The sequence below is a fragment of the Tetrahymena thermophila genome (genome assembly GCF_000189635.1).
Source record: "Tetrahymena thermophila SB210 genomic scaffold scf_8254650, whole genome shotgun sequence".
In the NCBI taxonomy this organism is placed as follows: Eukaryota; Ciliophora; class Oligohymenophorea; order Hymenostomatida; family Tetrahymenidae; genus Tetrahymena; species Tetrahymena thermophila.
In genome coordinates this window covers 651133-1227848 of record NW_002476418.1, presented here as the reverse complement: position 1 = coordinate 1227848, position 576716 = coordinate 651133, and the positions used below count along the sequence as shown (strand labels likewise).

Here is a 576716-nt window from a genome sequence, read left to right as displayed (position 1 = left end):
ATCCTATAAAATTAAATTATATAATATGAATAAAAGAGTGATAATAAATCAAAAATAGTGAATTTCTAATTAGAAATTAAGAAAATTCATAACAGAATAATAGAAAAATGAAAAAATAAGATTTATTATAGGAATCAAAAAAAATTTGTAAAAATAATATAAAAACAGGAAGGGGGATCGTCCTCTATTACTTAGTAAATAAAGATAAATAAATAATTCAAAAAAGAAAGAAAAGAATTAATTATAAAAGCATTATTTATTTATCAAATTGACTATAACAATTTTTAAGGACCCTTAAAAATGAAAAGGGGGATCATGCAAATTAACTATTAAATCAAAATTTATTAAGTGTTTGTAAATATTATAATAATACAAAAACAAATTAATTTCCTTGTAAATGAGTGCAGATAGGCAGATTGATTGATTGATTGATAGATAGATAGATAAATAGATAGATAGACTGATTTATTTATTTATTTGTTAATTAATTAATTAGTAAATAAATAGAACTTGCCTTCATTTTAGATTTGGGTGGGGTCTTAGGAGTGCCTATTAATATAATATCAAATTAAAAGCAAAAAATTAAAGCAAACAAAAAAAAGGTAATAAATAAAGAAGAAAAACTTATCTTTTGACGGTAAGTTTTAATAGAAAACAAATAAAATACTGAACATAAAAGCTATCAAACATTAATAATAACCAATCGTTTAAATACCCTCGACAACCCCGCAGAGCTACTAGGTACCGAAAACTGCACTCCGCCCGCCCCTTTGACTAGATCCCCACCCAAATCCCCTAAAATGTTCCCCTCAAGTTTGAATACAAAACGCAGAGCAGCTTGCGCTGCAAAAGGAAAAAACAATACAAAACCAAGCTTTTCTCAACAAGGAGAAAAAATAATTGAAGAAAGCTAAAACAATATCTCTCATATTGAGTCTTTCCTGAAAAAACGCTCTAACACTAGCGCCTTTTCCTCCTACTAGTGTAAACCAGCCGTGCAGGCTGTGAGTTCAAAAAAGTGTAAAAAGATCATTAAAGATCTGCCAAGTGTTCCAAAAGATTCCCAATTCCTAATTATTGATTCTGATTCTGAAGTCTCAACATCAGAAGAAGCCTACCTACAAGATAGTTCTAGTAGTAGTCCTTCATTTGTTGAACTGAAAGGGCACCCTGCCCAAATGAACAGGTAACATAAAATATATTAGTTTTTAAAAATTAAATTGTATCCTAACTTCTAATTTGAAATCGATTTAGCAAGGGAATTATTAATTTAATTTTTCCTTTTTCTTGTTTGGTTTATCTAAAATTAAATGAGTGCTAACTAACTAACTATCTATCTATCTAACTAAATAACAAAGACACTAATGAGTTTTTATTGAATTAATTAATTGATTGAATCTATCAATGAATAATCAGATAGATGCCTCTATTATTTAACAAAAATATATTGCTTGTTAAGAGTCATCTATCTATCTATCTTGCTTTCTTTTAGCTCGATTTCATTATAAAGAAAGCTTAAAAAATATAATCAGCTTGCTATAAACGTAGCGAATTATCTAGCTCAGCTGAGGGAATATTTAGTTAGTTTCTATTATATTTGAATGTCTATATTAGCACTTTAAATTAACTCAGTTGAAAATTTTTATAAATGAATAAAGAACCAAACAGCTCATATTAATAATATTATTTGAATATAAGCTTTTTAGAAGCTAGGATACGATTCATTTGCATTTAAATAGTCTTTAAACAGATAAAATAACTCTTTTTTTTTTAATCTACAGCAAAAATTAAGATACGTTTTTAATAAACGGATACCAAAAAATACAAAATGCCGATCGGCATAGCTTTTCACTTGAAGCAACGTCAAGTGAAGGAAGTACGACTGCTTCAAGCGAATTTAAAGTGGAAGAAGAAAGCGAAACCATTCAAGAGTCTTCATCAGGTTACAAGAAAGTGAAGAAAGAGAGTGATTCTTCATTTAGATATTGTCCTCGTAAGGACTCAATGCTTTCAACCTCTTCAGAAACTTAAATATGGTACGGAAGTAACGAAAGAAGTAGTAATTATTTTGATGATCACTACCAGTGCGGTAGTAATTTATCATCAAATTTACCGACTCCAAACTTTACTTCATGTACACCTCAAACTAATACAGTTTATCCAAATTCTTCCTATTAAAAAATCGACAATTCTTGCTTTTTGCTAGATGATGCTGAAACGAATTTACCAACAAGGAAAAATTCAGTTGCTGATAGTTAAAAAAGCCACGAAAACAAAGAGAGTTTTTATTCGTCGACAAATTCTCCTGTGAAAGGTAATTAACATTCTATTTTCTAGATTAAAATCAACTTTATTGTATCCACACACGTAATTTGAAAATTCTGAGAAACAAAAGCTAACCTTAAATCAAAATTAAGAATGAAATAATTTGAATTAGACAGAAGACAGCCAATAAAATATTTAATTTTTTTTGATTCAGAATGGGCAATCAATCAATAGATATTTATTCAGCGAACAATATAAAAAAACAAAAAACTCATTTTGCTATTTAAATTTATTTTTTATTTTGAAATATCGATGAATGGAAATTTAATGAAATTTTATCAATTACACAAAAAGAAATGAAGTTTGTTTATTTATTTATTTATTTAACAACGTTTAAATTATTGAGGAAATCTGCTATAAAAAAGTGCCTTCAAAAAGAATTAATTAATTTTATTTAAGAAATAAATAAATAAATTCCTCTAATAATTTTCCTATTTTTGCAACAATTTATTCATTAAACCCCCCAAAATTTAAATTTCATCAAATTTAGCTAAATAACAATTATTTTTTATGCACTAACAAATGTAATTCTTAAAATTTCAAAAATTGTCTCTCTCTCTTCTATTAGACAAAATTAGAAAAGAACATATTTACGAATAAGCAAATATAAATAAACTAATTTAGCAACAGATTGATATCTAATATTAATATGGATTCTAAATGAAATTTGAGCAATAAATAGTTAATTAAAATAGAATAACAAATAATTATTAATCATCTGTTTTGTTTTAGTATGACTAAAAATTATAAACATTCATCAGTTAAGCGATACCCCCCTTTGTTTAGTTTAATTTAATTAAATTAATAATTTTTTTAAGCTTAACCTTTATTCATTTTAGAGAGCAGCTGCTCTGCTATTACACGAATCTATCCATTAACTTAAGCAATTTGATAAAAAATAATAATACTGATAATAATCAATCCTGATGTGATTGATGAAAAAGACAATTTTTATATTTTGATCAGACAAATTACATTCGTGTGGATATTGTACAATTTAAAGGAAACACTTGTTAATCTGTTTTACTTAATGTTTTATTATTAAAATAGATGAAGAATTAATCTTCAGGAGCAATAACTTAAGTGGTTTGAAGTAAAAATTGATAAACCTTGAAAATCTTCAGCATCATCATCAACTTTAGCATGAACAAATTAAAATCGATGCAGAATTAGCTGCCAGCTAAGCAAAAGAGCAAGAAGAAAAGACACAAAAAATGATTAAGCTAATTGAGTAAGGAAGAAAGCTCGTGGAGCAGCGGATGGGAAGACTAGCAGCGGAAAACTAAGTTATTAATGGTTTTCCTTGCTGCACCTTTACTGTTCGGTGTTTCCTCAAGCATACTTTCGTCATTAATGTCGAAGATTTGCTTGCTGGCACTTGGTGCAATAAATGTGAAGAAAACCTCCTTAAAGCTAAGGAATATGCTGAAGAAAACAAAGGTGTTTGCTTGAGCCAATTCTACGGAAAGACACTCAAGTTCAAGTGTTCTAAAAACCACTGTTGGGAGTCATCTCATTAAACTTATAAATAGAGATGGTGCTCTCAATGCAAGAAAATTGTCAAAGACTAGTTCAAGCAGTATATCAAAGACGAAGAAGCCAAAAAGTAGGCTGAATACCAAAAGAACTAGGAAGAAATGTACAGAGAAGCTCGTCGCAAAGCTATGATTTCTGTAAGATTTTTTTAATATTTTCTCTTTTCATAAATGAAAAAATAAATAATTTGCTTTTCATAATTAATCTCTTTATTTAATATAAAAAGTAATCTTGTAATGAAGCTAACCCAACCTCTGAAGAATACAAAAAGAAGGTCATCTTGGCTGCAAAGCAAGTTGAGAGAGAAGTTGAAAAAATAGCTGAGTAATAAGCAAGAGACTACATCAAAAACGAGCAAAAGGACTCCGAAAGTCCCTGTAATTTCAGTCAACTTAGGGAGATGTTCAAAATTATCTTATTCCCTGATTCAATCCTTTAAGTTTACTACACTAATTTGGATGTTGAAATCTTGAAATCTGAATACAGAAACATTGCCCGTTTCATCCACCCTGACAAAAACAGTCACCCTCGTGCAGCTGAATCTTTCTAAAAGTTAAATAACTTCTATACTTTGGCTTAACCAAAAGCTTGAAGTAATTCAAACGAAGCACACAAATATACTTGAAAGACAAAAAGATGATAAAAGCTGAATAAATCTAATAAAATAAACATTAACTAGTAAATATCATGTATATTATTTACTCAGTGTATACAAATTTTAATTTATAACTTTGATATTAACAAATAATTTATGTAAATATAATAACTAACTAACTAACTAACTAACTAATATTAATGTTAAAATCAAAATACTCTATAATAAATTATATAAAAAATTCAATTAATCTTTATATAAATATATTATCTTGTTATTTATTTTTGTATATTTTTTTATTTATTTATTGTTAATTTATTTGTTTGCTTTTTTACTTAATTTCTACTTTAAAATTGTCAAAAATAAATCTAATTTTAGCGGGAATTATAATTTATTAAGTGAATTAATTAATTATTTTTAAGTTTGATTTTTGATTTGAATTTTGATCAAAATCTATCTATTTATTCATTTACTTTATTATTTTTCTGTTTGTTTGCTTTTAAAAACAGTGTATCATTAAAGAAGTTCTTCGAGAGCTGACTATGACTTTTCTAGCTAGATTTTATTTAAAAATATGTTTTTTTGTGATAAAATTAGCTTTATTTACTTAATTCTATGCATTTGTTAAATAGGAGTTGCATTTTTCTATTAAAACAACATCCTTCATAACTTCGTCGTTATGATAAAGTTTTTAAACTTTGTCTTTTAGCTATTGATAGTTTTCTTCAACATCTTTTTATATGTATTTGCTAATCTGATTCATTTTTTTCCTTTCCTCTTACTAAAGGATATAAAAATATTTAAATAAATTAATAAATAAATAAATTTAAATAAAATACTTAGCTATGTTCCTACTTTTACTATTCTACTTGCTTCAGTAAATTGCTACTATAATTTTTGTTTATCTTTTATTAATCTTTGTGCTTGAGCAATTCCTATCAAATAAAATATTTATTAAAGTTAAATATTATTATATTTTATAAAGTTTGATTTTTACATCGCAATCAAAAAAATTATTTCTAATGTATTATTCAAATATATCCAAAGTAGTATCTGTACATTCTTTAATTTCTTGTTTCATTTTTTCTTCAGCCTATTAGTTTAATAAATTTTAAAAAGGAGAACTTTAATCTTATTTATTTCTACATTGCTTAGCTATTCTTATTCAAAAATTTTGTTCTTTTTCATTTCTTCAAAAAGCAGATTAGCTCCTTAATTTATTGTTTCTTATAGTATTTAAGAACATTCCTATAAAAATAAATTTATTTTCTGATCAGTTTGTTAGATTTAATTTGCTTAGCTTTGACTTTCTTTCATTTTTTTAACTCTATTTATTTTTTTAATAATTTATGTAAAAAGGTTTTTTAATTGAATTAAAATTATACCAAAAATCAAAAAATAAACAGAAGGATTTTTTAAGAGAAGATAAAGAATTTTGCAAATATTTTGATTATCTTATAATATTAAATATAGACCAAGCATTTAATATTTTATATAAGTAAATAATTTGTTTTAATATAGAATTTTTATTTAAATAATATCATATAATTGTTTTTATTTTTAAAGAAGTATTTATTATATCTAAATTAAATACAATAAATATTTTTTAAACAAAAAATCTTAATAAAGAAAGCTTTAAATAATCATTTCTTTTCGTTACCTACAAAATCATAAAATAAATTTAAATTAAATTTTACTAAATTTTTTAAAATTTAGTTTATTTAAGGATTAACAGATATATGAGTGCACATATAATTTGAAAATTTTTCAATAAAAAATCACGATACTTACTTTATTTCTATTTATAGAATTTTATTTACTTCAATTTAAATATTTTTTGATAAATTTAAAAAAATCTAAAAAAAATTTCATAAAATATTTGAACTTTAAATTGAAATAGCAATAGGTCAATAAGTAATTTATATTTTTTATATGAAGAGGGTAGGTAATTTAAAATTCTATTTTTTATTAATTATAAATATTTATAAAATATTTTTTTATATTTAGTATATAAATGTAAATAAATACTTATTTTCTTTAATTTTAAGGACAAGATCTAAGTCCTTTTTAATAATAGAGAACTTTATTTTGATGATGTTATTAAGGAAAATAATTATTTCTAATAAAACTTAAAAAGATTAAAAAATTGAACTTATGGTAATGATTTTTTTACATTTGTTAATATAATTCATAAATTAAAAATAAGCAATACAAAATATTGATCTAATTCAAAACTATTATCAAAATAAATTTAAAAAAAGCAGAGATTATTGAAAAAATTTATATACTTTATAAAAAAGAATTAATAATTTACATTAAAAACATAAAAGTTTGCTGAATTATTTAAAGAAAACTCTATGCTTTAGAGAAAGTGGTAAAAATAATGACTTTCGCTTAAATATTTTGCTTATTTATTATTAATTTTGCTGAACTTTTAAAATTGCTTTTTTTATATGAATTATTATCATTTTATTGATTATTTATTTTTTAATAAGCTTTTATTAATTGATAAAGAAAGAATTATTTTCTATTACCATTATACATATAAATCAAATATCAAAGAATTAACTGCACCGTTAAGTTAGCAAATTAAATCTATTGTATTAATTGTTTCTATTGATATAATGATATACTTATTAATATTCTAAATTTTCTGAAATGAAAAAAAATAAATTGAACAATTTTTAAAAATTTAAATCACTTTTAAAAAATAAAAATCAATTTTTTTAAGGTTCTTAAATTATATAATTGATAGTATATAAAGAAATATATAAGGTAACTAAAATAAATAAATTAATTAATTAAAATAAATAAATAACTATGGATTAATAAGAATTAAATATTGTGGAATACTTTTACATTTTTTTTCATCATTCATTGTTTGTTTCTAATAATCATTTATGAAAGAATTAATTATTTTGTAATTTATTGTTTTTTTTCATCAGTCTAAATTAAATTTGTCAAATGTTAGACAATCTTTTCATTCTAATCTTGTTGGTTTTATTAAGAAATACGTTGATTTAAAACAGTTTTTTAGTTTATTGATATTTATAGTTATTATGTATTTTTCATTCTGTATTGAAACATTTCAAATTTTATTACAATATATATTAAAGCTATCATAGTCATTGAGCTTATAATGATAAAGTACTGAAAGAATTGTATCTCCATAATATTAATTTATTCTGCTCTACAAATAAAATAAAAAAATTGTTGAATAAAGGTTTAAACAAAAATATTTTTTATTTACTAAGGAAAAGCTAATGATTCATTTTTTGTATCGAAAATTACAGAATAATGCTAGTAAAAGGATTGTGACAAATAGAATTTATCAAGTGATTATTCTATACAGCATTTAGTACTATTTGCTTTATTTACATTAAAATATTGTTTTGCAGTGAGCTTGATCATAACTTTCTCTGTATAAATTTTAATTTCAGGAAAGTTATATTAATCTAAGCAGTCACAATTTTTACAATTTTATAAAAAAGCTATCTTTCCAAAGACTGTAAATAATTTATCATATTTTTTCATAAAATAGTTAAAAATGCCTATTAATCAAAAAATATTTTAATATTAATTTATTAGAAAATACATGATAATTAATTAATTACCTTTTGGAAATTGAGTATATTAATTTAAACTTAATTCAATAGTTTGATAGTGAGCAAGTGGTAGTAAATTATCTCCGCCAAATGTCAAACCAATTATCTTGAAATCCTTTGTTTATTTCAGAAAAAAATTATGATTCCTTGAAAATATTTTTAGATATAGTTTACCCAGCTATCTGAAGATTTTGTTTTTAATTCTAATGCATTATACCATATTTGAGGCATTTCATCATATATAAATTTTGCTACTTATTTCTCAACTGTTAAAGCAAATTTTGGAGTCTTTAAAATAATATTTTAATTAATTTAAATTAATTAATTAATTAAATCTTACTTTAAGCTTCTTTTGCAAGTATCCTTGCAATATCATATTGTTTGCATTATCTTTTATTAAATTTAATATGCCATCATAAATCTATTATATTTTATTTAATAAAATTAATAAAATTTCCATAAAATTTATAATTTATTTACTCTATTCATCCATGTAAAATTGCTAACAGATAAGAAAGGAATTATTATATCTTATTAACTACTTTGATGAAATTAAATTAAATCAGATTGATACTCTCCTTAAACTACTGGATATTCTTTTTGCTTTTAAATAAAAAATTGTTAGTTCTAATAAAAATATCAAAATTAAACTATTTGCTCTAATCAATTTATCAAAAAAGGGAATTTTAATAAAGCAAAATTTGTGAATTATTAATAAATTTTTATCAAGCTTTTTTCAAATTTTCTAAAAATTAAGTTGCTAAAAGATAAAAAAATATTTTATTTTATTTATTAACTACTTTAATAATGTAATTAAAATAAATCAGATTGATACTCCACTTAATTTTTTGGATATTCTTTTTACTTTTAAATCAAAAATGGTTAGTTCTAATGAAAATATGATTAGCAAATTATTAGCTCAAATCCATTTATCAAATAAGGGAATTTTAATAAAGTAAAATTTGTGAATAGCTAATAAATTCTTATAAACCTTTTTTCAAATTTTCTAAAAAATCTAAAATAAATAAGCTATTATAATTTACATCAGAAAAATAGAAATCTCCAGTCTTTTTCAAAGTCAAACTTTGTTCAGAAAAGAATGTAGCCCCACGATTAAAAGAGTGCGTATAATAAGGACATTCATTAAATTTACATTATTTGTTTATAATTATATTAGTGCTCTTGAGATTTTAGAAAAAAGGCTTTTTATAAAAAATAACAAATGTATTTTAATTAGTCATTTTTATATTACAATTTTGTTAATTGCAAGAGAAAGGGTTATTTTCTGCTTTGGACTTCCTATCAATAAATCTATTGGGCATATTAATTTTCCAGGAATGTCTAAGAATCCTGAATAAACACATCCATTTAAATTGAAATCTATTGTTTTAACTCTATCTTGATTGCTAGAAAAACATGCTATGTATAGATAAATAAATATATATTGATGAATCTTCTCTGCTTAAATGTAAAAAATTACTATTTATTTTAAGGATTAGAGCTATGAATAAAAAAAATACTTTCATTTACTTGTTAAAAATTTATTTTTAGTTAATTATAATATAAATTTTTTTTATTATTTTTGTGCAAATCAAATTTTTTTAAAGTTAATATCTTCTCCAAATTAAGTTTTTAAATAAATAAATATCTCAAGATTTTACCATATAAATTTTATAGTCAAATACATATGATAGATAGCCTAAATGGTAATAATTATGCCTTTATTGGTATCTAGTAAGGCGCAATAAAAAAAATAGATAATAGGACTATTAGTGTAAAGCTTTTACCATTAGAGCTTTTTTAAAATAAATAGACTTTTGAGTTTTCTTTTATATTTATGTAGACCAAATGCTTATTCAAATTTCTGATAAAAACCAAAAGAAAAAATATACATATAAATTTGTAAATTTATTACATACATAACAGAATTTGTCTGTAATTACCCCAAAAAAAAATCTTATTTATCTATTTTAATTAATGTGTATCATATTATTTATTTCTGTAAACTTTTAAAAATAGCAAGCATATTTAATTAATATTTTTCTATTGGATGATTTACATTCATACAAACATCATACATATATAGTCTACGATTTAATTTTTTGAAGTTTACCACAAAAAAATTAACAAAGTATTTTAAAAGTCTATACATCTGTTTTAATAATTGCGACTCATGATATTTATTTCTGTAAATTTAAAAATAACAAATATATTTAATTAAAATTTTTCTATTAGATGAATTTTTTTCATACGAATATCATATTCTACGATTTAGTTTAAGTATGATTAATTTCTAAAAATTTCTTAATTTTTTGTATAATTAAATCCATTAAGATGTGCATCATAATTAATCTTATTTTTTTAATGATAAATATTAATATACTTCAAATAATGGAATTTATATCTATCTAGAATAACAAAATAGTTTTTTTATTGACAAACTTCAATTCAAATTATTTATATAATAGAATTTCTTATTTATCGTTAATCCTTTTTAATTAAGAATCACCCTAATATTTAATGCCTCTCTTTTCCTAGATGAAAAATATTAATTATGTCTAAATATTTAAAATTTTTGAAATATATTATATAAATTTTAATTTTTATTTAACCTTTACTTTAGCTTAAAATAATATTAATTTCCATGATTAATACATTTAATTTATATCTAAGAAATAAAGCTTTGGACTTATTTAATTTAATAATGCAACGTAAGACACTAGCAATTAATAAAAACTTAAATCGTTTTTGGTAAAAGTTCTGGGTTGATTTTAGTAGAATTACTTTATTTAAGTAAAATTTATTTTTAATCTTGTTTTTTAATAAGATATTTAGATATTTAGCAAAATAAATATGATATTTATAAATATAAATATAAATATAAATATAAAAATAATAATAAATCTATCTATCTATCTATCTATATTTTACTTGAATTTATCAGTTTATAAAATAAAACATAAAATATTAAAGTACTCAAATATATTTATATTTTTTGGTACTTTTTCACTACTTTTTTATCATATTTATTTTATTTTTAAGTCAACTAATCTTTTTGATTTAAGGCACCTTACTTTTAATTATTTTGATATCTTAATTTTGTCTTCACTATTAATATAATTTATTATAAATTACTAAAAAAATAAATAGAATAAAATTTTTAAATAAAATATTTTATTTTAAATTGGCAAATGAATAAAAATTTAGATCAATAAAAAATAAAAAGAAAGCTAATAAATAAATTAAAGAATTAATGAATGAATAAGTTAGTTAGTTAGTTTTTTGTTTTTTGTTTTAAATTAATTTTTATATTAAAAAATATCATAATCCAAAATAAATAAATTGTTTTTACCTTATATGGAGTGTTAAATTTGAGAGATTGGTGCACTTTGCTAAGCCAAAACCTAAGTCTGATGCACCCTATTCACCAATTTAATTTCTTCTTTTTATATTTTGAAGAATGTATATAAAGCTAATTAGTCAGTAAGAAGGAAATATTGAAGAAATAATATGAAATTGTATGTATAATCAATTAATAAAAAAAGCCAAAGTTGAAAATGAAAAATGAGTTAAATTTACAAATAAATAAAATAAATCAAATAAAAAGTTAATAGATAAATAAATTAAAGAGTTTTTTATATTGTTTTAAATTCATTTATTAAAAGATATTTCTATCAAAACAAATAAACTATTTTTACAAAAGGTTAAGTGTCATAGTTGAGAGATTTGTACATTTCCATAAACAAGAACCTAAGCCTGATGCGCCAATTGCATCAATTTCATTCCAACTTTTTAAATATTGATGAAAAAATTTAATTTCAATCAGTTGGTTAGTAGGAAAAATGAAGAAAAATTATCAAATAATAAGAAATTAATTAATTAATAATAATATTAAAAGTTGGAAATGAAAAAATGAGTTAAATTAATAAACAAGCAAATAAAAAAAAAATTAGTTATTTGTTAAAATTTTTTTTTTTTTCAAAAATATCACAATCTAAATTAAATAAATTGTTTTTACCCAAGATCAAGTGTCAAATTTGAGAGATTAGTACACTTTCCTAAACCAGAGCCTAAGCCTGATGCACCAACTGTGCCAATTTTATTCAAACTTTTTAAATATTTAAGAAAAATATATTGTTAAGTTATTTAAAAGGTAAAAATGAAAAAAAAAAAATTAAATAATCAGAAATTAATTTTGTAATAATAAAAATAAAAGCTGAAAATGAAAGATAAATAAATTGTTTTTACCTTAAATGGAGTGTCAAATTTGAGAGATTAGTGCACTTTCCTAAACCAGAAGCTATGTCTGGAGTATCTTCATTGCCAATTAAATTTCCCCTTTTAAGTATTTAAGAAAAAATGCATGGCTGATTAATAAATTAGAAGGAAAAAAGGAGAAAAATATTGAAATTATAAGAATAGAGCTAATAATAAAAGCAAAAGTTGAAAATGAAAAAATGAGATAAATTAATAAAAAAACTCATAAATAAAGAAATAATTAAAAATACAAGCAGAAAAATAAATCAAATAATAAAATAATAAACAAATTAAAAGAATTTGTTATACTGTTTTAATAAATTCATTTTTATATTAAAAAAAATCTTCATCCAAAAAAGTAACAATTTTTACTAAAGTTCAAGTTTTAAATTTTAGAGATTAGCGCAATTTCCTAAACCAGAACCTAAACTTGATGCACCAATTGCACCAATTTGATTATTCCTTTTTAAATATTAGAGAAAAAATAAAGAGCTTTTTTATCAGTTAGAAAGAAAAAATGAAAAAAATAAGAAATAAATTAAAAGCAAAAGTTTGAAATAAAAAGCTAACTAAGAAATAAATAAATAAATAAATAAATAAATAAATAAATAAATAAATAAACAACACAAGAAGAAGAAGAAAAGATAAATCAAATAAAAATCTAATAAATAAATAAAAGAGTTGCTTTAAATTCATTTTTATATTGAAAAATATAACAATCTAAAACAAATAAACTGTTTTTACTAAAGATCAAGTGACAAATTTGAAAGATTAGGGCACTTTCCTAAACCAGAACCTAAGCATGAAGCTCCTTCTTAGCCAATTTAATTAGACCTTTTTAAATATTGAAGAAAAAATATTTAGTTAATTTGTTAGTTAAAAGGAAAAAATGAAGAAAAATATGAAATAATAAAAAATTAATTAATAATAAAAGCAAAAGTTGAAAATGAAAAAATGAGTTAATTTAGCAAACAGACAAAGACATATGTAAATAAATAAAAAATAAACACAAAAAGAAAAATAAATCAAATAAAAGGCTACTAATAAATTAAAAGAGTTAGTTATAGTTTTAAATTCGTTTTTATAATCAATAATATTACAATCAAAAATAATAATATGTTTTTACCAAAGATTAAGTGTCAAATTTAAGAGATTAGTGCACTTTCCTAAACCGTTACCTAAGCCTGATGCGCCAATTGCGTCAATTTTATTCAAACTTTTTAAATATTAAAAAAAAAGAGTTAATTAGTTAGTTAGAAGTAAAAAATGAAGAAAATATATTAAAAAACAAATAATAAAAAAAAAGCTGAAAATGAAAAATGAAGTTAAATTAAAAAAAAAATCCTCTTAATAAATAAATTAAAAGAGTTAGTTATATTGCTGTAAATTAATTTTTATATTCAAAAACATAGTAAACCATTTTTCTACCTTAGATGAAGTGCCAAATTTTAGAGATTAGTGCACTTCCCTAAATCAGAACCTAAAACTGTTGCACCTTCACCGCCAATTTAATTTTCCCTTTTTAAATATTTAATAAAAAATAAATTATTTAACAAGTAGCTTAGTAGGAAAAAGTGAAGAAAAAATAAGAAATGAATTAATTAATAATAAAAGTTGAAAATGTAAAATGAACAACTAAATAAACATACACAGATAAAAAACAAACAAAAACAAAAGCAAAATAATTTTATAAAAAAATAAATCAAATAAAAAACTAATAAATAAATTAAAATAGTTAGTTATATTTATATTCAATAATATCACAATCCAAAACAAATAAATGCTTTTACCAAAGGTTAAGTATCAAATTTGTGAGATTTGTGCATTTCCATAAACCTAAGCCTGATGCACCAATTGCACCAATTTTATTCAAGCTTTTTAATTATTTAAGAAAGAATATATAGAATATGAAATAATAAGAAATGAATTAATTAATAACAAAAGAAATAGTTGTAAATAAAAAATGTGCTAAATCAACAAAGAAATAAATAAATAAACACAAACATAATAAAATAAAAATAAATCAAATCAAATAAAAAGCTAATAAATAATTAAAGTAAAAGAGTTAGTAATATACTTTTAAATTCAATTTTATATTTAAAAATATCACAATCCAAAATAAATAAACTGTTTTTACGCAAGATTAAGTGTTAAATTTGAGAGATTAGTGCATTTTCCTAAACCATAACCTAAGTTTGATGTACCAATTGCTCTAATTTAATTTTCCCTTTATTAAATATTGAAGAAAAAATAAAGTGTTAATTATTTAGTTAAAAGAAAAAAAAATGAAATAATATGAAATTAATTAATTAATTTAATAATAAAACCAAAAGTTGGAAATTCAAAAATGAGCTAAATTAACAAAAAAATAAAGAAATTAAATAGACAGACATAAGAAAAATAAATCAATTAAATGCTAATTAATAAAAGAGTTAGTAAGATTGTTTTAATGTCATTTTTTATATTCAAAAATATCACAATTCAAAACAAATAAACTGTTTTTACTAAAGATCAAGTATCAAATTAGAGAGATTAGAGCACTTTCCTAAGCCAGAACCTAATTATAAAACTCCTTCATCACTAATTTAATTAGACCTTTTTAAATGTTGAAGAAAAAAAAAATAGTTAATTAACGAGTTTGTAGGAAAAAAGAAATATTAATTAATAAGAAATGAATGAATTAATAATAAAAGTAAAAGTTTAAAATGAAAAATGTGTTAAATTAAAAAACAAATAAATAAAAAAAGAAGCAGAATAAATAAAAAAAATCAATCAAATAAAAAGCTAATAAATAAATAAATAAATTAAAAGAGTTTGTTTTTTGTTTTAAATTTATTTTTATATTGAAAAATAACAATCTAAAACTGTTTTTACCTTAGATGAAGTATCAAATTTAAGAGATTAGTGCATTTTCCTAAACCAGAACCTAAGCTTGATGCGCCTTCGTCACCAATTTAATTTCCACTTTTAAATATAAATATTGAAGAAAAAATTTTTAGTTGGTTAGAAGGAAAAAATGAAGAAAATATATCAAATAAAAAAAATAAATTAATGTAAAAATGAATGTAAATTGAATGAAAATTAAGTTAAAATTATTTAAAAATGTTTGTATAAATAAAATATAAAAATATATATATGTAGCTGATCATTTCAAATTAAAAAAAATTGTAAATCACATCAAAATTGAATATAAAAAAGCATTAATAATAGTATTAATAAATCTAATATACTATTTTTTCATATCAATATGGAGAACCTAAAATGATTAAAGTGAAGAGCTTAAAAACTTTTTTTTTAAAAAAAAGAAATTTAAATAATAATAATATAATAAAATAAATATTTACTTATTCTAGATTGTAATAATAGGCTTTTTCTTATATCATTTATTTTTATATTTATTATTTAAAAAATATTGGATAGAAATTTATGTAAATTTAATTATTAAGAAGTATATGAAATAATTTAATTTTTATCAAATTAATCTGGATAAAAGGAACAAAAAAATTTAAATAATCATCAAATACATACATACATATTTATAAATTTGCTTTTAGTAAGAGATATCACAAAAAAGTTGATGTATCATTGATTATTAAATCTTAATATTTCAAAAAAAGCATATTCTTATATAAATAGCAAGAATCTAAAATTGGTAGTCATATATTTATAAAATTAATTTCTATTAATTTTAGTAATTTAGATTTTTCTATTTTAGTCCATTAATGAGTAATAGAGTGAATATTACAATATTTATATTATCTATCTTTAATTATACTCAAATCCAATTAGTCATTTTTGAAGAAAATTTATTTAGGTATATATATAGGGTAAATATTTAAAAAAGTACACTTTTGAAAGATTTTATTTTTATAAAATTTTTTGAAGTAAAAATCTAAAATTTTTGCAGAAAAATAAAATTTTGAAGTCTTAAAATAACAAATTTTGTATTACCCTTATTATAAATTAAATATCCATTTGATTTTAGATTCAAAAAATTTAGAGAATATGTTGAGAATTTAGATTAAAAATGTATTCGAAAAAATTAAAATAAAACAAACATAAATAATTAGCTAACTAAATAATTAACTTCATATATTAATTATTTGGAATTATTAAATCAAAGCAACATTATTAAGTAAGAAAATAATAATAGCAAAGGAATATTAAGATTACTAGAGTTAACAGCAACATCAGAACAACCAAAAAATTAATCTACCATCTCATTAATATTTTTATCTTCACTCTAGCACTGCTTTGACATACAATTTCTTATTTTAGAAATTTCTAAGTTATTATGAAGATTGCAGAGAGCTTTTCCACATGATTATAATTATTTAAGTTTTTATGGGCAGTCTGAAGAATAATTTTTGCATTTATCATTCAAAATTTGATCACATTTCATAATTTCAGATAATTTTTTATCATTTATCTTAATGTCCCCAGAAGATGAACCTTAGTCTTACTCCTCTTTTAAACAAGGAATATAATAATAAACATTTTATAGATATGGCATATTTGGTCTACACGTTTAAAAGAAACAATCTATCATGTCATTACTTAGTTAATTTACCACCACATTGGCACACCTTGAAGAAACACAAGTATCAAATTAGCTTCTTTAAAGTTAGCAGGTTTAATCTGATTAGTCTGGGCATACTAGTTTTTCATCGCAATTCAATTTTAATGCACAGATGCTAAATACAAAAAGCAAAAAGACTACACCCCTAAAAATTTAGTTGATTTTCATTATATTATTCAAATTGTTTGAAGAGATCTTTTTTATTTTTTAAAGAATTTATTTTGATATATTTTTTAAAAATAATACAGCTATTTATTTATCTACCAGATATAAATATTTCGCTTTTTAGTTTATTATCTGCAATTATATTTTGTTCTTTTGACAATTTAAGAAAAGGCACTTACCAGCAAATTTATTTCATTAGCTAGATTTCTGATGCTTATTTCTAGATATTTTTGTTAGATAAGAAAATCTTTTATTAGACAGATAATTTTATTCTTTTAGATTTTATTAATTAAATTATGTAAAATATTTAATTATATTGAATAAAGTAAAATTGCCATAAACTATATTTATTTACTCCTTCATTCAAAACAAATTATCATGACTTTTTAACATTCAATTTACTTTGAAAATAGACAGAATTATATTTTAAATTAAAAAAAATATTGGAAAGAGTAAATTAATTAAAATATAGATTAATATTCATTCGCAAATTAACTTGATATTTTAGAGTGTTCCCAAATAAATAATTGAATTTAAAATTGTTCATTTCTAAAATAAATATTTTTAGATTATTTTCTTAACTCTTTTGGCTGGATTTATAAAAAAGATAAATATTATTGATTTCTTTAAATATTTTATAACAAGTTAGCTTACCATATTAACCTTAAAAATTAATTATTAAAATTAAAATGATTCTATTTAAAATTTAATTTATTAATCAAATAAAAAAAAAAAGAAACTCATACATTTATACATATTTATATTTTAAATTTATTTAAAATTTTTTACGATGAATTTTTTTGAATTGATTAAACAATACATAAATTTGAAATATCATCAACTGTAAGCGTGATATTAAAAATAATTTTTATTTTATTGATTTGTTATTTTCTTAAAATTTTTAAGATTTTATTGAAAGATAATAAATAATAAATATTATGAAGTAATTAAACTAGTAAATAAGGTGAATACAATTAAAATTTATATTTCATTAATTTAGTTAATTTGTAATTAATTAGCTTAAGTTATCTGAATTTAAATTAAAGGATCAAAGATTATTCAAAGAATATTGGTCTTCAATTAGTTTACTTAAAATCTAATTAGATTTCTCGCTCTCTTAAGTGAAGATATTTAGAGGAATCTTTTAAGCTTTTTGGCTTCTGCTTATATTACCAAAATGCTCATATTTAACTAAGATAATTATTAAAAATACAAAGATAAATGAGCTTACAAAAAAGAAATAATATAAATATCTTGATTCTATAATTTAGAGACTAATTGCACTTTTATAAAAAAAAATTAAATTAATTATTTTCAAAAAAAAAATAATTTACTTAAAAATGGCTACAGATCCATTTTTTGTATTAAAAATAGTAGGATGATCTTGATAAAATTGACTTGAAAGCATAATTTTATCCATTGAAATTACAATTTAGCAAATAAAATTTGCATACTAATCCACTGAAAAGTATTATTTTGGTGTTAAAGTGATCATAACTTTTTCTGTAAAAATTTTCAGATCAGGAAAATTATGTTTTTCCAAACAACTACAGTGCCCACAATCTTACAAATTCACTGTGTTCTCGTGCTTAGTGAGTAGATGCGAGTATTTCTTTAAGAGGTAATTAGCTATCCCTTTAATTTTATTTGTATAAGTTAGATTTCTATACATAACAGTTAAAATTTGACTACCTTTGGGTAATTAGGTGAATGGATATAAAGTAAATTCTAATGAATAGAAATGAGCTAAAGGTAATACATCTTTATCTTCCAAAAGCAAACCTATAATTTTTAAATCCTTTTTATAAATTTAATAAAAATTTAATTAAAATCCAAATATTTAAAGTAATATTTCACCCATAAATCAGAAGATTTCGTTTTTATCTCAATTGCATTATTTAAATATTTTGGTATTTCATCATAATAAAGCTTTCCTACTTTATTTTCAGTTGTTATCGCAAACTTAGGTGTCTTTATTTATTTATTAGTATTTGTAATTAGAATTTATAAAATATATTAATTACTTTGAGTTAATTTTGCAAATATCCTTAAAGTATTAAACTGTTTATATTATGTCTTTCGAAATTGAGTATTCCTGAAATAGGCTTTATAATTTATAAAATTAATTAATAAATATTTTTTATTTGAAAAAAGAGCAAATAAAACTTTACATTCCAAGTCCGCACTGAATCAACTAAAAGAAATGGAATCCTAATTTTTTATTCTATTTCTTCTGAAATCTAAAATAAATCTGATGAATATTCGCCGCTTATTTTTTATATACTTCCATTGATCTTTAAAGTAAATATTATATTAATTTCAAGCCTTAAATTTATTATTAAATAATTAAAAATAGTGAAAAGTAGAATATTTCTTTTTTTTCTTTCTAAATACTACAAATCAAAGAAAATTATTAAACTAAGATATTGGTAAAAGCTCTTTATTTTCATTCTTAAAAGAATTCATAAGAATTAATTTTTAATAAACATTTGAATTATTAAATAAAATTTAAGAGACAAATGCAAAATAATTACGATGTTTGAATAATTAATTCCCGTTTTATTTAATGATATAGTTAGTTCTGGATTAAATGCTGTACCGAATTATTTGAATGGAATTAAAGAAATACACTTTCTTTATAGTATACACTCATTAGTTAATAAAAAACTCATCCCTGATTGTATTTCTTCCTTTGGTAGCTATTTATAAATACATAAATAATTATTCATTTTATATTCTTCTTTTTTAAAAATATATCATTTAAATTACAATCCTATTAATTGCAATTGAGAGTGTCAATTATTAACCTGGACTGCCTACTTATACTTGAAAAGGACATACATAACTTCCAAATACGGCGAGAAAGCCAGTGTAAGTGCATTAATCTATATTGAATTCTATATATTTAGAATAACTCTCAGTGCTAATTATGCTTACTTTAAAAAAATTTTGCTAAAATTATTCTTATGTTTTAGGATTTACGTGCTGATCTGAAAAAATAAAAGAATGTCAATAAAACTATCATTTTTTAATTTAAAAAATTAATTTTTTGAATTATTTTATCAAAATAAATTATGATATTTAATATTTTTGAATCTATCTTAATATTTGTGATAAATATATTTGATCTTTCTTATCAATAATTTATTGAAAAAAAAGCATTTTTTACTTCCTCAAAAATAGAAAAAGAATTTTGAGAAAATATATAGTTCTACCAATATTACTATTAATATTTTTATCACTTATTTAATTATGAGTGCATAAAATTCATTCATACACATTAATGAGTTCATAGTACCATGTACCATTTTACAGTATTTTTTTAATGAATGTTATAATAACATTCTGTATGATTAGTTAATGTGCTAAAAAAGTATAATTACTAATTCATCAATGTATGGGAATATTTCTTCTCACTTATTTTCTAGATAATAAAATATAAGATTTTCTTTAATTAGCTAGAAGTGAAAAAAATATTTTTGATTTTCTATCGATACTTATTTTTTTAAAAAATGAATAAAACTTGTTAAAGATATTTAGAATAAAAACAAAATATTATTTTATTTTCTAGAAAATAAATAAAATCGTTAATGATTAATTAAATAGCTTCATTGTTTAGAGTAGATTTTTCTTAAAAGTAATAGATAGATAATATAAAAATTTTCTGTAAATAATATTAATTAATCATTCATTTTACATCACTAATTACAAAAAGTATTCTGATTAAGAAGTAGCCAAAATGATTTAGCTATTTCTTATGTATTCATTCAATCTTATATCTTTAAGATCATTAATATATCATTCTTATTATTAATTAAGTTTATAGCTCTTTAAGTAAGGATTTTTAAATTAAAATTTGTTATCCCTTTCTAAAGAAAAGATCTACTATCAAAATAATTTCGGAAACTAATAGATAAAATCTATGTATCATCTTCAAATTAAGATAAAGCATTAATGATCATATTTGCTTACTTTATTACATATTTTAGTATTTTGTAAATAACAAATGCCTTAAAGCATATCAAAGATTATTTTTATATCATCATTTATTAAATTTATCTTAATAAAACATTTTTAAAACTCCCAACAACAAAATAAAACAATAAAATGAATTTTTAAATAATATTTTTATAAAAATAACTCCATTTTTTTTAAAAGAATTTTCTTATATGAGTATTAAAGTATAAAATAAATATTTATTAATAAGAGGTAAAGGGATATGAAATATCTGTCTTTTTGAATGAATATAATTTTTAAGATTTTATTGAAAGATAATAAATAATAAATATTATGAAGTAATTAAACTAGTAAAGAAGGTGAATACAATTAAAATTTATATTTCATTAATTTAGTTAATTTGTAATTAATTAGCTTAAGTTATCTAAATATATTTTAAAGGATCAAAAAGTATTCTAAGACTATTGGTCTTAAATTATTTTACTTAAAATTTAATTAGATTTCTCACTCTCTTAAGTTAAGATATTTAGAAGAATCATTTAAGCTTTTTGGCTTCTGCTCATATTACCAAAATGCTCATATTTAACTAAGATAATTATTAAAAATACAAAGATAAATGAGCTTACAAAAAAGAAATAATAGAAATATTTTGCTTCTATAATTTAGAGACTAATTGCACTTTTATAAAAAAAAATTAAATTAATTATTTTCAAAAAAAAAGAATTTACTTAAAAATTGCTACAGATCCATTTTTTGTATCAAAAATAGTAGGATAATCTTGATAAAATTGACTTGAAAGCATAATTTTATCCATCGAAATTACAATTTAGCAAATAAAATTTGCATACTAATCCACTGAAAAGTATTATTTTGGTGTTAAAGTGATCACTACTTTTTCTGTAAAAATTTTCAGATCAGGTAAATTAAGTTTTTCCAAACAACTACAGTGCTTACAATCTTACAAATTCACTTTGTACTCTTGCTTAATGAGTAAATGAGAGTATTTCTTTAAGAGATAATTAACTATCCCTTTAATTTTATTTGTATAAGTTAGATTTTTTTGTATAACAGTTAAAATTTGACTACCTTTGGGTAATTAGGTGAATGGATATAAAGTGAATTCTAATGAATGAAAATGAGCTAAAGGTAATACATCTTTATCTTCCAAAAGCAAACCTATAATTTTTAAATCCTTTTTATAAATTTAATAAAAATTTAATCTAAAATCAAATATTTAAAGTAATATTTCACCCATAAATCAGAAGATTTCGTTTTTATCTCAATTGCATTATTTAAATAATTTGGTATTTCGTCATAGTATAACTTTCCTACTTTATTTTCAGTTGTTATCGCAAACTTAGGTGTCTTTATTTATTTATTTATTAGTTTTTAATATTTGTAATTAGAATATATAAAATATATTAATTACTTTGAGTTAATTTTGCAAATATCCTTAAAGTATTAAGCTGTTTATATTATGTCTTTCGAAATTTAGTATTCCTGAAATAGGCTTTATAATTTATAAAATTAATTAATAAATATTTTTTATTTTGAAAAAAGAGCAAATAAAGCTTTACATTCGAAGTCCACACTGAATCAACTAAAAGAAATGGTATCCTAATTTTTTATTCTATTTCATCTGAAATCTAAAATAAATCTGATGAATATTCGCCGCTTATTTTTTATATACTTCCATTGATCTTTAAAGTAAATATTATATTAATTTCAAGCCTTAAATTTATTATTAAATAATTAAAAAGAGTGAAAAACAGAATATTTCTTTTTTTCTTTCTAAATACTACAAATCAAAGAAATATTTATTAAACTAAGATATTGATAAAAGCTCCTTATTTTCATTCTTAAAAGAATTCATAAGAATTAATTTTTAATAAACATTTGAATTATTAAATGAAATTTAAGAGACAAATGCAAAATAATTACCATGTTTGAATAATTAATTCCCGTTTTATTTAATGATTTGGTTAGTTCTGGATTAAATACTGTACCAAATTTTTTTAATGGAATTAAAGACATACACTTATTCTTAAGTATACACTCATTAGTTAATAAAAAACTCATCCCTGATTATATTTCTTCCTTTGGTAGCTATTTAAAAATAAACAATAATTCATTTTATAATCTTATTTTTTAAAAATATATCATTTAAATTACAATCCTATTAATTGCAATTGAGAGAGTCAATTACTAACCTGGACTGCCTACTTATACTTGAATAGGACATACATAACTTCCAACTGTGGTGAGATAGCCAGTGTAAGTACATTAATCTATATTGAATTCTATATATTTAGGATAACTCTCAGTGCTAATTATGCTTACTTTAAAAAAAATTTTGCTAAAATGATTCTTTTGTTTTAGGATTTACGCGCTGATCTCAAAAAATAAAAGAATACCAATAAAACTATCATTTTTTAATTTAAAAAATACATTTTTTGAATTATTTTATCAAAATAAATTATTATATTTAATATTTTTGAATCTATCTTAACATTTGTGATATCTATTTGATCTTTCTTATCAATAATTTATTGAAAAAAAGTAATTTTTACTTTCTAAAAAAATAGAAAAAGAATTTTGAGAAAATGTTTGGTTCTACCAATATTACTTTAAATATTTTTATCACTTATTTACTTATGAGTGCATAAAACTCTTACATACACATTGATGAGTTCATAATACCCTTTTACTGTATTTCTTTAATGAATTTTATTATAAAATTTTGTATGATTAGTTAGCTTTTAGAGACTTTGTATTGTGCTAAAAAAAGTTAATTATGATGAAAGGGAAAATTTCCTCTCACTTATTTTCTTGATGATAAAATATAAGATTTTCTTTCATTAATTAGTTAGGGGTGAAAAAAATATTTTTGATTTTCTTTCGATGCTTATTTTTTTAACAAATGAATAAAACTTGTTAAAGATATTTAGAATAAAAACAAAATATTATTTTATTTTTGTATAAATAAAATCGTTTGTTAATAAATTAAATAGCTTAATTTTTTAGAGTAGATTTTTCTTAAAAGTAATAGATAGATAATATAAAAATTTTGTGTAAATAATATTAATTAATCATTCATTTTACATCAATAATTACAAAAAGTATTTTGATTAAGAAGTAACCAAAATGATTTAGCTATTTCTTATTTATTTATTCATTCAATCTTATATCCTTAAGATCATTAATTAATATATCATTCCTCATTATTAATTAAGTTTACAGCTCTTAAGGGATTATTAAATTAAAATTTGTTAATTCTTTTTAAAGGAAAGATCTACGATAAAAAAAATTTTGGTAACTAATAGATAAAATCTTATCATCTTCAAATTAAGTTAAAGCATTAATGATCATATTTGCTTACTTTACCACGTGTTTTAGTATTTTATAAATAACAAATGCCAAAAAGCATATCAAAGATTATTTTTATATCATCATTTATTAAATTTATCTTAATAAAACATTTTTAAAACTCTTAAAAACAAAATAAAACAATAAAATGAATTTTAAATCATATTTTTATAAAAATAATTCCATTTTTAAATTGAAAGAAAATAAGTAATTAAAAGAATTATCTTTTAATTTAATAAAAGATATTTTATAAATTAGATAAGTATACTAAATTCAAAATTTACTACTTTTTTAGAGGGAAAGTGCTAGACTACCACAACCACCACAAGGTAAATTTTTAATATTGCGTTATCATACATAAAATTGAATAATAGCAAATTAAGAAAATATTGAGAAATAAGAGGTTGCGCATTTAAATCTAAGGTTAGTTAATTTTTTATTATTTATTTACAAAAGTCTATTTTGTTTACAAATATATTTTAAAGATTTTGGAAGTTCTTAAATTATTTTCATAAAATTTTATACTTATTGCTAAAATTATGAAAATTTATCAAATTAATTTTTAAAATATACTGGAAAAATAGAATTAGCTTTTATCATTTTTAAAAATTTAAATCTTCATAAAAACTTTTTAAGATTTATTTGAAAGATAATAAATAATAAATATTATGAAGTAATTAAACTAGTAAATAAGGTGAATACAATTAAAATTTATAAATAATTAATTTATTTAATTTGTAATTAATTAGGTTAAGTTATCTAAATATATTTTAAAGGATCAAAAAATATTCTAAGACTATTGGTCTTAAATTATTTTACTTAAAATTTAATTAGATTTCCCACTCTCTTAAGTTAAGATATTTAGAAGAATCATTTAAGCTTTTTGGCTTCTGCTCATATTACCAAAATGCTCATATTTAACTAAGATAATTATTAAAAATACAAAGATAAATGAGCTTACAAAAAAGAAATAATATAAATATCTTGCTTCTATAATTTAGAGACTAATTGCACTTTTATAAAAAAAAATTAAATTAATTATTTTGAAAAAAAAATAATAATTTACTTAAAAATGGCTACAGACCCATTTTTTGTATCAAAAATAGTAGGATAATCTTGATAAAATTTACTTGAAAGCATAATTTTATCCATCGAAATTACAATTTAGCAAATAAAATTTGCATACTAATCCACTGAAAAGTATTATTTTGGTGTTAAAGTGATCATTACTTTTTCTGTATAAATTTACAGATCAGGAAAATTATGTTTTTCCAAACAACTACAGTGCTCACAATCTTACAAATTCACTGCGTTCTCGTGCTTAGTGAGTAGATGCGAGTATTTCTTTAAGAGGTAATTAGCTATCCCTTTAATTTTATTTGTATAAGTTAAATTTCTATACATAACAGTTAAAATTTGACTACCTTTGGGTAATTAGGTGAATGGATATAAAGTGAATTCTAATGAATGAAAATGAGCTAAAGGTAATACATCTTTATCTTCCAAAAGCAAACCTATAATTTTTAAATCCTTTTTATAAATTTAATAAAAATTTAATTAAAAATCCAAATATTTAAAGTAATATTTCACCCATAAATCAGAAGATTTCGTTTTTATCTCAATTGCATTATTTAAATATTTTGGTATTTCATCATAATAAAGCTTTCCTACTTTATTTTCAGTTGTTATGGCAAACTTAGGTGTCTTTATTTATTTATTTATTTATTTATTTATTAGTTTTTAATATTTGTAATTAGAATATATAAAATATATTAATTACTTTGAGTTAATTTTGCAAATATCCTTAAAGTATTAAGCTGTTTATATTATGTCTTTCGAAATTTAGTATTCCTGAAATAGGCTTTATAATTTATAAATATTTTTTATTTGAAAAAAGAGCAAATAAAGCTTTACATTCGTAGTCTACACTGAATCAACTAAAAGAAATGGAATCCTAATTTTTTATTCTATTTCATCTGAAATCTAAAATAAATCTGATGAATATTCGCCGCTTATTTTTTATATACTTCCATTGATCTTTAAAGTAAATATTATATTAATTTCAATCCTTAAATTTATTATTAAATAATTAAAAATAGTGAAAAGTAGAATATTTCTTTTTTTTCTTTCTAAATACTACAAATCAAAGAAAATTATTAAACTAAGATATTGGTAAAAGCTCTTTATTTTCATTCTTAAAAGAATTCATAAGAATTAATTTTTAATAAACATTTGAATTATTAAATGAAATTTAAGAGACAAATGCAAAATAATTACCATGTTTGAATAATTAATTCCCGTTTTATTTAATGATTTGGTTAGTTCTGGATTAAATGCTGTACCAAATTTTTTTAATGGAATTAAAGACATACACTTATTCTTAAGTATACACTCATTAGTTAATAAAAAACTCATCCCTGATTATATTTCTTCCTTTGGTAGCTATTTATAAATAAAAAATTATTATTCATTTTATAATCTTCTTTTTAAAAAATATATCATTTAAATTACAATCCTATTAATTGCAATTGAGAGTGCCAATTACTAACCTGGACTGCCTACTTATACTTGAATAGGACATACATAACTTCCAATTATGGCGATAAAGCCCGTGTAAGTGCATTAATCTATATTGAATTCTATATATTTAGGATAACTCTCAGTGCTAATTATGCTTACTTAAAAAAATTTTGCTAAAATTATTCTTTTGTTTTAGGATTTACGTGCTGATCTAAAAAAATAAAAGAATGTCAATAAAACTATCATTTTTTAATTTAAAAAATTAATTTTTTGAATTATTTTATCAAAATAAATTATGATATTTAATATTTTTGAGTCTATATTAATATTTGTTATATATATTTGATCTTTTTTATCAATACTTTATTGAAAAAAAAGTATTTTTTACTTTCTAAAAAAATAAAAAAAGAATTTTGAGAAAATAAATATTTTTATCACTTATTTACTTATGAATGCATAAAATTCTTACATACACATTAATGAGTTCATAGTACCCTTTTATAGTATTTCTTTAATGAATTTTATAATAATATTTTGGATGATTAGTTTGCTTTTAGAGACTTTATATTGTGCTAAAAAAAGTTTAATTACTAATTCATCGATGAAAGGGAAAATTTCCTCTCACTTATTTTCTTGATGATAAAATATAAGATTTTCTCTCATTAATTAGTTAGAGGTGAAAAAAATCTTTTTGATTTTCTTTTGATGCTTATTTTTTTAACAAATGAATAAAACTTGTTAAAGATATTTAGAATAAAAACAAAATATTATTTTATTTTTGTATAAATAAAATCGTTTGTTAATAAATTAAATAGCTTAATTTTTTAGAGTAGATTTTTCTTAAAAGTAATAGATATATAATATAAAAATTTTGAGTAAATAATATTAATTAATCATTCATTTTACATCCATAATTACAAAAAGTATTTTGATTAAGAAGTAACCAAAATGATTTAACTTTTTCTTATTTATTTATTCATTCAATCTTATATCCTTAAGATCATTAATTAATATATCATTTCTCATTATTAATTAAGCTTATAGCTCTTAAGGGATTATTAAATTAAAATTTGTTAATTCTTTTTAAAGGAAAGATCTACTATCAAAAAAATTTGGGAAACTAATAGATAAAATCTATGTATCATCTTCAAATTAAGTTAAAGCATTAATGATCATATTTGCTTACTTTACCACATATTTTAGTATTTTGTAAATAACAAATACCAAAAAGCATATCAAAGATTATTTTTATATCATAATTTTTAAAATTATCTTAATAAAACATTTTTAAAACTCCCAACAACAAAATAAAACAATAAAATGAATTTTAAATCATATTTTCATAAAAATAATTCCATTTTTAAATTGAAAGAAAATAAGTAATTAAAAGAATTTTCTTTTAATTTAATAAAAGATCTTTTTTTTGATTAGATAAGTAAACTAAATTCAAAATTTACTACTTTTTTAGAGGGAAAGTGCTAGACTACCACAACCACCACAAGGTAAATTTTTAATATTGCGTAATCATACAAAAAATTTAATAATAACAAATTAAGAAAATATTGAGAAATAAGAGGTTGCGCATTTAAATCTAAGGTTAGTTAGTTTTTTATTATTTATTTACAAAAGTCTATTTTGTTCACAAATATATTTTAAAGATTTTGGAACTTCTTAAATTATTTTCATATAATTTTATACTTATTGCTAAAATTATGAAAATTTATCAAATTAATTTTTAAAATATACTGGAAAAATAGAATTAGCTTTTATCATTTTTAAAAATTTAAATCTTCATAAAAACTTTTTAAAAATGAATGAAATCCAAAACATATTAAAGAATATTAATTTAAAAAAATAATATTCTGATTATATATTCAAAAAAATCTTATTAATTTATATGTAAAGTAATGAGATCAATAAAAAACATATATAAAAAATTTTAAATATGATTATTAAAATATGAAATAAATATTTATTAAGCAGAGGTACGAAATAAAAAATATCTGTCTCCAAAGAAAAATATTGTTAAGATTTTTTTGAAAGATAATAAATAATAAATATATGAAGTAATTAAACTAGTAAGTAAAGTGAATAGAAGTAATTTATATAAAATTAATTTAGCTAATTTGTAATTTATTAGCTTAAGTTAAGTAAATCTTTATTAAAGAATCAAAATATATTCGAAGTTTATTGGTGCTCAATTATTTTACTTAAAATTTAATTAGATTTCTCACTCTCTTAAGTTAAGATATTAAGAGGATTCATTTTAACTTTTTCGTTTCTACTTATATAATCAAAATGCTCACATTTAATTAAGGTATCTATTAAAAATACAAAGATTACTGAGCTTACAAAAAAGAAACAATAGAAACATTTTGCTTCAATAATTTATAGACTAGTTGCACTTTGATAAAAATTAAATTAATTACTTTCAAAAAAAACATTAATAATTTACTTAAAAATAGCTATAGATCCGTTTTTTGTATTAAAAATAGTAGGATAATCTTGATAAAATTTACTTGAAAGCATAATTTTATCCATCGAAATTACAATTTAGCAAATATTTTTACTCTAATTCTCTGAAAAGTATTATTTTGGTGTTAAAGTGATCATTACTTTTTCTGTATAAATTTTCAGATCAGGAAAATTAAGTTTTTCCAAGCAACTACAGTGCTCACAATCTTACAATTACACTGTGTTCTCGTGCTTAATGAGTAAATGTGAGTATTTCTTTAATAGATAATTAACTATCCCTTTAATTTTATTTGTATAAGTTAGATTTTTATGCATGATAGTTAATATTTGGCTACCTTTGGGTAATTAGGTGAATGGATATAAAGTGAATTCTAATGATTAAAAATGGGCTAATGGTAATACATCTTTATCTTCCAAAATCATACCTGTAATTTTTAAATCCTTTTTATAAATTTAAAAAGATTTAATAAAAAATCCAAATATTTTAAAGTGATATTTCACCCATAAGTCAGAAGATTTCGTTTTTATCTCAATTGCATTATTTAAATATTTTGGTATTTCGTCATATATAATCTTTCCTACTTTATTTTCAATTGTTATGGCAAACTTAGGTGTCTTTATTTATTTATTTATTTATTTATTAGTTAAAAACATTTATAATTAGAAGGGATAAAATATATTTTACTTTGAGTTAATTTTGCAAATATCCTTAAAGTATTAAACTGTTCATATTATGTCTTTCAAAATTTAGTATTCCAAAAGTAGGCTTTATAATTTATAAAATTAATTAATAAATATTTTTTATTTGAAATAAGTGCAGATAAGATTTTACTGCATTGAAAGCCCACATTGAATTAACTAAAACAAATGGAATCCTAATTTTTTATTCTACTTCTTCTGAAATCTAAAATAAATCTGATTAATATTCACCATTAATCCTTAATATCGTTCCGTTGATCTAGTTTAAAACAAAATATTATAACTATTTCAAGCATTAAAATTATTATTCATTATTAATAAATTTATACTTAATAAATGCTTTAAAAATTGTGAAAAGCGGTTTAAGTTATCTTTTTATTTATATAAATACCACAATTCAAACAAAAATTATTAAAATGAGATTTTTATCAAAACACCTTTATTACATTCTTAAAAGAATTCATAAGAATTAATTTTTAATAAATATTTGAATGAACAAATTAAATGTAAGGGAGAGATGCAAAATAATTACTGTATTTGAATAGTTAATTCCAGTTTTATTTAATGAGCTGGTTAGTTCTGGATTGAATGCTTCGTCAAATTTTTTTTATATAAAAAAAGAGATACACTTATTTTATAGTATGCACTCACTACTTAATAAAAAACTTGTAGCTGATTATAATTAATCATTTGGTACCTATTTACAAATAAATTAATTATAAATTCATTTATAATCTTATTATTAAAAAAAATATCTTTTAAATTACAATTCTATTAATTGCAATTGAGAGAGTCAATTACTAACCTGGACTACCTACTTATACTTAAATAGGGCATGTATAACTTCCAATTATGGTGAGAAAACCAGTGTAAGCACATTTATCTAAATTGAATTCTATATATTTAGTGTAAGTCTCAGTGTTAATTATGCTTACTTTAAAATAATTTTGCTAAAATTTTTCTTTTATTTTTCTAAATTTACATGCTGATTTCAAGAAAAGAATGAATGTCAATAAAACTATCATTTTTTAATTTAAAAATAAATTAATTGAATTATTTTATCAAAAATAAATTATGACATTTAAAATTTTTGACTCTTAATAGTTGTGATATATTGATCAGAAAAATCAATCAATTATTAAAAAAGTATTTTTTAAGATTTAAAAAATCTAGAAAAGGATTCTGAGAAAATTTTTAGTTTTTATCAAAATCGCTTTACATATTTATAACGATTTGTTCATTTAAAGGTACAGAAATACTTTCATGCATATATATATGAGCTCATATTACTCTTTTATGGTTTTTCTTTCATGAATTTTATAAAAAGATTTTGTATTATTTATTAGCTTTTAGAGACTTTTAATTATTATAAACGAATTTTAATTACTAATTCATTTACATATGGGAAAATTTCCTCTCACTTACTTATTTTCTTGATGATAAAATATGAGATATTTTATTTCATTAATTAGTTAGAAGTGAAAAAAACTTTTTGATTTTCTTTCGATCCTTATTTTTTTTAGCAAATGAATAAAACTTATTAAAGATACTTAGAATAAAATTAAAATATTTATTTTCTTTTGTAAAAAATAAAAAAGCTAGCTTATAACTAATTAAATAGCCATCCACATTATTAAGAGTAGATTTTTTCTTAAGAATAATAGATAATATAAAAAGTATGTGTAAATAATATTCATTAATTAATCAATCAATCATTTTTGATCACTAATTAATTACAAAAAATATTTGATTAAGAAAAAGCCAATGACTCAGTTATTTCTTATTTATTCAAACTTATATCCTTATGATCGATCATTAATTAATATATTATTTTTCTTTATTAATTAATTACGTTTACAATTAATATTAAATTCAAATGGATTAATTCTTTTTAAAGAAAAAGTCTAAAATTCAAATAATATGGGTAACTAATATATAAAATTTAAGTATCACTTCAAATTAAATTTAAGCATTATTAATAATATTTGCTTACTTTACCACATATTTTAGTATTTTGTAAATAAAAAATGCCAAAAAGCATATTAAGGATTGTTTTAACATTAGTATTTATTAAAATTCTCATAATAAAAAAATGTAACACTCTCAATAAAACAAATAAAATTTTTTAAATTAATTTTAAATGACACTTTTATAAAGATGATTTCATTTTTATATTAAAAATAAGTAATTAATTAAAAGAATATATTTTTAATTTATTAGAGGAAAATTTATAGTTTAGATAAGTTAACTAAATTCAAAACTTACTACTTTTTTAGAGGGAAAGTGCTCGACAACCACAAAGTAACTTTTTAATATTGCTTAATAATACTAAAAAAGGAATTACAGAAAATTAATAAAATATTAAGAAATAAGGGGCTATGCATTTAAATCTAAGACTTTTTAATTTTTTATCAAATGATTTTAGGGAAATATGATCTTAATTAGATTTATTTATTTTTTAAGAGAAAAACCCTGCATTATATTTGCTTGTTCGTTTTTATTTATTTTTGCTTTTATACTTAAAAATAAGTTAAAGTATCTTTTATATTAGGTCTCAGAGACTCTATAAAAGAAAAAAATTCACATACTGAACAGAAATCTGAAGTAAATAAGCTCTATAAACTTTTTGAATATTATGTAAAAGTGATACATTGATAATATGTAACAAAAGATATAAACATTGCTCAATATATATTTTTTTAATAACTTCATTTAATTTTAGGGTTTCCGTTTTCATCTAAATAAACAGTACCTTCTTCTACTTTAGAGTCAGCTTAGGATCTAGAAGCAAAGGCATTACTATCTTTACTAGTAATTATATTATCGAGAATCTTAGACATCATATTTTAAATTCTATCATTGAATCTCTTAGGATCAGTAGGAATACCAGCAGTAACCATACAGTTATCACAAAGCTGTCTTAAGATTAATGATGCAGTTTGTTAATCTTATTTTCTGACTTCGTTAATTTTATAAATAAGTTCGTGGTTGGGGTTAATTTCCATAGTTAAATTTTTACTGATGTCGCCAACCTAATTTTTAAATTGCATTTTTTAATAAGAAAGATCAAATAAGTAAATAAATTTTTTTTACATTGTTTTATTCCATCATCATAACCATTTGACGCATAGCAGATGACATTTGAGATTAAACAATAGCAGGAGAGTTTGTAAGACGTTCGGAAACTACAACCTTAGTAACAATAGGCTATAATTCGTTCTTTACCCACAAACAGAAGGGAGTAATTTCATCAGAGTCCATCTTTGATTGGGTGTCAGATTTAGTTTCAGTTTTAGTATCTTTTTTGAATTTTTTAATATCTTGAGAGATTTCATTGAAATCACCTTCGACATTAACAAATTAGAAACCTTTGTATGAACCAACAGTTTGGTAAATCATTTCATCAATATTGATGAAAGTGTAAATAATAGGAATGCCAGTTCCCTTGAAAGGCTCAATAAAGGGAGAACTGTCAGCTGATTCTCTATTAGGAAGAAGAGCGTAGTAAATCTTCTATTGACCTGGTTTCATTTTAGAAACGTAATCTTCAAGGCTGACTAAATCCTTAGAGTAATCAACATTGAATCTGCAAAGCTTGAAAAGCTATTCTTGGTAATCGACGTCCATAGCAAGACCTGGTTAAATTATTTTGAAATAAATTAAATAGAAACATTGATTTTTAAATTAATTAATTAAATTAATTACCTTCTTTAATAAAGAATTAGAAATCTTAAAACCATTTGTTGTATTCAGCAGGATTTTTATTAGCTTCTTCATCAAGGAATTTCAAAACTCTCTTGGTAACGACTTGCTTAAGCTTTTAGATTAAAGAGGAATCTTAGTAATTTTCACGAGAAATGTTGAGGGGAAGATCTTCACAATCTACAACACCCTTAACGAATCTAAGCCAGTTGGGTAAGAGTTCTTGGCAGTTAGCCTTGATGAGAACTTTCTTGCAATAAAGAGAAACAGCCATTTATTCCTAAGAAAAGCCCATTTTTTCAGCGTGAGCGGCAGGGATGTAAAGAAGGGACTTGATATTCAAAGGAACATCGACTTCATAGTGCAATTTGGCAAAATATTTCATCTTTTAATTAGAAATGTATTCCCAGAATTTAACATATTCTTCTTCAGTGACGCTGAACTTGCTGCGAGTCCAGATAGCTTAAACTAAATTGAATCTTTCACCGTTTACAGAAATAGGGAAGTTAATGAAATTAGAGTACTTTTGAATAATCTTCTTGACATCTTCAGCTTTGGAGAATTCTTAGCATTCAGGTCTCAAGTGGATGATGATACGAGTACCTCTTTTAAATCCACAATCTCCAACAGTTGAAATTTCGAATTCACCATTACCATCACTTTACCACATGTGAGCTTAGCTTTCTTTTTCACTCTTAGAAATGACCTAAATAAAATAAAATTGTTAATTTAACCATATAAAAATACGCTTTTATTATAAATTATAACTATTCATTTTTAAACTACAACTTAGACCTTATTTACTTACTTACTTCTCTTTAAAAAGAAATATTGCTTTATTGATTTATTTGCATTTTTTAGATATTTTACATTTAATCAATAACTTTTTTTGCTTTTTTATAAGGTCTATTTGTGTTTGAGAAAATTAAAATGGTAAATTGATTGAGAAATTACCTAAACAGAATCACCAACAATGAAAGATGAATAAAAACCGACACCAAATTAACCAATAATGTTATCAGCTGAACCTTTACCTACTTCCTTAACGAATTATTAGGATCCAGAACGAGCAATTGTACCCAAATCATTAATTAATTAATCTCTGGTGAAACCAACACCATTATCAGAAATGATAATTTAACGCTTGTTAGTGTTGCATTCAACCTAAATTTTGAAATCATCATCGTCATTATTGTCCTCTATTAATTTATTTAGTGATATTGTTTTATTGAAAAGTCTAAATAGAATTTTTTCAAAAATTTTGAAATGAAATCAGTTCATTTTTGATTTAATCTTTGCATCAATCAAATAAAATAATAAATAAATTACTTTGAGAATTTAAGAATCTTTGCTTTTCAATGGCATCAGAAGCATTAGAAAGAAGTTCTCTCAAAAATACTTCCTTGTCAGTGTAAAGAGATTTTGCAACAATATCTAAAAGTTTCTTAGTTTCAGTTTTGAATGCCATTTATTCGACATCTTGCTTTTTCAATTATTCTACATTAATCTTTGTAGCGCAAAAGCTAAATCTAGAAATGTTGTTAAGAGAAGTAGCGAGTAATCTTTAGTATCCCTTCTTCTAACTTTGGAAAGTACGCAAAGAGTGACCTGTCAATCTTGCGAGTTTAACTACAGTGTTGATATTCATTTATAAATAAATATTCTATAAAATAACTTGTTTGCTATTGTTATTTAAAAAATTGATTTTTTTATTGTATCTTTGTATTATATTTATCTTAAAGAGATTCTAAATTTATTTTAATTCTATCCAATAATTAAATCGAAGAAATTTCTATCTAATTTCTTTTTTTAGATTCAGAAGATTCTTATCAGATCCCTTAATTAATACTATTCATTAAAAATTAAAATCAATTAACTTTCTTTTTTTCTTAGAACTACATAAATCACACAGATAAATAAATAAATATCCAATTGTTTTTTCAAAAATCATTTAAATTTTATAACACAAAATAATTTTTTATTTTAGAGAATCAAAGTAATCTAATAGTTAAAATTAAATTTATGTATTTTTTTTTCTAAATTACCTGTAAATGCTCATAAATTAATTAATTTTATTTTATCTAATTATTACTAAAAAATAATCTTATTTAATAATTTAAAGATATCAGTTGTAATTATTTATAGAGTTTTATTTGAATTTATGCAATATATAAATATTAAATATAATTATTTAGTTTATTTAATAATCTCTTAAAGCTTAAATCATTATATTTATTTTATTTTTATTAATTATGAAGAATTTATTTTATTAAATAGTTTTATTTTAATTTTTAATAAATATTTTAATCTTTATTTGATTAAAAAATTATAAAGATACTTTTTCATAATATAATACTTTATAAATAATATTAAATTACTGTTATCCAATTAAATAATTTTTAAATTGGTTAAAGATATAAAATTAAAAATAGTTTTAAAAAGGAATTAGTTATTAACTTAAATTCTAAAGATAAAAATTTGTAACTTTAATGGTCTTTGTTTGTTATTCTTTAAAGATTTTGAAAATCAACAGTGTTTTTTTTTTAATGAAAGAAGAATGTTTTGGCTAATTTATATAAAAAATAAATAGAGTAGTTAATATATATAAACAAAGATTTGTATTATAATTAGAAAATAATATTTCAAGTTAGATTTTATATTAGCAGCTAATTAAATAATTAATAGTCAATAGTTAGTTAAATTCAAAAACATATTCATAAATTAATTAGATCATGGATTTTAGCATAGAAGAGCACCCGCAAAATTTAATTTTACCAATCGAGCTAACAAAAATTATTTATTCAGAGTATGATGCAGAGCTCACCATTTTGGATAAACCTGGACAGGTTAAAAAATATTTCAAATGTTATTGTTTTAATAAATTTGGCAATAAATTCTAAATGACTAATATAGATATTGATTGATTGATAGATACATTAATTTGCGTTTTTAAAATTAGGTTTATGGAAAAGCTCTTCATGGCTAAGGTAAAATAAAATTCAAAAATGGAAATACATATGAAGGGGAGTTAGATAACGGTATGCTGCATGGTAATAGGATTTGATTTAATTTATTTAAACCTTTTTAGCTTAATCAATTTAATATAACTATTTAGAAGACATTTATTTAGTTTTTTTAAAAATAAACACATTTTGTTTTTTTAGGAAAAGGAAAATTTAGATGGGCTAATGGAGTTATTTATGAAGGTTAATTTGAATATAATACAATTAAAGGAGTTGGCACTTACTAATGGCCAGATACTTCTACTTACACAGGTTAGGTTTTAAATGGATTACGTCATGGATAAGGTACATTTGTTTCGCCTGAAGGAGAAGCAGAGTATACTGGATCTTGGGTAGAAGGGCTAAGAAATGGTAGTGGAACTATTAAGTTTAAATCAGGGTAAATTAACATAGATTATTAATAAATGTAAATGCGACAATTAAAAATTAAATAAACTTTTGTATGGAAAATTAGTGCTATTTTTGAAGGATAGTTTGTAAATGGATGTAAACATGGTCATGGAAGAATGACTTATCCTTCAGGAAATTATTATGAAGGAGAGTGGAAATATGACAAAAAAGATGGGTATTAATTATTTTAGAATTAAAAGCTAAAAAGTTAAAAAATAAATTGTTTATTAATTATAGCTAAGGAACAATGATATGGTTGAATTCTAAAGAAAAGTATTATGGATAGTGGAAAAATAACTTATAAAATGGATTTGGTGTTCATATATGGCTCGAGTCAAAAGGAGAGGGGAAGTTAATGAGAAATAGATACGAAGGTTAGTGGGTAGATGGATAGCGTCATGGCTATGGTGTTTTCTATTATGCCAATGGCTCAAAATATGAAGGTGAGTGGCGCAACAATTTAAAAGAAGGATATGCAATCTTTACAGAAGACAATGGAAACCTTATTTAAGGCCAATATAAAGCTGATCGTTTAATAAAGCAAGAAAACAATTTAAAAACAGATCTGAAAGAATAACAATCATAGCATGAAAAAGATAAATAAAACCTTGGAGGAATAGTATGAAAATTGATAAATGTATAAATATTGATTTAATTTCATTTTAATTTATATGGAATAGGATTCTCCTTCAAAGGGAAAAACAGGAAAAGATGACAAAACAAAATAGCCTGCTGCAATCAAATAAAAGACACAAACAAAAATAAACGATCCAAAGGAAGTAAACTCAAGTTAGCAAATGGTGAAAAAGAAAGAAATAGAAATGAATCCATACATTTACTTAGTTGATTTCTTCGATATGACTTAAGGCATCGAAGAGGGAGTGTTGTCAATTCATTAAAATATCCAAACTATGTTGTTGAGACATAACAGTGATTTGAGAAATTGGTATAAAATTTACTCAAACCATCATGAAAATACAATTGGTAAATTAAACATACATTTTAAAATTGAAAATACTATTTTATTTAAATAAATAAATAAATAAATAAATAAAGGCGAAGATGCTTTCTCTATGGACATGTTGGCCTTTTGGAAAATGATGAAAGAAGCTAAAGTCACAGATTAAACTGTTACTCTTGCATCAATAAATAGATTATTTTATTAAGGAGTTAAAAATAGATACACAATTAACTCTTAAGAATAGTAAATTCAAAAGTAAATTGAAATAGCTAAAAAGCTAGGCAGACCTCTAACTTAAGAAGAGTTAAGAGACATAGTACTCTTAGACTTAATTATAAGCAAGACTTCTACTGAGGATAAATTAGATTATTCAAAGTATAACTAAATAAATTACAAAAAAGATGTTTAAAATTAAAATTATATTACTAATTTAGATTGGGAGAGTAAGAAGAAAAGAGTACTTAAGATGAAAACCAACTTTATTTGTACTTAGTAGACATACATGATAGCAAGAGAGCTATTTTATATAGACACTTTGTTGAATTGATTGTAAGAATGAGCTACTTAAAATACGGAGATATACAAAATGTGCATAGATCATTAGAGAAATTTATCCAGACCAAAATAGCTCCTATATTTGAAAATAAAAAGCTGCCAAGCAAGAGCTTCAATAACTTAGAAGATACTGAAGTAAATATTAATAGTAGATTCTTTTTTTAAGAATTAATTTTAATTTTTTTAAATTTAGACAGGAGCCCAAAAGAAAAAAGTTTTATTAGAGACATATCAAGATATATATAAAAATATTTATAATAGTCTAGCTTAGGACAATAAGAATCCTAAATATGGTATGATTGATAAGACAATCAAGTTCAAGGACATACTTAAGTACTTACAAGTAAGATAAAATTTAATTAGTTTGAGGATTAGGATATATAAATTTTATTTATTTTAATAGGATTGTGAGTTAGTTCAGAATGATTAGGAAAAGAAACTTTTAATGTAAATATTTGAAAAAACTTTTGACCCAACAAGCACTGTTTAGTATGTTGATTAGATGTAAAAAGAGAAAGAAAAGGAAGATAAAGAAAGAGAAAGAAAGGAATTAAAAGACAAGAAAAAGAAGGCAGTTAAATAGTAAGAATAAAACAAATAATAATTATTAGCTTAGTAGCTTGCCCAATCTAATAACGAAAAATACGAAAAGCTTAAAGTTACTAGATAGGCCTTAATATATGAGACTGAAATGCTTCTTTATGAAGTTGAAGAACTTATTTCAGTTTATCTTCTAAAAAAAGTAATTCATAAATTGCAATCAGAAATAATATTAACTTGATGGCTTATATTAACAGGAAAAAGACCTCTCAACTTCAAAAGATGATAATGATTTAATAAAGAAATCTAAGAAATATTTCGATTAGCTCTCATCTAAATTAATTGCATCTAAAAAGACATTATTTGCCCCTTAACCTAAAAAATAAAGATTTTGGCCTTACAGCATAAAAGATAAATTGTAATAAAGTTAAATAAATATTTTGGATTGTATTAATTAAATTAATATTAATAAAATAGAAAAGAGTAATTAGCATTAGAAAGAGTAAGAAAGGAGGAAGCAGATAAAGCTAAAAAATTAAGAGAAGAAGAAAAGAAAAGAGAGTAATTTATTCATATAATTATAAATATCTTTTATTTTTTATGATTTTGTGGATAAAATCAATTAATTTCAAATAAAGGACAAGAGAACGTGCAAAAATGGGCTTAGAAGATTATGATATAAATTCTGATCTAGAATTCGCAAATTAAGAAGACGAAGATGAATATGATGATTACTGAAAATTTTTGTTTGATTTTATTATAAATGTAATAGTTAAAATTATTTGTTTGTTTATAAATGTGTAAATATTTTAGTGTATTTATTTATTTATAGTATTCCTTCCTACACAAATATCTCAATTCAAAAACAAAATTCCACTTTTATACCAAAATAAACATTTTTATATTTTAAAGAACTTTTTTTAAAAGAATTTTATAAGAAGGTTAATTTAAATTTTTAATAACTTAATAGTTCAATTCATATTTTAGAATTCTTATTTATTTACACTTATTTATGGGTTACCTACAAAAAATCTCAACTCTAAAGATATTTGACTTTTAATATATCAATTAAAGATGTTTTTATTTTTATATTTAGAAGAAATTTTTAAAAGAACTTTATCAGAAGATTAAATTAAATTTTTGATAATTTAATAGTTAAATTTATATTTTATTATATTTGCTTATTTATTTATGGGTTAGTATTCTTCTTAGTCTACCTTCATTAATATCACATTTGAATAAAATTACATCTTTTATATCAAGATAGATGAATATTTTTTATTTTTTTACTTTTAATGGGGCTATTATTAAAAGAATTTTATTAGAAGATTAAAATAATTTTGTTTTAAATTTAATGAATAAAAAAATTTTTTGTTTTTTAAATTTGATTTACTTATGGGTTACTTACTTACTTACTTACAGCAAAATATCTAGAAAGATATTTCGCCTTTTTTTCAAAATAAAGGTTTTTTTATTTTTACATTTAAAGATGATTTTATTTATAGATTTTATCAAAGATTAAAATAATTTTTGAATAATATGATTGAATAAATTTTGATAAATAAATTATATATATAAATTTTATCAGTAATGTGTTAATTATTTAGATCTTAATTAACTAAATCAACGGTCTAATTAATTAAAATATCAAAAATTTAAAATTTACTTTTACATTAAGCTTGTTTAGTTAGAGAAAGAATCATGTTGACGGCAGATAAAAATAGGGAAAAATAGATAATAAGGTACTACATAAAAATAGTATTATTTTTATAATAAATTTTATAAGTTTTACTATTTATAAACATTCACATTTAAATAGTAGGGAATCGTTTATTGAGTATAGGTTGTAAGAGAAGCTAAGGCAAAAATAATTTTAAAATTAAGAAAATTACTTTAATCGATATGAACTAGAGGGTCCTCCTTTCTAAGAAGAAGAAGATGATGGTCCTCCTCGCTTAGAATTTGATAACGATGCTAATCGCTTAGGATATGATGATGATGCTCCTCCTGGATTAGAAACAGATTAATCTCCTAAAAAAAACTAAATGCCATAAAAAAACTCCTAATTTAATGATTAAGATTTCAATAGTGAGTTTCCTGATAGATATTATGATTAAAAAAGTAAAAAAGACTTTCTCATATTAATATAATAGCCTTATTTGCTTATTTATTTATATATTTCTATCATAATTTAGATAGCAACAAAAAAGATCAAAAGGGATATGAAAATAATAGTTTAGATATTTCTTCAGGCTAAAAATAAAATAACTAAGAAAGCGAGTAAGAAATGCTAAATAAGGTTTTTTTAGAATTTTGCGACGATCCTCAGACATATTATGACTACCCTTCTGCATAGAATTTTATGGATTTAATTATAACTAAAGAAAAGAACTAAGAAGATAAGAGATCTAAAAAAGAGGAAGACAAGAAATTATTAGAGGAATATTTGAACAGATTGTTCGTAGAGAAAAATGGAGATACATATAAAGAGACTCTAGAAAATGAAAGGGAGGCATCAGACGAAGAAACAATAAAAAAATAAATTGATAAATTTAAAGAGGAGTAGGCTAATTTGTCTGTAAGCATCAAACGAGTGGACACTGAAAGATGGAATGTGGAATCATTAAAAAAAGAGTTAAGATCATAATATAAAAAACAAGGTGAGTAATATAAAAAAATTATTGATCTCTTCCATGATAAATTGGGTTTAAAGGGCATCATAAAAGAAAAGGATAAAAAGATCATTGAAATATAAAGAGTTTTGGAAGAGCTCAACCATAAAAAGGTGATTTATTTGGATTTAAAAAACGAAAAGAAGGAAGACCTTACCTTCAACTTTGTTAAAAAAACAAGAGATGAAGAGATAAGTAAACTCAAAGAAAATGAGATAAGATTAAACAAAGAAGTAATCCTTTATAAAACTAAGTATGAGACTTATCAATCTAAGTATAAAGAAATTATGTAGGAAGCATAAAATGCAAAAAAAGAAATATAAGAATTAATATCTTAAGTGTTAGAAGAAAAAAAATAAGCAATTAGAAGGGAGGAAGAGGAAAGTAAACGATAAATTGCTGAAAAAGAAAACAAAAACAAAGTTAAATAAGGCTAGAACAAGTATTCTTTAAACAATACAATGATAACATCTCAAATTATCAGTCCAATGTAACAAAATGTTGAAGAGATGTAAAATGGTTTCGATAAAAGCAGTTTTCCTTTTTACCATGACAACGGACGATATTCTGGAACAAATTAATTAATTCAGTCATTTTCTGCAAATAAGAAATCATCTGCACCTAATACCCCTCCTTAAAAAGGTCCCTTAAGTCCTAATATTTCTCTAAAAAGTAATTAAACATAAAATGATTAACAGCATAATAATAATTAGAATGTAAATTAGCTCAGCTAAAATAACTAAGAATAAAATACTAAGTAAAGATTGCAATCATTTGATCTTAATAATGAAGAGCAATCTAGCTTTTAGAATTAAAACCAACAACAGTAATAATAGCAGTCATAGCAATAACAAAATTAGTAAATATAATAATATCAATAACAATCGCAATAGCAACATCAGCAGTAAAATTTACCAGATAAGCAGTAGACCCAGCAGTAATCAACTCTAGATTATTAAAAGCAAACCTATTCAAATTTAAATTCTTCACTCTAAGACCATAAAATTTCTAACAATTCTTAGTTTGAAAATAAGAAATAGAAAGTAAATTTCTAAATAAAAACTAAAGAAGAGGAAGAAGAATATTACTACAAATAGCTATGTGCCTCCAAAATAAAATTCATGGTAGAATCGATACAAAATTCAAATATCCTATAAAAATCTGTTTACAATAAAAAAAGATGAGTTTATAAAAAATTTAATTCAATACATTCATTCTTTGGAGTTTAAAAATAAAAAAGCTTTTCTCATTTAAGCATTAAATCACTAAATAAGCTAAAATAATTACTTCATATAAGTAGACTATTAAAATGTATATTATATTATAATAAATATTTATATATGCTTTATAGTGAATAATAATTTGCTTAACAAATATTAAGATTTATCTAAATATAAAATTATTTAAAAAATCTTTAATAATCTTTCAATAAAATGTAAAAAGGGAAAAAATATTTTTGGTAAATGAAATAGCTTAAATTGAGAAATAATTTTTTTTAATGATGTGAATGAATCAGTAAATAAAAATTTATTATCTGTTTGTCAGCAGATAACATATTAATAATAGTTGAATAGTAAATTATTTTTGTACTTTTAAAATAATCCTATCATAAATATAAAGAAAGTTAGTGCTTCCTTCTTTTAGATACTTTGAATTTATTACCAAAAATGTATTATTTTAATTGTTTATTATTCCAAAAAAATGAAAAAAAACTTAAACTTTTTTCACATTTTTATATTATATATAAATTTTTATACAAAAGCTAAAATTATTAATTAATCTTATTCATTCTATAACTATTGTTATAGTTTTTCAAGTATTAATTAATTGGTATAATTTTGATCTATTAAAGATTTAATTGAAGAAGAGTATTTATTATTAATTAATATCAATGTTGGATTAAATATTCACATTTGAAAATAAGCATTATAAATATTTTCTTTTTCAGATTTAATAAATTTTTAAATTACAATTTTTTAAGATTCAGTGTAATGAATTATTTTAAACATTTTTACCCCAAAAAACTGAAAAAAGATGAATATTTACAATAAATATCTTTAAAATTAAATAGATAGTTAAATAGATGAGTGGATAGGATAGGATAGGATAGATAGATAGAAGATAAATAGGCTTTGATAAATATTCAAAAATCAAAAACTAAGAATAGTTTTTTTGAGGATAAATAAGTATTAATTAAGTAATTCATATAAATATTTGTTTTTCTTCTAAATTCCTAAAAATTGCATTTGTGATTACAAATTAATTAGCTAGTTTTCCACAAACTTAATCTTCCTCATCTTTATTCAATTTATTTTATTTGATCTGAATTTATTAATTTATTTCTAATCATAGAATTGTGATTTTATGATATTATTTGTTGAGTATCATTATTATTAATATTATAATTGCAAATTAATGAATCCTAAGATATATTTGATTTTATAATGGGTAATTAATTAGCATTGGGGAAAATTTTATTTATGACTAATTTTTTATGGTTTTTGATATCTTGTAATAAATAAATCTAAATTTGATTTGAATTAAAATAATCTCTTATCCTAATCAATAGTTGAAGTATCTATTACAAAAAAATTTATTAAAAATCAATATTTGATGAACAACCTTGACGTTTTGATTATTTTTGCTAAATTCTCGGATAAAAAAGTATGAATGTTACTTATAATTAATCATTCATTAATTATTAATTAATTAATAGGAGAAAACAAAAAAATTAAACAAAAATTAAGAAAAGAGAGCATATTTAAATACTAGGAAATGCTGTTAAGTTCATTCAAAAGTCTATTTGGAATAATAAATATCTTGCTTCTTGTTTTAGTGAGCAATGCATAAGATCTAAGAAAAGTGATAAATTAGTTTAATAGAGATACAATATCCCTAAAGTATCCTCCGTTCTGCATTATTAGACACCGCAATGAAAAGAAAGAATGGGTTGATATATATCTTTCTTATGATAGAAAAAACCACATTATGTATATCTAAAAGAATAAGGAAGAACCTATAATAGTAACAAATTTTTAGGAAAAGGAAAACTTTGTACTGTGCTATGAATCCACTCTAGTTTAAAATTAGATAACATTGATTTCTTTATAGAAAAACTACACTCTTATTGGAAATGTAGTTTAAAACCCACAAGGGTAGATTTTTAAAATTCCTCCTTAAGAATTACCTTAAGCTATTATAACTGAATACTAATTTAACATTACTTCAATGAAAATGTTTAATTCAGGATTTCCAATTAGGTATTCAAATAATACTAATTTTACAGCTCGTTACTCTACTTAAATAGAAATGCTTTATAATAATACACCCATAGATTTTATGTATTACGGTCTTGGTCCTATTCCTAACTATGACTTCCCTTTCAATATCTATATAAGACCTGATGGATCAATATATGTGCCAGATTTGTTCTTTTTTTAATATTCGTACAACTTTAATAAATTCTACACCTAATAATGGAATGTTAAACCTAATTAGGGTGGCTTAGCTACTTTATTTCCTTAATTAGATGATACTTATTCTACTATTCAAACTAGTACTTTTATTATAACTGATGACATATTTAAAACTATTTCAACTCCTTCTGGATCTGGTTTAGGCCTTCACAGCCCTATTTTGAAAAGGGATATTGGTGATCTATGTGTTCCTGATATAGGACATGAATATTAACCTCTTAGTGAAGAATACTTGATACTAAAACATAACAGTACCTATTCAATAATCAAGAGCAAAGAATTTTGGAATTTTCATTATATTACTACTCATTGCAAATTTGGAAGGAATGAGACAAATAAAGATTTATATTTTTATGATTTAGGAGAGTTTAAATTAAGTAATAAGGATTGGTTAGGAGTAATTGTCCTTGAAATTGATAGTCGAATTGAATATTTACTCACCTAAGCAGTATTTTCTGAAGATGAATCGGAATTAAGAGACTACAGATTTTACTCAATTGATTTAGAAAAAAAAACACCCCCTACTTTGCTTACTTAGGAAGGAGATTTTTAGCCTATTAAGGGTTACTATTTCTATGAAGGTTTTACCTACTATAAAGGTCTTCCAGTAAAGTTTAAATAAGAAGAATTGAATCGCTACTCAATGCTTTATTTAGTAAATGGTACTGAAATACTGAAATTGCAATTTAATCCAAGGATTATGTTGAATGAAAAGAGTTTACTTTCTTTTACTAATCTTATTATTATTGGAAATACAATTTTTTTAGCTCTTAGTTTAGCCACATTTTTTACTTATTTAGATAACAAAAAAGAAGCAAGATTGGTTTAAGAAAAGAAAAAAAAGTTTTCTATTTCTTTGTTTAAAGAAATGAATTAAGGAGATGAAAAAAAGTTCCTTAATTTCTATTTGCCTTCAATCAAAATAATATTCTTAATTTCAAATAAAAGAGAACAGGTTTTTGGCTTCGATATTCTTTAAGGTAGCTCTTTATGCTTACCACTTGGAAGTAGTATACACAAAATGGCTCATGATAACTCTATGATTTACAGTATTTTATTGTTAGATAGTGCTCAAATTGATAATGCTTGGAAATTTGTCAATTCGATTAAGAACAGAGAGATTTCAAGTGGAATATTTAATGAAAATCACTACATTTTCTCAAAAATTGAAAATCTAATCGAGGTAAAGAATTTTTTTTATGAGAAACAGATAACTAGGATAATTTTTGCTGTCTAAGAAAACTAATACGCAGAATCAAAAATGAAATTCTAATATAATAAATAAGAAGCGTCTCTTAAAATTACATAAATTACTGATAATAATGATTCTTCTTCTAAATAAAAAAATTAAAAGCCAGATGAATTTAAATTCACTCTCTATAACGAATAGCTTGACTTAATTCCTTCACATGCTATCTAAGTTGAGCTGATCCTTATTAGAAAGTTCACAATAGCGCTTAAATTGCTCAGGAGCTATAGCATAATGGTACCTGATGACTTTTTAGATGTTCTTAAATCTGATATATTTATTTCAGATGATAAAGATATAAATATAAATCCTCTATTTGTCTTCTACGCCTTCTCAAAAAATTCAGTAAAAAACTAACAATTAAATTAAAATGTAGATGATAATTATCTCTATGCGTCATACAAATTTATCTAGTACATTAAAGAAAATATCAACAATGAGATACCTCTTATAAAATTCTAAACATTTGATGATTGTATAAGATATTATGATTTTCATATTAGTCTTCGTGAGCTTCAATAAAGATTCAAAAAGATTGTAGACTTAGGGGCAGGAGGTTTTGCATAAGTGTATAAAGTAATTGACTTTAAGGATAATCAGGATGGTTAAAAAAATTAAGAGTTGGCAATTAAAGCATAGAATTTGCCTACAAAAGAAAGTGTTTATGCTGCTACAAAAGAGTTCAATATTACTAAACGTCTTAGTTTCCATAAAACAGATAGCATAATCAAACTTAGATATGGTATTTTAATTAATAATATAACGATTGAAAATCATGTTGGCCTTTAAAAGGAATACAACTTAAGCTACTTTGTTATGGAGCTAGGAGAAACAAATTTATAGTAGGAACTATACATTAAAAAAATACCATTTAAACCACAGGAGTTGCACGATATGATGTTTTCAATATGTAGAGGTCTCTACTAACTGCATGATGCTAAAATAGTTCACATGGATATTTCTTTAGATAATATAATTAAAACTAAAGATTAGAAGTATAAAATTTCAGATCTAGGTGGTGGGTTGGTGCAGAGAAATGAGTTCAGCTAAATTGTTTCTAAGCATTTACAAATCAAATTACAATACTTGAGTCCTTTAGTTAAGAAATAATTAGAAATAATCTAAGATTTGTAACAAAAAAATTAGAATTATCAAGAAAATATTTTTGAAATAAAAAAAGATTTCACACTATTAAAGTAAAACGATTGCTATGCTCTTGGATTTATCTTCTATATGGTTGCTACTTTTAATTTTAAAAACTTAAATAATGAACGCTAATCTCATGCTCAGATAGAATAAACAAGACAAGAAATGATTTAAGTTCTAAACAAGTACAAAGACTCAAATAATTAGCAGCAAGAGGATGTACTTCAATTATATCCAGACTACTTGATTGAGTCAATTTAGAGACTATTAGATTACAACGATATTGCAGATGTATTTTAGGTGATTGAACAAAAAGAAAGAATGATCTAATAAGAAAATATGATTTATTCTAATTAATTATGAAACAGACCATTTCATTTTAAATTTCTATTTATGAAAAACTAGCTTGAATAATTATTTTTTTACTTTTGTTTTGTTTTTTCATTTTTTAGAACTTATTTTATTATTTTTATTAGCATCATTTTATCTATGTTATTATTTGAGAAATCATTTTATTATTATTATTATTATTTTACATTTATCTATCTACTTCAACACTTTAACTTTTATTTTTAAAAATGAAAACTGATGAATAGAATTTCAATACAACATTTTAGAAATAACTAATGTTATAAATGTATAATAATTTCAAAATTAATGATCGGATAATGGCAAAATATCCATTTCAATTTAATATTCTAGAATTCTTATTTGGTATTTATGATGCATTAATAGGATCAATAAAATAAATACATAGGAAAAAATTAATGCGTGAGTGCAATTGTAAGCACTAAATAAAAATCAAAAAGTGATACTTATTATTAGGATTCTTTACTGTTTTTTGAAATATTTTTGAAGGAGGTTCACGATAGCTTAAAAGTAAAATAAAAAATAGAATATTAAGAAAAATTAAAAAATAGATAAAACCTAAAATGACTAACTTATTTATTTATTTACTATTTGTTTATTTAGTTGATTTTCAAAAGTTGTTTTGGTTTATTTGTATTTTAGCTTTGAGATCTAATAAAGAAACTATAAATAAGGTATTTTAGAAACTTCTATCTAATAGACGAATATTAATAATCAGATAATGACTAAATATCTCCTTAACTGCTTCAATCTAATACTTTAGGTAATTTAAATTCTAGCTTAAAATTTAGGATAGATTGATTAAAACTATCAAATAAAATAAATACTTAGAAAAAAATTAATGGGTAAGAGCTTTTTTTAAGCATTTTAAATAATTTATCTAAATTATTCATTGTTTGTTTATAAATTTTTTTTTGACTTATTATTTAGTTTGTTTTAAGATCAAATAAACTAACTAATTCTAAATATATTTTCAAAAAATTTTCGAATTATCAAATAATTATTAAATTTTTTTTAAATCATTTAAATCTAATAATTAGATTATTTGTTTTCATATTTTATTATTATTATAAAAAATTAAATCAAAAAAAATAAGAAAAAATAAATGAGAGCTTTAATTAGCATTTTAAAAAATAATTCAATTCCTAAATCTGAAAGTTTAAGATTTTAAAAAAACTCAAAATTTTTTTTTTCTAATAAACCTTAGACTGATAATTAGCTGCTTCAATAAATTGAACTTTTAAAAAATTCTTTGAAAAATAATCCTTAAGATATCGATACATTAAGTAGCTTGGGATTATGTTATCAAATCTAAAAGTAGTATAATGAGTCAATTCAATGTTTAATTGAGTGTCAAAAAATTGCTCCTTAAAATTATGGTGCTTACTTTAACTTAGCGTAAGTTTATATAAGCTAAGGAAAGCTTGAAGAAGCAAAGAAGTAATTATTAAGGAGTTTGGAAATCGAGCCTAAATATTCACATCCTTATTTTTAGTTATCACAAATTTATTATTAACAAGGTATGCTAGAAGAAGCAAAATAGAATATTCAAAATTACTTAAAATTCAATCCTTAACATGCAGAATCATATTTATTTTTAGCAGATATTAATGAATAAATGAATAACCTAAATCAAGCTAAAAAATGTTATCAAGAGGCTATAAAAATAAATCCTAAAGATGACCAAACTTATCTAAAATTGGGTATTTTAAACCTAAAAATGGAATTATTTGAAGATACAAAATAATGTTATTTAGAAGCTTTGAAAATTAACACTTTAAATACTTAGGCTCATAATTACTTAGGGCTTTTTTATTTATAGATCAAAAAGCTAAAGGAAGCAAAAAATTAGATATTGAAAGCTTTGGAAATAGATCCTTAACTAGCCATAACTTATGTTAATTTAGGTAAAGTTTATGAAGAATAAGATTAGCTGAATGATGCAGTATCCAGTTTCTTAGATGCTTTGAAAATAGATCCTTAACTAGCCCCAGCATACATTAGTTTAGGTAAAGTTTAAACAAAATAGGGTTAACTGAATAATGCTGTATCTAACTTCTTGAAGGCTTTGGAAATTGATCCCTCAATGACTTATATATATTTTGAATTAGCATACCTTTATCATGAGATGAATATGCTAAATGAAGCAAAAGAAAACTACCTAAATACCTTGAAATACTATCCTGATAATTTTTTTGGTCTTTTTAATTTAGGAATTATTAATTTAGATATGAAAATGCTAAGCGATGCAAAAAGATATTTATTGTAAGCTTTAAAAATCGATCCAAACCATTTAATAACTAATTTTAATTTGGGTCTTATTTATTAGGAAATGAATTAGTTAGAAGAAGCAAAATAATACTATATGAAGGCTCTCTAAATAGATCCTAAAGATGTCCCATCAGCCTTAAATTTGGATTATATTGAAAATCAACTAAAATATTAAAAGAAAGAATGAAATTTTATAAAAATAAACACCATTTATGAATAAGAATTTCGAAGATTTTTGGTTTACAGCTTTGTTTTAAATGTATGTAAAATACAAAAGTTTAGGTTTAGGAAGATATGAAATTAATCAAAACATTATAATTTATATCTTGATTATCGACTCATACAAATAAATAACTTTTGTATTACATGTGTTTATAAATTATACTGAATAGTTTAAATTCTTAAAATAATATTTTTAAAAGTTAGAATGACTAAAATTATTTGATTAGAGACAGTTTTATTAAATATGTAATATATTTTTGTAAGAAATTTGAATAAATAGTTATTAAAATATAATTTTAAATAATTAAATAATTGAGAAGGATATTATTTTTATATCTTAAAAAATAAATAAATTTTTTTGAGGGGAATTCATTTTTGAAAACATTTTTACCATCTGTAAATTAAAAAATTTAAGACCCAGGTCTACCTTTAATTAATATTTGGTCAAAAAATGTATTGGACTATGGACTTTGCGACTGCAAAAAAAGTTGTGATTAAAAACTTGATATTTTGATTATTTTTATTATTTTTATCACGAAAAATATTTTCAGATAAAAATTTTACTAATAATTCATCATTAATTATTAATTAATAGGAGAAAACAAAAAAAAAAGAAAGTATATTTAAATTGTAGAAAATGCTGTTGATTTCATTCAAAAGTCTATTTGGAATAATATATATCCTGCTTCTTGGTTTAGTGAGTAATGCTTAAGATCTAAGAAAAGTGATAAATTAGTTTAATAGAGATAGAATATCCTTAAAGCATCCTCCGTTCTGCATTATTCGGCATAGTAATTAAAAGAAATAATGGGTTGATTTCTATCTTTCTTATGACAGAGAAAACCACATTATGTATATCTAAAAGAATAAAGAAGAACCTATAATAGTAACTAATTTTTAGGTAAAGGAAAACTTTGTACTGTGCTATGAATCCACTCTAGTTTAAAATTAGATAACATTGATTTCTTTATAGAAAAATTATACTCTTATTGGAAATGTATTTTAAAACCCATAAGGGTAGATTTTTAAAATTCCTCCTTAAGAATTACCTTAAGCTATTATAACTGAATACTAATTTAACATTACTTCAATGAAAATGTTTAATTCAGGATTTCCAATTAGGTATTCAAATAATACTAATTTTACAGCTCGTTACACAACTTAAATAGTTATAGATTAAAATAATACAGCAATCGATTTTACTCAATTCGGTCTTGGTCCTATTCCTAACTATGACATCCCTTTCAATATCTATATAAGACCTGATGGATCAATATATGTGCCAGATTTGTTCTTTTTTTAATATTCGTACATCTTTAATAAATTCTACACCTAATAATGGAATATTAAACCTCAGCAGGGTGGCTTAGTTACTTTATTTCCTTAATTAGATGATACTTATTCTACTATTCAAACTAGTACTTTTATTATAACTGATGATATATTTAAAATTATTTCAACTCCTTCTATAGTTGGTTTAGGCTATCATAGCCCTATTGTTAAAAGGGACATTGGTTATCTATGTGTTCCTGATATAGGACATGAATATTAACCTCTTAGTGAAGAATACTTGATACTAAAACATAACAGTACCTATTCAATAATCAAGAGCAAAGAATTTTGGAATTTTCATTATATTACTACTCATTGTAAATTTGGAAGGAATGAGACAAATAAAGATTTATATTTTTATGATTTAGGAGAGTTTAAATTAAGTAATAAGGATTGGTTAGGAGTAATTGTCCTTGAAATTGATAGTCGAATAGAATATTTACTCACCTAAGCAGTATTTTCAGAAGATGAATCGGAATTAAGAGACTACAGATTTTACTCAATTGATTTAGAAAAAAAAACACCCCCTACTTTGCTTACTTAGGAAGGAGATTTTTAGCCTATTAAGGGTTACTATTTCTATGAAGGTTTTACTTACTATAAAGGTCTTCCAGTAAAGTTAAAATAAGAAGAATTGAATCGCTACTCAATGCTTTATTTAGTAAATGGAACTGAAATACTGAAATTGCAATTTAATCCAAGGATTATGTTGAATGAAAAGAGTTTACTTTCTTTTACTAATCTTATTATTATTGGAAATACAATTTTTTTAGCTCTTAGTTTAGCAACATTTTTTACTTATTTAGATAACAAAAAAGAAGCAAGATTGGTTTAAGAAAAGAAAAAAAAGTTTTCTATTTCTTTGTTTAAAGAAATGTATTAAGGAGATGAAAAAAAGTTCGTTAATTTCTATTTGCCTTCAATCAAAATAATATTCTTAATTTCAAATAAAAGAGAACAGGTTTTTGGCTTCGATATTCTTTAAGGTAGCTCTTTATGCTTACCACTTGGAAGTAGTATACACAAAATGGCTCATGATAACTCTATGATTTACAGTATTTTATTGTTAGATAGTGCTCAAATTGATAATGCTTGGAAATTTGTCAATTCTATTAAGAACAGAGAGATTTCAAGTGGAATATTTAATGAAAATCACTACATTTTCTCAAAGATTGAAAATCTAATTGAGGTTAAAAACCTTTTTAATTAAAAGCAAATAAGCAGAATTATTTTTGCTGTTTAAGAAAACTAATACATAGAATCAAAAATGAAATTCTAATATAATAAATAAGAAAATTCTCTTAAAATTACATAAATTACTGATAATAATGATTCTTCTTTTAAATAAAAAAATTAAAAGCCAGATGAATTTAAATTCACTCTCTATAACGAATAGCTTGACTTAATTCCTTCATATGCTATCTAAGTTGAGCTGATCCTTATTAGAAAGTTCACAATAGCGCTTAAATTACTGAGGAGCTATAACGTGATGATACCTGATGACTTTTTAGATGTTCTTAAATGTGATATATTTATTTCAGATGAAAAAGATATAAATATAAATCCTCTATTAGTATTCTACGCTTTCTCAAAAAACTCAGTAAAAAACTAACAATTAAATTATTAAAATGTGAATGATAGTTATCTCTATGCGTCATACAAATTTATCTAGTACATTAAAGAAAATATCAACAATGAGATACCTCTTATTAAATTTTAAACATTTGATGATTGTATAAGATATTATGATTTTCATATTAGCCTGCGTGAGCTTCAATAAAGATTCAAGAAGATTGTAGACTTAGGGGCAGGAGGATTTGCATAGGTGTATAAAGTAATTGACTTAAAAAATAATCAAGATGGTAAAAAAAGTTAAGAGTTGGCAATTAAAGCATAGAATTTGCCTACGAAAGAAAGTGTTTATGCTGCTACAAAAGAGTTCAATATTACTAAACGTCTTAGTTTCCATAAAACAGAAAGCATAATCAAACTTAAATATGGTATTTTAATTAATAATATATCTATTCAAAATTATGATGGTCATTAAATAGAATACAACTTAAGCTACTTTGTTATGGAGCTAGGAGAAACAAATTTATAGTAGGAACTATACATAAAAAAAATATCATTTAAACCACAGGAATTACACGATATGATGTATTCACTATGCAGAGGTCTCTACTAACTGCATATTGATGCTAAAATAGTTCACATGGATATTTCTTTAGATAATATAATTAAAACTAAAGATTAGAAGTATAAAATTTCAGATCTAGGTGGTGGTTTGGTGCAGAGAAATTAGTTCAGCTAAATTGTTTCTAAACATTTATAATGCAAATAACAGTACTTGAGTCCTTTAATTAAAAATTAATTAGAAACTTAAAATTTGATAGAAAAAAATTGGAATTATCAAGAAAATATTTTTGAAATAAAAAAAGATTTCACACTATTAAAGCAAAACGATTGCTATGCTCTTGGATTTATCTTCTATATGGTGGTTACTTTTAATTTTAAAAACTTAAATAATGAATACTAATCTCATGATCAGCTAGAATAAACAAGATAAGAAATGATTTCAGTTCTAAACAAGTACAAAGACTCAAATAATTAGCAGCAAGAGGATGTACTTCAATTATATCCAGATTACTTGATTGAGTAAATTTAGAGACTATTAGATTACAAAGATATCACAGAAGTATTTTCGGTGATTGAACAAATAGAAAGAATTATTTAATAAGAAAATATGATTTATTCTAATTAATTATGAAACAGACCATTTCATTTTAAATTTCTATTTATGAAAAACCAGCATGATTTATTATTTTTTTATTTTTATTTTTGTTTTACTTTTTTAGAATTTATTTTATTAGCATCATTTTATTTTTATAATAATTTGAGAAATCAATTTATTATTATAATTTTTTTACATCCATCTACTTTTACACTTTAACTTTGATTTTAAAAATTTCTTAAAAAGTTAACCACATTTTTTTGATTTAATTAAGGATATTATTAGATATGTTTTAAATTTTGCAAGAATAAAAATTAAAAAAATGCTGAAAAATTTCTAAAATATAAAATTAGTTTCATATTAAAAACCATAATTAATAGTTTCTACTACCATTTCCTATCATTGTAATGTAATTTTGATTAAAACTAATATCAATTTTCTTTATGCTTTTTTTTCTTAAAATTTTGAAATTATCTATAAAGCACTTATTCATATAAAAATAATAATCATCGTTATTAAATAATGATTATTTAAACAATATTTGCTTATCTTAAAATTAAAATATCATCAACTGTAATATATAATGAAAAGTGTATCTAGTGCACAATTTTTTAACAAATTTTATTTTTCATATTTTAATTATTCATTTTAAACACTTTTACCCTAAAAAAATTGAAAAAAGATGAAAATTTACAATAGATATCTTTAAAATTAAGTAGATAGTTAAATAGAAGAGTGGATAGAAAGATAAATAAACAGGCTTTGATATAAATTTTCAAAATTAAAAATTATGAATAGTATCTTTTAGTATAAATCAAATTTAATTAATTCATATATTTGCTTTTCTTCTAAAATCCTAAATATTGCATTTATCATTTACAAATTAATTATAAATAATTTTCTACAAATTTAATCTTCCTCAACTATATTCAATTTGTTTTATTAAAACTAAATATTTTAATTGTAGGTAATGCTATTGAGTTCATTCAAAAGTCTATTTGGAATAATAAATATCCTTCTTCTTGTTTTAGTGAGCAATTCATAAGATCTAAGAAAAGTAATAAATTAGTTTAATAGAGATACAATATCCCTAAAGTATCCTCCGTTCTGTATTATTAGACATCGCAATGAAAATAAATAATGGGTTGATTTCTATCTTTCTTATGATAGAGAAAACCACCTTATGTATGTCTAAAAGAATAAAGAAGAACCTATAATAGTAACAAATTTTTAGAAAATGGAAAACTTTGTACTGTGCTATGAATCCACGCTAGTTTATAATTAGATAACTTTGATTTCTTTATAGAAAAACTAAACTCTTATTGGAAATTTTTTTTAAAACTAATTTGGGCAGATTTAAAAAATATTACTTTAAGAATTACCTTAAGCTATTATAACTGAATACTAATTTAACATTACTTCAATGAAAATGCTTAATTCAGGATTTCCAATTAGGTATTCAAATGATACTAATTTTACAGCTCGATACACAACTTAAATAGTTATAGATTAAAATAATACAGCAATCGATTTTACTCAATTCGGTCTTGGTCCTATTCCTAACTATGACTTCCCTTTTAGTATCTATATAAGACCTAATGGATCAATATATGTGCCAGATTTGTTCTTTTTTTAATATTCGTACAAATTTAATGGTTTCTACACCTAATAATGGAATGTTAAACCTAATGATGGTGGCTTAGCTACTTTATTTCCTTAATTAGATGATACTTATTCTACTATTCAAACTAGTACTTTTATTATAACAGATGATATATTTAAAACAATTGCAACTCCTTCTGCAGTACGTTAAGGTTATCATCCAATGGTTTTAAAAATGGATATTGGTTAACTATGTAGTCCAGAAATAGGTCATGAGTATTAACCTGTTAACGAAGAATACTTGATGCTAAAACATAACAGTACCTATTAAATAATCAAGAGAAAAGAATTTTGGAGTTTTCATTATATTAATTTTCTTAAAGATGTAGATAAAGACATTTGTGTATTTGGAAGGAATGAGACAAACAAAGATTTATATTTTTATGATTTGGGAGAGTTTAAATTAAGTAATAAGGATTGGTTAGGAGTAATTGTCCTTGAAATTGATAGTGGAGTCTAGTATTTACTCACCTAAGCAGTATTTTCTGAAGATGAATCGGAATTAAGAGACTACAGATTTTACTCAATTGATTTAGAAAACAAAACACCCCCTAATTTGCTTACTTAGGAAGGAAATTTTTAGCCTATTAAGGATTATTATTTCTATGAAGGCTTTACTTACTATAAAGGTCTTCCAGTAAAGTTTAAGTAAGAAGAATTGAATCGCTACTCAATGCTTTATTTAGTAAATGGAACTGAAATACTGAAATTGTAATTTAATCCAAGGATTATGTTAAATCAAAATAGCTTTCTTTCTTTTACTAATATTATGATTATTGGTAATACTATTGTTTTAGCTCTAAGTTTAGCCACATTTTTTAATTATTTATTTAACAAGGAAAAAATAAGATTGGTATAAGAAAAGAAAGAAAAGTTCTCTATTTCTTTGTTTAAAGGAATGAATTAAGGAGATTAACAAAAGTTCCTAAATTTTTATTTGCCTTCAATACAAATAATATTCTTAATTTCAAATAAAAGAGAACAGGTTTAAGGCTTCCATATTCTTTAAGGTTGCTCTTTATGCTTACCACTTGGAAGTAGTATACATAAAATGGCTCATGATAACTCTACGATTTACAGTATTTTGTTGTTAGATAGTGCTTAAATTGATAATGCTTGGAAATTTGTCAATTCTATTAAGAACAGAGAGATTTTGAGTGGGAAATTTAATGAAAATCACTACATTTTCTCAAAGATTGAAAATCTAATTGAGGTTAAAAACTTTTTTTATGAGAAACAGATAAGCAGAATAATGTTTGCTATTTAAGAAAACTAATAAGTAGAATCAAAAATGAAATTCTAATTTTATAAATAAGAAAATTCTCTTAAAATTACATAAATTACTGATAATAATGATTCTTCTTCTAAATAAAAAAATTAAAAGCCAGATGAATTTAAATTCATTCTTTATAATGAAAATCTTGACTTAGTTCCTTCACATACTATCTAAATTGAGTTGATCCTTATTAGAAAGTTCACAAAAGCGCTTAAATTACTGAGGAGTTATAACGTGATGGTACCTGATGACTTTTTAGATGTTCTCAAATCTGATATATTTATATCCGATGAAAAAGATATAAATATAAATCCTCTATTAGTATTCTACGCTTTCTCAAAAAACTCAGTAAAAAACTAACAATTAAATTATTAAAATGTGGATGATAGTTATCTCTATGCATCATACAAATTTATCTAATACATTAAAGAAAATATCAACAACGAGATACCTCTTATTAAATTTTAAACATTTGATGATTGTTTAAGATATTATGATTTTCATATTAGCCTGCGTGAGCTTCAATAAAGATTCAAGAAGATTGTAGACTTAGGGGCAGGAGGATTTGCATAGGTGTATAAAGTAATTGACTTAAAAAATAATCAAGATTGTCAAGAAAGTTAAGAAGAGTTGGCTATTAAAGCATAGAATTTGCCTACAAAAGATGATGTTTATGCTGCTACAAAAGAGTTCAATATTGCTAAACGTCTTAGTTTCCATTAAACAGAAAACATAATCAAACTTAGATATGGTATTTTAATTAATAATATATCTATTCAAAATTATGATGGTCATTAAAAAGAATATAACTTAAGCTACTTAATAATGGAGCTAGGAGAAACAAATTTATAGTAAGAACTATACATTAAAAAAATATCATTTAAACCATAAGAGTTGCATGACATGATGTATTCACTATGTAGAGGTTTTTACTAATTGCATAATGTTGCTAAAATTGTTCACATGGATATTTCTTTAGATAATATAATTAAAACTAAAGATCAGAAGTATAAAATTTCAGATCTAGGTGGTGGTTTGGTGTAGAGAAATGAGTTTAGCTAAATTGTTTCTAAACATTTATAATGCAAATAACAGTACTTGAGTCCTTTAATTAAGAATGAATTTGAAATAATCTAAGATTTGATAGAAAAAAATTAGAATTGCCAAGAAAATATTTCTGAAATAAAAAAAAATTTCAAACTTTTAAAGCAAAATGATTGCTATGCTCTTGGATTTATCTTCTATATGGTTGTAACTTTTAATTTTAAAAACTTAAAAAATAATAAATAATCTCATGCTCAGCTAGAGCAAACAAGACAAGAAATGATTTAGGTGCTAAACAAGTACAAAGACTCAAATAATTAACAGCAAGAAGATGTACTTCAATTATATCCAGATTACTTGATTGAGTCAATTTAGAGACTATTAGATTACACTGAAATTACAGATGTATTTTCGGTAATTGAACAAAAAGAAAGAATGATCTAATAAGAAAATATTATTTATTCTAATTAATTATGAAACAAACTATTTTATTTTAAATTTATATTTATGAAAAACTAGCTTGATTTAGTATTTTTTTCATTTTTTTAGAACTTATTTTATTAATTTCGTTTTATTTTTGTTGTTTTTTGAGGAAATCATTTTATTATTTTTTTTTACTTCAATTGGAAATTGATCTCTCAATTTCTTATATCTATTTTGATTTATCATAGTTTTATCATGAGATGAATATACTAAATGAAGCAAAAGGAAGCTATCTAAACACTATCCTGATTATTTTTTGATCTTTTTAATTTAGGAATTATTAATTTAGATATGAAAATGTTAAGAGATAAAAAAAGATATTTATTGCAAGCTTTAAAATTGATCTAAACTATTTATTAACTAACTTTAATTTGTGTCTTATTTATTAGGAAATCAATTAATTAGAAGAAACATAATAATACAACATGAAGGCTATCTAAATATATCCTAAAAATGTTCCATCTGCCTTAAATTTAGATTATATTGAAAACCAACTAAAATATTAAAAGAAAGAATGAAATTTTAAATACATTTATTAAATGATTTAAAAACTAAAAAATTGGTTTGATTAAGAATCAAATAATTATAAATTTTTCTTCTTATTTATTTTAAAATATGTGATTTAAAAATTACTTAAAAAGCTAAAAAGTATTAATTTATTCTTATATATTTAGTTTTAAAATATATTTTAAATACAAAATTAAATTTTAGATTAAAGATAGAATTTTTTTTACTTATTTAAATAATTAATTATATAAACAAAAAATTATGAAAGCTAAATTATCTTATTTCTTTAAATAAATAAATTTTACTTATTAAAATTATTTAATTGAGGTTTTGGCTAAGTTTATTAGGTTAAAGATATGAAATCAGGATACAAAAGATATAAGCATGCTCATGCCAGAAGAAGTTTAGCAAATTACAAAATAATTTAACATAATGAAATGATTGTTATTAAGACTCAAGTAATTTTATTAAATTTTATCATGAAATAATGGTTAACAATAAATACATGGAGTAAACATTGCTGGATAGCAAAGAATTTAATAAAAATCCTTTTGTGATGGAAATAAGGAAAAAAAAGCATCTTAAATGAAATAATATAAAAATAAATACCATTTAGTGAGTAAGAATTTAGAAGAAGTTTGGTTTTAGAGCTTTGCTTTAACTGCATATAAAATACAAAACTTTAGGATTAGGTAGATATCAATTAAAGCAATATAATATATGCCCTGATTGTTGAATTATGCAAATGAATAAATTTTGTGTTACACATACTTATAAATTATAACTGAATAATTTAAATTCTTAAAATAATATTTTTAATAAGTTAAAATGACTCAAAAATATTAGACGAGAGACTGTTTTGCTAAATATGTATAACATTTTTGTTTATCTTTTAAAAGATTGTTAGTTAGTAAAATACAATTTAAAATAATGGAGATGGATACTATTTTTATATCCGAAAAATTTATAAATTTTAATAATTTTAAAAAAAAAAATATTTTTAAAGCCTCAAAAAATTTTTTTCTCCCTCTATAATAAGTAAGATATAATTAAATAAATAAAAATTCTAAATATCGCTTTAAAGTGTTTTTTAGGCAATTTAATTTTAATACAATATCAGCATACATTTAATATAGATGCTTACTACATGAGTTTAATTTTTTTTCATATATTTTTTAATATTTTTTAAACGAAATTTAATTTTGGATTCTTGTAAAAATTAATTGAGTGATCTTTATGTAGAAAAGATGATTTCTTAAAATTTTATGTTATGTTTCGTTGAGATTTTTATCTTTTAAATAATTTCATCATTAAGGAACATAACCATAATATCCTTCAATGATAGGCTCATTGAGTGTTGTGCGAATGTATCCATTCATACCCCAGTTGCTTGAGAAAGTGTTGGCCATAATCCAATATTATAAAGGAGTATCACCAGGAGCTTGATTCCAGCCAACAATCTTGAAAGTTCTGTAACCAAAATTAGTTTAGTCAGTAGGATCGTTAACAAAGATACCGTTGGGAGTAGAGCCAGCGTATCTAGCAACAGTAGCAGAGTGTCTAACGAGAGCTACAACGGGACCAAAGTTGTAGAGATGGTTCTTAACATTCAAAATAGTAGCATTCATATCATCATTACTATCCCAAAGTGAGACTAATTAGTATTGTTTAAGAACAATATCTGAACCATCTGTGCATTTAGCATCGCATGAATTGGGGTTAATTTAATATTAAAGACCGTTATAAGCTAGACAAGAAGCAGAAGGAATACCAGTATTTGCAACAAAAGCAAGTTGTGATTCAAAATCTTAACGAGATGAGAGAATATTGCATTTGTCAGATAAATTGGAGCAATTTAATAGATATTGACTTGAAAGAGCTTTTTCAGAAGCGGTAACGCTTTAAGCGCAGATAGTGTTAGAAATAGTTTAAGCTACAACATTACTCCAGTTTCCTCCAACACAGAGCATTTCATCAGGACGATCATAATTACAATTCAAAGAAGAAGCTTACATACGAAGATCAAAAGTGGTAGGAACGTATTATTCATTTTTAGGACCTTATTTGGGTGCTTTAAGAACTTCTTATTTGGTTTCTTCAGATATGACTTCAATGTTTTAAGAAGGAACTGAAATTTTGAGAGCGTCGACCTTGTGTTCACAATTGACAATTAAAAAAATGCCTGCAATAGTGCCAGACAATATAAGTAATCCTATCAAACCATAGACAAGGTTTTTTTTGTTGAAGCTGCTCTTGGATGCAACAACAGTTCCTTACTCAGATTCGACTAAATTTTTTTCCAAGTCAGACTTTTCAGAACGAATAATAACAATATTATCTTCCATTTTTGTAAATTTTATTTAGTTAAATGAAGAATTGAGTCTTCTTTTTTCTTACTTTGATTATGTTTTGTAAAAGAATTAAATTATTAATTTACTTTCTTAAATGAATATTATTAGGGGAAGATTGTTTATGGTGAGAAATATTATTAATAGCTATTAATAATATTTAAGAGACTCAAAATATGCCAATTTAAAATGCAGATTGACTTTGATATATATAACAAAATATGTCATTTACGCAGCTTAACTAAAAAGCAGAAAGTTTATTGTTTAATTTCTGTATTGCAAGTCATTTATTGAAAAATTAATAAATCATCTGATCTCTTTTCAAATAGTGTAATATTGATACATTTATTTATTTATTAAATAACTATTTATTAGCTATATTTGGCGTCAACATTCCTATTTTGCACAATTTATTCAATTCTTTTACTATTATTCAAAGTTGAAATTTTTCTTTACTTTGATTTTTGTTATAGTATTTTTTGAAATCAAAAATATTTGATTTATTTGCTTATTAATAATTTTACTTTTTCATTCATTTTAAAATCAAAGAATAATATTAAAAAATCCCATTATTAAGCATTTTAAATATAAATGTTGAATACATTTAGAATTTAAAAAGATCTAAAAACTTTTGATTTCATCAATAATTATTTTTGCTTTAAAAATAAATTATAAAATTAAATGAACTAAAATGAACCTCAAAATAGCTAGTAGATAAGTTATGAATTCTTATTAACAGTGAGCATTTATTATTTCAAAGTATTTTGAGATACAAAACTTTTTTGAAATCAAATACTTGCAAAAATTGAATAATGTTAAATAATTTATTTTTTTATAATCTAAAAAGAGTTCTTTTGTTTTAATTAAATAAAAACTTACTTATTTTAAAAGCAAAGTAACTTTTGAATTTAATTAAAAAAATCATTTAATTTTTTCTAAGTATAAAATTAATTGAATAATATTTCAGGATCAAATTATTTATTTGAGCTGAACTAAATTATGTAATTAGTAATAGTAAAATATTGTAAGGAAATATTATTAAATTTTTTTAATGAATAGATCTATAACAATTTAAACCCAATATTAATTAAATTTTGAATTATTACATAAAATTATTTACTGTTGATAATTTAATTATATTGTAATAATTGATAAATTCTCACAATAATTAGTAATTATTATTAGCAAATTCAACATAATTCTATGTGCTCTCTTTTTAATAACATTAAAAAGTCTAAACTAAATACAAATTCTTTAATTTATTTTACAAATTTAAGCTCTAAAGAGCTATAAAATGAACAAAATAACCTTTAAAAATTAAAATTATAGATTAAATAAATTTTATAAATAAATATCCTTAAAAATAATGTTAAGGATGGAATATTAAATCAGCATATTTTTAAAATAATGAATTTATCTATATCAATTTGAACCTAATATAAATTAAATTATTAAATATTACATTAACTATTTATTGTAGGCAATTTAATAATGTCTTGATGATAAATATATCCCACAAAAATTAGCTAATTCAGAAATTGAGTAAAGGAACATAGTTTTATGTACTTTCCTTTTAAGATACACTAAAAAATAATATATAAGTACAAGGTTTTTGATTTTTATAACAATTATAAATTCCAATAGACTTTACAATGCACAAAATAACCTTTAAAAATAAAACTAGCCAATTAAATTAATGTTAATATATGATTAAATAGTTATATTTTGATAAATATTATGATCAGAAACTAATATTAAATCTGTATATACTCTTACAACCCTTTAATTTAAGAGCCATTTACTAAAATTCATTAAGGGCCTAAAAAAATTTTAGAAAATAACTCTTATAAAATGTGAGAGGGGGTGTATTTAATTAATGAGGAGTTAGAGAATATATTTTAATAAAAAGGAATAGAATAAGTATACTTTTTAATAGTGAAATTAAAAAATTTTTTTTTAAGTCATTAAGAGATTCTTGGTTTTTAATTATTGAAATTATTAAGTTTTTGGATAATTAATTTATAATTTTTTAAAATAAAAACATTTTATAGAACTTAAGTCTTGAAAAAATAGAGAAAATATAATAAAAAACAAAATATTTTAATAATAAAGAAGATTATTTCTAGGATAAATTATCAATTTTAATAACAAAAATTTGAACTATTTATTTTGTTAGGAAATAAATATATTCTAACAAATCAGGAAAATTTAAGTATAAAAGAAATTAATTTCATAATAATTTTTGTTGTTAAAATTTATAGTTTTTAATGAAAATACTAATTAATGAATTAATTAAAACTAAATGAGTGATTATTAAAGAATATTATTTATTCATAATTAATAGGATAATATATTGATTTCAAACAGATTTTATAAAATACAAAAATAGCGAAAATGAAATAAAAAAGCTAAATAAGCTTTCCATAAAATGATAATTAGTACTAATAATTGGACTCTGATAGGTAATACGATTTTAGAGCCGACTAAAGATGGTGTGAAACAATTAAAAAAGAAGTGGAAAATTTGAAGAATGTTGCTTTTTAGATTAAGGATTTGTTTAAAAATGGAAAAACTGATGATGAAAATTTTAAAGATGTGTACGAAAAGCTTTAAGAAAGGGATTTTAATAATGATATTAACAGTCAACCATAGAGTTCAATTAACTAATAAATACTGCCTAATCCACCATTGAAAAATTAAATTAATAAAACCTAGCAAGGAGGAGGAAAATCAATATTTAAAAATGAATCCAACAGAAATAGCAACCCAAAAGGCTCATTTTCATAGAATAATACCAATAATGGGTTAAAGTAGGATTAAGAAGATAATAAGGAGGATTTTAAAGAAATTAAGAATATGCTTGATAAGATGACAAACGAAGTTTAGAAGAGTTTAATTGAGACATAGTAATTAAAATAAGAGCTAAAGCTAAATAAAGTAGTTCTTTTTTTTATTTTTCATATTCTAATTTTTATACGTTAAAAATATTTAACATTTAAGAATAGCAATCCAGCATATGATTATTTATTAAAGAGTGAAATATCAATTAAAAAGCATAAATTCAGCAATTATTTATTCATTTAAAGATAAATAAATGAATGGTTAAAATAAAATTATATTTATTTTTTACCAAACAGATAAAATAGAATTTTTAATTTAAAAAATTAATCAATATTATTTTTTATAAATAATTGATTTAAACAAAATAAATAAAAATAAATAGGGTGATCGAGAAAATCTTTTTAATATCGATAAAAATGATTGGGATATGAACTATGTAGAATACTAGAAAAGGTAAGACAAAAATAGAGAAGAAATTAGCTCTTCACAAAGAAAAATTCATGATATGTAAAATAAAAGATTAGCTTAAAAGGTTCAGGATTTACATATGGAACTATAAAAAAAAATGCAAATAATTGAGTAAAATGAAGAAGAGTATGACTCTCTTGTTAAAAAAATATAAGTTAGCTTTGGTATATTATAGCTCAATTACATATATCAACCATACTAAGCTTAAAAGGATAAAGAGAAAAGGGAAGATAAGGATTATAATATGAAAGAATTTAACTAATATCAATTTGGAAATTTTATCTTCGACTTAAAGAAATTGATCGTTATTAGGGTAATAATGAATTTCAATTTTATATTAATATTTATTAAGCAAATAAGATAATTAATTAATTAACTAACTAACATATTTTTATTGTTTGTTTAGGACTTGAAGAAAGATAAAGAACCTGAGTTATTCTCTTTTGAGTACTCTTAGATGACTGGAGTTGATTATAAGGAAGTAGGTAATAGGATTATCAAAGTTGTATGGTATGATTAAGATAAAGGAGAAGAACTCAAAATTAAGTTTGATAATGACTAAGACATGAATAAATTTAACATACTTCTTTATATTTTAAGATTAAATTATGTTGCTTTTTCTACTAACTCATTCACAAAGTACTTCGATCATGAATCAAATCCTTATCTTCATTTTCTTTTCGATAAGAGACAAGATGGAGGAGAACAATCCAGATTAGAAAAATCTATAGTCTAAGGAATGTAAAGCAATTATAAGCAAGATATGTATAGGAATAACCAGGAAAAAAATATGATAGATTCATTAACAAAAACTTTAAAATTTTAAATGAATTAAAGTGAAATGATGCATTCAAATATGAATAAAAGTGCTGCTTCCCCTCTAAATAACAGTATCTTAGATATTGTTGACATGAATTAAAGCAGAAAGAATAGATCTTTCACACCTGTCAACTAGATAAGTGCCAACAATGAAAATAGATGTAATTAATTTTTAAATATTTTATTTAATAAAATGAATTAAAATGTTAAAGAACGAACGAACTTACTTTATTTATTAAATACAATTTTTGAGAGGAAATGATATTTATTTTTAAATAATCCCAAATTAATATTTTAATTATGTCTTTTTCCATAAATATTAGCTATGATTTTATTTAATTAGAGAAATAATTATTATTTAAATTTAAGTAAAAATGAATTAAAATCAAAAAAATGATTTTTGAATATTTTAAGATATTTAATTTTCAATATAAAAAATAGAATAAGAGATGTACATTTCTAAAAAAACTGATGCAAATAAAGAAGATTTAAATTATAGCAAGATGAATAATGAAAAATACTGGGAGGAAAAAATTAGAAATAGTGTTATTCAAAATAAAAATAAAAAATCTGACATTAAAATAGAAGCTCGAGATAAATTTAGGCAGATATTTTAAATTTATTTTTAATCTAAGAACTAAAAAGATCAATAGCCTTTAGATATATCGCTTTTAGATGTAAGAAAATCTAAAAAGGATTTTGCAATCGATTTAATTCTTAAAAAAAATGAGGAAACAGTTTTTGAAATAGATTTAAAATAAGATTAATTTGAAAACTTTTATAGGTCATTTAAATTCTTTTGTAACTAGAATCTCTAAAAATAAAAGGAAATAAGTAAGGCCATTTAAGATCTTAAGAATGGTATGATATTCTTAAAGTATAGTAGAGGTTCCTTCTCTCCACATGAAAAGCTATTCTAATATGAAGAGTAAGACAAGAGACCAACACTGATTTCAAGAAAACCATCTGATGCAAATGGAAAAGATAAAAAAGTAACTTACTTTAGTGATATTAATTCATTCTCTTTGGGATGGGATAATGGACCTGGGTTTAAAAAGTTTTAGAAAGATGATAAAAGGATTATCAAAGAACTTTGTCTTGTAATATAGCTTAATAACAGTAAAACAATAGAAGTGCTAGCTAAAACTTAGTAGCAAAGAGATTAATTTTATAGCTACTTAAACACAATCCATGAGCAAGTTAAATTAATAAATAATTGAAAAAAATACTTTAAACTTAAATCATCATAAATATATAAAATAAATAAATAAATAGTTAATTAATTAAAATTATTTTCTCAGTTAGTCAAATTCTAAATTTCTAGATTATGTTATATATATATAATATTACTCTTCTATATATTAAATTATAATTCTTGTAATTTTATATTTTTTGATAAGTTTCTCATTTTTATAAATCTAAATTAGATTTATTTATTTATTTATTACAGGGTTCAAAAACTTTATTTCATTGGCTGAGCCGATGAGTTTTTGGAAAATGAATATAGACAAGAGATATTGTATTTATTTTTTTAGTAATAAAATTACCCAAGTTAAAATTTTTAAATATTAGATTGTCATAAATAAGTTTCTTATTACTATTAATAAATCCACTTAAATTAATGTTTGTATTTATTATAATTTTAATAATTTTTTTTAAATAAAAAAAGTATTGATTTTTTATAATTAATTTTTTAATCAGAATGGATTTTATTCATTTTTTTTTTGTAATTATTTCAATTTTCGAAATAAAAAATGCAGTTTGATCAAAAGAGTTTCTATTTTGTGTAATTTCTTAGAATATGAAATTAAAAATTCAAAATTATTTACGAAAATGAGAAAAAAAAATAATTAATTAAATTACAATACAAAAATTAGGTAAAAGTGTTTGATATTGCTTTTAATATAATGAATAAAGATATTTAATAAATAATTATATATATATATGAAGTTTTAATGTTAAATTTGAAACTGTGAAGTAAATTTTTATTTATATTCTATTAAAATAGACAAATTAGTATAAATGATTGTCATTTAATTATATTAATTCTATTTAAGTTTCAATTATGATTTCATTTATTATAAGATCTACTAGTAACTATAATCTTAAAATATCTATTAAAAATTAAAAAGTATTAGATATTTTGATAGGGATTGTTCTTCCTAAGTTAATTTGCGTCTACTTTGTTTTATAAAATATATCTCATTTAAAATTTTTTAAAGAGAAAGTTCTTCTAGCTTTTATATTAAATCGAGCGAGATCATATCTGATTAATTAACACAAATACACTTTTCTATATAGTAAGGTGACGCTAATTTAAAGTAAAATTTGGGTTATTTTTTTCATTAAAATTTTAAAATAGACACATTTAAAACACTGACTTGTTAGAGGAAGGAAAAAAATTGTAAAGAAAAGGATGTTTTTATTAAATACTAATAAGTATTTTTAGAAGAACAAATATAATTTTTATTGTAGAATTTTATATCAAAGAAATTTTTATTTTTATACTTGAAGGATTTACTTATTTATTCTCAAAAAAGCAACAAAAAATTAGAACTTTCTATTTTAAAAATAATAAAATGGATGAATTCTCAAGTTTCGAATAGAAAATAAAAAATCCTATGATTGATATAATAATTTGAATTGAAATAGAAAGCGAATTTAAAAATAGATTTTTTTATAAAAAAAAATGAGAATTACTGATTTTTTAGAAAATGGAAATTGCTTTTATTTAATTTGATTTTTTACCCTTTAAAAAATTGTAACACTAATATTAGAATAATATGCAAAAAAAAGATATAGAAAAGTGTAATAAATTTCTGATGCCAGAACAAAGCAGATGCTATTAGAATTGAGATCAAATATTTTCTTAACATTTTTGAGCAATATCGCTTTCCTATTCTTCAAGAAGTTTATATTAAATTTGATAAGAATTGAATAGCATATACATTTAATAGCAAGCTAAAATTTATGTAAAATTAAGATAAAGTTACTTGTTTTCCTAAATTAAACGATTAATTTTACATTTTTTGGAAAAAATTTCATTGATGTTGTTTTTAAAAATATTTAATCTTTAGATGAGACTCACTGATTTCAAAAATTTAATAAAAGATATTGGTTATTCATTTTGTGTAAATGCATGTTTAACGTAGGCAAATATTTGCAATAAAAGAATTTATTTGTGTAATCAACTAATGTAAAACCAACCTAATGTTAAATTTAAAATTTTTCTTATTATTTACTATAAAAAGTTAAATTCAAAAATGCTTTACTTCATGACGAGTATTTTTTAAAAATATAGGTGAAAATGATGTAATTACAAGTGCTGTGTAATTGCGTTTAAAAAATATAATGATAATGACGTAAGGATTTTAGTAACGATTTGACAAACATAATTTATCGATTGATTGATTGATTTATTTACAAATTTTATATAGTAATATAGAGTTTATATACAAAATGTAATTAAATTAAATTTTATTAGATTCTAAGTATTTACATAATTAATTAATGTATGAATGTATAATGTGTAATTTGTTATTAGAGTGATAAATATTTAATCTAACTTTGAAATATTATATATTATATTTATTCCTTGTGTTTATTTCTGTCATTAATAATTATTTATTTATTTACTAGTAATTGAAGAGTATTTTATTGAAAGTGTTAATATATTTTTAATATAAATTTGCTTATTAGATAAATATTCTACTTACTTACTGGTCATTTTTAATTTAGCTTATTAATTGAAATGTTTGAAAATTTTAAATACATTTTAGTTTTAATTATTGAAAATCATTGAGCATTTTTTGAATCAACCAATCCCTTACTTGCCTCATAATTATTAGCAAGTACGTAGCTTTTTTGTATCTCTGATCTTAATTCATAGACTTTTTTATTTTCAATAGAAAATACATTATTACTTTTTTATATGTTTTTGTAAGAATATCCTGCTTAGATCTAATTACAATATTCTCTATTATTGAAAATAGATTTGTGTTAATTTATTTCCATCTCAATAAAATAGGTCGAGGTTCTTTGTTTGTGCTTTTATCTTTTAAAATTAACCACAGATGTATCTTTCTTACTAGAAGTTGAAGCTGTTCTGTTTTAAATATAATTTGAAGTATTTTAATGATTTTTTGTTTGCATTTATGCTGTGGATGAATTAGACTATCTCCTAATATGGAATGTTGGTCTTGTTAAAGACAAAGTAAATCATGTTAAGCTTTTTGAGTTAGTGGATTGGCGCAAACACCTCTTAGCCTACAATCTAGGAAATGTTATTATGGGAAACATCTAAATAGAGCACTTCAAGATTTGTGAGTTAGCCTATAGCTTCGAAAAGGATGCTAAGGGCATCAGAAAAAGAGAATTTATCTGAGTGACAGATGTTGGTGTTGCACTTTTTAAGCTCTGGATGCTAAGTAGAGTGGAACTAAGTAGAGGATGAAGAGAATGAAGTAGAAGAAGAAGAATCCAGAGATTAGTGGTGTGGAGAATTAGGGCAAGATGCAGAATTGAAATTTTCAGATACACTTGAAGTCTGTTTGCAGAGTGAACGCATAGTTATGCAGAGAGTTCTGAGATTAGATTTTTAAGCTTAAAGCACTTCAGATAATAGCATGATAGATTCCTCATCAAATTCTTAATTACAATTAAATCTTAAATCAATGTGCTTCAAGCATTCAAATTTCTTAAGAGCATTAAAGATGTACTTATAGCCTTAAGGTGAAATAAAGTTTCCATCAAAATCTAAGTGGATATTTTGTACATAGCTAAGTCTTTGAATTTCTTATGATATTGGTTCTATGTTAAAGTCATTCAAGCTTTTGTTATCGAAAAATACTGAAAAGAGATACTGTCTTTATGTTTCAATCTAATTTTAGTTTTGTGGCTATGACATTTATCCTTTTTAGATATCATCTTCGTCATCAGGTGATTAGTGGCAAATTAAGGTAGAGGCTCTTCTAAGCAAGGATAAATTAGAAGTAGAGTTGATGCCTATGCAATGTTTAATTCCCATGCCTAAATAAAATTCAGCAGGATCGAGAATTTGTAGCTCTCCGTTGGAAAGTTCAAACCCAAAACGATTGTCAAGCATTGTGTTTATACTATTAAATTCAAGCAACTACTAACGTGGAAGATAGCTAGAGAGAAAAGCATTTAAATTATCACTAAATTAATTAAGATTTATCTTACAGTGCTTTAACTATTATTTCATAAGCATTTCTAATTCAATTATTTATTCAGAACTATAATCCAAAATCTTATTTAACGAGGAAGTTATTTCACGTGAAATCTCACATTCATTCTAAACATAACTACTGAAAGATTGCTATGAATTAACTCCTTCTTATTATTATAATTGTTTTCCAAATATATTTAAGCAATTATTTTGCTGGTTCGAATTATTAATTTAATTTAAAGGGGTTATATTCTAAGGAAAGTTTTAATTATTATTATTAGAACAAGCATTATTTATATATAAAATTTAACTATTTTAGTCTTAACTACTACATGAATTCAGTTGGGTATCGGATACCATGTTAAAAAAAGAAGAACATTTTATTCTAGTCTGAGAATCTTATTAAGGTTCATCCAAAAAATTTTCTTCACAGAAGGAGCTGCTTGAAAAGCTGTTGTTATCATTATTATTATTACTATTTTTAGGACATTCAAAGGACTTCGATATGTGTGCTTCCAATTTAGAAATCTACTAATTGATTTCAAATAAAACACTGTCTTGCTTATTAATAAGAGAAATGACTCTTTTTCTGACTCTTTATATCTCTTCTACCACTTGTCTCTCAATTAAATCGAAGTACAAGTTAACTTAATTAGCGCTCATAAACTCACGATTCTCAACGCTTTAAGAGTTGGGCATAAAAGAACAAGTAGATTGAAGAATAGCATTCTTAACGAGATTCAATGAAGATCCATCAGCACTATTTTGTATATTTTTAATTTTGACTATGTTGTGGATGTGGTCTTTGTGGTGAGGAATAAAGATAGCGCAGTCACCACATAGAAGACGAGTTTATTCTTAACAATTTAAATCCATGCATAAGTAAGTGACAGATTCGTCTTTATGGAAACGGCACTTCATCTAGCCAAAGTTGTCAAACATTATCTATTCCATGTTATTTTTAATTCACAGACTGTGAATTGATATGAATTATTTATGTACTTATTAAAAAGTAGAGCAATACAAAAATTTTTATAAAGATTCTATTATCAAAATTTTTATGACAATTATCTCAATTTTTAAATTAATTATTTTTTGATGACTTCTTATTTGCTCTAATTAAAAATAAATAAATAAATAAATTATGATAAGCGAAATTTTGATTTTTCTTTTTTACTTTTTTAATTAATTAATTAAATCAGACTAGGAAGAAAGGAAAGACAAACGTAAGAGAGTTAGGATTCATAAGAGTAAATACATTTGTTTCAAATAAATCCAATTAAAGAGTCTGCAAATTAAATTAGTAATCTCTTAATTAATTTTATTCTGGAATTATTCGTATAAAGGAAGATAATTTGAAAAAAAGTAAAGTCTTGATTCCTAATTACTTTACGCAACCTTCGATTCTTTGCCACTTACTTTGTAAATTCTTTTAATTACATGAACACTCAAGCAAAGTTAAATATAACCAACTTAAAATTCTGTTTAGAATTAAAAATCACTATCCCGAGCAAAAAATTAGTAATTGTAAATATAAACTGATAAAACTACCAGAAGAATTTTAATTTTATTTACAACATTTCTTCTATAAACAGAATTACAATGATTCTCAAATAGATTAACATCAAATAGTCACCTACTCTTTTTCTATTGCATATTAAGCGTTTTTTATTTTGCCAATATAAAATTTACCTGAAATATATTTTTCCTAAAAACCAGTTACTCATATATTAAAAATTAATTATATTTATTCTATTCCTTTACTTAAATTGTGCTAATTTCCTCAAAACTAATTGTGTTAAAAAATTTTTTTAGTAACAAAAATATATAACCTCGATAAATTTCTACCTCTACTAATTTTGTCTCTATTACTAAATGTGTCTGAATGTTTAAAAATAATTATATCTCATATCAAAATTAGTATACAATTTTAAGACTAGAACAGTCAAGTCAAATCAAAAGTATTTAAAGACGTGGCTAATTAGTATTATTTATATTTCAATCAATATAATTTCTCTGTCTGAGCTTAGAGTCAATAATAACCTACTTCGATCAAACAATTAACAATAGTATGTATATGGATTCGTCTATTATAAAAATTTAATTTTTAAGTACACAGTTTTTATAGCAAATAAGAACCATAAATTCTAATAAAAGCAATTTTAACTTTACCAATTTACTATTATTCTTTGTTTGCACTTAAATAATCAATTTTTATGTAATTAAAAGAGCTGTACTGTAAAATTCCGCAAGGACTGCAGACTTTTTTTAATTATTACCTTTAAAATATGTAAAGACTTTCTGATAGATAATTAATTCTGCACAGAAAAACAAAGGTTAAAAATAAAAGTTACTAAAATTTACAATTAAATAAATTATTTATCAAATTGTTATCAAGTTGTAATCTAAATCGGAAAAATAAATTAAATTAAAAACGTTTTTATAAATAAATAAATAAATTTTAAAAAATAAATTTTACAATGTATTTTATGTTTTACAAAAATTAACAAAACTAGGTTCATTTTTAATTAAAAATAACAAGTTTAATAATTTTTCAATAAATGCATAAATGAAAAAATAAAATATTGATTGATTGAAAGCTCCATTATTTAATTTTTCATTAAATATAAAATAGTCTTTATTAATATATATTTATATATTTTATTAAATGATTAAAAGAATATTTGTATTAACAACTGTTAGATAATAATGAGAAATTTAAATAGTATTCTTTGAAGAAATCAATTTAGTTTGTTTTTAGTTAGTTAGTTAGATAACTAGAGAGCCTTGTATTTTTTAGATTATATTGAAAAAATTTTAAATCATTATCATAAAGGTTATTAATCTATTTATTTGGTGTAAAAAGTAATAATAACAAAATTAGAATAAAACAAAATTTCAAAATACTATTTGGTCGTAAATGAATAGATAATAGGATTCTAAAGGGAAGAAAACTAGTTATAGACAGTAATAAGACTACGGCTAATATGAATATTCTAAATAATACAAAGATGATAATAAACCAAAGCAGGATTATGAAATATATGAGAAAGAGGACTATTCGGAATACATATAAAAAAATGAATAAGACAAGTATTACTATGAAGCAGATGAATATGAACAATAAAACTAACATGAAAATCCTTAAGATTAGTAGGAAGCAGAGCATTTTGAAGAAGTACCTAACATCAAAAAAATTTTAGCTAAAAAAGTTTAAAATGATCAAAAAAATAAATTGATTTAAAGCAAAAGTGAATAAGAAAATAATCAGAATGGTGAAGAAGGTTATGATGATGAGGACTAAAACGATGAAAATTATTAATAAGAAGAATAAGAAGAAGAAGACGATGATGAATATTAAGAAGATAATGATGATTAAAATAAAACAAATAATTAGTAAAAGTAATAAAAATAGGGCAACTTAACGAAAGCTACCAAAAAAGTCTTCAAAAAATATGAAGATTAAGGAGGCTTAAGTGATGAACAAGAAGATGAAGAACAATATTATGAAGAGGATGAAGAAGAATAGAACTTAAACACAAATTAATACTTAAAATAGTAATAAAATACTGGAGGGATATTGAAGAATTCAAAGCAAAATTAAAATAGAATTAAGACTACTTCAAACAAAAATATTCAGGATGTTGACGATGATGATGGAGAAGAAGATGATCCTGAAAAAGAAACAGATTACCCTGAATAATCAAATTAAACACAATAAAGCAGCAAATCAGGAAACTCTAACAATTATTTAAGAAGTACAAAATCATTTTAAACTAAGCAAGAGATCAAATAAGAGGAAAAAACTTTGTCGTAAATGTCAGAGCCTTTCGATAATATTTACAACACTAAAAAATATCCGTTGGGAATTGTAGATGATCCTGCTCTCGAAGAATAAAGAAAAAATCTATGGAAAACTTTTGGTAGAGAATGTGCTGCTGGTAGAGAACTATTTTCACTATATAAGTGTCACATGCCTCCTAAAATAAGTTATCCTAAGCCTAAGTAAAAAACTGCTGAAGAATTGTTACCTAAACCTAAGGAAATTAAGCCTTGTCCATAAAAAACATAAATCAGCTATCCTCCATTGAGTTATAAAGAACCAAAATAAAAATATTTCAAGGTAGATTTCATACCAAAGCGTAAACCTGAATCTGAGATTAGAAAAGAACTGGAAGAAATAGCTAGAAATCCATATATCCCTGCTAACACAGGTAAAAACAGAAAAGAGCTTATTGAGAAATTATAATAAAAGTTTAAGCATTTAAGAGGTGGTTTACCAAAAGGAGCTGAATTACCTCTTATTGATGAAAATAAGTTGGTCTGTGATGAGGAAGCTATTAAAAACCAAGCTAAAAAGAGGATAGGTATGAAAAATAAAATATTCACGGGAGAATACGAAGACAGAAACGACTAAAAAACTGTTATTTCAGATGATCCTGTTTAAGAATGTAATATATTGTTTGATTAGATTATGCAAGAAATCGAAGAAAGATAAGAATATTTAGATTCTATCAAAGACCTCAAAGAGCCTAAGCTCAAAACAAAAATAAAGAAAGAAATTATCGAAAGAGTAGCTGAACTACAAAAGGTTACAGAGCTCAAATAAAAATATATGTGATGTCATTCACTATCGAATTAAATCAATTAATTAATAAAAATAATAACTTGCAATTACTTAAAATTTAATTATATATCATAATTAATTAATCATTTTATATAAAATTTATAAATTATCAAATAAATAAATACAATTTATGTAGAAATTTTCAGTATTTTATATTTTACCTTATCTTAAAATACATTAAAATAAATTTGATACTAAAAACCAATTCTTATAAATAGCTTTTGTTAATTCCTTTTAGTTAGAGAAACATTTATAGAAAAAACTGAGTAATTTTTGTTTGCTTGAATCATAATTAAATTTTTAAAAACAGTAAACAATAGCTTAAATTTAAAATTTCTTCTAGAATAAATCAAATTCAAGTGTTATATGAATCAGTAAAGCTTTAAATTAAATATAATTTAGTTTAATTTAGAAATAAGATTTTTATTTATAATCAATTGATATTTCAAATATGTTTAATTTAATTCTTTGTTTGTTCATTCAAAAAGCAAATTAAGTATTACGTATAAAATCAATTCTAATTTTAGTATTTTATTAAATATTTTAGTATTTATTTTTTACTTTTAATAAAAAATTATATTTTAAAATAATCAATTTTGTAAATTTTAGATTGAGAGTTATTATGAAACCTTATTATTTTAGATTCTATATTGAATTATTATTTATTTAATTTGAGGTTTAAAATAAAAAAATTTTATATTTTTAGATTTATAAAATCAATTTTTTATTTGATGAAATTTGAAAGCTTTTAGAAAAAAATTCTTTAAAAAATTTCTATTAAATAATTAGGTAAATATTCTATTCGTTAATTATAGGCGAATATGTCTACTTATGAATATGATTGAATTAAATGAATAGGATTGCTGCTTCTAGATGCAAAAATTAATTATATTGAATAAACCTTTTATTTAATTTATTTATTTGCTTGCTTGGTTGCTTTAATAATTTATTAGATATTGAAAATAAAAACACATTCAAAACTACGATATAAAAGTATCTTTTAATATTATTTATTAGATATTCAGGATTTTAAAAATAAATAAAATAGAATATAACAACCAAACAACAGTATCAATTTTAAAGGTTTTAAGCATAATAAATGGACGACGAAGATTTGTATGATGAGTTTGGTAACTACAAAGGACCAGAAATAGAAGAAAATGTAATGCATATTTTATTTAGCCTTTCTAAGCGATGGATGTTATGTTTATCAACTTTGAGTTATTTGTTTAGCGCTATTCAAAAATTAACAAAAAAACGTTTATTTTCAAAAGTATGATGAAGATGAGCAATATTTTGACAGGGAAAACGAAGAATTTGAAGAAGATTAAAATGGAGCTAATGTAAACGAAGAGCATGAAGAAATTATGGTAAAAATTTTGTAAATTTTTAAAATCATAAAAAAAATAATTCATTGATAGAGTTGTATAAATTATTATCGAAATCTGAAAAAAGAAATAAATTGTTTTAGAATGAATAGTAATAATGTTGAATTAGGTATTAATAGTAAAAAAGCAATTTGAAAATGATAAAATTTGTGATTTAAATAGAGAATGACATGAATATATTTACATAATTTTTCTAAATTTAAGTGAATAATCAAATTAGTCTTAAAAAATGAGTTAAACTATATATGAAAAAGTTCAAAAAATGTAAATAATAAAGAGAATTAAACTGTTCTCAATAAAATAAAAAAGAAAGATTTTATGTTTAATACTTAAGTGTATTTATTGATTGATTAGCTCAAATTTATTAATAGGAGAGAGCTGTCGTACTTCATGAAGATAAGTAATATTACCCTGAGATGAGTGAAGTCTATCCTGAAGCAGAAAATTTGGTTATGGAAGAAGATGCTTAGAGAATTGAAGAACCTATTGTTGCTCCTGTAAAGGAAAAAGATTTTGACTTAGTCGATAGAGGAAATCAAGAGACTAATTCTACCATTTAATTCATGTAGTAAATTATGAAAAAAACCGAGTTAGTGCGTAATGTAGGTATTGTAGGACATCTTCATCACGGAAAGACAGGTTTGATGGATATGTTTGTTAAACAAACACACGTTCATCGTGAATGGGATTTAGAAAAAGAATATCGTTTTACAGATGCCCGTAAAGATGAATAAGAGCGTTTATTGAGTATTAAAAGCTCTCCTATGTCATTAATTCTACCTGATTTTCGTGACAAGAGTTATCTTTTGAACATTTTCGATACTCCTGGACATCCTAATTTTTCTGATGAAGTCTGCTGTGCTTTAAGAATGTGTGATGGTGTTGTTTTAGTTGTTGATGCTTTAGATGGTGTTATGCTTAACACAGAAAGAATTATAAGATATTGTGTAAAAGAAAAAATTGCAATTACTATCTTGATCAATAAGATTGATAGACTCATTATCGAAACTAAGTTACCTCCTGTTGATGCTTATCTTAAAATCAGACACACAATAGATGAAATTAATGATATTATTGCTTCTTTAGGAAGAGATGATTTTGATTCTTTGAAGGTAAATATTTTGTCATTATTTTTTAGGTAAAATAAATATTTATATTTGTTCTTATCAAATAAAGGTCTCTCCTTTGCTTGGTAATGTTTGTTTTGGGTCAACTGCCTATGGATTCGTTTTTAGCATTTAATCTTTTGCTGAAATGTACAGCAAATCATATGGAATTTAAAAAGATTTCTTTACTAAGCTTCTATGGGGTAACTATTACTTCAACTCAGATACTAGAAAATTTATGAACAAGCCTACAAAGGACTTCAATAAGCGTTGCTTTGTTGAATTTATCTTAGAGCCTATTTATAAAATATTTTCTCATGTGGTCTCAAAAGAAAAAGACCAGTTAAAGCCTGTTTTAGGTAAGTTAGGAGTCTACTTAAAGAACTCAGATTACAAGCTTGATATCAAGCCTCTCCTTAAATTAGTGTTTTCCACTTTCTTTGGCAACACAGGGTAAATTTCTTAAAAGAAAACTTTAAAAGTTAATGAAAATTTAATTAAAATAGAGCATTAGTTAGCATGGTCGCTTAGCACATTCCTAGTGCAAAATAAGGTACTAGACTTAAAGTAGAATAGAATTATGTAGGTAACAGAAAGAATCCTGCATTTGAAAAGATTAAAGAATGTGATCCTGAAGGTCCACTAGTTATTAACGTTGTAAAATAATATAATAAATAAGATTGCATGAGTTTCGATGTTTTCGGCCGTGTTATTTCTGGTACAATTCGTAAAAACTAAACTGTTAAGGTTCTTGGTGAAAGATACAATCTTGAGGACGAAGAAGACATGACAGTAAAAGATGTTAGAAAGCTATTTATTTTTTAGGTAAATTAATTGGAGAATACTTATTTCTTCAAAATTGGTAAAAACTGTCATCTAATAAGTTTTCAATAATTCTACATAGGCAAGATACAAAATTGAAGTAAATGAGATTACTGCTGGTAATTGGGTATTGATTGAGGGTATTGATTAGTCTATTTAAAAGTCAGCTACTATTATTAGTTAAGATGATTCAAATAAGATAGAAATATTCAGACCTGTAAAGCATGACACAACTCCAGTTATAAAGGTCGCTATTGAACCTCTTATTCCTAGTGAATTACCTAAAATGTTAGAAGGTCTCCGTAAAGTAAGCAAATCATATCCACTTTTAGTTACTAAGGTAGAAGAGTCAGGTGAACATATTTTAATTGGTACTGGTGAGTTATATATTGATTGTGTTCTTCATGATCTTCGTCGTATGTATTCTGATATAGAAATTAAGGTAATATTATTTTTGCATTCATTAAGTATAATATAAACTTTCCTTTATAAACTTAATTAATAAACTTTGCTCAATAAAACAAATAGGTCAGTGATCCTAGTGTCAGCTTTTGTGAAACAATTATCGATACTTCTTCTATAAAATGCTATGCAGATACTCCAAATAAGAAAAATAGACTAACTATGCTTGCATCTCAGCTTGATAAAGGTCTTGCCAAAGATATAGAAAAAGAAGTCATAAGTCTGGATTTTGAAAAACCTATTGTTAGTAAATTCTTCTAAGAAAAATACGACTGGGATATTCTAGCAGCTAGAAATGTTTGGAGTTTTGGACCTGAAAAAAGTGGTGCTAACGTTTTAATCGATGACACTCTTCCTAACGAAGTAGACAAGAACATACTCAGAGAATGCAAAGAGCACATCAATCAAGGTATTAATTTGAAATATTTTATCTTTTTAAGAAATACAACAAGCAAATTTAGCATATTTTTATCAGAAAAGAATTTCTTAAAACATATTTAATGATTAAATCTGCCAAGATAATATTATTTAATTAGAAATAACTAATTATGGGAAAGCTTTTTATGTTTTTTTAATTGTTTATCCCTCCTTTTTTGTTAATACCACAGTTTAAAGTTTGCTTTCTTAAAATAAATACTTTGAAATGAAAATTTTTATTGGATTATAAAATTATTAAATTCATTTGTCAGAAAGCAAATTAAAAATAAAATTTGCATGATTTATTCTTTTTTTATTAAATTTGAAAATTTTATTGAAATAGGTTTTTGCTGGGCAACTAGAGAAGGACCTTTGTGTGATGAACCCGTCAGAAATGTAAAATTCAAACTTATTGAAGCTAACATTTCAAGCGAACCTTTGTACAGAGCTGGTGGTTAAATGATTCCAACTGCTCGTAGAACATGTTACAGTGCCTTTTTGATGGCTTAACCACGTTTAATGGAACCTCTCTTGTATGTTGAAATCTAATGTACAGCAGATGCCATAAATGGTTGTGTTACTGTTCTTGCAAAGAGAAGAGGTCATGTTGAAAAACAAATAGCTAAAGCAGGTTCTCCTTTATATACAGTTACTGCTTTCCTCCCTGCTATCGATTCTTTTGGTTTTGAGACAGATTTACGTATCCACACTTGTGGTCAAGCCTTTTGTGTCAGTGTATTTGACTCTTGGGACTTACTTCCTGGTGACCCTCTTGATAAATCCATCAAGCTCAATTTGTTAGAGCCTTCTCCTCCTTAAGATCTTGCCAGAGAGTTTATGATTAAGACAAGGTATTAATTTATTTTTTTTTAATTTTAGTCTAACATATTTTACTTTTAAACAGGAGAAGAAAAGGTTTAAACGAAAATGTTTCTATTGTAAAATATTTTGATGACTCTGCTTTATTGGAAGCTTTAAAATAAGATAAAGACTATAAAGATTATATATGAAATATCAAATCATAAAATTAATTCTATATGTAAATAAGTATGAAATCCTAAAGCTCAAATCCAATTTAAACAAAAATTTATTTAAAATAAGATTTCAATCATTTAATTTTGACAAAATAAATTTAAAAATATAACAACAATATTAGTAATCTTAATATTATATTTCAATTCAAAACAGTATTTTTTAGCTCTATTTTTAAGTTACCACAATAAAATGTATTAAAAGATAAAAAAAATATTTTTTAAATAAAGCAAATATGATAAAGATAGATTATTGTAAAAATTACCCATTATTTTTTAGTGAAAATTATTATAAAATTGAAAAATATCTCTAATGAAAAAGCAAATACATAAGTTAAAGATTGATATATTTGGATAAATTTAACTTATTTGTTTGTTTAGAATATTTACAAATATTATTTATTGATTTTTTCTATTTTAAAATTTGTTTTATTTAAATTTACAAATAAAATCAAATGAAATTATAATCTAAAATAAGCTATTTTTATTCAATAAAATAAATTAATCGATTTAATACTTTTAAATTTATTTTTATACAAATTATTTGTAAGAAATTACTTTTTAAAACATATTATCTTTTAATCCATTTATTTATTTATTTATTTTTACAGAAATTTATAATTTTAATTTCAATTTTTTTCAATAACAATTAATAATAAAATCCTTTAAAATTTTCTCAAATCGCATGAGAATATTTTTATGAATGCTAACTGTATGAGTAATATAGAACAAATCTCTTAAAATATATTAATAATAGATGACTAATTAAAAAATAATTTGAGTTTGGCATATGTTTGTCTTGGATTAATAATTTCTTTTAATTACTGTAAATAGAAATAAATTTTACTAAGGCTCATTTTCTAAAAATTTGAAATGGGAGTACTACATATTGAAAATTGGTTGTTTATTGTTAACTTTACTTGATATTTTTAATTTTTTTGATCAACAGGTTTTATTAGTTAATAATTGAAATTGAAATAATAAATTTTCATCAATATAAATAAGTTAGTTAATATATTAGATGAGAAAAATAAAATATTATAAGAAAAATAAGATAAGAGTAATTAGGTTTTTGAAGATGTGCGTGCAATTTACAGACAAAGTGAATGAACAAAATTATGAGAAAACATCTTTTAAATGATAATTTTACTTAGTTAATTTGTATATATATTTGTTTCTTTATTAGAAAATTTATAATTTTATTACTTTTATCACATTAATTTTACCACTATATTTAATTGACTTGATTAAACTTATCAACAACATCCTCCTTTTTTCTTTTTATCCTTATCATCAGTTTTTGAAGGATTCTATAATTTTTGGCCTTTATTTGCATTATCGTTATTATTACTTGGCTATTATGGTTGTCCTGACTTATTATCTGTCTATAGCTACTAATTAGGGGTTTCGTTAGAGTTTCCTCCACTGAGTGTCATAGATAAATTCTTAAAAAAGCTGCTAATATTTTATCCTGTTTTTGCAGAGACTTCACAGAAGTTAAGACCAAATTACTTTGCTTTAGCCTATCCTTCTTCAAGAGACACCTTTCTGTATGATTAATTAATAAAACAAAAAATTTAATTTTCTTTATTATTATGTTCACAATATATAAACAAATTTTAATAGCTGAGAAAATTTAAATTTTTACCTATCTTCTAAATCAGATTTGTTTCCTAAAATAAAAATAAAAGCGTTGTTTCCTCTTTCTTCTTTAACCTCTTCTACCCATTTAGTGACATTGCTAAAGGAATTTTGATCTTTGTAATACAAAATAATAATTAATCGTTAGAAGCAAAAAAAGAAACATAAAACTATTTTTTGCTTAGAAATATATTTAAAATATAGAATATACTAGTGATATCGTAAACAATGATAGCTGCATTTGAATCTCTAATATAACTGGGAATTAAACTCTTGAAACGTTCTTAACCAGCAGTATCCCAAAGTTGAAGTCTCAAAGTTTTATTATCCATTTATAGGGTTTTGCAAATGAAATCGATACCAACAGTAGGCTAACATAATTAAAAAATAAAATTGAATATATTGAATATTTAAATAAGTATTTTTATTATAAATTTGATATGCATAATGCATTATTTGACAGGCATTTTAGAATTAACTACAATTATAAGTTTTTAAAATTAACTATCTTAAAAATGCTATACTTATTCACTTCCAGTGAAGTTATCGTAAATAAAACGATTGATGATAGAGGTTTTTCCTACTGATTAGTCACCAAGAAAAACTATTTTAAATTTAACGACAGGTCCTGTAGTAGTGTTTTGCATTCCTTTTAGCTATTTATTGCTTTTAATAAATGTTCCTTTTTTTTTCTTTTAATTTATACTTTTAGAGAGGAATTGTTAATTAATTAATTAAGTTAATGATATAAATTGTTTTCATTTAATTAATTTAATAATTTACATAAATTCTGAAATATAATCAATTTAAATTTTTTATTATTTTTTGAATAATTTTTATTGAATTTTATTCTGCTCACTTTTGAAAAACTGATTCATTTATTTATTGAAATTAATTAGTTGGTTGATATATTCAATATATAACAATTATTTTTTCTTATACCTTTGTCTTCGTTCTTTTGTATGTTGATCTTAATAAAATACCTAGTGAATTAAATACATTCACAGAGTCGAATTAACTCATTAATTTACATTTAAAATATTTTTTCATAACTTCGACCAATTTCTTTTAATTAATACTTTCAAAAATCTTAATTTCTTATTTTTTACAAAAATGAATTTTCTCAATATTTTTATTTTTTAAAATTTTTATTATTTTTAAAAATGTCAATTTTAAATCACAACTGATGAATATTTTTGTTTAATTATATTCATAAACATTTTTTTATATTTAACACTCTTTTTTTCTGTTTATCCATTTTAATGATACTATTTAATTCTTAAAAACTAAAAAAATATTTTATTTTAATTTTACCAAATTTTCTTTAGTTAAAAGCAGAAAAAGAAATGAATTTTTTTTCTTTTCTTATATCTTAGTTAAATTTGATTATAATAATAATTAATATTGTAAAAGATTACAATTTATTTTTGTAGGAATAGTTATATTAAAATATATTCTTACATTTTTAAAGACAATTAAAAAATTATTCTAAATAATAATTATTCATTTGAAAAAAACATATTTTTAAATAATTTATACAACCAATTTAAGATAGATTGATTGTTAATCAATCAATTAATTAAGAGTTTAATTTTAAAACCTTTATTTAGTTATTGCAAGTTAATTATATTTGCTATTAGTAGGAATTTGAATGATGAATTAGATTTATGATGATATTAAATTTTTTTTAGTTTAATAAGTAAAAGAAATTTTACATTTTTACTATTTTTATTCATTATTTTTTTATTTTTTGGAGTTTTGTGGATTTTTAGTTTTAAATATTAACAATATATTTTGTGATTGAGTGAATAAATTAAGGCATTAAAATAAATTTTATTCATACCCATTAATTACTTCTATAAGCTTTATTGAATGCCTATTAATTTAAATAAATTATAATAAATATCTTATAAAAGTATTAAAATTTATTTATTTATTGTTAAATCATTTAAATTATAAAGAAAAAATATTAAAATTAAAACATGAAAACCATTAATATATAGATTATAAGTTTATTAGATAGGTAGATACTATTTTATAAAGTATAAATGGATATCAATCAAAGCTATGTATATAGTATAAAAGTATTTTAAATTTAAAAATATTGATCTAACTGGTTGATTGTATCGAATTAAGTAGGTAAGTAAGTTGAAGAATAAGAAAGACTAGGTATGTAGGTAGGTAGGTATGTATTAATGATATCTACTTACAACATTTCTATTAAATTACATAAATTGCCAGTCTTTTTCATATCTTAAATATATTTATTTATATTATTTTGTGGAAGTCTAAATTAGATGATTTATGTTATTAATTAATTAAAATGTAAAGAAGTTTGAATATTAGTCTATCTCTATGTCTGTATGTCTGTCTGTTTGACTGTTTATTTGTTACTTTTTTTTGCTTGCTTGATTTTAAATGTTAGTCTCCTATCATTTGTATGTATTCTCGCTATCACTTAACTAACTGTTGTTTTTTTTATGTTATTTATTTATTTATTAATTTGTTTGTTTGAAAGATTGTGTCTTTTTATACAATTTAAATAGTTTCACTAAGATGGATGAAATGAAGAGATTGGATTAGATTTACCTACTACTTTTTTAAAATCAAATATTTCACTGTGATTTTAATTGGTATGTATGAGTTTAATATAAATTTTTAGTGTTTGAGGAGATACTTTTTGCAAAGTTTGGTAGCTTAAGTTATGATGAAAGTTATTTTTTTATGTTTTATTGGATTGTTGATAGGTAGGCTGGATAGATAGCTAAATAGTTGATTCATTTAAAATTTAAAAGTAATTTTTAGTAAAGTTGAGAATTGTTTCTTTCATTTTTTACTGACTCAATTCATAAATTGAGAAGCGTCTTCGGCATCACAAATGTTTTCATCAAAGAGTATGTTGTTGCTTATTTTACGTTTTTTCTTCTTTTTATTTTCAGGCTAAGTGCTTGTTGATGAAGTTCTTTCACTGTCATCTCCTTTCTAATCAGAAAAATCTTTAAATCTTAGTTTCTCTAGCTATTATGCTTAAAGAACATTCTTTTCTTATTTAGCCCTTTGTTGAAGCTGCTCCTAGATAGCTAGTTGAGTTTGATTTATCATTGAGATCATATTTTGCACTATTTATTAATTAGTAAGCTTTTTTATTACAAGAGTGCCACATTTTCCTAATGCGTTTTTTATTTCCTAATTTATTTAGTCAATCTCTTCTTAGCTCTTTGCTTATCCAATAACCTAACGAGGAACTTGAAGTTAATTTGACTATGTTCCATTCATTTTATTAAAGCCTTTAGATTCCTAATTAAAATTATTGTCTTCGTCATCAGGATCATTCTCTTCAGTGGATTCGTCTGAGTGCTTATTTCTTTTGAGGATATTTCTCTTATGAGGATATGAAGATCCGTAATTAACACCATTATTTGCTTCTATAAAATTTTCATTTTCATCATCTCCTTCATCATCTGATCTCATAAATTGAACAGAGTTATTATGAACCTATGTTGGAGAGTCAAATGTGGACTCTAAGGTGGCATTTGTGCACTAATTATTATGGGGTAGATTATAACTGTCCAAAAAATTATTTCTTCTAGCAGTGTTTATGTACATAGCATTAGCTGAGAATTCAGCTCCTCTTTTTTCAGAAACTGAGTTATTCTTTTAACCTGATGAATTCTTGTAAATATCTTGATTATTAAAGTCATTTTAGAAATGAATTCCATGATCTTAAAATCCTTATTCAGTAAAATTTAAAAGATCGGGTCCATCAAAGCATATTTCATCTTATTCCAATACTTAAGCAGCACTGTTGTATTAATCTGTGAAAATAATAATTTGATTCTGCTAAATTCCTAGTTCTAGTAAGTTTTTATTTGATTTTTATTCTGCAGATTGATTAGGATATTCTAGTAAAAAGAAGTTTTCATCTGTTCCTTCAGCAAGTGTCTTTTTATCTTATTCAATTGAATCACAGTTACTGTCTTTTCTGACTTAGGTTGATGCTTTTCTCATATCAACTGCCATTTATGAGTAGTCGATGTTCATTCTTTTAGTTATTACTTTTAAGATATGGGAGAGAGACTTATTTTTAGGATAGTAGCCAACCTCAATAATAGTTTTATCTTTATGCTTAATGATAATGCCTAGTTACATAGTATCAAGATCGATATATTAATTTTCTTTTAAACTATCACTCCCTTCCATAAAACTAGTAATTACCTTGTCATTTAAATCAGTATGACTCTAAATATCATCAACAAAAAATCTAATACTTGGACCTAAACAAAATAATAAATTGAAATATTGTTAATTTATTTGTTTAAATTTTAGAATAGAAGAATAATAAATATCTGGCTGGTTTATATTAAAATAGAGTAAAAAGATATTCATTTATTTATTTATTAACAAATAAATTTAAATCTTCTTAATACATTCAAACTCAATTTAAGTGGTAAAATTAAATTCTTTTAAATTTAAAACTAAATATTCTTTTATAACTATGTATGCTTGCTTGTATATGAAATTATACATCTTATGTTTATTAATCTATCTATCTCTATCAATTAATCAAAAGTGCTCGATAATACTTAACGATTGAATAATTTATTAATACTTGCTTTGTTTTTTAGATTCTATTTAGACACATTAAATGAGTGATGCGTAATTTAATGTATAAATAAATTAATCCATTATAAAAAATTTACATCAATATCTTTTTCTCATTTACTGAGAAGTCAACAATTTGTAACCATTCTTTTAAGATTAATTTATTTGAATTTTTTTGAAGAATTTTTTTAAAATTTGGTTTCATATTTTTATATTTTTGTAAGTAAATCAACAAAAATAAATATCATTTTGGTGTTTTTTTAAATTTTAATTAGTAATTTAAGTGAGAAAAGAAAATATTATATTCTAAAATCTAAATAATTTTTCAATTTTTATCATATACCTCCATAATTTTATTGTATAAGCATGTTGTAGGCTTCTCCGTTTATTAGAGAAAAGTCTTTATTTACTGAGAGTGAGGGATTAATCATAAAGTAATCTTGCATAGTTTTAATACTATCTTTGTTTAGCTCCTTCATTTTGTTTATGAGATTCGTCCTCTCTTCATAGTCACCTTCTTTTCTTTAATTCCACAAAAAAATAATTAAAAAATCCAACTAATTCTCAAAATAAATTTTTGCATTTTTCTAAAATTAACTCCTAGTCGCAAACAAATATTGAACGCTAAGAATATCACTATAAATAAAAAATTTTACATCAGCTTTGAGTTGTCAAATTTATTTTCTGAAGCTAAGAGTATATCATTTTCATCCATATCGAAATCATAAACTTCAATTAGTATCATGAGTTGACTTTTGAAATCATTCCACCTATTTAGAAAATAATAGATTTTTATCAAATATTAAAATGTAATGTTTTTAAAGGAGAAAATAATATATTATTCAAATGTAGATTTAAAAGTGAAGATTTATTTGTTTGTTTGTTTGTTTGTTTGTTTATTTATTTATTTTCTTTATGCTTAAGCTGTTGATTGATAAACAAAAGAAATGGAGAAATAAATGAAGAGCAATTGATTGGTTGGAATGAATATTGGTCTATTTAGAAAGCTGCTCAAATAAATGAAGGAAATCGCTTAATTAATATATGTTATTTTGTTTGCTTATTTATTTGTAAGAGTGTGTTATTGAGTATTGCTAGCACTCTGCATCAATGAATAAATACAAATTCATTATTAATCTGATAAAATGCAATATAGTTTGCAAAAATTAATTTTTTGGTTATAAAAGCAATAAGATAACATTTAGAAAGAAAAATTTGTATGCTTGTAATATTTTAGTTTAATCTTTTCCCATTTTAAAAATTATTTACCAATTTGTTTCGATTGCATATCTTTCCTATGAGTCTTTGTTGTTCAGAGCTTACTTAAATTTTTCAGCCCAGCATTTTTTATTTCCCATCATTCAGATTAATTTTATTTTAATTTATATCTGCTTTATACAAAATGCTTGTTTATTTGATCCTTTTAGATTCAATATTAGACTCTGATTTAAAATATTTTTTTCAAAAAGAATTTAACTCTCCTTTTTAATTTTTTTTTAGCTAAAACCTTTAAATATTTGATATGGATTCCAGTATCACAGAGTTTCCAAATAGTTCTTTCAATACTTTATGATCTTGTTTCAAAAGAAAAATTAATATTAAGCAATTAGAAAACTTTTTTCTTAAAATTATTTTAAGAAAAGCAATATTATCCTTCTCAATAGATTAAGTGAGATGTAAGAAGCGGTTCTATAGGACAAAATGATATTCACACCAGTATATGCTTTCCTGATTGCCTCTTTCTTTTCGGTTTTTTTATTTTTTTATATGTCACTTAAATATCTCTCTAAATTTTTTCTTTCTCTTACTTTATTAATTTTTAAAAGAATATTAGACTCGTTTTAAAAGAGATAGGAAAATCTCTACGTATAAATCATTCTAAACCAAACTCAATATTCAATGACTGATTGATTGATTGACTGATTAATTGAATAATTAATTGATAGATTATTTATTTATTAGACTACTTTTTTGTTTTTGTTCAATATCAAATTGGGTTTAAGCTTAATCATTATTAGTCATTCATACATACATACATAAAAAGAAAATTAAACAAATTATAAGCAATCTAAGCAAATAACTCATCATAAACACATAAATAAATATATTTTTTTAGTTATAGATAAGTGAACGAACACACCTTTTTTTTGATCATCTATAATCAATCCTTTTTTACTCTAATAAGTACTTAAACAAAAATTTTATTTTAAAGCTGGTATTTTGTTTTGTATTGCATGCGAGCGCTATTCAACCTAAGGTATTTTTTATAAATATCAAAAAATATAATTTTTTAAAGCTCTCTTTGTTTTATAAATAAACCCGCTATTTACCAAATTAAAAAATCAAACAAAAAGCAAAATATTTTACAAATTTAATTTCTATTTCGATTTAAGAAATACTTTATTTTTTCATTTAATAATATTCTATTTGCAAATGAATTTAATATTCCCACTAATCATTCCATTTTACAGAAGTTTCTTCTAAAGAAAGTTAATATATTTCAAACCCCAATAGCAAGAATTATATTTTAATTATTAAATTACATTTCATATAATATTATGTACTTGAAAATAAAAAAATTAATTGAAACTTAAATAAAAGTCGAGATAACGTTAAAATCAATATTAAAGTTAATAAAAGTAAATGCAATAAATTTTAAGCAAAGCTTCTTGCAATAATTCAAATCTTAATCAATAATTAATTCTATCTAAAAAATTCTCAAATATTATGTTATACGCTCTCTTAAATACATTTTAATGATTTTTTTATATAAATATTCTTAATTAAAGCAGTATTATTTTTTTAAACAAACTTTCATTCAAAATTTACTGAAACTGCTATTAAATAACTAAAAAAATTTTAAACTTAAAATTAACTCAATTCTTATTATTATTACAATTAGTAAAAAATTTTATCTCAAATAAATTTTTCTGCTTTCTTAATTATTAAATATTCTACTAAAATAAATTTTTGTGTAAATAAAGTTTATTGAGTTCTAATTAATGTTTTTAAAAATCTGAAAAGATAACTTAATTTAAAGATAAAAATAATATTTTATAAAGTCTTTATTATATAAAATAGTTAATAATTAACTAACTCTTTTAGTTTCTAAAAAAAACTCAATAAAAATTTTTTTATTATTTTTAAATTAGAATCAACTTTAAGACAATTAAACAGGATAAAACTTTTTATTTTATAGCATGTAAACTGTAAAATATTCTTTTATATTCAGTTTTTTTAGTTAAAAGTTAGTTAAAGAATTTCATTTAGTAAAAAGCTTTTTATAAAGCAAATTTATTTGATTTTATTGAATTGATATTTCTACTGAAATATATTTTAAATATAAATAAAACGCTTGTAATAAATAATAAAATATATAAATTGATAATTTCTAATTATGAAATTTTTTATGTGTGTTTTATTTTGATTATTTAATTAATTTTAGCAACTGTGAAACATTATATTTTTACTAAGTTTGTTTTGAAATTAATTTAAATTTTTTTAAGAAAAATGAATGTTTATACAAAATGTTGTTTATAATATAAATCACAGTATTTTGTTCTTAACTAAATAATTACAATTTAAATTTAAATTTAATTAATTTTTCACTTATTTTTTTCTTCAAACATACAAAAAGCTTTTATTTTATTCGTATTTTTATTCGAGATTGTCAATCAATTACTGTTCAATTTACTCAAGTTGTTAGATTTTCATTTTTAGCTCTTCTTGTTATTCTTATTCTTATTCTATTTTATTCATTTAACTAATTTTACTTTATTGCAATGCTTGAGTTGCTCTGTTTGTTTTGTCTTCAACTAGTTTACGCTCTAAATTTTTTATACTACTGATGATAAAGCTATTTCTAAGAGCTTCCTAGTTTCTCGTTTCGTCTAATAAAGATTTGTTAGATTAATTCACTTCTTTAACTTAATTGGCAATATGCCTTTTTTACATTTGTAATTGCATTTTACTCTATTCTAATCTCTCTTTTGATTAGATTCTACCTTGAGATATTTTCCTCTTCATTTCTTTAATTTATTCTTATTGTCTATATTTTAAATTCTGTAATCTTAAGTTATCTTCTTTGTTTTTCATTTTTATTTAACTCATATCTTCTTTTCTCTATGTAATCAATTGCAATTTTCTTTCCAAATTCTCATCTTCGTTGACTAGTTTCCTTATGCGATTTTCTAGACACTATACATGCTGCTTCAGTCTATTTGTAGAAATTTTATTTTCTTAAAGCTCAGCACCAAGCTCTTCTGTAGTAGTAATAAAACTCCTTTCTATTTTAGATTAGTCTATTGTTTAGTTATTTGAATGTTTAGATAGATTTTATTTTGACTTCAAGTTTTATTATTGCTTTGATTATAATTATTATTACTGCTGCTTTGATATTTAATTCAATCTTTACATTAAATATTAAGACTCCAATTATTTGCCACCATAATCTATTTCATTTACTTATTTTTCATAATTATCTTATTAATTACCACAATAATAACCACTATTATCTTATTATTTTTGATAATTCGCTATTTGCTACTACCTTAAAAACTCTGAGCTGTTATTGTAATTTTAGAAAGATTGGTTGTTCTCTTTTTATTCTAATTAGATATCGATTGGATGAAAAAATTAATGTTGATAGTTATGATTTCCAATTTATTGTGTTTAATTTGTATTTTTGTTTTAACTTTAAATGCTCAAATATGGAAATGAGCTTCTCACATCTTAATTTTTGGTAGAATGTAGCTAATTTAAACTTTAAGGTAAATATTAGTATGACTCAAATAGTGATTAATCTGTCTGCATTCTTTATAAATCAGTTGTTGTTTCAGGGATTTGTTTAAATTCACTTGATTTTTAAAGGGCATACTAATTAATCTGCTATTAATACAAGGGATCAACTCTGTAGCTTGAGCAATCACTTGTTAAGAAATGCAAGGCTTAGCTATTATTATATTATTTTGGAGTAGTCATCAAATTTAGAGCCTACCTATCTGTTCCAACCGATGTTTGTTGATAATTCGGCAATTAATAAGATTCATAACAAATATTTTAATTTTGATTATTTAAATTTTAATTGATAACTTTATGCCTTTCTAAGGTGTTCATAGATGATAAATTATTGTTGCTATAATTTTAATAAGGAGTTGAAACAATCGATTAATTAATTAAGTTTTGATTAAACTATGAATTATCCTAAACATAAATCTGCTTGTTGATAAACTGTTAAGGTGCAAAATTTCCTAAACTTTTTGAAGTTAAACCTTTTTCTTGTGAGAGTGATCTCTGTTCAATTATTTTATTAAGTTTTGCATTAGAAGTAGGGCTAATCTAGTGTTTGTTGCTTCTTTAATTACTTTAAGGCGAAGCATTTATTGAGCTACTAGTCTTACTGATAACAACAGCATCTTATTTTATAATCTATTTACTAATAGGGATACTGGTATTATCAATAATTTTCATAACACTGAATTTATTTTAGCTTTGCTTTGGTGTTTACAAGCCACCTTGATTGTACATGTAGCTTGAACTTAGGTTATTGTTGGGAGTGCTGCTTATTAAATTAAAGCAGTTATTTTACATTTACAAAGAGTTTATAGTATTTGTTTCTATACTTGACAAATTCTTCAAAGAATTATCAATATTTTTAGCCTCAAAACTTAATTCGCTTATTTCATTATTGCTTTTCTGATTGTTTAATTTTTTCAATCCTGTTGAGCCTTGGTCTTATTGTTCAAGTTTTTCTTTTTTCAAAGTGTCTTAGCTACTCTAAAAAACCATCACACTCTAATCGTAATCTAATTATGAGTCTTTCTTTTAATTTAAATTTTATTAGTTCTATTCATTGATCCCTGATTACTCCTTTCTGAAATAATTCTGTTTTCCTGCTCCCATATTTTAAAGCTATTGCAAAATTCTGTTTGAATTACCTTAAATTAAGTAATTTTCAGTATATTAAGGATCTATTTATATTTTAATTTAAAATAAAAATTAAACTTAAATGAATTTTAAAAATAAGATATTATTACTTATATTTGTAATAGGAATAAGAGAAACATTTGATGACTTTTATTCATTTGAATTAATCATGCCTTCAAACTAATTTTATAAGTTATCATTTTAGTCTCTGCCTTGTTCTTTTGAATCTGAATTTTCTAGGAAAAAAGGATAATTTTCACGAAGATGCTTTTCACTGCTTGTTTGCAGTGATTCGTTCTTTTTACTACGTTTGATATTTTCTTATTATTCCAATAAAATCTAAGGCAATTAAGGCTCTACTGTTTGGGCATTTAATTGCAATATCGGATTCGCAGTTTAATTGGCATTTGTAGAATTGCTAAAGAAGTTACCTTAAACTTTTTATATTGTAGAATATTCGTTTTCAATTGTACTATGAAGTGTCTAGTTATTAGCATTATTAGCAAAATTTGTTTAGTAGTTACTGTTGTTATTCTTTGTGCTATTTAAAGTATTTTATGAGTTAATTTACTAGGTTAAGCCAGACTTTAATGACTGGCTTTCTCTAACCTACTTAAATCCATTAAATCCTAAAGAAACTGGTATTTTTTAAATTGAATGATAATTTTAATAATTTTAGAATGAATCTTCAATATTATCTTGCCATAAACTATCAGTTCCATAGGCATTTGAGCTTTTTTTATTAGAACTTTACTAAGAAATTACTAAATTATCTTTTTAGACTTAATTTAAAATTTTTTATGCATTTTCTATATCTTTCTTTTCTTCATCAGCAACATTTTCTGACTATTATTCAAAGTATTTTTTCTTTTAGTTTGATTATAAATATTTAATTTAAGAAGGAGTGGGATGCTCTTTTCCTATTTGTGATTAAGTAATCATCATTTAGCGGTAAATTAAACTGTTTTCAGGAATATCATTTTGCTGATTAGTTTTATTTTGCAAGTCTAGATTTTTCTTAGGAGATTATTCATTACTTTTTAATACTTTGTTAATTTCAACTTATTCACTTAAATTTTCGTCATCATAATCATTTAAATCTGCATTATCTGCCTCTGTTGCAAATCTAGAACCTTCTTATTAATTTAAAAAATGATCTTTTATTGTTTTATATCATAAAAAAGGTAGATTTTCTTAATTAAAATTAAAAATTAATTTAATTTTGATTATTTTATTTATTAATTGACTTTATATTTTTTTTGCTATCATTAACAAATATTCATGAGAAAAAAGTTAAAAACTGTATATTAAATTGATTTAATTGTTTTTGTTTAAAAATAATTATTTTCTTTTAAATATTTTATTAAAATAAATAACTTTTCTTGTTTACTTTTTATTTAGAAATGTTAATTTTATTAAATCATAAATTGAAATATTCATTTTACTTTTTATCTTAAATTTAAATATTTGAATTAATTAAATAAAATAATATTTTTTTATTAAAAATTACTTTTAGATGATTTTTGTTTTTTACTGTCTGATAAAACCTTTTGTTTAATTGAAATAGCCTTCGTAGAATTTTTAAAAAGTATTCCGTTTTGATTTATTTCACCATTTTGAGTTATTGTGTCTTTTTTGGATGGTGGAGAGAATTTTATTTACTAGTTATTTTGATGTAAGTTTGAAGTAGATTATGTACGCTAATTTGTTATTTTTTTGTTATTTTTTTTTTCTTAACTAGCTTAAATATTATGGCTACTTTAGTTATTTTATTTTTACTAGTTTAAAGTATTAGGGCTTGTTAAAGGCGAGACTGTTTAATTAGTAGTGCTTGCTCCACTTCTATTAGTCTATGAATAGAAGTTACTTACTTTCAAATTTTAAGAGGTAGTATTTTCCTAAGCATTTTTTAAATTTTATTTTCTGGAGTTGCTGCTATAATTTCTTCCCTCTGAAATATTTTTCTAACTGTTGTTTTAATTGCTTTGGTTCAACTTTTCTTTTTAATTCATAGCTGATTTATTTTCTTTTAGCGGTCTATTCAAATTTTTTGTACTATTAGATATCCCATTTTTAATAAAATCCATTAAAGACTTTGTCTTTTTATGGGATGGAGACTTTGAAGATGAAGATATTTTGAGGTACTAAGACTTTGGAGTCAAGTTTAACAAGCTTAATCCTTCATTCATATTATTATTAATATTATTTTGAGAGTTTTACTCTCTTCCTGAAGGAGTTCTGTTAGAAGGTGGTTAAGGAGGCTTTTTAAGCATAAATTCGCTCATATCAACTTAAATTCTTTAAGGCTAAATAACGATATTGCTTGATGAGGAATTTCTAACAAGTGATTTGTTAACATTTGCTATTGATTTAATTCTATTATCAGTAACTTCGCTTCCTTTATATTTAGATTAGTTTCCTTTTATTTGAGGGGAAATATCCCTATTGCTATTGGTCTGTTGACTCGATTAAGTATCAAATCCATTTGATTAATTCTTTTTTAGAATTGAATCATTTGATTATCCACTTACATACTGTTAGTATTTCTATTCGATCAAATAGTCATTGTATTAATTTTAAATTTCAGATTAATAAGGTGATTAAGAACTCTGATACACACTTGAATCATTTATTTCGTTTTACATATTTTTTTTAAAGACTAATTCTTGTTTATTGCTTTCATTTTGATTTTAATTTTAATAAATTTATTGTTATCCTGAAGAATATTAAGAAAATGGTTGAATTTAATTTGAAAACTGCATGCTTTGAGCATTTTTATCATTATAATAAATTTCTTATTAGTTAGGATTGCTTTAAGGTGCAAGGTGCTAATGGAACTAAGAAAAATAATAACTTCCTTGAGGCATTTACTACTAATGCTACTTATTAGATGGAGAAGTAAAATTTGGAGTAGGAGAATTAACTTGATTGCCCTCTTTTAAGCCTTACTAATTAACTATTGTAGAAAATTGGTTTTATTGTTAATTATTATCTAAATTAGACTATTTAATACCTTCATTAAACTCTATTTAAATCAATGGAGGTCTTCCCAGCTTTTGCTTCATTTTAGTTTACAAAAATATAATTTTTGAAAGAAGACTTTATTATTTTTTTTATTAATCTTTTTTATAAGTACGATGGATATTAATTCAATCAATCTAAAATAAAGTATTAATATTTAATCAATATTTGTTATAGTTGTTAGATTTCCACTCTTTTGAATTATTTATTTGTTAGATCTATTAATTAAAATGACAATCATTCATTCATCCTTTCATTCAAAAATAATCATTCTTTAAATTTTGAACTTAACAAAATACTATATAACAACCTCTACAAACCAACAGAAAAAAGTTAATAACTTTAAAATCAAATTTCAATTTTAGGTAAAAAAAATTGTGCTTTATTTATTATTCAAAATAAATGTAATGTTAATTAATAGATATTTTGTCTAAATTAAATGAAATTCCAATTATAAAATAGTATTTTATCAGTTGAATTATTCAAAGACTTAATCTTTAATGTAAACTATTTAATTTAATTTATCTAAAATATTAAATATTAATTTTTTGCTAAGATTTTGCTGATTAAATTATTTTAATTTAAAATTATTAAAATTTTATAAGTTTATTTAAGTTAAATTAAAATAAAAAACTCTTCATTTTTTACTTGGTTTTATTTTCTTCTGAACTAAAATGATAAAATATTTATTAATTTAATTTTTTAAAAATAATTATTACATTTTTATTTAAATTAAAATATTATGTCTAATTTCAAATAATCTTTAATTTGAATATACTTTATATAAAATCAAGATCAAGTTTATTTGCTGAGTTAAATTCAATATAATGAGCTTGTTTATTGTGCTATCTTTAACTTTTAGAAGTAGAATTCTCAAGATTAATAGCTTATCAAATTACATTACTCTAATTTAAATATTACTAACGTTTTATTTTATAATTTATTTTGAATAAATAAACACAAAAATTTTTTCTTTTTCTGCCTGCTTTTCTTTTTTTGTTCTTATGCATAAAAAGAGTATAAACAAGAAAATTTGATTTTAAAATCAGATAAACTTAGAAGAAAATATATAAAATAAATTAATCTACCTAAATAAGAAAAGCCAATAAACAATAGAAAAGTTTTTTATTTTAATTGAATGGCATATTTTTAAAAAATATTTTAATATGTGATATTATTGCATTATTTTTTTTTGCATTTTCATGGTTTATTTTTTAGCTCAAAAGTAAGTAATTTTATATTCTTTAAAATGATGAAATTTTATGAATTTAATTTTAATTTCATAAAAATAATTGATTACTTTTTGAAACAAAATATAAAATTGTATTCAAAATAATAATTGATTTTAATAGTTCAAGTTTATTTACTTAATTTAATTCGACATAATTAACTCACTGATTGAGCTAGCTTTAACCTTTAGGGTTAGAATTCTCAAATTCGTGGATTTAATTTTATTTTAACTCAGCTTCATTTCCTGCTATTTCTGAAAAAATACTTTTTGAAGAATCTAATCGGGGACTTAACATTTAATTATCTTGGACAAAATTAAGTATTTGCTAATTTTCGCTTTTAGGACTTAAGAAATTCTGATGATATTCCTTTGCTGCTTGCACTGACTAATTTTATATTCTGGAAGTAGAAATATCTTATTTTTTTTCATTTCTATCTTCATCAGAATTTGAGTTTGATATTGAAATATTTTAAACACATATTTTATCATTATTATTTTTGATAGCTGAGGTTCGATTCAAAGATTAAGAAATATCAATATTTTATGGAATAATTTATGCTTTTTAGATTAAAACATCTCTCGAACTTTGACTTATACCAAATAATTAAAGCAATTTTTAATCTAAAAGCTAAAGTATTTTAGTATCCAATGCACTTAAATTTTATTTACTTGCTATATTTTAATATGCTTAGTATGCTTGCTGTGCCTTTTGAAGTTCAGTCCTGTTATCTTGATATTGATCATCCATTTAAAATTCTATATCAGTTGCTTTTTTACAAAAACCATAGTTTGACCTGATTGTTGGCTTTGGAATATACTCAAATAATCTAAGTTAATCAGGATTTAGCAGAATATTCTTTAATTTATCCACTTCCATCAACTTTTTAATTACATGTATAACATCTAAGTGGTAATAGACCTAATCTATGCTGTAATCAATTATTTTCTTTTTTTACTTAATCTTTTAACCAAATGGCCACAGGAAAAATTTTAAATACTCCAAAGTGTTTAAAGTCATGCTACTTGTTGCCTTTTACATCAGCTTTTTAAACATGTTTTCCTTTAGCTTTTACTTTTTCTCTTCTAATTTTTATTGTTGCTATTTTAATTTTTAATGGTCAGATGATAAATGGTATTCCAATTCATCTTTTTAATTATTATTTTAAATTTATTAATCCTAATTTTAGATAAGATGTTATAAAAACTATTTTTCATTGTCTTATTATTAAGAATTTGGCAAGTCTTAGGATTTACTTTATAGCATTTGCTCTATCCCTTTTTTTTCAGTAGGAGAATGCTGCTTTGCTTCCTATTTTAGGTTATTCTTAAGTGAGCTTCTTTGAGAATTTTAGTTTTGTGGATAACATTAGGTTGTTAAAGATTACTAATTTTAGCTTAAATTTGCGTTAAATAAAATTGATTGATTATTGTTATATGATTGGTTTGGGTCAAGAGACATTGGTTTAATTAGAATACCCTTAAGCTCTGTTTAATTCATACTAGATTAATCTTACTTAAAATGTGACGCAATTTAATGTTTTTGATTGGGGAGATTACTTTCAATTTATTTCTTCAGAAAACTTTATTGCATATTTTCTAAAGAAATGTCTTAATGAATTTATTTTTAATTGTTAGCTATTTGTTTTTAACAAACTTAATTCAATTTATTATTATCTTCTTATTCTTCAAAGTTAACATTTTCATAGTTGAATGCCTCATTTATAATTTCTTTGTTGAGATCTAGTTAAGATAATCTTGAGCATATCAGAAAACCTATTGCAAGCAAAGACTAAGTAAACCCACCTATTTGCGAAATTATATCATTTAAATTTTAATATTTTCTTGTGTAAAGATTTTCTTTCTATTTCTCAAAACGGATGACCATCTAAAAGAAAAAATTTTAAAAAGTACTCGGATAGACCTATTTTATTTTATAAAAAGAAAATCAATAATTGAAATCTATTTTAAATTATTAATTCCTTTATAAATTTTTTGTAAAATTTTTAAATTCGTTAATCAAAAATTCTGGCAAAAGTTAAAAAATTAATTTTGTTTCTTGAAATCCCAATCCAATAAAAAATTATTGCATTCTATATGACATAAAGATTTAAATTTGATCTTCTTACGTTTTACTCAGCTTAACTGAAAGAAGGATAGCTTACTGTCTATATGTCAGAGTTAATCCAACCATAATCACTTTAAACGTAGTTGTTTCTCATTAAGAAACCAACACTCTTTGGCATTTGTAAACTTGTTGTAAAATAAGTATCTCTAGAATAATGTTTAAATGGGTTTGTTTTTTAGGTTGGATCTATTATAACATCAGAAAATTGCATTGAGAAAAAAGAATAACCTAAGGTTTGCTAAATAACAGAATCAGGCTTGCAATTTGTTTAGCATTTTTAAAGTTTGATGTTAATATACTAAAATGACTCTGCATTAAAATCTCCTTCTATAAATAAATCCATATTAAGGGGAAAACAATACATATTTGTATAATCCAATTTCTCGTAGTACTGACGAGTATTTAAATCTGGAAAATTAGCTAGAGAGCATCTTGTTATAGGTACATTAGTGGTCACGTATTAATCATTAACTTTTCCAGTGGAATCATCTACAGTAGTTGTCTTATGCACATTTTAAACAGTAATTTTGTATATTTACTCATCAATAAATTAATTGAAATTAGCATCCTACATACCAAAGGCGATTTAGAATGTATTTTCATTTATTGTGAATATTTATGGACTATCAACCTATCTTTCTTAGTATATAACAACAGGATTAGTTCTTTAAACAACAGATGATATAATTATTATGAGACGCAATATTATAACCGTTACAATAGCTATTGTGAATATTGATCCAAAGCGGGTATTATGAGTTGGCTGTTTGTTAAACCTAAAAAGTATTTAGCTACCAAAGAGATCAAGTTATTTCATTTTCGTAAAATCAAATTATATATTTTTATTTGTTATATTTTATTTATTTATTAATTTTTTATAAGTTTAAAATATTTCTAATGCTGGGAATAAATTTTCTATTTGTTTTTGATTTTTTAATTTATTTAATAATGACAAGTCAAAATTTATCATCATACTAAAAGAAAAAATCTATTTGAGTTTAACCTTTTCAGAAAATTAAAAGTTATAAAATGTAACAATATTATAAGTTTAAAATACTTAGGATAAAATATAAACTCTTTTACAGATCTGGTATCAAAAAGTATTAAAGAGATTAAGGGAGTAATGAAAAGATTTACAGAGAAGTAATTTAAAATAAATGAAAAGATCTAAATTTATAAATTTGATGTAAAAGATTTAATTTAGTTATGTAATCTAAAACATTAGATTGACTTTTCATCAAAAAGTTTTTAATCAAAATAAACGATTTCTGATGAGACTTACAATTTTATCTTTTAAGATAAAAAGTGTATGTTATAAATCTATTAGCTTAATAAAAAAGATCATTCAATTAATCTTATTCTTCTAAACATTTCTTACACATCTTACATTATTTTATTATTAAATTTTTTATTTTAATTTCTTCACCTACCTTCTCTTATGTTTGCATATCTTTAAAGTTCAATTTATTTTCTCCTCTTTAGCTCCATTTATAATATTTATTTTTTTACTTACATGAGATCAGCAGAATTTTTGTAGGTGTTTAAATAAAGTTTAAGAAAACTTTGTTGAATCAGCTTTTTAGATATCGTTGTAATTAGCTTTACTAAATTAAAAGTAAAATGCTCTTGAATTTGCTTATAAATATAATTTGTTTGTTTGTTATGTTGTCTGAATTTAACTTAGATTAGTAAATAAATCTTCTATTGAAAAGATGAGGATAAAAAAGAAATTAGTATTTCTTTTACTGAATTAATTTTTCCTAAATTGTGTGATTTAGTTTAATTGTAAAAAGGTGATTATTTTTTTATAATTATTTTACAGATTAATTTTTATTGAAAAAGGATTCTCTATTTTTAAAATTAGGTTATAATTTCTCATATTCATTAAAGCTATTCATTTCTTTTAGTAAAATATAGCTTAAAATTATGGTTGCCTTTGAAAATTTTGGTAATTTTAATTATTTTAAAAATCATTATGTTATTAACTAAAAAATATAATATTCTTTTGTTTGGAATTTTTAGTGTCTTCAAAATACCATTTTAAGAGAAAATAAGATCATTTATCTATCCAATTCTATAATTAAATAGATTTTATAAATTAAATAAAAATTCTGTTGAAAAATTTAAAAAACGTATTCCACTTTTTGTAAATAAGTTCTTTTACTTTAACATATAGAATAGATTGATATACACTGCCCATATTTTTATTTAATAATCACAACAAAAATTATAGTTGATTGCTTTAAGTGTAGTATATAAATATTTTACTCTCTAACGCGTTGTAAGTTTTTTTATTATTTATAACCTAATTTATTTATCTACCATCTAATACCTAATATTAATAATTCATATTGTTAGTATTTAAACACCTTAAAATACAATATAAATATTTTACGTCAAAATTTAATTTTAATAATTTACGTTTTTTCATTTAAAAAATCCAAATTTTCTTAAATTATTGAAAAAATTTCATTTTTATAGGATATTTATGATTAATTTAGTTGAAGGAAAATATTACTTTAAATTCTCATTTACTCCTTCCTCTTTTTCATTTTTTTCCTATTGTTTTATAGCTTTAAGGCCATTTTTTTCAATTTTTTTTTAAATGGAATTAATTTATGAAGAATTAAGATTAATGATTTACTAATCTTGACTAATATTTATTGAAGAATACTATTTATTACTAGTTTTATTTTAGGATTAATTGTTAAACGATAAATATTTTACTTTAATTAATGATTAATATTCATTCAAAATATTATCATAAACTAATTTTAGGATTAATTATTTGAAGTTAAATTAAAAATTTTACATAATAATATTTTAATCTAAAATTAAGAAAATAATAAATAAATTTATTTTAGCAATCTAAAATATATATCATAATTTTTACTAAGATTCTTTTTTAATTGTTTTAGATATAATCTTAAGCTTAGAAATACTAAAAAATTTAAAATTCTTTTATTAAATGTAATAGTTTTTATTTAAAAACGATTAAAAACACATTTATTTATTGTTATGAATAATACCTGAAAAACAACAAATAAATAGACCTTTATTACGAATTTAAGATGCTTTTATTGATTTAAGATATATCAATCAATAAATCAATTGATATCAGAAGTTGGAATTTGACTTTAATTAGTTGTTTTTGTAAACAGATATTGCGCAAATATAATTCAAATCAATCTAAAACAATCAAGCAAACAAACAAAGAGATCACTTTTACAGAAAATTAATATTTAAAATTAAATTATTTCCTCATAATTAAATTTTGTAAAAATGAGTAAATCAATAGTTTAGTCATTACTCTATTGTGGCTTTTACGCTATATGTTCTATTTGCTTCTCTCTTTCAGCTAAAAATCTCTTTAGAACTCATAATTTTTAAAATATCGGAATCGTAATTTGAATTCTTTTAATAATATTTTTTTATCTTAAAAATGAATGAATTAAAGTTAGATTTATGATATAAAAAAGCAATATTTTTTAAAAATTAGCTTCTTCTGTTTGAATCATTTGTAAATGTAGTTATTTGCTCAATTATTAATGTGATATAAATATTCTGTAGATCTAGCAATACAGTCGTAAAACATAAACTAGAGAAGGAGAAATATTAATTAAGTTTAGGACAAAAACAAAACTACAAAGAAATTATGCACAAATATTTAATGACATTGATGTTTTCAGGTCTCTATCTCTCAAATGTCCTTTTTGGATTGAAAGCCTTTCAGTTCATCCCTATTCCACTGTATTTATTTGATATTATTTTATATTAATTCGATTTAAATCAACACCTTTTTGTAAAATACTAGATTTCTTACGATAAGAAGAACTTTGATTTTCTTTATATATCTTGTCAATATTATATTTGTGGCTCAAACTAATAATTAAATTACAAATAAATAGAAAATATCTATTCTTTTAATCACCTTAGGAGCAATTGTAGCTGGAAGTGATAAAATGAATACAAATTTGTTAGGATTCTCATACTGCTTTTTGAATAACATCTTTTCAGCATGTCTGCTCTAACTAGCAAAGTATTTGAAAGACAAAAGCAACATGACCCCTTTCTGTACAATTTACTATTTTAAGATTTCTTAATTAGAATAACTTAATAAATTAATCTTAAATTTTTAGAATTTAAAATACAAAACATGAAATTTCTAAATATTCTACTTTAATAAAAAGAACTGGTCTATAACAACAGTATTAATACTTTGCCGCTTTTAGTTATTTATTGTTTGATTACCAACGATGGTCAAGAGTTCATCTAAGCCTTGCCAACTTTTCCTCCCAGTTTTTATTTTCACATTTCTTTGGTAGCAATATTTGGTATTTTATTTAATTGCTATTAGGAATAAATATAATTATTTTTTTTTTGAAAAAGGATTTTTGCTCAATTTCTCAACAAATTTATGTGCAATGAAAAATTCACCTTTTTCTATAGCTATAACTCATAATCTAAAGGTAAATTTTTGTTATATCAATTTAGATTTAATTATACTGAATTATTAATAGGATATATTCTCATCTGTTTTTTCAATTATCATGTTTGATGATACAATAATTACCATTGCTTTAGTTGGAGGTTATATTATTTCATTGATTGGAAGTGTGATCTATACCCATTCAAAGATTGAAAGTAACAATAACAATGGAAACAATAGGATTATGTATTATTAACAATCATTTATGTATTCTCTTAACTCAATGCTTAATGAATCTAAATACAAGAATTCACAATAAATATATTTTTAAAAGAGTGTAGAACAATATAAGGAAGAAGATCTTGAGTTAAATATTAAATCGCTAAATTATACTTAAGAAAAAAAAACTAATATTCCGCTTAAAACACTTCCTTTGTATAAGAGTTTATCTAAAAATATTAAACAAACTTCTAAATAAGATTGAATAAAAGATTAAAACCTTAAAAAATTATTTAAATAAAACTATTTAAACCATATTTATTAAACATAAATAAAACATATTTTCACAAAATTAAACTTTATATTTTTGAGTAATTTATGTAATAAAATAAATATTATATTGCTTGATTTCAATTATTTATATTCAATATTCTTTGTGATTTATTTACTTTTCTAGACAAAAAAATAATTAAAAATTTTTTTAATTTTTAATCTTTTTCCAATAGGTCATTTTTTATTCAATAATTAAATTTTTTTAATTAAAATTTAAAAAAATTTTATCTTATTTAAAATGTCTCTTTTAATAGAATATTAATTTTTATCATTTTTATGTAAGTTTTTAATTAAAAATTATTTTTTATAAGTTTATTTATGCCTTGAATTATTTGAACAAGTATGCCATCAAAAATAAGTACAAATTAAAAATTTAGATATAAATTTTATAAGTTAGTTTATTTACAAATAAATAATTTAATATTTTATTTACATTAAAGTTTTTATTCTAATAAGAAATAATTTATTTAAAAGTAAATTAGAATTATTTTTGCTAATTTTTTAAAAGTAAGTCCAATTTTATTTTAATTTCAAAATAATGAGGTGCTTTCATCTTCATTATTATCATTTTAAAATAATGAATTGCAAGATTATTCAAGAGGTTTTTTAAGAATATTATTAATTAAACGTGACTAGAGAACCTGAATTGTGAGCATCAGTGCATACATGATAACTAAAATGATAATATTCAGTGATCTAATTAAAAATATTTTCGCTAAAATTGTTATATCTATTGCTTTTTGATCTTCAATATTATTATTTGAATTCTATTGGTTCAAGTAATATATTACAATTTAGTAACAAATCTCAACTATGACAACTATTTTAGTAAGCAATTTTTCTTTTTTAAAACTTACATTAGCGTAGATAATTTTTCTCTTATTCACTAATTCTTTAAGTTTTAACCCAATTTATTAAGCAAATATCAATAGACAGCTAAATTCTAAAAACTTTAAGTAAGGACTGTAGTATTTCATTTCTTACAAAATAGCATCTTTTGGGTCAACTTGAAGAAATGAGTCAATCAGCTAAACTAAATTTTAAATTATAGTTAATCCTATCAAAGCTATCAAAGAATAGTAGGCAATCCTTTGTTTTTTAAGGTTCTTTAACAATAAAATAAAAATATTAAATTTAAGAGAATCAAGAATTGCTGAAATATTACAATGTTGTATTCGTCATTGCATTTATGAGTAAATGGATCGATTTTATTTTCCTCCTCTTCATAAAAATCTTAAAGAAGAGATTCTGCTTAAGTACTATCAATATGCTCTTCATATTTATCTTTTTCTTGTTCAAAAAGGCTCTCACTCTCCTTTTCTTCTTCTTCTGAACTGCTATCCTCTTCAACACTTTTATTATTTTTAGATTGTCCCATTTGTATTTTTTTATAGAAGTTCTTCTCATCTAAAATTTTCTACTTGCTCACAAGGTCATTATACTAGTAAAAATCCTTGTAAGATAAATCAAATTCCTTAAATTTCGTGTTTTTATTCTATTATTGCTTAGACTGAGTGTAGATCTTTTCTAAATTTCTTAGTTCTTCTATTTTACTATAACCTTAAATATTAGACATATCTTTACTACCAAATTATATTTATATGTATATATGTATGTATGTATCTATCTATATTAATTTATGCGTGTAAATCTCTTTAGAAAATTAAATAAATCTGCAAAATACAAAAATTAGCTTGATTACTATGTATTCCGTTTAATACTTACAGCAATTTTTCAAAAAATATTCAAAAAAGGTACTAGATAATTTTATATGTTGTTTGTTTGTTATATTTATAATAAATTCTTTGTAAATCTTTATAATTTTTTTATTTATTTAGATTATTCTAAAATAAGAAATCTTTTATTTATGTAAAAATTTTACATCTAATGTTTTAAATATTGAAATTATTTTATTTAATGACATTCAATTTCTCTATATTTCTATTTAAGAATAAATAATAAATAATGTTAATTAAATAATAATATTATTTTTCGTATTTATTAAAATAAGAAATAAAATCTAAATTAAAAATATTAAATTTCATAAAAAACTCCACTTTATTTTACTTAAATTATTATTTTATATAAAATTTAAAAAATAAAAATCATTTGATTATTTTCCTAATTTTATTTTAATTTTTCCAGAAATTGTTTTAAGTTTTTACTAAAAATATTTAATAAATTTATCCTGCATGATGCATGCATGGTTTGGGAGTTGATTGATTGAACTGTAACCGAATTCAAATTTATGCAAAAGCTATTGATTTTTTTCCTCTAAAAATCTTTCAAGTAATTCTTAATTTGATAGATATAAAAGAAATATGTTAATATAAACATCAAATAATCTTTGAAGTGTATATATAGTTTGCCAAACTAAATCAAATATAGAAAAATTTAAATTTTAGGTTTATTAACCATTAGAAATCCAAAATGTATTCAAAAAGAAAAAAATATTTTAGACATGAAGTGCTGAAATAATTTAAAAATGTATGTCATTGCTTTGATTTGATGGTTTTGAGTAGATTTAGGATAATACAAAATTTGCTTTTAATTATTTCTTGAAATGAGTCAGCAATCAAAATCAAAAAAAAAGCATCATAATTGTTTTCACAATTAAAAAATTTTTGCATCACAATAAGTGTTTATGGTTAAATTAATTCGCAATAATTTAAATAAAAATAAAAACTAATTCATAATTATAAAATCTGAATATTGACTTCCGTAATTATTAGGTCTTACAAGCTTCGCGTAACTCATTTAAAAAGAAGTTAAATTTTAATTTTGAAAGCAAAAATTAGATTACAAAAGTAAATCCACAACTGCTGGTTTATAATAGAAGTATAACCTCGTTTCAATGGACTAAAATTTTACCCATTTCCATTTTTATGATAAAATCTCAATTTGATGTTCAATTTTGATATCAAAAAAGAGATTAATTCACTCGAACAATAAATAATATTTATTACTTATGAATCTATAAATTATTAATATATAACATTTCATTCTAAATGCTTATTTTTTTCGTAATCAATTTAACTTTATAAAAGAAAAACTTTTCTTTAAATATTTTTAACTCTTTTACATCTTTTTTTTCCTTAAAACTAAACATTTTTTTCTCTGTGCTATGCACTCTTAAATTAAAAAATTTGCTAATCTATTATATATATTTATTTGAATACTTGATTCATATAAATTAGTATAGTTTATTACACTCAAGAAGGTAAATATAAATGCTAATTAAGGATATTTAAATTAGGAGAGTTAAGCCAAATTATAATGCTTCTCTGCTTACTATAATAAATACTTGGGGCTTTTTGATCGATCTCAAATATTTTATGTTTATTCTTTAAAAGATAAATTTATCAAAAAATGGTGATAAACTAATAGAGAAAATTGAAGTCTACTATTTGGTTTTATTTAAGATTTTTTTGATGTCTAAAAAGACAAACAAAGGTTCCAAATATGCCATCATCACTTCCTTTGAGATTGCGACAATTTAGTGACTGACGACAATTTTTAACACTTTTTAATTAAATTCTGACGGATTTAATTGAGTAGTCAGTTGATAATAAGAATACTCTATCTAATGCATATAAATTTTTGATACTATAAATTATAAAATTTATAATTATTATTTTCTTAATTAAATTCAATTTTACAGAAAAAATTACTGTTAACTTAACACAATTTTGTACAAAAATATATCCGCTTTGAAGATAATTGTTGATACAACCATAAAAACCCTATCTAGATAAAATTAAATACAATCCACGAAAAAAAACTAAATACTAAATTTCCTTCAAAATATAATATTGTCGTTTTTAAAATAAATGAGCACTCTTATTAATTGGTAAAATACTCTAAAAAATCTCTTTTTAACTTAAAACCACTTACTTGAATCAGATTTAAATGTCTTCTAATCTCAAAGGTAAACTTTCAAATAACTTAATTTGATACTTAAATTTACGTTTGATTACAAATTAGTTCTCTTTTATACAATAATAAACAAACATATAAATATAAATCAATAAATAAACAAATAATACTTTTTTTAGTTTACTTTACAACTACAAAACTAACAAACAAATAATAAATATATTTAAAATTAATTAGACGTGCTTGCGCTGAAGAAATTTAAAAAAATTCAAAAAAGTAGAATTAAATTTAAAGTGTCTCTTTGTGTTAGCCTTGCTAAGAAGAATAACAAAAAGATTTAAAATTCACCATCAAAAAGTAGTTAACACTTTTTTAACACAAAGAACTTTGTAAAATGATTTATTTTGAATTAAAAGAAACGAATTTAATGAAAATAACTACCAAACTTTGGTTGAAGGAATGAAATAAATTTCAAGTGTGAGAAGCTTAGAAATCGATGTTTAAGAGTAAACATTTCTAAAAATTATTATTAAAATATTACTCAATCAATTATTAAAATAATTTATTGATAAAATTGTTTGTAGTTTAAAATAATGTTTATTTTTTAAAATCATTTGCTTAGTGCTAATTTGCAGTCAGAAGGAGCAGAAGCTCTTAGCTAATCAATTATATAATGCTAAGATTTAGAGAGGTTATCCCTTGCTATTGGCTAGTAATATATCTAAATATTAGAAATTATTTTGTCTCATTTTTCATATAAAAATATTAAATTTGATGTATTTTAAAGTAAAAATATTTTAATAAAAAGGTATAATTTAATAGGCCAAGAGGGGATTGTTAGTATATCAAAGTGCATCAAATCTCTTCATAACTTAAATGATCTATCCATTACTATTGAAAGGTAAGGTTTTCTTTTGAATTACATAACACTTAAAATATTTTAATTAGGAATAACTCAATTGGCGAAGTAGGTGCAGCATCCCTTTGCCAGACATTGAAAAAATGCACTAAACTGACTCATCTTTAATTGTCATTTGGAAAGTAAAACTAATAATTTAATAACAAAATTTTTATTTAAATTTTGTTAAATAAAGTTGCAATAGATTTGGAAATACTCTCTATTCTAACTTAGGCAGCTCTTTAAAAAGCTTAACTAATCTCCAAAGCTTAAAACTCTTTTTCGACAAGTAAGAATGAATTATTTTTGAAGTCGATTAAAATTTATACTCTTTTAACAGTAATTTGAGCATATTGCCAGATGGTGTCAAGCAATTGTCTGAAGGCTTTCTCCATAGCTTAGAGAATTTAGAAATAAAATTTGGATCGTAATATTAAATTATTAAATTTGATAATTTACTTAAATAAAATTAAACAAATAAAGCAACAACAATATTGGATCTGGGCTTGGAGGTTTTTTAAATTCTTTAAAAAGATGCTAAAAGCTTAAAAATCTCAGCATATAATTTGGAGAGTAAATCCAATTTCAAATTTATCATTTAAAATTAAACTTTTATTTTGAACTTTTTAAAATAAATTTAAAATATAATAAATTTATTAATAAACAGGTCCAATAATTTGCAGTCTTAAAGCTTTTAAAAACTTGAAAAAGCTGTCAAAAATATGTCCCAGCTTTAAAATTTACAAATAATCATCGAAAAGTAAATATTTATTTTTGATTAATTGATATTAACTAATTAAAAATAATTTCATAGGAATAACAAAATTGGTGAAAATGCTGCTATTGAAATATCAAATGGAATTAAATGTTGCCAAACTCTTAAATAATTGAATCTCATTGTTGGATCGTAATAATTATTTTTCATTCAACAAAAATAACTTTTTTAATCTATTTCTAAAATAGTAAAAATGATATTGGATCTTAAGGCTGTCACTAAATTATTCAAAGCATGGGTTTTTTAACTAAATTAAATAGTCTTTCATTTTAATTTGATGAGTAAAATAATATCAACGATTAAGCATTTGATTCATTAGAGAATACTTTTGAATAATTAACTGAACTCTAAAGCTTAAAATTTATAATCGGAAAGTAAATCAGTTAAACTGATTAAAATTATTCTTATAACAATTTTTAATTTAGAAATATCATAACAAATGAAGGAGCTATTAAGATTGGTATTGCTCTTAAGAAATGCACAAAACTAGAATCTCTTTAATATTCAATAGAAGAGTAAAAAATTTCCTATTTTTTTATGGAATTATAATTAATTTAAATATTTAGAAATAATATTGGGTCTGAGGGATCTAAAATCATTGGAGAATCAATTTCTAATTTCTTCAACTTAAAAAACCTAAATTTGAAATTTGGAAGGTATATTAAAATTTATTTATCAATTATAAATGATTTATTCAATATGAATAGAAACAATATAAGATCATGTGGTGCTGGTGGTTTTGGAGATGCTTTGAAAACATGTCCTTCACTTGAAAAGCTAAAATTTGAAATTGATAGGTAAATTTATTTGTAAATGATTAAAATAAAACAAACATTCTTAAATATTTATTTAGTAAAAATTAAATTGGACCAGATGGATTGTCTTTTATTGGAGAAGGTCTAAAGAACTGTATCAACCTAAAATCTTTAGACATGATTATACAAAAGTAATTAATCATTTTTACTTTTAATTAATCTTAAAAAAAAAAATTTAATAGCAATGAATTAAATATTGATGGTGCAAAAGAGTTGTCAAAAGGAATTGAAAAATTGGGTTCTTTGCAAGAAATAAAATTCACAATTAATGAGTAAATAAATTTTAATTTAAATTATGAAATTAAAATATTATCATAAAATAGTTCAAATTTCGGTTTGGATGGAACGTAGGAAGTTTTTTAAAAACTAAACTAATGCCAAAAGCTAAGAAAGATATCATTCAATATCTAGTAATTAATTAATTATTAAAAAAATTTTTAATTATTTACTTAATGCATTTTTACTGTAACTAAAGCCATAAACATTCTGAAGAAGAAGTAGATGTTGTCTAATCTAAAAAAATGAATATTCTAAATAAAATTTACAAAATGAAAAGAATGGTTGATTTAAAGTTTAAATTTAACTGATCAAATAAATATAAAAATAAACAGAAAAAAAAACTAATTTTTGATAATAAAAATAAATAAATACTTCAATTAATAAAAATACTAACTAACAAGTATACTAATAAATTATTTTAATAACAACTAAACAAAATATAGTTAAAGCTAATTCACTAACACTTTTTATACTACTTAAACTCACTTTATATAATATAATTTAAATATTTTAAAGCATATTCTTTCTATTTAAACCTTTATAAATAATCTTGTAACCAACTTAGTATTTATAATTCTTCAAAGGACTTACTCTATCTATTTCTGGCAACAATAAATTTAGATTCAATAATCTAAAAAGCATTCATTAATTATAATTAAGTTCAAATTTAAAATTAAGTTAAATAACCTATTTTTTCATATATTTTTTAATGAAAGTCTTTTTAAGAATAAAGTTTAAAATAATCATCACGATAATATATAAAATTTAATTATAGTTATTAAATTTGTTCTTTTAATAATTATTAAATATTAAATGCTAAAACATCAGTTTAAGATACATTAAAATAAATAAGTTAAAAATCATATGTTCTAAATTAGATATTAAATTAACAAAAAATAGAACAATTATTTAAAAAATAAAAATATTTAAAATCAAAGAGAATGCTTTCACCAAATAAAATGGAGCATTTATTTATATCTAATAATTAAATTAATTCTTTATTTATTGTATATATATATAAATTGATTGATACAACATCCATTTAAGTTACACTTAATATTTAAATGAATAAATTAAAACTAATTTTTTCATATAAATTCTTAATTAAATCAAAAAAAAGAAAATTATTATTTAAAGAAAACCTTTTTTAAAGAAATAAGAAAAGAATTTAGCCAAATAAAAGGAAAAATAAATGGATTAAAACCACATAATTAAATTAATTTTATGAAATTTATTCTAAATAATAATTTAAATTTTAATTGTTTCAATATCAATCAATCAATTTAGGATGTTTAAAAATTTATGGATTAAAAATGAATGAATGATCTTTCTAAATAAATTCACAATTTAAATAATTTCAAAAATAAAACAAGCATTTAAAAAAATTATCTTAGCAATAAAGAAAAAATTATAAAATTAAATAAATTAAAAAGAATAATTAAAGTGAAATTATTTATTTTACTACAACATAAATTTAAAATAAATTAAATAAATATGCAATTTTAAAAATAATTGTATTAAATATATTTATTTTCATACAAATAATTCTACTAAATATTTATTTTTCTTTAACTTCTTTTCAATTATTATTGAATCTTCATATCCTATCCTAAATAAATTTTAAAATTCATTTAGTTGTTATAAATTTTTAAAATTACATGAATCTAAAATGTAGAGTTATTAAGTGCCTAAACTTTGCTAAGATCATGGTTAACTGCCTTAAATCTTCGTAAACAAATGATCTTTTTCATTTTAAAATAAAACTATTTCTTTATAAATGATTTTTTAATTAAATTACTCTTAAATGATAATAGAGAGATTCTGAATAGTCTCATGATTTACAATAAATTTAGTTAAATGATTTATTGCAGCCCTGTTAATATTTTCTCTTTAGAAGTTTGAAATAAAATATTTACTTATTAATAAAAAATTAATTACATCCCAATTATAAGTGATAGCTCTTTTAGATTCTATAATTTAAATTCATCTGATTCAAGAGGTAATAAACTCTGAGATCCAATATAATTATAGCTAAATTATTTTTCTATTATTTAATGTCTTCAAAATTAAATTATTTACCCTCCTATTTTAATTTAAAGCTTCTCAAGAAATTTGTTCTGTTTGACTCCTTCAAATATACTTATTGTTTTATCCTTAACATTTTCACCACTTTTTGATATTTAAATCAGATTTAAAATAAATTAGTTTTTTTGAAATAAATGAATAAATATAATCTACCTCCCTATAGAAAGTTGCAATTGCTTTAGATTTTAATGATGATTCAAAATTTGATTAAATTGATCACAAGAATCTTCTCCAATTTAATTATTTCTTGAAATAAATAAAGGTTTAAATATTTATCTTTTTGTATTTGTTTATTTTACGTATCAAAATTTAAAGAGAGACTGCTTAACTGATCTTTCAATGATAAAATACAATCTGTGAAATATTTTATACCCTTTTCATTGACATAGTTTCTCCTATAAATAATATATAGCATAACTTAATTCCTATTTATATAATTTAATCAATGCGTACTCTAAGATATTAAGCTATAGCATTTTTATTCCCTTAATTTATTCTAGTTATTAGCATATTAATTAACTACCTTAAGAACCTAATACAATATCTCTATTTTTAATATTTTAATTTATAAAATACTTAAATATATTTTTTAATCAGAAAATACCTTCCTATTGTAATTTATATATCTCTTTCATCATTTTTATTTTCAATTTAGTGAGATTGAAGATAAATACCTCCGCTTTTTTTAATATTTGATAAATATCTAAAAGTAATTTTAAATATAAAGCTGCTTACTTATCAATTTTGGCTACAAACCTCGATTTTACTAAAGGTTCACTTAATCCAAGACACATTATCTTAACTTCTTCTTGATAATTAACAGCAACATAGAAATTATTTGATAGAATTCTTTTAAAAATAAAAGATCTTACTACTAATCAATCATAAATGTTTCAATATTACACAATTATATTGAGTTCCCAGTTTTTTAAGAATTTAAGATTTTACAAATTTATAAAAAATAAATTTATATCACTAAACGAATGCTGTATCCTATGTAAAAAAAATATTTATATTTATGATCATCATTTTAATAATTTAAATAAATTAAGTAATTTGTCAAGAAACTCTTTTATTATAATTTTGTATTAAATCTAAATATTATTTAATTAAGCAGAGATTATGAAAAAAAATATTAAATCAAAATTGATAAAAAAAGTTTTTAATTGTTTCCCCCTTTCTATGTTTTTATATTTAATCATTTTATTTTTTTTTAAATTTTGAAATGAATTTGTTTAAGTTACCTAGTAAATGTTAAATGCAAATTTTATAATAAAGTGCAGCTGCTTAGTATCTAAGATAATAGCTTAAAATTAATGTTATCAATTTTCACTAATCTGATTTAAAAATTAAATTATGTTTGATTTTAAATGATAAATTTACTTTTGGAAGACTACTTTAATTTATTTTAAATTAACCTACATCTAGATTGATTGAAGCAACTTGTTTACATCACTGTTATCTATTTTGTTCCTTTTATAGTTTATATTATTTTAAGTATAGATCAATCTTCAAATAAATTACTGTGGTATTATTACTTCAATACTTTCTAGGTATATTAATTACTCAATAAAACCCGAAATATGAAGTAAACTTGTTGAAGCTATTTATTTTCTTTAAAATTTGTTTAATATTGAAAACATTTTTGTTTAGCTATCTTACTCTCTAGGTGTAATAATAACACATTTAATGAAGCAAAATACTTTCAATTGTTCTAGAATTGATTTAAGTACTTAATGGTGCATAGTTTTTTAGCTATTTATTTATTTATAACAAAGGAATTAAATTTATTGCAAAAAATAAGAACTTACTTTTGAAAATCTAAATTCAAAATTTAAATATTTGGATTAAATAGATTAAAGTCATGCAAGTCAATTGTCTAAGGCAAAAAATTTTATCTAATTATTAAATATTATGAAAAATTAAATGTAAAATCTTAGTAATATTATTGAAATACTTTTATGAGCTATTTTGATCGGTGGTTTATTCTTTATTTTACATTTTTATGTTTAACATGTAAATGTTCTCCTAATCAATTTTTTAAACTTCCAAAAATTTTTCTAAATCTTAAACTATTGAGTTAGAGTTTGCATATATTTGTATTATTTCTTTCTCTTCTTTAAAAAAGGTATCAGCGCTAGTTATATTTTGTTGCATCTAAACTAAAATATGAAGCATAATTAATACTTTTTAAATTTAATTTGATTTAATTTAAATACTTATATTCTATTTTAAACCACTCCTTTTTTTAATTATATTAATACCCTAAATTTAGTTTAAAAATAAATAAAAAATTTATTTCAATTATTTATTAATTTATTTTGGTAATATATATAATTTAATATCATAAAAGATCTTAAAACTTATTAATTTTAATTTAAAATTTAAGGTAATCTACTGAATTTTTACCTATTTATTATATATTGTAGTTTAAATTTATTTCAAAATTATATCATAGCTTTATTTTGAAAAATAAACTTTCTGATAAAAAGTAAGCATAATATTTTATTTACTATTAAAAAATGCACCTTAATAAAGCAATCACAGTATGGATATAATATATGCTTGTAAACAGTAAATTAAATTAGAATATCTAGCTAAATTAGATATAAAAATAAATAGTTATTAAACTAATGGATAAATATAATTATAAAAATGATAAAAATACACAATACTATCTATGATATAAATATATAAGAATTAAAATTTAAGATAAAGAGTTTTTTAAATAAGATATATTATATCCTTAATCAATCAATCTATTTATGTCTGTATGTTTGTTTGTTTGTCTCTATTTATCAAATACATCTACTGGAAATTTCAAAATTAATGTTGTTATTATTATTATATAAATCTAATCTTTTTTTAATTTATTGGTAAGTTCTGAAAGTTCAGCCTGTAGAGCGTTCATTATTTGGACAGCCTTGGACAACTAAATGCTTACGCCAGCCTTCAGGTCCTTACTCAATATCTTAATGACAAAGAGGACATCTATTAGCTACACTAGGAGATTTATGAGGCAAGCAAGACTTCTCCTTTACATGGTCATTGTATTCTGTTACAGAAATAGCTTCTTTGCATCTAGGACACTGGCGGAATTTCATAGCCTTCTTGCATTCCTCTAGTAAATGTTGATTATAAGCTGAAACCTCAACAACTTGAGCACAATGAGGGCAAAGTAGTAGCATGGGACATTCTCTCCATAAGTGAATATCTAAATCTTTTTTATCTGCAAATGTTGGGTTATGAACATGACAAAATTCACAAACTTCCATGACATCACTTGCTTACATTTTAGAAGAATTATTTTATTTTTTACTATCTTTTTACGAGGGAGATTTATCATTAGCTGAAGGTTGTTTACCTTTCTTATTAGGACCCTTATCATCGTGTCTTGCTCCTTAGTGTTATATATTTGTTGTGACAACAGTTTTTTTTTCTTATTTTTAAGGTGAACTATTTTTGCCACCTCCACCACCATTTTGTGAGAAAGCTTCTGATAAGATATCTCTTTGTTATTCAGGTAAATCTATTATTTTGTAAAATAAAAGAAATATATTTAACAAATGAATTTAAATTAAATTAAACTATTTACTTGCAATATATGGCTCAATTTATCCTTCTCCAACTTGGTTATATGCTTCTGTTATCAAATTAATAGCTGATGTTCTAACTTCGTTGTTTGCATGAACCATTTGTTTAGCAGCGTACTCCATAACAGGAGCAAGAGGAACATCTTTTTTACCAATTGAAAATCTTTTTGAAAACTATTGAAGAATGTTCAATCTTGCTACAATATGCTTGATAGAAGATTGCATTTTAGGTTTTAGTCCAGATCCTTTGCTTAGAGATTAAACTATTGTTTGATTTCCAATAATTGGAACACTTCCCAAAGCAAACAAAGCTTATTCAGCTTATTCTCTAACCTTAGGGACATGATGACCTGCTTGTTCCATTAACAGTCCAATACAATTATCAACATAACTATTAAATTTAAATTAATTTTATAAAATATTTCATTATTTATTTATTAATGAATTACCTTCCTGTTTCACCTTTAACTGAAGTTGGTTTTGCACTTCTTGAATTGCATAATGCTTGTAATAAATTCATAGAAGCTTGAGAGACCTAAGCAACTTTGTCTGCTATTGTTGCAGAACAAACACCAATGACTGCTGTAAAAAGTGCTTATGGATCACTTCCATTTATACTTCTTGGATTCTGGGCCTCAGCTTCTAACCATTTTAAGCCTTCTTCTCTTATTTACCAGCTTTTTGAAAAAATTTTTGCTGCACATTCATCACCAATAACTGGAATTAAAGGTTCCGCTTACTATTTTGCTGCTCCTGAAAGCTATTCAGTTTCTCCTACAGAGTTTTATTGAACAGATTCAGGTGCCTAGCCATTTGCATAAGCATCATCTAATTCCCATGGTTTTTTATTTTACTTGTTTTTCACTATTTTTTTTAATGGGATAAATTATTTGTTTCAAATAATAAATTAATATTTACTTGCAGGAAGTTGCATCTCATCGTGATTACTTCCCTGATTAGTTCTGTTGTTGAACATAAATTATTCTTCGAATTTTTATTTTTAAATTTTATCTTATTTTGACTCCTCATACTATGGTTGCTACACACTAGATCTATGTTGTCTGGCCATTTCAGTAGTTTCTTACTCAACTAAAGGAGCTTCTTCGATTTTATTTAATTAATTGCCATATTCATCGTTTTCAGCTTTAAAATTATTGTTGGATGGCTTGCTAACAGGCTTACTGCTCCACATATCAGGCTAGTTTGAAGGAATAATAGGATCTTGCATTAATGGTTAAAACTGGTTTGAATTGTAAGGAATATTAGAATTATATTATAAAGGCTAAGGTTTTTAAATTAAATATTCAGGAGCAACTGCATTTCTAAGTCTGTCTATCTCTGCTTTGATAATTTTTGCAGCATCATAGTCTTCATTTTCTGTTGCAATTTATTTTCTTTCATTTAATTGTCTAAGAGAGAAATAAAAATAAAATTATTATTTATTAATAAAAGGATTTTATGTATTTTAAAATTAAATTTATTTAAAGTAGGTAAATTACCTCAATTAAATACCAATTGCTTTAAGCTTATCAATAGCTTCTTTTAATCTTTGTGCTTCATCGAAATCATCATTTTTAACAGCTCTCTCTTTTGCCATTTCTAAAGTACGAAGTCTATCTAAAGTAACATGGTCAAACTAAGTTTAATATTAAATTTGATTGTAGAACTCTTTAACAGGCTCTATATTTTATTTCATGTTAGTTAAATCATCTCCAAAGCAACTGAGAGCAATTACACCAATCTATTTAATAAAATTTATAAATATGAAATGTATTTATTTATATTGTTGCAAATGTCTGTCTTACTTGATTGAAAGTGTTGTATTTATTGTTATGGTTTTTATGAAAAGATAATTTTAAGTATAAAGCAGGAGAGTCTACATAAACGCTTTTAAGTTCACGCGATTTAAATCCTGTTTTTTCATTTGAATCTAAACTTAAATATCCGAGCTTTTTATATTTGAATTCAGTATTGATAAATGGAGTATTTTGGTCTGGCATGTAAACGAATATTTCTATGCGAGAAGCTATTTTATATTAGTGAGAAAGAAACTATATTTGTCTAACTCTCACTGGTGAATGAAATTGAAGTACTATCTCTTAAGGATAGTCACAAAATCTACTCGATTACCAGCCTTTTGATTAAGGAGATTGCATTAAAAGCTCACTTACGCGATGAGTTTGTTCTTCGCTAGAGCAAGATTTTATTTTATAAGCAAGCTTTTGCATATTTTGCTACTATTTAGACATGTTTGCTAGATTATAATACTTATTTTGGGCTTAATTGATAGGACTTTTGTTAATATAATAATGGTGTTAGAAAAATGCTAAAGTTATATCTTCTCTATAATTGCTGCTATATTTTCAACTACTGAAAATTTGAAACAATCTGCAAAAATTGAATTTCTTTATTTAAATTTACTAAAAATTAAAAATTTCTTTTGTATTTATTAGTATTAAAGACAGACAAATGCAAGATAATTAATTAGTTGTTTATAACATATAAAATAGAACATTATTAATAATATTTGTTATATTTCTAAAACAAAGTAAGTAGAATCTTCTTCTTTTCTATACAAAAGCATTTACTCATTTATTTGATAATTGTCTTTGAAGGCCTTATCTAATTTCTTAAAATAGTATTAATTTTTACCACCAATTTAAATTTTAGCAAATCACTTTTTTTTTTTAGAACTTGTCAAGTAAGTGAGAAGAAATTAATTAATTAATTAATTGACTGTTATACTTAAAATAACATATTTAAATAATTAATAAAAAAAAGAAATGCTTTCTTAAACAATAAAATTGCCATAAAAATTATATTAAAACCAACTAATAGCAAATTTACATAATAATGGATTCAATTATTTTTAATCAATAGCAGAAAGATATCCTTTCCAGTTAAACAATTTATTGAACTTAGCTGATAAAATATAATCAAAATTAATTGAAATTTTTAGAGTCTATGACTTGATCAAATAAAGACTAATAAATTAATTAAATAATATTTTGATATAATTTAATTAAAATTTTATAGATTTATAGTTTATTTATAAATTTTTTAGGAATAATGAAAAGGAAGAACTCGCAAGAAAGCTAAATAGCGGAATTGCAAAAGTAAAAAGAAAAGATATTTATTTGAATAAGTTTGATTTAAGAAAAGTTTTAGTTATACCAAAACTCATTTTGTAAAAAGATAAATACAGTTTCTTCAAGATGAATTAGAGGGAAAAACACTCGAACTAAGCAGTAAAGTAGAGCTGATTAAGGTGTTCTCTGAAAGAGAGCGATAAGCATTAGAAAAAAAAGAATTGTATAATAAAGAATCTCTTTAGTACAAGCAAGAAAATTAAGAACTGTTACAAGTTATGGAAGGAATGAAAAGAGAAAAGAAAGAATTAATTTAAATTTATGAAGCAAAGAAGAAATAATATGAAGATTAAATGTCAGAATTAACTAAATAGCTTCAAGGATAATCAAAAAAGAGTATTTTACTTTAATTTATTATTAAAAAAATTATTATTATTTTACACTTTTATGGACTTTAAGTTTTTAAGATGCTTGTTAGATAGATTTTTAAATGGATAGAATCAATTTCAAAAACAAACTTTTTATTTGTAAATTTAAGATCTAATTTAAACAAATAGTGAGCAAGATTTCTGGCAAACTAGATTTAGAGGAAGATATATTTTAACTGCATAATACAATTAGGTCGAAAGAAGAAGTAGTCTAAATTTTAAATGAGGATATTAATCTTTAGAAAAGCAATATCTTAAGGTTGGAAAAGTAGCTGCAAGAGCTGAAAGATGACAATATTGAACTTCATTAGTAGAACTTACTTTTCAAATAGGAGTGCGATTAAAGAGTAAATGCTAATATAAATGAAGCAATAGCTTTGAAAAAAATTTTGATGATAAAAAAAAGCAATTAATTGATTTATTGTTATTTGAATTATTTAGATTTAAAAATTGAGAGAAGATCATTTGTATGAGTGTAGCAACTTCTAAGAAGAAATAGAAAAATTAGTTGATAAAATAAGGGATTTATCAAATGCTAATAAATAGCAAGAATAGAAATTAGAATAATACCAAAAAATTTAATTTGATTTAGAGTAGTCCAAAATAAATGATTTAAGCGACAGTGAAATAGTTCAGGAACTTAGATAAAAGCTTGAAGACGTTCAAATAGAAAAAGAAATCTAAACTAATAAATACAATAATGTATTCGTTTATTTTTAAAGAAATATTTCATTATTAAATAATTTTTATTAATAATTTATTTAGGAACTTAAATGCTTAAAAGAAATATAAAAAGATTTAATTTAAGAAAAAGAAATTCTAGTGAAAAAATGTGAAGAGTAAGAAAATTAGATAAAGCAACTGCAAGATAAATGCGATTAATAGAGTGCGTTAATTAAATTACGCTAAGTCTAACAACAGCAATAATAATAGCCCTAATAAACTCCTCCTGCAAGTAATAGCCATAGTAATAATATAGATCCAGCTAATTTAAAAAGAGAGAAGAAGATTTTAGAAGCACTCAGTGCTAGAGTTTAAGATCTTTCTGAAGAAAATTAAAATTTAAAATAATCGATCTAAGACTAATCAGCGATAAACAACCAATATGAATAAAAACTGAAATAAAAATCACAAATAATACTTAACATAATATAAGAAATAAGAAACACATATCCTCAAATATCTGAATAAAAAATGTAAATAAATAAATATTTATTTGTTAATAAACCTTATTTATAAAAAAAGATAGGAGATATCTGAGATAAATAAAGAGGTAATTTAAAGCTTTAAATCTTATTCAATGGACGATTTGTTCTCATTGGTAGAGGTATAATTTATTTTATTCTTACATTAAATTAATTTTAAAGTTTAAGAATTTTATAAAATTATAAATGAAATTTCAAATAAAATGAAGCAATAAATTAACAAATTTTTATAAAATTAGGATTTATTTATAGAAAATTAAAAAACAAAGTAGTAAATCAGAGATGTTCTACTTAAATAGTAATAAAAATAATAATCACCTCAATGAATTCATTGATTGATTAATTGAATGATTGTTAAATATTTTAGGTAAATTAAAAATATTTCCTTGTTTAAAAAAACTCTTTATTATTTATTAGTTATTTATTTTAATTTATTGATTATTTTAGTTAATTAATTTTAAAATAAAAGCCAAAATTTTTAATTATTTAAATTTTAATAAGTAAAATTAATTCACTTAAATTATAACATTTATTTTTGTATTTATTTAATTTTAATAAATTGTGTATTTATGACACATATTTTTAAGATTTTAAAACTATAATCAAATTATAAATTAATGGAACAAAAAATAATAATAATAATTGATTATTTTTAATAAGAATATTTATTTATTTTTTTAATCAAAATTAATTATTATATTTATTTCACATTTTAAATAATTTTTAGTTTCTTATTCAAAGAAATAATTTAATTATGAACAAAGAATAAATACTTTATTCGGTTTCATTCATCAAATTAAATACATTTACTATTTTTAGGATTAAATTCTAAAAATTATAATGATGAATAGTTTAAAAGTTTATAAGTTCTTTCAAAAAAAATATTTTTATAATTCAATTAGCTGTCATTATTATATTCAAAATACTGTTAAAAGCTCTTCAATTTTATAAATTGTATATATATAATAAATCTAATTAATTTCTTAGATTTTTTGAAAAATAAATAGTATTTTAAGTATTTTTCTACTCTATCTATGTTATATCCTATCTATGTCCATGTGTGCTATTTTAATTTATTAGAATATTTTATTTTTATAAATTTATGCTAAAGTAAAAAATTTGTTAAATTAATTTATTTTATTGTTATGTTGGATAATATGTATTAATTTTATAATAAATAAATAAATAAATAAATTAATTTTATTGAATAAACATAAAGAGTTTGAGTGGTTTTAATATACTTAATTTATTATTTTAATCAACATAGATATTTTATACATTTTTATTAAAATTTTGTTTATTTATTCATCAGTAATAATATATTTTGAGTAAATTTCATTTCATACTTTCTAAGTCATTTATTTTAGATTCTATTTAATTTTTAGAATTTTTAATTTTGAGCTCTTTATATTGTTAAATAATTTACCTATTCTAGATAGAATTACATCTAAGTACTCAACAGAGGATTCCATACCTTCAATACTCTATCCGACATCGTCAATTTATTTAAAATACTATCTAAGAATATCATCTAAATTTATTAAATCAATACTTAAAAAAGCTAATTTATCGAACTCTTTTTACATTGCTAATTGGCTGCTTTGATTTCTTACTCAATAGCGTCAACTTTTTCTTAATTTTTTTTAAAATGAGCATGAGCAGTTTCATTCATTTTATTGAGAGTATATAATTTCATATTGCTAACTATTATTCACAATATTACAAATTAATATATTTAAATTTACTGAAATAAACCATTTCTATTGGTTAGGTTTGTTTTACTTTTTGAATTGTTTTCTACAAATTTTGTAGTTGCGGCTACATATTTTTCCATTATGTCGCCAGCGCTCAAATCCTTAATTTCTTAATTGGACATTTCTTATTCTAAAAACGCAATTTATAATTTTTATGGTATTTATTTTCTAAATTTATAAAATCTAAAAACAGGCAAAAGATATCTAATTTTTTAATAAATATTATTGTATGCAAATTTAAAGTCCTTTTTAACAATTTAGTAAAATTAAATTAATAGTATCTTACAGAACGAGCAACAAAAAAATACAAATAACGTATATTTATGATAAATATTATTATTGGAAATTAAAATATTTTTGAATTTAAATAATTCTAATTATTCATTTATCTAAAGTTATTTCATCTTTTTATATGATGGTTTTCTTATTGTCAATAATTAATAATATACATTTATTTTTTTATTTAAACACATTAGAAAAATGAGTAAAACATTTATTTAATAACGAAATTTATTTGAAAATCTAATTAGAAAGCAATTCTTACTAAAGAGTTATTATGAAAATAATTGGTAATCAAATATAGAGTCAATATTTGAAGCTAAATATGAAATTTAATTATAAAGATAATTAAAATGTAATTAAATTATTATGCAATTAATAAGGGAAATGCATTAAATCAGTACATTGCAATTATTATTTTATAGAACTAATCTAATCAAGAAAAGTATTTCAAAATAAAAAGAATATATAAACTAAAATTATTGATTACTAACTAATAAACAAATTTATTAATTCTATTGTAAATATCCATTCATTTTTTCTTTCTTTTTATATATTATATAGAAGTAAAATCTTTAAGTAAATTTTATTAATGAAGAAATAGTAAATAATATACAGTTAATTAATATTTATATATAAATATAGAAGATAAATCTTTAATATTATTCAAATTAATTAGTTTCTTTTATTTTCTTAAGCAAATTAACTTTTTTCATAAAATTCCAAAAATATTTATTTACTTACTTAATTGTTTATATATTTATTGATTGATTGGTTGGTTGGTTTGTTAATTGTGTTATGCAATTTTATGTAATAAATCTATTTATTTATTGGTTTGTTTTAATTTAATTTCGGCTTTTGTAAATTTATTTTATTTTTTATATATTCGATTCATTTGGTTGTTCATTAATTGCTAATTCCATCATTTACCCAGTTTTAACCTCTATCTTAAGTTTAAATGTTACTGTAAAAATTAAGGGCTCTTGATTTACTGTAATTAATTTATTCTTTGAGAACTTTTTCAATATTTTCTTCATCTTATTCATCTTCTTCATCTTCATTCATTCCATCTTTGAAACTACTTAATTTATTTATCAAATCTTCTGTATTATCATCAAACATTTTAAGCATTTTCTTTAGATAGCCACCTCTTACTTTCAAGTCTTCAATTTACTTTGATTAAATAAAAAAAAATAAATATACCAAAAATCTTCTTGAAAAAGTAGAAATTTATTACTGAAGGTCTGACTTCTGCATTATTTTAAGCAAGATTAGCTTTATTAGTTTGTACACTATTCTGCTGTCTAGGTTTTTAACCATATATATTTTATTCATTTTACTAAGACTCTTATTATTACTATAAGGTTTATTGTTGATTAATAAATGCTTGAGAAGAAACACGAACTAACTACTATCCTTCTAGCTGATTATAAATTAGATAGTAAATTATATAGGGTTGCTTAATTTTGAGTAAATCCAAAGTAATGTTGCTGGATTCTGGAAGGGAATTAAATTTATAATCTTTTTTAGTGAGAGCATTATTATTTTCTATTGTATAAATATTAATTAATGTTTCAAGAGCAAGAGCAACTATTTTAATTGTAATTTCTAGTGGTTCATCTTAAGAGCGAATATGCTGGATTAATTCTTTATCATTTTTTAATTCTTAGCTTGAAAGTAAGAAATCGATGTATAGAGGATCAGATTCTTAGATAAATCTAACAGATTATTCCTTAATAAAGCTAATTAAAGCAGTATCAAAAGCACTGTCTCCGTTGACTATTTTGTATAAAATTTCTTAAAGTTCAGCAGAGCTTTTATCTTTTTTTAAGCTTTCTATGATATATTCTAAATAACCGCAAAATGTGTTTCTCAAATAATCATTATTTTACTATCTAGCAATATTCTCTTCTGCATCATTTTCAATAGATGTCTATTCTCTATAGTATTATTCTAGCACAATTTTCTTACTCTACACACTCTTTAATATGTCTTGTAGCTTTGCTAAATTTTAACTTTTAATTAATTACTCAAGATATCTAAAGCCTATGCATCTATAAAATGCATTTACTTCTGACACAAATTCTCTGATATAATTGAAGGAGCTACCACTTAATGCAATTTTTGGGTTTATGCCTTCTCCTCTTACTCCTGAGAAGTCTTATATCGATTAAATTTTAAAGAGGTTGGCATTTTCATTTAACGAAGATAAGTCAAATTTAAATGTCTTTACTATATTATTTTAAGCTGCTATAGATGGATTTTAATACGAACTAGTTGCCTATTAAATTTGTTGTCTTTATTATTCCTATTATGAACGCTATTAAGCATTATATTATTGTTGATATTGCTAAAAACTTTATTAAGTGGTTCCCTAATTTGTCAATGGATTATTTGAAGCAAGATTAGATCCATTTTAATTACTTGCAGAGGCAGTTGACTAATTTTCACTAAGATATTTAAAAATAAAACCAATTAAATTTGAACAAAATATAGAGAAAACTGGTATATTTTATAATAAAAGTATATTACACTAAGTACTACTGATACTATTCCTTCATGCTTTATAAGAACTCATATCCTTTTTCTAAATTTTATTGATTTCCATATAAAAAATTTTTGAATTTTGATAAATTCTTCATTAATATTTCTTTGTCAGGATGGACGAAAGTAATTTTTTCAAAAAATGTTGAAAATAGTTCAACAAGCACTGTAATTTCAACAGATTTATCTCCCTTCTAATCTTTCATCAGTTTGTATTTGTTAATGATGTTGAATTATTAATTATTTGTTAGCTTGTTGATTTTTTCAATTTATTAATTTGCGAAATTAACTTTTAGTTGATTTTTTGAAAATCTAATGATTTAAAATGTTATTTATTATTAAAAAGAAAAAATCTATCAAAATTAAAAATATGAATGGGAGTGCATAAATCAATCTCTACCTTAAAAATAGTATTGTATTTTATTGAAAAAAATCAAACAAAAAGCAAACGAAAAAACAATAAATACATTTTTTTAAATTCTAAATTTTTTGAAGCAAGTTTTGACTATTCAAATAATAAATATAGATAGATTGATACTCAAACCTATGTTAACTATTTTGAATTTATGCATTTAAAATCTATCTAAATAATGATCTAGAGTTGGCCTCTTAATTTGACACTGACAACAATTTTGTGAATATATGAGTGAATGGTAGGTATATTTTTCATTTAAAAACATATATTTACTTTGATGTTTTAGAAGTATTTAATTGAATTATTATTTAAAATTAATTAAAAAATAAAATAAAATCAACATATTAATTGATAGGTGAATATATTATTTTGTATTTATTATAAGAGCTAGCTATTTTTTTTAATAAGCAAGTTTTAGAAAAAAAATAAATTTAAATTATAATTTTCATCAAAATTAATAAAATGAAAATGAATGTTTTAAAAGTATTTATTTAAATGAAAGTTTCAATCATCATTTTAGATACCTTTGAAAAATACAAAATTTATTTTAAAAATTATTTATTTTAATTTCAATAGTAATAATAATAATGATTTAAATGTTAGAATTATTCATTATTTGAAATTGTGTAAAGTGAAAATATAAGACTTAATAAAAGGTTTGATAAACTAAAGACTGGAGAAATATATAAAACAGTTAAAAAGAATATTTGATAATATATAATAATTAAATGGGAGAATGATTTAAGTGAGTAAGTAATTAACTAAGAATGAGAGTTCTAATGAATGTGTGTGTAAAAGATAGATAATCTTGGAAGAATCTTTTTATTTGTTTATTTATTTAGAGGTTATTAATTGATTGATTTGATTATTCATTGATAGATAGATAGATAGTTATGATATGTTATATAGAGACAGTTTCCAAAAAAAACAAGAAGTAACAAAGATACTAACTTTTGAGTATTAAAGAGAGATTGTTGAAATACTAAATAATTTTCTAAATGGATTGAAATTAATTAGACATTAATAATTAATTAATTAACTATCTAACTAACTAACTGTTATTTTTTTTGGCTAGAAAAATAACTATTTATTATTTATTCATTAATTTAATTATATGCATATAATACTTTTTTGGTAGGCACAGTCAATTTTATTTATTTATTTAATTGCTTTTTGGTTTATTTGTTACATGATGTGATTGAAGTCTACAAATAATATTTCGTTTTTACACTTAGTTTTTATTTACTTATTTTTTGTTTTCAGAATTTTTTATCATCGCCTCCATATAATTTATTTTCTCCTTTATTTTACTCATTGAAGCTTGACTATTTTTATGGCTATTTTTCTGCTATTTTTGAGTTACCCATTTATTTTTGATTAGAAGCCATTGTCTCTGTTCTTGCAACTCCACCTCCTTGAAGATTTGATGATTATTATAATGATGGTTGATTTTAATAATTTTATAAAAGTGTCTATCCTTAGCCGTTATTCTGTTACTTTTCTGCTATCAATTTCCAATCATATTAGTAGTCTTACTCATATCCTTGTCTTTTAAATAAATCCTTAAAAAGTTTTCTCAAATATTCGTAATCAGGCTTCTCATCGAATCTCAAGTTCTTTGTATAAGCCAAATAAGTAGCAAATTCTGAGGGAAATCCTTTACAAAGTTCTTCTACCTAAGTTTAAAGTTTCTTTTCCATAATCTTCTCATACTTATCTTTTTTATTTGTAGCCTTTAAATTTTGCCAAGGAAGAGATCCTCTCAAAAAATACATAAACATATATCCTAAACTTTCTAAATCATCTCTTCTTCCTTATTCTATTCCTAAATGAGTGTTAAGAGAAGCATATCTAGCAGTTCCTATTATATTTAAATAAAAATTAATAATCTAAACAGATTAATTAACATTCATTTTGAATGAAGAAAGTAATGTTGTTTAATCGAGTCTTTTATCAACTCAAAGAACTCACTAACAGACAACTTATTAATTTTGGTTATTTTGCTTACAATTTTATCAAACTCATTTTTATTTAAGTTAGTAATGTAAATAGTTATTCGCATTCCCTTATGATAAATATTGAAAATTACACAGTATCAATTTTAATTTATCTAGAATATTACTAAAAGATGTTTTGGATATTCATTAAATAGATGCTTTTTGTTTGTTAAGTGCTTTTCTAGATAATTGGATTTAATTTTAATTTTTTCATATATTTTCTAAAGTAGATCTTGCTAGCTAATCTTTATTTTATTTATATTAAAAATTTTTCTTATTGATTTTACCTGTTAGTGACTTTCCTTCTTTATATTCTATGTGTTTTCCATCTTTCTTAAGATATCTTTTTGCTAAACCAAAATCAATGATAAATACTTTATAGGCGTTTTTTCCTGTCCCAATTAAGAAATTATCAGGTTTGATGTCACGATGCAAGAAGTGTTTACTATGGACATAAGAAACTCTTTATATAAGTTAATCTGCTAACATTAAAGTTGTTTTAACTGTAAATTTTCTATTGCACATATTGAATAAATCTTCCAAAGAGGGACCAAGCAAATCCATAACCATTATGTTATATTCTCTTTCAGTAGCAGCGTAATATACATTTGGGATACCTATAATTTAAAAAAAAATTAGATTAACTAATGTTCAAAATTAATTAATTGCTTTCATTTTTTGGCACTCATTATTTTAAAAAATACTTGATAGAATTTTTCTCAAATCTAATTTAAAATTTAATCTAAAAAATGTGTGTTTATTTATCTATGGCTGCTACTAAAAACTCTTGACTAATTCGCTTCTAAATAAAATAATTTGTTAATTCTATCGAAAAATAACATTTAATGAATGCAATTATCATAGAATGAGATAATTTCAGTAAAATAAGCAGAATTATTTGCAATACCTTTATCGGCTACGTTTGCATCTCTTTGCAAATATTAATACAGCTTAACTTCAAAGAAAAGTTGAGGGTGTTTCGTTTTAGCTGGCTCTAATTTGACTGCAACTTCCATATTAGTATTTAAGTTAATTCCATGAAAAACCTCACCAAATGCACCTTAACTGACTTTCTTAGTCAGTTTAAATGTCTTTCCTACTATTATATCATTCATTTTGTTGTCCATTCTACTGTTATTTTTAACACTTTTTGTTATAAATATTAGTAAGTAACTCTATTTATTTATTTATTTGTTTTTTATTTATTTATTTGCAAATTATGTTTTAGAATTCTTTGGTTTCTAAATATATTTATTTAGTCTTCTTCTAATCTTTTATTGTTTGTTTATGATGTATTCGATCAATCAATCAATTGATCTATTTATCTATCTATATATCTATTATATGCAGCTTCAATATCAATTAGGAGTATCAAAAAATAAAGTCTAATATTTGTTTTATAATTTATTGTATTTATTCAATGTAAATGTGTAAAAGAATTTTTATTTTTAAACAAAAATGGCTTTTAATTTGAATAAATTTACTACAATCATGTAAATCAATAGTTTTTTGCCTGATAACTTAATCTAAAGCCCCTTAATTTACATATTACTTTATTTATGCAAATAAAAATCCAAAAATTGGATTTATTTTCATCACTATTATCCCATCAGTGTTAACTACCAGAGAATTCATTCTACTTTAAATTTAAATAAAATATAATCTAAATTATTTATTTATTTATTTTACAATTTACTTACTGGCCTTATTCAAAATTTAAATAAATGAAAAAAGATTTAATTAATACACTTCATTAAAAATATTCCATTTTTTTCAATGAATTAAAAATATTTAAAAGCTAACTTTAAACTAAACTTTTTAAAAAAACAATCATAAATATTTAAGTATAATTTAAAATTATAATTTAAGTTTTTTTTTTAATTCAAGTATTCAGTTTAAATTTTTTTTTTAAAATTATTTTTTCAAGCATATCATAAAAATAATTTTTTAAAACTTTCCTCTTAAATTAATTAAATTTTAATATAAATAAATTGTTGATTTTTAGTCTTCTTTTAGTATGAAGTTCAAACATAGTATGTAAATTATTTTTATAATAATTACTCATAATCTTAATTAATACTTCTCTGATTGCTCACTTTTGTATATCTTTATTTTTTATTTGAATTTATTTAAGATAGTTATTTATTATTATTTCCAAGTTTATTAATTTATTATTAAAATTCATTTAACCCACTATTTTGATTTAATTTTGATTTAAAGGAGAAATATATTTAAGTAAAAAATTCATATTTTATAAATTAATTTTATTTTGTATTATATCAAATTGTTTTAATTTATTTAAGTTTATGAAATTTGCAAGAACTTTTGATTTATAATTAATTATTGCAATTATTATCAACCCAATTTAATATTGAATTGGGTTATTAACCTTCACATTAGAATTATAGCATAATTATAATTATCTTTTTTTATTCTTAGCCTGTTTTATGATACTATAAGTTTTAAAATGAATTTTGAAAGAAATGTTTTAAATAAATCTGTTTTTTTAAAATTATGTTTTTTTTGTATAGATCTTCTAATTACATAGCCCAAATACTCAAATTGTATCATATTGAATATATTGAATGATCTCATATTCTTACTTTTTGTATTTAAGTGATAGCTTTGATAAAAAAATAAACCTTTTTATTTTGATGATTACTAAATTAATTTATTAACTAAATAAATGCAACAAAAGCACTCAAATAAATTAATTTTTATAAATAAGTACAATAATAATTTTTGATTTTTTTATTGAATCATTTTTTTAATAGCAACTTAAATTTTTATACAAATATCAGGGAAATAAAATTATGATATTGGATTAACATTTATTTATCTTTTTTGAAAAAAGTTTTTACTTTATTTTAATTAAACGAAACAATCAATATTAACATTTAAAATTGATAATATTTTATTTATATGATAATGATTTTTACAGCATATTGCTTTATTTATTTGTATTAAATTAATAAGATTCATTTGTTTTTAAAGATATGCTTATTGCGAATTTAAATAAATAAATAATTTATTTATATATTTAATGCATAGAAATTAGATTTTAGTGAATACATAACTTTATATTGTTAGCTTGCTTATTCATAAAAACTTTGATTAATAAATTCAAAATTAATCTTATAATTTTTAAAATATTTGTATCAGTAATTTACTTTTTTACTTAAAGACTTACAGATAAATGTCTGGAATTACTTAAGAAAGTAGGAAGCATATTTTAGATGTTTTGAGAAACGAAAGGAATGAAATATAAAAGTTGTTGAAATAGAAGTCTTCAGGATCTTAGAAGAGAATTTCATAAGATAAGCAAAAAGAATAAATTGTGATTCAAGATTAAGCTGAGGAATAAAGCAATCTTTTTTAATAATAAAACCTGTTTAATCAGATACCATCCAATTCTAATAGCAAAAGAAATAGCATTCTTAGTGAAGAAGGGGATTAGAATTAACAAGGTTCAGAGCATAATAGCGATAGCAATAACTTTAGTGCTTAAAACTATAACTACACTTTTAACAAATATCACAATTAGATTTTGTTAGATTAAATGAAGTTGTCTAAAGAATAAATTGAGGAAAACTAAAGATATTTGAATAGAGACATGGTAGAATAAGATCAAGAATTAGAAGAAGATGATGATGAAGATGAATTAAACGAAGTTAACAATTAGAATCATTACAACTAAGAGCAATATTCCTAAGAGGATGATCATAATTAATATTAAAACAGTTACTCTTAAAACACAAGCAATAACTAACATTTAGAGTATGAAAACTAGCAATAATATAGCTAGTATGGCGATTAGTATTAAGATGAGTAAAACTACAATTAAATTAAACGTGATAACTTTTTCTAAGTAGAGAATGTTTAGAATAGATAAAAATCATAGAATTAAAATAAATAGAATAAAAATAGTTAACAACGAAATAATAATAATTAATAAAAGTACTTTATTAGTGATAAACCAGTAAAAAATTAAGATTCATTAAGAGTAAATAAAAGCCATTAAGATTTAACTCATAACAAAAAGGGCAGCAATGAATAAGTTAAAACTGCAAAAAATACAGTCAAAGATTTAAAGAGTAAACTTCTTAATCTCAAAGAATAAAAAGATAAAAAATAAAAAGAGCTGATATAGCACAGAATTGAAGAGTAACACATTTTTTTAATATTTTTGGAATTCATATAAATATAAATACTAGTTAAGACAAGAAAAAGCATGAACATACTTTCCATGCCTAGTGCAAACTATCAAACGAGTAAGAACTGCTCAGAAAAAATATACATAAAGATCCTCTCACAGAGGAGGAAAGATGCTCAGCCTGGCTTAGATTATATGATGACAAAAAATAATTTCACGAATAAAACGAGTAAGAAAAGAAGAGAATTGAAGAAACCAGAGTAATTTTTAAATTCAAAGTTTTAAAAATAAAGAATTTTTTTAATATAAATTATTAAATTCAGATCATAACTAATTGCTAAAAAAGTCCTGAAATAAACCTATTAAGCAAGGTGATAGCAGAAAACAAAAACAAAGAAAATAATTTGTAAATTTTATTATTTATTAGTAAATATTTTGTAAACATAAAAAATTATTTATAGACCAGTTGAAGAAAGATTAAATTTAGAGGCAATTAAGTACAGACAAAAAATATAAAAATAACAATAAGAAAAGCAAGTAAAGGAAACTGAAGATTTAACTTTTAAACCTTAAATTTACTCTCAGCCTTTACAATAAAAACCTCCAATTTACGAGAGATTTACAGAAATAGCTAAGAAAAAATAGGATATTATTCATTAGTTAAAACTAAAGGAGTAGTCTATGTTTTAGCCTTAGATCAATCCTAAGAGTGCAGAAATAGCTGAAACAAAGATAAATAACAAAGATGTAGCTGAAAGATTAAATCAGGAGTTTTTTGAATAATAAAAAAGAAAAGTAGTTTTTAGATTTTTTTGTATTAATTTGTTTTACTTTATGCTGAGGAATTGAAAATTTTTAAATTATTTTAGGAGAAATTGTAGACTTAGATTTACGAGGAAGTGAACAAAGAGTGCAAGTTCCATCCTTAGACGAATCCTGCAAGCATATAAATAGCAAAATAGCTTCCACTTTACGATGGAAGAGCTGGTAAATTGTTAAGAATTTAGTAACCAATAATAAAATAAAATTAATATAAAAAGACGTTGTTTAACGTTAGCAAGTACTTGAAAAGTAGTCAAGAGATAAAAAATAAAGAGTAGCATAAGAATTAGAAAAAGACAAATGCTCTTTTAAACCTGAGATAAATTAAATCAGCGAAATTATAGTGTATGAAAACTAAGGGAGATTAACAGAAACATAAGATTAAAAAATAGAGAGAATGTATAAAAAAGAAATAGAAATGAGAAAAATGAAAAATGATTAAAGATAAAAGGAATATGAATCTTAAATGACCTTTACTCCATCTATTAACGAAGTCTCTAGATATATTGTTAATGATAAGTAATATTTATTTGTGTTTAAATTAATATTTTATATACATTATTAAAAGATCAAGAGATCTTGATGAGCTAGCTTACAATTACACAGGAAAAATGCACATTAAAATGCTTTAAGAAGTAAAAATAAATAAATAAATTATTTTGTTAATTTTTCAAAATCGAATTTTATTTTTAAAAATAGGAAAAAGAATTCGAAAAAATGAAGGAATGTTCATTTTATCCCTCAACTTCTCAAAGTATTAAATATATGCACGTCCCAGCATATTATAACTAAGAAAAGTGCCATAAGAGTGTAAAAATGGAGGTCTAAATTAAAGAAAAGAAACTTAGAGAGTAAAAGAAACAATACATTAATAAAGAGCTCAAGGAATGCACTTTCACTCCAACAATAAATAAAAACAAGAAAGTGGATAAAAAGCAAAATATTGATCGAGTAAAGGGACTTGAAAATTTCCTCTAAAATAAGGACAGAGCAGAAAGATAAAAATAAGAGCGTATCCATAAAGAAGATCAAGTATTCAACCTTCATAAAAGGTATGATACTGAAACCAGATAAAGCAAAACGAAACCATAGCCATTTAAGTTATCCCATTATAATAAATAATAACAATCTGTTTAATGATATGAATAAGTAAAAAAAACATATATTAATTAAATAGTATAAATTAATCTATTCTACTTCTAAAAACATGTTTAAAAAATATACTTTCATAATATTTATTTATTTATTTATTTATTTATTTTCAATATAAATTTTATCTGTTTTTAATTAATTTCTAGTTTATTTTTTTATTTAGTTATTTGTTTGTTTGTATGTTAATAACTTGCTAGTTGTATTATTAAGCAAGCAATTCTTATTAATAAATAAATATTCTCTCACCTAAAGTAAAATATTCTACCTATCATTCATTCTAAATATATCAAATTGTTACTTTTTTTTGTCTATTTTGAATTATTTTCATGTATCTGAAGTACACAAAGACTCCGAATAAATAGACTGGCACAAATAAAAAACAAAAGTACATTTCCTTAGGCTTACTTTTTAAGTTTACAACACTAATCATCTGGCTGATCAAAAAAAGAAACAATGCACAGGTCACTATTTTCATATATATTATGAATTTACGAGCATATTTGTAAACTGTAGGAGCATTATTTTCATCCAAGCGCAAAGAATATTTAAATCTATCAGGAAAACGCTCTAAGATGGTTAATATTACAACTATTAAAGTCATTACGCCTGGAAAAACAAATAGGGTTGTTTTATTCCCATATTATTCTGGCTATCCTTCTAAATTAAATTAAACTGGAATACTTTCTGGCAAATGGTAGTATTTAATTAAGAAGTACAGCCATTATATCACAAACAACCCAGTAGCTAGAATATTACCTATAATCTCAGACTTATCATATTTTGGAATAGGAAATTGTTAATAGTCTAGTCCGTCTATCAAATATTTCATTTTTAAAAACTATTTATTTATTTACTTATTATTTTGGTAAGTTAATTAATATTATGCTGTTTACTCTGGATTATTTGTTATCTATAATTTAAAAAATATATAAATTAATTCAGAAGAATATGTGTGCTTTAAAAACTTATTCTGATTTATTATAATATTATACACTTCTGATATTTCTAAATTAATAATATTATTATTTAATTTTTTACTTTTTTTATTTCTTAATTGTGCTAAACAACATTTTTTTTGACAGTTATCAATCATATAAAAAAATTTTAAATATAATAAATTAAATAAAAAGGGTTTTTTGATAAAATAATAATTAAAAATGATTAATATAAAGTATTAAATGTTTTAAAATAATGTTTATTTTAAATAAATTATTTTTTAAATCTTGATCAATTTAATGGGAGAATAATATTATTTTACTTTTTTGTAAAAATATAAATTTGAAAGTGAAAGTTAATTTTTTTATTGACAATTATAATAATTATTTTAATTATGTTTAAATAAAATCTAATAAGAAAACAAAAAAATTTTAAAATCGTTTCAATCAATTGAAAGTTTATTAATTAATTTTAAAATACATATTAATGTTAAAAATGTTCAAATAAAAAGCTTTAAATAAATATATTTAAAAGAATATAAATAAATAAACAAAACATCCTGTAAATTAGATTAAAATTTGGCTCATACATATATTTATTGTAAAGCAAAAAGGTAGATAATTTACAATTTAATGGAATTGATAAATAATATTTTGATTTTATTTAAAAAATATTTGGATTTGAAGTAAAACAAATTAATAGATAGATAGCTAACAATTAATAAATAATAAATTTTTCTCATAACTTAATTTGGATTGAAATAATGATTAACTATTCAAAATAAAAAAGATGATAGATAACTATTATTTATTACTTAAATAAGTTTAATTTAAAAAAAGGTTTGAATTTGAGGAATTATTAAAAATACTTTAGTATTAATAATTGCTAATAAAAATTAAGAAGTAATAAAAATCTATATATAAGTAAATAAGATTCAATAAGCTATTTAGTTCTTTAATATTTGATGAATATATTTTAAAGAATAATAGTATAAAAATAAATAAGAATTATAATAGATTCTTAAAATAGAGAAAGTTAGTTAATTAATTATTAATTAATAAGTTAGTTAAATAGTTAGTTCATTTTGGTTGTTTGTAAGTTTTGAGTTAGATAAATAAATTAATTTAATTATTATTTGTCTTGAGTATATAATTTGCATGAAGCCATTAGATGATTATTATAATTTTTTATTATTTTAATCTGAGTAATAAATAAATAAATATATTGATTGATTTATGATAATATAAGTGTTTCTACTTATTGTAAAAATACTTATAATATTAAATAGTATTTTCTTTATGCTAAGATTAATTAATTATTGTAAATATGCTTTATTTTATTGGTACCTTGTATAGGCTCTTTTAATACTTTTTCACTTTATACTTTAGTCTATTGTTTTACAATCCTAGCATGTATACTTATTTCTATTTTATATAAATATTTAATAATTTATAATATCCTACTATTCTTTAAAATTTCAATTTTATAGGATATCAATCTATTGGTCTTGTCTCTTGTATATTATTTAAAGTACTTTAGCTCTTTCACCATCTTCATTAGTCTAATTCTCTTCATATATTTCAAAATTAGTATTAGCAGTGGTGCTACCTAATTCTTAATCTTAATTTTAGACAATTTTATTATTTTCACCTAAATTTCCACTGCAAACAACATTTTTTTAACTCAGTTAAACATTTTCATAAGATATTTCACGTTATTCTTATTCTTATTCGTCCTTTTATTATTCCTCCTCATAATCTAAATATAAATAGGGATTTTCAATTTACCCTTCAACAATGTTTGTAACGCAATATGGAAGTTTTTACTGCTGACTTTATTCAAAAACATATTCTTCACTTGTTGGAGAATTTTTTTGGTAAGTTTCATCATAATCGTAATCATAATAATCCATTCCTTTCTAGGCACTTTTTTTAAAAGTATAGTTTATTTCTTCTGTAATAGAGGACAAAATGAATAATTTTTGATAATCTATTACAATAAATTTACTATTTTTTATATATTAATTATTTAGATTATCAAAGATTTAATTCAAATCTATTTTCTTTTATATTTTAAATCAACATTATTAGAAAATTATGTTTTTTGATATTGCTAATCCAAAGTAAAAAGAATTTTAATTCGTTTACTATTTTACTAAATATAATCAAAATATTATCTATCTATCTATCTTACAAATACCCACAAATTCATAAATTTAATTTTACTCAAAATATTCTCATAAATATAAACTGTATTTAAATTTAAATAATCTACTTTATAAAAAACAACATAAAGCAAATAAAATATTATTTTAGTTTATAAAATTATAATGTAGCTTTATTTTTGTGCAAATTAATTATTCTTAATTTAAAATTAAAAATTTTTTTATTTTCATTTGTGGTATTTTTAATAAACTTTAGTTCTATTAATATTTAATGGACTTTATTTTTAGGCCAATTTTATTTGAGTTATTTTGATTAAAATAATTTATTGCATTTCTTAATAAAGTTAAATTCTAAGACAAATTCTTTTTTATAAGATTAGTTTTCTTAATACTATTTCTTCAAATCTTTTTTTGAAAAATTACTAAATAAGTTGTATAAAATTTCAATTTTATTGCTTTGCTTTATCTACTTTTATGTTTATATGAAATAAATTACCTGTTTGTTTTAATTGTCTTATTTTAATTCTATAATGGTATTTAGTATTTTTTTAAATTAAATTTCTTAAAATAATTTCATCAAATTAAAAACTAGCTTTTTTTAAATATGATAAATAATAAATATTTTTATTAAATTTTAACTGATTTTATATTTATAACAAGAAAGTTAACCTGCTAATTTAGCTTCTTAAATCTTCATTGAAAGACCAACGATTTTAAAAAGTAAAGTGTTATTAAAATTAAAATGAAGCTAACATAAATAAAAAAAGCTTTTGATTATTTTAACTTTTAAAAATTTATTACAATCAATCAAAATTTAAACCCATTTAATTTTCTTGTGATATTAATTGTTTAATACAATTTTATTTGAATCAAATCTAATTTTTAATAAATATTTTTGCATGTTTAATATTTTATAAATTTAAAATGATATCTAATAATTTTTGAGGTTAATTATTAAAATAATTATGAAAACAAGCAATTTTATTTAAATAAAAATTTATTTGAGCCAAATCTAATTTTTTATAAATTCTATTTAATATTTTATAAATTAAAAATCGCATAAAATCCATATAATTTTGAGGTTATTTTAATAAAAATGTATTCAAGTCAAATCAAATTTTGTAGAAATTCTATAACATATTCATTTTAAATTTAGTATAATGTCTTATTATTTATTTATTAAAATAGTTTTTAAAATAAGATATTTTTGTTTATTAAAATTTATTATAAATTTAAAATAATACAAAATTCTAAAAGATTTTATGATTAATTATTAAAATATTTTTGAACTAACTATTTTATATCAATAAAAATGTATTAAAATCAAATTTTACTGATTATCGTATTACATATTTATTTTAAATTTAAAACAATACCAAAATCTAAAAGATTTTATTATTGCTTAACTATTAAATATTTTTTAAAATAAGTTTTTTTGCTTATTAAAGATGATTCAAAACAAATCAAATCAATTTAATTAAAATTCAAATTATTGAAACTAACTATTTTATATTAATAAAAATGTATTCAAATCAAAGTTTGTAGAAGTTGTATTACATTTTTATTTTAAATTTAAAAGAATACCAAAATCTAAAAGATTTTATTATTACTTAACTATTAAAATATTTTTTAAAATAAGTTATTTTGCTTATTAAAAATGATTTAAAACAAATCAATTGAATTTAACTAAAATTCATATTTATTATAAATTTAAATAAATTCCAAAATCTAAAGATTTATTGTTGCTATTAAAATAATTTTCAAAACAAGCTATTTTACTTTTTAAAAAATTATTCATATCAAATAAAAATTTTAGCAATTTTATTACAAATTGATTTTAAATTTAAAATAATGTCAAATTTTTTAAATTTTTTACTGTGAAAAGTAAAAATAATTTTTAATTCATACAAAATAATTTATTTATTTTGATTATTTTAAATTTAATATTTAAAAAATAAATTGAAAGGAAAACAAATTTTAGATTCATTTAATTATTTATCTTGAGAAATTTATAGTTCAGTAAAATTTTAATTGAATTATGATCTTACAGATCCATTTTCTTTCCGTTTAAATCCTTTTTAAAAATAATATGTAATTAAATTTTGACTTTACGTCAACAAAATTATCATTTTAATTTTAAATCGATTAATAGCACTGTTTATAAACTAAACTGTCAAATGTTTCATTTATATTATAAAAATTAGTTAATTATTATTTAAAAACATAGATAAATGTATTTATTTCATAAAAATATTCCTTTTTATCTAAATTTAACTTTAAATCTAATGCATCTTTGTAAAAATGAATTTGAAAAACATATTTGATTATCCTAAAAATTTTAAAATTTACAGTTTTTCAGCTAAAAATCTATTAAAAAAGTGGGAAATTGTATTGAAAATAGAATTTAAGTTTTACAGCTACAGTAAATGACGTAATTTTTCAGACTGCAATTAAAGTTTCACAGAAGGCAAGACAAAAGCTGATGACAAAGCATTACGTCACAGAATAACCTATGAAATGAGGACAGTCGAAATAGACATCATTTAACACGCTTGTTTAATACAACTTAGCATCGATTTAAATTCGCCTATTGTTTTAATTTAATTATATAAATAAATCTAAATTTTCATAATTAAAGCTTTTTTATCATAAAGGTAAACAGTTTAACTCACTTGCATCATTTTTCAGATTTACATTAAAATATGGGAAGAACTCAACATATTTAAGACAGCTCAAACGATTTTTATGCCTAAGAGAGATCCAAGGCATCATTTGAAGTCAATGACTTATCACTTGTTATTTGGGGATCACAAGAAAAAATTGATAGGATCAATAAATTACAAAGAATATGTGAAGAAGATCCTTTGATCAGGTATGATCCTAAGCACCTTGGAGCTTCTAGAGAAGAAATCTTCATATTAATGGCTTAGAGAACCAGAAGAATGCATGAGTTATTAGGCTTTCACAATACAGTAAACAGAAATTTCTATTTAAAATAATTAAATTAATTCAGTTTAATTTGAATTTGGCTTGATTCTAGGTGTATTTGGCTTTTAATCGGTTATTAATTATCTTAGAATGAACGAATGAATGATAATTTTTCTAATACCAATCAATATTTTCATTTAAAAATTTAAATCGTTTTTAAAGCTAACAAACTAACTAACATTAATGAATTTACTATTTTTTAAAATGTTTAAAGGAAGATTTTAATTACGTTTTGAGCAGTCACATTGATAACCAGCCTTTTTGTGGTCTTCATTGGAAGATGTTCATTCCAACTATTAAATATTTGGGCACAGATAAACAAGTCAAGTACTGGATCCCTTTAGCTGAATCTCATTAAATTTTCGGCACATATGCTCAAACTGAACTCGGGCACGGATCGGATGTCCAGAGCTTAGAAACAACAGCTACTTTTGACATAGATAACCAAGAATTTATTATCAACAGTCCTACCTTGTCTTCAACCAAATGGTGGCCTGGTGAATTGGTAACATATTTTTTATTTATATTTTAGTATTTTTGATACAGTTAAGAACCTACTGGATATTCAAAATTTTTTCCAAATAAATGCTTTTAACAGCTAAATTGTCCTTCCTAAGGATGAAAATGTTTATCAAAAATAGCAAATTAGCATTTTTAGAGTATTTAAATTTTTTGTATATTTTATTGTCCTTCATATGAGATATCCTTATTGAAGAATTATGAAGTAAGTTTCTGTGTTTTAAGCTCAAAACCTTTTAATAATTAATTTTTTACAATGACCTTTACACTCTGTATCGGAAATAAACAGAAGATTTTCTCAATAATAAAAAAAATTAATTAAAAATAACTCGAGTAATCTCCACAGAACTTCTTTAATTTATATAAGCTATTTTTATTCCTTTTATAAAAAAAATTGTAAGTAAATTAGGAAAAGTTCTATCCTCTAGGTTCTACTTCTTCAATCAATATTCTTTCATTTTTTCAAACAGATGTTTAATGTTTTTTGTAATATAGGGTATTACTAGCACACATGTTGTAGCCTTTGCCTAACTTTTAATTGATGGAAAGAACTACGGAGTGCAAGCATTTATAGTTTAAATAAGAGACACCGAAAATCATGAACCACTTCCTGGAATAACTGTTGGAGATCTAGGAGTCAAGATGGGTTATGTAATTAAATGATCATTTTTCTAAATCTAAAGATATGACGAGTTTATTCGAAAAAATTTTACAAATCCATCGATTTTTTTTTCATTAAATATTTATATTCTCATTTATTACAAAGAATGCTAAGGATAATGGGTACCTAAGAATGAACAATGTTAGAATACCTAGAGAAAATATGCTTATGAGATACGCTAAGGTAAGCAAGAGTGGTATTTTCTCTAAGCCAAAAAATGAAAAAGTAGGCTATGCTTGCATGATGGAAATCAGAACTGATATTATCACGAGTTGCTCTCTAATTATGGCAAGGACTCTGACAATAGGCACAAGATACTCTCTCTTTAGAACATAATTTAAGGATTCAAACGGCATAGAAAAAAAAGTCTTAGATTACTAATTGCAATAAGAAAAAATAATTCCATATATTGCTGAAACATACGCCCTCCTTGCAGGTGGAAGAAAAATAACACGTCTTCACTAACAAAATATAAAAAACATTTTTGAAAGAGAAGATTTTTCTTTATTTAAAGACTATCATGCTATCGCAAGTGGATGCAAAGGTACATTTTGAATTTAAAAAATTTATACCAACAAACAGCAAATAAACAAATCAATTTAGATTAACAATTAGCATTTAAATTTTATCTAAGATTAATTTGATAAAAACAAAGAAGAACTAAGTAATCTACAATTGAAAAAAAAATAAATAAATAGCAATTTAACAAATAATGCGCTACTCTTTATATTTATTATATTTATGATATTATAAACGTTATTACAAGATCACTTTAAAATTATTTTTAATTTTAAAAAGCTGTTTACACTGCAAGAATGCTTGAAGCCATAGAAAAAGTAAGACAAGCTTGTGGTGGTCATGGATTTTCAGCATTTTCAAGATTCGTAGACATCTACCATGAATTCTCTCCCTTTGTTACTTATGAAGGTGAAAATACAGTTTTATCTTTGTAAACAGCAAGCTATTTAGTGAAAGGCTTAAACAAGTCATTAAAAGGAGAAAAAATTCCTCCCTTCATTGAATACTTGAAATGCGTTGTAGGAATTGAAAACGAGAAATTTACTGCCTAATCTAAAAGGGAAGTCCTTAACATAGACTTAATAAGAAAATGTCTTAGATACAAAGTAATTTATTTTCAAAAATTCATTAAACATTTTAAAATACCATGAAAGCAATCCAAAAAAACAATAAAATGTTTAATATTCTATGAATTTAGAATATCTTTTTACAAAAGAAAATCTTTCTGATAAATTAAGCTCTGATCAATAAAATTAGTTCTATTTTTAAGCTAAGAAATAATTTATTCTTAAAAAACATAATTTTTAATTAATTTTTTTTACTGAAATTGTCAAATAAAAAACCTCATCTTAATTAAGGTTACATCTTATTATATATAAGCATAACCACTTTTGAAAAATATAACTAAAATCTAAAAAAAGAAATGCTTATAAGTGTAAATTATAAATGAAAATTTTTTTAAATAAAGGCAGCTTATTTGGTAAGCATAGCATCATAAAAAATTATGGAAGGTTTAGAAAAAGGTCTTAGCATGAAAGAGACCTGGGACAGTTATGCAGGAATCAACTTAGTTGACGCTTCCACTGCTCATGTAGAATATTTCACATATACTTCCTTCCTAGAAATGATAGTCGAAGCTAGTAATGAAAGGGTAAAAGAAGTACTTATCAAATTATGTTTACTCTATGGAATCTAAAAGCTCATCACAAACCCATCTTGCTTCTTTGAAAACGGTTATATGGCTGGTGAATAGTTTAAAATGATCAAATCAGCAAAAGAAGACCTATTATATGAATTGAGAAACGAAGCATTGAGTTTAGTAGAAGCCTTCTGTTATAGCGATGGTTGTTTAGGAGCTCTTGGAAGATCTGATGGAAAAGTTTATGAAACCCTATATGAATGGGCATCTAATTAAAACCGTTTGAATGATATACCAGTATAAAAAGCTATACAAGCAGAATTAAGAAAAATCAGAGATGTTTCCTATATGAAACCATCTCTCTGAGCAACTAAAAAATTAATTTAAATAATATATAAAATTTACTTTAACTTTGTTTATATAATTTATTATCATGTAATTCCAAATTATTCCAGCGAAAATATAACAAACAATTTCTAATTTTTCAATTATAATATCTTTTTTTTAAGTATTAATACCAATTTATCTTTAAAAATGCTAATTGTTTGATTTTTTAAATCTTACTAAACATTGATAAAACTTTTTTTGAAAATCAAAATGTTTTTAAATTATTTTAAAAACTATTTTTACATTTAAAAAAGGTAAGAAAAATTTAATTTATAATTATTTTCTTTGTTTGTTTGTTTATTTATCAATCTGTCTAACTTCAATGAAAAAAATATTTTTATGATCTTTTCAAAATTTCTGAACATTAAATTTTTCCTTTAAAAACAAATAATCATTAAATTTATTTAATTAAAATAAAAAGTTTTAGAATAAAAATAATAATCAATTTTATTTGAAATTAATATTTTCTAATTGTAATTCACATATGAGACATGTACACTTATTTAATCCTTAATTAAATAATTAAAAGGTGATTTATGTATACATAAGATTAAATTAAGTATCTAGTTTATTAGTTTATGATTTAAATTAAAAAAGTATCAATTTTAGATTTAATTTATTAAGTTAAAAAAAATATTTGTTAAATTAAATTATTAATTAATTGTATAAAGTTTAATTATCCATTATTTTCCTTATTTAAATGAATTAAAAGCAATTTATTAATTAAACATGCTTACATCAAAAATAATTTTTTATTCTATAAACTTTTATCTTTTTTAAGAATATTTTTTCTCAAAATATTATTTTTAATCAAGGAATAAAATTTGATTATTGAAATAAAAATAAATGCTTTAATCAAACAATAAATAAATCAATGTAAAAGATAATTTATTGAAGATTTTCTATAATTTAATTATATTTTATTTTTTATTATATTAAAGTAAGCAATTTTACCATAGAAATCTTTTAAAAATAATTCTGTGTGGATAATTAATTATCTTCTAAATATTATTTTGTTAAATAAATATATGAAAAAGATAATTTGTTAAAGGTGTTCTATCATTAAAAGAACATACATACATAAATATTCAACAAATTTTATTGTTTATTACCTTAAAGTTAACAATTGTATCCTAAAAACCATATAAAAATAATTAGATTTAAATAAATAGTTATTTACTTATTTAATTTTAATTCTTCTGAAATATCAATTAATATTCTAGATATGATTTTATTAACACATTTATCATTTAGAATATTAGAAAATAAAGATTATTGAAATAAACAAAGATTTTTATTTTATTAACAATATGATTTTACAAATAAAATAAAAAGATTAACTTTAATTTTATTTTTATTAAATTTTTAATGAGTTTTTTTAATTTATTAATTAATTCGTTGGTTTATTATTTTTATAGTTCTTAAATTAAGGCTTTCTATATATTATTAATCAGATATGGTTTTATTAGAGTTATCCTTGATTCATAGATTACATTTATTAGGGAACATATTATTAAGGTTTTTGTTATTAAGCTAACATTTATTCTTTGAAAATTTCATTATCTATTTATGCGAATTCTTCATCAAGTTCAGCTTCATCAACTTCGATGGCATAGTTTCTGTTAAGCATTTCATTCATATAGTCGCTTTCATATTGCATGTCATCCATATCATCTCTTAAGTCTTCTAACTCATCTAAATTAACTTATTCGAACATTTGCTTTTAGGCAGAAACAGCTTATTTCATAGCAGTACCCTTTTTGAATAAAGTTTTTTTTATTAACCTTTATTTGATAAAAACAAATTTAAATTAATTACCATTTCAAGAGTGTTTTGAATGTTTTCTTTAGTGAAAGCTATTTAATCTAAGGTGAATTGCTAGTTAAGATAGTTGGCCATTTATTGATCGTACCTTTTTTTATTTTATTTTAGATTATTTAATAAATTTTTTCATGCACATTTAACTAAATTACAATTTCTTCTTTTTCATAAGGTTGAGGCATCTCTACTTATACATTTTTTATGTAGATCCCTTAGAATTTTTTGCTTTATTATACAAGTCAGCAATTTCTTTTTCAAGGTTTTTGATAGTTTCATCAACTTCCTTGACTCTATTTTCCATCTTTATATTAAATAAATAAATTAAATTTTGTAATGTGAATCAATATTCTTTTTACTCTCTTAGATTGTTCAGTCAAATCAATTTGTGGTTACTCCTATTTCTTAGGCTCCTCTTGAGGAGGTTAAGGAGGTTGTTATTAAACAGGCTATTGAGCTGGCTTAGAAGCACCAAATAATCTATTCATTTTTCTTAAATTGTATCTTTAATAATATTTTTTCGCTTTTTGATTATGTTAAAGTTAAGAATTATTTTTGTTGTTAAAATATTACTTTGATTTATTATTGTTTTTGACAACTTTTATTGACTGATTAGAATAGTATCTAAAATTTGTACTGTATTCTGTGTATCTAAAATTTAGGATAGATCAATAAATAAATCAATCGATCAATAATCAATCTTGTTTGACTACTTGTGCCAATTAATTAGAATAATAAATTTTAAAATTTTTCTTGCCAGCAAATGTTTGAGGACCTAATCTGCTAATAAAGATCAAGCAAAATTCTTGAAATAAATTTTTTTCTCTATTTCATTTAAACATTTAAGTTATGAGATATTACTTATAAAATCATCTATTTCAAAATTGAAATTTTTATCAGATTGTATAAGATGTAATAAATTCCTATTTTTTAGAATTCATTTGTATTGGATATTTAAAATTTAAATTTTAAATTACTGCTTACTATATTTTTTATAAATAAACTTATTATTTCTTTGAAATACTGTATAGATATGTACAATAACTTAAAGTCTAAATAGTTTTAATTTAAATTTAAAAGAGAGTATGTATTTCATTTGCAATTATAAATGGAAGAAAAACAAAATAAATATCATAAAAAATATCACTTTGAAGACACTGAAGTTTACTTATTTTCTTTTAAACTATCTTACATGTTTTAGAAATCTTATGTTAATTGGATTCAATATTTTCTAAATTTATTTTGAAATAAACTAGGAAATCATATTTAAGTATCTAAAATTAGCTAAATAATCAGTAATTTTATTTAAACAAAAAAACCCTAAAAATTTTAAGAATTTATTAATCTTTAATATTTCTGATAACCATATAATAAATATATAAAATTTTTCATTTTTAAAACATATAAATCATCCCTATTAAATCAAAGCAAACAGTCTTTTTTAAGATAGCTAAAAAATAATTTTAAATATGATTTAGTGCATAAAATCAATTATCTTTAAATGGAAAATAAAATTAACTAAATAAATAAATAAAGAAAATTTGATTTTTAAAATAAATCTTTAAAAAATTAATTTTACTCAAGTTTTAAGATATTATTAAATGTTGAATTTATTTGTATTGTAAAATTTTAATTATTTATTTATTTTTTATTTATTTAAAATAAGAAAAATATATAGTAAATAAAAATAAAATCCCAAATTAAATAAAGATTTTCATAAAATGGTATTTCTTACAAATAGATTTTAAAATAGGTTTCTATTTAAATTAACACAAACTAACAGTAACAAATGCTAATATAAAAATATATATATATATTTATATATACAATTGATTCATACATTAATTTCAAAATTTTGTTTAAAAAAATATTCAAAAACTGAATTTTGATGCGTTTGTAATTTTTTTTTTCTTTTACTTTTAAATATTTTAATTAATTTATTTTGTTATCATAATAAAAAATTTATTCAATGATTTATAACCAAAAATAAAAGTAAAATATATATCTCTTTTTTCTATTCTTTTAGTGTCTAAATAAAATAGATTATTTATTGGTTCTCTTTTATTCATAAATTTCATACTTAATTTTAAGATAGAAAAAAAATATAGAATATTAAGCTAATTAGAAATGTTATGTTTTAGAGCATTGAGCAAGGAGATGAATATAAAATAAATTTTTTATACCTGAATTTTGGATATTAAAAAAATAATTTGAAAGAATGTAGCATTCTTTTCCAATAGAATTCAGACAATTCTATATTATATTTTTGATAATATTTGTTTTAATTTAATTCAAAATAAATTATGCAATTTGTGATTAAATAATTATTTATTTATTTGTCATAAATAGAGATTAATTAATTAATCAAATAAATACTTAAATAAATTCAAAATATAGGATAGAAAGGAAGCGGAATATAACAAATAACCAGCAAGCTAAAGATATCATAAAATAAAATATTATTTTAAAAGAATAAAATACAAAATAACCATAGAGCAAAGTGGACTAAATGGATTATTCAGCTGATTTAAGCTAAAAGCTTTTAAGCAAGCCATTTGGAGACAATTAAAGCTAAAAAAGTAATAACAGTCATAAAACTGCATAGCCTTACACAGTTACTATAGAGGCAGCACTATTTTTATGCGGTAATGCACACAAATATTAATTTAAGGTTATTACTTTGATGTCTCTAACATGTTTAGTAGCAGCATTTTTAAATATGGGATTTCCCTATCTTTTTGATACACCTCAAGTAGCATGCTATAATTCTTCATAGACAAAAGAAGAAGCAACTTATTGTAGTATTGAAAATGCTTGCTCTGAAAATACAAATTATTATTATCCTGATTAAAATTCAAACAAATCTCTCACTGAGTAGTTCGATTTAATTTGTGCTGAAGATTCTTATGAGGGAATTAGCGGCGCATTAATTTTATTAGGTGGATGCATAGGAAGTTTGTACTATGCAGATTCTACTGAAAAAGCAGGTAGATAAAAAGTAATTAAAGAATGCATGTGGATCATGGCAATAAGTTCTTTGTTGGCAACTTTTTCCATCAATATTTATATGTTTTCTCTTTGCTTGCTCTTTTTTGGATTAGGATATAGAGCCTTTTTCAATGCATGTATAATATATTTGACAGAAACAACTAGCAACACAATTCGTTAGCTGGCTCCCAATATTTTATCAATAGGCTGGGCATTAGGATAAATTATCATAGCTATTTTGGCAATGATCAATACCAGCTGGTACTATTTCACATTTATATACACAGCCATTCCTCTATTGGTTCTTATTACTTTCTCCAGAACTATTGTAGAAAGTCCCAGGTATTTAGTTATGAAAAAAAAATTCTAGGAAGCGAAAGTAGCAATAATTTCTATTTCAAAAATCAATTTCAGACCTTTGCCTGAAAACCTTATGCTTCAAGAAGAGATAAAATAGTAGGCATTCAAGAATAATTTAGATAAAATATTAGGAGGAAATAAAATCATGCAGCAAACATAGTAAAATCAAGGTTTAATATAAACAAAAGTGCATTCCTTTAAATGTCTTTTCGAGTATAATTCTCTTCGTATAAGAACTTTCATTTTAACATATTTATGGTGCCTACTAAGTTTTGCTTACTTTGTTAGTGCATTTGCAATTGAGCATTTTGCAGGAAATATCAATGTTAACTTAATTGGAATGGGTATTGGTGAATTAATTGCTTACCTCTATTCAGGCTACATATCTTTGAGATACCCAAGAAAAGATATCATAAGAGGAATTTTATTTACTGCAGGAGTTATCCATTTGGCATTTTTTGTCTTCTTAGCACTAGATAGAACTAATTCATTTGTTAAGATTATCACTTTTGTATCAATAATAGCTCTTAGATTAGCAATAAGTACCGGAAACTGTGTATTTAATGTTTATATTGCTGAAGTATATCCTACTTCCATTCGTCACTACGCCTTTGGCTACTTCGGATTCGCAACAAAACTCATTGCTATTTTTGCTCCTCCCTTTGTCTAACTTTGTGAATCTATTGGAACTAACCCATTTATTCCTTTAAGCATATTTTTCTTTATAGGTATACCCATGTTAACTAAACTAAGAGAAACATTTGAATAGGCTCTTAAAGAGTAAGTAGAAGAGGAAGAATCTGTATTTTTATAAAATGATATCCCATTAATTTCTATGGCTCAAAAACCAGTAAATTTAAATCGTTGATATATATGAGAAGAAATTTAACTGGAAAACTAACAAATTCACTTACTAACTAACTTACTTACTTAATTTTTAAATAAGTATTTATTTTATTTCATAATATGTAGATATAGAGTACGTTTTCAAAATTTAAATATATTTCAATCAAGATTTTATTTATCATAAAAATTCTCAAAATTATAATACATAAAAGTTTAAAACAAATTTTTACACCTTACAAAGAAAAAGTCTGTAATATTTTAAATTCATTCTAGAAATTTTTACTTGAAACAAAGAAATTTAATTAAATTTTATTAAAAATTTTAAAAACTAAAATCTTGAATTGAGTATTTCTAACTACAAAAGATATAAATAATTGCTTACAACCTAAAGTGAATTAAACAAAAATCTTTTTAATCATAATTATTATTAATAAAATGATTTAATTATTAAAGAAAATGAGAGATATAAACTTAATATTTGAAGATTTTTGATATATTATATAAATTTCTACGAAAAAAAAATATAAAAAAATAATTAAATATTTATATTGTAAAAATCATGAGAATTTAGTAATAAACTTGACTTGTTCTTCGACTTTTATCCACTTTATCAACAGATTTAATTGTGAGTTTATTTCAGGGATTGAAATGAATTTATCTAAGGTGAATAATATTATGTAATCTGAATTAGAATAAATTCCTGTATATTCTTGTTAATCACGACTTACTGATAAATATTCATTTTTTAAATTCTTTTCAGCTGCAATAAACTTTGCATACAAATTAGAATAACTGGATAAGTAATGCTTAAATAAGGTTGGCTGCTTACCAAAAGGCACAAAGCTAGGCTATGTGTATTAGTTAGATTCTTGTTGAATTATAATAAAATGTTTGATAATAGAAGAGTTTTAATTAGACTATATTTTATGAGAATAAGGCATTTATGATATTGATTAAAATATGTTCTAAAGTATATTTTATTAAATTAGCTTTTGGGATATCTGACTGGAAGCATCTTTACATTTAAAGAAGTCTTCATTTTATGTACTGATCATAACAAGTGCAACATCTCCTTAAATATATGATACATATAAGTAAATAAATCCTTCACAAGAAAAACCAGGTAAACAAAGTGGGATCCAATTTTCAGAGTTTCTCAAAGAATTCATTTATTGAAGTAAGTTTTGTATCAGCAAAATGTCATGAACGTTGAAATCATATCCCTTCTGAATGAATAAATCAATAATATAATTGGGTGTCATTAAACAAGCAACAACAACTCCTGTTTCTTTAACTCCTTCTCCCAAAGCCGAATGTATTAATTTACGATGAGCTGATTATAAAGGAAGAGCCATGTAGCTGCTAAAGAGAATTGAAGGTGAATTTAGTCCATTTTTGATAGAAATTCCAATCAATTGATTTCTGTCACCTAAGTTTTATAATGGATCATAATTTGAACGTTGTTCTAATTTTTAGTTAACCGCATCTGTCATAATCGATATCATCTAAATGTTTAAAAAATCAAGCATCTTTCCTATCTAAAAATCAGTATATTGAACTATTTGCTATTCTCCTTGAGGCTTAAACAAAGTTGAAGCATTTACTTATTAATATGCTGTCTTATTTGAATTATTTTCTAATAAATTTGAGCCTTTTTGGGGAAGAGCAGTAACACAGATATAAACTAATTGTTTCCTGTAAAGGAAGTGTATTTCTTTATTTTTAATAATCATTTTCTGCCACTTCGAATTGCTTTTGTCAGATGAGAAATAAATATGAAATTTCTCAAATATAGCTCCCATAGTTGCAATAAAACTACTTGATTCGATTTCATCTCCATATCTAACATAAACAGGTCTTCCAGCCTTTGTCATAATATAAACATGTCTTTTATGCTTGTTGTATTCTGGACTAGTAATCTAATAGTTATTGTGCTTATTTATAGAGAAAGGTTTATACTTTTCTTTCTATATCCCTTGATTATTTGTTTAATTTTCCATTTATGTTTTTTATGCTTGCTATATTTTTTGTCTGCTATTTATAAATAAGATATTTTATTGAAATCTAATTTTTCTTAATTTCAGAGACGATTCTTACTTATCAAACTAGTAATATCTATCAACCAATATCCTGTTTTGATAAAAAATTATTTAATATTTATTGATTTGTTTTTTTATGTGATAACTAATATTGAAACCTAGCTAAACAATTACTACAAAAAATAATTTGAATATTGAAACAAGTTTGATAAGATTTTATTCTATTTCATATTGCTTTTAAATCAGCCAAAAAACAAATACAAATTTTACAAATTTTTAAAATTACACACTTTAAAAACTACTGTTTTTAAATTTTAGCAAAAAGCTTAAAAAATTTTTATTAAACAAATTTAACATAAATTAAAAAGCTCATATTTTAATTTAAAAATGAATATTAATTCATTTAAAAAAATATAAACTATAATCAAAATAAAGTTTTCTCTTTTATCTTTTGTCTTTTCAGAAATTAATCTCTTAATTATGGAGGATATTTTGATTTGTAATTTAAAATAAGTTATGTAATATTTTAATATAATATTCTACTCAATATTTTTGATCAAAATATTTACGACAAAATTTATTCTGGCTCTAAAATAGTTTGAACAGGAATTGATTTTATTCCAATTTATTTTTAAATTACTACAAAATAAATAAATAAACACATTTTTTTTATAAGAAATGAATAAATCAAACCATAATTTTAATAACTTTAGAATAATTAAACATCTAGCTAGATAAGTAAACAAATAAATATATAAATAAAATGAAATCCTATCCTTTTTATTTAAAATTGATTGTTTTTTAAAATCTAAAAATTTTTGAGTACCAAAATTTATTTAAAATTATAATTTTTTATGTAAATCATTTCTTAACAGTAGATGGTCTTTTTATTTCTGATTTTGATGTAAGCTTTTCTTTTAGTCTATCCATTCTATCAAATATCCTTGTATCAAAGCCATTCGACTATTGTTTATATGAATATAAAATAAATAATTAAACAAATAAAAATATTTACTATATATTCTGGAGCTTTATATGTGTACATATCTAGATCTTAAATGTCTCTCCTTTTTTTTAGCTCTTCTGGCTTTAATTTATTTCTTTTATTCTAAACATTTAGTAAAAACTGCTCTCTTAAGTATTCTTTTTTCATCACTTCTAACTGTATATTTATAGAACATATTTTTTTATTTATAAAATTTTATCAAAACTTATTAATCTATTCTGTTATCATCTTATAATCAAGTATAACTATAAAACCAAAAAGAATATTTACTGGATCTGGCTCAGAAGGACCAAATATTTCTTTATTAGCAGAAAATGTAGGTTTCTCAATTGTTATTTTATTTTTAAACAAGCCTCTTGAATATGTTTTCTTTTGATTATTTTTATATTCTACCTTTTTAAACATTTCTTTTCTTGAGAAATCGTCTTCTTTATATTCAACTTTTGAGAAATACATATTCACAGGACTTATTTATTATTAATATTATTAACTTTAAGTTTATTCAATAAATGTTACCCAGTTTTTATATTAGCATATCCAACTATTACCCTGCCTAGTTAATAATAAAATATATTTTAGCATTTACCAAAAATAATTTTAATACCATCTTCATCTCTTAATTTTCTAAAATCTAGCTTTTATTTGTTTTATTCTTAGTATTTGTAGGCACTGCTAACTCTTTGAGATTATTAAATAATTGATCTTTTAAACTTGAAATACTAATTTTAAATTACATTTATTTATAACCTGTGGTTCTAAATGGTTCTTCATGTATCCTTTTTTTTATCTTTTCTTTTTCATAGTTTCTTTTGATTTAGTCTGGGTCTACATAAACATCGCCTACTATAAATATAACGCTAATGAATATTAATCTTTAAAAACTATTTAATTATTTCTACTTTTATATGTCGCCTATTAAAAAAATCCTGATTTATTTTTGCCAACAATAACGTTAGGAGGATCAAATTCAGCTAAAAATAATTTATTAAGCAAAATTATAAATATTATTTTATTAGGGTGAAATTATACTGACTTTTCTTGACGTTTTGTATTTCAGATTTACTCATAATTAAATATATAAATTATCTCTGAATTACTTTGCAAATAAATATATATTTTAAAGGATAATCGTTATAATTAATTTTGAAATATTCATTCAATTTATATATATTTATTTATAGAACTATTATTCTAATTTTTCTAAGTATTTTTATGCAATTAAATTTATTTTAAATCAAAAATATCATTTTATAAGCTAAATTATCTTTAAAGCATTACATTTTTATTAAAGTACTAGAAATCTTTACAAAATTAAGTTTTAATAGTGCTCTTACTATTAATAGATCTATAAATAATTTATTTAATATTAGTAAGATAGAGATCAAAAGGTTGCTTAGTAATCAATAATTCATATTTACAGAAATATTTTTAATAAGCAAAAAAATTTATAAAATTTTATTAATGTATCAGAACTTGTTTTTTGATATTTAAAAGTTACACTTCATTTATTTGCAAAATTATTATAGGCAAATTAATTAATTAATAACAAAATATCTATTTGCTTGCACAAAGATATTTTGCTCGACTCAAATAGTTATAGATGAGTAGAAATAGTTGTTAGAATGAATCAAAGAAATCGAATATTTCTTAATGAGGATTGAAAATGTAAATCATTCAACTAGTAAATGAGAGTAAGTGATAGTATACAGCTTAATTTACCATCAAAAATTAAATAATTAATAATTATTTCAGTATACTCAATATATAAAGTCAATTTATAAATTCAAAGAAAAAACAAAAGGCAAACAAGTCAATCAAACAGCCTGCCAACACCAACTAATCCTATTCAAAATTTTAATTTTAAATTAAACAAAAGGATTAATTTAGGAAGTAAATCAATGCTTAGTCATTAGCGTTCAGCTTAATAGAAGGTCTTTAATCCTGATAAATGGAGAGAAATAGAGTGCGAATAGAGAAAATTAAGGATTAAATTGATTTATGGTGTTCCACAAGAATAATCAAATAGATTTGCCAATTTTTTAGATTATAAACAATCAAGTTCTTACATGAAAAGCAGCAGTTTGAATCCATAAATTTCCAGATAGAAACTTGCAGTAGACCAAAGCATTATTTAGGGTGATGATTAAAGAATAATTCCTAATTCTGTTATAAAAGAGCTAAGAAAAAACAATTAAATTTATACTAACAATAATACAACTATTACAGAAAATGCTGTAGATAATAGCTAAATAAGGTAATAAAATTAGTCTTAGTCCATTAAATAAGATACTCTGCTTCCATTCTATTAAAATAAAGAGCACAACAATAACAGTTTTCTCGAAAAAGATAACAAATATAAGCAAACTATTGATTTAAATTAATTCAACTAACTTGGGAATTCTACACCTTTAATAAACAGAGTCGATACTAATTCGAATAATAATAGATCTGAATAATAAAATTTGTTAATGCAGTATCTTACAAATACTAAAATATTGCAAAAGCAAGAATATATTTTGACAACTAGTTAAAGCATTACACCTAAAAAAGGGAGGGAAGACACTATTAATTCAAGAAAAAGAAAGAAAAAAAGATCTAAGTCCAAAAAAAACCTAAAAAGGTTTTACTCTCCTAACTAATAATTATAAGCAAATCAAAATGATGAAGACAAAGGAGTTAGTTAGAGTGTAATTTCGAACTATTAAGATAATAATAATAGAGATAGCAGTCCAATTTATTAGTATTAAAATGGAGCAGAATTTAATGGTAGATAAAAATAAAATGCTAATAATGAAAATAAATTAGAAAATTTGAAAAATTTTGATATTAATCTTTCAAATAATAATGGTTCAAGCGAATTTTAAGAACAATAAGATTAGAGTAATCTTTAAAAAAGCAATGATTCAAATTCTTAGCAATAATAATAATAATTATTATTAGATTAATAAAGAGAGCAATCTAAAAATAAATAGATATCACCAACATAGATTAGAAAAAATTATATTCTTCCTAGCTTGAATTAAAATACTGCTAGTAATAATTTAGAAAATCTGACTTAATGTAAGAAACATGATAAAAATATAACTCCTCATCGTAAGTAATATTATATAGGGAATTAGAATGATTATACTACGGTTAATAAGCTAAGTTCCAAGAGAGATTCAGGTAAAAATTTAAATCAATCATTAATTATTTAAAGATCTAAGAGTCCTGATTTATCGAATTATGCATATAAAAACTATAATGATAAAAAATTGCATCAATCTTCTCTACAATAGAGCTTCGATAAAAGCTTAATGTTCAATAGAAATGAAATATAAAGAGCGAAATCTACAAATAATAATTAAAAGTTGGCGAATAACGAGCTAAACAAAATTAACGATAATAAAGTAAATGAAATTTTTCAATAAAAATATTCACATGAACTTCCTAGTAATCTTTTGTGTCCTATTAGAAAAAGTTAGAATTATAAAAAATAAAATTAAGAAGAATTGTAATAAGTCAATGAAATAGATGTGTAAGCAAGAGAATATTCAAGTAATTTGCTGAAAGACTATGCTGAATATCAGAGATAAATAGAATAATCAATAAAAAAGTAAATTATTTAAAGATATAAAACTGCTTCTAAAAATCAAATTCCATCTCGCTCACGCTCTCCTAATTTACCATATGTGAATCTAAATAAATAGCAATTGAGCAACTCTTTGATTATAAATGATAAATACCAATATATAGTTGAGAAGGAACCAAAATTTCAAATAAAGGTCCTGCCAAGATAATAAATAACACTAGATAGTAAATGCACTTGCCATTTAGTTAATGATCCTTTAAAAGAAATTGTTTATCTATCTCCAAACAAAATTGCTCATAAAGAAATATCTAGTCCAACAACAAAGGTTTACAGCCAACTTTAATACTCTTAAAGCTATGCTGATTATTAAAAGAGATCGAACTAAAATAGTTTTAATTTGGCAAATACTTCAAACACTTTTAATGAATAGCAGTAATTTATTTCAAATAAAGATCATTAATAATATTTAACAGATCAAATAAAAAGTTAATTGTAATCTTCAGATAACTTAAACAGCAACGAAGAGGCTTCTTGTATGGTCGAAAAGGATTCTCCAATTATGAATAAATAAAAAAACTAAAAGTCAAAATAAGAATCTCCATTAGTTTCAGATAGATCATAAAACAAAAGTAAATTTTAATCAGATTAACTAAAGATTTTGAATAAAAATTCTGTTAATAAATAAGCTAATTTAAATAATTAAGACAAAAACTCTAGATTGAACAGCCAAAAATCTTTTGTTTCTGATAAAAATAAAGTTTTGCTCTCTTAAAGAAAAAGTTCCTAACCTTAAATCACTGATAAAAGTTAATAATAAAGTTAAGTAAAACCTTTGAAAAAAATTAAAACTTAAGAGATAAGCGAAGGAGAAAATTAATCAAAGCTTAGCAGTAATAGATCATCTTTATCTAATTAAAAAAAATAGTAAAATGAAATAAAGAGCACTCAATAAAACCCCACCTAAGATAAAATAAATGACCAATAGAAAAGTGAACCTTATTCTATTGTAAAATAAAATTCAATAAAGGACAATAAAGATTAGAAACCTCCTTTGAGAAGGCAGTCATCATAGAAGTAAAAATCATCTTAAGAAGAGTAGAATAAGACCGATACCTAAAATGAATTAAAATAAAATAATAAAGAATAAAGTAAAGATTTATCTAATAAAAATAATGGAGATTAATCAAAAATTTCAAGGAAATAATCAATTTAAGTTTAAAATGAAAGCAATTAATAAGGAGTTTAATAAACAAACAATGAAGAGATTACAGTTAAATAGGAAGAAAAAAACATAGAAAATAGATCTAATTCGAATTCTGCAAATTTCAACAAAGAGTAATAAAATGATGATTAAAAATAAAAAATTATTGAAAAATCAAATCAAAATGAAGAAAAAATCTAATAAAATAGCCAAAATTAGGCTAATGAAAGCTAAGAGAAAAAAGATGAATAAAGTAAAGATATGAAAGAAGTTTAAAATTAAGTAAAAGATATTAAATAAGAGAATTAAAAGAATGAAGATAATAAGAATAACAAGGATTAACCTTAAAAAAGAAAAGACTCAGTAAAAGATAATAAGCAGGTGAACGATTTATATTAGTATTAGTTGAATATCAACTTTAACTAACAAGAGGTTGAGGAAATTTATTAAAAATTAGTACAATTTACAGTTAAAAAGAGAAGAGAGTGCTGTTTGGAACCTTTCTTTTAAAAAGCTGAGCATGTTATTTGGATTGATAATTTCTAAATTAAAATAGATTGCAGTTTTTAAAATTAAATGCTATTTAAGATGCGGATTGGAAATTAAGACGAAGCTAAAATTTATTTAAAATACGAAGACACAAATATCACTAATCAGTGGATTTTTACTAAACTGAAAGATAGTCTAAAATGTCTACCTTTAAAAGAGAGTGAAGGATATCTGCTGTCTGGAAAAAATAGCTTAACTAGCTTGAAATGTTTTTTCTCTATTGTTTATTTGCAGACTTTAAAATTTGAAGTGAAAGACCTTGATTATCAATATGTTAATTATAGTGAAGAGTTAATGAAAATTATCAAATCACTGTGTATTAATACTCACTTTTCAAATACGTTATCCAAAAGTGAGAAAAACCCTTGTGTGTAAATAAATAATTTTCCTGTTTTTTTCCCAAGCTACAATACTATTGCTTATGAAAATGAAATATACATCGATTTAGAAGAAATTAATTTACTATTCAAAAGGCAGGGTAGATAATATAGCGAAAGATAAATATTGAGTTTGATATAAGATATGCTTGAAAATATTTCTAAACTCCACTCTAAGAATATTACAATAAATAATATTAATATTAACAATATTGTATATTCAAAGGAAAGTAATTCTTTCAAACTGTTAAGCTATGCTCACAGCTAGCTTAACGAAGATAACCTGACACCTAGAGATCCTTTAGAAGTTGAACAAAAATACTAATAAAATCCTATTTACTTCAGCTTGTAAAAGTTCAACTAATACAAAAGAGATATTTATGCTTTAGGAATATGTTCTATTATAGCTAAATTCCAACTTACAGATTTCAGCATAAACAAAAATACTATCAATGAAAAAATTGAATTTATGAAATAAAACTAGGATAAATCTCTTTTGTACAAAATAATCATTGAGTTAATTGAATAATAGCAAGTTCTCAGATTTTAGGAAATTGCTTAAACTTATCTAAACTAATTTTTTTAACCAAACGATTAAATAAAATAAGATATCTAGGTTCAATAGCAGAAATAGTAAACGTCTGAGAATAGCTAGCTTTAAGAAATTAATAAGAGTTTGCCAATTGATCATAAACATAGATAGAATATTTTTGAAGAATAGAATTTATTTGAAGGATTAGAATAAAAACAGCAAACAACTTCTTCAAATCAATAAATTCAAGAACTCCAAGTTCTTAAAAAATGCTATGAGCACTGCTGCAAAATAAATTAGTTTTTTAATTCTTACTAAAGCATTTTAGACACATAAAGACAAACTTATGGACTCAGCTCAGCTATTTATTTAGAAAATCTAGTAGAGTTTTATTTTGAAGCTTTACATCATAATCAAAAGGATAGAGTAGCTTCTGTAATAGATTTTATTGAAAAAGAAAATTTATTTGTTTTTATTTCTTAAATCCCTAAAAATTAACAACCACTAAGATTTATGATTGTCACTGCATTTAAATTTCTCATAGAAAATAATATCGATAAAGCTATGAAATATTTTGACAGGTCTTTGACTCTACCTAACTTGACAGTATAAGACTTATTTTAGCTAAATTTAAACCTAGGTATCTTAGCTAATTTAAAGTAAAAAAAGTAAAGAGCTTTAATATATCTTTAACAAGCATAGTATGTCTCGAAATCAATTAGCAAATCTTCTATTAATCTTGCAGCTCCTTATCTTTTATCAGGTAAAATAAGAAAAATAATTATTTTAACAACTAATTTTTATTTTATGTTTAGGAATATTGAATGAAGACGAAAAAGATCTTGAAATTGCTTTGAAAATAAAGTCAGAAAATGGAGAAGATTAAAGCAAGATATTGAATTTGATTTTCAAAATAGGTTCTTTATATTTAAAGAAAAAAAACTTTTCAAAAGGAGAAGAAACGTTTAGAACAATATTGTAAACTAGAGGCGATGTGGAGCAAGAAAGCTAAAGAATTAAAAAGTAATACTTCTAAGCAAAGCTAAATTTATCATTTTGTATACTAGGAAATCAGCCTAACCATCCTATATTAAATGTTCTGATAAATGATTATCTGATTGAGCTGAGGTAAATATATGGCTAATAGTCAAAGGAAACTCTTTATGCTCTGTATGAAATATCAGAGGTTCTTGTTAATTTAAAAGTAGATATAGAAGAAGTTCTTCCCATTTACACTTAATGCAAATAAATAGCTACATTAATAAATGATGATAAACTATTATAAGATTTGGAAGCAAAAATAGAAAGTATTCAAACAAAAAAAAAACAAGATAAAAGCTGAAAAATTTTTCTAAAAATTTAAAAAACTTAAATTAATTTACTCTCTTTGTTTAATTTTAAATAAAAAATTAAAAAAATAAATAAAACGAATATTTTATTGAATATAAAAAATATTGTAAATTTTATGTATTTTTAAATTTTTCTTTTGTTATTTATAAATATCATAGTTTATTATACTAAATAAAATCTTAATAAAAATATATTTTAAATTAAAAGTTAATAATTAAATTAAATCGACTTTATTTCTTTATTAATTCTAATTATAATTTATCAAAATTATTATTATCTTTTTTATTTTTTTTTTACATATTTATGAATATAAAAACAGATGTTAATAAATAATAATTATTCAACAAAATAACTATGAAACAAAAATCAAATAGTAATAAAAACTATTTATTTTCACATACTAATATTGAAAATTAGAAAAAACATTACTGAATGAAAATTTGGAATTTTTTTAGCAAAATATCTTTTATGCAAAGATATGTTTCTTAAGAGAAAAATAAAAATAACACTAATTAAAAAATTATCTGTCTGTCACTACTTATTTAACTTATTTAATTTTGGTAAGATATATAAGATATAATAAACTTTATTTAATCGTATGGCAACAAAAAATAACAATTATATGAAAAGCAAATGAGCATTTTCGGGTATTGCTTAAAATTATTTATATTTCAGTTGCTTTTATTCTAGTATTTAGAGCCATTTTTACTTATTAAATTCTGTCATCACAAATTTATAATCAATAATAGTTTTCGTATTTATGAAATATAAATTTATTCACTTTCTTTCTATTTGAAAGCTTGAATTGTACATTAACTTAGCACCTTCAATAATTATTAATCGACAGATAAATGATGTGGGTTAGTCTGCAGCTATTACAGTGAATGTTTCAACTTTAAACATGCTCTGATTAAATAATCAATGCTAATAACTGTTGTAAAATTAAATTATCATGGATACCAATTCTCTATAAAATACTGTTTTAGAATTTCTTATCTAGACATTCAAGTATATGCTTTTATTCAATTAAATTTATTTACTATTATTCAGTCAAATTTAATTAATTTTTTGAATTTTTCTTATATATAGTTAGCTTAGCAAGGCTAAGCTACAAAATTAATTAATTAAATTTAAATGTATTTTACTTACTAATCTTTTTTAAATTATTATTTAATAATAAAAAAATTGTATTTGTATTAAAAAATAAATAAATGAATATCTAAAGAGAGTCTATTAAATAATTGGAGATTTACTAATATGAACTAAATGATCGAAAAACTTATATTTTTAAGAATTTTAAATGATTTTTAATTTAATAATTCTCCTTTACTTCTTCAAACTATCAAAAACTGGTTGGCTATTTTTTTGTTTTAATATATTGAATAGCTTTTCTTCTAACTATTTTCCTAGCTTTTAAAATATTTTTTAATTTTTTGTTTTTTTTATTTATAAATATCATAGTTTTATAATACTCAATAAAATTTTAAATTAAACGTTAACAAAAAAATTTAATCTTCACTATTTCTTTATTATTATCTTTATAATTAAATTTTTAATTATTTATGAATTTAAAAACAAATGTTAATAAATAATAACTATTCAACAAAAAAACTATCAAAATAAAATATTAATATTGAAAATTAGAAAATAATCAATAAAGATTATCATTGAAGAATTATAATATAAACTTTTAATTAAAATTCTCTACATATTTCATATTTGATAATTAATTATTAACTATGAAATTAATAAATTTGGAATTTTTTAGCTAAATATCTTTTATGCAAAGATATGTTTCTTAAGAGAAAAAGAAAAATAACATAAATTAAAAAATTATCTGTCTGTCACTACTTATTTAATGTTGGTAAGATGTAATCAACCATAAATTAAGGATTTGATGTAAAAAAAATTGTAATTTGAAACAAAAATATAAAAAAGTTTTAATCTTAAATTACATCAAAAAAATACGATGGAAAATCTATAAATTGAGCTTATTTAATCGAATGACAACAAAAAATAACATTTATAAGAAAAGGAAATGAGCACTTTCGGGGTATTGCTTAGAATTATTTATATTTCAGTTGCTTTTATCCTTGTATTTAGCGCTAATTTTACTTATTAAGCTCTGTCATCACAAATTTATGATCAATAATAGTTTTCATACTTAGGAAATATAACATTATTTACCTTCTTTCTATTTGAAAGCTTGAATTGTACACTAACAAAGCACCTTTAATAATTCTTTACCTACAGATAAATGATGTGGGTAAGTGCTGCAGCTATTACAGTGAATGTTTCAACAGGTATGTGGGTTTAAACATGCTCTGATTAAATTAATCAATGCTTGCTTTGCAATAAATCATTGTTATATAGTTTTTTTATCCTTGTAGCAGCAATAACTGGCAGTGTTGAAGGCTAAATGTGGGTATCTGTTAGCGGTTATATAGATATTTATTGCAAAAAGTATCCAGAGAAAAACGAGCTTTATTTTTCAACATTTTTTGGTGTTTTTTAGCTCGTTTTAGTATTTGGAATGGGTTTTGCTTAAATCAGTTTTTATACTACTTCTTTATTTGCTTTTTACTTTGGTTTAGCTTTGTTCGCTTTTGTTGGATTTCTTATGATTTTCTATCTCCCAGATATGATGCCAGAAAATATTAAGTAATAAAAAGTAGAAGAAGTGGGTCTAGTTAGTATATTTTTTAGTTAAGAAACTAAAAAGAGTATTCTTCACTTTTTATAATATTTAAAAAACGAAAAAACTAAATAAATCTTCCTATTTTTTATTTAGAGTGGTTTTACTGTTGGCTTTATTATGACTTTGCTCTATCCTTCAATTTAAAAATCTTTAGGTATGCCTTTAGATTCCTCTTTGCTAACTGAAGAATAGGCAAAAGAGCTTAATATTAAAACAACTTAAGTTTAGTTATTACTTGGATTTACAGAGATAGCATTTTACTTCTTTCTTGGATATGTAGAAAAGATAATTCAAGGAAAGTATATTATATATTTCTCATTTTTCTCTCTTTGGAGCTCTTTGATTTGTATAGGATTAACTTATGCCGTTGAGAGTGTCTTTTTGTGCTATCTAAGCGGTTTTCTTTGGGGATTAGCAGATTGTATATACCTAAACAAAAGTTACAGCATTTGCACATATCTACTGGATGGTACAATCGAAAGTTACAGTCTTTTTAACTTTTGCTACGGGATAGGTATTTTATCAATGGTAATCTTAAATATATTTATAATGCCTATTAGCTTCCATTTGCTTTTAATCATATTGCTATGTGTTTCATTAATTTCATACAAGCAAATAAAGCCTCTTCTTCAATGAAATTTATATTTTAATTAACAATTAATATTTGATAATAATTAAATTTGTTTATTTATTTTTCATATGGTTTTCAAATTATTTTAATAAAAATTAATTTAATGATTTTAAACAAATAAAATTATGATCAATTTTTTTACCTAAATTTTATTTTTAAGATAAATCTGAAGTATAAAGATAATTATATAGATAGATAGATAAATAAATAAATAAACTATTATAATATTTGTTGATTTTGAAGGAAAAAAAAATTTTTTTATTTAAATGAATGAATTTTATGGATTTGTTAGTTTATATAATTTTATAAAATTCATTCATAAATTTATGATTGCCTTTGTTATTTTGTTAAATATTACATATTTTGTATTAATATGATAAGGAATAAACTTAACTTTAATAAAATTTAATTTGTTTGTATTAAGTTCATTCATAAAGATCATACAATATTCTTGAAGGAAAGTAAAGCATATATTCCTGGTAGTTATTTAAAAAAGCAATCACTTACAAGAACTCAGACTATAATTTTTATATCTTTCTTTGAACTTGAATGATGCCTTAATGATGTTAATTTTTTAACTATTAAGAGAAAACTGACTCTCCTAGCCCATTCATTTATCTGAGGAATAAAGTCTAAAAGAAGAAATACTACTTATTTGGCTAGGAATCTAAGAATTTAGTTATTTGCTTTGTTAAGCTATTATGCAAAAATTCTACTTCCTGAGCCAATTTGAGCACGAAACAATTGCAAGTTTCAAATTTTTCTTTTTAAAATTCTATCTGTAACCCTTACTTAATGCAATTTGAATAGCTTTGATATAACTCAAAAAATTTACTGCATTCAACAGAACAAAAATTCTCAACTATTAATTGTCTTTGAATAGGATCAACAGCTTTTTATTTAATGCATATGCATATATAGAGTACCTTCAAGTATTTATGTTTTTTATTCATAATTATATAAGCTTTATCAAAATCTTTGATTTTAGATATGACGATTTTCTTTAATTGCAAGATTTAGTTTACAATATATTTAAAAAAATATATTAAATATATTATGTTTAGAGCGACAGCCATAATTGCATTTATAGCCATCACCATCTTGCTAGCATTATAAAGGGAGTTGCTTGTTAAAATATCCCATACTTCCCTATAACCAAAGGTACATAATAATCCTATCTTTATTATTGAAGAATAATAACTAATAACAGTAGAGTTTTAAACAGAGCATGAAAATTAATGAGCATAAACTCGCTCATAGCTTAAAGTATTGTTTGTAACACAACATTAAAATATATAAAAAAGAGTTTCTCCTAAAAATATGGTAAGATCTTAAATTGGAGGTGAAAATATCAAGAAAAATACAAAGTTGATTGAGCAAAGAATGAAGGCATAGTAACCTAAATTCATTCCAGACATATCATTAAATTAGCTGAGAGAGCCTATCATTAAATAATAACATCCTAGAGTGATTAAACAAGAAAAGAATACCTTTTTCAAACTTTATCTTTGCTCATTATAAGCTAGCATGCTTATTATAGTAATAGCATATACAAATAAAGCTAAAAAGTTAACATAGCTTAACAGAATGATATAATCTGATAATTTGCTATATTATAAAAATCCACATCCAAAATAAAATATGAGTTAAGTTAGGAGAACAGGGATTACTCTTACACCTAAAACCTCAATCATAATTTTTTCAAAGTCTTAAATTGAAAACCCTTTGAATTTTAAAAAATAAAGAAAACCTAATTAAAATAAATCTAGAAGCCACAATTTTGTTTTCTTTCCTTAAACTCCATCATATAATATAAATATCATTATCAACTTTTCAATGCCAAATAGTACCAAAAAAGAGATAGAATATCCTATACTCTCTTCAATAATAACAGCAGCCAAAAATATATTTAGTACATTAATCAAATAGTATACTATTGTTAGGAATAAAAATTTTTTTTAGAACTTTTAATATTGAAAATCTGCGTTTTGCTTAGTCATTTTTTATCTTAATTTTCAATGAGTCAATAATTAATTTTCTTACTTAATAGTTTTGTATGCCAAAAATTAGAAATATTAATAAATATTTCTTAAGATTTGCAAACTATCACTATCAAGTACATAAAAAGATAATTTAAATTAACTAAATAATTAATAACTCTACTTACTTGTATTAATTAAAAAAAATAATCTCTTTTTTTAAAATGTTTTTCTTGCTAGATTTAATATTATTTGTAATTTAAATAATTGAAATAATTTTATTATAATTTTTACATTTTTAAAAATGTTATTTATTAAATATATGCTAAAATAATCTAAATTTAGTCTAAAATAATATAAATTTAGTTCTTAAATAATGGTGCAACTATTTACATTAAAAACCAATAAATTCTGAGAATAGTTTTTTATTATCAATAAAATATTTATAAATTTCAAAAATAAAAAATTTTATTATCATTTTTTATTTTAAAAGTTATTTTTTACAATAATGTCCTTAACTTAAATTATCACTTCAAACTTATTTATTTTATTTAAATGCTCATTTATTAATAAATCATCTTAAATATCCTAAATGGAGATTTATCTAAGATTATTTATTTGATAAATTTCAAAAGTACAAAATATTGAATAAAAAATCAGATTTCAATAAATAAAAATTTAGAGCTTTTTCTCAAATAAAAACATATATGAAAATTTTATTTATCCAATTTTTAACTCACTCATTTTTTAACATTTATTCTCTTGCTTTAACTTTAAAAAATTAAATTATTTTTTTTTTTACATATTACACTATGAGAGTAACTTAACAGAAATAGATTTGAAATTTAATTAGAAAGGTAAATTGAAATATTAATATTAGAATCTTTTTTAATTAAAAGTGATCAAAATAAAAAATTTTCTTATCCATTTATCTTTTATTTCTTGTAGTCTATATTTTTAATTTTGCCTAATTTAAAACTATATTAATAGTATTTATTTTTTACTTTATCTTTTATTTATGAGGTAATAACTAAATTTTCTTTTATAAAACTATTAATTCAAATAAGAAAGATTTTAAAGATATCTACAATCACATACGTAAAGATGGTTTAAATTTAAGATCCATCATTTTTCTTTTTTATTAAATTGATGAATTTTTAAAGATCTTGTATAGATGGCTTAAATTAGAATTTTCATTTTATAATTTTGTAAATTTAATAATAAAAATATAAAAAAGATTTTTGAATGATATTTGTTAATCATGTTAAGAGAAAAATATTTCTTTTACATATAATTTCATTTTTAACATCGACTATTGTTAATTAATAAACGAATAAATAGATCATTTCTTTTATAAACGTACTTAAAAAAAAACTTTTATAATAAATGAAGATTCATTCATTTACTTTTTAGTTTTATATGCAGCAAACAAATTTTAATATTTGATATTATAATTTTTTATTAAATAAATATCTAAATTTACTAACAAATCACTCAAATGAGAAAATCTGTTATTTGCATTTTGCTTTTAGGCTGCTTGCTATCAGCTCAAGTAAACTGTTTCAACTTTACCTCCTTTTCTGAAAAGTTCGTTGAAGAGTTTAACAAAAGATACAATTCTACATGGAGAGCTGCTCGTTACTAGAAGTTTGAAGAAATGGATCCTGAAACTCTTCAAGGACATCTCGGTGCTTTGATTGACGAACCTCTTTGGGCAAAGCTCCCTATTAAGAATGTTGAATAAACTAATGATCCTATTCCTGAATCTTTTGACTCTCGTGAACAATGGCCTAACTGCAATAGCATTAAGACAATTAGAGATCAATCTACTTGTGGTTCTTGCTGGGCATTTGCTGCTACCGAAACATATTCTGACAGAATCTGTATTGCTAGCAATCAAGAGCTTTAAACTTCAATTTCTTCTGAAGATTTATTAGAATGTTGTGCCACCTGTGGTAATGGATGTTAAGGTGGATATCCAAGTGCTGCTTGGAAATACATGAAGGCTACTGGTGTCTCTACTGGTGGACTCTATGGCGATGACTCATCTTGCAAACCCTATGTTTTCCCCCCTTGTGATCATCACGTCGTAGGACAATACCCTCCTTGTGGACCCATTAAGCCAACTCCCAAGTGTGTTAAATAATGTAACTCTTAATACACCGAAAAAACTTACTAATAAGATCTCCATCATGTAAATATATTTTTTTTAAATTATTTGATCGTTTACTGAGTTTTATTTTAAAAATATTTTATAATTTAAATAAAGCCTTCCAAAGTTTACTAATTACCTAACAATGCTGAAGCTATCTAAAGAGAAATTATGGCTCATGGTCCCGTTTAGGCCTCTTTTAGAGTTGCTAGCGATTTCCTTACTTACAAAAGTGGTGTCTACATCAGAGATCCTAAATTGAAATACGAAGGTGGTCACTCAGTAAAAATTATTGGCTGGGGTGTTGAACAAGGTACTCCCTATTGGCTCATTGCTAACTCCTGGAATGAAGACTGGGGTGAGAATGGTTTGTTCAAAATGTTAAGAGGAAAGAACGAATGCGGTATCGAAGCTGAAGTTGTTGCTGGTCTTCCTTGAAAATATAAAGAGAAGCTTTAATTATTATGATTATTTTGAATTAATAAATAATATTAGTAAAATATCCATTTTATTTAATCATTATTTCTATTATAAAATAAAATTATAAAACTCAGTATTTCATCAAATTTTAACAAATTAAAATAATTTTTTTATATTTTTGAATTAATTTAACTAAAATTTATCTAAAAAAACAAACAAAATTTGAATGACAATTAAGTAAGTCAATAAAATAAAACCATAAGAGTATTTGTAATTGATCAATAAAAATTTCATTCAATCTAAATTTTAATTTTGAAAAAATAAGATCAAATTAATTTTTTTTTCTTTTATTAAAATGTAAAAGAATTAATTAGGATAGCAAATTTAATTTTAGATGCTGCTTAACTCTCTTTACATTAGCAATATATTTATTATTAACATTTTAATATGTACACAAAATCCATTCCATTTATATTGTTTTATTGAAATTCCATCCAATATTTTTATAAACAAATTAAAAAAACATTTTAAATACCAGTTTAAGATGATGCTATTTTATTTTTTTAATTGGCAATAATATTTCTGATATCAGAAATCAAGTTTCTAATGCAAAAACAGAACTTTAATTATAAAATACAAATTTAATTCTTTTACTAACACCACAAAAAAAAAAAAAATCTTATTTGAAAATACAATAAAAAATCCTTGCTTCAACTTATTACAATTTAGTTTTTCATTAAAAAAGATTTCTATTTTTGATAATATTAAAAAATCACATTTAATTTGTTAACTTTTATTCAAAATGAGAAAATCAATTCTTTCAATTTTGATTTTAGGCTGCTTGTTTTCAACTTCAGCAAACTGCTTCAAATTCGGAGAAATGTCTCCCTTTATTGTATTTGAAGTCAACTCAAATCCTAACTCTACTTGGAAAGCTGCTCGTTATCCTCACTTCGAAAAAATGACTCGTGAATAACTCCTTGGTCATCTTGGTTCACTTGATGAACCTGATTGGGTTAAACTCCCTACTAAAGAATTTGATCCTAACGCAAATGCAGATCCTATCCCTGAATTCTTCGATGCTCGTGAATAATGGCCTAACTGTTAAAGCATTAAGCTTATTAGAGATTAATCTACTTGCGGTTCATGCTGGGCTTTTGCTGCAACTGAAACTTTCTCTGATAGAATTTGTATTGCAAGTAATTAAACTTTATAAACTTCAATTTCCTCTGAAGATTTATTGGAATGCTGTGCTGATTATTGTGGTATGGGTTGTAAAGGTGGTTATCCTAGCGCTGCTTGGGGCTACATGAAAAGATAAGGTGTCTCAACTGGTGGTCTTTATGGAGATGATACTTCCTGCAAACCCTACATTTTCCCTCCTTGTGATCACCATGTCACTGGGTAATACCAACCTTGCGGTCCTATCTAACCTACTCCTTAATGTGTTAAAGAATGCAACTCTGAATATACCTAAAATACTTATGAAAAGGATCTTCACTTTGTAATTAAAAATATCAAAAATATTTAATAATTTAATTAAAAAATTATATTTCTATTTCAAATTAATTAATAACCCTTATTTTATATTTTAGGCTTCTTAAACTTATTCCATTAAACAAAACGTTTAAGCCATTCAAAGAGAAATAATGGCCCATGGTCCTGTCTAAGCTTCCTTCAAGGTTGCTGCTGATTTCCTTACTTATAAGAGTGGTGTATACATTAGAAATCCCAAGTTGAAATATGAAGGCGGTCACTCAGTTAAGATTATTGGTTGGGGTAAGGAAGGCAATACTCCATACTGGCTTATTGCTAACTCCTGGAATGAAGATTGGGGTGAGAAGGGATTATTCAGAATGTTAAGAGGAAGAAATGAATGTGGTATCGAAGCTCAAATTGTTGCTGGTCTTCCTTGAATATTAACTTCTTAAAAAAATTAATATAAAATCTTATATAATTAATTACATTTATTTTGCAAACTATTTTAAATAAATAAAATCTCAAAATTTTTGATGCAAATATCAAATTCAAAAGTTAATTTTAATATTAAATGAAATTTATTGTAAGTAAATAAATAAAATCAGATATATATTAATTATATATACAATTTATTCTTTATAGGAGAGAACATTTTATTTGAAATTCATTAAAAAAATAAAAAAATTATAATCAAATTAGTATTAAGATTTAAGACCATAATAATTGCATAAAAAATATACCCTTTTTTAAATGCTAATTGAAAAAAAAACTAAGTTATTTTTTGTAAAGAATATTTATATTAATTGATTTTAAGTTACAAATCTACATAATAAAAATGATATTATATTTTCATAGTTTTTTACTCATAAAAAAATCATTTTTATTTAACAAATAAAATAATTTAGATAAATTAATTTTTTTTGAATTTTATTTTATCTTAAAGAAATCATATTATTTTTATTCTTTATAATTTTAATTTCATCTCATAATCTTATCCAAAATTATTATTTTTAACTGATTTTATTAAAATAAGATTTCAAATTTAATTGATATTAATAATTAAAAGACTTTCAAATTTAATCTACTTTTAAAATAAAATTTAAAGAATGAGTAAGTAAGTGTATTTTTTTTTTAATTATTTCTATTTTACTTTTAACTAAACAATTAATATAACATTTTTATGAAAAAACGATTATCATATTCTAACATTAATATATTTCTTTAAAACCTTAAAATATGAGAATCGTTTATTCATTCAATCAATTATAAAATATTAAACAACAATTATATTGTCACTATAATATTTTTATTTAATTTTTGTATGATTGCATATTAAATAAAATAAATTACCACAAAAAAAATATTATAAAATAAATTTATATTAATATTTAATCTAATTCCCAACTTGTAAATTATTAATTTTGAACCATTTTTTTTTAAAAATAGGAATTAGAAATAAATTTAAAAATGCTACTTACCTTTTTAATTGTTTAGAAAATTAATGTATTTTTTTAATATTTAATATCCTTAAATACATTTCAAACAATTAAATATGTATTATTTGAAAGTAAATATTTTAAGTTAAAAAAATTTTTTGCAGTTTTAAATAAAAAATAAAATAATTAAAAATTGAGTTCTAATTCTATTGTGATTATTTATTTGATAAGTATTTATTGATATTTGAATTGTTTTATAAAAAATAAATACAACAAAATAAATGATAATTTTTCTTTACAATACCTTATAAATAATAAATAAATTTTTTGCAATTTTATATGATAAAGTATAATTACTTCTTTTATTTTAATTATTTAAAATATTTTTTATCAGCACACAAACTAATAAAACAATAAAATGGTAAAACAAAATATAAAGAAAAAAATCATAAATATCTTTTTAAGTTCCCAACTATTTACTTATAGTTAAGCATATTATTGTTGTTTGTTTTACTTCTGGTTTATATTATTTTATATTACTAGAAAATTACATTAATTAAGAAAAGATACAATAAAGTATGAATTATTTAAAGAAATATCCTATCAATTACAATTTTCTATTTTTCCTAATTCTAAAATTTAAATAGATATTACAAATTAAGGGCTTAACTTCATCGTAATGGCACTTTTTCAAATTATTTAAATAAAATAAGTAATTATTTAGGAATTTATTATATCAGTATAAAAATCTAAATCCATAAAACCATTATTTCATCAATAATTTTAGATGAAATAGAATTTTTTAAATAAAAAATATTTAAATTATTGATACATTATTTTGATTAAATCTAGCAGATTAATAGATAAATACTAGATAAAATGTGTTAAAAATTTATTTCTTAATTTTTGTTTTGGAATATCCCTAATAAAATTCAAATATTTATTTAGTTTGCTTAGTTGTTTGTTTGATGAATAGGGTAAGGTACTTATTTAGTTTATGGTAAAATTTAAAACTTTAAATATTAATTTTCAAATCTGTTGAAGATATTAACAATCACTTATGTAAAACTTACAATTTTTCAACATAATTAGTATGTAGAGTATTATCATTAATTAATTATTTTACAATTAAATTAAATAAAATAAAACCATTGGTTGGTTATTCATTTTTTTTACTTCATTAATTGAAAAAAATACATATTAACACAATTAAAACAATCAATTTAAGTCAAAGTATATCATGAATATGTAAGTTTTCTTTATTAAATAAAAGTAAGATACATACATATTAAGGTAATTATGTTGCTGATTTAATTTAGTTTTTAAATTCTTATTAACACATTATATATGATTCATGATTTTTATTTGTTGGAATACTATTCTTTATTGTTATAGCTAATTATAATTTTTACAACAAAATAGTCTCACCATTAAAACCTAATATAACAAAATCTATTTTAAATATTAAGCGTTTGACTTATTTATCGGAAGAACGATACAAACATTTTAAAGTATAAATACAATATTTTGGTTAGAAAATATTTTAAAATAATCTTTATATTTGATAAATATTTTAGTACCAATATATAAACAACAACTAAGAGCTTTAATGTTATAATTTTACAAAATATAAACATATTTATTTATTTATTTCTTTCTTTCTTAAAACTCTAATATTATATATGTCATTGTAAACTAACCCCCATAAAATACTGATATACTCCTTCAGTATATATATATAGTGACATTTATTTTTTTAATTCTATTCAATAATCTTAAAATTTTTTTTTAAATACTATTTTAATTAACTAAAAACATTAAAGATTTAATTTAAGGATTATATTTCTTACAATTGATATATGATTTACCTTTCTTGAGTAATTCTTTAAAAACCGACAACTCAGACCTTAAAAATAAAAACAAAATAAATAAAAAAAATAAATAAATAAACAAACAATAAACTAAAAAATGTCAAAGTTATTAATTGCAGTCCTACTTTGCTTAGCAATCATCACTCCCACTGTCCTTTGTGATGATTCATAACAAAATATCTCAGTCCAAGACTTATTAGCTTACAATAAGTGGAGACAAAAACACCAAAGAGTCTATTTGAATGAAGATGAACAACTCTACAGACAACTTGTTTTCTTTGAGAACCTTGCTAAAATCAACTCTCATGCTTCCAATACCGAAGCTACTTTCACTGTTAGTTTGAACTAGTTCTCTGACTACACTCAAGAAGAATTTAAACACAGAATCCTCAATAAGAAGCTCGGTTAGAGATCTACTCCCAGAGAAGCTGTTGCCGAATAACCCCATTTACTAGGTGCTTCTATTGCTACATCTATTGATTGGAGAACTAAGCCTAATGTCTTAAACCCTGTTAAGGACTAAGGACAATGTGGTTCTTGTTGGACATTTGGTGCTGCTGGTGTTATGGAATCATTCAATGCTATCAAGAATGGTGTTCTTAAAAAATTCTCTGAACAATAGTTGGTTGATTGTGTTCACTAAGCTGGTTATGTTTCTGATGGTTGCAACGGTGGTTTCTAAGAAGATGGTGTCAATTATGCCATTAAGTACGGTATTGTCTAAAGTTCTTCTTATCCATACACAGGTGTTGGTGGAAGATGCAAGATTACTTCTCCCACTTCTCCTTCAGTTGGATTCTATCCCAAGTCATTCTAAAAGGTTGCTTAAACCTCAAGTGCTTTGAAGGCAGCTCTTAACTTATATCCAGTAACTGTATCTGTTGATGCTTCTAACTGGAGTTCCTACTCTGGTGGTATTTTTAACAACTGTGGTCCTACTACTGATCAAGATCTTAACCATGCTGTTATTGCTGTTGGTTATGATGCTTAAGGAAACTGGATCATCAGAAACTCATGGAGTGCTTATTGGGGTGAAAATGGTTACATTAGATTAGCTCCTGGTAACACTTGTGGTGTTCTATTAGATAACTTGTATGTTACTGCTTGAAAAAGCATAATTTTCTTTTGATAGAAAGAATTTAAGATAAAAAAGATATTAGAATAATATTTTTAGTATTTTATATTTTATATTATCTTTAAAATAAATTTATAAGATTTGATATTAATTTCAAAGGAATACTCTATCAAATAAAATATTAAAAATTATTAAAGTATGGTTAAAAATGGGGATTAAATATTTTAAAAATTCCTAACTTTTGATATTTTGATAACAAATTATTTAAAAGAATTCTAAATAAATGGTACTTATTTTAGTATTTTTATAGACATTATCTATGATTTTGAAAAGTTCATATATAAGAAAAAAGAGGATAGAAATGTTTTATCTCCTCAACATAATTATTTACATATTTATAATTATAAAAATCTAAAGCTAAAAAGAGTAATTAATTATTTTATTTATGATAATGGATTATCAGCATTATTTATTTATATTATATTTGCTTAGAAGCATAAAAGTATTAAACTTATGGAATTTCATAAATTAATTAATTTTATAAAGTTTTATGAAAAAAAAACAAAACATGAAATGTTTATAAACAATAATTTAAATTACAAACTAACTTTCTTTTTTTTATTTATTTCTTTTTAAAATTTTTACATTTTTTAATAAAAATCTTAAATTAATTTAACAAAAATTAAATTTTTAATGTGTTAATGATAAAATTATTATTATTGATATGTATTTAATTTTTCTTTTCAACTTTAAATTATTTTTTTCATAAATAGAAATAAATAAATATTTTCTCAGAAAATTAACAAAAAAATAATTTAAAATTTATAAGCATTTTAAAACAAAAGCTTGATATATGTTATAAAAATGAAATATTTATTTTTGTCTACTGTGATTAATAAAAATTATTTGTATGTAGAACCTAATAAATTATCAACAAACTTTATTTTTTTAATAAGATATAATATAATATATTTCTCCCTTTTAATTTTTTCGAAATATTTTATATTGATAAAAAATATAAAACTAAATAGAAATATAAGTACTGAAAGCTAAATAAATATCTTTTATAAAGTTTACGCATGTATTTTTTAATTTTAATTGCAACTCATTTACTATTTCTTTAATATATTTCTCGGTTTGAATATTTTAAATTACTAGAAAATTACATTTTTTAAGAAAAGATAGAGTCAAATATCGAATCATTTAAAGAATAAATACAATTTTCCTAATCTTAAATTAAAAAGATCTTACAATTTAATCTCTTAATTTATTACCATAGCTTTCAAAAAATACAAATGAAATAAGAAAATCACTCATTTTTAAAATAAACTTAAAGCTAATTTATACTTTCTTTCAACATAAAAACTAAATCCAACAAACTCATTTATTCTATCTATAATTTTACATTAAATAGAATGATTTTATTTATAAACATAATTAAACACAACAATACTTTTTCAACTTAATTTAGAAGATCAATATATAAATACTAGAAAAATTCTGAAAAAATTAATAACTAAATTTACTTTTGAAAAATTCTTATTTTAATTATGCCTGATAGGGTAAGTTATTATTTTATAGATTATATTTAAGGTAAAATTTCAAACATTAATTAGGAAATTTCAAATTTATTTAATTTATTTGCAGCCAATAATTTTATTTTTATATAATTTACAAATATATTAGATAAAAAGATTTAAAACCATTAAAATAATAATTTTTATCAAAGATTTTTATGTGATCTGTATGTAAACTTTCTTTATCTAATTAAAGTAAGATTGCTATTAAAGAAATTAAGTTGTTGATTTAAAACCATTTAATTTTTCAAAGCTGATTGACAAATTATGAATTATGATTTTTATTTTTTGAAATATTATTCTTATATTGATAGCGCTATTATAATATTATCTCTTGCAACTCAATAATCCCATCATTAAAAGTCAATAATACAAAGATAAGTAACCTTTGTTAAATATTTTATTAACTTACCAAAAATGATAAGATTATAAATTAGAATAAGAATCATTCTATTTTACAAAAAATATACTTAAATATATTATATCTTTCTATTAAAATAATATCACATAAATTCATAGTATATTCAATAATGTGTTTAACATAAAAAATATAATTTATTAATTTCCTTTTTAAAAATTTTAAACTCGTCCATTTATATATGCTAATAATCAAATAATCTGCATAAATTTAAAGTAGGCTTTGATGTGTAATAAATAACATTCGTTTTTAAATAACTGGGTTATGTCCTCTTAATTAATGTTAAAAATAATTAGGATTTTTTAATTAGTTGTCTGATTTACTTCTTTATCACATATTTATAATTACTTTTTTTGCATCCAATTGAACAAGTTTATAGCCTTTAAAAAAAAGAAAACCATTCAAAATAAGATTATTAATTAATTTGTGGATTTTAATTATTTTTTATAAATTGATCATTTTTTATTTTTAACAATAACAAATATTATAATTACCACATATGTATTCCCTCTAATTACTTACTTTATTTAACACTCGACTAATATTTAAAACATATTTCTGAAAGAAATTAAATATTTTCTGTTTTAGCTAAAATTTATTTTAAGAAGGTTTAACAATAATTATTTTTTTTTAATAAAATTAATTATCATTTAATTTTCAATGCTTCATAAATGTGTAAATTGCCATCAATAATGTTATGTTTCGTTTGAAATTGTATTAATAGAAATTGTTATTAAAACTAAAAAAAATACCTGCTAAGCACTTTTATATCATAAAAATTAACTACTTTCGTATAACATACATAAAACTAACTGATATATTTATTAAATAAAATGTTAATTTTCAATAATAATTTTGTGAAATAAATATTTAAAAATTATTCAATTGTTATGGTAAGCCATTTTATTTTTCTTAACACATTTTTGGTTTTGAATATTTTAAGTTACTAGAAAATTACATTTGTTTAGAAATGACATAATCAAATATGAATTATTTAAAGAAATATCCTATTAAATAAATTTACATTGTATTCCTAATCTTAAATTAAAAAAATCTTACAATGTAAAATCTTCATTTGTTACCACAGTTTTGAAATCATATAAATGAAATATGATAATCAAACATTTTTAAGTTAAGCTTTAAACTAATTTATTAATATTTTCTTTATAAAAACTAAATCCAACAAGTTCATTTATTTTATTTATAACTTTAAATGAAATAGAATTATTTTGTATGTAAACATAATTAATCCTAATAATAATTTCAATAGATAAATACTAGATATAATCAGTTAAAAATTAATATTTAGTTTTTTTCATTTGAGAAACTCTTTTTTTAATTATTTGCTTAATAGGGTAAGGTATTATATTTATGGTAAAATTTTAAGCTTTAATTATGAACAAATTAAGTGAAAAATATTTGTCAATATGTAGGCAGTGTAATTAATTAGTATAAATCTTTCTAAAAGTGTAGGTAAAGAAATTTCATTAACTATCTCACAATTAAATTAAATAAAAGCGATTAATTTTTCATTTCGCTTTTTAAAATTATTAACAAATATAATGAATAAATAAAAGATATTTATGTTATTTCTATGTAAAATTTCTTTGTGTAATCAAAATAAGATAAATATTAAAGTTATTAAGTTGCTAATTTAAAGCCATTTAATTTATCAAACCTGATTGACAAATTATGAATTATGATTTTAATTTTTTGAAATACTATTCCTTTATCGTTAGCACTCAATATAATATTTTCTCTTGAAACTCTATAATCTCACCATTGAAATTCAATAATATAAAAATAAATAGCCTTTATTTAGTATTTTACTCACTTACCAAAAAATTAAAAGATTTGAAATAGTCTAAGTATATCTTTGTTTTATAATAAATTTATGAAACATTTTATGATTGGACAACATCATCAAAATACTAACTATACCCACCCATAATATGTTTAACATAAAATTTTAATGAAATCCATTTTTTTAAATTTTAAATAGAATTAAAATAATTTAGCAAATAAAAAATCATAAAAAAAGTAAGTAGATTATTTTAAATTAAGTTCATTTTTTTATTGAATCATATTTATCTTTGAATTTTTTATTAAATAAATACTATTTGTATTTATTTACAAGATATGTTTAAAGATTTCAATTAATGATTTTATAAATTATCAGATTACTTGAAATAAATACCTTTCAATAGTATTTCTTTAAAACCCAACAACTCAAACCCCAAAAATAAAGCAATAAATAAATAAAATAAAAAATAAAAAAATAAATCATAAAAAAATGTCAAAGTTATTAATTGCAGTCCTACTTTGCTTATCAATCATCACTCCCACTGTCCTTTGTGACGATTCATAACAAAATATCTCAGTCCAAGACTTATTAGCTTACAATAAGTGGAGACAAAAACACCAAAGAGTCTATTTGAATGAAGATGAACAACTCTACAGACAACTTGTTTTCTTTGAGAACCTTGCTAAAATCAACTCTCATGCTTCCAATACCGAAGCTACTTTCACTGTTAGTTTGAACTAATTCTCTGACTACACTCAAGAAGAATTTAAACATAGAATCCTCAATAAGAAGCTCGGTTAGAGATCTACTCCCAGAGAAGCTGTTGCCGAATAACCCCATTTACTAGGTGCTTCTATTGCTACATCTGTTGATTGGAGAACTAAGCCTAATGTCTTAAACCCTGTTAAGGACTAAGGACAATGTGGTTCTTGTTGGACATTTGGTGCTGCTGGTGTTATGGAATCATTCAATGCTATCAAGAATGGTGTTCTTAAAAAATTCTCTGAACAATAGTTGGTTGATTGTGTTCACTAAGCTGGTTATGTTTCTGATGGTTGCAACGGTGGTTTCTAAGAAGATGGTGTCAACTATGCCATTAAGTACGGTATTGTCTAAAGTTCTTCTTATCCATACACAGGTGTTGGTGGAAGATGCAAGATTACTTCTCCCACTTCTCCTTCAGTTGGATTCTATCCCAAGTCATTCTAAAAGGTTGCTTAAACCTCAAGTGCTTTAAAGGCAGCTCTTAATTTATATCCAGTAACTGTATCTGTTGATGCTTCTAACTGGAGTTCCTACTCTGGTGGTATTTTCAACAACTGTGGTCCTACTACTGAACAAGACCTTAATCACGCTGTTATTGCTGTTGGTTATGATACTAAAGGAAATTGGATCATAAGAAACTCATGGAGTGCTCATTGGGGAGAGGCTGGCTACATTAGATTAGCTCCTGGTAACACTTGTGGTGTTCTATTAGATAACTTGTATGTTACTGCTTGAAAAAAATTAATTTATAATATTACATTAAATAGGTAAACTTAAATATGTATTTGAGTAAGCTTAATATTATATTTTGTAAAAATTATAATCAAGAAATTAACAATTTCAAAAAAATATCATTTATAAAAAATTTACAATACAAAAATAATTAATCTTAAAAAAAAATTAAATAATAAAATAAATTTATTTTAAATCTAAAACTTATTAAATGATTATATTATGCAAATAAAAAGTAAACCGTCTAATAATATATTCTTTCATTTGATTGATACTTCTTTCAAAAATTCTTATCAATTAGATATTTAATTTTCAATTTATATTTTATGGTTTATTTTTAATTAATTACTTATTAACCACTATTTAAAAATTTTAAAAGATATAAGTTAGAAATCATTTGTCGTTTACCTTATTTACTTGCTTCCTTCAAATATTTTTAAATAATAAGAGGTTATAACAAAAGATATCATTCGATTGTAAAAATAAATATTAAAATTATTTTTTTGTTTGAAAAATTTCTACTAGTTTCAATCCAAATTTATATAAAATAAGTACGAAACAAGAAAAATAAACCCCTAAGTAGATTATTATATTATCATTTTCAATGAGTTTGATAGTACAAATTTTTTGGTTATTGCTTCTTAATTAATAGTGTACATATTTAATTAGGACTTTTACATTAACTGTCTAATTTACTTCTTTATCACATATTTTTTTTAATTACATTTTTTTACAATTTAAATATCTGGTTTATAGTATTTAACAAATAGAAACCATACAAAATATTATTATTAATTAATTTGTGGATTCTAATTATTTTCTAAAAAGCTGTTAATCTATTTTGTTATTTACAATAACAAATATGGTAATTATCACATATTTATTTTTTATATTTTTACTCATTACCTACTAATTAATATTAAATAATTTTTAAATCGCTATCCATTATGTTGGCTTTAATTTAAAGATAAGTAGTAATAAAAACCAAAAATATAAGTGGATGCACTTTTATATCATAAAATGAAATACTAATTTAATTAAACATTCATAATTTATAAACAATATTTTTTATATAATCAAATTTTTTATTTTAAATGATAATTTTTGGAATATGTAAGAAAAATAAATTAGATTTTGTTGTATTTTCTTAATTAATACTAATTATTCTAATAAGGAAATATTATAAGGAGAAGAAACTAATAAACTGATATTATTTATAATTAAAATAGAACTTTTATTTTATTTATATATTATTTTTCAATCTCAAAATAAGGTTTTATAACATTCATCATAATTTCTTTTATAAAAATAAATATTAATAGCTTGTATTTTAAATTTATTTTGAAGATTTGAATAAATGCATTGTTAAATTCAAATAATATCTGAATTAAAAAATGTAAAACTATGAGCAGAATTAATTTAACAAATAAATTTTCCTGAAAATGGGTCTTCAATAAAACAATACTATTGTATTTATGAATGTATATGATACTATTAAAATACTATATAATATAGTCCATTGAAAATATTTAGTTTACATTAATTATAATGAAGCAAATATATAATTTTAATAAAAAATCGATCAAGAAATTCCTTGTGTTAAAAGTTACAGATCTTATTTACATAAAGTTTAAAAAATATTTGTTTTTTATTGACTTTATAATTTTAAAAACAATTTTTATTAACCAATAATGATAAAAAATATTTTTAATATATGAAGCTGTAAAAATAAATTTTTATCTAAAAATATTTTTGATAAATACTAAAAATAAAAATGTTAGCAGATGAAAGTGTTTAAAATAATAAATTTGTAGATATTTTTTGTCACTTACATCTTTTAAAGAAATTTAAATTTTTTCTAGAGTTGTTTATTTTTTAATTTGAGTCTATAAAAAAACATAATTCAATAAACAAATCAAGGATTAAAAACAATTATTGGTACTAAACAGCTTTTAAAAATTGATCTATATTTATTAGTAATACATTTCTTACGCAATTATACAATCTATCTTATACTTGAAAGAAAAAAATTCTATTTACTTACATAAAATTTTAAATTGTTTTTTTAACTTAAATGATTTTTTTAATTAAAGATATATATTAATGATAAATAATTATCTAATCAACTTTAGATTTATTTGAAACATTTTATTCTAAATTTAGATTTAAACATTAAACAATTTAATGAATAGGAATCTTACAGAGTTTTCAAATTACTTCTTTAAAATTAATTAATTAATTTTAATTCTAACTCAATTTATTTTTGTATTTTTATTAAAACTTACTTTTTCAGAATTCAATATAGTAATTTAATAGATATTTAAACTACAAATGAATTACTTGAATACTATTATCAAAATAATTTACATATTTAAACTAAATTTAAAATAAATATTTTATTCTTTTCATTTAGGAGAATTTACAATTTAAATAAAAATAATAAAAAATTCCTTTAATTTATTTTTTGAATTTAATAGAACTATAATTTTTGAATTGATAAAAAGGATAATTCAAGTGAATATTTGTTTAGGAAATCATATAAAAAATTCAATTGTTTAATTGATTGATAAATGTAAGTAAATAATGTAAATAATTGTGTTCTAGTTGATTATTAGTCTTAATTAAAAAAGTTAAAAATTAGTAATCCAATGTAAATACAAAGTATATATCTGCAAAATCATTTATTTAATATTATTATAATAAACTAACTCATAACTTTTATCAAAATTATTTACACATTTAAATCAAATTTTAAAATAAATATTTTATGGTTTTCATTAAGAAATTTTTATTATTTAAATTTAAATGAATTAATAAAATTATACTAATATTTAATTTATTAAAGCCATAAAATTTGAATTAATAGAAAAGAAAATTTTACTGACTGAGTGATTGGTTAATGGTAATACATTATAAATATAAGTTTGTACTAGTTGATAAAAAGCGTTATTAATCAAAACTGGTATAAAAATAAATTATCATACTAAGTATTTTTCTACTAAATCAATTATTTTCTATTTTCAACTATCAAATGTACTTACTACATCATATTTTCCTTGTATTAAAAAATAAATAAGAAATTATTTTAAAAATCTAAGATTCAAAATATTTCTGCTTTTTATTTTGATAAATAAGGAATATTATGATTCAAAAATTAATAATCCATGTATGTGTATGAATTATAATTTAAAATTATTGATTTTTTAAGATTAAATAAAAATATTTTTTAGTTGTTGTATTAAATTGGAATGAATAAACAATATTTGTTTTTTTATTTTTTTGGATTTAAAAATTCTAAATTTAAAAACTGTAAAATATTTTTTTTTCTTTAAAATTTGTTTTTGCTTTCATAAAGGAAAGATCATTTTTTTTAAATTAGTATAATTAGAGTATTAAATTTTATTAGATGCAAATGGGATTAATTCTTAAATTACCTTTTTATTTTCACATCAAGTATATTTTCTATTATTTCTTTATGTTGATTGTCTAATATAAAAATCTATTTTTATACTTTTTATAATAAATAATAACAAGCAAATAAAATCTTGCTGAAGTATTTCATTTTTTTATTTATTTAAATATTAAAAAGTATTTTCAAAATTTAATAAATAAAAAAATAAAATATAAAAGTAACATTTAATAAATAAAAAAGATCACTCAAAATGAATAAAATATCAGTTGTTTTGTTAGCTCTAGCTTTGACTTCTTAAATTCAATGCTAAGCTGAAGAGGTAAAACCAGCATCTATCTCATATTTTGATACTTATAATAAATGGAGGAGCAATAACAGAAGAGTCTTTTTAAACAAAGAAGAGGAAACTTATAGATAACTTGTTTTCTTTGAGAATCTTAACTAAATCAATGCTCACTAAAAAAACAATGAGGCTACTTACACTGTTTCTTTAAATTAATTTTCTGACTATTCTGATGAAGAGTTCTAATAAATAATCTTGAACAAGCGTATTTAAATGTCTTAACCTGAAATTTAGGAAGAGTAATAACCAAAGGGAAATCTAAGAAAGACTGTCAGTTACCCTGATTCAGTAGATTGGAGAAATACTGGTGCTTTAAGTCCTGTTTAGAATCAAGGTTGGTGTGGTTCTTGTGCGGCTTTTGGTACAGCTGGAGTACTTGAGTCCTTTCACTATATTAGGTATAATTACTTAGTTAAATTTTCTGAACAATAACTTCTTGACTGTGCTAGATAAGCAGGTTTTGATGCTTATGGTTGTGATGGTACATGGCAGTAAGAATATTTTAAGTATGCTATTAAGCATGGTATAGTTTCAGCAAATTCTTATCCTTATGTAGGATATTAAACGGCCTGTAAAAATACTTCTGACTTACCTAAGTATTTCCCACAGTCTTTCAGGTTTATTAACCGTAATTCAGATGATATTAAAGATGCTATTTCTAAAGGACCTATTTCTGTAACTATTGACGCATCTAATTGGAAATATTATAGAGGTGGTATTTTCAACGGATGCTCTAGATATCGATAACTTAATCATGCTGTTATTGCCGTTGGTTATGATGTCCAAGGTAACTATATTATCAAAAATTCTTGGGGCCCATACTGGGGTGATGAAGGTTACATAACAATTTCAGCATAAAATGATTGTGGAATCTTATTAAGCGCCATTTAAGTTTTATCTTGAATTAACTATTGAAATAATATTTCAGAAACAAAACTATTTTATAATCTATATTAAAAATTTTTATTTTATAAATAAATATGTATGACTTTCATGTATTGTATTGAATTTTTTATAAACTTTTTGCTTTTTTTAAATCAATTTTTAAAATCTTATCAAAAACATAAAGTAAAGAGTTATCTTTTTAATAAATTGCTTTAATTAAAATAAAATATTAAGAAAAAGAATTTATACAAAGAATAAAAGAATTAATTATTTTGTTCAGTTGTAATAAAAAATAATGATCTCACGAATTAAATTATCAGTCTATTATTAAGCGTTTTGATTTACTTCAAAATTTATTTTTTAATCGAGACAATAGACCTCTGATTGGAATGTTTCAGATTCTTTTAATCTATCAAGGCTTCCTCAAAAAAATTTATCCCATTTAGTTAATTTTAATATTTCTAGCAGAAATTACAAAAAGTTTAAATAAAATATTCATTTAAAATAAATAGTTTATCTTATCATCATTAATACAATATAAATTCAGATTGATTAACACCATAACCTCTTATTTTAAAACGCCCCTTAAAAATATTATTAAAAATGCTTTGATGATCTTTAAAAAAGATGTGAATTAATATTAAAGTCATTTTAAAAATATAAAAAATTCTTATTATTACATGTTAAAAGGATAAGAAAATATGTTTTGTTTTGATTATTGTCCACCATTAATTTTGAACAAAGTACCATTATCATTTTTATTTGACTGATAAAAAAATTGGTGTTAATCTAATCCAATTTTAGTTAATATTGATTTAAATAACATAATTAATTAATTAGATTTTGTAGACTAGATACATTAAAAAATTAAACTTAAATTTGTATTTGAGTAATATTATATAAACATATTTTACATTTTTTTATAAATTTAATTTAGTAACTAAAATTTTCAATTAAAAATAATTTTTATGTGTAAAATTAAATTTTTTATAATTAAAACTAAAAAAAAAAACATATAGCTCTAAACAATAGAAATAAAAATAAAATTTCTACCAAAGATATCTGACATTAAAGAAATATTTACATTTATAAAAAATGAATCTAATTAATTAATCTTAAAAAAATAGTTTTAAAAGTTTTTTAAATAATAAATTTATTTTAAAACTAAACATGTTCAAAACATAACATGTATAAAATGAATGTATTAATAATTTTAATTAACTCTAATTTTCATCAATAATTACTGATCTATATAATATAAACAATTTTATAAATCTCCAAGTTCATTATTTATTTTTATGAATTTAGGATTAAATTACTACCTTAATATCAAATAATGAAAGTAACAAATTACTTTAGTAATTAATTAATTAGAATTATAATGTCATATTATTAATATAATAATTAATTAATTATTATAATAAATTAAAACATTAACTAGAAATTGGCAATATTTTATTTTATTTGTGTTAAAAAACTCAAATTATGGCACTAATATATTAATTAATCAATTATCTAGTTTATTATCAAAAAAAATAGAGGTCATTTAAGATAAGATTACTAATTAATTTCTGGAATCTAGTTATTATGTTTTGAGCGGCTAATCTATTTTTTGTTTACAATATTAAATGTGATATTATCACATTTTTATTTTTTGGATTATTATCCATAACTTATTATTAAAGGTTTCATTAATTTTTAAATCATCATCTATGATATTGGCTTTCAATTTTAAGATAAGCAGTAATAAAAGCCAAAAGGATAAATTTATTGAACACTTTAATATGATAAAATGAATAACTAATTTTGTTAAATGTACACAATTTTTAAGTGATATATATTCTAAAATAAAAATTTTTTTATTTTAAATGATAATTTTATGAAACACAGTATTAAAAATAAATTAGATATAGCTATATTTTCTTAATTAAGACTAATTTATCTAATAAGGAAGCACTAAAAGGAGAAGAAACTAATAAATTGAAATTATTGATAATTAAAATAGAATTTTATTATATTTCAATCTCAAAATAAGTTTTTCTAACATGTTACTCAATTTCTATAACGAAAATATGTATTAATGACCTATGTGATAAATGTATTTTGAAGATGTGAATAAATGTATTGCCAAACTCAAATAATATCTGAATTACAAAATGTGTTAATAAATATAAGCGAATCAATTTGAGAAATGAATTTTCCTGAAAATAAGTCATCAATAAAACTATACTGTTGTTTTTAATTATGTAAATGATACTATTAAAATATGATATAAAATAGCCCATTAAAAATACTTAGCTTATAATAATTATATTGAATAAAAAATTGATCAAGCAATTCCTAATTTTAAATGACACAGATCTGATTTACATAGAGCTTAAAAAATATTTCTTCTTTATTGACTTTATCATTTTAAAAACAATTTATAGCTAAAAATATTTTTTATAAATGAAATTGTAAAAATAAAAAATTATCTCAATCTATTTTTAATAAATATTTAAAATAAAAATGTAAATGATTCAAAGTGTTTCAAATAATATTTTATTTATCATTAGCATCTTTTAAAAATATTTATTTTTTTAGAGTTTGTTTTATGTTTTTTATTTGAGTTCTAAAAATAAATAGTAATATTCAAAATATAAATTAAGAATCTTATTGGCACTTAACATATTTTTAACAATTGATCAGTTTTTAATAGTAACTTATTTCTTATATTTAATTAGACAGTCTTATATTTTAAGGAAAAAAATAATTTACAGAAAACTTTTAAAATTGCTTTTTTAAAATTTAAAAAATTCTGAAGTTTTTTAACTTAATTGACTTCTTAATACAAGATAAGATATTAATTATAAATAATTATATAATGCTAATTGGTATTAAAACTATAGAGTTATTTGAAACATATTATTCTAAATTTAGCTTTTAGCAGTGAAAATTTTATTGAATATGAATCTTACAGAGTTTCAAATTAATTTTTATTTTAACTGGATTTATTTTTGAATTTTTATTAAAATAAATTTTTTGAAGATTTTATATAGTAATTTATCAGATAAATGTAAGTTACAAATCAACTGCTTCATAACATTTACCAAATTAATTTGCATATTTAAACTAAATTTAAAATAAATAATTATTATTTTCCTTTATTTTTACTCTTTATATATAAAATAATATATAAATAAATCTACTCTATAAGTTTAAATTTTATAAAACTATCATTTTTGAATTTAAAAAAGGGAAAGAAAATTCAACTGAGTGCTTGTTTAGGAAATCACATAAAAATTACAATAGTTTGATTAGTTGATTAATGTAAGTAAATTTTATAAATAATTATGTTCTAGCTGATAATTATTCTTATTTAAAACTAGTACAAAATTAGTAACCATACATACTAAGCATTTATCTCCTAAATCAATAATTTAATATTTTTAAGGATAAAAAACTCATAATTTTATCAAAATTATTAATACTTTTAAAACAAATTTAAAATAAATGTCTTATGAATTTCATAAAAAATTTTAAAGTATTTAAATTAATCAATAAATCTAACATAATATTTAATTGTTAAAATCATAAAATTTGAGATTATATAAATGAAAATTACATTGAATGTTTGCTTTTTTATGTAATTAATTAAATATTCATTCAATAATTTGACTAATTTATTAATGTTTAAATATAAATAAATATAAGTTTGTACTAGTTGATAAAAAGCACTCTTATTTAAAACTAGTACAAAAATGATTTATCATACTAATGATTTATCTACTAAATCAATTATTTTACATTTTCAAACTATCAAATGTACTCCATCATATTTTCCTTGTTAAATAATAAATTATTTTAACAATTTAAGATTTTAAACATTTCTGTATTTTATTTTGATAACTAAAGAGTATTCTGATTAAAAAATGAATAATCCATTAAATTATATTGATTATAATTAAAAACTATTGATTTTTAAGATTAAATAATTTATATTTTTTTAATGAATAAAATTAGAATAAATAAATAATATTTAATTAATTATTTTTTAAGAATTAAAAATTCTAAATATAAAAACTCTAAAATATTTTTTTTTCTTTAAAAATGAATTTGTTTGCTTTAATCAAATAATGATAATTAATTACAAAAATTTAGTATAATTAGAGTATTAGATTTTATTAGATGAATAGGATATAAATCTTAAAATACCTTTTTATTTTCTGATCAAATATATTTTCGATTATTTATCAAAATTTACTACTTTATATAATAATCTATCACTGTACGTTTTAGAGAAGATAACAAACAAATAAAATTTAGTTGACATATTTCATTTTTTATTTTAGTTTAAATATTAAAAAGTATTTTCAAAATTTATAATAAATAATAAAAATAAAAAATAAAAGAATACATTTCATAAAAAAGATCAATAAAAATGAATAAAATATCATTTGTTTTGATAGCTCTTGCTTTGATTTCTTAAATCCAATGCTAAAATGAGGAGGTTGAATCAGATTTTTAGGCTTATAATAAATGGAGAACTAATAACAGAAGAGTCTTTTTAAACTAAGAAGAGGAAACTTATAGATAACTTGTTTTCTTTGAAAATCTTAACTAAATCAAGGCTCACTAAAACGACACTGAGGCTACTTATACTGTGTCATTAAATTAGTTTTCTGATTATTCTGATGAAGAATTTTAAGAAGTAATCTTGAACAAGCGTATTTAAAGATTATAACCTGATATTTAAGAAGAGTAACCACCAAAGGGAAATCTGAGAAAGACTGTCAATTACCCTGATTCAGTAGATTGGAGAAATACTGGCGCATTAACTCCTGTTTAGAATTAAGGTTAGTGTGGTTCTTGTGCTGCTTTTGGTACAGCTGGTGTACTTGAGTCTTTTCACTTTATTAGGTTTAATAACTTAGTTAAATTTTCTGAACAGTAACTTCTTGATTGTGCTAGGTAAGCAGGTTTTGATGCTGATGGCTGTGATGGTACATGGTAGTAAGAATATTTTAAGTATGCTATTAAGCATGGTATAGTTTCAGCAAATTCTTATCCTTATGTAGGATATTAAACAAGATGTAAAGATACTTCTAATTTACCTAAGTACTTCCCATAGTCTTTCAAGTTTATTAACCGCAATGTGCCTGATATTAAAAGTGCTATTTCTCAAGGACCTATTTCAGTAACTATTGATGCATCTAATTGGAGATATTATAGAGGTGGTATTTTCAATGGATGCTCTAGATATCCTGAACTTAATCATGCTGTTATTGCTGTTGGTTATGATGCTCAAGGTAACTATATCATTAAAAATTCTTGGGGACCATACTGGGGTGATAAAGGTTACATAACAGTTTCAGCATAAAACGATTGTGGAATCTTAAGAAGTGCTATTTAAGTTGTATCCTGAATAAGCTATTGAAATAATAATTAGAAGTAAGTTTTTTTATAATTTTTAAAAAAATTTTTTAGCATATATAAATAAATATATGTGACATTTCATGTATTGTATTGAATTTTTATGAACTTTTTTTAATTTTTTGATTTAAGTTACATAATGAAATTAAAATTATTTAAATAATAAATTTATTTTAAGTCAAAAACATGTTAAATACTTTATATGTTAAATGGTTTTTTATTTATCATAATAATTAATTAAGTATTATATTAATAGTATGATAAATCATTAAAATTTTTTATTATTTTATTATTGGTAAAATGGTATTAAATAAATCCTTAAATATCTAAAAAATAAATCAAAGTTAGAATCAATTAAGAGCATAAAAGCATTATTTTTATCTAAAAATTGATAATTATGACACTTTATAATTAATTAATCAAAGGAAAGAAGGATTATCTAAGACTTAATTATCTTAAAATGAATCTACTCTTAAAAAGAAAATCAACTAAAAACAAATTATTGATTCTAATAAAGTTTTTATTAATATCTATAAAATACTTAATGAAATAGGTAGAAGACAAAAAAGTTACTAAATTTAATTTATTTGAAATACTGATTTGATACTTGTTTAAATATTTTTTATCAATTAAATATTAAATTAGTCATATACTATAAATAATTTTTTTTATTTTATAGTATATTTTTAATTAAAATACTCATTAACCTTTATTAAACAAATTTTAAAGGTTTTGGTGGGAATGAGTTGGTGGCTTACCATATTTGCTTAAAATGAGATAAAATTTAACTGTTTCCTTTTAATATTTTGAAATAATTCATTAAACAAGTAAGAGATTACAACAAAAAATATCATTGAATTCTAAAAATTAAATGTTAATAAAAATATGGAAATTATTTTTTTGTTTGAAACATTGCTATTAGTTTCAATTCAAATTTATATAAAAATAATTATCAAAAAAGAAAACTAAATCTTTAAATAGGTTATTATATTTTCATTTTAAATTACTTTGATTTGTATATAATTTTTTGGTTATTTACTCTCATTAATTTTTATTTATTACTGTTTTATTACATATTTATTATTATTTTTTTACAATTAATTCATCAAGTTTGTAGTACTTTAGAAATATAATCCATTCAAGATAAGATTACGAATTAATTTGTGCATTCTAATTATTTTAAACGTGTTACATTTTCTAATCAATTTTGTTGTTAAAAATAATAAAAATAATTATTTTCACATATTTATTTTTTGTATTATTATGAATGATTTATTAATAAACATTCAAACACTTCATTAAATCTCAAATTGTCATCTATAATTTAAAAATTTTAACTATATATAGCAATAAAAGTCAAAAAGATAAATGGATACACTTTAATATCATAAAAAGAATATAAGTAATTTTGTTAAATGTTCACAATTTTTAAGTGATATTTATTCTAAATACAAAGTAAAAAAAATAATACTTACACAAAACTTTCAAATTAATTTTTTTAAAATTAAAAAATTTTAAAATATTTTAACTTAAATGACTTAAAAAATAAAGATAATATATTAGTGACAAATAATTATCAAATATTAATTGGTATTTAAACTTTAGTGTAATTTGAAATATTTTATTCTAAATTTAGCTTTTAACACTGAAAAATGTTGTTTTGTTAAAATCTTAAAGAATTTTCAAATTAATTCTTTAAAATTTAATTAATTTTTATAATAACTAGATTTATTTTTGTATTTTTATTAAAACTAACTTTTTCAGAATTTATTATTTATGTTAGCTACGAATCAACTAGTTCATAACTTTTATCAAAATTATTTACATATTTAAAGTAAATTTAAAAGAATTATTTTATTGTTTTTATTTAGGAGATTATTACTATTTAATTATATAATATTATATAAATAAAACCACACTTTAATTAATTTTTAATTTTATAGAACTATTATTTTTCAATTGTAAAAAGGAAAATTCAACTGAATGTTTGTTTAGGAAATCACATAAATATTCAAAAGTTTGATTGGTTGATTAATGTAAGTAAATAATATAAATAATTGTGTTCTAGTTGATAACTAATCTTTATTAAAACTAGTAGAATATTAGTAATCATACATACTATTTATTTATCAACTAAATAAATTAATATTTTCATCAATCAGCAAACTCATATCTTTTATCAAAATTATTTATTTACACTTAAATCATATTTAAAATAAATATTTTATGGTCTTTATTAAGAGATTTTTAGTATTTAAATTTATAAATAAATCTATACTTATATTTCATTTATTAAAACGATTAAATTTGAATTTATCTAAACCAAAATTCAACTGAATGTTTGTTTGATGTAATTAATAAAAATTTCAATAATTTGATTGATTGATTAAGGATAATACATAATAAATACCAATTTGTACTAGTTGATAAAAACCACTTTGAATTAAAACTAGTACTAAAATGAATTATCATACTAAGCATTCCTCTATTAAATCAATTATTTAATATTCTCTACTATCAAATGTACTTACTTCATGACATTCACCTTAAATTTATATAAAAAAAAAATAGAAATTATTTTTTAAATTTAAGATTTTAAATATTTCTGTGTTTTATTTTGACAGATAAGGAGTATTATGATTAAAAAATTAATTATCCATCCATTAATTTTATTTCAATATAATTAAAAATTATTAATTTCTTAAGATTTAAAAACTTCTTTTTTTTATTGATTATTTAAAATTAAATACTTTATATATTTTAAATGAATTATATTATAAATAAATAAGCAATATTTATTAACATATTTTTAGGATTTAAAAATGATTAATTTAAAAACTGTAAAATATTTTTTTTTTCTTTAAAAATTTTTTTTGCTTTGATCAAGTTATGATAATTCCTAAAACTTAGCATAATTAGAATGTTATATTTTATTAGATGCATATGAGATAAATTTCTTAAAATACCTTTTTATTTTCTGATCAAATATATTTTTGATTATTTATTTATATTTACTATATTTATAATAATCTATCACTGTAAATTTTAGAACTGATAAAAAACTAATAAAATCTATCTAAACTATTTCATTTATTTATTTTAGTTTAAATATTAAAAAGTATTTTCAAAATTTATAATAAATAATAAAAACAAAAAATAAAACAATACATTTAGTAAAAAAGATCAATAAAAATGAATAAAATTTCACTTGTTTTGATTGCTCTTGCTTTGATTTCTTAAATTAAATGTTAAAATGAGGAGGTCGAATCAGATTTTTAGGCTTACAATAAATGGAGAAGCAAAAATAAAAGAGTCTTTTTAAACTAAGAAGAGGAAACTTATAGATAACTTATTTTCTTTGAAAATCTTAACTAAATCAAGGCTCACTAAAATAACACTGAGGCTACTTATACTGTGTCTTTAAATAAGTTTTCTGACTATTCTGATGAAGAATTCGAACAAATAATTTTGAATAAGCATATTTAAAGATTTTAACCTGATATTTAAGAAGAGTAATAACCAAAGGAAAATCTCAGAAAGGCTGTCAGTTACCCTGACTCAGTAGATTGGAGAAATACTGGTGCTTTAAGTCCTGTTTAGGATTAAGGCTGGTGCGGTTCTTGCTCTGCTTTTGGTACAGCTGGAGTACTTGAGTCTTTTCACTATCTTAGGTACAATTACATGGTTAAATTTTCTGAACAGTAACTTCTTGATTGTGCTAGATAAGCAGGTTTTGATACTCATGGATGTAATGGTGCATTTTAGTAAGATTATTTTAAGTATGCTATTAAGTATGGTATAGTTTCAGCAGCTTCTTATCCTTATGTAGGATATTAAACAGCATGTAAAAATACTTCTAACTTACCTAAGTACTTCCCACAGTCTTTCAAGTTTATTAGGAGTAATATACCTGATATTAAAAGTGCTATTTCTCAAGGACCTATTTCAGTAACTGTCGATGCATCTAATTGGAGAAGTTATTAAGGAGGTATTTTCAATAGATGCTCTAGAAATCCTTAACTTAATCATGCTGTTATTGCTGTTGGTTATGATGCTCAAGGTAACTATATCATTAAAAATTCTTGGGGACCATACTGGGGTGATAAAGGCTACATAACAGTTTCAGCATAAAATGATTGTGGAGTCTTAAGAAGTGCTATTTAAGTTGTATCTTGAATAAACTAGTGAAATAATATTTCATTAATAAATTTTTTTTATAATTTATATTAAAAATTTCTAGTATCTATAAATATGCGTTTCTTTCAAGTAGTGTATTGAGTTTTTTATTAACTTTTTTGATTTTTTTAGTTAAAGCTTTTTTTAAAATGTTATAAAAATCAAAAATGAAGTTATGTTTTTAAAATAAATTATTTTAATTAAAATAGAATGTTAAGAAAAAGAGTTTATATGAAAGAAGGAAATAATTATTTATATTAATTGTTTTTTCAGTATGAAAAAGATAAATCTAAATATCAAGTAAGTGTCCAATGAGTGAATTATTTTTAATGGAGTCTATAGACTTCAGATTAAGATTATCATAAATCAAAGCTTCGTCATCACAATTTTACCATATATAATTTATTTTAGTATTTCTAGCAAAAATAACAAAAATTAACATAGAATTTTCATTTAAAATAAATAGTTTACCTTATTATTATTAATATACTATAAATCCTCATTCACTAAAAGAACCAACCCTCATTTTACAACCGCCCTCAAATTGTTATTATTTCTTTAAATTAAAAATTATTAATTTGCTCATTTTTTGTTTGCTTTATGCATACGGTATAGAGTAATGCTAATTAAAAAGAATTATGTTAATGAAATAAATTTTTATGCATTACAATTATAAGGTGTAAGGTTTTGAATTAAATTTTAGTTTCTTACAAAAATTATTTATGATTATAAAATCTAAATTTAACTCTTGCATTTTTTTGCAAAACAAAATTTAATATTCATAAAATATTTTTTAAAATTAATTAGCTTATCATATAACATGATAAATTAAAACAAATATTAAAAAAATGATAATCAGAAGAAATTGCTTTTGATGAATATTTCAAAATTTGATTTTCAAAAAAACACCTACAATTTAAAAAAGTTATTAAAAGATTAAAAAGCATTATTTTAAAGATTTTGTTAAATTATGATAGAAGAACATTTCTTTTTTTAATAGCAATCATATAGTATTAAACTAGGAAATATTGTTGTGGTAGTTTATTGACTAGTTTTATCTCTAAAATCCTCACAATATTTGTTTTTACTTACTTAGATATTAATGAATTTAGTTTTATACTTTTCAAAATAAAAGTATGATTTTTATAATTGATACGTATAAATAATGTGTGTTTGTGGTGTAATTATTTTAAAAATTAATTTTTTTATTTTTATCAAACTTTTAATCACACAATAATTTCGAATTCATGTAGTTTTAAACCTAATATTATTTATTTATAAATTTAATATTGTATTTCTAATAATTTTAAATACAATTTAATTTTGGAAACGTATTTTAATTAAATAATCTTACCACCTTCAAAATATCAATCCAAATAAATAAAAATTAATGAATTTATTAAGCCTTGATTTATGTTAAAAAATGCAAAAATTTTGAGTTATTTTGCTATAAATTTTATTCTAGTTACAATAAATAAATATTTCAACTTTTAACATTTATTTTTATCTGGTTAGAGTAATCTAACTAAAATAAAAACTAGTATAAAAATTCAGAAATCAAAAAGATTTTCAGTAAAACAAACATCGCAATATATATTTCAACTTTTGCAAAAAACTTACACACTTTTTTTATTTATAATAGGTATAAAAACCTCATCTATCTATCGTTAATAAAAAGTAATAATACTAGAAATAAATAACTAATTTATTTCCTTTATATCAATAATTATTGGTCTTAACGCTAATAATATAGATAGCTAATTTATGAAATTGTTTAAATTATCAATTATGGTTTTTATTATTTGGTTACTTAATATTAATTAATTGAGAAAAATTCAATTTGGAAATGTAAAATACTAGTTTAATTAAAGTGATAAAATAGTTAGTTAGTTAGTGAGCTTATAATTAAAGCATGTAACTTTAAATAGATTAAACATAGAAACTAAAATGAAATCTAAAAATAGGAATTAATTTTAAATCATAAAATAAACTTGTAGATGAATAATATCTTACTTATATTTATGCTTCTCTCTCACTCTCTTTAGTTTAAATTTAATATCAAATTATTTTAAAGATATTTTGAATAATATTTAAGAAAATTGTAAAATGAATTGAATTATTTCATGATGCAATTTTTATCAGCATTGCAACTTAGGCGTAATTATTGTTTATTAATCATCCATTTAATATCTGTTACATCATTTGTGATTTGGCTTGAGAAAAATTTTGATATAAAAAGAATTGTATATTTCTAGTATTTGACCACTTTTTAATATCAACAAAATCAAATATAAAAATACTAATTAAAAGTATAAATATTGATTGATTAAAAATTATCTACTTTTACTATTTTCGATTATTATTTGTATAAAATCCTAATGTGTATTGTCTGTATGTAAACTTACTAGTAAAATATATTAACAATAATTTCATTCATTTATTATTTCTAATTTAGAAACTTTATATTTAAATATCTAAAATAAAATTCTATTATCTATATATCTATTTACCTTAATTTTTGCTTACTGAAATATAGGAAATTAATTTACAAAAATTAATATAATTTAAAAAATAAATAAATAAATAACATTAAAATAATTAAAAAATGGTAAAAATATCTTTGATTGTGATAGCTCTTGCAGCTTTGATTTCTTAAATTCAATGCTAAACTAATTTGGCAGAATAATTAACTATTTCAGACTTAAAGACTTACAACAAATGGAGAAGCAGCTATAGAAGAGTCTTTTTAAACGAAGATGAGGAAACATACAGATAACTTGTTTTCTTTGAGAATCTACAAAAGCTAAAAACTCATGAAAAAAATACAGAAGCAACTTACACCGTTTCTTTAAATTAGTTCTCTGATTATTCCTAAGAAGAGTTTGTCTAAAGAATATTAAACAAGCACATCTCAAGATCAGATGCTGATATTCAGAAAGAACAAGAACCAAATGGAAATCTTAGAAAAGCTGTCAATTACCCTACCTCTGTTGATTGGAGAAATTCTGGTGCACTAAATCCTATTTAAAATTAAGGTTAATGCGGTTCTTGTGCTGCATTTGGTACTGCTGGAGTTCTTGAATCTTTTTACTACCTTAAAAGCAAATAGCTTTTAAAGTTCTCTGAGTAACAGCTTCTTGATTGTGCCAGATAAGCAGGCTTTGATACTTATGGGTGTGACGGAGCATGGTAGTAAGAATATTTTAAGTATGCAATAAAATATGGTATTGTTCAAGGAAGTTCATATCCATATGTAGGATATCAGACAACATGCAAAAATACCTCAAACTTATCAAAGTACTTCCCTCAATCATTCAAGTTTATCAACCCAAACGCTTCTGATGTTAAAGCTGCCATTTCTCAAGGACCTATTTCTGTAACTGTAGATGCATCTACTTGGAGCTCTTACAGCGGTGGTATCTTTAATGGTTGCAATAGCAATATACAGCTTAATCATGCTGTAATCGCTGTTGGCTATGATACCCAAGGTAATTATATTATCAGAAATCATTGGGGAACAGGCTGGGGTGAAAAGGGTTACATGAGATTGTCAGCTAATAACAATTGTGGAGTTTTAACAAGTGTTATTTAAGTTTTATCTTGATTAATATAAAATAATTAATTTAATTTGAAACAAATTAACAGGCAGATAAAGAGATAGATTGTTTCCATAAATATTATATATTATATATATTTTAGATATTTTATGAGTTTATAAAATATTTTTAAACCTTTTTATATTAATTTTAATATGTGAATGCAAAATAGTTATTTTAATTAATTAATTTTTAGATTTAAACTTCTAATTTCATTTTAAAAATAAATATTAAAAGTTTTAATAGAGCATCTATTTATTTACTAATTACTTTTGAGTATAGAGTAAAATTGTTGAAATTATTTCAGATATTAAATTTAGAAAGAGTAAAAAGTATATAAAAAAATATTTAGATAATTAAAATAAGCTAGATAGATAGAGAGATAGATAGATAGATAGATAGATAGATAGATAGATAGATAGATAGATAGACGTTGTCTGCTAAAATTTTATTGTTAAATTTTAATATTTTTAAAATATAAAAATAATATTTTATTATCAACTCTAAATTTTAATATTTTTTTATAAATTTCCTATGTTTTTTTTCTACAGAAGCAAATATTTTTCTTTTAAAAGTAGAATTAAAAATATTGTAAATTCTCATTAACTAAGGTCCCTTCTCCCCTTTCTTATTTTTTGTCTTTATTAAAATTTATAAAATTTTTATCTTTGATTCTTTATTAAAATGTGTCTTTCTTTATTTATATCATAATTTATAGTATTTTCATCAATTTAAAATGAAATTAAACAAAAGAAAATAATAAAATTTGTGAGAAATTAAAATTAATTTTTTAGTTTGATTAAATAAAAAACGCTTTAAATAAAAAGAGTAATATATTGAACATTTATTTTACTATTTTATTCAATAAATTCTTTATACTGTTGTTTTCAATTAAATATCCAAGTTTATAATTAAGAATATTATCCTCAGTTTTTCATAAAAGCTTAATTAATTTTAGTATAAATCAAAGTCAAATTCTATTATTAAATAAATAAACACAGATTTTCAATATATGGTAATTTGTTTTTATACTAATTTCTTCAATTTTAGAACAAAAATTGATAACTATTTTTATTAATCTTCAGAAACAGAATCATGTCTATGTTTTTATTTTAATTATTTAAAAATTAATTTAAAAGAATTTAATTTAATATAAAATATTAAAATCTAAATTAAAAAAAGAAGAAGTATAATCAATCTTCAATCAAAAAATTCTAATTATTTTAAATTATATATTTACCCTAGATGAAGCTTCAGATTTCTTAAATTAATCATGTTTGGCAAATATCTGGCAAACGCAAATATTGTTACATCGCTATTTTTAAAAATAAACAATTATTTAAAAGCAACATTATATGATAAATAAAATACAATTCATATATTTTAAAGACTTAATAGTCTATTTATAAAATTTAAAATCCAAAAAAAGTAATATTAATAAATATAAAATTAAGTTTACTTAAGCCAAAATTCTAAAGAAATAAGGTTAAAGCACTTTGATAAAGCAGAGCCTAATTCAGTTACAGATTATTCACTGATACTGTTACAACTTTTAGTAAAATTAATTATTAATAAAATAAAATTTTAAATGGAGAATATGTTTTTTTTTTGTTTAAAAATGTCTATAAGTCAAATCAATCAATTCAGACTTTTTACTTAGTTAGTAACATTTTATTTAACATTAGAAAAAAATACTATTACCCGAAGTCTAAAACTAAAATTTAAAGATTATTCAAGACCAACAAAGGATTACAGATACTAGAAATACACTACAAATAATTATTCCTATATAAAAATATAATTTGTTAAATAAAAGTTAAAAAATTTTTGTTATTAAGCTTAATCAAGTTCCAAATTTAAAAAAAAATATTTTTACTCTAAATATAGTTCTAAATGTAAAATATGCTTGCAGGAAGACAAAGACTAACACATTTAAGATAAAATATCATCTGTAATTTCGTTGTCACTTTTTTTAATTTAATTTATTTTTATTAGCACTCTACCAATTTTTTTTGATTCTTAAAAACTATGTTTTATTACTTCAGTTAAAGTTTTAAAGTTGATAAATTCTTGCAGTTTTCTAATACAGAGCAAATTCCTAAAGTTTTCTGTTAGTCAAAGCTATTCAAACTTATAAATGTTTATAAAAAATAATTGTAATAATAATAATTTAACTTAGAATTAAAATTATCATAACATTTTTTTGATGAATCAAATATTAACAACTCTTTTAGTTAAAATTATAATAAAATTACACTAATTGAAGCTCAAAAGTTGATAAATTTGTAAGACTTGATAAGCTTTAAGCTATTTTCGATGTATTGCAATCTTTACAACTTTAAATAAAATAATTTAATTAAAATAACTTTGAGAAAAAGTTAGTTTGAATAAAATCCTAAAAATAATTTTTTTTATTAACCAAATTCAGCTTTAATTTTGTTGTTTAAGCTGATAAAAATACATTTGCAAATAAAATGAATTACTACAACACACAAGTTTCAAAGCTTGAAGATTTTTAAGATATTACAAATCTGAAAATAAGATCGACGAGCTTTCATAATCTAATCTTTTAGCAAATAATATGGTTAGTTTTTTCATTTGAAAATATTGATTAATAGTATGTCTAAGGTATTAAAAAAGTTGAAAAAAATAGTCAAAATATTTAAATAATAAAAGATCACTTTAAGTTAAGATTCAAAGTTGTCAAGTTATTAAAAAAAAATATTGCTATATATAATTTTCATGCATATTGCCAAAACAAATTTCTTTGATTATTAGTAACAAAATTCTCAATCTTTTTTAAATGAAATAACCTATTTTAAGCAGTGAATACAATTTGAAGCAGTCAGATTATCATAATATTAATAAATATTGAAAAAATTATTAATTACTTATTCTTTCTTTAAATAGAGTACAAATTTTAAAAAATATCAGTGTTTATGATAAAATATTCTTAAAAAAATTATCTCCCTTAATATATTTGACCCTTAATTATTAGAATTTATTGTAGGTAAAATTAGAATAAATATATGTTTTGCATATCTTATTAGTAAAGTTTAGATTTGGTAAATAATGTAATGTTGGGCAATAAATTAAATGAATCTCTTCAATTCCTAATTTAGGCAGATTTTCCTGAATATTTATTTTTATAAAATTTACAAAATTTTCCAAAAAAGAAACTTAAAAATAAGATACAAGCAATACTCTTTTTAATAGAAACTTCTAGAGAAAAACCCATGTCTAAATTAGAAATCAATTTTGAATAAAAGAATTTACTGAAATAAATTAAAAAAATAATTTTAAATTCAGATATATTTTCATAAATTGATAATTGCAATAAATTTTTAGATTTTTTTCTCTGTTATCTTCTCTAAAAAAAATTTAGACTTATGAGAATTAAAAATTATAAACATGAATTTAAAGTTTTGTATTATAAGTTAAATTTAAAATAGACGATAAAAAGTGAAATAAATCATGATATGATTTTTTTATTATTTTATTTTATTTTAAACAAATATTTTTTTACTAGAAAAATTTTTAAAATTGTGATTTAACAAAATAAAATTAATTTTGATTTCAATATATGAATGAACCTTTATTTTTGATTTACAAACAAACTATGATCAAAGATAAGTTTTATTTTGATCTTTCATTACAGGTTGGCTTAGAAGACTATCTTATCCTAAGAACTAATTATTTTACTAGTTTTAATTTTAAGTTGGGTAAATTTTTTATTGCTAACCAGAACCAACATTAAATTAGATTTAGCTTTGGCAACAAAAAGCAGGTTATTAGTAATTTTTTTGCAGTTCATTTATATTTTGATGTTAAATATTGCACATTTCTTGTTAATAGTCAACTTTCCTTTTTGCTGGTTCTATAGCTATGTAATTATCAAATAATTTTTATTCATAAGCTACATTTTACAAGTGTAACTATTATATTTGATTGAATTGCATAGGATTAAACTAAGCTTATTGCAATTAAATTGGATGCCAATTTTAAGGGATAGGATAGGGTAACTATTATTGTAGGCCTTTAAATGGCTAAAGCTCGTTTGAATTAGGATTTATATAAATTAGCATTTCATGAGGAGATTCATTTGTTACACAGCAACAAGAATTAACATCAGGTATAATTTATAAGTAATAGTTCATTTAAATTAGTTAACCTTAAGAACTTAATAAAACATTACTAGGTATTTGTAATTAGATTTCTTAAGAAACCTGCTTGCTATTTATTTTAAATGTAGTGCTTTTTTCAAATTAGGTAACTACTTAGTCTCTATAACGACGACATGCCTTCATCTCAAGCAAACCAATTATCTTGATACTGAAATTTTTTACTTTATTTCCATTTTAACCAAGATCTGCATTGATTTTTATGTTTATAATCTCGTTAGGGATAAAGCATCTGCTGTTCAAAGACATACTATAATTTATTTCACCTGATTTAAAGCAGCAGCAAATAGTAGGTGACTATTTTGAATTAGTGAAATTAGGTAAATTTTAAATTAATCTTATTTAACCTATAAATATCTCTTAGCTTCCACTAATTGGCTTTACATTAGGTTCTGTGGAGAGAATTTAAGCAGTTAATAAATATTTCAGACTGCATTTATTATGTTCATTTTCAAAATATTAGATTGAAGAAGGTAATTACTATGCGATCACAAGCTAAAATGGTATTAATAACTAGCAAGGTTGTATTACAAAGGCTTAATTAGCAGTCCCTTAAGAGAAATCATAAATAGGCATACTATAATTTAAAAAACTATTCATAGCTTTTGCATAAATGATTCTTTCACTTTCATCGCTCCCTTAGGTATATGTGTAATGAACATCTTCATAGCCTTAAAGATTGATTTAAAGAAAGCGCCCTTAAAAAGGCTCCTCAATATTAATATAAAGCAAGCCTTAAATAACTTCATTGCTCACAAAAGATAGTTTATTCAATTAAATTTAAATACCTCCTTTGACTTATCTCCTTTTATCGTTAGGAAGAATTTAACCCATTTATACTTTAATTTATTAAAAAATATTTAAAAATTATTTTAATAATTAATATTAATGATTCTTAGAAATTTGTTAGTTTTTATTTGACGATTTTTAGAAAATAATTGTGTAAATACTTTTAAAATATATTAAAAACTTTTCTATATCAGATTTTTCTATTTTAATTAAGAGAATACAGATAATTTGAATTCAAATTTCTCTATTTTATTTTTTATTACCGTAAACCACCTTTAATTCTCAGGATATTTTTTCTCGAATTTCAGAAAATTTATTTGCTTTTAAATAAAATTTTAAAAATTGATTCTTACTTAATATGTGTCTTTTTTTTGAGAATTTACAGTATATTCTTCAATTTAAAATGAAATTAAACATAAGAAAATAATAAAATTTGTGAGAAATTTAAATAAAATTTTTTAGCTTGATTAAAAATAAAATGAATAAAAAGAATAGTTAATTTAACATTTATTTTAATATTTTATTCAATAAATTCTTTATACTATTGTTTTCAATTAAAAATCAAAGTTTATAATTATGAAGATTATCCTTTAGTTTTTCAGAAAAACTTAATTAATTTTAGAAAAAAGCAATTTCAAATTCTATTATAAAAAAGCACTCATTTTCAAAATATGGAAATTTGTTTTTAAACTAATTTCTTCAATTTTAGAACAAAAATAGATAACTATTTTTCTTAATCTTCAGAAACAGAATTATGTCTATGTTTTTATTTTAATTATTTAAAAATTAATTAGCTAAAGAGTTTAACTTAATATAAAATATAAAAATCTAAATATATATAATTTATTAAAAAAAGAAGTATAATTAATATCGCTTGAATCAAAAACTTTCTAATTATTTTAAGTAATATATTTACTCTAGATGAAGCTTTAGATTTCTTAAATTTATTATGTTTGGCAAATATTTGGCAAATACAAATATTGTTACATCGCTATTTTTAAAAATAAATAATTATTTAAATGTAAAATTACATCATAAATAAAATGCAATTCATGTAATTTAAGGATTAAATAATCTATTTAAACAATTTTTAATTCAAAAAAAGTAATATAAATAAATATAAAATTAAGTTTACTCAAGCCAAAATTCTAAAGATATAAGGTTAAAGCACTTTGATAAAGCAGAGCCTAATTCAGATACAGTTAATCCTTTGATAATGTTTTTACTTTTAGTAAAATTAATTTTTATGAAAATAATATTTTAATATTTTTAATGGATCATATGTTTTTTTATTTACAAATGTCGTCTAATAAGTCAAATCAAAAAATTTAGACTTTACTTAGTTAGTAACATTTTATTTAATATTATAAAAAAATACTATTACCTGAAGTCTAAAACTAAAATTTAAAGATTGTTCAAGACCAACAAAGGACTACAGATACCACAAATACACTATAAATAATTATTCCTGTATAAAAATATAATTTTTAAAGTTAAAAAAATTTTATTATTATTCAATTTAATAAAGTTCCAAATTTAAAAAAAATATTTTTACTTTAAAATTAGTTCTAAATGCGAAAGATTTTTGCAGGAAGAAAAAGAGTAACACATTTAAGATAGCATGTCATCTGTAATTTGATTGTTACTTTTTATAATTTAATTTATTTTTATAAACATTGTACTAATTTTATATAATTCTTAAAAAATATGTTTTTTTACTTCAGTTTAAGTTAATTTTTATGAAATAAATATTTTAGTATTTGAAATGGAACATTTTTTTTTCTTTTTACAAATGTCTAATTAGTCAAATCAAAAAATTTAAACTTTACTTAGTAATATTTTATTTAATATTATAAAAAAATAGTATTACCTGAAGTCTAAAACTAAAATTTAAAGATTATTATTTTTGCAGGAAGATAAAGACTAACACATTTAAGATAACATATCATCTGTAATTTCATTGTTACTTTTTATAATTAAATTTATTTTTATAAACATTATACCGATTTTATATAATTCTTAAAAACTATGTTTTTTTACTTCAGTTTAAGTTTTAAAGATGATAAATTCTTACAGTTTTCTAATATTGAGCAAATTCCTAGAGTTTTTTGCTGATCAAATCTATTAGAACTTATAAATGTTTATAATAAGTAATTGTAAAAATAAAATTTAACTTAGAATTAAAATCATTGCCATGAATCAAAAATTAAATATTAACAACTCTATAAGTCAAAATCATAATAAAATTACTTAAATTCGAGCTCAAAATTTGATAAATTTGTAAGGCTTTATAAACTTTAACCTATTTACTATGTATTTGAATCTTAACAACTTTAAATAAAATAATTTAATTAAAATAACTTTGAGAAAAAGTTAATATGAATTAAAATCTAAAAATTAATTTTATAACTAACCAAATTCAGTTTATATTTTCTTATTTAAACTGAAAAAATAATTTTCAAATAAAAAGGATTACTTCAACACGAGTTTCAAAGTTTGGAGATTTTTAAGATATTACAAATTAGAAAATAAGGCTGATGAGCTTTTATAATCTAATCTTTTAGCGAATAATATTGTTATTTTTTTCATTCGAAAATATTGATGAAAAGTTTACTTAAAAAATTAAAAAAGTTGAAAAAAAATAGTCAAAGTATTTAAATAATATATTTTTTAGATGAATGATCTAATTACTGTATATTTAGTATGCTATTTCTAAGCTTGCTGCATCTTGATAAATATTATCTTAAGTGATCAATTCCGTTATCTCCGATATTATTTTACCTAAAAAAATTGATTTAATTTAAAAAATATTTTACACTAATAATTAAAAGTAAATAATATAATATAAAGAAAATATAAGATAAATAAATAAATAAATAACAATAATCTTACTCTAAATCTAATTCCTAAGTTTCAAGATTAGCTTTTTTTTTTAAGTGATGAGCACTTCGATAAAAAAGATTGATTAATATTTTATTTGCATATTTTAAAAGAAATTTATTAATTCAAAAAGGTAAAGAATATTAAAGATATTTCCTAATATTTAAAACTATTTCATTAAAAAAAGTATAAATATATCTAGCAAAGTTTTTAATTAAAAAACTCAAAGCTTAAAATTACCTTAAGAAAATTGTCAAATTCTTAAGGTTTACACATTTTTCTAAGCCCAAGATAATATTTGATACATACTAACTACCTATACTATTAGTTGTTTTAAATAAATATGTTTTTAGAATAATTTAAATAATAATTTTTATATTTTATAATATAAGACTAAAATATTTTATTAGAGAATTTGAATAAATCATTCATCAAATGATAAATATCCTATGATTATATATTGATAAATATTTTTGATCAAAATTTTTTAAAAGTAAATTAATAAATTTGTTTTAATAAATAAGAAATTAAATTCACATTTATTTTTATTAAAACACACACTTCACTTTAATTTTTTTTAAATAAAAAAATTTTAATTTATATATATGCCTATATTTAATTTCATTCACTTCAAAATTATATGAATTATCCATCCCTTCAAACTTTTGAAATTGCTTTGATAGAATTTTTTTTTTCATTTGATATTTAGTTATTTAAATTTACAGATTATTATATATTTATTCAAATAAATATGATCTTTATTATTAATTAAAAATAAGAAAGAAAAATATTTACTCTATTAGATTATTTTCTAAAGATCCTAGATTTTAATAATAAGTAAGACTAGGATCTAATCTAAATACCTCTTCTTTTTCAGTAAAATCGAAGTTACTTTAAAATAAATTTTAAAAAGTAAATAAAAATGTATTTTAATAAGTAAAATTAAGATATTTTCAATATAATTTTGATTAAATTTTACGAAAACATCAATTTTAACTTTCTAAGATTTATGCGGCTAGAAAGAGCAGTTGATAATTTAGATAAGTCTTATTGATCATAAAGATCACTTAAATATGTTATAAATATAATATTTAAAATAAATAAAAAATGCAATAATTAGTAATTAATCACAAATATTTTGAAAAAAAAATAAATATATTTATATATATCCAATTATATTTTACTCAAATTCAATATCTAGATTGATAGCGAGTTAGTAATAAGAACTCATAAACTTTAAATAAAATATTTTTGAAGTTTATTTTATCTTTTAAAAATTATCTACTTCAGATAATTATTTATATTTTAAGTTTATTTTTGACTTAGTTTTAGTAAAATAAAAAACTCTTTTTATTAATCAATAAAAAAATAATTAAAAAATAAAATATCCTTCTTCAATTCTAAAAACTTCATATTTAGTAATTTAACATAGATATACGAAGTATTTTTCCTTTGTATAAATTGATTGAAAGAATAAATAAGCAAGTAGACTAAATTGATTGACAGAACAAATAAGCAAGTAGACATTATAAATACGAATAAAACCATCTATTATTTTAAATAAATAAATTGATTGAGAGAACAAATAAGTAAGTAGATTTTTAAATACAAGTAAAAGCATCTATTATTTAAATAAATAAAGATAAAAATACAAAGAAGTTTTTCTTTCTTAAAAACTTGATTGAGAAAACAAATAAACAAAAAAATTAATATTTTAAGTAAATAATCTATTTTTTTAAATAAAAATCTAAAAACTTTATTTGATTTTAATATTTTTATCTACCTTCCTTCATATTTTTATGAAAATAAATTTAATAATAAAATACCTTAAGTCCACTAGTAAAATTTTGACCAAAATCTGTTTTCAATTTTAAAAATTCAATGATACTGATTTTAATTTAACCACATAGCTAAAATTATTTTTAAAATTACATATTTACATTAAAAAATAATAAAAGATATTTATTTTTTATAAGTTAATTTTATTTAAAATATATAGTAAGACTTATATAATCTATTCTCAAAAAAAATCTCTTTCTAAATCAATCTTATGTGTTTGTATATGTTAATCCATTATAATTTAATGATTTGAATAAATAAAATTGTTATTTCTTAACTTATCAAATTATTTTTTTTTTGTTTTTGATAAATTCATAAATATTTTAGTAAGATAGAGTAGAATGTATTATTATTGTTTTTTTGTTAATTTTTCTCTTAATTAAAATGTATTTATAATTGATTAATAGTATTCTCCATAAAGTAATTGTTTCATGGCAAGTAATATGTTTGGAAACACTCTTGGAAAGGTTTGTATTATTTCAATTTAAAATAAATTTTTCTATTTGAGTTGAAGATAGATTTTTATTCAAAGTGAATTAAATTAATAGAATCTTACTAGAAACACAGTTGGAAAAATATTATTTATTTTACTAATTTTATATTCATGAATGAATTAATTAAAAATCAAAATTTTAATTTCTGATTAAATCTTTAATTGACTTTTTTAAATTTATGTTTTTTATGAAAAAAGAATGACTATTTACAAACTTAAAATTCTATCTCAATTTTATTTTAAATCACTTACATAAATTTATCTATCTATCTTATAACTATAAATTAATTATTATATTTTGTAATCTTAGATCAAAAATATGATTTTAAAAAAGTAAGTATCACTCAAGTCCAAAGAAGAAAGTATTTGAGAATTATATACAAAATTTTCATGATTAAAACTTAAGAAAGTATTGTGTGGATTTTTTTAATTAAGTTTATTTGGCTAAAATTTGAAATCAAAATAGATTAATATTATATATTAGTTTGTAATTATGACTTATAATTAATATTCTTTTAGGACAATATCAATTAGATAGAGAAAGGATAGTATTTATTTATTTTTTATCCTCACATTTATTAAAGGTATATCAAATATCACATAAAAAATATTTATATCAGTAGTGAAGTCTGAATGCATACTCTTTAAAGATTTTAAGCAACAAGAAAGAAAAAAGACATTTTTATACTTGCAAGAAATAATTTAAATCATTATTTTATCTCTTTTTTCTATAATAAAAATTATTTCAGTTGTTTTTTTGTTACTTTTATCAAATATCCTTTTTATATCTTGCTATTAAATTATATTTTTTAGTTTAAAATAATAAGATATTCTTAACCCTTACTTAATAATGCAAGATGTAGCTCAGTGAAATTTTCTAAGGCACTAAATTTATTTAGTAATTAAGTTAAATTAGAATTTTTAAAAATACTTGTTGGTGAATTAAATATTGTTTAAATATTTTTCTTTGTTTAAGAATATCTAAAGTGCTTGATTACACTTTATTTATTTATATTTTAATGTAAATTGATTTATTTTTCAAATTTGAATTTGTATTAATAATTATCTATAAAAATCCTACTAAGTGATTATTTTTGAGCTAAAATATTTTAGAAAATCTAAATATGCAAATATTTTTTCTTTAACTTTATAAATATTTTTATGATTGCCACAATAATATATTTTATAGTTAAAAATAAAACACTTCATTATAGATGGATCTAATCATATTAATTAATAAGATATTAAATAAATATTTTGTGTAATCTTTTATCTTTAAATATCATTAGATGAAAATTAATGATTAATATTTATTCTTAAAAAAGAAAATTTCAACCATATGTTTTATTTTAATTATCTTTTATTTGTAACGCAATTTCCAATTTCAATTCAATTAATTATATTTTTAGATTAGTTAAAAATGAAAGAGTTTAATTATATCAAAAATATTGCTTTTTTTGGGTTTTTGCGAAAATTATTTTTTTCAAGAAATATGTTTTTATTATTTTTCAGAGTTGGCAATAATTATTTAAAGATAAAAATACAAAAAGAGACATTTTTATTTAATGTTGAATTAATTATCAAAAGTCTCTAAAAATAAAAAGTTAATGAACAATTAATTATAAATCTTGTGTTATCAGAATTTGTAAGACAAACAAAAAAAGTCAAATTCACTTTGTATTTTAAAAAAATATTTTATTTGAAGCAGAGTAAAATTTAAATTTATTTTTCCATTGTTTTTAATCTTAAATTCTCTGAAAATTATTTAAAATTTTCTTACTTTTTATATAAATTTTTACATGTTATTAAAAATAAATTTTTGTCTATTATTAATTAAATTGTCTTTAAAAACCAAAGTATTTTATGCTAATATTTTAAATAATTATTAAAAAATAAAAATAAAACTAAAAAAATATTCAATAAATGTAAAAATTGCTAATTGTCTGCTTATTGGTTTTGGCTGTAGCTATTCCTACTGTCATGTGCTCTCCTAAGAAGCCCGATGTTTCAGTTAAGGACTTACTTACCTATAACAAATGGAGAAACACTCATTAAAGAGTCTACTTGAATGAACATGAATAACTTTTCAGATAGTTAATCTTTTTCGAAAATCTTGCAAAGGTCAACCAACACAATTAAAATGGTAATGCTACTTATACCATTGGTTTGAACAAATTTTCTGATTTCACTCATGAAGAATTCAAGCATATAATTCTTAATAAGAAACTCGGAACTAGAGGTTAAAGATTGTTACAAGATACTGATGGGGAAGATAACAGTAATACTAATGATAACAACAACTAAAATAATACTAACTCTACAATTGCTGCTTCTATTGACTGGAGAAACGTCAATAATGTTTTAAACCCTGTTAAGGACTAAGGTTAATGTGGTTCTTGCTGGACTTTTGGTGCTGCTGGTGTCATGGAATCTTTCAATGCTATTACTAATGGAGTACTCAAGAGCTTCTCTGAATAATAACTTGTTGACTGTGTTCACCAAGCTGGTTTCAATTCTGACGGTTGCAATGGTGGTTTCTAATCAGATGGTGTTGAATATGCTATCAAGTTTGGTATTGTAACTGAAGACTAATACCCTTACACTGCAGTTGGTGGTGATTGCTAAATTACTGATCCTACATCTGATGGTTTCTACCCTAAATCTTACAAAAAACTCCAACAAACTGCTGATGACTTAAAGAGTGGTTTGAATTTCTCACCTGTTACCGTTTCAGTTGATGCTTCAAACTGGAGTTCTTACGAAAGTGGTATTTTTGATAACTGTGGAGAAACTACTGAGCAACAACTTAACCATGCTGTCATTGCTGTTGGTTATGATACAGATGGTAACTGGATTATTAGAAACTCTTGGAGTACTTCTTGGGGTGAAGATGGCTATATGAGATTAGCTGCTGGTAACACTTGTGGTGTTTTACTTGATACATTAATTGTCACTGCTTGAAATTTAATAATCTATTTAATTTTTAGTAGTAGAATTTATAATATATATATTCAGTAAATTAAATTAATTGATTAAATAAAAATTTAAAAACAATTTTTGGCTCTTATTTTTAGTCTATTTTAATTTATTATGAAGAAATCTATTTTTAAAAATTAAAAAAAAAAAGATAGATAGATAAATAGATAAATAGATATATTAGATTGATAGATAAATATTAAATAAATTTTAAAATTATGTGGAGTATAATTAAATGTTTAGTTTATTAGTTATATAAATTATATTGTTAGAATACAAATAAATTAAAAGTTAGTTAAAAAATCAAATAAATACTGAATAAATTATATTATAAAGCCAGATTTTTTAAATAAAAGTACAAAATTAATAGGAAAAAAAATGGTTGACGCTGTGCAGAGTGCTATAAAAGTTTAGGAAGACAACACTGAAAAGCCAAAGCAGAATATTCAAGTTGTCTTTGTAACAAGATATACTTCATGCTTTGAGTTATAAATTAAATCAAAGAACCCAAAAGTAGATAAAAAGCTAATTATTGAAAAAGCAGGAAGAATTTATGAAATTGGGATTGATGATAAGTTTTAAGGCGAAAAACCAATAGAAACATTAAGATTTTCATTATTCATGGGTATTTAGTATATTTTGGATGAAAAGTTTCTCGTTTTTGCAGAAAATGTAGCACAAACTTGCGCAATTTAAAAGCATGATGTTTTTGAAATATAATCATTATGTTTCGTCTCTTTCGTTAAAAGTAGAGATTTATTTGTTGGAGAAAAAGGAACTAGATTAGAGTAGTAAATAACAAATATAAGAAATCTCTTTTAAGAAGGGTATTATTTTTCTTATACTTATGATCTTAGTCTTTCAAGATAAAAGCAAGCTTTTTAGGCTGATAGAGAATGGAGATTCGCTTGGAATAGCTATATGTGCAAAGACTTAATTGCAGCAAAAGTAAAGCCTATTTGGACTATTCCTGTAGTTTAAGGCTTCGTCTCTAACTTTTAAGTATACATGGTAGGTAAAAAGTTAGACTTTTATTTGATAGCTCGTCGTTCATGCAAAAAAGCAGGCACAAGATACAATGCCAGAGGTGTTGATGATGAGGGAAATGTTGGTAATTATAATGAAGTGGAGCAGTTCTTTATCTTTAACTAATATTGCTGCTCTCATTTGTAAATTAGAGGATCGGTACCCATCTTCTGGAAATAAACTGGTATTACAGCAAATACACAAATTACAAGAACTTTCGAATTTACAAATGGTTCATTTTTAAAGCACTTTGAAGATGTCAAAAAGAATTACAACTTTGTAATTTGTGTTAATTTGATGAAAAGAGGAAAACCTTCTGAATAATTGATTACTGAAGGCTTTGAAGCACATGTTAAAAATAATAATCTAGATCATGTCAGATATAAATTTTTTGACTTCCACACTGTATGCAAAAATGAGAAGTATGAAAATGTTAATCCAACAATTAGAGAAATGCATAAATACAACTAAAATTTCCTATTTTATGCTGAAGATTTGTAGAATAAGACTGTTATTTAGACTTAAAAAGGAATTATTCGTACTAATTGCTTAGATTGTCTTGATAGAACTAATGTATTCCAGAGTAAGATAGCTCTAGATATGTTGGTTGTGCAGCTGGAAATGCTAGGAGTAAATTTAGCAGAAGAGTTCGGTGAAGACCCTTTGGACCACATTGACAAGAGCAAGAAAGGTAAATGCGATGCATTCACACAAAAATTCAAAGAAATATGGGCTAATTGCGGTGATATGATATCAAAGCATTATACAGGAACTGGATCTACTCACACTGATGTTACTAGAGATGGTACAAGAACATTTGCAGGTCTCATTTAGCACGGTTATAAAACATTGAATAGATTTTATATGTAGAATTTCGAAGATGACATAAAACAATAAACAATTGATCTTGTTGTTGGCTAAACAACAGATTGTGTTAACATCTTTAATGAAAGTGTTGAAAATGAATTGATTAAGAGACAAAATGAATTTTGTACTTTTTCTAAAATTAAAGTCTTCACAATAATATGGAATGTTAGTGGCTTTGAATGTCCTGCAGATTTAGATGAAGGTGGAAATTTCTTCGGATTTGATAGATCAAACACCCCAGACATTGTAGCAGTGGGTTTACAGGAAATTATATAGTATAATGTTAAGAGCTTTGTTTCTGTGAATAATGAATCATAAATTAGAAAGTGGAATTAAACCATTACTAATGCATTGAACAGATACGACAATTACATTCTCACAAAATCAAGAGATTTATATGGCATGGTATTGCTTGTTTTTTCTAAGAAATCTCTGTAAAATCGTATTTCAAAAATAAATGAAGATACTGTTAAATACGGATACACATCTTATATGGGTGCAGTAGCTATTAAGCTTTATGTTGATGACACCTCCATCAATTTTTTGAATGTTAATTTAGATTATTCATCTAAGAGCAAGATTTCAAGCATTGATGATATACATAAAAATTGCTATCAGCAAGAAGGTGTGCCTGGAAAGAAAAAGGATGAAAAGATAATAAATTTGAATTTCAATTTCTTAATGGGTGATATAGGATTTAATATCAATCTTCCAGCTCAAGACATAGTCCAAAACATAGACAATTTTAATTACTTAAAATAAGGAGATGTATCTAAAGCAGAAAAAGTTCTTGCTAAATTGCTTTTACAAGATGAATTTATTTCTTAAAAGCAGAACTCAGACTATCTTTAAAAGTACTATGAGCCAAAAATTAATTTCTTACCAACATTCAAATACGATTTATCTTCTCCTAACTATGTCTAGTCTGTCGCTCCATCATGGACTGATAGAATCCTGCTTTGGAGTAGATAGGGAGACAACTTCGATGTTAATGTATATAACAGAAGAGAAATTGTATATTCTGCCCATAGACCTGTCTATTCATCATATACTCTAACAGTAAAAAAAATAAACTAATAGATAAGAAAATAGATAGAAGAACAAATACAAGCAGAAATAAACCAGCAAGCTCAAAAAATTGAAGAAGAGGAAAACTTAGAATTACAAGGATAGAAATGATTTTGGAAAGATTTCACACAAATAAATAAATTATGTTAAAAAACAGAGGCATCAAGCAAATTAGGAAATAAATTTAGTTAAAATTTTGTTTATTATATATATTATTTTACAAATTAAGTTTCTAAATAATTAATTAAAAATTAAATAAATAGATAGATAGATGCATATATCTAATTATTAATAGAATTATTATTACATTATATTCACTTAAAACAAATCAATAATTATATAAACCAAATTGTTTTTTAATTAATTAATTCTAATTTATTATTTTCTAATCTAAAATTTATAACTGAAATGGAAAAAATAAAAATTTTTTATGATCAAGTTAAGGATATTTTTATTATATATAAATAATTTTCATTAGAAGATTTTCAGCAATCGATGAAGCAATTATTTGCTTCATTGTATTTAAATTTTATTACCATATAAAATCAATATTGTATTCTAAATAAATCCCAAATAAAATAAAAAACAAATTAATTTTCCAAGGCTTAATTTTATTTTGATGGAAAATAAATTAATGATTAACTTCTAAGTTATTGTTACAATTTACAACAAAAAGATGATTTTTCAGATTAAGCATCATAGAAGAAACAAATATTTAATTTGGTGTGAAATCGGATAAAGATCAATATGTAATATTACATCAATATCTATAATGGTTCTAGACAATCAATCATATTTATGGGTAACGTAATATATTATTAATTAAATATCATTGGTCTTTAATGAATATTTCTTGAAAATTAATTGCCAAATTTTTAATGGTTTGATTTTCAAATTTTAATTTCTGTTTAATTCCAATTTGCTTGCTTTCAAATTTAAGTGAATCTTAAATGATTTTGATAAACTTGTTAATAACCATAAAAAGAAATTTACTGAAAATGTAATTAAAGAGTATTCTAACTCATGGTAAATAAATTAATATTACATCAAGATATTTAAGATTTTATTTATAAATAAAAAAATATTTTTGAGACTTTTTCTAAAAAAAATAAAGATTATTAAAATCTCCTTTATTCTTCTAGTTCATATCTATTTATTAAAAATTAAAAATTATACTTACTTGAATGTATGACAATACATTTTAGCTTTTCCCAGTAAATAGTTGTTTTTTACATTTATTTTTAATTATAATCAGACTGTAATTTAGCTAATTTAATTTTTTATTCAAATGGCTATCGTTTGAGCTCAAAGCCGAAATAGAAAATTTGCAAAATTTGAGATTATTTAAATTAGTATGATTTTTATAGGATAAATATTTCAACGCAATCCATTCATATCAAATTAATGGACCAAATCTAATTTGATACTAGACATTTTTGAAAATATTGCTGTCTTAAATAAAAATATCTTCAGAATATCCTTTAATAAAGTCTCTCTATAAACTTCTACACTGAATTTCTTTATTTAAACTATCTATAAAAATATTCGTTTTAAAATGGTTTCAAGCATTTTTTATTTTAAAATAATTTTTGAATTAGTTTTTATTTAAAAAATTTTAATTAAAAATAAAAAATTAGTTAAATCTCTTTCTATATCTTTATTTTATTCAAATTTATCAAATAAGTTAAAACAAAATGAAACTCCAAATGAAATACAAATAATAGAAAAAATATTATTTTAGTCTAATTCATTTTAAAATTTCTTTAAAATAGAATCCCTTTTAATCCTACAAATTTTTAGGATGGATGCCTTTATAACTTGTCTTTCATCTTATAAAACTCTCTTTGTAAACATAATAACATACTAATTTAATTTACTAATTACTTATTTATGTTCACATGACTTCTAGTTTAAAAATCAACAAACTTTTAGTAAAATTTAAATATAATTAATTAATCAAATAAAAATAATTTAATAAAAAAAGTAAAATATCAAATAAAAATGTACAAGTTGCTTTTGGCTACTTTAATTTGCTTGGTTGTAGCTTTACCTACTGCTCTCTGCTCTCCAAAAAAGCCTGATGTTTCAGTTAAGGACTTACTTACCTACAATTAATGGAGAAATAAACACTAAAGAGTTTATTTGAATGAACATGAACAACTCTTCAGATAACTTATCTTCTTAGAAAATCTTGCTAAGGTTAATGAACACAACCAAAAATCAAATGCAACTTATACTATTGGTTTAAACAAGTTTTCTGACTTTACTTAGGAAGAATTCAAGCACAGAATCCTTAACAAGAAACTCGGAACTAGAGGTTCAAGATTACTATAAGATACTGATGGAGAAGACATAAATGACAACACAGATAATACTGATAACAATGATAACACTGACAACAACGATAACAATGATAACAATGATAATAATGACAACAATGACAACAATGATAACAATAACAACGATAACAACAATGACGACAACAACAACAATAACAATGACAATAACAATAACAACAATAATAATCAAAACAACACTAACACAACTGTTGCTGCTTCTGTTGATTGGAGAAATGTTAAGAATGTCTTAAACCCTGTTAAGGATTAAGGATAATGTGGTTCTTGCTGGACTTTTGGTGCTGCTGGTGTCATGGAATCCTTCAATGCTATTACTAATGGAGTACTCAAGAGCTTTTCTGAATAGTAACTTGTTGACTGTGTTCATCAAGCTGGTTTCTCTTCTGATGGTTGCAATGGTGGTTTCTAATCAGATGGTGTTGAATATGCTATCAAGTTTGGTATTGTTACTGAAGACAAATACCCTTACACTGCTGTTGGTGGTGATTGTTAAATTAGCAATCCTACTACTGATGGATTCTACCCTAAGACCTATAGAAAACTCCAACAAACTGTTGATGATTTAAAGGCTAGTCTTAACTTTTCTCCTGTTACCGTTTCAGTTGATGCCTCAAACTGGAATTCTTACGAAAGTGGTATTTTTGATAACTGTGGAGAAACTACTTAAGATTAACTTAATCATGCTGTAATTGCTGTTGGTTATGACACAGATGGTAACTGGATTATTAGAAACTCTTGGAGTACCTCATGGGGTGAAGATGGTTATATTAGATTAGCTGCTGGTAACACTTGTGGTGTTTTACTTGATAATTTAATTGTTCTTTCTTGATTTTACTAAATAACTTATAAATAAATAATATATTTTTTTATATTTTAAGATTGTAATTAATTAATAAGTAAATAAATTTATAATTGTATTAAGTTTACATATTAATTTAATTAAAAATTTGCTTTTTGAACTAATGTTGATTTTAGCTATTTATTTTTTTACATTTTAATGATATTAGACAAGTTTTTGATAATTATTCAAATTAAAATTTTATAGTAGTCATCAGATAAAACTCAAAGAGTGAGCTTTTATAAAATCATTAGAGTGGAACCAATTAGATCAATATAATTTTAATAAAAAAGAAACAAACTTGGCATAAAATTTTTAAGTTCATTTAAAAGATAAATTTAGAATATGAAATTTAATTTTCAAAATATAAAAAATTTTTAATTAAGATTTTAATTCAAATTTTAAAAGATATTTTTATTATTTTTCATAATTCAATAAATAATATTAATAAATTATTAAAATTAAATATTTATATTTGTTTGTTAAAATACTTTTAGTAAACTATAAATTAGACTCTAGTTGTTGAAATTAACATATTATCAGTTATTTATCCCAAACTTTCCCTTTTATTCCAATAGAGATGGATTATTCATGTATAAAAGGCAAAGTAATTTTTAATTAATAAATTGATAAAAATTATTTTTATTATTAGGTAAAAATTGAAATTTAGAAACAATTTTTGATTTGTATAATTGCTATTTCTGGAATTTTGTTTAGTATATATTAAAATTTATAAAAATTCTAAATTTTTCAAACAAAAAATCATTAAAGTAAAAAGAATTTTTTGCAAAAAAATAAAAAAACTCTGCTTGGCTATAAAGCAAAGGTATATCTATCATAAATTCTGATTTAAATAAGAAATAAAAAAAACAAGTAGACTGCCATTTAATCATTTTTTATATAAATATTTTAAAACCTCGAACTGCTATATTTTTTATTATAATAAGTAGTTTGATCATTTGGAATTTAGTTAATCTTCCTCAAATTATTTTATAATAATCTATTAGGCTACTTTTGGAATAACCTTAAGGTAGTAAGTAAGAGAAGGATAATTGAAAGTATGATTTAATCTTTTAATTCTTCTTTTAAAACCTTAGCGCTACACATAAATCAACAGTTCCTTGTTTAATATTATTTACATCATTACATTAAACGTAACTAGATATGAAAGAATATTTCAAAACATAAGAAATTTTAGTTTTTTTGATTATGGTAATTATTTTCCTTACCTTATTTTACTTTGAAGCTCTCCCTTTGAATTTCTTTTTATCATCTTCCTCTTTTATTTCATTTACATGGGCATACAAATAATTTAATAAATTTGAGGTAATCTACTGTGTTATTTTTTACAGATTCTAACTGTATTTATTTACATCTACCAATAGTTATTAAAAAATATTTTTGGAATTTATACTATAATTTTAGTTTTGAGAGAGGAGAGAGGAAAATATTTCCAAGCATATAAAGAAGATTTGCTTTCAAAAGCCCATTTAGGATTTGACCAAAGTCTTAGAGTGATTATAATATATTTTAATTAAAAACATAAATAAAATAAAAAATAGAAATAATTGATTGAAACTGCTTTAGCAATTAAGTGAAAAATTTTAATTGATAAAAATACATTTTATAAAATAAATATAAAGTGATTAAATTTGATTTATGATCTAAATAAACAATTAATAGTATTTATAAAGTATTTATTTTTATTATTCAACTTGTGAGGAGGATATTAATTCTAGCATCTCTGGCCATTCTAAGAATGGCAGCCATCTTAACAGCCTTTTCTGCTGCTTAAGAGAGATCTTCAGTGACTAACATATTAAAACCACTGTCTTGGATAATTTATTTGGCCTAAAAAAATAATGAATTGATTTGATTAAATTTTATTTGTTAAAGATATTTTTTATTACTTCGTCAACATTAGTTCCTTTCAATCTAAGGACAATTGGTTTTTTCATACCTAATTCAGAAAGAGCTCTAATCAAACCTAAACAAATGATGTCACATCTAAATTAAATTATTATTTTTATTATTATTTAGTTTAATATAAATCAAATTTACCTTGTGATACCAGCAAAAATATTAACGAAAATGGCTTCAACATTAGGATCTTATTCCATAATTTTTAAAGCAGCGAAGACTTATCTGTCGTCAGCCTTACCACCGCAATCTAAGAAATTAGCAGGCATACCATTTTTAGATTAGATTAAATCCATAGTAGCCATAGCAAGACCAGCACCATTAACCATGCAACCAATATTACCATCCAAAGCAATGTAATTCAAAGCATTTTAGTCAGCTTCGATTTCCTTTGAGTCTTTCTGCAATTATTATAAAAAGTAGAAGTTTATTTATATATATTTATATTACTTTTTTTATTTGCTTTTTTGAAAAAATTTAGCTAAAAAAACTAAAACTTACTTAGGTGATATCTTCCATTTGTGCAATTTCAGGTTATCTGTATGCAGCGTTATCATCAACATTCATTTTTTAATCACAAATGAGGAGCTTGCCATCAATAGTCAAACCTAAAGGATTAATTTCTAAAAGAGTAGAATCAGTTTCACTGAAACACTTATACAAACCTTTAACAATCTAATTTTTTGATTAATTTATTTAAAAAAAATAAAGTTATTTCCTGATATCATCAAATAATTTATTATATTTCAATTTATTTTTCAAAATAAATAAAATTCTATTGTTTATTTATCAATCAATTTATCTTTATTTTATTTCAGATATTTCTTGCCTCAAACATAATTTTTTTTATCTGAGATGCATTTTTCCTTTTTATTGAAACTCAAATATTTATTCTTGCTTTATAAATAGGAATCTCAATGCATGCACATAAATTAACCTTTTATTTTTATATATTTCAAAGTAAAGCCTATACCTTATGAAGCTAATCGTTGTATTGGGATCCAAGATTGAGGGATTTGCTAATATCATCAAGAGTTTATTAGGTGAGGCCTTCATGAACGTTGACAAAGTGAGTTTTGACAGAACTTTCATCCTATTATTCAATGTTAACACCACCACGTTCGTTGCAGATAATAACAACACCTCCTTGCTTTCTATCTAAAGTAATAGCCAAATATAATTCCTATTTTTATTTATTTAAAAACATTAATCTAACGCACTATTACCACTTTCTCATAAATTTGTATTATGGTATAAACAAATAAACAATTCTATTTCTAAAACAAATGACCTATTTAGCTAAAATCTTTTATTTTATATACTATGTGCTATGAAGATATAATTGCTTAAAATGTCAATTAGATTAAATTGTATATCTTTTTTTTACCTTTCTCAAGAAAGTTCTTTCAACTACCAAAACTGAATTGACACTTCTACCTCTTAAGCCAGTTTACTTAGTAATGAGGGTTTTACCAAGCATTTTTTCAGCAATATCTTTTACTTCTTAAGGAGAGGTAGCGAATTAAACACCACTCTACATACCATTTTCTTTGAAGAAACCTTTTCCTCTTCCACCAGCATGAATCTGTTAAATTTAAATGACATTTAAATTTAATTTATGATAATAGAAATAATCAAGATAAAAAATAAATCAATAATACTTACTTAAGCTTTAACGACAAAATCTGTGAATGTGATACCTTAGCTTTGGTTAGTGGGCTTTGAGTTCTTTAATTACTAAGCAACGTTCAATGCTTATTCAGCACTGGTGGCAACACTACCCTAAATTATATTAAAATCGCTTATTATTTGTTTGTAAAAATAAAATATCAGCTTGTAAAGAAAGTATGAGAAAGAAAAGTAGATAAAAATATTTAAAAATGAAGGCTTTTTTAATAAATAATAAATTTGTTTTACGCTAATAACAGGAAGGTCGTACTTTTGCAAAAGATCCATAACCTAGTACTCATGCAAGATGATATTGTATTAGGGGTTGAAAGAGAGCTTGGATGACTTAGGCAAGAACTAGGCAGATCTTTTTAATAAATTGGATAAGAACATTTCAAAGAATTTGTGAACTTTTTCTTCTTCTTTTAATTAATTTTCTTTCTTCTTTTTTTATTGCTAATTATTTTATATTTATTTTCATGTAGACCTAAGATATTTCCCTTGTAAAAGTATAGAGACTAATTAATTACCATTTTTATTTTTTTTTAATAAACATTGAATAAGCAGACATATTTCTTTATTTTAAGTGTTATTAGATTTTTCGCAGAGATTTTCTATGACATTTTACTAAAAGCGTAATAATATGTCACCATATCTAAAATGTTACATGTATCATAGGACTCCACCAAATTAGATCATTTATGATATAAAATTTTGAGTATTTTATAAATTAATTTAGTTTAGTTCAATCATATAAATTTTTACTTCAAAAGGATTTTACAAAGTATTTTGATTAATTTCCAAAAATTTTAAATTTATAAAAAATTATTTAATAAATGTAAATTTGGTATTATGAACGATAGTAAACAGCTACTCACTATTAATAAATCTAAACCTTATATTCTAACTTTACTTTTAAATATTATTTAATAGATTTAATAAACAACTTTAATCATCAATTGTGAAGATTATTAACAAATGCCCTCTATTGTCTATTTATGCATCATTAAAAAAAATTAAATCTAAAATTATAAAAATAATTTTCTAACTATTTTGGTTTTGAAAAATCAATCAATGATAAAAATAAATTAAAATATTTGAAAATTTTTATTTTATTTTATTTTATATATTTTTATTTTTTTTATTTTTAAGAAAATTCTTTCGAAAATATTTTTTTTGTGTGCAATTGTTAATTGAAAGAAGATAATTTACTTAGAATTTTAACTTCTTTAGTAAATTGATCGATAAATTATTTTTTTTAAAATGTTTTATTTGAATTATTTCTTATGTAATTTAAATTTGATAATTTGATAAAATATATAATATTTAGCTTAATTTGTTAGCATGCATGCCTTGTTTCTTAGACAAAAAAATTGATATTGAAATTACTTTAAATCAAACAAATAAGGCTTTTAATTTTTATCAAAAATGAGTAACATGAAAGACAATGAAAAAGATATTTACTAATTAATCTAGTCGTTTGTCTTGAAGCATGAATGAATACATCAGATTTAATTTTTAAAAAATTAGTTTAATTACTCACTGAAAAAGTGTGTCAAATTAATATTGTTAGCAAAAATATAGCTCAACATTAATTTAAAATTTCTAAATTAGTAAAATTTCAATTAATAAATTAGTAAATCTAAATTATTAAAAAAGAAAATAAATTCTTCAAAAGTAGAAATTGCAAGATTGAAAATGTACATAAGTGGTAAATCAGTTATTTGCGAAAATTTGTTCAGCTCTAATTACTCGAATGTCACAAACTCTAACTTTTCTAATCCTCCTCTAGCTAAGTAAGAACCTATAAGTTAAAATCTAGTATAAAAGATGTAGTCCAATCCAAACAAGTAGAACTTACAATAAGGCTCAACATTTGAAAAGCATACCTAGTAAAATTATGCTCTTAAGAGTTGCTCAAGCTAATTTGGTAATAAATAATTGGGGATCTTAAAATAAATTGATTAGAATGTAAGTAGAGACACTTAATAATCTTCACTGGATCGTTTGGATACTGCAAGACATTATGACAGAGTTATTTAAAGAAATGCTGTAGTAAATTAAAAGAGTGAATTTTATGAGCATAAGCCAAACTAAGTAGCAAATCAAATGAATGAGGAAAGCAATCTATTATCTCAACTAGCTTCTCATTGCTTTGCTGCACTAAAAAACTAAAAGAAGCGAGAAAAAAAATAGAAACAAGATCTTATTAATTACAATAGATTTAATATTCACAAGAGAGAATTTAATGCTAAAGCATCTAGAGAAAGCTCAAAAGAAAACTTCAAAGGGGCACCTTCAAATCATGTAAGAAGCAATCTAAGTAGGAAGCAAAGAAGTGAAAGTAGCAACTCGTAAAAAAATCAATCTTTGGGAAGGAGCAATAAAAAAATAACAGTTGGAATCTTGATGCAATAAAATGGTAGCCTGTAGAAGAATGGTAATGATTAAAATAGCATGAATAAGATGTAATAGCAAGAAAACATACACACAAAGTAAATAAGAAATACTTTAAAAGAAATTACAAACATAAAAGTGAGACACACCAAAAATTCCAGTTAAGACATTCGTAACAACTAGCATATCTAATTTAAAAAAGTGATGTCCTAATAAGAGACACAAAAAATATCTTCACCATAAAAAGAAGAAAACTTAATCTCGTAAGAAAGGCTCGAGAATCCCTTGATCAAAGAGCCTTTTATTGCTCTTCAAACTATTTCTCCAAGAGTTTTCACTAATGAATACTTTTGTTCTCTTGTAAAGCAACAAGTAAATTTTATTTAAATTCTATTTTGGATTTCAGTAATCTAAATATATATTTTTTAAGCATTTAATTTTTAAATTTAATATTAAAACAATTTTTTAATTGCTGATTTTTATAAATTCATTATTTATTTGCTTTTTGTTAAAGAAAATTTATTGGTTAATATAAAAATTATTTTTTATTAAAAGTTGAATCTAACAAAACCTCTTGCCAGGCACTAAATAACTGATCCTATACGCTAAAAAATGATAGATTGGATGATTGAAGTAGTTGTGTTTGTTTTTACAAAACCTAACATCTCAGCATTTTTTAAAACAATAAACTTGATGGATCTATTTTTAAAAAAATCCTAAAAAAAGTAATAAAATATTTATTATTTGATCTTTTTTTACATCTTATTGTAAATAAAACAGATTTTAAGACAGCGATATTCACTTAATAGGTGTTTGTTGTTTGATAATTAGCAATCATTTTGAATAAAGAGTTGAAGTTGGTTTAAATCACTTCTGTCGTGAAATTGCTCATCAAGCTTTCGAAAAGAAAGATATCATAAATATGAAAATGCATATTCTGTAAACAATAGACTATGATCTAAATTTTTCTACAGTTGCTGACTTTAACAATTAATATATCGCATTTCTCAAGAAATATTAGAAATTAGGGAACTAATTCTTGCAATAGTTGACTGAATTATCCTACTATTACATATTGTAATCTCACTATTTTTAAGAGTAGCTGAGCTATCAACCTAGGATTATATCCCTTGCTTCTATTTTTGTAGCTTTAGAGTTTTTAATTAATAATAGTAAAGACACTATCCAGGTCATAGATACATAGCTTTCTTCAATTGTAAATTATTATTAAATATTTTTAATTTAATATTTAACAAAATTAATAGTAAAAAGCTTTACTTGGAGAATTTAGCTATGAAATGGATCCTTTAATGACAAGTCTTGCATTTTGCATCAAAAATGTCAAAATGATACATCAAAACTTTGAATAAATCAATCCTAAACTTTTTAACTATAGAGATAAATTCTAAAAGTTTATCTTGAATTGAAAACCTCAAAGCATTTCATCATAACCTACATAAAAATAGCTGACTTTTATTCATCTAATAATATAAAATACTAACTAACTATATAAATTGTGATTGACTTTTAATTAGAATTTATTAAAAAAATATAATTTTGCAAAATAATTATTTAATTAAATTTTTAAAATGAGTATTTTTGTTCATTTTATTTATAAAAGTATTTTTTTAAATGATTTTATTTATTTAATATTTATGTTTTAGATTTAATTATAATTTACTTATTAATTTACTTTAAAAGATAATATCATTTATTTTATGAATATAAAAAATACTTGATAAGAAATAATCAATTAAAAATGAGCGGGGTTATTTAGATTAGAAAAATAATGTGAGGAGTGAGTGAGTGAGTGAATTGATATAAATAATATAATAGTGAGAGTTTTGCGCAAATTTTAATTTAAAAAGAAAAAATTTCAAATTTTATTGACATCAAAAGTAGAAAGAAGATCTTATTTATTGTTTGTGATTTATTAATTTGATAAAAATTCAAATAAATACTAAGAAACTTATAAAAAGGAAAGCAAGTCAATAATTACAAGAGAACCGTTTTTATTAGCAAATTTATAAATAAAATGCCTAGAGATATAATTACACTTTAAGTCGGCCAATGCGGAAACTAAAGTATTAGATTTATTTGAGATTAGAGTTTAAATAATGGAGATTTGCTTATTATTTTAGCACTTCATCAGCTTTATAGGAATGGATGGATTTATAATTTAATTTTTTTAAAAATTCAAGTTGGTATGGAATTTTGGAAATAGCTTTGTTTAGAGCATGGTATTAACCAAGAAGGTATTTTACAAGAATATGCAACAAACACTGATGACAGAAAAGAAGTTTTCTTTTATTAAGCAGATGATTAGCATTATATTCCAAGGGCCTGTCTTATTGATTTAGAAGACAGAGTTCTAAAGAGAATAGTTAAATAATCTGATTATAGTTCACTATATAACCCAGAAAATATTTTTTATGGAACTGATGGATCAGGTGCTGGTAATGTGTGGGCATACGGTTATTAAGAAGCTAATAAAAGTAAATTTTAAAACTTATAAATTAAAAATTGTTATAAAATTACTAAAAATGTTGTGTTTTAGATAAGCAAAATTTTTAAAATTATATCAAAATTTATTGAAAGAATTAAGGAAATTCGATTTAAAGATTGAGATTAAATGAAAGAATTGCATAGAAATATAATGGATTTTAATCTATAATTTACAAATAAAAATAATTGAGCTTATCAAATTTTTAAAAAAATTATGTTCTCTCATTTATATGTGATGCTTTATTATAATTTAAAAAATATTAGTCCAAGATGATCTTCTTGATATGATTGACAGAGAAGCTGATACATCTGATAGTTTTGAAGCTTTTCTTTTGATTCATAGTATTGCAGGTGGTACTGGTTCAGGTGTTGGCTCTTATTTATTGGAGAAATTAAATGATAGATTCCCTAAAAAAATTATTAAGACTTACTCTGTTTTTCCTAGTGGACACACAGATGGTGTCGTACATCCTTATAACTCTCTTTTAACTTTAAAGAGACTTGCTTTGAATGCAGATGCAACCACTGTTTTAGATAATAACGCTTTAGAAAAAATAGCACAAGACAGATTAAAATTGGAAAATCCTACAATTGAAACCACAAACTCACTTGTCTCAACAGTTATGGCAGCATGTACTACCACACTCAGATACCCTGGTTATATGAATAACGATTTAGTTGGTTTACTTGCATCTCTTGTTCCTACACCTAAATGTCATTTCTTAATGACTGGATATACTCCTATCTCTATTGATAGACATATAAAAACTATTAGAAAGACTACTGTACTTGATGTTATGAGAAGATTACTTTAAACAAAGAATATCATGGTTAGTGCTTCAACTAAAAAGGGACAATATATTTCAATTATGAATGTAATTCAAGGAGAAGTTGATGCATCTCAAATTCATAAATCACTTTAGCGTATTAGAGAAAGAAAATTAGGTAAAATTTTAAATAAATAAAAATTGAATGAATAAAAATATTTTAAAAAAAGCTAACTTTATTAACTGGGGACCTGCCTCCATACAAGTTGCATTATCTAAAAAATCACCATACATAGAAACATCTCATAAAGTAAGTGGTCTTATGCTCGCCAACCACACAAGCATCCATACAGTAATAATTATTATTATTATTCTAAAATTAAAAAAATATTTTTTGCCTTATATTAAAAGCTTTTTGAGAAGATTATCTCTAACTTTGACATAATGAGAAAAAAGAATGCTTATATAGAATAGTTTAAAAAGGTTGATTCTTTTAACTTAGAGGAGTTCGATGATTCCAAGTAAATAAACTCTAAAAATCATTTTTAATTAATATATTTATTACTAATTTAAATAGGGAAGTAGTACAATAATTAATAGAAGAATATAAAGCTGCTGAAGAACCTAACTATTTAGATTACTTCGATGATGGCTTGGAAGACGAAAACTGATTAAAAATAAAAAAACAATTGTAAAACAAACATTAGCTCTGCTTGCTTAACCAAAACCTATATAGAATAATTTATGTTAACAATATCTATTAAATTTAATATAAATAAATAAACACTTAAATTAATTTTGCGTAATTTTATAATAATGTCTTATTATTTATTATATATATTTGTATACTATTAAAAACTATTCATAAAAATATTGCTACTCAAATTATATTTTCAAATTAAATTAATTCAAAAAGTTAACCAAGTCATTAAATTTATTGTTGAAAGAAACTTAATAACTAAGTAGATTAACTTAACAGTAAATATATATAAATATATATATTCTTACTATTAATAAATTCAAAATTTAAAATATTAAATTGTTTTTTAAAGATACATTTTTATAGATATTTTATTTGATTAAAACTATTTGTAGAAATTGATTTAATATTATCTAATACAAATTGATAATAATAGAGGAAATATAGAAGATATCTCAAAGTTATTGTATGCTTTTTAATAAATTTATATAAAAAAAGTTTTTTTATAATAAAAAAATAAATTTTTAATTTTAAAAATAAGAGTCTAGCTTATATTCAATTTAAAGCTTAAAATGTTTTATTATTTAGTAATAATTTCTTATTATTCATAATATTTATCTATATAGTATTAAAAGCTATTCATAAACTTTTTTCTATTTAAATTATGTGTTTGAATTGAAATTCCACTTTACTAATAGATTCATAATTTATTTAATTTTTAATATTAATTCGAAAACGTAATCAAGCTACTCAATTCATTAAAAGAAAATTAATAACCAAAAAGATTAATTGTAAAATATATAAATCAATTTATTTAACTTCAAACATAAAACATAGAATCAAAGTTTTTAGTTTAATTTAATTAAGCCATTTTTTTAATTTTCAAAATTAAAAAGCGCAAATCTAGAAATGAAATTCTGAATAAGTTTTTAAACTTTTATTAATCAAATCTATAAGCTAAAAATTAAAGAAAAATTTTAATCTTTTTTTTATATTATGCTTTTAAAGATCTAACTTATTTTATTTCGATGAAGATTAGATAGAAATTTTAAGAAAATTATTCAGAATAAATCAATTCTAAATTTGATTTTAACTTCTTCATATTTTAAGTGAAATCAATCTTTTCTAAGTTCTATATGCTTAGTTCAATAGGTGTTGCTTTTCTTATTTTAAGGTTGAATTATTTATTTCGAAATATCTCAGCTATCTTAATGCATTTAATATATTGAGAACAGGGAATTAAAAAATTCCCATAATGTAACCTTTGTAATTTATTATTTTGAAACAATTCAATGTTTTTATATGAGATATTTCATTGAAAATTTATTAAAACATTGTCGTATTTTATGCTCTAGAAGGAGTTTCGAATTTGTAATTCAAAATTAAGGTTTTTAGATTTTTTATTTCTGAAAACCATCCTTATACTTGCTTATAATCGTATGCTAGGAACTCTAAGCTCTACAAATTTTTCAAAGAGTTAATGCCATAACCTAATTTTTTGTAACTTTCTTCAGCAAATTCATAATTAATATTAAAACAAAGTTTTTATAAGTTTACTAATTTTTTTAGTGATGTTCCTAATGAAGGAATTTAGCATTTCTCTTTCTCTTCAATTACAAGTTAGTTAATTATAAATGTTAAGCTCTCTAAATTAACAAGTTTACCAAAACATTCACACAACTTCCTAATAAGTTCACAAGGGAATGGACAATTTAGAAAAGATACTTCTAAAGACCTTAAATTTGGAAGCTCTTATATTGAATGGTACAAATCTGTTAATCCTAATATATTAGGTTTTTATTTATATTGTTAAATTGTTAAACTTGTTAAGCTTGAAAGGAGTTTAAGTCCTTAGCCAACACCTGACAGATTGCAATTCAAAAACATATTAAAGTAATAAGGTATTTTTAATAGTTCTAGCTCTTCTTTCGTGCTACGCTAAAAGTAAAATTCATTTCTGGTCATATTACTTAAGTTAAACATTTCATTAGTTAGACTAGTATTGTTCTCTAATAATGCTATTGCAGAAATTACATAAGGCTCATAAATATTTAAATCTAGCTTTTTTAGTGACTGCAATTTTGACAGTTCGCTACTGAGGCTGAGTATTCCTTCTTCTCCAATTTAATTATCTTCAAATATTTATAAATACAATTCTTCTAATTTTTTTAACGCTGAAATATTTCTTCCTAGTCCAATAACCCCTCCATTTTTTACATGATTTTTGCTTCCAAATGTAAGTCTTAAATGAGTTAAATTTAACAAATGAGATAAACCTGTTGCAATTTTGCAAACACCATCTTCGCCTAACTCATTTCCAGAATCAATTTATAATGTTAAATTTGTTAAATTAGTTAAATTATGAAACCCTAATCCAATCCCTGCACTATTTCTAATATGATTCTCTGTAGCAATAATAATAGATAGTTTCTGCAAGTTTTTCATATCGGTATAAATTTCTCCTATTTAACTTAAATTTTCACAGCCTATTTCAAAATGAAAATTAGTTAATTATTTTAGCTTATTTATATTCTTAGAAAAGGTGTTGTATCCTTATTGATTATTTATTTAATTTTAGCTTTTGACTATTATTTTAAGATCTTACAAGCTCATTTAATTACTGATCCCTTCAGAAATTGAAATCAAACCTTATGAGGTTATATGATTCAGATCTCCTATTTCTAAGTTCAAAGTCTATAAATTTTATAATTCTGAAAAGCTTTCACCTATTTTTTGAGCACCCTCGAATGAAATATTATTATCTCTAAGAATATGAAGTTTTAAATACTTCAATTTTTTCAAAAACTTTAGTGAATTTCCTATATGCACAGCTCCCTCAGATTAGATGGAATTATTGTTTTCAATTATAAAAGAAAGTTTTTGTAAATTTTACAAGTTTTTTAGAGATTCACAAATCTCTTAAACACCTTAAACCTACGTATTGTTAAACTTTTCAACTAGAATATACAGCTCATTTAAATTGCTTAGCCTTTTTAAACCCTAGCCAAAATTTATTACTCCTAAAAGACCAATCTTATCAGAGAGTTTGATATTTAAGTAACTTAAATTAACTAAATTAGAAATTGATGAACCTATTTCTTAATCTTTCTATATATCTAAAAAGAGATAATTAAGATTTGTTAATTTTTTAACTGCTTAGCTTATCGCATTTGATTCATTCAATTTAATATTTACTTAAGTTAAGCTTAATGATAGTTTCTATAAACTTTTTAAGCTATATAAAGCTTCACCAAGACTGTCAAATCCCACTTTCCCAATTTTATTGTGAGTTATTATTATTTGTAAAACTTCCAAATTATTTAATTATCTTAAGCCTTTAGATATTCCTTAGGCTCCTTCTGAAAGAATTTAATTTCCTGGTTCAATTGTTAACAAAAATTTTTTAAGTTTTTTCAAGTCTTTAATACCTTGGCCTAAATGCTAACCACTATCTGAACCTAATTAGTTTTCCTAAAAGACTAAAGCAAGTTTTTCTAATTAAAAAAGATGTTTTATTGATTAGCTTATTGCCTCTACTCCTTAATCTTTAATATAATTACACTCTCCAATAATTAAATAAAATGTCTTTAAACCCTGGAGTGTCTACAAACCCTAGCATAAACCCCAGCATCCTTATTCGCTTATATTATTATTTTATATCTCAAGAGATAAATAATTTAGATTTTCAAGAAACCAAAGTCCTTTTGCGATACCACTTATACCAGCTGAACTGATTTAATTTGGTAGTATTTTGATATCTAAATGAGTGATATTCTTAACAAATTTCAAGTAATTGCCCAAGATAATAGAAAATTGTAAGCTAAGCTATGAAGTAAATGACAATTTCGTTGAACCTTTGTACTGCTCAAAAAAATATTAAATGTCTATTTCCGAGTCGTGAGTCTTAAGAGCAAAGTCTACTTTTATATCAGGCAATTTGATCATTAAATAATTAATTTTGAAAACGTATATTTCTTTAATCGATTTGATTTGGATATCTAATTAATAAAAAGATTATAAAAATTCTGAAAATTGAAAAAAAACATATATCCATGTATTTATTATATTTAAAGTTAATAAAATAACATAAATAATGAGTTAAATTATATCAAATCCGAGATAGTATAGTGGTTAGTATTCCTGCCTGTCACGCAGGAGACCCGGGTTCAATTCCCGGTCTCGGAGCTTTTTTTTTATATTTATTAATTTTATTTTAACATACTTTTTTATTTTAATACTAAAAATTAATTATTTTAAAAATGGCTAATCTAAAATTTAAAATAGATAAATTTTATAAAAGGAAATAATATACTGTATTATTTTTTATAAATATTTTTTTTGTTGCAAAGAGAATATTTTTGTAATTATGTTTTTTAAAAGCAAAATAAAAATAGCAAGCGAAATTAAATATTAATATGAAATGAGTAAATACAGTAAGCTAAAGCAAATTGATAATTCTGAAAAGTAATTAAGTTAAAAAGTGATTTTTTTAAATGTTTAGTAAAATTGTGAATAGAAAATAAATATCTTTTTGAAAAAAACATTTGTCATACTTGAATTCATTGATATGTTGATTATTTTATTTATTTGTTCTTTATTATAAACAGTTTTATAGATTTTAAAACTGAAGAAAATTAACATTTATAAGGTCAGTAATATTAACTATCCTATAAGATTAAAGTTTCTATTTGAATAATACTAGGATAAAAAAGTATTTTCTTTTTGCCAAATTATTTAATAAGGTATTTTTAAGATTGTTTCTTTTGAATGCAGCTACTGTAGATAATTTATTATTTGTTGGTAAAATATCTTACTTTCGAATGTATGTCGAAATTAGTATTTATATATTTGTTCTTTTAAAAATTAAAATAGTATATTAAATTCGAATATTTGATAGATTGATTATTCATTTATATTTGTTAAACAGGATTATAATTTAGCTATAATTTTTATGTTTTTAATCACTGTAGTTGATTATTAGAAATAGTTAAATTATTTCTAATAAATTGTTATTATTTGTATTTGACCTATTTATTTACTGTTTTCTTTTTATTTGGCTTACAAAAAGTAATAAAATCTACTAAATTAACTACAATTTCATTGCATTCCGCTGAAGTATGAGTGATATAATTAGCGGTGATACATAAAATGTCAAATTAGTAAAAACTAATTGTTCGTAAAATGAGGAATACCAAATGAAATAACAGTTTATTGTAAATAAATAAATGTTTTTTAGATATTCTAATAAAAGTAACAAAAATATTACTTTTTCAGCTAATTTTAATACCAATTCTACTTTTTAGAAAAAATAAGAGATGACTATAAGTTTCTAAAAGAGCTAGGATCAGGAGCCTTTGGTGTAGTATTCTTAGCTACTCATAGAATTACAGGTTTGTGCTTAATAAATATAAATTTCTACTTTTTGCAATTTGCTAAATAATCATATAAAAATAAAAAATAATTGCTTGATCTATATTAATTTTGAAAAATAAAATAAATAGGAGATGAAAGAGCTGTAAAAGCAGTAGCAAAAGATAGATTGTCTGATAAACAATAATTTTAGGATGAAATAAATATTTTAAAAGAACTTGTAAGCTCTCTCTTAAAAATAACAAATTTTATTTACTTTTATAATAGCAAATATATTATTTGTTTTTTTAAATTATTAATATTCTTAAAATACAAGGATCATCCTAATATTATAAAACTCTATGAAGTATATGAAAGCGAGTCCACAATTTATTTAGTAACAGAGTAAATATCTAAATCATTTAATTCGTTTTAAAATATAATCCTATCAAATAAATATAACAGGTATTGTGAAGGTGGTGAATTATTTTAGTATGTTGTTTAAAACAAAAGACTCTAAGAAAAAGATGCTGCTTTAATTATGAGATAACTTTTCTCAGCAGTATCATATATTCATGATAATGGAGTAATTCATAGGTAAATATTCTTGAAAAATTAATTATATTAATGAAAAATCTAATAAAAAGAGATTTAAAGCCTGAAAATTTTTTGCTTAAAAAGAAGTCAGATCCAACAACAATAAAAATGATAGATTTTGGAATTTCTAAAAAATTCAAAAAAGGAGAAGTTTTGAGACAATAATCTGGTACAGTAAGATAATTTATATCGATAAAGTAATTAATTGAGTATTATACTTTAAAAAGCCTTATTATATAGCTCCAGAAGTTATTGAAGGATAATATAGTGAGTAAGTTGATAACTGGGCACTCGGAGTAATACTTTATATTTTGCTTTCGGGAACACCTCCTTTTTATGGAAAAAATGCTTAAGAAATATTCTATTCAATAAGAAAATGCAACTATAATTTAAATTTAAAAGCATTTTTAGAATGCAGCAATGAAGTAATCAATTTTTTTTTTTGTGAGATTTTAATATATTTTAATCAAAGGTGAGAGATTTAATATCAAGATTGCTGGTGAAGAATCCTAAAAAAAGACTCTGTGATATTGATTGTTATAACCATCCATGGGTGTAATAGTAAGTGAGCAGAGAAAATCAAAATTTAATTATTTCAAGTGATTCTCTAGCAGGTTTAAAGAAAATAGTAGAACTTAAAAAGTAAATAAATAAATCTCTTAGAAATTCCAAATCATTTTGTTTATTTTTAAATTTAAGTATAAAAAAGACAATTCTCATTTATATGGCATCTCAGATATAGGACAGTGATTTAGATGTTTTGAAATAGGTGAAATAATTATATTTATGCTTTAAATTAAATATTTAATATCTAATTATAGATATTTGTTAGTATGGACAAGGATGGAAATGGACGTATTAGTTTAGATGAATTAAAAGGAGGTAATTAATTAATTAATTAATCAATAAATTAAGTAAATATTATATCCATAAACATAATAAAAATAGGTCTTCAGTTATTTAAAGAAAAATGTAATTTAGATTTTCAAGAGAGTGAAGTGAAACAGATCTTTTAAGCAATGGATTTTGATAATAGTGGACAAATAGATTATTCAGGTTTAAAAATTATTATTAATTTTTTGAAATTAACATTATTTTATAGAATTCATAGCAACATTTTTAGCAAATCCTGAATTTTAAACTGATAAAGCCATCACATAAGCCTTTTTAAAAATTGATAAAAATAATGATGGCAAAATTACAAGGCAAGAATTGCAAGATATTCTAGGAACTGATATAATATCGATCGGAGAAATTGATATCGACGAGCTCATAAAAGAAGCTGACACAAATGGAGATGGAGAAGTAATTATTGAAATTTTTAATTAAAATTGATGAACATATTAAAAATTAATTAGATTGATTTTACTGAGTTTCTTACTATGCTAAGAGAAAAGAGAAATAAAAAGAGGAAGAAAAGCAAATCTAAAGAACCAACTATCAATTTAATTGAAGGTTAAAACGATTAGTAATAACAACAAGACAAATGAATAAAAAATTTTTTTAATACATAATTAACTACCCATTCCTTCCATTCACTAACAAATACTTTACTGAATCACTTCTTTTCTTATTTTACTTAAAATTTAATATAGATGTATGTCTTAATATCAAATAATGAATACTTAATTATTGAAATCTTTTATTAGTAGCAACTTATCAATACTCAAACTAATTGTATTTATTTAATCTATATTTAGTTTATTTTATTTGAATTTTGCTTCAAATGATTAAAAATAGATAGATAGATTATTAATTTCAAATAATTATATGACCATTTTAACTTATATTTATTTTATGAATTCTTTTGAATCTTTAATTAATTTTCACAAATTAAAAAATATTTTATTAAGATTTTATAAAGTAAGCTTGATCTTGATTAAAATCTTAATTTTATTAAATTAATAATAATTAATAAATTTTTTGCTTTTATATTAAAATTTCTGTTAAATACAGTCTGGCATAAGGTTTAAATAATATATTTTTTTATTTTAAATCTTTTTTAAATATATTTAATTTGATTAAAATTTACAAATTATATTTAAATTATAAAAAATAAATTCTATTTTTTTAATATTAAATATATAAATGGGTTTTTTATATTCAAAGATATTTATTATATTATGAATTAAAGTATATATAATCTAAAAAATACATTTATTTATTTTAAATAAAGATTTTACTTAAAAATAATAATAATAATTTTTTAAATTTATTTTTAAAATCTAAATTAATGCTTATTTTAGCTTGATTATAAATAATTCAATATCTTAATTTCCAATAAATATCTTATAAATATCTAAAAAATTTAACTAGAGCTTTCTTTAGTTGCAAGAGTCAATTATTATTAAATATACCAATATTTGATTAATTATTAATATTGGATATTTCTGTTAAAAATTTTTAATTTTTGTTTTTGATTTTAAATTTTAGGTTTGATTAATTAATTAAGAAATTTTCTAACGAAAGAAAAATAAATTAATATAAATAAAAACTTATTGTTAATTGCGCATAGTTCTAATTGAATGCAGCTATGAAAAAATGAAAGTTGATTTAATCAAGTTCAATGAAAGAATACAGATAATATCGAATTGGAAATGAGGAAATCTGATAGGATTTCTGAAATAGGATGTTTAGACTTGAGGAGAGTTGGATTTTTGACGCAAAAGTTGATGGAAAGAAGATTAGATAAGATAGTTGAAAAAATATAATCAAATAATATGAGTGAGATTATGGATTTTCTTTTTCTCTAAAACTGAAAGTGCTGTCTGTCTGTCTAAAAAGGATAAGAATTTCTAGACCTAATAGAAATGATGCTAAAAATTACTGAAAAGAAAACTGAAGTGCCTGTCTAAATTGCTAAAAACTAACCCTTCATTATAATTTTTACTTATTACAAAAAGGATTAAGCTAAAAAATTTTAACGAAATGAGTTTTTATCTGGAGAACCGCGCTCCAAAAATCCAGCCCACCATTCAGGCAAGTTTTTAATGTCATTTTAAGTTAAGATTTTTTAGAATTCTACTGGGTAATAAGGAAGAAAAAGTTTTGATAAGTTAGCTTTTTACTTGGTTCTCTAAATAAACTGAATGCTCAAATAGGATATTGACTATCATTGAGGCACTCATTAACTTATTAAAATCTGTTTAAATAATTAATATACGAAAATGAATTGATTTTGAAAATCATTATATTCATGATTAAATTGATTAGAATTAAATGATAAAAATTAAATGTTTCAACAATTAAGTTTTTATTTAGAGAAATCCCGCTCTATAAATAAATCCAGCCCACCGTTCAGGCTCGTTTTTAAAGTAAATTTAGTTGGAATATTTGATTATCATGAGGAAATTCTTTGAGAAATATGAAAGAATATATTTGATCTGAAAATGAGAGGATTTGGAAATATATTATGAATGAAAACATTTTTGATAAGAAAGAAACTCTACTTAAATTGAAAGGTGATTGAAGAATACTCAGAACGAACGAATGAAGACCTTGAAATAATCCAATAATACTCACAAATATTATAAAATTATATGATGGAGACGACTCGAATTGAAATAATTTCCTGAAAGCTAATGCTTAGAAATGAAGATTTGACAACAGTCTAAACGTTATCTAAACTAAGAATGAATAAAAGAAATCTAATTTGAAAATAAGAGAAAATTCTGTATTTAAGTAACTTGAATGTAGTTAAATTAACTCATTTTGGACAGCTGACGCATGTCGTAGGATCAAGCACAATCCTATCTGAAAAACAAGAAAATACATGCAAAATATATGGGAAAAGTTTTTAAGGCTCGGTTAAACTCCCATAATCATTTTAAATAATGATATTCCGTTACGCGGATTCCTCAGCTCAAGTAGAACAAAAATATTCGAACTAATCGGAAATTTTTAATAACCGGATAGATTCAACTGCTGTTAAAAAATCCAATCCCCAAATTTAATCCATACCATTTAAACTTCGAATATTGTAGAACTATCTTGATGCTGCGTATTCACTATAAAAAAAAAAAACACACTTTATAAAAAAATAAAATTATTAAAAAATAAAAATTATTAAAATAGGAGATGAAGAATTGATAATTCAGAAGATTTTTTTTCCATTTTTAAGTTATTCCATTAATTATGATATTTTTTTTTTTGATAAAAATAAATTAAAAACTAACAAATAAAAAAACAAACAACTAAATAAATTTTAAGCGATACTAACAACTAAAGCTAAAAACAAATTGATTGATTAAAAAATATGAAAAAAGAAATAAAATAAATAAAACATAAAAAATAAAAATAAATAAATAAAATAAACAATGAAATATTTTAATAAAAATCAAAATTGATTAAAAAATATAAAAAAACTTCAACAAATTAAAAACTTAAAATTAGTCGATATACTTCAGCTACTATGCCAAAATTATTTTTAACTTTTTATGCAAATTGTAGTTATTCGTTGCAAATTTTTAATTAATTATTAGAAGAGCAACAGAGAGATGTATTAAGAAAAAATATTAATTTTTTATCTTTAAGTAATAATATTAAAAATCAGCCAGTATTGGAGTATTTTGTTTGGCTTAATCTTTTATTATTTTGTATTTTACAAATTCAAAGAATATTTTAAGGATAAAGTGTATTTTCTACAATTAAAATTTACCATATGCGTATTATGCAATTTATAGATTTTTAGGGTAAATAATTGTTTGTTCATGAATTCAAAAGTTTGTAAAACCTATGTAATTTTATCAAAAAATATAAAAAAATTTCATTTAGAGAAATGCGATTTAATGTTAAACCTGATTGGCAATTAATGTTAAGAGTTATTATTGATTTAGTAAGACTTGTACAATTTTTAGTAATTAAGAATGAATGCTTATTTAAAAAGAAAATGATTGATTAATTTACAAGGTAAGTGCAAAAGATAGGGAAAAATGATTTTAGAAAAAATAAAAATTAGATTTGCAATAAAAATAAATTTCATACAAAAAACATTTTTAGTTTTAAAGAATAATATCATTTATGAATCATCCATCATTATGTATATTAGTAATAATTGAATTTAGAATAATTTGATTATTATATTAGTTATATAGATAGATAGACCAGTTAGAGAGTGAATCAATATTTGATTGATTAATTAATTAATTATTAATATATGATTTAATTAGTCATAGTTAATAATCATTTTTGATAGCTATCAGCAGTAATTAATCTAAAAATTTGATAGAAATTAATTAAAAGCAATTAGATGAATGATTGATTGCTTATTTACTTGTTTTATTACTTGTTAGCTTTCTGAAATTAATAACTTTGAAACAATCAATAAGTACAAGGATATTCTGTGTTATAATTAAAATATATAGTAGATAATCTATAATTTCGATTATAATTGTTATTATATATATTTAAGTAATTATTTTAACTCGATTCTGCATTGGTGTTTAAAGTAAACAAGGTGTCAATTTTTTACAAAGGAATCAAATAAATAACATGTTTATATTTAAATATGCATTTATTGTTTTTTTTTATTCACAAATGCGCACAATTGATTTTTTGTTAATTGATTGATAATTTGTTCTTTCGTTTACAGGAACTGCCTTAAAATTTAAAGAAAGACATTTATTTAAGTTTAAACTCAAGCAGAAGAGAGAAAATTGTAGAGGTGTATTTATTTATTTATTTGTTTATATAAGGAATGATTCTAGTAGGTTTGATTTCAATAAGTGTTTTGCTATTATCTAGTATCAACAGCAGTAGGACAAAAAACACAGCCTATGTCTTATCCTTAAGAATCGAATTAAATATCTTTATATTTTTCTTTCTTTTCTAAGATATCGCTTGCCATTATTTCAAAAAATTCATCAAAGTTTAAAAATTGCTTATCACCTATCTTTTAATCATAATTTTTCTTATCATAAGAATCTTAGTACAACTTGCGAAGACGGCTTGACTTGATTACGCCATTTTCTGGTTCTTGTTGGTCAAAGACAGTCTTTATCATAATGATTTCTTCGTTGGTCAGTCCTGATCTAAGGTAGGGCTGAATTTGAAAGTTAGAATTTTGGCTTTCACTGTTTCCCATTGCTATTATTTTTACTTTTCTATTGATATTAATTTGAATATTTTTTTTAAAGGTTTAATTTTTTTGCCTTATATTTTTTTTCTTTTCTTACCAATTTTTTTAGAAGGTTTTGATTATTGCTAATTGTCTTTTTCTAAGTTAAATAATATTAATATATCATTGATTGATAGATTGAAAGATTGAATTCCTTTTTCTCTTTCATTTTAAAAGTAAGACTAAGTAAGACAGGTTTAATATTACTTTCTATTTGCATCCTTTATGGACTTCTCTATATTAAAATTTAAATATTGCAGAGCTTAATCTTTCCTCTTTTCTGTTTTAAGTAAGTAATAGAGATGCCTCATGAGTTAAGAAAAAAAAATTATTATTGTAATGATAACTTTAAAAAAAGCATAAAATAACGATTAATCTAAATTATAATTTTTTTTTTACGGAGTGTTTTTTTATCAATTTATTAATGTTAATTCAAAAAAAATTATTTAGACTCACTTCCTTTATCAAGTTTTTATTGTTGGTGAATGAATTTAACCATTTAATGGTACCTAACTAACTAATAAATTAATTTTTATAATTAATTTTTAAACTTTATATTCTTTATTTTTTGATAAATAGCAATCCTAAAAATCAATAAAATCATTTTTTACAGGTTTTGACTTGAGCCAAAAGCAATATTAACATAGGCCCATATATATATATTTGTTTAAATTATTGATAAATTCTTAATTTTCGAAGATTTAAATTGTTGTATTATACATTTTAAACTGAAATAGTAAAATATAAATTTATTTTCTTTACTGAACACAAAATTTATAATTTATATTAGCACCTTTTAGTTGCTATAATACTTAATGGATTTAGCTTGAAATAGATTAGCTTTGATAGCAATAAAAAGAAATAGAAAATTGATATAATTATTAGTATTATGAAGATAATTTGAAAGCCAAATAGGACAGCACTCTTATTTCTTAAAAAATATGAGCATATTAGTATTTATTATTGATTAATAATCCCAAGAGGATAATTCAAAAAAAATATTTTTCCATCTTTAAGAAAATAAATTTGATACTCAATTAGCACAAGAGCTAATAAAGATCAGAATTTTTTTTTTGCTTCTATTTTTAGTTAATAGAAAATAAATTAAATAAAAAAATCTACATTAAAAACAAAGATAGAAAAGTTTTCAGTTTTAAATTTTAACTATTTTAACATTTTTTTTTCTTTAATTCTTCTAATATTTATCTATGAATGCATGTATAAATGAATTAGGGTATCAGCCATCTATTTTAATTGCTTATTTTTAAACCTCTAAACTTACTTTATCTTTATCCGAATTCATTTTAATCTAAGCAAAAATAGTAATAAACATTTATACAAAAATAATTGATAATAAAAATTAATTATATCAGAAATTTATTTTCAATATTAGATCAATAGCTAAATTATTATGAAATCTATAAAAAATAAACTATTTTGTATGCCTATTGTTGAATTTATTTAGTCAAAATATTAATCTAGATGTAATATATATTTAAAAAAATTAATCAATTTATTTTAAAATTTATTCAAATAATATTTATTATAAATAAATAATTCATAGAATAAATTTAATGAGATAAAAATTTTTTTAATCAAATTATGCTCAAAAATCAGAATAATTTTTTAAATTTTCGTCAATTATTTTTTTTCTAATTAAATTAGGATCTTTTGTTAAATTGTTGATTTAGACTTTTAGCTTTATTTTGGTTGAATAAAAGTTTTGCTTAAAAATTAAAATAATCTCTCATGCTAATTTGCTACCTTACTAACTGTTAATTATATTCGGATATAGTTAGTAACTAGCAGTTAAAATTAATTATTTATGCATTTATGCTTAAGTAGATGAATGAATTTAGAAAGGAAATAAAGAATGTAAGAAGGAGTTTATTTAAAATTTTGGTAAAAAATTTATTATGTTGTTTTTTATATAGTATCATACGATACGAATATAAAGAGACATGTATTATTTTTTAATACTTTCATAAATGTTATAATAAGTTTTGGACTTAGATCCTATTAAATCACTCAGTAGGATAAGAAGCAGCGTTGGCAAGACCGCAAGTGTTACCAGCCTTTAAGGTAATGTAACCGTTTTCACCCCAAGAGGCACCCCAAGAGTTCTTGACTAACCAGTTACCGTTAACGATACCGACTAAGAGGACACCGTGGTTTAATTGAGTAGCGCAGTTAGAGAAGACACCACCAGTGTAGTAAGACCACTTGGAAGCATCGACAGCGATGGCGACGGGTTGCTTTTAGATAGCAGCTTGGAGGGCAGAGGTGGTCTTGGCGACATCAGTGAAACCCTTAAGACTGTATAAGGGGGCCTTGATGGCAGCTGAGTTGCATTTTCCGTCCTTGCCAGTGTAAGGATAGTTACTTTCAGTGGTGAGTTAGTTAGCCTTGATGTACTTGAAGGCGTTATCCATTAAACCACCGTTGCAACCTTGGTTACCGTAGCTGGTGGAACAGTCAACCAATTGTTATTCAGAGAGATTGATGGTGTTGGTGGCTTGACCAGCGACAATCAAAGCAGATTCGAGGGCACCAGTGGTGGAGAAAGCCCAACATGAACCGCATTAACCTTAGTTCTTAACAGCAGTAACCTTACCAGCGGTAACCCAGTTAATGTCACCGTTGAGTTCAGCATCGTGGACAGCTTCTTCAGCATTTTCAACTTGGAGGGTGAGGTAGATGGAAGCGAATTCTTGGGCGGTTAAATCGAAGAATTGGGTAACACCGAAGGTACCAGTGGTATCCTACTTGACGACTTCGAGGTTTTAGGCGAAAACTTCCATTCTGTAAACTTCTTGATCGGGATCAGAGAACTTCTTGTTGTAGGTTTGCTTGAATTACTTCCATTTAAGGATGACTTCTTCGGTGATGGGGACATCATCGGAGACTCTCTTATGGTTGACCAATAAGAGGGTGGCACCTAAGAGGACGGTACCAGCGAGGGCGAGGAGGATGAGTTTGTTCATTTCTCTTTATTATTCTTATTTAATTATTTATTATTTGTTTAATTATTTATTGTTGATTTAGCTCAGAAAGTACTGCTATTTAATATTCAGAAGGTCTTTATAAAAAATTCTTTTATAGTTTTCTTTCACAATAAATTTCCTTCTTTTTAAATGTCATGCAAATTTGAATTAAATTTTGCATAAAGCTGATTAAATTTCATATATTCATTGTCTAATTAATTAATCATTTAGACAGATAAAAGAAATTCTGGGGAGAAAATAATTGATTTCTCATTTCAGTATTTAGTATAATTGCAAAGTTTGATTAGCTATTTATCAAGCTGATTTAATTCTTATTTAATCATTCAATCTAATACTTCAAAAGGGTATTCTTTTATAATTTATAAGACTCTTCAAAAATCTTTCATTAAATTACCATACATATTCAAATATACTTAAAACACACTCTCATATTAATTTCCATTTAAGTACTTATCTCTCTAAAATCATTCTCTCAGCGTATGCTTATCCTTTTAAGTCTGAAAGCTGTATATTATTTCAACAAATTTATCTAGACAGGTTTTAGTTATTATGAAGTTAACACTGGTTTTACTCGTTTTTAAAGTATGAAATTTGTCTAAATATATAAAAAAGCAAACAAAAAAAGATACGAGCAGATTTATTAAAAAATAAATAATAAAAAGGCTAATAAAAGAGCAGAAAAAAGCGAATTTTTTTAATGAAAATTTACATGTAAAATTATAAAAGAATTTATTTGAATGAAATAAGAGAATCTTTTCATTATTTATTTTATAACATTTTGTATGTTTGTATTAATGAATGTAATGAGGCTCTAACTTAAGGATCCAAGCAAATTACCAAACAAACAAACTAACTAGCTTAATTACCTGCTTTTTCTTATATTTGAATGAATAAATGCAAATTTTAGGCTTTAGCATATGGTGCGAGATGAATTTATTTTACTCAACACTTAACAAACACCTTTTAGAATTGAACACTATAAATTTCTTTTATAAACTATGAAATATCAATTATTAGATAACACTTCTGGATATCCATTATTTATCTTCTAGATTTTACTCTAATATTTTAGAACTTTGAAAGAATCATTTAGGAAATTTATGAATTTCAAGTTATTAAAATATCATATATATTCATCACCTATATACTAAAAGTTTTTTACTTTTTAATTAAATTGAATGACTAATAAATAATCAGTATATTAATCTTTGAAATTTGTTATTTATTAGGTCATTATCTTATTTTCCCTGTGAATTTTTTCAGAAAATGATCAATTTTTTCTTCAACATTTTGACTTTTCAATAAATAAATATAAATTTATTGTTAACTAAAAATAGCATTCCATTTGAATTTAAATTATATTATCTTTTAATGCATTAAATCTAATTCAAACCAAAGCATGTATGCATGTAGTTTTTTGACATTGCAATTTTAGATTCAATCCTATTTAAAATAAATTTAACCCTTATTCATAAACTTCTTTTATTAGCTTAAATTGATTTATCTTAAGATATCAATTAGATACTAAAACAACAAGCAGATATTCTAAATTACTTAATGAATATCTATTTTTTACACCTAATAAATACAAAAATAGCAAAAAAATCATTTTTTTATATCTAAGACTTAGAATTTTATAAAACATACAAAAGTTAGTAGAATCAGTGCAGTATGTTTAAGCATCTTAAAAATATTTTATTTTTTTTTAGTTATATGCAGTGGCTACATTTCTAGAAATCAATTATTTACCTCACAAATTAATTCGCAAATATAATATTCAATCTGCATTTGCAGCCAGCAAATACTAAATTCTTTCATAATTAGTTTTATTATGTTAAAAACACCAATGTTTTTAAATATGAGTCACTCTTATCTAATTTTATAACTTTATGTTTTAAAATGAAATAGAAAATAAAATTTATTTGTATGATTTTCAATTTTAAAATATTAAAATGCTTTAAATGATTTTAAAAACATAAAATAAAAATACTGAAAACGAAAATAATTTCTTTTAATTTCATTTTTTGTACAATCTATAAAAACCTAAATAAGGAATCAAATATTAAAAGCAAATGATTATTAGAAATTTTCTGAATAAAAAATCGCGATTATTTTGTATAAGATTTTTTATAGTCACCAATCAAATATCTATAATTATTAAATAAATAGTACAGACATATTGGAATAAAATATTTGCTTTTTTTTGTAGCCTATTTATCATATATCTAAATACTTTAATTTCTTATATAAAAAAAAATACATGCTTTATTAATATTGATTAATATGTAACTAAAATAAATTACTTTTATTTCCAGAAACCTGCTAAAAATAAAAGAAAAATATGTAATCCTCAAATTTTTTTTTATGAAGTAAATTTAAATTAATAATAAATAATATAACATCTCATCGCTATTAAGGTTACTTAATGAAATATTTTAAATAGTCAAATAAAAACATATTCATAATAGCTTTAAAATATCATATTTTTATTTTGAATAAGATATTTTAATAAATATTTTTTATAAAAAATATAAATAAACTTTTAATGTAAATCAAAGCTAATTAAATATTCATATTCTTTCAATTTAGTAAATAATCTATTCATATTTTATCTTTCTTGTATTTATTTATATCTATATAAGTATTTAAGGACACTTTCTAAATTATTTTTCAAATTATTTAGTTTTTCCTGATGAATTAAAAGTCTATTTTTTAATAATTCTGAGAAAATATTTTTATACAAAATTTTATTAAAAATAATGAAATTAAAATCATATTAGCGATTTAAAAAATAATTTATTGATAATATTTAATGCTTTTGTTAAAAATAATTAGGGGTAAATTTAAAACATTCAATTTTTATTACTTTTAAATAGCTTTATTATTTATGTAAACAAATTTTTGAATTTGAAGTAAGCTTATAATTTGTAAATTAAGACAATAAAATCTAGTTTTTCTATTGAAACTAAGTAAATTAAAATATAATTAAATTTCTTTAGGAGTAACACTTTTTTTTTTAATTTAAAATAAATTATTCAATAGAATAGTATATTTAAGGTTAATTGTCTAAACTCTATTTATAGAATATTTTTAAAATAAATTTTGTAATTATTTCAAAAAGGTATGAATACTCATATTGTCTTTCTGCTTATGCTTAGGTAATTTGAATATCAAAAGAATATTTATTTGACCTTTTTAAATTAATTGATTGATTGATTTGCTTTGGGTATAATCAATCTTTGAAATTTAATGTTTTATATTTTTTTTAATTAAGCATTAAGTAAAGTGCTTTTATTTTTTTAATGTTAACTTCCTAGTAAACAAAATTGAAGAAAAGACTTTATTTTATGAATTTTATTATATGAAAAGTATAGATTTTTATAGAATAAATATAAATAAAAATATATAAAGTAATAAAAATAAAAGTCTTCTATTCTTATTTTTTTTAAATACAAATAGTCATTAATATTAGAATGAATAAAGAGCAATATTTTAAATATCAATATTTTTTACAAAAAGGACAAATTCTGTAAAGGACTATGGAGTATAGACTCTGCTTCCATTTTTATTATAAATATGCACTCAATTATTTTGTTGACTGCTATAATATATAAAAATTTTTACTATTATTTAAATTAAAGGCATACATACATTTTAGTATATTAATTAAGAATTAAATAAAGTACTTTTTTTTTTAATGTTAACATCCAAGTAGACAAAAATGAAGAGTAGACTTCCTTTATTTCTTATTTTTTCTTATTTAGTGAATTCGTATCATTTGAAAAATTTACTATTTTTTTATATTAAAATATTTATTTTTTTTTTAATAGTTGGGACTACTTTTGTTCATTCTTCAAAGGCCTTTAGAAATAGCATATTCATAATAAAAATTTATATAAAGAGGATATTTTTGCCACGGTAAATTTATTATTTGTATATTTAATTTTAGGTTGTAGATGAATGAAAGAGTTTTATTTATAATTTTTGATCAGAGTCGATGAGCACTGCCTGTTGAGAAAGATTTCATCTTTCATCATTTGAAACACAGAATTCAATCTGTAAATAAAGTAAAATTAAAATATTTAGTATTTCTTAGAAAATAGTACTATTTGAGTTATGAAGTGAATATAACAGGATCCTTAAAAAGATAGCTTCTTATTAAACAAATAATATGCTCTTATTTATGAATCAAAATATTTAAAAGGATTTAAAAGAGGGTATGCTGGAAAAGGTGGATCTGGTGGTTTTTAAGGAAATCATGAAGTTTTTTAGATTATTTCTTGGAATAAACACCAAATTACAGCTCTCTTATCCAAGAAATCAAAACAGAGGAACTTAAATACGAAATGGAAAATTTAGTAAAGGGTGTGGAGGAGAAGGGGAGAAAATATTGTGGAAAAATCATTCCATAAATACTTAAAATCTGAAATATTCTGATAAAATAAACTTTAGCTTGAGTGAACTAATAAAATAAGGACATAAATCAAAATAAATTAAATCCATATATTTAAATTATTCATATTTGATAATGATATCACAAATTTAAATGATTTCTATTAATTCATCTATTTTGTGAAAATTTAAGCCTTGTGACCCCTAATATTTTTAAATATTTTCTTTAAAAAATGTTCTTTAATTCCTCCCTTATCTATCATCAAGATGAAAAAATGAGGAGCGAGAATTCGAAATATTACAGTAAATTGGTTGATTAATTAGTTTTGGCTGTCATCAGTCATTGAAATTTAATGCATTATATTTTATTTTTTTAATATTAACTTCCTAATTAAGAAAATTGAAGAGAAAAATTTCTTTCTATGAGTTTTTTATATGAAAAGCATAGATTTAATAATCTAATTAAGTATTAAATATAAAACACTTTTATTTTTTTAATATTAACTTCCTAATTAAGAAAATTGAAGAACTTTTATTTTTTTAATATTAACTTCCTAATTAAGAAAATTGAAGAGAAAAATTTCTTTCTATGAGTTTTTTATATGAAAAGCATAGATTTAATAATCTAATTAAGTATTAAATATAAAACACTTTTATTTTTTTTAATGTTAACTTCAAAGTAGACAAAAATAAAGATTAGAATGAAGTTATTTCTTATTTTTTTCAAAAATACTCTATGATTATTTAGTGAATTAGTTTGAAAAATATATCTCTTATTTTTGATATTAGAGTATTCATTTTTTTTTTTAATAGATCAGGTTAGGATTACTTTTTTTCATTCTTCAATGGCCATTAGAGGTAGGATATTCAGCAGATCTTTTTACAAAAACAGGACTAAGAAATTTCTATTTAAAGTTGAGAAAAATATCATTGTTTATATTTTGAAACAAAAAATTCAATCTCCAAATGTATTACTAAGAAACAAATGATATTTGAGTTATGAATTGAAAAAAGCAGGAGCCTTAAAAGAAAGTTATTTATTAAGCAAATTATTGGCTCTTATTTATGAATCAAAATATTAAAAAGGATTTTAATAGAGGATATGCTTGATTAGGAGGATTAGGTGGTTTTTAAGGAAATCATATAGGTTTTTAGATTATTTTTTGGAACCAGTATCAAATTGACAGCTCTTTTAAATTAGATATAAGAAGAGAGGAACTTAAATGCTAAAATGAAAAATTTAATAAATTTGGCAGTGGAAGTGAAGAGGAGAAAATACTCCTAGAAAAAGAATTCCCTATCTTTATAAAACAAGTATTTATTGAACTAAAGGTGGATAAATCAAAATTAATTATATTCATATAAAATTTAAATAATTTTTATTTGATAATTAAGTCACCAATTTAAATTATTTCTTTCTTTTTACATATTTTGTGAAAATTCAAGCCTTGTGAATCTCCAAAAACTTTTTTAAAATTTGCTTTAATTATTATAAATCAATAATAACACAAAGGCATGGGTTACTTTATCCTAAACATCTGTATTTTAAATAAACCATTTATATTTTTTTAATGCATTAAAAAACTATTTATAATTTTATAATATATCAAAATAAAACACTTTTATTTTTTAAATATATCAAATAAAACCCTTTTTTAATTAAACTCCCGAGTCTATAAAAATGAAAAGAAATATTTCTAATTAAATATAATTAATTTAAATAGAAATAAAAAAGAAGAAGAAAAAATATTGTTTTTCAATAAGACCTATTGTTATTTATATATAATAATTATACCTTGAAGCTTAGAGCTCATGAACTCAATCTGCTATACCACAGTCTTTGGATCGACGGGATCAGGAAAAAGTACATTACTAAATATCTTATATGGTAAGAAATTTAGTACTTCTGATGATGGTGATCTTATTTTCTAAGAAGGTACAATCTTTACAGTTAGTAGTGAAACATAGTCTGAAACAAAACTATATCAAGAGGAAAAATTGAAAGGATCGAATATGTATTTAGTTGATACACCTGGATGTTAAGACACTGATCCTATAGAGAGGATAGAAAATCTTTATAAATTAAAAAATTATTTTAAATAGTAATATGAAAGATAATTTAAGTTTATATTTTTGTTCACTGATGGAGAAATAAAGGCAAACAGAGGCCAAGGTCTTCGTTTGTTAATGAAAGAGTTATTTCAATTATTCAAAAATTTTGAAGATTTTACTAATTCTACCCTTGTTGTATTCTCAAGAGTTCGTCCATTTGAAGTACATTCAAAAGGACATTAAAATTAAATTTAAAGATTGAGAAGAGATTTTCTGAAAGATTTAATTGATAATAGGTAAGAAGAAATATTAAATAATAGTTATAACTTCTTCAATTAAATTCCTTAAGAGAATTTTTTTACTTTTTCAGAGCCTCAGGATCAAAATGATTGTTAAATTGTTGAAAAAGAGAGAGAAAAAACCCTTGATCTTTTGAAATATAAAATTAAATCTGTAAATAAAGTATAATTAAATACTCAACACAAATTAGATAGTTATGTGAAAATATTCATATAAGAAAAATTCAATGAAATTCGGGAGTTGATGTAAATTAATAGAACAGATTAACTGATTCTTTAAAATTTAATAACTACAATAGTTGAGAATGCTGAAATTACACAGGAATAAAAATAAACATTACTGTTAGAGAAAAAATAATAACTTTAAATCTTAGAAAATTATATTAAATAACTTAAATTAATTCAATTTAATAGTTATATAATAGATAATTTATAGTCCCTCTACAGCATTGTAAATAAGTATAATGATATTGAGGAGGATAATCACTTTAAAATAAATTTAAATTCTTTTTCTACTCAATTTATTAATACAATAATATAGAAACCTTCCATAGATTTTAATAAAGAGACATAGACTTTAACTTTGAAAGCATTTTATTTACACAGCTCTTATATGGATTAAGAAATCCTTTCTTAATAGAGAGGGAATAATTTAAAAAAAATAATTATAAAAATAGAGCACGCATTTATTTTCGATTCAAATGAATTTTCTTTTAGAGGAGGGTAGCTAGCCTTGAAATGCAAAAAATTTATCATAGCAAAATAAGCTTAAAAATTAGACCTTTCAAAAAAAAGAGATGAGGATTTCAATTATGAATTTAAAAAAAAACCAAATACTAGTTAGGAGGGAGTGGACGGCTAAGATGGCTTACCTGGAAATCCTGGTGAGAATGGAGGTTGCTTTTTATTGTGTATTGAAAATTAGGAAGGAATAATCTCTAAATATAAAAATACTATTTAAGTAGATGTAAGTGGAGGTTAAGGATATGATGGCTAAGATGGAGGAAATGGTGGAGACGGACTAGCTGGAAAGGATGGTGATTTTTATGGTGTTAAATAAAGAAAAGAATACTATTTGGCATATGTAATAGATATAACAGAAGGTTTAAAAAAAATTTTATCATTCAACAATTAATATGCTCTTTATTATAAATCAAATGGTGAACCAGGATAAAAAGGAGGAAATGGTGGACTAGGAGGATCTGGTGGTTATTAAGGAAATCATGGAGATTTTTAGATTTATTCTTTGAAAGATAAATAAAATATATAGAATTCCTTTTTCAAAGTAATAAAAGAATAAAGACCTAAAGGTAAAGATGGAAAATGTGGTTTCCCTGGCAGAGGAGGAGAAGGAGGATAAAATTTTATTGCAGTTTATAAAGATGAATTTTTTTGCCCCACAATAAGAGGAATAAGATCAAAAATGAATGAAAAATAAATAGATGAAACTGATTTAGATCTTAGTTCTAGTATAATTGGTACAGGAACTGTGGTTGTTGGAGAAACAGCAGCTTATACAGGTTTTACAACCTTAGCAAAGCTTGCTTCCTTGCCAGTTGGGATAGCTATATCTTCTGTTCAAGGATTAGCGAGTATAATAAGTGCTTCAACTGGTAATGGCTTTATTGATGGACCAAGATCAGATGGTAGAGCAAATAAAGGTGAGGATGGAAATCGAAATTTCAATCTCAATACAAGATCCCAGAAAAATCCTGATAAAAGTTATTTATCTGATGATCTAAAAAAAGATATTGATTTGTCATGAAATAGATATATTTAATTAAATTTGAGTTTAATTCTATTTGATAATTATGTTACAAGTTCAAATGAATAAGTTGTAAAAGAAATTTATATTATAATATTTAACTTATTCATATTATTTTAAATATACTATTATTTTTATAAAAAAGCTAAAATATTTTTAAACATTTTCTTGTTTTAATAATCTATTATGATTATTCCTATTTTATTTATAAATAAAATAAATTTGTATAAAACATTATGATATATTTAAAAAATATGATAACTTTATTAGAAAGAAACAAAGAATTTGATTATATTATTATTTAGTAATTATAAAAAGTAATAAGGGATAATTCTTTAACTACTAGAAAATAACTCTAATAAATTCAGTAATAAATACAAAGAACTTATCTGAGTAGACTCTTTTTAAGTATATTAAAGGTTAGAATGCAAATAAAATTGACTTTTTATAATGAGAAGTTTATTTTTATAGTACTCAATTACCACCCCCAATAATTTACTTATGTAGATAGTAGTTACAAAGTTAAATTTTTATCCATATATTACTATTTGTGGCGTATTTTTTCTGTTTATAAGAAGCTACTTGTAAAATTTAAATTAAAAATATTTTTATTATTATTTTTTAAAAAAACTAAATTTCAATATTTTAATTCCTCCTCTGTCAATCGAATATTACAGTAAATTGGTTGATTGATTAGCTTTGGCTATCATCAATCTTTGAAATTTAATGTTTTATATTTTTTTTAATTTAGTATTAAATAAAATACTTTTATTTTTTTAATGTTAACTTCCTAATCAAGAAAATTGAAGAGGAGAATTTCTATCTATGAGTTTTTTATATGAAAAGCATAGATTTTAATAGAATAAATATAAATAAAAAATTGTATAAAGTAATGAAAATAAAAACTTGAATTCTTATTTTTTCAAATATGGTTAGGTTATATGAGTATTTAGTGAATTACTATCACTTATAAACTTCTTTAATTTTTAATTTAACTTTTAAAAATCTAAAAAATCATTAATATTATTGTGAATAAAAGAGCAATATTTTAAACATCAATACAATTTTTTAGTGGGAAAATTATCAATATATATGGACAAATTCTGTAAAGGACTATTGGGTATAGACTCCATTTCCATTACTATTATAAATACTTGCTTAATTATCTTATTGACCGCTATAATATAAAAAATTATTCCGATTCCAATTAAAAGCATACGTACATTTTAATAATCTAATTAAGTATTAAATAAAACACTTTTATTTTTTTAATGTTAACTTCCAAGTAGACAAAAATAAACATTAGAATGACTTTATTTCTTATTTTTTCAAAAATAATCTATGATTATTTAGTGAATTCGTATCATTGAAAAATAAATTTCATTTTTAAGATATTAGAGTATTCATTTTTTTTTTATAGATCATGTTAGGATTACTTTTATTCATTCTACAAAGGCCATTAGAGGTACAATATTCAGCAGATCTTTTTACAAAAACAGGACTAAGAAATTTCTATTTAAAGTTGAGAAAGATATCATCGTTTATCTTTAGAAAACAAAAAATTCAATATCCAAATGAGTAGAATTATTATATTTAGTATTACTAAGAAACAAATGATATTTGAGTTATGAAGTGAATATAGCAGGAGCCTTAAAAAATAGTTATTTATTATGCAAATAATTGGCTCTTATTTATGAATCAAAAGATTAAAAATGATTTAAAAGAGAATATGCTGGATTAGGAGGATCTGCTTGTTTTTAAGGAAATCATGTAGGTTTTTAGTTTATTTTTTGGGACCAGCATCAAATTCACAGCTCTTTTAAATTAGATATAAGAAGAGAGGAACTTAAATGCTAAAATGAAAAATTTAATAAATTTGGCAGTGGAAGTGAAGGAAGAAAATACTCTGGAAAACGAATTCCCTATCTTTATAAAACAAACATTTATTGAACTAAAAGTGCATAAATCAAAATGAATTACATTCATATAAAATTTAAATAAATTTTATTTGATAATTAAGTCACCAATTTAAATTATTTCTTTCTGTTTACGTATTTTGTGAAAATTTAAGCCTTGTGAATCTCCAATGTATTTTTTAAAATTTGCTTAGTTTAACTCATTCAGTGGGGGGAGTTTTAGTAATGTGGACCTTACAAAAAGATACAATTGGTATATTTTAAAAATACAATTTTTATTTGTTAAAAAAAATCTGAAAATGTAGCCCTTATAGGGAAATATTTGGAGATGAAAAGATTGGCAAGATAGTTGTTTTTTTTACCTCTACTGATCTAAAAACGACCTTGTAAATTCTCTTCAAAATAAAACACTTTTATTTTTTTAATAAAAATGAAGAGGAACCTTTTTAATTAAATATAATTAAATTAAATATAAATAAAAAAGAAGAAAAAAAAATATTGTTTTTCAACAAGACCTATTGTTATTTATATATAATAATTATACCTTGAAGCTTATAGCTCATGAACTCAATCTGCTATACCACAGTCTTTGGATCGACGGGATCAGGAAAAAGTACATTACTAAATATCTTATATGGTAAGAAATTTAGTACTTCTGATGATGGTGATCTTATTTTCTAAGAAGGTACAATCTTTAAAGTTAGTAGTGAAACATAGTCTGAAACAAAACTATATCAAGAGGAAAAATTGAAAGGATCGAATATGTATTTAGTTGATACACCTGGATGTTAAGACACTGATCCTATAGAGAGGATAGAAAATCTTTATAAATTAAAAAATTATTTTAAATAGTAATATGAAAGATAATTTAAGTTTATATTTTTGTTCACTGATGGAGAAATAAAGGCAAACAGAGGCCAAGGTCTTCGTTTGTTAATGAAAGAGTTATTTCAATTATTCAAAAATTTTGAAGATTTTACTAATTCTACCCTTGTTGTATTCTCAAGAGTTCGTCCATATGAAGTACATTCAAAAGGACATTAAAATTAAATTTAAAGATTGAGAAGAGATTTTCTGAAAGATTTAATTGAAAATAGGTAAGGAGAAATATTAAATAATAGTTATAACTTCTTCAATTAAATTCCTTAAGAGAATTTTTTTACTTTTTCAGAGCCTCAGGATCAAAATGATTGTTAAATTGTTGAAAAAGAGAGAGAAAAAATCCTTGATCTTTTGAAAAATAAAATTTAATCTGTAAATAAAGTATTATTAAATACTCAACACAAATTAGATAGTTATGTGAAAATATTCATATAAGAAAAATTCGATAAAATTCGAGAGTTGATGTAAATTAATAGAACAGATTAACTGATTCTTTAAAATTTAATAACTACAATAGTTGAGAATGCTGAAATTACACAGAAATAAAAATAAACATTACTTGAAGAGAAAAAATAATAACTTTAAATCTTAGAAAATTATATTAAATAACTTAAATTAATTCAATTTAATAGTTATATAATAGATAATTTATAGTCCCTCTACAGCATTGTAAATAAGTATAATGATATTGAGGAGGATAATCACTATAAAAAAAATTTAAATTCTTTTTCTACTCAATTTATTAATACAATAATATAGAAACCTTCCATAGATTTTAATAAAGAGACATAGACTTTAACTTTGAAAGCATTTTATTTACACAGCTCTTATATGGATTAAGAAATCCTTCCTTAATACAGAGGGAATAATTTAAAAAAAATAATTATAAAAATAGAGCACGCATTTATTTTCGATTCAAATGAATTTTCTTTTAGAGGAGGGTAGCTAGCCTTGAAATGCAAAAAATTTATCATAGCAAAATAAGCTAAAATGTTAGACCTTTCAGGAAAAAGATATGAGTATATCAAAAGTAAATTTAAATATAGACCAAATACTAGTGGGAAGGGGGAAGACGGTTAAGATGGCTTACCTGGAGATCCTGGTGAGAATGGAGGTTGCTTTTTATTGTGTATTGAAAATTAGGAAGGAATAATCTCTAAATATAAAAATACTATTTAAGTAGATGTAAGTGGAGGTAAAGGATATGATGGCTAAGATGGAGGAAATGGTGGAGACGGACGAGCTGGAAAGGATGGTGATTTTTATGGTGTTGAATAAAGAAAAGAATACTATTTGGCATATGTAATAGATATAACAGAAGGTTTTAAAAAATATTTTTCATTCAACAATGAATATGCTCTTTATTATAAATCAAATGGTGAACCAGGATAAAAAGGAGGAAATGGTGGAAAAGGAGGATCTGGTGGTTAATAAGGAAATCATGGAGATTTTGATATTATTTCTTGGAATGGTTAATAAATCTATAATTCCTTTTTCAAAGTAATAAAAGATAATAGACCTAAAGGTAAAGATGGAAAATGTGGTTTCCCTGGCAGAGGAGGAGAAGGAGGATAAAATTTTATTGCAGTTTATAAAGATGAATTTTTTTGCCCCACAATAAGAGGAATAACATCAGAAATGAATAAAAAATAAACTGATGAAACTAATTTTTCTTTTGCATCTAGTATGATTGGTTCAACAACTGCTTAAGCAAGTATAACAACCTTAGCAAAACTTGCATCCTTGCCAGTTGGGATAGCTGTATCTTCTGTTCAAGGATTAGCGAGTATAATAAGTGCTTCAACTGGTAATGGCTTTATTGATGGACCAAGATCTGATGGTAGAGCAAATAAAGGTGAGGATGGAAATCGAAATTTCAATCTCAATAAAAGATTTATATATCATGATCAAAATGAAAATATAATTGAATATATCTAAAATTTGAATAATTTAGAAAAATAAAAATTTTTAAATAAATTTGAATTTAATTTTATTTGATAATAATGTTACAAGTTCAAATGAATAAGTTGTAAACGAAATTTATACTATAACATTTAACTTATTCATATTATTTAAATATGCTATTATTATTATTAAAAAGCTAAAATATTTAAATGCAAAATATTTCCCTTTTTAGAATTTATAAATAAAATAAATTTGTAGAAGTATTATGATGGTAACATTTTATTTAAAAAAAGTATGATAACTTTATTAGAAATAATGAATTTGATTATGTTGATATTTAGAAATTATAAAAAGCAATAAGGGATAATCCTTTAATTGCTAAAAAAGAACTCTAATAAATTCTGGAATAAATACAAAGAACTTAGCTTGGTATACTCTTGTTAAGTATATTAAAGGTTAGAATGCAAATAAAATTGATTTTTTATTTAAATATTTTGAGAAAGTTTTTTTTTTTGTACTCAATTACCACCCCAAATAATTTACTTATGTTGATAGTAGGTATAATTTTAAATTTTCATCCTTATATTGCTATTTGTGGCGTATTTTTTCTATAGATAGCAAGCTACTTGTAAAATTAAATAAAAAATATTTTTATTTTTAATTTATAATTTTTATATTTTATTTAATATGCTATTTATTTACTTTTTAATTAGTTTATAATTAATTATATATTTTTTTTTTGCTTTTGTTATTTTATTTAATAATTGATTGGTTAATTTATATATAAAGAAATTATGGATACAATAATTTTATTCATAATTTGTTTTTAAGTTTTTAAATTCATTGTTTGTTTGTTAATTTAATATATAAATTTTTATTTTGTGCTATTTTATGTTTAAATTTTAAATAAAATTTGTTTATATGATCTATTGATTCAAATACTGTAGAATATCCGTTCATTTGCAATCCGTTAAGTCGTAAATTTTACTGTAAAATTTTTGCGAGTAAAGTTAAGGATAAAAACTTTAATGAAACTAAAATTAAATTGGTCAATTATTCTAATTATATGGTAAATATAATTAAAATTCATTCTGAATTTTTAAAAATTAAAATTATTATTTATTCACAAAAGAAATATTATTTTTTTTATATGATCGTGGTGTGGTGTGGTTACTTTTCTTTTATCCTTGAAATTTATAAAATTGATTTTGTAATATGAAAGAATTAATTTTTTAGTTTGTATTTTAAATTAATAAAATATATATTGCAGTTAATATTGTAAATATTTTAATTCTCATCAATTACTTTAACTTAAAAATAATTATAAACATATTAAATTCTATTAACAATTTAAATGTATTTTTTCTTATAAAATTATATTTAAATATTTAGACAAATTAATAAATTTAGTCAGTCATCTTGCCAAAAATTAATTCTTGCAAGTAATTTTAGGTTTCTATCAAATTAAAAAATTCTTTTATTATTTTTTTTATCAAAAATTAAATGAATAGTTCTACTGTAAATTAAATTAAAAGGATAAAAAGAATTACAAATTATAGTTATTAATAATTATTCCTTGAACTCATGAACTCAAGTGAATGCTATACCTTAGTCTATGGATTGACGGGATCAGGAAAAAGCTCATTACTAAATGTCTTGTGCGGTAAGGAATTTACTTCTAAAAGTTAAAAACTTGTTTTCAATGACACAATCTTTAAAGTTTCTGCAAACAAAATATCATAAACAGAAAACTATCAAGAGAAATATATGAATAGTATAAATATGATCTTTGTGGATACACCTGGAATCAAAGACACTAATCTTTAAAAGAGGGTAAATAATCTTTATAAATTACACTCATACTTTAAGGCAGAGGGTAACCTACAAAAATAATTTAAGTTCATATTTTTGATAAGCGAGCCAGAAATAGTTGCAATAAGAGGCTAAGAAATTAGTATCCTAATGGATGAATTATTTCAATTATTCAAAAATATTGAAATTTTTTAAGATTCTGCCCTTGTCGTATTCTCAAAAGTTCGTCCATATCCATTAAATTCAGAAGGTTATTAAGATTAAATTTAAAATTTGAGAGAAAACTTTTTTGAAATTATTGATGGTGAAAAGAGCTAAAACACTTTAAAATTTTTTAAATCAATTCCTGAAAAGAATTATTTAAGTTTTTCTAATCCTCACTCTGAAATAGAATGTAAAATTGTAAAAGATGAGAGAGATGCTATTCTTCATAGTTTGAAAGACAAAATTCAATCTGTAAACAAAATAGAATTAAATACTGAACACCAACTGGATGCTTAAGTGAAAATATTTATGAAATAACAATTTGATGAATTTTAACAATTGAAAGATGAAACAAATAAACTGATTTTTGATTATTTAGTTAAAGAAATAATTGAAGAAGCTGAGATTAAACAAGAATAAAAAACTCAACAGCTGAAGCAGATAAAATAAGAAATTTAAGAATTTAAATGTTATAAGGATTTGCTAGAAAAAATAAATTGTTGTCCTAATTTAAGATAGGAATTAGAGAAACTCTATGACATTTTACTAAAATATAACACTATTGAGAAATGTCATAAAGATTAATTTAATTTAAATGAGATTAAATTTATTGATCAAATAATAAATTAAACTAACGAAAAACATGATGGATAGACTTTAACCTTGAAAGCATTTTATTTACACAGCTCTGAAATGTATGAAAAGATTCTTAAAAAATACAGTAGCTCTAACTTAAAAAAAATAATTTTAATCATAGAGCACTCATTTATTTTTGATTCATAATTATTTTCTTTTCATGGAGGGTCATTAGATTTGAGATGCAAAAAATTTATCATTTCCAAGTTTGCTCAAAAGATAGACCTATCTGGACAGAGGAATAAAGATATCAATGATTAATTTAAATAATAATCTGGAAAAAATGGTGAGGATAGGTAAGAATAAGATGGGGAAGACGGAGAAGATGGTTTACCAGGAGATCCTGGTGAAAATGGAGGTTCCTTTTTAATGTCTATTGAAAACATCTCAGGAATAATCTCTAAAGATAATAAAATAACAGTAGATGTAAGTGGAGGTAAAGGATATGATGGCTAAAATGGAGGGAATGGTGGAAAAGGAGGAAAAGGAAAGAATGGTGATTTGAAAGGTATTGAAAATAAAGATAAAAAATATTTGAAATATGTAGTGGATGTAACAGGAGTTATTAAAAATATTATTTCATTAAACAAAGAATATGCTTTTTATTATGAATCTTAAGGTCAAAAAGGATTTAAAGGAGGAAATTGTGGTAAAGGAGGATCTGGCGGTTTGTAAGGAAATCCTGGAGATTTTAAGATTATTTCATGGAATAAGAGCTAAATCGAGAGTAAACATATCTTAGTAATAAAAACATAGGGACTTAAAGGCGAAGATGGAATATGTGGTCAACCTGGTCCTGGAGGAAAAGGGGGGAAAAATGTTATTGGAGTTTATACAGACGAATATTTTTGTCCCACATTAAGAGGAATAACAAAAGAAATGAAAAAATTAAAAGAAGAGAAATCCTAAAATGATATTGATTTAGTTGATGTAAGAAATGTGGCTTTAAATGGAGCTACAACAGCAGTTTGGAGTATTGCTGTTGGAGAAGCTGCAGTTTCTGTAGGTTTGGTGAGCCTTGCAAGATTTGTTGCCTTGCCAGCTGGGATCTTTCAAGCAGTAACAAGTGCTTTTATGGCTGCATAAGATTCTAAAGTTGTTGCAAAACCAGAATATAAGGGAAGAGCAGATAAAGGTAATGATGGAGAATGTCCCACAATATAAAAAAATAGCGATCCTGATACTAGCATTGTTTTTTGTTCACTTGAATGAAGCGTTAATAAAAATGAATTGAAATAGATATATATTATGTCGCAAATTCAAACGAATAAGTTGTCAAACAAATTTATACTATAATATTTACCTTATTCATATTATCTTGTTTATATATATATGGTATTATTTTAACTAAATTAAAATATTTTTAAATTTTTTTATATCAATTGATTATGTATTATAAAAATTTTAATAAAAATACAAATAAATAAGTAAATTATTCTAGTCATATAGTCATATGGTAAATATAGTTAAATTCAATCTGAATTTTTTTTTAAATTAAAGCTATTATTTATTCACATTTAAAATATTATAATTTATTTAATGATTATCAACATTTATTTTTAATATAGGCTTAAAGTAAATATTACATTGTTAATATTTTTTATTTTCAATTTAAGAAAATTGAGATGGGTGCATTGTTTTTATATGATCGCGGATACTTTTCTTTTATCCTTGAAATTGACAAAATTAATTTTGTAATACTAAAGAATTAATTTATTAGTTTGTATTATAAATTAATAATATTGTAATTTATATTTTACATATTTTAATTTTTATAATTTACTTAAACTTAAAAATAATAATAAAATATATTAAATTATTTTAACAATTTAAATAAATTTTTTATATAAAATCAAATTAAAAAATTTATACAAATCAATAAATTTAGTTTTGTCATAAATTAATTAGAGCAAGTTTTATATAGGTAAAGACAACTTTTTAAATTTGTAAAAATTATTAATTCTTTTATTAACAGTATATATATAACAATTATTTAAAAATTAAATGAATGATAACTATTGTTAATTAAATTAAATAGATATATAAATAAGTAGAATAATAATAATATTTATTTTTCAATAAGATCTATAGTTATTTAAAAATTATTTCCTAGAAGTTTAGAAATCATGGCAAGTAAATGCTATACCTTAGTGTATGGATTGACGGGATCAGGAAAAAGCTCATTACTAAATGTTTTGTGTGGTATGGATTTTACTTCTAAAAATAAAAAGCTTGCTTTCAATAAAACAATCTTTGATGTTTCAGCAGATTAAAAATCATTAACATAAAACTATCAAGAGGAATCCTTGAATAATATAAATATCAATTTTGTGGATACACCTGGATGCAAAGACACTGATATTTTATAGAGGATAAATAATCTTTATAAATTACACTCATACTTTAAGGCAGAGGATAACCTACAAAAATAATTTAAGTTCATATTTTTGATCAGTGAACCAGAAATAGTTGCAATAAGAGGCTAAGAAATTCGTATCCTAATGGATGAATTATTTCAATTATTCAAAAATATTGAAAGTTTTTAAGATTCTGCCCTTGTTGTATTCTCAAAAGTTCGTCCATATTCATTAGATTCAGAAGATTATTAAGAATAAATTTAATAATTGAGAGAAGATTTTCTGAAAATTTTGACTGATAACTAAAACGATTAAAGGAGCAAAAAGATTTTATAATTCTTCGAATCAATTTCTGAATAGAATTTTTTAACTTTTTCAAATCCTCATACTACAAAAGAATGTAATATTGTAAAAACTGAGAGAGATGCTATTCTTCATATTTTGAAAGACAAAATTCAATCTGTTAACAAAATAGAATTAAATACTGAACACAAACTGGATCATTAAGTGAAAGGATTTATGAAATAAAAATTTGATCAATTTTAACAATTGAAAAATGAAACAAATAAACTGATTTTTGATTATTTAGTTAAAGAAGTAATTGAAGAAGCTGAGAATAAACAAGAATTAAAAACTCAACAGCTGAAGCAGATAAAATAAGAAATTTAAGAATTTAAATGTTATAAGGATTGGCTTGAAAAAATAAATTGTTGTCCTCAGAAAAGAAAGGAATTAGAGGAACTCTATGACAATTTACTAAAATATAACACTATTGAGATATGTCCTAAAGAAAAATTTAATTTAAATGATGAGATTAAATTTATTGATCAAATAACAAATTAAATTTTTAAATAACTTGATGGATAGACTTTAACCTTGAAAGCATTTTATTTACACAGCTCTGAAATGGATGTAATTCTTAAAAATTACAGCAACTCTAACTTAAAAAAATTAATAATAATCGTAGAGCATGCATTTATTTTTGATTCAAAGTTATTTTCTTTTCATGGAGGGTAGTTAGCTTTGAGATGCAAAAAATTTATCATCTCCGAGTTTGCTCAAAAGATAGACTTATCAGGACAGAGGAATAATGATATCAATTATCAATTTAAATAAAATTCTGCAAAAAATGGTGAGGATGGGAGAGATCAGTAAAATGGGGAAGACGGAGAAGACGGTTTACCTGGAAATCCTGGTGAAAATGGAGGTTACTTTTTAATGTCTATTGAAAATATCTCAGGAATAATCTCTAAAAATAATAACATTTTATAAGTAGATGTAAGTGGAGGTTAAGGATATGATGGCTAAAATGGAGGTAATGGTGGAAAAGGAGGAAAAGGATAAAATGGTGATTTGGAAGGTATTTAATAGAGAAACCAATCCTATTTGAAATATGTAGCAGATGAAACAGGAATTCTTAAAAATGTTCTTTCATTAAACAAACAATATGCGTTTTTTTATGAATCTTAAGGTTAAAAAGGATTTAATGGAGGGAATGGTGGAAAAGGAGGATCTGGTGGTTTTTAAGGAAATCATGGAGGTTTTTAGATTATTTCATGGAATGAGAGCTAAATCCAGAGTTTACTTATCTAAGAAATAAAAAGAGAGGGACTTAAAGGCGAAGATGGAAAATGTGGTCAAGCTGGTCCTGGAGGAGAAGGGGGGGAAAATGCTTTTGGAGTTTATAAAGATGAATATTTTTTACCCACATTAAGAGGAATAACAAATGAAATGAAAAAATTAAAAGAAGAGAAATCCTAAAATAATAATGATTTAGTTGATGTAGGAAATGTGGCTTTAAGCGGAGCTACAACAGTAGCTTGGAGTTTAGCTGTTGGAGAAGCTGCAGTTACAGCAGGTGTGGTGAGCTTAGCAAGATTTGTTGCCTTGCCAGTTGGGATAATTCAAGGAATAATGAGTGCTTTTATGGCTACATAAAATTCTGAATTTATAAAAGAACCATAATATTATGGACAAGCAGATTAAGGTGATAAAGGAATTTAAAATAACTCCCTCAATAAAAAAAATCTTAAAGATCCTGATACTAGCATTGGCTTTAGTGAACTAAAAGCGTTAATAAAAATGAATTGAAATACATATATCAAAATAAATTTGAATTTATATTTATTTGATGATTATGTCGCAAATACAAACGAATAAGTTGTCAAACAAATTTATACTATACTAGTATTTAGCTTATTCATATTATCTTAAATATATATGGTATTATTTTAACTACATTAAAATATTTAAAAAATTTTTTTTACCAATTGATAACGTATTATGGTTATTCTTATTTTCTTTGAAAATAAAAAATATTTTTTTATTGAAGAATTTATAAATAAAAGAAATTTGAATAAAGAATGATTATGATTTAAAATATTTAAAAAAAATAGGATAACTTTTTTATAAAAGAAAGCATTAGATTTTAATGATATTTTGAAATTATTAAAAAGAATGTGAGATAATCCTTTAATTACAAAAAAAGAACTCTAATAAATGCTGGAATAAATAAAAAGTATTTATATGTGTAGACTCTTGTTAAATATATTAAAGGCTAAACAAAAAATCAAATTAAAGCCACATTTTTTATTTATATTTGATTAAATATTGGAAGGAAATTAGGGGTAGGAGCACTAATATATACTAATTTTAAGGGCTGTTATGAAGCTTTTAAGCTTGAGCCAAAAAGCAAGCCTTCAATCTAGCAAAACCAAGCTCAGTTTTTTAAAATGGTCAAGTCTTGAAAAAATCTTGAAAGAGTCTAATTTAAAAAATAATAGATGTAAAAAAGCTTGATCATTTTAATTAATTAATTTTTTCCTTCATTATTTTATGATAATTTTTGTTAATGTTTTTCTTAAAATCTTTCTTTATTATTTTTTAACATATTTTTTAGTTAAATAAACTCTATATATAGAATATTTTTATAATAGTTTTAGCAATTATTTCAAAAAGGTATGTATACCTATATTTTATTCCTTTTTTTTATATTTTAAATTTAAATATTAAAAAAATATTTTTTGGATTTTTTACATTATGATTGATTTGCCTTTGGTTATCATCAATCTTTGAAATTTAATCTATGACATAAAGTAATGAAAATAAAATCATCTATTTTTATTTTTTCAAATATGGTTGTATGAGTATTTAGTGAATTCCCATGTAAAACTTGTTCGTTTTTTGATATTAGAATATTTATTTCTAAATTCTAATTAATAAAAATTCAAAGGACCATTAACATTAAGACGAATAAAAGAGCAATTATTTTAAATATTAATACAACTTTTTAGGGATAAAATTCCATATAGAGGCATAAACTGTCAAAGATAATGGGGAATATACTCCACTTCCATTTCTATTATAAATACGTAATTAATTTTTCCATTAACTACTTTCTATATTCTATAAAATTAAAATTTTTGTATTCTAACTCTAATTAAAAGCATTAATCCATTCAATATTCTAAATGAATGTTAAATAAAACACTTTTATTTTTTAAATTTAGCTACATAGTCAACAAAAATGAAAAGGATAATGGTTTTATTTTTATGAGTTTTGTTATATACTAAGCATATATTTTAATAGAATAAATATAAATAAATATGATATAAAGTAACGAATATAAAAATCTTCTATTTTTATTTTTCAAATGTAGTTATATGGTTATTTAGTGAATTCTCTTGTAAAACTTGAATCCATTTTTGGATATTAGAATATTTATTTCTAAATTCAAGGTTATAAAGATCGAAATGACAATTAGCATTCATGTGAATAAAAGAAAACTATTTTTAATATCAATACAATTTTTAGTGAGAAAATTAAAAATAGGGACATATTCTGTGAAAGATAAGTTAATTCCCTTTGACAAAAAGGAAGATGAACCTGTCTTTCTTTCTATAAGTTTTCTTAATTGCTAAGTATAGATTTTAATTTAGTGAATTCGTATGACTTGAAAAGCGTCTATCCGTTTTTTGATATTAGAATATTTATTTTTTTTTTATTAAGTTGGAAGGGATTTCTTCATTCTTCAAAGACAAACAGATATATCATATTCATTATATAAATATATATACAAACAGTCTATTTTTAAAACAATAAGTTTGTTACTGGTATATTTAATTTTAGATAATTGATACTTGAAAGAGAGCTTCATTTATAATTAAACACAATGCATTTGCTTTTCCTACCAATTATTTATATGTATTAGTGGTACTTAGTTATTAGAATATTTATTTTTTGATTTTTAAATAATAGCAATGCCTTGAGTAAAAATTATAAATCGAAGAAAAACGAGATATAAATTAAATTATATTAAATTAAATAATAATAAAAAATAAGAAAGAAAAAAAAAACACAGTTTTTTCTAATTAATAATTACTCCTTAAAGTTTAGAACTCATGAACTCAAATAAATGCTATACCTTAGTGTATGGATTGACAGGATCAGGCAAAAGCTCATTACTAAATATCTTATGTGATAGTAATTTTAGTTGTGAAAAAAAAAAACTTGTTTTCGAAAATAGGAACATCATCTTTGAAGTTTCTGGAGATTAAAATTCTTAAACAAAAAATTATCAAGAATATTACTTAAATACTATCAATATGAATTTAGTTGATACACCTGGATGTTAAGACACTGATATTGAAGACAGGATAAACAATCTTTATAAATTACACTCATATTTTAAGTAAGAGGGTAATCAATAAAAACAATTTAAGTTCATATTTTTGGTCAGTGAGCCAGATCTAAATTCAAAAAGAGGCTAAGAAATTCGTATACTAATGGAGGAATTATTTCAACTATTCTAAAATATTGAAAGTTTTTAAGATTCTGTCCTTGTCATATTCTCAAAAGTTCGTCCATATTAATTAGATTCAGAAGATTATTAAGACAATATTTAATAGTTGAGAGAAGATTTTTTGAAAAATTTGATGTATAACTAAGGCGATTAGAAGAGCTAAGGCAATTTTACCAGAGTTTAACAATTCTTCGAGTCTGTTAATAAAAATAATTTTTTAACCTTTTCAAAACCTGGTTCTAAAAATGAATGTAATATTGTTAAAGCTGAGAAAGATACCATCCTTCATATTTTGAAAGACAAAATTCAATCTGTAAATAAAGTAGAATTAAATACTTAGCACTAATTGGATGCTTAAGTGAAAGTATTTGTGAAAGAAAAATTTGATTGTTTTTAAGCATTGAAAGAAGAAACAAATAAGCTGATTTTTAACTATTTAATTACTAAAATAGTTGAAGAAGCTGAGCTTAAACAAGAATCAAAAACTTAAAAACTGTAGCAGGAAAGATAAAACCTTACTAAATTTGAAAACTACAAAGCTTTGCTTCACTAAATTTAATGTAGCCCTCAGAAAATAAATGAATTAGAGAAACTCCATCTGTTTCTAGACATGTATAACAATCTTTAGCAAGATTTTAAAGATTAATTTGATTTAAATAAGATTAAATTTATTGATCAAATAACAAATTAAACTTTCGAATAACTTGATGGATAAACTTTAACCTTGAAAGCATTTTATTTACACAGCTCTGAAATGGATGAAAAGATTCTTAAAAAATATAGCAGCTCTAACTTAAAAAAATTAATTTTAATAATAGAGCATGCATTTATTTTCGATTCAAAGTCATTTTCTTTTCATGGAGGGTAGCTAGCTTTGAAATGTAAAAAATTTATCATCTCCTAGTATGCTGAAAAAATAGACCTTTCAGGACAAAGAAATAATAATATCAATTATTAATTTAAATAAAAATCTGCAAAAAATGGTGAGGATGGGAAAGACCAGTAAGATGGAAAAGAGGGAGAAGATGGTTTACCTGGAAATCCTGGTGAAAATGGAGGTTACTTTTTATTGTCTATTGAAAATGTCTCAGGGATAATCTCTAAAAATAAAAACATTTTAAAAGTAGATGTAAGTGGTGGTTAAGGATATGATGGCTAAAATGGAGGAAATGGGGGGAAAGGAGGAAAAGGTAAGAGTGGTGATCTGTTAGGTATTTCTTAGAGAAATGAATGCTATTTACATTTTGTATAGGAAATAACAGGTGCTTGTAAAGATATACTTTCCTTAAACAAATAATATTTGCTTTATTATTAATCAAGAGGTGAAAAAGGATTTAAAGGAGGAAATGGTGGAAAAGGAGGATCTGGTGGTTTTTAAGGAAATCATGGAGGTTTTAAGATTGTTTCTTGGAATGAGAACTAAATTCACAGCTCCCTTATCCAAGAAATAAAAAGGGTGGAACTTAAAGGAATAGATGGTAAATGTGGTCAAGCTGGATATGGAGGAGAAGGGGGAGAAAATGCTAATGGAATTTATAAAGATGAATTTATTTGTCCCAGATTAAGAGGAATTGCATCAAAAATGAGTGAATTTAAATAAAATAAAACAAATGATTTTATTGATAAATTAAAAGAATATGAAGGCACTGCAGCAAACTATTATGTTAACGGAGCTATAGCAATTACTAGTTTAGCTTCTGGAGAAGCTGCAGTTTCAGCAGGTATAGTGACATTAGCAAGATTTATTGCCTTGCCAGTTGGTATAACTCTATCTACCGTTCAAGGATTAGTGAGTACATATATGGCTATGAATGGTAATGGATTTATAGATGGACCTCAATTCCGTGGTAGAGCAGAAAATGGAGACAAAGGAATTTAAAATTAGTCCCTCAATATAAAAAATCTGAAATATCCTGATAAAACAAACTTTAGCTTTAGAGAACTAATAAAGCATGTGTAATAATCATAATGAATTAAAATACATATATTTAAATAATTTGAATTTATTTCTATTTAATAATTATGTCACAAGTTCAAATTAATATAAATTGTAAATCAATCAAATTTATAAAATGATATTGAACATATTATTCATATTATTTTAAATATTCTATTATTATTACTACACTAAAATATTTTTAAACGTTTTTTACAAATTAATAATATATAAAACAAAAAAATTTGTATTAAGCATGATGACGGTTATATACATTTAAAAAATTATATGATAAATTTATTAGAAAAAAAGATGATAATAGTGATATTTAGAAATTATAATAAGTAATGTGGGATCGATAATAATCTTTTAATTATTAGAAAAGAATTCAAATAAATGCTTGAAAAAATACAAAGAACTTAGTTGGGTAGATTTTTGTTAGATATATTAATTACAGTATTCCCTCCAACCTTAGTCATCGTCTTTTGTCCAAAACAGGCGAGGTTTTCAAAGAAAAGTTCTTGATTATATTCTTAATTTAGTATTTTTATTCCTAATATTTACTAACTTTCTACTTAGATTTAAATAATAATAACTTTAATAGAAAAATTTAATAAATAAATTATAATTTAGCATTCAAAATATTATTTGATTTTATTTTACTTTAATTTTATTATATATTTTGATTTTTTTGTAATTAAAATATTTATTTGTCATAAATACTCACCTGGTAATAAAAAATGAATTCTTATAAATTTAAGTTTTTTAAATTAAGCCTTTAAGTATGTTTATTCTTATCTACAATTTAAAAATCTCAGAATTCATGTTATAAGCAATTTAACAGTGTAAAAGTAATTAAGAAGAGTTTTATAAATTTTGTTTGAATTATTAGACCAATTAAAATTAAGTATAAGTTAGTATAACTAGCATTATCAGCTCTAATATTTATCATCCAGCAGATAAACAAAATATCTACTCAGCATGATCAACTAATTAATGTAGATAATTAATTACAATAAACTTTGATGACGAGACTAATATCATATCTATCAATCAAAACAAGTAAATTTTCAAATCAAAAAAATTTAATCACAATATATTCTAAGATCAATTAAACACGAATAATAAATAAGTGATAGAAATCACTAATAATATAAGCAACATACATAAAAATTAATTCATAATAAATAAATTGATATAGTAATGTAAAATAATATTTTTACAATATTTTATTTAATTTTTTCAATAAAAAATTTAATAACTAATTAAATTGTTCAATTTTTTATTTTAAGGAGTATGTATTAAAACTATCTAATAAAGTTATAGAAAATTAAATATTTCTCTTGTGAAAAAAAATAAAAATATTTAATTCTATTATAATTATTTTACTTGAAAAATTAATGTTTTGTTTAAAATCCATACATGTTTTTTTTCAAATATAAATATCAAATTATTTTTTTTAAAAGATCTAAAAGCTTTTAAAAATATTACTAGATGGTTATAGTAGAGTAGCTGATATAATAATTCTTAATATAGGAAATATATGGCATGTATACTAATATATAAATGCATGTATGTATATATATACCTAAACATATGATATTAACCATAATTATCTTTAGAAAAAAGATGAGAAATATATTATAAATTAAATACTATTGTTAAAATAGATAAAATCCAATAAATATTTTTTATTCATCAATTAAGCAAATCACAAAATAATTTAGTAATCCCTTTTGAGTTGAGGTTTTTTCAATAAAGTTTTTAATAGATAAATGAATAATTAATAAATATTATTTTCATTTATCATTAAAACACAATATTTAAATATACCTCATGTTTGAAAAAAATAGGTTTATGAGTTAAATAATAATTTTTTCATAAAGAAGATAGTTTGATGAATATATTTATTTTGTTTAAACGCTATAATTCAAATATTTTTTTTTCTATGATATGGATATATTAGAATATTCATAAAATTAGGTATACCGTGGTTTCTCATATATTATGGACGCCATATATTAAGGACTTTTTTCAATAAATTGTGAATTAAGGACTAAATTTGATCAAAAGTTTTTATCTGAATATATCCTTAATATATGAGAAACTACGGTATATTATATATTTATTTACCTATGTTAGGATTTTTTATACCATCTATTATTCAAAAACTGATTTGATTTCATTTTATTAAATTAGATGATTTAAAAAGACATGAAATATTCAATTTAAAAAAAAATATTTTGAAACTTTTTGATAGGAAGATTTTGTTAAAATAAATTAAAATCAAAATACAATAAAAATAATTATATTTTTAATACAAAATTTATTAAAACAATATACTCACTTTTTCATTAAAGCTTTTATAGTTTTGTTAAAGCGTTGTATTTTATATAAAAGTTAAAAAATAAATTTTTATTATTTTTAATTTTAATCAGTAGGAAGTAATAGGTGGGACAACAGTGGGATAAGAGGCAGCATTAGCAAGACCGCAAGTGTTACCGTCAGCAAGTCTAATATAACCTTATTCACCCCAGCTGGTACCCCATGAGTTCTTAACAAGCCAAGAACCTTCAGTGCTGTTAAAACCTACCAAAAGGACACCATGGTTAAGGTTTTAACCGCAATTTGAGAAGATACCACTATTGTACAAATACCAGTATGAAGCATCAACAGCAATAGAAAGGGGTTATTATTAAAGATATTACTTTAATTAGACAGTGTTACCACTTTCAACATCAGTGTAGTTGCTAAGAGAGTAGAGAACTCCATAGATTTCAGTTGAATTGCAAGCTTAGTCAACAGCAACGTAAGGATAGTTAGAATTGGTAGTTAAGGGACTTTCTTCGATGTATTCAAAAGCGTTGTCCATCCAGCCACCACCGCAACCGTAGTTGGTTGCAGAACAGTCAACCAATTATTATTCAGACAAATCAATAGTTTGGTTGGCATAACCAGCAATGATAAGGGCTGATTCAACTGAACCAGTGGTAGAGAAAGCCCAACATGAACCGCATTAGCCTTAGTCCTTAACAGCAGAGACTTTTCCTCTAGTAACCCAGTTAACATCATATTGTCCCTTAGGGGTAGATGGGCTTGAAACAGTAGCATTTACGTTACGTTAAACTCTAAGAGTTAAGTAAGTAGCAGCGAACTCTTCTTCAGTCAAATCGAAGAATTAGGTAACACCAAAAGTACCGGTAACATCAGACAAAACTCTTAAGTAGTTAGAGGCGAATACTTGTAATCTGTAGGATTCAGTGATAGGATCAGCGTATCTCTTATTGAATCTGCTCTTGAACAACTTCCATTGAATGGTAATATCGTTTTCAATATTCAATCTTAGGTTAGAAGATTAATTTGAAAGTAAGTAGAGAGTGCTACCGAGAGCTAGAACTCCGGTAAGAACAAGAAGTAATTTGTTCATTTTTAAATTTTGTTTTATTTATTAATATCAAAAAATTGAATTTTATTATTATTATTAGATTTATAAAATACAAAATAGATTTGTGTTTTTAAAGTTAAAATTTTAGAATTTATTTATTTGAGCTTTGTAAGCTTAGATGGATGTATTGTGTTGATTTATTTATCAATGAGTGAAAGATTAGTATGTCATCAGATTTATTAGACAATATTTATAATTTTTTTTTAATAATACGATTAATCAATCAATTAGTATCTTATCAATCAAAAAGTAGAGTTACTTTATCATCAAAATACAAAATTGATTAATTATATTTAAATTTTCAAATAAACACCACTCAATTATTACTCATTTAATAAAAAACATTAACTTATTTACTTTGTTTCCATACAAAACTAGAGCATTTTTTATTTCAAGTTTTTATATTTTACAACTGATAAAATAATTTACAAATATAACAAAATATCATTTTTCATAATAATTAGCAGTTTTGTTTCTGAATATATTTGAATCTTAATTCTAATAATAAATATTTGTGTTTTTACAATATAACTAAGTGGTGAGTTTTGATGATAGAAGCACTGATTTGTAAAAGAAAATCTTGAATTAATTTAGTTGATATTGAATTTTTAGAGTACTTTGGAATGTAATTTTTTCAATTATTAAATAAAATAAGCTCCTCTAGCTATTTGCGAAGATTTATAATTTAACTATTTATTATATTTATTTCAGAAAAAAGGTGAGTTACAAGAATGAAATAATGGATATTCACATGAATTTTTCATTTAAGTTGTAGAATTTATATATTTATTAAACAAAAATTTTGATTAATTTTGAAATAATTCTTAAACACTCAAAACAAAAAGTGAAGATTTTACTTCATTTTACTAAAATAATTGAATAGTTATGTAATTTTATTGAAGGTGTAAAACATCTGGATAATAATAATTCCTATGATTTGAATTATTTGGTCAAGCTTTAATGCTTTAAGATAAATTTTATAGTTAATATAGGAGATATTATAAATAAATAACATCATTAAGTTGTATTTTTATTAGACATCTTCAATTAAAAATACAATCTGATTAGAGTTAAGATAAAAAGATAATTAGTATTTGTTTAGTCTCTAATTCTAAAATAGAAGAAATTTAAAAGATATCTGGTTAAAAATTAAATGAAGAAATCTTAACTACTCATATGAATCTAATTGATCTTTAAAAAAGTTCTTTAAATATTCTATCAGTGTTATAGATACTATTGAGTATTGGGGAAAATATATTAAGGTTAGGAATGGCATAAATTTTCAATTATTTTGATAAAAAAAGTAGCCTATCAGTATAATTTGGATTTTACGTTGATCAAATAAATAATTTGAATATAAATTTGCATTATATCTTTATTTTAAATATTACTGAAATTAGATGAAAAAAATGCAAATAAAAAATGGAATAACCGAATTAACAAAAGCTTGCAGCTCAATTTTGATTAAAAAATGGAATTTGATAGCTCACTTAAATGAATCTAAAGAGTAATTAATAAATTTAAGTCTTCATATATTCTGAAAAGGAAGTTAAGCCATTTTAAATTAATATCTGAATTTCTCTTTCTGCAAATTATTAAATGGTTTACTCAATCACAGAGTTAATATATATAAGATCTAATATAGTATTTTAAACTGATTTCACCATTGGATTTTTAAATAAGGTAATAAACAAATCATCATAATTTACTTGAATCTTGAAATTCTTTTATAAACCATAGACTGGTTGATGGAAATTAAACTAGAAGGAAAAATTATTTATAAACTAAACTAAATTTCTATTTTTTAATCAATTTAAAAACTATTTATTATTTTGATAATCAATTACCACAATATTAGGATAACATTAAAAAATATATTTTTTTATTTTTCTTTTATAAAAAAATCAAAAATATTCATTTCCTAATTTAGACACTTATTGTATTCAAAGATATCTATTTTTTGAAAGAAATAAAATAAAATAAAGTTTAAAAATTTTTAAGATTTAACTTATAAAATACAATTTCATTTTTAATTACACCTCAAATAAAAAATCATTTCAAATGCATTTATTTATTTTGTATTAAAAAATAATGAAAAATAATGTTAAAATTTGTTAGACATTAAAATCAATTAGAATCATGAAATTAATTAATTTATTAAATTTTTATTGCAAAAATTAGATTAAAAACCAATTCAATCAATCACTCAAAATATAAATCATAAGAGATATATTAAGGATTGGTTTCTAAATAATAAATTCAATTGTAATTAAAAGCAATATATTAAAATGCTAAAATTTTATAGTAGAATTGATAATATCCTTCATTTAATGTTTTTAATCCTAATATTTCTTAAACTTGATCTGTAGTAATTCTAATAACTAAACTTTATTTATATAATATTATCAATAAACTTTAAATAACCTTCAGAATTTATTTATTTATTTAGGCTTTATATAATAATTTCTTTTATTATTTTATGATTTTTGTGTTATCAATCATTTTCATCATTAATAAAACTCAACTCATAATCAAAATTGACTTCTTTAAAATTTTAGTTTTCTAAATTTTACATTAATTTAAAGTTATTATAATCTGCAATGTAACAATCTAAGAGTTATTTAACAATTTTCAGTGTAATCATTAATATATTGTTTACTTACAGTTAAAAATTTGTAATTTTTATTTTAACATTATTAAGAATTTTTAATGAAAATTCAAGATATATTTCTCATATGATTGATTGATGATCATTATTTACAGGATTTAATTATTATTATTATTTATGAAGAAACATCTTTTATATTTTTTATTGTACTCAAAATAAAAATATAATGATATAATTATCAAGATAATTCTTATAATTTTTATTAATAAGTGTTTGAATCTAAATCTTTTAATAAAATGATTATTCAATAAGTTTAACAGCAAAAAGTACCTCAAAAATAAAATAAAGATAATAATTTTATTGTATTATTAAATAGCATATTTTTACATCATATTTTATTTATGTTATTTTTCTAAAAAAAAGCAATTATTCCTTTCAATTAAAAAAGAATAAACTTATAAACATTTTATAAAAAATAATAAATTTTATCTAATAAATTATCAAAATCAAACTTAGATATATAACTGTTTAGAAATTATCATACAGAATAATAATTTAAAAAATAGAAAAAGCTTAAAAACATCAAATCATGACATTTTTTAATGAGAGCTATTATTTTACTTTAAATGCTGGCCCTATGTAAAAACTTTTCTTAGTATTGCAAAAGTAGAAAAAAAAAGTTAAGAAAATTTAATTTAGAAAATTCTAAAATTTAAAATTAAATTAAACTAATTAAAATAAGTTAATAATTAAGAGGTGATGCCTAATGTAATAGTAATGTTTATAATCAATCCCTTATTAAAATTGTCATAGGTAAAATAACCTCTGAATTTATAAAATCTTATCAAAAGGTAATTCGTCAATTAGCAATATTTTTAGAGCACATATTAATAAAAATTCTAATTTTTAAATATTTGAATTTATTTATTTCGAAAACATTGACTTAATTATTACACTCAAATATATTAGTAAAATCATTCTAAGCTCCAATAAGCTTCTTCTTTATTTTTTCTTTTTTTATAAATATTATGGCAAATAAAATTAAAAATTAAAAAATATATCATTAACCAATATAAAAATAAAAACAAATACACAAAATTAGGATGATTTATCAAATTTTTAATAATTTTAAAAGTATTAATCGATTAAAAAAACCAAATAAATTATCCTAATTCCTCCATTTTTATTGACCATTAATAATAGGATAGGGTATTATTTAAATGTATTTTTTAAGGAAATAAAAAATAAATATTTAGATGACTTAAATAAAGTAAAAGATTGTAAACAAAAATATTCTAGAAAAAGTAAATTGTAATATAATTGTGAAATCTTTTTTGTTTAAGATTATAAATATATGAATCAATAAATTAACTAAGTATTCCAGTAAAATTTAGTGCTTTGATCAAAAATTCTTTTTTATAAAAAAAAAAATTGTGTATTAATTTATTTAGAATTGGATTTTTTAGAATGTTAAGAATGTAATTTTTTCAAATATGTAAATAAATCCCACTTACAACTTTTAAAAGACTGCAATTTAATTCTAAGTATTCATTTTAGAATAAAGTTCAGTATTTAGAGCAAAATGATGGGTCTTTGCGTGAGTATTTCTTCTTTATAGATCATAAAGTTAATTCTTTTATTTTTATTTTAGTCGATTTTATGATTCCATTTTTAGTTTTTAAATTATAAATTAGACATTTCTACATCATTTTTACAAGAATATAAACTCAATTTTTATATTTATCTAGGGTTTACTATATCTTGATGATTAAGATTCCTACAATTTCACCAATTGTCTAAAAGACAAAAGATTTATGGTAAATTATTGAGTTGAAATAATAAATAACTACTAGTAGGTAGACTGACACATTTGTTTGATATATTAACTTGATTATTAGACAAATAAATTTATGCTTATTAATAAAATCTTCAAATATTCAAATAGAAAAACTTTTACAAGAATCTAATTAAAAATAAAACAGGGAGAAATCTTAATTACTCACGTAAAGTTAAATTAGCTAATAATTTATTAATTTTTAAATATTTAATTATAATGAAATAGATGTAAGTGAGTGTTGGGGTGAATATAACTATGTTAGAAGCAGTGTAAAACCTATTGTTTTCAGTCATTTAGATGAAAATGATCAATTAGTATTATCAATTTTACTTATATTATATTTGTTTTATAAAATAAATTTTTATTATCATTTACTAAAGCACTATTCACTTTATTTGACAGAGAATTTCAATCCTTCTGAAGTAAAGAAAGATGAATAAGGTAATAAGAAAATTTATCCAAAATAAAAATATATTTTAGGATGCACATATTTAGCTCCTTACATGTTTGAATTTGCCATAAAAGAATAAGATTTTCTGCTTTATTTTAAAATACTGAGTATTAAATTATTTTAAATAATTATTCAAAGGATTGCTCTACCACAAAGTAGATCTAAATGACATTGGATATGGTATTTTTTCAACTGATGTATCAATGATGCTATCTAAAAATATAAAGGTTATTAATCTATTAAAATAATTTATTAAATCCTTTCTTAAAAATTTTAGATTGACGGAAATATTATGTAACTAGAATGGAAAGGAAAAGTATATGAAATACAAAATATAGATGAGGAAGAAGCAGCTAAGTTTGATCATTATAAAGATTGAACAGAAAAAAATAAATTATTATTTGTCAGATATTTTGATGCCTGAATATAAAAATCATCTTTTTTAAACCAATTACAGTCTCTTTAATTCGATTTATCCAATCTCTATTTTAAATTTGTATTAAAAAAATTGTTAATCTATATAATTTAATATGTCTTTTGTAAAGTAACATTAATATTTTTAAGATATAATTTTAGTTTTGTCTGCCTTATTTAAAAAATATTTATAAAGTTGCATTCTAGCAATATTAAATATTTATTTGAAGCTCTTTAATTTATTATATTAGATATTTTTGAGGTTTCCTCGAATTTAATAATTAAAAAAATTTATAAAAATATTCAGAAAGCTAAATGAATTGTAATATCATAAAGTTTTAAAGTTCACACACGAATATTAAAAAAACATAAATTTTAATTGGCTTATTAGTTTGTTTAATTTTTTTTTGCAATAATATAAATATAAATAACTTTTAGTGATTTTTATATAAATAGTTTGTTAAAAAAATAATTTAATTAATATTTTAATGTTTTAAAGAGATCTAAAAATTCTATTTTTATTACCTTGGCTGTTGATTTTTTAAAAATTAAATAAAGTTTTTATAATACTTCTTTAAATTGGATGAAGATTAAGCTTACTTTAATTAAGTTGAATTTTTATTGAACAGCTTTCAATCAGATGAAGCATTCAACTTTTTTTTAAAGTTAAATTTAAATGTTACAGGTTTGTTTAGAAATACAAAAGATTAGTTTATTTAATTTGATGTTTAGTTTGTAGGAGAATTTTTGTTGGGAGATAAGCTCCTCTTTTTTGGTGGAGATTATAGTTGTTTCATTGAAAACCTATGAGGAGAGGTTTGTAACTGTCTTAAATTAGTATTTGCAGTATATTTTACAAATCCTATTTCTTAGGGAATATATATACCTCCGTATCCCTTATTTATTTATAAATTGGGGTCTCCTTGAGTTTATTATTATTTCCTAAATAAAATCAAAGTTTATTTATTTATTTCATTTTTATTTTAAAATTTACGTTTGCCTAATTATATAAACTAGTCTGTAATAGGGTTCATCTTTTTTTTTATCTTGTTTCAAATCTTGGGGATTATCTATAGAAAATTGATCATTCAATAAGTCTTCTTAATTATTTTTGAACTCTGCCTTAGGCGAAGAGTCATTTCTAGGGCTTTTTTCTTGAGTTTCTTTGTCTGTTTTAACATCTTTTTAATTGAAAGGAGATTTTTCTGATTTAGTTTATTCATTGACAATATCAATCGCTTCTAACTTATTTTCAGGTTACTAATTATTTTATTTTTCTGTATTTTATATTTCTTATTTATCAATAGTGCTAACTCCAACAACTTTAGTCTTATTTTAAAGCAATGACAAATCTTTATTAAAAATATAATTAATTAAATTTGCAAAATAAATACAAATGAAAATAAATACTATTGAATGTGCTAATATTATTGTTTGGCTATAGTTAGGGCAAATTAATATTTTAATTTTGGTCAGGTTTATTATATTCTTTAGCTGGTGTATTCAGTAATCCTAACACTTTTTTTATTTCATAAATTTAGTCTTCTACAGCGTTTTATTTTGAGAAATATTCATCTTCATCTTTAAAATCTTCAAGCATATCTTGAGCAAACATCATTTGCTCTTATAGAAGAGGCATATTATATTGATTATTCAATTTCTTAGCATAAGGATACCTCATTGGAGAACCCTTTTACTATGGAGTCCCATTCATTTTAGTGGGCTCTCTTAAGCTGCTACTTGTATTTTCTCTTAAATTAATTCTTGTATTAACCTTTAGAGGACTTCCAAATCTTTAACTTGTCATTTCTTTAAGATTATTTTGTCTAGTTTACTCTCTTGTCATATTATTATTTAATGGGGACATTATTGGCGATTAATTTTATAAAAATTTTTGGTCTTTTGTCTAGTTATGATGAATGTTATCTAAATTAAATTGTTTAGTGGTCCCTCTTAGAGTCACATCCCTACTATTTGCCCACTAATGAACTTTTTATATATATTTGATTCAATTAATAATTAAATACTATAAAAATATAGATTTACACTTTGCTCCTCTGTTATCTCTAACCCTATACATTTGCTCTAATTTCTAAAATAAAAAAGGTTGAATCTATATTTTATTTTTGAAAATAAATTACTTGCTGATAAATAAGTTATTTTTCATAAAGCTGAATGCTCGGTAACTTCATCCATTCATGTTATCTTATTTACTTCAAGGCAAACCTTTTTTCTGGATTTACTATTAGAATATTGGTAATTAAATCCTTAATTTCATCAGTAAGAATCCCTTCTACTTATGCAGGAAAGCTATAGCTACCTGTTGTAATTTTTTTTATAATTTCGCTTGGAGTTTCACCATTAAATGGCAAATTTCCTACTACAAGTGTGTAGAGAATAACTCCCAAACTCCATATATCAATGCTTTTCTATAAACTTTAGACTTATTTGAGCAATACTTCTGGTGCCATATACCTTAATAATAACAAAATATTACTCCTTAGAAACGAACAAACAAAAATAAAATAAATGTAAAATGTATTTATAACAATTAAAATAGCTTAAAAATTGATTTTTATTTTATTAGAAGAATAATCTACCTTAAAGAACCAACATTCAGTTTATTTGTGTTTAGATTTCCCACTCCTGCTATACCGAAATCAATAATTTTTATAATTGATGAGCTTGAAGATTATGAGAGAAGGATATTTTCAAGTTTGAGATCTCTGTGTATGACATTTTCTTTATGACAATACTAAATAGCATCTACAATTTATCTAAAAAACTGTCTAGCTTCTAACTCTGATAACCTCCCCTTTTTTGTTACATACTCCAGCAGTTCACCTCCTTGTAAATATTCCATAATAAACACTACTTCCATGCCCTTTAGAGTGTAGCAATTAAAAATCCTAACAATATTTCTATGATTTAAATTCTTCAAAACCTTTTTCATAAAACAAAAGCAATGAATGAGTTCTCTAGTAGAATTATTGTTTGAAGTAATAACTTTTGATTTTAAATAAAAAAATATGTAAAAATATATTAAGCTAATTCACAAAATACTTCAGCTTCACGAAAAACCATATCAATATCGCTTGCATTTCCTATCAAAGAAGTGTTTACAAATTTAATTGCAAATTTTTCTTTAGTTTATTTATGCTCTGCTAATACTACTTTACCAAATCCTCCCTCTCCAATAGTTTGAAGAATCTCGTATTGAGAAAATCCACTTGTTGAATCATATTCTTCTCCCATACTAGCTAAAAGATAACAGTTATTCTACAAAAACGGAATATCGTTTTCAAACATCTCTACTCCTTCCCTGTTAAAAAGTCTAAAATTTTCAGTATAACCTAACTTAAGATCTCTTTGCACCTTAATCTGTATATCTAAAAATGTAATACCACTTTTTAAGACAACTTTACTTATTTTTTTAGATTCTAAATCGCCATTCCTTTATACAAAAATAATCTTTTCTTGTTCTAATTCATAATCATCTTGATATATCATAACTAATACGTATCTCTTGAAATAATTATATATAGAGGTATTATTTCTGATTTCTAAAGATTTTTTGAATCGACTTCGTTAGTAATAAGTAAAATAATAATTAGTATATTGAATCAAAGAAATGTTAAAGCAGATTCTTTGAAAAAACACAAACTCTCAAAGTTGTAGTTTTTTAAAGTAGATTTAAAAATTTAAAATATTAATTTCTGCACAAATAATGTAAAATAAATTTGGAATTTAATTGTTATAAATATTTTTTATGAAATCTTTATTTATTTTTAATAAAATAATATATAGAAATATATTTAAATATTACGATCCTATTAATCATTAATAAGAAAAATATTTATTTGAACTTAATCTTACTTTAAAAATAATATTTTAAAATTTAAATGATTTTTTAATTCTTTCAAAATAATTAAATATTTCACAAACTAATTAATGGAAAAAATTAATTTTTAATACAATAATTTATAAACAAGATTTTTATATAGAAAATAAAAACAATTTAATTTTGATAAACGAAATGATTATTAATACAGGTTTTTTTTTTGCTCATATTATAAAATGTAAAATTTTTATTTTAAAGAACTTATCAAATTCCAAGAATTTCATTTTTTTTATTGAATATTTTATATATTTATTTTTTACATTAAAATAATTAAAAAATTAGGTTTTTTTTTGTAGTAAAATTTTAGTAAATTATTTCAAAAAGAGTTATTTTTATGCTAAGTTTATTTATTATTTTAGAAAGAGGAGTCTTATTATTAAATTTAATTTAATTCAATCAGTCAATCTTCATCTTCGAATTTTTTTATATTACTGTATGCCCTATTTAGGAAATATTAATAATTGTTTTATTAAATTATAAATTTTACTTTATTTCTCTGTGATTATTTTTAATGACTCTGTCTGTAAATGAAATAAGATCTTTGAATAATTACTTTTCACGTCTTAAGTCGCTGATCGAGTTTGTTTTGATAAACCTTTTTGTTAATATTTTAGTTTTAGTTTGTGTTTTAAATATGATAAGTTACATGCTGCTAGGTAAAATTTATTTGAAATTAGTTTAAGTCATTGAAGAAGATTTAGTATTTAATTTTTTAGAAGAAGATAAATTTTGACTTGAAGCAGGTTCAGCTTATCCTTCAAGAGATAAGTTAATTTTATGATCAACTTTTTGTCTATCTGTTAGGCATCCAGTTTTACTCTATTATTGCTTTTTTAATTTGTCATGTTTGATCCCTTATAAAGACTGCTAATCTAGGGAATTAACTTTTTTATGTACAACATATTTATTAGCAGGATTTCGTTGTTTATAGGAAATATAAGATTAAATAAATTATTTCTCTTAGTTAAAATTAACTCTATCATGAATAATTTTTAAATGTTTCTCACTCCAAAGCTCACTACATTAAATATTTCCGGTTTCATAACTTGGAACTACTCCTTCCAAAACATGCTATAATTTGAGACTTTTTTCATCTTTGTTTGTAGCACTGAACCCAAATTTATAATATGTTTTTAATCTATTCATTTCTAAGTTTTTCTTTTGTTTGATGAAATCTGCTAACCCGCACTTTACCTTACCTTGAATATATGGAGGCTAAGAAATAAATTTATTAAAAATTTCATTCTAATTTGACTAAAATTCCTAGTATCTTTCACTTTAATATATATCTTCTTTATTTAGTTGCTAGATTGATTAAGGCACATCTATGTTATCACTAAAATCTTATTGGCATAAATTTTTTATAAATTAACTCACTGGTTCCAAATTTTTTTCATTTATTTATTTATTATTAGATTTAGATGTCAAGGTTTAATTGCTTTCCAATCCTTCAGAGGAAATACTAGGATTTTGATTTAATTTTAATTTAAATGGAGATTCTAGCTCTGTTTACTTCTTTAGAGAGTTTGAAGTTGTTTATGATAAAACCGCAGTGTTTATTATTGTCTATGGCTTAGCAAAAGAATTTAAATATGATATATTCATAGAATGTAAATTTTATTCCTAATTTGATTATTTTTCATTTATATTTTCATTAAATGGTTAGTTTAATGAAAGCTTTTTAATCGCTGAGCCAAACTCTTATGAAGATAATTTGCTCAATCTTTTATTTTTTTACTATTAATTGCTGTTTTCCAAAGGATTTTAAGAAGCTGAATTCTTAGTGTCTTTGATCTCTGATTCCAAAAATGTTACAGTAGGAGTTTTAATAGGAGATTCAAATTTAGAATTTTGAAAATTATCCATTTTTTATTTAACAGTTTGCATTTCATGCTTTTCTTTGAATTAGCTTTTATGAGGATTTTAGCTTATGCTGAATGGCGATATGTGTCTCGTATCTTTAGTGGCATTTTAAGATTTGTCATCTTCATTTTTCTTAAGCAAAGAATTGAACTAAGAATCAATCTAGGTAGATTTTCTATCTTCAGACTCAAAAATATTATTTGAAATAGGTGAAATTAATTCAGCTTTAGCTTTAAGTAGCTAAACATGGTTTTCCATATTTAATATGGGCTTTGTATCGAATGGAGTGGTGTCTGCTGTTTTTCTTGAAGAAAGAGGATCTCTATTGAAATTATTAACCTCTTATAGGTTAAGGAATGAAATGTTTTTAGTTTTTTATCCTTCATTTTTATATGAAAATGTCTTTTGCTTTTGGATGCTTCTCACTAAGGGCTCATTTTTCCACTTTATATTAGGTAATGGATCTGTATTTTCAATACTCTTATCACTTTTATCATATGATATCTAATCAATCTTATCTAATGTGGATGGATTAATTTAAGTTTAATTTATTTCTTCTAATTATAGCGTTTAAGAGTTTCTTAAAAGAATATTTGTTTTTGAATTACTAGATTCATGTTTATTTTAATTGATTACTTGATTTGGTTTATAATTATGATTATTACCAATTAATTTGATAGTATTATTATTGCTTTATGTATCTGGATTAGATATTTGAGGAGAGTTTACTGGATAATTTTTTATGCTCTCTTTAATATTTGAAACATGTAAATTATCAATTTAAAATGGAATAGATTAATTTCTTTTAAGCAATGCTTTTGGAGTCATTTACTAATAATTAGTTGATTTGTTTCTAGAATGATAAGATGTTACTACAAAAGGTTATTAATTTACCATATTTAGGGTATTTTACTCTTTTGCAGGCGATTAATTTTCCATGTTAGCAGCTTTGCTTGCACTTTATTTTTAAAAATTAAGTACTTTTTATTATTCTATGTTAGTCTAAGAAGAAATTTCTGTTTTTGATAGCTGCTCTGGAATATTAGCAAATGATTTGATAACAATTTAGTGATTTTCAGATGATGGAAGAATTTTATTAAAGCTTTTGACAGTGTATTTATTTCCTAAATCCTTTTCTAAAATATACATTGAATTTCTTTAAGATTCTTCATTTGCTTTATTTAATTAATCCAAGTAGTTCAATGTATTTTCAAGTTAATCTTTTTTTACTGCTAAAAATTATAAATTTTTAGGCGTTAGTGAAGATTAATTTTTTTTTGCAAACATATTCAATTGAATTAACACATCTTCTTCCTCAGCCTTTTAATTCATCTTAATAATTGATGCCTATCTATTAAACTACTTCAGAATACCCTTTTTTTGATTTCCAACTAAATTAGCAGTGTTATTCTCACTCAAATTTCTTATTTTTAGCAAATTATTTAAATCAATTTATTCCTACTAACTTAGTTTATCCTTTTGTAATTCGACATTTTTATTATTTGGATTACCAAATAATTATCCTTATTTTAAATTTTTTTAAGAACGAAAATCATTATTGTTTCGTTATAGCTCTTTATTATCTAAACCTCTAATTTATGGTGTAAGTCTTTGAGGATTAGATTTTTCTTTTTTAATGAGCTTTTGGTAGACATCATCTTCAATCGTTTCTAAATTTGCAATGCTGCAAACTTTAATTTGAAGATTCTTTGAAGGCTGAAGAACTTCGAATACTGATGAATGAACATACGGACTTATATCTATTGCACTGTTTAGTTAATTTATTGATGAGCAAGTCTGTTGGCTGCTCTCTTCTTGTATCTTTTGAGTAGCAGCTATATTTGCATTAGATTATCTTACAATAGAAGGAATCATGAGCTACTACTTAAAACAATCAAATATAGCAGATTACAATAAGTCTTAATATTTTTAATAATTTTTTTGTTTATCCCTACAATTAATTATTGGTATTTTTTTAATCTTTCTATCGATATCCTTAAAACAAAATAATACCTTGCAATTTTTTCAATTTCTCAGTAATCGCAACAAAATACACTCTTGATTTTACATTTTTAAGCATCGTATTTCATTTCTACAATCTTATAATAAACCAACCAGTTTAAGGATCAAATTTGCCTAAAAATATAAATTTCTTTAAGCTATAAAATACTTCAAAATAAGCACTTTCCAACATCAGAATTAAATTGATATTTAAAAATAATGTATTAAATTTTTAAATAGATCTTGCTAAATTCCATGAATTATATTATATCATCTTTCTTTTAATAAATTAATTTAAATATATTGGCTTGATATAAATTTTTATAATCCATAATTAATTTTATGTAACTAACTTCATTCAGTTGAAATTTACAAAAATTATTTCATTACTTACTCAAAATTTTATCAATCCTACCTAAATTAATATAAATACTTTTAAGACAGCTAATTATTAAAAATAAATTTAAAAACACATATTGATAATTAAGGAGACTCTTTGTAATCAAATTTGATAAGTTTCTTTGAGCAAATAATTATAGATTAATTTAGTCTTTAAAACTATATTTGTTTCAAATTAAACCATTTATTAAATTAAAATTATTTATTTTAATATAAATGTTTACTTGTAAAAGCTTTTTATGTATTTAGAGGTATATCTTGCTGCTTTTTTACTCTTAAAACTAGTTTTTTATCTTGTAAAAACTATAAATAAATTATAAATACGGCAAATTAATAAATTATTTGATTAAAAATTAAAATAAGATTAAATTGAATAGATATATTTGGAATATTATTTTATATTTAATTTAATAATTTCTTAAAAACTATTATATTTTATCAAAATTAAAAATTTATATCCGAAAAGTAAAAAAGAGAAAATTTAATAAATTTATTGATTAATCAACTAAATTAAAATTATCAATTTTATTTTTAAAAATTGTGTAAATTTATTAATTGATAATAAATCTTAATATAGATTTAAATCCTCTTTGAACAGTATAGCGTATAACAAATATAATTTTGAAATTCAATTCAAGTAATTTTGTGAAAATATTGTTTCCTATTTGATTTTATTGATTAATTAAAAAAGTAAATTTAAAAAAAAGATTTTAATTTTTTCTAAAAAACGTATTTTTTTCAACAAAAAACTGTTAGACAAGATTTTAAATGAATTTAGGTTTTTGAAAAATCAACAATATGTATAATTAAATAAATCAGTAATGAAGTTATATATTTTATTTTTATTGTGAATAAATCAATTGTAAAATAAAGATCTATTTATATGATTTGTAATAAATATGCATTCATTCAATATCAATTACATTTCAAAATAGCTTTGAAGTAGCAAGGAAAGAAAAAAACTATCTAAAATTAGATAAATTTAAATATATATTTTTAATTGATAAATTTGTAAAATTAAATAACAAAAACAATATAGAGGAAAAAAGACATGCATTGATGCATAAATTCATGTATTTATTAATTTATGTTTATTTGCATGCTTTTATTTATGATAGATAGATGTATAGCTGCTATTTGATTTGTTAATTGAAATATATATATATTTAAAAATAGTGAGGGAAATTGAAGTCTTTATAGATAATATCAATCAAATAGCAACAAATTGATAGATAAATAGAAAGAAATAAATAAATAAAATAAACATATTAAGCATTATTAACATTTAAAGTTAGAAGAATCAATATTAAGTACAAGGAGAAATAATCAAGAAGAAGGAGAAGAAAAAGAAGAAGAAATCAAAAGCAAACTAATTAATTATTTAATTTATTAATTAATTATCAAATTTTTTAGAAATCTCTTTAGTAAAAGTTAACTAGTTAGCAGTAAAATACTTTGAATTAGAGAGAAAATAAATAAATTATTGAAGGGAAAAATAAGTAGGCATATCACTTAATATTAGGAAGAAAAAAAGTGCCAAAAGTATAAATAGACAGATAGATAGATACTTTAATATTAGTAACCTATACATTCCAAGAAAAGGCAGAGCACAAATAGTGGAAATAAATTTATTTATAAAAAAGAGAGGTTTCTTGTCCATCAACTGATTTAATTAATGGAATAAAATCAATAATATCAAATAAGAGTGAGTGGATTACCTCTTGACATTGATGTAGATTCGTATTCTGGTCTTTTTGGGAGCAATGGAAAATATAAGATAATTAAAAAGTACGAAGACAATTAAATATCAAATAAATCAAATGCTTCTTAGTAGCTCGTTTTGCAGTACGAATCGTTGTAAGTTGCTCAAGCTACTATCAAAGAAATAAAATCATAAAACTCAAATCTCTCTGCTGAACTTATTGCTTTACCTTAATAATAACAAAACGATTAAAATGCGTCTACCCGTTAAGAAAACTAGATTATGATATCCAAAGTAGTTTAGTAAGACTAGGCACCCAACTCTTCTTCATAAAAGCTTTCTTCCTCTAAAAGTAGAAGCAGGAGTAACAGTCCTAAAAACATTCATAACACTAAATCGAACTAAGTTCAATTTTCCACATTAAAAAATAAAGGAGACATCTAGTTAAATAGTAATGGTTTAAGTATAGTTGTTGATAAGGATAATAGTATAAATTCTGGAAATTAGTATTAATTTGGCTACAATTCTATGCTTAGTTAATAGATTTAAGATATAAATGGATAAAACTCTTCAAATTCCTAACATTTTAAGGATGTTTCTCCTCAAAAAGCTCAAGCATCTAAAGTAAAATCATCAGAAAGTAGAGAAAGAATTTCAAATGACAATTAATCAATAGAATCAGGAGAAGTTCCTTCAAGCTCCAGAGATTAGTAAAATAATGATCTTAGTTAAAGTTAATTTAGTAAAGATGAAAGAATTAATGTACCTTAAACACAAACTCAGCAAAATGTTGTAAAATAAACTTTGACAATCATTAAGCAAGACAGAAATTAAATTAATAACAACAACAGCAACAGTAATAATGTTAATAATAGCAATAACAATAACAATTTTAATTCTAATGGTAAATCGATTAATAATGTTGTTATTTCTATAGCAGCTGCACAACCTAATAATGTAACAGCGCCAAACCCAGCTTAAGCTGGAATAGGAGGTGGGAGAGTAATTACTATCAAAAAGAAAGATCAGGGACCTAAACTGATTGATAAATTGATTATTAAATAAAAACCTTCCTAAAACGATTTAGAAAAACCAACTGTTTCAACTGGATCTTTAGAAAATGTTAATTTACAAAGTTAAAGTATTTAGCAGATGCAGCCCTAACCAAATCCTTCTAATTTTAGCTATAAAATTTAAAATAGCTAAATTATTAGTAGATCTGGAGTAGCTACCAATAATAATGGAGGCTTAAAAACTTAAAAAGTATTAAGAATCAGTTAACGCGAAAATGATGGAAACAATTCTACGTTTGGTGAAGAAAAAGACTATTAGCTGAACAGCAATAACAATAAAAGTAACATAAATGTCTATTAAAAAAGAGAGTACTAAGCTAAATAGGATATTTATAAAAACAGATATTAAATTAATTATAATAATGAAGAGAAATACAATTATAATCAATTGGGTGAATAGCAAAAGTAATTAATAAATAATAATATTTAAAATTACTAAACTTAGAACTAGAATGATTTTAGTAAATAAAAGTTATTTATTAGCAGTAATTAATCTTAAAATTAGTAGATAAATATTTAGATTTAATAACAGTAGCAATAAAATTCTTGTTAATAATAGTTATAGTAGTAGTAATAGATTTAATATTAGTAGTAGTAGTTATTATCTTAGCAATCTTAGTAGTAGTCTCAGCTATAGCTTTAGCAGTAATAGCCTCAGTTATTGTAGTCTTAATAGTCATAATAATTTTAAAATAACTTAAAGTAGTATTAGTAATATTATTCTTAGTAGCTTAATTCTAATAATTAGTAGTATCTAAATTAACCTATTTTAAATATGTAATATAGCTAACATTAACAAAATTTTAGTCAGGTACTAAAGGTTGTTGATATATAGGCAGAAAAAAAAAAATTACATAAACTCATCCATGAGAGAATAAAACTTGTTCATCTCAGACATATGCGAGAGAAGAAAAAAAAATACCACTGTTTGCATGTGTTTCATAGAATAAACTGTCATTAAATTCACAAATCTCAGTAAAATATAGATGATTAAAAATAATATCCAGAATACTTAAGAAATATGGATTTCCTCCAATTTTGTAAGTATTTTCGTAGTAAGTTAGAAAGATCATCATCTCTCTCAATAGAAAGAGAATTTTTCCTATAGTAGCCTCTCTCTTCTATTTCTAAACCTTCAAAATCTCCTCCATAGTCTGGCCAAAATAATTTACTCCCGGAGGCTAAATAACTTTAAACTAGCTTGAATGATAAAAATATAAAAGATAAAATCTAATAAAATAATAACTCTTGTTAACTAGAATCAAACTAAATTTAGCAGCAGTACCAAAGTAGATCTAAATAAAAAGAGTTAGCACTGAGTGGAAGAGAGAAAAAAGATTATAGCGCAGAAAGATACCAAAGAGAAAATAAAGATGGTAGAGATGATAAGCAGCTAAGAGAGAAAAGCAAAGATAATAATAGAGATTATAGAGATAATAAAGATATTGTAGATTTTAGAGATGTTAAAGAAAATAGAGATAATAGAGATTATAAAGATACTAGGAGCTATAAGGATAGTAGAGATTATAAAGACAATAGAGATTTTAGAGATAATAATAGAGGAATAAGTAGAGAGCTTTAGCATTAATAGTAATTTAATTATGATAAGTAGAACTAATACAATAAAAACAATACTTTTCAAGAAAATTCTTCTCCTACACGCAGTTTGAGAGAAAATAACAACACTACCAATAATAACAATAATTATTAATATAACAATAATAATAGCAGAAGATATTACAAAAACTTTTAAGATTGTAGAAGAAGTAGAAGCAGATCACACGATAGCAGAAGTAATTCTTTTTCTCGTAATTAATACAAAGGAAATGTGCATAACTAGAATGGCAAAAATTATAAAAATTATGAGAAAAAATAAAATAAATACTCTCCAAAGCATTAATATAGAAATGAAAAAAATAGATACTTTTCTAGATCAACTAGCCCTGATTCAAGAAAAGGGTAGCAATAACCATAATACTAGCAGACAAGATATAATAGGAATGACGAAGACTAAAATAAGCACTACAAGGAAGACAGAAAAGAGATTTTACATTAAAACAAAAATGATAAATATTATAATTAGGATTAACGAAAATAAAACAAACACAATAGAAGTAGTCATGACAACTCGAAAATTTCAAAGAATTAGTAAGAAATTAATGATGGCGAAACCAAAAAATAAAATCAAAAATCTAATAGTCCAAACAGGAATGTCAAACAAAATCAAAAAAGTGATTAAATGGATATAGAAGATTCATTTAAATAACCTGAATTACTTGAATAAGAGATTAAAAAAAGCACTTTCTCTGATGTGGAAGATTACAAATCTAGCAGTCGCGAATCTTAAAGGGTCAAACCATTATCAATTAATCAAAACTCAGGATAAAAATAGAAATATGACGAGGATTAACTTGACTACAGCTCAGATAGAGACAACAATTGAAATAAACTGAAATAAAAGAACAGAAATAAATTATAGGACAAAAATAATTTAAAAACTCCAACATACATATTGAAGAGATGATAAATTTAGTGTATTAGTTAGTTAGTTAGTTAGTTAATTAATTAATTAATTATCTAGCTCAAATTGATATTCAATTAAATCGATTTAGTAAATATAACTTATAATTCCTTCTTAAATAGGTTGCTTGCTTGTTTATTGTTTTAAAACAACAAAATTTTAGGATATAATAAAATTTGATTTCTTTCTTACTCAAATACTTCCTCACTGCTTTTGTTCCAATTTAGCTATATAAATTATAATATAATTAAATAATTTAAAAATTAAGAAGAGGCTAGTTAAAAAATAAATAATCTCTAACTTTAATTTGCTTCTTCATTCATTCGTACATTCATTCATTATGAAACGATATTAAGGATATATTTGTTATAATAAATTTTTATTTTTGTTAGTTTTAATTATAATTTTCTCTGATAGATGAAATCAAAAACTCACATAGTACTTCGTTCCTTCCTTCCTTCCTTCCTTCCTTACTTAAACCCTTCCTAAATTAATCATTCCCACTCTCTATTTCAAATCTTAAACTAAATAAATTAAAGCTTTAAACACATTCAAAGATATAAGGATAGAAAATATTACTGTTATTATTCAAAGTGATAAAGAGAATCTATTATGTCGATAACTAACATTTATCATAAAGTATTTCAAACTAAAAAAGATCTCTTACAAAAAAAACAAAAACAATTTATTCAATTTTTATATTTATTTTTAATTTATAAATTAATTAACTATTTCAATCTAATTTGCATATTTAATTGATGTTCATCTTGTTTTTAAACATTTACTTATAGATTCATCTATCAATTTATTTATTTTATTACTAATCTAATTACTAAAAAATCAAATCTTTATTTTCCACTATTTATTTTAATATTTGATGTCAAATAATATCTTTTAACATTATCACTTGAATTGTAAAATAAAATAAAAAATATAATTTATTTTCTGATAAAATTGCAGAAAATCAAATAATAACAAAGATAAGTTGAAGAAAAAACTCAAATTATACTCAAATGAAAGGTTTCAAAATTACTAAAATGAATTTACTAATTTAAAGAATTTGAAGTAATCATTTCATGATTAAAACCCTAAAAATTTTGATAAATATTATGATGAACTAATGTACTATTTATTCTATTTTAGTTAACTTAAGTTTACACATATATCCAAGCATTTAAATTCTAAACAGCTAACAAAATAAGTTAAAATTTATTATATATATAAATAAAATGAATATAAATTATTGCAATGAAATATTTTCCACAAATACTTTGACACAAAAACAAAAATTAATTGGAATAAAACACTAAATAAATCGATTAATCTATTTATCTATCTACACCATAATTGATTGATAAATTAATAGGACAGTTAATATTAGAGATAACTAGCAAAGATACGGTAAGTAACAAGTTTTTTCAGAGATCACTCTTTTCATTAGCCTTACCTAAACAATAACAATAGATTTATAAATATACTTTACTCTTTAATAATTAATAATCTTGCCTTAATTTTCCTTTTTCTTCATGTGTTCTTCAAGTTGTCTATCAAGTTGATCCTTTTTGACTTTTTGTAATTAAAACAAAAGGTTACCCACCATTTCATTTTTTAATAGCCTTTATTGTACTATTATAAGTACTTTCTAAAACAAATAGTTGTTTACTTTTATCTTTCACTTGAGGGTCCTTTGATAAGAATTTTTCCAAATTTTTATCAAGCTAATCCTTGCTTAAATTTCTGTCATTTCTTCTTTTATTCTTGAAACCATTTCTATCAAACTTACCTCCTCTTCTATCGTTATTATTTTGATTTCCACGGTTATTGTTTCCACCTCTTCTATCGTTTCCGAATTTTCTGTTACCGCCGTCACCGCCTCTTCTATTGCCCTTATTATTTAAATATATATTTTAATTTATTGGTTAAAACTAAATTTCATTTAATATTTAAAAAATAGACATCTTTTTAATATTGATATTTCAATGCATCAATCAATTAACTAATAATTTATCAATATTAGCATTAAAAGATATCATTTAACTGACTTTCATATTTTTTTGTTAAATTTAAATTGTGAATTACATTGCCACCACGGTTACCTCCACCGTTATTACGACGTTGACCATTATTTCCACCTCTTCTGTTATTGTCTCTACCCATTTTAAATATTGTTTACTTTTTTTTGATAATTAATTTTAATTGATTTATGCAAATATTGATTAATAAATTAAAATCCCTCACTTTGGTTTTAATTTAAATTAAAAACAAACAATTAGATAGATATATATAATTTAATAATTGAAAATTTCTAATCTCCTTTGATTTATCATCTCCAATTATCTTTCTAGCTGCTTTTTATATAAAATATCCTTATTAATCATACATTTACTGTATCTCTTCTTTTCTAATTCACAATTATTTATTATTATATAATTTATTATCATTATTATAAATAAATTTAATTATAAAAGATATTTGATTGAATTTTATCTATATTAATTACTTGCATAGCTTATTTAAAACGATATTTTTAGAAAATTACATATTAAATATCTCCTCCCCCTTTTTTATTTAAAAAATATTTTTTACGACTTTTTAATTTTAAATTATTTAATTATTTTGTAATCTAATTAAAACATTTTGTTTATTAAGATTTATTATTGTGAATTTTAAATTTGATATTTTACTTATTGAAGGGCAATTTTTAAAATGATGATTCCTATATTGAACAAATAAACATTTATATTAATAAAGTCTGATTTATTTTTTATAAAGGTTCTATTTTAAAGAATATTATGTTTGTAATGATTAATTATATGTTTAAATCTTAAAATCAGATGAAGATAAATTTATTAATAAGTTATTAAGTAAGATTATGTAGACTTAAAACAGAATAGTAATACAATGTTATTAAATATATCATTAATTAATTGTAAGAGAGCTTTCATGTTTATATTTTCTTTACCTTAATATAAAACTATATCAATTGATAACTTTAAAGACTTTTTAATTTTAGTTATTTTGCTTTTTGATCAAATATTATTAAAAAAACTAACAATCAATTAACACACACATAAAAATTCAAAGAGACATTTGATAAATAATTTCTGATATAGTAAGGTAGGAATAAGCAGTATAAATTAAATATGCTAGTAGTTGGATTAGTTATAGGATTTATTTTAGGATATACTGTGTCCAATTATAGCGTTCACCATTTCTTGATAAATTCGTTAGATATTTCATAAATAGATGACACGTAAAAGGTAATTTTTACAATAAAAAACTTGATTAAATTAAATATATTTTATATATTTTAAATTATAAAAAGGTTTAAGTTTTAATCTTAATAATTCTGTCATCTATGATATTTTCATTCCTTGTTTTTATGCCAATTAAGAAAATTATAAATGGTAATTTAATTTTTATCATTTATCATCAAATAACCTATTTTTTCACTTATGAAAGTTTAGAAATAATTAATTTATCAACTTGTTAATATTATTCATTATGGAAATAATAAATTTATTAATATTTGAATAATTATTTTTAAGGTTTTGAACAAATAGAAAGAGGTAATATATAGCCCTAATACAGAGAGGGAGTATTTCCAAATGAAGACATAAAATCAGCTTAAAAATCTTCTCAAAATAACATTTAAAGACTTTAATCAGGAAGCAATGCAAGCTCAGGTAGTAATCAAAAAATTTGATATATTATTAAATTAACGTGTATAAATTATAACAAACAAATTATAAAAATAATTTAAAAGAAAAAACTAGTTTCAACAATAGTTAAAAGAATTTATAAAAATGAGAAAAAAAAAATTTATATTTAATTAATTTATTGTTTTAAGAATGAAATCTATTAAAAAATCTAGATTTCTATCAACTTAAATTTATTTATATTTGCATTACATCTTTTATATTAATCTGTAAATATTTATTTTCAAAGGTAAAAATATATTCAATCATATAAAAAATTGTGCTTATATTAGTGTTATAATAAATCTAAACTCTTATTAATAAAATATATTTATAATTAAGAAATAAATTTATGACAATAATTTTATTTCATTTATTAAAAATTTTAAAACAAATCTATCTGTCTATCTATCAATCTAAAAATAGGCTATATTTTTATGCATTTTTAATATTTGTAATTCTTTATTAATGTCATCTTCTTTAAAATTTTAAGGTATTAAAATGGTTTTTAATATATATCTATAAAATGAAGAGTTTTTTATTTATGAAGTATATTTACTTAAATTAAAACCAAAATATTAAAATTCATAATATTAATTACTTTAAATCTTTAGAAAATAACCTTGCTATTTGATAGATAAATTATATCATTAATTGCAATATTTATTAATTTTATAATTAAAAGAGATTTATAGAGAAAGCCACTATCATAGATTGAAAATGAATTTGATAAATATATAAATAAAAATAAACAAAAGAGTTTAAATAATATTATAGCAGTTTTTTAGGATGATTAAGATGTGATAATAATACTATATTATTTTATTTTACTTTTATACAAGAGACAAGCAATTTATATTTGGCATATACCATACATTTACTAATCTAATAGAGAATACTGATAGTTTTTATTAAGGTTTAATTATATTTAATCTTTAATTTTTAAACAAAAACTATCCAATAAATAAGTATTCACTATGCTTTTTTCATTTCTTTAATCTTGTTTTGCTTTATAATTAATATTTGTTTTATATTCTTATTTTTTTTACTCATTCAAAAAGATCTTCATTGTCAACTAAGTCTTAGTTTTCATCATCTGCAGCTTTATTAAACTTGATGAAATCTCTAACTCTGTGAATTTCATGATAGAAATCTTTAGGGTTGGAAAGAGTCAAAGCATAACTTGCATTTTGCACAACACCCAATCCGATGGAATAATAGTTCCAAATGTGGTTATCTGGAACCATAAAGAATCCTCTAATCTTATCAGAAAGGAAAAGCTATACTTTTTCATAGTGAGTATTAGTAAATCCTTGAGTTGCTTGCAAGTCTTTGTTCTTCTTACCCCATTCATAACCTGCCTTTGTAAGTTTATATCCAGTGAGAGAGCAAGAACCTGGTGTGAAAGAAACAGTCAATGTTATGGATACTTCAGGATTCCAAGACTAGTTTTCAGCTAAGAATTTACTATGTAGATTTGTATCATAAGGTGATAGCTGCATTTTTTCTATAAATTTGATTAAAAATAAATAAATTTAATAAAATTAAAATGATAACAATTAATTTAAATAAATCTTGAAATAGGTTAATAAATTACCTTCAGATTGAGTATGTATCCAACCTAGAGGTTCTAGATTTTTAAGATATCCACCTTCAGGTAAAGAAGGACAGAAAGTTACACTTTCTTTATTACCAGTTTGAGGTACCATTACTATACAACGTACTTCCTTAATTTATGAATTTTATGGAGGTGAAACACCAAACATGAAACCACCGATTTGAGTCTGCAAATCAGCAATAGAAATAAATTTCTTTAGTATATTTTTAGGGAACATGTATGTGTATCCAGATTCTTCAATGTCTACTTTAGTGACATAGATATGTTTAGCACGCAAGTGAAGGTTAGTAGCAGAAATAGCACGAGTCTTCCAGTTGGTATGAGATCTAAATTGTTACTATTCGTATGGCTTTTATACTGTAACTGTAATTTCTTCTCCAAGAACATTTGTAGTTTTAACTGTAGTTTCCTACTAGTGCTGAGCTTCCTTGTATTACTTTTCAACTTCTTTAATTTGTTCGTCCTTCATTGAGGGAGGAGCCATTTCTTGACCTAGAATGATATCTCTAATTTCTAATTAAGTCAATGCTTAAATGTTGACATTATTTTTCTTGCAGTAATCAGCCAAAATTAAATTTTTCAATTCATTTTCTACCTTTACCCATTCATCATCAGTTAATGTAGGCCAAATATGATTAGGTTATGTGATAACTTACTTGTTGGGTTTAAGAATCATACGAGCTTTATCAATATTGACGTGAAGAGCACGGAGGACTAAAATTAGTCTTGAGAAAGCTGTGTTTGATGAGCAACTTGACATCCAATTGTCATATAAATTAAAGACAACCATCTAAGGTTCAGTTGCCTTCAAAATCAAATCACCAAGCTTTTCTACTTTTAAGCAAGATTAGAAAGGAAGCTACATTTCTGAACCCTTAATGACAATGTTAGGGAAATCAAGTAAGTGAACTTCCATAGGATCAAGCATACCCTTTCTTGTAACAATAATTTATCTGGGTTATTCTTCTACTGGAAGAGCACGAATAAGAGCTGCAACCTGTTAAAGATTAAAAAAATTAATTTAATTTTAAACAAAAGAAAAAAAATTATTACTTCTTCAGCAGTTTTCCACTTTGCTAATTAACCAAGACGCTTTTGACCAGCCCAGACTGAAGTGTGAATAATCTTCAAGAAGAGTTCACCAGTACGAGGATTGAAAATAAAGATAGCACCATTTGTAGGCTTGGTTGTTAAGTTACCTTCTTGAGTCTTGTGGATAGTGACACGATAGACATTGGTATCATCAACGAACCAAATAGTTTAGTTGGAGAAGAGTTCTGAGAAATTAGAACTAGAAAGATAAGGTTCAGTGGGTTCAGATGAATAGAGTTAAAGACCTTTACGAATTCTTTCACGTAATACATAAAGAGCTGGATTGCATTTCATGATCTTATTCATAGCTTAAAGGATAAGGGTCTTGCCACCTTCAAACCAAGTACCGTAAGCAGAATGAAGGTTATAAGCCAAATCAATAGCTATCAAGCAACCATGAGGTGAAGGATATATAGAAATATTATCATTTGTATAATCTAAGAATTTAGCACGAGCATAACGTTCAATATCGTGAGAGTCATAATCACCCCAACGAAGTTGGACATCAAGCCAATATTTATTAGTAGTAGTACCATCATAAGAATCCTTTTGCTCGTGGAGAAGAGATGGTTTACTAACAGGCCACTTGAAGGCTGCATATAGTAGTATATCAGCACAAGATGAATTCATCTTATAAGACTTACGAGGGTGGATTGTTTCTTTTTGGGTTGTTTCAATATTTAATGAGTCTAATTCCATATCAAAAACTTAACAGAGATCCATAACGACAGACTCATGAATCTTTTGCCACAAGTGAGCACGGAAGATCTAAATAAGAGAAATCTTAAGAGTAGGAATCTTACCATGCATAAAAATACCAGTCAAATCAAGCTGTACCTAGAAACCAATATAGACATTAGCTCTGTTAATTGTTGGGGACCACCATAAAGTGAAACGTCTATTAGGAATTTGATTTAAACCACTACGTTAGGCATGTGTCAATTTTTTATATTTCATAGATTCTTCGAAACCTGAAGCTTTTTCCCAAAACAGACCTTCCCAAGTAGTGAAATAAGTACCTTTGAATAAAGTGTGTTCTAAAATACCTTCAACACCACCAAGAGCTTAAATCATATCAGTACGATAGTGATTCAAATTCCACAATTTACCGTCGTGACGATTGTGTGTCCACCAGAAAGGATTTTATTTCAAAATTTGATATTATTTGAAGTCTTAACGAACTCTCCAACCTTTATCGTATGCTAAAGTCAATCTGTCTTTCTAGAAAAGTGTGTTGATACGTGGAATACCATGGTCCCAACTTTCCATAAGCTCATCAATAGTTAGTCTTCTATTCTAAGAGAGAGCTTCTTACTTTTTGAGAGCATATTCAGCCCAAACTCTTTGAGAATCCAAAAATTCTGATTCCCATGATTAAATGTATCTGTGCAAGTTAGGAATAAGCTAGTCTTCTTCATGACTCATACCAGCACGGAAGTGAGAAATACCTGAGTCTGTTTGCTTAAAGAATCTTAAATCACTCTAAGGAATCAAAATGTGACCCATAGACAACATACCTAAAAAACAAATAAAAAATAAATTTAATTCAAAATTAAAGCAGGTTATTAAAATAAAATAAAATAAAAATGTTTTTAATGAAATAGTAAAAATTTTTATTTGAATTTAAATTAATTTTTTACCTAAACCACCAAGTTCTTTAGGTGTATAGAAAACGACAGGTGGGAAACGACTGGGCATTTTAGAATTGAGACCAATTTTGATACGAGTTTGAATCTTGTTTTCACACTTTACAAGTAAATCGAGCATCTACTCAGTGTGAATAACTGCTTCACGGAAATAAGTCATCAAACCAATCAGGGATGTATTCCATTTGTTAGCAATTTTAGTGAATGTAGTACTACCAGAAGCCATCAAAATTTAACGAACTCTGTTTTCAAATCTCTTCATAGATTCTTCATCAACACGCAAGAAAGCTTAGGCTGTAATTTCTTTAGTAGTTTCGTTTTATAATTTCCAAACACCATCTCTCTAAGTGAAACTTTCGTTCAAGGAACGTAATTTTGGAAGAATACGTACTTCGAATCCACACATATTGAATAGTAGATTTGGATTGTCCTTTGAATACACAGAACAGAATGAATGTTCCCACTCCATAGTAGTCAAACAACGGGGAAGTCTATTTTTCATTTCCCAAAAGACTGCACGTCCTAGATTGACATCGTGCTTCATCAAACGCATACGGCAATCCTTAGGCCAACATTTTTTATTGTTATATCCTACTATATTTTCATTATTTGGATCAGGATTTTCTGTTAAATAACGCTGAACTAATTCTCTGCTTTAATCTTCATCGAAGCGGAATACCATATAGAAACGATCAATGTATCTGCAATAGAGTCTTATAGGGTGACTTACTTCTGTTTTAATATCTGAGAAAGTCATAAAATCATTTGGCTAGTTAGGAGGACCTGAAAGTTCACTTGCACGCTATAGACCAAGGATAAGAAGATCGAGAATTAATCCATAGAACTAATAGAGGAAAGAAGTGAACTAAAGACCGTGATTAATACCATAACTATTTGTATGGTTCATATCTTTGAAATTAATGACCACATTATTTTTAGCTGTCATATAATCAGCTATATTGTGATCAACAATCAATCTTAAAAGTCTATTTAAGAAGGTCAAGTCTATTTTTTCATAGACCTTTTCAAATCTAGACTCAAGAAGCACAATGCTTTATCCTTCGGAGGTATCCCAAATACCTTATAAGTTGTTTATACCTTGGCACCACTTGTAAACAAGTAATGGTGGGGGCTATTATTTGTATTAATAATATGATTAGAATAAAAATAAAATTATGATTAATTTTTATAAATTACTTCAGAGTCAGCTGGTTTGATCCAGTTAGGGAAGAGACGACGCTTATCAGCTTCATACCAGAGATACTAGTCAAGATAGGCATCAGTGATTTTTTCCATAGGATCAACATCATAGACTGGTACTAAGTGAGAGTAGAGATCCATAAATTCTATAGAGACATCTTTGAATTGTCTTTGTGTCAAGAGTTAACGCTTAACACGAGTAAGAGCTTCATGAGGATTATCATAAGCTTGTTCAATCAATGCAAGTTCTTCTCTTTAACTTTAATTGAGTCTACTTTTAACTGAGTAAGCTTCCTTTAGACGCTCTAAGGCTAAAATGAAGAGTTTTGTATCGTGTTTATAATTAATAGGTGGGAAAGGAATATGACTGAACTTTCTTGATTCAAGCCAATGGACTAACATTGTGTAAATAGAAACAGCTTCATCTGGTTGTAAATAAGGACCATCCTTCAAATAGTTATGTTACCTTTCTTATTCATTCTTTAAGAACAAACGAGTAAGACGACCCATATTTTTTTTGCATACAGTCTTATCGACAGTAGCACCACGACGAATTCTTTCACGATTATAGTAGGCTGCATTAGTCCACCAATCAGCTTTTTGCTTCACAAAACGAAGAATAATATTTTCAATAGGAGCAGGCATACCTGGGACCTTCCAGGGTATATTGGCCTTCCAACAACGCCAAGCTTCACTGAGATGTTGCATAATAGTACGATTCTTATTAGCCTTAACTCCTTCAGGCATCATATCACTAATACTCATCATGACTGCAGAACGTAATTCAAGATCAAAGTTTGATTCATCACGTTGCTTGGTGACAGATTTAGAAGCACCCTTTGAGTGACGACCTTCGAATTAACGGGCTAGTAAATTACCAAGCCAACGTTCTAATAGTGGAATAATACCTCTCATGAAGAAAAGCCACACACGCCACATAGGAGCCCAGAAACCACAACCTGGACCTTTACCAACTGGACCTGTGTTAAAACGATAATAGATAAGATGCTTAAGATCCTTGCACATACGAATTTAACGCATAAGACGATATTTGTAACGATACATACCAGTTAATTAACCAACATGAGAGAAAACATATTGTAAACCATCAGCTAATTAAAATGCATCAACATTACCCTAACGATATTAAACGTGAGAGTCAACAACTAGCTTTACTAAACGAAGAATTTCTCTACACAAATGGAATGCATTACCGAAACGAGATTTCTTTCTTTCTTTAGTTGTTAATGTCTTTACAGGCTTCAAGTTAAAGTTGTAATCTAAATGCAAGTAATTTAAATTCTTACGATGGATCAATAAATTTAACATATTATAACCTTATCTACAAACCTATAAACCAATTTCTACCCAATCAAGTTCAGTATATTAGAAGAATTTTGTAGAAGCAAAAGCTTTAAATAAAGATTTTTTGCACTAAGCTTTGGGTTTACGCTTATGTAAAGAATTGAGTACCCAACATTTAAGAAGCTTCTAGTAAGAAACACGAACCTTAACAGGGTTTTCAGGGTTACAACGCTCCTTGAACCAGTTAGAAACAAGAGGAATATCAAAAGAACGACGATTTTTACCTGTACGTTAATTAAATGGCTTAGGAGCCCACAAAAGACTGATACCATCACTAGTCTAAGAATCATAAAGAGGTTCATCATACAAGAAGGGTTCAAAATCTTCGGACATAACAATTTCATCTAAATTTAACTCATCTTGAGAAAATTCAATTTCAACTCTGGTTGTTCTTCTATTCTTATCAACAATAGGATTGATAATTTCATCGAAATAGAAGGCAGGTAAATCAGGATTTTCTTACTTAATATAGCAACAAGCAGGATAGTGATAAGGTGCAATAGCAACACGACGAGGACGAGAATTATATAGGAAAGGGAAAGCAATTTTATATTCTGTACGAATTTATTGTCTAATAATAATCTTGTTAATATCATTAAATTCATTCCAGTCATCATCTTCCTCCAAATCTCTGTACAAAGGTTCAAATTTAGGACCACCAGGGATGGCCATATTAAGAGCCTTGGCAGTGTAGAAAGATTTCAGATCAAACAAATAGAAATAATTTTTATCTACAATGTCACTCATTAACTAATTGGCTAGTCTGTATAAATTTGACATAACTTCAAGAGGTAAGTGCCATTTTTTATAAGATAAACCATTTACATTTTTAGAGAATTAGAGTGGTCTATGATCATAGAACCAATCGAAAACTGGGTTATCATCAACTTCGTCTAATTCCATTTAAATAGATTCAGAAGGTTCTACTGATAAAACGTTATCACCATAATCCAAAGGAGGTTCTTCATCATCAAAAGGAGGGAATCTCATTCTTTTGAAGTGTTTTCTGTCTTTCTTTTCCTTTCTCATCATAATCCACATAGTTCCCCATTAAGCTAAATAAACTGGTTCAATAACAAAAGGAATTTCATTGGCAAAAGTAATGGCACCAGTTGTATGATACAATACCTTTACTTCTCTTACCTATTAAATAATTAATAATTAATTAATTCATTTATTTATTTATTCAAACATATTATATTATTATTATTTATTTTTCTAAAATCATTTTTATTTTTGCTAATTTAAAAATTTTAACTTAATTTTTAGTTATTTATTTTGTCTTTTTATTAAATTTTGATAAGTGGTGATTTTTTCTTTATTTACTACTAATTTTTAAAAATTCAATATTATATTTATTCATAAAATATATTTTTTAAATATGTATTTTATTAACTTGTATAGATTGATTAACTTTTTTGTATTTAGCAGTTTTTATTGTATCTTTTTAAATAATTACATTTAGAACTTGAAATTGTTTTATCTTTTTATATTTTAGATCTACTAACATCCTTTTTTGCAATATATTTATTTACTTTAATGATTCCTTATTTGTGCTTATAAATAGCAAATATCTAAAAATCTTATTAGTATTTTGAATAACTTGCTCACTTTGTTTGATGCTTTAATACTTAAAATAAATTTATTTACCTATTCCCAAGGCTAAGGCATATTTTCTAATAGTTTATACACAGCATGAGGAATATATTTCAAAGCACCCAAATAAACTCTTTTGTCCTATCTAAATTTCTTAGAACTCATATCACCATGATCTTTTATAATTTTTCTAATTGAATAAAATAAACAATATGTAATATATGTCAGGTTTTAAGAGTTAATATAATTTAACAAATACTGAACAATTATATTATAAAAATTTATAAATTTCGATTTTTCAAATTTACCTTATTACTTCTGGAGGCATTTTCTCTTTTTAAATACCGCTGTTATCAAATTTACGCTTTTCTTCATACTTTTTAGAATTCATTTGACGCCATTTTTTAATTTTATCATCTAAATACTATTCATGCATCATAGGAGGCTGTTGCATTTAATGATGAGGTGGAGGCATCATGCCCATTTTTGGCATCATATTTTAATGAGGTGGAATCATACCACCAGGAGGCATATGAGGATATCCTATAAATATATTTTATAAAATAGAATTTTATTGACTATTCCCTAAATCTTAATAATATAATGAACGTATTTTTATGTTTTCATTTAAATTTCATTTTTATATCCTAATCAATTTGAAAATAATTAAATCTACCTTGCATATTATCTTATAGTTTTCTCCTCTTCCTTTTCTTATTGTTTTTATTTTTATTTATTAAAGGATAGAAAAAGAAAAATTATAATTATTATTATCTTATAATGAAAGAATGATTGATTAAGTCAATTAATTATATGTATTCACAATCATTTTGAGTTTATAAAAAATGAACATATCAATCTAATTAATTATTAATTAATTAACTGTTTATGAATATCTTATAATAATGATAGACGCACCCTTCATTATCACTATATACCATATACATACATATATAAGCATATATATTTTCATTTATATATTTATTCATTGATTCTGCAATACAACAAATAGCTAATTTAAATATAATTAAAATTGCACATTTTTTATCCTTTTTTTATAAACTAATCCAAATTGATGTTTCTACCAAATCAATCAAAAATCATAGACATATCTTATATAAATAAAATAATAAAATTAAAAAATCTTTACTCAATATCTTTAATATATTATATTGTTAGTAAAGAAAACAATTTTTTATTCTAATTTACATTTTATTATTATTTTTTTGTAAATAAAATGTTATGTAAACTTGTTCAAAACCTAAATTTTTTGATTAATTAACATTCTTATAAATATTTCTTAAAGGTTAATGATGATTCTTTTTATAAAAGTTGTGCTAAATTAAATAATTATATTTATGATCTTTTATAATAAATATGTATTAACCATCTGATTTTGTAATTAATTGTTTTTAAAATAAATTTGTATATAGAAAAACTCAAGTATTAAATAATCTTTATTTTCTTTAAATGAGTTTATTTTTAATTATTACTAGCCAACACAATAAATATCTCTATTAGTTGAAGAAAAAATAAATGAGCTAAGAAAAATATAGTTTTTTTCATATTATTTACGTTTATTTTTACTAAATTTAAATAAAACTTTATGTATATTCTTTAGAAATTAATTTAAAGATTTAAATTTAAGTATTTTAATATTAACTCAAATTTTAGTTAGAATATACCTTAGTTTGACCAATTCTTTTATAAATATAATAGATTTTAATTAATATTAAATTAAATAATATTTTTATTTATTTTTTGCATTTTTGAATAATTTTAGCAGGTAATTCAGAGTATTTACAGTAAAAATCGAGTTAGATATTGATTTAATTTAGTGGTAAATATTAATTAACTTATTATTTATTTATTTAGTATCTAATAATATAAAATTGCAAGAATTTCGCAAATTATAAATAGATATGAGCTTTGAATTTAATTAATTTATAAAGGAAGTTTAACAAAATAGCTCTTTAAAATACATAGTCAAAGAGTATCCTAAAACTATTTAATGCTTTTATGTTGTCCTTTTATTTAATTGTATTTTTGATGATAATCTAATATTTTATGCATTAGAATTGCAGAACTTTAGCGAAAGATGAAATGTTTAAACTAATTATTGCAATAGAGCAAGATGTAAAAAAAATAATATTTTTCTACTTTAAAATAATATTCAAAATAAATAAAAAGACACTTAAGTTATAAAACGAATTAGTAGAAACTTAGAGGTAATAAGAACACTTCATGAAATAGAGAATTAGGTTTGCAGAAACATCAAGAAAGTATTATAAGTACAAAGATTACTCAAAATAATTAGAAAAATAAGTTGAAAATTTACTAAATTTAATACCAAATTAGTAGCCTTCAATAAATATCTAATCCAACATAAATACATTAAGGTAAATACCAAACTTTTAAAAAAACAAATTCAAATATTTTAAATGTAAAAAACAATAGAGAATATATACAATTCTGCCAAAATTAGCAAGACACAAATTAGTTTTTAAGATTTATTAATTAATATTAAGGTTATTCTCAATAAGTTTAAGAAAATAGTGCTAAATATTAAAGAAATTAGTATGAAATATAATTTAAAAATACTAACCTAAGTGTAGACAATAAATAAAGACACATTTTAATTAACAAAGACTAGATAAAAGAAAATGAAATCCATTAAATTAAATAAGATAAAATATTGATAGTTGATGGAGGACAAAGTAATCAAAGCCGCAGTGATAATTTATTTGATTTAAAAGAGCTTTCTAAAGAGCTGAATTAACAACAGTTCTTCTTGAATACAAATTAATACACTCATGAAAGAATACAAAATAATAATATCTTTCATAAAATAGAAGCCAATCTACCTACTTAAAAAATACTAACTCAGTCATTAAAGCTTGATGAGCTAGCTTCAACAGTGAAGTAGATACCTAAAATAGTCAAGGAAAATAATAATCAACAAAATGTTTAAATAAATAACTTATAATGTAAATTTTAGCTTTAACTTCATAAAATTATTTAATTAAAACAAAAAAATAATTTTTAAATTTGATTTAAAATAAATATTTAAAGATTATTAAATAAAATTTGAAATAATTTTTAAGAAAATGAAAAATTTATAGTTTATTTTTTGGTCGAACTTATTCAATTTTTATATAAAAAGAAAATGAGTAAGGAGTATTAAAATTTCAATTAAAGAAAAGTAACATAGAAGAATTAAATTTAAATCTTCTGCAGATTTAAATTGATGTAGCCAAAGAGTAATATCTAGAAAAATCAAAATAATACAATGATTTAAAATGTTAGGTTCAAAATTTAGATTTACTCAAATAAGATATGGAAAAAGTTTGCTCAAATAATCTTCACCAAACTTAGATTTATGTAAAATAATAAAATTGTTTATTCTAATGAGAAAACTTCAATAAATAAATGTTTTAAAAAAATAGGTTTAATTTTATAGAAAGTCTCTTGCTTGTATGAAGTTGGTTGTTTTTATGAATTAAAAAATAACAAATTAAATTTTGAGTCACTCATTTATAAAATTATAAAAAGAGAATAATTGTCAAAGCCATAAATAAATTTGAACTAATTTTTTTTTCTAATTAGTTTTAATTGATTTAAATGAAAAAAATTTTAATTCCACTGGATTTTAATTAAAAAGTCAAAGACCATTTCAAAAAAAGACACTAATAATTGTTATTCAGATAATTAATATTAAATGATATAAACTATAAAATTTGTTTTATAAATATTATTTTTATAAAGTATTTGAAAGTAAGGCTTAATAAAAATACAAAAAAATACTAGGATTTTGATATTATCTTAGTAAAATAATTATCTTTTTAATTATTCTAAAATTGCTGTTTTGAAATAAACAAATGGTAATAAATTTTACTATTTTGTCATTTAAATGTGTACATGTTGTCTCTTAAAGATTTTCAAAATGATAGTATTTGAAAAATAAACGTAGAAAACTGTATTAATCTATTGATTGATTGATAAATAGATGAAATTTTAAACTTTGATTGTATGTTTCTCTCTATGAATGAATTTCAAAATTAATTACTTATAAATATTGCAAAATAAAATAAAAAATTAGTATTTGATTGGAGTTAATTAATTTAAGAAGTATATATAGAATGATAAACAAATTTGCATATAGTCCTGAAGAATAAACTTAGTAGACAACTTAGGTCTATCACTATGGGTTAGTTTAATCTACTCATAAGCAATAAGTAGATAGAGAGTCGTAGCTGAATTCAATGTTTTCTTAGTTTTAGCAAGATTTTACATTTGAAGAATTGATGTATTTTTTGGATCATTAGGTATGAAAATTTGATTAGCCTTGAAATAAATTTGAAAAATTTTTAATAGAATAGAGTACCTTATGATAGAAATATAGCTCAGCAATTATTTTAAGAGTGTCACTCAGAGAATTAGAGAATTTAAGCAAGAGATTTTATAAATTAATTTCTTGATACAGAGAGAAATTTGAATTTTAGAATCAGCTATTTTGAATCTGAAAAAGAAGAGCTTGTAAAATAAAAGAATGAATTAATTAAAAAGCTAAATTAAATTAAGCCAAATAATGTGGATAGAGTGATTCTTAGTATTTAAAGTGCAAAAAATTTGGAACCTTTTGATAGGTTTTCACCTGTTGATGCATTTGTGTAGGTAATTTTTGATGGCTAGCACATGCATTCAACTTAAGTTCTTCCAAATAATTAAAATCCTGTTTGGAACGAAGTCTTTACTTTGTAAATTATTTTTATTTGAAAGATTCTAAAATGCTTTTTGCATATCTTTATAATAAAAAATTGAAATTCTATGAATCAGTTAAAATTATCTAAAAATTAAATAGAGATATTCAACCAACAGGATTTCTATAATCACAAAAAGAGATAGTTTTGATAGTAAATGATAGAAAGAGACTTGTTGTTCAAGATGAAATAGGCAGAGCAGTTATCTACCTCAAAGATTTAGAAAAAAATATGTTAGTTCAAAAAGAAGATTATTTAAAGAAAGGCGATTATAGGACCTAATCAACAATAGCATACGAAGCCAAATTTGTTTTATCAGAAGTAAGCTTATAAAAATATTTTTGAAAAGGTTAATTTTAGTGTTTTACAAAAAAACTAAAAATAAATTCTACCATTTTAAAACAATAATTTAATTAAAAATTATTTTATTAAAAGTCTAAGATATTGTAGAACGATATTAGATTAAAAGAAGAAGAAATAAAATAAAAAATAGAGGCAATGAAACCCACTTAAATAACTTTAGCAAAATTAACCTAACTATTTACTGATGATAAAAATCCATACTAATCCAACTAGCTGAAGCAGGTAATTTACATTTTTATTAATTAATTTTTTGATTTTCTAAATTTATTCTTTTAAATTATTAATTTAGTTTAAAACTTATAAAATAAACTAAATTCACAAAAATTTTGCAATTTTAAGCTAAAAACAATTTAAAGATTTTTTTAATTTAGCCAAAATTAAATATAAACAAAACATTTTATACAAATCTTAAAAATTCTTTTAAATAGCTTTATTAAAGTTCACAAATTCTAAATTTATTTAAATTAATAATATTTATTATAAATTTAAAAACTGAAAAAAGAATTGCTTTTATAAAAAAATTCTTTGCTTTGGCAAATTTGATTTCTTAAAAATTAAAAATAGAAACAAAAAAATATTATAATTGAGTTTATATTTAATTTTATTGATTTAATAATTTTAAAAGGCTGCATACAACCCTTCTTCAAATGATTTGTATAAGAATGTTGAAAACTCTAGAAATAATCAAGGAGGATATGGAACTGGAAGTGGAGTATATGAGTAAAATAACCCAGTTAATATGCTAAATCTATCTGCATATTATTTTCCTAATATTAAAGAGTAAAAATTTGAATAGAAGATACTAGAAAAGTTAGATTAACACACTTCTGAAGTGATTGAGGATTGGACTAAAGTTACCATACTCTTTTTTGTTGCAACTACTTGTTTTTCCATCGTTCAATGCTTATACAAGCCTTAATTTTTAGAAGTAATATTTTTAATTTAATTATTATATAAATATGACCTTCAAATATTAAAAGCTGACACTACTTCTTATATACATGGGATTATGCTTCACTGGAATTCTTACTCATACTTAGCATAGATTTATTAGCATTATACTTATTATATCATGGTTTTATGATGTGATATGGCTCATCTTTTTGTCTACTGTAATTTTCATTAAATAAAATTAAAAAAAATAAATTATCCTTTATAAAATATAGAAATGGTATGGATTCGAAGGGTATTCTAACATAGATAGTGGTATGAGATCCTTTGTAATTTTAATTTGCATTATTTCAACGATTTTTTCAAAGGTAAAAATTAATTAAATAGTTTTTATATTTGCAAAATTTTATAATTTTTTAATTTGAAGTTACCATTTGTGATCAGTATGTGGAGAGCCTATTTTAAATTTGATAAATATAAGGAGTAAATAATAAAGATAAAAAACAAAGTTATGCAACTAAACAATTTAGGTGCATCAAATTCTGCACACTTCCTATCAGGATCTTTCTCTTAATAAGCTTAAGTCAACATATAAAACTAGAAATTAGGTGGTTATTCTATGCAATAATAATAACAAAATAATTTATTTATTTAAAATACACCAAATCCATACAATAAAAGCTAAAATAATGGACTATAAAATCCTTATGAAACTTAATATCATCAAGTTTAAGTTTAGAGTCCATAGTAATATTTCTAAGCTCAGTATTAGTAGCCTGTTACATAATAATATGCTTTTTAAGCAAATAGCTTTTAATAATAAGTACCACAGTAATAAAGTTAACATGTTAACGATTATATCTACTGAAATTTGTTTTATCTTAAATTAAATAAATTAAATAAATTAGTAAAATTATTTTGTATTTTTGTTTTTTAAGTTTACATTAAAGTCAAATGCTATATCAAGTTGTAATTAAAATGAATGTAATTTAAAATTTAAAAATCAAAAGTTAAAATTTAAGATTAAACTAAAATTAATAAAATATATAGAATGAAATTATGTTGAATAGTTTTTCATTATCGAAGCTATAGAAATTTTAAATGACAAATTAATTCATTATTTACTAATTTATTTTTATTATTTGTCAAAATTCTAAACAGATTAAAAAGCATAATTTTAAATATTTTGATTTTACCTTATTATTATGAAAAAATTAAACTAGCAATTTATTATTGTTGATTAGATTTTATAAGACATATAACTTTTTAAACACAAAATATTAATTATGAAATATAAATTGTTATTGATTCTAAAATTAGGTAAAAAAATTAAGTAAATGATATTTGATTTTATTATGTAAATTTAATAATGTAAATAAATTAATATTTTTTTTCTAAGTTAACAATTAAAATGAAAAATCAAACAAATTAACAAATGAAGATGGCTTAAATTTTTTTGGTGCTTACTTGGTTTAAAAATACAAATTTTATGATTAATTTAAATAAATTTTTAGTGAATTAAATAAAAATAAAAATTCATGTATCATTATTACTTGTTACTTGTAAATAATTTTAATGGTCAGTCTTCTTTTTATTTACTCTTCTTAATTTACACTTGATTCATTTTTTGAATAGATGGAATATTATTCCATTTTCTTATGTAAAGTTAAATTAATTTTATATGAATTGAATTGATTTTGTTGAATATAATTAAAATTAAAAGAAACATATTCTATTTTTATTATTTTCAAATTAATTATTTAGAAAGGTACTGAGAGTGGGGGAACAAACTTTCATGAACAAAAATGATGTAAGATTTTTAATACTAAACATTTAGACCTATGTCTGATAGATGTTAGAATGTTAAGATTCTACCTACAAGTTTATTGAAAAAAGATATTTTGACAAATGATTGATTTATTATTTTTGATTCCGATTTAAGTAGTATCAATAGAAATATCTATTAAAGCTAAATAAGATCATTAAAAATAAGTAAATACATAAAATGAGATATATTTTGCTTCAATAACTAGTATTATTCAGAAGAATTACGATGAAAGTTGCTTTCTTACATATCTTTCTTTTTCACCCTAAAAACTACAAAACAATAAAATTCAATTCATCATAAAATAATTAATTAATTTATAATTAAAAAAGTAAAAAAGAATTTTAAAAGAAATTTTTCAGAAAAGAAAAGGCAAATAAGTTAGTTATTAATCGATTGAAGATGTTCGCTAAAACTTTTAAGCAATTCAGTTGTTTCAACAAAAACAATTTCAGCACATTAGTTGTTGCTGAACATAATGGTGAAAAACTTAGCAAGAGCATGTATAAAATTTTGAATGCCGCCTCCAAGTTTAAGGAAGAGGTAGAAGAAAATAGAAATATTTAATAAGAAATTAAAACCAATTTAAAATAGCTTTTATGATATGCAAAGATAAAAAATTTGAGAAGCAATTGCTTTTAAATTTAAATTAAACTTATCAAGATGCTAAAATAAACATTGATTATTTAGATTATTCAAATATTAAATTGCTATTGGAGTATTAATAATATTTTTTATTCATAAAGACCCATTTACTCGTTACTGGAGAAAATGTGAGCAAAGTTGTTGAAAATATTAAGGCTACTGTTCCTAAGGAGGTTGTTAGCAAAATTATTGTTGCAGATTCTGCTCTCCTCAAGCACAAGTAACAAATCGATTGAATTATATTATCAAAGATAATAATTTATTTTTAAGCTAGCTCACTTATATTTATGTATTTAATATAGCTAAGCACAAGCTGTTTCTTAGGTTATTAGCAATTTGATTAACTAGAATAAATACAAATAAGTAGTTGTTGATTCTTCATCTAGTGGTAAGGATATCCTCCCTAGAGTTGCTGCTAAATTCAACACTTAACCTGCTACTGATGTTACTAATATTATTGTAATAAAATAAATATTCAATCATGCAAAATTAATAAAATTGTTTAATATAAAAGAGCAATGACACTTTCCAAAGACCCGTTTATGCAGGAAACGCTATCTCCACTATTAAGCTTACCAGTGCAACTAAATTTTTATCTTTCCGTGCAACCTCTTTTGATGCCATCAACTCTGAATAAGCAAACAACATTTCTGATGTTTAGAAGGTTGATGCTGATAGCTTGATTGCAAAGAAGGATAATTTAGTCAAACATATTAAAGATGAAATTGCTAAATCTGAAAGACCTGAATTAACTTCTGCTAGATTTGTAATTTAATAAATTCATTTCTTTAATGAAACATATTAATTAATAATATTTTTAGTTTTAAATTATTTTTTAAAGTTTAATAACAATTAAAAATAATTAAATTAAAGGTTGTTTCAGGAGGAAGAGGTCTTAAAAGCAAAGATAATTTCTCTATTCTTGAAAATTTAGCTGGTGTTTTAGGTGAAACCGCTATCGGTGCCTCTAGAGCAGCTGTTGGTAAATAAAAATTAATTCATTTTTTTTTGGGCATTAACTAAATTGATAATTATAATTAGATGCTGGTTATGCTCCAAATGATTTGCAAGTTGGTTAAACTGGTAAAGTTGTAGCTCCTGAATTATATATTGCAGTTGGTATTTCTGGTGCCATTTAACATCTTGCTGGTATGAAAGACTCCAAGGTTATTGTTGCTATCAACTAAGGTAATATATATTTTTAATATTTGTGTTAATCTTTAATATTTTAAAATTTAAAGACCCTGAAGCACCCATCTTTTAAATCTCTACCTATGGTTTGGTAGGAGATCTTTTTAAGATAGTCCCTGAATTGACCGAAAAAGTTAAGGCTGCTAAATAATGAACATCATAAATGATGAAGTTTATTAATTAAGGTAGACTGATAAATATTTGAAACTTTTCTCATATTAAAAGAAACATTTAATTGGATAATATTAGATTTAGAATTGTATTCTATATTAATGCAATTTATTGTGCATTTCTGTATGTATGAGATTAGATTCTTTTATCACAAAAAATTATGATTGCTTTAAATAATTCATAAATAAATTTAATCTAAATAATTTTAAAAGATTATTTTTAATGAACAATTTTAAATAAAAGTTAATTTTTAAAGTTGAAATCTAAAAAATATAAAAAACAATTAAATTAAATTCAATTAATTTTAAAAAATTACTTTTTTATCTAACTTATCAAGCAATAATTAAATAAATTTAAAAAAATAATTATTGTAATTATTTATTACTTACTCAATTATGGTTTTATTAAAAATCTAAAAGTTTTATATAATATTTTATAATATCCTCACAGTTTTAATAAAAATTGTTAAAAAAATTAACTAAATAAAAATTTAAAATGAATGCTTCAATTAATTATCTGAAAGAATAAATAAAATTTTTTAAAAAAATGATATTTTCTAGTTTTAAAATACTCATATCTATTGAATTGGTAATGAATCATAAATAATTACATATTTTAAATAGTTTGGAAAAGGATAATGAGATAATATTTTTGTTAATTATTAAAATTGAATTAAATTTAAATTTATTTTAAATACTTGAATTGTCCAAAAGAATAAATATAATTTTTAATTGAATGATATTTTCGAGTTTTAAAATATTTACATTTGTAAAAATAGAAAATGATTAAAAAATGTTTAACAATTTTTTTAAAGTTTATAATAAAATAATAATATAACTATATTGCTAAATATTAAAATTGAAATATGAATTAATTGATTTAATATACTTGAATTGATCAAATCAATATTTATAATTTTTAAGATAAACAATATTTTTTTTGTTTTAAAATACTCACATCAATTAAAATGGAAAATGGATAATAAATATTTACAAATTTTAAAGAGTTTAAAATATTATAATTAATTTTTTTTAAATTGCTTTTTTTTAATTAATTTTGTTAGAACTTTAGTTATTTATAGTGATTGAATAGATTTTCTAACTAAATTTTTATTTTTGAAATGAGTTTATAAATGCCTCTTCATCTCTAAGTTAAATTTTCTATCTCTTCTTACAGTTCGTGTTCTTGAGAAGCTCCATCCTTTTATATATAGGTGAATGAATGTATATTAATAAAATAAATTTTAATTTTAAGGTAGAAAAAATTAATTACTCTTTTCATCCTTCTAAGCTCTTTAATAGATTCATCTGATTTCTTTATTTCTTCATCTAATTTTTCTTTTATTGCCTTTTTAACATCTAGCTCATGCTTTAACTCTTCAGCATATTGCCTAAGAGCTGGATATTACTCTTATTCTCCACTGATAGCAGTTTTATATTGTTTTCTTAAATTGATTTCTTTATGCTATTAAATTTCTTTATACTTAGATCTCATTCTTACTAATTAGTCGTCATCCATCTTGTTACTAATTTCTTTTTCATAGGTTTCAATTTTTTCTTCTTTCTCAGCAAGCAATCTTGATAATTATTCTATTTCTTTCTTAATTTACTAATCAGTGTTAATCGAATTCTGCTCATATTCTATTTGTATTTACATAAAATTAATTAATACTATGCTCTATTCTTTTTGATATATTTCATTTCTATGTAAAACTATTGTTTCTAATAAAATACCTTCTTTTTAATGATTCCATATTTGATCCTATAAATCACTCAAAGTTTTACAAAGTTCTTGGTATTCATTTTCCTTTTAAATATACAGTATCTCTAATTTTCTAGCGTTTTCCTATGTTTATTATAAATATCATTTTATTAAAAATCTAATCCTACTAAGCATAATCTTTATATTTGAATTATATTATTCTATTATTTAAATTACATCGCATTCTTAAATTAAATCTTCAAAAGGTTCTTTTTTTAATCATAAAAATATGTCTCAGATTACTTATTATAATTTGAATAACTATTTAAAATAAGATACCTTTCTCTTCTTGTTGCTCTTATGATTGAGAGCTTACATCTACATCTATTTCTTATTCCATTTACAACTTGTAGAATTTCTTAAAATTTAATATCTAAAATATTCTTAGATTTATATACAAAGTAATTTATTTAATAGCTTATTTTGCCTATTAATTAAAAAATATTTATGAATAAATTAACTATACCTATTTAATTACTATTCGCAATTTCAACTCATTTTATAATTATGTTTCTACCTGCTAAATTAAATAAATCTTATAACTAATAAACAAAACAAAAATCAATATACAACTAAAGAATTAATTTAAATTATAAAATTTTAACTAAAATATTTTATTAAAATATATAATTAACAATTCTTTTATTATTTATATTAACTCAAAAAGTATTAAACTTACCATACTGATACCATAAAAATACTTTTTATCCCAATATGTTATTTTTTAATTAATATATATTATTTCATTTTATGATTTCTGAATATTTAATGAATGGTTTTTAATTTCAAACATTAAAAATTAAAAATAATCTGATTAATTAAAATATTTTAAAAACATCAAATTTATCATATTAATACCAGAAAAAGAGTTTTTATTTAAAAGATATAAACCATTCTGTTCAAATTGATAAATATTATTTTGTTTTATGATTTTTAAATGATAAGAATAAATATTTTTTAATGAATTTGAAACATTTTAAATAGAAAAAATATCTCTAATATTTTTAATTTTTATCCCCTTTTAAATATACTAATGTCTTAAAACATTTAATTTTAAAAGATATATTAATGTGTGTTAATTATAAAGAATTTCATAGATAAAAAATATTAATTTAAATATGTTACAACTTTTAGTGAATAAAGATTTTAATAGAAAAAATGTTGAATGTTAAATTTTAGAAAATATTCTTTTAAATTTTGATGAAACGAAAAATAATTTTTGAATTCATGAAAAAATTATTTGTTTTAATTAAGACAATCTAAGGATATCTCATTAAATGTTATATTCGGAGAAATGATATTATTTACTAAAAATTGTAAAAAAATAAATTTTTAAACTGAAATAAATTTTTGTATAAAAAAACGAAATAAATTAACTAAACACTTTACTCAGTTAAATTTTAATTGTATAAACAAGAGCTTATTATTAAAAAAAAACTATTTATTTGAATGAAAATAGTAAGAATAAAAATTATTTTTTTCAGATAAAACATAATAAATAATGCATACAATAAATCTTAATCTAAAAAAATAAAATAAAAACAAATAGAAATATATTTGGAAAATGTGGAATTTTTACAAATAATAAACTACTTTTCCTTTTTCTTTTAGCAAATTGAAAAAATAAAATTTTTACTTATTGAAGAAAGGTTTTTAGAAAGAAAGAAATGATAATAAAAAGCTTCAAATCTATCTAATGAAAATTAATAAGAATATGAATATGTAAGTGTGTGAATGTGAAAATATGACCAGCTTCACTATTACTCACTAAAGTAATATAAAAATGCAATATAAATTTTTTTCAATGATAAAATTTAGATTTAATTAAGAATACACTTTTTTAAAGTTTTTTTTAATAATTTCAAACCAGTATATCTCTTTCCCAAACAAATAAAATTTTGATTTTGAGGATTTATTATTTTTATTATTTTCTCCTCAATTATCATACAAATACTGCAAATTTCTTTGAAAATTGTATCGAAAAAATTCATAGCAATAATTCGATTTAAAATCTTCAATATATTTCTTTAGCTTTTAGTTAGCCTCTATATTGATTAATTTATAATGTCCTCCAATTATTTTAAAGTGCTAAGTATTTTCTTAAAAACTTTAATCTTATTGATGACTATTTTCAACATATATCATTTTGAGATAAAGCGCTATCTCTTTAAAAAATACTTGTTAAAGGATTTTTTTTTGTTATTTTTAATTAAAGATACAAATTGATTAAGACATTTTTTTTTTTTGCTATCTATTTTGAATAAGCAAAGCAAGTATAAGAGGCTATTTTAATTATTATTATTATAATTATTATTATTAACTAGCTGCTGGCGAAATGATTATTATAGAGGTGCGAATGAATTTAATTATTTATGGATTAATGTGGTGCTATTATATATTTTCTCATTCATTCTTCTTTTTTAATTAATGAATATAAGTAAGTATTAGTATTTGATTAAATCAGAGTGATTATTTAATTATATATTTATATGTACTCTCATACATAAACAATATAAAGTGCATTATTATTAATTAATATATTTAGGGTAGCTTTTGAAGAGCAGTCTCAAATACCATCATCGTTAGCATTCATACTACCAACTTGGATATCTTACTCGTTGAAATAGTAATTGGAGGTTCCCATTTACTAGTCATATTAAATTGGGTCATTGTCAGTGTATTGAGTTGATTTAATATCTATATTGCTAGGAGTGGTATATTCTTTTTCAAAGTTAAAGTCTTTATTTGGTTGCATGTAAATTTTTACAACATTATTTCCTTAATCTAAAACTCCATTAAGGAATGTGCATTATTAAGCAATTTCGCTAACTCCCATCATTAAATCACTGTGACTTAAAGAAGTTTGTAAAAAATTGTGAATCTTAGAGTTATTCATTTCTTAAGATTAGCTTTATTAAAGTAAAGTAATAGATTCGTGAATGCTCTAGGAAGACCCAATCCATTTTTTATCAAGTTTCATTTCAATTACGAGTCTTTAGCTTTTTTTCACTATTTTAAATAAAATATTTTAATAAGATGATCTCTTTTTGCGTTTTAGCGTTTTATTTTTTCAATTTCATACAAATATAAACTGTATTATTTTTTTTATCTTTCATATTTTATAGATATTCCAAACATGATAATATTAAAAGATAATTTAAAATTTATTTACATTTCTTGCTCACCATTTACAAAGGACCTACTTCATTACTTATTTATAAAGTTTCAACATTTTCTTATGGCTTTCTTTTCTAATTAACGTTATTCATTTTACAAATTTCTTTAGTTGACTTATTAGTTAATTGGTTGGTTGGTTTGTTTGTTTGTTTTTTTGATTATATTTCTTTTAAAGAAACCTTGTTGTTTTTATAGCAAATTTTATAATTATATTCGATACAAAAAATTTCTTTTCCCTTTTATCAATTTGATCAATCAATCAATCAATCAATCAAGCATGCATGCATATTTAATAGAATTTAAAAAATAATTCAATAATCTATATTTTTAATAGCATGTCTGATTTCCTCCACAAAATGCTAATTAATTCAATCATTAAGTATATTTTACTAATTTCCATGATAAAAAATCTGATAAACTAAATTTGCTGAAAAATAAATAAATAGCTAATCATATTTATTTTGTAAATTCATTATATAAAAATTAACAATTAATTAAAATATGTTTTTCTTTGTATAAAAATATTCTCTACTATCAAAATATTAATTAAATATTCAGTTTTGTTAGATTCAAAATATTCTAAAAAATAAAAAAAGGCTAGACTAAGCAAGCAGCAAATGAATTAAGTTTAAGCTTCATTTTATAAAGTGAAGGAATTCAAATAATATTAAAAAAATGATTTCTAATTTAATTATTGTTAAATAAATAAACTCTAATAACAACTCTCATTAATTTCATTAGAAAGTAAATATAAACTGTTAAAATGTAAATTTTGTAGCAAAGTGGTTAATTTAATTAAATATTATTTTTTAGAAAAAATAAATAAATAACAATCTACAAATTTAGAATGTAAAAATCTAATAAACTTATTTTAATTTATATTTCAATTAAATTACATATTTATTATTTTATTGATTATAATTCTACCTCACCTTTTTTTTTCTCTAAAATTTATGTTCACAAGAGATTAAATTTTAAATATTTATGAAATAATTTTATTAGTTATAAATAACTTTAGAGAGTAAAGTAAAAATTAAGGAACAATAAATAGAGAAGAGTTTTTTTCTTTTCTTTTTATATTTATAATTTTTATGCTAATTCAAAAAATCAACAAATTTATAATTAGTATAAAATTTTTATTTAAATTTAATAATTATTTAGCCAATTAATTCAATATAGATTTAAGTTTGTAAGAGCACACTCATGTAAATAAGCAAATATAATAAAAATATTATTTTATTTTAAATAAATTTATTTTTTATAAATATACAACTTTAGTAATATGAACATAAATATTGTGAATATAATTAATTTTGCAATTTGATTTTGGTGTAGTTTTTTTATATAATATTAAGTATGTTAATCATACAGTTAACAAAACAAAAATCTACTTATTGTATATAATCAAGAAAGAGTATACATTTTTTATTAATTTTTCAAAAATCTATTGGTCTTCATTCTTATTATTATTCGTTTTCTTCTTATCCTTCATTTTCTTATTAATTACCTTCTTCACCATTTTCTTCACCTTCCTCTTAGCCATTTTCATGTCCTTATCCGTTTTGGTGTTCTTGATTTTAATGGTGTTATTATTCCCCTTCTTACTACTATTCTTCTTCTTATTATTACTATTGTTGTTAATTGAAGTTACCAGATGCTTCTTATTCTTCTCTGCTTTATTCTTCTTATTCTCTACCTTAATTTTAATTAGTTTTCTTTCTCTTTTCAGAAGGTGAGTCAAGTTCATTAAATTCTTCTTCATTAACAGGGTTCTTAGCAAGATTTTCATGGAAACTGGCTTCAGCAGTTTCAATCATTTCAAGTTTCTTCTTTTCCCACTTTTCTTTTTGGCTACCCATATCTTTTTAAACTTATCTTTTAGCTAATTCCTATTACTTTTTGATTGTTTCCAAGTTCTTTTCCTTTCTGTATTCTCTTTCGAACATCTATCATTTATTTATATTATTTTTTAATTATTTAAACTTTTAATTCAAAACTATTTACTTCGTTAATAATATCTTTTTCCTTGGGTTACATTGTGTAAAGAGAATCACATAATTCAAGAATAGTAACAGTACCTATTTTTTTAACAATAAAAATTAATACTTACAACAATAAAAAATTTATCTGATTGTTTACCATCTTAATCACCAATAGCACAGAGCTTACCAGAATTATGGTAGGCACCACCAGTTTAGTTAATTTTAATGCATGTTAAAGGTGAGTCACTAACTTTGTGAGAGAAAGCGATTTCGTTTTGTCTGTAGTAGTAATCCCAGACATCCATCCAACCATCCTATTAATTAATTTTCATTATTAATTTGAATAAAAACATTCAATAAAACTAATTACTCTCCTAACTAAGAAGAAGGCACCTGATCTAGTGGGAGACCAGCAACCATCAGAAAGGTAAGAACCATGATATTTGGTTCTGATGATAGGAGTTTTAAGATCTTCAACCCATATTTTACAAGACCAGTCACCAACTGATAAGAAATATTTAGGATTTTAGTTAGATCTATTAATACTGTAAACAGGACCTAAATGTCTGCCTTGATCTAATCCATATCTAGTTGTGATTTCAACAGGCTTTTTAAGTTTCTTGTTTGCAGTTAAAATTGAACCTGATTCTGTACCAATCAAAAATTTACTAGGCTGTTCATAATTTAAAAATTAATATTAATAAAATATTTTTTTATATAATTCAATGAGATAATTTTTAACTCTATTCTTTCATTCATTAATTTAATAAAATTATTTATTTTTATAACTCTTATTTCTTTTTTTCTTTCTTTCCTTTAATAATTTATTTATTTAATTATTTAATTACACCAGCTTCGACGTTGTATTCAAGAGCAGTACCACCAATGATTTCTTCATTTTCACCTAAACCTTCAATAATATTTAGCTTTTCAACAGGACCAGCTTCGAATTTTCTAGTATCCCACCACATAACTTTACCATCAGTACTTGTTGTAACACATTCACTACCTGTTTTGCTCATCAACCAATGGAAATGGGTGACAGGTTCATAATGGGAGTTTTCGACTGGAGAAATCATAATAGGGTTTTCACCTTTTCTTCCATCCCAAACAGCTATTTAAAATAAAATAATTTAATTATAAAAACTTGAATACATTAAAATTAAAAATATTTTTAAGAGAATGTCAATTAATATTTTGTAAAAAAATAATTAAAAATTCAAAAAAAAATTGATTATTATTTTTAAATTAAGAAGCGTTTCAAAATTTAAAAGGATTTGCGCTCAAAAAAATTTATATTAAACTAAGATTTGTGTAAAAATAAATAATGCTTAAATAAATAATTACCAAGAAGACCGTTGTAGCAACCACCACCAATTTGATCAGGTATTTTTTAATTGTATGAAATATTTGTTACAGCTGAAGGAGACATTAATTTAATTTCAGGGGAATTAGGGTTCAACAAATCCCAAACGTAAGCTTAAGTGGGCATTTTTTCAGGCATCTATTAGAAACGCATAATAGCATAAGAAACAGCTACCTTAGTAGGTCCTAATTTTAAAATAAAAACAATTTAAATCTAAAAAAAAGCATTATATGTTAATTTAAAATGTCTTAATTTTAGATTCAGTATAAAATTTGGCTTGTGTTTATGCTTTATGAATCTAAACAATCAAATAAACTTTTATTCATATTATGTTAATGTTAAATTACCTTCAGGATGCCATGAAATTTCAGAAACAGATCTTTTACAAATTTCTTTTTCATCCTTGAAAAGCATGAGGGTCTTTGAAGAGAGATTCTCAACAACGTGTTCAGATGTTTCACCTTCAAAATATTCCTCTAAGAGGTCGATTTAATTATTTTAATAAATGCACTTTTCAACTCCTTCCTTTAAATCTTTAACAGCTTGAGGGAAACTGGTATCCTTTTCAATTCTTTTTTTAAATCTACCAGTTTCTTAAGCTTCATTAGGATCAACATTTCCGGGCCAACCTAAAATAAAAAAAAGTAAATTTAATATAAAATTAAAATCAGTTTTTTTTAATCTAATTTTTTAAATTCTATTTTATTTAGTTCAAAATCTATTTTATGATTGGTTTATTGTTTTAGTTAGATGCTTGTTTTATTTTTTATAAATAAATAATAATTCCCAATTACCTCCTTCTTTGTGACTCATACCACGATCACCAGTTTTAACTCTTTCTGTATTTACCTAATATTTAAAATATTTTTTTACTTAAAGACTCAATTTTGTTGTTTCTTCTAAAACTATTAGTATTTTAGGCCATTTAAAAAAAACTTACTGAATGCTCTGAGAGTTCTGCTATGTTATCTAAGTCAATAAAGTTTGGATTACGCTAAACATATTGATTGATATTGACAACTTAATTTTAAATGCCACCATATCTGGTCTCGGTGTCCTAAAAGTTAATAGGATTGTTGAATTCCTTTCTTTTCTTTGAATATGTGAAATACTCAGCCATATATTTTATTTAAGTGATTATAAATAGATAACTTTTTTATTAAGAAAATATATAAGAAATTAATTATATAATTAATTAATTATTTAATTGATTGATTGTTAGTTTCTTTTTTCTTTTTCTATTTATTATTTATTTATTGTATTAATCGTATCTAAGTTATCTATTAATATTTATTTGATTTTAAAAATCATATTTTTCATCAATAAATATTGCAATAAATTAAATTGTCAATTGCGAAATCTCAAATTTTAAATTAATACATAATAAATACCAAAAACAAATAAACTTCTTCCAAAAATTGTATATTTTTTGAATATGTCAATCAATCAATAAACATCCTCTCTAAAGTACAATTAATAGTAAATATCATCAAACAAATCGTATTATTATTAATTAAATGATTAAATATATATATCTCAATTATTAAAAAAACTAATATTAAATAAATAAGTTATAATTTTATGTTAAACTCTAGCATAAATTAGCTATTTTAAAAATTTTTCGAAGATTAAATTTATTTTAAATGTGAAAAGTAAACAAAAAATTAAATTAAAAAGTGGGAAAATATTTAGTAAATTAAAACTTATTAAAATAAAATTTTTAAATGATAAATTTGTATTTTTGCTTTATTTTTTTTAAATTTAAGCTAAAACTTTACAAAAAAAAGGAAATATACTTTTATGAGAAACTTTTATATAGATAAAAAATTTAAATTTTTTAAATGTTTATTAAATAAAAATCATTTATCATCAACAATAAATATTTCATGCAAAAAATATAATAATTAATCATTTTATTTAGAAGTTAGGTAATAAATTTTTTGAATATTTAATCAACAAAAATTAATTTTTTTATTAAAATTTATAATTTTAATTAAGACTAAAAGTTATAAAATAAATTATTATTATTATAAAATACCAAAAAAGCATTTTTATTTTTGAAAATTAAAGTATTCTAATAACTATGATTTTATATAAAGATTGAAGTTAATTTATATTTTAATTGTACTAATTTAAGTTATAATTATTTACTCAATAATATTATTTTATTTATTTGTAGCAATTATTTATGGAACTAATCTATAAATTAATATTTGAAAATGAGCAATTTTTGGCTCATGACTGTTCAAAGTCGTCAAAATGTAGCTTAGATTAAATTTTAAATTATATAGTTTGCTAAATTTCCTATTTTTTACTTTAGATTATATCATTATTTTGGTTAATTAATTAGCTTAGCTATTTTTCTTCTAAACTTTTTTCATCTTGTTTCAATAAATTTTCTTACAAGTTGATTTGATTTTCTAAATCTTTTTCTGTTTAGTCATAATTAATAATTTTATCTCTTGTTTTATTATTTTCTTCTAAAGTTTGATTCAGTTAATTTAACATTGAATTATCATTTTAAAATGATTATATATTCAAAGGTACAGAGTTACCTTAATTATTCTCATCTAGAATATTTATTTCAAATGATTACTGTTTCATTTTTTCATTTATATTATTCTATATCTCATTTTATCTGCCTCCATCAACTCTGTTTTATTAATTAATAAAATATTTTTATATGTATTTAAAACTTCTTTATAAATTTACACTATTTTCTTTTATAAATTTAAATTTTTTTCAAAGCTTTCGTCTGTCTCAAGTACTTATCTTGTTTTTCCTGGACTGAAAACTCTATTATTTAGTTCATGCTCTTTTTTGGTTGGATTTTACATACTTGAAAAGAAAACCTTTTCTTACTAAATCTCTACATTGCTTATCGATTGGTTTTTAAATATTTTGTTTTATTGTTCCTGCGAGATTGGTTACTTTAGTGAAATTATTGAATTTTCATTTTAAGGATACTGCATAGCAACTTTATTTTAGCTCTTTTATTCACTATTTTATGGTGCTTTAAGAGCTGCTTACTTGCTTGTAAAAATATTATCACTCTAATTATAGACATGATTAATACTTTGTTAAATACTGCTAACACTCTAATTTCTACTTTAAGGCTAGCTAACATGTACTAGCTCTTTCTCAGGAAACACCATTTTGAGAGAAACAATCTATCATAAAAAATTGTATTTACTAAAATAATATCCAAAAATTAAAAGTTCTTATTTTTATTTGTATGGAATTTAAAAATCAATTGTAAAAGTCAATTAAAAGTTCTTAATTCTATTTAAATTTATGGAAAATTTAAAATTAAATTGTTTTAATATTTACTAAAGTCATAAAACCTTTTTAATAAAATTATTTAAATAGAAAATAGTCACTCTTCCTCATTAATTGAGTTGATATTATATCCATCTTATCATGTAATTTTTTAAAATTTCCATTTTATATAAATTAATTTTGAAATAAAATAAAGAAATTTTTACTTTTCTAAGCTTTCGCATGGACCGATTTATAATTGAATCTGTTTCTTGCTTTTCTAATATCCTTTTTGAATAAAGTTAAATAATTAATTAATAAAAGCTATAAAAAATTACTGCTATATGCTTTATTAATCTATTTGCTGTTACTGCTCATTTGCAATTTAGACTATCTAATTTTATATATCATTGATCTGTTTCTTAGTTCTATTGGTTTCTAAATTCCCTACTACTTCATGGTCGACTTTATCAGGCTTATTATTTGTAGATGAATAAATACTTATTTCTTTTTTATTGTTAATCGAAGTGCGGTGCTTTCTAGTCTCACCACCATTGTTCATGACATTAGATTTCTGCTCTTCAAATTCTTCATCTCCATAACCTGATTTAGAAGACTAATCAGACTATTAATCCTACTTTTATACATTTTCAATCGTTTTCTTTAACTTATCTTACTCTAATTTGATTGCTTGCTCTTACTATTTATTTTTAGAAAGTAGCATTAGTGCTTTTTAATTTTATTTAACTCTCTTAATTTCTCTCAATTAGATAATATACTCATAGGTTGTCATCTTTTTAGTAATCAACCAGATATGAAGAAATACAAGGTTAGAAATAAGTATGAAAATTATTAAAGTCAGAATCAAAGCACTGTATGAGATGATTCCTGCTCCAATAGGGCTTAAATCTAACTTTTTACTCAACTAATTTGAGAATTTATGAAGCCTAACTATACATAAAATCTGCTGAATCAACTCAAATAGACTGAAGAACATAACAGATATAATCATCCATAAAAAAGATCTATAATTATTTTTATTATTATCTTAATAATTAGATATAAATTGTTCTACAGATAGAGTATTTCTAATCTACAAAAGCAATTCAATTGCTTAGTAAATAAATAACTAAAAGTGTGATTTTTCTTATATTAAAAAAATGTTATTTATGTATGAATTATAATTACTTATAGTTATATTGTCCGATGCAATTGTTTATCCACTTACAGTGATGGTCAAAATTTTAAACACATCTTTATTTAAAATTAAAAATTTTGTTAAATTAAATCACTAAAACACCTACTATGTGTATTAAATTCTCGTTTATATTTTTTAAAAATAGCTGTATTTATCTGAACTTTTGAATAGTTATTAAAATAAGAGTATTGTGTAAATTGATACCTGTTGCATCTTCTACAATGCTTAGATGTGTCTGAAACAAATGAAATGCATTAATCACAATATAATCTGTATTGGGAAACGTCAAACCACTCCCTAAAAATTAATATTTTAATAGATTGATATATGAAAAATAATAAAAAATAAAAAGTAAAATTACCCACTTTCTAAGGACATTTTATACTTTTTTACTATTAAATCAGTTGGGTCTGTAGCAGCGGCAAGTATAGCGCTTATAATAACTGAAAAAAATAAGACTGAAGAAATAATGAGACAGGAAATCTGCAATTTTATAAAAAAATAATTTAATTATGTTTTTATCATGATATTATTTCTACTCTTTCTACTCCTTGTTCTTAGGAAGGAGTGAGAAGCCAGTATTAAACAAAAGCTATGTAGATAAATATTAAATAACTTCCTATTTGAAAAATATGAGGTTTTTTTGAAAATCCGTTGTTTATATTTTAACTATTGTAGCAGCACATAGAGAATAACAATTTGGTTTTTAAGTGATTTTTAGTGCTTTATTATAATCAAATGAACTTCTTTTAATAAGGTAAATTCTAATGAATTTTTTAGTAAGCAAATCTTAATTAAATTTTTACTCTATTACGAAATTTCATAATTATTTTTTTTACATAAGTCTATGGAAATTGTTTTCCATCCTTATTTATTTTCTCTTTTTCATTCAGCATTTTGCATCCACAAATACTTTTAGAAAAAAAATATACGAAATTGCTAAATAAATATTAACCAAACAAATTTATATTTCCAAATTTTTATCTATTTAAGAGTAAAGCTAATTTATCATTTTATTATGTTTAAACTTTACTATTGTAGCACAACAGCATATTTTTTTAATTTCAAATTTTACAAATTAAATAAATAAAATCAACCACAAAATAACAAAACAAAAAACAATTAAAATTTAAAATTCATTCAAACATTAAACAAAGAAACTAAATATTAAGGCAAAGTACAAAAACATATAAAATACCAAAAAGTTAAAATAAGTCAAAAGCAAAATAGAAAAACAAAAAAAGTACCAAAAAAAATGTTATTGAACTTAATGAAACCAATAAAATAAAGTGCAATATAATCAAATAAACTAAACTTCATTCATGAAAAATATTAAAAAAGCACAAACACTCATTCAGACAGACAGACAACAGAAAGATAGATCTTAGAGCAAAATTATCAAGCTAATCAAAGCAAATTAATATATTTATATATTTAAAAATATAATGAGAAGTGATATAGTCACACAAATAAAGTAATTAATCAATTTAAGTCGAATTGGAGAACGATTGATTATTTTTTATTTATGGACAAGGTTGATTGGGTTTATGAGAGAAGTTTTAATATTGAATGAATGATTGAAAAAGAATTATGCTTGAATTTGTGTGTCGTTTGGAGTCAACTCAAGCTTGTGCTCAAGTAAAACTCGTACGATCTACAAATACATAATCTTTTATTATTCATTTTAGATTATCTTTAATATTTTTATTTTAAAAAATATTATTTTTAATTAAACAACAATTTTTAATTAAAAAATTTAATTTGAACCCAAAGTTAAAACTTAAATATTTACATTTGTAAATCGTACATCTACTTCATAGAAAGAGATTTATCACACCTCATTTTTTTAGTCATCAACTACTTCTCAATCTTTGTCTTTAATATTGGTCCTTCTCATATTCTTCCACTTGCTCTTTTCATCAAAATAATTAAATATTATAATTTTCTTACAGTTTATATTTGTTTTTGATAGCTACTCCTTGCTGCTTAATAAATTTAGTGTAGTTGATCAGTATCTTCTGTAACCGATTCTTCTTTGTCTTCTGTTATTTTCTCTACTGTAGCTTCTTGACCTTGAATCAGACCTTGATCTACTCACACTTCTTCTGTACTGACTTTTAAAGTTATTTCTATTGTATTTCCTTGAATATTACCTTTAGTTATTATTCCTTCTTGGGGATTGACTACGATTTCTTATTGGTGAATAATTGCGTCTTTGTCTAGAATAGCTGACACTTCTTTTTCTTGGCGAATAGCTGCGATTATTTCTTGAACTAGATCTAATAATTTAAGAATTTGATTACTATGATAATTATTAGGGTTAAAATTCAGAATCTTATGGAGAACGTAAATTTGAAGAATTTTATGATAATGAAGTTGAAGAATTTAAATTATTTTCATTATTTTTTAAAGATTATTTTGAATATGTTTCAGTTGAAAATTTATCACTTTCAGTCGATACTGATCGTGAAGTAAAATGAAGACTATCAGATGAATAACTAAATGATTGATTGCTTTTTTACCTTTGTTAAGATCTAGAATTAGATCTTGATCTTTTTGCTGAGACTTAGTTTAACCTTGACCTATTATTATTATTTCTAAATCTATTATTTCTTTAATAATGTTAATTGTTATTATTTTTGTTATCACTTGTTTAACTTTCGCTACTACCTGAGTCCTTGCTGTAGCTTCTGCTTAGACTTTCACTGTAACTCCTGCTGATGCTTCTACTTTTACTTCTGCTTAAGCTACTGCCAGCTCTTTTAGCATATCTATTTCTACTGTTCGATCTGCTTTTGCTTCTACTGATGCTCCTATCTGAATCACTTAGGGCGATTTCTCTATTTCTGTACCTGCGTATAGCTTCTTTGTTTTCTTAATTCCAATCTTCATCATGGGAATTAGAGCGACTTCTTCTCTCGTGAACTGCATTCATTTTTTAAAAGTGTCCTCTATAGTACTTTCTAGGATCACAGCCAGTTAAAGCTTTTTCGATGTCTTCAAGCAGATGCTGAATTCCTTTGTTGTCAAGGAAATTCTTACATACTTAATTTAGGGTTTACTTAAAAGAATTTAGATTTTCTTTTGCTTTGGAGTAATTCTATTCAGACTAGATGATATCTGAGGATTCCTTTATAGCTTTGCCACCAAGACCTCTGTAGAATGTAACTATCAAATTTTCATAGTAAGGCTCTTGCAATGAAGTTATTATTTCAGGGTTACTTTACTCTATCTCCATGTCTTATTTTTACTATTCCACATCAGATAAAAGCTAAATAGCGAGATTGCTATTTAAAGTACAAGTCTATTTTTCTCCTTTATTATCTATACTTTGATAGTTAATCTAGGCCTCAAGGACTATGATTTTGTTATTAAGATTATTTGCTTAAGAACCGCTGTCTAATGAGCATTGAAAAACAAAACACTTTTTGTCTCCAGGAATGAGTAAGGGAATGTAAATTTCAAATTCTCTTGTTTAATAGTTTTGTTATCTCCATATGATTTCTCCTCCAATTGTTTGCTTGATATAAGCTAAGTCTTTTCTAACTTCTTTGATTTTGATAGACAATTCTTTACAAGAGCATTTTAAAAAACTGCTAACAGAAAGTAAAAACCAGTCGGTAACTTACTACACATTTGAAATTAGGCAATACTTTCCTTAGAATTTTTGAGCTATTTCTTAGAGTATCTCTGGGTTAACATCATCTCCGTATCCATAGGTATAGATATAAGGAGTCTTCTGTATTTCTGATTAAGTGAAAAGTCTATTAATATTTTAAATAACCTTCCCAGAATCTATATCTCCAAATTCTCCATCTGTTAGCAAAAGGATAAATGTTTGCTCTCTTTATTCTTTTCTTGAATTAAGAATTTTAGTAACCTCTTTAAATCCTGGAATTACAAAAGTACCTCCTTAGCCATTAATTTATTTTATCGCTGATTTTATTTACTATTTATTTTCGTCATTTACTTAGGTAAGTGGGCACAAAGTTTTAGCAGTAGATGAAAAGGAAACAAGGCTAATCTGATCCCCTTTTTCTAGAATTTTTAGTAAATATTTAAGAGATTTTCTAACTAACTGAGCCTTTTTACCAGCCATTGACCCACTGTTATCGATTAAGCAAATGATATCAACAGGCAGTCTAGCATCATTATTGTTATTATTTTCGAGCTCTAGCTCAATACCGCAGATGAAATCTCTCAAATTACCAGGTTTAATTGCCTTTAATTCACTGATTAAATTGAATTTCATTTTATTTTAGTTATTAACACTCATTAATTCCATAAACTTTTTTTTTTTTTGAGATTTTTGTCTTATTTATTGATATTTTATATTAATTATAATACAAAATTCAATTCAAACAATAGTTGAGCATCAGAAATAGTCTATAGACACTAAACAAATTAATTATAAACACTTATATGTTCTTATAGACGCAGCTAAATATTTTCTGATCAATAAAATAGATAAAAATAATGCAAATAATGACATCGGAGAAATTCCTTGATAATAATTATAACTATTTTTATTCAAAAAAATAAGTATTTCTAAATGAATTACTAACAAAAGCTAAATTTATATTAAAGCTATTTTAAAATGTTTACTTTATAAATAGTTATTTATTATTTACTGTAATTTCTCATGACCAGATACTTAGAAATAAGCTTTACATAAAAAAAATAATATAGCATATTTTTTTATATTTTCATTTATAGCTAAAAAATAACAAGCAGTGAGTACTTGAGGAGTTACAGTAATTTCATAAATACCATATAAAAGAGAAAGACTTTATGATTGTTGAAAAATATTATTTGTCAAAAAAAATTATTTATAAAATACATTTGTTTGTCATTACTATTTTTTAGTTTTGTTTTTTTTAACTTAAAAAAATTAAGCTTTGAATTTTTTTTAATTTGCAACTATTAACATCAGATAAAATCCATTCTAAATAGAATGATGTATATATTAATCATTATAAATAAATAATTACTACTAATAACATTATTGATTTGAATTATTCATCTATTATTAACTTTTAGGATAATTTAACAAAGAAAAGGTAAGTTTGATGGTTTTGTTAAAAATTATTTTGATATTTTTAGAATATTAATAAAATAAAAATACAGATTAAGTAAGTTGCTTAAAGAGATAATTAAAGATAAATAAAAATTATTCTAAATAGTAAATCTTTAGATAAAACTTTATTTTAAGTTCTTAAACAAACAAGCATATAGATCGATAAAAGTATACTAAATATAAATATTAAAAGTAAATATTATTGTTTAATTTTCTTAAAAGTATTCAAATAAAGAAATCAGGAGTTAAGTCAGATTCTTAGCCTTTAGGGTCGCATCTGTACTTGCTGAAATCAGTTACTCCATTGTTAGCAAGAACTTCATCATCCTTTTAGGTATTTATATTTAATTTAAAGTTAAAAAAATTTGTAATGAGTTTACAATGAAGAAATTTCCAGTGGTAGATCTTGATTTGGATGTAAGAATAATATATGCAGAATCAGCCATGATGTCTTCGTTTCTAGATGTCTTCATCATATTGTCTCCTCCTAAAACGTTCTTAACAGCAGCAGTTGCAATAGCAGTACGAGGCCACAAAGCATTAACAGCAATACCTTCGTCTTTAAACTCTTCACTCATACCTAAAACACACATGCTCATACCAAATTTAGCCATAGTATAGGCAACGTGAGGACCAAACCACTTTGCTTACTTTATTTAATATTTAAAATTTTATAAATTAGAAAAAATAGTTTATCTAAAATCATAATTTAAAATTCTACATACAAATATTTTTAAATAATTATCGATTCTTACCATATTTAAAGGAGGAGAAATATTCAAAATGTGAGGGTTCTCAGATTTTTTAAGGTAGGGTTAGCAATACTTAGAGACTAAGAAAGTACCTCTAGTGTTGATAGAGTGCATTAAATCGTACCTTGATTTTTTGTTTTAAAATAGGTGTTTAATTTCTTCAATTATTTTATTAATAAATAAAATATTTATTACTTTTTCATGTCAGTGTTAGGAGTATCAGTCAAACTGATGGCTGATGCGTTATTAATAAGAATGTCAATTCCACCAAAGGTTTAAACAGCTTTTTCAACTGCATTTTTCACTTAGTCTTCAAATCTGATATCGCAGACAATTGGCAAAGCTTAACCTCCTGCTTTTTTTATTTCTTCAGCAGCAGTGTAGATGGTTCCTTTATTTAATAAAATTTCCAAATTAGATTTTTATTTGTGCATTAAAATTTTAATTTATCAACTCATTAAATAGTTTGATTGCTTAAAATTTAACGTATGGTATTCATAATATCTTTTTCTTCTGGTTTAATTATATCTATTGTTAGAAATTTAAGATGTTACCTTCTAATTTTGGATGAGCTTCAGCAGTCTTTGCAAGAATTACAACATTTGCACCATCTCTTGCACATTTCTTGCCAATAGCTAATCCAATACCTCTAGAAGCACCAGTGATAAGGACAGTTTTACCCTTTAAAGATTTTCCAGTAGGCAAAAAATCAAAAGGTTCTGCCATCTTAATAACCCATCTGCCCATGCCTAACCCAGCAGTGTCATTTTTGCTAATTTGATTGTTTAAAGCTTGAATTCTTTCCATTTTATTGACTTCTGAAGTTTTGAATTACTAAATAATTATTTCTTAATTTTTGATAAGATTTTTTTAACGCTATATTATTTTTTGTGTTATTGTGGATTTATTTTTTAAATAATAAAATTATATAATGATTTACTAATACGTAAATGATAGCATATTTGTGATGTCATTATACACTTAGATACGATATTTCAGTTTCTAAAATTCTAAAAATAATTACTCTGAAAAGAATTTACTATTTTTTTCTAAATTTACTATTTTGAATTACAAATCATGTTTTTTTATTATTAAATTTTAAGTTTTTCATTTGATTATACCATTTTTATTTGCATTTTTTTATAATATTTGCAAAAATTTCTAAATATTTAAAAGTTTATTTTCTAAATATTAATCAAAACAATTTTGTTTAAAAGTCATGTTGAATAATATCAATACAATCTTGTCTACTTGAATAAAATCAATAAAACTTTGTTTTACTTTTAAAATATTTAAAATCTAAATTTTTGAATGAGGAAAGCTCTGAAATTTTTAAAAGAAATATTAATTTAAAAATTAATTATGTTGCTACAATGAATGTAATACTTAAAATGATAAATATTTATAAGTTATTTATAATAATTAATTATATAAATTATGATAATTAAATTATTTTCTAAATTTTAAGGGTCTAGAATTTTATTTCGATAGCACAAAAGCATAAATAAAAGTTAAAATAAGAAATAATACTTGAAATAATAATATTTCAATTTTTGAAGTAAAAAGTAGTATTTTATGATTATCAACTAAAATTTATCAAAAAACATAATTAATTAAATAATTTAAATGAAATGTTAATTTTTATTTTTTATTTAGTATGGCTTATCTAAACTGATAAAATATTTCACAGATTTATATTCACCAGACATTAAGCTTTTTATATATAAAATTACAAAGAAATTAGAAAAATAAGTTATATTTGCTATAATAAACTCTTAGTTATAAAAAATAAAAGTTTTTGAACATAACTTAATATTAGAAAATGTGTAATTACTAGATTTCCTTAATAAAAATCATTTTTTTAAATTTAAGAATTGTGAAATTAATTTTTTTGAGAGAACTTTAAAAGCAGAAATTAATTTTTGTTGATTAGAGATAAAAATATTTTTAAAATAAATTATCAATATAAAATAAAGTAAAAATTTAATAATTTATTTTAAAATAATTTAATTTTAGAGTAATTCTATTATTTTTTAAATAAAAAAATTTTAGTAATTTACTTTTTATTTAAATTATTTATGAAATTAAAAATATATTTAATTAAATATCAAAGCAAATTATGAGAAATAATTATCTATATAATAATTGTTTTAAAAATCCATAACTCAGTTCTCTGTTTTTTAAATCAGTTTTTGGAAGCTAAAGGTGAAAAAATTATTATATTTAGATAAAAAGAAAATCATATAACATATGCAGTTGTTTATTACTGACATATATTTCATATTTTCTAATAAATTTTATATCATAATTTTAAAATGCATTATTCTTAATTATTAATTAATAGTTTAATAAAAACATATAAATTTCTACTAAATAATAAAGGTTAAATAAACAAAACTTAAATAAATTTAAATTAGAACATATTTTAAAGTATTTTCAAATATTCGTTTACTATTTTAAATTTTAATTATTTAGTTCTTCAATAATTAATACACCAAGATATTAAGAATAGTTTCAGAAAAATATAAACTTTATTCATTTTTTATTAAAAAATTAAGACTGTCTACTTGGTTTGGTAGATTAATTTGGCATCCCCCTTAATGAGAAAGTAATATTTTGTGGAACAATAAGTTGGATCTAATACAAAATCTAAATATCTGATTCAAGTAACTAAATAAGGAAAATTAATTATTTTTTATTAAATATTAAATTTAATTTTCTTAAGATATCCAGATCAAAAAGCCAATCTAAATCTAGGATTTACAGATAAAATGTATCTAAATTTCGAATTAAATTTTGATTAACCTTATTCTATTTGTAAATTAATCTCATTTAAAAAAATATAAATTTATTTTTTTAAGTTAAAAATAGTCAAATCAGAAATAAGAATTATTTTTTTATGGATGATAAGATATTTCAAACAATATAGCATTTAATTATAAAAGATGATTGAAAGATTACTTAAGATATCAAGATAAACTTAACCAGACAAACAGAGTCTAAAATTTAAATTACATTTATTTTCAAAGAAACAAACTACAACTTTTTTATTTAGATATGTTTGAGTTTTTTAATCAGAAGTATTTATTGTAAGTAAATTTTAAGAACTGTAATCAATACAAATTGTCTCTTTAATAAAAAATTAATTAATTTTTTTTCTCAAAAGAAGTAAGATAAATATCAAAACATATTTTTGATTTTACTTTTAAGCACAAGAGTTTACAATTGCTCAAAGAGAAAGAGTAGATTGATAGATCTTAAAAATCATTTTCTTAAGTAAATAATTATTAATTTATACAAAGATAAAATATTTTAGTAAAAACTAACTATAAAAAAGCTGTTTATTATATTATAACTACCTATAAAATTTTACTTTAATAATAACTATAAAAAATTTTATTTGCTCTATAAAGATTATTTAGGTTTTTCATATGTTTTCAACTTCGGTATATAAGAATCATCTTGTATTAAACGATAGAAAATAAAATATTTGCCTTTTATTTAAAATAATTAAGAATTTGTTATAATTTTAAATAAATTACATATTTTCGGGGATGATTAATTTATTTTGAGTTTAAAGAAACTTTTTGAGAAATTATGTAATTAATTGTAAACAAAAATAAATTAAATTCTGATTATAAATTTTAAATATTTTTCTTGGTACAAATATTATTTTTATTTTTTTTTATTACATATAACTCACACTAGTAAACACCAACAAAAAAATAATTTCAAAAAGTAATTTTTATTTCAATTTAATACATGAAGTACATTAATAAAACTGAGCTAAATTTAGTATTTAATTTATGCTTTAATATAAATTAATATATATTATTTATTGAAAGGTAAGAACCAACAATTTAATAAAATTATCTGTTCAAATTTATAAATGACTTTTTTTAAAAATATTCCCAATAGGCTAGCTATGATTTTTAGATGTAAATTAAAATTTGATGTTACTCACAAATAATTTTAAAAATGCATGATAGTTTTCACTTTTCTTGCGTCTGTAAAGCTAATCTTTCATAATTTTATTTTAAAAGCTATTTCTTATTCTATAAAAAAAAATCATATATCTTCAAGGACCTAAATAAAAAAGGCCTAGAAATTATTTTTATAAACATAAAAAAAAAGCAATTAGAGATAAATTCTTTTAATTTGTATTTTATAATATTTTTTAAATGAGTTTTTTTATTCAACTCATAGGCCTTTTAATAGACAAGATTTTATATTAGAAGGTGATCTGAAAATCTTTAGAAATATTCTTATTTGAGGTTACAAATATAAATATAAAAAAACATAAAAATGAATAATAAATTAACATTACAACTTACAAATACTATTTAAATAAAAGAATTGAACAGAGAAAAATATTATTAATACCAGATATAGACTGACAGATAAGTCATCTCAAAACTCACCAATTTTATGTTAATTTTGATTAATTTAATTTTATAAAAAAGAATATTATGGTTATTTGATAAGAAATTATGCTTAATGTTGTATAAAAGCATTTTTTAGTTTTATAAAAAATATAAAACAATCACGTAAAATATTTTATTTTTTATTAGAAATTTAATTATGTAGTGATAACTTTTTAAAATATTATAAATAATTATACTTAATTCACTTCTGATAACAATTCATGTGTAAAAAATTTATTTATTAATATCGAGGAAAATATTCTTTTTTATTTTACTTATTTTTTGATGAGTTATGTGCTTTATGATATTATTCAAGAGTATATTCATAAAGGAAATTAATGAGACAGACATCATAAAAGATTGATAATATAATTTGTGTAAACTTTTTATTTTTTTATTGTAATGTGATTAAGATAAGTAAGATAACACTCTTTTGAGTAATTTGTAAGATATTTCTTAAAAAATTATTAGGTATTCTATCTATCACCTATATTCCATGCATTATTCACATATAGTTTTAAAAATATTTGAATAGACTGAGAATTGGCTTTGATAAAAAATTGGTAACATTATTAGACATTCTATAATTCCATCAAAGGATATGAAGAAAGTAAATGAAGTGATATTTTAAATTAAATTGAAGTCATTGATATTATAACTTATCTCATGGTCAGGAATCCTTTTTTATAAATAGTAAATTTTGATTTGGAGATATTAAATTTGATGGTAAATATTTATATATGTAAAATTAAGCTTAGAATGAAAGGTTCTATTGAATGTATGCATAAAATAACATTATAACAAAATATAACCAGCTCAAGAAAAAATAAACAAGAAAACTTGAAAAAAAATTTGCTTTATAAAAATTAATAAAAATCCTACTAAAAAGATCTTAAAGCTAATAATTAGTAACCAACATAACATAAAGTAAACAAATTTGACTAATAATTTAAATTTAATTCTTTTCTCACTCATAATTTTGTTTGGCTTATTTTTTACCTTAATAAAGTTATAAGCACACAAAACTAAATACAATTTATTTTTACTCTCTCTCAAATTTGTTTGTTTTTTTAAAGTATTGGTTAGAACATAAAAAATTCATTTTTCTTGTTTTCAATCAAAAAACTCATATATAACAGCTTTGACATTCTCTAACCTATTCAATTCGATACATTATATACATTGTTTTAAAATCTCTCTCACTTAAGAGAAATGGTCAAAAATTGATTTGTTTGAGTTTTTTAAAATCATTGAAGGGAATGGCCAACAATAATGATTTTTTTATCAAAGAGTGCATCTGCAATGCAAATATAACAATATATTTAATTTATATTCTAATTATGTTTATAGTAATTTCAATAAAAGGTAATAACCCTCTAAAAATTATAAAAACAAGAAGAAATTGGCTATTTTTAATTTTAATTCAAAATTGGAAAAAAGGAAAATAAAAAAACATTTTAAAAAACAGAGCAAATTTAATCTATGTTTTATGGGATAAATATATTGATTGAGTGTAAATAAATGATTTTTTTGATACCAAAATTAATTTTTAGAGAACCTACACTCAAAAATCAATCTTAGATTCTGATGAGTTATTAAAAGATTCTTTATATTGATAAAAAGTGAATTTTTTTAGAAGAAATCAGAATTTTAAATAACATTAATTTATTTCTTTGAGAAAATGAAAAACAAATTTATTTTGTCAAATAAAGGCATTTAAGTATTTATTTATTAAAAAGCAGGTATTAACATTTACTAATAATAAAATTTTTTCCTTCTTTGATTAAAAATAAACAATAAAATAAAAATAGAATAGAAATATGAGGTAAAATTTCATTAAAATGAAACAAAAATGAAAAAAGATGAAAAAATTTTTGTTAGTAATTCAATTAAAACCAGACAGAAGGAAATGAATGACCAGTATCCTATAATTATTGTCTTTAATAAATGAGAAGAAATATATTTATTATATATAATATTTATCGTTATTATTTTTCTTTTGTTACTATTAAAAGCTTAGTAACAAATTAAAAAATTGAAATATTTCAGTTAATACGATTCAGTACTTTTTTTTATTTTCCCACATTACACATTAAAAAGGATTAAACAGATAAGGATTTTATTTATGAGTTAGTTTTTTATAATTTTAAAAAAATTTCTTTCAAACTTCAACTAGTATTTTTTTTAAGGTTGAATAAATCAAGTACAAATTATTTGAGAAAAACTTTTCGATCAGTGGATGTTTTTACAAAATTCGTTTACTTTAGAACCTAAGTTGTCTAAAAATTGTATTTTTTAGTTATAACGCATATTTTAATATTTAATATTGAATGACTTTAATAAAAGCTTTTATTCATATTAAGCATATAAATATAAAAGAAAATTTAGACTTCTATATAAAATAATTTTCTTATAATCATAAAATAGGTGATTATTATACTTAAATTATTTAAAATATAATAAATAATGAGTTAAATAATTAATTAGATTGTATTTACATAAATCTATTGAAAATCAAGAGCATTTTTTTGTAAAGATAATTTATATTTGATTAAGTTGGTTTTTTTTAATTTAAATATTGTGTAAATTTCAAATGTAAAATAATTTAAATTTGTAAGGATTCTGACGTTTTATATGAAACTCTAAGAAATTTACCTAAAAATATTAAGATTTCTTTTCTATAAATTTAGGCAATTTAGGACAAAAATAAAGAACATCTTTTCTTAAAATATTAGTTTGTATTCATGAATGAAACTTTTTCTTTAACCAGTAAATTAATTTACAACAATTTAATAGAAAATGAAACACTATTTATTTATTAATATTTTGAATTCTTAATTAAAATTAAGCGGTAACAACTGACAGAATGTTTTTGCAAATTTTTTTACTTAAAATAGATATTCTTTATTATAGATAAAATCACCATAAAAATTTAATAGTTATAAAAATAGATATTTACTAAAAAAACGGTAGATTTATTCTTTTGGTAAAATATAAAAAGCCAGACTTGAGCACATTATTTGAGTAGACTTTTTGCCTATTCAATAGAAAGAATTTATTTAAATTTATTTAGGCAAATATATTTTTATTTAAAATTTAAATAAATTTCAGGTTAAAACTTATTGATTTTGTTTAAATAAAATAATATCTAAATATGTATTGCATAATCAAAATTTTTATTTAAATGGAGTTTTCTTCTTTTGAAAACTTAACTTTTTTCATAGACTTTGTAAGTGTTTGCTTTATTAGATCTATATATTTAGCTTTTAAATAAATAAATGCCTTTGAAGATAATTATTAATAAATAAAGAATGAAAGTATATCATTTTTTATGAGAATAAAAATATTTTAAAACTTTTGAGCTGTTATTAAACCAAATTATTACTTTTATTTTCCATTTTTTGGAACACTCTTTTAAAAATAGATTTCTTTGTGTTATTTTACTTAATAAATGATTAGCCAATTTACTTTTTAAATTAAAGTAGATTAATATTATAAGTTAATTAAAAAATTCAGGAAATCAATAAATTCTTTTATTTTTTAAACATAAAAGGCATTTAAAAACAACAAAGCCATAAAATAATTTCCAAATATAATTTATTCGAATAAATATAAGTGCTAAAACAGAGTTTGAGGAATTTTTAGTTAAAATAATTTAAATCCAAATTGAGAATGGAGCTTCTTCAGATATATTTTTAGAATTTATAAAAACTAGAAAAAAAAATAGCTAGTGTAAATATAGAAAGTAATAGTAGAATGAATAAATAAATGAAAAGCATTTGGAAATATGAGTTGTAATTAATTATAATCTTTATTCTGATTTTACACTTCAGAAGTGATAGTTTTAAAAATCTTTTATATGAACTCAATCAAATAAAAAAGTATTACCGAATATTTAAATTTCAAAATACAGATTATTTACAATGGAAAATTCTTGCCTAATCCTTTCCTTTATTAAGGAATATTCTATATTGAATTTTTGAGTATTTCATAATACAAAAATCAAAAGAATGTTTAAAATATGAGCAAAGAAATAGTACCTGTTATTTTCTACTGTCTTCATATTTTTTGTAATTTTTGTCAGTCTATTTTTGACTGTTTATGTAAGAAAATTTAGTAGACTTATAAAAAAAGTTTAGATCTCATGCTATTTAAAGCATTAGAAAATATGAAATTGATTAGAAAATTATTAAGAAAGTGTATGCAAAATTTACAAATAAATAATTTCTATTTCTGATTTAGTATAGTATTAAAGCAAGGAAATTACAATCTATGAATTAAATTTAACCAAACTAAAATATAAATTTGTATAATTTTAATTTACATAATATATCAAAAATTAAAAGTTTAAAAATTAGAAACTAAATCTGGTGATATAATTTTGTTAAATTAATGTGTATCTCATGCTTGTAAATGCTGTAAGGAATGGATAAAGGACTTAAGTTGGTAAGTTAAGTTTAAAATATTGCATCATTAATACCGAATCGAAAATAAAATATTCTTACCAAATATTAAATCTTATTTACACTTTTTTATTTTGTTTTAATCATATTTATTGCTATCCACTTTGTCTACTTCTTAAAATGAAAATAAATTATTTTTTCATAATATTTAGTTTAACAATCTCATAATCCTAGACTATTGTTTTGTAAATACAAATTTATATTTAGATATTTCTATTTATCTATCTTAATAAAATTCCGAAAATATAAATTCTTTTATCTTCAATTTTGAAAATTCAAAGCCTAAAAAAATAAATTTAAGATGAGAAAAAGGATTTAAGTCAGGAGAAGTTAATTGTTCCAAGGATTTTATTTATATATTTATTATTGACAAAAAACTAAATTTCTAATAGAGAATAAATTAGAGTCTTTTCACTCACCTTAAAAAATTAATGAAATTAGGGAGGGAATAAGTACAACTTAATTTATTTGCTTTAATTTTTGTTATTTTTTATAGCTAATTTTTGCTAGCCTGTTTTATACTAAGATTACTTTAAATTTGACAATCGCTCCAGTAAGGAGTTGAATAATACAGAACGTTTGGTTATTAAATAACTATACTCACTGCTCAAAGGATTAAACTAAAAGCAAATTATTAGCGACTTAATATTTAATTGTCTTAATAATGATATTATTAATTAATCAAGTCTAATAAAGAGTCTATAAATCTTACTAGAATTTGAAAATAATCTAAATTTACTAAAAATAGATATATTTAATATTTAATTTGAGTGTACTAGTATTGAGGTAATCTAAATTTTTTCTTCTATTTTAAGCGGTTAAAATGTTCAATTACAAGTATTTTAATATTATATTTTGGTATATGAGCGTTGTTAATTTTTTGGGACTTCACTAATATTTTTTTATCCAGTATGAATTAAAATTTTAGGGATTAATTCATTTTTTATAGCTAGATTTTACATATTTAATTTATATATTTATTTATTTTTTTTTTGAGTAATTATGAACACCGCTATCACTAATCAAATGTCTTCTTCTAACTCTATTTAGATTTGAATAGATTCTCGAATAACGAAAAAATATTTAACAACAGCAAATGTTTCAATTAAAATTAATCCCTCATAATTAATTAATCTTAGCCACATTTTCAGTTTGATTGCATTTTTATATAAAATTTAATAAAAACTGATATTTAAATAATTATGAAGGAAGTGCATGTATATATGTTGTGTGTGTTTGTGAGTATATATGTTAAGAAATATATGAGTATTTTTCTTTGATGCTTAAGATAAAACTAATAAAGTTTATTAAATTAAGGATAGAAATTTTCTAAATGAATTAATTAGATTCTTTTGGGGTAAGGAAAAAAACTGCGAAACAATATATTGAAATAAACTGATTGATTTAGAATTTTAAATACTAAGTATCCATAAATATCAAGAAAAAATGAATGAATTTATCGAAGATTATTGTCAGTTTAAGTAAGATATTTACAAATGATAGAAATATAAAATATGTAAATATATCAAATTTTTTACAAAATAATTGAATGATATTAAGAAGTTTTATGTTGAATTTCTAAATAATTAGATGGGTTTGTTTGTGGTATTGTTTTAAAAAGCTCCACACCTTTAATTGGTTTATTGGTATGTTTTTTTATTACTGTATCAATTTAAAATATTTTAAAAGTACTTTTGTGGTTAAGTTTTGAATTTGTTTAAGGAAATTATTGATTTGTGAGACAAATTGTTAATTAAATACATTCTTAGTAAATGATTTTTATTGAAAAATATTTTTTTGAATAGGTTTTTATAATGTTATTATGTATGTATTAATGAATGTTTTTTAATGTATTCATTAATATATGAGTAAGATTATTATTGGTTGTTGATGATAATTTAATAGAATTAAAGTTGATTTCGATCATAGATATTGAAGTTATGAAGTTATATAGATGAACCAAAGATTAATTTAATTGTAGCTAATAGCTTCAAATATCTTAGAAGTATCTGTTGATCATATAGCTTTAGCAGTCAAGTTAATCAAGCAGAGTATTTGATATGTTATTTTTACTTCCTTATAATTCTCCCCTGATCTTCAAGAACTACTTGTTAGCATTGCAGATTCTAGGAGCAAGCTCCTCTATTTTCTTGCATATGTTCTTTATATTTTATTTGGTTTAGATGTACAAGGATATTTATCCAGTTTCCTTCATATACTCTAGAGAATTAGTAATTTGAGCTTAATCATTAGCAAAGGTTTAAAGGAGGTTTTCCTCCAAAAGGAAATCGAACATGTGAGGAATTTCGGCACAGTCGTAAAGTTCGTGACGAATCTAGGAGAGATGATTCATAATTTCATTGTACTCGAGAGCGATTGAAGCAGCTTGCTTAAGGATATCTTTCATTTGATAATTTATGTATGTGTAAATGAATGTATGAGTGTTTGATTTAGTTACTTAAATATGTTTATTTATTTATTATTAATCTTATTAGACTAATAATTGTTTTTTTAATATTTGTAATTTTTTGAGTTTTAATTATTTTTTTTATAATTAATTATTTATCAAATTTTTAATTTTCAGCTGGTTAGTTTTTTATTGGTCATTTATTTGATAAAAAATATATTAATTATACATATGTATGTATTAATCAATGAGATTGCTTGACTTGGTACTTATTTTAATAAAATCATACAGATTACTCTTTTATTCATAATTGTTTGAATTAAATTCTTATTAAATCTAACTATATGATTCTTTTCTTTTATCTTTGACTCCTGCTTAATTCAGAACCTATTTTTTCACTTAATGTAAATTTAATTCAATTTCTTTTCCTGTTAAACATAATTTGTAAGATTTGAAGGACATTAATCATAGCAAAACAAATCAGATTTTTCATGACAAATTTTGTAAAAATATTTCAATTAATAAGTAATAATTTAAATCAGATGCTCTCAAATATTAGTTAGACTCAAAGTAATTAAACCTAACTATTCATGAATAAACTATATATGTAATCTAAATTGGATTTATTTACTAAAATTTTATAAATTAAATTAGAACTAACAAACAGCCCATTTTGATTATCCTAAAAATTGAAAATAATTACTTCCTCATATTATTTAAATTATCAAATTTTTTTTAGCTTATACCCAAATTTATGAATGAATTACAAAACATGATTTTTTCATTTTAAATAACATATTTTTAAAAAGCAAATATTTGTTAAAATTTATTTTATTTAACATTATTAATCAATCAATATGATTTTAGTACGATAACATCACAAAATTTTGATAAATGAGTGTGATTTATTAATGAAATTTTAATAGTTCTATTTATATCATAATAATTTACAAGTAAATTTATAATACTTATAATATCAAGCTGATAATTGCATCACTATTCATTCAATAAACGGTTTGGCTATTACCAAAATTTAATTTACACAATAACTAATCGAAGAATGTCTTTAATTTATTTTGAAATTTAGCTTTTTACATTTTCATTTCTACCTTCCTTACGATCAATAAGCGAATGCTTTTATTTGTGACTTCATTATTCTTCTGTATTTAATCCAAATTCAATGATTAATTATAAATCACATATTTGATGATTTAAATTCGAATGTTTTTTTTGCTTTAATATTATCTTATTACATCAAAATGAATGAAACTATCAGTTTTAAAATATTTTTATTGGTTAAGTAGTGATTAATTAATTTGGTTGCTTTTTATTGCTTTTGGGAATACCTATGGTTTTCCTCTCATACTTTCAATATATATTAATTTGTAAATAATAAAAAAAGAAGAAATTTGTAAAGAAGAAATAAAAAAAAATACTTAAAATTCAAATGAAATCTAATAAGATTTTTAAATAATTATTTACAATTTTCCTGATACATTCCAACTAATACTTAGAACTAATGTAAATTTTTTTAAGCATTACTTGCTTATTTTAAAACAGATAAACAATCAAACAATCAACATAGAATCTTAAAATTATCGCTTTACAATAGTTAAAAATTTAAATAAATTTGGTGGCAATTTGATATTAAAGAGATAAGAGAGGAGTTATCGAATTATAAAAAAGTATTTAAAAAATTTCTTAAGGATTGAAGAGAAATCATGCGACCTTTCATCAAATCAATTTTTTTTGTAAAAGAAAAAAATTTTATTTATTTTAAAAATCTAAACCCTTTAAGTTGTTGCAAGTAATTAATACTTAATATCCACATAATTTATAAATAATTTATGTATTAATTTTACTGATAATTATTGATAAATATTATGCAATAATAGCAATTTACAGCTTGTATTTTAAGGTAATTTACTATTTAACTATTTTTCTAATTCCCAAAAATTTTAATAGTGGGTGTACTTTATTTATTATTCCATTCACTCACTCTTGCTCACAATAATTTCGAATATTGATTATTATTTTATACTTTTATTTTAATTATCACATTCAGAATTATCTATATTGGGGAACACTATGATACTAAAATTCGTTAAATTTATTTTGATTCTGCAAATAATTCTGCTGATCTGATGGAACAAATGAAACTTGCTATTAGTTTGTGAAAACATTATTTTTAATGCCACTTTAATTATTACCATAGTTACTCATATTGTTATTATTCTAATAGTTCTGTCCTGTCTTTCTCTTTATGAATTTGCTATAGCTTGAATTAGATCCCTTGGAGCCTGACTATTGACACCCATCAAAAGATCTATTTAACTGGTGGATGGACTGATAGCCACCTCCTGTACTGCTTGGAGTGCCATTTACTTAGTTATATGAGTTGGAATTTTTCCTTTATTTTAAAATATTAGTGTATGGGGTTGAGGCATAGCTAGTTTGCCCATTAGATGCATTTTTATTCTACTATGCAAATAAGTTATTAAGATGGATCTCTTAGTAGCGCCTTTAATGAGCATCTACTGATTAATTCAACATGACATTGTTTGATGTATTATGAGAAGTATTATTCAAATTTCCTGAACTATTATTTAGGTGGTAATTTTCTTTGCTTTTGTTTCTACGTAGCAGAGAGCGCTCTAGAGTTCTTGTAGGAGGCCCTGATTTTACTTAATTAATAATTTAATTATTTTCTTGAGTTCCTCTTACACCACTATTGTTTATTAACCTCCCAGTAGAATTAGTTTCATTCAAGTTTCCAAATGATTTCGAGTTTTTATATTATTAGGATTAATTCAATAATTGTGAAGAATTCAGTCCTTAGGTGTTAAGAAACTTGTTTAAGATGGTGTTCAGCATTTTTTAAGAATTTTCGCTCAAAGTTTCTTTGATGTTGAAGTCATTTTTTAATATATTCTGGATAAGATTTGTATTGGTTGAGTTGAGTGCACTAGTAAAATTGTATGATTTATTAAGGGTGCTATTGCTATGATAATTATGACTATTATTAATGTTCTACAAATCATCTTACTAATTAGCTTCTCTTAACCTCAAATCAGATTATTACTAAATTTAATAAGACAACGGCAGTGGTTGATCAGTCTATTAATGATTAATATAATTCTAATTTAATTGATTAGAGGAAATTTATTTTATGCTCTCAAAAGAATCATTAATTTCAGCATTTTTTTTCTATTGATTAATTAAAAAAGCCCCAGACTTGTAAGCGGATGCGAGTGATTTTTGTTCATGCAACTCTTCAAAGCTTCCTTCTTATGGAGAAATCTGATTCACTAAATTCTTATTACTTTTTAATAGTTAAAAGTAAAAATTATTTTAAAAGTTATTTTATCAATAATTGCTATTCATAAATATCAACAATTTTCATTGCATAAAAATCAAATCTAAGCAAAAAATAATTAAGTGTAAACTCAAATTTAGATCATCAAAAAAATAGTAACAAATTAAGTTATTTTGTAATAAAATTATCTAATTAATTTTTTGCTGATCAAAAGTTTTAAATCAACATTTTAATGTAAGTACAACAAAACAGAGTATGTACTTACTATATTCTGTAAAAAAAGTATAAATAGCAAACGTTAAATGTTAAATGCAAAATAGTTATGACAGTTTTTATTAAAATTTTTTTCTTCTTAGTTTACACATTTATTTATCATGGCACGTAGAATAATTTTTATTTGTTATGTGGAGAATCATAACATAGATTTTATGAAATATTTCGTTTATAATATTCAATAAAAACAAGTATTAATTGCCTATTCTCAAAGCCTTACTTACTTTTTTATTCATTCTCATAATTTTTGTTAGATAATTAATTTAAAAACTTACAAACTAGTAAATTTACAAAATGATAGAAGAATAAATGTAGTTTGTTTCTTGTTAGTGATTATTTTATTTGTTTAAAATTAAAGTGAGAAAATAAATAAAATTTTTAATAAAGAAATATCTTTCTCTTCTTTCAAATAAAACATAAGATTTATTTTAAACCAAAATTGATTGGTTTTTAATTGAATTAAATTTTCTTTTCCTTCTATTTTAACTCAAATAAAATTAAAGTTAGATTTTTATTGGTGTTACAAAATTATAAAAGCAAATATTAGCTAGCAATTCTAATCAGGTAGATTTCAGACACTTTCCCACTTATTTCTGTTTAATTTTGGGATAGTTTACTTTTGTAATTTCTGATTTAGATTTTTTCTCAAAAATTGAAGAAAAATTATGAGCTAAAATTGTAAAAATAAATGAAAAACAAATCAGAATGAGCTCATTGATAGTTATTGAAAAAAGCCTAAAAACAATTAGCTCATTAAAATTACTCAAATTAAAAAGAAACAAAACTTGATTCGAAAGCTAATTTAAAATTAAAAAATTTTGATTTAAAAAAGAAGTCTATAAATTAAGAAATTATTATAATCTATTTTACATTTAAAAAGATGAATTCAAATTGCCTGTCTATCTTATTTTGCCACTCTCCTCAAGTATTTAAAATTTTTTCTAAACATTGTAGTATTTAATCAAAAGCCTGTCGTACAGGTGTTTAATTTCATAATACTATTTTTCAAATCCCTTTTGATTATTGTTAGAGTTTTAATTTTAGCAGGATTATTTACAAGTGTTGCATACAAATATTTCACCAATGTCCTTGTTTTATGTTGCGCTGAATAAAATATACTACACAAAAATTTCTATCTTTTGCTTTATTTCTTCAGTTATTGTCTCATCATTTACAGATTCTACGCTTTAGATTAATTTTTAATATTCTTCTGATTCCAAAATTATTGCTTTTTTATCCTTTTATTTCTCAATTCCAGATTATTAGAATTCCTAATCCAACTCTTTCTGCTGAATCATTGAAACATTTATTTGCTGCGTGCTATGATTTTTACTTCCACTGCCATGAATGTTTTTAGATGTCAAATGAGAAAGTAGTTCTTACTCCTATTGATTCTCACTTAGGAGTGCATTTATGGCATCTTACAGTTATTCGTTCTACTTTAAAAACTCCTCAATTTATTTATTCATAATGTGCTTATCTTGTTGGAGTATCAGAATCTATTAATTAGACTCCTCGTTTTATTTTATTAAGCTTGTAATTTCTTAATTGGCTTACTACAGCCTCTTAGTCAATTCATCACGAGTAAGCTGTACAGATTAACTAGCACCTTAACTTATTTCCTTTTTGACTGCTAATATCTATAATTATTCATTTTATTATTGTAACGATTAACTTTTTTGCTAAATGTCACATTTTTCATCTTAGAGTTTTTCACATTTTTACTACAAATTTTATAGTTCCTATGAAAATTATTCTAGTTGAGAAAGTAATTCATTGTTTTATTTTAACAATTCATCCTTCTGTCTGATTTCTTCCTGCCATTTAGTTTTGAGTTCTTTAAATTTATTTTCTACTACGTCCTTGTAGTTAAATTCTCCTTCTTTGTAGACCCTCAGTTCAGTATTTGTAGATACATATTTCTTCTTGAACTCCTCGCATTCGATTGACTTTTCATTTAATTCTACTTCTAGCTCCTTGACCCTTTATTTTAACTTCTCTTCTTATTTTCTGTTCTAGCTGGCCTAAATTACAATTGAAAAGGAACAAAATAAATTAAATCAAATATTTTAAAGATGTATATTGTTATATAAAACTCCTTTTTTTTTAAAATTATTTAACAAAATGAAAATCTCCATATTGAAGTAAGCAAAAAATAATTAAAGCTTAAAAATACAAGAGAGAAACAAAAATTGCATAATAAAGAAATTTTTTGATTTGATTAGTTTACTTTAAAATATAGCAATTTTCTTTAATTAATCCTTTTTCTATTTTGTCTTTCCCAATTTCACTTACAACATATATTTATTTACTCCAAAAAAGTTGTCAACTTACAAATTTATATTTTTGCATTTTGAGAAATTTTATTTTTGCTTATTTTAGCACTAAAAATAATTAATACTGTAAACATCTCGCTTTTAATTTTTGAGAAAGTATTTATAAAAATGTTAATTTATATTTTAGATTATTAGTTGATGTAACAAGATAACTAGAGTAAAAAAATATAATTTATTTAGTTTATTAAGGGTTTAATCTTTGGTGTACAACTAAATTAATGCAAAAATTTCATTCGAGTAAACTAATTTTGCAAAATATCTATTTGACTTTACCATTTTATAGATTACTAAAATAAAAGCCTTTATATAAATTAAATGTAAAATTGATTGTAATTTATCATGTGTCCTATGTTTTTATTAAATTAATTTAGACTTCTAAAAATGGTTAAGCAAGTAATTAATTAGGACATAGACTTATCTACAATATTTTAATTCTTTAAATTACATTCTTTTTTGAATTTTAATTACTTAAATTCAAAAATATTAATTGAACAAAATTAAGCTAATTTATTGTTTTAATAAAATTTTCAAATAAGTATGTGTAAAGCAAGATAGATATCTATCTATCTATTTCAAAATTTGCTAATTTTTAAGAGAATAATAATATCTAAAATTTAGTTCTATCAATCTATTCTTTTATTTGTCACAAAATTTTTATTTATTTGTGTTTAAAAATAGCTTCATTAAAAGTTACTCGAATTTCTATTTAATTAAAAAATTAAGCATTTTTCTAAAATTCTATATGAACATTCAGCTAATAATTGTTATTGATTTTTATTCTTTTTGAGGGGGTATTTAAATAATTTTAGATTTGAAGTCAATAAAAATGTGGCTAAAAATTTTTAATTGCTTTAAAATTTAACTTTGAAAATTTAATAATTAAAACCCTACAATATTTAAAACTAAAATTATTTGTTTTTTATTTAAAATATGAGTAAATAAATATATGGAAGACTATTTGTTTAATTAAGAATTAAAATTATTCGTTAAAATTTGATTTAATTTGATTTAAAAAAGACATATCCAATTTAAAATTTGATAATTCTTGCATATTTAATTTTAAACAAATAATAAATTTTTAAAATTTACAGCATGCCATTTCTGTGAAATCTTTTTCTTTTCCTGCTCTAAAAAATTCAATTTTTCATTTAAATCTTTATTTTCTTTTTCCAAAAGGCTGAGCTTTTTCTATGCATTGACAAAATGAATATTTGAAAGCTTTAGCTAATCTTCTATCTTTTTATTTTGGGAATAAAAAGCTTGGACTTAATTTTAGTTCTGATAAACTGTTTATGAGGTATCCTTTAACTCTTTTTCTAATGAGTCTGACTTACTTTTATAAATATTTAACTCTTCCAAAGTTTTATCATTCTCTTCTTTCATGAATTCAATTATTTCTTCTAGTCGAAGTTTTTCTATTAAGGCAGCTTGTAATTACCTATCAATATTAATAGAATTCACTGTATTGTTTAAGCTATTTACGCCGTTGCTATGTGAGTTAGAGTGTTACAGAACATTATTTTAACTTCTTTATAAAAGTAAATCATTCTCTAAAATTGCATTTCTCTCAATTAGCATTTGGTTACTTTAAGCGTATTCATGAATTTTTTGTTAAAGATCTTTAATTTCCTACTATTAATAATTTGAATATTGTTTTAAAACATAACATTAATAACATTGCTGATGCTTTTACTTTAGTTTTACTAAAAAAATTTATATAATTTTATCATAAAATTGCTTACTTATTGTTGATGAGTAGCAGGCATTTGTTCAAGAGATTTAAATGATTACATATTCGAAGGAGGAGCAGCTGAAATAAGATTTACTTGATTTTGAATTTGCTTGTTGGAATTTATGCTGTAGGGAGAATTATTTTAGTTGATTTTATCTTATTTAGAAGGTGATTCTTAAAATTGAATTTTCTTATTAGAAGAATTTGCAATTTGATCTGTTTTTAGATTCGATTGCTAATATTATTGCCTAAGCTTTTACAATTATTCATTCATTTGCTATATGTTGTTGAACTTTTAAGGTTGTTCTTATGATTAAATCCTAAACAAACAAAATAACAAATTGATAAATAAAAAAAGATGAAGTTGTAAAAACTAAATAATTTTACTTATTTGATTCTCCTGATTATGAAGATTTTGAATTGCGTCTTTAATATAATATTCCTTTCATTTGTTGTATGTAATATAATAATAATTGATATGGGCTGCTAAAACTATAAATCAGTCTATTTATTTATGCCTCGCTATAATTAAAACTTGTAGTGCCTAAATCAAATAAATTATTTAATTATCTATTGAATCTCTCTTTATATTTTGCAAAATTATATTCAATTAAATTATTTTTTGAATAAATATCGTTTAATTTTTTGTAGTTAATATTTGATTTAATAATTCGATTTATCAATGCAGCCGCAGTCATCCAATTTTTATTAAATTCCAATCTTAAATTTGATTTTATCTATAGATCTGGTAAGTATTTCTTTAAATTACTTGGCAACAAATTTCAGTTTTCAACCGTCAAGTATATTTTTGTAGTAGAATTTGCAGATTTTTAAAAATAAAATAATTAATTAAAAATAAATGATTAAAATTAATCAAAATTTACAGTTTTAGAGCTTAAAAATATTAGGAAAATTGTTAATAAATGAATGAGAGTTTGTGTTTAAGTAAAATTAATTTAAAGAATTTAAACAAATTAGGATACAATTTGAATATTAATAATAACTAAATAACATATTTATATTTTAATGTTTTGGATATGTGGAATTGAGATTAAAATTTTTTTGAATTTTAAACAAATCTTTAGGTGGATATTATTATTTATTGAATGAGCTGAAAAATCAATTAATTGTATTGATTGCTATTATTATTGATAACAAACAAAATGCAGTCATAATAATTTATCTTGAAAAATAATAAGATTAATTTAAATAATTTACACTGAAATTTTTCAAAAGTAAAAATTCTATTTAATAAAAGCGTAGACAGACAATTATACATTTATGAATTCAAATAAGAATCAACCAAAGAAGAAAACATTACTTGATGACTTCAATGAGCTTGAAGAATACAGCAAGAAATAAAATTATGAAGCAAATATTGAAAGTGAATTAAGTGAAAGCAACACAATTAATGCAGACACTGAATCTATTTCTAAAATGAACACATCTAGATAACCAGATCATGATTTTTGCGATGACTTATCTTCTGCAAATTAATATAAGTCTAATCAAGCTAAAAAATTTAGTACAATGTCTAAAGCATAAGCAAGTTCCACTGCGGGAAGCTAAATAATAGGAGGTAGAAATCATGCACCTCAAGTAATTGATGAAGATACTGAGCATTTTAAAGTTAAAATTGAGCATTTGTTAAATGTTTTTAAAACTGATGCAATTTCAGAGTTTATGGGCATGAAAAGATCTATGCTTGAAGATTAAAGAATTTCAGTTAAAAATTAAACTGAAAGATATCTGCAAATGTACGAAGACAAACATAAAGAAGTAAATATATCATAAAATAAAATAAATGATTTCATTTGAATAAAATAATGAAAATACATATTCAAATTTGTATAAGATTTAATTGTCTAATCAAATAGTAAACAGAGACAAAAGAAAAATTAGAAGAGTAAATAAGAATCAATGGAATCCTCAAGGAAAGACTTGAGAAGATGAGTGCAATAACTTAGAAAGCCAAAGCTAGATTTCACACTCAGAAATCATTACAATTTTTCTTTGCAGCAATTAAAAGCTACAAAAAATACAAAATAGAATAAAAAAAAGTAATTTCATTCATTATCAATTATAAAAATTTATCTTATGAATACAAAAAATAAATCCAATCAATGAAAATAAATTATTTTTTTTATAGAAAAATAAACTTGCTCAATTAGTTGCAGAGAAGAATCTCAAATAAAGAGTTTTTAGTTCTTTTTACAAAGTTTGCAAAGAGGGTAAACATTAATCCGACCTAGAAAAGAAAGAAAAGCAACATTTAATTGAAATTGATGAAATCACAAACAGATTTAACAAAGAAATGGCTTTGCTAAAAGAATAGCTTCAAGAAACTTAGTTATAATTGAATAGTATTTAGTACACTAAAGAGTAAATGTCAGAAAATCTTAAAAAGGCATTTATGAGAGGTGTCTGTGCCTTAAACTTTGAGGCTATGAATGTCATCTAAGGGTCATAAGTTGGCTTTAATCCAGATGTGTTTTTAAGCTAATTAGATAACCCATAATAAACCTAAGTAAATAATAATTCTTAACTAAAGAATATTTCTCAAGCTACATCAGCAATTTCACAATCCTATGTTGTTTAAAACTCAGCTCAACAACAATAAATCATGTAAATGTAATAATAGTAGCTTCAAGCTCAATAAGCTTAAAATGAAGTAGCCTTAATGCAGTCTATTGTACAAAAAAATCCATAATAATATAGTAGCATGATAATTAATCATGCAGATAATAATACAAACTATCAAACTCTTTCTAATTAGGCATAATAAATACAACAAATTAATTCTATATAAAACAACTTATCATCTAATTTACAAACAAATATGAGTTCTTCGAGCAGCAATAATAACAATAACATTGACTCTTTAGAATTTGAAAGAATCAATTAAATAGAATTCCTAAAAAAAGAGTATTTTATTTTTTTATAATTTTTCATTTAAACATTTTTTAATTTTTGCATTTAGGTTAGAATAAATTTAAAAGATTGCAGGAGTTCAATTATAAAATTAATATGCTTCCAAATAATAAACAGAACCTGACTAAAATTAATATGAATAAAATCTAAAATTTGCTAACAACGATGAAGACTTTTAACAAAAGAAAATAGTAATCTTCCAAGAACCTAAGGTAGAATCAAAAGACCATAGATGGAAAAATGCTCCTGTGGTAGGATTGCCAAATAAAACACAAAATTTAAGTAATAAAGAAAATCAATAAGATTTTATGCAAAACTAGTCTATTCTGCCTAATTTTGTAGATCAGCAATCAAATTTCAATCAAGAAGGTAACAAAAATAAATAAATATATTTTCTATTTAAAAATTAAACATTCAATAATATAGATGATTGCAAAGTGATCAGAGTTAATGCTTAAAGCCAGGAATTCTAAAATACTTAAAAATTCGATAAAACAATAAAACCTAATGCAAAACCACCTGTAAAAGAGCCTATGCCATAAAAATACGTGCCTTCTACTGTAAGCAGTGCTTCTAATAATAAATCATGTAATTAATTTTAAACTTTATGATTAATTAGAATTCATATATTTATTTATATATTAAAAGCACATTCTTTAAGCACTTCTTAATCAGGAAAGAGTATTAGTAACAGCGCCACTTAAAAATCTAATTTAGGAACACCATCTAAAGCAATAACAAAAACAACAACTACCAAAAAATGAATAATTAAAACAATTTTGTATATAAAATAATTAATTTTAATAAGTAAACTGTATTAATTAATAAATTAAAATAATTATATTATAAAAATATTATTGACATTTATTTTATGCATATGTTCTATCTATATAGTAAGTCTAATTTTTACTACTACATATAAATATTTTAGCAAAGCAAATTATTTATTTTTGAATTTTTTATGTAAAATCAGGTAATAATATTTTCAAAAATATATACCTGCTGTTTGATCTCATTTAATTTCAAGAGATTTATAATAAGTAAAAAAAAAATCAGTTAAGCCATTCTTTGAGAAAAATTATTTTTATAGGTGGTCTTAATTAACAAGAGATAATCTACGGAATATTTGTGTATTTAATTAAAAATATATCTATAGATTAATTTGTATAGTTAAATAGAGTATTTTTAATAATTGTTATTTAAAAGAATTTTATTTTTTGAATAAGGAGGAAATTAATTTAAAATTACAGGAGTAAATTAATAAGAAGCTAGTAGATATTGTTTGCAATAAATGTATACAAGATAAAAGAATAGTACTAGTCATTAATTTAGTTATTTACTCTTTGATGACGCTAATGCAATATATAAAGAGTAATTAAATTTTTTGGTTACAAATCTGAAAGTTGAGGAGAGGCAGGCTGTAAAGCATTAGTAGTATAAATAAATAATAAAAGAATAAGAAAATACCAACTGTTTTTTAGATTTTATTAATTATATTAAAGGATTTTTTTTAATAATTTTCAATAGTTATCAGCAGAGCTATTTCTCTCATATATAAATGTATCGCTTTTGTAATTTGTATTTATTGTGAATTCAGATGAATAATCATTAGTCTTCTCTTTTAGAGGTGCTTATATTTCCTCTATATATTCACTACTACTCTGACTATTGCTGATATTGCTTTATTCTTATTGATTAGTTTATTTATTCCAGATCTAGGATTTATTTTAAAAACCTCTAATTCCTTTGCAGATGTCTAGCGAAATTATACCATAAACTAAAACATTTAAAAATCCTTCTAGAGAAAAGAAAAATAAATTAATATGATTTAGCCATTCAATTTTTATATCAGCGAATATTTCAAATGTACGGCTTATAATTAACCAACTTTATGTCAAGCATAGTATGATAGGATATAGAATAAGTGTTTTTATTTCATTTACTTCAGAATTGTTTAGAGATGAAGATTTTTTTATAAAAGATAATATCCTAACTATAGTACAAATTTAATAAGTAATAGCAAAAATGTAAGGTGCATAAAATATAATTATTCTCAAAAGTAAACCCACTACGTCTTAAAGTCCATTTACTATTAAGTAGCATTAAACATTTTCAAAGGGAGCCAGATGGTCATATCTTCTCACAGTTATTGGAATTATAGCCATAATAAGAGGTAGCAATATATTAAGAGGGCCATAGTATTTGAGTGGATTCCTCATGGCTTCAGAGATATCCTCTTTTTTTATAATAGTCCTAACAAGAGATGAAGATATCGATATTACATAAAAAAATCCGCTATTAGTTGAAAAGCACATTAAAAAAGCTTAAATGTTGCAAAGATATGTATTTAAATACGCGTCTTCAGTAATTAAATCAAAGAATATAGCAGGGAATACAGCAAAAGACCATATAAAATTATTCAAGCATACCATAAAAACTAAATGAAAAGCAAACGTCCTAGGATAACTGCCAAAAATATAGACAAGAATCAAAAAAGTTGTAAATGTCAAAGACAGAAATGATCCAACTCCAAAAAGGATTTCTCCTGCGTCAACCATTTGATTAATAAGATAATTTGATATTAATGATTATAATAAATATGAAGTAGCTTGCTAATTGATTGAGATGTAATTCCTATGATATATTTTCTTAGTTGTTGGTTGAGAAAGAATTTAAAAGTTAGTAAAAGTAATATTATAAACAGCAGCAAGTGGTTGCTATTTATTTATTGTTGATTAAATGTTTGATTTTTTTCTATTAAACTGCAATTAATTTAATTCTTCTTAAATCTTAATTTTAATATAATTTTTTTTTCTTTATGTAATTTTAAAAGATTAAAAGTATTCAATTGATTGATTCATTCATTAGTACCAATTTCCGTATATTCACTTATGAAAAGTAAATAACCTACAAATGCAATCTAATTTTGTGTATCTTATGTTACCTTTCTAAGAAATTCACATACTAATTTTAACTAAACATACATTTATTTATTAAATTTGTTAAAAAATAAGAACGAAAATCTAATCTCTTTTTTATTCAATTTTTTTAAAATGAATATTTGCAAAAAATATTTTAAAACAGTTTTATAAATTAAATTATTAATTTTAATGTATTTGTTAGTATAAATAAACTTTTATTCACTCACTTAAAAATTCAATTAATTATTGATAAATTTATCTATGGAGCTAGCCTTTAGTGGAAATTCACTTGTTAATGTTAAAGAGATATTCATTTATGAAATTTATTAATAAAAATCAATGAAAAACTAAATATATATATTTGTTAATCATTTTTAAATAATTATTTGCAAAAAATATTTTTAAAATTTTTAATAAACTAAATTAAATTTTTTCAATAGATTTTATAGTATAAATACACTCTTATTAATCTATTTAAATATTTAATTTGATAAATGCAACCAAATTAAATTTCTTTGCTACCTTCATATGTAATTCACATTTTAGCTTTAAAGAAATATGAATTAATCAAACTATTTAAAAAAATATGAAAGAAGAATTAAATAAATTTTTTAATAGATTCAAATTTTATATAATTTATAAATAAATATTTACAAAAATATTACAAAATTGTATTATTGAAAAATTTATTAATATATTTAAATTTGAAATTTTAATTGTTGAAATTTATAAAAGATAAAATTTGGATGAATATTTATTATTTAAGTAAATTATACTTATTAACTATTTGATTTATTATTAAAAAAAGGAATGATGTGTTTGTTTCTGCTAACTAAAATTTCAAAAAAATCTAAAAACAGCTAGTTTTTTAGTTATATTAAATTGTTTGTTTGTTCTCCAAAACTTTCCGCCTTTTAATCTAAAATATAAAATAAAATTACGAAAATATTTTGATTGCAGCCTTATTAAATTTGATTAGAAAAAAATTGAATTGGGAATAATTAAAATAAAATAAGAAATAAAAGTCTTTTATCTCCAGTTTGTTTTTCTATAGATCCTTATTTTGATATATTTTTTAATAGTATTAAAAAATAAGAATTAAATATTTAATAAATAATAATCAAATAAGTATAAAATACGCAAAAATGGATAACTCAGATGATAACAGAGGATTTGATTAATATCTGATAAATTTGAAGTAATAAATTGAAAATGAAACATCAGATGAAAGAAGATAAGAACTAATATTAGACTATTTTTATTTGAGTGAAAATAAATAATATCTCTGCTAAGATAGTATCAAAAATGATATTGAAACTCCTCAAGCTAAATAGCAGTCTATTTGCTAATATAAAGACTTAATTGAAAATTAAAATATCTCTAAAAGTAATGATTAAAATAAACCTGTCTAATTTTCTGCATTTAAGCAATAGGATGATTAATACGATAACAAACCTCCTTATTATTAATATAATTCTAAATAAAAAGATCAAAATAGAAATAATCTGTAATAAAACAATACAAGCAAATGCTCAATCGAAAGCGAAATAACATCTAATATTTCTGATACAAATTAACAAAATATACGTTAATAACTTTAAATAGACTTGTAAAAAGAAAATGAAAATTTATTTCGTTTAGAAGAAAAAATAAAAAAAATAGACTAGAGTAATGCTACTTAATTAGTTGCTGATTTGTAGGATGAAATTGAATTAACTAAAGGAAAAATTATTAGTTTATAAGATCAAATTCAAAATTCTCCTAGTATTACCAAATAGCAAGCTTAAGACTAGAAAGACTAGAGCATTTAGCCAATCAAGACTTTTTAAATTTAGTATGAAGGAAATAAATAAGATTTTCTAAATAAGCCTGATAATATTTAAATGAGGAATGGAAATTAAAATAATTTTTTGTTATATCAGGCAGGTAATTTTGAAGATGAAAGCTAAATTCGATCTTAATCAGCAAGCTTTTATTAAAGGGAAAACGTTTAAGTTTTATAAAATGGTAATTCATATGAAGAAACTTAAACTTAAGGCATGGATCCAAATGAAGATATTTATATTGAGAAACGATCAAATTTAGAAGTAGAGCTGAAAAAAAAAATTGAAATATAAGAATCATTAATTATGAAAATAGATTAAATGTCTTTAGATGAAAAATAATCATCTGAAAAAAAAGAAAATTAAAAGTAAATTCAATAAATTGAATAAAAAATTGAGGAGATTTTGAATTAATTAGATATGTTGGGTGATAAGCTCTCTAAATTAAAGAACAAATAGCAAAACTAAAATTCTAATAGCAAAATTTCAATTGAGAGTTAATCTAAATACAATTAAAATATCAACTCCAAGAGAGGCATAAATTAGTTAGAAAACAATTTTGACATGACAAATGAAGTTAAAACTATATATTTTTTTGACAAAAATATTGCATAAGACACTCTATTTAACAAGCCTTACTTACCAGATCAAAACAGCTAAGGAATTACAATGAATAAAGAGTAAAAATTAAAATTTAATTTGAAAATTTAATAATTTTTTTCACTTAAATATGAGATTCGTCGAATTTCTATTTATTTTTAACCACTCAAATTGTTTATCTTTTAATTAAATATAATTTTTAATTCATTTAGAAAGTTAATTAAACAAGTTTTTCTTTAATTTTAAATAAAAAAAGATATTATTTTTAATTATTTCAAAACGTTTGTTATTATTTTCAACATTATTTTTTATTCATATTTTTTTATACTATAATTAGATAATAAAGAGCTGAAAGTTATTAACTTGATAGAGGTAATGGAAATAATAATAGTATCACCATCTACGCTGGTAAAAAAGATTTGTAATAAAAAGGATTCACAGAAGGTTGGTTTCATAAGTCTGGTTTTGGCTTTTTAAGATATGATTTATTCAATGAACCTTAATTATTTTCAAATATATTAAACCATAAGTATGATCAAGACAAAAAAATAAAAATAAGAGAAAAATATTTTTATGAATTTATTTATAAGTGTCTCATTAATATTAATGAAGAAATTTATGGTTTAGATATACTTACTATTCATGAAAAGTATTATTTTAAAAAATTTATTTCAGTTTTGAAAGAATATTTAAAATTAAGAAATATGCAAATCACCAAAATATATCAATAAGAAAGCTAAGATGAAAACATAAATAGCTTATTTATCACTTCTTCTAATGAAAATGAGGTATTAATAACAGAACTCTACTTAAGGAATGCAGAAACAGAATATAAGCTGATGGTAGATTACCAAGGTTTCTACTTGGGCAAGATCAGAGAATAATAAAGCTTGTAAGAAGGCCTTTTCCCTTAAAAGAAAGTCAGACTTTGCTTATTGCCCCTAAGAGAAATTAAATAAATTAACTTCTATGAATTTGAAGAACAGGATGTAAAATAATTATAAAATGGCTAAACCAAAATAAAATAATTTAGAAAGAGTATGTTTACTTGGCTTAGTAATGATAAATATTTCTCATAAAATATACAAACTTCTACTGAAGAATTAAACGGACAATAAGTAAGTCTTGTAAAATTTGTAGATTTAATAATCTAAGAATGTAATAAAGCATTAATAACAAAATACTATGATCTAGATAATTCAGAAAACATACTAGCTTCAAATGATTGCAATGATGATTAAGAGAAAAGAAAAGGAATAAATAATTTTAAAAAATATTATTTAATACATATTTTACTTTTCTTTAAAGTTCAAAAAGGTGAAATTCCTCCGTAGGTTGAATACATAATAAATGAATTATAATAAAAAGAAAATACTAATTAAGATGTAGCTTTGCATAATGATTACAGGTAGTAAATGTATCCAACATATTAGTAGTTAAATTAGAATCCATACAAAAGATTAAAACATAATAATTATAATATAAACAACAATTCCTTTAATAATCGTTAATATTACAATTAACCCTATAGCTAATAAAATAACATTCGCTAAAATTAATATAACAACAACCGATAATTTTAATATTAAAACTATTAACCTAATAGCTTTAACAGAAATTACTATAATGATTTCAACAATTTTTAATGATGATTAATTTTTAATTAAATGAATTTATTTATACAGTTTATTTCCACATTTAAAACATACAAAATTTTATAAATTCTTAAAAATTAGCATTTCTATTTTTTTAATAATTAATTTAAAAGATTCTTCAAATTTTAAGTAAAAAATTAAACTGATTTGTAAAATAAATTTTTATTTCTCTAACAATTCAAAACTCTTTCAATCAATTACGAGTAAAAACAGGTATTTTTTAATATTTGAATGAATGTCAAATTTCATAAAACAATATAGGCTCATAAAATCTCTCTTGACAGTAAAATCTGTTGTGCTCAAAATAAGTGATACATACAAAAAAGGTGTTGCTTGATATAATTTTTTTTTGGATAAAATGAAATATTATTAATAATTATTCAAAAATAAAATTTGAAAAAGACAGAAATAAATCGCGCTATCCTTGAATAATTCAAATTTTGTTAGAAAAAAACATATAAATTCATAATATTTATCTATTTTCGTTTTAATATTTGAGTCAATAAATTTAAGAATTTATTTTTTTATTATGAATGTGTTTAATAAAATTAGTGAATTCATCTATAAAATTTGAGATAAAAGAGTTTTATTTTTCTATATCTAGCTTTGTAAAGTAAATTCACTTTTATTTATAATTAATTATTTAAATTTAATTTCGCAAAATGTAAAATATCGAAGAAATAAAAAGTAAAATGCAATTCAAACTCTAATTACTTAATAATATCTAAAATTTGAGTAAAGAATAATTTGAATAAGAATTTTAAGAATACCAATAATTAAATTAAATTTTAGAAAAGCTAGAAAAAGAAAAGGTTTAATGTAATTAAAAAGAAATCAAAGAAATAAATTTGATTTCATTGACTGAAATTGAAAAATAAAAAAGTGATTAAATAAATGATTCTTTTTAATTTCAATAAAATCAAGATACTGATTTAAGAATTTCAAATAAGTAAACCTAAAATTAGATTAACTAGAAGTAATCATTATTTGCAGAAAAATTCCCAATCTTAGATTACTAAAACCAAAATAATTCACCCAAATTAAATGCTGAAATCTCAAAAAGAGATGATTTTTCTTAAAGTGCTTATTAATAAAAGTAAAATGAATAAATAGATTTGCAATCAAAGAGTATTTTTTAAGAACAAGCTTCTTTAAGCTTACTAAAAAAGAGAGATAATATAAAAGTCTTATATTGTGCAGATAGAGATTTAAATTTAAGCAATAATAGCTCCATATAAAAAAATAATTAAGATTAAAACATTTTATCAGAATAAATAAACTCAAACTAAGATTTAAGAAATTATAATAGGATACCTTTCTTATAAAATATGAACGTTTAATAACATTTTGATAGATAAGAACTTTAAAATCAATCAGTAAAAATTCAAAATTTGTATAATTAAAAGTAAAATAAAATTTATTTAAATTAAATTTTTTTTTTAAAATCTCTTTTAATATAAAAAGCTATTCAAATATAATGAAGAATAACTTTACATAAATTAAAAATTACGATTAAAGGGCATAACCATATATATTAAATGAAAAAAGAAGGTTTGATTATATGAGCAATAATTAATAATTATCTAATAACTAATTCTTTGAGGATCCCTCTAAAAAAAGATTTTGGAACAAAAATGAATTTTAAAATTAATAAACTTAAAAAAGGTAAACAAATTAATTTAACTAATTTTGTTAATTTAAATCAAGTAATTTTTATTTTATTAGTTTAATTAAAAAAAATTTATTTTAATAATTATAAATAAGATAACAAGTTACAGTTTTCTATGATAGAGACAGTAATTATAATATATTTGATAATCATTCAATTTAAAAAAATGTTGATGATTAATAGAAATTCCCTAATAGTTAAAGTGAAAAAAAACAACAAGAAAATGATAGCATTTAAGAAATCAAATAATAAATTGAGGGTAATTTGAATCAACAAATTGATAATTCACTCTAAAATAATATTAAGCATTAAGGGGAAATTAAAAATTTAGAGAATGTTGAGTAATTAATTATTTTATTAAAGTTATTTATTATATAAAAAATAAATACTTAACTATCAAAAAGTAATCAAGAAATTTAAGAAGACAATTAGAATGTAATCAAGCTTACCAGAAACTCTAACGATTTGACTATCGTAATAAATCAGTAAAGTGAGTAGTTGAAAAAAAAAGGATTTGTGAAAGACAATTCGTGTTAAATTTAGTATCTTAAATATTTACTTGATCCTAGAGCTGAGATAAAATATGATGCTTTTTTTGAAGAAAACTATGAAATAAAAATGAAAAAAGAAAAAGGGTAATCAATTCATACGTATGTTGCAGATTTATTCAGAAACAATCATAATATGTTAAAGTTTTGCAACAGCTTGAGTTAAAACTAAAAATAATTTCTTCAACATTATGTTTAAGTTATTAAAGACTATATTTCTATTAGAGATATGAAAGTAACAGGAATTGAGGGTGAGTTTAAAAGCGAAGGAGAGACAAAAAGATACGACTTATTGGCTGAAAATGAAAAAGAAGCTTTGATTTTTGATTGGAAATTCAGTAATTAAGATGCTTACTATAAGATTTTAGTTGACTATCAAGAGCATTTTCTGAATTAGGTGAAAGTTTTGCAGTAGATTTACACAAATAAGATAGTGAGGATTTGTATCTTACCTCTCCAAGAAATAAAACAAATTAAGTTTGTAGAGTTTGAGTACTAAGATATCTAGAATATTTAAATTAATCAAGCAAAAGATCCTATATTCTAAAAGAGCATGCTTAAAATATTCCTAAAAAATTTAAAGGATGAGCCAAAATTAAAAGACGAATATTCATATAATGCATAAGGGTAAGCTATAACTGTATAATAGCAAGTAGACAAGATAATACAAGATGTAGATATTAAATAAATAGAATATTACATAGATCTTAACAACTCCGATGAGCTCCTTTTCAAATAAGATTCTCAAAATTCTTTTAAAAAAATATCTAACAAAAAGTAATTTAATTAGTTTTATTACATACACTTGCTTCTATGCTAAAAGCTCAGCTAAAACAATAACCTCTAACTAAATGAATAAATATTGGATTCAATTTAAAAAACTATGAAAAACACAAATTAAATTATATAAAAAAATAATTTAAATGAGGAAACTATATCTAATCATTTATAATAATAGTAATAATAACAATAATAATAGCATCCGTAACCTTTATAATAGTCTCCTTAATCTTTTAAATCATTATCTAATTCAGTATAACCATCTCCAGAATCTAATTAATGGTCTCCTTAATCTTTTTAGTAGCGTTAACATCCTTTGCAGTTGAGCTCACCACCTTTTTAATAATACACTTAAGCTTTTGAATAATAGCCACATCAATACTAATAAAATCCTGCTTTATATAACCAATATTAATAATTTCAAAATCCTGATTTTGATTACGCATAGCATTTATAGTATGGCTCAAATTAGTTTTATCCGTATAAATAATATGGAAATTACCAAAGGTAATATAGCTACGGTAATTAACATTTTTATGATAAATATTGATTGAATCATAGTAAATTAATAAACTGTAAATATTATAAATAGATGAGTATATGTATATTTTAATAGTTTATTTTTTAATTAAATAAATGTAATATTAATTATTTACGATTTACTGAAATAATAGAAATAAATTAATTAACTAACTAAATTTGTCTCATTTAGATATTAAAAATGATTAAAGATTATTTTAAGGATAAATAAATTATGTACTTTTTATGCTTGTTTTTATACTTTATGTAATATTTATTATAAATAAATAAAAGAAAAAGTAAGAATATTTTAATTACCTAATATACTGCAATTCCTTCCTTGATTAGCGCCTTTAAAAAATAAAGATAGTATCTACAAAAATTAAGAATTAAGACCTCAATTTTCATCTCTAATAAAGATTGTAGTCAAGTCGATGATAATCAAGGAATTACATCAAATGGAGTTTTAGAATATTCTTTACAAAAAATAAAATAAATAACATATTTTAAATAAAATCTATCAATCTTTTTGTTGATTACTCATCAGAAAAAAACATCTGAGAAATAATCAATATCAATATATGACGATTTAAACTTAAATTTTTGTTAAATTAAATTCATTAATAAATATTTGAGAGCAAAGTTTCCTATTTTTCTTTCTTGAAAAAGAAAATTTAATTAGGATTATTTTTGTATCTATAAATTTTTAGTTCCTTATTATCAAAATAAATGTGTATCCTTATGCATTGTCTTAATTATTAAATCAATATCAATAATAAATTTTCATTTTTTAAAAACTCAAATTTCAATTTGAAACTAATAAATAATAAAAAATATAAAATAATTTTTATATTTAAATTTAAAAATTTTAATCTTTAAATTTTAAGATAAGATAAAATTTTAATTGATGTTTATTATTTAAGTAAATTCTACTCATCAACTATTTAATTGTTGTTTATAAAAAGGAGTGATGCGCTTTTTTCTGCTATCTATAATTTCAAAAATATCTAAAAACAGCTAAGATTAATTAAACTATTAGTCCTACAAATATTTCCGCCTTTTATCATAAAAAACAAAATAAAATTTGGAAAATATTTAAATTACACTCTAAGTATATTTGGTTAGTAAAAAATTGAATGGAGAATAATTTAAATAAAGAAAAAAAGTTTTTATCTTAAATTTGTTTTGGTATTGATTCTAATTTTTATATCTTTAATGATATTAAAAAATAAGAATTAAATAAAAAAATAATCATAATATATATAAAAAAATATTCAATAATGGATTGCTCAGATAAAAATTTAGAGGTGGATAAATATTTGGAAGATTTAAGCAATTAAATTGAAATTTCATCAGATGAAAGAAAGGTCTAACCCCTATTAGAGCTTATTAATTAAGCTGAACTTAAGTAAAAGGATGATAATGATTCCTATAAGAATAAACTTCCTTATCCTTAATATGATTGCAAATAAAAAGACCAAAATATAAGTAATATGTAATAAAATAATGCAAGCATATGCTCAATCGATAGCGAAATAAAATCTTTGATTTCTGATACAAATTAAGAAAACGTTTGTTAATAATTTTAAAAAAACTTATTAATAGAATAAGAAAATGTATCTAGTTTAGAAGAAGAAGATTTAAAAAAAATAGACAAAATTAATTCTACTTCACTCACAAACATGTAGAACGAAATTAAATTAACTAGTGTAAAAAATATAAGATTAAATGATCAAATTGAAGATGTTCCTTAAATTATCAATTAGCAAACATAAAATTAGAACATTTAGCCATAAAAATCTGCTTAAATTTAAGAAGAAGAAGAAAATAAATAAGATTTTCTTGATAAGTCTAATGATATTTAAATGAATAAGGAAATTCAAAACATTATTTTGCTAAACCAGACAAATAACTTTCAAGATGAAAGCAAAATGCAATCTTAATCACCAAGCTTTTATTAAAGAGAAAATGATTAAGTTTAATAAAATGAAAATTCTAATGAAGTAACTTAAACTTAAGGCATGGATCCAAAAGAAGCTCTTGAATTAATTTAGAGTAAACTATCCTATTTATAAGTAGAACTAAGTAAAAAATTTAATATAAATGAATCATTAATAAAAAAAATATAAAAAATGTATATTGATGGTAGTTTGTCTATGAATGAAATTTAAAAGTAAATTAATTAAATTGAATTAAGAGTTTTTGAGATTTTCAATGAATTCGATAAGTTAGATGAGAAGTTCACTGAATTGAGCAAATAATAAAATTAAAATTCTAATAGCAAACTTTAAATTGAGAGTTAAAGCAAATACAATTAAAATATCAACTCAAAGAGAGACATAAGCTAGTTAGAAAACAATTTTGACATTTAAAATGAAGATAATACTACATAGTCTTTTAACAACAATATTTAAAAAGTCATTCCATCTCACAAAGATATTTTAAACGAGCTTAACTTACCAGATTAAAACAGCTAAGGAGTTATTATGCACAATAAGTAAAAATTAAAATTTTATTTGAAAATCTAATAAATTTTTTCTCCAAAATATGAAATTCATTTACTTTTTATTTATCAAACTAATTCATACTTATTTATTTTTCAACTATAAACTAGATAATAAATAGCTGAAAGCTATTACCTTGACCTTGAAAAATAAACACATTCTAATAATGAAAATAATAATTGTATCACCATCTATGATAGTAAAAGAGAACTTGTAAAAAATAAATTCATAGAATATAGGTCTCAAGATCTTTGTTTATGCTATTTATCATATAACTTAGATAGTGAATCTGACTTAAAGATATATAGTTCAGATTTATATAATATTTAAAAAAAATAAAAATGTGCTTATTAATTTCTTTTTTAATGTATCATAAATGAAGATATGTATGATTCAAAAGAATTTTCTCAGAAAGAAAATAATTATTTGAAAAAATTTGCTTCAGTTTTAAAAGAATATTTGCTTTTAAGAAATATGCAAATCACCAAAATATATCTTTAATAAAGTATAGATGAAAATATAAATAGCTTATTTGTGACTTCTTCTAATGAAAATGAAGTATTAATAACTGAACTTTACTTAAGGGATGCAGAAGCACAATATAAGCTACTGGTAGATTACCAAGGTTTCTACTTAGGCAAGATCAGAGAATAATAAAGCTTGTAAGAAGGACTTTCCTCTTAAAAGAAAGTCAGGCTTTGCTTATTGCCCCTAAGAAAAATTAGATTCTATGAATTTGAAGAGCAACATATAAAATAATTATAAAAAGATTAAACCAAAGATCTAATATTTAGACGCAGTATGCTTAAATGGTTTAGTAATAATAATAAATTCTTTTAAATTGTAAATAATCTAACTGAAGGATTTAATGGAAAATAAATAAATCTTAAAAAATTTGTAGATTCAATAATCGAAGAATGCGATTAAAAATATATTAAAAAATACTATCTCCTTGATAATTCAGAAAACATATTAGCTTCAAATGATTGTATAGATGCTGAAGCTATATAAAAAGGAATAGATAATTTCAAAAAATACTATTTTATACATATTTTACTTTGTAAGAAACTTTAAGAATCTGATATCCCTCCTTAAGTTTAATAAATAGTAAATGAATTAGAATAAGTAGAAAATATTAATTTTAATAAAATTTCACAAAATAATAACTAGCATTAAACACATCCAATTGACCTGTTAAACTAGGAGCCATCCAAAAAATTTAAATCTAATAATTATAATTGACAAATAAAAATGACTAATATTATATAAACTATAATCGATATAACAATTAACCATAAAGTTAATAAAACAACATTTCTAATTGTTAATACAACAATAATCCCTCCCTTACATTAATAAAACAATTATTAAAATAATTATAACATAAATTGCAATAAGGATTTCAACAACTTTTTCTGATGATATATTTTAAATATTATTTATGAATTTAATTTATTAAGTTTATTTTTCAGCACAAATTAAATACAAATATTTATAAATTCTTAAAATTTAATATTTCTATTTATTTATAATTAATATAAATGATTCTAAGTATATAACTTACACCAATTTGTAAAAGAAATTTTTATTTCTATAATAAATTAAAACTTTTTCAAAAGTAGAAATAAAAGAATTAAAAACATAAATGTGATATTAAACTCTTGATCAAAATAAATACACACACACACAAACAAAAATGTAAGAATTTAATCTTTCGATAAAAATTTATGTATAAAATGAAATATTAATATTAATTATCAAAAATAAAAGAAGACAAAAACAAAAATGAATGACGCTATCCTAAATAATTTTAAATCTTCTTAGAAAAAACAAAATAATTAGTTGTATTTATATTAATTTTAATTTTCAAGTCAGATTTTATTTATTATGAATGAATGTTTTTAATTATATTTGTGAATTTATCAATCAAATTTGAAATTAAAGATTTTTATTTTTTAAAATTGAGCTTTGTAAATAAATTTACTTTATTTTATAATTAAATATTTAAATTTAATTTCTCAAAACGTAAAATATATATTGAAGAAATAAAAATTAAAATACAAATCAAACTCTAATTGCTAGATAATTAATATCTTAAATTTGAGCGAAGAATAATTTGAATAAGAATTTTAAGAATGCCAATAACTAAATTAAATTTTATAAAGGCTAGAAAAATTAAAGGTTTAATATAATTCAATAGAAACAAATAAAATAAATTTTTCATTAAGTAAAAACGATAAATAAAAATGTTATTAATAAAATAAGTAATTCTTTTTAATTTCAATAAAATTATGATGGTGATTTAAGTATTTATAATAAGCAAGCCTAAAATTAGATTAACTAGAAGTAATAATTAATTGCAGAGAAATTCCCAATCTCAGATTACTAAAATCAAACCAATTACCTAAATTAAATATAAAAATCTCAAAAAGTGATGATTTTTCTAAAAGAATTTATGAAAAGTAAAATGAATAAATAAATTTGCAGTCAAAGAGAATTTTTTAAGAACAAGCTCCTTTAAGCTTACAAAAAGAAAGAGAATATAAAAATCTTATTATACAGATAGATATTTAAATTTATGCAATAATAACTCAAAGTAAAAAAAAATATAAATTGAGAAAATATCAAAATAAATAAAATTAAAATTGTAGTTTTTTATTAGTTCGTTATAAAATGATTGTTTGATTTGTCTACTTCATTTATATAATATAAGTGTAACTTTTTAAATATTTAAAATATTAATTGATTATTTTGTTCATTATTTCAAGGAAAATGTTTTAGACTTTTTTTGAAAATCACTAATTGTTTTTTTTTGGCTGTTCAAAAATAAAAAATAAATTATTAAATAAATAAATTTTTATTAACATTTACCAGACATATTTTCAAATTAAATATTTGATTTGTTTTTATTAATAAATTTTTTTTTTGCGGAATTAAATAATTTGATTTAGTTATAATAAGTAATGAAAGCAGCTTTTTTTTAATATTTGAACAACAAAATCGGATAGTATTTATATGGGTTCAATGATTAATAGTTAAATTTAGGGATAATGCAAGGAAAATTTGAGCTAAGGTAGCTAACTCTAAAGCCAATTGAGATCAATAAGCTGATTAAAAGCGAATTAAATATTCCATTTTAGATGAAGGCGGGATTGATATCAAAAATTTCAGTAGAATATGGCTCAATTTTGCAAATATCAAATGTGAAAGTTCAAGTTGATGAGCTGATGATTGTACTAAAGCCTTCTTATAATTCAATAAAATCAGGAGCTGTAAATTATGTTTTAGAATTCAATTATTATAAACATGTTTTTTAGGATTATTATGAATCTGATGAGCTGATGGATAAACTTTCTTAAAACTATACTAAGCATGAAATAGCTTTAAAGGCAAGTGAAAAAAGTATTTTCAAGACATTCAACCTCTAAAAATTTATAAGCTAGATACAAGTAAAATTATTTGAATGTTAAAAGAGCTGGATAAGATAAAAATAAGGTTATTTAATTTGGAATAGGAAGGGTTGAAAAAGCTTGGTGGAAACAGCAGTAAGATATCAAATAATTATGATTTTGTAGATGAAAAAAAATAAAACTCAAAGCAAGATGATAAAGGAATTTTTGAAAAAGCGATAGAAGAAAAACTAAAAGAAATGCTAGAGAAATTAAAAGTAAATTAAATGCTTTATTTAAAATTTATCATGAAATTTTCAAAAATTTGTAATAGATTTCAATAAATAAAATTCACATTAGACTTGAAGATGATGATATTTCTTATTAAAATCCTATATCTATTGGTTTACTTATTGAAAATTTATTGCTGTTACCTTAAAAAAGTGAAGTTTTATCTGTAATTAGTACTAAAGCAATTGATTTAAATGCTGATCAAATTTAGTAAAATAGGGAATCCATTAAGTGGCTAAAATTTCTTTAGATAACAAATTTGACAGTCTATTTAAAGAATAAATCAGAACAAGCTATACCAGATAGTTTGCTTAGAGAAGTTGCTTATTAAAATATGGGGATTTTAGAAGCAATTAAATTTGATGATTTAAGGAATTTTTTGATCAAGTAGTTCTTTTAATCTAGCGATGATTTGCACATTTTCAAAATACTTAAAATAAATTTAATAAAGTGTAATTATGTTCATACGACTTCTCCTAAATAATAAAATAACTCGCACATAACTACAAATGTTTAAATGAATTCAGTAAACATGCTTTCTTCACAAAGTCATTTGTAATTTATCAACTCTTAAATTGCAAACATGCAGAATAACTATTTGATCTAAATGAGTATAACTTAGCCAGAAATTACCATAAATAAAGAATATTTTATCACCTTAAAAGAAATAACTGAATTTTTGAAAAATTAAACTTACTGGCCTTACCTTCAAAGATTCAAACCGAAGCTACGTCCTATAGTCTAACAATTCAATAACTAAATAACAGAGGTGCAAAAAAAAGTTAATCAGCAAATCATTAGAGACTGGTTTAGAGTAGTTATTTGGAAACTTAGGTTATAAAAGTCACAATAAGAGTAATATCCAGATGTTTATAAAAAATATTAACTAACAAGTATATTATATAGTCTTTAGAATCCTTAATTAATGTAAAATTAATTTTATGATTGAAAAAATTACTATTAATTTTTTTTTCAACTTATGAAGCAACTAAAAGCTTAACATGGCAAATTAATAGCAAATGCTGACAATTTTTAATGAAATTTTAAATAAAGAGCTGAATGAGGAAATTGAGATGATTTAAAATATGAAAGAGGCAGAAAAAAGGAGTCTGCAGCTTTTAGAAGAACTGAAAGAATCATCATTTACTATTATTTTTAAAATTAACAAATTTGAGCTTTATTTTATTGAAAAAAATAATAGATTTTTCACATTTTTTTTTAATTTGTTATACTGTGAATTTTCAAATAAATACAATGAGTATATATTTTTTTTTGATTTGAGCCCTATTTGTGTATACCTTCATGGTTGTGAGAAAGTAGTTAAAGCCAACAGTGATAAGAAGGTTAAATAAGATACTTAATAAGAGAGTTTGTTTTTAGGAGTTGCTCCTTTTCAACCAAGAAGCATTTATGATAAAAAACTAGCAAGCGATAAAAACAATTATAGCTTGCAATATTAATAGGCTGATTTAGCATAGAAAAAGCAGAGCTCAAGAAAGATTTTCGATAATAATAATAATAAATAGTAAATATTTACATCATTAGATGGAGTACCTACTATCCCAGTGAGCAGTAGCTTATAAAATAGCTAACACTTTTTTTCTCAACAAGCAACAAGAAGATCGAATAATGACGTTGTTTAATTTGATTCGCTTTCAGAACATTATGCAAAGCAAGCTAAAAATTAAGATATTGATGAATTTGTAATAAAAGAAGATTCTAAATATAGTAATTCATAATATAATAATTCAAGCATGCATTCCTCTTCTTCTCCCAAGTCGAAGAAAAGAAAACAAATATTTGAATAAGATTTTGAAATTTAAGAAGAATTTTTTGATAGCAAATCCCACAAAGAAAACAAAGAGAAAAAGAAAGTTGATTTAAATGAAATGATTATGAAAGCAAAGGACAGAAGAGACTTGATTGAAACTAAAACAAATTTCTTAATAAAATTCTAAACAAACACTTCAAAAAATTAAGTTAATCTAAACGTTTAACTTTCTGAAATTCACATAAATTAAGATACAAGGGATATCAAAGAAATATTAAATTACTTCAAAGGTTTCCCAGTAAGAGACTTTCTTAATTGTATAGCTGAATGCTTTTCTAAAAGAGACTACCAAAAAGTTACAAGCATAGTCAAAAAAGCTAATTTCCTTAAATATAAAAATGGTTCATACAAGATTAATTCATCACTTTAAATTCAATCTCTCTTGAGACCTTTAGCAAATTCAAAAAATAGAGCTAAGTAAGCAGAAAATTAATCTAAAATCAATGTCAAAGAAAATTTTGATATAGAAAAGAACTAAAAAGATGGTCTTTATTTGTTTGAAGATGACGATGATGATTTAATTTATACTAATTTAAACTAAAATGAGAACACAGATACAAAACAATATTTTACTAACATCCATTCCTAAAATACAGATTAAGATTATATTGATTTGGAAGATATAAAAAATCTACCTAACTTTCCAAAAGAATACTAATCCTTGTTTTCAAATAATCTTCCCAGCAGGTTAGAAGCAATATAGGAAGATCCTATGGAAATGATATAGACTACATATAAATCAAATACAAAGTAGTTGAACCTTTAAAGTATTTTATATTAAATTTCCTTTTTTCAAAATTAACTTATCAAATAAAATCAAATTAATTTGAAATATTTTAATAAAAATTAATTAAAAAATAAATAAACAAAAAAAACAATTAATTAAATAAATAAATAGAAGAAGATGGCGAATTTTCTAAAATTTTACAAGGCAGAGAAAGCAAGGTGAATACAAGGCTCAGTTTATTAAGATCTCAAATTTAGTTGTATTAAATTTTCAACTATTACTTGTATAAAAAGATAGTAGGACAGAAGAAGAAAAAAATGAATTAAAAAGAAAAAAAAATAGAATTTTTAGATTTACTTGATGAATACATAGATACAAAATAATTTAATGTCTGTATTTCTATTGGTTTGATAAATATTGATGCAAAAGATCATTTTTCTTCAGATGAAAATGAAAGTATTATCAGCATACAAATTCCTCCAGGATAAATAATTATTAATTTCAATTCTAATCTAAGCAATAAACATACCGTCAGCTTTTATCACTTTAAAATGTCTACGACTTCTAAATTTAAAGCAATAAAATATATGATAAACGTAACTTATTAAGATACATTTTTTATAAATTACTTTGAATCAACTTAATTTATTTTAAAAAAAAGAGAATCAAAAAAATGGTTGATCTCTCAGAGATGTTCTAAAAAGAAGAGGATGAAGACTATGAAATAGATTTTTGACTGTTATAGCTTGACTATTAAATTATTTAACTTTTGCATATTTTAACATAATTATTATTTTACTATAGTATTATTTCAAAAAAAAAAAAACTTGATACTTTTATTTTTAAATCTTACTTTACTTTTCTTTATCTTTAGTTATTCTTTACAGCATAATGTTATTATCAAGAATAATTTGTAACCTTTGGCAATATTTGGCTACTTTTGATATTATTTTTATCAATTTAAATTATGGATCTTAATTAATTTCATATTTAATTTTAAATATAATTTAAAAATAATTTAAAAAATAATTCTAAAATGATATTATAATTCAAATAATCATTATAAACTTTGATTTTCTTAGTGATTCAACTTTATTATTATTGAAAAGTTATTAAATATGGTTCTTAAAATAATATTTACTATTTTTAATATCTAAATATTACAAATAATAAATTAAAACAACCATGATCATTTAAATTAAATTTGAAATCAACCTTTCTTCTTCAAGTGATTTAAATATTTAGAAATACGATTAATTATATTAAAATATTAAGAAATTCCATAAATGTTCTTTTATTCTAGATTTTAATTTATTATTGATGCTATTGTTTATAAATTATTTAACAATTCTCAATATTGCTTTAATTATTTTAGGATTATTAGTAGAATTTAATTTGCTATTCTTTATCTTTAAAAAGTTTAACATGTCTAAATGATGATAGCCATGTAATTTTTAATATTATTAAGTTTAAGCAAAATTAGGATTTTTAATTAATTTTGTCAAGGAATAATTGCATCAAGTAAATTAAGCAAGTAATGGAATAGGAAAAAAACTATCTATTCTAATTATTTATTTTGAGATTATGAAATGTAATAAAAAAAAGTAATCTTTAAATTACGAAAGATTATTTTTGGTATTTACTTAATTCTACCTAGAAAGAAAGTGATAGAGAGAGACTTTTAATAATGGTCGAATAACCAAAATTATTAAATTATTTACTAATAACATACTTAATTAATATAGTTTTTTTGTCAAAAAAATTAGACTTTTGCTATATTAAAATTTATCAAAAATAATAAAATTCATAATAATTTGTATCTCAAAAGAAGTAATCAAATTAAAAGATAAGAATACAGTCTAAAGCATTAAAAATTTAGAAAGTAAAAAAAAATGGAGTAAAAAGAAGAGACCATAATTCCTTCTGAATAGATTGAATAGAATAGAAGAAAGAATATTAAGAAGTTGAATTTAGTTTTTTGGGTTAGTGTAATTTTGTGTATTTCGTATATCATTTAAGATATATTTACTAGAGATGATTTCTTTGATAAATCAAATGAAGTAACACTTCATGTTATGCAAAATACTGGAAGCGGCTATGAATGGTTTAATAGAAAGATATCAACATTATCTATGATTTTAGATGCTCTTATGATAGCATATGTCTTTTGGATTACGCCTAGATAAATAGACGGATTATATTTATTGTCAATAACTGTTCTTTCTCTTTTCTAAATGACATTTTTAAAAAGTCTTTACTAAGACCCAAGACCATATTTTGTAAATCTAGACATAAAAACTGATGAATGTGGCCCTGAGTTTGGTAATCCTTCCGGACATGGTGTAAATAATTTAGTCATGGTTTATGTGTCGCACTATATTGCTGATAATGATTGCTTTAAAATGTTAATAAAAGGTGAGAATGGAAAATACAAGCTTCACTAAAGAAGATTTTGGGTTAACTTAATAGGATTAGTTTTATGCATTTTAATTGGCTGGGCTAGAGTGTGCTTAGGTATGCATTCACTAAATTAAGTTCTACTAGGCTGGGTTTTGGGAATACTTTGGATTTTGGCTTATATTTGTGTAACTTTTTAATTTATTCTTTATTCTTTGAGGTTAAACAAACATTCATTTTATTGATTTTTGCTCTAGTTTGCAAAGATCTTTTTAAAAAATTAAAAAATCGCAAGAAATTTTTGATTAAAAAAATTAGATTACACTTTTTAATTAATGACATTTATTAAAAATAAATTTTGTTATTAATTTTGATTTGTTTTAATGAAATATTAATATTTTATTTGAAGAGAAATTTTGAGGATCAAATAAGATTAAATTTTACTTTTTGCTATATTAAAAAATATGAGATTAAATATTTTTTTTTAATGGATAGGTATTTTATAAGAGATTCAGGTACTTTTCTGCTAGAATAATTGAAGATGATGGCTTCAGTAATAAGAAAAAATATTTTCTTGCTGTATTGGTATTAGCTTATTGCTTTATAGTAGGAATGTGCATTCTGGTTTATGAGTTGAGTAAAAGTTACTTTGAAATACCATAATTATGGATTGAAGGAATTGTATAGACTTGTAATAAGCCCTTTGACTCAGATATGCTTCATGTTTCTTTATATCACAAAACATTCTCTGATATGGGAGTATTTGGATTAGTGTTTGGAATCTTTATAGGATTCATTTTCATGAGAGGAAATTACAACGAAAAAAAATTATTAGAAAATTATAAAAAGATGTCTAAAAAAATAATCTTATTGAGAGTAATATCTGATATTATTTTATTAGCTTTGTCATTTGGTGTACCTTGGCTTGTCATTTAATTTACTCCTAAAAGTTAAGTTTATCTAAGATTTTTTATAGCCTATAATTTAGCAACTTTTTTAGCAGGGTTTAGTTTAGTCATTTTTAGAGCTTAGTTATTCAAAATGTTTAAATGCAATGTTGAAGGAGATTTAAACTATAAAATTCCAAATAGTAATACTAAGCTAGTTATTTTAGTTGAAGATTTTAGTTAAGAATAATCTTCAAACACAAATGAAAATTCTTATAAGTGCAATCCTATTGATGATTAATAAAAACCAACTCAAAATGAAATTGTACAAAATAAATCAGGATAATAATCTTAATAAGTCTTATAAGTTCAAAATTAAATTTAAGTAATACCGTAACAATAGCAAAATTTAGAGCTTCTAAATTTGAAAGATAAATAATGAATAACAAACCTTCCATAAATTAAATTATAATCTAATCAAATCTATAATTGGATAAAAATAGAAAATTTAGATTATGATTAAGAAAACAATTAAATAAAAATATATATAATGAATGAATGATATAATTTATTAGTTAAAATTAACATTTTCAATTAAAATAATTTTAAGTCATAACTTGTTGTTTAAATAATTTATGAATTTATTTTATATTATAAAGAGCAATTTTTCAATAAAGTTTCCATAATTAATGACATATTTATGTTTAGTTTTTTTCCTTGTTTTGTCAATTAATAGTTTATTAAATTTATTGAGTGAATTATGATATCCACCATTCATAAAAATGAGTATAGTGTTTCGGTTTGATATTACTCCACATATGATAAGATATTCTATATTATAAGCATTTTAAAAAATAGTTTATTAAATGTTAACCTATTTTTCTTAAGAAAACAATTTTAACCTCAAATATAAATGTATAGAATATTTAGCTGAATATCAAATCTATTAACTAACTATTATAGTTTATATTTTACCTGAAACATTTATAAAAGTTTATATTTTTAATAAAAGGGAATAATATTTCAGTTTACAAAAGGTAATAAAAAAAATTTAATCAAATTTAAATTATTAAATTAATATTTTATTTTTTGTTTATCAGATAAAGAAATTTTCTATTTAATTTATAATGAACTAGGAACAAGCCATGAATAAAAAACTATCTAAATAACATTTTACAAATTTATTGTTAATTTTTAAATTTTTTTAATTCTTTGTTAATAAATGAATAAATTCATAACTAAAAATAATTTAACTTTACATAAAGTAAAATTTTAATTAATTTTAAAAGCTATTAACTAAATTAACTTAATATTCATTTTATTATAAAGAACTTATTACCATTTTAATTTGCTTTTAAAATAAAAGAAATAAGTTATATATTAGTCATATTTTTTGTATATTTAATTATACTTTGTTACATTACAGCTTATCTGTTTTTGAATCTTAAATATCTCAATACCACAAAAAGAAAGAAAGATAAGCAAAATATTTCTAATCTAGCATTTAAAGTATGAAATGAAAACTTTATACTCTTCAAATTCTACAAAATAAAAATTTTAATTTTTTTTCAAATAAACAGGAGTAAACGATAAAAAATATATATGAAACATATTTAGAATTATATTTGCTATATTTGTTTTTTAAATTTTAACTAAAATTTTAATTAATTTTATGACAATATTGAATATATTCATAATCAGAAAATATAAACATATCGATATTTTGAACTTATATCGAAGGCAATTTAGTGGTTTATAAGAATTTATAATAAAGTAGTTTTATATTATTTGAATATGAAATACATAAATAGTTGAAAAAATTAATTGTTTTTTTTTATAATAATCATTTTTTTAAATGTATTAAAATGGTTTAAAATTTTGTTAATTTAGTTAGTGTTATACTATGATGTTAGTTAGATAAACATGTAATTAAGAACTAATAGATTGATAGATATTTAGATACATTAATCAGTTTAAATGTTTTATTTATAAGAGTGTGTTAATGCATGTATGTTATGTAGTGTGTATGTGTGTGTGTTTGTGTTTGATGAATATTTGAACTATTTTCTATATTTAATATATTGTTTATTTTTGATAATAATTTTTCTTCATATCATCTTATTAAAAAAATTTTCTCAGGTTAAAATTCATTTTAGTAAATGTTGCATTTCTTAATTGCTTGCTTATTTAGCTATATCTCTACATACTATTTTACCTCAAAAAGTACCTGATTCATAAGATTCTAGAATACCTTTTTTGAACTGTTTATTAAAATAAATATTTATTTTTAAAAATGAAACGTAAGTAAATGAATTTTTACCTTAATTCCTGCTTAAGTGAGATTAACTATGTCTATTTTATACTAATCAAATTCTTTAATTTTTAAGTCATCTAAGAATCTTTTTTTGAAATCTGTTTTTTCTATTTTGGAGTGTAAAGATTCAATTGTTTTTTCTAAATAACTTTGCTAATCTTCAAACAAATCCTTCTTTTTAGGGTCTAAATAGAAGCCAAAGCAATATGTCCACTTTAGGCATCTTCTGCCATCTATCAAGAAATTATTTGCCTCATTTAAAAATTGCAAGTATTATTAATCTTATCCAAGTTTATCATGAATATCTTTGATCAATGCACTAATCTTTAACTGATCTTCCTTTGCTTGTTTTTCAGCTTTCTAGTTGTTATTGAAACGCTCAAAATAGAAAATATACTTTTCTAACAATGACTTTTCCTTATCGAATTCCTTCTTTTTATTATCTTTTTCGTCTTGGCCCATGTTTTCAAACTTATTGCATTTGTAGAATCCACCTTTATTTATTTATTTGTATTTTTTTATTTATTCTCACTAAGTTTTAATAAAATCTATTTGAAAATTACCTGTCGCTTCTCCGTGCGTTTTCCAGTCACCTAAACATAACCAACAAAACTCAAAGCCACACCCGTTCGGTGGACGACAAGTCATGTGATTACATCCTTAATTCTTTTCAATTGGTTTCCTACATTTAGGACAAAGTTTTGTGTAAAGTTAAATCCACCTCAAATTTTCGCTTTCCGAAGAATTCTTTAATTCCCATTCATGAACCATATCGCATGTGCACGGCCTATAATATTTAATATTTAAATGATAAATGCATGTCTTAATTTTTGATTGAATAATAAAATTTTCGCTCAATTTTAATTTTTATAAATTTTGAAACAAAATATGCTTGATCAAAATTATGGTTTAGTCTTTTCATTTATTTATTTATCTCTAATTAACTTTGCTGCTCAAAGATAGTAAGAAAAAGAAAATATTAGATTAGAAGAATTACGAGTGATGTTCTTTGCCACATTTAAAGCAGAAAGATGTATTACACTAGATACACTGGACATATTAATGAGTAAAATGAGTATTTTCGACAGCAAAATCGCAACCAGGAGCAGGACACCATTTCATGGTTTTACTTTCTGAGCAATAAACTCTCCCTAAATTACGCTTGTAATCTTACTTTTCTTTATCGTCTTTAAGGTACTTAAAAATAAATGACTAAGGAACTACAAGACTGCAACCTTCAAAGGGGCATTTGAAGAACATGTGTAGCTAATTTCCAAGTGTCTATTTAGATTATAATTGTATAGATTTAAAAAATGCATCAAAGAAATTTAAATTATGCATAAAAAGTAAATTAATTGACTTTAATGAAATGAAATTACCTTGTCTGTAATGTATTATCTCCAACAAGATTTGCAAATAGCTTAATTGCAGGGAAGATAATCTATTTCGCTAACAGTATCATAACAAACTGGGCATATAAAATTTTTAGTAGAAGGAGGAGCTGCTTTTGGCATGCCATTATAGATAAGACCTGCATTTTTTTAAATTTATTCGGGCTTGCTAAAATATTCTTGGTCCATTTTATCCTTGTTCCATTAGAAATACTTGTAAATGATGAGAGTATCGTCGTATGATAAACTCAATGTTTCCATTTAATCTCTAACCTTTTAATCGATGACCTAATAGATATCACTGGTAGTTTTCCAAACTAATGTTCTCTATTTTTATTTAAATATAAAATGTTTGCTAAGATTCGCTTTTTAAAATAATTTTCTTTATTTATTTATTGATCGCCTTATTTATTATTTCATTCAATTGCAACATTTCTTTTCTTTATGCTTTAGCTTTCAAGTTAAGAAAGTCCTTAAAAAGAATTATTTTTTTGTAATATGTGCATCAATTAATTGATTTATTTTTTACCGATGAACTCATTTTAGTTAAGGCATTGTCATAATCTGCATGATCATAATCTTCATCGTCATCGTATTGATCATAGTCGTCGTCCATAATATCATCCTCCATTTCTATTTGTTTTTTTTCTACTCTTTGGTTATCTATTTTTCTCAAGATCGTACGTACTCTTTTCTAATTATTTTTTTTAAATATTTATTTGATATCTAATTTTCTTTTGTTATCAAGACAATACTGTTGTCGACTGAAGAAGTAATAACTAGCAAATATATTCATTAATAAAAAAGAATTAATATAATTTTCATTCCATACAAACAAACAAGCAAATAAGCATAGAAAGAAAGATACCTTTCTGATTAAAATGTCCTTTTATAATTAAAAGCAAATAATGAATATGTTGGATTACTATCTCAATTTTCACAAATGGAATGAACTAAAATTATTATTGATGACTTGTCTACCAAATGAAGGGATCGACAAAACATCTTTAATAAATTTTCAGAAAGAATAAATATTTGTCAGAATTCTCTTTTCTGTTGATGCTGCTTTCTTAAATTAACACTTTAAATAAATGTTCGAGCTTTCTTTGTCTCTTTTTTTGTTGATTTAAGTGTTTTTTGTATATTTATCTATCTCACTGTCTGTCTGCCTGTTTGTTTAATTATATATCTGAAACTCTCATACCAGCTTTAAAATAACAAGTAAGATTAGTTAACAAATTAATAAATAACCAAGGACAAGCTATAAATTCCTATATATAACTCCACTCCTATTTAATTCTGCCAAATATTAAATATTCCTAGTTTTTCTATATTTGTTTGCAAAGTTAAAATATCTTTCTAAATTTAAGATAATGTACTCTTTAAAATTTAAAAACCCATATTTTTTTTTTGAAATCTCTTATAAAACAATACACTACACTACAATCCCTCACCAATTTATATTTTGAGAGTTTTGTTCAGTGACTAAAAAATAAAAAACTCCATATAATTAAAATCTAGAAATAATATACTTCTTTAGATATGGTTTAATATATGAATTGCAATGTTGTTTCATGTAATTATCCTTTATTTTTATAATTAATAAAAAAGTATTAAATAACTTCTTTAATATTCTAAAACTGTTTTGAATTTTATTCCATTATTTCTAATAAAAATGTTAAATAGGATAAAAAATATTTTAATTTTTTCTAAAATCAAAATATAAAATTAATTAAATCATATGCAAATTACAAAAGGAATCAATTGAAATCTTCTAATAATATTTTCAGAATAAATTTGATCATATTAAAATACTGTTTTTATTTATATTAGGATTATTATTATAAATGTTTTATACCTTTGAAGTATTTATTTAATTAGTTTTAACTAAAAATTTTACTTTTAAACAAAAATTTATCTTTTTTAATAATTTATTGAAATATTTTATAATTAATTAATTAATTATTGTGTATTATAAAATTATTTACAAATTTCAAGAATAAATAAATACTTTGCTAATTTATTAAATAAAAATATATATATATATACTTATAATAGTTAATTAATTAATGAATTCATTTAATTTTTTATTTTTAAAATAAAGTTTGTTAGATATTTATTTTATTCAAAACTCTACTTATTTTTTAAGACTCTTAACAATTATAATTTAAATGATCTGTGCTTTAGTGCTAATTTAAAAATAGATACTGAAAAAATTTGTATTTTCATAAAAAAGAGTTAACACTTATTTTTTTTAATTAATAAGTTTTTTGTTTTCAACTCTAAAGCAAATCTTTGAATTTGAAAAGAATTTTATTTGATTAATTTATTTCCATAAATTTAAAAAATTAATTGGCTTACTTATAAGTAAATAGATTAAACAAGGAATAGTAGATTCTTAGCAAAACAAAGAAATGAAACCTAACCTTTATTGGCAAAATCCTTTTGTGGATGTTTTCAAACATTTTAAAGTACATGATATGAAAAATGTAGAAAAAAAAGGAAGGGTAGCTGTTGCTATGGTAAATAATAAATAGACTTTAAAATATAAATAAGCATAGCATTTTGAACTGATAGAAAATAAATAAATATAAAATTTCAAATTATTCTTTAGCCAAATAAATAAAGAAAGAACTTTATAAATCATTTAAATATAAACAAAAGGATAAAGATATTTCAAGAAAGATTTTAAAAATTGAGGGACAAGTTTCTACATAAAATAATATTACTATTCCTGGGTAATCAGCTGAAATTTCATCTCTTTAGTTGATAGGCAATTATGTATTTATTTAGCATTTCAAAAAAATGAATGAGCAAATAAATTAAGATAATTATTCTTTAAAATTAGATTTATATTTAAATGCAAGTACCAGCAGGAAGTGTGTTCGCATTCCATATAATTTATTCTGTAAATAACTAGAGATACAAAATATCTTTTTCTAATTTTTATAAGCAAGTGAAGGTAAAAATCAATCAATTATATGAAACAAACAAACAAACAAATTTAAGATTTATTAGCAGTCAAATAATTAATTAACTTGTCAAAATATATAGAAATCAGCTGATAAAGAGTTATAAGTGAATTTTTCAGAAGTGCCAAATAAATGGGCTATTGTTTGTATAGATTCTAAGAGTTACTTACAAGTTTTAGTGCCAAACATAGCAGACGCAAATATTGATTATAACGTTAGAAGCATATAACTTTGTGCGAATGCAAAATATAAAGGTATATTTACTTCTAATAACTTGTATAATGTAGAGAGTATGCCTAAAGAAATGCATTTAATTCTTCCTAAGAATGAAACATTTTATGATAGATATTAATGGATATTTATAACTCATTCTATATAAACTAATGAAAATAATCAAAGGCAGGCTAACACAAGACCTCCTAGACTTGAACCTCCAAAATAAACTGAAAGCTAAAAATACATCGCACCTGAAAAGAGCAAAGAAAATTTAAAATCTATATTAAAAAAAAAAGTATAAATTGTTGAGCCTGGTTAAGAAGAATAAAATTAATAAGACTAAGAAGAACATGATGAGGAGCATGTTGATTCTGACAATGAAAACAGCTCTTTCGAAGATGTAAACTTGAAAATTCCATCTTAAAATGGGCTAAAATCTTCTTTGAAGAACAAAAATAAAGATAAAGGCATTAATTATGATGAATAGGAATTAGAAGATTTGTAAGAGTAAGAAAAAGAAAGTGTTCCCATTGTTTATGAAAATTGCTTTTAACTTTAACCAACACCAATAATGAGACTCTCTCATATTCATGTATATATTAATCATAAAAAAGTATTTATTTTTTTAAATTTAAATTACTTACTTTCTTAAAAGGGTTATTGTGGTGGAAAAAGAAATGTATGCAGCTTTGGTAGTGGAAGTATTTTATATAGTAGTGGAAGTGTTTTAATAATGTAAGACGTTAAGACTAGAGAATAAAAATATATGTTTGGTCAAAATAGCGAAATATAGCAAGTAGTTGCTTCAAGTAAGGATAAACTAATTATTACAACAGACAGCACATAGATTTCTTTTTGGAATTCAGACACCCTTTAGCGTACTGGCTTTTATTATACTGGCTACTAGCAAATATTATCAGTAGACATAACTTATTATAAAAAAGAACTTTATGTTGCTTTGGCTGGTTTAGATAATGCTAAACGTCCAGGAATTATGATTATTAAAGGAGATTAGGTAATAAAAATTGTTAATTAATTTTGCCTTGAATTTAATTATTTTTTTAAAAAACTCTCTCAAAAATTACTTTGATTTGAATAAAATTTTATTAATTGAACAAAAAAAAAATATTTGTCAAAAAATGTCAACAAAAAATTCAAAAAATTCTTAGCATAAAAAGCTTTTTTATCGTTTTTTAAACAGATGAATCAGTTTTTTTAATATTTTATCAGCACTTTTTTATTAAACTAGCATCAGTTATATATTTTTTTAAAAAGAAAATGAACAATTTTTATTTTTTTGATTAATTGGAAGAATTTAAACATTTTTTGCAAAATTTATAAAGGTAATTGTGAAAAATCTAAGCAATTTTGACATAGTAAAGCTTGGTTTTATAGATAAAAAAGACATTTCTAAGGGTTTAATAAGTGTAGGAAAAGAAAATATTAGGTTTTGGTGGATTAAAGGTAAAGGTTAAGAAACAGTTTTGGCATAGCACTCTGCTTATTTAGGTGAACATGCCAGAGATAATGTATTTAGTGATTTTGCTATTGCTTAAACAGATTAGAAATCTTTCAAAATACTTGTTGTTGGAAACACCGGAAATCTTTACATATTAGATTCAGTTGAAAAGGAAATGATAGGTATAATAAAGCAGTTAAAATTCTTTAGACTCAAATTATAATTTATCAATAGGTGTTTTTATGATTCATGAGGAACCTATAAAATGTATAGGCTTACACAACGATAGTTAAGATGCAAGTAAATAGTATGTTATTACTTGTGGAAGCAACGGAAAAATAAAAGTTTGGAAAATGGATTTCTCTGAGTTAATTTTAGAAGCCAAACTAGACAGCCAAGTTTGTAGTTTAAGTATAAACGATTATATTGTTTGTGGCTGTTTAAATGGCACTATAGGAGCCTTAAGCATAGAAAAAAAGAAATTTACAATTATAATTAGAAGTCACAATGATAAAATTATAGATTTAAAATACCATAAATCTGCCAGAAAGCTTATTACAATAAGCTAGGATTTTTCAATCAGAATTTGGGATTTAATGAAATTAAAGGGTTCAAATAATATTTTCTTCTAGCAAGTCTACGAGTTCAGATGTTTAGATGAGTAAGTAACATGTGTTTAACCATATCATAACAGAGATAAATTTGTATGTGGTTTCGAATCAGGTGCTGTCAGAATATTTGACATAAGAAACTACACAGTTGCATGTGAGCTTGAGCTTCATAAGTCTCGTATATTAAAGTAACACATTTATTCTAAATTAAGATTAAATTAATTTTAAAGCAATTAACTTCGACAAAATCTATTGATTTGATTTTTTTACCAAATTTTTAAATAAAGAATTTTTTGTTTAAATAAAAATTTAAATTATTTAGTAAAAATGAAATTTATTTTCTAAATTATATTTTTAATTTATTTAAAATCTTTAAGAAATGTTTTTCTGATTTAATTTAATTTATTTAATCTATTAGGGTTGATGTGAGCAGATTTGACAAATATGGAATGAGTGCAGATTCTCAGAAAATAGCTATTTTTAATGAATAATTTTAATGTGTAAAAGAAATAGAGATTAAAAATTTAGTTAGCACTGGCTTCGATGTAGTTGGTGATTATTTTTATATTATGAGTGATTCTTATTGTGTGAAAATTCATAGCATGAACAATTTTGAGTAGAAACTAGCTTTAAATTCACTAGAAGAAATTAAAGATGTTAAATTTACTACAAGAAAAGATGAAATGATAGTATATACTAAAAGATAAAAGATAAAAAAGTATAAAATTGTTCCTGATGAAATAAAACTCTTTCGTGAATACTCCAATATTCATAAAGGATAAATTAACAACGTTGCTATATCTTATAATGCTTCATATATATTTACAACAGGCGAGGATTAGCTTTTAAAAGTAAAAATTTATTTATTTATTTCGTTCAGATAAAAAATCATTGTTTCTTCATTTTTAAATTTATTGTATTTCATAAATCTAAATAAGATATGGGATTATCATTTTAGAGGAGGAGTTAGCCCAGCTTTTTAGGCATATAACTGTGGAGAGTTTGTCGAAGGTGTAATTACTAGTGATGATGAGCTCAATTTGGTTTTTGCATTTGGATAAAGTAGTAAGAGTCTATATTGCTGGAAATTTTAGGGGGAGCTGTTTAAAGAGCTAGAAAATAATCCATTAGAAGATGAAAATGAGTAAAATAACCCAGAAACCTAGCTAAAAACTAATGAGCCTGAAGAAAAAGTTTTATTTTCAAACCTATCAGTGAGAAGAGAAGGAAATAACTACATAGAAGAACTAAAAAATAATAATGAAGATTAATCTCTTTTATCAAAGCCAATTAGAGGTCTTTATGATGATTTACAACAAAAATTTAATCTAGGCGATGTTTATGATTTAAAAGAAATTCAAAAAGCTCCAATTTTTAATACAGCTTAGAATTATCAAGTAAGTTACAATAAAATAAAAATTTATAAATTAAATTTATGTTAATTTTTTGTAATTAAAACAGTACGATATGAACCTTAATTTGAATGAAAACGGAAGATAAGAAAGGCTTTTTGAAGAAAGAAGGCCTGGGTAATACTTAGATATTAACTGTGTGATTGGGTTCAATACAAAGGGAGGTATTCCTTAAGAAAAGTTTATTTGGAATTAAAAGAATCGTTATTTGGTTACTTTTGTGAATAATTTTTTAGTTGTATCTCACATGCAATCACCAAGCAGAGATTAAAAAGTCACCTAACTTGAATATCCAATTTCTAAAATAGAGATCAGTCCAAACTGTAGATATTACGTTGCAACTCTCTAAAATAAAGTAAAAATTTTAAAGATTTCAAGCAATATTTAAAATTGGAATTTTTAATTTTATTGATAAGTATTTTCTAAATATAATTTATTTTAGGCTTCTTCAATAAAAGTTTATGACTCAAATTCACATGCATAAATTAAAGAGCTATATCATCCTTAAGAGTGCAACTTGCTAAGCATACAAATATCTCCTTGCTCAAATTATTTATTGTCAGTAATTTAGTTACTAGTTGCTAGTTAAACAGAAGAAAAAAAAGAATAATAAAATGTTAAGAATGGAGCCTAGTTGATAAATATTTGGGAACTTGCTTCAGGTAGATTAGTTTCTAGTAGCACAATAGATGAAAATGATACATTTGTGTGTACTAAATGGAATAATGTTACTTTAGGTGCTTTGGAATTCGCTGTTGTATATAAAAATGGACTTTAATTTTGGAGACTCAATTCAAGAATGAGCTTAGAGTATTAACAAGCAGACTTTACAAATAAAAATACCGGAAATTTGGTTTCCTTAAACTATCTTTCCATATAAAATAATTAAAAGCACCTAGCTCTTATTGGAACTTCATCAGTAAAAATTTCTTTAAATTACCACTAAAAAAATAAATTAAAGCTAAAAAATATTTTAAATCTAAAAACTGTAAAAAAAAAATTGAATAAATTTTACCAAAAAAAATGTTTAAAAAAATTTAATTTATTTTTCTTAAAAATAAAATTTAATTACAATTTTTGGAATTCTTATTTATTTAAATATCATTTTATGGTGAAAGAGCATTTGAAAAAATCAATTAATTAAAATGATGTTTAAAAATTTATTTTTGGAATATTAGGGGTGTATAGTGATATTTGATTTACGATCTGGCTGCATGTTGTGTATGTGCTAAGGAGTAATTAACTAAGGAATTAGCGAGCTTATAGTTATAAAGAATAATTTGATAATTTTGAGTAACACTGTAAATGTGTATCAATTTAATTTAGGAGATTTGAATACAATGGATATATAAAAATTAGCTACAAATGTTAGTTAGAATAGCTAGGTTTACACCCTTGATTCTTACCCTATAGCTTATTCTAGTATGGGAGATGATGATATTAGACAAGGGTTAGATTAACCTATAGCAATGGCTGGAATCATGCTATTAAGCAAGTGCGGTTTGATGTGGCTAGTTGATTTCGAAGATAATGCAACACTTAGGATTTCTTCTACTCATTAAAGTGATAAGCTTATAAGGTCGTGCAGATATGTTCCTAGAGTTGGATACAACGGTCTTATTATTTCTTCTTCAAACGATTATACAATAAAAATTTGGGAACTGGATTCAATAGAGGAAAAAACAGAGTTCTATGCACCTAAAAAAGAATGCATTTGCATGGATACAATGGATGAATTGAATATCCTTGTTTGTGGCTATAATGACGGGTATGTGAGGTTCTATAATTACATTAATTATGAAAATTATGGAGCTTCATTTATTCATGACTAAGGGGAAATTAAAAAGCTTAACAAAAAAGGGGACTCTAATTTACCCAACTTAAGCATAAATGCACTAAGAGCTTTACCTTAGACAAAAAATGTAATAGTAGCTAATTCACTAGGGGATATATATATTCTTTATGTAGAAAAACTACAGCCATTCTTAATATAGATAAATAAAATAGCTGATAATATTGGATTTGCTTCAGATTTTATGGACATCTCAGTCCATGATCCACTCTCTCTGTGGTTAGTGACAACTTAAGATTCAAAAATATAAGTTTGGAGTCGAAAATGCTTAAAGCGCAAACAAAACCCAGTGGAAGAACTAATGAAAATATACGAATTAGAGTATTATTTAATCGACAACTACAAATTGTAAACCTACAAAAATAAGCAATTAAATCAAGTAAAAAAATTATTTTGAATTTACTTTCATAAATACAATGAAAAAATTTAGTTTTTTGAAATTATAAACACAACTAAAGTAATAAAAAATCTATAAAAATTTCCATTTACTTAATATGTGGATGGATGGATTAATAGTGATTTATAAATTTTACTTACAAAAAAAATCCTATTAATGCCAAATAATAAAATTCATCAGAATGATGGATCGATGGATGGCATGTTTGATTTAATTATTTTTTTACTTTTATTGAATGTATAATGTTTAAAATAATAAGGTCCAATTCTGCTAAGCCCTGTTTTCAAAGTAAGAGAAAGATGAATATCTTGTAATATCTCCTTTGATCGATTTTATATAAATAAGAAATTATAGAGAGCACATCGTAAGCAATTAATTTATTAGCGTTTTTAAATCTAAAAAAAGAAATTAATTAATATTTAAGTTACTATACTATCTCATTAATGTTTACATAAAATTATTAAATAATTATCTAATTTAATAGAATGTAAGACAAATTGCATTAGTGAGCCCACCCAAAAAGATTGCTCTTAATGAAAAAGGTGACATTATTTTCCTAGGCCACTAAGGTAAAGTTTTTAAATAAATAACTGAAGAAATAAATTGTTTACATTAAAAAATAGATGGATATCTTAGTCTATACGATGCGCATAATGGAATTGAGTTGGATAGAAGAAGAATAGGAGAAAAGCAAGAAATCTCTGATTTGTTTGTCTTTGACTAGCAATAAAAGATTAAAAAGGAAAATTCTTCTCTTTCTTAAGAAGAATAAATAAATGAAGCTCCTTTCATATTAGTTTCTTCAAACAATCAAATAACAGTTTTTAATTTATTTTCTGCTCCCTTAGGCGACCCTAGCACTATTTGAAAAATTTAATTTTGTTTACTCTGATTAGATTTAAATTATTTTATTTCGATTGAGTAACATTCTCATTTTTTATAAAACACCACTCTTTAGTTCTACTGAATAAGAATTTTAACTTTATAATCACTTTATTTTACTAGTAAAATTGTATATATATGTATCACTAGTAAGTCGTCAATTTATTAATATCCAAATATATATTGTAACAAATTTATTTTTACAGCTAAAAACACAATTTAGTTTATCACTCAAATTTTAAGATTTACTCCTTTTTCTATCTAAGCCATGAATGTAATTTTTGTAACAAAATTAAATTAGATAAAGATAAAACTAGTTACTGAAATAATTCTCTACTTTACTCTTATTTAGGTAAAAAATATATTGTTTAAATATCATTTAGTGACATGCAGCTATTATTACTTAATATTTTTATTACAAAAATCTAAATTAACAAAAATACAATATAAAATACTTACTTCAATATTTATTCGATTCTTCATTTATTTATTTTTTTATAATCAAACTAATTTAAATAAAGAATATTATTTACATATTTTAATGGTATCTGATGGCTGATTTTAATTATTTTTTTTATGATTTAAAAATACAAAGAAATATTCATTAAAATTATTTGTATTTTTATGAAAGGTAGTAAAAGAAAATAACACATTCAAGAATATTTTATAATAATTTATTTTTATCATGCTTTTCTTTAAATAAAATCTTTGTGGGGAAAAATAGATTTAGTTTTTTTTACATCACAAAAATAGTCCTTAATAATAACCTCATTTGTTATTTTAAAAGTTAATGATTACATTTTTACTTAGTAAAATCAAGCCAAAATGAGCAGCAAGAATTTTAAATAAACTAATACTTTTTGATTAAAGATTCTCATAAAAATACAAATTTTAAATTTTTATTCTATTTTACTGGTAGAAACTGTAATAAATTGAAGTTGTTACAATCTATACTGTTAAAGCTTATAATTAGGATTTATGTACTTTAATAGTTTTAACTTACATTCTTAAACTTCTCCTTCCAAATGTAAATTAAAAACAGAAAAAATGTAAAATAAATGAAAATTAGTATTTAAATAATCTTCTATTTTCACTTAATTTTCTTTTAGATTTTTAATACTTTTGCCATGAAAATCTCTAAAATTAAACAAAAAGAAATCTCAAAAAATAACAAAAATGTTGATCATAATATGTCTATGATATATAAAAAATTACCTATCCAATATATACATATAAAAATAATAAAACAATTTTTTTAAATTAGTTAAAAACAAATATGAAAATTAAAAATATCAGAAATACTACCATTGTGATGAACCCTCTTTTACTTTTTGAACGTGAGTTTATTGTAATAAATATGCGTCCATTAAAGTTATTGAAGCCATAGAATCCACAATAGGGGGTGCTCTTGGAAGTACGCAAGGATCATGTCTTCCCTTAGCTTCTAAGATAGTGCTTTCACCCTCCAAATTGCTTGTTTTCTGAGGTAGACCTATAGTGGATACAGGTTTGAACGCAACAGAAAAGTACTATAACAAAAAAATTAATTAAAAAAAGATGTAAATTGGCTAATCTAAATGATCTAGAATTTTATAGTAAATTAATAGTGCATTTTAATTTTAGTGTAAATAAGATTTTGTGCATTTATTTTATCATATATGTAATATGACATTACTATCCAAATTTTAATATCTTACTATGCTTTGTCCATTAGAAATTCCTCCAAGAGTTCCTCCTGCATTATTTGTCATAGTTTTAAGGATTACACTCTCTTGCTTAGTTTCCTCTTACTTTTCAGTATTTTATGTATTCTACAATTTATCGCTATAGAATGTATCATTATGTTGTGATCCTTGCATCTTTGTTCCTTCAAATCCACTCCCTATTTAAAACCCTTTAGTAGCAGGGATGCTCATTATAGCATGAGCAAGCAAGGCTGGCAGCTTTTTAAAAATAAAAATAAAAATTGAGTTGATTTATTTATTTATTGATTTAAAAATGTAGTTTTTTGTTATTTCTTATTCCAAAAATTAATTTTGTATTTTCATGATGGATGGGGTGGGAAATCACTTTTTAAGTTAAAGTATTGATTTTTATATTTATATTTTTTAAGAAGTACTTTGTCAAAGCAAGGCTCGCCCAAACCAATTGGTGTATTCTGAATTACACAAGTTACAGTACCTCCAATTGAATCTTTTTGTCCTCTGATAGATTGAATTTTTTAGATCATTTTAATTGCAGTTGGAGGGTGGGGGCATCTCATATTAACCACTTCAAGCTATGCTAGTAAATTTTCTTCACATGATAAAATTTGATCTCCTTATTCATTGTAGAAGATATTATCACATTTATAAATTAAATGATCAAGTGTGTCCTTGAATATGGTAATGCTTCCTAAAGCATCTATTCTCTCTTTTGTGTATTCTCTAAGAGTTGAATTAACAATTTTATCAATGAATTCATTTGGAACTTAAATGTCGCCAACACTAGTAACAAAACTAAATACATTCATATTTAGTTACTTTTCTAAGTAAATATCTGCTAAAGCTCCAGCACAAACTCTTCCTTTATAATCAAAATATTTATTTTAAAAACATTAAATTAGAATGAGAAATTATTTTAAAGTTAGTTTTGTGTTTCATTCATCACTGCTTTCAAAAGATTTTACTTTAAAAATTATAATTTAAAGCTAATTTCTAAAATATTATTGAAATAAAACTTTTTAAAATTATCATTATTGAAATAAAAATTATCATTTATATTGAAAATCTATTTAATTTAAAATTTACCAATAGTTTCACGTGCACTACTTCTTCCTCCTCCTGATTAAGCTTTTACTCCGTATTTAATCAAGTAAGTATAATCTGCATGACCAGGTCTTGGAATTTGATCCATTTCGCTATAATCCTATAAAATATGTGATTTTGATTGAAATAAAAAGAATAAATTTAGCAAAAATAACCGCATTTACCTTTTTGATTTGATCTTAATTTCTAACTAAAAATGCAATTGGAGATCCTATTGAAATTTCATTCTCTAATCCGCATAATATTTCAACTTAATCTGTTTCGTTTCTTTTTGTTGTTAAGGAAGACTATCCAGGTCTTCTTCTATCAAGAGCTTTCTAAATTTCTTCCTAATAAATATTTATTTTTTGTTGGTTTAAAGAGTTAGGGGCTTTAATAAATCATAATGAATTACTCTCTAAACTTTAATGAGTGAAGGAAATCCTTCTACAGTGCATCCTACAGCTAAAAATATAAATAAAATATAATTTTTATATTTAAAGCTTTTTATTTAATCTACCAGGAGAATGTGATTCTCCAAATGTGCTAACTCTATAAATTCTACCAAAAGTGCTCATTTCAATAAATTTTTAATATAATTCAATCAAATAAATTTACAAAAATATCACAAAAAAAACACAACACAATAATAATAATTTAATAGATTTAGTATTTTAAATTTAGAAAATCAAAGAAATTTCGTATACATTCTATTATTGAATACAGTACTCGTAAATATCTGATATTTATTGTAGATATTTTAATGAATCCTGATAGACCGTCTAAAGGAATGAGATATAAATATATTCTAATTTCATTCTATCATTATTAGAAACTTTGTATTTTATTAAATAAAAATTTATTTTGTTATTTAATATTTATTTTATTAAAATAACATTAAAAATCTAAAAAAATAATTTTTAATATAAATAAAATCTTAATTTTAATTAAATTTTTAATAAAAAAATTAAAAAGAAAGCTAGATGTCTTAATAATTAAATAAATTCAGTTGTAAACTTATTTTTAAATACCTCCAAAAATCCAAAAAGTGAATTAATTAAAATTCATTAGTATTTGATTTTAGAATAAAAGATATCAAACTCTGTTTAAATATTAAAAAAATAATAAATAAGCTAAAATTCACACAAAAAAATAAAAAGAAAAGAAAAAATGATAGCTTTTAATTCTAATTTTGAAATTCTAAATTGGCAGAGAATAAAATTAAGTGATTTCAAAACGCTGAAATTAGAATGTAGCGGAGGAAAAACTTAATTTGAAAATAACAAAATAAATTAAATGATTGATTTTGTTAATATATTTTAGCTAGAGATTGATCATTTGTACATTTAATTTAATGAATTCAACATTTAGAAGCATTAAGTTTTTATCGATTTTGTTATAAAAAATTTAATTGCTAAATATGCTGAATAAATCACTAATTTAACTATAGTAAATTTTACTTAGCTTTTATCCAAAAAAAAATAAGGATCGAGTAAAAATGGCATTTTATTGGATTTACTTCTTCCATTGAAAAATTTAAAATAAGTTTAGATTGAACACAGTTATTAATAATTTTAAATTGAGAAAGGAAATATGTTACAGGAGATTTTAGATGTTTTTACATCAAATAATTAATTCAGGACAATTGAATATTTATCTATAATGCAAGATAACACTGAGTTCGAAGATGAATCCTTTAGATCAAAGAAAAATGAAATGATGAGATTCTAAAATAAAATAATTTAAATGATTGCTACTCTCAAAAGCCTTAAGAACCTGTAGATTAGCATTTTAAATATGAATTTCAACTAAGATTTTTACAAAAGTGCTTATCAAAAAATAACTGAAATGGAAAGTCTGGAATAAGTAGGCTTAGACTTGTGGAGTAAGAACTGTTCACTTAAGTAGCAAATATAGAATCTCAAGTATTTAACTAAATTTGCTAAATCTTTAAAGGAAATCACATTTTTATCAGATAATTACTGCAAGCCAGGCGATATAAAATAATTGAAAGAACTGCTCTTGCAATTTGAAAATATAGAGGATTTATGTATCAAAGGAGTTAAATTTTAGCAAAAACCATAACTTGAATCCTTTTTGAGTTATTTCAATAGCTACAATAATCTGAAAAATATCACACTTGATTTCTCAGACTCACCAATAGATATATTAGATATGAATTAGCTTTTATATTAAAATTTGAAGGATTGTAGTTAAATAGAAGAGTTAAATTTAGTATATCCTTCAGAGCATTTCTTTAGTAAAAAGGATTATTTAGATCTATAAACTCTTCTCTTTTCTATGGAGAAAACTTTGAAATATCTTAGCTTCTAAGTTAGCGTTTTGGAGGATTGTAAGGAAGGGTATGAAACATTTAGAAATATAATTAACTTAAAAAATCTTAAGATTTTCTAATTTTAATTTGAAGATAATGTTATTAAATTGGATGCAGTGAAAGACGAAGTCGAAAATGTTAGAAGAATTAAAACGTTTTTAATGAATAATTATGAAAAATATACTTTTTTGATCAATGTTGAGTTTAATATACTTTTTTAGATGCAGGACCTAAAAAATCTCTAAATTAATGAACGTTCACTACCTTATATGTAATTTTCTTTAGACAATCTGATAAACCATTTATAGTAATTTTAATTAGAATCATTCACAATCATTCATTATTACTAATAAATGTTCTAAAATGAAATGATTAAAATTATTAATATGAATAAGCTCTCCTTAAAGCATTTAAATTGCTATTTATATGATAGAATAGAAACACTTCCTAATGTTATTTCAATAAAAACTTATGGTTAGTCACCAGAGATGGCTTATAATATATTAAAAAAATTACCTTCGATAGTAAGATTTGATGGAAGCATTAAACCTATTTATTTAAGATATCCTGGTTTTTATAAAGGTGAATAAGAAATATTAAAAAATAATTATTATTTAACATAGTTTTGTATAAATCAGTCTTATTCATTTGGCGAATATCTTAATACTAAGCAGGCAATGTTAGTTCATCTAATTATCTACTGTTAGTTGATAAAACCTTTCATTTCATACCAGGCAGATTTTCTTCATTGGGATCTTTCAATAGATTTCTGAAAAATATTTTGAAAATAATTTTAAATTTTTTGTTTGTTTGTTTGTTTGTTTTTGCCCTAAGTATTAATAACTATTTTTATCTTAAGACATATTAATTGTTTTTTTAAATACATTAAAATTGTATTGCATACTACTTAAAATATTTTGAAATATAATAATATTTTTAGTAATTATAAAGTAATAAATTTTAAATAAATTAATTACCTTAATTAATTTATTCTTTTAAATATTTTCAATAGGATAGATATTTTCAAGATAAGTAAAATTTAAATTTTTATATTTGCTTAAAATTTTTTATCTTTTATTTTTAAATTAAACTACTCTCAATATTTCATAATTTTATATTTGAAGTTTATTCTTCTATGCTGTAAATATTCTTCAATAATTTAGTTTATTTTAATTTAGAGATATTAATAATTTTCTGATAAAAATAATTTTTATTAATAATTTCCTAAATGATTTTAAAGATATTTTTTTAGAGTTAATCTTTATCTTTATTAATTTTTAAGTATAATATATTGAAGAAACATTTATTTTTATTAAAAATATCAAACAATTAAATTTGAAAAATGAAAAAACGTTTAAAATATACTTTAATTTTTTTATAAAATGATTGTTTGATTGTACGTTTTAAAAATAAATAAATCACTTTTTTTATAAGAATAAATTATTTTATTGCTTCAAATATTTGGCAATATCCTGCTATATAAATAATGTTTAATTTATAGATCTAAAAAAATTTAAAAAAAAAAAATTAATTCGCCAATTCAATTTTATTTTATTTAATCAAAAACAAAGAGAGAAAAAAAAATTAGAAGTGATTTAAAATTATTAAGAAAATAATTTACTTAATAACCTGATTTATTTTATATCAATTTTAAATATTTAAGAAAGTGTAAGCATTTCCTAAAATAGAAAATGAAAATATATACTGTTTTTTTTAATTGACAATCAATGTCTCCATAAATAGATAAAGATTTTTATAGAAATATTTTAAAATATCTTACACTTTATCTAAATGTAAATTTAACTGTTACTTTAGTAATAATTGCATTTTATGGTATTTATTAACCAATTTTGATTTCAATTTACGAATTTGAAAAACAAAAGTGAATAAAATACTACTGAAATTCCCGATGTTAGTTAGTTAGTAATAAAGAAGACTCTTTTGAAAAACTAAATTAGTTTATATGTAAAGAAAATTAGTTAATTAAGTTAGACAATAATCAATAAAACAAACTGTATGATAAGAGTAATTAAACAAAGTCAGATTATAAAGCAATTTTTAACAGTTAAAAATTTTTGTTTTGAATAAGGAGTAATTTTTAGTAGTTTGTAAATAACTGTTGGCATAAGCTTGAATGAAAAAATAGAGAAATGTTAAATTTGAAATAAATCTATCTAAGTATTATTTTTTTTGATGAAACATTCTTTTTGAATGGTATGGTATGTACTTTAGTATATTATTGTTATTAATAATATTAAGTATATCCAAATCAACAGATTTAGTGGTAAATACACGTTTTGAAATGATAAATATATAAATAGAATTACACTTAATTGAAATTTCTTAATTAGATTAAATCCTTGGTCAATTTACACTTCTTCCTATAATAAATGACAAGGAGCTAGTATTTATTTTAAAAATAAATATAAATTAATAAAAAGAATATGAGTAAGCTCGTCGAATACATATATATACATATTACGTAATTTCTTTCTTCATTTTTTTCTAGCAGAATTTTTTCGTGGAAAAAATTAAAACATAAACAGCTATAATATCTTCTCATCATCTGATATAATTTGTAACTAAAGATTTTTCTCTCAGAATAAAAAGTAAAAAGTGTTTTTTATATTCATTTAACAGAAATTGAAAACTCAGGCAGAAAGGAAGGAAGGAAGTTAATGAATAAAAAAAACTAACCCTGCTTTTAAAAATGAGAGATTAAAAAAAATTAAAATAGTGTGTGTGAAAATTGATTCTGTTTGGGATGAAAAAATATAGGAATTTTGATAAATGCTTTCCTAAAAGGACAAAGTGAACAAAATTTATAGAGATTTTTTATAGTTTTGATAAAGCATAGTAGATTCTAAAATTAAAAATTGTATTGGTTTATCAATTAAATCTGACATAGATTAAAATGGGGTGTGAGAAATTTAAGATTTTAAGTTTGAAAAATATACAAAAATTGAAATGGGTGATAATAATTTAATAAAGAGAATGAATATTCAAATTTTCACGAAGGGAAAATAATCATTTAGTAAATTTGAAATAAAAAGCAAGCTTACACATATAAATTGTTATATTTAGAGTAAAAAGGAGCTAATTGAAATTTGATGGTTATGATAAAAGAATCTTTTTTTTCATTTGATTAGTAAATCAATAACTAAAAATTGTAAATGGTCATTAACAAATTTACAAATGCATTCATTTCCAAATACTAATGTTAATAAATGTATTTAAAATAGATTAATTTTGTAAAGAAATCACAGCAAATAGGAGATCAATCGATTAACCAACCATAAATACTCTAATTTTATTTAAAATATTTGTTTTATTGAAGAATATTTAACTAACATCTATGCGACAATTGTAAATGCGGTCAATAAAATTTACAAAAACTTTCATTTTATTTTGCAATATGTAAAGAGGATTTTTAAGATGCATTTATTTTATTTTAGGTGAAAAATTTCTTTATTTAAATAACGAAATAACTTCCTTAGTAGAAAGTAGAAAGTAGATATTCAAAGTATTATTTTGTAAATCACTGTTAAAGAGGTTGCATGAAAAATTATTCATGGATTTAAATTTTTACACTTATTGTAAATACTAAGGTGGCATTACTGCCTTAGTAAAATTTAATACGAATTAAGAAGATTTAATAATATTTTTATTTCAAAATTTAGCATGAACTATGCAGTTAGTGTTTATTTAGTTCTAGCTATATGATTTGAATTGACTATTATACCATACAATTTATTTAGCAAATTATTATATTTGATCTTTGATTTAGTGAAAATTTAATGATTTCATTTAGAGTCTTTTCTGAGTCAGTCGTTTGTTTTTTTGTCAGTCTGTTTATCTGTCTCTATTTGTCTAATAATAGATATGCTTTTTTTGTTTTCTAGTAGCTAATCAAAGAATAATCAAATAGTAAAAACTATTAATTGCTTTTATGATGCAAATTAATGTTTTTACAAGACTAAAATGTTGAAATTCAGTGAGTTCTGGCAAAGAATAATTAATATTGTGTGGTAAATAGCTATATTCATCTAATTAAAAATATCTAAGTAATAATGTAATTCAATCTTTTTAATTAATTTTGCAATTTATCTTCAAAAATCTTGGTGGTTAGAATTTTTCTTAAATATATTTATAGTTCGTTGTTAGTTACTATACTAAGTCGGTACATTTTTCTTGAAAGTTGAAATAAAATTTACTAGAAAAGAATTAAAATTTGATGATTGTTTTTTTTTTTTATGAAAAAGATTCTTTATTTTGTTTAAAATGTATAAAATAAAATAAATATTATAGCAAAAAATTAAATGTTTTAAGAAATTAGCAAATTAAATAAGGTCTAAATTAGTCCTAAGAAGGATAACTAAGAAATCCAAAAATTTTTTCAGCTTTAGTAAATGTTTCAAATCTATGATGCATATAATCAATATATTTATCTATATGTCTCCTTTGATTCGTAATTAGAAATGACATCTCACTTAAATATTTGATCATTCACTTTATTAGTTATATTTGGTAGGCTAAAATTTAGTGGCATAGTTTTATCAAATACTTTAAACTAGAAAGATTTAAAATTTGAGTGGAGTGCGTGTCATTCAAAATACATAATTAAATTTGTATGTGCATTTTTAGTGCGTCAATCAAATTTATTTGCATTTTTTCCAGTATTTGAAAATTAATATCTATTTACTCAAAGCAGAATATCTAAAATTTAGTAAGCATCTGATTATTTGGCTGGTAGGCAACAAAGTATTGTTTTTAATGATATAGTAGAGTCCTTAGCGTAAAGAGATTTCCTTAGATTTAAAATAAAAACTTTGCTCTCAATTTACTTTTAATTTACTGTAAAGAAGGCTGCTTTTGGTTAAGCAACAATTAATAGTAGAGTAAAATAAAAATTAAGGAAAATCAAATTTTTTGTTGCTCTAAATAGAAATATTTCATTGATTTGAGTTAAATGGAATGAAATTTATTATTTATTTTTAAATTTCACTATTAAAGAAATAATTAGGCGAGTTACACAAAAAATGATGTTTAATAGAACCAACCAGGCTAAATAAATAAATAGTGCATGAAAAATTAATTAATTTTTATCATTTTTAGTGGCATATTTATTTATCATAGCAATTTTAATGGTATAAATATCTTCCTTTATTAATTTGTAAGTGCTTCTGTTATTATTACATCTTATTTATTTATTTAGTGCATACGCATCTCAATTTTTTCCAATCATTCTATAAAAATAAAGTAATTAATCCTAAAAACAACTTCTGTTCACAATTTTGCTGCTTTTTCAATTTAATTTTCCACATCTTTTTACCTTGATAGAATAATATATTTTTTATACTTTGCTTTATATAAACCACTTATCTTTGATGTGCACATTTCTTAGATGAGACTAGTAACTCAAATAATAGTAAAAATTTTTTGTTTAGTTACTATAGTATGTATGCATACACTATATATAATCTGTAAGGCGAAGTGATTAAAATTGATTATTAAAAAAATTCCTTTTAAAGATATTTAAAGAAAATAAAGAAATAGGATGAAAACACTTAATTTTATATTCTTATTTTTTATATAAAATCTTAATATAATGGATAGAAATAATCTTATTAAAATTCAAAAGTGATTAATTTATCATTTATCAGACTAATTATTTTTATCAAACTACTAGTAGTCTAGTTAGTTAGTCCAAATCTCTCTGCTGAACTAAATTTATAGCTTTTCATTAATTGAAGTAAGAAAGCTAGTTTATTAAATTTCACAAATGGGAAATCTTACTTAATATAAATTGGATTTAACAGATGTGCTTGGACTACTATATGAGCTGTGCTATCAAATAACTATTAGAAACTAATGAAAGAGGTGTTTTTTTTTTTTATTTTGTAAATAATTTTTTGGTTTTGCTAATACATAATAGAGAAAATTTATTAATTTATATATTTAATTGTATGTATGTCTTACTTTTTGAATACTTGCTCAACCAATATATATTTGATCTCAGTTAGATAAATATTGTTTAAATACTCACTTTTCCAAATTGAATACTAACTGTATAAATATGGTTTTCAAATTGACGAAAGATAAAAGTAATAAATAAATGACAAATAAATAATAAATAAAGAAATTTATAATTTTAGTGTAACCAAATAAGCGCTTCCGATAGATCATCAGTATCTATCTTGAATCCACACATTTTCTTTGTGCAGACAGGCATAATTAATCTAAATTACTTATTGTAGAAATTTAATTCAGAAAAATGAAATAATCTCTTTTCATTATAAACCGATTTATAAATGCCTTGATTTTCAGAAACTGAAAAAATATTTTATGCGTTGATGACTCATTTTGTGTTAGCATGAAAATAATGTGAAAGCGATAGTAAAAATAGAAAATTTTGAGTATAGTTTATTAATGTAAACCAGATATTGAAATAAAAATAAAAATTAATGTTGATTTCTTTTAATGAAGGAGATATATCAAAAATATCATGCATTTACTGATTTAGATTAATTTTCTTTTATTTTGTATTAGTAATGTATGATTATAAATTGACATTAACTTTGAATACTACTACCCTCTATTCTAATTAAAAATTTGATCATCAGTGCTGTTACATTTCCAATTAAAGTTTTGATTATCTCTTTATCTTTATTATTTTAGATATAATTTTAACATTAAAAGATTGGTTCATTATTTATTATCTATTGTAATTTATAAAATTAACATATGTCGTATTTTTCCCTATTCAAATAGAAAATAAATAAATAAATAAAGCTGATTGATTACATGTAATAACAGAATTCAATTTTTTAAATAAATTAATTAATTTGGAACTATGAAATTAAAGGTGAAGAGCAAGCAAGCAAGCTAGCTAGCTAACTATCTTTCTATTATCAAATACAAAATATTAAATTACTTGGCATATGCTTAGCTAATGTTTTATTAGTAATTAAAAAGCGGATTTATCAGAATTTTATTTAAAAGAATATTATCAGAGGATAGCTTTAGGATAATATTCCTAAATCAAAAATAATGTAGACTTAGAAAAAAAATTATTAGCTGTGTAAGCTAGTATGTTTAATAAGACAGATATTTATTTTCTTTAGCTCAATTTAATTTGAAAATAAGTTTGTGTAATATATAATCAATAGTATTACTTCAAAATTAAGTATAGTTGTGAAATTATTCACTGTAGCTAAAGCATAAAAAAGAGAAGATATAAATGAATATTTAGAAATAGTTGCTGATTTAAAATAAAATAGTAGCTTACTCCTTAGAAAGTATTTTTCTATGTCAAAAGTAAAATATATATGTGGACATTAATTTAAGTGTAATTGGAGTAATTGAATTTTAATTTTTGATGACGCTGTTTACGGAAGTTCAAATAGGAATAGTAAATAAAAAAAGTGAGTAAATTATTTATTTATTTATGTATATATCTTTATATTCCTTTGTGTGTGTTTTAGATAAAATTGAAAGTATAAGTAATTATTTTAATTAAATTACAAAGTTATAGTATACTATATACAAAGACAGAATATTACTTACTGAGAAATTTAAAATATATAAATTAACAAATATTATAACATGAGAATAATTGTAAGTTGATAAATGTTGTAAGATGATTTTATTACAATAAGTGGATATTAATGTATTTATTTATTTATTTATTTCTTTTTCCTTTCTTTTAATTGAAAGTAAAGTGTTTCTCAATTTATATTATTTATTTATTAGTTATTTATTTATTTTTCTTTTGATTAAAGAGAATTTTATAGAATTAAGCTAGAATAGATGTACTATTATTTTAGACGAACGAATCAAAGCATGAAACATAATAATTGATTTAGTGAGTTGTTTAGCTTTTTTAGTATGATTTGAGATATTTAATTGAGCTTTTTATGTATTTTGTGGGCTTAACAAACCAAAAAAAATCAAAGTAGATGCTTTTCAAAACTTTTAGCTTTATTTTATGAGCTAAAAAAACTTAATAGGTACTTTACTATAATATTTAATATGTCTATTTTGGTTAATTATTGGTGTCTTAGATAATCTTTTCATTCTAGTTGTAAAAGTTTATTTAAATTTATAAAGACAGATAAATAAATAGAGTGAAGGAAGGAAGGAATGAATCAATTAATATCCATAATTTTTTAAAATTTAGTAAGCGTTTAAGTTGTATGAAATTATAAATTTTGTACATTTATTTATTTATTTATTTTATTAATAATTAGTTGTTTATTTATTTAATTATTTAATTATATTTATTATAGCTATTATTATTATTTTAAATTAAATCCTCTTATTCTCTTAATTTCGAGTTCAGATACATTTATAATTATATTTTAATTCATCAATACGTCTATTTTTTCATTATTAATTAAATTATCAGTAACACGCTGTTCCATTTTTCGTTTTCTGCCAGCAATTAAATAAACTCCTTTTCTACTTGCTGAATTCAAAATAGTAGAGTCATTTTCATTCATCCTTAATTAATCTGATCTCATGAAATGTGAGAGAAAGAAAGAGGAATATTATTGAAAAAAACGATCGATGAATCGGATAAATTATCTCAGATGCTTTCTTATTCTTCATCTTCGGAGGAAGATTTATTGTTAGTAAGGGCAGCGGCAGTTGCTTATGTAGAGGAAATGGATTAGAATCTGTAAATTAACTTTCCTTCAGAGAGTTACTTGATACCAACCATAGCACGGAGCCAGTATTCATCACGAACAGAGTCGGATTCAACAGGGTTTCCTAGAACGGATTAAGTGATTTCAAAGATGTATTTCTTGATTTTGTTGATGTGTTCTAATTAGAATTAAGGAATGGGAAGAGTTACATCAATTTCAAAACAGGCCTTGTGGATATTGGCATCTTTAGGCTTGTTAGCGATTTCCTAAATACTTTCGTGAGTTAACTTCAAGAAGAGAACGTTGTAGTGAGAGTGGTTGAAAAGATCGGTCTTGCAAACCTTTCCTTGAGTTTTTCTTCCTGATTATTTAACTCTGGCGATGCATTTAATGATTTCTTCTTAGTAGAGGGGTTCGATGTTAATTTTGCTCATATTTTCACGGGTGAAAATAGAAAGGAGAGAGTTTAAGAAAAGTTTAGTCAAGTTATGGAAACGAGATCTGCTACGAGGATCCTTTAAATCTTCCTTCTTAATTTCGCTCTTTGACTTAGTCATGCTGGAGGGTAAAGTAGGAGTGTTGGGAAGAGTAGAGGAAGTGGTATTTCTCATGCTAGACTTGATATCTACGCAACGCTCTTCTTCGCCATTGGCGATCAATTTTTTCTTACGGATAGAAGTGGATTCTGATTAGGAGGAGGAATCCAATTCTTCGAATTTTCTCTTGACATTCAATTCTGAAGTGAGAGGATTGAGAGTTAAGAGATTTTAGGCATTGAGGAAAGATTGTTGGAATAGTTGTTGTTATTATTAGATTTATTATTATACAAGGGATTATTGGGGGAAGAAAAAGTTAGTAGGTTATTATTATTGAGGGAAGAAGATGGGTTGTTATTGTATTTATTGTTATTCTTCTTCACGCTTGATGTTATCGCAGGAAGGGAATGAGCTAACACTAAGCTTGTGTTCCATGTTATAAATTTAAGGTTAGACATTAATGTTGGTCATGGAGGAGCTAATGCTATTAGGATAGCTGCTTTCTTCGTTAGCGTTTTTCAAGCAACTAAGAGTAGGCATGTTGATTTATTGTAAAAGTAACTAGCGTTATTGCTATTACAATTATTATTAGCTTTATTGTGCTTGAATTTAACTTAAGAGTGCATCAATTAGTAATTTTTATTGCATTTGTTGTTATTCTTGCTTTTCCTTTTAGATAAGGAGATGATTGATGTGCTAAAGAAGAATATCTTAGTCAATGGGAGCTTATTATGTAGCATTTTTCAAGGCAAATTAATTGACTTGTTAGGGAAGCATAGTATTGTTTAAGCAGAAGGGATTAAGGGATAGTAATGAGCCAGGTTGGGAGGAGGAGTGGCTCAATTAAGGAGTAGCCATCTTAATGGGAGATGAGAATGTGGTAAGGGGGGAGTTTGTAACTGCAGAGTTGTTTTGTAAGAGGGCAAGGTTAAGCATCTTATTTTTTTTGAGTTCTTGTGATAGTAAGTTAATTTATATGTTATTTGGATTTAGATCTATTTATTTTTTTATTTAGTTATTTTCAGAGAGATATCTTGGTTATAATTTTATCAAGTTAATTAGTAAGGATTTGATTACTCAATAAAGAATATAATATCTATTAGATAGATAGATAGATTTTTGAAAGTTTTAATGTATGTGTATTTAATATGTTGGTAGGTAGGTTTAAGTGAGATTTGCTTAGAAGGATGTTTTGCTTAGAATAATTTTGGACGATTGTGAGTTATATTTGATGTTGTTGAAGGGTTTAGCTGGGTGATAACCTCTTAGAGAGATTTTAGTGAGAGGGTTAGTTTAGTAGTGAGAGGAGGGTAGTTTTTCTTTTGAAGATTATTTCTTCTTAGATTTTTTTTCTGTAGTAAATTAATTTGAATTTTATTGTTTATATCAATAAATAGGTTTGCTTTCTCTTAAAACAACTTTTTATCAAATATGTAAATTTTTTATTTTAGAAAAGCACTGATTAATTTTTTTTTTTTTTTTCGGAATTATGGGGTAAGTATAATAAATACTTATTTAAATGCAGTTTAAGCTTTGCTTGGTTTAATTTGATTTTTTTAGGTTATTACATACATTAAAAATATAAGGAAGAAATTAATTAATTAGGAAAATATTGATGATAATGATGATGATGGGGAGGGAGCGTTTTACTTCCTTAGCCGCATCAATCAATCAATCAATCAAAGATTTAATTTTTAAATCAATTTTTAGTTTAAAATCAAGCATTCAAAAACAAATAAATAGCTAAAAGACATAAATTAAAGAAAGTAAAGAAAACTTAATAGATAATACGGATTTTAAAAGGAAATTTCACCATATATATAAAAGTAAATTTAAAAGACCATTCAATTCTCAATACATTTATTCATTTATCTCTATCATATCTTTCTCCCTCAATTATACTAATGTTGTCAAAGTTCAATATAAGATATATCTTTGATTGCGAACATTTAACCATCCACCACACCAGTCCATCCCACTTTTTTATTGTATCAAAAGCTTCCAAAAAGAGGTTTCGATTCAAAGCACTCAATGTTATCAAAACATCACTCCTTTTAAATATTTTTTTTTGTCATTATTGATTCTTTTTTTCTTTCAATCTTTCATTCATTCATTCACAGGTATTTAAATAGATAGATTCTTAATTGCTTTCAATCTTCGCACTTTAACAATTATAATATTTTTATAACCATAAACAAACAAATAAATAAATAAATAAATAAATATTCCCATCAAAATTTTTCTGAAATTGAAGAGATAAATAAAATTTAAGCCCTCATTTTTATTTTGATAATTTAATTGCGCATATCTTTTTTCTCTCCATTTTTTTATATTTTAATCATCATTTACTTGAATATGAATGAGCATCTCAAAGGTTATTTAATCTTCATCAAAGATCATTTAAAATGATAGTAATATATTTATCAATCTATAAATACTTTTAAAAGTTAAGTCCAAAATAAATTTTTTAATATTATTATTATTAATACTTTTTAGTAAAAATCTCCTTGAAATGAATCACCACTACAACAATATTAGTATATAATTTCAATTAAGCAAAATCTAATTAATAGTTGGTGCTGCTTAAGATAATATTTTAGTTTTTTTTATTTTTCACTTGGAAAATTGAAGTTACAAATAAATATATATGTGTGTTTATTTTACCCAAAAATGTGCCGTCAGTCTATATATCTACTATGCCTTTACATATTTATAGAACCAATCAATAAATTTTTATTAATTTGATATGCTAACTTACTTGATTTCTATTTCAACTTTGCTTGTTGGAGATTTACAATTTTAGTAGTAGGATGAATTTATGTTTTTGCTATCAAAAAAATCAATTTTTAATTTCACTAGAGTAATTTCTTCACTGGATCAATCTTCAAATCACAAACAAAGAATTGAAGAAAACTCTAATTACTATGTTTGTTTGTTTGTTTGTTTGGGATAAGTTTGTCCGTTGTTATTTATAAAACAACTATAAATTTGTTAATTTTATTTATTAATTTATCTGTAAAGCATTATATCTTCTTTTAATATTGCACCAGAATCAAAAGAAGTATGCATGTATGTTTGTTTGTCTGTCTGTCTGTCTGTATGTGCAAATTACTAAAAATTAAATATAAATTTTTTAAATAGTACTATTACAACAAAAGATGTAGGACTATTAATTTTTTTAATTAACATTTTACTTTAAATAACATCTATCTAATATATCCCTACAAAATATAATTTAAAAATATATGTGATGATTAACCATGCTAAATACCACAAAAAATTGGTTTGATCATTTTAAAATAGAACTATATATAACAAAATAATATTCCGTTATAAACAAACACTATGCAATTATGGATGCAATATAATACAAAGTTTTCAAGTTAATCATCCAGTATTGAAAAAAAATAAATCTACTTTGACCAGTTTGACCAAGAGAGTGATAATTAAATTTAGTAAATTACACTATTATAAAAAAATAAATCCTTCTGTTTACTGTATTAATTTTTTAGAAATAGCATAAATAACATTACTCCTAATTTTTATTAATCAATCTTTTGCGTCAAATTTGTTGATCCTTTAACTGAAAAACAACTTGTTTTCTATATCTTTTTAATGAATGAAGCAGTAGATTTAGTTTTTATTTTTTTGTCTTTTAATCATTTCGCCAAAACCTGTTTTCAAATGTTCTTTATGACTTCAATTAACTGGTTAGGCTGCAAACAATAAGGACTTCTTACTTGCCACAAAAGAGGGCTGGCTGCGTTTCCACACTAATATATTATTATTTGTAATTAAATTGTATTTTTGAAGGCGTTGGATAGTTAATTTATCTTTATTAAAAAGTCTTAAAGGCTCTTGTACCTCATTGCCTACCATACAAAAATATATTATTACATAGGATTAAATGAGTCAACTTTAATCTAATTTTGATGAAATTTCTGGTTGTTTTATTTATTATTTACCATTTCTAAGAAAAATTATTATATTTTAGCATTAATTACCAAAGAATTCAATTTTTTCTAGAGTTAGCTTACAAATATTATTTAAATATTATCTTAACCAAATTCAATATTTATTTTTCAGCCAGAAATTTGTTAATATAAAAATAATTTAGTTTTATGAGTATATCTTGTTACACATTTTTAGTAAATTTAAGTACCGCCACTATTAAATGAATATTTCATTTTATATAAATCCTTCAAACAAGTAAAAAAAGAAGCTAAATTTTTTGCCTTATTCATTTAAATGATTATCTTCTCATTTTCGTCATTTGATTCAATAAATAAATGGACACATTAATGATAAATATAGAAAGTTTATTGAGTTAGTTAGTTACTTACTTTATACTATTATTGATTACTGGATTTAAAAATATAACAATATCATGTAAATTAAATCTAATAACGATAATAAAAATTCATCTAAAGGAAATTTCTTATTCTGAAAGCTGTAGTAGAATTATGAAAGGAGAGATACGAATAAATATTTTAATTGATTGGCTGAAGAAAATTAATTAATAGATATTTTTGAAAATATTTAAAAAGACAAGTAAAATTTATAATAGAATATAATGAATATTTGCAGTACTTAAATACTCTAAATTATTTTTAATCTAAGTTAAATTCCTTAAATGTAAAAGTATAGAAAATAAGCAACAAATATTTTAAAAATATTTGATTAAATTTCTAAATTGTTATGAGATGATTAGAACTATAGTGTCTTAGTAATATAAAATTAAATATAATTAAAATATAAAAGAAATAAATTACTAGCCAGACAGATAGACAGACAATTCGTCATTTTTTAAATACTAGTGGAAGAGTTTTAATATGTTTCAGATGAATCTAAACTTTCTTTTTGAAATTTTAATCTTAATTTCATAATTACTTTCTTTCTCAGTAAGTAGTCTAATTTGAGATATTACTATTCACCTTCATATTAGCTAAAATTTTTGATAAATTATTAAAAATAAATACTTAGATCTATAAGAATAACAAATAAATGGGTGTAGTAGAATATAAACAAATATATCTATAAATGAACAAAAAAAATCAATACAAGTTAGAGAGTTTATTTGTTATTTAGATATTAAGCAAGCAATGATTAGAATCTCAATTAAGTTAAAATTTGAATATTATCTAAAGGAAAAAATTCAATAATTCCCTTTGTTTTCTATAGTTGATTTAAATTATTTCAAGTAAAACAAATTCTAAAATTCCTAGATAGAAACAGGCAGTTTGAAAAAAAAAGTACCTATATTTTTTAATTTGTATTGGTAATTTGTATGTTTGTAATACTTTGAATAAATTTCAGAAATGTAATTATTAAAAGAAATAGAATAGTCTGTGATCAATTTACTGATTTAAAGCAAATAAATAAATGAAATACTCACAGAAATTCAATACAAATTGACAAAATAAATTTCTTAATTGAAGAATAACTTTCTTAACTCATTAAATGAATTGATTAGAATTATTTAATTAACTAATTATGAATGACTGATTGATTGTTTGATTGACTGTATGATTGAATAATAGTTATTAATATATAATCAAAGATATGAATTATTAATTTCCATACACTTTTAATTATTATTTTTTTAATATTTTAACAACCACTAAATTATAAAATTTCAGTGTATCTATTTCTCTATATAATTCCTCCTAATATCTTTTAAATTAATATATAATTCGAAGTGTACGAAAATACCTTTGATTCATTTCAATTTATGTTTGAATAACAACTATTACATCTTACATTTCCAGTCTCTAAATTTTTCGTCAAACTATAACCAGCAGAATTAAAATCTCTCTTTTTAAATAACCTAAAAATCAAAGTAAGAAAAAAATATTATTAAATTCGTGTAAGCACTTCTTTTTAATATAAAATTTTCTTTTCCCTCATTCTACAAATTTTGAATTGATGTAGCATTTATTTATTTATATATAAATTGCTTATTTCATAGCTATACTCACTTTCTTGCTTTTCTTATTTTTTGTTTATTGAAGTATTTCAAAAATTGTTGCTATTTCGCAATAAGCAAAGCTAAAATTTGTAAAATATGCTAATTACTATGTTGATAGTTCAAAATAAATTAAGATTTTGACATAACAACCACTTAATTATTATTACTCAAACACTCTTATTATGCATGTTTCTTAGAAGCAAATTAATTGGTAATGTTTTAAAAATATTTAAACTGAATAAATAATTTACTTAATGTGAGTTATTAATTATTTTTTACAAAAAGGCAGTAAGGCTACAGAATAAAAGAATTTATTATTATTTTTTATTTTTATATACATTAATTATTAGATATTTACAAAAAACAAGTGCTAATAAATAAAAAAATCATTGTTAAAATTATAATTTTGCATTTTTCATTTAAACCTTATTTTTCCCATTCAAAATATTTTTCAACTGATAAATTTAGCATTTTTTTTGAGTTTTTATTAAAAATTTATCTTAAATGTAATCTTTGCAATAAGTTTTTATTTAAAAAGATTGAGCATAAACACTTACTTGACTTAAAGAATAGTTAAAGAACAAATAAATAGTTTGTCAAAACTATAAATGATAGATAGTAGAGAGAGCTCAAAGATGTTAAAATTAATATATTGAAGATATTTTTAAAGCAAATAGATTGGAATTCAATTTAATTTTGGACACCTTCAAATAAAATACTGGCAAATAAAGAAAGGCGTTAACAAATAATTTTGATTATTATTTTTTTGTACTTTTTTTAAAACTAGATTGCAATACTCGTGTTTATATTTATTTATATATTTATTATTTTGTTTATTTCTAAAATAGTCTGCAAAATGATTAGCAAATAATTAGTGGGCAGTTGCACTCACTTCTTCTTCTTACTAAATGAATGGTAAAAATTTTTTAATTTTAACTTACACTGTTATTTTTTTTAATTAAACGATATTTCTCTAAAAATAAAAGTAAGATTGATGAATTAAATGTAAAAAAATTACTTGAAAAATCAGTGTAATATTGACTATAATATAATCTTGATTATCATGTAACTAAATGACTTGATTTTGATTATTTTTGAAAAGGTTTTTTTGCTTACATGATTAAAAAAAGGATCGTGTAAGTTTTAGCTACAGATTCAAGTTAAAAGATTAGATTGAAAAGTATTTTTGTTTGATTGAACTTTAATTGGTTAGTTATTTAGATAATTAGCAAAAGATAGATAGATAGATGATATACTTAGATTGGATGCTAAATATTTTGGAATATTGAAAGAAAATTAAAAGCAAAAAAGGGGTATTTTTTTTCGAGAAATAAATTAAAATGAGTAAGCGTTGTTCTAGCAAATTATTTTAAATGAAGAAAAATAAAGAAAAAAAAAGTGTAAATCAACTTTATAATTTTAAAGTAAATGTGCAAGTGTGGACGTATAAACAAAATTGCATTCAGGTTTTAGATTATGTTAAATCAAGGCAAGCACAGAAAATGTATGTGTAAGAAGTTTTTTTGGGTAGAAATTTGTAAAAAGAAATAATCAGATAGCTTAATTAATTAATGTAATTACACTAGATATATATGGTATAGATATTTATTTTTTCTTTTGTTTTCCTTCTAATTAATATGTAAGAATTTTCTCAGTACTAAAAGCAAGCAAATAAATAAATAATTATGTAAAAATGTGAAAAAATAATAATTGAATTAAATGGTTTGTTTGTTTGTTTATTGATTAATTGAGAATGGAATAGATAGATATATAGGACAAATGAATTATTAATTTAAAGCTTTTCTATTTTCAAGCATTCTTTTCATATTAGTATAAAATTCATTTTAACTAGAACCAATGTGCCTAAATGCAAATTTAATTTTGATAATACCAAATTTCATTTAGTTGAGCAACCACTTTTATAAATTTTATTAAATATTTAGCTCTTATCATAGTTTGAATTAGTTTTTAAATTCTTTTTCAATAATTAAACTAAATTTGTCTTTATCTTAATTATTCTAATCATATTTCAAATTAATTTTAACACTAAAAATAAATGGCTTAACTAGGCTCTAAGCTATTAACACTCGACATTTTCATTACGATGATAATTTATATTTTTCTATAAATAGATCTATCCATCATTTTACTTAATTTACATTTATCCCCATTGAATCACTACAATCCACATCATTTAGTTTACAATAATAGAGCATGAATAAAAATTAGCTTTGGGATTTTGTAAATTATTGAAATCCTTCTGAACTAGATACAAAATTTTATAAGATTTTATAAAGTCTATGATACCTACATACATACATACCAACCAATGAGGGTAAATAAATTAAAAATTTGGATTTTTGATAAAAATAATAAGTATGCCCATTCATTCATTAATTGGTATGAATATGAAGATAGTATGATCTAATTTAGAAGAATAATTTAGGTGGTTTAATTTTTTAGAAGTAAGCAATAGATTAGGGAGAGCTAAAATTAGAGAGGTGTTTTAAAAATAAAAAATCATATGCTAATTTAATTATTTCAAAGAAAGTAAAATATGTTGACGTTCATGGTATAATATTAAATATCTTTGAATAAAGATTTGTTACTTTTTATTTAAATTTTAATTTTGTTAGCAAAATTGTGTTTAACTCTATCTCACAAGCTAAAAATTTCAACTTTTTTAATAAACTTTTTCCAAACATACATGTGAAAATATATGAGAAAAGGAATCCATTCATACGTGTTTACTTGCTAAATCTGAATAAACATTCATATAATTTGTGTTTATATAAAAATGATACAAAAACAATTCTATAAAAGCCTCCAGATCTCTATGCAGAATCTTAGAAAAGAGTTTAAGTTTACTATAAATTCTTTTTAATACTGAGCTCAAAGAAGGATGAATTTTATTTTCCACGACTAACTTTAGATACTATGAATTATTATAAATTTCAAAAGCAACTAGATACAATTCTTATTATCAATTATTGGTAGTCTTTCAATAAAAATCAATCACAATCATACAGAAATATTTCTCTTGATAGCTTGCTTGCTTGCTAATTTAGCTCTAAATATTATCAAAAATTAAATTCTTTTATAAATTGATTTGCAATTGCATTTTCTTAATTTAGTATCCTAGTATTTTGCAAAAATTAATAATACAATTTCGACTGCTATTACCACCTCCTTCATATAAGATACTCTTTCGATTCTTACAGTTTTTGATTAGCTGAGTTATTACTATCATGCTTTACTGCTTTTAATATGCAATTTTTATTCTAATGAAGTTATATTTTGTAAGTTATCTCACAGTTTCTCATATAAAGTCTAATTAAATATAAGATCAGCTTTTGCTTTGTAGCAAAAAATATCGTGCAAATAGTGATTTGTTTAAAATTTTACTAATAAATTGTCCTCCCTTATTTAAAAACTCGTTTATTAGCAGCTTAATAGGTTTTAATATAACTTTGTTTCGATTATCATATAATTAATCCTTTAATAAAGCTTGTCTTTTTTTGTATAGTTTTTGATCTTTTAATGCTTTAAATGTGTGGCTTTTAATAAACCCTTACATTTCAAAAAAATAATAAATATTTTTATTGCCTTTGTTTCTCATGTTAGTATGAAAATAAAGTTATTTTACATACAAAAATAGTTATTTTAGTCTATAGAATAAAAAAAACTCTTAAAAAGGCTAAATTTTTTGAATATTTTGCTTAACTAATTATATATATTTCTAAACTAATTTTTAGTTAAAAAATACACCGATCGAATTCTGTTGCTTTGTAAATTACTTTACACAATAATTTTTATTTCATATGATATATTGTTCATCAATATTTTTACACTTACTTATATTTCAAATAGTGTTTTTTGTAATTGTAAATTTAAATTTTATGCATATTTTTCTTTTAAAAAACTAAGAAGTACGAACTGTAAAAAACAAGTTTGTTCATATATATTGCTTTTTTAAAATTTTCATGCTAAATATGTACACTAAACTATATATAATAAAGAAAAAAGTTAAAAAATCTAAAAATTTAATTTCTTAAGTTATAATTGAAAAGTTAATATATGATAAGTGAGAAGCAAGTGTATTTTTTTGTATAAATAGGTGAAAAATTATTTATATTTGGTACATAAAAAGTGAAAATTTAACTTCTAAAAGATCTAGTAATAGATTGCAATTATATTTATTTTTGCTGATTGTTTGACTACAAAAATTAATCAAATCCTTCTGATCTTAGACTACTAATTTTTTTTACTACTAGATATTGCGATTAGAAGAAGCAATTGATAGCAAAATTTCAATAATTTTTTTTTTTTTCAGTAATCAAAAATGCAAGGATGAATGGAATGAACTATTTTTAAGCAGAATAAGAGACTTGCTAAAATTTGTTATTATAGAATTATATTCGTATGAATTTAAATGGTTTAATTCTCTGTGTTGCTAGCTTGCCTAAATAAATTTTAATAATGTAATCTAAATTAAAGGATACTCGAGAGCAGTAACAACTGGTTTTAAATAGATTGATGCACTAGTATTTTACTCCTTTATGATTTTGTTGGTAATTGATTTTCTTGTCAAATAGTAATGCCAACCAAATTAACTTATTAAAGGAACAATTAATTTAATTCAGTAAAATACCTCTAATGCAAGTATCTTTTGGGAAAATTTGATTAGCTATAATCAAATAATAGTGCAGAGAGAGAATATATGCAATTTGGAGTATTTATTTATTAAATTTAATTTAATTTCCCCAAAATAAATCATCAAGAAGTTAAATAAAGTGACGCAAACAAAATGACTTTCTAAATTCACTATTTTTAAAAAACTCCTACCAAATTAATTGAAGTCAAAAATCCTATTTTTTAACGCTGGACAATTCTAAATTTTAGGCTTGCCATTAAATGCAGAGTAATTAAAAACACTACTCTAAATTTATCCTACAAAATAAAAAAATAAAGTAGCTCACAAATTGAATAAATTAGAACAAAAAATAAATTTTTTTATCATTCTAGCTTAGTAGAGTGGTTTGATGATTTAAAATAGCACTTTCTTTCCGTTCTTATGAATTTTGTCACCAAGTTTGAATTTTGCAGTAATTAGAAGTCAATATCGCATTGAAAAGGGTAATAAATAAATTATAAAAAGTAGAGCGCATGCATGTCCGTGTTAGATATAAATTGAGAAAGTTAAATTTAATTATTTATACTAGATGAGCGAATATTAATGTAAGCCAAATAAATTCAATCCTCTATTACAATTTATAGCTTAGGTACTCTCTTTAAATTTTTAGATTGAGACATGTAATATTTGTAGAATAAAAACTATGAAGTAAAAGCAATATTTTTACCACTTTCTTTTTATTCACTAGATTAAAGGAAAAATATGTAATCACCTACTATTATCACTACAATCAATTTATTTATAAATAATTAATTTAGTTTGTTATTTTATTTCTTTGTTTCTTGTTTGATTGATTGATTGATTGTTTGATTTATTTTGTTTTGAATAGATTTGATTTGAAAAACTAACTAACAAACTATCAATAAAAATAATTAATTAATTAATAAATTGAATTTTAACAAGACTCCGAATTGAACATCCTGTGAAATTATAAATATATGCTGATAAATTTAATCTGAATTTATTCCTCCAAGTAAGTCTCTACTAAGATTTGATGGAATTTCCCCCACCCCATTAAACCCACTAAATTTGAAAATCAAAAAATAATATTTTTTAATGATTTGTATATAGACTTTAATTAGCTATTTTAATTAGTCATGTATAACATTAAACTAATTATTTATTATATATAAAAATAAAGCCAATTATCATATGAATTTTGTTTAAATATTTGCCATAAATATTTTATTTAGCCTTTGGAAGTAAATTACTATAACATTAATTTTGTCTTTTATAGATTCGCATTCTAACTAACTAAATAACTCTTTGCTTCCTAATATAATCACAAATTTAAGACTGTAAATCTAATCTAAGCTAATACCAATGCATTCTTGTTTTTGTTTTTCTAGTAAATTGAGTCATCACTAGTGGAAAATTTTTAAATATTTTGATAGCGAGTGTACTTAATTTTGCTCAAATATTGATAATAATTGGTGAAAATAAACTTCAAAATGATTAAATCCTATGATCCTGCGCTGCTCAGATTGACTATAAATAATGTTATGCTTTAAATAAATTATATAATTCTATAAAAAATACGATACTTTAAAAAAGCTAATTTACTTAAAGCACATCAGAATCTAGTGTGAAATAAAGTAAAGTCAAATTATTTTTGGTGAAAGATAATTCCTACTATCAAATTAGAAAGTAAACTTCCTGATGATATTAAGTAATATTGTTTTAGAAGATTTAAATTTATTATTTGTCTGATTGATTACTTTTGCTATAAGCTAAATTGTTTTCTAAGCTAATATTTAATTTTATCATTCATAGTTGTTACTTTTTTTCACTAAATGACTAGAAATCCATCGAAAAAACTCATTTTATATTATTCAGATAAGACTTTTGTAGATGGATAATTATCAATTATTTTCTATTTGTAATTCTTCTTGTATCATTCAAATTGAAATAAGTTATTTTTGTAAGGCTGGCTTATATTTTTTGTTGCATTCTAGTGTACAAATAATTAAAATTTTAGTCCATTTAAATACTATTGCACGCTTTCAAAGCAAAAGATGTAGGCCAATTCAGTAATAAAAATTTTGGTTGGAAATTATCTTTTGGATGTGTGAGCGTTCATACCTACTTTTTAATATTTTCAGGCTTATTTTAGAGGTTTCTAAAATATGACCAGAATTAATGTAGATTAATTGTATTTTTTTTATTCAAGAAGAAAATAAATTGATCTCCTTTGATAAAGAAAAAATATTGATGGCATTGCTATATAATTAACTAAAGAACTACGACTGCAACTCCTTATCTTTAAATTTATAAATCGAAAGATTTGATAAAAACTAAGACAAATAAATGTGGCTAAATAATTTGATTGCAATTATTATAACCATAATCTTATTAGATGCCGAATATAAAATGATCAAATAAAAATTTAATGTATGAAAGAATATATATGTTTTAGTAAATTAGTGAGTGAATGAATGAATAGAATAAGTGAGAATGTTAGATATTTTAATAAAATTTCATGGTTACCCGGTGAAAGCTTTTTAAAATATTCGATAATTAATTAATTAATAAATATATTATCAGTGCTTGTGAAAGGCTTATATTATGAGTTGAGAGAAATAAAAACATTATAATTAATTGAAATATTGAATTTAGTGGTGGTTTTTATTCGTTCTTTTCCATATACGTAATTATATTAACCATAGATATTAATTCTTGTACCAATAAAATAAAAAATACTTACTATCAACTTTTCCGTTTGAGATATTTTTGACTTTTGATTTTTATCTACAAAATTTAAATTTGCACTAAGATGGCAGACTTCGTCTTTTTTTTCCAAAGCCTATTAAGGCACCCTACTTCCTACAAGTGAATCCATTTATATCTAATGATAGCTTCTTTAAGCGCCATTCAATATTTTTATGTTATTTTTTAGGTAGAAGAATAGCTTTAGATATTTGATTCATATTTGAATGAAAATGGTTTAAAAATATTTAACGCTCAAATAAATACTTAAAGATATTTCTGACAATATGAAAAAATGATTAGAATAAATATGAGAAGGTAATTAATTAGATAGATATAAGTTGTTAGTTATTCATTGAAATTTATAATCGAAATTATTCACTGAACTAGTTTGACAAGCTCCCTCACCACTATAAAAGAATAATACTAATCAAAAATAAAATGTAAAGGTGCTTCTTATAAATTAATCATTAATTTTTTAATAGGAAATTAAGTTGTGGAATCAATTTAACCTTTGAATATATATATATAATTATTTGTTTAATGGATAGAAGAACTGTTTAGAATGCTCGCTCCTAACGTATAATAAGAAATCTAAAAATATTTCAAATATCAACCACCATTACATTTATAAGTCTTAATTATATCCATATCTTTCTATTATTGCAAATAATTGCATTTACACTCCAAATTTCTCATTCTTAGCTACTTGACCATTAAAAAAATTTTCTTTTTTCTTAGCAACAAACATAATTAAATATCTTTCTTCTTCTCAATATGCTAAATACGGTACAGTAAATAAATATAAATTCGCTAACAATTAAATAAAATTTATTAGTGGATGCCAAGATGTAAGCTAAACCATCTCACTTTCAATAAATACTCACTTTACACTAGCAAAATCTTGCTTCAAATGTTTTAAACACTCTTTTTTTGCATTTATTACAGTTTTAGCCTTTTCTATAACAGCAAACCAACCATCTCAAATTTATACCAAACAGAATTTCGTGAAAAATTCTAAAATATGTGAAGACTCAAAAGACCCCTCTTTAAACAATGATTGTATATTTATGTTTGATGGAAGAAAAAAAGTGATAAAAGAATCTTTAGTAAAAAAAATTAATGAAATGTTAATATATATTCTAAAATATTCCACAATAATACTCTACATTTGAACTTAGGAAAAAATCAAATTTAAAATAAATAACAAAATCATTGGTATTTATTGTAATGCTTTCTTTATCAATTTCATACCAATCATTACCTATTTTAATTCTGATAACTTTTCTAATAGAATAACAAAGATTTAAATATTTTGTAAGTTAAAATTTATTTTGTATTTGCCCACTGTTAAAAAAGACATTTCTAGCTTACAATTATTGCTATAAGATGAAATACACTTTTATTTTAACTTTTTCTCTTTCTCTCTATTTCAACCTTACAAACAACTACTTCATTAAAATTAAAAAATAATCTAAATTTCTTCTACAACTTTTTTATTTATCTAAAAAGTTTTTTAAAAATTATGTTTTCATAATCACTCAGACTTTTAGGTCAATAGCTTTTTGGCTATAGTTGAGCTGAGTGTGATTAACGAATTTTTTTATCTTCGCTTTTAAAAAAGAGTAAGATCACAAGCGGAGTAATTTACTTTACATCTAAATATTTAAAATAAATAAGGGTAATTAAGTCATTCATTCATTAACTTTAAAAAAGTAAAAGACAAAATAAATCCTCAAAATACAACCACAAAAAAATTATTACAAGCTTAATTTTTATTCTCAAAAACAATAAATTATATCAGAGTATTACACTCATAAACAGCACTATCAAACTATCATATCTTCGTATATGAGCTAATTTATTTTCCTGATTAACTAAAACTATGATTACAGTAAGCTTTCTACCAGTCCATAAAATTATAAAATTTTGTATTTCTCAACTTCTAATGAATATTCTGATGAATTTTCTGACTATTCAGTTTCATAAGAAAAATAGATTTTTTTCTTATTTATTGGCTATACTCGTACAATAAATTTTTATCTAAAAATATTTGAAAAAATAGACTGTAAATTATGTTTCATTCTGATTATTTTATGTAAAGTTAATCAAAATAAAAGTGAAAATTCTTTTTTAACTTTTTCTACATTAGCTTAAGAAAAGCGAGTGTTTTAAGATCTTTTTATCAGTACTTGCTAATTTTATTATTTGATACTTCAATGTAGAGTTTATAATAAAAAATATTAATAATATCAATAATATATTTAAATTTTAGTTTACATATGCCTATATTTTAAATATTAGATGGGTAATCATATTATTAAAAGCAGGAAAAACAAGCAATAATTTTAATTAAATTTATATTTGAAATCCAAATCCTATAAAGGCAATTAATTTTTCCTTCGAACTAAAATCTAAATCCTTTAATTGATTTTAATTTAATCCTAATAACATATTTAGTTATATTCAAAGTAAAGAATTTAATAAATTTGCTAATATTATGGCTTAAATTTATTTGGTTTAACATTTAAAAAGTAAATTTAATATGAGCAAACAAAATTTTAATCATAAAAATTCATATGATATTTTAGTTAATTTTATATTAATTGAAAAGATAAGAAAAATTTTCTAATTCAAAAATTCAATAGATTTTTGATGATAAATTTAATTGCTATAAATTAGATCAAAAAATTTTTAAATAGACCTGAAGAGCAATTTTAGTTCTAAAATCACCATTCATCTTAACTTTATAATTGCTTATTATGAAACAAAAATTCTGTATAGAATTTATTTTTATTTTTACTATTTGTAATTTTTGATTTGAGTTACATCAAATAAGTAAGAATATTTATCATATAAACTTTTTTAATTTGATAATTAATTATTTATGGAATTAGATTTATTTGCTAAGTTGAATATATAAAATTTCTAATTTAAATCATTGAATTTCAATTGCAATTCAGGAGTTTTAAGTGATTTAAAATGTAATATTTGATTTTACATACTATTAAAACTTGATAGGTAAATTTTATAAAACATTGATTTTTTATTTAATCAAAAATTGCTTCAGCACTAATTGCATTTTTGATAAAATGCTTTCTTAAATTATAATAAGTATAACCTTTTTAATATAAAAATATGTGAATATAAATAAATATATTTTTGAATTTCTAAAAAACCAATCCTCTAAAATTATTTCTTAAATATTAAAAGCTTGAAAAATTACATTTAAGAAAGAATTTTGTTATTTTATTTAAAAATAAATTGCTTCAACATAAATAATTAAATTTTTAAAAATATTCAATTTAAATTATAACTATAAAAAATTTTTCACATAAAATTATTTGTATTTAAATATTTATTTGAATTTCATTATAAATTAAATCTCTAAAATAATTTTTTTATTGTAAAAACTTGAAAGATGATATTTTTTTTGAAAAGATTAATTATTTTTTATATGTTTATTTTTCAATTATAACTATAGAAAATCATTAAATAAAAAAAAAAATGGTATGCTAAATATGTATTTAAATCACAAAAAATTAATTAAATCTCTAATATTTAAACTATTATAATCTAAAAGATTATATTTTGAAAAGGATTAAATATTATTTTAGGTAAAAGAACTTAATTTTTATTACTATTTGTGATCATATTTTTTTTAAAATTAAATAACCTTTTAAATAATAAAATATTATATATTAAAATATTTGAATTTCAGAAAAAAACAATTCTCTAAAATGATTTTGAGCTAATGCAACTAAATTTGCTTCTTAAGAGAATTTTTAAAAAACATAATTGTAGCTTGCTCTTGATCATTTTAAATTAATTCACTTTAATTATTTTTTATTTTATTTTATTGAATTAAGCTTTTTTTATTTTAAAAATTATTTTTTTAAAAATATACTTATAAATACTACAATCCGAATTATAAAATATTTTGAAGTTTAAATAGATAAAAAAACATGTTTATTTATTTATTTAATATATTTTGAATCAGAAATAGTGAATGAACATTTGCAAATTTTTAAATTCTTAAAATTTTCATTCAAAATTTAATTATTAAATCAATATCTTAATTATTAAATTTACCAACAAAAAATTGTTATTATTTTTAGAAATTAAAACAAATTTTTCAATTTTTATAAATTTTTAAGTGTTTAACAAACAACAAGTTTAAAAATGAGTTTAAATCAAGTAGAAGCAAAAGAGACAGAAATTCAATAGCAAGATCCAGAGGAAGATTAAGATAAAAGTGACAACATTCCTCAGGAATACAATAATAGTTGAAAATTAATTTAGAGATATAAATAAATTGCATATCAAAATAAATTCATTCTGATTTTATAGATTGTGCTTATTTTAAATTATATTTAATAAGATGATGAAGAAGAAATCGAAGATAAAAATAAATCTAGTGAGGCTACTTCTTAAAGTTGCAATGATATTGATTAGAACTCTAACAACAATAACTAAAATGCAAACAATAATAACGGTAAAAAGACAGTAATTAATACTAGGCCTAATGGCTCAAACAGAAATGAGGAAGAGGGAATTCAAATAAGTGATAATGTATTTATTTACTAAAATTTGGCAAAAAATGTTAGTTTGAATTCAATAATTTTTATTTAAAAATAAGGATGAATTCTATGGAATCAATAAGCTGCTTTATAAGAAACCAGACCAAAATGAAATAAATGAAATGCTAAATAGAACGTACAATTTAATATTTCGTTTAGCTCATCATTACCATTAAATCAATTTAAATAACTTAGTGAAAATACTCCAATACCAACTGCTTATCCACCAGAACCAGGTTTAAAAACGTAAGAATTTATTTAAATTATGTTCATTAGAAGATAATTTTTATAATTTATTTTAAAACACAGAGGAACAGAATTTGTTTTGCTTCCAAGAAGCCCAGAATTTATAGCTACTTCTGAGCCCTTTGAGCCAATGTATATTCCAAAGCAAACTATATTAGAAGAATCTTTGCGCAGAGAAATAGAGAGAATATGTTTTGCAGATACATTAATAAATCGTGTTGTATTCGATTGTGTAGATTAAAGTTTGTACACTAAAGTAAAACAAACACTAATTTATTTTTTATATTTTTTGAAAATTAATTTAACAAATAAATATATTTAAATGCATGTTTATAAAAAAGTTGATAAATAAATAAATTAATTTGAATATTTTATGATATTTAAAATACATTTTAATTGATTAAATATCTTCAATAAACTATTTTTGATTCATATAATAGGATTTAGAGCCATCTAAGTATGGAATGGATGTTTTACCTTTCTATATTCCTCAGTCATAAGATGATATAACTTTAGTTTTTGAATCTAGGTTTGAATCAGGAAATCTAAGAAGAGCTATATAAATGTATTTCATAACTTTATAAAGAAAAATGCTTAAATATTTATAATAAAATTTTTTTATCTAGTTGCGATTATGAATACAATTTGATATTAAAACCAGATTATTATACAACTGGACATACTTAGTGGTATTATTTTTCTGTAGCTAACACTCGTAAAGACGTAGAATATCGCTTCAATATTATAAATATGATGAAGCCAGACAGTTTATATAATTCAGGAATGAAGCCTCTCATGTATTCTGAGAAGCAAGCTAAATTTAAAAGTAATTTTAATCATTCATCATACTTGATTGATTGGTTAATACATGGATTTATTCATTGCTTAATAGATTGATTTATTTATTGATTCATGAATAACTAGCTAATTGATTAATTAATTATTTATTAAATTATTAATTGATTATTCTTTTGATAAATAAAAGAACATGGATGGTATAGAGATGGATATGATATTTGTTATTATCAAAATAATATGAAAAGAAAGAATGCAGGATTTTACTATTCATTAACTTTTGCTGTAAAATTTTAATGTAAAAATATTAACTTTTAGCCATAAAAAATAAATAGCTAAATAAACTATTTTTAATAATTTACTTAAAATAGATGATAATGATACTGTTTATTTTGCACATTGCTATCCTTACACATATAGTTAGCTTTGCAGATATTTGAGATTAGTTGAAAATGATCCTTCTAAGAGAAACAGAGTTAAAAGAAAGACTTTATGCTAGACCATAGCAGGAAATAAGTAATATTATAAATAAGATTTTAAAAATGAAATTAATTATGTAATTAAATTATAGCTGTGACTTTTTAATCATCAGTGATTTCAATAATGGAAAAGAGAAGAAAGGAATAATGTTAACTAGCAGAGTTCACCCAGGTGAGAGTATGGCCAGCTATGTAATAGAATATGTTATAGATTTTCTAATTGGAAATTCTCATGAAGCAAGAATATTGAGAGAGAATTTTATGTAAAATATAAATTATTTAATGATTTTTAATTCATCAAATATTGATTAATATTAACTAGATTTAAAGTTATTCCAATGCTGAATATTGATGGTGTTCTAAATGGTAATTATAGATGTAATTTAGCAGGAGTAGATTTAAACAGACAGTATATAGACCCAAATAAAAAACTTCATCCTACTATTCTTTCAACAAAACAAGTGAAATTAATTAATTGATCTTTCTTTTTCTCATTTTTAATTTTATTAATTTTTTTAAAGCTCCTCAAAAAACTGAAAGATGAAAAAGAAGTTCTGCTCTATTGTGATTTCCATGGACACTCTAGAAAAAAGAATATATTTATGTATGGCTGTTCTGGCAAGGATCCAAATAAAAGAGAACAAGTCTTTCCTCTTTTGATGAGAAATAATTGTAATGTATTCTCATTCAAAGACTGCTCATTTTAAATCTAGAAAGATAGAGAAGGCTCTGCAAGAGTAATTAATTATTTTTAATTATTCAAAATTTTTATCTCATTGATTAATTTCTTTTAAAAAGATTGCAATTTGGAAAGAATTTAATATTCTTAACTGCTACACTCTTGAAATATCGTTTTGTGGAGCAGACCTAGGAAAATATGAATATTTCCACTTCAACCTTGACATATATAAAGAAATAGCCCAAGGGTTTTGCTAATCTATAATTGATTGCTTTGAGCCTGAGTAATTAAAGGTAAAGAAGATACAAGAGGAAATTGAATAGATGATGTCAAAGAATGAAAGAAAAGATGGTGATAAGTATCAAAACAGGTATTTAAAAAGCAACTTTTTATTAAAATTTATTTTTAAGGTTTTTCACGAAAAGATTTTTTCGTTAAATTGAAATATTTTACTGTTCAAATCTGTGAAATGCTTTTAAACAAAAAGATGAAATTAATTAAATTGTTTTTACATAAAAAGATTCTTTTTTAATTATAAAAAAATGTTTATTTTTATGTCAATTATTATTTTATTTAATTTTTAAAGTGGTGATGAAGACTCTGATTATTCTAATGAAGATCCTAAAGATAATGCATAGAGCTAACCTACTATACCAAATTAAAATGATGCAAATACAAATAATGGTAAATTTACTTTAGAGTATTTTTAAATAAAATTATTTTTAGATAAACAAAAGCCTAAGAAAACAGGAAACTAAGCGTAATCAGTTCCAAAAAAGAAAAAATGAGTAAGAATAATAACTAAAAAACCAGATAGATTAACCTTTCTTTTATAAGAAAAATCATGAATTTATTTAGAATAGACTCTAAAATATAAGAATTAATTGAATATAATAAATAAAATATGTAAAATTTAAATAATAATTTTAAGCCAAATATTTTGATATTTAAATATATTTTTGCAATGTAAAAAAATCAATCTTAATTTAACTATAAATTATTTGAATTAATCAACTTTTTTTTATAAATCACAAATAAAATAATTCAATTTAAATATAAATTATTTGAATTTGTAAATATTTAATTATTAATTAAAAATAAAATGGTTAAAAGTTTTTAAATCAATTAATTTTGTTTGATATTATTAAATATAAATTTTTATCTATTATATTTTTTAAGAATAGAAAAGCCTTAATATTAAATATATATTCAATTAAATAAATTTTCTTTTTAAAATATTAAGACAATTTTAATATAAAAATAATATTAAAAAACATATAAAATAATAAAGACTGATAAATAAATAAATTATTTATTCAATGAAAAGAAAATGTAATTTCAATATATAATATGAAGTTTATTTTCAATAAATAAAGAATTAAATTATTCTAAATACTTTTTTACAAAATTATTATTTGCTGATTTTAATAAAAAATATTATGAATAACTAAAAAATGGAAATAGATAAGAAGTGATATGTTTTAATTATGATCTTGATTGATTGAATAATTATTCTTATCTTAGAATTCAAAAGAATGAAAATATTAATATTCTTTTAGGCTCATATCAATTTTGTCATATAATTAATATGCATAAATTAAAAAAAAATAAATTAATCTTGCCAAATTTAATATTTTTGAGCTAATTTTTGCTTAGACTTTGATATGGACTTGCCTTGCTTTAGATTTTAATTAGTAGCTGTTTTTTGATCAAGTTAACCATAGCATTAAAATTCTACACAATTTAAATTAATAAATATTAATTTTTGTATTAATTAAATAATCTTTTCAAAAGCTAAGAAGGATAGCAATTTACTTAGTTTTAGTTAATTAGTAAAAACATATTAAGCAGTTAAATTATTAAAATTTTAGAATTATTAAGAATGACAACTTTGGAAAATCCTACTAGCTCTATTATTAACAGCAATATCAACCCAAATTCTATTTTTGGTAGTACTTCTCTTTCGAAGGAAGAAAATGATGATGTTAGAAAGATGATTTCTTATAAAAAGGAAGACTTTCGTGAAGATATAAGGAAATCAAAAACGAATAGCGCCCTCTAGTAGAAGCGTATTAGAGTCTTTAAGCAGAATGCTATCTAAAAAGTAAGCTTTCACTGATATAAAACTTTTTATTTAGCATTTTGATGTGCTTTTTACCAAAATAAATTAATTTATTAATTAATGACTGATTATCTTACTCAATATATATAAGTGAAATAAATTTTTTATTTAAATAGTGTGAAGAATAATGTCAAGAGAGTTTGTAAATATTTTACAAGGCAGAAAAAGAATCAAATTTAGAGTAATTGCAACTATCTATAAGTAAAATGAAAGAACTCTCTTAAGAATAAAGAAGTTAAAGATATTTGCTAAACACAGATGTAGTTAAGTATCTCTGCGTGTTAGTAGGTCCTGGATTTAGATAATATAATTAGCTTTAAATAGATGTGTGCTGGATTTTAGCTAATTTATCTTGCGAACCATCTTTTAACCTTTAAAAATATGAAAACTTGCCAAAGGAGCTTATTCAAAATCTTTTAATGCTTTTAGATGCTGAAAAGATAGAGTCCATAAATGCAGTAATTAAATTTTTCAAAATATTAATTTTTAGTAAGCTTTAAATTAATATCTTTTTTTTGCGGAAATTAATTAATTAATTAGGCTTTTTGGTGTTTAAGTAATTTAGCAGGTGACCCAAATTATACTTAGATCATATATGAAGCTAATGTGATAGGAAAAATCACAAGCATCCTTGAGTAGAAGAAATTTAATGAAGAAATTATTTGTTAAATTAGCTACACCTACTTAAATATTACAGATTAAATTAAAACTATGGATGAAAAAAGCGTAAAAGTTTATTTATTTTTTATATTCATTAAATTAATTAACATTTAAAATTTTAGGTGCAATTAATTTTATCAACAATAAATGAATTCTCAGATATTAAAAATGATGAAATTATTTTTAATTTGATCAGAATTATCAACAATATTGCAAAGGAAGAAAAAAATGCTCAGATTCTTAGAACATAATTTAACAGCAAGTTAATGAATCTCATTTTTTTGATTTTTGCAACTCACAATCATTACTATTTGGAATCTATTTTAGAGTGTGTTGGAAATTTAATTCATCTTAATGAATCTTTTGCTAGAGTAACCAATCAATCAAACTAATTTAATGCATAATTATTGAAAATTAATTTTATTAAAATAGGTTATTTTAGAGAAAGGATTTAATTAAAGTTTAGTAATTTGCTTAGAAACTAAAGAAAAAAGTATTAGAAAGAGAGCAGGATGGGTGATTAGCAATATTCTCTCATGCAGCCAATAAGATATCGACGAAATATTTAATTACAGTGCTTTATTAAATAAAATCCTTACTTTGATAGTTATTGATACTTTAGAAGTAAAAAGCGTTCTTTTACAAGGCTTATTTAATGCTCTAGAAAAGGCAACAAAAGAACAAATATCAAATCTTATTAAAAAAGATTTTATATAAGTTTTGTATAATGTTTTAAAAGAAGAAAACAATGAATATCTAATTATAAAGTGCATAGATATTCTCAATATTTTATTAACTTTTGATAGAGAAAACTAATTAGATGGAGAATAACAAGAAAGTCTGGTCTTCAATTAACTCTCTAACACTGGTCTTATTGAAATCATTTAAAACCTTCAAATTCATTCAAGTGATCTTGTTTACAACAAAATAGTTAAACTTATCAATGATTTCTTTGATTTTGAGGAATCTAGTGAGTGAGTAAGTAAGATATTGATCTATCTTTTGATTAGTTAAAAAAACAATTGATATATAAAAAAGTAAAATAAAAAGACAAATATAATTTCAATTTAATTATAAAAATATTAGTTTTAAAATATTAAATAAAAAATATTAAATAAATTAATACAATAAATTTATTATTTCTTATGTAAGATTGATTATTTATCATCTATCTTTTATTTATTTATAGGCTGTGCTGAATTATAAAATTTTCTAATTATCTTCACTTAAATTGTTAGTTTTGGCATATTTAATAATTTTGTAATTTTTTAATTTAATTTCTGTTGATAATTTATTTTGCTTGTATTAATTTAAATTTAATGAAATATAATTTTGAAATTCAAAATTATTACATAAAAGTAAATATTTTTTAAGGGTCAATTTTATAAAAATATTATATATGATTAACTAAAGAGATTACATGTGCACCAGCATCGATATTATATCTGGCTAGTGAAAAAAAAAAATTATATTCCTAATAAAATATTTTTTTTAATTTTATTTCCCCATATAATCTCCTTATTTAAACTATATAAATTATCTCAAATTTAAATAAAAAAAATTATTTATTATTTAAATATTTTATACAAACAAAAATTTTTTTAAATTAGTGAAATTAAAAATGTCATTTTTTTAATAAATTAAATTCATTCATACACATTTAAATTATAAAAAAATCCATTTTTATATATTATTTATTTATTTTGTGTGTTTTGAGCTTTGGATTAGAAATTAAGTTTTAATTATATCATATAATTAATGTAGATTTTTTTAGAAATTTGAAAAATTTTGAAAAAATTATGAAATGCTTGCTTGTTTGATATTTTATTTTATTTAAATTTTGTTTGACAAATTGAAATATTTTGGCTGGAATGAAATAAATTAAATTGAGCTAATTTAAATAAAATTTAGAATATTATTTAAAAGTATAGAGTTTTAAAATATATTCGTTAATAACTAATTTCAAATAAGTTATTGAATGAATTAATTATATTTTTGATAAATACAAATGATATTCTTACATAATTTACTAATTTGCACTAAAATTTAAATTGATAATCCTAAATTTATAGTATAATTTTTTTTTGCATAAATATTGATTTTTTTTTGACAAAATTTCTTCAAATATTAATAGCATCTTAAGTCGGAAAAAAGATTACCAGAAAGAAATTAACTTTTAAAAATTTAATCAAAACATTTTGAACTTTAGCTAGATTCTAAAAAAACTTAGAAAGTAAAAGATAAAAGTAGATAGCAAGTATAATTCTATATATAAGCATAAAAACTTAAAATAGAATAGTTAGTTGTTTAATATTTAAAGTAGGATAATCTTATCAAGATATATAATTATTTTTTAGCATAACTTCATAAAAATATTTTCAAACAAGAAAAATTACAATAAATTAATTAGATTTCAATGGCTTTGTTTGATTGCATAAGATGTGGATTATAGCTTAATGAAGATACTTTTTAGCATACAGGATGTTGTGGTAAAGTAATATGTAGAGCGTGTGTAGAATCTTTATTAGTAACTTCAGAGGAAGGGATATTCGAACGCATATTTGACTGCTAAAACTGCATTTTAGAAGTTAAAAATAATAAATTGAAAAAGAATTCATATTTAGGAATGTTAATAGAATCAGTTTAATAATCAAAAGTAATAAATAATTGGCCAGGGACAAAGACTTTGGATACATCTTCAGATTTGTCTTAAACAGATATTCAAAACTAAAAATTTTAAGTAAAAATTAACTGTGGAAGATGCTCTGAGAATATCAAAACAGTTTGTGTTTGTGAAACATGTAACAAAAGTTCTTTTAGCAGAGAAAAGATGAACTAAAGTTCAAATAGAGTATTATTTTAAGATTATAGTTAATTGGTTAATGTAAATTTGAGTTAGTATTTATGCGAAGCATGCTGTGATATTATTCACTCTGTCGGAGATTATTTAAAGCACTCAATACAAAAAATTCCTGCTACATACTTTTAATAGCAAGTAGTTAATAGATAGAAACAATTTGAGTTAAAGCACAATAGCAATAGTGGTAATAATAATGACTCTATTTTTAATTCGTCTAATATTAGTTTATCCCATGAATCTGGCTTAAATAATACTAAAACGAATAAATGTAAGATCCACATTAATGAAAATTACAAAAAAATTTGTAGCAAAGACTTTGAAATATTATGTGATTCATGCTCTAATAAGCACTTGAACATATGCTCAGGAAACATTATAAATGTGGATATTGCTCATAGAGATTTCATTCATAATTTATTTTTGAATGTAGAGAATTTGCAACTTTAAAAAAACATGCTAAGAAGCGAAGCTGATACTCTCTAATCTGTCATTTAATAATTAAATTAAGTAAAGCAAAATGCTAAAAAGCATATTTAAAGTTAAATTTCAGATCTGATTATGCTATTAAAAGCAAAGGAGGATTAAATTCTACGCTAAGTTGACAATAATATCTCTCAAAAATAGCTCTAAGTTTAAGATTACATGAAAGAAGTACTCAATAAAATTGAACAGTACACAAATTTGAGTGATTTGATGTATGCTGCTATTAATTCTGAAGAATATTACAAGTTTGATCTGCTTGGGTCACTCCCTTTTTTCACAAATAAATATAAAGAAACACTCAACTTCGATTAAAAAAAACCAATAAACTAATTCACATAACTTTCTGATTTGTACTCAGCTTCTGCTAATTTATAAGGGTAAATTTCACCTGTTGAAATAAATTAGATTGAGGAGGCCAAAATTTTATTTTTATCTCTATCACTTAAGGGTTTCAAAGGTAAAAAATTAATTTAACTTTAATTAAATAAAATTATTTAATATTTTATAAATTCAAAAAAGATGAATAGACTTTGCCTTCTAAGAATAACGTTAATTTATCTTAAGCTATCAATAATAATTAAATTAATGCAAATTTTAGTAAACAAGATGCCTTTAGGAAAAATAATTTGAAAAGTCCTCACAGCAATTCTTAAAGTAATATATTTGGAAAGCATTCTTCGCAAAATAGCAATAGCTCCTCACAAAATGCTTCTTAAAAGGAAATAGATATTTAAACAGATATTGAGAAATCTTAAAATAATATATAAAATACTTTAGGATAGATATCATCTTCATCTTCTTTATCTTAAATGATCAGCCATAATAGTCTAAATTAATTAAATAATAATTAACAAGCTGCTTCTGGCAATCATTTAAACTCAACAAATAGCAACAGTAACAGACTAAACACTCCTAAGCAAACAACTAGAAAAACAAATACAATTACTAGTTAAATAAATAAAAGTAATGGAAGCTTTTCTAACTTGAATGTTAACCCGCTAGCAAATTCTATTGAGTTTAACTCAATTGTTTCAGCCAAATGTGGATCTACTTTCACAAATAACCAGTCAATTATTTCTACAACAATTGAATCTGAAAAAAGCAAGAATTCAGCTAAAAAGGCTGCTTCTTCAAATATTGGAAACTTTGGAATTTCCCAAGTTTCCAGCTTCTGTGAAAATATTGGCAGTACTCCTGCTGGTGGAATCATATCAGGTGGAGTTAATATCAGCGATTAGCTTTCAACAAAAAATTAAAAATCAAATATAGCAAATTCACAACTATTATCTTAAAAATTATCGCCAACAGATTCAAACTTCCACTCTACAAATTCAAATTCAAGTAAACCAAGTAAAGTGCCTGATAGAACAAATAAAAATATGCCATCTTCATCTTCAACAATATCTTCAGCTAGAGAATAGTAAAATTCAACTTAAAGAGAATCAAGCAGATCAAGAGTTTAGCAATAGCCAAACACCTAAACTAATTAGTAAAATTAATCTTTATTATATCTGAAACTAATTTATGTAAAAAAACGAAAAGACAAAATACACCTGTAAAGAGGTCTCCCTCTGTAACTAAGAAGTCACTTGAACTCACAAACTCCAACAGGCAGTCAGCCAGCAGATCTTCACATCAAAGCTCTACAAATGGAAAATCAGTGGCTAAGAGTCTTCACGACATAACTGACATGCTTTCTAATCACGATCTAATTTAATACAGTGAATTAGCAAAAAATCCTTTAGCCAAAAGAATAATTACAAAAACCTATTCTACATCTTAATCAATTATGGTAATATTAACTCTTTAAAATTTATCAATAAAAACTTAATAAATTTTTTTAAACCCTTAGCTTTAATGGACTCATTCAGCTTATTACTAAGGTGACATTAAGTATGCTGTAGAGTTTGGAATAGGTAATTACTTAGTTATTATTTATTTTGATTAACTTTTAATGATGTTTATTTATTTATTAGCTTATTTATTTCATTTATTCGTTGGTATTTTTAGTTGAGATTATTTGTAAATTAATTAGGAATGAAGATTGGTGGAAAAGAGTAATTTAAATAAGTTTATTTAGGTTCATCTCCTTAATATATAATTGAAGGATTGCAATCAAAGTAAAGAAATTTATTTATTGATTAATCTTGTATAAATCTAATTTATTTATTTTTTAAGAACAACTTATAAGGTGAGAGTTTGTGCTGTTTAAAGCAAAAAAAAAGATGCTAACCAGATTGAAAATATGAAAGATTAAATAAAAAATGAAAACTCTAATTTAATTCATAAGAGTGATAGTAATTTAGTTGAAGAAGAAACCACAAGTGGTGAATGGAGTGATGTTTAGTCTGTGTGCACTTAAGAGTTACAATCAATCGAACCTTCTGAGTGTGCCTAAATCACTCGTAAAGAAAAAGAAATAATTCTTTAATATGACACACCTGGAATAGCAACAACTCTTTATCCGTATTTTTATGGTAAAATTTCATGGGATATCACAGCTTCGGTTGCCTCACATGCCTGCGGAGAAGATACCACAGCATGTTTAATTGTTGGTAAAATAATTTTGAATGATATTAAATATATATATCTTTTTATTTATTTATTTATACAAAAGGTGTAACAAATAAACTAAATAAAAAATTCAGTATTGTTGGTAGCACAATTAATTACGGGCTTCATCGTGAAACCCTAAAGATAAAAGTCTAATTAGATTTTAATAAAAATATAATGGTTATTTACACCCCAAGTTAACCACTTGGAGAGGTTTATAATAGCTTACCTACAGGAGGACTTTACCCAGCATTCCAAAACAAAACATCTTAAAAAACAACATTAAGCAACTTAAAACTAAAAATAACTTTTGAAGAATAATGAAATTAAGCAAATTAAATTATAATAAAAAATTGTATATTTATATTAAGTAATGACCTTTCAAGGCTCATATGTATATTAAATAAAATTAATGAGTAGGGTTCTTAATTATTTTAACAAATTTTAATTAAAATAATATATAAATGATTAAATTTTTAAAAATTGTAATTTTATGATAAAAAATAATAAATTTAAATACTAGTGTTAATTTAATTAAACTTTTAAATCAATTTTAAATATAAAAATAAAAATTAAATATTTTTAAAAAATTGTTTATCATAAAAAATTTCCAATTTATAATAAAAATTATTATTTTAATTACTTAAGCAATTTAAACGTTTTAATCCAATTTAAATTTGCAAAATAAATTTTCATAAAGTAAGAATAATATGACTATTTTATAAATTATTTAAACAAAGTTAAATGGTATTTTGTAATTTAAATTAGATAACTGATTTGAAATTTTTTAAAAAAATAATTATTTACAAAAATAAAATGAAAAAGAAAATACTAATTAAATGCAATTATTTCTTTTTATTAATTAAAATAAAGAAAAAAAATTATAATTTATCAACATTTTATAAAAATTAATATGTATGTGAGGTAATATGAAAGAAATTCAATTCTTTTATAACTATTAATTAAGTTAGCTCTTCTCGGTTGGGGTTTAATCTCCTTATTTTTGAAGTAAGTACTTCTTAGCTTCTTCAAAAAGAGCCTATCTTTTCTATATAACATCTTTGTCGTTAGATGGTCTCATACTAAAATACTTTTAAATATGCTTAAACTAATATTTATATGTGTTTTATTTTAAGTATTCTAGCAAATCATTTTCTTCAACCATGTTTAAACTAAGGAATTGCTTCAACTTTAAAATAGAATCAATTAAATTCTTGTTGTTCTTCTATATCTATTTTTTTATTAAGTATTTTTAAATTAAGTTAAATATATTTATTTAATTTACTTAAGGTATTTTAAGTAGCTCATTTTCCAATATTTTAATATCCTTTATTAAGGTTTTTGTGTTTTAGAATTTAAACTGCTTATCCGATATGTAATTATACTTTAAACTTTTCTTGAGCATGTATACGTAATCGTCAAACAATAAATCAAGCTTTTAATAAATAAATAAATAATAAATTTCAACAATAAAATTAAAATTATTTTGCTTTACTGTTTCAGGAGGTAGTATTTATGAGATGGTTGAGTAATAACGATACAACTCTTAATAGTAATCTTACATATTATTTGCAGAAAATTCTTTTGCTCTCTAAATTGCATTCATATTTTTTTAAGTTTTGAAAATATATGCAAAAAACTTTAAATGCAACTCTAATTTAATTGCAAAATAGCATTTAGATGCTATTTAAAGTAGCTATTTAAAATATTTTATTAATCTAGGAATAGAAACAGCTAATAGCTCTTAATTTATAGGAGTCTAAAAAATATCCAAGTCAGCATATGAATCAACATTAATATTCTATTTATCATACTCTTAAAAGAATTTTATTTTCTGCATTAATTGCTAGAATTATAAGGCTCCTTGCATCTAGCTCCCACCTGCCTACTAAATCTAACTTTCTTAAGACTAATATTACATCTGGTCTTTCAATTTTTCTAGATATTCTCTTTCTAAAAACTATTTAATTTAATTATTAATTATGAAAAGATTGATTGATAGATTATAAGAGATTTATAAAAAAATTAATTTTATTCAAAATAAGTAATTTATGGTAATTTTGTGAAATATTATGGAAACTCATCAACAATTTAAGAAATTAGGTAGAAAAGTTAAAATTTTAAAAATTAATATCTTATTTTAATAAAAGGACCATGAATATTAGAGATTACATTATTAAATTTATTGTTGTTATTTTTAAAAAAATATTATTTTATTAGAAAGACAATGTCATTCAACAGAATTTTTAGAAAAGAGGTTTAATCTTAAAATAAATAATATTATAGTATTATGCAAGAATGTTTTTTCATAAGAAATTTATTAAAAAAATGATTAAAGAAATTAATTTATCAATATTTTATTTTGTTGTTAATTTTACAGTAAAATATTTTCATTTCAAAGAAAAATGTAAAAATGAAATTATTAAAAGAACTATGGAATATATATAATAAGAAATCAATAAAAAAACTTACATCTTCAAAGAACTTGTTAATTTAATTAATATATAATTCCAGAGTAACAAGAAGAGTTGCTACATAGCTCACACTGAATTATTTGTTGAATAAAAAATCTTCATCTATTTGGACATCATCTTTGAGGAAGTATTTTAAATACATCTCTAAATTTAAAATTAATTTTTTTATTTAAACTTTTTTATTTAAATTTTGTTTACATTTTAGCATAACTTCATAATCTCTCATAGAAATAACTTCTCCGAAATTGCTAGGAGTTAATTTCAATTTTTAGAATTTTATTGTCATCCATTTTATGTACCCTGGATTCGAGAATATTAGCTTTTAATGGGTTTTTAGGAATGTGTCTACATATGTCCCAGAGAAGAGTTGACTTAATTTTGAGTTCGATCTATAAATAAATAGAAGAATAACATACTAATAAAAATATAAATTATTTTACTATTATATCACTATATGAAGCTAGTAGTTGATCACATTAATAGCTTCACTGAATTCTAATTTCGTAGGAGATATCTTGTATAAAGAATACCATTGTTTAATATTTTTAAGACAGATTGGAATTTAGGGGAACAAAAATTTAGAAGAAGTGTAAAGTGATATTAAAGATTGCTCATGCTTCACAAGCATCTTCTAAATTACCACATCATATTATTTCGAACTTCTTTAGACTTACTCGTTTTGCTAGTTATAAATCTAGGCTGTTTCCATAATTAAGTATTCAGGATTTACTTTGCCATTCTTATTTTTATCGTCGTAACCAAATATTTAACAAATAGAATCTTTATAAAATTAAAATGAAAATTGATAGAATTTTTTCAAATCAGCTTACAGCCAGCTTTCTATAACACTTTTCTAATTAATTTCCTATTAATATTTTAAAGATAAATTAAATATGTAAATTTCATTAGTTTATTACGAAATCTTGTGTTTCTTCCTCATCTTACATTTAATCTTTTGAGATAACCTCTACCAATTTTTCAATAATAACATTAAAGGAATCTCTTATCATTCCAATTAAAAAAGGCAAGTTGATCATGCTTGGATTCACTGCATCTTTAATTTATTCTTGGACTAGGAGATTTAGGTGTGTGCTTTCATTGTTATATTCATTCTACAATAATAACAACAATAAAATTAAATCCAAATTTAAACTTTCATTTCATGAATTTTACTGTTTGCTAATCAAATGGTCTAATTAAGAATGTATGTAAGCACATTTCAATTTACGAAATAAGTACAACCAATATATGAGAGACAGATCTAACGTTAGATTCAGTCTCTAGATCTAGTTTACGGATTGCCTTCCTTAAGAGAATTTACTTTCTGATAATAATAGCACTAAAACAAATGATTAATTTAGTAAACTAGTGGAATGTTTCTATGTTAAAGGGATCTATAAAATTGCACTTCTAAAAGTATTCAATGCCTATAAAATAGATTTTATTATTATTATGAATGAAAATATCAATAATCTAGTTAATACCTGTGCTTGTAAACTTGAAGTGAGCTTTCTTTAAATCAATTTATTTTGATAAAAAAAATAATTTCAGCAACCAAAAACAAGTGTTGATGTCTTCAGTTAGATGAGTATAGTATTCTTCTAAGAGAATTTAAGTCTTTTAAACAATTTTAGAAGAATGCAGTAGCATCATTAAATTAATTAAATCACTCTTCTGACAACTAGGCACAAGAAGATCTAAATCCTCTCCTATTTCATCCCAAACTTAAGCCATTCTATCAAAATCGTCAAACTTCATGCAGAAATCGCCTATCATTTAAAATTTTTTTTTTAAATAGCTTGGTTTAAGTAGTATTTAGATGAATCTTACGTAAATAATTCATAAGATTCTCATGATTAAGCTAACCGAAAAACTGTTCGTAGTCATTATCTAAATCGTAAATTTTTTCATCTAGAATTTCAATAATTTAGTTCATCTTATTCTGGAATGATTTATATTTTGATAAATCTATGTTGAAATTATCTTTTAGAAATACTTCGAATTCCTTTGAATTTTAAAATGTTGTCGTTATATCCAATTAAACGATTGAGAGTCTTTCAAGTGCAAAACTTTGTTTAGCTTTCACATCGTCGTCATGATCGTTTATGAGTAGAGGTTCATTGTAATAGAAAGAATAAAAAGATAATTGTCTCTTAAGTATTTTATAGATTTCTTCATCTTTTTGTTTGTCTTACTCTTTCATTTATTTGATCAAAACAGTCTATCTTTACTAATCATCAAAGGAATATAGTATATTTCTTGCTTCTTGGAAATGAGTGCATGCTTCATAAAATGAATCAGCTTTAATAAAGTTATCTATCATCACAATTAGATGCTAGTAAGATTCTACCATTTCTAGAGCTTCATTAACTTTTTTAACATATATTTAGTTCATATAATAAGTATTCATATCTATTTTCTTCTTTTCAAGGTATTCTTTTGATTTTAGAATCATTCTCCTTGATTAACTTGTAACTGAACGCACTTTTTCGTATTATTCCTTTTATTATTTTTTTTTAAGATTTCATTTTTTATTCAAAAGATAATATATTTGTTTTTCTTTCTTATTGTTAAATAAAATCTATTTCATTCAAAGTGAATTTATTTACTCCATAATAATCTGGTTTGCTCATCAATTTATTAAATTGCTCATGTTTTAAATTGATGATTTGTGTTATTAGGTTTTCACACTCATTTTCTTTATCAATAAATCTATTAAACATCTCCTCCAACTAAATATTTAAAAAACTGATAAAATATCTTTAATTTATAATAAATTTGTAAAGTAGAAATATTCGAAAAGATGAAGCCGATTTGACATAATATGTAATCTATTTTCAAATTAAAAACAAGCAATAGAATAATTACTTAGGACTTTTTAGTGGGATCAATCAAAATGGAAACTAAGAATCTAGTTGAATCAAAAGTTTCCGATGAAAATTACTCTTAATCCTCTTTTAAAAACTAAGCTATTAATTTATTTAACTCTTATTCTGAACTCATTTCAACAGTTTAAAAAATTTGATCAAAATCAATATCAAATAAAATCAAAGATCGAAAATAATGTGAACAAATTCTAATAATAAAATTTTTAAATATCTTTTTAAGATAAATTAATTATCATTTGATTTCCATATAATGCATATTAAATCTCTTAAAGCCAGTAAGTAAGTAAGAAATAACAATAAATTAGTAATTAAATAAATAATTCATAATCAACTAAATTGCATCATTGAATTAGAAATTATTTTTATTTATTTTAATATTTATAAAAATATTATTTACAATAATTTTTTTCTAATTTTATTCAAAATAAAAAGTAAAGCCAAATAAAAGCAAATTAATAATGTCAAAAATAACTAATTTTGATAATTTAAAAAGTGAAGTTTATTTATTTAATCAGCTATAACTGATTTAAATAGATTTTAGTTTTAAATTTATTTTTGGATAAATGTAAATTGTAGTAAAAATAAAAAACATTTTTTAATAAAATATAAAATATGAAATTTATCTATTTTAATTGTTTTTTTTCTTATTAAAAATTAACTTTTGACAAAAATTAAATTTAAATTAGTCTTTTTATCGTCTTATTAAATAGCATTTGATGATTAAGATTTTTGGTGATAATTAAAAATTTTTAAGATATTTAATTTTAATCAATTGAAATAATCCAAATATTTAAGAGTAGCTTAAAAAAGTAATATTGTAGAATTAACAAATGAGTTTAGACGGAAAGATAGTTTCTAAAATAAATGAAAAAGAGGATAAAAAACCTTATGATCAAAATGATATAGAGCAAAAATGCTTAAATGATATGAATGAGTATCTTAAAAAGTTAGATATTCATGATTAGTGGGCTTTATATGATGAAATTAGAGTTATTGGATAGCCTAATAGGTTGATCTACTATCCAGTAGTGGCATGTTTATTTATAGGTTTATTTTATCTTTCGTCGTTAGGTAGATTCCATAGATACTAAGATGCCTTCGTTTATTTATGTTCATTTGTATTAGCAATTGCTGTAAAATTTATACTACCAAAAGCATCTTACATAATATAGTTTGCTTCTAAAAAGAAATATGAAATTAATAAGAGTAATGAGCCTTTGAAATTCATAATTGTGAAAGAGATGTATGAACATATCAAAAAAGTAGATACATTAATTAGAACTGCAAAAATTGACAACTTTAAAAAGAAAAAATGAAAATTTTCAATAAATTATCAACGAAACCACAAATTCTTCTTATAACTAATTGAGTGAGTAGTGATAAAAGATATAAACTAATATTTTTAAAAAAATAACTTTATAAATAGTTGAAAGATACATGCAAACATTAATACATATTTTAAGTAATATAATAATTTATTGAATATATCTATCAACATAGTCATTTCTTACATTTTTTATTTGTTAAACTTTAAATTTATCATATTATATATAATATAGAAAAAGACTAAAAATAATATTTTGCATGCATTCACAGCAGTAAAATTATTTATGTTTAGTTGAAGCTGTATCTAAAAAAAATTGAAATTTTATTAATAATTAGTCTAAATAACATATCAATTTATTTAAAAAAAATATATTTTATATTAACAACCTCAAATTCAAATTTTTTCAGTATTATACCCCTAATATTTATATAACAAATTATTTAAACCCGCAAAGATTTAATTAATTTTTATAAAATATTTAAAAAATTATCGCTCATAAATTATAACGAGGGATTGTTTGATACAAATATTAATAATTAAAAATATAGTATAATTTACACCAAAACTTAGGGCCATAAAGTTTTAGGTTGAATACATTGAGCTACTTTTGTTTAAATAAGAAGCAACAATAAGATTTTATATTATTAGAAACCAGAAATTTAAGAAATGTTTATGAAAAGTATAATGAAAGGCAAAATGCCAAAAACTCAGGAGGAAATGATATAGGATGAGCGATAATATTAAGAATCGAAAAAGTAAAAATTCCAAATAACAGATGATTTAATTAGAGCTGTAAATAGAAATGTTGCCCCTATTTTAGTCGATCTAAAGCTTAAATGTAAATTAATATGTTTATTTAGATTTGAAGAATTAAAATGCCTTAATTTTAAGAAAAGGATGGAGATGATTAAGATTTGGATCTTAATTTTAATAAAGAAGATCTTATTGATATGGTTAAGAATGTTAATCAATATGAAGATGTTAAATTAGTTCAATAAAAAAGTAAAATAGATTATGATTAGATCTAGTAGTAATAAAAGAAAAAAAAGCCTTAAGAAATGACAGATGTAAATTTCGCTTTTATCTTTATTTTGCTTTCAATCAAACATAACATATATTTTAGGTTTGAATTCCCTCTAGATTTAAATTAAAATAATTAGTGTTAAAAGCATAAATACATAAATCAATCAATAATATAATGAGAAATACATTTTTTTTGTTGAAAAATTCCAAAAAAATGAAAAATGGTTTTTTTATTTACAATTTTTGAATTCTTAATTAAAAATAGATTTGATTTAAAGTTTTTATCAATTGATTTGAAAATTTATAGAAATGGTTATCAATTTAATAAAGTGATTTTTTAATAATTAATGAATAGCAAGAAATCATGAAGCAACTTTAGGAAATAGCTAATACGAGATTAAGAGCTGCAAATAGTAATTACTTAAATTTGTTTGGTGTGGAAAGATCTAGATGTACTATGCCTTAATGCTAGAAAATTTGTCCTTAATATAGAGGTAGTTATAATATCAAACCATATCAAGGTGTTGAATTATTTTCATGTATCAATTGCAAATGTCCAATGAATTCACATGAAATTCCTTTAAAGTAAGACTCATTCTCTAATACACTAAGTGAAGAGCTTTCAAGCAAATATATAGAATCGACTCACCTCAATTTTAAGTGTAAGATTAATTTGGTGTGGTTCAATTAAAAAAATTTAATTAAAATATAGCACTTGTTGCACTCTTTTTAGTATGGCCGTAAGAAGAAGATAAATATATTATGAATAGCAACAGAATACCAGATTTCATCAAACAAAGAAAAAAACATTAATAAAATTAAACGATTTATAGTGCCAATTTAGAAAAGCTAGTTCAAATATTTAATGAAGGAAGCTTTGATATATTAAGCTATTATGATTGCTCACCTACGCAATTATATGATAAATTAGTTGAGAAGAAAATTTTTTCTATTAAAAAGCCAGTGCCTAAACAAGGTAAATAAATAATTTTAAAATTTAGAAAAATGTATTTATTTTTTTAATTAGAAATTGATAGTTACTTGGCTTTTATCAAGTCGTTTTAGAAAGCTGATCATTCTTCGAAGTCACATAAAAGCACTGAGAATAAAAGAAATTTACTTAATAATGAAAGAGATTTATAGAAATTTTAGCTTTACTAGCGCTACAAAGATAAAATATAAGCAAAATTTGATAAAATGTCTCATAGCCAATAAAAAGATATTGAATAAGCCAAAGTATATGTTTTATTAATTTCTTCTAAATACTAGAACCCATACACACAGTTTAGAAAGTTCTTAGTTGCTTCTAAATAAAGTATTCCTAATGAGTTCGTGTATTATTATTCGAGTAAATATAAATACAAGGGTATAATCGATTGTTAGCAATTCTTTCCTGACTTTTTTAAGATAAATTATTAAACTTTTGTTCTTGCTCAACACATACCTAAAAAGGTTCTTTTATAATCCAGAGCAGATGCTACTATTTCTGATGAGAAGATGAAAATCAAAGAAGAAGAAATCAGAAATAGAGAAGTTAAAAAGAATGATGATAAGCTAAGAGACTATTTAGACTTTAACAATTTTGTTGTTATTGAGGAGGATTTCTCTAAATAATAATCAAAATTAGGGCAAGCTTTTGAATTTATTGACGATGAAGAAGACAGCAGAGCTTAATTCTTTAAATTTTGTTAAGTAGGTGCAAAGTCACTGAATATAAAAATTTGTGCTAAGATTGGTCCTCCAACTTATACTGTAATCAATAGTTTTTCATGTATAAATATGAACATTTTACAATAAAAAGACAATAGGAGCTGAAGCACCAAATGTGTATAGGATTACAGATGAATATGATAATGAAAATATAGCAAATAATTTGTGTGAGGATATGAGCTAATCGTAGAGAGTAGCAGTTGTTTTAAGACCTATAATTGTGAATAGTAAAATGGATGAAATTTTGATTAATATATTCAGAATAAATGACTTCATCGTTGTAAATAGAGTCTTCACTCTCTTAACTCTAGATCAAGCAAAGTTGCTTGCCAAGCTAGAAGGTATCAGTGACTCCAACAAAGAGAATTACATTAGCATGATGCGTGAAGGTATTGTGCAAATTATCCTTCTAACTAAGCCAGGAGGTAAGTTTACTTAGTTTAAAGCAATCAGTATTTGAATATTAAAATGCTATAAAAATAGGTGTTAAATAAGTATAAGTTCTCTCTAATGGATGCATAACTGGACTTAAGCTTCAAAAAACCAATTACTTAGATGAATTGTTCGTTTTACATGAATAAAATGGTGTTATTTTCAAAGAAATCATTCAAAAAAATTTCTTTAATGTCTTTTAAAGTTACACAAACTTAAATATGTTTTCAGGAATTAAGGAGTTCTTTAATTTAGAAAAATTGATCTTCCAAGATTAAGCAAACGAAGATGATGATAGTGGTGGACTTTTTATAAACTAATAGACAAAAGAAGTCCATTTTGAAGGTAAGTAGCAAGCAGTTGTTAACTTGGGCAAGCACTTTACACCTATTAAGAAAAACTAAATTATTGATGACATCAATTAAGAAAGTAAAAAATCAATCAATTAATTAATAATTATTTTTATTTATTTATTCGTTTGTTTTCTAATTAATTTGGTTAATCATTAAATATTAAATATTTTATTTATTTTTAAGAATTTAAAAACAATTTTTAAATTTTGCAAAAGATATTTTTTATTTTAAAATGGATACAAATATAAATCTTTAAATGCTTTAAATTAGTTTTTACAAATTATTTAATTTTTATAAATTAGGATTCAACTTCTTTTTGTACTGCCCCAAAGATGAGCTTTCTACTGAATAAATTGTTAGTGTTTTTATGCCTGAATGTGCAAACATCTAATTAATACATATAGTACTGAAACCTCAGTATATTTAATATGAAAAAGAAGTTAAGTAGCAACTTTTAAAGCTAAAATTTAAAGTTTGGAATATTAAGAAGTTTTTAATACCAAATGCTCATGATGCTAAGCAATTTGTGGATTCTCTTCAAGTTATTAAAAATGCTAATTCACGTGGCATAGAAACTTCATATAATACTGAATAGTTTGCTATTTTTTCTTGTGTTAAGCCTGCAGGTAGAAAAGAGATGCTTTCATTTCTTCAAGATTTTAAAATAGAATATGTAAAGGGTGAAGTTACTGAGCCTATTATAGCAAACAGTTTAAAATCCATGCTTATTCCTTGTCATACTGACTAAGCTCATGACCTAGCTTAGCATTATATTCATCCAGTAAATAAATTCAATTTTATTATAATTTGTATGAATAATTTTTTCTTTAAATTAGAAACTTAGGATTTTTAATGGGTAAGATTTTTCAAATATGTCAATTGAAGAGAAGGCTATTTGTGCCAAATACATGTTAGAATCTACATTTGCCACCGGAATATCAGTGAAAAAAAAGAAGGTGACTGATGCTGGAGAAAATAATAAAGATAAAACTCAATCTGGCAGGGTTGATACACAGTAATCTGAAGAATAAGAAGGCTAGCAAAAATTAATAGATGAATATGACATTTAAGAAAAGCTAATTGATAATCCTTTATATCCTCAAGAGTTTAAACATTTTGTAATTAAATCAGAAGATTTAGGTTACTTTGAAGTGCGCATTCACGATCCTCTTAGTTTGAAACCTTATGAAATAAATTACGTAATAATTGACTATTAATAATGTATTTTATTAATCTATAACAATAATAATAATAGATTAGATTATCATAAAATTTCAAATTAACTTCTTGGTATTACAGTTTGATTAACTAGTAATATATGCAGAGATGTCCATTAAGCTATTAGTTTAGGATGATGCCTGACTATAAAGATTTCGAAATATAATTTAGAAATAAGGCTTATAATAATTTACCTAGTCATATTTTTGATGTAGCTGAGTACTGTGGTGGTTTCTTCCTTGAAACTATTGCTGATTAGATGAAACTTTATAGAAAATATGAATTGACTGAATAGCAGTAGTCTGCAATGAGGAGAAATAATATTAATAGAGGATCTGTTGTTACATATATGTGGGGAATGAAATTAGCAAAATTTGTTAAGGAAATGGAAGATCTAGAATTCCCTTAAATTGATGGATTTGGGGCAATAATATGTGATCTTTAAGGTTAATTCAGAGGAACATTTTAAGATAATGATGAACTAGAGGAAAATTTAATGCAAAAGTATAGGGAGATATTAGAAAAAATTAAAAAGTAATTAGAAGCTAATAAAACTGATATGAAATTGATGAATAGAAACAATGATTCAGAAAGCAGATCTTAGATGATAGAAAGGATCAAAGCAAAAATAGGAGAAATCTGTAAGTTTATTTTAATAACATTTTTTCTAAATATGTGTTTGATTAAAATTTAAATGTAAAGGTAAAAGCGAAGTGTTCAAATAGAGCAGATAAAAAGACATGAGAAGGATATTCCCATCTTTTGTAGAGAATGAGCATATTAGAGTTAGAGTCGATAATAGATAAATTTATAAGCGCTATCTAAATCAGGATTACTAAACACAGGATGAATTTTTTGAAAATAGAGATCAAAGTATTGATCTCAAGCCTGATATAAAAAAATTGAATGGAATTATTAAGGATCTATTAAATTTAGAGAGACTAGAAACTGAAAATGTAAATCGAAAACACTAAATAAAATATATTTAAATATAAAAACAATAATTTTATTTTAAATTATTATAGAAATTTAACAGTGAGAGCTTGAAAAAAAAATTGAAGGAAGAGGAAACAACTTTTGACATGGTTGATATTGAAAAACGTTTATAGTTTTTAGACGATGATTCCTAGATTACTTTTTTAATTGATTAAATTACAACGAAAAAGAACAAAGTTTTAAGAATCTTAAAGGGACTTGAAATTCTTGAAGATGAGGAAAAGAAAAGGTTGAAGTAATAGTAAAGACTTTTAAATTAAAATAACAAACAAGCAGTAGAAATTGAAAATAATGAAGAAGATGATGAAAACAAATTCACAGTTAAGAAGTACTTGAATCGTTTAGATGATATCAATAATTTTATGAATAGATTAAACGAGAAATATAATGGTAAAAATGGTAAATTTAACATATAAGCTGCAAGAAGAATCAACACATTTTGCTTTTCTTATGTAGTCCCAGAAATAAAATCTAAATACTCGTTGGTAGCAAATATTTTCTATTTGATAGATGTGTAGTTTAAGTCAATATCTGCCAAATATCATTTGACTAATAATGATTAAGAGGAGTATAGACAACTCATCACATCATTAGAGTCAGGTTTCAAAACACATTACAAAATGGATGATCAAGATATCAAATACTTGAGAGAAAAGTATCAGGACTGTAAAAGAATAATTTCAATTCTTGCTTAAAACTTACTTATTTTATTTTTTTGTAATTTAGCAAAACTCGTAAACAGAGAAAGGAAGTCTCACATCCCTGATTTTATAAAGATAGAATAATTTTTTATATACCTTGCTTAGATGGAAAGAAACCTATCATTAGTAGAAGAGAAAAGCAATATTTTCACAAGAATATTAGATGAGAAACAAAAAGAGATCAAAGAATTCAAAGAAAAAATGGCTACAGGAAAACCGGATGAAAGTGAGTGGAGAAAAATAGAATAAAAATGGGAGCCCTTGACAGAAAAAATAATGAGCGATAAAAAACAAATTGACTAGCAAATCATGAAACTTTTGGATGAATTAGACAAATTTGAAACTGATTTCAGCTATGAAGAGAGCATGAATTAAGAAGACTAAAATCAACCAAATAGAAAAATTTAAATTAAAAAAGATCACTTGTTTGTAAGACCACAAGGAGAATAATTCTCAAAATATATCAACGATCCCACTTATGAAAAGTAAATTAAATATAAAATAGCCTTTCAATCCTTTAGTTTGTTTAGCATATTAAAATTAAATATTTCTATTTTTAAACAAAATTTTGAATTCTTTTCATCTTAAAATTAATTTATCCAACTGAATTTTTTTATGGTATTTAAAAGATATTTTTTTATTTTGTTCATTTAATAATTTAATCTTAACTGGAATTTATAATTCAAACTTAATTAAAATGTTTAAAAGCAATTTTAAATAAATTGAAAAATAGAAATTAATTTTGGAAAAATAAATTTAATTATTTTAAAAGTTAAAAGTTTGAGTTAAAATATTTTTTTTAATTAAAATAATAGGTTCTTGGTAGATATTTTAGATATTCCATATAAATTTGATCCTGCAGAATAAAATCCGAACATGAAATCTGTAGTAAAAAATAGAAGACTACCCTTATTAGAAAAATATGGAGACAAAGAATTTTTATAAGATGCAAATAAAGATGTTTTATAAAAGACATGGCTTAATAAAGAACCTCTTCTTATTAGTCACATGCGTCCTGTTAAGGCTGAAGATAGAAATTATCTCTTGGTTGAAAACATCCATAAAAACTAGCAATCAGAGTCAGAAAAGGCTATTCAAAAAGAAATTAGGAGGTTTAAAATTTCGTAAGGCATACCTTTAAACGAAGATGAAGATGAATAAAAACAAGACGAATAACTAAAAAAACAAGATTATGTAGAATATCAAAAATAATAACTTAAAAAATAATTTTAAAAGTAATAAATATTGAATGACCGTTATGACGATACTAATCCTGAACGTTCCTCAAATTTAGCTTAAGATATATTAGATAACTATGTCAAGATGATTTAGCAAGAAAAAGAATAAATGACTAAACAAAGATAACAAGAAAGTGAATATAACAGAAATTATTAAAACTATAAAAAATGAAATTTTTTATCCACTTATATTTATAAACAAAAGTATTTATCCTTATTACAAAATTAAAATTTAATTATTTTTATTTAAAGTAAATTAATTTGTATGCATTTTAAACTATAAATAAATTATTTTAAATAAGAAAGAATCAATAAACTGTTAATTTAATAAAATAAATAATTTTTTTTTTTTGTTAAATTTAAAAATAGAAATTTTAATAAATAATATTTTTTTTCTTTTTAATTTTTAATGAAATTTATTTTAAAACTATGACTTATTTTTGAGAAAAATTTTTATCTTATTTATTTCTTTTTGCTTTCTTGTTTTTTTGCTGTTAATTGATTGGTCCTAAATTTGTTTTTCTAATTAAAGAAAATAAAATTTAATTTTCTTAGGCCTATTATTAAACTAAATAAATTTTTATTGTTGATTATAAAATTAGAAAAAAAACAAATAACTAAAAAAACAAATATAAAATTACAACTTTTTAACGACAAAAGCTTTTTTTCAATTTATGTTAATTAAAAAAGTATCTCAATACAACCATTAAAATTATCAAAGATATTTTTAAAGAGTGAAACTAAAAATGCAATTTATTTAAAATAATATTTTGTAAAATAAAATAATTAAGTATTTTTAAATGAAAACAATTACTTGATTTTATATTTGAACAATTTTGCAAAATATTTTAAAATTAGCTATAATAAATTTGAAAATGCATTATTTATTAATTATTAAAATACTTTATAATTAAAAAAATTTGAATAAATGACGAAATAATAACTATTTATATGAACAGTTTTTTTAGAAAGCATCATAAAAAAGGTATTAATAAAAATACATTTTTATTTAAAAACAGATTCAATAGTATATTAAATGGATAGTACCTGAATATTTTCATTTGCTTTCATTACTTTTCTAAAAAATAACCTCTATTGCACCTTTTAAAATTTTTTGATAAATTACCTTAATATGTACTTCATTTAGGAGAGTAAAAATGCATTCTATAAAAGTTGATAATTCAGTTGAAACTTTGTTTGTTCATATTTTGATGTTGTTTTTCAAAATAAATTAATTGATATATTAATAAATATATTTAAATGCTTTTCATCTATATTATTTAATATGAATGTCACTTTGGATGCATGCATATAATAATATCAAATATGTATTGAATCTTGAAGACTATTTTAATTGATAAATGAATAAATAAATGAATGAATGAGCTGAGAGAGTTATTTAGTTAGTTAGCGAATTAATGAATGAATATTTTCTTATGCTATCAGCTTATCAAAAATATGTACTTAATCATGTAAATAGGAAATTTATCAGTTCTATGACTGTCTCTATTTCTTACTATCAATAAATCTGGGATTATTGATAAGATGTTTAACAAATAAAAACGAAAAGAGTTCTTACTAACTTTAATAAATTAAGAAAAAAAGAAATAAATAAATAAATAAACAATCAAACAAACAAAAATTTGCAAAAATTAAATTAAGAAGAAAGAAAGAGAAAACAAGCAAACAAACAAACAAATAAACAAATAAATTAATAAATAAATAAATAATTAGTGTATTGAATATTCATAAAATCAACCAAACGCTATTAAAGTTATTGCTAATAAATTAAAAATAGGAAAGAGAAATCTAAAGCATAGTGAATAACAATAATAAATTAATTAATTTATAACTACATCTATCTGATTACTTCAGAAAAAGACAAAGGACTGACACTTCTACTACAGCTAGCAACAAGATTCTATCATATATAAATATTCAAAACAAAAAAGTAAATAAATAAAATGGGTAACTAGTGTGCTTGCACAACCTGTAAAGATCCTAACAATGAAATCACCTAAATTGTAAAAATGAATTTCATTTATTATCATTTTTGATTTTCAATTCAACTCTAACCACCAAATTAATTTTGACGATTTAAACACACTCATAAAAAAATGCAAATTTGTTTTTTAACATTTTCATTTTAACTAAATAGCCTCCAGAAACCCATAGTGTGAATTCTACTCCAAATGGATAAACTCAAGCTGAAAAGGTAGCAAGCAAGTCTATAAATGTAATCTTAATTATTTTAAATAGTTATATTCATGTAGCATTAGAAAGCTTGAATCTCTTAAAGCCAAAAATTAGATTTAATAGAAAAAATTCAGCAAAATTATGAATCGGAACAAAATTCTTAACACTCGCCAATCATTAAAAGAAAAATATTCTGATTTGTAAACATTTTAAAGAGCGATAAATAGTGACATATATTTTTATAGATCAATTGATCAATCAATCAATCAAGTCTCTATTTACTAATAACTTATTTTTCGAATTATAGATGTATTTTTTTAATTTTTTAAAGGGCGATTTTTACTGTTAATATATTTTTTAGTTTTCTACGATAAGAAGGAATTAGTGTAATTAAAGTAAATATTTATGATAAAACTATTTCAAAATAATAGGAAGACGAAATGAGAAAGTATCAGGATGGAGATGAAGGTGTAGTTAAGGTGAATAGTCATTAATAAAAAGAAGTGCATAGAAATGCGCCTGAAGATGATTCTTAAAATTATCATGCAACCAAAAAAAATGATGATTAGTCAAATACATATCAAGAAAATCATAATCCCAAAAACGAAATGAGTAAGCCAAATTAAAGGGAAGAAGAAAACATGATAGATAAGTAGCATCCACCCACTAGCGCTCAATAAGAATCAGCATAAAAAACAAACAACAATGAAGAATAAGAAAACGATAAACACTCATAAAACTCTAAATATTTTGAATCTGAAAAAGATATGCCTCCTCCTAGTAATTACATCAATTTTATTTTAAATATTAGACATAATTCATGCTCTATAACCTAAAATCTTATTTTTATGTTCATTATTTTGCTTAAAAGACTACAAAGCAATCATCCATATCATAATTTTTGATATTTTTAAATTTATTAGCTGACTCAAGAGTTCCCCCTACCTAACTCTTATTTATAATCTTCTAATTTTTAATTAAAAATTTGCTAACGAAATCTGTAATACTTTTCTGTTAGAAGAATATAAACTAGAGTTTGCATAAAAATTATAAAGAAGTTTAAATTTTAGAAAAATCTAGTTTAATGATTTTTTTGCATTTGAAATTGAGAATTTCTTACAATTTTGATATAGGAATGAGATTTTATTTAAATACTTTAAAAAATTTTGTTTAACATTTTTTAATTTATAATTTTTTCTTTAATAAAGGCAATTAAGTTAACTCAGATAAAAGAGAAAAGAGAAATCCATATACTTTTAAAAGTGGAGCTGTATATGATGGTGAATGGAAAGGCAATATGAGAGATGGTTACGGTGAATAAAAGTGGCCTGATGGTGCAAAATATGAAGGTAAATTATTTAAAATGAATTAATTAGTAAATATAATAAAAAGATAGCTTCAAAAGTCAAGGAAGAAGAATAATAATATTAAATTGAAAGCAAATAAGAAATAAAAATATAAATAATTAATCTTTATTTTTATAAAAAATAAAGGTGAATGGTAAAACAATAAAGCTCATGGTAAGGGTAAATTCTACCATGTTGATGGAGATATTTTTGAAGGTTAATGGTAATATGATAAGGCAAACGGATACGGAACATATATTCATGTCAATGGAGCTCGTTATGAAGGTTCTTGGAAGGATGATCTCTAGCACGGATATGGTGTCGAAACTTGGAATGATGGCTCTAAATATGAAGGAAATTATGTTAATGGTAAAAAGCAAGGCAGAGGTGTTTATACTTGGGCAGATGGGTAAAAATTATTTAAAATTATAAAAAATTAGCTATGAAATATCTATTGATGATTCAATAATAAGATTGAAAATAATCTAAATTATTTATTCTAGTTTTAGTTCATTAAAATAGATTTGCAAATATTATCAATAGCTTTAATTAATTTATTTGATTCAGTATAAATAAAATTTTTATTTATTTAAAATATTAATGTAAATAAATAGCTCCAAATATGATGGTGAATGGAATGATAACAAAATTTGTGGAAAAGTAATTTTTTATTTTTTGTTTAAAAGATTTTAAAATAACTTATTCAATTTATTTAGGGAAAATACTTGTGGGCTGATGGAAGATAATTCGAAGGTGATTGGTTGAATAACAATATGCATGGAAGAGGTGTTTATACTTGGAAAGATGGAAGAAGATATGAAGGTGAATATTTCAACGATAAGAAACATGTATGCCTTTTAATGCATTAAATACTAAAAATTAAATAAATAAATTTTTAAAATAAATTAATTAAAGGGTATTGGTATTTACTCATGGGCAGATGGACGTAAATACGAAGGTGAATGGAAATTAGGTAAATAACATGGTAAAGGTAAATATATTTTATTAGACGGTACTGTAAAGACCGGAATTTGGGAAGATGGTAAACGTGTTAAATGGTTAGAGGAAGGCGAAGACGCTGGTGAAAATAATTAATGATTAAGAAAATTTAGATGTGCATACTTCTTTTACTTCGACTATAAAATAAACTATAAATTATAATAAAAAAATTACATAAATAAATAAATAAAAATCTTATATAAAACCAAAGAAATAAATAAATACAAATTAACCTGCTTTCTCTCATATCTATCTTACATACCGTTCTAATCAAACAATATTTATTCAGGAGATTGTCAATGTGTAATTAATTATCTTCTAGCTTTGTTAAGCAACCGCTAATCCTAATCTTTACAATATAACTAACTAACTAACAAACTAACTAACTCTCTTTCTAACTTTTGTTATTGTATGTTACTTTAAAAAGCGAGCCTGTCAATGTAAAAAGCAAAATTAGGTAGTTGATTCATTCACTCATTCTTTCATCCAAGAAGCCATAGAAAGAATATATAAAAATAAATAAATAAATATTGAAGGAGTAGTAGTAATAAGCCAAAATTATTTTGAAATAACTTATATTCATGACTCAACAAAAGTATAGCAATTTATTCAACTAAAAATAAAAAATAATTTGGAAACCTTCTGTAACAATTATTAAGGCAATAAACAAATTTAAACTATAATTAAGATATTCTATTTACTTGTATACATATATTGATTATTCTTCACTAAAAGTTAAAGTTGTATAGTTTTTAAAGATATTATTCGTAGATTGTATTTCATTTTATTTTGTTTGTTTCAAACTATCTAATTAATTAATCACTTAAAATTTTACATAAACAAATAAATAAAGTATTCGCATTTATTTCAAACAATCATGACATATATATTGAAATTTATTAAGAAATTTATGCTTTGTTTGATAAACCTATTTACAATTTTTGATTATTTTTGGAAGAAAAAGATATTTAAAAAGCTTATCTGATAAATTTTGCTCTTCTTGTTCTTCAATATCAAGATCCAAATTTGATATTTTTTATAAATTCAATAACAATATACTATAATACTATACAATATGATCTAAATTAGATAATAAATTTTCTTCAATAAGAGAAATTATTTTTTGAGCATTAAGACACTTATTCGAAATTTGATATAAGAGTATTTATTTTGTTAAATAAATATATATTTTTAATGAATTTTAAAACAGGTATTTCATCATTTTAATTTAAACAGAGATAATTTTTAATGTTTAAAAATTATCAAATTATTACAGAATGAATTTAATGAAAAAATGAAAGAAATTCTTAAATAGATTTAAATAAAAAATTATATGCAAAAAGAATTACATTATTAGGTAGTTATTCATTTATTTATTTAGTCATTTGGCATATTAAAAAATCAGTTTTTAATTTTTTTAAAAGTTATTTGATAATTTAATTTTTATTTTTGGACTAAATTACTTTTTACTATGCCAAGTTTAAACAAACTAGAAATAAAAAATTTATTACAAAACTCAAGTGTTATTAGAATTAAGTCATGATATTTATGTTAAATTGTTGGTTACTTTATAAAAATTTAATTATGTTCAATTGGTGTTTGTGTTAAGGAATGAATATTTGTAATAACCTTTGAATCTATGAGTGATTTATTTTGTGTTTAGAGTCTGTTTGTTTTTTTGTTTGTTTATTTATTTGTTTAGTCTTGAGCAAAGATAATTTTTTATTTTATTTTTTAATAATATTTTTGTAAGTAAGTATGTTTGTTTGTTTGTTAGATTTTAACTTTTTTTATAATTTTAATGAGTATTTAAGAGTTTTTAATAAAATTTACACTTTAATCATAAAATTTATTTGTCTCCATTTATAAAGGAATGATAATAGCTCAATCAAAAAATAAATCCCAAAACGTTAGCTCTGGAGAATAGGAGAGAGTAGAATAGTAAAGCTTAGAGAATATAACAAATTAGACTATAATAATGTGAATTTTATCGTAACACTAATGGGCTAAATTATTTGGCTAAAGGTTTTTATGAGAAAAACTGAACAGATATTTGTTGGTAACTATTTATTTTTATATGTTTAATGGCAAAGTTGGAGAAGGACAAAGATGAACCAAGCTCAATCTAAACATTTTCCAGGTTTCGAAAGAATTCAGAATGTTTTAAGAATAATTTTATCCTATTATTGTGAGTGACCTTAAACGATTATTTAGGTATGATTTCCAAGGGCTAATTAGATAAGCTTCATCTGAAAGTACTTCAAATTTAGGTCCAGAAATTTCTATATGACGGATACTGCTTTTAGCTATGCATACAAGGAATTTATAAAATTCCATTTGGCTGGGGAACATACATGTTTCAAAATTAAATGTTTTTAGTGATGAGTGACTGCTTATAAAATCTTAAAGAGATTAACAAGTCTAAGGGCAAAAATGCTTTTTGTTTGTCAATTAAAGAGTGAGGCTGTTAATCTATTGATTTTTACCTCTTAAGAAGGTAAATATGTTAGATGCTTCTACCGATTTTAAGGGAGGTGTTCTCATTAATTTATATTACCACTAAATAAGGAGCTTTTTGCTTATTATACAGTCTTGAGGAATATACTCAGATAATTAAGAGTCATCATATTCATTTAGTTGTAAGTGAATCTCTTTGATTTTTGGTTGTAGAAATTCTATCAAAAATTTGGCCACTGTTTTGTTATGTGAGTTGATTTTTAGAGACAAAGTAATCTGAATCTTTTAGATTTAGTCAACTTAATCTAGTTTATAGTCAATAGGTTAATTCGATGTAATTGAAGTTTGCATTTTGGTATGGTTAATCTATGAAGTACTTGATTCATTTTCTTCTTAGTTTTCTAAATGTGGAATAGAGGAATCTATATTGAAACTACTCTCTTTAGAGCTTTGATGTTTCAAAAATGTTTAAGATCCTTTCCTTTACTATTCAAAACTTTTTCTAGGAGTAATAGATAGAGGAGTAGTTTGTTAGTGTTGTAGTAAAATATGTTCTGGTTCTATTTCAGCAAATACAGGTGTTGGCTGCTAATGGTCTTGTTGCTAGTCTTTAACGATAGAAATTTAATTTTTATCTTGGACTATTTGATCATTATTGCAGGGATAATCAGAATCAATAGAAAAAAATGGAATGTCATCTAAATCATACTTTTTAGAATTTTCCTTTTCCATTTGCTGTTATGGGAATAAAACAAATTCAGGTAATTTATTTTCTAAATTCTATTTCTATAACTCATAATCACTCTTTTTGCTTTCGTGGTGCTGCCCATTTTACTATTTCCCATTAGCATACTTCTTTTTAGCTGAGTCGTTGCTACTAGATTGTGTTTCTGCCAGTTCCAAAAACTAGCTTTTTAAATCATTAGATTTTTTAAGTCTCTTTTCTATTTATTTTGATGATTCAATTTTAACTGGATACTAAAATATCATTCCATCTATAGCATGAGATTTGAACACAGCAGCTTTCGAAGATTTTAGCTGACTCTGTTAAGTTCCGTTACTCAGGGTTTTAGACACATCTAACTATGAAGTTTCCATAGAAAATCTAATAGATTAGGGAGTGCTGACTTAGTTTTGTTAGCTTTTAGATTCTTCGTATTAAAATACATTTTTATTTATTATAAATTAAGACCCATTTTACGAAGTGCTTTTATTTTACTCTATTACTTAACTTGATTGGTGTGAGCTTGAGAGAGGAAAATCCTAAAAAGATTAATTTTGTGAATTAATGCACGTGTCACGTGATAACTACTTTTAATGGATTTATTTTAGAGTTTCTATGCAAAGATTATCTAAAATGAAGTTGTTTAAAACTAACTTTTACAAGTTTTTACAATTTAAAATGCTCTCTAAAAATTTAGTTGTAAATTAAGCTTTAGTTTAATTCTCATTCAATTGTTATTCACTATTTTCTTTTAGAGTTAATTCTACTTTGCTAATGTTAGCACTCAACATGCTTAATTTGTTTGCTTTAGCATTTGATAATAACGAACTATTCAAACAAGGTTTAGCAAGCATGTCATCAAACACATTGTAAATGACAACTTCACGAATTGACTGATTTTATTGCTAATCTAAGTAAGCAAATAAACTTTATTATAAACCAATTAACTCTTTTGGCTAAGCTGTGTTATCTTTAACGTTAACTTTTATAAATTTCAAACTTTCTTGCTATATATTAGATAGTATATGATTAATATTTGTTTATTTTTCGACATACACATTCAGTTTGTTGATTTTTATGAGTTTAAACACACTAGAATTATCTTAATTAATGAAATTTGAAGTAATATTTAAGTCTAACTCATCTATATTTTTGATTATCCCTATAAACCTAAATATCCAATCAACGTATTGCTAGTAGTTAAATTCTAAAAGCTAATTTTAGAGATTTTGCTAACCTGCGCCTGAATGGTATATATCCTTAAAAACAACTCTTTTCGCTTATGCCTTCTCTCCTAGGTCTGCAAAGAACTTGGTGGCTAAATAAACTGAAATTTTATTCTCATTGTTGTATTTAATCATTAAATTTTTTTGAATTAACAATTCTAAGAAAGAGATCTCACTCAAGTAGGGCCTAATTAATTCTAGCTAGTTAATATATTCGTCCTCATATTGTGTATCATCCATTGCAATTGAAATGACTATTTATTCTTTGAATTTCCCTTAAATTGCATCTAGTAAATTAGTATCAGAGTGAATATAGTTTTTTAATATGTGCATCATCTTCTTAATTCTCCAGATCTTGCTTTTATGATTTCCTTATTAATGTCAACTAGTTTTTTAACTTAAAATGATGCTTGGCTTTAAACTTTTCTACTTCCTACTTACAAATGAAAATATGCCTTATTATTGAAATATATTGAGAAGATGCTGATTTTAAGAGTGCTTTTTCAATTGCTACTTTAGCGTATTTGAACTTTTATTTATTTGAGAACCGCAGAAAATTAGTCTTGAACCTACTTGAGAGAATGATCTCTAATTAAAAATAATGTTTCTCCTACTTTTATAAAGTTCGTCTTCTTTACTCTATGTAAAAAATGTTCGCCTAACTACTATTTGCTTAGTGGAATTGAGGAGAACCTATTATGGTATAAAGCGACTTTTAGTTCTTTTTTCAAGGTAGCTTCCTTGAATATATTAGTTCTTTGGTATATTAATAACCTATTATACTTGACTCCCCGAGTATATTCGGAATTTGTCTTTGTATTTATTTCCAAAAAATTATTTATTTTTTATCTAGAAAAAGTAGTAATAGCTGAATTTTCTGCCTATCCATTTGCTTTTTATTTAAAAATAATAACTACATCGTACACATTACCTATTTATTTATATTCTTGTTATACACAAATTGAAACAAAATCCCCCTAAAAACCATTAATTTATTCATTAAAACACGCTTTTTTCATTCATTCATTAACAAATATTTTAAAAAATCTAAATTTTTAAAAGTACATGTCATAAATAACTTTTAAGCTTAACTTCTTTTAAGCAAAGCTAGCAACCCCAGTCTTTTTTTAAAGTTATTAAGAGCCATAAACAGTGAAGTCCTTTTCTAAAAGCCAAAAACTTTGAAAAAATCACCTTTGTAAAATTTATGTCTAAAGTATTTACTTAATTCCTATTAATAGCTAAAACCACGTATCTCACTTCAAAATAAATAAACTATAAAATATCTGCAAGCTTCAAGGTAATCTTAGAATTAATTAATTTTTTATTATTTACGCTAAAAAACCTTACCTAAAATAGACAGTAAAATTAGAACTTTTAAAACTCTTTATCTCACTCATATAACTTTTTTAAACTTTCTATCACAAATTCTTTACATAAAATATAATTTATTTGCTTATATTAAATATCAAATTAAGGCAAAATACATAATAAAACGACATATTAAAATTCTTTTAAGTACATTTTAAATATTTAATTTAGCTAGAAAGTTTATGATTATTATTTAATTTATAAACCAATTTAGTGAAATTTATTAAAATAGATTTTTTAAAAATATTAGTTGATAATTATTTTTTTAGATATTATAAAAAAATGGTTGCTATCATTTTTATATCGATTATATTAACATTATATTTAATCAATTCTTCAAAAAATTTTGTTGAATTTGCATATGCTGATTATAAATAAATAAATAAATACACTTTAATTTATATAAAAATTGTTACTTACAAATTTTAGTGAATAGATTAAATTAATTATCTTATAAAGATTTTGAAAATATTAATTTTACTTTTTAATTTTTAAACTTAAACTGATTATATCAATGATTTCCCAAATTTTATAAAATAATATTAACACCCTTAAAATAAATAAAACAATCTTTAAATTATGTAAATTATTCCTGAAAATTTTCTTTAAAATAAAATTATGACTATTCATCAATTAATATTTATTTGATTTTTTTTATTAAATAATTTAATTTAAAGTTTTTCAAATTCAAAAATAGAAATAAAGTTTTTTATCCTTTGTTGAATTTTCAACAATAATAATCAAAATTATTTAGAATTTATACTCTTTTTATCAATAGCTTGGTTGAAAATTAATTGAGTACATACTTGAAAAATGAACTGATTGATTCTAATTAGATAACTTTTAAAGTAAATTTTTTTGATTTAAGAATCATTTTTATTGTTCTTGTAAAAAATAAGAAATTTTTTAAGAAAGCAAACTAATTTATTAACTAATTAATTAATTAGTGATGCTAAAAATAAACAAGGTAAAAGTGATAAAAAATATCAACAATTTCATACAAAAAATATGCACGTTTTATATCTATTTATATGATAAATTAGTTACCATAAATTACTCTTAAAAACCTTAAAAAATTATTGCTCAAAGTTGACTCTCATCAGCAACATATTGATTGCTGCTGCTAACAAGATTTTGATTGAACTTTTTGACACCTTATTCTTCGAAGTGAGCATCCATTATGGATTGCTTGCGTTCTAAGACTTCAGTAAATTTAAGAATATAACTGTTTTTGGATGTTATATATGATTTGCTTGAAGGAGGAATGTAACTGAACTCATCGATGATATTATCTTGTCCAGAATCAGTGTTTTCAATTTGACCTACCAAAAGATAACCACCGAATTCAAAGTTGCAGCTTTAACGAGCGTTGAGAGCAAGGAATTCAGATTTGACTATGTATTCGTTAAGGTGGTTTTCTTCCATACCACGAAGAGGACCGGCTTTCTCAGGGAATATTCTTATAAAGTAGATCATTGAGTAGAGATAAACCTTCTTTTCGAAGATCTTATTTTAACTCATGATACCCTTAATGGTAGCGAAAGGAATACCGTACAAGGTACAGTCTGTTTCAGCAACGGCAGTACTAACAGAACGAGAGTTATTTTCATTAACACAGTTAGCAAAACTGAGGAAAGCACCCATACCCTTAATCATAGTGTATTGAGATTTGTCACTTGCACTTAAAGCATCAGTTACTGTACCTTAAGTAATAACGTAGAGGTAATCGAACTTTTAGCCTTCATGATAAATTTCATTGCCAGCATAGAAATTGAAACTCTTGTGGCATTTTTCTAATTGACGGATTTCTTCAGGAAGAAGAGATGAGAAAATGGGGAAACGAAGGACAAAAGTATTGAAGGATTAGAGTTCAGATACTTCTTACCAGTTAAAAGTCATGTTTTCTAATTCAAGGCATCTCATATCAACTTTCTTACGAATATCGTTGTAGTCACCATCATCAATATAACCATTGTTTTTGTATTCGTTCAAGAATTTCTTTTGAGTTTCTAATAAAGCAGAGGCAGCACGCTTAGTGTGAATAGCCTTAATAATTTCAGGGAATTTGTTTTACAATTCAGAAATGTATTTGTAAGCATCGTTGACTTGGTTTTTCAATTCATTTACAATCTTATTAATGAATTATTATCCAAGAGGATAGTTGTGGAGTAAATGTTCGGCTTCTTCAGCACTAGTAATAAAGGCAGTGGTAACTTCATAAACAAAAGCCATGTGATGTGTGATGTAATTTTTAGCCATGGTACCTATTTTATAAAATATTTTTAAAATACATTAAATTATTCTTCATTTATTTTATAAATTTATAAATAAGTTAATTAATAAATTACCAATTAAGATCCAGTTCTTTAATCTAAACATCAATCTGATGGTTGCAAAATCAGTGAAGTTTGAATAGATGTTATTCCAAACAACAAGAGGAAGATTAGTGTTATCGAGAGATACATTAATGCATTCGTTGAGCAATTAAGCAGCTTCAGGACCCATCTAACCTTATTCATAACCTTCCCAAACGTAAGTCTTAAGAGTTCTTAATAATCTGAAACGAGTTTCTGAGCAAATTTCTTATTCATCGAAGCTGGAATATGTTGATCTTCTTCCACTAGCTTATCCTTCTGCACCGGAAACAAGTTCATTTTTAATTTCACTGCAACCAGAGATTTCAACAACCTTTTCCCAATCAGCAAGATTCAAGAAAGTATTCATTTTTAATTCCTTGAGCTTATCATCGCATGCATTTGATAAATTTCTTTTGGAGTTTTTAACAACTCTGGCTCTAATTTGAGGAACTTCAATCATTTACAAGTATCTAACTAAAGCACTTTATATATTAAAAAAATAATAATTAAAAACCTAATTAGTAAATATAAACGTTTAATGCATACCCACAAGTTGTACCGTTGACTAATAGAGTCATAGTTGCAACACCAGACATATAGAAGATGGTTAATTATCTCAATCTTCTACCGAGTGGGAATTTTACTTCATCTTAAAGGTCGGTATCGACAGCAACAATTAATGCAAGAGTTAAACCAAGAGCTCCTCTTAAACCACCCCAAATAAGAACCCACATTTCAGCTTTATTAATACCATAACCGAAATACTTCAAGCAAGGAAGGAACATAAAGACCATGAGTGCACGAGCAATCATCATCAAAACCCAGAAAATTGGTAACTTAACCCAATCCATAAATTCAATAGTAGATTGAGAAACCATTTCCTTACCAACAATAACACCTGTAAGCAAGAAGATAATAGTTTCACAACTGTATTAGACAAAAGACCAAACAGTGTGTACTGAATGTTCACTTTCAGGATAGATTTTGGTTCTACCATGAGCACTCATAAATAGACCGAGAACGACAATAGACAAGATACCTTTTTTAAAAATAATTTATTAAAGTTACTTACTTTGCAAATAAAAGTGCTAGTTTTATAATTTTAAAAAATCAAATTCTAATTGTTTGTTTTTATCTAAAGAAAATTAATTAATTTGTCATTTAGTCAATCATTCTTTCAGTCAGCAGAATATCAATAAATTAATTAATAACGATTTTAGTAATAAAAATAAAGCTTTATTAATCATTAAATAAATATTCATCTATTTTTTGATTTATTATTGATATATTTGTACTAGAATCAATTTTGATATCGTTTTATACTTTTTTGATTGTTTGATTGTACATTTCTTTTTTATTTTGCTTGCTAACTCCTAGATATTTATTTACTTATTTATTAGTTGCTTGCTTTTGAAAAATAATGAGATGAAATAAAATTATTGATTACCAGAAACACCAAGGAAGGTAAATTCGGCGAAGTAGAAACAGAAGTAGCAGGTGATGAAAGTTACTGTTGAGGTAAGTACGTCATCACGAATAATTCTTCTTAACCAGAAAGAACCAACCATACCACAGATGAAACCGAGGGCTGGACCACCACCAGCAAGTCTGAGGAAGTTAAGGGTAACACTAACAGGTGTACTTTCTTCACCCTTTTCCATACCGAAGAAGACTAAGAAGAAGACCATTGCAGTACCATCATTAAGCAAGGATTCACCTTCGATAAGTGTGTTGAATCTAACAGAGGCACCTAGTTCTTTAAGCAAAGCAACGACAGCGACGGGATCGGTGGCACAAAGAATAGCACCCATAGTGAAAGCACCATTCCAGGTTAAATCTTCATCATAACCTAAAATTGATTTCAAGCAAAAACCAAGCATAAATGCACCAACTAACACACCAGGACCGGCTAAAATGAGAATGTTAACCAAAGCTCTTTTGAAAACATACCAATCGCAATTGAAACCAGATTCGAAAATGAGGACGGGAATGAAAATGAACAAAATCATGTGAGGGTTAATATGACTCATAAGTTCAGCACTACTACCTATAAGACCTGTTAAATAAAAGATAAAAATGTGTTAATTTATTGCATTTTTAATTTGAGTAGAATTTTAAATCATTCGATAAAAGATAGCAAAAATAATAGCAGAAAAACGAAATATCTAAATATTTTTGAAGTTTCATCTATAAATGCTCAATAAATGACTTAAATATTGATAGCTCTTTGAGGAGATGTGGTTTGAGTAAGAAAAATATGTTCTTCATTGTGAAAACGAAAGTATATAATCAGTTTTATTAGTCCTTCACTTTCGCTCCATTTTAAAAATATTTAGAAGATAAGAGCAAGTAAGCTAAATAGATAGATGATATATTTCGTTGATAATATGAGAATAAATAAAAATTGAAGTGATAAAAATTAGGAGATGTGAAAATATAAATAAAGTTTGTATTACCAAATGAACCTCTGTAGCATCCGACTATAATACCTACAACAATAAGCATAGGAGTGTATGGAAGACCAGTTTTTCTATTTAGCTATCTAAGGAGACCTCCCAAAGCTAAACCCATAATTACGAATAAGATAAGATATGGTTATTCGTGATCTGTCATACAGTCTCCACCACCGTGATGACCTCCAGCAGCTTCTTCATGGCCACCAGAAGCTATAATTTAACCTTCAAGACTCATTTCTTATGTGTTTTTTAACTAATTACTAACCTTATTAAAAATATTGATAGAGCTTTTTAGCTTTCAATATCTAATAATTTTATTGAAAATTTGTTTTTTATTTAATTTTATTATCTGAGATAATTGTTTTTTTTCATACTTTTTCACTGCTCTTTTTATTCAATTTTCTGGGTTTGATTTGCTTTACTTTCAGCCAAGTTTTTATTTGAAAACTTTTATTTTCTTGATAAAAAAACTTTTTAACTTCCATTATTAAAATGGCATCATTAATTAATATTTGTTACGAACATTCACGATTTATTTATTTATTTATTAGTTTGTTTTGAAAAATATCTCTATATCAACACAATTAAATTTAATTAATTTTAAGACTCATTGTAAAAATATATTGTGTTCAAAAATAAAAGATATAATCAATTCCAGAGTTAATCATTATTTTTTATATTATTGTATTATTTTCATGCAGAATGTGCTCTCTCTCTCTCTCACACTCATCTTATCTCTGCCTTCCATCTATTTTTCTTAGTATCCAAATAAGTATTAAAACAAACAAACAAATAACATAATTTTATACTGTGGTTAAAATTCAACATAGTTAAATCAATCATCGTTAAATCAATTGTCCTTTGTAAAAAAAATAGAAATTATTTTCTATCATCTTTTTCAAATAAAATAAAGCATAGAATTATTTTTGTTTGAAAGTGCATTAAAATTTTACAATTTATAATAGATAGTTAGTATTAATTTCTATTTTACGTAATTGATATAGGCTGAAGGTCAAAAATTTAAGTTATCAATTGAAAATCAAAGTAAATATATCTTAACTAATGATGTCATAATTCGCTCCCTCTAGATAAGTACTAGCGGTTTAACTTTATTTTTTATAATTTTAAATACTTTCTTTATTTTCTTTTATGTTTATCAAGTATCAAAAAGAATTTATTATAGTACCATCCATATTTAATTAAAGACAAAAAATTTTTTCAATAATTAATAATTTATTTTATTTTTGTATATTTAATAGAGATATCTTAATAAATATAATCAATATCTAATTCAAAAAAATAGATAAAAAAATTCAATATTTTCAATAGATTTTAAAAAAAATACTTTAAAGCTAAGATTATAAAAAAAGTTCATAAGATTCAAAATAATAAATTATGATTTTGATAAATTAGAAATTATTAATAAAGATTAATTTTGTGTAAGCATTCAGTGTTCAAATCTACTTAAAGATATAATTTATATTATATATATTTTAGTTAAATATACTTTTCTTAGTTTAAAATTAATTTAAAAAATAGCAAAATAAATATGAAGAAATAACAATTCCTTACAAAAAATTGATACAATAAAAATAATTTTTATTAAAAGAGTGTTTGTTTAGATTTTTCAAAATATTGTAATTTTATGTAATGACTAGAAAATTTATCCGAGAAATTAAAATAGTAATTATAAATTCATAATTACATACTATGATGATTCCTCATTAATAAACACCCAATTTAATTATTAATAAAAAAAAATTATTTTATTGAGATTTAATTTAATTGTATGGCTATAAAATGGGGTTTTAATTAATGAGGATTTACTTTTTATTTTTTTAAAGAAACATAATGGTCGATATTTTTTTAAATTTGTCAATTACATTTTTTAATAAAGCTAAATTATAAATTTAAAATTTAAATTAAAAATTTTTTTTTAAATCCTTATATTTTAGCAATAATGAAATTAATAATCTATTATTTAAAATAGCATTTTAAAAATAATTATTTTTTAAAAGTTATTTTTTTTTTTAATAAAAGTACTGAGTGTATTATTATTTGTTGAAATAATTTGCGAATTTACTTATTTTAGATATTCTTTGTGATTTGTCTTTTCACTCTATTCTCTCTAATATTACTTTTTATTAATTGATATTTATTAAATGCTCGAAAATTTATAATTTTCAATTATGCCAGATAAATTTTGTTATTTTGGAAAAAATCTATTTTAAAAATATTTGAAAAAATATCTGCAAATAAATTTTATTTTTGATAAAACGATTAAATACTATCAAGAAAATCTTATTTATTTATACTAGTTAATTTTCCTAAATAAAATTATTAATATTTTTTAGATTACAAAGAACTACTAAATATACAAATTAGTAATCAATCAAATATTAATAATTTAATAAAAATTAATTATCCTTTTTAACAATTTCTTAGATTCAGTAAAATTTAAAAGAGAATGTGTATAACAAGTTTTCAGATTATTTTCAATTTTAATGCTTGATAAAATTATAATTTTTAATTTGAAAATAAAGATTTTTTGATTGAAAATTCATTATAATCAAAATGATACAGTGGTCATTTTAGTTAAAACATAACCAGTGGATTTACAAATGAAACAAAAATATTTAATTGATAAAGGAATCTCTAAAAATTAGTGCAAAGATTTATTTTTTTATAATTTAATAAAGACTACTAACTAACTTAATAGCAAAAAATTAATATTTATTTATCAAAAAATTATAAATTATTAGTTTGTTAATTGCTTTAATTGCATTGTATAAATATGATTAACAAATACCAAAAAATCTTATTAGATGTGTCAACTGATTTGAATTTAACTGCAAAAGAAAAAGCTTTAGCTGAAAAAAATTATGTTTTCCCTTCTGTGGACAGTTTGACGAATTTAAGTTCAACTAAAGTTGCACACTCAGAAAGTTATCTTAATCTCTATTCCCATGGTAAGAGTCTTTAAAATATTGATTCTAGTAATATTTTAGATTCTAGTATGGCTCATAATAAATACCCTCATTCTTCTGTTAATCTTTCTTAGATGAAAAGTATTATGCTCAATAATAAGCTTGCAAAGAGGGAGAAAAAGAATTTTGAGTAAGACCAGAGAAAGATATTTGAGTCACACTTAGCCTAGATCTCTAAATAGAATAATGTAATTGATTAGATGAAGGCAAGTCTTCCCACCCTTTCTTAAGAACTTTTGAAGGAAAAAATGAATGGTGTTCAACTTCCTCCTATATATTCAGGATCTTCTCCACATATTTCTTTAGCAGGCTAAAAAAAGAGGGGTAGCAACAGATACATTTCTCCAAATGAAAAATAAACCTAAAAACAATCTATTTACTCTAAATCTGTTCAACCAACCCAAAGAAATTAGTTGGGAAATGATAACTTGTACAAACAAAAAAAGGCTGATGATATCTTCGATTCTTTAATGAAATCCCTTTCAATTAAAAAGAAAATGGTAGCAGTAGCAACAGCAGCAGCTAATGCTAATAAAGAAACAGACAATTCTTAGATTTACACACCATCTAATAAAAACGAATAATCAATACTCTCAACGCAATAGAAAGAATAAGAATCAACTCAAAATTTGAGTTAAAGATTAAATATCCCTGACCTAGATAAAATATCTGATAAAAATTAAAATCGAAAATTTAGTGATTTGTTTAGTTTAGTTACTAAAAACATAACGCAATTTAATTCTCCAAAAAACAATTAAAACGAAACTCCGATGAATAATAATTAGAGTGTAGGTAGAAGGAGTGTTAGATTCAATAGAAAGGGTCCTATGTTTTATGAATACGAAGATCTCTATTAAAATGGGTAACTAGGAAGTAACATAGAAGATAAATTTAACTTTTTTAAGAAGACCCCAGTTGGTTCTATTATTACTATATCAAAAAAAAGCATGACGCTAAAAGAGTTGTAATCACCTAAATCGAAAAATTAAACAGAATCCTCTCCATAAATCAATAATAGTTCTTAAGAAAGAAAAAAAAGTAATAGACTCTCAAGCTATTTGTCATAGTTCTCTCAGGCATAGACAAAAAGAGAAGAAGAGCTTAAGAACAAATAAGTTTAATCAACTACTAAGATACCGTAGATAACCCAAGCTAATAATAATCAATATTTGGATATTCTAAAAAAGTAAGCTCATATTTAGAAAATGACCAGATAAAATTAAGATAAAAAGTTTTGCTAAATGAGCAAAAGAATGAGCAATTTCTTCCAGGAACCAGATAATTTTTAAATATGGGAAAGGTATGTCTTGTTATGCAGAGATTTCAAGCGTTTCATTGATGTACTCTTTAAAATAGAAAAAAATTAAAATAAAAATATGACTTACCTCACCAGACTTGCAGGAACTAAGAAATATTTAATTAACGAAATTATTGACCAGTAGTTTTCATTAATTCATTTCGGAGTAATTGAAACGTTAGAAAATACATTGATAAGTGAAAATACGCTCAAGTCTTATTTTAAAGTTGATTAGGATTTAAAGTCTATTATAACTGATATCTACATTAAAGATTTAAGTTACATCAACGGATTGTTTGAAGTTTACCTAAATAGTTAGTAAATTATATAATCATCAAAGATTTCTGAAATTATCTAGACTGAATATAAAATGATTAAACAAAAAGAAAAGGATTTGATATTTGACTAATTCGATAGTAATGGAATTAAAAATCTAAATATCAAGAAATCCTACTAGTTCTTTGATGATTACTTATACAACATTTAACCAAGAAGAAACACTTACAAAGAAATATTAGACTTTGAGAGAAATTTCGGCTAATTCTAATACATCAGCTAGATTGACAGAGATATGTTCCAAAACTTGGAAAAATCATACAACAATATCCGTTAATCAAACAAATAATGAAAACTCAAAAACTATATAATAAAGTGTAAGTAAAATCTATTTCACTTTATCTAAAAACTACATATTTTTTATCAATCATTTTATGGCTCATTTATTTCAGAAGTAAATAAATTTATTATTTTTTTGAAAAATCCTTATAAAGCAATCTTCTAAAAACTTTGTTACAATAATCAATTAAGGTCCATTACATATAAAATAAATGATTATATTTCAAATAACAAAAGTAATTAATTATGATAATACTCTCATGTTACACATATAAAAAAATTAAATTTTTAAACAATAATTAAAATTTATTTATCTATCTATCTATATATATTTACTATTCATTCATTTCGTAAAATTTAACATATTCAATTTCCATAAAAAATTAATTATCCCTTTATATTTTAATCAAAATAATAACTCGCTTGCATAAATAAAAAAATAACTAATTCAAAAATTAAAACCAATATATTTCAATCAAAAGAAATAATTCGATTAAAAACAAAGAAAAAAGTTAGATTTTACTTAAACTTTTTTAAGATTTATAGATAAAAAATACTTAGAATTTTACTAAAAATATGTAACTTTTTTTGATAATTTATTTCACCCAATTAATTTCTTTAAATGATATTTAAATTTAGATAATTAAAGTACTTAAGAGTAAGACTTCTAAGATAAAATAGGTTATGTATGATTAAAAATATAATATTATTTGGATAAAAAATTTAAATTAGTTTTCAACAAAATATTTTTTATCAACTTTAGTAAATAAAATGTTAAAATTAAAAATTATTTGATTTTAGAATAAGAACTAAATATATTTTGAAAAAAAAATGACCTCTTGATAATAATTTTAAGAATTTTAGATTAGAATATTTGATAAATTTAAATTGAAATTTAAAATAACTTAAATTGATTTTCTAAATAAAACTTGAGAATTATTGATAAATTATTTTTTACATAACATAAATCAATGATTTTGTTGAGATAATTCGTTTATTTATTTGATAATTTACTATTCGACATTTTAAACTATTTGTTGGGTAATTGTTTTTTATTCTTTTTCTTCTTCCATTTAAGTATTTTTATTAATTTCATTATCTTTATTTTATTCTTAAGACTCAATTTACATTTTCTCATCGAATTCTCCCTCTTCACTTTCCTTTTAATTGTCAACAAATTTTTCCTTCTTTTATTATATTTCATCAAATTATTAGCTCTCACAAAACTCTTTCTTCAAATTATTATTATTATTTATCTAAGAAGAAGACTAATCTTTATGACTATTATGAATTTAGTTTATTAAGGTTTGACTTAACTTTGGCACATTTCCACCATTCTTGTTAGCATTATTATTTTGGTTGTTTTTATTACTGTCATGATTATTTTGCTTTTAGTTCTTGTTATGATTTTAATTATTTTGCTTTTAAAAGTTTTTTTCATTTGATTAATCTTTTTTGAGTTGTTTTTTTCTTATCATTGTTTTATCTGCATTTAACTCAAATTATATAACTTGATTAGTAATTTTGATGAAAGTTTATAGCTTTTGTACTAAATCTTCAATAGAGTTTACTTCTTTCTTTATTTTTGGGAAGTTTAATAACAAGCTCAAGGGCATATCTTTTTTATTATTTAAAATAAGATTAAAAAAATTAATTAATAATAAACTAAAATTAATTACAATGGTCCTAGTTTCTATTAGAATGCTCTAAAATGTACTTGTCCTAGTAATAGTTTTTGTCACTGTAGTAATAGTTAACCTTTTTTTATAATTTAAGTTATTATTTAGAATATAAATTTTATTTTTTTATTTACTGTTCTTCCAACAAGAATGTTTTTATCATTTATAGCTCTGTAGGTGTTTTGTTCATTTTACTGCTGCTATTTTGAGTCATCTTCTTTTTTTGTTTCCTCTTGTATTTGTTAGACTTGCTCTTTCTTTTCTTAAGCTTATTCAATTGATGTTTTTAAGTAAAGTGCCTTAAAGACAGAGGTATCAAATGTACTAGATTCCATTTTACCGTCAACAGAGACAGAAACTTTTACTTTCTTAACATTTATAATTTATGTAACAGTGCCTCTTTTCCATTCACTTAATTTAGGGCATTAAGCTTCTTCATCCAATTCAACTTCTTTGAAATATATTTAATCATTTTCATTAAAAAAATTTTTTTGTAAGCACTTTTCATAATCAACAATGTCTTTCAAATTTATTTTATCAAAACCTTTTAGATCAAAAGGAGGTAAATCTTGATCTTGGTCATTCTGTTTTATTTAGCTTTGATCTTTCTTGTTTTATTTTATTTGGATTTGTTGATTTTAGTGTGCAGCTTCACTTTTTTAGAGAGTTTAATTTTCCTTTTATTGATTGTGTTGATCTGTTTAAGAATTAATATTAATTTCATTGGCAATTTTCTAAGATTTTTAAGCCTGTTATTCCTATATTTATAAAATAAAACATGAAAATATTTGACAAATTTGATTGCTGTCAGATTAACTAATTGCATTACTTGCAGTTTCTTTAATTTTTTATCCATTTTTGTGATAAATGGAGAAATTTACTTCCAAAGTATTTTCTTTTCTTCATATATTTCAAGAGGGCTCTAGTCGGAAAATAAAAAATTATTCCCTCGTTTGGTATGGTTGGTTCAAATTAACAAAATAAATAATTAAAAATTAATTTACTTTCAAATTAAGGTTCAAAACATGTTCTTATTTAGGACCTTTCAGCAAAGGTTATAATGTTGGTTTACTTGATGGAGTTGTCTAAGATGACTGAGGCTTTTCTTCATGTTGTTGATTTTGTTTGCTTAATGGGGTGTTTACTTTTTCTGAGCTTTTATGCTATTCTTAAACTTATTATTTTACTGTAGAATTTGATGTTTTGATCAACTACTCTTTTTGCTTTTCAAAACTGAGTTAAATTTTTGATTATTTTTAAATTATTTCTGGTTCGCTATCATCATCGGAAGAGGAAGAAGAAGAATCTGAAGAAGATGCCTTTCTAACTATTTTTTTATTCAAAACTCCTTAAAGAGTAGGTTTTTCTGCTACAACTTTATTATTTGCATTATTATCTTTCTAGTTCACATTTGTATTTTGCTTTTAAAGATCAACTAATTTTTAAACATTTTTAGTCTAATTATCCTATTTCTTTTCTGTTTAAATTGAATTAAGCTAACGTGCTTGTGCTTAATTTATCTATACTTACTATAATTGTTAACCTTTTGCTTATAAATTTTAAATTCCTTTACTATCTACTGCCTATTTAATAGCTTGAGTAACTAATTATTGTTGTTAGTTTTTACTTTGAATAACTTTGGCTTATGCATTCAATGTTTCAATTGGTTACATAAAAGTTTCTCCTTTTTAGAATGTAGCCTAAATTGGATTTTTTTATTTTCCCTAACTATTTTTCTTTTAAATAAAATAAAATTATATATTTCCTATTTATTTTTATATTGATTTTACATCTATTTATTATTGTTTTGTTGAAGATGCCTCTTTTTCTAAAACCTTCTGGTATTTTGCTGAAATACTTCCTTACATTTTATTCCCAAATTTAGGGACATTTTCAATTTCTGATTCACTTTCCTCAGAGCTATCACTACTACTTTCAGAAGAACTTTTTAAAGCTTTTGCTTTGCTTAGGTTTTATTTGAAGGAGTTGATTTTTTAATAGAGGTCCTTACTATTTGTGCTTTTATCATTCTTAATATTGTTAACTACTCTTTGAGATTTTTAATTCTATTATTTCTACAAATTTGATTTTTTAATGTCTTTTATCTTTTTCTCTTGCTCTTCATTATCTTCACTTGAAAAAGAAGAATCATTTTCATTATTTTTATTTTATTCTAATTCAATATTTCTTTATATTTAAAGCATATCATTAATGAATTCAGCTAATTTATTTTCAGTAAATTCCTCTTTTTTTAATTTCTTGACAGAGGTAGATGAAAGAGTAGATCCTTTTCTTTTTTAAAGCAGTGTTTCTTAGCTGGCTAAAGTTACCCTATAGAATATTAAGTCTTAAATAAATGCAATTGTAGGTAAAATAATAATATAAATACTTTAAAGTATCTAATTCTTTGAGCATCTAATGAATTGATTCCTTATGGAGAATGCAAAATCCATCCAATTAAAACTATAAATGGGTTGATTCTGGTAATTCAAAGTATTCCTTTAAGTACTCATTAAAATCTCCAAAAGTTTAAACATTAAATGGTATACTAATTAAGAAATTAGACTGATTTTCTACTTGATGATTAATTAGAATTAATTTTATCCTCATAATTACCTTCCTAAGTACTTATTAAATATTGCTTATAATGTTTTTTAATTAATATCTTTTTATATTCAAAAATAACATAATTGATCATGTATTTAAATCTTTAATACAATTATTGTCTAGATATATTTAATTCACTTAAACCAATCTACAAAATACTTATGACAAATTATAAACAAACAATTATACTATATGATTAAAAATTTTAATCAATTTATTTAAATTAAACTTAAATCTCTTAAAATAACTAAAATTTATTTTATCAAAATTATTTCAATAAATTTATCTTAATAAAAAAGAATAAAATTAAAGATTTTAATTACAAAATAAATAAAAAAAGCACTAAATTTCACATTTGATAAAATGAAATTAATTTTATTTCAAATTTTCACCAAAAAAACGAAAAGCTTTTGTAATAAAATGTGCTTTTGTAATTCTAAATAAGTAAATAAATAATTAATTTTTTAGATTTCAAAAGAGTTTTAATGGAGGTAAAGTTTGTGATAAATATTTTAAATTTTCCTGACAAGATTTTATAAAAATTTTATCAAAGAATGAACTTTGAAATAATAATTTCCAGTTAATTAAAAATAGGTTTAAATAAATTTATTTTTGTTATTACAAAAAAAATCAAACTTTGTCTTTGATGTTTAGAAATATTTAAACCATAAATTTAATTTAACAATAGACTAGCGATAGACAAGATTGATTTTTACCCGTTATTTAATTGATCTTTTTTTCTTTATAATAATTAATTATTTGCCAGCAGATTTTTGTAAATATAAATAAAAATAATATCCATATATTAATAAATATTTAATTAGAATAATGAATTACTCATTTTCAGATTCAAATAAAATGTAGGAATAACTTAAGAGGAGATTTTTAATTTTTGGAAGTGAAAATTACTTGGAACATAAGTCTTTGTTTGATGAAGTGTGTTGTCAAAAGTGCTTTGAGCTAACTTTGAAAATGAGGTAATGTAAAACTTGCTCTAAGATTTATTGCTCGAATTGTTTTGATCCATAATAAGCTAAAATGTATTGTCCTAATTGCGGTTGTAACGAAGAAATTCTCATACCTAATCAAAAATTGATGACTTTAAATTAAATTTTATTTAAGTGCAGATATTATACAAATGGATGTTAAACAAAACTTAACATAGAAAGCTTATTCTGCCATGAAGAACAGTGCAATTTTTAAAAAAATGTTTAAAATTTAAAATAATTGCTTTAGAGCTCATAAAGCGTTTCATCGTCCTTAACTAATAGTTATCAGGAAGGACCAAAGTAGCTATCAACAAACAACTATGCCTCTGTCAGACATCCTTACACAGACGTAGAACTTGTTCCTATGGCTTTATTTAAAGATCTACTTAAAGAATTAGCTGTTTTAAAATAAGTATGTGCTGTGAACTTTAAAAAAAGGTGTAATAATGGGCACGAATTAATATATGAAACAAGAGATGCTAATATTACAAGAGAAGTTGTTTGTGATGTTTGCAAACAACTTCCATCAAATTAATCAGTAGGTAGTTATAGATGCGAAGCATGTGATTTTGATAGATGTGAATAGTGCTATTTGCAAAGTAGACTATTTTGATTTAAATATTAATAAAAATCTCAGTAAGTATGAAAACTGTCTAAACAAATATTTAACAATTAGTAGATCTTATTGATGCATATATATACATAATTTTTTTTTGTAAAATATTAATATTCGAATTATATTAATTTTCCATTCAATTTTGCTTCTTACAATTCATTTTTTAAGAAGATTTAATGAACAGATTTTATTTTCTATTGCTGAAGTAAAATAAATATCTTTCTTGTTTGTTTGTTTAATGCAATTAATTTATTTTTTATAAAAAATATCATCTGATCAATATTCTATACTTAATTGTTTGCGAAGATATATTTCAACTTTAGACAAACGTTTAGAAAGAAAAGAAATTCTAATTGAAGGGTAATGTCATTACTTATATATAAAACTTATTTACTATAAATTAACTCTAAAAATAAAAATATTAAAATATCTTGCTTATTTAATTATCTTTTCTAATAGAATATGCAGTAATTATCTTCAAATCTTGAAAAAAGGAAATTCTTTATCTTTGAAAGCTCAAATTATGTTGAAAATAAAGTTCTTTTTGATGAAGTCTCATGTTAAAAGTGTTATCAAGTTCAGCCAAAAATGAGACAATGTGAGAAATGCTCAAATGTATATTGTCCAGATTGCTTTGATACTAAAACAATCAACGCAATCAAATGCTGTCCAAACTGCCAGTCGATTAATGAAGTTCTGATGCCTAACCAGAGACTGCTCGCTTTAAGTTAAATTGTTTTTAAATGTAAATTTAATGAATATGGATGCGCTACTTGCTTAAATATGGAAAATATAAATGCGCATGAAGATACATGTCCTTTTAAAGACTAAGCCAAAGTTAATTTATAAGAAAATAACTAATTTATAGGTTCTAATTCTACTTTAGCATATTCTATGGCTTAATCTTCACCAGTAAAGAGCCTAAATCAAGGGCAAATAGAATAAAGCAATATTTTTCAGTCTGTATTTAGATAACCTGAAACTGACTAAGATTTTGTCACTCTTGCTGAATTCAAGCAAGTTTTAAATGAAATATCTATACTTAAATAAATATGTGCAGCAAATTTTAAGAATTATTGCAACAGTGGTCATCAATTAAAGTATGAAAGTAGAGATTCTACAATAACTCGTCAAGTAGTTTGCGATGTTTGTAAAAGAGAACCTTCTAGCTAATCTGTTGGTAGCTACAGATGTGGTGCTTGTGATTTTGATCGCTGTGAGCAATGCTTTTAATAAAATAGAATATTTTGATGAATATTCATAATAAGAAAATACATTTTATAATTATTAAAAGTGAGGAATATATATTTTTTAAAATTTTGACTCTTCTGTTGTTTATGTTTTTATTAACACAGATAATGTAAAAAAGTAAATATTTTACAATAAATTCTGAATAAACTTATTACTAATAATAGTAAAATCTTATTATCTAATATTTCATTTTTGGTAATCTAGTAAATAAACCAGGGAGAAGGTATAGGAAAAAGTTTTGAGCTTTCATTTTATAAAATTGGGTGTCTTCAATTTTTTTTTCTATTTCCTAGAAGTAAGGTTGAAAAAACCCCTTGCCCTGAATTTATCTAATAAATATGTAATTGTCTTAGTAAAAATAATAGTCAGAAAATAAATAGAGATAAGATTATTTTAATAAGAAATTAAGAAATAGAATATATTCATTTACTGATCTAACAGTAATAGCTAGTTTAGTTTAAATTTTGGATATTTTATTTTTACAAAACAGATTATTTTACAAAAAATTTTAGATTATTCTAATTTTTAAATAATTTGTTTTTAACTTAGTTTTTACAAATATAAATGAATTAATTTTTAAATACAATTGTTATTTTTACATTTAGTTATTTGTTTGTAATATATAGATGATTTGAATGAATAATATAAATTATTTTAGATAGATTATGATAACAGTGTTAGATTTGATAAAATTCTTGTTATTATAATTAATTAGTTCTTAGTTAACTTATTATTTTTTAGTTATTTAAAATTTAAATTTTTTTATTAATTTTTCTTTCATAGACTTATACTTTTCATGAAAGTATAATCACATGAGTTATAAATGCTTTAGCATTATCGAACAAATTAATCCAAATCTTCTTTATTTATTTTTTGTATCATTTCAAAGTGCATCTCAGTTACCTCTATATTTCTTTTGTTTTTTAAGTTAATAATATCTTGTATTCCTTCGTTTGCTACAAATTCAAAGAAACTAACAAGATTTTTGGGGGCATTAATGAGAGTGAATTTGTGTGTCACAGTATGCATAATAAAATCTATTATTGAAGTATTGATATTTATATTGCTTGCTTCTTTCCACATTCTCAAGCACTTCAACATAGCACTGATATCTTTATTATCAAATATTTTAGTTTTTACTTAAGAAAACCAAATTGCATGATGGATTTCATTGCAAAAAGAGCCTCCAGAGACATCAGAAAAATAAATAATCATCTCTAATTCTTTCTCTCTTTTTATATTTATTAAAAGTTTAATAAAAATAGGTACAAATAAATATTTTACAAATCATCAATAACTCTGATATATTTTTTCTAGTTTTTTTCTTCTAATTTAATTGTATGATTGTTAAGAATTTGTTTTAATATTTTTTGAGCTTCATAAAATATATCTTCCCCTGTATTAATATTAATTAATTATTCCTTGTTATAATTCAAAATAACATCAATGCTTAATTTGTTTTTTCTCAATAGTCTAAATTCGTGAGAGCCGACTATACAAAAGTCAACTAAACCTAAATTTTAAAATAACTGTTTTGAGTTTATCAGCAAATCGAATTTAGACCTTAATTTTATATAAATCTCCTCTGAAACTACATCTTTTTATTTGAATTTATTCAAACAGCTACTTATAATGCTTTACTGAGACTTAATTTTTGGTTTTTATAGTTCTTAAGGTTTTTCATAATTAGAGTCTATTAAGCAGGAATAAGTATTTAAGAGAGATTATTAATGTTATTTGTTTTCTTTTTCAAGATTTTCTTGCTCTTTTTAGATTTCTTTTATCTGAGTATTTTATTCATCTTTTTCTTTTTGAGCTTTCAACTCCTATAATTCTGATTTAGAAATTCCAAAAAATAAATTTTTTTTTCAAAAACAAAGAAATTAATTAATTTTACCTTTAAGCTTTAAGTTGGTCTAATCTATTTTCTATTAAACTAGAGCTTTTCGGGCTAACGTTTTTATCGTTTTTTCATTTGATTGCTCTATTAAATGAATCATTTTGTAAGCTGAAATGTTTTTAGCATCTTTTATAGTCAACCCTTATCCCATCGTTTTCAGTGATTTTCCAATAGAACAGATAACCTCCCAATTATTTTAATCTCCTAATGTCTCATAAGAAACAGATAATCTTTGATTTAAATTTTTATTAAAAATTTGTTTATTTTTTAATAAGTATAAATATTACCTTAAGACCTAATTGGCTAATTATGAAACATCTTCTCTGTAGTTATGGAGTGGATCATAAAGCTCCAGAGCTCGCTCCTCCTCTTCAGATATGTCTTTTGATTTGCTTTTTTACTCAGAACTTGAAGATTTTGCCTTCTCGTTTTTAAATTTTTGATGAACTTTCTTTTCTTTATCTACCATCACAGCAAAGTAATTTTTTACTGAGCTGTTTTCTTCGCCCATTTTAGCTAATGCATTCATAGAAGCTTCTTCTCTAGCATCTTTTTTACTTTTTCCTATACCTTTTGGATAGTGTTTGCCATCAATTATTAAATAGCTAGAAAACCCTAACCCCTTTTCGTTCTCATCACAAATAATATCCATTGCTCTTTTCATTTTAGAGCAGTATTCTCTAAGAAACACACTTAAAGGTTTTTAAGGAAAATAAAGTTAAATGTCGTCCATCAAGTTTTATACAAAATTGTTTTCGTTTTTATCTTATTTTTATGGAGACTAATCATCATTTTTATTTTAATCTATTAAACATTCTTGAATTTCTTGCTATTTTCTTTTTTTGTTAAGGGTTTTTAAATTGATTTCTTCTTTGTCTTTAACTGTTTAGAGTTCTATTTAAATTTATATAAAATTTCGAATATAAAACAAATCTAAAATAAAAAATCTTCACATTAATCTATGCCTATAGTAGATGGGTCAATATCATGTTGCTGTTGCTGACTATAGTTGTAAGAGTTTTAAAAGTTAGATTGTGTCTCACTTCTTTTGCTATTTTTAAAAATACAAAAAATGATAATTTATAAATAATTAATAATGTACTATTAATCTTGTAATAAGTTGTTCTAATTTAAGTTATTGACATTTTGATTTATAGGAGGATTATTTTAATAGCCCATGTAAGGATTAACCTGTTATGGAGGTACTTAAAACATATTTTGATTTTGGTATTAAGCTGCTTCTTGATGATAATAATTCTGTTAGTTAAAACTCTACTACTGGTATTAAGGATAGTTTTATTCATGATTAATGTATTGCATTCCTGCAGAATTATTCATATTTGCTGTTTAAGAAGGGTGAATAATTTAATTATTTGAATAGTATGGGTAATTTTAGGGATACTAATTCATGTTTTAGTAATTTTAAAAGCTGTTTAAGTTGTACAACTCTTGCTAAGAATTCATTTCTAAATTTGATAATTTTCTCACAATTCAATCAAAAGTGCGCGAATTTATTTTAATAAATATTTACTTATTTAGAAATATCTATTTTTGATAATTAGAATAATTACCACGAAATAAATAAGAAATAATTCAATACACAAAATAAATTAATTAAAACAATAGCAATTGTTCTCAATCATAATACAAATTCATAACATATTTATTTATTAATTATAGTTAATTCTATTTAATGGTTTATCAAAAATAATTCATTATTATTATTTTAATTTGATAAACATCCAACTGATAATCACTTTAAATTCTTTTTATATAAAAATCAATCAAAAGTTTAATTATACTATTTAACATTTTTTCAATTTTACTTAAATTTAATTTTCAATTTATGTTGTTTAGATATTTGTTTGTATCTGATATAATCATATCACATTATTTAAATCTATATCTAAGATATTCGATTTGATTCATACATTAATTGTTAACTTTTTAGAAAATTGATGGTTTATTTGTTCTTTAAGTAATAAAAAATTTAAATTTATTTTTGGTATCACTTTTAGTTACTTCTCATCAAGATTATGATTGCTGAGATAGAGATAGGAATACATAATATTCCAGGGATAAAATAAATTAAGAAGGCCATTTCGTAGGAAAAGGCTGTAATCTGGGAGTCGATATAAAATCTATCAATTAATTTATTGGTGAAACCATCAAAACATTTGTTTACTCTATAATAATGAAGAGTTTAGTAAATATCAATGTCCAAAGCTACTCTGATATTGAGGGTGATAATGAACATGCATAGGAATGATATAAAGAGGATTATAATGTAGACATATATATAAAAGCTTTTTTAATGTTTTTTAAAGTATCTTTTAATCAGCAAGCTAAAAATTAAGATCAAACTTGAATATATTGGTAAAAAATCTAAGTTTGTTAAAATCACATCTAATTTTTCATACAATCCATCAAATTCATATAGCATCGACTAGCAATTATTTGTGTATTTTATGTATTGCTTATAATAAATTTTATATTCATCGTAGCTAGGAATCAAATCTTTATGTAATCCCAACTGGACTTGGTTAATTTCATATACTTACTAAGCTTGTAGTTTATAATGAAATAGTTCAATATAATGCTCATCTGTGTCTTCATCAAGACATTTTTCTCTTTTGTCGAGTAAATATGCTTAAAAAGCTGAATCTTCTCCGTAATTTAAGCAAACTCCTTTCGAACCAGATATCCTAAACTCTGAGACGGGATATCCTTGAGGATCATTTCTTTTAACATATAAATTATATAGACTACTTTGCTTTATTTAGATTTGCTCGAAGCCTAATAAAGACTTATCCTAATTCAGTTTTGTAGAAATGACTATATCTGTAATTGGACATTTTTTGTTTTTATCTACACAAACTGTATATTCTTTGATTTAGCAAACCCTTTCATATCTGGAACAAAATGAATAATTATCTTTGCATTTCATAAAATCTGGTAAACAAACTATCCTGTCCTCAGAATTGCAAAGAATTTCCTCTGGCTAGCATTGAATTTTATCTATAAGGCAGTCACTGTCCTAGTTTATACAAAAATACTTTCCATTTACAAAGCATTGTTTTAAGTTTTTACCACAAACCTAGCGCTTTTATGTGCTAGAGTTATATAAATTAACTCCCTTTAATTTTTATCCACATATTTTAAAAGTGCTTAATTAAACTTAGCTTTATAAATCTGCTTGCTAAAAAGCGAAGGCTGTCAAAGTTTTACCAGGTACCTCCTCAATGTAAAAGCAGTCTTTAGGACATTTCGTACTCCTAGGATCTTTGTAGCAAAGTTGATTTGAGTCTCTACAGCCATCTTTGATACCTGGCCAATATGTAGAAAGCAGTGGTTCATACTAGCTAGGGCAATCACTTTAACCATCAATAAAAATAATATCACTAATCATATCATGATCCCAATTACTCTTATATAATACAGGGTTTTCTATGTTCATTTGATAAAGTAAATAAGGTAGCCATCCAAATATGAATGCTAATAACAGGTAAAACTTAAGGCATCGATAAAAACAATGTTTATACTATTTATATTTTTTAAATTTTTCATATTTTATCATTTGTCCTTCAAATATATTTGATTCTACTTTTTCAATAATTACCTTTTTTAATTAAATATCTTCTATTATCTAAATCTGATTTTGCGTATTATTCATCAAAAAATTAAATTCTTATGAGAAGGAAATCTTAAATTTATCAGATTGATAGAGAGATAGATAGATATAAAGTTAAATAAATAAATACATAAATAAATAAGTAATAAGATAGATGTAAAATCTATATTGAAAGATTTTGAGAATATTGAATATAATTGATGCTGTATGTTTATACTTTCTTTCTAAATTAGCATAGTTCTCAAAATTAAAATTACTGTTATTAATTTGAAATATTCTTTTATGAATATAAATTTTATAAATTAATTTAACTTTTATTAGATTTTATTTTTTTTGAAGAAAATTGATTCAAAGTAAAACAAATTTTTTTATTTTTAAGAAATTAGTGATTTTTTTACAAATAATTTTATTCTAATAGAAAATTAAATGTGTTGAATTAAATTCTTGAAAAAATTCGATAATTTTTAATAAATAAATAAATAAGCAGTAAAATTTAAACAAAAAACTTTAAAAAAATATTTTTATCGTTAGATATTTAAAATTAATTTTTGACTTTAACAAAAAATAAAAATGAATAAAGGAAATTATTTTATGATGATTATTTATAATCAAAGTATTAAAATTTCAAAAAAGTATATTAAGAACATATAATTAGATGATTTTGGAGACTCTATAAAAAATACTCATAATAAATAAATAATTACCTATTTATCTTACGATTTAATTTCAAATATAAGCTAAAATGAATTTTAAGTTTTAGAATTAATATTAATAAATATTTTGTATCTATATAAAATGGATACCGCAGTTTATCATATTAAGGAATTACTCAGATAAAATTTTTGAATAAATTTATTCAATAATTCACAATTTCTTCGAAAAAACCCTTAATATAAGATATCGTTAATATATAAGAAACTACAGTAATAGTCTTTTTTTTAGGTATTATCAATTGAAATAAATTTTTTTATTTTTATCTAATTGTAATTGACTAATAAAATAGTAAATTGACAATTTTAACTTGCCATTAATAATTTAATTTTTTATAAAAATTAATTCTTGAATAAAAAATTTAATATAAAATTTTATCTAATTGTAATTGACTAATAAAATAGTAAATTGACAATTTTAACTTGCCATTAATAATTTAATTTTTTATAAAAATTAATTCTTGAATAAAAAATTTAATAATTAAAATTTAATTCAAATAAAAACAAATGTAAAATACAAAAAAATACTTAATAATTAATTTTTAATATAATTTTGCTATTTTTAAATATAAATATTTAATTTTCCATAAATAAAATAAATTAATTTTTTAAAAAATAATTTTGGTTTTTTAATTTTTTTATCATTTTTTAGCTTATCTTTTTTTTGATAGAAATTACATTTCAATAGGAGTTTATGGTGTAATTCTTACTTTTCTCATCCAGCAGAATTTGTTTATTAACTTCCATGAAACATAAACTAGTAAAGGCAAATAAGTGAAGGCAATCACAAAGCCAATTTGAATATCTAGCTAATTTCTAAAAAGATGCATATTTATTTGGTTAATGGCTTTCGGTTCTAAGCAATCTCTTGATGAGTAAATTTTTAATTGTTTGTTAATCTCTCCTAATTAATACTTTATTGCTATTATGAGCCATAAAATGTTTAAGTATATGAATAGAGATAATAAAAGTGAATATTTATGCAGCTTATAAGGATCTATTATTTAGGATATTTAAATAGGAGGATTTGACCCTACCAAAGCTAATATTAGCAAAACTACCAAAAAGAAAGAAAATTTAAGATGATATTGAGAAAAAGATTTTGCAGTATGTATGTCATCTAAATACTAGTCATACTCATAACTCTGAATGCAGTTGTAGTAATCAATATCATTTTACCTTGAGTATATATTATATTTGAAGTCTTCAAGAGTATTCTTGAAATCATTTGGAATGGGAATTTAATTCATTTCAAGCAAACTGGACAGAGAAGTTTTAGGTTCGCTAAAAAATATACTTCTATATTTTTCATTAGAGAAGTTGCACTAAATGCTGTTTGAGTTTATCTCTTAGTATTTTTGAGAGTCTTTCTATTATATCTAGCTACATATTTGATTTTCTTCTGCAACTATTAGTTCTACTATGGGTTGATAAAATTCACTTTCTCTTTCTATCTGCAAAAAAATGTTTTATGCTACTTGAAGCATTTAATTATCTGATTGACTGCTATTCGGTAAATTGCTTTAAAATATTTTGATATTAGAAACTGGGCATTTACGGTTTTTATCCAGACAATATACTTACTTTTAATATTTACAAGCTTTTTATTTATGTGAGCAGCCAGAGCTATTTTTAGGTTTTTTAGTAATTTTTCTTTCTAAAAATCTATTACTCTTATCATTACTATTTAAAGTATTTTACTCAGCATCTAAATGCGATTCATCTACTTTCTACTGATCATCAATTTCGTTTTCATATTGGTTTATTTAGTCATCATTATCAGGATATTCAAAGCTTTCAAGTTTACCACAAATTAAAAATTTTTAAGTTAATCTGCTGTTCAATTCATTTAAGCCAAAAAATTTCATTTACTTCAGAGAAAAATCTTCTAATTTTAAGCAATCCTTGAGAGAGTTAAGATTGTTTTAGTAAATTTTACCATCTTTACATAAATATTTGTTTTGCAAGCTTTACCAGTCAAAACGAGCTAATGAAACATAATCGTCAGAGCAATTATCTTGTTCTAATTAAATTAATATCTCAGTGACCACTTCAAATGGTTTTTACCTTATTGTTGGGAATTGCTTCTGGTCTAAATTTGTATCGAAGCTTCCACAGAACAAGCGAATCACTGCACTATAAAATATGAACGTGTACAGCAAACAATTACAGATTATTGTCTCTTTTCCATTCATTTGTTACACGATATATCTATGCTTTTGTCTTCTAAATCTAAATCTATCTATATTTTAATTGTTTTTAAAGATATAATTATTAATTAATTGTTTATAGATATCACTGATGATAATTAATTGATTTTCAAGCTCAATTATTTGATTAATTTATAACAATATTTTTATAATTTTTTCGAAATTGATCTAATAGAGACCCTGACTGTTTATAAACATAAATTGAAAAATTTGAGGAAAATCAACTAAAATTTTATAAGACTGTAAGTATTTTTAGCATAAATTTAATCTCTATCTAGCTTCAAATAACTTTTTTATGAATAATAAAATTAATAAAAAGAAATATTTAGAACTATAACTACAATTGGAAGCAGTCTTAATTTAAGTTAGATTAATATAAAATAATATTAATAATAAAATAAAAATTATTATCTAAAAAATAAATTAATTTTTTTACTTTGTTTGGATTTTTGAATTTATTATTCAATTAATACTAAATTTTTATTTCTTTAAATAATGGCGAAATTATTCTACTTAATTAAGCTTATTTAATATTAAAATATCATAAATTTAATTTGCTTGAGCTTATAAGTTGATTTCAAATATTTTAATTGCGTAAATTTTATAAATTTTTTTAGAAAATTGCAATAATAATAGTCTGTTTAATTTTCTGATAAATATCTAATGTGTTTAAGTTTGTCATTATTAGCTTAAAAATTTATTATAATTATTTAATTTTTTTATAATTCACCAGTGTTTGATTATATTTTTTTAACAAAGATAACTTTAATACTAACTTCTTTTGAATGCGTCTATGATAGCCTAAAAGATAATAAAAAGTGTAATGAATTTTTTATAATTAATTATAAAAATTATTCACCAATTTTTAATTAACTTTGATGACAAAAACGCAATCTTATAGATAAAACTTCTTAATTATGTTTTTTCTAATCAATGAATAAGCAATTTAAATAGTTTTTTAAGTTGAATTTGAATATTTAAATTTGTTTTTAACAAAAAACTTTTATTCTTTTTCAAAAAAATTGAATTTTAAACCTTATCAATTACTTCTATACAATCATTATAAAAAAACTATTTCAAAGAGTTTATAAAATATAATAGCCCTAATAACTATTTCATAAATTTAAAATTTAGATTACTTTTTTAAATACATTTAATATCACTTGTTTAACGATAATTTCAATTGATAATTTTTTTATAAAAGCTTAAGCTTTAAATTTTGCAAATACTTATTTAAAATTATTTCAAGTACAAATTGTTATTTAATTTTTATTGACTCAGAGTGTAAGAGATGACAAAATTCTTTTGTCTAACTCAGACAGATTTTAAGAGTCTTTACACTTCATAATAAACTATTTCAAATATTTTAATTGCCATTTTTCTGATTCATAGATTTGAAATTATTCGTCTAAATGACCAAATATTTATTAACCTTTATAATTTTCCATCATTTTATTATGCTATGACTCGTACATAATTTGTTGGTAAGATTTCCCTTTTATTTAATTTGCAGTATACTCTTGAGGTATTGTTTAAGTATAAACTATATTTTTAATTAAAGAAAATAAATAAATATAATAAAGCCAAAAATATTTTAAATAAAAATAAAAATTGAGCATTTTTAAGAAATATCAAATCTGTTTTTCAAAGTTTTAATTGATAAAATATAAATACTATTTTAAAATAAATTAATACTATCATTCAGATTTTTGAATGTTTGATCAGTCATGTTCTGAGGGTTTGATAAGTCTTTTTAGTTTATGGAGCAGCCTGTTAGTAAAAGAGCTGCATATTGCTCTTTGCTTAGAAGAAGCATAATAGCTTTTTTTAAGATAATTAAATCTTTGTATATTTGAAGGATATCTAAGTTTTTTTCGACTTGCTTTTTGAGTAAATTTTCAGTTTTTTTCCACTCTTCAGTTCCTTTTTTTTAAGGCTTGTTCCTAGTTTTCATACATTTAGTTTAATATTTAAAATAAATAATTAAAAATAAATCTTACCATATCTTGAAGATAACTTCTTTTAGCTTTGAGCCAAAATTTTTATTTTAAAGGGCATAGAGGTTATCTGCACAAGACTCAGTATTTTCAAGTTTTAGAACACAAAATTAACTGATTCCTTATGGATTGTTTTGGTCTAAGTTTTAATCTCCTCTTGAGTCCAATTTGTTTTATGTTTTTAAATAATAATTTGATTAGCCGAGATTGTTTTTTGAGAATATGTTGCTGACTATCGATTGTTAATTGTTGGAGTTCTCTTTAAGTTTAATAGAATGAGTAAGTTTAAAAGGACTTAGTGGGTTATTTTTTACTTTTATGCTTTCTCTTCTGACAGGAATAATAGAGATATCCTTTTTAATGTACTTTGAAGATTTATTTAAGTTTTAATGGCTTGCAATTTTAGTCAAATGATTGTTTGTATTATTTAAGTTATAATTTCCATTTCCATTTTAGTTTTAATTTATATTTGAGCTTGGGTTTGGTAGAAAGGAGGATTCACTGAGTTGTAAAATTTATTCTTAGAGTGGGTTTGTCAAAATAGGCTCTTTGGAAGGAGAATTAATATAGTTATTTACAGTATTCTCAAATATATCTTTTTTTTAGAAGTCTCCTGCTTGGTTATTAGCAAAAGTATTTCCTAAAATATAGGAATGTTTAAAATCATTCCCTTCTACTATAGAATCTTGCATATTTTTAGAGATGTACTGGAAGGGTTCTAAATATTTTCTGCTTTTTGTTACAATAGATGGAATATTTATGCTTTCTTTCTTCTCTGTTAAATCTTCTGGAGACTGAGGCTTGAGACTTCTAATTTGTCTTTTACGGAAGATTTAATTCAGGTCTAACTAATTTAGATAAGTATTTTAGTAAATATGTCTTAAAAATACCAACTAGATGTCCTCTATCATTAGCTTTCTAACAAAATACCTTCCAATTGCTATTAAGAATACTATTAATACAGCTAAACTGTTAAATTCTTTTACGATATCAACAATAGAAGCAAATTTTATTTTACTGTATTGTATTTTATTATCTAGCTTTATTTCTATAAGAGCAATACTGCTATCAGTTATTAAGTTACTGTCTAAATTAAAATTACTGTAAACAGTGCTTTCAATTTAATAATCTGATGGATTTTCATATATCAAATCCTCTTACCAAAATAGACCTTTCTGAATATTTAAAATTTGTTTAGTTGTGCTGATTTATGAGTTTAGTTAAATATTATTTTTGAGAGATAGTGTAATTGTCTTATAATTATTTTACATATTTTAACTTGTAGTATTATATTAAAATGTTAATAAATTAATCTGTATCTAAGGTGTATAGTTTGTTTGTTTTAGAAAGTCATCTGCACTTATTTAAGTGCAATTATTAGTTACTTATGTTTTGATTTTATCAACTTCGCTGCATCTATAAGCTCTGAGTTGCAGGAGAGTTTCTTCTCCTGATAACTTGTTAACTTATAGCAGCTCTTAATTCTGAAAGTCAATACATTTATATCCATTTAGTTTATGATTCGTGCAATCTAGTGTTTTAAGATTAATCAGGCGCGATCCTGACTAATTTCTAATAAGAATTGACGCAACAAAGACCAAGTTATTTTACTATACAAAATTATTAGTTTATGAAACTATTGAATGCTAAACGAACTAGAATCCAAAATAATTATTATCAAGTAAAAGCTGATTTTCTTCATTGGTGTAAAATGGTTGCGATTAAAAAATAGGATTAATTTAATTGGTAAAGTAGAGGAGGAAGAGATAAGCAAAAAAAGATATCGTAGCACTAATCAGGATAATCGAAAAAAAGAATCTGATGAGAATATTCTTAATTTTCTTATCTTAGTTAAAGAATTTAAACTCAAAAGGGCTGTTAAACAAATCCAAATCTTTGAGCAGCATCATTTTTGGTTTATTTCTCCTACTTAGTAAAAGTAAAAAATCTAAATTTTTGACCTCTTATTTATTTCCTTTTAATGGAATAATTGTGATTTTGGTAAATTATTTATTTATTAATATATTACAAATGAGATCTATCTTTGTGAATGAATTAAAACATCATTATAACATAATCAATTATTTTGTAAAAGTAATCTTTATCATATTTTTTAGTATAATTCACATTCATTCAAACATATATGCATTAACCTTTTACAAGCCTAAAATTTAGATTATTAAAGCTTTAAATTGATTTCAGGCCTAATACTGAGCTTTAACAGTTCTATTGGGCAGTGATATTACATTTGTTACAATGTACAGTTTACATAAATATTATTTTAAGGTTAAAAAATAGTATACTAGCACAGGAATATTTCTTTTTAATTTTTGTTGCATGCAATTTTTGAAAAAACCAATTGATATTTGAATAAAAATCCTTATTTTTATGAGTTACACTCAAATTAATTTTGAAATATTTTTAATTGTAATAGTTCTTTTTTAACCTAAAAAATTTTGAATTTAGCATAATATGTACAATTTAGTTTAACTTAGTGGAAATTCATTAAAAAAAAATTTTAAAGTGAGGATTTATTTATTTTTTGGGAAAATATCAAAGAAATATTTGTAATCGAAATTAAAATAATCAAATGATTTTTTATTAAGCAGTGACCTTCTATTTCTTCTTTGAATATGAATTTATTTTTTTACATATAATAAAAGCGACTTACTCTATTAATAAAAAAATATGCTAACCAATGTATAATAACTCTCTATTCAGCCCAAATCAATTTTTAATATATTTTAAAATAGCTTCTCTTGATATTTGATAACAATAGTAAAAAAAGCTAAAGACATAGATTTCAGTTTGTGTAATCAATAAAATTTTCTTTTCATTTTTATAAAATATCTAAACTCAGTATTATTTTCAACCATCAAACATTTGACACAAAAAAATTTTCAAATATCTGCTTTCAAAAAAAGATGCTTTAATGTAATCTAAAAAACTAAAAGCAATCTTGTTCGTTTAAAATTGTTTTTTTAAAAAAAGTTGGATGAAAAAATATTTAATAAAAAATGTTCTTATGAATGTAAAATAAATAGTAAAAATAAGATATATTTCTAAATTTGTTTAAAATTAGAGAGATCTTATTGATTAGATCAGAAATTAATTAATTAAGAAATAACTATTATTCGAAATACTGTTACTGTATAAATAATTTGAAAAGGGTTACTTTATGTTCCTTGCATTTAGGTAGAAATTACACTGAAAATGAAATACTTTGAAAAAATATTGATTTAATTTTTGTAAGTTAGAATTTTTTATTTAAAAATATGTTTTTACTTAATGCTTAAGAAAATTATTTTAAAAACTTACATACTTGTTTATTTATAATATTTATTTGTTTGTTTGTTTGGTACAAGTTATTTACTTATATCTTATTTAATTTGTTTTTATATTGAAAAAATAAATGAATAGTAAAATAAATAGTAATGTAAGATATATTAAACATTTTGTTCTTATTTAGTTAGATAGTGTCTATTGATTAATCAGAAATTAATTAAGAAACAATTATTGTGGAAAATACTGTTACTGTATAAATAAAATGAAAAAGTGATTATTTAATGTTGCATATCTTTACCCAAAAATTTTTCTGAAATTGAAAAATATAAATTTAATATTTATTAATTAGAAAAGGCTAATTCAGTTAAACATATTTTTTTTAACATATTCAAAAATATTTAGTAAGAAGACCATAATTTTAAAGCTGGTACATTGATGTTTTATAATACTTATTTATAAACACTTATGAATATAAATATTAATAACTTTAATTAAAAATCTTCTTTTTATACTTATTAAAGAAATATATACATGTATGGTAAAATAAGATACTTTTTTTTTTATGAATGCCTAATAAATATTCAAACATTTATTATAAATTTGATAGAACCTATTGATAAAATTAATTAAGTAAGAACCAATTATTATAGAAAATACAGTTAGTGAATAAATAAAATGAAAATGGTTAATTTATTTTCCAGTGTATTAGGTAAAAATTATATCAAAGTTGAAATACTGTTAAACAAAAATATTTGAATTCATATTTATTTGTTAAAAAAGGCTTATTAAAAAATATAAAGAGGTATAATCTAAAAAATTAGATGGCTATAATTTAAATAATTATATTTAAATATGAAAATATATGGAATTAATGGATTGATAAAATTTTACTTATTTAATGGAAAATTAATGATATTTTTAAATTAAAGAAGTACATGCATGGTAAAATAAATTGTAAAATAAGATATATATTAATGAATACCTAATAAATATTGAAGTATCCATAATATAAATAAGATACTGTTTTACATTAGATTAATTCTATATTGATTTAATCATAAATTAATTTTAAAAATTTTTTATTGAAAAACTTAATAAATAAAATGAAAAGAGCTACATTACTTGCATTCATTTAGGCAAAAATTATATTTAAATACTCTTAAAAAATATTCAAGTTAGTAAGCTATTTAGTTTATTTAATATCCCTTAATCTAATTGATCTGAAGCTATTTAGTTTATTTAATATCTCTTAATCTAATGTTTTAGCTAATTAAATTAATTTATATTAAAAATAATTAATTGGTTTAATTGAAATATTTTTAGAATTATCAGATTTTTAGTTTTTGGTGGAAAAGTAAGTATTTAGTTAAGTATAGATTATTTTTATTGGAGACAAGTGAAAGAAAAATGAAGGTGAAATTTTGTATTCAAGCTTTTATTTGTATCAAAAATTTAATTTACTTATCAGAATCAAATAAAGATAGACAAAAATTAATTAAAGGAGACAAGAAATTTTTAATATATAACTTCACTTTAAAAGTAATCAAAGAAAAATAAATTAATCAAAAATATCATAAACAATTTAATAAAAATAATTACTTTACTCAATAAAAAAAATTTGATCTATATCTGTAAAATGTTTGCATAAATTCAAACTTAAACTTAAAAAAATACATTATAGCAACCTCAAGGATTATTTTCTCTTCCAAATACTTCTATTTCATCTCAGCAATAACAACCTGTTGGTTAAAGCTTATTTAATACATCTTAAACTAATTCTAAGAATGGTTTAAATATATAAACATCATAATAATAAGTGTCACTATTCTAAACAGGACAAAATTCATCACCTTTATTTCTCAACAATATTAATTAGAACAATTAGCAAAATTAGAATACCTAAAATTCTTTGACTTGTCAACCTGCTTAAACAGTTTAGCAATTAGAAACATAGAATTAAAAAATGGGATTGTTTTAAACAAATTAAAATACATCTCTAAATTTCTTGAATGATTTAAATAAAAACAATAAATAAGAATAAGTATCATCTAATCAATAAAAAAGTATATTTTAAAATACCCAAAATATATTTAATCAATAATCAACTTCTTAGAATAATTACAAGAGTATGTTTGCTCCATAATAAGATTTTCAAAACACTTTAAATACTTAAAGTCCTCAAATGTTACTAACAGCAAACAACTTACCATAATAGCTTTAGTAAGAGAATCAAGCATTGAAAGAAAAAATCTTGTAAATGGATTAGAGAATATGTGAATTAGAAAAACAAGTAAAACAAAATGATGAGTAAAATCAAAAAATCATGCAATTAGAAAATAATTTTAAGCTTTTAGCATAGTTTTGCTCATAAAATTTTAAAGGATTATGTAACAAAGGTCATATTTTGGAACATTGTACCAGTTTTTTAGCATAAAATTTCAGTTGTGATGTGTGTAAATAAAATTTAAAAGACACAGGCTTAGGCTCATATAAATGCTAAGCATGCGACTTTGACAGGTGTGAAAAATGCTATAATGAAAACAGATTAATTTGAAAGTTTAAAAACAATATTTAAAAATTAAATTGATTTTGATTATATTATTTATATTTATTAAATAAACTTATTAAAAATGTATTTTAAATTAATTATATGCCTGTCTTTATATAAAATCTTATTGTATTTAGTTATTTCTTTATATTGCTCTTTTAAATTAAAAATTTATTATAACTAAAATTAGAATAAAAATTTTAGTGGAATATAAACCACTTAATCTTTCATTAGCATATTGCTATATATTTATTAAACTTATTAATTAATAAAAATCTATTTTAAATTAATAATATGTCTTTAAATGAAATCTTATTTTATTTATTTATACAACTCTTTTAAATTAAAATCTTATTAAAACTAAAATTAGAATTAAAATTTTAGAGGAATATAAACCAATAAATTTTCCATTGGCATATTGCTCTTTATTTATTAAACTTATTAATTAATAAAAATTTATTTTATATTAATAATATGTCTTTATATGAAATCTTATTTTATTTATTAAAATTAGAATGAAATTTTTAGTGGAATCTAAACCACTAAATTTTTCTTTGGCATATTGCTCTAGATTTATTAAACTTATTAATTAATAAAAATTATTTTAAATTAATTATATGTATTAATATGAAATCTCATTGTATTTATTTATATTGTTATTTTAAATTAAAAATTTTTTAAAACTAAAATTAAAATATCTAATTATAAGATGAATTATGAAACTTTTAACCATAATTTTCAATAATCATGTTTTTTAATATTATTGTTATCTTATATTATAAATTTTATCAATTTAAAATATAAAGTAATTTATAGTATCAATACTCATTCATTAGTTTCCATTCAATTAATAATATAAATAATATCTAAAAAATAATCAGTATCCAGTTTATGTATAAAAAAATTATATTATTTATAAAATAATTATCTAATATATTTTTTTATTTTTTTAATGTTTGTTTGTTTACTATTATCAACCAAATTATTTAATAAATATTCAATTAAATAATTCACAATACATTTTGAAATACGAAGATCAATGATTTAGAAATTTTCTTTTTATTTATATCTGTTATGAATTTTATTGGATGTATAATTTACTTATTAATTTAATCTCGAATTATTCAATCAATATATATATTTACAATTTAAATAATAATTTTATATATATAAAAAAGGGTAATTACTTTTCAAATATACAAACAAAGTTATATCACTTTTTATCTTATTATGCTCCTTGTTTCTTTTAGTAGTTATCTAGAGCTTTATTCCATTCATGAAGTTGTAATCCATTAGGAGTTCTTTATGTAACAACTCCTGGGCAATCTAGTTCTACATGTTTGCAATTATCATCCCAGTTACAATCATCGAAGAAAATCATGTCAGTGTATGCAATCCCTGTGTTTTTTAAAAGCAGGGGGAAATGGGACTTGGATTTTCTTGAGGAAAGTGGAGGAGTTCTTCCAATTTAAATATGCCCATCAAAATTATCCTACCATCCTTTTTAAATAACTTATCTAATGGTTACTCCTGGTAGAATTTCTAGCATATTTAACGCATTTTTTGCAATTTAAACTGCAAATGGTGTATCTGCTGAACTAGCTATAGCTAATTTAACTTCTGGATATTTATTATTGTAAAAATCTTGTAAGATTGTTATAACATCAGGGAATAATTTTAAAGTTTAAGAACCGCATTACACTCCTATTACACCTTCTCCAATATTTCCAAGTTTACCTATTATTTTCTTGGAGGGTTGTTCGTCTAAAACATAGGTTTCAGGACTCCATAAGCACATATCAAGATCGAAAACAATTAGCTTAGGTAAAATTCGCTTGCTTAATCCTTACATTTTTAGTAATTAATAACAATCCTACTCTAAAAATATTTACTTTTCTATTTACTCTTTTTAAAAGAAGTGAGAAATATAATTATTTATTAATAAATTAGAAAGATAGATACACTAATCAATTATCAATTAAGATACAAAAATAAATATAGTTCATATTTAAAATATTCACAACTATAATTCTAGTTAAAATTTATATAAGTTTTTTCTTGGTAAAAAGCATAAAATCATTTACATAAATAAAATTGTTAAATTTAATAAAGGCACTGAGAGAGTATAATATCTGAAGATAATTGAATAATCCATTAAGTAAACTAAACCTTCATTTGATCAAATTTATAAAGAGACTATTTTGACCTAAAAAATAATGCCCTACTAAGAAGTTGAGAGATAATAAAGAAAAATATTTAAACATGAATAGCAATGATGTAATAAAAGATTTTTATCCTTTTACTTATCATTGGTATTTTATTGATAAAATAGAAAAACCTTTTTAAATTTTTAATATCAACATTGAAGGTGATTTTGGTATGATTTATTTTAGTAACATTCAATTTTAATTACATAAAACTTTAGAAAGTTAAAATAATATCTTAAAGCTTAAATAGTAATTGATAGTATTAATAAGAAATCTAAAATTTTATAAAATGAGATTGAAAAAATTGTTTCTTTCCTTTTCTGTCATATTCATTATTGATTTGTGTTAATGGATAATCTCTTGTTATATTTACGGATAATTAATCAGCTGTGGAGGATAATGGAAAATTTACAAAAAATTTTCATAATTCAAATTCTAATCCATTTATTTTCTGAAGATTGAAACAATAATGGTTGAGCGAATACTTTGTTTGAATAAGCTTTTTGTTTAATGAATTTAATTTAAAAGACTATTTTTCTTGATTTTTAAAAATTTAACACTAATTGTGATAATACAGCAATCGCAGGTCATTTTTCTCCAACCACATATATAAATAATTCACTTTATAGTTAGTTTTATTACTAAACTTAATATATTTCCTGCATCTCCTAGTTATTTATGTAAATAAATAATCCTCTTTTTATTACTAATTAATCAGCAGCTTAAAAATATAATGAAGGCTTATTAAGTTTCTTGATTAATAGTTTAAATCTTTATTTAGGTTTTTCTGGCCCCAAGTAATTAATGGTAAGGTATTTAAAATATTTACTTCACTTGCTAAAATTAGTGATACTTAAAAAATATTTTCTCACAATTTCAATAATGTAGTAATGATTCTGGTAATACTATCATCACTTCTGATTCTACTCTATGTTCTTAAAAAAGAAATTAAATGATTGAATTTCTATCATGAAAACTCCAATAATATTTAAATTATCCTCCTCTTCTTTTTTTATTAATTTGAATTATATTAAATTATTAATGTAAGACAGAATTTCCATTTAAACACATGATAATTATTTATTATGTCTTAAAAAAAAAAAATTAATAATTTACCTTATTAAATAATTTAGTTATTTGACTTTTTTGTAGCAATCGTGCATTTTAGTATAAAAACGGTGAGATTCAATGGATGAATTATTAAATTTAGAAAATATTATAAAAAGGTTTCAATATAATTTTCAAATTTAAAATTTTTATTATTTGCCTTTCATCATTAAAAAATGGTTTTATTTTATATTTTATTTCAAAATTAATTTAAAAATGTTCTGTCAGTTGCATATTTACTTGAAACAATCTTGTAATTTTATTTTAATTTTCACTTTCTTCAAAAGGAGATTCCTAAGGAATATTAAATATATACTATGATATAATAAAACAAGTGTTTATTAACTAATTTTTAAAAATTCATAAATATTTCGATTTATTTATATTCAAATATGTTGTTCATATTCATCTACTAACCTATATACCTATTCATTTATCTGTCAATAGTTCTACTTGAGTTATATTTCGTAGAATCAATACAAAGCTTTTGATAAAAATAAGACAATAATGGTGATATATTTTAAAGTTGAAATAGGAATCTAAATAATAAAATGCAATATGTATCGATTGTTAATTCATAAACGACTGCAAGAGAAACTAGTTTTTCCATAAAATAATATAACTTTTATCCAAGTTTCTTTTAAAAAAATATTACTTTTCAATTATTTTTGATAAATTTTAGTTAACTATGTTACTAACAACATGTTTGCTAGCTAATCATGAATTGTAAATATTTTTGTTTACTATATGATATGAATACTTTACTATAGATTCTCATATTTGCGTAATTTACGCTCGCCCCCCATTTTTATGACTAAAAACAGTTTATGACTTAATTTAAAACCACTTATTTAAATAATATATGTATTTATATGAATGAATTCACAGTATATTCTTTACTTATAAATATAATAGAAACTGGCTAACTAAGCAAATAAATGATTAAAGATTTGAAGATTAAGTTTTTCACACTTATATTTAAATGACAAAAGTATTTTTGAAGATATTCAAGTTGAGCGAATTAACAACTTCTTAGAGCTAATTTATTTTTCACAAAATTTATGCTTAGAATTATAGATAATGCACATTCTAATAAGTTATCATAGAAGGAAAAATATCAAATAAATAGATAAGTAAAAAGAAAAATTATTGAGTGCACTTTGTAAGTCAATAATTTTTAAAAAACAAAAATAATTTTTCAATAATTAAAAATAAATGAATGAATGAGCTAAAATATGCAAGCAGTTATTTTAAAAATAATTAACTCTCACTTTCGCTTAACTTTTATTTGCCTAAATTTAGATATATTATATAAATAAAAAGTTAGATCATTTATTTTCCTCAAATAGTTAATATATAATTTGTGTTTTTTAGGTAGAGACAAATTAGTTGAAAGTTATAAATAGAGTATAGATTGATTATTTTTATATTTATTAATTGATTTTTAATTTTAAACTAAATAACTCGTATGTTACACTTGAGCGTTTAACAACTATGCATATATTATATATTTTTTAAATATGAAATAATTCATAAAATATATTTCATTGTGGATTGAAAGTATTTCTAGTATAAGCTTAATTTTTATTTAATAAAAATTTAGGTGTAATATTTAGAGATTTTCCTTTAAAGTATGATTGAATATAAATTTAGATAGCTAGTGAAAAATTTATTCAATTTTTATTTAAATTTGGTTTTGTAGTAACAAAATTTTATGTTTTAGAAGAAAATTTGCTTGGTTTATCATTTACTTATTTGTATTGATTTGTGTTTAAATCCCTCGATTAAAAAAATTCATAACTCTTTGTGAATTTAGTTGGGAAAAATGTTAGAAATTTTATTAATTTATGTTTTAATTTTGATCGAATTTGATTGATAAAAAAGATTGTTGCTTGCTTGTTTGTTTTAACTTGAATTTAATAAAAATTATTGATAATAAACCTGAAATAAGTTTTATTAAAAATAATCAAAATCAGCGACAATTACTTTTTGAGTCATTTACAGATGATAAAATTTTATTGATGATGATTTTTTTTTAATTATATAAAGTAACTAAGTGATCTTTTTCTCTTTCAATATCTCCCACCCAAAAATTGTTTGTTTAGTAATAGTTGTTTCAGATTATATTAACGAAAAGCTAGATTCATTGATAAAGGACAAAGGCAATTCATTTTTTAAAGATGAATCATTTTAAGAAAAATAAACGATATTAACTGAATCAAATAGAAATATTTTCTAACAAGCATTAAAATTAACTATACAATCAAGTTTTTTAACTGCCTTAAACTAGAAAATGTTATATATTTTTTGTATTTTTTAGTTAAGGAAGATAATTTGACTGGAATCTTAAGTGATTCATATGAATTATCAATGAAACATTTTTTTCTACTTTAAAAATAAAAAATAAATACTTCAAATGATATTTAAAAAGCTTAAATTAACGGTAACGCTATTATATGTAGCAGCGTTTTATTGAATTTTAAATGATTTTATTGAAAAATTATCTCTAGATTAAAGGTTAATTCTTAAAAAATTTTGAAATTTTATGGGTAAATTTTTGAATGAATTAACTCATATAATTAGAAAATTGTATCATTTAAATTTTTCTCGAAGTTATGCCATCTTTTGGACGCTTGCTAATGCTATTAACTATATTTTTTTAAAAAAATAAACAAAGTTTCAAGTTTTGTAATATAATCTTAACCATACATGGATGGATTATTTGATTGTTACTAATATTTTAAAATTCTGGTATACTTTTAATAACACAGACAGTTATTTATTTATTATTGACATCATAATGAGGTAAAATTAATTTGAAACTATCTTTTAAAATTGAAGTCAGTAACTTAACCAAAAATTTAATTAGCAGCTTCCAGTTGATACTAGCTTCATCACTGGGGGCTTTTCTTAATCAAATCAAAAAATTATATATTTATGTTCACAACTAATATTTTATCAAATAAGCATTTATGTTTCCTAAAAAAACTTATATATATCAAAATTTAATTGGTTGACTATAATTTTATGAATTATGCTTGAAGATAGATGCACATTTTCGTTTTCAAATAATTGACAATTTTAAGCGAACTAATATTTATTGTGCAATATTCTTCTTAAAATTTAAACTAAATAAATACATTTTTTATATTTTGCAGTAAACCTTAAAATAATTTATCTATTTATTTTTAAACTAAATAATGTAGAATTTTATCACATTTAAAAAATTTATTTATGAAATTTTGAATTTATTTATTTTTTCTAATTCTTTGATAACTTATTATTATATAGATCTATTATCTCTCCTTAATTTACAACTATAGCAACTTTTACTGTGGAGCATAATTTTTATTTATTTCATTCGAAAATTTATTTAAATTTTTTTTTACTTTCATTAAAATTTCAAAACAAATAAAATAAATATACATGATTTATCGATTTTTATATTATTAAATTATTATCATTTTCTAATGAAAATCCCTTTAATCGATAGTTAAACTTATCTATTTACTTTAAATGTTTGACTTAACAAATTTTTCATCTTTCATTTAATGAAAAAAAAGCTTTTCGTTTAGATAAAATGTATTTGTAAAATTGAGAAAAATATGTTTGAATAGAGTAAATTTAAAAAAAAGTAAAATAAGTTATTTTTAATAAATTTAAATTCAGGCAATATACTTATCCTTTATTTTTTACTTGACTTCTTGAAATTTAATCATCACAAGTATAAAATAGACAAAAAGTGATTGATTAATTTCTCGGTTCTAAAATTATTTAAAAGTTAAATTACAAATATAAAAAAAAGCATATTACTTAAACATTTCATTTTAATATGTAAAACATTTTTGATGATAAAATATTAGAATAGCTTTTTTGTTGTTTTTTAAAAATAAAAATGATAAAATTAATGTTAAAAAATACAAAAAATTGATAATCCTTAAATATATTTGTGCTTTTGTAATTACAGTTAATTATCTATATGTAATTCATTACACAAATTTGATAAAATTGCTTTTAAAATTACATCAATACATATCAAAAAATAATCAAAATTTCATTAATATAAAATAAAAAATTAACATGCACCCAAGAGTATCTATCTTATTTATCAAAATTAAAAAGAAATGTGAAAAAAATAGCCAGTTTGAAAAGAAAACTTCAAATTCAAATGCTGCTAACAGTTTATAAAAAATTACATAATTAAAAAAATAAATAGATAAATAAATAAATAATTAAATTCACCTCTTAAAAAAAAAATGAAATCTGCTGCTCTTATCTTAGTATCCCTTCTTGTTCTAAGCTCAGTTAATGCACAAAGTAGTTCATATGTTCCTACTTTTACCACTAATTAAACTGCTCTTTAAAACTATTCCACTTGTACTGCACCTATCATGACTTAAACCCCTTGTAGTGCTTCATCAAATGCAGCTGCTTGTGGCACTGCTCTAACAGCTTATATGTCATGCTATGGTGGTTGTATGTCTAAAACCTCATATTCTGACTTTAACAGTTGTGTTAATACCTGTGGTACTACTGCAACTGGATAAAGTAGTGATCTTTCCTCATATGTTAGTTCAATGAATGGCTGTACCAGCAAGCTTAGTGGCTCTCTTTTATCTTTATCTGCTTTACTCTTATTCGTTTTAGCTCTTGTTTTCTGATTTGAAAATTAAATAATATATTTTAAGTAAATATAGAGATATGTATGTGTTTTATTATATACTTTGTCTTGAGGTATTTGCTTATAATTACTTTCTTTATTGATGACTTTTTTAATATAGATTTTTTAACAAAAATAAACAACAAACAAACAAGTAAACAAGATGCAAGTAAATAAATAAATGTAATTTATATTAGTTAATGTCAGCAATATATTATTTCGAATATTATAGTTTTACTTTCTAATTTAATTGGTATTTTATTTTATTTAGAAAAAACGTAATAATTTTATTTTAAAGTAATTTTTCAAATATTTTGATACTCTTTTCTCTTTAAAAGGGCAAAATGACAATAATTTTTATCTAAGAACTTTTTTAGTGTATAATATTTGTTTTATGGATTTTTTTATAAAATTAAATGGTAATTTAATAATCTACAGTTTATTAATTTATTTATTTATTATTTGGTGATATTCCAAGCTAATTCATGAATTGATACACTTATTTGTTAATAATAAATATTACTACTAAAAATGTACCTGAAAATTTTACTCTAAGAAAGCTAATTTTAAAAATTAAAACTTAAAAAGTTTAAATATTAATAGGAAAAACTTTAAAAATAAATATGAAATTTGTAAATATGATTTTGTTTATTTATTTAATAATTTTTAAATGATAAAAAAAAAATCAATATTAATTAACATAAAAGGCAAAAAAAATAATTTTTAAAATAAAAAAGTCTAATTTAATGTCTTAGGTGTTTTTTTCTAATATGTAATATTTAAAAAAATTTAATTCCTTAGCAAATAGGCTTTTTTGGCTTTTCGCTTTCTGAGTTTTAATATTAATACAATTACTACTTATTTTATCATTCTTAATATTATTATTTTTTTTTATTTATTTATTTAATGGCTAAAATGTGAATTCAAACCAATTCTTTGTATTTAATGATAAGGAACTTTACAAATATTTAAAATAATTTCAACAATAGCAATATAAATGAATAGTTTCTTATAATTTATATTATTTGGTAAAATAGTAAGATTTTTATAGCCAACTTATAACTACTAGTGAGATACTCATTATGTCTTACTTTACTAAATAAGATAATTTATTAATTTTGAATGTTAATTTTATTTTATTTTAATTTACTTTTTAAGACTATTTAAACAAAAGGTAATCTTTGTTTGTTTTGAAAATGGAGTCAAGATATGTAAAAAATGAAGAGAAATTTCCCATGTTTTTTGAGTGATGGAAATTGTGATAGTCAGAAGATCCACTGAATGGGAATATTCTAAACATTGCCCAAGGGAATTCGTATCCACAATGGCCATCATAGGTTTCTAAGATTCTCCATAATTACCTTTATTTAAGAAGAAAAAGTATTACATATGGAATTTAATACATAATATTACCAAAATATATAGACAGAAAAGTGGCTTCTGTGACCTAATATCTTAAATCCACTAACAAAAGGTAAGACACTTCCAAAAAAGTAGTCTACAGGATGAGTGTAAGCTACTGTGCAGCTAAAAGCATTGTAATGCTCATGATGAATTTTATGAAATTTGTACATAGGCTTCCAATGGAAGAACCTATGAGAGAAGTAAAAGAAGAAATCCTCAGCTATCATAAAAAACACTATTTACAGAAAATATTATGTTTTAGAAGGCAAGTTTTCTATAGCATAATTGTAATGATCAACACCTTGAAGATACTCAATCACCACCAGAGAAATATTTATTAAAATTAAATTCATAGACATATACTTGATCATACGATTTCTAAATGGAATCCATTCTTCTTTACTTTTTTCCCAAGGCCAAGGTTGCTTTTGTTTAATTTTTAATTTTATTTAATTTTCATCAATTTTTAATTCATTTTTAATCGAAAATATTTTAAAATGTGATTAAAATTTAGAATTATTAATGATATATTAATCAATCAATTAATATATCATTTAATTATTTATACATGAAAATAATAAATTATCAAAAAATTTCAGTAAACTAATATCATTAAGCAGCTTGATGGTTAATGAAAATATATTTTAAAATTAAATAGCTTGTTTGCTCAAATTGAGCAAAATAATTTTACTTGCAGAATTCTGTATTTTTCTAAGAAAGGATGCTTCATACGATATATCAAAAAGTAAAAGAGATTATTTATTAGATGACTAACCAGTGGGAATATTATGTTAAGTACTAAATATACGTTTTTCCCTAATATGGATTGTAAAAATAAAATGAATTTAGATATTTTGTAACTATCTAAATTTTAATTATTAGAAATTGCTTTAAAAATTATACAATATCCAAGTGGAATGATGAATTTCCAAAACGTATGCAACAGATCAGGTACAAAGTAGAAAAAACTAAACATCATTATTGCTGAAGTTATGACATGATAACCTATATTTAAATTGTATGAGTATTAGTGAAAGCGTTCAATAAAATTTACCTTTCTGCTAATAGCGAAATTCATCATTTACGATTAAGTCAGATAGAGATTCACATGGTCTATAAGATACAATTTTAGTCATTGATAGAAAAAAATTCAGAAAGTAATTAATTTTTTTACAAATAATTGTTTACTTAATCAAATCCTAAAAATAAAGTATTATTTAATTGTTTTTTCTTTAAAGATATTAGAAATAGAAATGAAACACAAACAAATCAATTAATTTTTTTTAATTACTAATTGGTTAAATACTTTTTTATTTTTTGTTACATTTTGATAAAATTTAACACCACATTTTTCTGATAAATTCTAAAAATCATTTGAAATATTTATAAAATAAATAAATAAAATATATTCAAAAAATTAAAAAATAAAATTAGTTTATTAAATATCAAATTTAAAATATGATTTTATGAAATAATTTGCTATTTTCTTCAATAAATTAGTGATTGCTATAAGGATTAAAAAGTAATAAATTTGTTTAAAAATATTTCAAAAGTAATTAATTATGTATTTTAAATTAATTTAAAATTTATCAACCAAAGTAGTTTAATATATGATTTGTATTTATTTCAAAAAATACTAATCAACCCATTTATTATCAATCTTAAGTTATTATTTTTCTTATTCAATAATCCAATCATATATTTATTTTTCATTTTTGTGTTTTTGAGTTGAATACTTTAGAAAGTTTTATTAATAAAGTTAAAATGATTTATTTAACTTTTTAGTATTAAAATCAGTAATATTTTAGAATAAATTCTAAAATATTCTTTTCAAAAAATTAATGTAAAAATTAGGATATTTAAAATATTGAATATATATAAATAAAATACCCTAGGGTACTACTTTTTTCAAGGCTACATACACGAATAATAACTGAATATATTAGCACTTACATATGTATTCTATTTGTATGTAGTCTTGAAAAAGGCAGTACCCTAGGGTACTATAACATATATAAATATATTTAATTATTCGAAAAATTTTATCTCTATTTTATTTACAATCAAGTTAATTTCAAAAATAATTTCCATCTTAATTAAGAATAATATAATATTACTCAAAAATATATTTTTTAATAAAACATTTTGGATGGATTTTTATTTTTAGATTAACATTATTTCATAAATTATTCAAACAAAAGCTATTTTATGTTTGTTTTTTTATTGATATTTTATTATTTTATTTATTTAGCTTCTTGTTAGTAAATCATTTTTATATTTAAAGAATGAATATTTTCTTCAGAGAATTTAGCAAAATTTAGCATTCTAAATATTGAATTAAGATGAATTTATTTTATTTATTGAATCATTAAATTAATATGTAAGCTAGTAAATTATTTTTAAAATTTGAACATCTATGACATTTATTTTTCTTCATAAAATTCAAAAAAGTAAAACAAATAAAAAAGAAGATGTTTTTTTTAAAAAAAATATTTTAGAAATAGATAGTTTTAAAAATAGCACAAATATTATCAATTACTTACTATTTTTGTATGAAAACTATCTATAATAATCGATAAAATAAATTGAATATTTTTTTCATCTAATGATTTTATTATTTATCCAAAATTTTCATTCAATCTCATTTTCATTTACCATTCATAAATTTTTTTGCTCAATTTTTTGAATTCGCTAACAAAATTTTAGCTTGCTAAGCATATTATTTAATGCAGAATAAATAATGTTAATTGTGAAAGAATTATAAATCAGAATAAAAATACAAAGGGCAGACAATATTTAAGGATACAACCAAATTTATTTTAATTTAAACTTTAGTTTTATTAAAGTATTTAAGCTTTATAATAGTATACATACATAAATATATGCATATTGATCGATCAAGCTAAGACACCAGTATTTTTTTTAGTACCATCATCTTTTTTACCAAAATTGTCTCTATTAGGTCTTAAATTATGAGTATTTTCAAAATCAAGTAATTATTTTTCTTTATTTTTAAGAGCAGTAGAGAAATTAACACCTGTTTTTTCAAAGGATTCTACATTTTCCTTGAGAGAGTTTAGGACTTCACCCAAAGTTCTCTCTACCAAAACACCGCCAACTAATCTCCAGCATCTTCTTTCAGTTTCTAAATTCTTGATAGTTTCAATAACGAGCTAGTTTTCTCTCTTTTCTTCTTCGATATCCATAGAAGTTCTTAAGAGTTCGCTATATTCCATCTTAAGCTTGTTATATTATTGAACGACTTCTTGAGAGACCTATTATTGTTATTGTTCCATTTTCTTTTCTATTTATTTATTAATTAATTAATCTATCTATCTTTTATTAATATCTTTTGAATTTTGTTAATAAATATATAATAAATATTAAACTGATTTTGAATGTTTTTTTTATATTATTTGGATTAATGTAAATATATAAAGAAGTCCTATTTAATTTTACAAAAAAATTTGTTTTCTTTTTAAAAATTCGCAAATATCTTTTTTATTTCAAAAAATAGTATATTTTTTTATATTCATTTATTTTAAATATTTAATTTTTTAATTATTTCCCATCACAAATACTTCTTAATTTAAAATTAATTATCTATAAGCAGCATTATTAGCTACGAGCAACCAAGTAGTAGTTAATTTCCTTATTAATACTTTAATTAAAAATCTCAAACTAAAATATTTGAACATTTTAACAAAAATATAGAATCAACTATTAAGTTAAAATATAAATTACATAATTTCTATTTCTTAAAATAAATAATTTATAACAAAAGTAAGTTTTAATCATAGATCATATATTAAATCTACTCATACTTCTAGAAAGTTATCATATGATATATATTTTAAATAAACAAATTTTTAATATTATAGTTTGTTTGAATAATTTTATGTATTTTTTTTAGTTTTTAATTAAGTTAAATTACTTTTTTTATTTATAAATTATCTAGGATAATTTTTTTTTTTTGATATTTATTTTATATAAAGTAAATAGATTTTATTTCTTAAATTTGATAAAATTTTCTTTGCTTATTTATAAAAATTATTACATTTACTTACAAATAAAAAATTTAGTGTAAATAAATATTTAAATTTCTTTAAAATAGCTTTTTTACTTATTTTTGCATAAACTTTTAAAATGAATAACTTAATTTTAAAAAAGTTCTGAATTATTTATTAATAAATTTGGTTATTTATTTAAAGATAATTAAATTTTATGTTAAATGATATTCAAATAATTAAAAATTTTTTTTTTTCATTTGAAAATTATTTTATAAATTAAAAAAATTAATTAATAAATATATTAAATTTAATGAATAATATTTTACTAATAACTCAAATTATTAATTTCAAATAAAATAAAAAAATTAATTAAAGCTAAAACATTTTACTTAAATGGAAATAGAATTCATAAAATGATAAACAAATAAATTTTTCAGTAGAAGATTTAAATATAATGAAAAAGAACAATGAGGAGTCAAAGTAGAGTAAAACAAAAAATAGAATTTGCACATTTAGCAAGAAGGATGGATGATTAAATAAAGAAAGAATGAATGAATGAGTAAAATAACTAGAAATAGGTTGGGACATATAATTAGTTATTTTGATGCATGCAGAATGAATATGAAATTAGCCAAAATTAATAAATAAAGTAAAAATAAATCATATTTATTATTTAGATAAAAAAGCAAAAAAAATATATATATCTTAATATCTATACTAATAAACCATTCATCATCTATCAAACAAAATATTAAGAAATACAAATTAATAAATAAATAAAAGACATTAAGATTTCTACTCAAATATAGCACACTAAAAAATAGTAAATGAGCATCGAATCAAAGGTTTTCTACAGTTTTTCTAAAGACTGTGACAAATTCCTCTTAGCCCACTAGGACAATAAAGCATCTGTAAATAAAATTCAACATATATTTACAAATAATGCTTTTGTGCAAATCTTTATAGGCTTAATTTGCTTCTATTGTTAATAGGAATCTTATCCTACTATTAAAAACATTTAATTTAGACTAATAAAATATCATCAAATCAATCAACGATTTTATTTTTTTTAAAATAGCTTTGGAATTGTTTGAATGGCACAGAATAGAAGATATTGTTATAAAAAGAATTTTTGAACACATAAATCGAATCTTTGGATTTGGCCAAGGTACCATCCAAATTTAATGAATCATAAAGCAGTCTTTTATTAATTTATTTTCAAATAAATATTAAAAGAAAAAAGGATTAGAAATTGTTGTCTTTGCAAATAATTAGGGTAAAATTCTTCTTTACAATGTAAAGAACCAAGAATAAAGTGTCCTTGCTAAGTGTAATTATCATTAAAGAAGATATTCGCATTTCTAAAAAATTATATCTTAAATTTACAGCCCACACAGGAAGTGTATTCGATATCAAATTCAATGAAGATTCCACTCATTTTTACACTATTTCTTCTGATAAGAAGCTCTTCAAGTACGACCTTCAATTAAAAGATGTAACTTATATATTATTTAACTATACTAATATATTAAGAGCAATTATTGTTTCAAAAAATGTCAAAAAATAGATAGTAAGTTAGTTAGTTAGTTATTTAGCAGCAATTATATTTAATATGAGAGCTATATATTGGCATATCATAAAAAATTAAAAAAGATTATTTAACATCTTATGAAAATATAAATAAATAAATAAACTAATTAACTAGCACTATCTATCTGTTGAGAGATATTTATTTAAAGAAAATATTTATTTATATTTTTTAATAATAATTTTAATAATATAGGTTACATATGTTAAAGAAATTAAAAGAAAAAATTTATTGGAAAGTGGTGTCTTAGCTCCTGTGAAAGATAATGTTTTATTTGCATATGAAAATAAGCTTACATTGTTAGATACAGTCAGCGATGTATTAATTTATATTTTTGTTTAAATTTATTTAAACTTTTGTTTATTCAAATAGAGCGAAATCTTAAAATATAAAGGACACAGTAAAAATATTAAAATGATTAGAGTAGCTAAAAACAATACCCACTTTGCTTCCTTTTCTGATGAAGGCTTTATTAATATATACAATATCAAGGAAGAAAAACCTGTCCATTCAGTTAACATTTTATCCAAGTCAAACTTAATAAACTTTGTCTTTGAGAATACCTCAAAGAATAGTTTTACTATTATTGCTCTTCACCACGATTTTATTGAAACTTGGGAATTCACTATTTCTAAGCAATAAGATGAAACCAAAGTTACTTAAAATTCTAATAAATCTATAAAGTTGACTCAAACTAATATTCTCTATATTGCTCACTCTCCTATTAAAACATCTACCATATCAGTTGCATATGGAAACAATGTTAGTGTTTAATTCTAAAATGTTAAAGCTTTTACTGACAACAAGTTCGACTTTGAAGAATTTAAAAAAAGCATCCTTACTATTAACGCAAAGAAGGAAGTTAAAGTTAGCAAACAAGCTGAAATCGATAATAAAGAAAAGGAAGTTTATGTACTTAATGAGAAAGACTAAACTGAAACCAAAAACCTTAATGGTATGGAGACTGAAGAAGACAAATAAGCCAACAATGAAACTATTTTAGAATATGTTAAAAAGGTTGATACAAACAATGAATCTAAAATCCCTGAAATAAACTCTGTCTAGTCATTGGCTGTCGTCTTATTACAAGCTCTTTAAAACAATGACACTTAATTAATTGATTTCTGCTTAGAAAAAGATGTAAATAATTGAATACATTAAATTGATATTTTTTTTTAAAGAATATTTGATTGAATTTTTTTTTTAATTTAAATAAATAGAATGAGGATTTAATTGATTAAACTGTTAGAGGTATGATCAGCACTAAAGTTATAATCCTTATAGACAAATTATATGAAAGATTAAACAGTTTACCATATAAAGGAAGAAATTTAGGCAGATGGTTAAAAGCTATTCTCAAATACCATTCTACTATTTTAATTACTTCTCCTTCTGTTCATGTTAAGCTCTAACCTTTGATGGTTTTAATTGAAAATAGAACTAAAAATATTGATAAATTGATTGGTCTCAGAGGTAAAATCGATATGGTATTAGCTTTAAGACGTTAGACTAAAGTCGAATAAGAAGCTACTAACGCCACTTCTACTGATGAAGCTAAGAGAAAGCCTCTCGTTGTATATGAAGAAGGTATATTATTATTATTTTAATAAAAATATTTAATAACTTAAAACAATTGATCTTTAATAGGTGATAATACAATTGAAGAAGAAGATAAAAGAAAGATTTTATAAAAGCCTAAGTCTAAAAAGAATTCTAAAAAATCAAAGGAAGAAGAATTTAGCGATAGTGTCAGTGAAAGCGACAGTGAAAGTGAAGAAGAAGGTTAAGATAACGACGACATTATGGGTTCAGAAGAAAGTGATGTCGACTAAGACTTTGACAATGCAGCCAAATAAGTAAATTTGAATAAAGAAAATTAAAAGATAAAATTAATATTTTTTTAAATAATTAATAAATTAATTAGCACATCAAAGAAAGATAAGAAAAATATAAAAATATCAACTTCGATGAAGATGATGATGATGACATCGATATGGAAGAAGATAGTGATTTTATTGAAATGTGAGAAAAAAATAATTTTAATTTGTAATTAATAAAAAAAAAAATTGAAATGTAATAAAAATAATGATGAATAAGTAATATATTTATTTATATATAGCACATCTGTCAAATTATCTTTTGAATTCAATCATCTTATTTCTATCAATATCTTTAGTTAGCTGTTTGTTTAAAATTGTTCGATTTTGCCTTAAAATTAAAAAATTAATTCATATAAATTAATTATTTCCATGTGTAAGAAAAAATTATTGATGTAATCATATAAAAAAGATGGAATTTTTACCTGTTTTTGCCTATTTTTAGCAAAATACTGTGCTTTATTTGTTTTGTTTTGGAAAAGATTTGACGATTTTACTAAATTTTTATTTACACAAAAGTTTTTTAATAAATTTTCATTCAAAATAATTTTGACTTTCTATTAATAAAATAAATGAAGAAACGATCATTTAATTAATAAAACAAGTAAATAAGTAAACAAGAGTTCTAAAAATTGAAAAGTGTGGATTCTATCATAAATTACACTTTAAAATGGTATTTCATTAGAGAAAAAAATTTATATTTATTTCAACAGTAAACAAAAATAATAAAACATGCATGATAAAGTTAATGTTTAATTTGCATATAATTAATTTCACTATTACTTGCATGGTATGAAACAAACTGTAAAAAACAAGTTTTTCGATTGATACTTTGATAAGCTATTAATAATTAATTAAAACAATTCTAATTGAAATCATCTCTTAATTTTTATTAATATATTTAGTGAGCTTTAGACAAATGAGGAGTTCTTTAAAGTAGTAAACAAAAAAGGCAAGCAATTTTAGCAAAACATCAAAAAAGGAATTTGATTAAAGAGAGAAAGATTAGTTTAGACATTATTTAGAATCTTTAAAGTTTTATCAGAGGTACTATGTTGAAATATTCCCTCTAATTATCCAGCCATTATAAAGACCTTTGATGCTTTCTTTTCTACTTCTGATTATTAGCTTATTTCAAGAGGCAGCGCTATTAATCACTTAACAGCAAATTATTAATTAGAACTCTAAAACTACCAATTTAATCCTATTTTATCTAAATAAAACTAATGGAAAGTAGCTTTTTAGTGGCGCATTAAGCTTTAATTAAGGTGTAAATGCGGTACTTATTACAATTTCAATAATTAACTTACTATTCATCTCGATAGTAGGAATAACGATTTGTTTCTATTTCAGCTCTCAGAAGAGAACCAATGCAATCACTACTATTGCAAAAATTTGTGCATTTATCTCCTCTTTTTATAATTATATTGTCTTCGTCCCTGCTCTCAATTTGAGCTTTTTAGTTTTGAACGATTCTATTAACTATTCTTAGTCTTAGGTCTTTGCATATATTAACTTACCTATAACGCTAGTAATTGGTAATAAATAATCAATAAATTAATCATAGTTTAAATCAATTTTTATATAATACTTTAAAAAGTAAACAAAAATATAATAAATCCAGTACAATGAAATAAATTAATTCATTTAAAAATACTAAAAATAATCTATTTTATTATTTCGATGACTGGTTTTAATTAAAAACTTAATTGTAAAACTCTTAAATAATATTTCATCAAAACTGTCTTTTAATTATTAGAAATTTATTTTTTTGATTGGAAATAATTGATTGTCTAAAATAATATACTTTAGAGGAGTTTATTATCACAAATATTTATCTTACTTCGATTTATCAATTTTCAAAAAATATTAGGCTCAACATTTCTTATGAATTAATTTATTCATCTTTTTGAAATTTAGAAAAATTAATACTTATATTTTATTTTTAGGATTGTTTTTGACGTACCATGACCATGATTTTAGCTTTACCAGTAGAGATTACCTTATTAAAAGAGAAACTAAACTCGAAGTATTCAGATAAATTTTTTTGTGTCTTATCTGCTGGCTTAATGTTTATATTAGTGAGAAATTACTTCTTATTATTATATTTTTTTATTCCGTGATAAAGTTGATTTTGTACTACAGAGAGTAGTTCTATCTTAAAAGGTGGGTATCCTGTCTTTATATCATGTTATGCTGCACACTTTTATCTTTTATATTACTAATGGCAATAAATTATATTATTGAAGAGTTTTCTAACATCGGAGTACTCTGGCTACTGCAAATTGGTTTGGCTTGTAGACTTGGATACTAAATCCATACACGATTTTCATAAAATCTTACAAGTATTTGCATAGGAAAATCTGATTTGAGGTTTCTTTAACTAAATAAAGTAGACATATATATACGCTAACTGAATGAAAATTTAAGTTTCTTCTTTGAAGATTACATTGAAAAAGGACAAGCAATCATATTTGAAACAATTTACATAAGTCACAAGCTTTAATGTGACGCAAAGGATTACAAATGCTTCTGTTATGAGTTCAAAAGAGTATTAAATTATATAAATACAAATATTTATTGAATAATTCTCCCATTCATTAATTAATAATTTTTTACTCATTAATTCTATTGATAATAAATAGTTTTTTTAGTTTGCTAATCAACTATTTCCAATAGGAAAAAGCTTACTTACCCTTGCTAACTTCTTCCTTAACTTTTTGTTTGAAAATTAAATTTTATCCACTCAATTAATATTTTTTCCAAAGTCAAAAATTGATTTAATACATATAGAAAACTGTAATTTTTTGCAATTAATTCTGGAAAAATTTAATTAATAAATTTAGTGGTAATAAATAGATAATTAAATCAAATTAAAAATTTTTTTTAGCGAATGAATTGTTAAGATTTTATTAATTGGTATTTTTTATGAATAGGATGAAAACTAATTCAGTTTAGATGAATATATTGGATAAGAATATCGCAAAAAATTTATATTTCAGTATTTTGCTAATGTCTATGAAACTATTCTGAATAATCCTTCAGATATTAAGGATTTGCATTTTATGATGTTAAGCTACATAAGTTATTTGTTTGAGATTATGAATATTTCTACGAGATCCTACAACATGATATTTAATTATTAAAATAAAATGTTCCAAAGATAGTTGTTGAGTTTGAAAGAATTTTAATCACTCAACACAATTTTTTTGAGATTGAATAAGCAATTTGAAAATTTCTTCAAAAGTCCAAAAATACAGAACTAGCGGATATAAATGATGCTAATCATTGATTTTGATGAGTACATTGAAGTATTTAGGCAGTAAATAAGGTATTACCTCCTAATTTTAGGTGAATATTATGATTATTTGTGTAGCAATTTCATCAAGTTAGAAGAATTACACAATCAAAGCAAATAAATTCTAGAAAAATTAGAAAAATGCTAATAATTGTAAAATTGGTTGTTCGACATTAATCCTGATGATAAACAATTGCTCTACCTAGCTACCATTTATTCAAATATTTTGGATTTTAGGAATAGGAAATTAGTTGATTTTGTGACAAAATCCTAACAACTCACATAATAGTTTATTATTCCTTAAGAAATAAATTTACAAAAATTTTTTAACCCAAATACATGTGCAATTTATGCTTCTCTTAATACAGCAGGTGGAGAAATTAAAAAAGTTTCAAACAACTTTTCAAACATTTTCAATTTTAAAAATCAATCAATCATTAGTAAATCTATAAATCAATTAATCCCTCGTGGTATGTTTAATGACCATGATGATTTTCTTAGTAACTTTAAAAGTAAAGGCAATATGTCAATTATCAATTAAGGTATTTTTTTATTTATTTTTAATAAATTTCATTTTTATTTATTTATTTATTAAATAAAATTTTATTAATTTTTCAATTTCATTAAATTGGATTCTAAATTAAGCCAACTAATTTTTTATCTTTGTTTGTTCAACAAGTTTAAATAAGTAAATGCATATTAAATTGATCTGAATTTTATTTTAAAAGGCGAAAGAATGGTTTTTGGTTTTAATTCTCAAGGCTTCATTTTTCCGATAATGATTAGACTTAAAATAGAAAATATTTTAGGCGAGCTTGGTATTTGCGCTTATATAACAAATTTGTATGAAACCAACGAATTTATCTTTATTGATAGTAATGAAAATATCTCAGATGTAACAGAAAACCTTTATTTAAATACATTTTCAACGGTTTATTCAAAGAGTAAATTATTTTGTTTTTATTAGTTTGATTTTAAATTCTAATATTAAATAGGTTAATTAGTATAAAAAAATATAAATCAAATATTACCTATATCAATGATCATTAAGCAACTTCAAGAATATAACTTAAACTATCAGACAGTGATGATATTATAAAAAAAATAATTGTATTAATCCCCTAAAAAGGGCACAGAAAATTTTAATTTTAATTAAGGATAGACTTTCAAGTTATTAAATCAAAAATTAGCTGAGATTTCAGAGAGAGATGCAATGTTTGCAGTTAATGTTTAAATAAGATAAATATTCACTTAAATTGGAAAGAAATACTATTATTTGGAAATATCTCATATTAATCATCTAAGAGACTATGATGAAAAAAGAAATTATTTAAATAAGCTGAGAGAATGCTTAGATTAGTATGAAGAATATGATTAAGCCAATGCAAATGGGAAGACTTTCAGTGAAATTAACAATTTAAAATTTGATTAGCTAAATAAATTGGATTAAACTGCTTCAAGATATTTTGACTCAGAAAAACAGCTTAGTCAATCTAACGAGTCTGTAAGCGAGTAAATTTAAGTGGAAGATTAGACAGTAATATTAGAAAGTTCAGTAAAAAAGAGGAGTCACATGGCAAATTCAGTAAAAAGAACTCATCTAAATGAAAAAGAATTAATATTATTTACGAACATGATGGCTCAACAAGGCAACACTGCTTATTAGTCTTTATATAACTAAAATATTTAGGAAAAATCTATAGAGTAATCATAGTTATAAAAGTATTTCAACTTTGAATTTTCTAGATTCCCTTTGCAAGAGGAAGTAGTTCTTCAGGAATTACAGTTAAATGATTTGAATTCAGCAGATAATCAACTTCCATTCTCTCCCAAAGAAAATAGTCATAGGCAATTATTGATGTAACACAACACAAATGATATAAATAGTTAAGCAGAGGAAGAGAATTTATTTCAGCAGAATTAAAATTCTTCAAAAAAGTTTCAATAAATTTCAACAGAAAGTATAATTTTATTAAAATATTATTTTTAGTTTCATTAAAATACAAAAATAAAAATAGTCTTTTCTAAAGTCGCTTAAGAATAAGAGCAGCAAACAGCATCAAGTCCAACATTGAAGAACCAAAGTTAATTTAAGAGGAACATGAGTTAGAAACAGAAGAGAAACTAGAGAAGAAAAGGTAGAAGATAGACAACGAAATTAGTGATTAAAAAATATGAATCCACAAATAGAATCTGTGAAGATTCCTCCAAATTTTCAAATGACCAAAATAACTTTTATGAAAAGAAGGAAGACAAAGGCAACGATGCTTAGAGTGTTCAATCTGTAAATACAAATTTAAGTGAATAAAAAAAATAATAGATTATTAATTAGATAAATTCTCAAAACAGCTCTTTTATTGTTAAAATTTTCATAATATCTGTTATATTTTCTTTTATCACATTGGTCTGTGTTTCTTCCATCTAATATGATTAATTAAATCAATCTATTGACAGATATTATTTGGATTTTTAGTAGCTAAATTTATTTAACTAAATGAATGATATCAATTTAATTGTTCTCTCTTAGAAAACTTTTCTGGAATTATTCAAAAATAGTCCTTAATTGGCTCAATCAACTTTCAACTAAACTTTTTTGCAAGCAGAAATGCAGAGAAGTTAAATCTATTTGAATCAATAGCTTGCAAATTTTACATTAAAAACTTTAAGAGCAATTAATGCTGATCCATCTTAGAATTATCAAAAGGTCTTCGTTACAAAAAACACAAGTTTAAATTTCACAGATTATACTGTCGAAAATAGTAATTAATACATTCGTAATTTTACTGTAATCAATGAGCTTCTTATATTCAGATAGTAATATTTTGAAGTGCTCACTCCTTAAACTTAAAGTTTACTTGCAGAAAAAACAAATAATAGGATGGATTTCTTGTGGGATAACTACTTAAATATTTTTAGATCTTCATACACAGTGCAAGGAGCTGTTGAAGATTAAGTAAAATAAGAATTTTCATATATCGATAATGTTTAGTTATTAAATCTCATCGTGCTATTAGTAGTTGTTGGTGTATTAGTTGTTTTAGTCGTTCCGATGAACATTCTTGGTTAAATTTAAGCAGAAAAGATATTGAAGCTGTTAGGGTCTTTCCAGCCAGATAAGTTACAAAAATATGTTGATCTAATAGAATATTGCATAATAAAAGTTGATGAGATGGTAGATAACAAGCAAATAAATTATAGAGATCTTGATGAAGTGCTCAAATAGAATTCAAATTAAATAGTCTCCTCAAATGAACACTACAACAAAGAAATGAATATAGAGGAAGCTAAAAACATTAATGTACAATCAAACGTTAATGGAGATAAAATGAATATAATTCACCGTATTCAAAATAAAAGAACTCGTTCTGTGGCATCTTTTAATTCATTATAGAAAATAAGCTTACCGATCATCTTTATTAGTCTTGTTGTTATATTTATTTAAATGATCTACCCAATAGTGTCATTGCTTGTAATTGCTCAATTTAAAAAAGAAGGTGAAGTAGTAATTTCAGAAAGAATTTCAATCTTCGATGCAACAAGTCTTATTTTAGATTATCATGCAAACCACTATGGGTATTGGCTAACTAACTACATATTATAGTAATCTCCTTCATCCCAAGATTTCTACAGAGCTGATTAGCAAATGCAAAATATAGTTAGACTTCACTAATCTGGAGATGATTATTTATAAAAAGTTTCTAACATTATGGCGGATACTCAAATAAAAAGAAAAAACTAATAAAAGTTTGAAGATATATTTATAACAATGCTAAACCAAGATATTTGTCAAGTCATTTAAAATTATCCTTAATACTTTGCAATAGAAATTTAATAAATTGATTGCGAGAATATTATGAGTGGTGTGTTGAGTAGAGGTTTTATAATAACAATGAAATAGATATCTTAGTACTTTACTGGGTTTCTACAGTTATACTAGCAATTGTAAAGCAATTCTATTCCTCAAAAAAGTATTACTTAATATCTTATTGATATTTAAAAACAGTCAAATTTAATCGATGGATATAATTAGTTGATAAGATATCTCAAGCTTATTTCTTTTGCCTTAGATAATTACTTATTCGAAAGTCAGGTTGATTACTACAATTACATAGTCAAACTTAATCAATATTTATTTATAATGCAGCTAATTATCATCATTATGACTTTTATCTTTGGGTGGACTTTCTTTTATAAGAAATTCACAAATAAGTTAAAGGAAGTGAAAAATCTGTTAAAATTATTCCATATCAATTTAATTTTAGATAATTAAATATTTATGGCTTACTTTAAGAAGAATAAGAATTAATTAGTATGATCGAACACGAATTTCAAATCTAATAAGCTACTCTCACTCAAAATTAAAATCTAAACAGATTTACAATACTCAAAATTTAAATTAGGTGAATAATAAAATAATAAATACTAAAATGAATCTATCTAAACTGAGCACCTACCTATAAAACTAAAAATTCTATTCATGATATACCTGTGTGTAGTTTATTGATGGGTTTTAAAATGAAAAAGTCGAATTTTGGATAAAAATTTTTACCAACTTTTAAAGAGTGCTCAGATTGTAGATTTAAATTGTAAACAATTTTGACAGATTTTACTGTAAATATTTCTGTAATAAATAGTAAAGAAATAATAAAAATAAATTCTATATGAAAAGTTAAGTATGCGTATTAACCTCAAAATAATAATTTTAGGCATATCATTAAAGAATTTGATTGATCTTTTAAAAAAAATATATATTATTATATTAAAAATTAAATAAACATTTTTCAGATTTCTTCTGAAATACTATCTTTGTTAAAATTTATGTCACAATCAAAATCTAAATTTTGTATTTTTTCTTATTTATCAAATAATATTTTTTAAACAATTCCTTCCATAGATTTATTTAATAATTTTTAAATTAATAATTTTGAATCCTAAATCAAACATTGCCACAAGATTTTTTTTAAATAGGATTTTTTTAAACCTTTTGATCATTTGATAATACAAAAATCTAAATGTATTTAGATTAATAAACATTTTGATTGAGTAAAGTCTATATGTAAAAAATATATTAGATCTAGTGTTTGATAATCGCAAAAGAAAGAAAATAGACAAAATATTATACTTAATGGAGTTTTAATTGAAAATAAATTCAGTTTATTTATAAATTCTTAGTTTTTTTTGTTATCAAAAAAATGCTGAAAGAAATTGAGCAATTTTTCTATCAAATTAATTTTTTTCTACACAAACTATTTCCTTAATTTAATAGCTTAATTTTAAAGCGTTCTTTGCTGATTTGCAGAAATATATTTAAAAATAAATTGTTCGAAAGTATTTTGTTTGTATTTTTGATTAATCTATTAATTAAATTTTTGCTCAAAAAGAAAAGTAATTAAATGATATTTGTGCTTAAAGAAATATTAGAAATTTTAGTTTACTCGCAGATGTTAGTAAGAAGCAAAATAATGAATGATATTCAAAATCTAACAGAATTATGAGATATAAATTCAAAATATATTATTTAGTTATTAAGTGGTATGACAATAAAATAGAAAAAAATTTTAAGCACAGCCTTTGATATAGTAGATGTTAATTTTAACATTCATGCAAGAAATTTTTGATAATTTATTTAAATTATTAGTTAATCTTCTTACATTACATTACATATTGACGAATTGTATTTTTTATTATATGTAAAAAATAAATAGAGATTAAAGCAAAAAATAAATTGAATAGAAAGCAAGCAAGCAAGAACATTGAAGATTATTTAAATATAAAGAACGTTTTAGATTAAATATAAACTACCCTCCTACTTTCGGAGCACTATCAATAAAAATTGGTATATCACTACCAGGAGGAAATTCTATATTTATATTAAGCATGAATGGAAATTATAATATGAACTTTTAGGATGATTCTGTACAATAATACGTGCATTATTTCTCTAAGATTAATAAAGCGAAATTGTTCTACTTCAGGATTGTTCCAAAAATGCTGAATAGTTTTCTGCGAAGCAAAGCAATTTCAATTGGACTTTTAATATTAAACACATTATAAGAATCTAGTTTAGTAATTATTGCAAACACTGACTTTGAGGATTCAGAATAAAGCTATACAAACGATATTATCAACAGTTTAGATTATTTTAATTTTAAATACGATACATAAAACTCATTTAGTAACTTCACAAAATATTCTGTCTTTTACTTCTCTTTCATCTACAATTCTTTGCTGATATTATTAATGAGTATAGCATGCTTAATTTATAGACACAATCAATACAGATCGCATGATATAAAAGGATTTTGTTATTTTTATTCCCTTGCTGTTAAGATATACAACTATTTATTTTATATACCTTTTTTGTTTAACAGTATCGAAATAATTCAAAATTCAGACTTTAGTTCGATTAGTTACTTAGGATATATAAATGCAATTTTTACTATTTTTATAGGTAAATTAATATTCTATTTTTCTCTATTCTAATTATTCTATTGATGCATTATCAGTTTACAAAAACACAAGTAGCAAAAAAAAAACAAACATATATTAGAAGATATAACTAAATAGAATAATATAATTATTTTTTTATTTTACATACTAATTGCTTATCATTAATATTGATTGAATACTTTAAAAAATTTTTAAATTTTAAGAAAATTTTAAATTATCATCTTCAGTCATGTAAATTTTATTTTTTAATAACCTATTTATTTTTGAGTTGACATGAAGAGTATAAAAATGAGTAGCAAATTAATTTATGCACAAATGATGAAAAAATTATATAAAAATAATAATGAAAATTGATATTAAGCTAACATTTAAAATGCAATATCATCAAAATTAAATAAATATTTTATATTTATAATAGGGATTATATTAAATTATCATGATTTTGATTATACCTTTGTAGTAAAAGATTTTCTATCAAGACGAGAAAGTAAATATGATATAGGTAGATAGTTGTTTATGAGTTTAGTTATTATTTTAAATTATGTTATGAATTAAAAATTGCAGAGTATAACAATGTTTATCTACTCTATAGTAAAACTAATCATTTATCATAAAGAATTTCTCTACACTCATGAAGATATTTCATTTATTTATTAAACTCTCAATTCTATACTAGCGTCTTTCTCAATTGTTATTCTAGTATACTTTAATATTACTTCAGATAACCCTTTCCTTTTAATGATTGTATGTTCTCCTCTATGCTATAAACTCTGTATGTTTAAGTAGTAAAAGATATTTAGTAATATTTTTTATGAATGCATTGGTAAAACTAACTTAAACCATATTCCATTACTCCATCTTGATATATATGTCAGACAGCTTAAAAAAAATTTGAATTTCTTCTATGAAGACTACATAGAGAAAGGTTAGGCTCTCATATTTGAAAATATATATATTAATCATACACTAGAGTGTGAGATTAATTCATACAAATGCTTCTGCTTCGAATTCAAAAGAGTAAATAAATAACTCATTTTTTTAATTTATTAAATCATCCTCATTAATTAAATTAGTTTTATTCATTGTTAAATAAATCTAATAAATTTATTTGAATATTTGTATTATTTTTATTAACATTATAAGCAAAACTTTCAAAAGCAAGACAATATTATATTTATTTATTTATAGTTAACTTAATTAAAACTAAATTCCATCAAAATATTCAATTGCAATTTAAAATATGATGACTGATTGATGTGAATATTAAACAAAACCATATTAAAATTTGACTGTTTTTAATATAAAAAAATAAATATTTGTGCTTTGACAAATAAATATATTTTAATTTAATAAAATAGGTTGAATTTTATCTTATTTTTCTTTAAACAATTTTTTATTCGAACTCTTCTTTTTTAATTAAATATTTAAAATAAAGACATTATTTTTTTAATGAAAAATAAGTCAAATTTAAATTCAATTTCTAAAATGTACATTTTATAATGAAAAAAAGGATGAAGATACTTTCAATTTAGAAGAATATATTGGCTAGGAATATAGAAGAAAATATGTTATTTTTTATGTGGTAGATCTATTTGAGAAATTTATTGATAACAAAATTAAAAAGAAACAGCATACTTCAAGTGCTATGTTTGCTTATATTAGTTTTGTTACTGAAATTATGAAAATTTCCACTAAATCCTTCAGTGAGATTTATTCCTACTAATCTAAGCTAATAAAGATTGGGGCATCTATGCATGATATGTATTATACATAGATATTATTGACTCGTTGTAATCATTAATTTTAGCAGTTTTTTAAAAATGCTGTCATTTAAAACTAAAGACTCTATATGATGTCTATGGTTGTTTTTGATGAGTAATTTGATGATTTTAAGAAAAAATTACACTCTTATTTGATAAAAATAGCTGAATTTTTTGATTATTTGTGTAGCAACTTTCTTGATTTAAAAGAATTAGAATAGAAAAGTAAAAAACTCTATGATGATAATTAGCAAATACTTTCTCTCATAAAGCTTCTATATGATTTGAACCCAGAAAGCAAATAATTAAATTTTCTCACTACAATTTACAATTCTGTCCTCGATTTTGAAAACAGAAAAATTACCGAATTGATTAAAAAGTCAAAAAGATTACCAAGCTAAAATCTCTTGCCATCTGAAAAATTCATTAAAGTCTTTACAAAAAGCTCTTGCGTCGTCTACGCCTCATTAAACACTATTGATGGCAAAATTACGAAGGTTTCCAAATCATTTAAAGAAGTCTATGACATTGATAATAAAGTAATACTGGGTAAAACAATCAACTAGCTAATACCTAAAGGATTGTATGGAGCTCATGATGATTTCATGAAAAATTTTAGAAACAAAGGAACAATGAATGTTATAAAAATTGGTAATTTTATTTATTTTAGACAAAAAATACCTTTTAAAAATTTATTAATTCAAAAAAAAAATTTATTTATTTATTTATTAAAAAGGTGAAAGACTTGTGTTTGGCCTGAATGGTAGAGGTTTTATTATTCCATTAATGATCAGGTTAAAGCTAGAAAATATGTTTGGAGAATTTGGAGTCTGCTCTCATCTTCGTAAAGTTAATCAAGAAAAAGATTATTTGTTTTTTAGTAACGAAGGAAATATTTTGGATATATCTGAAAATCTTTTCAAAACTGTATTTTAGCAAATGATTTCATTGAGTAAAAATTTAAACTCTTTTTCATTTTTAACAAAACAAACTGATTTTAAATTGAAATAATTAATTAGATGACTTAAGGCTTTTGAATATGAATCATATTATTCCTATTATTTTTGGTATTCAGAAATTAGAATAGTTTGAAGAGACATTTTATAGTATTTTGGTGGTAAAAAAACATTCTAATAGCAAAAGGCTTTAACAAACACACACTGCTGTAGATTCATTGTAGATGATTGAAAAAATTGTGAATAATATAAAACCATCTGATATTATTTATAATATAGCATTTAAAATGAGTTTAATTCCTACTTCGTTACATGTTACTTTTAAATTTATAGAGATCACTTCCTTTCAAAAAGAAAGTGTAAAAAGAAAAAAAATAGACAGTATTAATTAGCTAAAATAGTGTATATAAATTTTTACTGATTTTGAGAAGGAGGACGTCATAAATCATGAACTTTTAAGTACTAAGCTTAAAAATGATGGCTAACAGAAATTTTATATGAATAATGATGAGCTAACAGAAGTTTAAAGTTCTAATAGTTAAAGCTAAGCTTATTCTATAAATTAATAAGGAACTATACTTACTGATAGTAAATAGTTGTAACATGCATAGAGTATTTTTAAGTAGCAGCAGCTAAGAATACCACTAGAAAAGAATGAAGTAGATCAGATTTTATCTCCCATAGCAAAACAGAGCACTATGATAATTCCTATAGATATGCCTGAAAGGCATATAGTTCAGGAAGGTAATGGATTAAATTAATCAACTGAAATTTAAACTAGAAGAGAAACAGTCGGGGCGATTTTAGAAAATAAGTAAGAGCATGACCAAAACTCTTTAATATAAAAGTATTAATCTGATATAACTTATCCTTCTCCAAGATATCAGCATGAATTTAATTTTCAGCCAAAAGATATGTACAATATGCTGTCTCCAAAGGAATCTCACAGGAGTTTGATATCACCAAGATCTTAATTTGAAGAAATTAATTTAAATAGAGGTTTAAAGCAAATAGATTATAATTTACTAGTAAAAATAAGACCAGAAACAAGAATAAGTAGCTTGAAGAAAATAGAATAGATACCTGAAAGTAAAACATATTTAACAAAAATCATCTTTAGAATTTTTATTTGAATTATTATAATTTAATAAATAAAAAAGCTGATAATATTTAAGAAAATCAAAGTGATTTTATGAAGGAACAACAAAACTCATACAAGCAGATTATTTTTAATTAGCTAAACTAACAATAAAAAATTTAAAGAGTTAAAGCACATGAAAAAAGTATAACTAATTCACAATACACATTAAAAAACTACAATGACAGCATGAAGTAGATTTAAAGTAAAGCCTAAATAGAAGAGGAAGCACAAAAAGTAATAAAATAGAATAAGAAAGACAAGGAAGAAAATTCAAAAAGTTCTAAATTTTCTTCGAATAGTATCATCCAAGACGAAAATGAAGCCAAAAAAGAGGAGCAGCATGAAATATCGAGCTTGAGATCGAGTAACTATAGCATTTAAGAATAAAAGAAAAGGCTAATAATAAAGAAAATATATTCTAAGCAAGACACTGGTGGACTCAAGTTCTTTATTTTTACAGGGATTGCCTCTTTTTCATTACTGCTGATATTGACTATCGTCTAATTCTAACAAATTAACTCTACTTTTACTCTATATAATACAAATTTTAATACTTTAGATTTATTTAATAGTGCATTATTTGATATTCTTAGATCACTATCTAATGAATCATACACACTGCTACTAAAATTAAGTTTAAACTTATTTTAGCCCGATATATAACAGTCTGAATATACAATAGCTCAAAAAGACTTTAAGGGCTATTCTCAAAATTTGAAATTGCTCTATTCAGATATTTAGAATTTAGATACCTCTCTAACATACTAGAGCGATCTGTAAACACCAACATCATTAACTGTTTTAGGAGAAGGAACTTTTTTTACAGTATAAATCCCTAATTTATATCTTTTAGTTAACGTTGCATCTTTATTGAGTACGATGTAAAATGATATTTCAGACTAAAACGATTTAATAGAGATTTGGACAAATTTTATGACTATTTATACCAACATTAGCTAATTGCAGAAGGAAGTTTAATAATTTGCTTAATCTAAATTTAACTACATCTTAGATATGATGTATGCTAATTTGTTTGTATTTTTAGGTGTTAGTGTATTTATCTCGTTTACTTTAGTTCCACTAAGCATACTCATAAAGAAGCAAAAAGAAAAAATTTTAAAACTCTTTGGCAGCTTTTCTCCTGAGAAGATATAGAAATATGTAGATTTAATAGAATATTGTTTATTCAATATGGAGATGGCAGAGTTGTCAAACTCGAATATTAGCAAAATGAATAAAGCAATTCATAAAATAAATAAGGAAATACAATCAATAGCGGAAAAGTAGACATAGGAAAATTCCAGCAACGGAGACAAAACAAATAAACGAAATAATTTTTTTCCTCGTCAAAATGGAGTTTCGAGCAATTAAAGACCAAGAATTCTAAGTACTCAGAGTAACTAAAATGGTAGCCTTAAATCAAACCAAATATAAACCACATATATTAAAAGACTACCACAAAAGAGAAACAGATCTATAGCTTCTTTCACTTCATTACCTAAGTTGGATAAATTCATATTGCTTGTCACTCTTTTTATTGTTTTGATTTTGATGATATTCCCAACAATTAGTTTAGTTATAACTAATAATTTTATAAATGAATGCAATGTAATAGTATAGCAAAGAATAACAATGCTAAACTTGCAAAAGTACATGTTTAGTTCTCAAGCAAATCATTACTCAATTTGGATGTTTGCTTATTTTGGCTAAGATGATGATTTTATTAATAAAATGATTTCATTCAATTATGATTAGATCATGAATTAACTGTAACCATAATCAAATTAAGAAATGGATAGTCTTTAATAGTTAATAGGGTAGGAAGGAGACTTCAATTATGATTCAAGTCATTATCATAACTTTTTTATAGAACTATTGAATGATAATATTTGTTCAACAGCTGAAATCTATCCATAGTACTTTAATTAAGACATAAAAACTATGGTATGTAAGAATTACAGTTAAGGAATTTTTAACCAAGGATTAATTTTATCAATTAAAAAGATGATTTATACTTTCTCTACCTTGACTTTCTACTACAAACCTAATTTTCTAGGCATTCAATAACTAGTCCCTTTTTTGATCCAACAACAACAATAAAATTATTTTATATCAGATCTTAATGATTCTATTCGTTATTTGGGTTACATTTGCGATGGAATGGATAATTTTTTAGTCAGTTATCAAAAAAATTACTATAACTCTCTATTCACTAGATAAACTGTTATCTTTGTATCATAAATTGTAATGATTACCTTAGTATATTCAATTACTTGGAACATTCTTTATAGAAGATTAAAAAGAGACCTAACGAAGTCAAAGAATCTTCTCACACTTTTCCATATTAATTTAATCATGGAAAATAACTTATTTTTGTAATACTTAAAATAAAATAAATTTGGAGAAGGTAATTGACTGACAAACAATAAAATAAGATCAACGTTTAAATCTAGTAATAAATTAATTTTGTATATAAAAATGTATAAAAACCAATCTATAATTTCTCTATCAAACTAAATTTTGTATTTATATTTCTTACTCACTAACTATTAAAAATATTAATATTGATTCATCTTAAATAGGTTTATAATCACTTATTTTTAATCTATTTCAGCTGATCAATTTTTATAATTGAGATTAAGCAAATAAAAATTTGATTTATACATTTCTACTTCATTATTAAAAGCTGAAAATTTTTTCATGCTGAAATTAACTATCTATCTTTATTAATTGTTTAATTAATTTTAGTATAAAAGAAATAAAATTACTATGAAAAATATCAAGTATTGACAAATATGATAGATGATGTTGATTTTAGATTTTAATTATTTACCAATTTGTTAATTTAATGTTGATTGCAATACAAAATTGTCTATTTATACATAAATCTATACTTGATATACTAATTTTTAGAATTTTTAAAAAATTTTAATAAGAAAATTTAAAGCTTTTATATGAATTTATTAAAATTATTTCGTAATGAGATGCTATTTTTAGAAATATTTTAACTCATTATTGAAATAGAATTGAAAAAATAAATTTTAAATATTCTAATAAAAATTAAATGAATATTTAAAAATATTGTTATCAAAAATAGAGAGAATGAACTACTTTTTAATCATTTATTCAAGAATTATTGATTTAGTGGTAAGGGAATTATGATAAAACCTATATTTGAAGATATTCGTGCTTTGAGAATCAAAGATATTGAAATCTTTCTAATTAGAAACTTATCAGAAAAATTAATTAATTAATTAAATATTCAATCAATCAATTTATTTATTTACTTAAAAGAGATTAGCCAATAAGCAAATATTAGGTTTTGATAAGAAAAATTAGATAAATTTAGAAAAATGAATGATCTTTACAATGAAATATTTTAAAATCAAGGAGAAGAAGTTGAAAATGTTTTTAGTTCTTCTCTTTTTTAGGAATATTTGAGGACAAAGCTTACTCAGCTTTTTGATTAAGTGAGTTTATTAACTTTAATTACATCATATTTTTATAGATATTTTATTATATATAAATCTTCAGATTGAAGGAAAGAAGCATTTAATATTTGATGACTAAGTTAAAGTGGCTTTAAATTTGACTTTAGAATCTAGCGCTCTTAGCAAACTTTAAGTAGAGGTTATCTCTCATATTAACAATACTTAGGTACTTCATAAATAAATAAAAACATTAATTAATTAATTGATTGATATGTATTTAATTTAGTCAATCTCGTATGAATAAACTCAAGGAATAGATATTATAAAGCTGAAATTCAATGTTTTTGTGCATAGTTTAATGATTTTTATTTATTTTAATATTAGCCTGAAAATTTATCTGCAGATAAGATCATAATATTTATTTAGCCTAATGTTGAGTACTTAGATTAAATTAAAGAATACTTAGATAAAGAAAATGCACCTAAGCCAAATTAAGGTAAAAAAGCAGCAGCAAACGCTTAATAGCAACCAAAGAGAGAATTTTATTTAATTTACTGGCCTAAGAGGACTACTCTATGCAAGGAAGCCCAGGACGAAAAAGGTATTACAGATGACCAAATAAGAATTATTGATTTTAGTTTTGACTTAATACCTATTGACTAAGATCTCCTTTCTTTGGAAATGCCTAGTTCTTTTATTAGCATGTATTTAGATAATGACTTTTCTACTTACTGCTATGTTGCTGAATCAATATAAAGGCTTTAAATTATTTATGGAAAGATACCAAATATATTCTTAAAGGGAGATGGTGCAAGTGTAAATAAATAAATAAATATTTAACTATTTTTATTCAAAATAAAATAATATTGGAATAGTTTTTGCTTTAAAATTTTATTTAAAAAGCTTAAACATATAAAAAACTAACTTTTGATATTCCTAATTAGATTAATTAGCCAAATAAAAAGTAATATTTGTTTTTATTTTGAGATATCAAATATTCCTGGATATAAAAAGCATAGAGCTTTTTCTGCGTATAGTGTTAAAATAACATTATTTATTACTTTAGTTAAAAACAATTGAAAAAATGATTATAAATAATGCAATTAATGATGATAATTTTATTTTTTCAATAAATTTTATGAAAAATAAGATTGTGATGGATATTTTGAGTGCTGATGAAGAAACTAAAGGAATTAACCAAGATTACTCATAAAGCGAGTTCGAAACAATGATCTTATTAGATAGAAACATTGATTTTATTACACCTTTATGTTCATAATTGGTATATGAGGGTTTAATTGATGATTTTTATGGTATAAATGGTAATTTGCTAAGAATTAGCGATGGAGCTCTTATCGGCCTTTAAGCTGGTAAGCCAGTACTTATGAAGTTGTCTAGCGAAAATAATACAATTTATTCTTCTATAAGAGATTAGTAAATTTCTAAGTCGAGAGAGATTGTTACAAGCTCTGCTTTAGAATTACAAAGAATTAAAGATACAATATAAAATTATAAGTAAAATAAAACATAAGATGATTTGTAAAAGTGCATTAAGATTGTTGAGAAGATAACAAAAGACCAAAAACATATAGAAGATCGTATTTTTATTTATATTTTTATATTAGCAGAATCAAATTTATTATTTACATTTAATTAAAGATGTAAATTTACAGTGCAGTATTGTTGAAAAGATGAGAACAATAGAATTTTATAAAGATTTAATGATAGAGTAAAGTACTATTCTAGGAGTTAGTTCTTCTTAAGCTCTTGAATACATTGAAATGATAATAGGTTTAGGAGCTCCTTTAGAAAAGGCTTTAAGATTGTTGTGTTTGTAGTCCTTGGTCGACAAAGGTATCAAACCAAAATAATTTGATGACATCAGAAAAGAAATAGTTCATGTGATTTATTTTTTAAATATTAATTTTGGTTTTTACTAATAAAAATAATTATTTATTTATTTAATAGGAATATGGTTTTAGACATTTAATTACCATGATGAGGTTGAATTAAATTGGTATTTTAAATAAATAAGATGGCAGTAAAAATTATTGGCCAAAGCTGAAAGAGAACTTAAAACTTGTAGATGACGAGGTAGTCATAGATAATCCTCAAGATCCTGCTTATGCCTTTTCAGGTTATTGTCCTCTAACGTAAAAATAGATAGATAATTTAATTCATTTAAAATTTCAACATTTTTTTATAAAGAGTTCGTTTAGTTGAACATGCTTTGAAGAGACAGACTTGGAAACACATTGCTGAATACATTAAGAATGTGCCAGGAAAATAAGATTTTCCAGAGCCTTCAAAGTACAGTAAATTACAAAATAAAAGTGCGATTTTGGTTTACTTTATTGGAGGTGTAACTTATGGTGAAATATCTGCTATCAGACTTCTTTCTAAGATTACAAGTAAATTTGTTTGTAAATACCTAAAAAACTAAACATTTCCTTTTAAAAAATAAAAACAGAGAGAGAAATAGTAGTTGCTACTACTCATATAACAAATAGCAAAAAATTAATTTAATCTGTTATGAAAAACGATGTAGTTTGAAATATTTTTAAGTTTTTGTTTTAAATGGCTTAAATTAACAAATTGTACTATTTCATTAATTTATCTTTATGAAAAGTTTCTTTTTCCTGTTTTAATCTACATTTTTTAGGAAATAAATTTGTTAATAACATAATAAATAACTTCATAAAAAAAGTTAGTTATAAAGTAATATTTACTTCAAAGTGGTAACCAACAAGCATTATTTATGTTAAATAATTCAAATAAAATATATTTTAATTCTTACTGTTTTTTTTAATTTAATTTCAATATTTTTAATAAAGAAATTTAAATCAACTTTTTATTTTTTTATTTGAATAAAATGAAATTTATTGCTTTTATATTTATAAATGAATTTACTTTTTATGACAAAATTAATAAATTAATTTTCTATTTTAATTATAGAAAATTTTATTGATTAATCTCAGATTTAAAAAATTATTTTTCTAATAAATATATATTTTTTGCAATAATTTAAATATAAAATTAATATTAATAAATTTATTCAATTCTGTAGTTTTCAAAAAATAATAATTTTTAAAAAATTATTTACAAGAATAGTTAAATCAATTTAATAACTTAAAAAATATTGTGGCCTTATTTTTTTATCTAAAAAATTAGATTATGATAATTAAATCAAATAAATAAATAAATAAAAAATATTTCCCCCACCGGGACTTGAACCCGGGTCTGAAGGGTGAAAACCTTCTATCCTAACCTGCTAGACTATAGGGGATTATGAAAATATAGCAGCATTTAAATAAGAAATTCATTAAATTATTACTATTTAATTTTAATTAATTCTTTTAGCAAACAGTCGAATAGCATCTGTATAGCTTAAGCTTAATCTATAAAATATATTATTACGATTTTAAATGGTCACTAATTATTTAGTAAAATGGAATTAATTTTAATACATGTAAGGATAAAAATTATCCAAATTAGAATAATTTAATAATTCAAAATCTTATTTTAATTGCAAATGAAATAACAATTTAATTAGTTAAACATTTATTTAATATTTTTATCAATATACTATTTTAATTTATATTAAATAATTATAAAAATAATTTTTAACAATTACTTAAATTAATATTAATTGAAAAATATTTTTAATTTTTATTAAGCTCACTTAAATTAAGACAAAGTTATTAAATACCATTTATCAATTTATAAGAAAATAAAAAAGCAGAATATTTATTCAATAATATTTTTGGTTGTAAAAATATGTTTTAATTATTGTTATTTAATTCTTTTTTTGATAAAAGAAAAATCTTTTAAGTCATTAATTTTATCATTCATACATAATTTTTGTAGTATTTCGATTTTTCAAAAAAAAAATTGACTAAATTTTGTATTTTTTATTTTCATTTGCTTTCTAAAAATTATGTTTAATATTTTAAAATTTAATTTTATATTTTAACAAGCAATTTATTTGAGATTTTATTGATTTTAACAAAATAAAATAATTAAAATAAATCTTAAAATAATTTTTTGTTTTATGAATAAATGTAAATTTTATTAAAAATTAAAAAGTGTAAATAAAGATTATTTATTACAATACCAAAGAATCAAATCAAAAATATTTGAATGTTAGAGCATTTATAAATTATAAATAAAATTTATTTAATGTAAATTGTTGTGAATTTTTGTGTGTATGATTAGCTTATTGGATATAAATAAAGATTAATCAATTTTAATACTCCGTCCACCATAAATAGATTGTTATCATACTAATTGGTTTTTCAATAAAATGAATGAATAATATTGTCTTTTAATTCGCTATATGTAGTTTTTGTTTGTATGTAGAGTGAATGCAGTATTTTAATAACATCAAAACTTTTCTTTGTCTGTTTATAATTTTAAATGTCATAGTAAAATTTTTTACAGTTGATAGATTAATTAATTTTTACACTTTTAACTTTATAACGAAACAAAAAAAGTTAAATTTCAAATAGAAAAATTATCATTTAAAAGTTAGTTTGTTTTAACAAGCAACACTTACTAATTCATTAAAATATATAAAAAAAGATTTATTGCGGTAGTAGCCTTAAACAAAAGGGGAACAATATTTAGTTAGCATAAGTCCTGTTGATATAAGTTTAATTCATAGACACGTACATCTTACTTAATTACCTACTTTCCACTTGATAAAATATGCATCTTTTCTTCAACGATAAAGAAATCGAAAACAAGCTTGCCTTCATCTTCAAGCCAAAGAAATATTGTTACTCCGTTTCTGAATTAGGTATCTATGATTTTTTTTTCTCTCTGTATTTATCAAATTCCTTTCTAGCTTTATAATTCTAATTATCTGCTCTGTTAAATCTTATTAATTTTACAAAAATATGAGCTTTTTCTTCATGTAAGAATTTCACCAAGTAGCTCAATCAAAATAAAATTTATCAAATGTATTCATAGTATATATTAAGGTTTTTTTTATATAAAAGGATATGGTAAATTAAATTTGGATGAAATGATATCTCCTAGAATGATGTTTTAACACTAGTAAGTTGAAAGGACAGATTTTTAAGTATAGAATCTCAGAAAAGAAAAACTTTAATGCTCTATTTACTCAAACAACTTAGTTTAATCTAAATCTGTTGCTGTTGTTTATTTGCATGGTAATGCAGGAACTCGTTTAGATTCAGTGCCAGCTGTCAAGCATATTGTCAGCAAATTAGGAGTTGATTTGTGTAGCTTTGACTTTAGTGGATGTGGGAGAAGTGAAGGTGATTTTGTTACATTAGGTATAAAAGAGCAAGATGACCTGCAAGTAGTTTTAGAAACCCTTGTTTCTAAATACAACTATCAAAAGTTTATTTTGTATGGTAGATCTATGGGAGGAGTAACATCTCTACTTTACAGTGCAAATAGACCATTTGCTTAAAAGCACGTTATAGCTATAATTGTAGACTCTCCTTTTTGCTCATTAAAATAGTTGGCTACTGAAATAGCAGATGATAAAATGGCATTCCTAGGTGGATTTATTGCAGAAATGAGCTTTGAATACATAAGAGAATTAGTTAAAAAGATGACTCATGGAAGTGATATATTTTCTCTTGAAGTTGATAAGCAAGTGAGTAGATGCACCCAGTTTCCTGCTTTGTTCTGCTATTCTCACGAAGATAAACTCATCAAGTACACTCATTCTGAAAAGCTAATTTCGAAATACGGAGGAAAATCTTCATCATTCATATTCTCAGGAGACCATAACGCTTTTCGTGATGAAAATTATTTCGATAATATAATCAATTTTATTAAGGATATTCTAGCATCTAATAAGATAATGATTACTTTTAATCAAAAACTAGAAACATCTACTACTACTCCAAAATCATCATCTTCTGCTGCTACTTCAGCTCTTTATAAATTCCCTATATCAGTCTCCCAAAGCACTAATAGCATCAAGCCTATGCACCTTTAAAAAAACCATCTAGCTGAAAAGTCTCATACATTTGAATAAACCTACAATAAAGGTCATCATATTACAACTTTGAATGAAGGTAGTTCACCTATTTCGAATAATAAAAATCAATAGCATAATAACATATCTATCAATTAGTTAAAGCATAGAAATATTTTTAATCTTTCAACAAATCACACAGGACAGTCAGAGGGATAAAATCAAGTATAAAGTAAACACCACTAAAATAATTTACATAAATAGCAATCTCTACCTGTTTAGTTAAATCCTGCTGCAGGATAGCCAGATAAGCAAGATCATCAAATTAAAAAATAAACAAGCTTTATCTAGGCTCGAGCTCCCTCTGAGTTTGCAACTAGAATTTCTTTATGCAACCAAAATAATAGGGAATTACTGAGTGCTAAAGTAATTTAAGAATCAACTACTACAACAACACCACCACAATAAAAATAAAATAACGATTAAGCTGAAAAATAAGCAAGTTTCACACCAATAACTGGTATAAGAAAAATTCCATCTTAACCAATAATTTTTCCATTAGAGATGAATGAAAATAAAAGAATATCGCTGATAGATAACTCTTATTCTCAAAGACAAGTCTCATAAAGTAACCATAACAACGAATAGCTTGTTTTGAAAAACTATTTACACAGAAGAGAAACTCTAGCTGCTTCATAACTATAATAGTAAAATCAGTTACCTTAGTAAAACAAGCAGCCAGTTATTTTTGTTGAAACCGAAAACGAAGAAAAAAGAAGACAATCTATCTTCCACAAGATCAACAGTTTATAAATAAGCAAATCTCAACTAAATTCTCCACAAATTTAAATTTCTATTCAACCAAACGAATAGCTCAATATGTAAAAGCAAAATAGTCAAAATAGATAAAAATCCAAAGACAATAGTAGTGGATTAAATGATCTCCACTCTAATAGAGCCAATGAAGCATATTACATAAATTTAAACCATAGATAATCTTTAGTGAGCAATCAACTACCTTTATAAAATACTACAAATATTAATTATAATCTAAGCTAACAAACTATGAAAAGTAGCAGTAACTTACAGCAAGAAGCTTCAAAATCAATAAATAGCCAGAGTTCATAGTTTATATCTCCTCGTCCTATGCATTCTCATAATCAATAGCACACTATGTAAATAAATTTATATTTCTCTTTAATTTTATTTATAATTTTTAAATATTTTGTTTATTTTAAATTAGAAGAATTGATTAAAAAGCAGCAGCAGCTAACATTCAACAAAGCGACTATTTGGTGAAATAGATTGCCTAGAAATCTCCATCAAAATAAAATCTTAATTAACTCTTAAATTCTTTTTAAGAAAATCACTAAGTGAAAGTATAATTAAATGAAAATTTTGATAATTATCTTCATAGTAAATCAAAGACATAATCAGTCAGTCAAATAAACATGATAACCCAATAAAACCATAGTAATTAACTCAGCAGTGGTGTATCAATGTTATCATAAGAATTATAAATCCCTCATTATGAAGCACTTCTTTACAAGTAAGAACAAAATAAACAAATAAAAAATTTTTCACTACTAATTGATAATAAAACTCCTACTTCAAAAACAATAAGATTAATTTGAAATAAATTTAACTTAAAAAACAAATTTCTCCATTAAAAAACACACACAACAAATAACATATATAAAAAATGTTTAAATAAGCAATAATGTAAATAAATAAATAAAAAATAAATTATCTAAATGTTTAATTTTAATGTAATATTATTTTAATAATTATTAAAACTTATTCATTCAAAAATAAACATTTTTGTATTTTTATTTTATTTTATCTTTATGTTTTATTTCTCTTAAAAAGTTCATCATTTATTTATTTATTTTTATCTTGATTTTGAAAAGTATTCTTCCTTCTTTTTTAAATTAAAAAAGTTGCAAATTTAAATAAATATTAAACAGTATTAAATATCATTCAAGAACTTGTATGTATTTTCTAAAGCAAATAGATTATTATAAAAAATTTAAATATTTCTAGTAAAGAATAAAGCAAGCATTATTATTTAAACATAAATAAAAACTAAACATCTAGAGTAGAAATTAAGCGAGAAAGAATACGTTTGATCAGATAATTAGTTACTTATTTTCTATGCTTAATATCAATAAAATTATAAGGTAAAAGAAAAATACGGAAGTAAAAAATTCTTAAAATTAAATACCAAAAACAAATTTGTTTATTTTTTATATAAAATAAGTATTATTTATTTAAATGATGTGTTAATTTAAATTTTGCTATCTATTCTTTTAGAAATTAAATATTATAAAGTAAGGTCTACAATAAGCATAAAAATAGCTTAACTTAAGTAAATTTATAAAGGATAATATCTACTTTAACTGCTTGAGGAACTATTTTTCCTTTCATAAAATGCAATCTCTTTTAATGAAAAAAGTATTAAGCTTGAGAAAATAAATTTTTATATGAATTGAATATTAAAGAATTTGGTTTCTTATTTTATTTGGCGAACTGAAATTAGATTTAAATTGTTTATAATCACTTCAGGCTGAAAAACAAACAAACAAACAAATAATATTTGGTGTTAACTTGAATTTTAATTTGTAGAAAAATAAATTAATTAAACATCTTGTTACAGATTTTCCTTACTGTTTTTTCAAAACAATAATGTAGAAAAAAATCAAAATTCTTCAAAAAATTCTTAAAAGGAAAGGAAGTTTATTTTTCTTTTTCTAAATACTTTGTTTCAAAAATATTTGAAAAAGAAGTTGTAATCGTTCTTAGTATTTTGTGTCAATAAATCAAATTACATAATCAAAATCAAACTAGTTAAAATTTCACAAACAAAATTAAACACAAATCTTAAAATAGAAGAAAAAGGTAATTGATTTCACAATAAAATTTGTTAATATTATTCAAAACTTTTCGCTTGAAAAGATTTCTATATTATTAATAAATTTAGTTTTTAAATATAAAGAATATAATCCTTCATAATAAGCTAAAATAGATGTATAATTATTGCTACTTCAGTATTTCTAACAATTTATAATAATGAATTCATTCAAATTTTATTTGTTAAATATATTCAAATTTAAAATAATAGCACAAATAATCAAATACTTCGAAAGATTCTTTATTTTCTGTTCTGATTAAATACTTATATGTTTCAAATATTTTGGCAAGTATTTACAAAAGTTCAAGTAAATATAAAAAAATAGAAAAGCGCATCTTTCTTAATTAGCTAGAGCATGAATTATTAATAAATTATGCGTAAACAAACTATATTTTAGTAGTAAAAGGAAAATATTCCAAACAGAGTTTTTTTTTTTTTTTCAGATTTGATTAGTTAAAAATTACACTTAATAAATAAAAATAAAAGTAACATAATTTATCTTTAGTTATACTAAAAATCTTTTTATCTGTCTGAAAAATTTATAATTTTATATTTTAAACTAAATTTTTGGTTGTATGTATTTACATATCTATTTGATAAGAAATATCAGGTTATGCAAGTTTGAATTAGAATGGGAATTTTCGCCTTTAAATTTTTTTGCATCAACTTACAAAAATCTTAACTTAATTATATACCACACACAAATAAATTTATCGATATATTTACATATAAAGCATATACATTTACACAGCTCATTATTGATCAATTAATTTATTTATTTATTAATTAATTTATTAATTAGCTAATTAAAAATTTTTAATTATATGATTGCTGATTACTTTATCATTTTTGTTAATATTTTTTGATAAAAACCTTTAAAAAATACCATTTAATAGTATAATTAATTATTATAGTACAATTTTCAAAAAATTTAATCATCAAAAAAGATAAATATTTCCTTTGAAAGAAAGCTATTAATTATTATCACTTTAAAGAGACGGAAATTCGAAGCAAAAAAAAAAAATAGGTGAATTACTACAAATACAAAAAGGAACTTATAATCAGTAAGTAAACGAAAAAAATAGATTCTTTTTTCTTTGATTAGCTCTGAATTTAAACTAGGAACAATTTTTTATTAGTTTTACTGTTTTAAAAAACCATTTTACATAGTTTAAAAAAGCTAGATACAAAACATTCAAGCTATCTATTAAGTAAGATAAAATAGTAAAAGTATCTAACTATCTATCTATCTACTCGAGTAAGAATAGAAGAACAAAAATTATAAATAATACAATAACTTAAAAGCTTGAGAATATCTACAAGTTAAAGTTATAGAAAGAAAAAAAAGCACTCCACGAATACTTATTTAGATTGTAAAAGGAAAAAAAATGATCAACAGCTAAGTAAAAGCCTCTAAAGTGAAGGAATCGCTCTTCGATGATCTCGATTAAAATACTAGAGAATCTTACAAAATGTGGTCTAAAAATATACCTTTAATCCCAAAGAAGACTGATTAGAGGTCAATCGAAGGCACTCTTTTCAGAAAGTCGATTAAGAAAGGATATTGGAAATCGAATACATACTAGCTTATTGGTAATAAGTTGATAAAATTTACAGCTGAAAGCGGTAAACCTGAGAAATTTGCTAACATTGAAAATTATCGTCTTGAGAAAATAAAACTTGAAGAAAAGGGAGACAAAGATATTAAGTATGGATTTCGTTTGACACATAATTGCAAATTTGTGGAATTATACGCACGTAATAAAGAACATATGCTTATGTGGTTTGAATTAGTCAAGCGTTAGTGTGTATTAACTACATTTTAGAATGATTATTCTACTATTAAGCTTATGGGCAAGGGTAATTTTGCTCGTGTTTATTATGCGCGTTCAAAGCTAACTGGAGGAGAATTTGCAGTAAAGGCATTTGAAAAAGATAAATTTGCTCAAATTGAGATTGACAGACCAGCATTGATTAAGGAAATTTCAATTTTACGTAAGATGAATCATCCTGGTGTCATTAAAATGTATGAAGTTTATGAGAACGAAACTCATATTTTCTTAGTTAATGAATTGTTAAAGGGAGGAGAATTATTCCACAAGTTAAAAGGCCATGGGTAATTTGACGAAGTTTATGTTGCTTAACTAATGACGACTCTCCTCGACTCAATTCATTACATTTCTCAAAGAAACATATTGCATCGTGATATTAAACCTGAAAACCTTATCCTACGTTCTAAAAACAACGATACTGACTTGTGCTTAGCTGATTTTGGTTTGGCTGATTACTACGATCCTAAGGGAGGATACATGTTCCAGCGCTGTGGCACTCCTGGATACGTCGCACCTGAAGTTCTTGCTGATAAGATTTACGATTTTAAGGTAGACACATTCTCTGCAGGTGTAATAATGTTCATACTTTTAACAGGTAGCTCTCCGTTCAAAGGAAAATCTTATGACGAAATTGTAATCAAAAATTACAATTGCACTATCGACTTTAATTACAATGAAATGGGCAAATATTTATCGGCTGAGTGCTTTGACTTACTTTAGAAGCTGCTCAAAAAAGATCCTCTAGAGCGTTATTCAGCAATATAAGCTCTCAATCATCCTTGGTTTGCAAAAATGAAGGCTGCAACTCCCACTACCTAATAGAAATCGAGCGTTGTTTCTTCTCAGACTTCATTAGAAGGAGATTAAATAGTACGCATTGCACCAAAGGATAATTTACAATTAAAGAGTAAGACTCCACTAATGAATAGCAAGTGGTCTGAGCCATAGGAATAGCAAAGTCCCGAAACTTGGAAAAAATAATAATAATAAGGCAGAAACTCTGTTAGTGAATATATTGATAGTCCTATGAGTCGTCAAGCTTAAGATTCTCCATAGATTAAAACTCCAGGAGGAAGCTAATACAGCCAGCCCTTCAAGAAAACACCAGATTCTAATGGTAGCTCTAAAATAAAGCAAGAAACTCCTGTGATAAAAATGTAGTCCGTACCTGAATGCATGGATGAATATGATATCGATCCTAGCTCCTTGGAAGATGCACATTCTCCCTTAATTGAAAACATGAAAAACCTATAAAAATATGACCTTAATAACAAGAATTCTAAAAAATTCAAAGAAGTCTATCAAAGTCCTATAATAAAAAATCCTTCTAACTTGTTCTCTAATGGAAACTAGTAACAAGGGCAATAAGTAAATAATTTAACTCAAAATCTAAATGCATCTAATAACACAAACTAAGATGTTAAGAATACAAAGTCAATCCGTGAAAAATTAATATAAAATGTGTGATTGATTTATTGATTCATAGAATTTTAATTAAATAGTACTACTTGTAACCTTAAAAAAAAAAAACAAACTTTTCTAATTATCAAAAAATACTTAACAAACAAAAAAATTAACCAAATCTCACAAACCAATCAGAATATTTAATAATTTAATTAGATAATCTTAAAAGAAAATGAATAATTTAATTATAGTTAATCAGCCACACCGTATATAAAAAACAAACAAACAAACAAATAAATAATTACATGCATTCTTTATTTTTGATTGCTTGCAAATAAAAAAAGTGAAAAGTGTAAAAATAAATAAATAAATAAAATTCAAAAATATTTTTAATTGTAATATAAATTTCTAAATATTTTATTTTTATCCTTATATACATGCCTAATTCTTTAAAATAAATGTACTTTTTTTGGATTATATTCACTTTAAATTGGTATTCATCTCATTAACTAAGCTAGCTTAACTATATTTTTTTTAAATATCCACTTTTCATTGTACAAATTGTTTGAATTAGTGTGAATGAAGGAACGAACAAGTGAACACTTTTCAAATAAAAAATATTGATTTTGATTATCTATTAAATAATTGTCTTAACTTTAAAACAAAATTATTAATTTATAATTTTATAGATTCATTAATGATTTAAAAAGCAACAACTGATTGATTGATTAATTAATTAGATATCACATATTTATTTTTACTCCATTCAATATAAAAAACCAATTTATGATACTTTAATGCTAATATTTACTTTTCTTATGAAGTAAATTAGCTCAATTACTAGACTTTCCAAAACTTACAAATTTTCTGCTTTTTATATTTGAGAGAAAATAAGGGATTTCTGAGAGAATTTCAAATTATCAAAAATTAAGGAAATTCACAATCAAAATGTGACGATAGATAGTTTGTTTATAAGTCTAAAAAAAACTTCAAGTAATTCAAAGCCCCAAATATTTTTCAGTAAAGAAAATTAAATAACTTTTTTCTAGAGTAAATTTATTAAAAAATGAAAAACTAAGTAACTAGCAAGTACAATTGAAAACTAACAAATTTAATTTTAGATGATAACTAACTTTTTAAACAACTAAAAAACTAATTTTTTCTATTTGGATATCAAATAAAATTAATCTTTCATTTACTGTAAATACTCTATAAATTTTCTCAAATAATCTAACTCTACTTAGGCTACAAAAAATATTTGATTTTCCGTGAAAGAGAAATTGGATAGAATATTAATGTGTGTTTTTTAATAAGAATGTACACTATTTATATTTTCATAAAAATTTTCATATAAATTAAAATAATGTTTATTTAATTGGTGGTTATACTTTGTTTGTTATTGTTTAGTTATATTATTCATGTAGAAATTAACCATTTATAAAATTAGTATAATCAGATATTTTTAATATTTGATTATCTACAGACTAGCCACTTATTTACATAATTGTTTTCAAAATTGTATTTCTATTATGTTTTCGCTTAACCTATTTCATTTTAAGTTTAATAATTTAAAAAAAATTGTTATATTGATTTTTTTCAATAATATTTTTTTAATTTAAGCTATCTGTTTATTGGCTTAATACTCCAAATTCGAATTTATTCACTTATGCACTTTGTTAATTGCTCTACTAAATCTAATTATACTAAGCACAGCTTTACCTTATTTTTTAGAACAATATTTTTAATTAAATTATTTGCTTATTAACAAAAATGAAAATAATTTATCAAAATGTAGCATTTTAAGAAAATACAAATATTATTAGGAGGAGTTTAATACTTCAAAGTTTATATTTCATTTGCTTTATTTAATTGCTCAATTAAAATCATATTTTTTTACTATAATTTAATAAAATTAATTAAATTAATTTAATTCTAGTGATGAAGGAAAACTAAATGTATAAAATTTATTTTAAAATTTAATATTTTTCTTAAGCTAACATTCTAAAAGAATAGAAATAGAGGTAGGTTATTTTTTGTAGTTTTTAATAGAAGATATTATGTTTTTCACAGTAGAGCTTTATTATTAAGTAGAATAATTTTTTTGAAGTTATTAAAGATATTTTTTAACTAGAAAACATTCCATTTTGATTGATTGATTTATTATTATTAATTAATCTTCTACTAATAAAATTTAACAGAAGATTTAGATTGATTGTAATATATTAAAACTAACCAACTAAAATTAAACTTATTATTATTGTTTGAAATAGCAAATCATGTAAAAGAGTAATTTGATGTTTAGACTGTATCTTCAGAAGTAAATGAGGCTGAGTCCATAAGGTTTTACTCTGTTAGGAGTGGATTACGGGACTAAATTTTTAGGACTTTCTATTACAGATACTAAACTTAAAAAAGCATATGTCAGTAGTTAGTTTATTAATAAAATATTAACCTTTTAGCTGATAACATTCTAAAAATTAAAAGATGCTTGAAACAATTGAAACAGCTGGAGATGCTAGGACTTTTAACAATCCTATTGTGATCGCTAAATTAAAGAAGCATATTTAAAAAGAGAATGTAAAAGGTTTAGTTATTGGCGCTACTAACTTTAAGAGGGTAACTTAAAATTGATAATTAATAGATTGATTTGTTATTTTGTTTGTTTGTTTACATCTGTAGAACTTTCTAAATATAAAATAAAATAGTTTTTTGATGCTGAGATAAATTTTATGATAAATAAAGTGGATTCAAACATTCCATTCACAACTGTAAATTTTTAAGTTTTTGGTTTAGCTGCTTATTAATCTTATTTATCAAAACATTAAAAAGGTTGATGAATCATTTACTACTTTTGCTTCAAAGCAAATACTAGAAGAAATAGCTTTTAATTATAACGAAAATCTAAATCTTAAATAGCACAAAGATTTAAAAGACGGTATATCTGCAATGCTTATTCTACAAATATTCTTAGACTACTATAATAAATGAATAGTCTTTCCTCTGTCACTATCTTTATTTATTTAAAACTTCAAAAGTATTTATTTAGGATTAATAATGAATATTTGAATTAGGTATTGTAATTTATTCCATTATTTACAAATATTAGTTATAAATTTATTAAAAAAAATAGCAAAAAATAAATAAAAAAATAATTTTTATTGAAAACAAATCTTTCAAAAAATTAATTTTCTTTCTGTATCGCAAAAATTTTTATACTGATTCAAAATAAATACCTTTTAACAGTTAATATTATTTAAGAAATAAATTTATCGCCCTAATATTTCTTCTTTCAAAGCTAATTTATAAAAAAATTATATATAATATTGTAAAATAAATATTTTTTACTTTAGAATGAGTGATAAATTTGAGAGATTAAATTCAAAATAAGCTAATTATTTTAAAATTAATTTCTTTTTAGTTTAAATAAATATATAGCATAAGAACTTTTTTTTCAGAAGTCATACTGGCAAATATTTTTGTTTTAAGCAACATGATTTTTTATAATTGAGCTTTTTAGTTGCTTTCATTATTAGGGTTTTTTTTAATAAAATAAATAAAATTCATTTTTTAGCATTGTTTATAAAACTATTAAAATTAATTGGTTAAAATCAATATATTTTGTCTGTTTAACAAACAATAAACTTATTTTAAAAATAATGATAAATATTTTAAGGAATGTATATTTGTTTTTTAAATACTATTTTTTATTTTGGTCTTAAATATATTATATAAAATTATTATTTCTTCTGATAAGCTCTGTCTTAAAAATATATCTATCTATGGTATTTATTTTTTGAATTTGAGAAAAGATAAATAAATTGAAAAATTCGATTTCTTAGAGAATAATTTAGTTTTAAAGAAAGTTGTTTTAGAATATTTTTGTTATTAATTTTTCTTTTACTTTTAAAAATATATTTTAATCTTTGAAATTAATTTCATAGATAGATATATAGATATTCTCTTTGATGAAAGAAAATAGAAAATTTTTAAATATATATTTTTAAAATTTTATTGATTTGCTGGAAATTTAAAATTTCATCAGGAACGGCTTATAATAATTATATTGATAGACATGAATATGAGAATGAGAGAAGAAGATAACGTTTCAAAAGATAAGAAAAGAAAATATTAAATTTTTAAAAAAAGAAGCAAAATAATTATGAGAATGATATTTATAATAAATGAATTCAAATAGAAAATTTAATGCTAAAGAAAGATTTGATGAGTAAAAAGATAGTTGATTATTTAATAAATTGATTTGCTTATTCAATTTGCTTTAATTTAAAACAGAGGAGATAAAGAATCTATAATTTGAGTATATTTCATAATAATAAATAAAAAATATAATCAATTTATTAAACATTAAGAAGCTTTACAGTAAGTAATTCCAATTAAACATAGCAAGTTTTTAAAAATAATTTATTATTTATATAAGCAGCAAGTAGTCTATTATTAAAAATGGTTAGTGCTTGGTCAATTGGCACAGGAAAAAGAGGTAAATTTTTCTATTTTCTTAAGAATTATATTAGAAAGCATTTCATCGATCAACTTGAATCAAATTTTTTTAAAATATAAATAATGAAAATTAGGTGAATTCAAGAGCAGTTCAATGTTCGCTCCTGTACGCTGATAATTAATTCTTATTTAATCCATGTTTAAATAAAATCACATTTAATTTTACTACTTGAGCTAGCTACAATAAAATAACTATTTCTCTTTTACAAAAAGGGTCCTGGTGCATATACAGTCGATAAATTTTCTAAGATCATTCCTCCTAAATGGAAGTATTGCTTTAAAAAATTAAACCAAAATTGATTGAATTTATTTGGATGGTTTGTTCATTATTTGTTAATTTTAAAATATTTTTATTAGATTTGGTTCTTCTAATCGTTAGTCTTTGGTAACTAATGACGCTCCTGGTCCTGGATAGTAATTAGCATTATTTAACTGTTAAAACAAGCATTTAATAATTTATTATTTAATTTACAGGTACAATCTTAAGAACAGTGTAAAATGATTTAAATTTGCTTGAACAACAAATTAAATAATATAATTTCATCATTCACTTTCATTTTCTAGCATTTTTCTATGTGAAACTAAAATTCGTTATGTAAAAATGTAAATAGTAATCAGGCCCTAAATTCTCTATTGGCACTGGATCAAAGCCTAGAGTTGAGACTTTCTTGTTTGGTAAATAATGAAATTTAGCAATGAGTGAATATTTAAATAAAACTATTGTTTATAAATAGTCCCTGGACCAGGCGCATACAACCCTGGAAAAACTATTTACTAATCTTCTCCTAATTACAGGTAAAATTCAACATATAAAATAGATTTTTGTTTTAGAGAAAAAGAGATTTAAAAGCTACTAGAGATATTAATAAGGATAATTAAATAATAAACAAATCTTAATGATTATTTTAAATAAGTAAATCAATAATTAGTTTCATAAAAATTAGAAATTTTATAATAAAATCTTAAATAAATGCAGTTATTAAAAGTAAGTAACTGATTCATTAATTCAAAATATAAATGAATCTTAATGATATGCAAATAAAATTATGATAAAGTAACCAAAATTAAATATTTATTTATTTTTATATTCAAAAAATTTAAGTATGGGAATGAAACACTCAAATTCTGAATTACATCTCTAGCCAGGCCCTGGTTAGTATGAACACAAATCATCTGTGTTAAATCAACCTTCTATGAAGTAATAAGATTATTATTTTTGGAGTAGCTTCTTAATTAATTTTTTTATTTTAGGTTCCCTCTTTCTACAAGAAACGAACTCTATCAGGGAACAAATACTCCTGGTCCTGCAAGTATTTTTGTTAAGTTTTTTAATATGCTTCATTTTATTTAAAACAATAGATTACAATGTTAGCAGACCCTCATCAGCTGCTCCTAAATTTGGTATTTATTTATTTTAATTAATTGGAGAATCTTTTATTAGATTTAAGGATAACAAATAATATATAATAATTCTAGGTTTTGGAACAAGCCAAAGAGACTAACTATATGCAAGCTAGTAAACTCCTGGACGTAAGATAACTTACTTTTTTAATAATTATTCTTAAAACAAATTAATTATCTTTCTTAGCTGGTTAATACGATCAGAGGAGCTGTATTGATCTAAGCAAGGGTGTTACTATGATTTCAAGAAGAGCTAATGGTGTTGCAAACGAAATTGCTAAATTCCCCGGCCCTGGAGCTTATAATCCTACAAGTAAGAACAAAAAGCAAAATCCTGCTTTTAAGTAAGCTAATTAATTATTTCTTCTATTTTTTAATAATTGAATAAAAATTAAATTTGATATTTAAATTCTAAGATCATTTTAAATTAAATGATAAAAATAAATTAATAGCTGTGATAAAAAATTATTAAAATAAGAGAAAATTATCTAAAAAATAAATAGTAGGAGACACACACACACCTACCTATCTATCTAGCTAATTTTGAAATAAATATAAATGGATGAATATTTAATTTTTAAATTTATTTTGAATAAATAAATCAACATTTATTTTAGTGATAAATAAAACAAACAATAAGAACAATTTATTAATTATCAATATTTATGAGAAATTTAAGCTTTGAGATTGATATTTTTTTAATTAAATTGTAAATTAAAAATATAGAATAGGCACATAAACAAGAGACACATTTGATAGAGAAATAGATAGCAGACCTGGACCTGGAGCGTATGAAAAATTAATATATAATTTTATTTAATTAATATTGAAAATATAGATACTCACCTCGTATCGAAGCCAACAGACCTTAATCACCTTAAATAAAGGTTGGTTCAGATTAGAGAAAGCCACTAAATATGACTATTAATAATCCCGGCCCAGGCTAATATAATGTTCGTCCTCAAACTGCAGATGGCCCTAAAGTAAATTTATTTTATTGATCATAAATTTTAGATTTCTTATTTATAAATTTATTTTTGTTATAAAAAGCTCTCTTTTAAAGGTGTTTCAAAGCCTGATCCAGTAGAAAGAGAAAGAATGAAAGTACCTGGTCCTGGTTCTTACTAACCAAGTGAAATCTTTATTAAGGAAAGACCTAGCTCAGCTAAGTAAAAAAAAATTATGTTTAATTAAAAATATTAAATCAATTTTTTTTAGAATTGGCACAAGCTTAAGACCCTCAATGTACAAGCTTAAAGATGCACCTGGCCCTGGAAATTATAATATTAGAGCAGGAGAACATGGTAAATTTGAAAATTAATTTTATTTTAAATGATTATTTAATGAATTTTTAAACTATTTATATATAGGTCCTAAATGGGGATTCGGTACAAGCTTGAGACCTCAATCAAAGAGAGGAGATGAACCAGGCCCTGGTGCTTACAATATTCCAGTTTATTTTGCTGATGTACCAAAGTTTATGATGACAAGCTAACCCAAATTTAACTATCCATGAGGTGTTTGAAATGTTTAAGAAAATCGAAGCCAAAATGATTTGGTTAATCAAATTAACTCATTCACTCACTCACTCACTCAATGAATCATTTATTTATATTTATATAATAAAAGTGCATTGACACAAATAACTTAACAATAAAAAAATTATAAAATTAATATAAAGTAAGAGTTGCATAAACACTGAGTAATTAATTAATATATTTTATTTGAATTTTTAAAATTTTAATTATTTGCTATAATATTAATTAATATTTCTAATTTTTTGAATTAATGATTTTGTTTGTTTATTGTTTTTATTTGCATAATTAATTATTGTAACAAAATTACTCAATATAATAAATTTTATTTCAATTTAATTAATTAATATAGATTTCTATATAAGATAGATTATTTTTAAAAAATTAGAAAATTTTAAATATTCCATTCTAATTTTATAAACCGCAATAGTAATTAATAATACTGCGTTTTAAAAAATCTTTAAATATTTTTATTAAAATAGTTAATTTTATATAAAATTTTTGTTTGGTTTTCTTACTTACTAGAATATAAGATTATATACAAATTATATTTACAAAATTAATATATGATAAACTTATTATTTATTTATTATACTAGATAATTTGATTTAGTGGAAGAATATTAATATATCTTATTCAAAGATAAAATGTATGCATTTTGTTTTTCACTTACTTGATTATATTAAGCTATATAATTATTCTAAAATTGGATCGTTTTTTTTAAGTTTTTCTTCCATTTTTTACATTTTTTCTATTTTTTAGATAATATTTTTGCTTTTACTTAATTTTTATTCTTTTTTCTTTTCATCAGAGTTTGGTAGAATTTTACTATTTTAAATTGGTTGATCTGATTATTATTTATCTTATCCTGCTGATATTTAATTGAACTATCCTTCATCTTTTTAATCTAAATTTTAATTTTACTATTAAATTAATTACTAAGATAAAATTTCATATATTTATTCTTATTTGGTATTTGAATTTTCAAGAATAAATGCTAACTAATTTATCAAATTCTAAGAGTTATCACCTTGTTATTATCTACTTGAGTCATAGATCTTTTATTGATTTTAACTATTATTAGAAATTGAATTCTACTGAGAATCTTTACTTTTTTATGAGGTTGATTACAATTATTTTAAATTTTACATTTAATTTAAGATTTAATTAATTTATTGTATGTATGACTTATTTGAAGATTGTCTCTCTTAAAATTACTCATCTTAATCTCTTATTTATTCATACTTAATTTCACGATTCTTAAAATTTTGGTCACTTGACTCAGTAAGATTGCTTAAAGTATTTTATACAGGAATAGGTTTTATGGTAAAATTTGTTTAAGTTTGATACAAATTTTGTTCTGCTGCATTTTGTTCAAACTAATAATCACTTTATTTTGTATTATATTGATCATAATTTTATTTTGTATTAAATTCATCCTAGTTTTATTTTATCTGAATTTATTCTATGTCATCACTTTCTTTATTATATTATAAATTTGATTCTGTAAATCTGATAAAATGTTCATTTTATTACTATGGGATTTCTAGTTATAGAAGTCCTCCTTATTGTTGACTGTTTTGCAAAGTGAGCTATTCTAATTGTCTACTGAAGAAATTTTAGTTTTCTTCGTAGCCAAACTAGTGATTCGAAACATATTAATATTCATTGTTTTAAACATTACTTGACCTTTTGTTTGTTTAATATTATGATAATACATCTTATTATTTTTAGACTGGATCCTCATTTGATTTTATTTGATTTTATCCTATTTAATCAGCTTTGTTATTTTAACTTTAAGTTTGATTTAAAGAACCATAATTGTTATAATTTTAGTTATTCGTTTACCCTATCTCAAATTATGTTAAATTTTAGGAATTAAGATTTGATTTATTAGTCTATTCAGTTGAAAATTGATAAGAATATGAGCTTTTTGTTAAATGATCTGCACCGAGCATTTGACTTGGAGCTTTTTAATTTGTTTAAAGACAGTCATCAATGTAAATATTAGCTTGCTTTTTGACAGTCATTTGATTTTCTTAATTCTATAAACTTGCTGAATCGAGGACTTTAGATGTTTATAAATCTATTTATTATTTTAACTCCTAATTCAAATGAGCTATTTTTAAATTAGAGTTTTCTTAGTTTTGATTTGCTTCCTTGAATACATTAGTTATTTTTTCTTTTTTCTTGCTTAATGTAGTTATAATTTTCTAAACATCATTGTTTTTTTCCTCTATAAAAAATTTCATTTGCTTTATTTTTTGTTAATAGAGTAATCTTTCTTCTATATTTTAGCATATTTAATCTTCCAACATAAAATGCAATTCTTTTTAAGCAGCTTTTTACTCCTATAATTCAATTTAATACTTTAATAGAGAAGGACCTTTAATATTTTGAGGAATATAGTTAAAATCACATTCGTTCTCGCTAAATCTTTACTCTAAGCAATGTGAATCTCTTTCATTATAGGTTTAAAGTTCTGGCAATTTTCCTATTTTCTATAAATTAATTCGTATTTATAATAATTTTATTAAAACTTATATTTGATAAATTCATGTTAAATTAATTATTTAAATTTTAATTCATTTGATTAAATACATTTTATTTAAAAATTACATTTGAGTTAAATTTTTTTATGTTTTCAAAAATTGTTTGCATTTAATTCCTAAAAGAATTATTTAATTTTGCTTATTTAATCAATTAAATAAAATATCTCAGTGCTTTTTAAATAAATATGAAAAAAAAATAAAACCAAATAAATTTAAAAATATATTGAAAAAAGTTCTTACAAATTTAGACTCCATAAAAGACTCTATTTCAAAATTATCAGCCTTCCACAAAATTATTTAGTTAGAAGTATCGCAAGTTAAGAATGAGTTACTAGAAGCTTTGGTTGAGCAAGTAATTGGTTTTTTGTGGTATTCATATTTTGTATTCTAGAATGTTATAGTGTTAAATATCCAAATTGTGTTATAATCTATTGTGATCAGCTCTGACTAATTTAGCAAGTAACCACTATAAATAGGATTAGTGTGCTGTATTGTTTTCAATAAATGACCTGTTTTTTTGTCCCACAATATCAATTGTTTATCAGAACTACCTGAGAGGAGGAGATTAACTCTCACTTGTTCTATAATATAAACATTTTTAGAATGTGCAATAAACTTTTTTTTGACAATCCTTTAATTTCTATCAATAATTAATATTTTTTCTGCTGCACTTATGATAAGCTAGTCAAAATTAGAAAGAATATTATATTAGTTCATAGGAGCTTAATCAATTGTTTCTTAATTAATCTGAATGTTAAGTACTTTGTCTATCTTAAAGTTAGGAATTTCTATTTTTTAAGGTATTTTTTCATTCATTTTAATTTAATAAAGTCCATCATAGCATCCAACTATGTATAAGCAATTCTATGAATTGCAATCTAAATTGTCATCAATTTATTTCAAGCTTAAAATTTAAGAATAAAAATTATATGTCCTGGCTATTTGATAGCCCTAAGCATAATTAATTACAATAATTTTTTTATTAAGACCAATAAACAACTCATCATGAATAACTTAAACAATAGAAGGCTGCTCATCCAGCTGGATGGTGTGTTCAATTAAATTTTAATCCATATTAATAATAAATAAAGTGCCTTATTTTGAAATTGCGCACAATAATTGAGAATTTATTACTTTAATATCAATCAGCTAAATTTATTATTTATTTAATTATTCTAACGACTATATGTTCTCCTCAAATCCCAAACTCTTTCTATATATATTAGATTTTGGGTTGAGAAATGTTTTTTAGTCTATTGAATAAAGTGCAGAAATATCTAATTTTTATTCACTTAAAGTATTTCCAGCTGCAAGGATAACTTCAGCTATAACAAAAATATCTGTAAAATTTAACTTTTGTATTATTATTCTTTACTTTTCATCACTGTAACTGACTAATCCATGTAAGTATATCCCAAATTCACTATCTTATTTAAGCATGGCACAACCTTATAATAATCTTACAAATCCACAATTTGGAGCTTCATATTCTTTAGAATCTTCTCTATAGACAATAGCTTAGAAGTAAGAAATACTTCCGTATTCATTAAACCCTTGAATGAAAGGAGTTTGGTCTTAATTATTCAAATTCAATCCCTAATTCATAGTATCATGTTATCTTTACGCCAATCCTACATATCCAAATATATCACCTAAGTTTAATTGGAGGTTGAATATAATAAATCTGTCAAGTAAGATGTAAGAAATAATTTATGTTCTATACTCGCTAAAAGCCACATTAATTTAGTCTAATTTATAAATGAATTCTCCTTTTTCATTCAAAAATTAATCTTTAACAGTAATAGCATGGGTTGGAGAAATGAGAATACAGCAATTTGTTTAAAGTAATAATTATGTATTGAAATCATGAATTTTAACTAATCCAAAATACTGGCTAGTACAGAATTAGTTTATCTACTATGTGTTTATCTAATGGTAACCACAAACAATCTCATTTTATTGTTTTTAAATTTTTAGGTAAGGAAAATACGAGCTAAAATTTAATTTTTCTAATTCTGAATTCATGTTTAATTTGCAAAAAATTGTTAAGCTTAATGAAAGATCTATTAATAAACTAAATCACGAATAAGAAAAAATTTATAAAGTAATAAAAATTATCAAGAAAACACTTAGAATATCAAAACAAAACTTTATTATAAAATACTTTTCATAATTATTACTCAACAAAAAAAACAGATATTTATTTGTCTGTCTTACTGCAATTTCAAAGATATATTATTAATACTATTACTTGTAATCATAGCATTTATCTAATCAATTTTTAGAATTCCTTTTCCAAAATTAAAATATTTGATTCTTATTATCAAAAAATACCTTAGTTAACTTTATTGAACAAAAAAAGTTAATTTATTTAAGTTAAAAAAATTTTATCTCAAAAATTATATTTTTTTGTGAAGTCAACCCATCATCATTAGTCATTTGAGTATGTTCAAAATACAAAATCAATTAAATTAGAGATTTTATAGATTAAATTTTTTATATATTTAGTAGAAATATTAATTCCTAAGAATAGAAATTTATCTTATTTTTGTTGTTTTTTTAATCTTATAATTCAATGATTTATTATGAAATAATTTTAATTATTATAATTGATTATTAGCTTATTTTCTAATCACCATTAATTAATTTATTTATTTATTTTTTAATGAAACAAGAGCTTAATTTATATTAAAAAATTTTAATTGATAAAATCTTATTAAAATAATTTAAAAAGGTTTTGTTTTAAAAAATATGGCAAAAAATAAATAAATAAATAACATAATCAAGCATTTTAATAATTAATGCATCAACAAACATTTAATAAAAAATAATATTAATTAATTTATTGTTTTTAATTAATTTAATAAATATTTTTGAAATTATTTATTTACTTTACATTTGAAACGATTCCAATAAATTTACATACATTTTAAATTTTTTTTTATTAAGTTGATAGAAATGAAAAGAATGTATTTAAGCTTTTGATACATATTGGTTTTATTTGATTAATTATTAAGAATTAAATTACAAATTATTTGTTTATCAAATTTAATACAAATAAAAATTTTAATAATTAAATTTTAATATATTTTAATAATTGACTTAAATTAATTATAATATAACAACTTTTCTTTTTCATTGTTATGCACACATTCCTTACTCTTCTTACCTTTTTTTCTATTAAATATCGTTTTCATCAACCAAAACTACTTACTATTTATTGTTTCCTTGTTTTATGATAGTTTTACTAGTTTTGAGAGAAGACTTTTTGTTTAATGGATATTAATCTTAGTTTGTTATTTACAGATTACTCATATTACTTAAATAGTCAGAATCACTGTTTTCATCTGATCTTGAGACTTCTAAACCATCAGGCTGGAAGGTTTTTATAGATTCTGAATCAAATTTTTTGTTTGATCTATCTGATCTTAGAGATTTTTGCTGAGATGAATTAAATCCTTAACCTTAACCACGGCTATTCAGACCTAGAGGAGAGACTGATCTACTTTAGAAGCGACCTTATTGGGCATTCATAGTTCCTTGCTCTTGGACACTTCTTTAATCGTCTGGATTGAAAGTTTTGATAGATGAAGTAGATTCTAAATTCACTAGTTGCTATTCTTGGTTATAATTTATTCTTTTTTAATAAGTTTTTTATTGCTCGTAATTTGTTGATCCAACCAACTAATCTGTAATTCTCATGGGCTGATAACTTTGATTTATAATATTTTGCTATTGCATTCCTTGTACTTAACTTATTGGAATAGAACTCACTGATTGTTTTAAGTTCTAAGTAGTTGATAGCTGTTACTTTTTGTGTGATATTTCAATCAGTTTGTCCAAAGCATTAATATCTAAACCATTGAGAACTCCCTATTTAATATTTTCAACACTTTGAGTAATGTTGATCTGCTTATTTGCATGACCCTACATCAATTTTTGCAATTCCAAAATTGTGTTTTAATATTTACCATCTATTTCATCTCTAATTACAAGCATTTTTTAATTCAATTGTTTATTTTCGGCTTCTAAAAACTACATTCTTGACTTTAGAATGCCATTTTCATTACTTAACTGTTGATTCAACAGTTGAATTTGCTAGAATTCAAGCTCAATTCTCTTTCCATCAACAATAGCTTTTTCTTATCCCATTAGAAGCTACTTCTAAGTCTTTGACTCATTCTTCTGCTACTCTATCATCTTATCCATCACATTTATTTGTTTAGTTAATTTTTCTACTTCTTCATATGTAGTCATCTACCTTAATTACTGTATTGTGATATTCAATTAGCTTATGCTGTTTTAACATTACAAGATTTCTGAATTCTTTTATTAAATTTCAAGTTCTTTCAAATTTATTTGATTTACCATTTAATTTTTTTCTCTGTCAAATTGCTTAGCCATTTCATTATAAGAAAAGAGCTGAGTTTATTTTTCTTATTCTAATTAATTTATGTATTGAGTTTATTTAACAATTTACTCCGAAATCTATTGGATATTTTATTGTTAAGCGTTCGATTGTTCAACTAATTTTTAGTACTGAGCTTTAAAGTTTTCTTTTTCTGATAAGCTTATTTCTTATTGCTTGGAATTTTCTTCGCTTTAATTTTGCATTATTTATTGCAATTCTTAAATCAATTTAGAATGCTCTTGAAGCTTTTTCTTGAGAGATAAATTCTCTTCTTAAAGCTGCTTTACTTATGTCACTTCCATACTAATATTCTGATTGTTAGATATGATAGATTGTTTGGATTATCTGCTGCTAATTTTTCTTTCTTTTTAAATATCAGCTATTTAATTTTACTCATTTTCATAATTTATTTCATTATTTGCTTAGATGTTGTTTTAAAATTAAGTCGTTTGCAAAGGATTTTATTGCTACATCAACTGCTACTATTATTGTTATAACAATAACTTTTGCTGTTAAATAAAATCAGTTTGTTGCAATGAAGGATTATTGATAGAACTTGTGTTGGCTGCTAATAATTAATTTAGTTACGATATATTTTGTACAGCAGGAGAACTCATTTTATAAATGTTAAATTAGTTTGTATTTTTACTTTGATTCATTAGTTCCAATTATAGTTAATTTTGTTTTAAAGAAGAAGACGGCCTTTATTTTTATTATGAGCTGCTTGTTGCTCCCTAAATGGATTTATTATTGACCTACTCAGCAGTTTTCTACTTAGTGTTGCTACTTGAAATACCTTCACATAATGATTAATTCAAGGAATTATTAAGGAGCAATATCTATCCAGGAGATTAATGTATTTAAGATTTTTGCAAAATTTATTAATCATAACCTTTTTGTGGAGAATTGTTAATGTAAAATTGAGAACTGCTGTTTAATTATAAATTTTATGAATTTCCAAACTAGCTCATTTGATTATAAGTTTATCCACTATTATTTGCAATTAAGTTAGGAGAAAGAGAACGAGTTGTTGCTGATGTACCAAAATATGGCTTAGGAGGAGAATTCTAAGCAATATTACTGCTTTATTGAGGCTGCATATTTTAATTATAACCTACAAAATTATTTATTCTTAAAGCAGATTATAGTTAATTAGGACTCTCAGGAGTGTTGTAGATTTAATTTGAACTGGAACCTTATACATTTTATTGAATTCTCAAAACAGGTTTAAATTCACTAGGTCTTATGAATTAACTTTATTGAGGAATGATAATAGTCTACAATTTAGAGGGAGAGTAATTTGATTGCTTTATTTCTTCATAATTTTGCTACAACTGGGCTACCTGTTGCTAAAGTTTAAAAAACTATTGTTCTATAAAGCTGTATTTAAGATTTTCTTCAGTTTATTCAGTATTTTATCCCTCTTAATCAGCTGCTTTTCTAATTTCTATTTTATTCCTGTGAGATAGTTTTTCATTGGTTTCACTGATAATTTAAGAATTTCCATAATTGCTTGGTGAGGATTTTCTATTGGTATACTTGTATGAATTCTGCTCCTCTTCTATGTTGCTAATTTAATTTTTATAGTTATTTCTTGAAGAATTACTAATATTTTACGACATCTCTTGCTAGTTCTAAAAACTTTACTCTTCTCTATTTGATTTCATAATATTTCTAGCCTATGCAGAACTAGTTATTTTTTTATTATTTAAAACACAGCTGCTTCCTAGAGAGTTATTTATTTCATCATTTCTATTTTTTGAAGAAATTTAAGAGGCTTTCATGTTAGACTCATTACTTTCATCGATATTTGCCTATACATATTATTGCAAAGAGGAATTAAGGTTTCTTTAGCTATTGATGAAGTTCTAGCTATTCTTAATTGTTTAATCTAGCTCTTAAGAAATGTGCTCAAATTAGTTATCATGTAAAGCTTGATTATCATCTTCATCACCATCTTCTTACACATGGTCTTAATCTACCTTAATAAACTCATTAAATTGCTGTCTTTGCTATTCCATTTCTCTTTTGTCTTGTTCTTGTTGCTATTTGGTTTACTCTCTTTTTTTATTGAGCTCTTCTTACACGTCTTATTCTCTCTTTTGAATTTAGTTGTGGAACTGCTTTAATTCTGATTACTTCTTTTGAAGGGAACTTGACCTATCTCTGATTCTCTCCTGTTTATCACTCAACTTTTCATTCATGAAACTAAGCTGTTTTCTAAGCAGGTCAATATCATTTTGAATCAAAGGTATCATAGATTCAAATCGCTAAGAGTTTTTTTTGATATCATCAACATTCTTTTCCATGTAAACTTTTTTTTCTTGCTTCACTTTCTTTTCAGCATTATTTCTAAGCAATTACTCTTCTCCTTGAATTTTAAGAACAAGATCCTCTTATTCTTTCAACTTTTATTCCATAACTTTAATCTAAGCCTTTTAAGTTTTCAAAGTGATGCTAGATGAATTCTCTCTAAGATTTCTAGTGCTACTATTATTATTTATCGAGCTTGCATTTAGCTTACTGTATGACGAGTTATTGATAAAATCCTTATGACTTTCACTGTATTCACCCTTAGCTGCATTAACTTTACTTTCCAAATTTCTAACTTTTGCTTTTAGATAATAGTTCTCCTAAGAATAGAGATCTCCCACCATTTTCTAGCTTCCTTCATAAATCCCCTAACTTTAAATTAAATTTTCATTAGTAATTGATTTATAAAAAATAATTTATTTGATTGAAATTACTTAGCTAGGTTTCTTTGAGTTTCAATTTTGGCTTTCATCTATAAAAATTTTTAAGAGTGGAATGAGCTTGTGTTTGGAGACTAATTAGATTAAAAGAATTTAGCGACTTTCTCAGGAGAATAATCAGAGAAGTTCACCTTAGCCGCTTTACTTAATTCAACAGAAACTCTGTACTAAAGACTAGACTCGCTTTCATTAGACATTAGAGTCCACTTGTACAATGATCCTCTTGTATCAGCAGTGATAAATTAAAATTCATTTATCTTACAAATGTGAGTTATATTGTTTTTATGAATCGAATAGTAATCCTAAGCATTTGTAATAACATTAATAATTTTCAAGTTTTTGCCATCAGATAAAGCTATTTCTGAAGAATTCAAAAACACACCACATTTAATAGGATACTAAAATCTCATTGATTTCTATTATTTACCCGAAAGATCGTATATTTTAAGATATTAATCTTCACCTGCAATGTAAAGTCGCGTCTTTGAATATCCAATAAAGGTGACAGCTTTTTTCTGTTCAGATTCAATATTAGTAACTAATTTCTTTGATTTTACATCCCAAATTCTTATTCCATCTGAAGAAGCTACAACTAATTGATTCCTCTCTGGGATTAGGCATAGCTTTTCTATAGTATTTTTGTGTCCATGCATATTTTTTTGCTATCTAGATCTAAGAGAGCCTTCCTAATCCTCTTCTAGCTGGAGAGTATTGCAATTTAAATTTAAGTATATGACCTATCCCTGTGCATCCCCAACTAAATACTTGAATCTCTGTTATCTCTTAATAATGCAGGTGAGATCATAATCAAACTACTTAGCCTCGAGCAATTCAAAATTGAGCCAGTTTAGAAGTATTGCATATCTTCCAACTATAGCAACTGCATAATATCCTTCACTAACTATGTCTGCAATACCATTGAAAGTACTATCTCTGAAATTATATTCGAATACTTCTTTCTAAACTGATTATCCGATATTCATAGAACCTAAATGCCAAAAATTAGCACTGCTGTCCTCATTTCCTGTAAAAATAAACTAATTATTTAGCTGCTTTAAACAAACCAATGGTTTATTCTCCTGTTCAGCTGGTTCCTCAACTTTCATATTTCCCTTATTCTCAAGATATTTCATCTCCTAAACTAAAATAAAAAAGAACATTTATTTACAAAAAGAGATGTTAGTTAATAATTTAATCAAATAAAATAGTATCTTTATATATTTGATACCGCATATTGCTAGTATGAATGAACAACAAATTTGTAAATTTGTAATAAAGATAATTTCTAAGAAAATATTAAAATTTTATTAAATAAAGAAATTTTTACTCTTTTATGTTTAGTCTTTTTGATTTACTTCAAGCCCTTAATACCAGAAAACCATCTGATAGAGGTGGAAGCATGTAAGGTACTGACTTTTGTAATAAATTCCATCTCTTTAGGCGTCTGCTGAAAGTATGGCGTAACCAAACAATTTGTCATGTATAAAAACTATATTATTGAGTAACTAAGATGTGGCCTATGCGTTGTTCTTTATAATTTCCATTCTCATTTATTCTTAATCCCTTTCTTATTCTTCTTATTCGTCATCAACACTTTCTTAATTTTTTTCCAAACTTTGTTCCTAAATTGAGTGATATTCTTAATCTATTTAATTTATAATTACTCCATCACTATTTTTGAATTAAATTAGCATCTCTTTATCATCTACATCACAAATTTAACCACTTAATAATTGCTGACTGTCAAATACTAATACAGGCTGCTATTTAAATTATATTTCTTCAAATAAAGCCATTTGCAGAGGTGTGATTATTCCCAAATAACCTAGCTTTTCTCCTATATTTTTTTCTAAGATGCACATTGCAAAGTTTTGTTAATCATAGGATTTGCTTGCTTTTATTGTTTCTTTATTGCAGTAAATCGAAACAACCTTGGTTTAAATATCTAAATCAATACCACCATAAAATTCTAATTCTCCCTAGCTAAATAGAGATTCATATTGCTTTGTAAAATCGTAAATACTATTGGCAGAAGTTAGAATATGCGATGGTCCAATGAGAACTGCTTAACCTATTAATTTTTTTTTATTAGTATTTTTGTCTTTAAAGCTAAGGTAGCCGAAGCATGTATAAGGAAACTTATCAAATTCATTAGTGTTTTCTAATAAATGTGATCCACCCTTTTCAGGATTAAACTGCTTGAATCCTCGCTGCAAACTAATATTCTCAATAGGAGGTAAAAACTAATTATCCATTTCGATAAAATAAAATAATGTTTTCTTTATTATTAATTATTAAATTAATTAGAAAATATTAAATGATCCTAACAACTATTTTTCAAAGAAATAAATTAAAAAAACAACCAACCAACCATCCTCAAAATGAATAAATCAATCAAAAATAAATAAATAAATTAGGGCTAATAATAATTTCAAATAATTTATTTGTTTTTTATCTGTTAATTTTTACAAATCAATCAATCAATGTAAGCAATTAGATTTACTAATCATTTTATTTCCTTCCAAAAGAATAGCAATAATTCTTAAATTATTAAGTTATTGTATTTATTAAATAAATAAATAAACCCTAATTCCATTTTATAAATTAAAAATTGCTTTTATTTTTTTGAAAATATTTATTTTGATTATAATTAATAAAAAATACTTTTTTTGTTTATTCTCTCATGCAAAGTCAATGAATTTAAAATTTATATGTTTATTTATATTTATTAAATTACTGTATATTCTCATTAATTAATCATTTTGAAAAACATTTTTTCCTTGTTTTATTATTGAATTATAGTAAGTACCCTAGGGTACTGCCTTTTTCAAGACTATGCACTGAAATTTTAGATATTGAGGTAATTTTATTGTTATATTATATAGTTTTTTAACAAATAATATATCTGATAAACTCATTATAAAAAAAATTCTTTAAGTAAAATTGCGGAGTTAAATCCAAAAAAATAATTCATTTTTATTAATAAATGAAAGACCATCTACAAATTATTCATTTATTTATAAACTTATTTAATTCGGATTATTCTGTAATATTTTATAAAATAGATGGATGTATTATCGTAGGATATAAAATAATTAATGCAAATATATAAAAGTTTTTTAATTTTTATATTTTGAATGTAATTTATAACTTTCATTATTCTTTAATTAGTAAAATTCTATAAATTTTAATATCATTTGGGTTATTTACTACATAGTATTCGCCGACTGTTCCTATTTAACAAGCGCTTTTTACTGTTCTACTATTTAAGCGACATTAGAATATGATTCGATATATTTGATTCTATATTCTTATCGGAGATGTATACCCGTATGCAACATTGATACTTGCACCAAAATAAACTCCTACTCCAACTATCGTGTTTGTATAAGGACAATGACTTCCTTTATATGCCTAGCCAGCACCAGCTTAGAATCCATTTGCTATAATACCTTATACTGCAGCTATTGATTTAGTCCCATGATAACCCACAATGTACGTGTCTTCATCTGTATTTCTGCTCAGCCATTTTAGATTATCTTATTTACCGTAAAGCTTTTATATATTAATTCCATATCCAAATAAATTTTAATGAATAGGATAATTGTATTATATATCTTTTCCTTTGATTTTTCCTCTAGAAGACTATAGTTTATTTTAAATTTTATATTACTCCCAATCTTTATCATACTGAGGATCAAATAGATCAAAGGGTAAATTGCAGGCTTAGAAAAATGGATTTTTGATTTCTTCAATTAAGTCAATTTAATTTTTCGGATCCTCCTTTAAACGATTATAAAATTATTAATCTACAATAATTATTTAATTTTCATATCTAACTTTATAAATTGCATTTTGATAATTACTATTTAATTAACTTATATTTTATTAATTTCGATTTTTAAATTATTTAAGTTGTTTAAATATTTCGCATGATAAGTTGAAATGTGGAGACTTACATTCCTAATTTCTGCAATCAAGATATTCACAATTACTGCATTTAAATATTCTTTCATCCCCTTAAAAATCAACTTAAAATTTGTTGTTGCATTCTATAATTTCATACTTTTATTAAAGCTTTTGAAGACTTTCTTAATATTCTTTTTTAACATCTTCATCAAACTCAGACTATCTCTTCATAGTAATATATTTTTAAGCAGATTGCTTTTCCACTTTTCCACTATTTTTATCCCTAAAATAAAATCCAGGGCATGTTAATATATTTTCATTTTTAATCATTTCCTCATTAAGGCACTCATATACCTTATTGAGAAATTTTTTGCCTGCCTTAGTCCTTTAAAATTATTTTAATTATCTCTGATCCACATTGCATTTTGGTACTTGACTTAAACATTAGAATTCAGTAATGCTTTCATCTTAAAAATAAATTAAAGATTGTTGTTAATGTTATTCTAGATACTTTGAAAAACATAATTAACAATATATTTTATTACAATTGCAAATTATAGCTGAATAAAAGGGAATTTAATTATCAATTTAGTCTTATTTTTGACACAAATCACAATGATATTACAATTTTTATTTTCGATTATTTAATTAGCTATCTATGAACTTCATTTTGAAGCGACATTTTTAGCATTTCATCTATTCAGTTTCAAAATTTGCTTCATTATACTCAACAATAAAGCATTCTTAATGGAGAAATTATATATTTTAGCCGCATTAACAATAATACTCTATTTTTTACATTCCTACAGCTTTTTTGCATTTATAATGTGAGCATTTTTAATTTTTAAGCTCTTTAAAAATAAAATCCAATGATGAAAAAATTTTTTTTTAGCAAAAATAACAATTTATTATTTTTTGATTTGAAGTTGGAATATTTTTATATATTGAGGAAAATTCCGCTTACATTTAGTTTTCATATTCTTATCTGTAGTAATTACTAAAGCACTACTCATGGATAAAACAATCGCAGAATTATTTTTGTTATTACTAAATAAATTAATTACATATTACACATTTTTTTTTTTCAATTTCTGAAACTTTCACAGAAGAACATTTAGCTTTGCATAACTTTTCTATTAGATCAATTGAATAGTTAAAATCAAATAAATTTATTTCTTATTTTTGTTTTTTTAATATCATTTAAATATATTAAAGCTATTGAGACATTTTAAAGTTGATTATTTTGACAATTAAGAAGGTTTCTATATTAATTTATCTAATTAAAGTAAATAAATACATATAAAAATTTGATTGATATTTTTTCTTAATATTCTAATTTCTTTTCTTGAAAATTAGAAAATAAATAAAGAGTTTTGATATAAATTTATCAAAGTAAAAAAAAGATATAAAAAAATAAAATAAAAATTATTTATATTTGATAAAATATTAAAAATTCTTGAAAATTAGAAATTATAAATATTCTAAATATATTTTTTTAAAAAACCATTTTTTAAGTTGATATATTATTTTTAAATTCAAATAAATTGTATCAATAGATAGATAGATAGATAGATAGATAGATAGAAAGATAAATAAATAAATAATTTTTTTATATCATTATTTCATTAATTATTGTTAATACTAAAAGTTAAAGACAAATAATTAAAATATTTTATATTATTCTCAAAAATAAAATAAATTTGATATTAATGAATAATTAATTTAGCACATAAAATAAATTATCTTTACTAAAAATTTATCAAAAATAATTTTGATATCAATAAATTAATTGAGTACTTTCCTATCATTTATTGTTCTATTTATCTTTTAAAGAACATGATTTTTATTGATTTATTTATATTTTATTATAAAAGTGTTGAATTATTTATTATATCAAATGAAAGTAATTTGTGTTATTATATTTTAAATAATTTATAAAATCACACATATTATAAATTCTAGTAATCCTGAATCCTACTTTACAAAATTTAAGTTTTAATCAATAGAGAGAAATTATTAATTTAAAATTATTTGAATATTGAAGCTCTACATATATTATATCTATATATCTATACATGCCATGAACTTAGCTATTTCATAAGATCCTCAAAATAAATAATTCACTGAATATTAATTAAATCATTAAAATTCCTATCAAATTAATATCCAATTTTATTAAAATTTGTTTAATATAAAATTAATATATGGGAAAGTAAATTTCTAAAAAATATATGCACAATTGTGTTTATAAATTTGTTCCAGACTATTCATTATATCATAATTTATAAACTAAATTTCTATTAACTATTATATGATACAATATCTATACAATCTATTTACTTCTTAAATATATATAATATATTTATAATCCTATGTGGTTTCTTATATATATATTTAATTAGTAAAATTCATTTGGGATATAATATCAACAGAAGGGGATTATAAATTGAAAGAATAGAAGAAAAAATAGATAGATTCTACCTTATACAGTTAAATTTTGCAGATATTTTTAGAGTAATTTACAATGGAAGGATGAATATTTTAGTAATACAATAGTAGTTTTCATAATTCATTTATAGTAAATAGCTTTTTACAATAAAAATAAAAAGAATTACTTCCCTCCTTAGTCACCTGATTTAAATATAATAGAATAGTAAATTTTTTTTTTCATAATTCTACCACAGGGTGTTTTTTATCATTATTTTAAATAGTATTTAGTTAATTAAAAGACTTATTGAATAATAATAAATATCTTATACTTTGGTTTAACTTTTGTAGAAAGCAAATAAATGTATTTTTTACAAAAATATGAATTTAAATTTTAAAAAATAAATAGTTTGTTTTTTTATTCTCATTTAATTCAATCTTTAGAATTATTTATAAATTATTAGTTTATTAGTTTGTTTGTTTGTTTGTTTTAAACATATTTGTGTGCAAATTAGATTTCATTCAAAGTTTGAATACTAAAATTTAGAAAGCTATAATTGCATTTTAATCTTTGTTAATTTAACTTTGGTCATTTAGTAGTGTCTAGTTTGACACATAAAGACTTTAGTATGACAATGGTTTTTTTATGGACTCAGGATGAGCCTTGCAAAGTAGAACTATTTTTACTGTTTGATTTTCTGATAAAGGAAGACTATTTGAGATATCTAAGGCATATTCATATTCAGAGTACAATATGGTTCCATTTTGAATGATTTGTTCTTTGTATTTATCAGTCATTTAAGAAATTTCATTAGTTGCATTTCTTTCTATTCCATGTCTAATACACTATTTTAAATGTTCAATACTCAATATAGGAAGATACATGCAGAGCCAAGAATCATAATTTTGTTATTATTGTCCATAAAGGTATTAAATATTAATTTGAATTACATTAACATCTTTCCTGTTAGGGTAATTGAAATAATAATTTAATTAGTTATTTTGTAATTGTAAATTCTATGTATTTTCATTATTGAATCTTACCTAATTACATAACTAAAATAATTTCATATCTAAATCTAACAACAATAGCAAAGGCCTGTGATCATCAGTGTTTTATCCAAAACTGCTGGATTCTAAAAAACTCTCTTCTGTCAGACCTGCATTATTTTTGATATTTTTAAAAACGGAGCAGGGAATACCAAAATGAGGAAGTTAGCATTTGTAGCAAAATTTATAATTGCAGTTAGAACATCTCTGCATTTGATATCTTACATCTGCTTCAAAAGTGTTTTAGCATTTAACAATTTCTACTTTATCATCATCTAGATCATAACTTGCCTCTTCTAATTCTCTATTGTCAAACAAACATCCATAAAGAATATAATGGGTATTGCTTGATTATTGCAAATATTTATAATATGCAGATGATTTATTTGATGGCTTTAATATGTATCCAGGACACTTTGCTACATCAAAATAATTTTCTAAATTGATACCTTTGCTTAAAATTTCTTGTGCCTTTTATTTATTTTCTACTTTTTCTAACTTATTAAAGTACTGATTCAATGAATGATAGCTAAGATATTTATTGCAATCTCTTTGATGATGACATCTAATTTAATTCAGAAGTTGCTAAGAAAAATCTAAGTCATTAAAATTAAAGTTTTCATAACAAATTCTGCACATCATGTAAGGATGACAGTCGATTGGAACACAATCCCAATAAATGTGGTTACTGGCTTAATTGTAGCAAGTAGTACACCCATATTAATAATTTTAGATACACTAAATGACATTTTCTTCCCTAAAATAGCTATTGCATTCTTAACAAAGTACCTAATGCTATTTTATTTAGAAATTTCTGTATTGCTTACTTAAGCACTCTTTATGAACTCTTTTAAAAGGACACTCACATCCTGTTTTTACTGTATCTTCGAAATTATTTGAAAGTGTTTAATTGCATATTTAGCAAACAAAATCTTAGATATTTAAAAATGTTTCTATTTATTTCAATTTATTTTAAAAACATTAATCATTTTTACACTTAAAATTGGTTTTGCCATAAGCTAAGCAATATTTTAAAAAGCATTTATTATGGAAAATATCTTTATTTAAGCTTTTCTATTTGCATTCACAAATTACTTAAAATAATTCTTCATCTCTTCCTGAAATAGCCTCTAAGCAAAGCTTGCATTAAATCTAAGTCAGCTTTACCTCAGCTTAGCCTTAGCATAATTTTGATATAAAATCTAAAGTATTAGCCATTACTTCTAATTCGGTTGCCTCCCTAACATTATATAAAATCTTTTCTATACTTTCCTTTTATTATTAATAATGCAATTAAAATGGATCCATGCTAATTTAATTTTTAAAACCTTTTTTACTAAAATTTTCCTTTATCTTTTACCAAATATTCTAATTAATATTAAAATATAGTAATCAAAAATAATTTGCGATAAATAATAACTTAAAAATACAATTTAAGTAAGTATAATCAATTAGATATCTTTTATTTAATATGATTTATTTTCTATAAAATCTTAATCTTTCTTTCTTATTTTATTGATGTTCTTTATGAGTTTCTCAGTTCCTTTCTATTAGTATTTTTTATTACTCTTAATATTTATCAACAAAAAATTATTCATCATTCATTTTCTTTAGATTGAAATAAGTAAACCTGCTTTTTAGATACACACATAAATACATAGACTTAGAGATAAAATATTTAACAGTAATATTATTCTAAAAACAATAAATTTCATAAAGAGATAGTTTGCTCTTTATTTGTGTAATATCATATCATTAAATTTAATAATTTTAAATTAATTAATAAAAAGTTCTTAATTAAAATTAAATAAATAATTTTATTTTGATTATAAAGTTTTATTAAATTAACGAGTGGCCAAAATAATTTTTTATTTTTAATCTCTCCTTAAATCAAATAAAAACTATACTTGCAAATATACGTACAGGGATGCTAATGAACAAATTCAGAGTAATATTGATAGGATTGAACATCCCTAAAACTCCTGATCTAAATCCCATAGACCATAATACATAGAACAAGTTTGGGCAATATTAAAATAAGGGTTGAACGACTATTACCAAAAAATATGAGCGATATACAATAATGTATTAATAAAATCAGAGTAATATTGATAGAATTGAACATCCCCAAAACTCCTGATCTAAATCCCAATCATAATACATATAACAGGTTTGGGTATTAAAATGTTTGAACAACTATTACCAAAGAATATGAGTGAGATACAATAATTTATTAATTCAGAATTGCTTGCATGATATACCTTAAGACTAAATTCTAAATTGTATTAAGCATTTTTAAGGAAAATTAAATAAAATTTATAAACTCAAAAATTAGTTTTATAGATATTTTGTATTGTTTTTTACATATCAAAAAATGCATATTTATATTTGTAAACTTTATATTAAAGTACATGCTTAGCAAATCAAATCAAAAATTTATGTTTTTTCTTTTTAAAAAAATTCTTTTTTCCATTATCCATTAAGAAAAAAATTTTAGTAAAAATCAAATAAAATCAATATACATAATTTTTATACTCTCTGATCTTGATTTACAGAAAACTAAATTGTTAAGATATAAAAGATTAGCAGAATATTCGAATTAAACAAACACCTTATGAAGTGTTATCTATTTGTATTTTTTTATTTTGTATTAAATTTTTAAATGATTATTATTCATATCAATATTATATTTGTTAAATATTAATAATCTGTAATCTGATTATCATTTCTCATTCAAATATAAAAAATGAACAAACATATTTATTAATTTTATATTTGATCAAAACAATTCTATAAATTTGTATTTTTCAAAGTTAATTTTTAATTCTCAAAAAAATGCATTAAACATTATAAAAGCATTAGATAGCATCGATTATGGCTCAAAATCTATATCATTTTAATAAAAAATTAACATAATAATTAAAAAAAAAAAAAAACCTTGAATGAATTTTACTTATCTTTCAAAAAGATAGATAGATAGATACATGTATGGTAGAATATTAAGTAGTAAAATAAAAGTCTTTCTTTTATATAAATATATATACTCAAATAAATCATTAATTTTTATTGAATCAAATTAGATAAAAGAGTTTAAAATTTGGTTATTTAAATTTCTTATATTTAATTAAGGAAGCAGTTTAAATATTTAGAATTAATGTCTGTTATCATTTGTATTTTTATAAATATTTTAACTAACTAATTATATTGCATATCAATACTTAATCTAAAAATATATATTGCTTAATTATTGTTTCTATCAATTTATAATCTTAATAAAAATGATCTAATTATTCTAAAATATATTTGTAATGCCTTTAATAGTGAGATATTTAGTTTTACCATTGAAAAATAAAAATTTAATCTAATTTCGAAAAGAAAATTGTATATTTTATGAATAATATATTTGCAATTCTCTTTTTAGAATTCGTGAAGTTGTTTAAATTTAAGGAATTTAATGATTAATATCTTTTTCTACATATCAATATTTTAACTAACTATGAAGCAATTTAATACTAACCAGTTAATCTATGTGTAAGAACTTGAATAATCTTTAAATGATTTAAAAGTCTAAATAAAAACTATCCTACTTATAATGTTGTTTTATATTTTTAAATTATAAAATAAGATATTTTATCAATTAATTTAAAATATACTTATCTAAATAAAAAATTATTTTGGCTATTTAGATACAAAAAGTTTTGACACTTAAATATATTTGTTAGCTTAAATCTAATGAATCTTAAAATAGAATAATTTATAAGTATGATGTAAATGATAAAACTATTAAGCTCATTTAAACGAACAGCTTGAATTTAAAATTAAATTCTTATAGAAATAATCTATTTAAAATAAATAAAAATATTAATTATTTCTAATGTTTGTTTTTATGAAATTCATGTAAAAGAATCTTTCTTATTTGTTTATTAATTTTAAGTAAATTCTATTAATGTGTCATAATTTTTAAGACTAACTCTTAAAATTACATAAGTAAATAAATTTCATTAATTCTCTTTTCACTTTTACTAATTGTTTTATTAAAAAAAGAGAAATAAGTTAAAATTTATAGACCACTAGTAAATTATTTTAAAAGGTTCGTTTTTTTATTCTAGAAATTTGTAAGAAGCAATATTGAAAATGGATTTATTTAAAACTCATGTTTCTTTTTTTCTCTCATACATTTATTTAAGTGAATGAAATTAATTGCATGTAGTATAAAAATTGATAGAGTAGATAAATAAAAAAGTTTTTCCTTATTAATTTTGTTTATATTACTAGAAATTAATTATTTGATTTAATAAATAAGAATATATAAATCTTAAGAAAATTATGCATTTTATCTTTGATAAATGATATTTGAATATATCACAATAAATGTCAAATTACTTAAATATGGCTTGAACAATTTTTAAATTTAAAGAAGAAAATAAGAAATTTTTAAAGGAAGGTATTTGAGTAAGAAAAATAGAATAGATAGGCAATAAAAATAGCTTTTTTTAAAAATAAAAGTAAAAATAAACTTTTTGTTAAATTATCTTTGTTTTAAGAAAATAAATACATCGTGGAAAAAGTAAAAATTAATTCGCTATTTTAGAGTTAATTAGAGACTTCACGAAATAGAGATATTTGTTATTAAAAAGATATATAAATAATTAATTATTATTATTATTAGGAAAATTAAATTAAATTAGAGAAGAAAATCAAAAGATAGTTAGTTAGATAGATAGATAGAATGATAGCAACTTGTAATCGCTGCGATATTTTTGATAACAAAAATAATAAACTTTTCAATTAATAAATAAATAATAATTAAGAATCTATCACTTATTCAGATAAAAAAAACTAAATTCTCTTTGAATAGTAAATAAGAACTAAGCTCATTTAATAAAGAGATGCATTACTGAAATTTTAGTAAGATTTCACTTCTTTCTGCAATAGTATCCTTGAGTAAATTGAAAATAACTATTTTTCAAATTATGAACCAAAAAATGATTTTTAGATTAATGAAGATACTTAAAGCTTTCAGATTAATTCTATGCTCACTCCATAAATTAAAGATTTTAATGATGAAAGTTTTATACTGAATAATAAAGAGCAAGGAAAAGAAGATAATACCATGATAATAAATATACAATAAAGCATCAGACAGCAATAAGGAAATGGGGTAGAAGAAGAGTTGAAAAATATACACCAATCTTAGAGCAATAACTTATAAAATGAAAAAAGACATGAACCTTCTAGTTCTACTTTAATTGAAGATGATTAATTAAAACATGGAGACAATATTCCTAAAAAATATTTGAAGTAAAAAGAAATGAAAGAAAAATAATAACCAAAAAAAAGAAAGACAATTCATAAAGAAATTCCTACTAAGATTTAATATAGAGCAAATTAAAATTAAAATGTTAAAAATGACAAAACATTATAATTTAAAAATTAAATTAAGGGATTCATATCAAAATACTTTAAAAGACTTTCTAAGCAAAAAAGAGAGAATCTTCTTGACTTTGATATTCCTATGAAAATGTTTGAGAGGATGAAAGGATGTCACAAAAAAACTGATTTGTTCTTGATTATTAATTAATTTTTCTCCTCAGGCAAACCCACCTAAGAAGATTATGAACTATACTTAAGTTAACGTTTCTAATAACAATACGAATAAATATAACCAGATGAAGAAGTTTTACAAGATGATTAATATTTAGAAAGATAATCATAATTAAAAATTTAAGAAAGAGAGTTTCAATTGCTTACTTAGCTAAGAGACGACTATCTAAAAGATCCATAGTATGAAGGATATGATGGCTTTATAGAATTTATCAATTATTATAATCGTTTGACATCTTTTTTCCGTAGAGATATATATAAATATCTCATGAGCTAAAGTTATGTCCATGCTGTCTGTGTTAAAAAAGCAGAAAAATTTGATCAAATTTATATTAAAAACATTATATTAAATATTATTTTAAACCCAAAAGTTTTGATTTGAATAAAAAAGTATGCAAATAAATATGTTGTATTTATTAATTAATATATAAATAAATAAATAAATATATTTGATTCTCTATAATTAATTAAAGTGATCCAAAAATTAGATTTCTTTTCCTAAATCAAAAATGATATATTCTAATTTCAATTTATTTTTTCTTGCTAAAATAATTAAAAAAGTATCCATCAAATATTAAATTATCAATAAATATAATTATTAATAAATAAATAAATATATTATATCTAAATAATTCAAGTTTTTTCTGCAAATTTCAATTTATTCCGAAATTATCTTCTCAAATAAATTAAATATTTCTGCCTTATTTTTTTTTTAAAATAACTTTATTTTATATAAATATATGATTGTTTTCATTTCTATTTTAATAAATAAAAATGATTGATTAAGCTTCTTTATATTTATTTACTATATTATTTTTATGAGTGATGATTATTGGTACTATGTCAATATATATATAATTAATTTATCTCAATATTGTATGATAAATATTTAAAATATAATATTTTATTTAGATGATTTATTTTCTATGATATTTATTATTCTTTTTTTATGCTTGTATTTACTTATTCTTTCTTTTCATTAATAATGGTTGTTAATTAATTAAGATAGAATTAATAAATTAATTAATCAAAATTTTGTAAAATAACAATTTAACTATCACAAAGTTTCTAAAAAAATATATTGTTTAATAAGATTTTATCATTTTGCAAAAAATTTAGTGGTATCTATAAAACAAATAATTTATTATATTGAAAATTTTTCTGTTAGGAAAAGAAAAAATAAAAATTTATTATTTTAATATAGCAGATTAATCACAATCAATAATAAAGTCTATTTATTAGAAGCTTATTTAAGGAGAAAGTATTTTTATTACCAAAATATAGAAGGCAGAAAAAAGAAGCAAAAAGTGAAATAGAAATAGTTTTTTAGGCTCTTTTGAATTTTAGGTTGTTGTTAAGCACTTAGTGATTTAAAAATAAAAAAGTGTTTCAAAATAAATGAGTATTTAATAATCAAGTGATCAACAAGTTGAGATCATAATTAATGAAGCTAAAAAAGGATATGTTGGTTTTTATTAAAACATAGATTGCTTAGATTAATCGCTTGAGCTTTTTGAATCTGTAGTCTTACAAAATGACCAATAAGAGAAGTATCCTTTCTCTTCATTCGGAGCAATCATGAATGAATAAGATTAAATTTTAACAGTTTGCTGCTTTATCAGCAAGAATCAGGTTTTAGCAAGTAGTCATAGTTTAGTAAAATACATTGAAAAAGGCAATTAAGAAGTGTGTCAAAAGTTAAAATTCGTTAGCTTTTATAATAAAGAGTACAGTTGTCCTCTTGTTGGTATAAAATACAATTAGCTCTTCGAAAGTGTTGATAAAAACTAGGAATATGATTTGGCAATTATATAAATAGCAGAAGATTTTGGAAACAAATTAGGTTATTTAGGAATTTTAGCAAATGCGAAAAGTGATGATTTTGATATTCAAACAGCCTCTAATCCTATAATATTATTAGGGCTTAATTCCAATGAAATGATAGAATATTAAACAACATTAGCTATGGATGTCACATATAATTATTTGACAGTATTTAATGTCATAAATTATGACAATATTGCATTTGTAAATGATTATTAATATGGCTACTGCGTTATAGGTGTTTCATCTAAGTCAACACAAAGGTAGACTATAATAAACTGCATAAATCACGAAAAAATCGATTTGCTCCATGAGTGGATCACAACTACTTCTTCAAACTCTCTTCCTATTTCAAGTAAATTCGGAAATTTTCCTAATTATATTCAATGCAAAAGTGTTTTTGTTGGATAAAAATATATTGAACTAGAATTATTAAAGCAAGCACTTTATTTGCATCAATAAATTCGTTTATAAGTAATCTCAAGATAAATATTTATTTTTTTAAATATTTAAGTGGTTTTCAAGTGATTTTAACATCTTTTTAGATTTGTTTTAGGGTATTTTTACTATAAAATAAGTTCAAAATATTTTATTTAAACAAATTTGCATGAAAAGATTTTAATTTATAATTTTTTTTGGTATTTTAAATTTTATTGATTTGAGCTTTCTGAAATTATAAAGAGGCACGCAAATATTTGGAGAATAAGGGAAAGCTCCAATCAAAGCTAATTGTGGGTATTGAAAGGGAAGAAACTGAATAAGATAAGGCTCATAGCTCTGGCATTAAAAGTATTGTTAGGATTAATAATAATTGCTTTGGGAGCGTGTGTGAACATGGATTAGTAAAAGTGTGGAACTGGAAAAGTGGGGAAATGCTGCAGACTATGCAAATAGATGAGAATGATGAGGCGAAATAGATGCTTAAAGAAGTTTTTGTTTTATAAATAAATGGAGAATTTTTAATTTGTTTGGCCAAATCAGGATTTCTTTACTTTAATTGGCTTACTCATAAGTTAGAAAAGAAGATAGATCATCCTCTTAAGGCTAAAGGCGAATATGATGAAGCCACTACTCAATTTACTTCAATTTGCTGCTTAAGCAATGATGTAGATATACTTATCGGGTGCAATAATGGACTAGTTTATAAATATAGCTTTACACAAGAAGATAAACAGTACATCTTGAAGGAAGTACTCTTCGATTTCTCCTAGACTAGCTAAGGTTCAGGAGTAACATGCATACTGTAAATTTTGTAGGAAGATATAGTTATTGGGTTAAACAATGGTAATGTTTATTATGCGAGGGGGAAGAGCGTCATAAGTTCGATAGACTTATGCAGCGGTTTAGATCAGCCAATATTAAAGCTAATATATTTTGAGGAATATTCTTTGATTGTAAGCGTTGCAGTTGATAGGTTTTTTGTGTTAAAAATAGAGGAATTGCCTAAAGCTGAAGCTTGCAATAACCATTATAATTCGATAAAATCTACTAAATCTGATAGTGGGATTAACAATGTTCCTGCAGATAGAAATATGAACAATAACAATTTTGATATTGTGGATAAATCGGTAACGAAGCTTATAAAAATAAAAGAAAATATCACATATAATAAAATAAATGCTGTAAATGCAATCAATGAATTAGAAATGGGATTGAGCTGTGATAGTTCCATATGAATTTATAACATCTTGGATTTTAACAAAGACAAATTTAGTAAGGACAAAGGCAATATTGTGACAATTTAAATGCTCAATTCAGAAGGTTTTATAACTGGAGATGATGATGGAAAAATACGTGCATGGATCATCGGCTTTAACAGCGTCCCAGCTTAACCAGAATAGCTTGATATCATAGAAGAACTTACTGAGCACTCAGAAAAATCTAATATGCTAAGTCACAGGTCATAATAATCCTTACATAATTTTCAAACAAACTCTTCTTAATAAATTGACCATAATGGATATCACTCTCGTCCCTCTATATCTTCAAATCATGACAATAGCGAATAATTTATTTCTCCAAAAAATGAAGATAGATAGAAAGCTATTGTCTTTCCTAAAGTAAGTTCATTTAATACATTTTTTAAGATTAAAAATATTTTTTCTAATAGGATTAAAATGATCACTCAGAAACAGATAATCAAGCTCAAAAATCTCGAAAGGAATAGATTTTAAGAGATGTCAAAAGTAGCTTCAAGAAAAATAGTCAAAATTTAATAGAAAATTAATCTATTAAAGCTCATTTACAAAACAATAAAAATGACTAGATCCTCATATAAGACACACTTGATGATAAAAATTATTATCCAGAAAGCGATAAAAATGAAGTATTCGAAGATGATAATTTAGACAGTGAAGCAGAAAGAAAGAACAAGAGCGAAATCCTCATTAGAAACTAAATGATAGACCTATCTCCTCAGGCTATTCATTCTAATGAATAAAAAAGAACAAACTGCAATCACTTAGACAGACAAATTGAATTCTTAAAAACTTAAGACGACTCTGCCTGTTGCAATCAAGATTCTTATTACTAGCAGTACTAAAACAATTCTGAGCAGAACCTAAATAGCTAAGAGTAATTTGAGTAATTGATTGATCAAAACAATTAACAAATAATTAATCAACAAAACGTAAGTCTGTCTCCTAAAGATAACTTTTCTTAAGATTAACAAAAATCTCCAATCAATCAAAATTCTAAAAATAAAGTAGAAAACTTTACTTCTTAGCAGAAGAATTAAAATGTAGTAGTTAATAACAATGTACCAGAAACAATATCTCCTCCTATTAACAACAATAAAGTAATCAATTTAAATCTACCACCTAGTCTGCTAAAGTAGATAGATTACAGTAATACTTTTGGTTAAAAACCAATCTCTACACAGAAAAATGAACAAAATGATAATGAATTAGAGGGTGAAAGCCTGCCCATATAATAAACTTTGAATTTATTCACCCAAAAAAACCATTAAGAATAATTATAACTTGCACCTCAAGTATTGAATCACTAGTCCAATTCATAGATTTCTTAAAAATCAGAAGATAAAAATATTTTCACATAGACAGTGAGTAGATTAATAAACACTGATAACTAATAATTACAGAATAACAGTGATGTACCTGCTCATAGAAGACTTCTATCAAACACTACTCATTAATCAGAAGATAATTCTTTTGAAAATATAAATTTTTAAACAAATTAAATAGATTCAGCTCATAAAAGTAAATAAAGAATTGTAGATAGAAAAGATTCTAATGAAATCAAAGAAGACTATTAAATAGTCAACAATGACCAAAGCAATTCAAAAGTTGGTGGATTTTCTTCTTCATCTTCAAGCAACCAAAAATATAGCTAAGATGAATCTGCTAAATAAATGATGGCAGGATCAGGAAAATTTAACTCATTCAAGCTTAATAATTTGCCATCTGTCCTGAGCAATCACATCGATGAAAGTGACGAATCAATAGTTATAAGTTAGGTTGGACAAGAAATAAAAAATCAATAAAAGATTAATGCCACAAATTCTTAGCATAAAATTAGAGATATGAAAGAGCCAGAACATAACTTTGAGTAGCTAACAAAAATGTTAAATAGCTAAGAAAATAGTAAGAAAAACGAAAAAATAGTCACAGATTTGCAGAAATAAGTCTAAAATTTTACTCATCACAATAATTTATTGTAAAGGAAAATCGACGAACTATTAAATTTAAATACAAAGCTTCAAAATGATAAGCAAGATTCCTTAAAAGAGTGCGAGGATCTTAAGTAAGAGATCTAAGAAATTAAAAAAAAATAGCCTAAAAATGAAGAATAAGTAAATACTAAACAATTATTTTAAACTTTTTAGCTTTAAATTAAATAAATAAATAAAAATGAATTTAAAAAATTTTTTTTGTTTATTTAAAAATTGAAATTTTATTAATTGAAAATCTAATTATTTTGGTTTGATTAAAATAAAACATATAAATGAACATAATTTTAATTAATTTAAAAGGAGAGAATTAAAGACATGTATATTGAATTAAAGAATAAGTTAATGATGATAGATAAAGTTAAATAAGATATTGTAAAGCATCAAAACGTTCCTCTTCTTTAAAAGAAAATAGAAGATCAGCAAAAGTAAATTTTAGATTTAAGAGAATAAAACCAATAGCACCAGAAGATAAATGAGTTATTTAAAGAAGATTTAATTAAAAATACTGAGGAATCTAAATTGTTAAAAGAGAGAATACAATAGTAAATATTTAATAAATATTTATCAACTTTTTTAATAAATTTATAACTTTATTACTTAAATGATAATTTTGTATTTTGTTAATGAACATTTTTTAGATAATTATAGGAAATTTAGAAATTAAAGCACTTAGAGATTTAAACAAAAAAGAGGACTGATTAGCTTACAGAGGAGAACTCTCAATTTGCAACTTTACTAAAAGAAAAAGATAATGTCATTGAGAATTTGACTTAGTAACTCAAGTAGAGAGATTAAATTAACTTCAAGTTAACACCTTCTGCGAGCAGTGTCAATAAGGATAACATGAAAAATAATAATTATAGTTCTCCATAGGCATAAAATGTATTATTTAATTTTATTTTAATAATATAAATAATATTCAACAAATAAACTTTATTAATAGCTAGCAACTAAGGAGGTTTTAATCGATAAAATATTGTAATTGAATTCTGAGAATGATAAACTAAAAAATAAAATACAAGGTCTTGAGAAATAAATTTAAATATTAACAAAATAAGTAAACCAATATGAGCTAGTTATTAAAAAGAATGAAATTGATTTTAAGGATTAAAATTAACCGAAGGAAATATCAATAGCAATCTAAAAATAGAAATAAGAAATAAATACAAATACAAATACAAGCGATCAAGGTAGTCATCGTAAAGCATAAAGTTACTTTGATTTTAAACAATCTCAGGAAAATAACAATAAACATTATGAAATGACTATTAACTTGAAAAGAAAGCAAAATGAGCTAAATGACATTCACAATTTAAAACCTGAATTAAACACAATAGAAAATATTTAAAATTAATCAACTAAAAATTATTTCTTTGAGGATAGAGTTCAAAAGTCTCCGAATTATTAAAATGAAAGAAGCACATATTCTAAATCTAATTTATCAATGGATTTAGGAAATTTATTCTAGAACAATTAACATAAATAGGTTGATCTATTTGATGCAAGCAAGACTACTTAGCAGAATAAAAAAATAAGTTTAGAGCAATAATTGCATGAAATAACTAACAAACAACCTTTTTATACCCCCAACAAATCAACCAGTGTAAGTCTGTCCTAAAATATAACTAACAACAGTTTTAGTAATAACAGATTATAAAACACAAGTAATAGCAATAATAATAATAACAACAACTATATCTTGAATAATAGCTCTTTAAACAACATATCTTTAACTCCTAGAGCACTTGGACAAACTTAAGACTCTTTTACATATTATCAGACTAACACATCTACCAAATTTTTATAGATTCCTAGTTAAAATAAATTTAACTAATAGTAATAGCTGCAATAATATGAAAGACAATCACTTAGTCCTTCACCTCAAAAAACAGCTAACCCTAACTTCTCGCAAACAAAAGTTACCTAAAATAATTTATCTATAAATAGCCCATAACAGAACTCAAATTTCTTTAACACAGTTGGTGATAATTCTAGAATTTCAAACCCTACTACTCCATAAAGAACTATAACAAATTTAATCAAAAGCAACTAACCTTATTAGCAATAATAAATTATATCACCTCAACCATATATAAAAACAATAATTCAAAATCCTAATAACTATCAGCAATAAAGCTAGCAAATTCAAAAAAAACCAATATTTGATTAAAGTCCATAAAGCAGAACTCATTACGGAGTAATAAAAACATAAAACTCAGATGAATAATAAAATTTAGTGATAGCAAATGTGACTCCATACAATGATCTAAAAACTTCAGGAATGAATTCATTTAGACCATAAGATAAAGAATAAGACGTTAACAGTTAGTATTACTTACAAAATATACAAAAAAGAAGATTGGAGGACCAAACGAAACCAAAATAAAGAAGGCTTATATTCTCTAACAGCAGCTTAACACCACCTCGAAATTCGCTAAATACTTCTATGTAGTCAATGGGCAACAACATGATAAGCAATAATTTAAATGTAAATAGCAGTTATACAACTCCATACCCTACATATGATGCCTATCAACACACTAATCGTTGATAATTCTAAAAAAAAATTACTTTAATATAAGTTTTTTATTAAATATATAATTAAAATAATTGTCCAAAGTAAATAAATAAATATTATTATTTTGTTATTCCTTTGACAATAATTTTCGAGTAATTCATTTATTTTTACACCTATTTTAGTTAAAATTTATATTTTTTTCCAGTCTTTTTACTTTCCTATGATTAAAAAAGTTTATATAAGCATATTTAAATGAAAAAAGCATGTAATTTTCATTTAATTTAATTAAACAAAAATATCTAGCTTTAACATAAAGTTGTAATTTAAAAAAATTAAAATTATTAAATGAATAGCAAAACACATAAAATGAAAAAACTATATTTATTTCTATCTCAAAATACTACTACTATTACTTAAATAATTAAGATATTGAGATTTTAAATTATTCAAAATAATCTAGTTAAAAACAAAATACTTTATTTAAAATTTTTATTGATAAGTTAATTACTTATTAAAGTAAAAATTATAATATTATTATTATTTTTACAAAAGAGATTATTAACTTTTTTATTAATTTATTATGGAACTAAGAATAAATTATAAATCTAATAAATATATAAAATACTTTTGAGAAAAAGGTAAATAAAAGATAAAATGCTTAAACAAACTAAGTAAATTTTAAAAAATATCCAAAATATAAATTAAAAATTGAATTATTTAACTTATACTTACACTTTTAAAGTAAAATAATATAATTTTTGATATTACTTACTATTTTATTATTTTTAAAAATATATTTTTAGTGATAATTTATTTCTTGTAAAAGTTATTTTTCTAAAATAAATTAAAAATTGCATTATTTTTCTATATAAAATTAATAAATAGATAGATAGAAAATTAATATATGATTTTTTAAAGATTTAAAATTTTAAAGAATATAGGTATATTTATAGAAATAGTCCTTGTTTAAATTGTCTTTCTTTTTAAAATAAATATAAATTTTATTATTTTCAAATTAAAATTATTCATTTTAAAAAAATATTATTTGATTTTGTTTTATTCATTTAATATTTTATTAATTTGCCTCTTTATAATAAGCTTTATGAATTAATTATAAATAGAATTTAGTTATAAATTTTTTTTTTAATTTAATCAAAAGAATGGTATATTTTTAATTAGTTAAAGTGTATTCATTCAGTATTAAAGTCTTATTTAAATTTAAGAAAGTTATTATTCTATTTCAACTAAAAATAATAAATTTTCTGTAAAATTCTATTAGACTTGATTATTTTTATTTAATGCTCGATTATTAAGCTTCATTATATTAAGCTACATGAATTATATATATATTACAATTAATAATGAACTAATATTTATAGTTTAATACAAATATTAACTAATAAATAATTTAATTAAATAGTACAATTTTAGTAATACTTAATTCGTGTTTAAGTTATATTTTTAAAATTAATATAATTTCTAATAGTTTTCCTTCACTTCAAATTAATAAATGTATTTACGAAAAATACTATTTGACTTTGTTTTATTCATTTAAAATTTTTTTAAATAGCATCATTAAATTAAACTTTATGGATTATACATAGAATCAAGTTATAACTTTTATTTTTCTTAAAAATTTGAATGGTATATATTTATTTAGAAAAAATGTATTCATGTTATTAAGAATATTATTTTTCTACTTCTAATTAAAACTAGTAAACTTTGTGATAAACTATTTGATTTGATTATTTTTATTTAAAGTTCTAGTATTAAGCTTCATGAATTACATATATATATCTCTCTATCAATAATGAACTAATAATTTATGATCATTTATAAGAATACTAACAATTAAATAATTTAATTTAATATTATAATTAATTTTAGTAATATTTAGTGTTTAAGTTATATTTTTAAAATGAATTTTATTTCTTACTTTAACTTCAAATAAAAATAATGGATTAATAATTATTATATTGTAGGATATTACTAATAAATTTTTAAAGAAAATTAAATGTTTATTAATAAAAATATACAACGTTGTAGTTGATTTTTAAATTAAATATGGCTTTTTATATCTATCAGCTTAAAATTAGCAATTTCATACTAATTATAATTTATTTATTTTTATCATACTTAAGATGCTTAAAATGTTTTTGCTTAATAAATATACAAAATGGATTTATATATAATTGCTATTTTAAAAAGATATTACAAATAAAGTATTTAAATTATAAGCATATTATAGTAATAGTGTTTAAGTTATGTATTGTAAATATAAATTTTGGAGTTTTAATTATTGTTTTTAAAAATATAAATAATAATTATTTAAATAGAATAAGATATTTTTAGTAACTATGGTATGTATTCAGGGTTTAAGATATATTTTTAAATTAATCATAATTTAAATATATTATTAATTAAATCATAAGTAAACTAAGTGAAGTTTTAATTGGCTTTATTATATTTAATATTTCATTATTTAGTTTTTTTTATTAATTTAAATATAAAAATTTTTGGAAAGAAGTTACTAATACATATTTTAAATTAACAACATAATATAGTAATAATTATATTGAGTGCTTAAGTTATGTATAAAAATGTACATAATAAAATTTTAATTATTGTTTTACGAAAATATTAGCTATAAATTTTAAAATTAAATAAGATAAATATATTTAGCATAACCATATATATTCAGGGTTTAAGTTGTATTTTATTTATATTTAACATAATTTTTATCATCCTTCAATGATTTTCTCAATTTTGAGAGGAGGGGTTCTAATATCGGGGGGCTCTAATTGGTATATTAGGGTAAATATAATTTTTAATTATCCTTGAACTCAAAATTAGTAAGTAATTACATCCTAAGTAAAAGTCTATATGGATAAATTCCACTTATCATCTAATTTATTTATTTTTATTTTAAGTTGTATATGTTATTAATATACATATTTTTAATAATTGCTTTATATAGATATTACTAATAATAAATTTATAGAATAATATCATATTTTAAATAACAATCATATTCATTGAGTGTTTAAGTTATGTTTTTATTACTTATTACCCTTCAACTTAAAATTATTTATTACATCCAAATTCTATTTATTTTAATAATAATTATTATTACATTTATTTGTTTTTGTATTAAGTTGTTTAATGTTTTTAATATACATATTTATAATAATTGTTTTACAAAGATATTACTAATAAATTTAAAATATAAAATCTTATTTTTAGTAACAATCATGTTCATTGAGTGTCTAGTTAAGTTTTTAAATTAAATAGAGTTTTTTAATAATCTTCAATTTAAAATTATTAGTTATATCTAAAGTTCTATTTGGTTTGATTATAATTACTATTACATTTATTTATTTGTTTTTTGTATTAAGTTTTACTTGTTTTAAATAGGCAAAGTAGATTGGAATAATTATTTTACAAAGATATTACTAATAAATATTAAAAATAGCATATTTTTAGTAATAGTGTTTGCTTATTTTTTTACATTATGTTTTTAAAATAAATATTTTTTTAAATATTTTTAAATATAAAATTCATGCATTTTATGTTTAGTTCTATGTAGACTAATTAGACGATCTAGCTATAATTACAAAATTTCTTAATATAAAAATTTACGAATTATATTCCAATCCAATTGCTAAATTTGCTTGTCAAGGAGATTAGAAACATTTTAATTTTTTTTTATTTAATCTATTTTAGAAATAGAATAATTATCGATAAATGTTTAATCTGTGCTTATAAAATAAATTAATTTTCAATTATCCCTTAACTGAAATACAAATTGCGTTATTGATT

The 576716-nt window shown here is 22.6% G+C and overlaps 152 protein-coding genes across 152 annotated transcripts; 84 read left to right on the top strand and 68 right to left on the bottom strand. All coding sequences in view use genetic code 6, as the record gives it.

Annotated features, from left to right (window-relative positions):
• Window positions 1-800: 800 nt before the first annotated feature.
• TTHERM_00081110 (DnaJ domain protein) lies at window positions 801-4453 on the top strand (the record flags this gene model as incomplete). The annotated part of the gene is made up of 4 exons (XM_001015852.2): window positions 801-1186; window positions 1782-2314; window positions 3376-3998; window positions 4088-4453. 4 exons carry the CDS (start codon window positions 801-803, stop codon window positions 4451-4453), a joined length of 1908 nt encoding a protein of 635 aa, XP_001015852.2.
• Window positions 4454-4969: 516 nt separating this feature from the next.
• TTHERM_000081109 (hypothetical protein) lies at window positions 4970-5827 on the bottom strand (the record flags this gene model as incomplete). The annotated part of the gene is made up of 5 exons (XM_012797595.1): window positions 5603-5827; window positions 5454-5549; window positions 5296-5391; window positions 5064-5237; window positions 4970-5011 (listed from the first exon to the last, which is right to left on the bottom strand). The coding sequence occupies exons 1-5, from the start codon at window positions 5771-5773 to the stop codon at window positions 4970-4972; spliced, it is 579 nt and encodes a 192-aa protein (XP_012653049.1). The 5' UTR covers window positions 5774-5827.
• A 1717-nt stretch (window positions 5828-7544) lies between these two features.
• Window positions 7545-8521, bottom strand: TTHERM_00081100 (transmembrane protein, putative; the record flags this gene model as incomplete). Its single annotated transcript, XM_001015851.2, has 5 exons — window positions 7545-7646; window positions 7748-8007; window positions 8071-8176; window positions 8236-8349; window positions 8402-8521. The coding sequence occupies 5 exons, from the start codon at window positions 8519-8521 to the stop codon at window positions 7545-7547; spliced, it is 702 nt and encodes a 233-aa protein (XP_001015851.2).
• A 2560-nt stretch (window positions 8522-11081) lies between these two features.
• On the bottom strand, window positions 11082-15701 carry TTHERM_000081099 (cyclic nucleotide-binding domain protein, putative; the record flags this gene model as incomplete). The annotated part of the gene is made up of 15 exons (XM_012797594.1): window positions 11082-11169; window positions 11414-11503; window positions 11760-11849; window positions 12080-12169; window positions 12310-12399; window positions 12691-12780; window positions 13063-13152; window positions 13445-13534; window positions 13747-13836; window positions 14109-14192; window positions 14456-14545; window positions 14824-14913; window positions 15193-15282; window positions 15549-15604; window positions 15663-15701. 15 exons carry the CDS (start codon window positions 15699-15701, stop codon window positions 11082-11084), a joined length of 1257 nt encoding a protein of 418 aa, XP_012653048.1.
• A 2420-nt stretch (window positions 15702-18121) lies between these two features.
• TTHERM_00081070 (hypothetical protein) lies at window positions 18122-20087 on the bottom strand (the record flags this gene model as incomplete). Its single annotated transcript, XM_001015848.2, has 9 exons — window positions 18122-18242; window positions 18397-18697; window positions 18755-18860; window positions 18920-19033; window positions 19087-19167; window positions 19234-19356; window positions 19597-19761; window positions 19832-19947; window positions 20045-20087. 9 exons carry the CDS (start codon window positions 20085-20087, stop codon window positions 18122-18124), a joined length of 1170 nt encoding a protein of 389 aa, XP_001015848.2.
• Window positions 20088-21728: 1641 nt separating this feature from the next.
• On the bottom strand, window positions 21729-23702 carry TTHERM_00081060 (hypothetical protein; the record flags this gene model as incomplete). Its single annotated transcript, XM_001015847.2, has 8 exons — window positions 21729-22048; window positions 22106-22211; window positions 22271-22384; window positions 22449-22529; window positions 22597-22719; window positions 22961-23125; window positions 23192-23358; window positions 23672-23702. The coding sequence occupies 8 exons, from the start codon at window positions 23700-23702 to the stop codon at window positions 21729-21731; spliced, it is 1107 nt and encodes a 368-aa protein (XP_001015847.2).
• Window positions 23703-25689: 1987 nt separating this feature from the next.
• On the bottom strand, window positions 25690-27382 carry TTHERM_000080037 (hypothetical protein; the record flags this gene model as incomplete). Its single annotated transcript, XM_012797593.1, has 8 exons — window positions 25690-25752; window positions 25877-25915; window positions 25976-26089; window positions 26166-26246; window positions 26300-26422; window positions 26663-26827; window positions 26897-27111; window positions 27352-27382. 8 exons carry the CDS (start codon window positions 27380-27382, stop codon window positions 25690-25692), a joined length of 831 nt encoding a protein of 276 aa, XP_012653047.1.
• Window positions 27383-29207: 1825 nt separating this feature from the next.
• Window positions 29208-31104, bottom strand: TTHERM_000080033 (hypothetical protein; the record flags this gene model as incomplete). Its single annotated transcript, XM_012797592.1, has 8 exons — window positions 29208-29226; window positions 29361-29821; window positions 29882-29995; window positions 30066-30146; window positions 30213-30338; window positions 30409-30450; window positions 30612-30776; window positions 30847-31104. 8 exons carry the CDS (start codon window positions 31102-31104, stop codon window positions 29208-29210), a joined length of 1266 nt encoding a protein of 421 aa, XP_012653046.1.
• A 1683-nt stretch (window positions 31105-32787) lies between these two features.
• Window positions 32788-35429, bottom strand: TTHERM_00080030 (heat shock protein HSP90; the record flags this gene model as incomplete). Its single annotated transcript, XM_001015843.1, has 5 exons — window positions 32788-33111; window positions 33173-33714; window positions 33785-34487; window positions 34736-34980; window positions 35111-35429. The coding sequence occupies 5 exons, from the start codon at window positions 35427-35429 to the stop codon at window positions 32788-32790; spliced, it is 2133 nt and encodes a 710-aa protein (XP_001015843.1).
• Window positions 35430-36513: 1084 nt separating this feature from the next.
• Window positions 36514-40394, top strand: TTHERM_00080020 (radial spoke head-like protein; the record flags this gene model as incomplete). The annotated part of the gene is made up of 12 exons (XM_001015842.3): window positions 36514-36627; window positions 36741-36831; window positions 36946-37183; window positions 37259-37369; window positions 37432-37813; window positions 37875-38178; window positions 38251-38530; window positions 38590-38845; window positions 38904-39053; window positions 39114-39452; window positions 39508-39811; window positions 39889-40394. 12 exons carry the CDS (start codon window positions 36514-36516, stop codon window positions 40392-40394), a joined length of 3075 nt encoding a protein of 1024 aa, XP_001015842.3.
• A 458-nt stretch (window positions 40395-40852) lies between these two features.
• Window positions 40853-43106, top strand: TTHERM_00080010 (hypothetical protein; the record flags this gene model as incomplete). The annotated part of the gene is made up of 3 exons (XM_001015841.2): window positions 40853-40992; window positions 41070-41371; window positions 41446-43106. The coding sequence occupies exons 1-3, from the start codon at window positions 40952-40954 to the stop codon at window positions 43104-43106; spliced, it is 2004 nt and encodes a 667-aa protein (XP_001015841.2). The 5' UTR covers window positions 40853-40951.
• A 1429-nt stretch (window positions 43107-44535) lies between these two features.
• On the top strand, window positions 44536-48156 carry TTHERM_00080000 (kinase domain protein; the record flags this gene model as incomplete). The annotated part of the gene is made up of 2 exons (XM_001015840.2): window positions 44536-44586; window positions 44695-48156. 2 exons carry the CDS (start codon window positions 44536-44538, stop codon window positions 48154-48156), a joined length of 3513 nt encoding a protein of 1170 aa, XP_001015840.2.
• An 847-nt stretch (window positions 48157-49003) lies between these two features.
• Window positions 49004-50498, top strand: TTHERM_00079990 (tetratricopeptide repeat protein; the record flags this gene model as incomplete). The annotated part of the gene is made up of 2 exons (XM_001015839.2): window positions 49004-50427; window positions 50492-50498. The coding sequence occupies 2 exons, from the start codon at window positions 49004-49006 to the stop codon at window positions 50496-50498; spliced, it is 1431 nt and encodes a 476-aa protein (XP_001015839.2).
• A 608-nt stretch (window positions 50499-51106) lies between these two features.
• Window positions 51107-54754, top strand: TTHERM_000079989 (kinase domain protein; the record flags this gene model as incomplete). Its single annotated transcript, XM_012797591.1, has 2 exons — window positions 51107-51145; window positions 51251-54754. The coding sequence occupies 2 exons, from the start codon at window positions 51107-51109 to the stop codon at window positions 54752-54754; spliced, it is 3543 nt and encodes a 1180-aa protein (XP_012653045.1).
• Window positions 54755-55636: 882 nt separating this feature from the next.
• TTHERM_00079980 (kinase domain protein) lies at window positions 55637-59295 on the top strand. The gene has a single exon (XM_001015838.2). The coding sequence runs from the start codon at window positions 55689-55691 to the stop codon at window positions 59175-59177; it is 3489 nt and encodes a 1162-aa protein (XP_001015838.2). The 5' UTR covers window positions 55637-55688; the 3' UTR covers window positions 59178-59295.
• Window positions 59296-60997: 1702 nt separating this feature from the next.
• Window positions 60998-62170, bottom strand: TTHERM_00079970 (papain family cysteine protease; the record flags this gene model as incomplete). The annotated part of the gene is made up of 1 exon (XM_001015837.2): window positions 60998-62170. Exon 1 carries the CDS (start codon window positions 62033-62035, stop codon window positions 60998-61000), a length of 1038 nt encoding a protein of 345 aa, XP_001015837.1. The 5' UTR covers window positions 62036-62170.
• Window positions 62171-64432: 2262 nt separating this feature from the next.
• On the top strand, window positions 64433-67386 carry TTHERM_00079950 (hypothetical protein; the record flags this gene model as incomplete). The annotated part of the gene is made up of 4 exons (XM_001015835.1): window positions 64433-64975; window positions 65262-65660; window positions 65754-66327; window positions 66608-67386. The coding sequence occupies 4 exons, from the start codon at window positions 64433-64435 to the stop codon at window positions 67384-67386; spliced, it is 2295 nt and encodes a 764-aa protein (XP_001015835.1).
• Window positions 67387-70977: 3591 nt separating this feature from the next.
• On the top strand, window positions 70978-71748 carry TTHERM_000079949 (hypothetical protein; the record flags this gene model as incomplete). The annotated part of the gene is made up of 1 exon (XM_012797590.1): window positions 70978-71748. The coding sequence occupies one exon, from the start codon at window positions 70978-70980 to the stop codon at window positions 71746-71748; it is 771 nt and encodes a 256-aa protein (XP_012653044.1).
• A 509-nt stretch (window positions 71749-72257) lies between these two features.
• Window positions 72258-73943, top strand: TTHERM_000079948 (transmembrane protein, putative; the record flags this gene model as incomplete). Its single annotated transcript, XM_012797589.1, has 3 exons — window positions 72258-72284; window positions 72557-72776; window positions 73276-73943. 3 exons carry the CDS (start codon window positions 72258-72260, stop codon window positions 73941-73943), a joined length of 915 nt encoding a protein of 304 aa, XP_012653043.1.
• Window positions 73944-74190: 247 nt separating this feature from the next.
• TTHERM_00079920 (hypothetical protein) lies at window positions 74191-75975 on the top strand (the record flags this gene model as incomplete). The annotated part of the gene is made up of 1 exon (XM_001015832.2): window positions 74191-75975. The coding sequence occupies exon 1, from the start codon at window positions 74275-74277 to the stop codon at window positions 75973-75975; it is 1701 nt and encodes a 566-aa protein (XP_001015832.1). The 5' UTR covers window positions 74191-74274.
• A 1105-nt stretch (window positions 75976-77080) lies between these two features.
• Window positions 77081-81186, top strand: TTHERM_00079910 (elongation factor G domain protein; the record flags this gene model as incomplete). The annotated part of the gene is made up of 9 exons (XM_001015831.1): window positions 77081-77143; window positions 77256-77351; window positions 77741-78481; window positions 78546-78928; window positions 78982-79300; window positions 79380-79739; window positions 79826-80168; window positions 80520-81027; window positions 81081-81186. 9 exons carry the CDS (start codon window positions 77081-77083, stop codon window positions 81184-81186), a joined length of 2919 nt encoding a protein of 972 aa, XP_001015831.1.
• Window positions 81187-82463: 1277 nt separating this feature from the next.
• On the bottom strand, window positions 82464-83495 carry TTHERM_00079900 (small guanosine triphosphatase family (GTPase)-like Ras family protein; the record flags this gene model as incomplete). Its single annotated transcript, XM_001015830.1, has 4 exons — window positions 82464-82755; window positions 82856-82964; window positions 83060-83219; window positions 83373-83495. 4 exons carry the CDS (start codon window positions 83493-83495, stop codon window positions 82464-82466), a joined length of 684 nt encoding a protein of 227 aa, XP_001015830.1.
• A 2194-nt stretch (window positions 83496-85689) lies between these two features.
• TTHERM_00079890 (DUSP domain protein) lies at window positions 85690-88811 on the bottom strand (the record flags this gene model as incomplete). The annotated part of the gene is made up of 4 exons (XM_001015829.3): window positions 85690-87122; window positions 87794-87972; window positions 88107-88220; window positions 88720-88811. The coding sequence occupies 4 exons, from the start codon at window positions 88809-88811 to the stop codon at window positions 85690-85692; spliced, it is 1818 nt and encodes a 605-aa protein (XP_001015829.2).
• A 2260-nt stretch (window positions 88812-91071) lies between these two features.
• TTHERM_00079880 (hypothetical protein) lies at window positions 91072-96524 on the bottom strand (the record flags this gene model as incomplete). The annotated part of the gene is made up of 3 exons (XM_001015828.2): window positions 94886-96524; window positions 93486-94508; window positions 91072-93419 (listed from the first exon to the last, which is right to left on the bottom strand). The coding sequence occupies exons 1-3, from the start codon at window positions 96438-96440 to the stop codon at window positions 91072-91074; spliced, it is 4926 nt and encodes a 1641-aa protein (XP_001015828.2). The 5' UTR covers window positions 96441-96524.
• Window positions 96525-97787: 1263 nt separating this feature from the next.
• TTHERM_00079870 (transmembrane protein, putative) lies at window positions 97788-100569 on the bottom strand (the record flags this gene model as incomplete). Its single annotated transcript, XM_001015827.2, has 2 exons — window positions 97788-99548; window positions 99754-100569. 2 exons carry the CDS (start codon window positions 100567-100569, stop codon window positions 97788-97790), a joined length of 2577 nt encoding a protein of 858 aa, XP_001015827.2.
• A 2465-nt stretch (window positions 100570-103034) lies between these two features.
• On the top strand, window positions 103035-104665 carry TTHERM_00079860 (triose-phosphate transporter family protein; the record flags this gene model as incomplete). The annotated part of the gene is made up of 6 exons (XM_001015826.2): window positions 103035-103154; window positions 103252-103502; window positions 103567-103826; window positions 103943-104086; window positions 104142-104221; window positions 104273-104665. 6 exons carry the CDS (start codon window positions 103035-103037, stop codon window positions 104663-104665), a joined length of 1248 nt encoding a protein of 415 aa, XP_001015826.2.
• A 598-nt stretch (window positions 104666-105263) lies between these two features.
• TTHERM_00079850 (transmembrane protein, putative) lies at window positions 105264-106309 on the bottom strand (the record flags this gene model as incomplete). The annotated part of the gene is made up of 2 exons (XM_001015825.2): window positions 105264-105839; window positions 105899-106309. 2 exons carry the CDS (start codon window positions 106307-106309, stop codon window positions 105264-105266), a joined length of 987 nt encoding a protein of 328 aa, XP_001015825.2.
• A 2254-nt stretch (window positions 106310-108563) lies between these two features.
• Window positions 108564-111684, top strand: TTHERM_00079840 (kinase domain protein; the record flags this gene model as incomplete). Its single annotated transcript, XM_001015824.2, has 19 exons — window positions 108564-108661; window positions 108847-108966; window positions 109026-109115; window positions 109232-109321; window positions 109418-109510; window positions 109558-109650; window positions 109704-109796; window positions 109848-109934; window positions 109991-110080; window positions 110175-110267; window positions 110322-110414; window positions 110471-110656; window positions 110708-110797; window positions 110849-110938; window positions 110990-111079; window positions 111136-111228; window positions 111280-111369; window positions 111421-111507; window positions 111573-111684. 19 exons carry the CDS (start codon window positions 108564-108566, stop codon window positions 111682-111684), a joined length of 1878 nt encoding a protein of 625 aa, XP_001015824.2.
• Window positions 111685-112909: 1225 nt separating this feature from the next.
• On the bottom strand, window positions 112910-115960 carry TTHERM_00079830 (hypothetical protein; the record flags this gene model as incomplete). The annotated part of the gene is made up of 18 exons (XM_001015823.2): window positions 112910-112985; window positions 113035-113118; window positions 113175-113264; window positions 113315-113407; window positions 113456-113545; window positions 113615-113707; window positions 113761-113856; window positions 113915-114007; window positions 114066-114140; window positions 114197-114310; window positions 114365-114454; window positions 114706-114798; window positions 114845-114934; window positions 114986-115075; window positions 115124-115216; window positions 115273-115359; window positions 115419-115623; window positions 115681-115960. 18 exons carry the CDS (start codon window positions 115958-115960, stop codon window positions 112910-112912), a joined length of 1932 nt encoding a protein of 643 aa, XP_001015823.2.
• Window positions 115961-116352: 392 nt separating this feature from the next.
• TTHERM_00079820 (centrosomal protein, putative) lies at window positions 116353-119303 on the bottom strand (the record flags this gene model as incomplete). The annotated part of the gene is made up of 6 exons (XM_001015822.1): window positions 116353-116990; window positions 117057-117445; window positions 117504-117918; window positions 117973-118463; window positions 118554-118795; window positions 118860-119303. 6 exons carry the CDS (start codon window positions 119301-119303, stop codon window positions 116353-116355), a joined length of 2619 nt encoding a protein of 872 aa, XP_001015822.1.
• A 769-nt stretch (window positions 119304-120072) lies between these two features.
• On the top strand, window positions 120073-122102 carry TTHERM_00079810 (hypothetical protein; the record flags this gene model as incomplete). Its single annotated transcript, XM_001015821.2, has 7 exons — window positions 120073-120170; window positions 120250-120539; window positions 120701-120918; window positions 121013-121273; window positions 121337-121767; window positions 121817-121898; window positions 122016-122102. Exons 1-7 carry the CDS (start codon window positions 120124-120126, stop codon window positions 122100-122102), a joined length of 1416 nt encoding a protein of 471 aa, XP_001015821.2. The 5' UTR covers window positions 120073-120123.
• Window positions 122103-123111: 1009 nt separating this feature from the next.
• On the bottom strand, window positions 123112-123652 carry TTHERM_00079800 (biogenesis of lysosome-related organelles complex-1 subunit 2; the record flags this gene model as incomplete). Its single annotated transcript, XM_001015820.2, has 4 exons — window positions 123112-123146; window positions 123203-123307; window positions 123361-123480; window positions 123559-123652. The coding sequence occupies 4 exons, from the start codon at window positions 123650-123652 to the stop codon at window positions 123112-123114; spliced, it is 354 nt and encodes a 117-aa protein (XP_001015820.2).
• A 1060-nt stretch (window positions 123653-124712) lies between these two features.
• On the bottom strand, window positions 124713-126664 carry TTHERM_00079790 (peptidase C65 otubain protein; the record flags this gene model as incomplete). Its single annotated transcript, XM_001015819.2, has 3 exons — window positions 126342-126664; window positions 125047-126259; window positions 124713-124982 (listed from the first exon to the last, which is right to left on the bottom strand). The coding sequence occupies exons 1-3, from the start codon at window positions 126557-126559 to the stop codon at window positions 124713-124715; spliced, it is 1701 nt and encodes a 566-aa protein (XP_001015819.2). The 5' UTR covers window positions 126560-126664.
• A 1363-nt stretch (window positions 126665-128027) lies between these two features.
• TTHERM_00079780 (kinase domain protein) lies at window positions 128028-129892 on the bottom strand (the record flags this gene model as incomplete). Its single annotated transcript, XM_001015818.3, has 3 exons — window positions 128028-128629; window positions 129053-129382; window positions 129673-129892. The coding sequence occupies 3 exons, from the start codon at window positions 129890-129892 to the stop codon at window positions 128028-128030; spliced, it is 1152 nt and encodes a 383-aa protein (XP_001015818.2).
• Window positions 129893-131826: 1934 nt separating this feature from the next.
• On the top strand, window positions 131827-134880 carry TTHERM_00079760 (hypothetical protein; the record flags this gene model as incomplete). Its single annotated transcript, XM_001015816.2, has 8 exons — window positions 131827-132929; window positions 132980-133178; window positions 133242-133324; window positions 133380-133713; window positions 133788-133905; window positions 133959-134259; window positions 134309-134375; window positions 134440-134880. The coding sequence occupies exons 1-8, from the start codon at window positions 131962-131964 to the stop codon at window positions 134878-134880; spliced, it is 2511 nt and encodes an 836-aa protein (XP_001015816.2). The 5' UTR covers window positions 131827-131961.
• A 298-nt stretch (window positions 134881-135178) lies between these two features.
• On the bottom strand, window positions 135179-135721 carry TTHERM_000079759 (transmembrane protein, putative; the record flags this gene model as incomplete). The annotated part of the gene is made up of 1 exon (XM_012797588.1): window positions 135179-135721. The coding sequence occupies one exon, from the start codon at window positions 135719-135721 to the stop codon at window positions 135179-135181; it is 543 nt and encodes a 180-aa protein (XP_012653042.1).
• A 1584-nt stretch (window positions 135722-137305) lies between these two features.
• Window positions 137306-137740, bottom strand: TTHERM_00079750 (hypothetical protein; the record flags this gene model as incomplete). The annotated part of the gene is made up of 1 exon (XM_001015815.1): window positions 137306-137740. One exon carries the CDS (start codon window positions 137738-137740, stop codon window positions 137306-137308), a length of 435 nt encoding a protein of 144 aa, XP_001015815.1.
• Window positions 137741-140694: 2954 nt separating this feature from the next.
• Window positions 140695-144183, top strand: TTHERM_00079730 (peroxisomal acyl-CoA oxidase; the record flags this gene model as incomplete). The annotated part of the gene is made up of 6 exons (XM_001015813.3): window positions 140695-140964; window positions 141195-141485; window positions 141995-142150; window positions 142266-142704; window positions 142959-143284; window positions 143647-144183. 6 exons carry the CDS (start codon window positions 140695-140697, stop codon window positions 144181-144183), a joined length of 2019 nt encoding a protein of 672 aa, XP_001015813.2.
• Window positions 144184-145654: 1471 nt separating this feature from the next.
• Window positions 145655-146624, bottom strand: TTHERM_00079720 (SNF7 family protein; the record flags this gene model as incomplete). Its single annotated transcript, XM_001015812.2, has 4 exons — window positions 146382-146624; window positions 146178-146326; window positions 146023-146116; window positions 145655-145960 (listed from the first exon to the last, which is right to left on the bottom strand). The coding sequence occupies exons 1-4, from the start codon at window positions 146508-146510 to the stop codon at window positions 145655-145657; spliced, it is 678 nt and encodes a 225-aa protein (XP_001015812.1). The 5' UTR covers window positions 146511-146624.
• Window positions 146625-148531: 1907 nt separating this feature from the next.
• Window positions 148532-150238, top strand: TTHERM_00079710 (MFS transporter; the record flags this gene model as incomplete). The annotated part of the gene is made up of 1 exon (XM_001015811.1): window positions 148532-150238. The coding sequence occupies one exon, from the start codon at window positions 148532-148534 to the stop codon at window positions 150236-150238; it is 1707 nt and encodes a 568-aa protein (XP_001015811.1).
• Window positions 150239-150773: 535 nt separating this feature from the next.
• On the bottom strand, window positions 150774-152216 carry TTHERM_00079700 (trafficking protein MON1; the record flags this gene model as incomplete). The annotated part of the gene is made up of 1 exon (XM_001015810.1): window positions 150774-152216. The coding sequence occupies one exon, from the start codon at window positions 152214-152216 to the stop codon at window positions 150774-150776; it is 1443 nt and encodes a 480-aa protein (XP_001015810.1).
• A 281-nt stretch (window positions 152217-152497) lies between these two features.
• TTHERM_000079699 (transmembrane protein, putative) lies at window positions 152498-153371 on the bottom strand (the record flags this gene model as incomplete). The annotated part of the gene is made up of 2 exons (XM_012797587.1): window positions 152498-153218; window positions 153271-153371. 2 exons carry the CDS (start codon window positions 153369-153371, stop codon window positions 152498-152500), a joined length of 822 nt encoding a protein of 273 aa, XP_012653041.1.
• A 348-nt stretch (window positions 153372-153719) lies between these two features.
• TTHERM_00079690 (hypothetical protein) lies at window positions 153720-154328 on the bottom strand (the record flags this gene model as incomplete). Its single annotated transcript, XM_001015809.3, has 5 exons — window positions 153720-153814; window positions 153866-153939; window positions 153996-154104; window positions 154161-154232; window positions 154295-154328. 5 exons carry the CDS (start codon window positions 154326-154328, stop codon window positions 153720-153722), a joined length of 384 nt encoding a protein of 127 aa, XP_001015809.3.
• A 618-nt stretch (window positions 154329-154946) lies between these two features.
• On the top strand, window positions 154947-160833 carry TTHERM_00079680 (hypothetical protein; the record flags this gene model as incomplete). Its single annotated transcript, XM_001015808.2, has 3 exons — window positions 154947-157461; window positions 157519-160254; window positions 160307-160833. 3 exons carry the CDS (start codon window positions 154947-154949, stop codon window positions 160831-160833), a joined length of 5778 nt encoding a protein of 1925 aa, XP_001015808.2.
• A 1866-nt stretch (window positions 160834-162699) lies between these two features.
• TTHERM_00079679 (MFS transporter, putative) lies at window positions 162700-164175 on the top strand (the record flags this gene model as incomplete). Its single annotated transcript, XM_001471301.2, has 1 exon — window positions 162700-164175. The coding sequence occupies one exon, from the start codon at window positions 162700-162702 to the stop codon at window positions 164173-164175; it is 1476 nt and encodes a 491-aa protein (XP_001471351.2).
• Window positions 164176-164595: 420 nt separating this feature from the next.
• On the bottom strand, window positions 164596-166170 carry TTHERM_00079678 (transmembrane protein, putative; the record flags this gene model as incomplete). The annotated part of the gene is made up of 1 exon (XM_001471300.2): window positions 164596-166170. One exon carries the CDS (start codon window positions 166168-166170, stop codon window positions 164596-164598), a length of 1575 nt encoding a protein of 524 aa, XP_001471350.1.
• A 1477-nt stretch (window positions 166171-167647) lies between these two features.
• On the top strand, window positions 167648-168739 carry TTHERM_00079670 (papain family cysteine protease; the record flags this gene model as incomplete). The annotated part of the gene is made up of 2 exons (XM_001015807.2): window positions 167648-168343; window positions 168419-168739. The coding sequence occupies 2 exons, from the start codon at window positions 167648-167650 to the stop codon at window positions 168737-168739; spliced, it is 1017 nt and encodes a 338-aa protein (XP_001015807.2).
• Window positions 168740-169523: 784 nt separating this feature from the next.
• On the top strand, window positions 169524-170637 carry TTHERM_00079660 (papain family cysteine protease; the record flags this gene model as incomplete). Its single annotated transcript, XM_001015806.1, has 2 exons — window positions 169524-170225; window positions 170317-170637. 2 exons carry the CDS (start codon window positions 169524-169526, stop codon window positions 170635-170637), a joined length of 1023 nt encoding a protein of 340 aa, XP_001015806.1.
• A 2910-nt stretch (window positions 170638-173547) lies between these two features.
• On the top strand, window positions 173548-174615 carry TTHERM_00079650 (papain family cysteine protease; the record flags this gene model as incomplete). The annotated part of the gene is made up of 1 exon (XM_001015805.2): window positions 173548-174615. Exon 1 carries the CDS (start codon window positions 173605-173607, stop codon window positions 174613-174615), a length of 1011 nt encoding a protein of 336 aa, XP_001015805.1. The 5' UTR covers window positions 173548-173604.
• Window positions 174616-178870: 4255 nt separating this feature from the next.
• Window positions 178871-179881, top strand: TTHERM_00079640 (papain family cysteine protease; the record flags this gene model as incomplete). The annotated part of the gene is made up of 1 exon (XM_001015804.1): window positions 178871-179881. One exon carries the CDS (start codon window positions 178871-178873, stop codon window positions 179879-179881), a length of 1011 nt encoding a protein of 336 aa, XP_001015804.1.
• A 3659-nt stretch (window positions 179882-183540) lies between these two features.
• TTHERM_00079630 (papain family cysteine protease) lies at window positions 183541-184536 on the top strand (the record flags this gene model as incomplete). The annotated part of the gene is made up of 1 exon (XM_001015803.1): window positions 183541-184536. One exon carries the CDS (start codon window positions 183541-183543, stop codon window positions 184534-184536), a length of 996 nt encoding a protein of 331 aa, XP_001015803.1.
• Window positions 184537-188938: 4402 nt separating this feature from the next.
• On the top strand, window positions 188939-189922 carry TTHERM_00079620 (papain family cysteine protease; the record flags this gene model as incomplete). The annotated part of the gene is made up of 1 exon (XM_001015802.1): window positions 188939-189922. The coding sequence occupies one exon, from the start codon at window positions 188939-188941 to the stop codon at window positions 189920-189922; it is 984 nt and encodes a 327-aa protein (XP_001015802.1).
• Window positions 189923-193059: 3137 nt separating this feature from the next.
• Window positions 193060-194106, top strand: TTHERM_00079610 (papain family cysteine protease; the record flags this gene model as incomplete). The annotated part of the gene is made up of 1 exon (XM_001015801.2): window positions 193060-194106. The coding sequence occupies exon 1, from the start codon at window positions 193123-193125 to the stop codon at window positions 194104-194106; it is 984 nt and encodes a 327-aa protein (XP_001015801.1). The 5' UTR covers window positions 193060-193122.
• A 2605-nt stretch (window positions 194107-196711) lies between these two features.
• TTHERM_00079600 (papain family cysteine protease) lies at window positions 196712-197710 on the top strand (the record flags this gene model as incomplete). Its single annotated transcript, XM_001015800.3, has 1 exon — window positions 196712-197710. The coding sequence occupies one exon, from the start codon at window positions 196712-196714 to the stop codon at window positions 197708-197710; it is 999 nt and encodes a 332-aa protein (XP_001015800.1).
• A 997-nt stretch (window positions 197711-198707) lies between these two features.
• Window positions 198708-200300, bottom strand: TTHERM_000079599 (hypothetical protein; the record flags this gene model as incomplete). Its single annotated transcript, XM_012797586.1, has 7 exons — window positions 198708-198801; window positions 198943-199017; window positions 199162-199251; window positions 199579-199668; window positions 199743-199832; window positions 199958-200038; window positions 200230-200300. 7 exons carry the CDS (start codon window positions 200298-200300, stop codon window positions 198708-198710), a joined length of 591 nt encoding a protein of 196 aa, XP_012653040.1.
• A 1025-nt stretch (window positions 200301-201325) lies between these two features.
• On the bottom strand, window positions 201326-202717 carry TTHERM_00079590 (arrestin; the record flags this gene model as incomplete). Its single annotated transcript, XM_001015799.1, has 1 exon — window positions 201326-202717. One exon carries the CDS (start codon window positions 202715-202717, stop codon window positions 201326-201328), a length of 1392 nt encoding a protein of 463 aa, XP_001015799.1.
• A 619-nt stretch (window positions 202718-203336) lies between these two features.
• On the bottom strand, window positions 203337-205399 carry TTHERM_000079589 (hypothetical protein; the record flags this gene model as incomplete). The annotated part of the gene is made up of 10 exons (XM_012797585.1): window positions 203337-203430; window positions 203589-203663; window positions 203808-203897; window positions 204057-204140; window positions 204228-204317; window positions 204543-204638; window positions 204713-204793; window positions 204923-204981; window positions 205149-205229; window positions 205364-205399. The coding sequence occupies 10 exons, from the start codon at window positions 205397-205399 to the stop codon at window positions 203337-203339; spliced, it is 786 nt and encodes a 261-aa protein (XP_012653039.1).
• Window positions 205400-209756: 4357 nt separating this feature from the next.
• Window positions 209757-210845, top strand: TTHERM_00079580 (papain family cysteine protease; the record flags this gene model as incomplete). The annotated part of the gene is made up of 1 exon (XM_001015798.2): window positions 209757-210845. The coding sequence occupies exon 1, from the start codon at window positions 209808-209810 to the stop codon at window positions 210843-210845; it is 1038 nt and encodes a 345-aa protein (XP_001015798.1). The 5' UTR covers window positions 209757-209807.
• Window positions 210846-211238: 393 nt separating this feature from the next.
• Window positions 211239-213932, top strand: TTHERM_00079570 (endonuclease/exonuclease/phosphatase family protein; the record flags this gene model as incomplete). Its single annotated transcript, XM_001015797.1, has 1 exon — window positions 211239-213932. The coding sequence occupies one exon, from the start codon at window positions 211239-211241 to the stop codon at window positions 213930-213932; it is 2694 nt and encodes an 897-aa protein (XP_001015797.1).
• Window positions 213933-215822: 1890 nt separating this feature from the next.
• TTHERM_00079550 (papain family cysteine protease) lies at window positions 215823-217007 on the top strand (the record flags this gene model as incomplete). Its single annotated transcript, XM_001015795.1, has 1 exon — window positions 215823-217007. The coding sequence occupies one exon, from the start codon at window positions 215823-215825 to the stop codon at window positions 217005-217007; it is 1185 nt and encodes a 394-aa protein (XP_001015795.1).
• A 1719-nt stretch (window positions 217008-218726) lies between these two features.
• TTHERM_00079540 (succinyl-CoA ligase [GDP-forming] subunit beta) lies at window positions 218727-221069 on the bottom strand (the record flags this gene model as incomplete). Its single annotated transcript, XM_001015794.2, has 8 exons — window positions 220854-221069; window positions 220602-220718; window positions 220324-220521; window positions 219910-220119; window positions 219438-219611; window positions 219078-219337; window positions 218927-219023; window positions 218727-218867 (listed from the first exon to the last, which is right to left on the bottom strand). The coding sequence occupies exons 1-8, from the start codon at window positions 220995-220997 to the stop codon at window positions 218727-218729; spliced, it is 1341 nt and encodes a 446-aa protein (XP_001015794.2). The 5' UTR covers window positions 220998-221069.
• A 1108-nt stretch (window positions 221070-222177) lies between these two features.
• TTHERM_00079530 (amine-terminal domain cyclin) lies at window positions 222178-224656 on the top strand. Its single transcript, XM_001015793.3, has 4 exons — window positions 222178-223373; window positions 223557-223726; window positions 223782-224217; window positions 224267-224656. The coding sequence occupies exons 1-4, from the start codon at window positions 222303-222305 to the stop codon at window positions 224426-224428; spliced, it is 1839 nt and encodes a 612-aa protein (XP_001015793.1). The 5' UTR covers window positions 222178-222302; the 3' UTR covers window positions 224429-224656.
• A 380-nt stretch (window positions 224657-225036) lies between these two features.
• On the top strand, window positions 225037-226944 carry TTHERM_00079520 (tubulin gamma chain; the record flags this gene model as incomplete). Its single annotated transcript, XM_001015792.3, has 6 exons — window positions 225037-225085; window positions 225203-225496; window positions 225771-226451; window positions 226504-226625; window positions 226685-226794; window positions 226851-226944. 6 exons carry the CDS (start codon window positions 225037-225039, stop codon window positions 226942-226944), a joined length of 1350 nt encoding a protein of 449 aa, XP_001015792.2.
• Window positions 226945-228071: 1127 nt separating this feature from the next.
• Window positions 228072-230918, bottom strand: TTHERM_00079510 (hypothetical protein; the record flags this gene model as incomplete). The annotated part of the gene is made up of 1 exon (XM_001015791.1): window positions 228072-230918. One exon carries the CDS (start codon window positions 230916-230918, stop codon window positions 228072-228074), a length of 2847 nt encoding a protein of 948 aa, XP_001015791.1.
• Window positions 230919-232090: 1172 nt separating this feature from the next.
• TTHERM_00079490 (calcium-dependent kinase) lies at window positions 232091-234409 on the top strand (the record flags this gene model as incomplete). Its single annotated transcript, XM_001015790.3, has 13 exons — window positions 232091-232223; window positions 232277-232363; window positions 232475-232563; window positions 232660-232727; window positions 232788-232919; window positions 232970-233093; window positions 233147-233344; window positions 233392-233561; window positions 233619-233688; window positions 233741-233801; window positions 233868-233975; window positions 234022-234224; window positions 234278-234409. The coding sequence occupies 13 exons, from the start codon at window positions 232091-232093 to the stop codon at window positions 234407-234409; spliced, it is 1575 nt and encodes a 524-aa protein (XP_001015790.2).
• A 1107-nt stretch (window positions 234410-235516) lies between these two features.
• On the top strand, window positions 235517-235678 carry TTHERM_000079489 (hypothetical protein; the record flags this gene model as incomplete). Its single annotated transcript, XM_012797584.1, has 1 exon — window positions 235517-235678. The coding sequence occupies one exon, from the start codon at window positions 235517-235519 to the stop codon at window positions 235676-235678; it is 162 nt and encodes a 53-aa protein (XP_012653038.1).
• A 1074-nt stretch (window positions 235679-236752) lies between these two features.
• On the top strand, window positions 236753-237178 carry TTHERM_000079488 (hypothetical protein; the record flags this gene model as incomplete). Its single annotated transcript, XM_012797583.1, has 1 exon — window positions 236753-237178. The coding sequence occupies one exon, from the start codon at window positions 236753-236755 to the stop codon at window positions 237176-237178; it is 426 nt and encodes a 141-aa protein (XP_012653037.1).
• A 1270-nt stretch (window positions 237179-238448) lies between these two features.
• On the bottom strand, window positions 238449-238883 carry TTHERM_00079460 (hypothetical protein; the record flags this gene model as incomplete). Its single annotated transcript, XM_001015787.2, has 1 exon — window positions 238449-238883. The coding sequence occupies one exon, from the start codon at window positions 238881-238883 to the stop codon at window positions 238449-238451; it is 435 nt and encodes a 144-aa protein (XP_001015787.2).
• A 2175-nt stretch (window positions 238884-241058) lies between these two features.
• On the bottom strand, window positions 241059-242018 carry TTHERM_000079459 (papain family cysteine protease; the record flags this gene model as incomplete). Its single annotated transcript, XM_012797582.1, has 1 exon — window positions 241059-242018. One exon carries the CDS (start codon window positions 242016-242018, stop codon window positions 241059-241061), a length of 960 nt encoding a protein of 319 aa, XP_012653036.1.
• Window positions 242019-242503: 485 nt separating this feature from the next.
• Window positions 242504-242956, bottom strand: TTHERM_000079458 (transmembrane protein, putative; the record flags this gene model as incomplete). The annotated part of the gene is made up of 1 exon (XM_012797581.1): window positions 242504-242956. One exon carries the CDS (start codon window positions 242954-242956, stop codon window positions 242504-242506), a length of 453 nt encoding a protein of 150 aa, XP_012653035.1.
• A 2253-nt stretch (window positions 242957-245209) lies between these two features.
• TTHERM_000079457 (transmembrane protein, putative) lies at window positions 245210-245602 on the bottom strand (the record flags this gene model as incomplete). Its single annotated transcript, XM_012797580.1, has 1 exon — window positions 245210-245602. The coding sequence occupies one exon, from the start codon at window positions 245600-245602 to the stop codon at window positions 245210-245212; it is 393 nt and encodes a 130-aa protein (XP_012653034.1).
• Window positions 245603-245615: 13 nt separating this feature from the next.
• On the top strand, window positions 245616-246054 carry TTHERM_000079456 (hypothetical protein; the record flags this gene model as incomplete). The annotated part of the gene is made up of 3 exons (XM_012797579.1): window positions 245616-245810; window positions 245870-245957; window positions 246032-246054. 3 exons carry the CDS (start codon window positions 245616-245618, stop codon window positions 246052-246054), a joined length of 306 nt encoding a protein of 101 aa, XP_012653033.1.
• A 156-nt stretch (window positions 246055-246210) lies between these two features.
• Window positions 246211-246615, top strand: TTHERM_000079455 (hypothetical protein; the record flags this gene model as incomplete). The annotated part of the gene is made up of 1 exon (XM_012797578.1): window positions 246211-246615. One exon carries the CDS (start codon window positions 246211-246213, stop codon window positions 246613-246615), a length of 405 nt encoding a protein of 134 aa, XP_012653032.1.
• A 918-nt stretch (window positions 246616-247533) lies between these two features.
• Window positions 247534-248231, top strand: TTHERM_000079454 (hypothetical protein; the record flags this gene model as incomplete). The annotated part of the gene is made up of 2 exons (XM_012797577.1): window positions 247534-247763; window positions 248156-248231. 2 exons carry the CDS (start codon window positions 247534-247536, stop codon window positions 248229-248231), a joined length of 306 nt encoding a protein of 101 aa, XP_012653031.1.
• Window positions 248232-248243: 12 nt separating this feature from the next.
• Window positions 248244-250547, top strand: TTHERM_00079430 (50S ribosome-binding GTPase; the record flags this gene model as incomplete). Its single annotated transcript, XM_001015784.2, has 1 exon — window positions 248244-250547. One exon carries the CDS (start codon window positions 248244-248246, stop codon window positions 250545-250547), a length of 2304 nt encoding a protein of 767 aa, XP_001015784.2.
• Window positions 250548-253024: 2477 nt separating this feature from the next.
• Window positions 253025-255343, top strand: TTHERM_00079420 (50S ribosome-binding GTPase; the record flags this gene model as incomplete). The annotated part of the gene is made up of 1 exon (XM_001015783.3): window positions 253025-255343. The coding sequence occupies one exon, from the start codon at window positions 253025-253027 to the stop codon at window positions 255341-255343; it is 2319 nt and encodes a 772-aa protein (XP_001015783.2).
• A 1122-nt stretch (window positions 255344-256465) lies between these two features.
• On the top strand, window positions 256466-259114 carry TTHERM_00079410 (50S ribosome-binding GTPase; the record flags this gene model as incomplete). Its single annotated transcript, XM_001015782.2, has 2 exons — window positions 256466-256692; window positions 256762-259114. The coding sequence occupies 2 exons, from the start codon at window positions 256466-256468 to the stop codon at window positions 259112-259114; spliced, it is 2580 nt and encodes an 859-aa protein (XP_001015782.2).
• A 914-nt stretch (window positions 259115-260028) lies between these two features.
• TTHERM_00079390 (50S ribosome-binding GTPase) lies at window positions 260029-267032 on the top strand (the record flags this gene model as incomplete). The annotated part of the gene is made up of 2 exons (XM_001015780.3): window positions 260029-261799; window positions 266452-267032. 2 exons carry the CDS (start codon window positions 260029-260031, stop codon window positions 267030-267032), a joined length of 2352 nt encoding a protein of 783 aa, XP_001015780.2.
• Window positions 267033-269430: 2398 nt separating this feature from the next.
• Window positions 269431-270423, bottom strand: TTHERM_000079389 (papain family cysteine protease; the record flags this gene model as incomplete). The annotated part of the gene is made up of 1 exon (XM_012797576.1): window positions 269431-270423. The coding sequence occupies one exon, from the start codon at window positions 270421-270423 to the stop codon at window positions 269431-269433; it is 993 nt and encodes a 330-aa protein (XP_012653030.1).
• Window positions 270424-274516: 4093 nt separating this feature from the next.
• Window positions 274517-275716, top strand: TTHERM_00079360 (UPF0598 C8orf82-like protein, putative; the record flags this gene model as incomplete). Its single annotated transcript, XM_001015777.2, has 7 exons — window positions 274517-274675; window positions 274798-274866; window positions 274995-275052; window positions 275112-275200; window positions 275267-275327; window positions 275476-275564; window positions 275615-275716. 7 exons carry the CDS (start codon window positions 274517-274519, stop codon window positions 275714-275716), a joined length of 627 nt encoding a protein of 208 aa, XP_001015777.2.
• Window positions 275717-276383: 667 nt separating this feature from the next.
• Window positions 276384-279261, bottom strand: TTHERM_00079359 (Serine/Threonine kinase domain protein; the record flags this gene model as incomplete). The annotated part of the gene is made up of 7 exons (XM_001471297.2): window positions 276384-276693; window positions 276746-277103; window positions 277162-277740; window positions 277798-277843; window positions 277893-278226; window positions 278352-278757; window positions 278808-279261. The coding sequence occupies 7 exons, from the start codon at window positions 279259-279261 to the stop codon at window positions 276384-276386; spliced, it is 2487 nt and encodes an 828-aa protein (XP_001471347.2).
• Window positions 279262-280052: 791 nt separating this feature from the next.
• On the bottom strand, window positions 280053-283390 carry TTHERM_00079340 (hypothetical protein; the record flags this gene model as incomplete). The annotated part of the gene is made up of 2 exons (XM_001015775.3): window positions 280053-280092; window positions 280140-283390. The coding sequence occupies 2 exons, from the start codon at window positions 283388-283390 to the stop codon at window positions 280053-280055; spliced, it is 3291 nt and encodes a 1096-aa protein (XP_001015775.3).
• Window positions 283391-285590: 2200 nt separating this feature from the next.
• Window positions 285591-289133, top strand: TTHERM_00079330 (hypothetical protein; the record flags this gene model as incomplete). The annotated part of the gene is made up of 1 exon (XM_001015774.2): window positions 285591-289133. One exon carries the CDS (start codon window positions 285591-285593, stop codon window positions 289131-289133), a length of 3543 nt encoding a protein of 1180 aa, XP_001015774.2.
• Window positions 289134-290629: 1496 nt separating this feature from the next.
• Window positions 290630-291368, bottom strand: TTHERM_00079320 (Fop carboxy-terminal duplication domain protein; the record flags this gene model as incomplete). Its single annotated transcript, XM_001015773.2, has 4 exons — window positions 290630-290658; window positions 290718-290777; window positions 290875-291097; window positions 291291-291368. 4 exons carry the CDS (start codon window positions 291366-291368, stop codon window positions 290630-290632), a joined length of 390 nt encoding a protein of 129 aa, XP_001015773.2.
• A 986-nt stretch (window positions 291369-292354) lies between these two features.
• TTHERM_00079310 (transmembrane protein, putative) lies at window positions 292355-292917 on the top strand (the record flags this gene model as incomplete). The annotated part of the gene is made up of 3 exons (XM_001015772.2): window positions 292355-292471; window positions 292537-292618; window positions 292760-292917. 3 exons carry the CDS (start codon window positions 292355-292357, stop codon window positions 292915-292917), a joined length of 357 nt encoding a protein of 118 aa, XP_001015772.2.
• Window positions 292918-293958: 1041 nt separating this feature from the next.
• Window positions 293959-302109, bottom strand: TTHERM_00079300 (Pre-mRNA-processing-splicing factor 8; the record flags this gene model as incomplete). The annotated part of the gene is made up of 8 exons (XM_001015771.3): window positions 293959-294416; window positions 294507-295524; window positions 295581-297136; window positions 297260-298397; window positions 298463-300973; window positions 301481-301616; window positions 301735-301969; window positions 302103-302109. 8 exons carry the CDS (start codon window positions 302107-302109, stop codon window positions 293959-293961), a joined length of 7059 nt encoding a protein of 2352 aa, XP_001015771.2.
• A 1336-nt stretch (window positions 302110-303445) lies between these two features.
• TTHERM_00079290 (hypothetical protein) lies at window positions 303446-305010 on the top strand (the record flags this gene model as incomplete). Its single annotated transcript, XM_001015770.2, has 5 exons — window positions 303446-303562; window positions 303617-303825; window positions 303884-304413; window positions 304590-304807; window positions 304873-305010. 5 exons carry the CDS (start codon window positions 303446-303448, stop codon window positions 305008-305010), a joined length of 1212 nt encoding a protein of 403 aa, XP_001015770.2.
• Window positions 305011-305565: 555 nt separating this feature from the next.
• Window positions 305566-308308, top strand: TTHERM_00079280 (C2 domain protein; the record flags this gene model as incomplete). Its single annotated transcript, XM_001015769.2, has 8 exons — window positions 305566-305751; window positions 305801-306183; window positions 306288-306507; window positions 306622-306771; window positions 307175-307477; window positions 307530-307661; window positions 307716-307808; window positions 307868-308308. 8 exons carry the CDS (start codon window positions 305566-305568, stop codon window positions 308306-308308), a joined length of 1908 nt encoding a protein of 635 aa, XP_001015769.2.
• Window positions 308309-309667: 1359 nt separating this feature from the next.
• Window positions 309668-311255, top strand: TTHERM_00079270 (electron transfer flavoprotein, alpha subunit; the record flags this gene model as incomplete). Its single annotated transcript, XM_001015768.3, has 7 exons — window positions 309668-309808; window positions 310012-310130; window positions 310213-310369; window positions 310425-310676; window positions 310784-310892; window positions 310952-311098; window positions 311152-311255. 7 exons carry the CDS (start codon window positions 309668-309670, stop codon window positions 311253-311255), a joined length of 1029 nt encoding a protein of 342 aa, XP_001015768.1.
• A 1157-nt stretch (window positions 311256-312412) lies between these two features.
• Window positions 312413-313373, bottom strand: TTHERM_00079260 (hypothetical protein; the record flags this gene model as incomplete). Its single annotated transcript, XM_001015767.3, has 5 exons — window positions 312413-312472; window positions 312545-312912; window positions 313006-313117; window positions 313211-313242; window positions 313313-313373. 5 exons carry the CDS (start codon window positions 313371-313373, stop codon window positions 312413-312415), a joined length of 633 nt encoding a protein of 210 aa, XP_001015767.2.
• A 2226-nt stretch (window positions 313374-315599) lies between these two features.
• Window positions 315600-316302, bottom strand: TTHERM_00079240 (hypothetical protein; the record flags this gene model as incomplete). Its single annotated transcript, XM_001015765.1, has 2 exons — window positions 315600-316042; window positions 316206-316302. 2 exons carry the CDS (start codon window positions 316300-316302, stop codon window positions 315600-315602), a joined length of 540 nt encoding a protein of 179 aa, XP_001015765.1.
• A 1362-nt stretch (window positions 316303-317664) lies between these two features.
• On the bottom strand, window positions 317665-320825 carry TTHERM_00079230 (flagellar outer dynein arm intermediate protein, putative; the record flags this gene model as incomplete). The annotated part of the gene is made up of 9 exons (XM_001015764.2): window positions 320499-320825; window positions 320353-320407; window positions 319906-320187; window positions 319540-319743; window positions 319041-319306; window positions 318563-318865; window positions 318350-318506; window positions 318215-318288; window positions 317665-318156 (listed from the first exon to the last, which is right to left on the bottom strand). The coding sequence occupies exons 1-9, from the start codon at window positions 320676-320678 to the stop codon at window positions 317665-317667; spliced, it is 2013 nt and encodes a 670-aa protein (XP_001015764.1). The 5' UTR covers window positions 320679-320825.
• A 968-nt stretch (window positions 320826-321793) lies between these two features.
• Window positions 321794-324700, bottom strand: TTHERM_00079220 (DHHC zinc finger protein; the record flags this gene model as incomplete). The annotated part of the gene is made up of 8 exons (XM_001015763.3): window positions 321794-322211; window positions 322271-322728; window positions 323044-323104; window positions 323155-323841; window positions 324005-324070; window positions 324219-324311; window positions 324376-324497; window positions 324554-324700. 8 exons carry the CDS (start codon window positions 324698-324700, stop codon window positions 321794-321796), a joined length of 2052 nt encoding a protein of 683 aa, XP_001015763.2.
• A 1322-nt stretch (window positions 324701-326022) lies between these two features.
• Window positions 326023-328299, bottom strand: TTHERM_00079210 (Von willebrand factor type A (vWA) domain was originally protein; the record flags this gene model as incomplete). The annotated part of the gene is made up of 2 exons (XM_001015762.2): window positions 326023-326293; window positions 326537-328299. 2 exons carry the CDS (start codon window positions 328297-328299, stop codon window positions 326023-326025), a joined length of 2034 nt encoding a protein of 677 aa, XP_001015762.2.
• A 1017-nt stretch (window positions 328300-329316) lies between these two features.
• On the bottom strand, window positions 329317-330650 carry TTHERM_00079200 (oxidoreductase (short-chain dehydrogenase family); the record flags this gene model as incomplete). The annotated part of the gene is made up of 5 exons (XM_001015761.3): window positions 329317-329418; window positions 329472-329741; window positions 329847-329967; window positions 330039-330234; window positions 330398-330650. The coding sequence occupies 5 exons, from the start codon at window positions 330648-330650 to the stop codon at window positions 329317-329319; spliced, it is 942 nt and encodes a 313-aa protein (XP_001015761.2).
• Window positions 330651-340720: 10070 nt separating this feature from the next.
• On the bottom strand, window positions 340721-341137 carry TTHERM_00079180 (hypothetical protein; the record flags this gene model as incomplete). The annotated part of the gene is made up of 1 exon (XM_001015759.1): window positions 340721-341137. The coding sequence occupies one exon, from the start codon at window positions 341135-341137 to the stop codon at window positions 340721-340723; it is 417 nt and encodes a 138-aa protein (XP_001015759.1).
• A 2061-nt stretch (window positions 341138-343198) lies between these two features.
• TTHERM_00079170 (hypothetical protein) lies at window positions 343199-349453 on the bottom strand (the record flags this gene model as incomplete). Its single annotated transcript, XM_001015758.2, has 5 exons — window positions 349182-349453; window positions 348805-349114; window positions 348152-348694; window positions 345597-346750; window positions 343199-344459 (listed from the first exon to the last, which is right to left on the bottom strand). Exons 1-5 carry the CDS (start codon window positions 349241-349243, stop codon window positions 343199-343201), a joined length of 3330 nt encoding a protein of 1109 aa, XP_001015758.2. The 5' UTR covers window positions 349244-349453.
• Window positions 349454-349982: 529 nt separating this feature from the next.
• Window positions 349983-352489, top strand: TTHERM_00079160 (hypothetical protein; the record flags this gene model as incomplete). The annotated part of the gene is made up of 6 exons (XM_001015757.3): window positions 349983-350573; window positions 350672-350854; window positions 350944-351719; window positions 351775-352094; window positions 352152-352313; window positions 352374-352489. Exons 1-6 carry the CDS (start codon window positions 350076-350078, stop codon window positions 352487-352489), a joined length of 2055 nt encoding a protein of 684 aa, XP_001015757.2. The 5' UTR covers window positions 349983-350075.
• A 756-nt stretch (window positions 352490-353245) lies between these two features.
• Window positions 353246-354283, bottom strand: TTHERM_00079150 (transmembrane protein, putative; the record flags this gene model as incomplete). Its single annotated transcript, XM_001015756.1, has 1 exon — window positions 353246-354283. One exon carries the CDS (start codon window positions 354281-354283, stop codon window positions 353246-353248), a length of 1038 nt encoding a protein of 345 aa, XP_001015756.1.
• Window positions 354284-355746: 1463 nt separating this feature from the next.
• Window positions 355747-358718, top strand: TTHERM_00079140 (hypothetical protein; the record flags this gene model as incomplete). The annotated part of the gene is made up of 2 exons (XM_001015755.2): window positions 355747-357149; window positions 357407-358718. Exons 1-2 carry the CDS (start codon window positions 355792-355794, stop codon window positions 358716-358718), a joined length of 2670 nt encoding a protein of 889 aa, XP_001015755.2. The 5' UTR covers window positions 355747-355791.
• A 668-nt stretch (window positions 358719-359386) lies between these two features.
• TTHERM_00079130 (hypothetical protein) lies at window positions 359387-362271 on the top strand (the record flags this gene model as incomplete). Its single annotated transcript, XM_001015754.2, has 4 exons — window positions 359387-360129; window positions 360189-360389; window positions 360489-360734; window positions 360798-362271. 4 exons carry the CDS (start codon window positions 359387-359389, stop codon window positions 362269-362271), a joined length of 2664 nt encoding a protein of 887 aa, XP_001015754.2.
• A 1249-nt stretch (window positions 362272-363520) lies between these two features.
• TTHERM_00079120 (hypothetical protein) lies at window positions 363521-365986 on the top strand (the record flags this gene model as incomplete). Its single annotated transcript, XM_001015753.1, has 2 exons — window positions 363521-364737; window positions 364855-365986. The coding sequence occupies 2 exons, from the start codon at window positions 363521-363523 to the stop codon at window positions 365984-365986; spliced, it is 2349 nt and encodes a 782-aa protein (XP_001015753.1).
• A 1643-nt stretch (window positions 365987-367629) lies between these two features.
• On the top strand, window positions 367630-371966 carry TTHERM_00079110 (amine-terminal region of chorein, A TM vesicle-mediated sorter). Its single transcript, XM_001015752.2, has 8 exons — window positions 367630-368016; window positions 368062-368193; window positions 368259-368411; window positions 368468-369351; window positions 369410-370672; window positions 370723-371022; window positions 371154-371578; window positions 371644-371966. Exons 1-6 carry the CDS (start codon window positions 367708-367710, stop codon window positions 370754-370756), a joined length of 2775 nt encoding a protein of 924 aa, XP_001015752.2. The 5' UTR covers window positions 367630-367707; the 3' UTR covers window positions 370757-371022; window positions 371154-371578; window positions 371644-371966.
• Window positions 371967-372874: 908 nt separating this feature from the next.
• TTHERM_00079100 (PAP2 superfamily protein) lies at window positions 372875-374708 on the top strand (the record flags this gene model as incomplete). Its single annotated transcript, XM_001015751.2, has 2 exons — window positions 372875-373567; window positions 373875-374708. 2 exons carry the CDS (start codon window positions 372875-372877, stop codon window positions 374706-374708), a joined length of 1527 nt encoding a protein of 508 aa, XP_001015751.2.
• Window positions 374709-376482: 1774 nt separating this feature from the next.
• On the bottom strand, window positions 376483-378602 carry TTHERM_00079090 (IBR domain protein; the record flags this gene model as incomplete). Its single annotated transcript, XM_001015750.3, has 6 exons — window positions 376483-376527; window positions 376587-377074; window positions 377144-377367; window positions 377578-377861; window positions 377960-378298; window positions 378501-378602. 6 exons carry the CDS (start codon window positions 378600-378602, stop codon window positions 376483-376485), a joined length of 1482 nt encoding a protein of 493 aa, XP_001015750.1.
• Window positions 378603-380385: 1783 nt separating this feature from the next.
• On the top strand, window positions 380386-387758 carry TTHERM_00079080 (WD domain, G-beta repeat protein; the record flags this gene model as incomplete). The annotated part of the gene is made up of 15 exons (XM_001015749.2): window positions 380386-380493; window positions 380636-380752; window positions 380820-380933; window positions 381026-381751; window positions 381815-382174; window positions 382503-382800; window positions 382853-383417; window positions 383648-384080; window positions 384168-384626; window positions 384691-384996; window positions 385084-385560; window positions 385820-386872; window positions 387150-387254; window positions 387375-387459; window positions 387514-387758. 15 exons carry the CDS (start codon window positions 380386-380388, stop codon window positions 387756-387758), a joined length of 5451 nt encoding a protein of 1816 aa, XP_001015749.2.
• Window positions 387759-389064: 1306 nt separating this feature from the next.
• TTHERM_00079070 (chorismate synthase) lies at window positions 389065-391136 on the bottom strand (the record flags this gene model as incomplete). Its single annotated transcript, XM_001015748.3, has 7 exons — window positions 389065-389301; window positions 389470-389715; window positions 389892-390337; window positions 390562-390679; window positions 390744-390908; window positions 390974-391023; window positions 391079-391136. 7 exons carry the CDS (start codon window positions 391134-391136, stop codon window positions 389065-389067), a joined length of 1320 nt encoding a protein of 439 aa, XP_001015748.1.
• Window positions 391137-391728: 592 nt separating this feature from the next.
• On the top strand, window positions 391729-394091 carry TTHERM_00079060 (transmembrane protein, putative; the record flags this gene model as incomplete). Its single annotated transcript, XM_001015747.2, has 2 exons — window positions 391729-393475; window positions 393532-394091. The coding sequence occupies 2 exons, from the start codon at window positions 391729-391731 to the stop codon at window positions 394089-394091; spliced, it is 2307 nt and encodes a 768-aa protein (XP_001015747.2).
• Window positions 394092-397998: 3907 nt separating this feature from the next.
• TTHERM_000079059 (hypothetical protein) lies at window positions 397999-398637 on the bottom strand (the record flags this gene model as incomplete). Its single annotated transcript, XM_012797575.1, has 1 exon — window positions 397999-398637. One exon carries the CDS (start codon window positions 398635-398637, stop codon window positions 397999-398001), a length of 639 nt encoding a protein of 212 aa, XP_012653029.1.
• Window positions 398638-398935: 298 nt separating this feature from the next.
• Window positions 398936-399586, bottom strand: TTHERM_000079058 (transmembrane protein, putative; the record flags this gene model as incomplete). The annotated part of the gene is made up of 1 exon (XM_012797574.1): window positions 398936-399586. The coding sequence occupies one exon, from the start codon at window positions 399584-399586 to the stop codon at window positions 398936-398938; it is 651 nt and encodes a 216-aa protein (XP_012653028.1).
• Window positions 399587-401480: 1894 nt separating this feature from the next.
• TTHERM_00079050 (hypothetical protein) lies at window positions 401481-403013 on the bottom strand (the record flags this gene model as incomplete). Its single annotated transcript, XM_001015746.1, has 1 exon — window positions 401481-403013. The coding sequence occupies one exon, from the start codon at window positions 403011-403013 to the stop codon at window positions 401481-401483; it is 1533 nt and encodes a 510-aa protein (XP_001015746.1).
• Window positions 403014-409161: 6148 nt separating this feature from the next.
• Window positions 409162-409744, top strand: TTHERM_000079049 (hypothetical protein; the record flags this gene model as incomplete). The annotated part of the gene is made up of 2 exons (XM_012797573.1): window positions 409162-409225; window positions 409275-409744. The coding sequence occupies 2 exons, from the start codon at window positions 409162-409164 to the stop codon at window positions 409742-409744; spliced, it is 534 nt and encodes a 177-aa protein (XP_012653027.1).
• Window positions 409745-412642: 2898 nt separating this feature from the next.
• Window positions 412643-413176, top strand: TTHERM_00079020 (hypothetical protein; the record flags this gene model as incomplete). Its single annotated transcript, XM_001015743.1, has 1 exon — window positions 412643-413176. The coding sequence occupies one exon, from the start codon at window positions 412643-412645 to the stop codon at window positions 413174-413176; it is 534 nt and encodes a 177-aa protein (XP_001015743.1).
• A 1059-nt stretch (window positions 413177-414235) lies between these two features.
• On the top strand, window positions 414236-415135 carry TTHERM_000079019 (transmembrane protein, putative; the record flags this gene model as incomplete). Its single annotated transcript, XM_012797572.1, has 2 exons — window positions 414236-414407; window positions 414909-415135. The coding sequence occupies 2 exons, from the start codon at window positions 414236-414238 to the stop codon at window positions 415133-415135; spliced, it is 399 nt and encodes a 132-aa protein (XP_012653026.1).
• Window positions 415136-419626: 4491 nt separating this feature from the next.
• Window positions 419627-423011, top strand: TTHERM_00079010 (zinc carboxypeptidase family protein; the record flags this gene model as incomplete). Its single annotated transcript, XM_001015742.2, has 15 exons — window positions 419627-419729; window positions 419826-420016; window positions 420084-420160; window positions 420220-420270; window positions 420334-420526; window positions 420711-420835; window positions 420897-421096; window positions 421256-421363; window positions 421437-421581; window positions 421637-421807; window positions 421867-422005; window positions 422066-422281; window positions 422343-422593; window positions 422810-422907; window positions 422950-423011. 15 exons carry the CDS (start codon window positions 419627-419629, stop codon window positions 423009-423011), a joined length of 2130 nt encoding a protein of 709 aa, XP_001015742.2.
• Window positions 423012-424105: 1094 nt separating this feature from the next.
• TTHERM_00079000 (importin subunit alpha, putative) lies at window positions 424106-425983 on the top strand (the record flags this gene model as incomplete). Its single annotated transcript, XM_001015741.1, has 5 exons — window positions 424106-424327; window positions 424462-424803; window positions 424886-425071; window positions 425128-425376; window positions 425438-425983. 5 exons carry the CDS (start codon window positions 424106-424108, stop codon window positions 425981-425983), a joined length of 1545 nt encoding a protein of 514 aa, XP_001015741.1.
• Window positions 425984-427421: 1438 nt separating this feature from the next.
• TTHERM_00078990 (fibronectin type III domain protein) lies at window positions 427422-431225 on the top strand (the record flags this gene model as incomplete). The annotated part of the gene is made up of 7 exons (XM_001015740.2): window positions 427422-428805; window positions 428868-429837; window positions 429891-430140; window positions 430201-430264; window positions 430384-430468; window positions 430527-430903; window positions 430966-431225. 7 exons carry the CDS (start codon window positions 427422-427424, stop codon window positions 431223-431225), a joined length of 3390 nt encoding a protein of 1129 aa, XP_001015740.2.
• Window positions 431226-431841: 616 nt separating this feature from the next.
• TTHERM_00078980 (hypothetical protein) lies at window positions 431842-436378 on the bottom strand (the record flags this gene model as incomplete). Its single annotated transcript, XM_001015739.3, has 12 exons — window positions 431842-432132; window positions 432187-432336; window positions 432397-432861; window positions 433374-433519; window positions 433574-433764; window positions 433816-434240; window positions 434293-434487; window positions 434549-434802; window positions 434860-435144; window positions 435206-435875; window positions 435985-436107; window positions 436244-436378. The coding sequence occupies 12 exons, from the start codon at window positions 436376-436378 to the stop codon at window positions 431842-431844; spliced, it is 3330 nt and encodes a 1109-aa protein (XP_001015739.3).
• A 715-nt stretch (window positions 436379-437093) lies between these two features.
• Window positions 437094-437579, top strand: TTHERM_00078960 (transmembrane protein, putative; the record flags this gene model as incomplete). Its single annotated transcript, XM_001015737.1, has 1 exon — window positions 437094-437579. One exon carries the CDS (start codon window positions 437094-437096, stop codon window positions 437577-437579), a length of 486 nt encoding a protein of 161 aa, XP_001015737.1.
• Window positions 437580-438256: 677 nt separating this feature from the next.
• Window positions 438257-445433, top strand: TTHERM_00078950 (hypothetical protein; the record flags this gene model as incomplete). Its single annotated transcript, XM_001015736.3, has 14 exons — window positions 438257-438428; window positions 438482-438657; window positions 438969-439275; window positions 439326-439589; window positions 439641-440365; window positions 440415-440748; window positions 440807-441184; window positions 441411-441889; window positions 441945-442307; window positions 442364-442967; window positions 443029-443282; window positions 443352-443988; window positions 444049-444508; window positions 444839-445433. 14 exons carry the CDS (start codon window positions 438257-438259, stop codon window positions 445431-445433), a joined length of 5748 nt encoding a protein of 1915 aa, XP_001015736.2.
• A 1792-nt stretch (window positions 445434-447225) lies between these two features.
• On the top strand, window positions 447226-449901 carry TTHERM_00078940 (MORN motif protein; the record flags this gene model as incomplete). Its single annotated transcript, XM_001015735.3, has 8 exons — window positions 447226-447285; window positions 447420-447497; window positions 447889-448237; window positions 448666-448806; window positions 448951-449212; window positions 449418-449463; window positions 449520-449651; window positions 449719-449901. The coding sequence occupies 8 exons, from the start codon at window positions 447226-447228 to the stop codon at window positions 449899-449901; spliced, it is 1251 nt and encodes a 416-aa protein (XP_001015735.3).
• A 2822-nt stretch (window positions 449902-452723) lies between these two features.
• On the top strand, window positions 452724-453272 carry TTHERM_000078939 (hypothetical protein; the record flags this gene model as incomplete). Its single annotated transcript, XM_012797571.1, has 1 exon — window positions 452724-453272. One exon carries the CDS (start codon window positions 452724-452726, stop codon window positions 453270-453272), a length of 549 nt encoding a protein of 182 aa, XP_012653025.1.
• A 3391-nt stretch (window positions 453273-456663) lies between these two features.
• Window positions 456664-460628, bottom strand: TTHERM_00078920 (sodium hydrogen exchanger family protein, putative; the record flags this gene model as incomplete). The annotated part of the gene is made up of 5 exons (XM_001015733.3): window positions 456664-457844; window positions 457929-458419; window positions 458484-458976; window positions 459385-459993; window positions 460394-460628. 5 exons carry the CDS (start codon window positions 460626-460628, stop codon window positions 456664-456666), a joined length of 3009 nt encoding a protein of 1002 aa, XP_001015733.3.
• A 2559-nt stretch (window positions 460629-463187) lies between these two features.
• TTHERM_00078910 (hypothetical protein) lies at window positions 463188-465305 on the top strand (the record flags this gene model as incomplete). Its single annotated transcript, XM_001015732.1, has 1 exon — window positions 463188-465305. The coding sequence occupies one exon, from the start codon at window positions 463188-463190 to the stop codon at window positions 465303-465305; it is 2118 nt and encodes a 705-aa protein (XP_001015732.1).
• A 955-nt stretch (window positions 465306-466260) lies between these two features.
• TTHERM_00078900 (LA domain protein) lies at window positions 466261-469623 on the bottom strand (the record flags this gene model as incomplete). The annotated part of the gene is made up of 7 exons (XM_001015731.2): window positions 469361-469623; window positions 468762-469302; window positions 467976-468707; window positions 467801-467893; window positions 467106-467729; window positions 466972-467050; window positions 466261-466910 (listed from the first exon to the last, which is right to left on the bottom strand). The coding sequence occupies exons 1-7, from the start codon at window positions 469579-469581 to the stop codon at window positions 466261-466263; spliced, it is 2940 nt and encodes a 979-aa protein (XP_001015731.2). The 5' UTR covers window positions 469582-469623.
• Window positions 469624-470344: 721 nt separating this feature from the next.
• Window positions 470345-471358, top strand: TTHERM_00078890 (hypothetical protein). Its single transcript, XM_001015730.2, has one exon. The coding sequence runs from the start codon at window positions 470407-470409 to the stop codon at window positions 471178-471180; it is 774 nt and encodes a 257-aa protein (XP_001015730.2). The 5' UTR covers window positions 470345-470406; the 3' UTR covers window positions 471181-471358.
• Window positions 471359-471645: 287 nt separating this feature from the next.
• TTHERM_00078880 (hypothetical protein) lies at window positions 471646-472434 on the top strand (the record flags this gene model as incomplete). Its single annotated transcript, XM_001015729.1, has 1 exon — window positions 471646-472434. One exon carries the CDS (start codon window positions 471646-471648, stop codon window positions 472432-472434), a length of 789 nt encoding a protein of 262 aa, XP_001015729.1.
• A 777-nt stretch (window positions 472435-473211) lies between these two features.
• On the bottom strand, window positions 473212-475798 carry TTHERM_00078870 (double-stranded RNA-binding motif protein; the record flags this gene model as incomplete). The annotated part of the gene is made up of 6 exons (XM_001015728.3): window positions 473212-473665; window positions 473719-474268; window positions 474332-474564; window positions 474622-475228; window positions 475288-475385; window positions 475437-475798. The coding sequence occupies 6 exons, from the start codon at window positions 475796-475798 to the stop codon at window positions 473212-473214; spliced, it is 2304 nt and encodes a 767-aa protein (XP_001015728.2).
• Window positions 475799-476599: 801 nt separating this feature from the next.
• On the top strand, window positions 476600-477169 carry TTHERM_000078869 (hypothetical protein; the record flags this gene model as incomplete). The annotated part of the gene is made up of 1 exon (XM_012797570.1): window positions 476600-477169. The coding sequence occupies one exon, from the start codon at window positions 476600-476602 to the stop codon at window positions 477167-477169; it is 570 nt and encodes a 189-aa protein (XP_012653024.1).
• Window positions 477170-479316: 2147 nt separating this feature from the next.
• On the bottom strand, window positions 479317-480870 carry TTHERM_00078850 (transmembrane protein, putative; the record flags this gene model as incomplete). The annotated part of the gene is made up of 1 exon (XM_001015726.2): window positions 479317-480870. The coding sequence occupies one exon, from the start codon at window positions 480868-480870 to the stop codon at window positions 479317-479319; it is 1554 nt and encodes a 517-aa protein (XP_001015726.2).
• Window positions 480871-482162: 1292 nt separating this feature from the next.
• On the bottom strand, window positions 482163-484792 carry TTHERM_00078840 (transmembrane protein, putative; the record flags this gene model as incomplete). The annotated part of the gene is made up of 3 exons (XM_001015725.2): window positions 482163-482428; window positions 482581-482828; window positions 482886-484792. The coding sequence occupies 3 exons, from the start codon at window positions 484790-484792 to the stop codon at window positions 482163-482165; spliced, it is 2421 nt and encodes an 806-aa protein (XP_001015725.2).
• A 3011-nt stretch (window positions 484793-487803) lies between these two features.
• On the top strand, window positions 487804-488721 carry TTHERM_00077830 (hypothetical protein; the record flags this gene model as incomplete). Its single annotated transcript, XM_001015723.1, has 1 exon — window positions 487804-488721. One exon carries the CDS (start codon window positions 487804-487806, stop codon window positions 488719-488721), a length of 918 nt encoding a protein of 305 aa, XP_001015723.1.
• Window positions 488722-489928: 1207 nt separating this feature from the next.
• Window positions 489929-490567, bottom strand: TTHERM_00077820 (acid phosphatase; the record flags this gene model as incomplete). The annotated part of the gene is made up of 1 exon (XM_001015722.1): window positions 489929-490567. The coding sequence occupies one exon, from the start codon at window positions 490565-490567 to the stop codon at window positions 489929-489931; it is 639 nt and encodes a 212-aa protein (XP_001015722.1).
• A 5718-nt stretch (window positions 490568-496285) lies between these two features.
• Window positions 496286-496690, top strand: TTHERM_00077810 (hypothetical protein; the record flags this gene model as incomplete). The annotated part of the gene is made up of 1 exon (XM_001015721.1): window positions 496286-496690. The coding sequence occupies one exon, from the start codon at window positions 496286-496288 to the stop codon at window positions 496688-496690; it is 405 nt and encodes a 134-aa protein (XP_001015721.1).
• A 1076-nt stretch (window positions 496691-497766) lies between these two features.
• Window positions 497767-499442, bottom strand: TTHERM_00077800 (sterol desaturase; the record flags this gene model as incomplete). Its single annotated transcript, XM_001015720.2, has 6 exons — window positions 497767-497784; window positions 497840-498050; window positions 498103-498518; window positions 498785-498909; window positions 498997-499098; window positions 499148-499442. 6 exons carry the CDS (start codon window positions 499440-499442, stop codon window positions 497767-497769), a joined length of 1167 nt encoding a protein of 388 aa, XP_001015720.2.
• Window positions 499443-500990: 1548 nt separating this feature from the next.
• On the bottom strand, window positions 500991-501389 carry TTHERM_00077790 (prefoldin; the record flags this gene model as incomplete). The annotated part of the gene is made up of 1 exon (XM_001015719.2): window positions 500991-501389. One exon carries the CDS (start codon window positions 501387-501389, stop codon window positions 500991-500993), a length of 399 nt encoding a protein of 132 aa, XP_001015719.1.
• A 1541-nt stretch (window positions 501390-502930) lies between these two features.
• Window positions 502931-505717, top strand: TTHERM_00077780 (Dip2/Utp12 family protein; the record flags this gene model as incomplete). The annotated part of the gene is made up of 9 exons (XM_001015718.3): window positions 502931-503014; window positions 503182-503271; window positions 503340-503433; window positions 503492-503598; window positions 503887-504009; window positions 504064-504831; window positions 504912-505278; window positions 505339-505547; window positions 505616-505717. 9 exons carry the CDS (start codon window positions 502931-502933, stop codon window positions 505715-505717), a joined length of 1944 nt encoding a protein of 647 aa, XP_001015718.1.
• Window positions 505718-506862: 1145 nt separating this feature from the next.
• Window positions 506863-507968, bottom strand: TTHERM_00077770 (hypothetical protein; the record flags this gene model as incomplete). The annotated part of the gene is made up of 3 exons (XM_001015717.2): window positions 506863-507096; window positions 507535-507778; window positions 507829-507968. 3 exons carry the CDS (start codon window positions 507966-507968, stop codon window positions 506863-506865), a joined length of 618 nt encoding a protein of 205 aa, XP_001015717.2.
• Window positions 507969-508633: 665 nt separating this feature from the next.
• On the top strand, window positions 508634-513181 carry TTHERM_00077760 (transmembrane protein, putative; the record flags this gene model as incomplete). The annotated part of the gene is made up of 3 exons (XM_001015716.2): window positions 508634-509810; window positions 509862-510827; window positions 510885-513181. The coding sequence occupies 3 exons, from the start codon at window positions 508634-508636 to the stop codon at window positions 513179-513181; spliced, it is 4440 nt and encodes a 1479-aa protein (XP_001015716.2).
• A 1562-nt stretch (window positions 513182-514743) lies between these two features.
• On the top strand, window positions 514744-521588 carry TTHERM_00077750 (Sec1 family protein; the record flags this gene model as incomplete). Its single annotated transcript, XM_001015715.3, has 6 exons — window positions 514744-515317; window positions 515735-516333; window positions 516827-517727; window positions 517813-518028; window positions 518096-519121; window positions 519193-521588. 6 exons carry the CDS (start codon window positions 514744-514746, stop codon window positions 521586-521588), a joined length of 5712 nt encoding a protein of 1903 aa, XP_001015715.2.
• A 938-nt stretch (window positions 521589-522526) lies between these two features.
• TTHERM_000077749 (vacuolar protein sorting-associated protein) lies at window positions 522527-525157 on the top strand (the record flags this gene model as incomplete). Its single annotated transcript, XM_012797569.1, has 8 exons — window positions 522527-522643; window positions 522708-522830; window positions 522989-523420; window positions 523755-524202; window positions 524264-524505; window positions 524573-524757; window positions 524813-525015; window positions 525075-525157. The coding sequence occupies 8 exons, from the start codon at window positions 522527-522529 to the stop codon at window positions 525155-525157; spliced, it is 1833 nt and encodes a 610-aa protein (XP_012653023.1).
• Window positions 525158-527311: 2154 nt separating this feature from the next.
• Window positions 527312-529859, top strand: TTHERM_00077730 (alpha/beta fold hydrolase; the record flags this gene model as incomplete). The annotated part of the gene is made up of 2 exons (XM_001015714.2): window positions 527312-527402; window positions 527605-529859. 2 exons carry the CDS (start codon window positions 527312-527314, stop codon window positions 529857-529859), a joined length of 2346 nt encoding a protein of 781 aa, XP_001015714.2.
• Window positions 529860-532859: 3000 nt separating this feature from the next.
• TTHERM_00077720 (Serine/Threonine kinase domain protein) lies at window positions 532860-534770 on the top strand (the record flags this gene model as incomplete). Its single annotated transcript, XM_001015713.1, has 1 exon — window positions 532860-534770. The coding sequence occupies one exon, from the start codon at window positions 532860-532862 to the stop codon at window positions 534768-534770; it is 1911 nt and encodes a 636-aa protein (XP_001015713.1).
• A 2157-nt stretch (window positions 534771-536927) lies between these two features.
• TTHERM_000077719 (holliday junction resolvase, putative) lies at window positions 536928-537826 on the top strand. Its single transcript, XM_012797568.1, has 4 exons — window positions 536928-537127; window positions 537192-537323; window positions 537413-537475; window positions 537537-537826. The coding sequence occupies exons 1-4, from the start codon at window positions 536984-536986 to the stop codon at window positions 537693-537695; spliced, it is 498 nt and encodes a 165-aa protein (XP_012653022.1). The 5' UTR covers window positions 536928-536983; the 3' UTR covers window positions 537696-537826.
• Window positions 537827-539165: 1339 nt separating this feature from the next.
• TTHERM_00077710 (outer dense fiber protein) lies at window positions 539166-542139 on the top strand (the record flags this gene model as incomplete). The annotated part of the gene is made up of 17 exons (XM_001015712.2): window positions 539166-539202; window positions 539297-539328; window positions 539436-539491; window positions 539580-539636; window positions 539697-539715; window positions 539834-539897; window positions 539957-540017; window positions 540325-540420; window positions 540474-540532; window positions 540582-540623; window positions 540699-540752; window positions 540811-540967; window positions 541350-541412; window positions 541462-541606; window positions 541674-541792; window positions 541842-541927; window positions 541994-542139. The coding sequence occupies 17 exons, from the start codon at window positions 539166-539168 to the stop codon at window positions 542137-542139; spliced, it is 1293 nt and encodes a 430-aa protein (XP_001015712.2).
• A 684-nt stretch (window positions 542140-542823) lies between these two features.
• On the bottom strand, window positions 542824-546777 carry TTHERM_00077700 (hypothetical protein; the record flags this gene model as incomplete). Its single annotated transcript, XM_001015711.2, has 2 exons — window positions 544951-546777; window positions 542824-544659 (listed from the first exon to the last, which is right to left on the bottom strand). The coding sequence occupies exons 1-2, from the start codon at window positions 546733-546735 to the stop codon at window positions 542824-542826; spliced, it is 3621 nt and encodes a 1206-aa protein (XP_001015711.1). The 5' UTR covers window positions 546736-546777.
• Window positions 546778-547845: 1068 nt separating this feature from the next.
• TTHERM_00077690 (WD domain, G-beta repeat protein) lies at window positions 547846-554159 on the bottom strand (the record flags this gene model as incomplete). The annotated part of the gene is made up of 3 exons (XM_001015710.3): window positions 553202-554159; window positions 551869-553015; window positions 547846-551806 (listed from the first exon to the last, which is right to left on the bottom strand). Exons 1-3 carry the CDS (start codon window positions 554127-554129, stop codon window positions 547846-547848), a joined length of 6036 nt encoding a protein of 2011 aa, XP_001015710.3. The 5' UTR covers window positions 554130-554159.
• Window positions 554160-555027: 868 nt separating this feature from the next.
• On the bottom strand, window positions 555028-557058 carry TTHERM_00077680 (hypothetical protein; the record flags this gene model as incomplete). The annotated part of the gene is made up of 1 exon (XM_001015709.2): window positions 555028-557058. Exon 1 carries the CDS (start codon window positions 557008-557010, stop codon window positions 555028-555030), a length of 1983 nt encoding a protein of 660 aa, XP_001015709.2. The 5' UTR covers window positions 557011-557058.
• A 1674-nt stretch (window positions 557059-558732) lies between these two features.
• On the bottom strand, window positions 558733-560568 carry TTHERM_00077670 (hypothetical protein; the record flags this gene model as incomplete). The annotated part of the gene is made up of 1 exon (XM_001015708.2): window positions 558733-560568. The coding sequence occupies one exon, from the start codon at window positions 560566-560568 to the stop codon at window positions 558733-558735; it is 1836 nt and encodes a 611-aa protein (XP_001015708.2).
• A 3724-nt stretch (window positions 560569-564292) lies between these two features.
• Window positions 564293-565246, top strand: TTHERM_000077669 (hypothetical protein; the record flags this gene model as incomplete). Its single annotated transcript, XM_012797567.1, has 1 exon — window positions 564293-565246. One exon carries the CDS (start codon window positions 564293-564295, stop codon window positions 565244-565246), a length of 954 nt encoding a protein of 317 aa, XP_012653021.1.
• Window positions 565247-566262: 1016 nt separating this feature from the next.
• On the top strand, window positions 566263-568364 carry TTHERM_000077668 (hypothetical protein; the record flags this gene model as incomplete). The annotated part of the gene is made up of 2 exons (XM_012797566.1): window positions 566263-567043; window positions 567370-568364. 2 exons carry the CDS (start codon window positions 566263-566265, stop codon window positions 568362-568364), a joined length of 1776 nt encoding a protein of 591 aa, XP_012653020.1.
• A 69-nt stretch (window positions 568365-568433) lies between these two features.
• On the top strand, window positions 568434-572930 carry TTHERM_00077650 (hypothetical protein; the record flags this gene model as incomplete). The annotated part of the gene is made up of 5 exons (XM_001015706.2): window positions 568434-568748; window positions 568799-570499; window positions 570680-570921; window positions 571018-571261; window positions 571323-572930. The coding sequence occupies 5 exons, from the start codon at window positions 568434-568436 to the stop codon at window positions 572928-572930; spliced, it is 4110 nt and encodes a 1369-aa protein (XP_001015706.2).
• Between the last annotated feature and the right edge of the window lie 3786 nt (window positions 572931-576716).